The 529,010-nt window shown below is 42.3% G+C and overlaps 2 protein-coding genes, 1 long non-coding RNA gene and 1 other non-coding gene across 18 annotated transcripts; 3 read left to right on the top strand and 1 right to left on the bottom strand.

Annotated features, from left to right (window-relative positions):
* Window positions 1–154,851: 154,851 nt before the first annotated feature.
* Window positions 154,852–293,022, top strand: CLVS1 (clavesin 1). Its single transcript, XM_059673106.1, has 6 exons — window positions 154,852–155,004; window positions 166,885–167,511; window positions 212,776–212,950; window positions 271,337–271,447; window positions 272,313–272,548; window positions 292,271–293,022. Exons 2-6 carry the CDS (start codon window positions 167,057–167,059, stop codon window positions 292,356–292,358), a joined length of 1,065 nt encoding a protein of 354 aa, XP_059529089.1. The 5' UTR covers window positions 154,852–155,004; window positions 166,885–167,056; the 3' UTR covers window positions 292,359–293,022.
* An 809-nt stretch (window positions 293,023–293,831) lies between these two features.
* Window positions 293,832–486,419, bottom strand: ASPH (aspartate beta-hydroxylase). 14 transcript variants are annotated; one of them, XM_059673092.1, is made up of 27 exons: window positions 486,282–486,419; window positions 431,943–432,092; window positions 430,426–430,470; window positions 428,470–428,538; window positions 423,904–424,116; window positions 404,521–404,613; window positions 401,881–401,955; window positions 397,890–398,015; window positions 396,797–396,829; window positions 394,674–394,730; window positions 393,803–393,853; window positions 393,318–393,350; window positions 388,232–388,273; window positions 387,801–387,836; window positions 384,604–384,648; window positions 373,655–373,696; window positions 336,855–336,940; window positions 331,884–331,970; window positions 328,088–328,238; window positions 325,360–325,496; window positions 318,779–318,877; window positions 316,649–316,738; window positions 311,784–311,921; window positions 299,656–299,791; window positions 297,611–297,702; window positions 297,118–297,251; window positions 293,832–296,060 (listed from the first exon to the last, which is right to left on the bottom strand). In XM_059673092.1, the coding sequence occupies exons 1-27, from the start codon at window positions 486,358–486,360 to the stop codon at window positions 295,910–295,912; spliced, it is 2,490 nt and encodes an 829-aa protein (XP_059529075.1). In that variant the 5' UTR covers window positions 486,361–486,419; the 3' UTR covers window positions 293,832–295,909. The 14 variants fall into 14 exon arrangements, with proteins under 14 accessions (XP_059529075.1, XP_059529074.1, XP_059529080.1 ...); XM_059673091.1 differs by lacking the exon at window positions 486,282–486,419 and adding an exon at window positions 469,821–470,194; XM_059673097.1 differs by lacking the exon at window positions 486,282–486,419 and adding an exon at window positions 438,127–438,280.
* LOC132220245 (U7 small nuclear RNA) lies at window positions 303,656–303,721 on the top strand. The gene has a single exon (XR_009449744.1). It is a non-coding gene; the product is annotated as a U7 small nuclear RNA (small nuclear RNA).
* A 1,794-nt stretch (window positions 486,420–488,213) lies between the features above and the next one.
* LOC132219928 (uncharacterized) lies at window positions 488,214–509,424 on the top strand. 2 transcript variants are annotated; one of them, XR_009449637.1, is made up of 4 exons: window positions 488,214–488,321; window positions 503,515–503,565; window positions 505,935–506,102; window positions 507,685–509,424. It is a non-coding gene; the product is annotated as an uncharacterized LOC132219928 (long non-coding RNA). The 2 variants fall into 2 exon arrangements; XR_009449638.1 differs by lacking the exons at window positions 488,214–488,321; window positions 503,515–503,565 and adding an exon at window positions 490,051–490,213.
* Window positions 509,425–529,010: the final 19,586 nt, after the last annotated feature.

Raw genomic sequence — 529,010 nt, 5'->3', positions numbered from 1 at the left:
ATGACGTCAATCCACTCTCTTATTTTTAAAAAAATGTATGTTTTTGTTGTTTGGCGATTTTGTTCTCTCTACTGAATGTGAAGGAATCGGCACAGAAGCACAGGCATGAGCCTCCCCCAAACGGAGGCCTTCCTGTTTGTCTTCTTCTGTTATGGAGACAAACCGGAAACAAAGTAACTAAAAGGTTGTGCGATCTGGCGCCAAAAATACCTATAGGCAGGTGTGATGACTGAATTGTGTTTCCCTGAAATTCAATTTTGAAGACCCAAACCCCATGCCTCAGGCTTTGGCTTTATTTGGAGATGGGAGTCTTTATGGAGGTGATTAAATTAAATGAGGTCGACAGGGTGGGTCCTAATCCAATCGGACAGTCATCCTTAGAAGAAGAGGAGATGAGGCCCTGGCCGGTTTGGCTCAGTGGATAGAGTGTCAGCCTGCGGAATGAAGGGTCCCTGGTTCAATTCCAATCAAGGGCACATGCCTGGGTTTCTGGCTCAGTCCCAAGTAGGGGGCGTGCAGGAGGCAGCCGATCAATGGTTCTCATCATTGATGTTTCCATCTCTCTCTCCCTCTCCCTTCCTCTCTGAAATCAAATATATATATATATATATATATATATATATATATATATATATATATATATATATATATATATTTTTTTTTAAATAAGAGGAGATTAGGACCCAGACGCCCACAGAGGGAAGACCGTGTGAGGACACAGGGAGAAGATGCCATCCCCACGCCAAGGAGAGGGTCCTTTGGTCAGGCCCTCAGAAGGAACCAACTCTGCTGACATCTGGATCACATACCTCTATTCTCCAGAGGGTGAGACACTAAATTACTGCTGTTCAAGCCACCCAGGCTGTGGCCCTTTGTCACAGCAGCTCTAGCAAACGCACACAGAAGGTGAGAACATTCATCCCCCACCGGCATGTTTTGGTATGCATCCCCAAATGACCTCCCGAGGAGAGGCCGAGGCTCATCTTTCCCGGCAGGGAAATGGGTGTGCTTTTCAAGTGGGGGGTGGGTAGTGCTCAATAAGTGGTTCTCCACCTTGGCTGCACATTAGAATCACCTGGGAATCTTTTTAAAATCCTGATTTCTGGGCCTCATCCTCCGGAAATTCTGTTTCTTTGTTATGGGGTGGGGCCACAACATTAGTAACAAAGAAACAGAATTTCCGGAGGATGAGGCTCAGAAATCAGAATTTTAAAAAGATTCCCAGGTGATTCTAAACGAGGCCCTGGAAGTCTCCAGCCTGGGCCCACCTAACGTTCCCGCCGGGGCCTCGCCAAACCATGACGTAGCACCGAAGTCGGTGGAGCGTTCCGCCAGGAGCAAACTGTGGTGGGTAATGGACATGACTGTCTTCTAATTGGCCTCACATATCTGGACTCAGAAAGCTGTGTCGACAAATGAAACACTTCAAACCTGTGGTGCTTTCCGCAGCCCTTTCGCCAGCGGTTCTCAACCTGTGGGTCGCGACCCCTTTGGCGGTCGAACGACCCTTTCACAGGGGTCGCCTAAGACCATCCGGACTATCAGATATTTACATTACGATTCATAACAGTAGCAACATTACAGTTATGAAGTAGCAAAGAAAGTATTTTTATGGTTGGGGCACAACATGAGGAACTGTATTTAAAGGGTCAGAAGGTTGAGAACCACTGCCTTTCGCCAGCCCTTCCCGAGATTTCGAACAGGTCAACCCTGTGCACCTGCGGATCTCCTCCCCAGGACCGATGCGTCTGCTGTGCCTTCCAGGTGGAGGCTGGGAGCGCTTTCTGCTCATGCGCTGGGAGGCGGGGCCCATCAGTACATAATCGCGAAGGACTGGCCTGTGCACGGGACCGAAGTTTTGCTTCCCCCCAATGTGCCCTTTAGGATATTGACTTTAAGCTGGTTATTAAGAAGCCGAAGACTCAGAAAGAACCTTGGACCCTCTCCCTTTCCTGCCTAAGGTAATTCTGAGGGAGAGGCCTGCTTGAGGTAGGGAATCTCAGAATATTCCCCGTAAGGACTTCACCTCGGCCCAGCTAGGATCCAGGGTGGTAGACGGGAGGGGTCCAAGCAGGGCCTGCGGCTGGATTCCCGCCCGCGTCTCCTTGATGCTGTGTTGCCCAGCAGGAGTTGGTTTGCCACATGCCAGCTCCCTCTCAGCCACCTGTGAATTGCCTCTGGCCCTTTCTGAACCCCACAGCCCGCACCCCTTCCTTCTTGGCTCCAGAACGGCGAGTAAGCCTCAACTGCCCAGTGTGTTTTGGGTCTCACATGTATGACCCCCTTGGTATGTACATCCAGAATAAACTTTATACGTTGCCTCCTGTTAATTGGCTTATTGGTCTGGCTAGAAGAACTTAGACCAGTGGTTCTCAACTTGGCTGCACATTAGAATCACCTGGGAATCTTTTTAAAATCCTGATGTCTGGGCCTCATCCTCTGGAAATTCTGTTTCTTTGTTACTAATGTTTTGGCCCCACCCCATAACAAAGAAACAGAATTAATGGAGGATGAGGCCCAGAAATCAAGATTTTAAAAAGATTCCCAGGCGATTCTAATGTGCAGCCAAGGTTGAGAACCACTGACTTAGAAGGTGGGGGGAAAGTACATAGTTTTCAGCCCTCACACCTGATCCGTCTTTTCATCCAGGCCACTGTTTTCCCAGGGAGCACGTGGTCAAACGCTGAATTCCTCGCCGGGTGCCGGGGGCAGTGAGTTCATTCCACATGGCCTTCGGCGTTCGGGGTAACCTGGCGGCAGCTCACCTCGAGTGGCGTCTGGGGACACAGTAAGTACAGCGCTGCTCGGGTAGCTGTGATGGGTTTGGCGTAGTTGGTCCGAGAAAACAACTACAGCCTTCAGCTGGGCTTCGGTTTTCTCTCCTTGTTAGCAGGTCAACATTTCAAAACCAAGTCAGATCCTGAGAACTCGGTCTCCCTGAAAGAGATGGTCGAGCATTTTAATGCTCATTTTCTTTGGTGCACCTCGCTATGTAACATTGGCTTACTGAAGAAGTTCTGAAATGTGTGTGTGTGTGTGTGTGTGTGTGTGTGTGTGTGTGTGTGTGGAAAAAACTAAAATAGAATCTCAAAAGGGATGGGAAGGCCGTGGAGAAATGGAGCAGAGAAGCTCCATTTGGCATGTCCTGTTTCTCCCTAGTCCTGTTCGCCACAGAGAACTGTGGACGTTTACTGACGTTCAGTAGAATTTTTTAAAAATTAAGTATTGTTACTAGTGTCCCTTTAAGAACCTGTGAGGTTACTAATGGATACAGGCTTGGTGACAGCATCAAATACACCTTCAGTCATAGACAAATCATGTTAAGTTTTTGTAAGATTACCATCATCTCGTGCCTGTTTCAGTCGGGCAGAGAACGCATAAAGGAAATGAGCGTGACAGAGCATATACATCATGCAGTCGTGCCCAAGAGTGAGTGAGACGCACATGAGCTCAAGGAGACTCACACCGTCTCCCAATCAAAGCCAGCAAGCATGCGCTTTAGTATGGATCCTGGACTTTACAATTAAGTATTTACTACCCTGTGTTAGGCCATGTTACACACACACCATGGGATAGAAAATAACTCGGTAGAAATTAGACATTTGCTCTTGAGGTTTGGGAATTAAACACAAAAATTAGAATGGAATTAATAACATGAATAAAATGAGGTGTCTACCTCGAAATTACATATGTATGTCACCTTTGCCTTCGGTCTGTATCTCAAGACCTCACATAAATTATGTTTATAGGTTGACCCATTGAAAAATAACTCTTTTGCTGTTGAGAGCTTTACTTTCAAGTTCAAGAAGTGTCAGCACCACAGTGATTTAGCGTTTTGTGTTTCTCTTCTGTATGTCTTTCGCTGGCATTGGCATGTCGTGTCCCTGCCTCGTCCTATTCGCCACGGAGAACGGTGGGCTGTGTACTTACACTACCCAGAGTCTGTTTGGAATATGAAAAACATCTGTGTTGTTTTTCATTTTTCACTTGTCGTCAGTATATTTAAGGTGAGGTCCTAAGTATGCTCATCAGTGAGGTCACATGACTTAAAATATCATTCCCCTCAGAGTAATCTGATTCTAATGTTCACATTTAAAAATATGATTTTGTTCATTGGTGAGTAGACCACTCTGCGATAAGGTGTGTTAAGCAATCAAGAGAATATTTTCATGGTTTAATGGAGAAGATCCTGATGTTTTTCCTATCTGGATGGTCCTGGAGATGAATGTCGTGTAAAAATACGATACATTTCACTGCTACAGAAGCAGCACAGAAATCTTTGCGTGCAACGATGGGCTAACAGCTGCAGACACAAGGTGACATCCTTCAAGATAAGGACACTGAAGTATTGATCAGACAAATCTATTTGGCGGAGCAGCAGTGATGTATAGACAGGGGGAGAGGGTGTTGGGAGAGACTGAACGCAAACATTCGAAAATACCTGGCACAGTTCATAAATAACAATAATTAGAACGAAGACCCTGCCAGTGGCTTAAGGGTCCAAGTAATATGAATTGATTGTGGACATTTTACTTGGAAGATAGATTAATTAATGCTGAATCATTCTGTAATGCTTCTGAAAGTACTGTACGAATGACATCGAAATTCATACCAAATGAATCCATTGCAAATGGGATAATGACAGTGACTGCCCGATAAATTAATAACCAGATATTTAGAATTCCAGGCATTAAAGTATCAAGAGGAGCGAATCCCTGGCCACTGCCGAGGTGTCAGGTCACGTCAAGTACAATTCTAGAGGCTCGCCGGCCTCTCAGTGTGAGTTTCCTGATGGCTGAGCTAGAGATTTCTCTGCTGACCATTTCGCCTCTGCTGGCCACTTGTGCTGAGAGTTGTGTCCGGGTCACTTGCTCTTCTAGGGGTGCTGGTTGCTCAAAGTCTCCCAAGCAAAGTGTTACCCAAGGAATGCCAGTGAGCTGCAGCAAACCACCAGGTCCTGGTTAGCAAAGAACCTGCAAAGATTAGCCGACTGAGGTTCCGTTGTTTGGTTTGGTCTGGTTGGTCTTTCTTCTTTTTTCCCTTTTTTTTTTTTCAATTATCCCGCCCCCGGCCCTCTCCTCTGGCAGCCATCCGTTTATTCTCTGTATCTATGGGGCTGTTTCGGTTTTGTTTTGTTTGTTCACTTGTGTTATTTCAGGTTCCACAAATAAGTGAAATCATACAGTATTTGTCTGTCTGACAATACCCTCTTGGTCCATCCATGTTGTTGCAAATGGCAAAAGCTTATTCTTTTTTATGGCTGATTAATATTCCATTGTGTATATATGAGCTGCGCATTCTTTATCCATTCACCTAGTTTGCTTCCCTATCTTGGCTATTGTAAATGATGCTGCGATGAACATAGGGGTGCATCCCTCTCTCAAATTAGTGTTTCTATGAATCTTCTCACCCTGCCTGCCGGCTGCCGAAGCTCTGGAGCTTGCTCTGGCCTTCATGGGGGTCTGGTAGGATCTTCTCAGTTTGCATAAGCTCATGCTGAGACTGAGAGATGTGGGGGGACTTCCCCAAGGGCACACACCTGTGACTTCCCAGCCCGGGGTTCTTTTTGGCTTTCAGTGTGACACCTTGACCAAACACCGCGCTGGAGCCAAGTGGTGGAAAATGCCGAAGTATCTCCCATTCCAGAAGCCCTGTGGAGAAACCACGAGATCAGAGAATATCTGAGGAATCAGATATTTACGGAAGCAGCTAATTCCCTGCCCTAGGAGAAGGGATTCTGCATGGCGTTAGAGTTTGGGCTTTCCAGGTCTGCTTAAATAATTCAGAATCTTTCCTCCTTTGCAAAAGATGAAGGCCGGAGGCTGGTTAGAGCTGGCCGTTGGGTCATTCATTTGGTAATTCAGGAGTTCACGAGAAAAACAACACAAAATGCAGCCTGAATATCAAATAGCTCCTCCCTCCTCCCAGTATCCAAGCAGAACCCTTTGTCAGAAGCCAAGAGCGTCCCATTTCTCTGCCTGAGAAAGGACCCGAAGTTGAGGAAACCTCCAGAGAGAGTCAGGTGGGAGGGAGAGGGGCTGGGAGCAGCTTTCTGAGCAGAGGGGAACCGGCAAGAGGATTTTAGGGGGTCTAGCCGTGTGCTTTGTGATGTAACCGCCCCCACCCTCACCCCCCATTGCCACCTCCTCAATCTGGACTAAGGATTTACATCATTGATCAGGGCTCCTGGAGGCAGCGGCTGCTTTGAATGTGACACTGCAGAGAGCTTGATCTCAAGGTGACCCAGCTCCATGCGGCCTACCTTCCATCAAGCGTTTCTATGTCAGCGCTACCACAAGGGATAAAAAAGTGCTAAAGACCCGTTTCTGCCCTCATACTTGGGGTAAAGGGAGAGATGGCCCCTGGGCTTGCTAATTAACGATTAATATCTGTTTCTCCCACCGGACTGTAAACTTTGTGAAGGCAGGAATCAAGTCTGTTTTGCTCACAATCCCTGGAGGGTACTAGGTGCTCCATAGTATTTGTTAAGTGCATGAGCGCTGAATCAGTTCCCTAGGGCGTTTAAACTGGGGGTTTAAATGAACACACCTATTCTCTCCCAGCTCTGGAAACAGAAGTCCAGAGGCAAGGTGTTGGCAGGGTTGGTTCCTCCCTGGGGCTCGGAGGGGGTCTGCCCCTGCCTTACTCCCAGCGTCCGGTGGTGACCTCAGTCCTGGCTGTTCCCGGGGCGGCAGTGGCAGCATCCAGCCTCTGCGTCTGTGGTCACGAGGCTGTCATCCCTCTGTCTGCATCTGGCATTTCCCCCCTGTGAGTGCCTGTCCCCGTGTCTCTTCTTATGAGGACACCAGTCGTGTTGGATTAAGGACCCACCCTACTCCAGGCACTCACAGGTGACCGAATCTTAACCGACATCTGGAAAGACCCTGTTTTCACACGAGGTCACTGTCACAGGTGCCAGGGGTTAGGACATCGACATACCTTTTTTGGGGGGCACAGCTTAGCCCACAACAAGTGATGAATGACGTTAGTGCGTCTTGAGAGGAGTACTGGGGTGACTCATTACCCCGCCCAGTTTGGACAGGACCGTCTCCAAAACCACATCCATCTCCACTGAGCAGCCGACGGGGTTGGGCTGGGAGAGGTCCAGGGCACACCTCACCCTTTCCCATCCGCCTGCTGCCCCTGCTCCTCCCCCAGACTCCCAACCCCCACCTGCTCTACCTGCCTGTCCTTCACACACCCCCCTCTCTGCTTGCTGCCCCTCCTCTGTTCATTCCTGCGCGCTCCCCAGTCGTGGTCCTTCCTTTCCTGCGTCTGTTTCTGGTTCAAGTCCTCCTTTGGTGTGGCCACTCAGAGCAGGGGGAAGGGCACACAGGGTCCCCACCCCCCTCCCCATTCTAACAAGGGCCGTGCAGATGGCCAGTGGCCAGGAGCAAATGTCACAGGGTCTGCGGACTTGACTCTGGCCCAGGCAGTCTGACAAGGGGCTACAGAGAACACATGGCCGATGTTTTGTTAAGTACTTAGTACATCCCAAAGGTCTAATGCTTTATGTGTATCTCAGTATGACCCTTGGAGTCACAAGTTCAGCGACTGGCTCAGGGTCACCCTAGGCTGGGACTTTCACCCGGGCTTATTTGTCACCAAGGTTTGACTCCTAACACCAGGCTCTGAGGCAACTGTGAGGTGCTGGGGAGGGTGTGGTCTCCTGTGGGTGTCAGGTTTACTGAGAAGCCCCTGCGGCCACCCCAGGAAACTGGGTCAACCGTGAGGCCAGGACAGAGCGGGTGGGGCAGAGAGAGCAGCCACTGGAACAGAAGTGGAAGTGAAACGTGTCACTTCTGGGCTGAGGTTTGTAAGAAGCAGATCTCCCTTTACCACGTTCTTTCACCCTATCTGCCGGGAGGTGGTGAAACCAGGAGATGAAAGGGGTCCGCCAACAGGGAGCCCTTGTGTTGGACTGTTATCTGGGTGAGAAATGAACTTGGATTGTGTTAAGCTACAAACCTGTGGGTGCTTATTTGTTTCCTTAACTAACGTAGGGCGTAATGTAGGGCGTAAAACCAGGCCGAAGGTAGTGCTTTTAGTTCCCACGTGGCGCAGTTGGTATGGCTGTGTACCTCCCATAAGTCATATTTGAATTCATGACCGTGTCTGGGAGGGAAGCCTCCCAGCACCTACCTTGGGCCACAGTGAGCACGGGCTGAGGACAGCCGCCGCACAGGAGCCGTGCAGAGCAAGGACTTAGGTTTGGGAGTCTGACCACCTGAGCCCCAAATCTCACTGGGTTTGTAGCCTCAGGCAAGTTATGAACACCCCGGGCTTCAGTTTCCTCATTTGTAAAAGGAAGATAATAACAACACCGACTTCCCCGCAGGGCTGCTGGGAGGATTAAATGAGATCATTTATTTAAGCTCCAGAATATGTTAGCTCCAAGTCTATGAAGTTCTGAGCAACTTCATAGTAAACAAGAAGCCTGGTGCATGAAATTTGTACATGGGTAGGGTCCCTAGGCCTGGCCAGCGACCAGGGCAGATGGGGACCTCTGGCCGTTGGTCGGAGCCTCCCTTCCTCAGCTGCCAGCTGGGGCCTTCCTTCATTCCTCGCCACCCTCCGGTAGTCAGCGCACATCATAGCCAGCGATTGAACTCCTGGTTTCCCACTCGAACTCCCGAGGGAACACTTTGCATATTAGCCTTTTATATATATAGATTGTAGCTATTAGTTGATAGAAAGGCATTTTGGTGAGACAAAGGAAAGAAAAGTTTTCCAAAAAGAACAGAACTGGATGGGATTCCAGGGCAGGGTGTGTGGGCAGCCCACCCTCAGGCTGAAGACAAAGGGATTGGGGACAGTAGGTTGGGGCAGGAGGGTCACAGGAAGGGAGACAGATGATGGGCTTTCACTTTGCCTCCCTTGACATGCTGCCCGGCATGGCGCCTGGTCATCGGGAGCCCACACCACACTTGACCTTTGCTGGGCCCTTAGTGTGGCCTCTGGGGCCATGTTCCCAGGGAGTGGACCCTTCCCAACCCGGGGCTTCCCACCTCCTGGATCCCCCTGCCTCCTGCTCTCCCCAGCTCCATGCCAGGTCTTGTTCAGAGCAAAATGCTTAAAGGGCAACTTCTGTGGCACTTTCAAAGAGAAAAGCACAGGATAATTCACAATGTCCCAGTTTTTCTCTGTGCGTTCTGTTCCTTTGGGTCTCGCCTTGCTACTCCCTCATTCTCTGTTTGGATAGTAAATGAACACAGAGCTGCACAGCAGAGGAAATAAACCAAAGCAACTGCGACGACGTTCCTGGCCACCAAAGAGCTTGAAATCTAGCAGCATGAGCGGCATAAATAATGCAGTGCAGAATGGGGACGCGGCGATCAGTGCCCTTCCCTGATGAGGCCTTCGTGGAGCAGGTGGGGTTTCAGAAGGAGCAGCTGAAGCAAGAAAACACTAATTGGCACATGTTCTAAACGAAAGGAGAAAATGAGGGAAAAGATGCAAAATTAAGATTTTATGATAGAGAAACTAGAGAACAGAGTTTTCTGGATTTGGAGAGGATTCTAGGAAACACACTCACGTACCATATGGGAGGCAGTGCAGTGGTGGAAGGCTTTGGTTTTCAGACAAAGACACTTGATCTTCACATAGGTCCAGAGAGAATGTGTGTGGAAGAGATCAGGGTGCGGGGACCAGGTTGTGCAACCCAGCCAGAAATAGCTGACCCAGAAAGTGGAGCCTGGCCTAGGAAGTGCCTGTAGCAGGCGTCAAGGACAACAAAACTATGCTATTCGGTAAGACCTGCTTCTGTCCTGAGAGGTGGGACTGTGACCTGGGGGACAGGAAGGACATCAGTGGTGATGGAGCAGGCAGGAGAGCTGAGTCACGTGGTAAAGCATTAATTACTACCTGGGTGGTCTTCATCATTTGAGCACCTAATTCTGCCTTTTCTCAGATCAGTGTCAGGAAGAAGGGGAAGAAACCAACTTGGTAACCAGCTGCAGTGCCACTAGGGCCTTGCGTGTGATGCAGCCCAGCAGTACAGGTGCTGGCCACAGGGCTGACGGCTAACAGGGGAGGTCAGTGACCAAGTGGATCTTGAGGGGTTGAGGGACACGTTGCAGGCTTCTGGGCTTGAAAGAAAAATAGGACATTGAATGAAAAAAGTCAGAGGGTTGCTTTTCTCTGTGTGTAAGCACCTCCTCCAGTTAAAGGCCAGGAAGGGGAGGCCACAGAGGGAGGGCCTAGAAAAAAATAAAAGGCTACTTAGTTGTTCTTCCAGTGACTTTGGGCTCCAAAGCCTCTTCTAGTCTCAAGTAACACTGCCGTGCAATAAGACAAAGCCACCCAATGGGAAAATCCAATGGGATGTATCAGTTAGCTATTACCTCAAAATAGGATTTCTCTAAGTTTTCCAAAACTCACGAGCTTAAAACAGCCCTTTCTCAGTTCTTATTCATCTGAGGGCGTGAGCTTCAGCTGGAAATGGTTCTGACCCGTGTTTCTTTCGTCGCCTCCTTGGGCAGCAGGCTGGCCCTGGCTTGTTCTTCCCGGGATGATGGCAGATGTGCAGGAGAGGAAGCCAGTCACAGAAGCTTTGCTCGCATTGTGTCTGCTATCATGTTGTAACTGGACGGGGTCAGGGCCCGGAGCAGGTCTGCCTTGGGTCTCCTGGTGGTGTGTAGGGTCTTGACTTTGTGTGGAAACATTTCACAACAGGAGAACATGTGATTTTGAGATTATGTTTATTGAAGCTGGGGACAGTGAAACAAAGGAAGGGCTTAAGGTAGAAGAAGCAACAGGAGAGAGAAAGAGGAAAAGGGGGCTTTGGAGACAGGTTCAGGGGGTAAGCCCAGGACAAGCAGCTGCTGCCTGCTGCTCCCCTGGTTGCAAGTCTCACGGGGATCCTTAGAGGAAGAGAGCAGAGATACAAGGAACCCTAGGGGAGGTCTCTGGGAAGGAGGCTGTTAACAGAATATTCATTAGCTTATCAGGTCTGTCCTTCAATATATTGATTCATCAAAATGTGTGCAAAAAATGGGACAGGGTTATTTTCAGATGGGTTTTATTTTTAAAGAATGTTACTGAGGAGGAACTGGGACCGAGGCTGGTCTGTCCTGAATGGTCTGGAATGTGTAACCATTTGCTCCTACGTGTCCTTGGTTAGGGAAGATAAAACCGTGTGATTCAGTAGCTGGCTGTAAATTGCTCAAGTTGTTTGGCCTTGTTTAATTACTTTGTCTGTTTCCCTTATTCCACTTGTCAAGGAATTTCCCTGGCTTCTTACTGTCCTGTTTCAGTGTAATTGCCCAGAGCACATCACATGGCTGAGGTGTGTGTGTGTGTGTGTGTGTGTGTGTGTGTGTGTGTGCATGTGTGCTTTTTTGCAGTGTGGAGTACTGCAAAGTTCCGAGGCAGAGGCTGGGAACTGAAGCGCAGGAGCAATTGTCCAACACCACACAAGTTGTTCTATTGCTGGGTGTCTCTGTGCGACAGAAAGGGCTCCTGTCCCTTCTTCCTTGTATGGGGACCTGGAGAACCCATCTCAGAGAGGGGAGTGTGAGAAAAGGGCCTGTGGAGGGGCCTGGGAGAAAACAAAAAGCATTGAACATATTAGTTAAAAATGTAGGTATTTTTTCAGACTTGAACAGTGTTTTATTGCTTTTCTTTTTACATTGAAGCAAAATTGACATACAACATTATATTGGTTTCAGGTGTAGGTGCACAACACAGTTATTTAATATTTATATAAGTTGTGAAAGGATCACCACAATAACTCTAGTTAACATCTGTCACCACACATAGTTCTGACTTTTTTTCTTATGATGAGAACTTTTAAGATCTGCTCTGTTAGCAGCTTTCAAATATGCAATATAGTGTTACTAACTATGGTCATTAGCTGTACATTTTATCCTTATTTTATAATTAGAAGTTTGTTCTTTTGACACCTCTATTCATTTTCCCACCTCAACCTCCTGCCAATGGCTCTGGCAACCAATTTATTCTCCATGTCTACAAGCTTTTTAAATTAAAAGAAAATATTTTTAGATTCTACGGATAAGTGAGGTCATATGGTATTTGTCTTTCTCTAACTTATTTCACTTAGCATTATGCTTTCAGGGTTCGTCTGTGTTGTCACAGATGGTAATATTTCATTGTTTTTTTTATGGCTGACTAATATTCCATTGTAAATAGGTACCACTCTTTCTTTATCCATTTATTTATTGGACACTTGGGCTGTTTCTATGTCTTGGCTGTTGAAAATAATGCTGCAGTGAACACGGAAGTGCAGAGATCATTTTGTGAAAATGTGTATTAAAAAAATTAGTTGATTGTTTTATTTTCAGACTTTTTGAATACCCTGATATTTGTTGATTTGTAAGGTTGAAAACAGAGATGCAAATTGTATCAGGCAAAAATAAATCTCCAGAAATTCTTGGTCTTTTTCTTCTGAGGAGATCTGCGGCTTTCAGTTTTGTACCCTGACCTCAATAGCATTATGGGTGGGAGGGGGCAGGGAGAGTATGACATCCCTCCTCCGCTAACACTCACTGCTCCTGAGCTCAGAAACCACAGTGTCGCCATCATTTCCTTCCATTGTTTGCTTTTTCCAGTCCGAAGTTCTATGTGTTTTGTTTTATTCTTTACAAAATGCACTGATAAAATAAGGGCAAGGCACCAGAGAGTAATTTTAAGACTTCTCAGCCCCACGGGCCGGGCGGGAGATTGCCAAGGCTTTGAATCCGATCCCGGAGAAGAGGTGTGCGAGGGCCTCGGGCTCTTGGGGCCGCCCCCAGGTGTCTGACCTGTCTCACCATTCCCGAGAGTGGCTCGCATTGTCAGAGGATGGCCAGAATTCAGAGAGGGGAGAAAGGAAGGTCTGTGTAGTGTAACCTAAATACGAGCCCAGAACTGCAGGTGTCTGCCCAGAGTAACACAAATACCGTTTCTCACAGGCACAGGGAACCTTCCTCATCAGACTTGTTTAAAGAATAAAGACCAGACAGACACCCCAGCAATGATGCTGAATGACGTCTCAACGAGAGTAGGTGCTGGTAAACACAGACACCCTCCTCCAGTCCTTTTCTTTTTCTTTCTTTCTTTTTAAAAGTACTGTTTAGAAAAAGAATCTTTATGTAATAAACTGGTTTAATTTGGCACCCAAAATGAAAAATATATATATTTGTTAGAATAAATTCTGATTTAGTGATGCTTTGGACTGATGATTTTTAAAAATATTATATATTTTTATTTATTTCAGAAAGGAAGGGAGAGGGAGAGAGAGAGAAACATCAATGATGAGTCACTGATTGGATGCCTCCTGCACACCCTACATTGGGGATTGAGCCCACAACCCGGGCATGTGCTCTAACAGGGAATGAAACTGTGACCTCCTGGTTCATAGGTCAATGTTCAGCCACTGAGAGACACCAGCTGGGCTGATGTTTTGTTTGTTTTTTGCTGGTGCATTAATGTTGTCTAGATGGAGTTGCCGTGGACTTTTTTGTACAGCTCCTCTCTTCCCGCTCCCTCCTCATTCCTGCCCTGGCACTGCCACCTCCCCCACAGCCCACACCCATCACTCCCGGCTTATGTTCCTGTAGTATGAATGCTTCCCTGTTGAGGACATTGGTGTCTTGCCACTTTAAGTGTATTTTGTAAGGTTGCCTTAGGAGAGAGACGCTGACCTAGAGCAAAGGAGAATGGGAGAGTTGACTTTGTTCCCCCACCTCTGGGGCAGGGGAGAGACTCGTCAGAGGAAATGAAGCCTTTTGGAACTCCAAATCGGGGACCTGAGAACAATGAGGCCTCTGGAAACTGTGGGGTGTGCAGGGAAGTTATCCTCGGTGACAGGAAGAGTGAGGGAGGCAGGGTGTGCGGAGGGACCTCTGGCCAGGCTCCCAGGGCAGCTGCAGAGCGGCGGCCACCTGGGAGACAAGAGGGACTTCATTTGGCAAGACTGGGGGAGACACAGGAGACCCACTCCCAGTTGTTTGTGTTCAAATGTGAGCGTGAAAATAGAACAAACAATTGGATATGACTTGGCTTTTAAAGTTCAAGACCCTGAACTAGAAGGTTCTTTTTTAAAAAATATATTAGTATTGATTTCAGAGACGAAGGGAGAAGGAGAGATAGAAACATCAATGATGAGAGATAATCATTGATTGGCTGCCTCCTGCACTTCCCATGCTGGGGATCAAGCCCGCAACCCAAACTGTGACCTCCTGGTTCATAGGTCAATGCTCAACCACTGAGTCACACAGGCCGGGCTAGAAGGTTCTTTACTTTCCCTTCCCTTTCTTCCTCCTCCTCCTCCTCCTCCTCTTCCTCTTCCTCCTCCTCCACCACCACCACCACCACCTCCTCCTCCTCCTTTTTTTCTGTAAGAGAAAGAGCTGGTAGAACCTACTGGTTAGCAACATGGCATCTGGCTTCTACACCAGCTGTCACTTCCTAGCCACGTGCTTTTAAGCAAGGTACTGCTCACTTTCTGCCCCAGTTTCCTGTAAAATGTGGATACAAATGATTAAATCATAAACATTTTTAATCTTTGGGAATAAAACACTTCTTTTAGAAATAAATAGTGCAATAGAATTTAAAATTTTGTCTTGTTTAAGATTCCCCTCATATTTGATCATTCATAAATCATCATCATTTAAATACATTTCACTATAAAAGGGGATGAAGTGGTTTGAGGAAATAAGATGTCCTAACTACCAAAATCTAGGGTATAAATTGTAGTTTCCATCACACGATTTTGAACAACTTCTTCTTATGGAGATTCTTTCATTTATCTCCCCACCAGTCTGTACAGCCTGCATCCTGTCGGACCTCCAGCCAGGGTCTGTCTTTCTTTTTTAAAAAATATATTTTTATTGATTTCAGAGAGGAAGGGAGAGGGAGAGAGAGATAGAAACATCAATGATGAGAGAGAATCATTGATCAGCTGCCTCCTGCACACGCTCTATTGGGGACTGAGCTCGCAACCCTGGCATGTGCCCTTGATCAGAATCGAACCTGGGACCCCCTCAGTCCACAGGCTGACACTCTATCCACTGAGCCAAACCAGCTAGGGCCAACCAGAGTTTTCTAAACACCCACCCTGTGTCTGACCCCCCGGGCTCTCTGACTAGGAAAGGGGAGAGAGGAAAGTGCCACTGGGACCATAGCCAGAAACTGAAAATTTAATTCGTTATTGCGACCAGGACTTTCAGTATTTGTACGTTAACATTTATTTGAAATATGCCCCATATTGCTCATAACGCCAAAAGCATGCATCGGTGTAATAATAAACACAATCTTTCAAATTCTATTTTTAAAATTATGGCAAAATACACATAAGATTTACCATCTTCACCATTCTTAAAAGTGCAGTTCAGTGGCATTAGGCACATTTCCATTGTTGTACAATCACCACCATTGATGGGCCTTCAGAACTTTATATTTTCTCAAACCGAAACTCTGTACTTAGTCAAAGCTCAATCCCTGTTCCTCCCTCCTCCTAGCCCCTGGCAACCACCATTTTACTTTCTGTCTCTATGAGTTTGGCCGCTCTGGTTGGCTCCTATGAAGTGGAATCATGCAGTATTTGTCCTTTTCTGATTGGCTTGTTTTAGTTCATGTCTTCAACAGGCATCCATGTTGTATCACGTGTCAGAATGTCCTTTTTAAAGCTGAGTAGCATTGCATTGCATGGCTAGACCACATTTTGTTTATCCATTCATCTGTCGATGGGCACTTGGGTGGCTTCCTCCCTTAGGCTGTTGTGAATTATGCTGCTACGAACATGGTGTACATCAATGCTTCATGTCTTGATAATAACAATAATCTCTTCAAAATTCAATACAAACCAACTGCTTAATGGTAAGCAGCAGGCAACAAAATTTCAATTTCGTAAAGATAACTCATTTACTCCTTCCACCAACAGTCGCTGTCCTCTGAGTGCCAGCGCTGGGGGCGGTGTGCTGGGCATCCCTGGTGAATCCACAGGTGACCACAGAGCTTCCAGTCACCTGCGAGGCCGATAATAAACCAGTGAACATACCAATCAGCATAATTAATCATTGTGATCAGCGCCGTGAAGGGAAAGAGCAGGATGCGTTGAGGGAGCATTGATGGGGTGACCTGGCTCAGGCATCAGGGTCAGGGAGGGGTTTCTGACAAGGTGACATTTGTGCCAAGGTCTGAGGATGAGGAGAAGCTAGGCCAGGGCAGAGTGGGAGGGAAGACACTTCTGGGCAAGGACACAGCAGAGACAAGTTCTGAGTAAGACTCCCGAGCTGTTTTTCAAATGCTCCTTTTGTGAATCAGTTCTGTGTTTCTGACCGCTCAGTGTGACTTGAGTTCCTGACATTCCAGCGACTCAGAGTTTTGGCTTATGAATCAAGCATAAGGCTGCCTGCTATAGACATGCTTTGTGATTTGGGGACTGCAGCATCTTAGGAGTGAATAGAAGCATGCATATCCTTCTTCCCCAGGCTGCACACAGCGCAGCCCTGTTTTAGAACTTGCCCCCCCGCTACCCCCAGGGGGGAGGGGAGCCCATAACAAGGGCGCTAGCTGGTGCTTCCCATATGGGAGGCAGTGATAAGCAGGGGGAAGCACTCAGAACCCTCTGGAAGAAAAGTTCTGTCTCAATATGAAGCGTGACTCATAAAGAGCCCTTCCTGAACAAAAAGTGCTTTGAAAACCTATACATTTCCTGCTTTCCATTTTATACTTTTTTTTTGACCCACAGTGGACTCTTTCTCAAGTCAGGAGTCTGTATGCTGTGGAGTGGATTGCTAAGGAAGGTGTCCTGGTTTCTAGGTGGCCAACACAAGTAGCAAACCCAAGAGGGAAAACTGATCTTTGCAGTCTCGACAAGGCTTCCTTTAAGCAGCATTGGCAAGCATCTCAAGCCCACGCCAGCCACCTCTGCCCTCATGGTTACTGTGTAGCTTTCCCCTGAGGCCTGTGCACCACAGCCATTTCCTCAGACCCACTTCATGGAGGAGTGAGTGCTTGGCACGTGTGAATACTGGTGGAAGGAGGCCCTTTGGTAATGGGAGGTGACCCTGGACTCTCACAAACACTTGTGTCTCCTAGATGATCCTGAGAGAGCGTCACAGTCACAGAAAGTCTAAAAGTTTTAAGCTCTTTTTGTTGTTGCAGTTACCTATGCTGTTTTTCACTAATATAATCCCGTAGGTGGCTACAGGAACATTTTAAATTTATCAGTCGCAGGTAGCCAAGGAAATACTTCTGTTTTAGTCATTCCATTTTTTTTTTCCTGTCATGCTGATTGAATGCCTTTTTGCCCCATGGGATGGAAGCCGGCTTGTTTTGTTTGTTTGTTAAAGCATTTTTACATATGTTCCATACAGTCTTTTTCAGAGTGTTGTCATGATTCATTATTGGGTTAAGACTTGCAATTTGAGAAACACTGGACAACCTGGCCATTGAGACTTTGGGGGTTGCCTGTGCTGGGCATAGAACTTTATCACAACAGGCTCGCGAGTTCCCTCCCCCCGAGCCCCTCAGGACTCAGTACATGGCAGTTGTTTCTAATGGATAATGGTTGATTGAGGTGACTTAGTCTCTTGAATTTCGAACTCCCTGTTGTTCCTGGTTTGGCTTGAATCATAAGAGAAAAACATTGTTTAAGTGGGTACTCTCTGTTTGTGAATTAAGAGTTCTGGAGAATTTGGTTTCTGGACAAAATTCCAACCAGCCTAACCCCACCCCCTCTTTTTGCTTTTGATCTCTCTTCTATTCATTTGGTCATAAACAGTTTTAGGGAAACAGGTTGAGCCTTGGCTACCTCTGTAAGAATGAGTTTTCCTATCCACCAAATGGAGAAACCTCCAGAAAGTTGTGAGCATTAAATCAAGTAATGTAAGTAATACTTAGAACACATGGTAATTTCTTGATAGGAACCATTATTATAGTTGTTTTTACTTTCAAATATGTTAGCTGCTAAGATTCTACAACATTCTCAGTGTGTGTATGTATATATATATTTATATATTTGTGGTATCAAGAGAAGGTAATCAAGAGAAGGTGAAGAAGAAAGTTCCAGGAGGTCAGGGGGCTGATATTCACCCTTATATCTCCAACTTCCAGCATTCATCATAGGTTATTCATTAGTTGGTAAACTTGGCATCATGAGAACAAGAATGAAGAGAACAGAAAGCTGAAGTCGCAGTTGAAGCTCATGCTCTATTGCCCAAGGTTCAAATCTGAGCCAGTTCTCAGACACCCACTGATTGAAGGTTAAGTTCCAATAAGAATGGGTTCTGCAACTGAGGCAAGTGTATAGAATAGTGATTTTCCAGTTCTTCCCTAGAGGAACCTCTGGCTATGTACCTGGGTATCATTCCCCTCAGAAATAGGTTGTATCCAGCTTGTACAAAGGCTGTTGGTTATAGGTCTGAGTTTGTGTGGATTCCTGGAGACTCAAAGCACCATCATCATTTCCCTGTTACAGGAGGATTAAGTGGGAGTCATGACCCTGGTCCATCTCATGGTGGGTCTGATGGGTCCACAGGTGAACAGGTGGTCACTTCCAAAATTTTTGAATATATATTTGTTAAAAACATACTTAGCTTGACAGAATACTCATATTGGTCTCTTGACCTGTGGAATAAGAGCTATAGTAGTAAGAGAAGCCAACTGGAAGCCCCCTCTCACACCAGAGTAGTAAATCAAAAGCAGTATTGCATCCTGGAAAGAAGAACAGAAATTAAAACAATAAACAGTAGTGGCTTTCATCATGATCACCTGTATGCTCTTTGCAAAACCAGATGGATCATGGCATTTGGCAATGGACTATTGCAAACACCACCAGGTAGTGGCTCCATTTATAGCTGCTCTGCCAGATGTGCTAACTTTACTAGAGCAGATCATCACAGCCTCAGGTATGGGGCATACAGCTCTTGATTTGCACAATGCATTCTCTTCCAACAGGAAGGAGGTAGAGAAGCAGTTAGCAGTCACAATCTAGTCTAGGGGATATGTTGATTCTCCTGCACTCTTTCATAATGTGGTCTGAAAGGGTCTGGGTTGGCTGGACATTCTGAAGAAAATTGATCCACTATGACGAGTAGTCTGGATGCATTAGGAAGAGAAATACTTTAGAGAATGGGAGAGAAACTCTTCAAAGAATCAGGGACCTGCCAAATCAGTGAAGGTTATAGGTGCCCAGTGATCTGGGGTGTGCCAGGATAGGCCCTCCAAAATGATGAACAAGTACCTTGTTCTTAGTAAGGAACAAAGTAAGGGACAAGTGAGTACATGACACCCACTACTACTAAGAAAGAAGCACAACAATTATTAGATATTTTAGGGTTCTGAAGGCTATACATTCTCTATTCAAGAATATTTCTCTGACTTACTCAGTATGTGACATGGGAGGCTGCTAGTTTAGCATTGGCTCCAGAGCAAGAAAAGTCCTTGTAGTAAGAGCAGTCCTGCTGTTTGGACTGTCTGCTCCAGCAGGCTCCATTGGTCCTAGAGGAATCTGGGTAGAAAGGGATGCTGGGTAGAGGCTCTAGTAAGCCACCAAAAGAGAATTTCAGCACAGACTTCTGGGTTTCTGGAGCAAGGCCATGTTATCTGCAGCAGAGTACACCATTTGAAAAATATCTATTGACATGTTATTGGCCACTAATAGAGACAGACCATCTGAACATGGAATAAATATCAATTGAGCATATGTTAAACTGCCAGTCATGAGCTGGGTTCTAACAGCTCCACAACATATAATGTCCAACAGACCCAGCAACAATCTGTCGTAGAGTAGGAATGGTACATCCTGGATTGGACTTGAAAAGTTTCAGAGGACACAAATGAGCTGATGGCTCTGGCCTCCACGTCACCTACTATGATGTCTTTCCCTCAGCTCACATCTATTGCCACAAAGGGAGGTTCTTATGACCAGCTGATGGAGAAAACCTGCTTGACTCGCAGACAGATTAGCTAGATACATTCACACACTGAAAATCGATTGTTGCTGTACTACAGCCTCTCTTATGACCCTGAAAGGCATTGGTGAGAGAAATCCTTCAATGGGGAGAGCTTTGCACCAGCACAGCATCTGGTCATTCACTTTGTGTAGAAAGAGAAGCGGCTCAAGGTAAGAGTATACATCATGCTCTGGGGAAGTGACAGATGACTCGACTGTTTTTTAAGAGATATAAGACCTATGGGAGTGGCCATAAAATGTGAAGGTTTTTGTATTACATATAAACACACACCAAGAGCCATGGTAGCAGAAGTACTAAAAAAACAAAAAGATTAGATGGCTTGGCCAGTGGTGTCCGCCTCTGCCCTTGGCTTCCCCAGTGTATAAGCAATGGGCTCATGAATGGAGCAATCAGGAAGGCAGAGAGGAAAGCTAAGCATGGGCCCAAAGGCATGGACTTCCTCTCTCCAAGGCTGACTTAGCCACTGATGCCAGAAATGCACTTGTGGCAAGTCTATTACATAGGTTCCCACTCATCCTGAGTAGAACAGGGACTCATGCTCACTGGGATTAGTACATATTCTGGATGTGGATTGGTCTTTTCTGCCCACAAGACCTTGACCATTACACTATCCAAGAGCTCAGTTCACTGACATGGGATCATCTTAGATCAAAGACACACTTCATGGCTGAGGGGATGTGGCAGTGGGCTCATGGTCATGGGATCACTGATTCTACCCTACACCACACCATTCAGAAGTTGCCAACTTGATAGAAGAGTGAAAAAACTTTTAACAAAGCAGCCGAGGGACCAGCTTGGATGTGACACCTATGCCTCAGTAGATGTCAGATGAATGCTGTTACATGTGCTGTATCCATAAGAGCTAGAAACATGGCTCCAAGGAAGTAGACTTGGCTTTGTTCACTATCATTTCCACCCTCATGACTGACATGGGAGATCTGTGTTTTCTGTCCACACAACTTTGATATCCTGGCTCCCAGAGTGGCTGCTTTAGCAAAATATTTCCCTAGCTGCTGGGAATAGCCTTTTCAAGAGAATGTGCTCTGCCTTCCAGGTTGGGGGAGGGGCCCATAGCCAATGATGGGCTAATAAAGGGTATAAAAGACAGGAGAGGATCTTTTGCATCAAGGTTGGGGAAGCGGGGCTGAAATAACTCTGCAGTTCTATTTAATGCTCTAGAGCCCTCTCCATATCCCACTGTGGATAAGGCCAAGGTTTGTCTACCGGAGACAACAGCCTTGCTCAACCCCTCCCTCTCCCCTCCATGCCCTCCCTCCCCCAGTTTTCCCTAGAAGGCACTCCCTCAATAAATCCAGAACACCCGAATCTCTGACTGATGTTCTGATCTTCTCCCTCCTTTGGTCCTTGTGTGTTCTCATCATGATGCCCTTGGCATCCAAACTCTTCATTATATGGAAATGCACATTTTGCCCATTGACTGATCTTTAATCATGGCATCTGGGGGCGCTGCACCCTTTGCTTTGCCTGTGTCTCCCGTCCCATCCCCCAGTCTACACAGGCTCTATATGGCAGTATCAGTTCTCTCAAAACAACCCATTCTCTAGTAAGCGGTGACTGCTCTTGGCTGAAAAGGGACATTAGCCATCACCGCTGCTGGGACTTGGACACACTATGCTGGTCCAACAGAGGGCCGTGTGAGGCAGGAGGGAAGCATTGGCTCTTGCTGGCCTGATCACACGCGCCCCCAACAGTCCCCATGCACACAAAAGAGACACTCTCCCTGCATGGCCGGGAGAAGGCCCACCAGGACATACGCTGTTGTCAGCGTGATTTCATTCTTCCGCGTGTCTGCCTACAGATGGCCCACTTCAGGGGCTATCTCGAGGGGAGGGGGAGAGAAGCAGCCTCCACTCTGATTGACCTTTGCACCACCATTGCTCTCCTCTTGCCCTTGGCGCCGCCTGTGGCCTGCAGCGCGGCAGTTGCCGGGGAGGGAATCAGGAAGGAGCGTCCACCACATCCCTGTGCAGCTATTTCTGTCAACCGAAAAGGCCATTTAAGCAAAACACTTAATTACCTTTCCTCCTCCCTGCAGCTCCTGGGGAAGTAGGAGCCAGTCAGATAATGAGCTTAGAGAGAGGGAGCAGCCGGGCCAGGGCCGAGATTTTCATCAGGCGGAGGAGTGACCTCACCTGATCCCATCACGAAATGGGGAGCAGAGGGAAGAGCAAGAGGGCAGATTAAACAGGCTCGTCTGCAGCGTAGCTTCATTATTTCACCCTTCATGTAGCCAATTCCTAGAACATTAGAGAGATTCCAGTTTCGCGGCAGCCGCTGAGCCGGGCCTGCCATGGGCCCGTCCTCTGAGGTGGGGCCCCTCCACCTGCTCAGTGAGCGTCTCCCCTGTGCAGCCCTTGCAGTAACTTGAGCCTCGGGTTTCCGACTGATCAAATGAGGACAGAGCGCCTTTAAATTCTTAAGGCTAAAAAATTGCTTTGGTGTAGGAAGCTGGGGAAGATGGGGCCTCCTCCATGCTGGTGGCCTGGCTGTACCGGGGGAGACACCATGGCTGAGTCCTCAAGGGTGTGGGCTGTGTCAGTGGAGCACACCCTCCTGGGGTTGCCAGAACCAGTAATTGGGGTCCTGAAGGTCAAGTGAAAGAGATAAAGAAGTGAGCCGGAGGGCAGGAGAAGGCGCTGGCCTGCAGGGAGAACCTGCATCTTCAACCAGCCCCGCCCCGGCAAGGACGGCAGATGGCTGGCTGCCTCTGTGGTTGAGCTCCCTGGGCGTCATGGAAGCTACTGCTGAGCCCAACTATCTGCAGTGAAAACCCTTTCAATATGATGTGAAGGCCCCTAGCCTTAGCCCCAGGGGCAGGCTGTGGGTCCTGGTCTGGTCAATCAAAACTGATTGGCCCAGAGAGGAGCACATGGCCCAGACTGGGCCAATCAGACTTCTCCTGGGACATTTCCTCCTGGAACCCTCACCACAGACTGACCCGTCCCCTGAAGTTGCAAGTGTTGGGATGCTAGTCGGGGCCTCTAGCAGACACCCTGTCTCCCGTTAGATTCACGCTTTCTGGGATGGAGAGAGATACACCTTTGACAATAGCATTTGAGCCCCTCTGGATCCTGCTCTGCCCAAAGCCTGCTGCTCCCTTGGACTACATTTCATTTCCTAGCCAATAAACTGTGTTAAGGGAGTTTGACTTTGTGTCCAAGGGGATTCCTTTGAAGACCACTACTCAGCAGTGGGAGAAAGTGTGAGGCAGGGTGTGTTGCTAGCTCACTGACCAAGCAAAAAAAGGACTCTAGGGGGCTCTGAGCCGTTGGTCCAAGCCAGTGGCAGCCCTCACCGTGCAGCCCTCTAACTGAAACCTTACTAAGCAGCCCCTGCAATTCAGGACTATTCTTAGCTTCTTAGAATTGCATGGGGGAGGCTGCCTTGGGCAGGAACAAACAGGGTCACCTCCCTATCTCCTCCCGTAGCAGCTTCTGACGCAGACCTGAAATCTGGGGCAGGTAGGGTTGCAACCAGAGACGCTGGATGAGGGCATCAGGTTCCACCCGTGACCCAAGAGGTGGCATCCTGTGGGGCCGCCAGGGCTCGGTACTGGGAGTTCCCTAGGAGATTATGAAATCCACACGGGCGCTTAGAGGGGGACAGAGTCAGCATCTGCGGAATGCTGATGAAGTAATGGGAGACCAGGGCACGGGAAGCAGTTGCTAAAACAAACTGACTAATTCTCCTGGATGAGGTTTCTCTGGCCCGGAGCTGTCTTTAAAGGGCCAGCCACACACAAATTGCAGTGTCTTAAAGAGTCCTGGAGCAGAGCATAGAGCCGTGGTGCTGGATTTCAGTTCTGAAGACCAGCATGCCTCCTTTGAGTGTCTTCTCAGTGTGTTGGAAGGGAAAGCAATTTGTTTTCGCACCTCTTTTGGGTCCTGGGCAGATAGGTTGTTCAGCCTCTCTCATCCCTCCCTACCTGGCAGACGCATGAGTCAGCCCTGGGAACGGCTTTGATCCCACTCTGCATCCTGACAAAGGCAAAATTGTGCTCCAGTGATAATGCCTGGTCACCTACAGATAGGAACCAGTTGAGACTTCAGAGAACCCTGCAACATCTCTGCACCGGAAGTCTTGGAATACATCCCTTCCATTGCAAATGGTTACGCCACTGCTTGTCTATTTCAGGATGACGTTTGTTCTTGGCGAAGTTTCACCTTTCGCAGCAACCCTTTCGTCATCTAACTATAGTTGAGACTTCCAGTCATATGCTCTGCTCCCATCATGGAATATGAAGGGTACCAATTCAGTAATCCTCATTAACTGTATACAGCACCACGCCTTGGAATTCCCAGCATTTAACAGAACTGGAAGTGAAATTTACTTGTTGCTCAGATAATTATAGACAGTGCACGTTACTAGACTAAACACATCTGTGGAAGGGTGAATTTGAAGTGTTGAGGGAAAACCTGTATTAAACACCCTCCAGCACTTTGAACTGTCACATTGCACCCAAACCGATTCCAGGTGCACACCAGTCTTCTGTGTCCACAGAGCACGTCTGGAAGGACTTCTGGCAGATAGCAGTGGTTTAGCCTACTTTTTATTTACTACAATAAAACTGCACAAAAACCCTATCATTCACCCCTTTTCACTCATTTACTTTGGTCTTTTCTCAGAACTGGTCTAAAGAGACATGCTTTACTCTATGACTTTACCCTTCAGTGAGGTATATTCTTGGTGCCACAACGGAATTCTGCTTTCTCAATCATACAAAGAAAATTTTCTCCAAACTCCTTTCACACTTTCCATAGGCAAGACACAAATCCCAGGAGAGAAAAATCCTGGAGGCTCAGAAGTAGCAGCTTCAGACACTAAAAGTTTATACCTGACCATGCAGCAGTCTAACGCTGATACTTCTGGTTGGACAGCTCTTCTCCGAGATGTGATTCAAGGGCCTGGGCCCGGGACTCCTTCCATATTGTGGCTCCATCAAGTTCAACATGTGGTTTTCAAGACGGTCCCAGGAGTTGAGCCAGCTGGGAAGGGAGGAGCTCATGGAGGATTGCACGTGGTTTCATGATGCAGACCTGGGATTGGTGTGTATCCATTCTGCTCATTTTCCACTGACCAGAGCAGGACTCATGCCGGACCATGGCCACCCCTCCCTGCAGGGGAGTCCTGGAAAGGTGGGTTAGCTGTGTGCCAGTGTTTGGGTGAACATGTTATAGTTTCTGCCTTTTGTTGCCATCGTCAAGAGGCTTCTGGCTCCTCCACTGGACAGACTCTCTCTCCAAAAGCATTGGAGAATACCTGTTGGGGAAGGCTTTAAGAGACTGAGTGAATTCTGTTATTAAATTAATTTCCTTTATTTGCTACCCAGTTTTGCTTCTCTGTTTTTTTATCTCATTGGCTTCTAGATTGGAATAGAATATCTTAATATCTTGTCTACAGTAACATCTCAAAAAACAAAACAAAAAAGGAAAGAGTCTATAGCAAAAGAAGTTGAAGTGACTCTGTTTTCTTGTACATGATCTGAAAGTGAGAGGCTCCACACCACCAAAATATTCTGGTGGTCTGAGGAAGGATCAGGTCGGTCTGTCTGTCTGTCTCTCTCTCTGTCTCTCCGACATCGATATCATTCATTACCAACTTCCTCACTCTCATAATTCAGAACATTGACCCTTATGTAGACCCCTCATCCCCACTGGTGAGTCAGCTCCACCCTCACAGATATAGAGCCAAATCTCCAGCTACAGTCACAAAGTAGCTGTGTCATTTTGGCAACTTATTTAACCTTTCTGAGGTTGAATTCGCCTGTAAATTATTCTCTTTGGTCCTTTATTCTGTGAAAAAAGGGGTTAGTCATTTCCTTCCCATGGGTCATTGTCGGGGTTAAGTTAGATAGTGCAGGAGGAATCACCTGGCGCAGTGCCTGACCTCAGCTGGATGGTCAGTCACCACCAGCATCCTCCTGCCTTGTGTCATCACAAGGAAAGGTAACCGCCAGGCCCTTGTCAGGATGGCGGGGCCTCTGCGAGTGGCGCTGCCTCTCTTTCCCTGTCCTGCCCTGACCCGCCGACCTCACGGATATGCAAGTGCAGCAAGAGTTCTTTCCATTCAGGCAGAAATCCAAGGGTCTGAGGGCCAGGAGGGAGTAGGAGCCAAACAAAGGCACGATTACCCCCACATGACTGCCTACTAAGAATTCAGGCTGGAGAGAAGGCTTGTCTGCAGGATTTTTTGCCAGTTCTGCTCCAAGCACCCAAGAGGTAAGGCCTACAGTCAACAGGACAGCCCCGATTCCAATGTAATTCAACCCAGCTAACCTCTGCCACTCTCTATGCTCCATCTCGAAAATGTCCTTGATTCATCAGCAGTTAACTACTCCAGGTAGTATAGTCTCCATTGATCAAGCTCAATGAAGTAACCCTTGCATACTTCACACACACACACACACACACACACACACACACACACACACACACACACACACACACACACGAAACATCTTGCCTGGTGAGTGGTGCACCATTTCTCAGGCCATGCCAAGTACATGTTGGAGGGAGATGAAACTTACTCTCCCCCCTCCCACTGCTCTCCTGAACTAAGTTTATGAGAATCAATCATAATCCTTAAATCTTCTCATTCTTATAGAGGCTTATTTCCTATTTAGTTCTGATATCCCTCTAGGAGCCAGTCAGAGGAAAAGGAAAATTTTGCATTGGCGATACCTCACAACTGTGCACCAACAAGGATGATATTCTGGGATAAACCAGCAAAAGCCTTGGCCGTTTCCGTAGTAATCCTAAAGATCAACAGAAGAAATTGCTTGAAGTGGGTGGATAAAATTCTTAGAGTAATCCTGCCCAAGCCCTCTCGGATTCTTTTGTGATGTCTTTGTATTATTTCAGCCTTTCACCTAAGAAGATTCCAAGTGTCATCAAAATGAATGTGTCGTGCTGTTGGGAAGAGGCCTGGAGGAAGCCAGCGGGCTTAAGCTTGAAAATATCTTTCGAAGGCATGTTGGGAGAACAAGTCCCACTGCTGTTAACTAAAATTCGGGGGAAATGTTCTAAGTACGTTTCAATGGGACGCAGATACAGTCGCTTTTCTTATTCTGTTGAAAGTGTCAGGGAAAGTGAAATGACCCAGGGGCCAGCGCAGCATTGACCGAGAAGCCAGAAACTTGTCCAGTGGGCTGAGCTGAGTGGGGTCTGGAGGGCAGGGCTGGGCTGGCAGGCTGCTCGCACGCACGGGCTGCTGTGCAGTCACTGGCCTGTTGGTGCTGTGGATTGATCATGGGCAGGGATTGTAATGAGATGGTGCACCATGGGATGTGTTCATTGCAAGGAATCGAGACCAAAGGTGGAAGCATGGCTGGTGCTTGGGAAGCGCTGAGTCAGAAGCTGGGGCTAGACCTGTAAGTCTTGTCTTCTCAGTAGGAATTTTTCTCTCGAGTCTCCTTTCCTCTGGCCCAGAATCTCCCGGACTGGCTAGCAAAGTAACAAAAAGAAACTGTGCATGGAGGATACTTCTGATTGACCACCATATTCTGTTCTCCTCATTTTCCATAACAATGGAACATATATTTTGAATTGATTTAGAATTAACATACAATAACTGTACATTCTAAAAGTGTACAAGTTACTAATTTTGACATGTCTACACCCATGAAAGCATCACCACAATCAAGATGGAGACTATATCTACCACTCCAAAAAGCTACCTTGTACTCCTTTACTAGTATAATTCTCCCCATCTCTGTCCCTCTCTGCATTATCCCCTCTTCCTCAGGCGACCATTGATCGGCTTTCTGTTACAATATATTAGTTTGCACTTTCTAGATTTTTATATAATGCAACCATACAGTATACACTCTCTCTCTCTTTTTTTTTTGGTCTGGCTTCTTTCATTCAGTGTAATTGTTTTGAGGTTTATCCATGCTGTTTGTGTATTTCAAGAGCTCATTTTATTGGTGAGTAGTATTTCATCAGATGGCTATTATACAATTTGTTTACCCACTCAACTTTTGATGGGCATTAGTGGTTTCCACATTTTGGATATTACAAATAAAACTGCAGTGAACACTGATGTGTAAGTCTGTGTCTGAACCTACGGACATCCTCTTTCCTTGTTGTTGGATAACTATCTAGGTAGAGAAAGGGTGGGTCATACAGTAGGTATACATTTGACTTCTTTTTAAAAAATATATTTTTTATTTATTTTAGAAAGGAAGAGAGAGAGAGAAACATCAATGATGAGAGAGAATCATTGATTAGCTACTTCCTGCATGCCCCCTACCGGGGATCGAGCCTCCAACCCGGGCATGTGCTCTGACCAGGAATCAAACCCTGACCTCCTGGTTCATAGGTCGATGCTCAACCACTGAGCAGCACCAGCCGGGCTACATTTAACTTTTTAGGAAACCGACAAACTGTTTCCCTTCGGTTATACCATTTTAGATTCACACACTAGTGATGCAGGTAAGTTCTAATTCCTCCATAGCTTCCCTGATAATGATTATGGTCCATCTTTGTAACTTTTTAGCCATTTTAATAGATGTTGTGGTAACTTGCATGTCCCTAATGACTAATAATTGATGAAGCTGAACATATTTTCATGTGTTCGTGTTCATTTGCCATCTGTCTATATTCTTTAGTGTCTGTTCAAATCTTTCCTTCATTGTTTTTGAGTGGTTGGTTTTCTAATTATTGAGTGTCGAAAATTGTTTATATGTTCCAAATGCTAGACTGTTATCAGATGTATGGCTTGCAAGTATTCCATGGCTTGTCTTTAACCCCCTTAACAGAAAATAGGCATCCATTTGCAGCCTCTCTTGCTGCTGGGTGTGGCCATGTGACAGTTCTTACGGACTGTGAGTAGAAGCACAGTGTGTTACTCCTGGGTTCGGCCTTTAAAATAGTGTGTGTGCTTCTCTGGGTTCTCTTTTATGTCCTCAAGACAACGCGTTGGCTTTGATCACGCTGGTGAGGACAGGGCCTGGGGATTTCAGCATGACCTTGTGCAGCTGGATCATTCATCATCGGATGTTGCATGGTAGAGAAATAAACTTCTCTCTTCTTTTAAGTCCCTGAATTTTGTGGTCACTTTTTTAGCTCGCTGCAGTGTAGCCCTTACCCTAACTAATATACCAAGAAAGCTATGCTTCCTTCCTTCCTCCCTCCCTTCCTCCTTTCCTCCCTTGAGCGCTTCCCAACAGTTTATGTTGACTGGCCAGAAGATGAATTCATTTTCCTAGATAAGTGTCTAAAAATTTTGTGAGCAACCAATGAGGCACAGTGGTATTATGCATCTGGCCTAAAAAAGAGGTGTAAAACACAGTTTTGCTTTTGAGAATCTTTTTAATGTTTTTTTAAAAATTGATTTCAGAGAGAAAGGGAGAGCGAGAGAGAGAGCTATAAATATCAATGATGAGAGAGAGTCATTGATGGGCTGCCTCCTGCATGCCCCACACTGGGGATCAAGCCCACAACCCAGGCATGTGCCCTGACCGGGGAATCGAACCGTGACCTCCTGGTTCACAGTTCAATGCTGAACTCCTGAGCCATGCTGGCCAGGCCAATGAAAATATTTTTATTTAGGTTTATGTCTAGCCAGTCTGGAGTTATAGAGTTGGTTGTTCAACAGTTTAGAAACGGAATTTTGCTGAGCTTAGAAAAATGCAGAAATTTGGCTTCAAATTGGTGGTGTTTTTTCCCTCTTGATGTTCTGCAGAGAACCTCAGTAAGAGGAAGCGGAACTTCAACCCCTCTGCCTGCCAAATGCAAAGAGGGTCTCCATGTCTAGGTACCTGCAGCCCCGTACTCCTGAGAGGTGTCCCCAGGCTAAGGGGAATCAGGCAGTTGCCATTTATTTGCGTTCTCACTATGGGTCATGAACTCTCAATGTAATTCAACTAACTTGCTTTCCCTGAGAACCTGAATGATGTTTACAGACGAGAAACATGCAGAAATGATAACTAACCTGTCTGAGGCCACAGTGCCAGACAGAGGTGGAAGCAAGCTTTTGCTACCCAAGTCCAAGCCCCCTCCTGCCAGCGCTGCCCCCTTCCATGGGAGCAGCTTTGGATTTAGATTTTTCAGAGCATCGCTTCGGGCTTTTACTTCTCATGTAGGAAAGAACCTCATCGACTCGGGTTCTGCTCCTAAGCCGCTGGCTTAGGCCAGCCTCTATTATTGAGAAGAACTTGTGAAACTCCATCCTTCTTTGTATTCAGGCATCGGCATGCTTGGCTTTTGTTTCTTCAATCCAGAACGTGCCCTGTGTTGACAGAAGTCCAGCTTATTCTGAAACTAAACGACAGTTGGCCCTTGGAAAATAACCCAGATCCCAGGTCTGCACTTTGGCACAATCCAAAGTCAAGGTTTCTAGTGGGATGCTTCCAAGACCAGCCTGGCACCTGGGTAAGGGCTTCCAGACATCTGAAACCAGGGGAAAAGGAGAGAGACTCTTTCTTTTTCTTGTTGTTCCAGATCAGATAACGTTGCCCGATTAGTTCCTCCACCGTGAATTCACACCGCATGTACCCACATGCCAGCCTTTTGCTAAAAGGCCATCAGCTATATTGCTTCCTGCACAATCATTCATATTTTGCCTCACGCCTTCCCTTCTCCACCTCTGTTTCCGGCTCCTCCCTCTGAATTAGCAAAAATGCTTGCAAAGAAAATGTGTCAACAGGTGAAATTTATAGGAGTTTCCTAGCCCACACAGAAATGTGAACCACAGGCATCCCCAAAGGAGAGATTTTCTTACCCAGACACTTACCCTCTTGAATATGCCCTGATTCATGCACATGTGAGTTCTCTAGAGAAACCAGTTATCTTTTTAATGCAATCGGAGTGTGTGGAGCTCCCGTGGGGGAAGAGTGGCTTTGACGAAAGCCAGTTGGGATTATTTAGTTGCAGTTACAGAAAAACCCAGCCCAAACTGGCTTAATCAAAAAGGGATTTTTTTTTTTTTTTTACTCTGAAGCTTTTTAAAAAAGGATGGCTAGCTTCAAACAGAACTTTATTCAGGGCTCTAGCATATCAGTAGCGCTTGCTTATTGTTTTTTAATCTTTATTACTTTGTCTTTGTTCTACCTTCTAATCTGTTGACTTTAGCTTGGAGTTTTATGGGTACCAGAAAGGTCTCTGCTAACCATTCATTTTCACATTTTTAGGTCAGAGGTTATGAGTGAGAGTCTCTTTTCCAGAAGATACAGTGACAATGTCATTGAATCTCCTTGGCTCTGGCCAGGTCACGTATGAGCCATGAACATAAGGGACTTAGGCCTGGGTCACTAGCTCCACCCCTGGGACTGCATGGGCACAGTCACCAGGAGACTCTGGCAATGTTCACTGCTGCAGTGAGTGTTGCCTTATAAGAAACGATATGTATGTGTCATGTAATGTTTGGTCTCCATTGCCCAAGCCAGCTGCATACCTTGAAAATGGCAAGCATCTGCTCATGTAAAATAAGAATTCACATCTAAAATGAGATTTAGAGAAAGGGTTACTTACTGATTTAAATTCCAGGAGAGAGGGTAATTTGCCAAAATTTTTGGTGTGGTTGAATCAGTATTGAATACTTACTCAAACGTTTCTCCATGTCTACAGAAGGTCCACTTTATATTATTTAAAGCACGAAGATCCTCCACTGGTCTGGTATTGAAGACTATTACAGCCTTTCTTATTGGTTTCATTGAGTTTTTGCTTTTGGTTCCTAAGATGACTATGATATTTTAGTTATAAGAAACTCTGTAGCTTGATCAGGCAGGTTCTGGAGAGAGTGAAATTGTTTATGGCCGAAACTCGAAACTTGAGAAGTCCTTGGAAGTGTTTTGATTACATTTTGGTACATACACCCAAAGTTCCCTACATTGTTCTTCCAGTCTCTCAACTTCTTCATATGTCTTTCTAAATAAATATCGGGGTTAGGTTATCCATTCTTCTGGTCAACTCTTGACCTTAAATGTTCAACCTTTTAACCAATGAACAATTGTTCTTAGTTATGTATTTCCTTTCCCCAAACGCTTTATTGTTGATTGTGTATTAGACCCTCTCTAAGTATTTCACAGGCATTATTTCATCTATCCCTCATACCTACTCCATGACATAGACACTATTATTATTCCCATTGTATGCAAGATGAAACAGACCTAAAAGAGGTTAAATATCTTGTCCAAGGTCAAACAGTTTGATCTTAAAACCATGCAACGCAAATAAGACAAAGGCTTTGCCCTGGACCCTCCTCCCCCATGGTATAGGACAGAAAGACAAACTTATGAATAAACTAGTACATTTAATATATTTCCATGATAATGATTTACACACGGGAAAGTGATGAAGCAAGTAGTCATTTCCCTTGTGAGGGTTGGGGAGATTTGAAATAGGTGTAGGTGAAAGTTCTCTACCGAAGGCCAAGCTCAGGTGCATGAGAACGTGTGTCCCAGCTGGGAGATGGGGCTGTGGACAGCATCCCAGAGGTTGGAACCTATGCATGTAAGGCACAGAGGCACCTAAAAGTGGTGCACGTTGGGAAATTGCGAGCTGTTTGGCCTGACATAGGGTTCAAGAAGAATGGATATAGGACACAAGCAGAATCCAGTCCATGAAGGGGCTGGTTAGAGAGAGAGAGGGATTTGGTCAGGAAAAGACAGGGAACCTTTGAAGGGCTTTATGGAAAAGGGGACACTCATACATAACCAGCATTTTATTTTTTCTATTAAAAAATATTCTAAGCCTTAACTTTGGGGGGATCTTTTTATTGTGTAAAATATATACAACATAAAACTTACCATTTAAATCATCTTAATGATATAGTTCAGTTCATTAAGTACATTCATGATGTTGTACAACCATTTCCATGATCCATTTCCAGAAATTTTTCATCATCCCCACCAGAAACTCTGTACCCATGACACGATTACTCCCATTTCCCCTGATGGCCTGTGAGGGTCAATGGAAGTTTCCCTGAAAAACAAGAGGAAGCAAGTACACAGAACCTCAGTTTACATTAGTGCGAAGAATGTGACTTATGCTCTTTTAAAAGGAAAAATGCCAATGACACTCCACATTTTGGGATGAGAGAGTCCATGCAGTCATGTCTGAGTGTGTTGTTCCTGCCAAATCGGCAAGATGACGGGGATGTTCCATTATTTCTATGATGTCCATGTCTAGTTTTTCAGGAAAAGAAAGGCCACTGATACTGCCGATGGACGTCTCATGGCATCAGTCTAGCCATCACACACACACCGAGTATCTGCTGTGTGCATGGTCAAGTGCTGTAAACAGATTCATGACCTTCAGAGGACTTGTAATGTCATCAGGGAGAAGGACCTGGGCATGTTGATCTGTGACCTAAGATAGAATGGAACCAGATCTGCCTTACCCCCTGATATGTGTGGATTATATCACCTCATTGTACAGCTCTTTGCAGCACTGATCACATTATCATTTTACATTAATTTGAAAGTCTTTTTATATTACCACCTGACTGTTCACTCCATAATGGTAGACACTTATCTGTTTTTGCTCATTATTGTCTCTCCAGTGTCTAGCATAGTTCTTGGTACATAGAATGTGCTCAAGAAAACTATACTGAGTGAATGGCTACTGTAATCCTATATAATAAAAGGGTAATATGCAAATCGACCAAATGGCAGAATGACCGGTAGCCATGGTGCACAGAGACCACCAGGGGGCAGATGCTCAATGCAGGAGCTGCCCCCTGGTGGTCTGTGTGCTACCACAGGGGGAGCGCTGCTCAGCCACAAGCCAGGCTAATGACTAGCAAGCGCAGCGACGGTGGTGAAATCCTCTCCCACCTCTGCAGCAGTGCTAAGGATATCCGACTGAAGGCTTAGGCCCACTCCCCAGAGGGCCTAAGCCTTCAGTCGGACATCCCCCAAGGGCTCCTGGACTGCTAAAGGGTGCAGGACAGGCTGAGGGGACTGCCCCCCCCCAAGTGCTTGAATGTTATGCACCGGGCCTCTAGTTATATACACACTTTAACAGCTGATAGCTCAATTTTGAAAATGAAATGTATTTTAATAAACATTGCCTTTATAATTATTCAAAGTGTGTGTATACATTTTTGGGGACACCTTATAGAGCAACTGTTCATAAAATGCATGTATATATGTGTAATATAATTACCAGCCATACGTTTTGAAAACACAAACAGAAAATTCATAACTATAATCCAACCATTTTTTTTAAAAAGCTACTGCTTTGGAATTAATAGCTTCTTCAAGGCCTTGATGTTATTTAAATATGGCTAAGATGCAAAGCTCTGTAAGTTAGGCCTATTAATTGTGCCTATATCATAGGTCTTTGTGGGGCTAACCACACACAGCAGTGGGTGTGTAGTACCCAATGGGTGGTTGCCAGCAGGCTTTCAGTGCGTTTAGGTAGACCAAAACTCTCACTCCTCAGTGCTAATTAGTTGGAAGACTATTTATAAACCTCAGCAGGCCTCTGAAGACCTATTTGCAATTCCTGCCCCCTCACTCTCAGCAGACAACTTTGCCTCATGAGTCATTGAGAAAATTGAGGTCATCCATGTGTTTTCTGGTAACTTCCCACTCTCTACCTGCAATTTAAGTACACTCATGTCCGTCTGTGCTCCAGCCAGGAAAGAGAAGGCAGCCTCCTTCCAGCCACGGCAAGCCTCTCCCAGAGTCTGCATCTTTCTGTCCTGTGCTCCCTGTTCACTCCCCACCGCTCCCCCTCCCAGGAGCCACTCTAATTCCTTAGGTCCATTTCTAAGATGCTCCTCTGGCCTCTGAATAGGTGCCATTCTCACCACTTTCCTGGATTAATGCAGCAGCCTCCTACCCTGCCTTGCATTTCCATTTGCCCTCTTCCACAGGGCAGTCAGAAGGATTCTTTTAAAATGCAGGGTCACGGGCAATTCCCACTGCACTAGCTGCAACGCTCCTGCTTTCCACTGTTCCCACAAATCACATCAGAATGCAGGTAATTAAGAGTGATATTAAAGCCTGGCGGGTGTGGCTCAGCGTCTACCTGTGAACCAAGAGGTTGCTGGTTTGATTCCCAGTCAGGACACATACCCAGGGATGCAGGCTAGATCCCCAGTGTGGGCGAGCAGGAGGCAGCTGATTGATGATGTTTCTCTCTCATGGATGTTTTTATCTCTTTATCCCTCTCCCTTTCTCTCTCTAAAAATCAATAAAAACATTTTTTAAGAAAGAGTGATATTAAAGCCTCTCTACTTCCTCCTTTCCTCCCTCCCTTCCTTATGAAAGTAAATCATTTGCATACTTGAGTATGTATAAATGGTAACGCATTTCTCAGGTGCGTCTCCCAGAGGATGGGTTACCTCCACTGGGTGAGGCAGCTTGACTCAGCCAACCAGGTGTGGCTGCTCCTCTGCTCCTCATGCACCTTGTCTGCCCTTCCACTTCCTCCTCCTGACTCGCTCCTTCCTCCCCCACTCCCTGGCTCTGCGCCCAGCACCCCTGAAAATTTGGTTCACTTTGACCTCCTCATTGCCACTGCCATTTGTTCAGTCTTCATCTGCTGCTTTGACAGCGTCTATCCTGGTTGCCTTCTGCCTTCCCAGCACTCTCCCCGGATTTTCCTCATAAAACTCGAAGGTGCCTTTCTTTTCTCTTTGATGGCTCTTGTTCTGCCTGCCCCTTGAATGGCAGTGTTCTCAGAGTTTTAAGCACAGCCTACCTACCACTTAACTCTCCTAGCTCTCCAAGCTTTCTATCCCCTTGTACATTTTGCGTATTCCTTATTTCAGTGTCACCCTAGGCCTTCTGGAGCGTGGGCCTTCATGGTTGAGGTCTGCTTACTGTGCTGTAGGCATTATCCCAGGAGGGATTTTATTGTGATTTTCCTAAAGCTATACTTTCTGTTTCACTGTTATCATTCTTCCCAAGGACAAGCATTTTGATGACATTTTAAGATGAAGCAGCACATTTTCGGAAGTCTTTGAGAATTTCTGGTTGCTTCCCCATCTTCCACCCCAAGGCTTGGGAGCCTTACAATCTGCTCCTCAAGTGCAGAGGCCTAAAGCAACTCTTCTGAGCCCCAAACAAAAAGCCTCCTGCAGGGGCCCTTCTTCTTAGATCTATTCGGGGCAGCACCACCAGTCCCCCCTTCTTTCTCACCCACCTTCCTCAAGCCCCTCCCCCTCTCCACAGAGCCAACATCCCACTGCTGACCTGTGACCAAACAAGTGTCCATCAGATTCTGCAAGACCAGCTCCATTCAGTGGAAGTAAATAAAAAGAGAAGGGCTTATGCAGGGAACATCCATTAAAGAGGCTAGCCCAGCCGTGGGCAAACTACGGCCCGTTTGAAATGAATAAAACTAAAAAAAAAAAAAAAGACCGTACCCTTTTATGTAATGATGTTTACTTTGAATTTATATTAGTACACACAAACACTCCATCCGTGCTTTTGTTCCGGCCCTCCGGTCCAGTTTAAGAACCCATTGTGGCCCTCGAGTCAAAAAGTTTGCCCACCCCTGGGCTAGCCTTTCTCTAGAGAAAAGCAGGCAATCTCATGTTCTGTATATGATATTTTCCCAAAGCGCATCTGTATTAGTTTTCTGTTGCTGCTATAACAAAGTATTATAAACTTGGTGCTTTAAAACTACACAAATTAATTTTCTTACAGGTTTGGAAGCCAGAAGTCTGGAGGCAGTTTTATTGGGCTAAAGTCAAGGTGTCATCGGGACTGGTTCCTTCTGGAGGTTCTATGGGAAAATCCGTTTCTTTGACTTTTCTAGCTTCTGGAGGCCGCCTGCATTCCTTGGCCTGTGGCCCCTTCCTCCCATCACCCCACCCTCTTGCTTCCCTCAGCACACCTCTTACTCCCTGTTCTCCCTCTTATAAATCAAATCTCCCTCTGCGTCCCTCTCATAATGACACTTGTGATTGCATTTAGGGTCGAGTAGATAATCCAGCATAATGTCCCCATTCATTATCCTTACTTTAATCACATCTGCAAAATCTCTTTGTGCATATAAAGTAATATTTACAGATTCCAGGGATTTGAACGTGGATATCCTTGGGGGACATTACTAAGCATACCATAATGTCACACAGTGAAGTTACCTGCCTTTGAATACTCACTCACTTACCTTTTTGTCACTTCTTGAGTTTTATTCTGGCCATGGAATGTTCCTTAATAAGACATTTTCCTTCATATATATGTATATATATTCATATATATATTTATATTACTCTTACATATAAAGGAAATGCCGTATTATTTGTTTTGTATGTATGTATGACATATACATACGTAAATTTTTATTTTGAAAGTCAACCTTAAAGGTATACTGACACATCTTTAAGAAAGAAAACCCATCTAGCATGTGTGGTTTCTATGTTGTCAGTGTTTGTGTTAACTTCTCAGAAAAACCAACATTGTATCCTTTTTTCAGCTTGTTGGAAGAGGACATATAAATGTGTTCTGGGAGGTTTCTGAGCTGTGGACAGGTGTTGGGCTGACTTGCTCAGATGCCACCTTCTCTCTAGTCTTTTAAGCCCCAAAGCCTCACTGCCTGTTCCATTGACGGCACCACCGCAATTCACCCCTAATTCCCTGGCTTGTCATTTGGTTTCCTCAGCTTTTCCCTCTGCCTTCAACACCCATTTAGAAATATTTTCATTAGGCTTTCCTCCTCTTCCCACCTCCCTGCTTCATGACTTTCTTCTTGGTAATCTTATCCACTCGCACAACTTCAATTCTCATCCATGGCAATAAACTCCAGACCCATGTTTTGATAATTTCTCAAATGCCTCTACTATTTCTCTTGGTTTAAGATGTTTTAATGATTATCCTATATAATAAAAGGGTAATATGCAAATTGACCCTAATGGCGGAATACCTGGGAACGACCAGTCGCTATGATACACACTAACCACCAGGGGGAAGACTATTAATGCAGGAGTTGCGCCCTGGTGGTCAGTGCGCTCCCACAGGTGGAGCTCTGCTCAGCCACAAGCCAGGTTGATGGCTATGAGCTCAGCGGCGGTGGCGGGAGCCTCTTCTGCCTCCTTGGCAGCACTAAGGATGTCCGACTGCCAGAGGGATGTCTGACTGCCAACTTTGGCCCCAGCCCCTGGGGAGAAGGCCTAAGCTGGCAGGTGGGCATCCCCCGAGGGCTCCCGGGCTGCAAGAGGGTACAGGCCAGGCTGAGGGCTGAGGGCCTGCTTACCCCCCTCCCACCCACCCCTCAACCCCCGCCTCCGAGTGCACAAATTTTTGTGCACTGGACCCCTAGTGTTTTAATATGTAGTGATTATGTATTTTAATGATCCATCCTGGTAGAATATGTAGTATGTTAATTCTCTTACAATAAACATACATATAAACAAACTTTACTTAATGTATTCAGGTTACCTAATTTGCTTTAAAAAAGAGATAAACCCAAAAAGATGCAGCCAAAATTGTGACAAATTAAATTAGAAAAAACTTAATTTAGAGCATTGAAGTTTAGAATAGAAATTTAAACATAGCTAATGGGTCTATTTACCACTTGCCATATATAACATCAAAGGGGTTTTGATTTTGATGCTTATTCAATAAATAAATTCACACTTTCAGCTCACATCTTAACATAAAATAATACCATGTACCATGAGTATTTGTTTGCTAGCAAACTATCTTCCAAATAGAACTGCTTAGCTATTATCTTTAGGTCAAATCTCTAGGAAAATCAAGCTTGACAAAAAGGAATAATGAATTATAAGTGAAATGATTCTAAAGTGATGGCTTTCCTTCATTGCAATCTACATGTTTTTTTGTATTTGGCTATCATTTATTGATAGTATTGTATTACATATAGTTGTTAACACGTACTCTGAGTTGAGTTCCTTTCATCTGATTTTCATATTTATTTATGATAAGCAATGAGAGCAGCTATATATTGCTGAGTTTTATCTCTGAAGCAAAAGTTTCTTAATACAAACAACCCTTGTAAGTTTTATTTCATTTGCTAGTTAAGTGCTAGTTTAGGAGGAATAATATATATATGATTCCACTTCTAAATTCCTTAAGGAAAAATACATTTCACAATCTCTTTGGATATTAGACAAAATATCTAGATTGCTTATTCTTATAATTTCTGTGTTTGGGGAAATTACCATATTCATTGCTGTAAAATGTTAATAGTTTTAAGTGTATAAACTGTAGACTTTCATATTTCCTTTCACTGGCTTTGTCTAAGAGCTTCTAAAACCATGACAATATTTTAAACGCATTCATCAGATGATATATTTGGGAGGAAACTAAGAAACTTAGAGTTTTGACTCATCTCTTCAGAAGTGGGCAATGGCCCGTCATTGAATCTATTTACTTATCCACTTATTTTTTCCCCATTTGCAAATCTGTTCATCACACACTTACTGAGTGGTTGTGAGGTGCTAAACAGCTGTATATCTCTAAGGAGACAGACATTATTTGGCATAAAGTTTGCCCTTCACAAGCCAATAGTTTAATATGGGACTTGTTATTAAAAATTATAATTAAAAATAAAATAAACACGTAAATCCTATCTCTTCCATTAGACCCTGAAACCTGTGAGGCAGAAAGCTCACTGTATCTTTCTTTTCTGTAGAAAGAGTGAGATCTTTGGTCTGATTTTGACCTGGGTTTGAATCTGACTCTTCTGTTTATTAGCAGCAAGATCATTACCAAATTACTTAGCTTGTTTTGTCCCACTTTTCCATTTTTTAAAGTAATGGTGGTGGCGGCAGTAGGGTGGATAATAATTACATTGCAGGGTTGTTTGTAAAAACAAATAGGGATTTAAAGTGCCTGCCCCTTAGTAGGCATTTAACAAGTGTTAAGTGAACAAATACCATGGAGTTCAGAAAAAGGGAAAAATTACTGCGGACTTGGCTGAACAGAGAGGGCTATTTGATTTTCAGATCTGGAGAGTGGGGACACTCTTGAAATAGGGAACCATCCCCTCCCTTGTCAGATGCTTTTGTGTTGCTTTTTCTCTGGTTCAAGTGGGCACGAATGGTTTTGATGGTCATGCGGTAATCTCTCCACTTCTTCCAAAGCAGCGTACACTCAATGGCTCAGCCTGTGGGGATTCTCAAATAGTAGTAAGGAACGGAAGGCACCACGGATTGCGAGTGGCATCGCATGGAGTCACCATGCACACTCAGCTGTCTCAGTGGGAAGTTTCCTGATCTGTGTGTAAATCATTTGATCAAGGGACATGGCAACCAGTCTCACAGGTTTGTATCTCATATGACAGAGTATCCAGTGGCAAATCAAAGAGGGGTGTGTAGATCATTCTGTAGAGGCCATTCATTTCTCTACAGCTGGGAGTGCAATGAGTTGATCCAAAACAGGACCAAAAGTTCGAAAGAATTGTGACAGATCAGTGAAGCACCTCTGAGTTTATCTGGATAAAAATACATAAACACCTTCCAGGGCTGACAACGATATGACCTCTGCAGAGGTTGAAAGGGGAGGATCAGAGCTGAGCTAATAAGGATGTTACATTATTTAAATGCGTGAAATGGATCCAAATGAAATGAAATACCTTTTGCATTGGTCACATCTTCCTAACCTTGAACTATGATTGAAACTACTAAGTGTGATGCCAAGGAAAAGTATTTTCCAAGTTCTAATCACCTTATTTATGATTGCCCATAAATAGAAATGGTTACTTGGATACTGGTTTTCTCAAATGTCCCTGCATCCCTCTTCACATACCCCTTCCTGGAACGCATCAAGGCTCTCTTGGGCCAATGGTGCCGCCCAAGGACCACTGGAGCATGGCAGACTCAGTGGCTTATGTTATGGTGGCTCCTTCCCCTCCCTCTTTGTACAGCTCAATCAATTCACCTGTCCTATTTAACTTCCTTTCTATTTCCCCTACATCTTTTAATCCCTGCCCAATGAGATCAGAAAAAAATATTACTAATTGTTTTTAAAGCAAGAGTTTGATTCTATGGAATTAAACAGGAAATACAGAGTCTGGCCCTTACTGAGTTTAACATCTAAAGTAGAAAATCATTTTGTTCATCTACGTCTATCTATACAGCCTTCATGAAATGAATCAGGTCGGGTACCCTGATCGGACTCAAAAGAAAAGTTATTACAATGAAAAGTCAGCTTTACATATTTCTTTCTTTCATTTACTTGTTCTCTCTCTCTTACTCTCTCTCGACAGTTTTATAGCATCTGGTCTGTTTATATGCTTTTGCCTTATTTATGTGACTATGTTCTAATTTTCAGTTACACGCTGCTATGGAAAATGTGTGCATGCCGGGTGGGGACCTCTTTGTTTCCCTCATTTGCCTCTTCCTTTTCCCTGTGACATCAGATCGCCACAAGAAAGGGCTAAGATCACAGCACGTGTTAGCGACTGCAGAGAGCGGCCTGTAATCTCTCCCTCCTTCTGTGCTTCCATTTCCTGACTATCGAACGTATCTGTGAGTGTTTTTCTGCAGCACTGGCAGGATCAAAAGTCAGGCAAGGATGATCCGGGTTCCATTCCTATTATGAAATAATTGTCTTATCTGCATGATAATACACACATATAGCCCTGCTACATTATCTACATCCTAAGTGCTCATTCACGCCCCAGAGAAGATGATGAATGTACCAGATGCTTACATGCTTCGGTGAGATCATGCCCACGGGTGGGGCGGGGCAGCTCGCCAGCTGTTTGGGTGGCTGTGTCAGGAGGATGAGTCATTCCCGCAGCTCCTGATGTCCCACCCCTGATATTGACTGTAATATGTCCCACTGGAAGAAGGCCAGAGCCCCGACACCAAAACTTAGGCCCATTTTTCATCCTTTGGCCATAGCGTCTTTCCCATTTTACCCCTTTCCCGTGCCCGGCTCTGGCTAAGCCAGTGTGAGCCGATTGCAGATGAACTGTTTGCACGAGGCCTAGTCTGATGCTTTGTTCTGAGGCTGGGTCTCCTGTTTTATGCTTTATATTTGGTCCTTGAAATGTTTACCAAATACGTTATTGGGTTTGGGTCAGGTCTTAGCCTAGACACCAGATAATCTACTTTTCTCAGAATCGATAGCCTTCAACTATTCCTGAGCTCCTTAAAGGCAACGAACCCTCTAAAACAAAACAGCCCAAAGGTTTTGCCCGCAGACCAGAGTTTGAAATTGGTGCAGGAAGGGGAGGAGGGTGAGAGCAACACTTCCCCCTGGATAAGCACAGCGCATGTGCCTCCCTGCCCAGCAGCTGGCAGAGCATAGGGCTGGCCTGCGTGGGCCCAAGACCACATGGAGCCGTGGGACAGGGATGTCCGCCTGGCCTGTGAGCCTGCGGGCCCTGGGTGGGGTGTGAGCTGCCCGGTTGCCATGCAGTGGGCAGGACGGGGCTCCAGCTCCTTCGGGAGCTTTTGTGTTCTGCAGCTACACTGAGCTGGCCTGACTTGGGATCAGACCGCCCCTGCTGTCCTATTGTCTTACCCAGGAGTGCTGGGGGCCGAGGAAGCTGGTCTGCAGTTTTAATTGAGCCGGTCTGGCTTTCCCGAGATATCCGTGGCCAGCTCAAAAGGCAGCTGATAAAAGAAGCGGCCTGGTACAGGCTGTGGGAAGGAGAGAGGTTTCTTTACTTTATGGTCTGCGGTGCGATTAGGTTAACTTGTCTGTGTGACCAAGACACCACAGGGAAGAATTGCCCAGTTGTGTGATGTGAGGAGGCTCAAGTGATGACACTGTCATTTTATTCACGAAACTGGGACTAGCACACCTGGCTGGTTAGAATGCTTGTTTTTTTAAAAAATATATTTTTATTGATTTCAGGGAGGAAGGGAGAGATAGAAACATTAATGATGAGAGAGAATCATTGACTGGCTGCCTCCTGCATACCCCCCCACTGGGGAAAAAGCCCACAACCCTGGCATGTGCCCCGACCAGGAATCCAACCATGACTTCCTGGTTCATGGTTGGATGCTCAACCCCTGAGCGTCCCTGGGCGGGCTGTGTGTTTGTAGATCTGCCAACTGTGCTAACCAGTCCAAAGCAGAGGGAACCGTTGTGGTGAGGTGTGTCTTGATCGGGCATTTTTATGTGTATTGGACCCCTCCTTCATTCTCAGTTTGCTAGGTGCCCCTATTGTGCTAATTTTCTTAAATAGTTTTCCAAAGAATTGGATATCGTTGCATCGAAAGAGTTAAATTTTTTTTTCTCATTAAATTCCAATTTTTCAAGTTAAATGTTAAAATTGATAGTTACACAATCAAATTAGCCCAGTTAGGGGATCTTCACTTTTAGAATTTTCTGAATATGACGTGTGTGAAGGTTGAGGGAAAAGAAAAAAGTAGGAATGATTTACCTAAGATAAAAAGCATGCCAAAGACCAAAGCATTATTTCTCCGAAGAAAGTTATTTGGAAAAACTCAAAACATCTGGTTTATATTATAAAATATGAGTGAGGGTCTTTTAGACATCAGCTTTTATACTTCTGGAATTTTATAATCGCTTGGTCCTATTTCTTTAAAAGCCAAACCTCTGTTTTCACTATTTATGTTTTCTTCAGCTGCTGCGGGGAGGCCATGGTGGGAGGTTGGGGGGACACGCCACAAATGGCCCTTCAATGTGATCGCTTTCTTTCCTTTTCATATCTCAATTCCCTGGCCATTCCATGTAGTTCCTGAGGTGCTGACAGCTGGTAATAAGCTAAACTGCAATCCACTTTTCGGAAGTTATTGATATTTCCTCACCGAGGTTTAATGTGTGACTTGGCTCAGGTGAAAATGTGCCACGGCCTTCGGCCTCCCCTGCCTCGTTCGGGTTTGTTTCAGCTCCAGGACCGTCCCGCCAGGGGCTGGAAGCCAGTCCTGCCTGGTCCTCCCAAGGCCAGTGCATCTCAGTCGCACATTACTTTCAAAATGCTTCCACACAGACCAATGAGGGGCCAAACCGCGATTCTCTCTTTTGGGCTACTTATTTGGACAAAAGCAAGGGAGCCTAAGAGATTGAAAATATCCAATTCTGCAAAATTAAAAGGTTCTTACATTGTAGAAAATAGTCCTGCTGGATTTTAACAAAAAGCCATTAGGGAGAGGAAAAAATGTCAACACATCTGGGGCGAGATAGTGGCGATGGTTGCGCAACATTGCGAATGTACTAAATGTCACTCATGGCAAATTTTATCTTATGTGTATTTTACCACAATACAAAAGTCGATAGGAAAAGTTTACCTTACTGTGGTGGCTAAGCATGTTGGTGTTGCTGATCATTGTAGATGTGAGGTTTCAATGAGGTGAAGGGGAAAATGAGTGGGAGGCAGGGGAGTAATATTGCAAACTCAGAGTTATTGCTGGCACTAAATTTTATCTATGGCAAGTAGCAGATAATTTGAATATTCTTCGTAGTAATTTCTTAGGAATGAGAATTTAACAGTTGTGGTTACTATTTGTTACACACAAAACAAATAAAAAGGGGTTAAGGTCCATAAATTATAGTAATTTGTCATTTTGGGAGATAAGAAAACATAAATAGCACATATTACAAGTCTAACTGGCCACACATATCTCTCCTGGTTTATACTCCCAACACATGTATAGTAACATTCATGAAGTGATTAAAACTTTGTTCCTTTGGGTAAAACTCTTCAGTAAGTAAGAGAAAAAATTAAGAAAAGATAGAAAATGTAGTTAACATGTGGAGAGTTGGTGTACACATAGCTATTGACAAAAACATAATGCAGGAGGAATTAAGAGCATGTGTGAACTTTCCTGAGTCCTAGTGTTTGGGATTCATCAAGGTCCCCAGTCTTTCTTTTCCTTGTCAATGTTCAAGATATACTATAAATCAGTGGTTCTCAACCTTGGCTGCACATTAGAATCACCTGGGAATCTTTTTAAAATCCTGATTTCTGGGCCTTATCCTCCGGATATTCTATTTCTTTGTTATGGGGTGAGGCTACAACAGAAACAGAATTTCCAGAGGATGAGAACCACTGCTATAAATTATTTTATTTAATACTAGGGGCCTGGTGCACGAAATTCGTGCACTGGGTGTGTGTGTGCGGGGGAGTGTCCCTCAGCCCAGCCTGCCCCCTCTCACATACTGGGAGCCCTCAGGCGTTGACCCCCATCACCCTCCAATCACAGGATCGGCCCCTTGCCCAGGCCTGATGCCTCTGACAGAGGCGTCAGGCCTGGGCAGGGGACCCTCATTTCCCCCCATCACTGGTTCTGCCCCCAGCCCAGGCCTGATGCCTCTGGCCCAGGCGTCAGGCCTGGGCAGGGGACCCCCAGAGCCCTCCGATTGCTGGCTCTGCCCCTTGCCCAGGCCTCATGCCTCGGCCAGAGGCGTAGACCCCATCACCCTCTGATCGCCTGATTGGCCCCTTGCCCAGGCCTGATGCCTCCGCCAGAGGTGTCAGGCTTGGACAGGGGACCCCCATCTCCCCCTGATCACTGGCTCTGACCCCTGCCCAGGCCTGAGGCCTCTGGCCCAGGAATCATGCCTGGGCAGGGGACCCCCATCTCCCTCTGATCACTTGCTCCACCCACCGCCTAAGCCTGACGCCTCTGACCCAGGCTTCAGGCCTGGGCAAGGGGACCATCATATCCCTCCAATCCCCGTCTCCACCCCCCACCCAGGCCTGATGCCTCTGGCCCAGGCATCAGGCCTGGGCAGGGGACCCCCAGCTCCCCGCGGTTGCAGGCTCTGCCCCTGCCCAAGCCTAACGCCTCTGGCCAAGGCATCCGGCCCGGGCAGCGGGGACCCACAGTGGCAGCAGCGCCGCGATCGTGGGCTCCGCTTTAGGCCCAGGCAAGGGACCCCTAGCTCCCGGGACTGCCAGCTTCGACCGTGCCCAGCTCCCATTGCTGGCTCCACCCCTACTTCCTGCTATCCTGGCCAGGGCGGCAAAGGCACCTGATTCTCCGATCATGGCTGGGGGGCAGGGCAAAGGCGGCCCCAGGGCCCCCTTTGCCCTGCCCCCCAGCTCTTAGCTCCCCCCTGGGTTTCCGATCACTGTCAGTGGCAGGGAGCTTCTTCCTGCTTTCCCTTTCGCCTCCCTGCATTGTGCCTACATATGCAAATTAGCCGCCATCTTTGTTGGCAGTTAACTGCCATCTTAGTTGGCAGTTAATTTGCATATAGCCCTGATTAGCCAATGAAAAGGGTAGCGCCGTATGCTAGTTACCAGTTTTCTCTTTTATTAGTGTAGATATCAAAACCATAGGGAATGTGAAAACCATGGATTACCTTCTTCAAATAGCATGTAGTTTCAATTACAGATCTATTTGTTGAGCAACTACTGTTTGCAAAGCATTGGGCTAGCCGTTGTGGGAGAACATGGAGATTCACATGGCACAGACTCTGTCTCCAAGGAACTAGAAATACCATTGACAGAAAACACAATAATGACCTTCTAAAAATGACTGTTAAATGTTGAAAGTGAATGTGGCCTGAAGGTTCATAAAGGAGAGAGAGAGAGAGAGAGAGAGAGAGAGAAAGAGAGAGAGGAAAAAAAGGGTTAGTTTTTGGTTGTGAGGGTGAGGAAAGGATTTATAAAGGATGTGGTATCCACAGAATGGGAAAGAATTTGGCAAACTGGAAAAGCATTTTAGGTGACAGAGTTGAAATGATGAGGCAAACGCGCAGAATAGGAAATGCCAGGTGCTGGGGAAATGCCTACAATTTAAGTTTGGCTGGGAGTAGGTTGCTGGTAGGAGATCAATGAGATTTAAGATTAGAAATGTAGATTGGACCTAAATGTTGGGATGAGGCATGTTGCATTTCGTCCAGTAAATACAACTGGAAGGCTCTGACGATGCCTGAGGAGGCAGTGAAATGATCCAGGTTGTGTTTCCCTGGCAGCGAGGGCTGCACTGGGCTGGTTTAGGAAGGGCCTGCAGAGAGGAAGCTGGTAGGATGCCCTGAGAGGAAGAGAGAGCAGAAGGAAGGGGAACCTGGGCCAAGCTGGTGGCAGCAGGAAAATAAAGGGGGGAGGCAGAATCTACATTGAATTTGGAAACTAATGAGGTACAGGACGATTAAAGAGTTCTGGGAACATGGCAACTTGAGTGTGTCCAGGCTTCCTCCCAAAGCATACTCCTTTCCCAAGCTTGCTGAGGCCAGCAAGCCTGCCTGGCCGGAGGGTGAGAGGACACCCCCACCTTGCTGATTCTGTTGGTGCAGCCTTTCTCCCCCTGTGGCTTGACAAGAGCCTAGAGTTAGTATTTGAATGATCTGACCCTAGTGTTTGTGCTGTGCTTCCAACTTGAGATGCCAGCCCGCAGCCTAGGCATGTGCCCTGACTGGGAACCGAACCGTAACCTCCTGGTTCATAGGTTGATGCTCAACCACTGAGTCACACCAGCTGGGCTAGTTAGAGGTCTTTAGTGAAATAGTATAACAGTGATTGCTCTTGTCCTCTTAAAAATCATGTCCATTGCTCTATGGGGTAGTGACTGTTGGGTACTATTTGTTTCCTTGCCTAGACCCTGACCTTCACCAGGTAGGAAGTGTGCCTCTTCTGGATCATCACTGCATCCCCAGTGGTCTAGGACTATTGATTAAACAAACAAATAGCACCCTCTCCATCGACAGGTAGAAGACTAGATATAAGGAGGAAAAAAACTAATAACATAGTCTTTGTGAAAAGTCCAGGAGGTTGTATAGGTAACTGAGATTTATGAAAATGAAACAAAGGAGATTGTAAGAATAAAATGCATGGCATTTCAAGCTAGTGAAGGCTGACCTGAGAGCTTGCAAGAGATCAATTTGCATAACATAAAAATCGTGAAAGACACTTCCTCTCTAACCTAAGGTTGCCAGATTTAGCATATAGAAATACAAAATACCCAGTTATATTTGATTTTCAGATAAACAATGAATACTTTTTTTGCACAAGTATGTCCCAAATATTGCAAGGGACATACTTATACTTAAAAGAATATTCATAGTTAATCTGAAATTTAACAGGGCTTTCTGAATTTTATCTGGTAACTCTACCCTAGATCATGATTAAAAACAGTATTTCTTGAACAGCTCAAGAAGATCATTCAGGAAAAGGTTACATTTTTCAAGCTAATATTTTAGTGTATATTTTTATTTATTTCAGAGGGGCAGGGAGAAGGAGATAGAAACATCACTGATGAGAGAAACACTGGTGGGGTGCCTCCTGCATACCCCCTACTGGGGGCTGAGCCCACAACCCAGGCATGTGCTCTGACTGGGAATCAAACCATGACCTTCCAGAACCTTTAGTTCCTGTGTTTTTTTTAAATTATATTTTCTAAGAGAACTTCATCCTGCCTTCTGTATTTTTTTGGGGGGAATATAACCTTCAAGGATGTCAAGGGAGTGAGTGCTTTAATCATAATGGTGAAACAAATTATATTTGTGCGATGCTTTCACTTCCGTGTGAATCTGACACTCACTATAGTAAGCAGGTAACATATGCCCACTTCATAAATGAGGTCTGAAGTTCCTGTGTGTTCATGGTAGTTGCTATGCTAGCGGAATGCTATTCAGGAGAAATGGCACAAGGCAGAGGGCTGAATAAGACAGAAGCAGCCATGAGCCCAAGGTGCTGACCCCAATGAAACCCAGGCTGAGAGTGAGAAGCAAGTAAAAGCAGGTGGGTTTTGTAATCTATCTCAAGGCTGTTCCATTCCATGTGAGAAGTGACATATTGATAACATGTACCAGAAGATGTTAAATTAGAATGTTTCCCTAAGGCAAACATATATCAAAATACCAAATACCAAAGTGAGTTGTGAAACAGAACACCCAAGGTATAACTTTTTAAAGGAAATAACCAAGAAAAAGTTATATAATTCTTGGGTTCCTCACCCAAATCATGCATTTAAAAGAGAGATTAGCTTGGCCGGTACGGCCCAGTGGTTGAGCATCAACCTGTGAACCAGGAGGTCACAGTTCGATTCCCGGTCAGAGCACATGCCCGGGTTGCAGGCTTGATCCTCAGTGTGGGGAGTGTAGGAGGCAGCCGATCAATGATTCTCTCTTCATTGATGTTTCTGTCTCTTTCTCCCTCTCCCTTCCTCTCTGAAATCAATTAAGATGTATATTTATTTTTAAAAATAAAAGAATAGACATTTGGCAAAAGTTTTGAATTTGATTTCTTTGGGAAAAGCTATTCTGTGATTTTTTTCCCATCCTACCCCTAGGAGGAGGAGTAAAGGGAGGCTGGGTGCAGGGTTTAAGCCTCCAGGCTCAGGATAAGAAACTTTCGTGTACTTATAAACCTACCCACTCCAAACCCAGAAATTGAGAGGGAAAGAGCTGGGCCAGAGACATGCTCTGGGGCACAGCAAAGGAGTGTGGGGTGGACTTGTACTCCATTTGTTGGGGCCAAGGGCACATGAGTGTTTTCTGCAAACATGTGGACCACACGGATGAGAGAGAGTCTGTCTGGAACCATGCTGGGTCCTGGAGGAGCAGTGGCATGCCAACTGCACCTCCAGTGTGCAGTGGGCTACTGAGAACTAGGGGTCAATTGGACCTTAGCTCATCTAGTCAAGTGCCTACCACATGGGTGTCACAGCGGGGCTCTTGCAGGAATGCCCGAGAGCATCATGAAGCAGTCAGCTCTAGAACTGGCCATGCCCAGATTGCTCAAAGCCAGCTTCTGATCTTAGTGGTCAAAGTAGAACATTCTGTTTCCCTTTCCCACCTCCCACTTCATGTTCTAACTCAGGGGAGAATTTGGTAGAAGCGTTGGGGATGGCAGTAGAGGTGAGAGTAGAGAGGAGAGGCTGACCTCAAGTAGTGTGTCTTCCTCTGACCTGGGGGAAGTGAGAGAAACAGGTCTCAGCAATGAAGGAAGATTGGAGACATTTAGGTTCCTGATTTGAGTCATGAAAGATGACTGTAGGAGTTTCTATTACGTTTGAATGACTGGCAGAGTCATGAGTCCTGTTAGTATTTTTATCCAGTGGTGAGACAGGAAGGGCTCCCTCATACCCTCACTTTAGAAGGACAGTGGGAGAATTTTAAAATTTTATCTCAGTTCCTGGTTATACTTAAAAATATGTAATCTATCAAAATTATTACTCTTAATAAAATGAACCCTCATGAACTCACACTTGACTGAAGCAACAGACATGCCTAAAAGCCTGCAGCCCTCCCCCACACCATCCTTATTTCCAGTTGATCAGCATCCTGATACTTCGTTTATTCTCATGACCTTCCTTTCCTTTACAAATCTATTACACATTAGTAGTCTATAATGAGCACTGTGATTTGAACTTTATTAAATGGTATCAAACTATATGTATATATTTTTCTATAAGTTGCTTATTTCAGTCAATATTAACCTACTAAGATTTATCCATGTAGCTATAATTTCTTCATATCTGCTGCTGTACAGTATTCCACTGTATGAATAAATAGCAATGTAGTTATCAATTTCCCTGTCAGTAGATACTTTGATTATTGGCTATTTTGCTGTTCTATACTAAACGGTCTTAAACATGTTGAAAGGGGTCCGTGTGCAAGGGTTCACTTAGGGCCGTGGTTGGCAAACTGCGGCTCGGGAGCCACATGCAGCTCTTTGGCCCCTTGAGTGTGGCTCTTCCTAAGCCTTAGGAGTACCCTAATTAAGTTAATAACAATGTACCTACCTATATAGTTTAAGTTTAAAAAATTTGGCTCTCAAAAGAAATTTCAATCGTTGTACTGTTGATATTTGGCTCTGTTGACTAATGAGTTTGCCGACCACTGACTTAGGGCATATATTTAGGAGTGGGTTTGCTGGGTTGTATGGCATCACTTTTTAATTTTTCCAAATTATGTTTCAAAGTAGTTAAATTAACTTACAATCTCCCCCTCCCCCACACCTCTCTGCCACAAGAGTTCCCCTCACTACACATTCCAGGCAATACTTGGTATGGTCAGACTTTCTAAATATTGGCCAATCTAGTGGGTTTAACACAGCCGTGGGCAAACCACGGCCCGCGGGCCGGATTCGGCCCGTTTGAAATGAATAAAACTAAAAAAAAAAACAAACCGTACTCTTTTATGTAATGATGTTTACTTTGAATTTATATTAGTTCACACAAACGCTCCATCCATGCTTTTGTTCCGGCCCTCCGGTCCAGTTTAAGAACCCATTGTGGCCCTCGAGTCAAAAAGTTTGCCCACCCCTGGTTAACATGATGTCTTATTGTGGCTCAAACTCACATTTTAATAATTGCTAATGGGGCCTATTTTTCATTATTATAAGTTAATACAGTTCTGTAGTTTAAATTGGAATTGTAGAAATCAGAGGGAAAGGCAGGATAGCGGATCACTCTCTGTTTCTAATTTGTACCCCATCTAACAAATGGTTTACCAAAATGGATGATAAATTCTTATGGGGGAAAGACAGTCTGATTTTGGGGTTAGCCAAAAATGGCACGGAAGGTTTCATGATATATATGATCACATGTTGTGGCCATTCAGCCATTACTGCCAGAGCAGACCTGTGTGATGCCCTGCTGACTCCACACAAGCTTGAGTCTCTCTGGCCTATTTTTCCTGTTGCTGGGTCAGTGGATGGGGAGTGAAAAGGAGGGTTTTCAGTGTCCAACTTGCCAGCCATGGGGAATCTAACTCAGGAATGGAAGTCTGTGATGCCCTTTCTTTCAAAAGAAGGCATCCAGGATCTCCCAGGAAGCAGGGTCTATGGTTTTATTTTCCATCCTGATGCTAGTTTGGCTTCCCTTGGGGAAGTTCTCACTAATAGTTCCTGCTGTGATTGGAGCTCCACCTCCTTGGTTATTGTTCTCTGATAGTTATCAGCAACTCTGGGCAGCATGGATTTTATGATTTAGTACTCACTCTGACTTATATAAAAAAAATAATCACGTTTGAGAGGTCTTTCATATAATAGCATGTTCTGGTGTATAACTTGAGATTTAAAGACCTGACATGCCTTAAACCCATGCTTGAGAACTTTGAATGATGGCACTCTGTGTTCGCAGTGCTTTATAACACAGATAGCCTAGTCCCGTGGTCGGCAAACTGCGACTCGGGAGCCACATGCGGCTCTTTGGCCCCTTGAGTGTGGCTCTTCCTAAGTCTTAGGAGTACCCTAGTTAAGTTAATAACAATGTACCTACCTATATAGTTTAAGTTTAAAAAATTTGGCTCTCAAAAGGAATTTCAATCGTTGTACTGTTGATATTTGGCTCTGTTGACTAATGAATGAGTTTGCCGACCACTGGCCTAGTCTATCCTGCAGAAGTCACATTTGTTTCCTTTTTATTAATTATTCTGTCCATGCTCTCTCTGGCTGGCTGAGTAGCAGCCCATCAAGTTTTGAGTATGTTATACCAGTAAAAATACTGCCAGCCGGGACTGAAAGGCACAGAGAGAACTCAGAATGCGAGGGCTGGTAGACTCACAAAGTTCCACAGGTAGGAGACGGGCTGGTCAAAGCACTCCGCTGCAAGTAGGTGCTACCATTCAAGCAAAATGATGGCTCTCAGGGTGTAGCTGTGGGTTAAGAGCCATGGGAACCACAGAATCATTCCCAGGTTCTGGGATAGAATAGAGTTTGCCTGGTTGTGTTTGGACATTGGTTGGGACCAGAGATTTCTTTTGATTTCATTCTTTCTGAATGGCAGTGTCTATAACTGTTATCCTGTGCCTACCTCACCATTATTTTGGGGGCACATATAGTTGTTTTCTAATTTCACGAGTCCACAGACAGAGAAGAATTTTGCTGCTGGATGGATTATGTGCAGAGACCCACCTATACCTGATTTGGATGGTTTAAGATGAGATTTGGGACTTCTAAGCTGATGGAGACTTGAATGAGATTTTGGACTGCAAGTTGCAATGGGTTAAGACTGTTCGGGGTCTTGGGACGGGGTGAATGATTTGTATGTGGGGTTTATATGAATCTTTGGGGGCCAGAGGGTGGATTGTGGAAGGCTGAATAATGACTCCCCCAAATATGTTCATATCCTCATCTCTAGAGCCTGTGACTGTTACCTTGTATGGCGAAAGTTACTTTTCAGACATAATTAGGTTAAGGATCTTGACATGGGAGGTTGTCCTGGATTAATCTGATGTGCCTGGTATAATCATAGGGTCCTCATAAGAGAGAGATGGGAGGAGTTAGAGACAGAGGAAAGGCCACAAGAAACAGAGATCGGAGTGGTGTGGCCATGAGCCAAGGAATGTCAGCAGCCTCCAGAGGGTTAAAGAGCGAAGGAACAGACTCTCCCACGAGGCCTCCAGAAATGACCAGTTCTGCTTACACCTTGATTTTAGCCCCATATGACTCATTTTGCTCTTCTGACCTTAAGAACTATAAGCATAAATTTGTGTTACTTTAAGTAAGGCATTGTGTCTGTGGGAATTTGTCATAGCAGCAATAGGGAAACTAATATAGCCTATGGGTTGGGCCAGGGGAAGCGGGTCCTGAAATGCTCTTGTCCATTCACGAACACCAGTTAGCGCAGTTGTGTGAAAAGGAATGAAGGAGGAGACTTTTTTCCCTCCTGGCTGGACTATTTCATTATCATTGGTGAATTTTCTTCTTATTAAACAAAATAATGCTCCTACACAAACTACAGAGAAGACACTGAGCTATTTAAAGCATTCTATAACACAAATGTTCCATACTGTAGCAGATGCTACCTGGGGTATAGTACTTCAACTTTCACTAACTATCTAAATGAATTCCATTAAAAAAAAAAACAACCCTCTCTCTAGAAAACCCAAGAAAAGGGAAGAAGCTAACAGTGACTCATAATAGTACCTTGTCCAAAATGGCAGGAAGATCACATGATTAATATTCCCATAAAACCCGGGCAGGGAAAAGTGCCATGGTTAAAACTGGCGGTGTGATTTGATGGCACTCGTTATTCAGAACAGGTTTGGGCAGATCTGGCAGCACACTGGAATAAAATGTGTGGGCTTTGGATTTTAGAAAGAAAATTCTTTAGTCTAAGGTCTTCGATCCCACATTTACCTCCTTCAGTGTCAAGCATACATTTAACATATGGTCGCAGATCCTTTCATTGGAAAAGATTTGTCAATGGAAACATTTTAAAATTATATGTAGGTATTATAGTATCCTTGTTGTAGAGTTAATGATCTTATTAGATAGCATTTTTTTTTCCTCTTAGCATTTGTGCTTTTTTAAAGTTAAAGGCCAGTTTGTATTGATGGAACCTGTTGGTCACAGTCCAGTCAGGAAACCAGACTCATGGGTTACACGTGTGATGTAAGAGCCGAGAGCCAGTCCAGGACCGGGGAAGACCCTTCAGTCAGCAGCAGCAAGACGCTGCTGCCTTCCTTAGTGATAGCGGCCATGTTCCGTGGCTACTGCTTCCCTCCCTCCCCCTTCAAAGCCGGCAATGGCCAGTGAAGCCACCGCACTCTGACACGGACGCTTCTGCCACCTCTTCCACCTTTGTGGTTACACTGGCCCATCCGGATGGTCCAGGATAATCTCCCTGACTAACAACTTTAATTCCATGGGCCACCTTGATTCTCCTTTGCCGTGGATTGTGCACAGCTCCACAGTTTGGGGGAACTGGGGTGTGGGCATCTTTGGGAGGCCATCTTTTGCCTCCCACAAGGGGAGCTGCTGGGGCTGGTAGCCAGGGGGACACAGCGGGAGCCACAGCAGGAGTGATGGCAGTGCCAGGCAGTGCGGACAAGGCACATCCCCCACACAGCAGGGTCGGAGGAAACACTTTGGCTCCTCACTACAAAATGCGGGAGTTGCACTAGGGAAATGTCTAGTTCTAACACCCGATTCCTCTCTCCTTTCTTTTCTTCACGTGGAAGCTCACAAGCCTTTCATTGGGTGCTAGAGAGCATGTTGTTCTTTGGTTTACACCTTACCGTATAGATGCTCACGGTAGGCTGCTGTACAAAGTAACGGAAAAAAGACTCACCCCCTGAAGTTGCATGTTGAGTCACCGAGCCTTTCCTTGTATCAGGTGACAGCCTGAGTTGTTTGTGTGGGAAAATCATGAGCCTCCTCGATGAGACTTTCTGGAACAAAGGCTAGTGTGACAATTTGCCTCCAGCCTCTGGAGCCATGTGTCCTGGACACAGGACACATGAGGTGAGTTGGGGGGGGGGGTGCGGGGTTCCAAGAACAGTGTGGCTTATTCAGGTCATTCCCAAATGCTGGGGGGAAAAAAAGATAGCTCATAATATGTGCTCACTAATAAAGACAGACCATTTTTATGTCATTGTGCAGACATTAACAGCAAATGGCATTCACAGGACAACTGCTGGAGGGAATGCCAGTGTTCCATCCATAGGCAGCCTCCTTAGGTGCCACCCGTCATACATGAAAAGCAAGCCCCAGTGGGAAGGCTCGGGGAAGGAGAAAACAGTGACATACGAAGCTCTTCTTCATTTCACTATTTTTTTTCCTGGGACACACAGGCTTGGCTGCTTTTCCTTGGGGACCCCCTGCCCCCAGCAAGAAGTCCCTGCATTTACCCGCCGTGGTTTGGCCTTCAGAGGCCACCTTAGCGATGCTGTTTCAGCAGCTCGCTGCAGTGTCAGCATCAGGTGTCACAGCTCCTGGAACGACTGCGTTCATGGCCACGCCATCTCCCCAGAGAAGCAGGGACAGACAGGCCCAGCCTTGTCTCTGCCAGGAGTGGCCTGAATGTACAACTTCCTCCTGATGGGGTGCCTGGGAGCACTGGGGCTCCTGGTCATGTGGCCCTTGCTCAGTCTCTGCTCGGCCGACAGCTCTGTGACAACCCAGGAGCCTTGGGCTCACTGTGCGCTGCCAGGCGCCTGTCTAAGCCAGGGGAATGCATCCTGCTCTTCTCGCCTTCATTCTGAACCCAAGTTTGGTTTGAGTCTTTGAAGTCACCCTGTGAAGGGACCTCCCCCCCCTCCCCCTCCCCTACTGTAATTCTCGGGACTCAGCAGTCTTCTACTCTGAGATGTCTGTGTCACAAATGGGAGAGGGGTGTGGAAGCTGTGTTTTCATCCCTTTTCCCTTGGTCGTCCCTCCCACCACTGTAGTTCTCATTCAACAATGAGGGACATTGACGCTGGGCACATATATGTATTGTCCTCTTGATGATGGTGATGACAGAGACCATAGCACTATACAGTGCTCAGCATTTTACAGCTTTCTATCAGTTTCTTCCTCCTCAGAAAAGCTCAGAGGCCATTCCTATTATCTCCTCTGTGTTAAATGTGAGTACACTAAGGTGCAAGAGGTCGGTAATGCCACTGAGTTTGGAGACAGGGTCTTTAAAGAGGTAATCCTATTGAAATGGAGTCATTAGCGTGGACCCTAATTCCATATGATTGGTATCTTTATAAGAAGAGGGGATTAGGACAGAGCCAGGGGCAGAGACAAGACCACGTGAGGATAGAGGGAAAAGATAACCATCTGCAAGCCAAGGAGAGAGGCCTCAGAAGCAACCAACCCTGCCGACACCTCGATCTTGGACTTCCAGCCTCCAGAACGGGGAGAAAATAGATTTCTGCTGTTTATGCCCCCACAGCCTGTGGTATTTTGTTACGGCAGCCCTAGCAAAGTAATATAGTCACTTTCTCCAGCCTGAATATAGAACCCATATTTTCATTGCAAACCTCATAATTTTCCTATGTTTTAACTCACATATTTAAGCATTAGTTAAAATTCTGAAAACACAATTTAAAAAAATACTGAATATGCCTCTAGCGCCTTCCCTATTTATAACACGTTTACCAGAATTTGAAAAAAAAAAAAAAATCACTCCCAAACTTGACTGTGTGCTGCACTGCTGTCCGGTTCTATGTAGGTGAGCTGTGAAATGTTCAAAACAGAACTCACTCAGTTTTTCTTGAATTAAAAGGGAAAAAAAAACAACTATGCAAAACAGCTTTTGGTTTTTAGGGGCAGAAGGCAGGTTTCAGGAAATCAAACAAACAATAAGTTTTGGAAATTCCCCAAAGAGTGGGGCTTTCTGACCCCAGAGCAGGGGCGGGCAGCCGCTCCTGGAGGTGGAGCCCTTTTACTTTTCCCAAAGGATCACCGCCGTGCTCAAGAGGGGGGGGCAGGAGAGTGCCAAGAGGAGGCCTGTGAGCAGCAGGGCAGAGCTTTCCCCTGTCCTTTTCCCACCTGGGAGCTTGGGATGGAAACTGGCGCGTGGGTGGGGTTGGGGGACAGCCCTGACTTGGCCATTCCCCAGGGAAGCAGGCGGCACACTGGTGGATCCTGATCTACTGGTTGGAAATGCTTGCTCTAAAGCAGTGGTTCTCAACCTTCCTAATGCCGCGACCCTTTAATACAGTTCCTCATGTTGTGGTGACCCCTAATTTCATTGTTACAAATTGAACATAATTAAAGCATAGTGATTAATCACAAAAACAAATATGTAATTATATATGTGTTTTCCGATGGTCTTAGGCGACCCCTGTGAAAGGGTCGTTTGACCGCTGCCTAAAGGATCTTACTCAACTGTGTACTTTGCGTTGTCCAAAGGCCGAATGTAATGGCGATCGGAGACTTGCCCTCACTCTGTTTCCTGGCCTGCTACGGGGCTTCCCATTACTAAATTAGCACAGAGACCCCAAGCACAGGGAGCGAATGTTTGGTGTTTCAAGGCACATCTTGCTTTTTAATACCTTAAGAAATTTATTCCATTTCTCAGATATTTTTACTAGTTTATAAAAAGCACCGTTAAAAGCACTCAGTTTCCTGGTTTTAGTGGTAGACACAGTTCACAACGTTTCTGAATTTTCCCTGGATTGACCTTGGCTATTACTTGATTGGTTTCTTTCTAAAATCTATCAGTGAATGACCAAAGAATAATAAACAACATTTTTGTTGCATTTATATAGATTTCAACAGAGGAAAAATAAAGGCTTCAATATGTGGTCAAGGTAAAAAAATGTGATCATGGAGGCAAGTCTGATTGAGCTATGACCTTGCATGTAATCAATAGGCAACTTCCCTTTTGGTTAGGCAGAACCGACTTCTATGTATTTCTTTCTTTTCTTTTCTTTCTTTTTTTTTTTTTTTTGAGCAAAGGCCGTCACCTAGTGATATTAAAATTTTAATTGATTATGTTGGATGTTCTGAAAATTGAAGCAGCCGAACTCAAAGTCACTCAACCCAGCTGCCCTCCAGGCGCCATTGAATGTGGATGGGACAGTTGTAAACAAATGCTGCCACCTACAGGAGAGAGTGGGGATGTGCGCAGCCAAAGCGGTCCGTTCTCAGCTTTCTTTTCTGTCTCATACTCAACTGGTTTCTGACTTTTTTTCTTCTACCCAGATCTCCTTACAATTCAAAAGATCAGAATCGGTATTTATTTGATTTCTTGATTTTTGTTTTAGAATACAAAGCGGAACCCTATATTCTGTAGGAAAAATTATTCTTTATAATGAGTCTTCAGATTCTCTAAAATGCATTTATAATAAATAACATACAAATATTGAAAGAGAATGAGTGAGACAGTGTCTGAACTTATACTTTAAACACGTCACACTTTAGTTTTCCCCTCTCTTATAGCAGCATGTGACTTAATAATGCTTCTCAGTGTGAAATGTCACTTACTATCAAAGGCTTAGGTCATGCTCACTGGCCTCTGTCTGAGTTTAGGAAGTGGCCAGGGGCCCTCTAACTCCATCTTGCATTCGTGCTATTAGAAAGTGTGCCCTTCTATTGAATGACAGTGTGTTCACGTGCTGGGTGTTGGGCCTGGCTCTGTGTTTTGGAATGACACAGAGAAAGCAGATTTCCTCTCTTCCTCTCTCACATGACAGCCTTCACCTGCATGAAGAAGTCATCACACTTCCCTTACCCTTTAGGCTGAAGAACCTGGCCTCATAGATTTGATTCCTACACCTTCAGCCATCCAGCCACCTGCTTCTGTGGGTGTGACCGTTCATTGCCAGTCTCCCTCCACCAGCACTACATTGTTGTTCTTGGTGTTCACAGCAGACCTGTGTGGAGTGATGTGCGGCATAACCTCCATTCTGCAAACCTCGCTTTCTGTTCTCTCCAGCTCAGACATCCACAGCTGGAGTGCTCCAAGGCACAATGGAAAAGCGTATGCGGTCATTTGGGAGAAGCGTTGTGTGACTATGTTTGATGAGCTCTCACAGGACTGTGCCCTCTCGTCCTCAGAAACTAGCAAGGACAGCGCAGGTCACTTTCAGTCCCGGGAGTTTCTGGTACATGTTGCTTGTGCATCAGTACAGGGAGGTGTGAGTGTGGGCTGGTTTCTGGAGGAAGAAGAGAGAGCTCTCTATTTTGCGGACGGTGCTGTGTGTGAAGTTGTGAAGGAGCCCGTGACTGCCTTTGAGATCAGAGTCTCTCCTTTTGGCCAACAGCCCTCCTTATTTTGGAAGACCTCACCCTCACTGCTGAACTCAAGGTCATCTGTTCTCTCTTCCCTATTGAAACCTGTGCTGGGCGGAGGGTGCGATCTGCTATGGTTCATGTTGGGTGGACTTGGTTCACAGGCCAGCTTCTCTGCTCTACCATCTGGGCAGTGTTTGCATTTTAAGTCTCCTCTATAATTTGAAAAGGGTTTTGTCTTCTATTAAAGGAACTCCATGACCATGTGGGAGAAAGGTTTGGGGATAGCGGATCTTCTTGATGTCCCTAAAAGTTCTTGAAAAAGGCCTGCCTAACAAGGGCTCCCGGTGTGGTAGGTGAGAACCACCTTCCCCGGGGTATGTCAGCCCAGGTCAGGGCAATTCCCACCACCTCCGGGTGATAATGGAGCTGCATGTTTACCCACACGAACCATGATGGTCTGCTCACAAGACAAGTCTGGTGTAATCATGCGATCAGATTAAAATTCCCTTCTAGGGAAAATGATACATATTTGAATACTGGTTGTGTGCGATGTCTGGGTTCTGGCCACTGAAGCATTGGAGATTCACTCAGACCAACGTTTCTGCTAGAGCTTTTAATTATGCATAATAACCATCACCCTTTGTTCTCCTGTATCTTTCATCCGGAGCTCAAAGTGCTCTTCAGGCATTATTAACTCATTAATCCTTGCAACACTCCTGGGAGCCAGATGGGAGGCGAGGTGATTAGCCCATTTTTCAGACAGGGTCATAGAGGCACAGAGGATTTCAGCAACTTCTCCAGGGCAGCATGAGTCAGAGCTGGGTAGAGAGCAGAGCCTACTCATTTCCTCCCCCAGTCTGCCTCTCTGAACCTCCCCTCTTCCCAGGAGTGAAAGCCAATAACAGTTGGATCAGGGCACTGTCTCTACCTGCCTTTTTGAATGTCAGTGTGGAGCAATAAACGGAACATCTTGCCAAAAACAAAGCCAAAAAAATTTTTTTTTATTGAAATGTAAAATCGATGCTATGTTAGGGAATAGAGGTATGTAGGTTAATCACAGACATAAGATCAAGTAATCCCTTAGATAGAACCCCAAAGTCCTCGCATAGAAGCAGGAAATTTCATCTGACCAAGCAGAAATGAAACTTGAATTTCACAAGGGTTAGGATTCAGTTTGAAACTGAGAAGTAACTAACATCTGTCCTTTAAGTTTGACAAACAACCTTTTCTCCTTGGTTTCACTTGAATGCAGGCTGGTTTCACGTGGACTTCATTGTTGTTTTAGTGAAGCCAGAGGCAGGGCTGCTGTGTGATCCGGGTGGGTGTCAAAGGGAACAGTTAACGACCACAGCCACTGAAAGCCTGGAACCTGGGGTCAAAGGGCTCCGGAGACCAGGCATGAAAGGCAGGGAAGCAAATTCAATAGAAAGTCATGAGCCTTCTTGGGCCATTGTCTTTATTTATTATTCATTTATTTATTCAACAAACATTTACTGAGTATGTAATAGGTGCCCGTCATCTGCTTGGTTTGCAATTCTAAAATGAATAAAACATAATACTCAATTTTCAGGAGTTTGCAATCAGAGAGCAAGATAAACAAATTATTACTATATAAAGTAATGAGTAATTATAGAGATATTTACAAGGGCTGATCAGGGCAAATTATCTTGAATGGCTCAGAGACATTTTCCACATATAGGATGGGTCTGAGGGTGAGAAAGAGTTTGCTGAGGGGATCAATGGGGGCAAAACTGCCAAGGGTCACCTATTTGCTCCAAGTTTGTTAAGAGGACAGACACCAACATTTACAGCAGCAGCAGCAGCAGCAGCTACTGAATTCCTAATATGTGCAAGCTCCTATTCTGGGCTCCTGTGGATGGAAAGACACACTGGAAAGGATTCTGGTCCTTGGGCAAAGTATAATCTGTTTGAGAAAACAGGAAACACTTTAAGGACAAATAGCAATATAGCGTGATGTGTAGTCAGTGCCATTTGAGAACTCAGACAATAAGCACAATAGAAACCCAGAGAAAAGAGGGAGGTGAGTTAAAAATGCTAGAATTAGGGGAGATGGAAACTGAGCTGGGCCTGAAATGAGAATCTGTGGTATGTAGGTGAGAGGCATAGGAGAGATTCAAGGCAGAGGAAATAGCAGGAAAGGGAAGGGATGGGTGAGACATATTGAGTGGATCAAACACAGGCCATTTGGCTAGAAGGCAGGGCATATGCAGAAGAGAAGTGGGACACAAACATGGAAAGACAGGGTAGGGCTGTTTATGCTCAAGGACTGTGATGCTTATAGTGCTCCTTCCTCTATGATGGCCAACACCCAGCCATCCATCACTTGAGCCTTTCACACCAAGCTCTCACAGACCTCACTTCCAGGCTAGAAAGGCTGGGCTTCGATTTTACAGAATTGGGAGTATCGCAGGCTTTCGAGTAGGCAAGTCTCATGATCAGGATTAGGGTTAGGGTTAGTCGCCAGTGACTGAACCCTCCAAACAGAAGTGGCTTAAACAAGAAACAGATTTCTTTCTCTCTCCTGGAGAAGTCTGGGTCCAGCTTGGGGACCCAGGTTCTGTTCTCTTGTTACACCACCTTGCAAAGCTCCCGTTGCCAAGGCTACGTCGTGGTTTAATTAGGTGCTGGAGGTGAAGCCATATGTCCACACCCTGGCCAGCAGGAAGCAAGCAAGGTGGGAAAAGAAAGTGCCTCTCCCCCACACCCCTTATTTAAGGAGAGATTTTGCAAATTGCAGGTAACACTCTTCCATTTTCCAGAACCTAGTCACATGGCCACTTAGCGACAGGGGAGTGTGCGAAGTGCAGGCTTCATCAGACAGAAATGTTCACAGCTTCTGGAGGGAGAAAGGAAGATGGGTAATAAGGGACACCTAACAATCTGTCATCAGGAGGAAAAGGACATTTTAAAAAAGTCAATAAATGTAGTTTTTGAAAAAACACAATATTTTGGTGAATTGAACGATCTTAATTACTCGTGAGCTGCCAGTTTTGTTTGGGGCATTGGGGAGACACCCTCTGCCACTTCTTTTTTCGCTCTCCAAAGCTGTTAATCCCAGTGAACCCCACTGCATGTACTTGGATGACCAAGGATGAATTATTATTTTTTTTAAATATACTTTTTTGATTTTTACAGAGAGGGAGTGTTACAGAAAAACCGGAGAAGAACCAAGCAACACTTAGAGAGATGGAGTTACATTTGTTATTATGTGCGGGCCCAGAGGAAAAGGTCTCTCAAATTCTGGGCCAAATCACACAGGAAGTTTCCTGTATTTATACCATTTTACCTTCTTTGTCTCCCAAATATGGGGTTTTTCCAGTTCCCTTTGCAAGTTCTTAAAGGACCCTATGTGCTGGGGCTTTGAGACCTCAACCAAAGGCTTGGCCTGATGCCAGCACTGATAACTTCGTCTGGAGAAGGTTTAATGGCCTCTCTGAAATGGAAGTAGTCTTATTTTCCTTATTATTTAAGCCAGAAAGCATTTACAGAAGCCAGAAATAGCAGGGTTAAAATTTCAAACAGCAGTTTTTATATAAAATGGATGCTTTAGGAGAGGGATAGAGAGTTAGAAACATCGATGAGAGAGAAACATCCATCAGCTGCCTCCTACATGCCCCCTACCGGGGATTGAGCCCACAACCAAGGTACATGCCCTTGACTGAAATCAAACCCAGGACCCTTCAGTCCGTGGGCCGATGTTCTATCCACTGAGCCAAAGTGGTTTGGGCAAGATTGAATTATTTTATACCTGACAAAGGATCTTCTCCGAAATGTTTCCTTAGAAGAGCAGAATTTAACTGGAAGGATGGACTTCTGAATATTTTCATCAGGAAAGAAAAGTTGCCAGTCGCTACCAAGGACAATGATCATGACACACAATGCATTGTGGGGCACTGGCCCTTTGAACTGTTAATCACTATTCTGTTCATCACCATTTTATAGCCTAGGCAAAAATAATAGAAATAGAGCAAGTGCTTGGTCTGACTTAGTAAATCCAGCACTAGACGTCACACCAGAACCTCAAAGAGAGTGCTAACACTTTCTGACACTCTGGAGAAGGTGCTTTGCCTTCTCTACAAAAAATTTTTAAAAGTACAACTTTAAAGCCATGACTTCCTTTTAAAAATTATTTCTTCTTTTCCCCCCTCAAAACTAGCTTGAGGCACAATTCATACAATATGCAATTCACCCATTTCCTAGTCACTCTACAATCAATAGCTTGTACTAGTAGTATATTCACAGCGTTATGCATTCATTACCACAATCAATATTAGGACATTTTTATCACCCCAAAAGGAAGCTCATATTCCTTAGCCATCACTTCCCAGTCTTCCATCTGCTCCTCTTCTGGCCCTACAGAACTTCTGATTTCCTTCTTGTCTCCCTCTACTTGCTTATGTGGACATTTAATATAGATATTTGATCCTTTTGACTTGATTTTTTTACTTACATAATGTTTCCAAGGTTCACTTGTAATGTAGCATGTAGCACTTCATTTATTTTTATCGTGGGATGGTATTCTGTGGATATACCACATTTTATAGGGGGGGGGGGCAAAAGTAGGTTTACAGTTGTGAATACATGAAACAGAGTTTATTCTTTGTATCATTATTTAATTATTCAATATGAACAACCGTAAACCTGCTTTTGCTTCACCCTGTATTTATTCATTCATCAGTTGGTAGACATGTGGGTTGTTTTTGTTTTTCAACTATTATGAATAACGCTTCTATGAACATTTGTGTACAAATATTTGTGTGCACCTATGTTTTCATTTCTCTTCAGTATATACCTAAGGAAAGAAATGACTGGATCAGATGGTCACATGACCATATGTTTAAACATTTGGGGAATTTTATTTTCCAAACTAGCTACACCATTTTATGTTCCCACTAGTAGAGTGTGCGGGTTCCAATGTCTGTACATCCTCACTAACACTCTTTGGTTCTAGTCATCCTAATGGGTGTGAAGGGGTAGCTCAGGGTTGATTTCATTTGCATTTCCCTGATGGTTAATAATGTTCATCGTCTTTCCATGTGATTATTGGCCATTTGTATATGGGAAAATGTCTATTTGCATTCTTTGCCTCCCTTTTAAAAACTGGGTTGCTTTTTATTGTTGAGTTGTAATAATTCTATATATTCAATATATAATCAATATTGAATATATATAATCACACATATTATAAGCAAAAATTTGATCCCATTCTGTGGGATCAATTTTTTTTACCTCATTTTTGCCAATTTCTTCCAAGAAGTCAGCTTGAATTTTAGTAGGGATTGGATCAAATCTGTAGATCAATTTAGGGAATATTGCCACCTTAACAAGTCTTAAGTCTTCCAATCCATGAACATGTAATGTCTTTTCCTATATTTAGCTGTTTAATTTCTGTCAGCAATGTTTTATAATTTTCAAAGTTTTATACTTATTTTGTTAAATTTATGCTTAAGTATTTTATTTTTGTTGATGCTATTGTAAATAGAATTGTTTCCTTAGCTTCTCTGGTATTCTTATCATTTTCACTATATAGAAAGACAATTGATTTTTGTATATTTTTCTTGTATCCTGAAATTTTCCTGGGAATTTATTTATTAGTTCTAATAGTTTTTTTATTGGATTATTCAGGATTTTCTCCATACCAGGTTATGTCATCTGCAAACAGAGATAGTTTTACTTCCTCCTCTCCAACCTGGGTGTCTTTTATTTCATTTTCCTGCCTAATTGGCTAGGCTAGGAAGTATAGTTTTTTTTTGAGAAAATATCAAGGATTATAGTGACAAGCTCCATGCTATCATTGGGCTGGGCTGTCATCTGGAATTCACTGCCAGGCTCCAAAGGGGAAAATGGTAAAAGAGGAAAGTGGGAGGGGAAAGAAAGAGAAGCAAGATGAAGGCGGGGGGGGGGGGGGGAGAGAAAGGGAGAGGGAGAGGGAGAGGGAGAGGGAGAGAGAGAGAGAGAGAGAGAGAGGTAGTTGGGGGAGGAAGAGAAAGAAAAGGACAGGAGAAGCCTCCGAGCTGGCTGTGGTACTGAGTTTGCCTCTGACCTCTGAAGAGGCAGTAGTGACCAGCAGAGCTGTTGGTTGTAGGCACTGCCGCCAGGAGAGCAGGCAGTGATGCTGCAGCCTGGTGAGGGCTTTCATTGCCTTCACGTAAAGCAGAAGAGCATCAAATCCTTATGCAGGAAGGGCCACTTTAGGGAAAATAGCCTCAAGCTGGCTAATGACTTGATGGAAGGTTCTGTGCTCAGGACCATGATGCTGTCCTTGTCAGTGACCTTGGGCCAGGACTGGAAGTGTTGCTGCTCTTTCCTGGCCACTGGTGACAATCTGGTTGTAGGTGAGGGATAGCAACGAAGAGGTAACAAGGGGAATACATTCCAATCTAAACGGCCCTACTCCAAACACTGCTCTTTGCTGAGGACCAAAGGTAGGTAGGATTATTGATTTGTGATTAATTTGTCCAGTCTCTGGGTGAGGGTGCTTATGTTAAATTGGATAATCTGCGGGCAGCTGGATCCAGAAAAAAGATTGGTGTCTGAAAGAAGTATGCTTTTTCAGGGGCTCTGGGGTTATAAGTAAATATTCTCAGGGTACGTGACTTTTCAAAAACTAATCAGACAATGCACATGTCAGAATGCAGTCAGCACCAGACTGTGAACTTCGCCACTTCTGCATTAACCAAAGGCAAACGGACCCTTAAGGAAATGGCCTGGCTTAGAATTATGAATCACTGAGCCCATTTCTTATAGTGATTAATGATGAATCACTGTTTTAACTTTGGATGAAATAATAGGCTGCATCTGAGGAGCGCCATTAATCATCATAAGAATCAGGCTGGTGCCAATTCATTACTGCAGAGCCGACATGTGCTGAACAGTTGAGTGGAGTTTCAGGGAGGGGTGAACTTTAGGCAAGGGCTGGCTTAGAAGAGTGCAAACATTAGGGGTCTATTCTCTCCTGGATGGGCAGGGATTTATGCGTGGGGACTAGTCCTATTCTGTCATCTCTCATCTGGACTTCTCCTCTCGAAGCTGAACAAAACACCAACTACAAAGTCTTTTGGCTCTTTGGTATTCAAGGGCTCGAGCCAATAGATAACCAACATATATCATAAAATCTGATACTTTTATCTGTTTTTCACTTTGCATGTTTCATGTATGTAGGAAGTGATTAACAATCTACTGGATTTCACAGGGATTTCAGCAGGCATGAAAGTAAGCAAATCTAGCCCATTGCTCTTTGAAGAGCAAATTCAGCTTTGCAGGGTTTCTGCTTTTCGAAAAACTCCGTATTACAGATAATGAAAACTTGAGCTGCAGGCAACAGAAGGAAGAAACTCGGTCCATACACAGGAGAAGTCAGGCTGGATTCATCCTTGGGCCAACTTCAAAGCTGTTGATCTGAAAGAAAGGTTAAACAGTTGTTTCAACCAATTTAAATTGCTGTGCTTTAAAGACATATAGACACCATGTATACCTTTCTTGCAGTGGCCAGTGGTGGTGGGAATGTGAGGATTTCATGGAGTCCTTAACTCCAACAGCTGTGATTTTGATAGAGTAGGAAAAAAACTCACCCAGGTAACTAAAGAGCTATATTATTATGTCTTGATGTTATTAGCTCTAATAATCAAATAATGAAGCAGCCTGGCTGGTGTGCTCAGTGGTTAAGCATTGACCTATGAACCAAGAGGTTACAGTTCGATTCCCAGTCAGGGCACATGTGGGCTTGCTTCTCAGTGTGGGGTGTGCAGGAGGCAGCCAATCAATGATTCTCTCTCATCATGATGTTTCTATCACTCCCTATTCCTTCCTCTCTGAAATCAATAAAAAAAATATGTATATGTGTATATCTATTATAATAGAAGCATAATATGCTAATTAGACCAGACTTCCTTCTGGACAACCTTCCGGACAAAGCCGGGGCTGCGAGGGAAGCCAGGGTCCTGGGTGCCAGAGGGAGGCCGGTGCCGGCAGCTGGGGGAAGGAAGGCCTACTCTTGCACGAATTTCGTGCATCGGGCCTCTAGTAAAAGAATACTGAAGCACATTGAAATCATCATGTGAAAACTTAGCTTATGTTATACAATACAGAATGGGGGGGGGAGGTCAAATGAAAAGTGTATGATTTTTGAAGGAAAACCCAGGACTGGATCAGAATTTTTCAATTTCTTATTTGAAAAGACTAATTATAATAGATATATTTTTTAAATATAGATTTTCTTAAAGTAGCTTTCATCAGTATTTTTAGGAAGAAAAAATAATAAAAGAAACTTAAAAACAAACTTGAATCACTTAGATGTACATATACTAGTATAGCTATTGTGCATAGCTTACACACACACACACACACACACACACACACGCACCAATTTTGCATAAAGCTTCCATCACTGAAATTTAATAGCTTCTCAACTGATTTCTCTGATCCAAGGCTCTTTCATTCAGTGCATTTTTAAATATTTACCTGAGAGAACTTACAACAGAGACCACATCCGATGCCTGCCTTACTTAAAACTCCACGAGGGAAATATGAGTGGTTCCCACCTCCCAGAACTGGGTAGCTGAGAACGTGAGGGTGGAGGATGGGACGAAGGTGGCAGGGCATGGCCAGGGTCCAGGAAGCCCATCCACATGCCAAGTACCATCTGTGCTCTGAATAAGGCCTTGCAAATGCTCACAGAGATTGTAATATGGAAATAAGTAATTAATTCCAAAGCATGCAGTGTTCCATTTTAATATGCATTTTCTTAATCATAGGATTTTAAAAATACAACTATTTTCATGTAGAAGGTCAGTGAACATATTTAAAACTCTACCAAGGGATCTCATGCTCCCCCAAAGCAGGACTCAGCAGCTGTGGGACAAAGTACAAACTTCTTGTCCTGGACCACACGACCCATCACAGCCCGACTTGACCCACAGGACCCGTTGAGCCCAGTCCTTCTACCCCAGCTCTCCGTTTGCTCTCAGGGTTCTTCTCCTGGAAGTCAGCATCATTTTCCCAACAGGGATTTGTTTTTTCTTTCCTCTGCTGCTGCATCTCAGCACTTGCGTGTTCTTGCCTACTATTTTTCCTATCATGCGACCATTATTTGTCTGCCTGTCTACCCTGTCATGCCTTCCTCCTTGAATCCCTCTGACCAGTTCCCCAGGAGAGTAGGGGTTCTCTGTAGGCTCTTGCTGAAGCCAGTGCCCGAACTCAGAGGTGGTAGGAAAAGGCTATAAATGGAACTCTCTAAAAAACAGAGAACAGCACAGCACACAAACGCATCCACTGTAGGTGGGTGGCTAGCTGTCAGTCTTAACAAGCCAAATGCAAGAATTTCAAAAGGATTGACGAGATGGCACCCAGGAAAGAAAGCTTGATGTTTATAAAGCACTGAGCGTGAAGACCAAATCCGGTGGTGGAAGGCTAAACAAAAAACCCATCCTGGGAACAAGCCTTCAGATCCAGGCTGGGCATGCGGCAGGCACACAATAGGGTGGGAGGATTAGCGATGAGGGACAGGAGCTCTGAGCCCGGGCCTGCACCACACACCGCAGGAGCTGCTGGCACCTCCTCGCAGGCGGCGGATGGTGTTGGGGCGTTGGAGCCCTGGGCAAGCTGACAAGCAGCCCAGGTGCAGGCGGCTTGGGCAGGCTGTGCAGAGGCACTTGGCCATGTGGTGATGCCCGATTTTTCTTCCCTGGCACACACAGGAGACACAGCTATGGAAATCTTACTGGGTAAACTCCCAGGTACTGCTCTTTGTAGATAAGAATCAGCCTGATTCTGCTTTAAGGGGCTTTCCATTACCTAGAGAAGAAAAGACCAGGCTTATCTACAGGCGAGCAGAGGGCCAGGTACTCAGTGCTGGTTGGAATGAATGAATGAATGAATGAATGAATGAATGAATGAATGACTGAGGAAATGGTGAGCACAGTCCATAGTTCCATGTGATAGCACGCCTGGTGGAGGGCTCAGACCTTGACAGTCCTGACTGTTGAGAAGGCTGTCTCAGAAGGATGTATGGGAGAGGCCAGATGCCTCTCTCCCTCAGTCCTCCATGTGATTGTCCTAACGGATTTTGGACGTTTCCATAAGCTACGTCCCTGTGACCCTGATGGAGAAAGCAGAACAGATCATTTTTGATGTTGTTTGAGCTGCTTTGGAAATATTTCCCTCATTCTTTGCAGTTTTCAGAGTTCAAGATTTTGCCTTTGCCTTTCCCTTTGGATTGGGTGAAATTGTGAACGGCCTTGTTCATATGTCCTCTGGTTATTTATTAGCTGAATTTAATTCATCCAACAAATGTTTACTGAATGCTTACTCTATACCAGGCGCTGCTCCAGGGAGCAAAACAGACAAGAGTTTCTGCTCTTTGGGATTTTAATGTTCAGTGCAACAAAAACCTACAAAATTAGTTGCAAATTTCTCCTTTTGTCAAAAGGAATGACTCTTAGTTGGTACTCTTTTTTTTTTGCCATTCGTTGCATTATTGTTGATTGACTACTGAGTTGATTTGTAATTGTGGTACCCAAAGCTCTGAATGGCTCCATAGATCTCTATTTCAACCTCTTGTTCTGGCTTTTTGTCTTCTCTCTCTCTCTCTCTCTCTCTCTCTCTCTCTCTCTCTCTCTCTCTCTCTCTCTCTCTCTCTCTCTGTATTTTATATACACACACTGAGATAATATGCACACTCCTAACAACATTTGTAAGAAAGGATGAAAGGAACATATATTATTATCCTTACATGTGTAAGCCTAAGTAAGACTGTTAGAACTTCCAAGAAATCTTTTAAGACCCAACCAGGCTAGATATGAATTCTAATAGGGGGTTGGTATTTTCTGACTTTATTGTTACTTTCCAGTTAAAACCCTCTCAGGGATGTGTCCCTGTCCATCTGTTATTACAAATAGCCCTGCGTCTGGGGCTCACCGTTTTAGAAGGCTCTTTTTTCTTGAGATGGAGGTGGCCCTGCCGAGTCAGGGCCCTAAGGGTGTTTCCAGGTTGGCCCTAGAGTTTCAGTTTGCTCCTCTCTCTTGGTTCTAAGCCACATTGCCTTAAGCAGGAGAGAGCCAGTCCTACAAGTGTGGAGAGCATTTCACTCTGTCCCGTACCTGGTTGGAGGGAAAGGGGTGAGCAGAGATTTTTCTCATCTCTTTTAGGATCCCCAGAAGTCATTTTCTACATGGGGTTTCTGCCCCTTGGCTAAGCCCTGGCTGAGGGCCTGGTGTGACAGGGAGAGTGACTTGAGGGGTCCCCCTCGGAGTGACTGGTGGGGGCCGCATGCACTCTGGCTGCAGGTCATGTTGGGTCCACGTTCTGCTTCTTCCACTTGTACAGAGTTGTTCGAAGCCTAATTTCCATAACAGAGCCTGGCGCTTGTGAGCTGTTGGGGTGGGTAGTGTTGGGTGCTCACTGAGGGTTAAGCAACTAAAAGTACAGGATGCCCAATAAAGGTGGAATTTCAGATGAACAACAATTACTTTTTAGTTATAACACATAAATATAACAAGCTATAATAAATGATATAGTATGAAATATAAATATTTAATATCAATGTAAATATTTCAGGACAAATATTGAATAAGGCTCACTTATATTCAAAATTATTCTGTGTTCATCTGAAATTCGAACTTAATTTGCAGCAACACTAACCCTACCTCATCCCCTCATTGGACCTATGTCCCGCTCCCAGCTGTCCTGAGTGTTGGCTGCTAACGGCCCCCACCTGGCCTTTTCTGTTGGGGCCTTGGCTGAAAGGTATGTGTTGTGTGTGTGTGTGTGTGTGTGTGTGCACATGTGGAAGGCTCCTCTCCTTCTCCCTCCAAAGAGGGCAGCCTGTAGCTCTGACTGACTGACAGGAGGCACAAAAAGCAGGTGCCTTTTCTCAAGGAGGGACCCCATCAGTGTGTCCTGTGTGCTGGACGGCTGCCCTAAGGGGCCAGGAGGAGCCAGGTCCCAGCCACGACCACATCCTGCACTTTCTCTCCCCTGCTTCTCCCTCCCACTCAGACCGATTTCTCAATCATTTCACAAGAATCCCTGTTTCAAGCCCTGTCTTAGGTTGAAAACCAATCTAAGACATCTATCCATGAATGTGGATTCCCCCTTCCTGTAATTCAAAGGCTGTGAGGATCTGTAAAAATAAGTGGGCTTTTTTTTTTCTAAAAAAATGAAGTCATGGTGCTTAAGAGAATGTATTCAGATATTACTATACAGCTTTTGCTGTGCAAAAAAATTAGAAATTCATAAACATTATATAATAATAGTCTTTCAGATTATTAAAATTCCTTACATAAAGATGGTTCGCCACAAAAGCAAGACCTTCTCTCCCTGCAAAAGGCAGTAATTTTCCGAAGGGAAGGACGATGACTCAGTATTTTCTTCATTATCTTCTTGGACTTGACTTTCAGATTTGGCACCAAAGAACTGGGAGTGGGAATGGAACAGCAAACAGCATCCCTTTGTGGTTTCATCTTTTGCATTTAAGCTTTAATTCAATTGAAATTTCTTCTAGTTAGCAATTGTTCTCTATTGATTGATCATTGCCACATTGACTTGAATGCTTACACTTAATCTACTTGCTTATATGTGGCTTGATTTCCAGTCCTCTACTCTGCCTAGTTATTTGCACAGGTACGCTATTTTAACTCCTGTGGCTTTAAAACATGTTTTAGCATATGGGAGATTGAATCTTCCCTCATTAGCCTTCTTTTCTGGCTTATTTTTGTAAACTATTGACAGTTATATATTCATTCTATCAAATAAATTCAAAAATCACTTTTATAAGTTTCAAAATATGTCCTTGGCATTTCTATTGTAGTTGTATTAAATGTATAGATTATTTTGCAGAGACTTGGCATTTATTTTTGCCATAAGAGCTCTCCAATTTAGTAGTCTTCTTTTAGTGAATTCAGTTTACAGTAGACTGAAGTTTTTGTAATCTATAATGCACCTCAGTATTTTATGTCTTTTTGCTATTAGGAATAAGATCTCTTCATCATATTTCAAATGACTTTGCAGAAAAGCAAAAGGAAGAAACAAAATCTACAACCCCACCACCTAGTGCGACCATCATTACTATTTTAGTGTAAAGTTCTCAATGCTACACACACACACTCTCACACACACACACACAAGTTCATATTTTTTCCTCTGATCTTGAATTCTTAGAATAAAATCTACTTGATCTTTGTGTACTTGTCTCATTAATGTACATTGATTACATTTAGTAAAACTTAATGTTGAATTTCATGCATATCTATTACAGGTGAGAATCAGCCTTTTATCTCTCTTCTTCAGTATTATCTTTGTAAGATTTTATATCATAACTCTGCTATGTTGATGACATAATTGCAAAGCTTTCCTTTTCTTTAACTTTGGAAGAGTTCAAATAGGCAGAGATACTACTTTTTCCTTAAATATTTAAAATATTTAGCCAATTAAAGCCTTTTAAGTCAATGCTACATATGTATTTCCACAAGAGATTAGAAATTAGATGCTTGCTGCCTTACCTTTTTAAGAGATTTGGAGCAGAGATAAGTCAGAGAGGGTCTGAAAAGCAGGAGAGGTATGCAAATGAGGACTCCATTGCACACCAGGCCAAGGACCAAAAGGCAAATTGGCTTTGGGAAGTTTATGAAGAAAGCAAGTTGCAAGGTCAGCATCCATGCAGCATATCATCCCCTGGAAGCGACCCCTCTGGTTAGGACTCCCGTGTCAGAGCCCAGTTCTGCCCACCAGGTCCCGCTCACCTGGTGACAGTCCCCTGTCAGTGGGGAAGGCTGTGGTATGCCCAGCAAAGGTGGTTTCAGAAGACAAGAAAGAATATGGCACATTTTGACAATAGACAATCCCTTTCCAACCTCCAAGTTCATTTATTCTAAAATTTGTGTAATAGTTTAATGTGCTAAACCTTTCCATTCTTATGCACATGAAAAGCTAAGCTATTCCAAACTGAGCATTTCAAGAGGTGGCAAGTAAGTGAAAAAAGAAGCCAAGCAGAACACGAAGGCCTCTGGTGTCTAAAAGAGCCATGTCTGCAGTCAGCCAACATTTTCTGTAAAGGCCAGGCAATCAATATTGTACGCTTTGTCCTTGGGTTTGGAAAATGGTCATGATTAAGCCTCATGGACTGCACCAAGAGACATACGTGCAAATGCCAGACGTGCCCTGAAAGCTTGTAAGCGCCTTTTGTACCAAGTGAAGATGGGGGTGGGGATCTGTTCTACTGGGGGCCATGTTAGTGTAAGATAGCACTGGAAGGCGTGAAAAATCTTGTCACCCTCCTAGAAACAAAATGGAATTTTCTGGGTCGTCATTTCCAACCATCAAGGGTGCATAAAAGCTGCGCTTAGTAAGTTACTAAAACGATTCAATGTTTCCCAAGCAGACAGCTGTGGAAGCCCCCCCTCACCCCCCTCTCACACCCCCACACTCCCATACCCCCACATTCCCACACCCCCGCATTTCAGGGCACAGGCTCTGACAGGACAGAGCCCTGGGCTCAGAATGCAGTTCTGATAGTCACCCTGTATGACTTTGGATGAATTACTCTAAATTATTAGTCAAATGGGGTTGATAATGGCTACTTTTTCACCATCATTGTGAGCCTAAATGAGATACGATGTGCAAAACATACCTGGCTAGAAAAAGAGCAGCATTTATTATTTCAACTATTAGATTTACTGTGTGTGTGTGTGTGTGTGTGTGTGTGTGTGTGTGTGTGTGTAAACGTGTTCCAGGAAGAGCCACTGAAACGTGTGTCTGGCAGCACTCACAGATATGGACACAATCTGGAAAAGAAAACTATAATCTAGACTTTGTAATGGTATATCAGTCCATCAGGTTTTTGCAGAAGAATCAAAACTCGAAGCGCTACTGTGCATCAAAGAGAGATGCTGAGCATTTCAAGGTTGTTCTCTGCTGACTGTCAAAGCAAACTGTACAAGCAGCAGCAGGGCCGATGGTCCCAGCAACACGCCCACCCATGTGGAAGAGGGGACGTGAGAGAACATTGGGAGAGGAGAGTGCTAGTGTTTGTGAAAGTCCTGGCTAAGACTAATGGCGAACTATCCTGTGAGGCACTTGGCTGGGCACCGTAGGAACACTTCATCTCTTCTCCACACACCTCTTTGGTAGTTGCTGTTATTATCATCTCTAACTTGAGGAGGAAATGGAGGCCACTGATTGTCTCAAAAGTATCTTGAGATTCTACCTGAGGCAGTAGAACCCCAGAGCCCTGGCTTGCTTTTAACTACATCATCTTCCCCTTTCTCTGCTTTGGCTGCAAATACTCAGTATTGGTCTTGGTCCCTGAGGGTGGCAGCTGCATCTACAGTTGTGACAGTGTCTGGGGAGGGGCTGGAGGCTGGAGGGAGGACAGGATATGGCAGGGGGCTGCCAGGCTCAGAGACAGGTCTTACTCATCAGGGGTTACTCAAAACTAAAACTAAAAAAAAAAAAAAAAGACAGCAATTTAGTTCCTTATTTTGGTTTGTCTCTTTCAGATGATATTTCTTTTTCTCCCTTAGTTCAAACTGACTTCAAAAGACATGGGTGATTTTTCCCCCCTTTAAGATGAAAAGAACTGTCGGTCACAGAACAGGGGCAAACGGACTCCCATTCTTGAGGGAGTTAAACTAAACAGACAGGCAACCCATTTTTAGCTATTGTTTAAGTTCAGTCCAAAGGGATTTTCCAATCTCAAGAACTCCATTGTTTCATTTCAGGGTCAGGACAGTTTCCTACTTAGTACACAGGAAGGTTTTCTGCGAGGGAATTTATAAAAGAGATATGCAAATATCCTGGTGAGATTAATAGGAAGACACAGCTATGAGACATACAAAATGAAATGCCATGGCAGATAATACATTTTAGTTTGATTTTTCCACAACATTATATAAATGCTCTTAATTAATATTAAAGCAACAATTAATGAGAAATAGCCTTGTTGGGTTGATAAATGGAGTAGAAACTTTTTCAAGGACATTTGCCCCCCCCCCCCAAGTAATATAGTTTATTGTGCAAAATTTGGAAATAGATGGTAAGTACAAAGGGAAATGAGAATCTCCTGTCAACCCCTAAGGTGAACTTTGTGGAGGTATTGCCTTCGGGGCTACCTGGCGACATGGCAGAGTCTGACTTCTCTCTTTCTCTGCACATGCACGTACATTGCCTGGCCCATGATAAGTGCTCGATGTTTAACAAGAATTATTATATACCTATTGCTATTGATTGATTGATTGATTGATTTGAGAGAGAGAGAGAGAGGGGGAGGAAGGGAGAGAGAGAAACATTGACCTGTTGTTCCACTTATTTATGCATTCATTGGTTGATTCTGTGTGTGCCCTGACAGGGCATTGAACCCTCAACCTTGGTGTATTGGGACAATGCTCTAACCAACTGAGCTCCTCGGTCAGGGCTATATGCCTTATTGTTTTCATAAAACTGGAATCAAAAGTATATCAGTTTTGTGGCAGTGGGACTGATAGTATTAAATAAATATTGAAATAATCATATAAGTGGTGTTAGGGTTCTTATTATTGCAAGAGCCAGAAACCCCAACGTGTTTACTATGAAGTCTAGGGAGAGGCTCTGAGGAATCAGGCCTCGCTTCTCTACAGGCACATGGGTTAGGTTTTACTCGTTCTGGACACAGAGTTGGGTCTGTTTCATTTATTTTTATCATCTGTGCTTTTTATGAAAAAATGTTTACCATATGCAGGGTTCCTTCCTCCATAATCTTTTTTTCTCTCTAACAATTGTCCTATCTTCTTAGTTGTCCCTGGTTCCTGCAATAAGATGCCCCAATTTGATGAGTTAAGTACCGTGGCATGAAATCCAGGATCCAGAGGAGAAAGAGGCGGGTCAGTGCTGGGCAGCCACGGAGCATGGCCTCCACCTGTGCCCTCTGGTCTCTCCCTGGCACTTCTCAACCTGTTTCAGTGCTTCGGTCAGGCCACACCTCCATCGCTTCAGTGGCACACGACTCTGCTTTTACTTTCTTTGCAGTATGAACCCTCCTTTTCACTCTCCAGCCCAACCCCCTGAAATCATGTTGCTAAATTGATACCTCTTCTATCAAGCCACTTAGGGGACCCATTTTCTTACCATCACAGGAGGTGACCTGGTGCCAGGACATTGGAGGAAATGATGATCAACTCACAGTCCCAAAGTTTCTTTGCTTGCTCTTTAGATGGAGTAATTCCACTCCTCCCCCCACCCCACGCCATAGTTTTTCTATGTTGTTATTAGGATTCTTGATGCTTTTAGTGGCTGATTTCTTTTTTATTGCATTAGATACTATCCAGCCTTTTCCAGGATAATGTGCAGCAAATCCCATTTCTACACCAAGGAGATCCCATTTCTGAACCCCATCAGGTTTCATTAGAATGCTCACCTTCAGCTGATTCATTTGTTGTAAGGAAGGCTACAGACACGCCACACGGAGGGCTGGAAGTGTTTGTAGCTAAATGGAACTGTATAGACAATAACTCATGGTGACTGTTAACCAATTTAACAGTGATTTATCAGCGTACCTGTCTCAGAAAAGAAGACAGTGGAAACTTTCCCTGTGGATGAATAAAGTCTGGCCATTTAAGTTGTGTAGCGATTAGAGAACATCGATTCAGGCACCTGCTACATAAGCTATTAAGTGGAGGAAAAATGCTTCTGGTTTTCTGTGTCTGGTCACTGCAGGGATTTGGACATTTATGAGTCAGAAAATGATGGTTACTGCTTCTTCCTTTAAATATCGCTTCTGAAAATGTAAGCAAGCTGGAGGCTCTATCTATGAAAAATCTGAAAGAGTCAGGCAGTAGCCGGAGCTGACACAGGGGGTCCCGGGTATCTCGGGGACCCCGGACTGTGCAGGCATCTCATGTAGTCTCTGGAACTCTCATGTGGCCTTTCCAGGTGAGCCAGCTTGGGGTTCCTCACAGAATGGCTGCCCCCGGCTACACGGAGATTTAGTGCTTCAGTGTGAATGTTCCAGAGAACCAGGTAGAAACCACGTTGCTTTTTTAAAACAGTATATATTTTTATTGATTTCAGAGAAGAAAGGGGAGGGGGGGAGAGAGATAGAAACATCAGTGATGAGAGAGAATCATTGATCGGCTGCCTCCTGCATGTCCCCTACTGGGGACTGAGTCCATAACCTGGGCATATGCCCTGACCGGGAATTGAACCAGTGACCCCTTGGTTCCTGGGTGGACACTTAACCGCTGAGCACACCCGGCTGGGCCAACGTTGCTCTCATGACACAGCCTCAGTAGCTCCACAGCGCGTTTCTGCCTAACTCTGTCAGCCAGCCAGCCCCTGAGGTTGAACTAGGTAAAGGGGAGGGGATGCAGACTTCCACCATTAAGTGACAGGAGTGTCAGACAATTTGCAGACTTTTTTTTCTTTTTTTTTTTAATATTTTTTTTATTGATTTCAGAGAGAGGAAGGGAGAGGGAGAGAGAGATAGAAACATCCATGATGAGAGAGAATCATGGATCAGCTGCCTCCTGCACGCCCCCTACTGGAGATTGAGCCAGCAACCCGTGCATGTTCCCTTGACCAGAATCGAACCCGGGACCCTTCAGTCCGCAGGCTGACACTCTATCCACTGAGCCAAACCGGCTAGGGCTGCAGACATATTTTAAAAGTACCACACCTCTCTAAGACAATACTACTAGAGCCTTTGGATTTGCATCTAAACACTTGCCTTTTTTCAAACAACAATCCTGACTGACCAATGGATTCAAAGAGTGACGAAGCAGATATACACTGGAAAGTCCCTCTGCAGGTCAATGTGTTCAGTGACATTTCACGAGCAATATGGAACCTCAGTGCATATCAGATTGGCCCAATTCATGCCACACATTCTATGCACCGTTAATAAAGAGTAACAGAATGAATGAATGAATATATAATGAATTAGTTCACATATCTGTCATCAATCAGAAGAGCTCTTAAGCCAAATAGATTAGAAGCCAACAGAATGAATTATGACTTGGCATCTTGGGTGAGGAAATGTGTTTCTAAACTATAATTAGCATAGCGTTTGTTTTGCTTTGTTTTGTTTTATTTGTACATATCATTTAGTCAAAAGGCAGTTACACATTCAGATAGCTGCCTGAATGAGGGACAGAAGGCAGAGGGGGAGAGCATTTCCTCAAGAGCTGTAGGAGGCTCCGGGTCAAGTGTGTGAAATGTGCAGGCTGCAGGGTCCTCGGGCCCCCGAAGCTGATGGAAGGAACATTGGAACTCTCTCAGAGGCCAGAGGGTAGTTGCTATGGGGCACTTAGACTTTACTCTGGGCCCCTTCCTTTCTCTGCAAAATCTAGGCCAAGGGCAGAGGCCTAAGATGTTCCTTCGATCCCAGATGCTTCAGATCCTAACCGTTTTACATTCGTAAGGTTAGAAGGAATTTTGGTTCAGGCCCCATTTTAGACCTAAACGTCCTGGGTTCTTTTCTACATCTAGGTGGGCTCTGGGTGCCCCACCTGGTTGCCCAGGGAGAGTTCTGTGCCGGGGTCATGTGCCTGAGCCCTGGGCCAGGGGCCCCACCATGGCACCCACAACCCTATGTTTCCCTCTGACGGCCCAATGTCATCCCTGGGGAGGTTAGTCCCAGCTGCACCCCTGAGCTGGGATATTATCACAACAGTGTCTATGCCATTGGATACCGGGACTTTGGACCTGAGCATGCTTACATTTTGGGAAGTTCCTGCTGGTAGCAGTGGGGAGAAAGAGTCAAGACAGGAAGAGGTGTCTGGTAGGAACGGCAGCTGGGGGAGGTATAAGAGTCCAGGTGTCAGGAGCTGCAGGCCGGATCAGGGCAGCGGCTCTGCAGGTGAAAATTAGCAAGCACACAGGAGAAGTTTGCAGAGGCCATGCATGTGCAATTGTATGATTGTTCTTTACACTCCCAGAGCCAGAGTTAAGTGAGTGTTAATTGAAATGCAGACTTCCTTTCTTACAAAAGACCCTAAACCAGGGAATGAATGGGGAAGAGAACCGAGGTGAGAGCAGCAGCTCTGGGAACTGAGGTCTCATGATGGGTAGAACTTGTTCCTGGCCTGGAAACATGTGAGTGAATATGGCCGGGTGTTTTTGGAAATGGCATAAACCTCACCCTCGCCGTTAGGGGATTTCCTAAAGGTGGCTCTTAACAAGGGGCTCTTCCCCTAACACCCCAGGGGGCATTTGGGTGTGAAGGGTAATTTGATTGTCACAGCAACCGGATGGGGAGGGCCTCTGGCATGTCACCGGTGGAGGCCATGAATACCAAATGACTTGCTGTATGGGACACTCACCGAAAAAAGGATGATACTCCCACAGGATGCCAATAGCCCTGCGTGGAGACACCCCGAGCCAGAGCTGTCAGCATGCGTTCATCCTTATGGCCTTGTGGTTCTTTGGCTTTCACTTATGGGGAGATTGAATGTGTCCTTTGTAGTTGGTGAAACTACAGGAGGCATTGCTGGTGGTGATGCAAAGGCCATGGGGTTGGGGCTATGTTGGAAGAAGGAGCCAGAGAGACTCAGGAGCCGTCCTCCTCAGGCCTGGCCCGGGAAGGTGTTCCCGGGAGGCTCCGGAGGCTGGAAAAGTGCAGTCCTGGGACATGAGTGGTGCTGAGGCGGCTGCAGAGCCAGGCCCTGGTCCTTGTCCTGGCAAATACTTGTCTCCAAGAAGCAGTTGCCCCAGTTTGCACACAGGAGAAGAGAGAGCCCTTGTCCATGCCCTTTCTCCCGTCGGAGACATCAGTGTCTGGTGGCACCTGCCCTTCCCTGCTGCCCAGCTCAGGACGAGGTGCCAGTCTTTATCTGGGGAATGACCTGTCCCCTGGGGCACTCAGGAAGGACAGTTCCATGACTGATCTGGGGCTGTCCCAGGGCCCCAGGCTGCTCAGCCAGCAGGAAGCCTCAGGTGCCCTGAGAGTGGGGTGTGGGGCTGGCTTAGCTGCTGAGTGACAGGGCGCTCCAGTGTGCCTGCTGGGACACGAGGCCTGACTCCTACAGTAAAACGATCCCGGAGGGCTGGCTTAGAGTGCACACAGCGTGTCATTAGCGCAGGTGACACGGGGCATTTGGTTTCACCCCTCGGGGCTGGTGTACAATCCTGCTGCTGTGTCTAGCCAGGCGTGAGGGGAAGCTGGGGGGGGGGGTGGGCTGCTCCTGGGACAGGCCTTCGTGCCACGAAGGCCCAAGGGGCACGGGTGTGCTCAGGAAAAGCAGCGAGGCTCTGAATTGGAGGACTGGTACCTGCCAACCTCCGAGTCTTGCAGGGACCCGCGTCCTTCTGTTGCAGCGCAGGGCGGCGATGTCAGCCCAAGGTGACAGTGTTTATGAGTGTCCGTGAGCCGTCCACCGAGAGCCAGGAGTGCGCGTGGCCCTGGGGACACCAGGAGGGATGGCTCTCAGGAGCTCTCGGCCTGAGGGAGGGCAGGCTGGACGGAGCGCAAACCATTCAGAGGAGCTAAACACATGCCATGAGAGACAGAAGTAAAAGAGTGTGGAGGGGGCATCCAGGAGGGATCAGAAATTCTGCACAGGAGGGCGCAGGGGCCAGGGCCAGGGAGACCTGTGCTGGGGCTTGAGGAGTGAGTATAAGTCAGACAGGTGGACGGGGGCCATGGGAGCCCAGGGAGGAGACGTGGCATATACAAAGGCAGGGCCGTACAGAATAGCATATGTCTGTCTCTGGAGGTTGCAAGCTTCTTCTTCCTCTTCCTCTTCCTCTTCATCTTCCTCCTCTTCTTCTTCCTCTTCTTCTTCTTTCCTCACCCAAGGATATGTTTTTATTGATTTTCAAAGAGAAAGAGGAAGGGAGAGATAGAGAGAAACATTGATCGGTTGCCTCCATACATGCCCCTACTGGGAATCGAACTTGCAACCTAGGTATGTGCCCTGACCAGAAACCAAACCCCCAACCCTTTTGGCGCACAGGACAATACTTCCACCAATTGGGCCCCCCAGCCAGGTGCCAGCAGCTTCTGATGGCTGGTTACAGAGGGTGAGAGGGCAGCAGCAGGACCTGGGCAGTCCGGCAGGGGCCAGGTGCTGGGGGACCTTTCATGCCACACTGAGCATGGATGTCATCTTGTTGATGAAACAAACGCTTTAGGCCAAGGTGCAGCGTAGTGAGCGCTGTGTCTCTCGACCAGAGGGCGTTACTGTGCCAACACTTGTTGGCAGGACTGGGGCGGGGCGAGGTCGGAATTGGCAGGGTCAGTTGTAGGAGGCTGCTTCGATGGAATGTCTGAGTGATGAAGGTCGGGATTAAGGCACTGGCCATGGGGCGGTTCAAGGGCACTTCTGTGATGCACTCAGTAGGTGAACACAGCTGGATCTCATGGTTGGCTATGGAATGAGAGGGAGAGAAGGGGATAGGGACAGCCCTGAGTCCTGAATTGGGTCACGAGTGAGTCGGGGGGCTAACCAAAGTGTGAGGCGTGTAGACATTGTTTGTGGTTGAGGTGGTTGGGTGTGGGGGGTGGGGTGGAGAGAAAAAAGGCAGATATGATGAGTTCAGTTGAGCTGAGTTTTAGACACTGCAGTGGAGGTGTTTATGACACGTTCAGGGGCAGGTGTCCAGCAGGCAGCTGGGCATGGAACGGAGCCACATGGCATTAACATATTTAATGCATGCAGACTCACAGTCGGCAAGTGGATACTGAGATGTAGAGATACAGGGGAAGGAAGAGCTTGTTGGAAAAGTGTTGTTCATGCCATTCTGCTCTGCAAGTGCACGCTCAGGAGAGCAGGAGGCGGAACACCCCAACCTTCCCTTCCTCAGTGCCCCTCGGTGTGAGCATCTGGCCTCACTAATGTGACTCTGGAGCAGGGCTTGGCAGGCTATGGCCCGAGGGCCAGAAAGGGGCCACTGTTGTTGTTGTTTTAATGGTTTAAAAATTTAAAAAAGAATATTTTTATGACACTAAAATGACATGAAATTCAGATTTCCGTGTTTGTACTGAAGGGTTTATGGGAACATAGTGACACTCGTTTGTCCGGGAGCCATCTGTGGCTGCGTTGGCAATAGAGTGGCAGAGTTAACACAGCGACTGCTTTGCTCCCGAAGAATGAAATATTTACCATCTTGCCTTTTCCCATCACAGTGGACTAATGCCTGTTCTCGTGCTCAAACATATACCGTTTCAGTAACACACCTCTAAGCACAGGCCACGCTTGGCACCAATGCCTTTGTGCACACGTATTACTGTGCATGCTTGTATAGAGACATCCTGGTCGATTTTATGAATGATTTAAAAAATTGCAAGGCCATTTTTAGCGGGAAGCAATTCTTGGCTGGAGGAGGGGGGGCCAGGAGGGATTGGATGAGGAGGGGGAGAGGAGAGGAGTCACGCTGGGGTGACTGCATGGAGATGGTTCCAGGACGGGCCTGAGAATGCAGAGAGCAGCCAGGCGAGGAGGCAGGGGCTGAGTCCCTTAGGAAGCGCACGGAGAGCTGGGAGTCACAACTGCAGGCCAAGGTGCAGTTTACTATCAGCCCTGAACCTGCAAATCTTGTCTATGCTCCTTTGGCCTCTGCACCATCAGGGGGTGTTCCCCCACCCACATGTCTTTGTCCCACAAATCTCCTTCAGGGAGGAAAGTCTTCAGCCACAATGGCTTCTCTGTGCAATGACAGCTTGAGAGTTGGTGGGAGCGGCCGTGGTGCGGAAAGCGGAACTGAGCATCCATCTAATGAGGTCCGGACGCCCGCTAAGGCAGTGAATGTCTGTCGTGTCCCTTTTATACCAGGACCCATTCCTTAGCTGTCGCCTCCCACGCGTGTCCAGGTGCCTGCTGCCTGCTTTTAACCAGCACCCTGGGAGCTCGGCCGCACTTCCCAGGCGGTGCCAGTGGCGCCGTCGCCCAGCAGAGGGCAGCATTGAGACGTGAAGAGCCGAGCACCAGCGCCGCTGGGGAAGCAGAACCGCCAGACCCCCTCCTGTTCCCGGCCTAACCTTTCAAGCGATTTCCCCGGAGCCCTCGTGCCCTGTGTGGGCTGCCTGAAAATGAGCAGGCGATAGGGATGAAATATTAAACAAGTCTGTCCCGCGGAATGGAAATGAGTTGTCATTTAGCATTTTATCAGTTGATGACACATTCTCCCAGCTGAAAGGTGGTTTTTGTTCAAGGCCTGAGCCCGGTGACTCCAGTTTGCCACTGCCTTCCCCCCTCCCCGCCTGTCCCTTCCCCTCCCCTGCCCTCCCCTGCCCGCCCAGCACTGAGCACTGCAGTGGGGGCGCCACTAGCAGTGGGAGGAGGCAGCTGAGAGCCGAGGCTGAAGCCAGGGCCGAGGGGCCGAGGACCCCAGACCGTGCTGGAGCGAAGGGAGGCGGCTGCATTGATTAGGTTGCTAAGGATGCAGGCACATTCCCAGCCGAGGCTGTGGTCAGGGGGAGGCGGCCAGCACAGCCTGATGAAGGAAGCTGAGGAGGTCAGGGGCGAGGCGGGCAGGCTAGCGCTTCCCTCCGGCCACAGGTGTCCCTTGCATATTGATTCTGCCATCAGCAGGAAGGGAAGTGGTTAGCATTTTCTTTGTCCTTCATCATCCCTATTGACCTGCCTTTCCTCTTCTCTGCCAGGGGTTGTGCTGGCGCACCCCGGGCACACCCTCCAGGCTGAAATTGGCCCTGAGTCTTGTCTTATTTGGCCAGAACGGAGGGACCCGTTGGTCTCCATTCTCTGTGTCCACACTGCGCACGCTGAGTCCGTGTCCCCGCCCTCAGCAGGGTTCTAGCAGAACACAAGACGGGGTATGTCTCCACCATGGCCCACAAGCTGTCACCATCAAATCAATTTTCAAGGGCACATGTATAGCCTGGCCAGCGTGGCTCAGTGGTTGAGCATCAACCTATGAACCAGGAGATCATGATTCAATTCCCGGTCAGGGCACATGCCCGGGTGGTGGGCTCCCTCCCCAGTGTGGGGCGTGCAGGAGGCAGCCGATCAATGATTCTCTCTCATTATTGATGTTTCTCTCTCTCTCTCTCTCTCTCTCTCTCTCTCTCTCTCTCTCTCTCTCTCTCCCCCGCCCCCCCTTCCTCTCTGAAATCAATCAAAATTTTAAAAAGGGCACATTTATAGAGACCAAAAGAGAAGAGTAAGCCCAGCTAGAGGAACTGGTAAAATCCTGTGAGGTCCTCTTTTCTCAGCCAGATTAAACAACAGTTATATCCGTGGGCAAACACTCCTGCTGCTACAGGAAGGAAATTTTTGCTGTTCCCCATTGTGTTTTATTTCTTTACAGATAATATTGATTCTTTCCTCTGGATGCTTACCCTCAAACCCCCATTTCCCTCACACTCACTCACGTCTCTCTTTTGGTCATCATGACGTGCTTCCTGGTAAGTGATTTGGGTTTGCAGTGACGAATTGCCTCTGAATTCAGAGGCAGTTGGCCATTGAATTCAGTTCCTACCTGGTACAGGCACAGGAAATGTTTGTACGCAGCCTACGAACCCAGAGCATATTTACGAATATGTATTTTTCATTTGAATGAAAATATCCTGAATACATTCCTGCTGTGTGAACTGTGTTGGCAGTGAGTCATAGAGTAGTGGAGCATCCATGTTAGGACAGGGGTGGGGAAAAGAAGAGAGATTTGTGATTGGACGAAACTGGCTTTTCACTTATTTGAACTCCTCTGAGCTCCTGTTTTTCTCAAATGTAAAACGGGAGTAATAATAATAGTTGTCTCATCTTGGACACAAATGTAGGTAAAGTAAAAAATGTCTATGAAACGTCTGCAGCAGAAATAAGTACCAGTCTCCCTTTCTCCCTCCCCTTCCTCCCTCCCCTCCTCCTTCAGTCAAAGAACCTTACCCGGGAGAGCGGACGTATGGAGACAAGTGGAGACTTACCCTATAGCCTCAGCAGTATAAAAATCCACTTTAAAAATCACAGCATTCAAAAGAGGGCATATTTAGATTTGGCACATATGAATGTAGAAATGTGATTTTCAAAATATCCTAAACAGATAGGTATAAAATCTCATTTATTTCTTATACGGGCTCCCTTTCTTGCCACTTTCTGCTTTACCTTCTGGAAACTTCTCTGTATCCTCAAATAAAAGGGATGATCGACAACAACAGCAACCACAAAGAAAGCACATGGCGAGCAGAAAACAAGAAATGCTCGATTCCTCTTTCTACCTAGTTGTATTTTTGTGTGTGCGTTGGTTTTTTTTTCCAGGAATGAGAACCTTATTGGAAATGGTAGGACTGACTTCTATAAAAGGGACTCAACATTAGATCAATGATTATAAAAGAGAGCCTATTATAGTTTTTAAGTCTTAGGCCAAATGAATTGTATCTTGGGAGAAACATGTATATGAAACTTCATGTATATATATAAAAAACTTACAAATTCAGTTATGGCAGCCCTGTCTGAAACTTGGGGATCCTGGAGCATGACCCCAGGGACAAATAGTAAAGTTGAAATTTACAGAAGACAGAGAACAGAACAATGTTTCCTAACCTGTTGAGCCTACATATAGGTTAGGCAGGATTTAAAATACACATTTAAACCCTGGTTTCAAGAGGGGAGATTTTGAATGCTCAAGGTCAGGAGCAGTGATCACTGGGATTTAGCATTGGTTCAATAAAAATGTCATGTCACTGCCCTGGCTGGTGTTGCTCAGTGGTTGGAGCATGGCTCATGCACCGAAGGGTCACAGGCATGTACCTGGGTTGCAGGTTTGATCCCCAGCTCTGGTTGGGGTGTGTGAAGGAGGCAACCAAACCATGTGTCTCTCTCACATCAAAGTTTCTCAGTCTCTCCTTCCTTACCTCCCTTCTGCTCTCTCTCTCTAAAAAAAAAAAAAAAAAAAAAAAAAATCAAAGGAAACAATGTCCTGTGGTGAGGATTTACAACAAAGAAAGACTGTCATGTCACACTAACCTTTCTGCTTCTTTTTCGTTGGGTTATGAGTGAATGGAGGTGGTGTAGTTGGGTTTCAGCGAGTGCCCTGCATATTTCTCTTTTATGTGGACTGGCTCTCAGTATTGTTAGATGGATTAGTAACTGCTTGAACGCCCACACTCCTTCCCTGTCCCAGCCTGGGAGGTGTTTTATCATGACTTGAATCTGGATGTTGGTGGCATGCTTATCAAATCTGTGAGTGCCCTGTGGAAGGACAGTTATAATAATTCTGAGTGATAATAACTGCAGTAGAAAGAAAGAAAGAAAGAAAGAAAGAAAGAAAGAAAGAAAGAAAGAAAGAAAGAAAATATAAAGCAGGTGGCAAGATAGCTTCAATAGAAAAAAGGTGAGACCCAGGTCCTACTCTTGATTACCACTCCTCACCTATAAAAAATAAGTTATAGGATAATAATGATGAAGTTTAGCAAAAGCATGTGTGATAAACTTACTGTTTTTAGTTGGCTGAGAGCTTAATAATAGTAGAACAAGTGAGATTTGGGTTGTTAAGGCTATTGCAACTTTGGTGTCTCAATTTCTAGAAGCATAAAAGTCCAGTTAGTAGAAGGGTGTTTTCCAGAACAAGGGAGCCGGCTCATGCGCCCGTCCTTCTTTCCTGTATCGGTCAGACCAAATCTAGAGTGGGCTGTCTAGTTTCCAATGTTATATTTTAAGAGCGACACTGATAAACAGATGTTGATATTTCAAATGACTGAGGGATACAGATGTTTAAGAGGAAAGGAGACGTGTGTGTGTGTGTGTGTGTGTGTGTGTGTGTCACGTTATCTGGTTTCAGATATGGGGAGAGGCGGTGGAAAAAGGCCTGGAAAGATGCCGTAAGATCCCAGAAGCGTTCAGGTTGCAGCTCACCTGTCACCTTCTCAGGCGCTCAGAGGAGCCTTTCCCAGCCCCTTAGAGAGCAGCCCCCCTCCCAGGTGCCCGTGTCTCATTAGCCTGTTCAGTTTCCTCTGTCATGCTTAGCACTAGTTGACATTTTTGTTCATTTGCTTTCTTTCGGTCTTATCCACTAAAATATTATCTCCATGAGGAAAAGGCCTTTCTCTCTTGTTCAATGCTATGACTCAGGTGTCCAAGCCAATATATAGTAGTAAATAGTAAGTACTTAATAAATAATATCTGGGAGGAAGGAAGAAAGGGAGGGAGAAAGAAAAAAGAACGTATGAATGGATTCCAATGAGCAAAAGTAGAAGTAGTGACTAGAGCTACCGGGAGACTAATTTTAATGTTATGGGAAGTGGGAGGCCCCAACAATGGTAGCCGTCTGGTGTGGGACCCATTTCTTTCTGGAGATGCCCCTTGTGAATTGATATTCAAAGAGAATGTTGTAGGCCAGGACTAGAACAAGCACTGGGTTAAATGACCTCTACACTTTATTCTAAACTAAAAATATATTTTCTGTTTAAAATTTCTCCTCCTCTTTAGACGAGATCGGGCACATTCAGGGTGGTATGGCCATAGACTCCTCCTCTTTAGGAATTCAGCATTCTGTGCCACTGACCGAGCCTTATCGGCTTAAGCCATGTGGATTCCTCCTCTGCTTGTTAAGAAAGCAGCGCAGCTGCTGGTGGGGACACGTTGTGAATGTGGCTGTGTTTGGTCAGTGACTGTCATGCTGCTAAAAACCCCCATCCCATGTCTAAGTAGCCTGGGGAAAGTCACTTTAACTTTTTGTTTCAGTTTCTCCTGTGAGGAAGGTGAATAATTGTGCCTTCCTTGCAGATATGTTGTAAGACCTAATTAAATGTGTCAAATGTATTCCTTGATCCCCAGATAAAAGGCACCTAATAAAGGCCAAACAACCCTTTTGTTCTCTCCAAAGACACTCCCTGGTAAATGTCCCTCCCAACCCCAGCATCTGACTGTGTGTGTGTGTGTGTGTGTGTGTGTGTCCTGTAGGTAGATGAACTTAACTGAGTGTGAGGCCGGAAGTACTTTGTCAGTGTGATGAGAACCCTTGAAAGACATGGCTTAGCTTACGATGGTCCAGTTACTCTCTGGGCCATGCCTCAGCAAGACCAAGCACTGAGCTTGCCAAAGGAAAGTGCACAGAAAGTCAGGGTCATGGCGCTGGTACTTCGTGGGGTTGACCAGATGTTCCAGTGGCACTGGGTGGCTTTGCTGTTTCTTTCCTCATTTCTCTAAGCTTGGTCTCCCGAGGCCAGGTGCTGGGGGAGACCTCCCTTTGTCTCATTATGTGTCCTATAGTTTCTGAGGTTTTGTGGGAAACCTGGCTTTGATTTTGCCCTTTGCCCATTCTCCCTCCCCCCCAACACACACACACACACACACACACACACACACACACACACACACACACACACACACCTGTTCCCACCCAGGGAGGGGCAGTGACAGGTGCCCGCTCCCTGGCTCCGAGTCTGCATGCCAGACCCCTGTCCTGCAGGGCCTCCTCTAAAGCTTGTGTGGTGAGGCCATGGTTGCTATGCTATGTTTGTTTAGGCAACATCTGCCCTTTAGACTATCTGACTCCCTTTCTTTCCGTGTGGTCCCACCAGAAGTCCCAACCACAGCCTTCTGCCTCTCTCTGCTCACTCCTCAGAGCTACCAAGATGTCACCTAGACAGGGCCAGTTGGGGCTGGTCCCTGGAGTTGGCATGTGGATTCTGAGTGTGATGAGTCCACTTTTTATGGAGCAAAATCTGCAGCTGCTGGATACCATCTTTCCTGGCCACGAGTGAAAAGCTGCTTGCAGCAGGGGAGAAGGAGGCTAACCATTACACAGAGGAAGGCAGGAACGAGAAATGGAGCCAGACAGAGCTGGGTAACGGCACAGCCGTGCTGGAAAAATCAGGATATAACTTTCTGTTTGTGGGAGCCAATACAATCCCAGATTATGTTTGAACAAATTAGATTTCTTTTCTTTGCAATGAAAAACAATCCTGACTAATGCATTGGCTACCAGTGGTTAGAGGAACACAAACTTTTGTACGTATGTGTAGGACAGTGATGGCGAACCTTTTGAGCTTGGCGTGTCAGCATTTTGAAAAACCCTAACTTAACTCTGGTGCTGTGTCACATATAGAAAATTTTTGATATTTGCAACCATAGTAAAACAAAGACTTATATTTTTGATATTTATTTTATATATTTAAATGCCATTTAACAAAGAAAAATCAACCAAAAAAATGAGTTCGCGTGTCACCTCTGACACGTGTGTCAGAGGTTCGCCATCACTGGTGTAGGAGGTGGAGAGAAGTAAGAGCTGGGCTTCTGCGACATTAGTGGTGCAACCGGGAGAAGGAAGAAGAAAGGAAGGTTCTAAAGTCAGGGGGCTGTTCAGCTCCCCAGCGCCCCAAGGACGGGCCCTTCCTGTGACCTCTCACAGCGCCTGGCTTATAACCAGTGGTTCCCAAATATTTCCCGAAAGGGACAGCTTCCAATTCTGTGTTTTAAAGGGGATCCCCTAGAAAGCAAGGCCCTTTCCTTGCTGATTTTCAGATCTGAGATGTTTGTTAATGTGGGAGGAATAAGTTCAAGATCTTGAAGAGGAGGGCAGACCATCCCAAATCTGCTCCTCCCCTCGGCCTTGGGGGCTGGCAATGGGAGGAGGACATATGGCCAAATACCCCCTCTGGCTTTTTCTTTTTCTTCTTCTATCCGCTGGTGTGGGGCTAAGATGATCTATAGATATCAGAACATGGTGAACATGGTGAACATTAAAACTATGAATAATTAGTTTTAACCACCCAAGTATTTTCTCTATGCTTAGTGCAAGCAAGTTTTCAAAACGGGGTTTGCCTCAAACAGATTGTCAAACTGCAGCGGGAAGGCCGGGGAGGGTTGGGGGGCAGGAGGGAGGGGGGTAAGAGATCACCCGAAGGACTTGTATGCATGCATATAAGCATAACCAATGGACATAAGACACTAGGGGATAGGGGAGGCTAGGGGACTGTCAAGGGCGGGGGGGGGGGGGAAGGACACATATGTAATACCCTTTGTAATACTTTAAGCAATAAAAAAAAAATAAAAAACAAAACAAACAAACAAAAAAACATTCAGTACAGTAATCATCCCAAAGAAGCACTTGAAATGGGCAGATCTGCATTTCAGAAATTTGAGCCATTTCAGATGCTCCAATGTGGACTTTTGATGCCTAATCAAGAGGCTGCAATTAACATTGGAAACCTCAGTGTTTGTAGGAAAGCAGGCTCGAGGCTGTGCCCAGCGGCTGCCCTCGGAGGCTTTTTGAAGGTGTGTACACATTAGATGCAGAATGGCTCTCCCTGATGGTGTGCAGGCGAGGGATTCCCCCCGGGTCAGAGGGCGTGAAGAGCATCAGAAGTGCTGCTGTGCTTTGTTTCTGGCAGCTGCCAGGGTAGCGGCGAAAATAAAACCCTCCAATAACAAGAATGACCGTAACCTGGTCGGAGGCACAGTGGGGGAGCTGTGAGACTGGGACCACAACGCAGCCTGAGCCCAGGGCTCTGAGTCGGCCCCAGGAAGGTGCCTGGTGGCCTCGGGGCCTAGGGGTGTGAAGGAGATAAATCTGCATGCTGGACGCCTGCCTCACATTGGCTCGGCATCTCTTCCTGCTTGGCCTGGGTTTCAGGTCCTCCCAAGGGTACCACCGAGGGAAGGGAGGAACTGAGGCTGCCTTGCCTGGTCCTGAAACAGGTGCCCTGGGGCATTTTTATGCAAAATTGTACCTATATGGGTTAGATGGAGTTTGTGAAAAAAATAACTAGTCCTTTCAAGATGTTTACAAGCATTTTATACTAGAGCCCTAGGTCTTTAAGAGCAAATATGCAGGGAGCTGGAGGAAAATATCTACAAAGCAAGATATGCATTAAAAAAAATTCTCTGCAAACAAAAGAAAGCAACAAAGGAAACCTAAGGCAGCGATTTCAAGAGGCTCAGCAGCGTTGCTGCTTCTGTGGCTTCTTTCCCCGCATCTGGTCTGTCTTCCCCTTTGGCGTCCTTCGCTATTCACGGTGCAGTATTAACATGAAACCTTTTTCCTGGTGGAGCGTGTCGTTTTATGTTGCAGGTAGGCAGAAATTGATTTTTGTCTGTTCTGAGTGAAGCTAAAATGAAAGTGGCTCTATCCAGCAGCACAATTGAATTCAGTGTGCAATATCTGTTCCCTGACAAACATTCCAACTCAAAAATCAGAAGCAACCATGTCATCCTTCTGACCTTAAAAAGTGTAGCTGCCGGAGCCTCTGAGGAGCTATATCATTTGGGGGAGGGAGCGTGTTTTGCTTTAGCATGTGGTTTGATTTGCCAAAAAACAAAGCTAAACAAATAAACCCAGAGTCGCAGCGAGGAGTTTGCCATGGACCAGAGTGCATCATGGTTAGGAACACACACTGAGGCTGGGCAGCCCTGCGCTCACATTCAGGTTTAATGAGCCCCAGGAGCCAGTGATCAAATCTCCCCGAGCCTCTGTGTCTTTATTTGGAAGATAATGATACAAGCCTCTCTCACACAGTGGTAGTGTCATTCAAGAAGATACTGCCTGTAAGGGTCTTAGCACAGTGCTAGGCACAGAGGAAACGCTCAGCCCATGTGGGCTGAACCAATTTGACAGAATTCTTGCTGAAGGCATGCCCCAGAGATCAGATATCACCCGAGGGATCATGGGGGATGAGGAGTTCAGTCAGATGTGGAGGGAGAACTCTGGCTAAAGGGACTTCACAGGATTCTTGCTAAAATTGAGCTCTTGGGGATATGATCAGGGCCAGGGCCTGGTTGAAAAAGAGCTCAGGGGAGCCTGAGAGAGTTTTGGTCAAGAAGAGAATTTTTGTCCAAGGTAACAGCAGGCATCCACGCTTCCCTCCCTGAAATCTTGTCTTGCTTTGGGGTGAAGTTCTGATTGGCCACTCAAAGGTGATTATGCAGCTGTTCTGGAGTCATGAACTTACTTATGCCACTGGGAATATTCTCCTTATTTTAGAATAAAGCTTTCAGCAACGTTCTCAAAAGTCAGAGCAGTTTATAGAGGATGTCAGTCTGTGTGTCTTGTTTACTTTTGAGTTCCGTTCATGAGCATTTATGACAGTGGTTCTCAACCTTCCTAATGCCGTGACCCTTTAATACAGTTCCTCATGTTATGGTGACCCCCAATTTCATTGTTGCAAATTGAACATAATTAAAGCATAGTGATTAATCACAAAAACAATATGTAATTATATATGTGTTTTCTGATGGTCTTAGGCGACCCCTGTGAAAGGGTCATTCGACCCCCAAAGGGGTCGCAACCCACAGGTTGAGAACCGCTGATTTATGAAGACTCGGTGAATATTTACATGACTTTGGCAATGATAATTGGAAGGAAGACTTTCTAACAAAACCTCAAAGAGGCATTTCTGCCATAGATCAAAAAACAACAACTATTCTTAAAATGTCAGCTTCTCTGTGATGAAAATCACTTAAGAATTTATGAAGGGGAAATAGGAAGGTGAAAATTGGTCAGGCTACTTCCTCCTTAATTCTGATTGAGGGCTCAATAAAACTCTCAGCATATGCGTTCAGTGCCCCAGCACTGCTGAGACTCCCAGGCATTGGGAGTAAACGACTGTGTTTTGGACTAAGAGGCCCCGCATGGCTCCGTGAAGCACCGTGGGTAACTCTTCTTTGGGTAGGCAATGAAGGAGGACTCCATACTTTGCAAATGGCAACAGCTCTTTTGACTTACTTTCCCTTAGGTTTCTCCTTTCATCATCACGAAACTTGAAAAACTGACATGACACAAAAATAAAATAATAAAATAAAATAAATAAAATAAAATAAAATAAATAAATAAAATAAAATAAAATAAATAAAATAAATAAAATAAAATAAAATAAAATAAATAAAATAAAATAAAATAAATAAAATAAAATAAAATAAATAAAATAAAATAAATAAAATAAAATAAATAAAATAAAATAAAATAAAATAAATAAAATAAAATAAATAAAATAAAATAAATAAAATAAAATAAATAAAATAAAAAATAAAACAAACAAAAAAACACTGGTAAAAAAAAAAAAAAACTGACATGAGAATCAGGTCTCAGGTGGAAAGGCTCCCTGGTTCATGCCGATCACACTCCTGAGGTTCTTTCATTGCCTGAGGTCAGGGAGCTGCAGCCCCGGGCTCACAGCAGGCCTGGCACAGTCCTTGCATATGGCATAGGGTGGCTTCCCTGTCTACTTCCCTCCCCTTACCCCTCCCCACCCTGACCCCTGGGAAGAAGGGACTCTTTTTTTTTTGTTTTTTTGCAAAAACCCATCAAAGTGATGCTAAGTCCACACCCAGGCATTCAAATAATGTCTAATGGGGCACCAAAGCAATTCACTTGGGAAAGGAAAATCTATTCAACCAATTGTTCTGGGACAACTGGATATACATATGGAAAAATAAGGAACCTTGACCTGTCTCGCACCATACACCCAAAGCAACTGAAGATGGAGCACAGATCTAACTGAAAAAGCTAAAATGATAAAGCTCCTAGAATAAAACACACTCACAACCTTGAGGTGGGAGCGTATTTCCTAGGGAGGACACAAACCGTAAAAGAATGAACATTCCTAAATTAGGCCATCAAAATTAAAATTCCTGTGCATTAAAAAACACCCTCAAGAAAACCAACAGGCAAGTCACAGGCTGGGGAAAATAACTCACAACACATGTAAATGACAAATGACTTGCGACTAGTATATAAAGACTTCCTGCAACTCAATAATCAAGAAGACAGCCAAATAAGAAATGGACAAAAGACTTAAACCCTTTACAAAAGATGATAATAAAATGGCAGTAACCACATGAAGCAGCATACAATATCCTTCGAGAAATGCAAATTAAAGTCACAGGCAGATACTGCTGCCCATACTGCTGGAATGGCTAATGAGAGGTGGGGAGTAGGGGAGGGGCAGTCAGAACTCTCATACTTTGCGGTGGGAGCATGAAACTGGACATCCTGTTGTGCAGTGTTCGAAAGGTTATGACTTAAGTATCTACCTAAGAGAAATGGAAATGTGCAAGAATGTTTATAGCAGCTTTATATGTAACAGCCCCAAACTGGAACCGTCCTGCATGACCATCAGTGGAACGGACAGGCAAACGGTGGTATATCTGTTCAGTGAAATCTTACTCAGCAACACAAAAGGAACAAACTCCTGATATATGCAAGAGCATAGATGCATCTCAAAAACTCTACACTGAGGGAAAGAAGCCAGACCTTCCCACTCCCCAAACCCTATATGTGTAAAGTTATAAGTGAGGTAAACTGTGTTACGGTGATGGAAATCAGATCAGTGGCTACTTCCGGGGAGCAGGAATTGAGGGGGAAGGGTAGCAGCAATGCTTTCTGCTTCGATGCACATTTGGTAAGACTGACTGGACAGTACGCTTCTGGTCTGAGCATTTCATTGTGTGTAAATTCAATCTCGGTTAAAAATAGAAAGTTATTGGAGGAAGGTGGTGGAAGAGTACAAACTTGAAATGTACAAACTTCAAGTGTGTAGGATAAATAAATACTAGGGATGTAATGTACAGCATGATGACTATAATTAACAATACTGTATGATACATAGGCCAGTTGTTGAAAGAAAGAGCAGATACTAAGAGTTTTCATATTTTATCTTATATAGATACAATAAAAAATTTTTCTTTATTGTATCTATATGAAATGATAGATGCTAAGTAAACGTATTGTGGTCATCATTTCACAATATTTATGAGTCAAACCGTTATCCTGTACACCTTAAACTTATACAATGATTATATCAACTATATTTCAATAAAACTGGTGAAAAGTTAAATAAAAGCCACAGACAAAATAATGCCATGTTGAGTATTGATTGCAAAAGAGCTTTGTTTAGCTTGTAAGTGCTGAAGAAGACAGGCAGTGCCTAATTTGGGGCTGATGGCCTGGGCTACTGAGCACCTCCCACAGGCCCAACCTACAGGTGCAGCAGCAACCTGAGTCTGGGACAGAGTGGTCAAGGATGGTGAAGAAAGGGGATGAAGAGGAAGACCTCATTGCCTATCTGAAATGGATTCTGAAAGACTGCAAATGATGACGGGACTCATAGAGAAACATGTTGCAATAACATCTGGAGAGGATTGGATGGTAAAATTGCTCCCTTTGTGTCCTCAGGCTTAAGTGACATTGATGCTCAGTGTATACTGGTTGGATGCATGTTCTTCTGGAGGAGCCTTCTTTCCTACCTTAATATCTACTTTATCTACTTTAAACTCATCTTCCTGCCATAACCAGCTAGTCCTGGGCAGGCATGAGAAAAGCCAAGTGGCAGTGGCAGGCCCAAGGAGATGTTGCTGGAAAAGGATGCTGCAGGGATTATGCCCGTCTTAGCTCAGGCTGCCCTAACAAAATACCACAAAGTGGTGGACTGACAGCACATTGATCTCTCCTGGTTCTGGAGGCCAGAAGTCTAAGATCAAGGTGTAGGCGGCCACTTTGGTTTCTGGTGAGGCCTCTGTTCCTGGTTTGTAGACAGCCACCTTTTCTCTGTGTTCTCACATGGTCTTTCTTCTGTGTGGAGAGAGAGAGAGAGAGAGAGAGAGAGAGAGAGAGAGAGAGAGAGAGAGAGAGAGAGAGAGAGAGAGAGAGAGAGAGAGAGAAAGCGAAAGCTCTGGTATCTCTCCTTCTTCTTATAAGGACATGAATCCTGTCAGATTGGAGTCCTACCCTTATGACCTTGTATAACTTTACTTCTATAAAGTACAGTTACATTTGGGGTTAGCGCTTCAACATACATATTTGGGGGGACACAAACACTCCATCACAGTGCCCGAGGAACGAACTTTGCAAAGACTACTGGGTATGGGAGAAACCTGCTTCTTCCCTGATGGTGAGTAGCTTTTAGAAAATAGCCTCTTGTTTCCATTAACCAAATTGGCTTTGGATCAGAGATAAGCACTTTTATTTCTTCAGCCTCCTGAGCTAGCCAGTCCTTCCTACTGGAGCAGCTCCTTTCCAGGCACCCAAGTCATTCATCATGAGTTCGATAGCTTGTAAGTCATGGCATGGGCCTAAATGAATTAGAGGAAGTTGGCTCCATGCTTTTAACTGATTGCCAGGATGAGGGAGAATGGCCTACGTGACTCCCCTCGAGGCTTTGTCACATGTGTGACAGAAAGAAAAGTGAGCTGTTTCTTGAACAAAGCCCAAAGGGGCAGGAGCAAGGAGAAAGCAAACCATCATCTACGTCTGGGAAAGGGATTCAGAGCGGTTAGAATCAGCTTGATTCTCCTGATCATTTTTCAACTCTTTGTCGGAGGCCTATGCAGTTATTTGTAGTTCCTTTCCATCTAGACTGATTTCCTTGCTGACACTGTAGGTGACTGACACCTCCTGAGACTGGACTTGTGACCTCACTGCTCACTGGTTTCCATTTCCTCTCCACCCACCCCACCCTGCCCGCCCTGTGGAAGGAGCTGAAGGTCTCATTCGGGAGCAGAGCACAGACTGGGCCTCCAGATGAGGCTGGGAGGGCCCTGATGGAACTTCTGGATTCAGCTGGATTTTAACCTTGAATTTTAAAAATGCATATTGACTACAAGAATTAATTGCAGTGTCTCTAAATCCAGTATCAATACTATGTCAATAAGTCACTTTTTAAAAATGCCTAAAATCAGTATCTGCTGACATTGTGAGGAATGTTTTCTTAGCCTTTGTTTTACTCGTTATGCTTTCTTACTATGAAAAAGAATTTATATTTAGTAAATAAAACAACTACCCCCCCCCCCCCACCCCACCAAGCAGACAAACAGACATCCAGACTCTTGCTAGTGCAGCCAACTCAGGCAGCCCCGGAGAGCCTGCCCTCAGGATTCCACTAACTCAAGCAAAGTGGAAACCAGAGAAAGATTTACTTAATTCTCTGCCCTCAGGGGCTCTAGCTGCCTCACCCATCCTTTCCCAAAGATTGTGCCTCTAGATTCCCTCCTAACCTCTCCCACCAGCTTCCCTTTATATCAGGTAAATTAACCAGGTATAAAAGATAAAAACAAATAACCCTTTTTAGTGGGCATTTGCTCTTCAAAAGGGTTTGTTGAGCCCAGTTGAATATTCAACGGATGGCATTGACAAAGACCCTCTTCTAGACCAAATGGTAGCCAGGCTCCTCTGAGCACTTGGCCTCTGTCCTTGCCAGGCAGGCAGAACCCAGTCTTAGCAAATGTCCTGCTAAATCATTGTACAGTTACCCCACCCTTGACAACTGATCACTCTGGCCTGCCTTCAGCAAGAACCCTGTTAAGCTGATTTAGCAAGAAGCCTCCAAGCCTTGCTGTTTCCTCTTGTTTTCATCCACCCCTCCATCCCAACACCCATCTAAGCTGTAAATCCCACTCGTCCTTGTATTCAGAGTTGGTCTGACCTCTTTCCCCTATTGTGATAGTCTTGACATCTATTTCAATGTCTTGAATAATAGTCTTCCTTACTGTTTGAACAAGTGTCAGAATAATTTTTCTTTAGCAGCGTGAGAGCTCCATGAGGGCAAGAACTTTGTCTTTCTGTTCCGCTAAGGTGTGCCCAGCACCAGAACAGTGTCAGGAACCCTGACTTCTCTCACCGAAGATTTGTTGATAAACAGTTGCTGACATGAATAATTTCACTTGCTTGCTCCATCAACTCTAAGACAGGTTCTTGTCCCAACATAGAAGAAAATGAAGCTTTCATGGCTTATGGGATTTATTCCTTGGCTACCTACTAGTAAGAAACACTCTATGGAAGGACTGTTCTTTGCTGTGTCTTATATTACAAATATCTTCTAATACAGAGGAGTAAGAAATAGCTCCGAAGGAGGTAAACTTAAACATAAATCTTCAGATAATAGCAAGAACTATGTTTATTGAGAATTTGCTCCATGCAGCCTCTAACTATACATTCACTTTAATCCTCATGGCAACCTAATGATGCAGGAGCTACTGGCAGTACTATTTTACTGGTAACAGGTTTATTGAGTATAGTTTAATATACAACTAACTGCGCCCATGTAAACAGTACAATTGGTAAATTTTGACATACATATATACACCTGTGAAATCATCCCCACAATCAAGATAATAAGCGTTATCATTACCACTAAAAAGAAACTATTAATCACAGCATTTTACTGATAAGACCACTGATTTCATTTCTCTGTGAGGATCCAGGACTTGAAGCCATGTTGGCAAGATTTCAGAACCATCTCTCTCTCCACAACTTCAGCCTATGTGTCTCTTTCGCTTCCTCTCCTTTGTTCCCTCTGTCTCTCTCTTTCTCTGATATTATTGATCACCCACTATGAGTTAATGGCTCTATATTTAGATGCTCAACACTGTCATTCTAAATCAATAATGATAACAACAATGACAGTTATAACTAATAGGTATCACCAGTCACTATAACAAACTCTTAAAATATGGTGCCATAATTAAAGCAAGTGGCCCTTAAGAGCTCAGCTATGCCATCAGGCTGACCCAGCTTTGAACCCCAGCCTCCAAATTTATAGAGCAACCCTGGGTGATCTTAGCAAGCTTGCTGGGCCTTGTCATCCTCATGAGCAAATGCAGAGAAATGATGCCCATCTCAGAACTGGTGTGAGGACCACATGGCAGAATCACATAGCACAATACTTGATAATAGCCAGTACTCCAAAAATAATTGTGATTATTAAAGACACCATAGCAATGTTGAAAATGGTACAGTGCCCCAAATTTTAAGCAATAATTTTTCTCTGTCAAGCATGCAGTAGTTTCTGCCCAGGTCAACCAGATTTCAATTTGCCACTCAGCAAACACTTTATGGAACACTAGATATACAGTAGTGTTGAGAAGGGTTAGAGAAAATTGGAAATGGTCAACATTTTGATTAATTTCCTTCTTTGTAATTAAAAAAAAAGTTTTTTTTTTATTTCAGAGAGAGGAAGGGAGACAGAGGGAGAGATAGAAACATCAATGATGAGAGAGAATCAATGACAAGTTGCCTTCTGCTGGGATCGAGCCCACAACCCCAGCATGTGCTCTGACCAGGAATCAAACCATGACCTCCCGGTTCATGGGTTGATGCTCAGTCACTGAGTTACACCAGCTGGGCCCTTCTTTGTAAATTTATTTTCAGTGAAATCCTCTTGAACAAAAGATATGACTCTTTTAGATGTTATTAGTTTAAAAAAAGGAAAAAGAAGCCTCCATATAACCACCCAGGTGTCAGGCCAAGTGTGAGTTTCACAGCCTCTCCCGCTGCTCTGGCTTTGGATGCCCTGGCTCTCGTCCAACACAATCATCATTGAGCAGATCAGCAAGAAATTTGAAAAACATTTTACAGGTCTTGTGGTCAATACAAAAATCAAGTAAGTGAATTATTATTGAAATAGTGAATTTGAACGTTGAAGAGCTCACCAGGTCAAGGCTGGAGAGGAATTAATCAGTATAAAAAAGTGTGGTGGAAGAGCGCCAACTTAAATGGATTTTTTTTTATTAGCAAATGACAAATAATCACAGCCAGGGTTATTCATCTTTCTGATGTTACTGAAATATCATCTTGGAAACCCTGGTCTTCTAGACAAGCTCCAGGCAGTGGTCAGAATGCAAATAGCTTACTTTGGAAACCTGGCCATTTGCCTTCTGTTCGCTAAGGAGATGGGGCGGCTCACAGAGCCACTCTCCGTTCACTCTTACTCCTCAAGGGCTTGGCTGACACTCTAGCACAGGGCAACGTAAGGCTGAAATAAGTTAGCCGGCATTTGTCCTTTCTTGTTTTTAAAGTGAGCATGCTAGGGGAGCAGGCCTTGTAATAGAGTGTGAATGCAGAAAGGAGTAAAGCCACTGTCCTCATCTCTTGAGAGCTATACCTTTAACTCTACCAGGAACAACTATGCATAGCCACATTTAAAAATGAAATAGTCGTGTATGCTGAAAAATAAGTGCCCCATGAACAGTATGGGCATAGAATACTTTCGTAACAGAGAAATTACTTTGAACTAGAGCCAAGTTACAGTGAGGTGGATGTCAAGCAAAGCTTTATGCAAGCGGTTGATTTTTGAACCGGACCTGGAGTTGGATTTCATTAAGAAGACTATAGAGAATGGCAAAAGCAAATAATCAGAGAATAAAACCCCATTTCAAATTCCAAATCTTGCTGATCGTGTTTTCCTCTCCCAGTCCACTGGCACCGCATCTCCTCCTGATCCCCAGCTGTCTTGGAACAGAATTCTTGCATTTTACCCATCACACCAACCCATCAATCTGCTGTTCGATTTCATCAATCATTGCACCTTTTGTTTATTAGCTAAATCTTGCTGGTTATAGAAAGGGCCCATGCAGAGGCCAGTTTTATGACTCTGGTTTTTGGCTCACGCAGTTGGAGGGGTGGTAGTGTTATTCAGTGAAGTAAAAAATGTTTAAAAAAAGACCTTATTTTGGGGAAAGATCTGAGTTCAGTGTTGAGTAGGTTGAGTTTGAAGTGACTTTAAGACATTTGGTGAAGTTAACTGTAGTTATCTTTGAGTGTTTTATTACAGAAAACGGCTGTTGTCTCTTTTTCACTTTTCTCTCATTTGCAAAGATCAGCAAATTTTGCAAAATACATAATGAGCATGTATTACTTTAAAAGCAGAAAAGTCATAAAATAATAAACATGGAAAATTAAGGAGTTTTAAAAATTAATAGCACTCATTGTGGGGATTTATTTCCTTTTGATTCAATTAATTTATAAAAATGTAAACAAAGCACCGCATTTCGAGGTTTCATTGCACAGACTGTTGTCAACTCCTGCAACACACTGTCTGTGTCGTGGTTCAAACGCAATACAAATTTATTCCTTGTTCATGTAAAACACAAAACTGGGCTCCTGATTAGTGAGCAGCCTCCTCCAAAGTAGATTCAAAGACCTGGCACCTTTCGAGCCTGTGTCTTCTAAGGTGGCCACACATGTCTACATCAGCTGGTGAAAGAAACAAGAGCCTGGGGGGTTTTGCAGGGCACTTTTCTTTGGGCCATGCCTGGAAGTGGCACAAGCCACTTCCGCCCATATATTCCATTGGCTAGAACTTCAGGGGAGGCTGGGAAATATATTCTAGCCATGCGTCCAGTAAGAAGAGGAAACAGCTTTTGTGACAAGCTTAGAAAATTCTGTCTCAGATGCCACGTGTGTGCATTTAGTGTTTTCCCTCTAGGATGGCAGCTGGTTGGCATGTTTGTCTTTCTCTGACTGGCTTAGTTCGCTTAGCATAGTAGTCCCCAGTCCATCCATGCTGTCTCAAAAGGTAAGAGGTCCTTCTTTTTTTACAGCTGCATAGTATTCCATGGTGTAAATGTACCACAGTGTTTATCCACTCATCTACTGGTGGGCACTTGGGCTGTTTCCAGATCTTAGCTATTCTAAAATAACACTGCTATGAACATAGGGGTGCACATATTCTTTCTGATTGGTGTTTCAGGCTTCTCAGGATATATTCCTAAAAGTCAAATGGCAGTTCCAGTTTTAGTTTTTCTGAGGAAACGCCACAGTTTTCCATAGTGGCTGCACCAGTCTGCATTCCCACCAGCAGTGTACTAGGGTTCCTTTTTCTCCACATCCTCACCAGCACTTGTTGTTTGTTGACTTATTGATGGTAGTCATTCTGGCAGGTGTGAGGTGGTACTTCATTGTTGTTTAAATTTGCATCTCTATGATAATTAGTGACCTTGAGCATTTTTTTCAGATGTCTCTTGGCCATTTGTATGTCCCCTTTGGAGAAGTGTCTATTTAGGTCCCTACCCATTTTTCAGTTGGGTTGATTGTCTTCCTTTTGCTGAGTTGTATGAGTACTTTATATATTTTGGAAATTAACTCCTTATCAGATGTATCATTGGCAAGTATGTTCTCTCATGTAGTGGGTTCCCTTTTTCAATTTGATGCTGTTTGTTTGTTTGTTTAAATGCCATCTGAGAATATAGTCTTAATGGCAAGATGGTATCATATCTTATGAATGTAGTATATTTTTACATTGCCCCCTATTTTTAAACATTAGTTAGCTTGTAATTTCATGGCATTTCTACATTATTAGAGAAATTTCTATGAATATATTTTACATATATTTCTGAGTATTTTCTTGAAATAAATTACTAGGGGAGCTATACACAGTATATACACATATTTTAGGCTTTTTATACTTACTGTCCAACGGCTTGCCATGTAGGTTATATTAAAGATTATTTTGATTTAATCGTCCAATATAAGAACATGGGTTCTGGGGTCAGAAGTGCGAATTTGGTGACCAGGCTGCTACTTACTGGCAGGGTAATCTGTGACTGTTTATAATCTCTTCCCAGGGCTCAATTTCTTTATTTGTAAAATGGGGATCATCACACCAACACCTGGCTTCTCGGGTGACTGTGGTGATTAATAGGCCAATACAGAAGTCCTTTGTAAGGTGTAAAGGCTGCACTAATGTTAGCTCTTAGTGTTACTGCCACGATTCCAAACAAGTTTCCTCCCTGGCTACCACTAGAAGTCTAACTGCCATTCCTTGGTCCTATGAACAGCCTTAGGATAAAGACAGCGTAAGTGAGGCTGTTTTGCAGAGCTATCCAGACTGGAGGAGGAGGCTTCCAAGCCTTCCACTGGAAATCGCCGTAAGGGGAATTTATGTCTCTCTGACATCTCGCACCAACACAGCGTGGCCTGTGGGGAAAGGGTCAGGGAGACATGCACAGCCAGCCTAACTCATTACCATAAATGTGCTTGGAATTGAAGAAGAAAATCAAGTAAGGGCAAATGGGTTAAAGGCACCGTCTGCAGCTGGCATTTACCTTTGCTGAGATTAAAATGTTCAGCTCAATGAATTGATGTCATATCTCTGTAGATCTGTGAGAACACATAATGAAATGAAAATGTAATGCAAATGCAAACTCCCCTCAAGAGAAGGTGGAATTTTTGTTCTTTCTCTGCCTATTTGAAAGAATTGTAAACATGGAGGAGAAAAGAAAAGTGATAACGGGCATCTGAAGATGGTGGGTGGGGAGGGGGGAGTGGCATGCAATGTTGCAGGGATGAGAAAGGGAAGAAAATGGTAGACAAATTGCCTTCTTGGAATCGGAGTCGGTTACCTGAGTTTTCCTCATGTGCACCCCCTGGGGCTTTGCTAGGGGGGAGGTGTGCCCCAGGACACTGGAGATTGGGAACTATAACTATTTGAGGAAAGAGAGAGAGGAGAGAGAAGGAAGAAGGAAGGGAAGGAAGGGAGGGAGGGAGGGAGGGAGGGAGGGAGGGAGGGAGGGAGGGAGGGAGGGAGGGAGGGAGGGAGGAAGGAGAGAACTAACTGAAGGCAGTCACAGCAGATGCCTTAAAAGAAAGTTTGAGATATGGTAACTGGGCTTTTATAAATGTAAAACCCCACACATGTTTCAGTGATCTCTGTAGTTTCAGAAGGGACTAACAGAGGTGTGAGGAAGAATTTTGAACAGAAAGGAGAGTTGTACTGAGACAAATTTTATCTTCTCTGGGACTTTTAAAGATAGAGTGCTCTGTAATGTTGAATGTGGACATGGTTGAGGGTGATGAAAGGGAGTTCAAGACCATTTTGGGTTTATTCAAATCCTGCCACCCTCGGGTGTGCAGCTGGACTTATTTTCATGTATAACTGGCAGCATGAAATGGAAGCCTAAGTATAAAAAGTATAATTTTTATGAAAGTATGCTAAGACTGAGAATAATTATATAGTGATCAGTGTTTATACATATTCTGCAAAGCGTTAACATATTTTTTCCCACAGAAAACTGATGAACAGTTTTATCCATTCATTTACTCAATAGGCATTTTTACTCTGAGGTGGACATTTGAACTGGACTATAAAAGGTAGAAATTTTATAGGCAGAGAAGAGGTAGCAGGATAACTATCCATATCAGCATACCAGATGATTCCATTTTTATTCCAGCTCAGAGTAGCAGAAGATCTGTTCTCAGAAAACAAATTCCCTATTGCTTTGATTATTATGCAGAATGTCACCTCAGGTCACCTTTCTCCCACCCAACATTTGATCTCGCCCCATGTATGCTCAACTTCCCCCATGAAAAAAGCCTTCAGATTAAATTATTTTATGTAATAACAAAAAGAGAAAGGCAACTAGTCTCTGTTCTTTGATCATAACACTATTAAGCTAGAAATCAATGACAAAATGAAACTATAAAATTCCCATGTTTTGAAATTTCAAAATATAATTTAATTAACTGACAGGTAAAAGGACAAATCATAATGAAAATCAGGAAGTATTTTAAATGAATGATAAATAAGATACAACATTTCAAAATGTGTGGGATGCAGCTAAAGCAGAACGCAGATGCAAATGCATGGTGTTAAATGGACCCATTAGAAAGAAACGTTGAAATTACATTGAGATGTTTGACAAAGAAGAGCAAAATAAAGCAAGTAGAAGAAGCATTAATAGTAAGAGCAAACATTAATGAAATAGAAACAAACAAAAAATCAACAAAGTCAAAAGTTTTTTTTGGTTTTTTTTTTTTTTTTTTAGACTACTAACATTGACAAACCTCTGGTGAAATTAAAAGAGGAGAGAGAGTCCAAATTCACAGTGTCAGACCTTAAAAAGGTGATATCACTACAGATTCAATAGATTTACATTTGTCTCCTATTTTTACATGTTATTTTAATTACTAAAGTATATATATACATATATATATATATATATATATATATATATATATATATATTCTCAATATATTGCAGGGAGTACTTATTATGTAGACCACATAGCTAGTGTTTACTCAGTGTGTATCCCTGTGTTCATTGTTGTGTGTTTTTTTTTTTTGCTATAATATGCTTATTTACAAGGAATATGGTATTTTTCTCAATTATATTTCAATTAAATTTAAGGATTATCTTAAACCATAAATGACTTCTATATAATGCAAGAGTAATTACTTTATCATTAGATCCATGCAACATTATTTCCTGAAAGTTTAGAAGTATTAGGACTAAATGCTACTTGAATTTTTAAAAGTAAAAAAAAAGTGAAGATGGCAAATGTGAATAAGTTAATGACCGGGAAAGTGTGAGGTAGAAATGGTAAAGACATGGTGAGACTTGTAAACTGGAATGGTCACAATATTAAAGAGTCAAAGTAGAAAAGCAATAATTTCAGGCAAATCACTTTATTTATTATAAGTAAAAAGATTTATATGCAAACATTTTTACAGAGATCATCCTTTGGGGTTGTTTTGTGATCTTGAAAAAAATATACAACTCCTTTGGGTTTCAGTTTCTTTTTCGAGTAGATGAGCAAACTGGACAAGATTAATATCAGATCTTCAAAATAAGATGATTTTTACTATTTTAGAAAGGGAACGTTTTGTAATAATTAAGAGCATAGACTTTAAAGTCATGAATTCATTCATTCAGGTCTGTTAGACGCTAGAGCTATGGTCAAGGTCTCTGTCATCATAGAATTTATCTTTTATTAAATACCAACCAGGTAACAAATTACATAAAGAAGCGGGATTGTGAAACATGCTATGTGTTGATAGGGTGTTGTGATACAGATAAAAGAAGGTATTTGAAAGTGTCTTTGTACTATGCCTAACTCATTATAAAGTTCCAATAAATGCTGGTTGAGATTTGCATTATTAATGATAATAAAAACCTCATCACAATTTTATGTCAGCCTACAGGATGTTGTTCTCTAGTCAGGACACATTTTGCTGCAAAAGGTATAAACTCAGCTGAAATTGGCTTACACAAAAAAGCAACGTATCTGCTCGTGTATTTCAGAAGCCCACAGGCAGCTTATGGGCAGTTTGGCCTGGGGACTTGAAGGATGTCATCGTGTTTATTTGCTTTTATGTGTTTCCCCTTCTCCACTACTGGGGATCAGCACCGGGAGAGCAAGCACTATCTCAGCTCATGTGGGTGTGTGTTTGGAGGGGAGGGTGGGGTCAGGGCGGGGGAGGGGGGGGGTGCAGTGCAGGAGTGAATGTGTTTGTTGATTGTTGATTGCTACTTAGGTGACTGGGCCTGAAGTAGACACTGCTACTTATCACCCAATATATATTTTCCTCTTTGTTCTTTTAGAAATACGATTACCATAGGTTTTAGCTGGACACATGGCCATCTAGCTAGAGAGCGTGTTTCTCAGCCTTCGTTGACGCCAAGAGTGGCCAATTTTTCAACAATGAGATGTGAGTGGACGTGATATATGCAACTCCTGCATCACTTTAAACCACCCACCACCTGCCCTCTGCTTGCTCTGTCCCTTTCCATCTGCTGAAATGGAGACACAGGGCTGGTTGTATCTGCTTCATCTATGCAGATAGTATTCTAGCAGCCTTTCTCAACCTGGAATTCCAGGAAAGCATTAAGCCCCAATGCCTTCAGGCATTCATCATCTATAATGCACTAGGCTCTTTCTTCTGCATTTAGAATGATACTAGCTGTATGTCATGCTTGGGAGAATAGAGGAAGACTGTGAGGCCATAGCAAGGTGAAAACAACCCGGACCCCTGGGTCACCGTGTGGAGCAGAGAGCTGTGTGTCTGGGATCTCTTGCCGACTCTGGACTTTGTCACCTTACTACTTCATGCTTGAACTTCGCTGTTACAGTCGCTCAACTCTGTAACTGGGGGCCGAGACGGACTCTTTGTGAGCAGCCTTGACTGGGGCACTCACAGGTAAAATTGGAGTGGTGCACTTGGCAGGCAAAACAATACTTGTTACAAGCACACACCTAGCAGTAGAGCTGAAAGAGCTAGTTTTTTTTCCATTTCAAAAGTCTGTAGTGGGAATAATAGTCATCATTTTTCCCCTTGAGCATTACCTTTCCAGGTTAAAAGTCATAAAGCACAATAGACCCTTCTGTTGCTCAATTACATATTTTTCTTTAAATATAAACATTTCCTGCTAGTCAGTGAAGATGGCAATATGACTGTGTATAAGTCTCAGGTTAACTCGGGAAAAGGTATTAACTCACTTAGAATTTATTGATTTCCCCTTCGCATGCATGTATAAACATGAAATCGTATATAGATAAATGATATACCTACTCTATTACATTTTTCAATTTTCTTTTCCTATAGTTTGAGTTAAAGATCCCAAAGTGGTTTTCTAGTGTCTTATGTTTTCCTCTCCCCTCACACCACTGCAAATTGCTGTGTCTTGCGGAGCTCTTTGTATGGTGAATAATGTGTTTGGTCTACCAGTCCTCTTGCTATGCTTCATTTGTCTCAGGCTTGCTAAATGGCACTCATGCTGCTGGCCTCGGCACCTGGTGCAGTCGGAAGCCTGTAACTCAAGCTAGTTTTTATGCAAAACCAGCTTGCATGGAAGTGACCTCCCAGAGACCACCAGAGATGGAGCTGCCTTGAATTCCAAGCGCATGGTTGAGTGTGGTGGCCTCACCCATGGGAATCAAACACGGGCTGGGACAGAAGTGTGGGAAAGAGGCAGCAAGAATTTTCTTTAAGGAGGAATTACGAGGGCGAGACCGAAACATAATCCTGAATAGAGCATTTGTGCCCAAGCCACTAGGCTGAATTGAACTTTATTTTCTTCCTCCTTTTGGTTGCAGAGATAATATACTCATTGTAAAAACAATTAGAAAATTCAAAGAAACAAAAAAAAGCACGAAAAGTCTACGAGCCAGCGATTACCACTGTGTACAATTTTAACTTTATGTTCTTTTAGAATTTTGCTTATGCAAAAACATACATATGAATGTGTGAAAATAGTGTACTCTCTTGTATCCTGCTTTCTTGACTCTCTCTCAAATAATGGAATATTTTTATATTTCCACATTTCAATAAATCCAAGCGGTCCATGTTGTTTTTTCAGAGTTGCCTTCAAGACCCGGAACCATGAACCCAAAGTACCATTCCATTCTGTCTTTGTGTTTCTTGATGGGTATCCAGGGGAATCTAATACACAGCCCACGGTTATACTCTTGAAATCTCCTTCCTCTTTGGTTTGGTTTTATTTTGTTTGCCCCGAGAGCTGCTGAAGAAATCTTTCATGTCCAACTCCCACTGTTTCCTTCATTCCCAGAGCTGCTTTGCCCACCCCCTTTCTATCTTTTTATGTGGAGCAACACGTTTTCTCAGATAAGTCCTCCCCCTCATGCTCTGCCTCTGTGGCCTGGTCCCCTTGTTAATTGTCCATTCTCCAAAGTCTGCGTTAGCAAAGAGAAGGGACCCTGCCCGGAAAGTCTAGGGCACTCTGCTGACGACCGAAGCAGCGAAGGACTGAGCAGGCAGGGACAACCTTCTCTGTGGATGGAGGGTTAGTAAAGGAGAAACAGTGTAACACGTAGGAGTTAATAAAATTTTCTCTGCAACATTAATATGTTGGGAAAGTTTTTATGACAAAAAACAAGTGCACAAATACTGTCATTTTTAATGACTAGATGTTGCATCATTCCATATAGAGATGTTATCTATATATTTATTCTCTTTTCTATTTTTAAATATTTAATTTGTTTAAAAACTTTAGTGAATGCTATGAACATCCTTGCACATCCATTTTTGAATCGTTTTCAAATTCTTTACTTAGAACGAGTTTCATGAGATGGGATTGCTGAGTCCCAAGGTCTGCAGCTTCATGGAAAATGTTGCCTTTTTGTCCTTCTGAAAGATTTAATGATTTGCCTTTCATTAATTTTGTATATTACTGACCCCACGACTATCATTTGTTTTAATAGACAAAAGTGGTACTTGTTAGTATTTCATTTATTTAATCACTAGTGAATTTGAAAATTTTCTGTTTTTATTGTTATTGACCACTGTTGGTCTGATTTTTGGCATTGTATACTTATTTCCTTTTGAGTCTCTATTGGAATTTAACGTTTGGTTACACAGAGTAAGATTTCAGAGTTAGAAAATGTTTTCAAGATGTTACTAGCCACAACCAATCATGTGAAATTTATCGCATTGCAATCTTTTCTTTGCCTTTCTTTTCAACTGTTTATCTCTGTGCCTCACAAAGGAAATAAAACAACTTCAGAGGAATGAAATAAATCTATCAAATAATTTTTCTACATCCAATCTTGTCCTTAGTATATTTCTCTGGTCATCTAAAGGTCAGGGGCCTATTATCATTAAGGAATGAGGTCTTGAGGATGGGTTAGCAACCCTGAAAGAGGGGAAGCTCAGGAGCCACAGCAAATTAGTGACAGCAGCACCTGCACAGCCAGTCCCGCGCAGTGGCAGGTAAGGAAAGGTGGTACAAAAAAGAGTACATGCATCTCCCAGCGTTCCAGAGGAAAAGAGAGCCATGAACCCAGCTCTGACTATGAATCCAGTGCCTTCTTCACAAAAATAAAAAACAAGAAACCAAAAGTAAAGAAACTCTAAAGAGCCAAGAGGAGAGCGCAGAACTTACTGCATCTTCTGTCGGACAGCTATGGCTGGTAGAGGTGGCAGGACAGGTTCAAATCTTCTCTCTAGCACCAATAAAAGGCTGATTTGGTCATAATGTGAAAAGTTATGTTTATGGTCAATGCTGTGGTGGGCCAAAGAGATCCTGTCTTTTTTGTTCTGTTTTTTCTTTGTGTGTGTGTGTGTGTGGGGGGGGGGTTCATTTTTTTTAAGGTTTTGAAATTGATTTTTAGAGAGAGAGGAAGGGAAAAGGAGAGAGAGAAACATCAATGTGAAAACAAGGCATTGATTGGCTGCCTCCTGCATGCCCTATACCAGGGATCAAACCCACAACCCAGGCATGTGCCCTGACCCGGAATTGAACCAGCAACCTTTCGGTGCCCAGGACGATGTTCAACTGACTGAGCCACACTGGCCAGGGTGAGATCCTGCTTTTTAAGTATTTGGTGTTTTAGTTACACTTCGTGCCCTATATTCTTTTCTCTGACAATTACACCCCAGTCATCCTGGAAGGCTGGTGCCACCTCATTCCCCTCTTCCTCCAAGAAGTGTCTCAGGCAGGACAAGCCATAGGGAATGCTTCAGGATTCAGAGCCTGTCTCACCCAACTTCTACAAAACCGTCCTACAGAAAGATGCAACTAATATTTGTTGATGCGCTAGGTGCTTCCACATAAGATACTGTATTTAATCCTTACCATCATCCTGCCAGGTAGGAGATAATGGCCCATTTCTCAGATGAGAAAACAGAGACCAGGAAGAGTTAAGCAATTTCTCGAGATTCCCACGGCTTAGTTGGGCTGGGATTTCAATTCTGGTTTCCCAGCTTCAGAGCTGGTGCTCTTTTCAGTGTCGCACTCCTCCTGGGTTTGTTCAACACAACCCGGTCGTGGGCGGAAGAGCTTTGCACAGAGGAGAACGATCGTCACTGACAAGCTTATTCGGGAACGCTGAGAAAAGACGAGCTGGGTTATTTTGGCAAGTTCTTACTAACCAGACCCCATGGTGCCTATGTTCTCGGGCAAGGACTGCTTTAAAAAGCAAACGCAACAGGAAAAGAGAGGCTGCCTTTCCCCTAACGCCAACATTGGTGGGATTTCAGGGGGAAAATGAATGGACTTGTGATTGTCTTCTGCTGGCAAAATAGCCAAGTAGAATTTTCAGGGCTATACATATAAATTGTTTATTCAAAAACATAGTACTTAATGCACCGAGGGCTTTTACATTCCTACAGGATTTGACTGTTTCTACAGGAAAATGTTAAATGTGGGGAGAAATAATGAGGTTCTCTAAACATTTTGCAGATGACTTTGAGTGCATTATTGCTTCATTAGAAAAGAAAAGAATCGATTTTATATAACAAAACAAATGTGCAATGCCACATATGGCTTCGTATAGCTGCCTTCCTATTAAAACCACTTCCACTGCAGGTGGGAGTCCAGCTTCATTAAGCATCCGTAAGGTCAAGTTATTCCACTGATAGATCACCTACGGTGCTTAGCACATTTCCTTTGCTTTCTTCAAGAGCTCCTTGCCACTAAAGAATTCAAAACCAAGCCAAACAAATACAAAATGGGAATAGTTTATGGGTGTCAAATTTGCAAATCACCATTTGAGGATATATCTGATTCAGAATGCCAGAGAATATAGTTGAACTTTCCATAAAGAAGAATGGCTTAAGAAAGAGATTTTGGAGGTGGATAGAATTGTTCAGTTGGTTGAAAGAATGGGCGAATCTGCCAAGTTTCATGAATTCATACACAACAAGGGAATTACTTAAGCCTAATGAAAAGAATTCTTTTTAAAAATTTTTAATGGTGGTTAAATATACGTGACATAAAATGTGGTGCTTTAACTATTTTGAAGTGTACAGTTCTGCAAAGTTCATACTATTGTGCAATTATCCCACCATCTAAATTTAGAACTTTTTTTTTATCATCTCCAGCTGAATCTCTGTGCTCATTAAACAATAACTCCCCATTCTCCTTCCTCCCAGCCTCTTCTATACTTTCTGTCTCTATGAATTTGTTTACTCTAGGCACCTCATATAAATGGAATCTTGTAATATTTGTTCTTTTGTGACTGGCATACCTCACTTATCATAGTGTTTTCAAGGTTTATCTATATTGTATAATGTGTCAGGATTTTCCCTCCTTCTTAAGGCTGAATAATATTCCACTGTGTGTATACACCACACTTGCTTCTCCGTTCAGTTATCAATGGACATTTGGGTTGAGCCCACCTTTTGGCTATTGTGAATTGTGCTCCTATGAACATGGATGTACAGAATCTGTTTAAATCCCTGCATTCACTTCTAATTTATTTCCATTCCATTCAGCAAACTTTATTGAACATCTACCATGTATCAGATCCTGGATTAACAGTGTCCTAAAGCTACCGTGAAATATACTTGCTTACAAGTTGTCATTCTTAGACTGGCTATCTTTGTGTAAGCCCTAACCCAGTGATGGCAAACCTTTTGAGCTCGGTGTGTCAGCATTTTGAAAAACCCTAACTTAACTCTGGTGCCATGTCACATATAGAAATTTTTTGATATTTGCAACCATAGTAAACCAAAGACATATTTTTTATATTTATTTTATATATATTTAAATGCCACTTAACAAAGAAAAATCAACCAAAAAAATGAGTTCGCGTGTCACGTCTGACATGCGTGTCATAGGTTCGCCATCACTGCCCTAACCTGTACCATCAAAATGTAAACCAGACTGAGAAAGTAATATCCCCACCAAAGTCATTGAGCAAATGCATGTCTATTGAGGCTGGCATCTCAAGTTGGAGACACAGCATAATAACCAGGGACAGATCATTAAAATACAGATTGTAGGGCCACCTGGACTATGGGACCAGGTCAGGCACCTATGGTTTTAAAAGCCCCTCAGTGAGTCTGATGCACATTTAGGTATGAAAGTTACTGAAAAAGATAGAGACCTGGCTCAAACCTGGCTCCATCACAGACCAGATGTGTGACGTCAGGTAATTCACCTATCAGCTCTTTGCCTCAGCTTCTCATGTGTATATTGGGTTTTGAGGAAGAGGAAGTGACTGTGGAGCTCTTGGTTCATAATTTGACACCATTTTCAGCAGCGCAGAATGTTTGAGATAGATGGCTCATTGTCTGTTGCACAGTTATGATTCTCAGCTCCAACTCTTCTTTGTTCACAGGAAAGGCAGATGGAGGTTGAGAAATCGCTCAGTCCCCTGGCTTCCCAGGCAGCCTGTCGAGCTGATCTTGAAGTACCAGCTTTCTGCCACTGGAGGTCCTTGAAAAAGATTCCGGACTGGTTGCTGAGGGAGCCAAGCCAGTCATGGGAGCAGACATACCCTGGTTAACACAGGTAAGGAAGAGCAAGGGGAAAATGATGGGCTCAGCTACCACAGCCTATAGTTCTGCAGACCCATCCCCATAACGGTTTATCGACTGGTCTTGGTCTTTCAACAGGACTAGGAAGGAGGAATCAGAAAACAAATGTCTTCAAATATTTTATTGCACACAGATAGATAAGTAATTTTTCTCTGTGATCCATCACAGTACATTTGCTGAGAAAAAGAGATAGTTATTGCTTTCACAGAATGATAATTTTTTCCCCCAGACACACAGGCTGATTTAGTTCCAACTTTGTGGCAGAATTCCTTAAAAACCGTATCTTTCACATACTTTGGAGCAAGGTATCCGGCTCATTAATCCTGAAGAAAGGATTCTGACAAAATATGAGATAAATCAGAACAGTAGTACATTCTTTTTTGGCAAGAGCTGTAAATGTTTAAGAAATTAGCCTAAAGAAACTGCAAAGCTAAGGTGAGTTTTTCATGTTGGTTACTAAGGTATTTTGTAGTGTTCAAACCCGAAAATCAACAAAATATAGAAGTTATCAGAACATATCTATCTGATATGAAAAAATAATTTAGTGAGTTGACTACACACCATTTTTCTAATAGGATTGGAGAAATGTCCTCACAAATCCTCTTAGCTTTTCTAAGAGATAGCTATGGGCAGGTGAATGGTTTCATTAAAAATGGGATAGAAGAGGCTAAGTGATTCCTGAAAGATGATCCAGCTGATAGGGAAGTGCATGAATTTGTGTCAGTTCTCCTAAATTTGGCGGTTATTTTGATAAACACTGCAAAAATAACAGCTGCGATCTACAGGCACTGACCACATTTTCAACTTGGTGTCTCTAAGCGAGATGCACAATGAATAGAATGAATGGCAGATGTGTAGACCAGTCAGTATCCAAGGTTGGCCTCAAAGCTCAGTACCCAGCTATGAGGCTGGCTGAGTTTGTTCTGTTGGCCTGACTGCATAAGGCTTTGAAAGTTTTATCCCCTCTTCATAGAAAGTGCTCATTGCCACATTTCTATAGAGCAGCGGTTCTCAACCTGTGGGTTGCGAACAATGAAAATACATCCTGCATATCAGATATTTACATTACGATTCAAAACAGTAGCAACATTACAGTTATGAAGTAGCAACGAAAATAATTTTATGGTTGGGTCACAACATGAGGAACTGTATTTAAAGGGCCAGAAGGTTGAGAACCACTGCTCTAGAGCTTCAAAAAGCTGCAAAAGGAGCTAAATTCAACTAAGATAAAAACGTCGACTATAGTGTAGATTTGAGTGGGCAAGATATAAGCATGGGAACCAGTTTAAAGACTTAAGGACTATTGTAGTTGTCCAGGTAAAAGACTATGGCCTGATAAATGCAGACTCAGTAGAGATGGAAATAGGGGATCAATTCAACTTGGTGTTGTCAGAATGGTGAAAAGAAATGAGGAATCAAAGATGACTGCCATGGTGTTTGACTTGAGTGACTAAGTTAATGTTAACTGAGCTTTGGAAAAGAAGAGGGAGGGCAAGTTTTGAAGCAAAGATTATTGATCTGCTTTTGGACATAATTTGTTTGTTGACAGTTGTGATGTTTCAGATACTGAGGTCTAGGAGGCAATTGGATAGGTAAATTTGAAGGCCAGTGTGATAGAATTCTAAGAGGACTCTCAGTGACTCTCTTGCCCGTGTATAACCGTCTTCTTCTGACTGTGTTTGGCGTGGGTTGTGACTTGTTTCTAGAGTATGGCAAAGGTGATGGGATACTACTCCCATGATTAGGTTACATCAAAGGTAAAGGCATTTGGACTAGATGTATAGATTTAGGAGTTCATATAATAGGAAAAAAGACTCTGTTTTCTTCCAACTCTACCATGAAGGTTGGTGCAACCACTGGGTTTCTAATACTAATGTTAAAAGCCATCTTTGCTTATTGCTCAAGACATTTGGGACCTGACTACGGCACACGTGAGGCACGAAAGCGGAGCTTAGCTGCTGCCCCTGAGACAGGCCCTGGCCTGGATCCTGGCAATCTAGTGTGGACAGTTACTGACGGATATTTGGGCAAACTTCTCATTGGCATTTTTCTATCATGTCAGCATAACCATCTTTAAAAATATATACATTCCACCTCTGGGCTATTCTAAATATACTAGAGGCCCAGTGCACGAAATTCATGCAGTTGTGGGGAGTCCCTCAGCCCAGCCTGCACTCTCTCACAGTTCAGGAGCCCTGCGATCCATGGCCCCAAAGAGGTAGGCCCCGCCCACCACCACAGTGCTGCCTTCTTTGGGGCCTCCCTCTTTGGGGTGATTGCGGAGCCCTGCCCTCCCCCCTTGATCGCCCTGCCTCCTGCCTGCCAGTGGCCTGGGCCTCCCTCTGTGGGGCAATCATGGGGCAATGGTGGGGCCCCCCCCCAACCAATTGCATTGCACCTGTCTTGGCTGGCCTGGAACCAGTGCGTGTCATAGCTTGGTCGTCCAGACAGTCTTCTGCTGTTCGGCGTTAGGTTGATTTGCATATTACACTTTTATTATTATAGATGTTCATTCAAAACAAAAGCCCAGATATAAGCATTTTTAACCTCCCTTAGCTATCACCATGCAAATATCTGCTCATTGCTCCAGATTTAGATTATTCCCCATCTCTTTTCTAAAACCTCTCCTAAATAATCTAAATTTCTTGAAATCCCTGAAATGTTTTATTATCTTTTCTGAGACTTTCCACTGCTGTCCTGTCCTTTCCCAAGCATCACAATACTTGGAAATAAATAGCATCTCATAACTGTAGGTGGGTTTGGTTCTAATTTACAGAAGTTCTCTCATATTTACAGATCAGAGAGCTGGGTTTCTGATATTTCCAGTTCACTGACTGGAATGCTTGCCCCATGAATCATAAGAAGGGTATGGGAGGGGCCAAAGGAAGGGGGCTCCAGTGCTCTTTGCCTTACTTTTTATTTTCTAAAAGACATCGAGGGGAGAAGAGTAACAACAAATGGGGGAAGGGAAGCAGCCTGCAAAAAGTGCTCATATTTTCCTCTTCCAAAATGTAAATGCTGTGAATACTGCCTTTTGGACCAAAAATATGTCTCAAGTCACCATTTAGCTTCTCTTTTGGAAGATTGTTGAATATATTAACCTCACACTTTACTTCAACACACTTTAATTAAGCACCTATTATGTGCTAGGCCATGGGCTTGGCATTAGATGATATCAAAACAAACAGCAGACAGCAGGTGAACTCAGGAGCTCACAGTCTCTGGGAGTGGGAGAGAGCACCTCATTGCAATGCGGTTAGTGTTCAGTGGGGGTTACTGAGCAAAGTGGGGAGGGCAGGCCTTAGCTTATGACTGCAGGACATTTTCTTTCTAATCCCTTATAAAGGCACCATAACTTCTCTATAGCTTTGGAAGAAATAGAAATGTGTGCCATGTTTGTGTTTTACCTACTTAATTTCATAGTTTGAAAACAGAACTTAAAAAAAAAGAGCATAAAAGCTTGATGCCCAGTGGTTATTAACTATGACTGACCACTACTTATACTTATCAAATCCAGGGAACTGGTTTTTTTTTTTTTTTTTTTTTAAATCACACATTGTTATTGTTAAGTGAAATCTGAACAATACAGTCTTGTATTGTTTTTGCTTCCATGCTCTGAACTTGGTGGGATTTGGAAGTGAGATTTCCCCCTGGATTCTCAAATCCTGGTAAGGCAACTCCAACTCTGAAGGGATTTTTCTAAATTTCTATCATAGTTTCCTTTACTGGTTTTACAGAGAATGAACCACTAGCATGATACCTGACCCAGAAGCAGCACATTTATTTTTTTCTGTGCAGAATGCAGAATTCAAACAGCAGAAGGGGGGGATATGTACTATAAGTCAGTATGTTTATTTTAGGCTATTTGCACAAGCTACAGTAGGCTGAGCCACTAAACTGGACAGCGTATCCTAGGGCAAAATGATTATTTGGAATTAATGGAATTTTTGTGTCAACTCAGTCCACCGGCAATTTCGGGCTGTCATTAATCCCCAGGATGCATGTGCCTCTCTTGGTAGTGTTTCCTCCTGGGTAACACTTGCTAAATGTAGTACACAGGAAAAAGTCATGTCCACTATTTCCTCCCACTTCTACCACGAAAGATGGTGCAACCATTGGGTTTCTAATACCATCCCTAAAAAGTCATCTTTGCTTATTGCTCAAGACATCTCATGTTTTCTTTTTAAGAAGGAGAAAACTAATTTTGAATTTCCAATTTGAAATAAATGGTGAATAACAACTAACCTTGACTACTGTGAACATAATCACTAGGTTTGTTTCAGCTTTAGAAGTGTTGTATGTGGAACAGAGATGCTTACTGAAGCAAAATTAATATGTTCCAAAAATGAAAAGGCAAAAGCTGGTCAAATAACTTTTTTTTTTTTTAACCCTACTGGCTATTTTAATATAATAAATGTCACTTTTACAAGGAAAATCAGCCTACAAATTATTGTTCAAAGGTACTGTTAGAAGTTGTGTTTTTGAAGAGTGACTGCATTCTGGGCTTGGAACATTTAAAATGACCAAAATGTGGGTTTTTTTGTTTGTTTCTTTTTAAACAAAAACAAATTCTCAAGCATGTAAGACCCATGAAGTTTTCTCAGCTTGCGCCTTGGCCCTTAAAACTGGAAGATGTTTTTTTACATCCAGCACCTTACTTTTGCACACAGCTAACTTCGTTTTAACCTGATCAGAAAGAGTAGATGAAGAAATATCAATGTCTTCACTTCCGCTTCTTGATGTGATGTCTTCTCTTAACAAAATCTGTGGCAGAACTGAGTCTGCCCTTATATTCAATAAAATTTATAGTGAAGAATAATCTCACAGCTTTCCTCATGTTGACTTTTTAGATCAAAATCAGCTTTTTCCTTCCCTGGCAGTCATGCCAGCCACCCTGAGGAGTGAACCCTTCAGATGAGTACTGAGGCTGGGAAGGAGGGAGGGTCAGACTGGGGGTGAAGGTGGGAGAAAGAGAAGGGGTACCTGTATGCGGTCATTGCTTTGGTGTCAGTAAATGATCATTCATGTCTGTCCAGTGATGATATCTGAAGGCACTGAGGTCTCAAGATGTGAGGTCGCTGAGGTGTGACAGTTTCCCTTTGGAAAGCAATTAGAATGAATGAGAATCCCCTTCTGATGTTTTAGAATCCTGGGGTTTTAGAATGATAATAACAGCACCCGCCACATTATAAAAACATGTTGTTTTTTCCTTGCTCCGCTTCAGCGTTGCATTTAGTTTTTCAAAGCAGTTCAATATTATATCAATGACTGGTTCTGATCGATGAGATCTGATAGGGCTTGAAAGGTACACTACAGAACAAATGTCATCAATAGGCCAACCACATCCACGTGCCTCCTGAGCCGCATGGATGTGTCCTAATAAATGAACACCAAGGCAGATTGCCTCGGAAACAAGATCCTATCACAGACAGGAAGTGCTCTATTGAATTCATTTTCATTAAGGATGATGTCCGCTTGGACATGAGGAACTAGCCTTCCAAGGATTAGGTGAGAAATACTCCTCGTTTCCCATGGGGGCGGCTTCACCATGTTTCTGATCAGGCACACAGCGGTAGAACCTGATGCTGGGAAGCTGTCTAGTCACATTTCCCGCAAGCCTTTGATGTACCCTGAGCTGAAACCACACCATTACGTTTTCATGAGAACTCGCTGTTATTTGCCTCATTATAAGCATTTTGTCACATTTCCTTCTGTTTAAAGAATCCAACTTAAAAGGAAATACCTTGAGGGGACATGAGTCATACTTTTTATATTAATTCCAATTTTGGTTTCTGCCAAAAAAAATTAGAATTCATTTTCCATAAGTGAGACACAGTCATTCTCATGTTTACCCTTTTGCTGTGATCATATTCAAAGGAGGACACAGAGAGAGGGCTTACCTCGTTTGATGGCAAAGGTCAGTTGCAAAGGAATGAGCCATTTTGAGACATTTTCTATTGCAATGATTGGTACCCAAATGTTAAGTTTTTGTCATTCAAACATGTCTGAGTGCCAAGTAGGGTGACGTCAGGGGTCTCCCTAGACACAGGAATTTCAGCGCTAATACTGTGAAATCCTGGGCAAACCAAGCCTGTTGGCCAACCTAGTGCTAAGACAGGAAGTACAATAATGGAGCAGTAAGGAGCAAGTCTGAGAAATATTGTGGGAAGAGGAGGTGTTTCCCATTTAGAAAGCAATTACACAAAATATAATATCAGAACTGCTGTGAAGATGAAAACAAAAACAAAAACAAACTGGGACCCTTAGAAAATGAGGTCCATGGGTTCTGTGTTAAGTTATAAAGAGAAGTATCTGTTCTGAGAAATATATATTTTCAGGTTCCCTGAATTTCCACGAGCAACTAAGATCTAAGTGACTTGTCTCATCTACTCACTCATTAATTTATTAAAAAAAATATTTATTGAGTATTTTTTCTATTCAGGATGGCAATGCTGGCCACTATGGCGCATTTACCACATGCTGAACACGCCACACAAGTTCTCATTCAATCTCCAGAATCTCTCTAATTATTGAATCTCTTTGTTAGCCCCACCGTCTAGATGGGGAAACAGAGGCTCAGAGATACAAAGTAACTTCCCCAAGATAGAACAGTGAGATTTATGCCACGGGGAGTCTGAAGGAAAAGCCCTCGGGACACTGTGCCCGACTGGTAGTAGAAGCGTTCTGGTCCTCGAAGCAAAGGCCTGGATTCAGTGAATGACCGAGTTACAGGGCATTCACGCCATGCCTGGCACATTTCTAACAGTCTTTACAGGGGTCCTCTTATCTATTGTTTACACCAGCTGGGAGGAAAACGCTGAGCCATCTAGAAAGGACACTCCTCATTAAGACCCAAGAAGCCCCCAAGACAAGTATCCACACTGTGGTGAGGGGCCTCAGGAGTGGCGAAAGGGGAGTTAGGGTGAAAGAGAAGATAAGCCAGCCCGAGTGGCATGGCTCAGTGGTTGAGGGTTGACCTATGAACCAGGAGGTCACAGTTCGATTCCTGGTCAGGTCACATGTCCAGGTTGTGGGCTCAATCCCCAGTGTGGGGTGTGCAGGAGGCAGCTAATTAATGATTCTCTCTCATCACTGATGTTTTTATCTCTCCTTCTCTGAAATCAATAAAAATATATATTTTTTTTTAAAAAAAGAGAAGATAAGGCCAAACAGGCCACCACAAGCCTGTTGCTACTTCTCTTTGTTGGGTGAGTTAGGTATTCCAAGCATCTATATTAACAGAAGGGCAGCGTCCAGCACAGTGTTTGGACCAGACTCGAGCCAGACTGTCCAGGTCTAGATCTCCTCTCTCCCACTCCCTGGCTCTGTGACCTGTGACTAACCTCTCTGAGCTTCAGTAATCTCACCTGTACAATGATCAGGATCAAGATAGCATCTTCCTTAGAGGTCATTAAGAAGAATCCATTAGGTGAAAGATGCAAGCACTGGGAGAGTCTGAGTACCGTACAACCAGTCCAGAGTGTATTGTAGAGGCAAATACTATCTCTCTTACTTAAATGACTCTTTATTGTGTACTTTACTAGTATAATGTGCTGTTTTGTGTTTACCTTTCCTCTCGCCCGTGTATCTACACAGGTTTCCTACTTGAGTTGAACAGGATAAACCACTTGGCTTAGTATGCAAAACTGGTCAGTGTCCTTTACTTGGAGATGCAGAATCCAGAAAAGCTACCATCCCTAAAACCCAGAGCAGGTCTGCTTCAGGGGGGCCAATGGTGTGTGGGTTCTTCACTTCCTGCAGAGAAGATTCCACAACGTGAGACCAGGTGATTTTGAGAGTATGTTTATTAACGCTGGGACAGTGAAACAGGCAGGGCCTAGGATAGAAGCAGCAGCAGGAGAGAGCCTAAGCAATGCAATTAGAATCCCTTGAGAGTAAGGGTGAGGTCTCAGTAATTTTTAAAGATCCCTAGGTAATTCTGATGTGTTGTCAAGCTGAAGTCTCACTGCTCTAAAGCAATCCACCCCACTCCCCCAGCCCCTGGCACACAGAGAAGATCTTTCATCCTCTGAGTGTAACATAGCACTTTTGGAATTCACCTAGTGCAGTGATGGCGAACCTATGACACGCATGTCAGAGGTGACACACGAACTCATTTTTCTGGTTGATTTTTCTTTGTTAAATGACATTTAAATATATAAAATAAATATCAAAAATATAAGTCTTTGTTTTACTATGGTTGCAAATATCAAAAAATTTCTATATGTGACACGGCACCAGAGTTAAGTTAGGGTTTTTCAAAATGCTGACACGCCGAGCTCAAAGGTTCGCCATCATTGCCCTAGGGCATCATTTAAGGCACTGTGGGCAGTAAATGACAGAAAACCCAGTAGGTGATCCAGGGAACTTGTTGGAAATGCAAATTTCCAGGCCCCACCCAGGCAGCTGGATCAGAAACCAGGACTGGAAACTGAAGAAGCTCTCCTGGAGAGGCTCATGCGCACTGATGTTTGAGAATCGCTGGCTTAGATCAGGAGGGGCCATGGCTAGACATGCGGGAAGGATCGCTTCACTCAGACCTTACAAGAGTTACGCAGTGCAGGGGTGGGGGTGTTCGGGGGTGGACGTGGGGGAGGCAGTCACACTGCTGCCGTAACTTTGGATGCTTACAGAGCATTGTGGTCAAAGGAGCAGCCAAAGAAGGAGCCCTGAAAAAAAAATTTTGGCTAATTTTAAAGTGTAATTTGCATTGAGGACCTCCAGGTTCTACATGGACGAGGTCAGCCACATTCAGGACCTTTCTGGGGAGGAGAAGTGTGTGGATCTTATGGAATTAAAATCCGGGGTCAAAATAAAGTCTTATTTTTAACCCCCACAGTTTCCCAGACTAGTTTCCTACACTGGAGAGATTCACCTAGAAAAGAAATTCTACTAAAGGGATGTTGTGAGATCTGCAGGTGGTGGGTTCATTTCTGGAGGCCACCACCATATAATCCATACCCCCTTTAATATGTGAACATTCGAAAGTGAAGAAACTTTCTTAGTGAAATCCTTCCCACAACCACAATATCAATCTTTCAATATCCTTTGCCCTGGACTTTTTGACCCAACATCAAGAACATAGCAGTTACCATGGCAACTGTCTGGCACTGTCTGTATCTCTCTCCCCCTAGGATAAGTGGGGTCTCTTGAGCAAAGGGTAAGAGAATTATTTCTATTATATATTGGTAGTTTGCATGAAAGCAAACCACATTTGATTATCTCTTTGGCTCTTTGATTAATGTTTGGAGTTTTCTTCATTTTTTTTAGGCTTGGTTTCTTAGAAGTTTAGAAAATAACACAATATATAAAAATTATATAACCATCTAAAGCTTTAACAGGGGGTAAAATGCTATGGTTATTTCCTAGCATGTCCAAAGAAGATATTACTTGTTCCAAATAACATTACTTATTTATCAAATGACAAACTCTAGCAGATATGTAAACATCTGAAGGTTTGAACCTTCATAGGGAAATCACTTAAGAGGGAATTGTGTGCATTTTTCTTTCTAATAAATGAAAAAATTAAGAAATAGGAGGTCTTAGTTTTCTACCAGAAAAGTTAAGCAAGAGTTTATAATTTTATATTTCAACAGTGTCAATGTATTATTCTGAATCTGTTTGCCTTGTGAGGGTCTCAGGATTGCTAGATAGTTGTCATGTGCACGTATAACATCTGTTGAGGCACAAACATGGAATGGAGGATGGATTCATCTCCCCATTGTTGCTGTCAGCTATTCTCTATCAACTCTCTATTTCTCATTCCTTAATGAAGTCTCAGGAAGAATCCATTGCTTTTTTACAACTTTCAGTTATCTAAAAATCCAGGTCAGTTTAGTCTAGTTTAAAACTTCAAGCTCATTTCTGGCTTAATGCTTATCGCTCTCCCTTCTCCCAGAGCCAGACCCCTTCCAAGCCTGCCCCCTGGGCTGCCTCTCCCATCCGGGTACCCCCAGCCCCCCAGCGCCGAGGTCTCCTTCCCTGTGCTCTTGGCTGGGGAATGCCTCCACAGCGTAGAGATGTGCCCATCCTCCCTACCTGGGGCTGCCCCGCACGCCATGCTCTGCCCGGTGGGTGGAGTGGTCTGCTGCCCAGAGAGACACATGCTGACATCCACCCACAGAATGAGATGCCAGCTCCTTCTCTCTGCACACCCTGTGTCTTTGGCTTGATTTCCTTGGAGACTTTCTTTTCTTTCCTTTTTGAGGGGAGTCCCCCAAAGAGAGAAAGGAAAAAAATGACTAGAGTGATAAGATTTGCCCTAGTGTGTAGATGATGTTCTTTTCTTCTCCTCATACTTTTATTCAGGAAGTGGTGAGGAGAAGGGCTGGCCTGGCATTTTGGATGGAGAGCAGAGTTGATGGGTTGCTTCTTAGTAACCCACAGAGGGAGGGTCTAGAGCTCAGTTATGTATAGCTTCCTTGAGAAGAGGGAGCCGGTGATACCCCGTGCTTTAGTTTTGTGTCTCAGCCACTCATCTGAGGCAACAGAAACAAGTCCACTGAGAATCCTATTACCTGTGCCAGCTCCCCTAGGTGGCCCCCATCCAGGATCTCTCCACAGGCCATTGGCATCAGGGCGTACTAGCCCTGGGGCGGAAGTCTCATCAAACCAGGGAATGGGGAACGAGGGTGGCTGGACCTTGTCCTGGGGTTGGCTGGACAGTGTGGGCATCCTGGCTGGAGGGACAGAGCCTGGGTTAACTAGTGCTTGTCATTTCTTGTCCTGCTCTTCGTGCTGGAGAGTCAGCTGGGCACACGACTGATCCCTGTGTCTGTGCATAAGTCACCGCAGATAATTAGTCCAAAAGAAGAGATTATCCCTGCTGGGCCCATCTGTATCTATAGAGCTCATGTGTGCCTGTCCTCTGAGTCCAAACAGGCAAGGGCCCAAAGCACATGTGAGCTTTGCTGTCACTCAGCCTCTCTAGCAGGAGGGAGAGCGTGCTTCTCCAGCAGCCCCGCACGTGACTGGGAGGCGAGTCCTGGCACTTTAGGAAAAGCTCTTTAGCATCGGTGAGAAGTCATGCTCACTGCTGTCGGCTGTCCCCGCACCCGCAGTGGAGAGAACAGTCACTCACTCTTCCCCAGGACAGTGTGCCAGCATCTGCAATCCTCAGTGTCATAGACGTAACCTTCACAGGCTGAGCACCAGGAACCTCAGGTGGGAAATGGTATCCTCAATACATTTCTTTTTAAAGATTTTTTAATTTTATTTTATTGATTTTTAGAGAGGCAGGGAGAGGGAGAGAGAGAAACATCAATGATGAGAGAGAACCATTGATCGGCTGCCTCTGGCACACCCCACACTGGGGATTGAGCCCACAACCCGGGCATGTGCCCTACTGAAAATCAAACCATGACCTCCTGGCTCATAGGTCAGTGCTCAACCACTGAGCCACACCGGCCGGGCCTCACCTCAATACATTTCTTATGAATAATCGTAGTTTACATTTGCAGGTGCTTTTTATATGCCGGATTTTGTGCTAGGAGTTCAGGGTACCCAGCCTGTCTTCACTGTCTCTGTTCTCAAGTTGAGGACAACGAGGAGTATAAATCTAGTCACCAAAAGTCAGGGAGACCCAATCAAGATGGGGCACATAATAAGATCTTCTGTTACATTACATGCATCATTCCACTTAATCCTCACAACCACCCAATGGGATTAAGTAATTTGATTTTCCCTATTTTTTTCAGATGAGAAAGCTAAAGCGCAGGAGGATAAATAGCTTCCCCCAAATCACACAGACAAGGACAGGCCAGGGGTCAGTCCATGGTCTCTGGCCTTGCTGTTAAGTGTCATCCCTTGTGATACTGAGCAAGTCTTTACCAGCTTAGCAGACAAGGGTCCCAGGAGGCAAATGGGGATGCTCGGAGCTTGCAGACCTCAGCATAAATGACTTGATGTCCCTCGTCTTCATAGTTAGGTGTTCTTAAAAAATCAGGGTTGGCAGAATGGCCGCAGTGGCTGTCTTCCACCCTAGGTCTCCGAGGAGCAGGCTGTCTTCTCTGCAAGGGACACGTGATTCTAGGCCACTTCAGGATGACTGTTGTTATCCTAACCAGAGTGAGAGGAATGCTGCTTATTAACATACCCAGGCTAATTGCCTAGGTCCGTGGTCGGCAAACTCATTAGTCAACAGAGCCAAATATCAACAGTACAACGATTGAAATTTCTTTTGAGAGCCAAATTTTTTAAACTTAAACTATATAGGTAGGTACATTGTTATTAACTTAATTAGGGTGCTCCTAAGCTGGCCTTTGCTAAAAACGTCCTCAATCTGGATTGAGGTACATTCTCTGAGGTTGGCCCCTTCCAACTCTCCCATCCACACTCGTCTTGTATACTTGTTTCAGATAGACGAGTGTGGATGGGAGAGTTGGAAGGGGTTGACCTCAGCGAACATACCTCAAAACAATGTACCTCCCCCGCACTGCGTATCCCACAGCCCACCTGTGCCGCGTCGTCCAACCAACCGACACCCCCCACTCCTTCTAACGCCACTTCTTCAAAATAGACTCGCCCAGGCCGAAAACTGACTTCTGGGAATGGGCCACGAAGTTTTAATCGCACTGTACATGCTCACCCGCACATGGTATTTTGTGAAAGAGCCACACTCAAGGGGCCAAAGAGCCGCATGTGGCTCGCGAGCCGCGGTTTGCCAACCACTGGCCTAGGTGAGCCTAGAGGCCACTGAACTACAAAGTCCAGGGAGCCGGGTATAGGGAGGAACTGAAAGAATGTGTGGAAAGAGCATCTCAGTGACTTGCTGTGGACTAAAGGCTTCATAGTCACAATCCAAGCCTGTGAGCAGGACACAAATAAGTTCCGGTAGCAGGAGGCTCTGTGGCTGTCCCAAAAATGGACAGAGAAACTACCCACGGCCTACAAACCGGAGAGAGCATTCCAACAGAAGCCCATCCGAGCTGCAGGGGAAATGCCTCCTGCCCCCTCCTCCCCGTGTTTCATGGTTTCAGGAGGCAAGGATTTCAAACCACAGGTAGAGTGGGCAGTCACTTAGTTCTGTGCTTTTATCAATAACTACGATTAAGGCGCAAGAAAAGGGAACACCAGTGAATGCATTTTGTAGAGTAGTTTTTGTTTTGTTTTATTCATATTCGGCCAAACTCACCACTTTACTTTCTTAAAGCTTCTGAACAGGTCTGTCCATGAAAACACAAAAACAAAACAGGATTATGAAGTCTGAGGGTAAGATTTTCTGGGAAGTAGAGAGGAGGAGGAAAGGACAGTTTTTTTGTTTGTACACAATTCCCCTCCCGGGCTGATATTCACCAGCAGCATTAAGAAAGGGCACCCTCATTTGTAAGGCTGTCGGCACCCATAAATATCAGATGATTTGACTTGAAAGTTAATAGATGAATGCCTTGTTCCCTGGCACACCCTGTGTCCTGAAGTGAAAACAGAATGTACAAGCCAATTCTGGTTGCTGGGATAGACATCATGGGGGCCAAGATCTGAGACATTCCTGCTTTGTTAAGAGTCCCCGTCTCCAAGCCAGAAACCGTGGCAACCAAAGCCATGTGTCATGGGGCACCTGGTCAGATAGCACCACCAAGCAGTCAGGTTGTCTTGTTGAGACTTACTGTTGACGTCAGGGTGCACTGGGAGCCTCCTGGACCGCTTTCCATAGTTGGTGAGAAAGCAAAAACTGTGGGCTGTGCTGTAACTCCCCAGGAATCTGAGCCAAGCGTCCCTCCATTCATCTTGGCTATGAGGACCTGACGTGGAAATGAGGCAATGTGCTGCCGGGGCCAAGGGGAGAGAGAGAACAGGGCATTGTCCAAGGACATGAGAGACGCACAGGACACGTCTCATCCCGGAGGAAGGGTGAACTAGAGCCGTGAAGGCTAGGCAACAGTGTTTACACTGCGCCCAGAAAGGCAGTGGCCTCCTCAGAGACGCATGTGTTCAGCTGGTGCCCGAGGTCCAGTGTGAGAGCAGAGGGGTTTGATCCAGTGGCAACAGGCCCAGCGACGACGGCCCCCTCCCGAATTCAGCCTGCACGGGGCGTGCTCACCTCACTCACGGAGTCGGCCGCTGGCTCAGGCATCCCTCTGGGACCCAGAAATCGGACCAAAAATAGCGCTCTGGAATTGAGAGTAAAATTTGACAAGCGTCGCAGTGGCATTGTTCCTCGGTGGACGGCCTTTCCTTTTTGTGGTGTCCCATCTCTCCTCCCAGGGCTCAACAGCTGTTCTGCTCTTTAATAGCTCCCCAGGGCCTAGGGCCAGCTGGGCGTCATTGACAAAAGCAAGAAAGATGACAGCTTTCCAGATAAAAAGGGCCGTGAAGATCATCTAGTGCGCCGACCTCATTTCACAAATGAGGAGATGGTGGCCGAGGGAGGCTAAGCTACTTCCTCAAGGTCACCCAGCGAGCGCAGGGGAATTAGCGCAAATGGAGGAGCCCTCCCTGAGGGTGTGAGAGGTCAGTGGGCCCCGCACCTGCCTCCTCAGCTTCCTGTTCTCTCCGGTGCTGAGGGCGGTGGGGTGGAGGGCAGGTGAGGAGTGGAGTGCAGCTCATTAATGGACAGAGTCTCAGTGCGTGTTATTAATATGCTATCGTGAGCAGTTTGGCCAGAGGACCCAGAAACACTTAAATCCTGCCTTCGGTTAATCAATTCTTCCCATGAATTCCCTAAGAGCAATGTATCCATGGGACACTCACGGATCAGTAAGGCAAAAGAGAATACTTTTTAATTAACCCAGGCTTTGTTCCCAAACCTAAGAGAATTCTAGTCAATTAAAGTTAAATCACAGGATGACGCCCGTTTCGGGCCGACTGGCCTTGGCCGCAAGCACCTGGCCAGAGCGATAAAGTCAATGATGAGGAGATTGTTGGAAATGCCTGCAAGGGAGGCAGTGGGAGGCAGAGGTCCATGGAGAACATGAGCTCTCCATCCTGAGCATGTCCAAGTAATCGAGCTGGACACCGACACAGACTCAGGGGCCCGCTTTTCAGACTTCCTCAGTTCATGAGCAAAGAGCTGAGGGCATTGAGGTTGGAGAGGTAAAGTGACTTCTCTCCCCAGCCCTGACGAAGCTCCAGGACCTTCTGACAGGCCAGCAGGGCAGCCACCTCCCTGGGCCGTGGTTTGACAGGGTCCCACCAAAAACAGATATTGCAGGAGGGCGCACAGGGACGGAGGCCGTGGCCACACCTAGGAAGCTGCAGCATGAGAGCCATCCAGGCTTGAGACAAAGGGCAGAGCCATGTCCTTCCTTTCTCCAGAGTCCGTCGGACTCAGTGGCAGTGAGACGCAGAGGCTGCGTGGTGCCCTGCTGCCTCAGGTCACATAAACCACGACTCTCTATCCTGGTGCTCCATGAAGAGGAGCCTGGAGAGGGCAGAGCTCCGCGGTGCTGGGTGTTTATTCACCCGAGTCATCCAGCAAAGACCCAATTAGCTCAAGAGGCAGTTTAATGACTGGTTTGGGCTGAGAGAGCCTAATTGGGTTGAAGAGGGCCTAATGCGTAGGGTGCCTCCTATCACACCCCACACTACCCCCTGGCAGAGCAGGGCATCCTTCAGGAGGTCTGAACAGGTATAGAGAAGAAGCTATGAGGTCAGTGAGACCGTGCCATGGAATATAACAGAAGGGAAACAAAAAATACCTATAATTCTAGCACTCAGGAAGGACCTACCACTATCATGTCCCTCCCTCCCTTTCTTCCTCCCCTCCCTCCTTCCCACCTTCCCTCTTTCCCTCCTTCTCTTTTCCCTCAGAGATTCTTTTTTAAAGAAAGTTATTTGGGCCCTACCTGGTTTGGCTCAGTGGATAGAGCATTGGCCTGCAGACTGAAGGGTCCTAGGTTTGATTCCGGTCAAGGGCACATACCTGGATTGCAGGCTTGATCCCCCATGCAGGAGGCAACCAATTAATGACACTCTCTCATCATTGATGTTTCTATCTCTCTCTCCCTCTCCCTTCCTCTCTGAAATCAATAAAAATATATATATTTTTTTTTTTAAAAATGAAAGTTATTTGGTATTCTTGGCATTTTATTTTTTAAATCCTCACCCGAGGGTATTTTTCCATTGATTTTAGAGAGAGTGGGAGAGGGAAAGACAGAGAGAAATATTGATGTGAGAGAAACATATCCATTGGTTGCCTCCTGCATGCACCCTGACCAGGGCCTGGCCAGGTAGGAGCCTGCAACTGAGGTACATGCTCTGACCAGAATCAAACCTGGGACCCTTCGGTCCACAGGGTGATGCTCTATCCACTGAGCCAAACTGGCTAGAGCTAGAGTTTCTTTATAAGGAGGCTACAGCTGGGCTCCTGCAGCAGAGGAGACACTGCTGCTGGGCCTCAGGAACAGACTTGAACTAGGGGTGATGCAGGGAGTCTCTGCTTTGAATGAGTAAATGTATTTTTCAGTCTAAGACACCGTTTTTATCATAGTAAAGCCATTTTTTGAAAGTGCTTCCTCCGGGCTATCCCTTGTGCTAAGTTTTTATGCAAGATTTCATTTAACATTTATATCAATCCTGCAAAATGGGCTCCCTTCTCATCCACCTGTTCAGAAAATGAAGGCACTGGGACATAGAGGGTTAGTGACCTGCCCAGGCCACAAGCTCAGCATGCTGCAGAGCCATAGGCCTTGGCCATGACCAACCACAGGGCTGTTCCCTAGTCAGCCATGTGGCCTCCATGCTTTTTATACCCTGGGATTTATTTTGTTACAGAGTCACATCCCTCCACCCTGGAGAGAAAGCCTAACTTTCGTAGGAAAAACTAGACCAACAAACAATGAAAAGTAAAGATGAAGTAAAGATGGAGAAAGGCTAGCGTGCTCTTTTCTGCTGAAACCCTTCCAGGACATCACATCCTCATTAGAATAAAACCAAAGTTCCCCATGAGCATGATCATACCTGTTTTCCTCTGTCTGCCCTCCATTCTACCCTGTGCTCGCTGTGCTCAATTCACATGGACCTTTTTCCTGCTTCTTTAAACAGGCCAAGTTCATTGCTGATTTAGGGCCTTGGAGCTGGCTGTTCCCTCTGCCTGGATTGCCCTTTATACAAAAGTGTTCCTTTTGATTATATATTTGTTTATTTTTCCAACAGTCCTGTCAAGAATTATTTTATTTTTTTAGGTTATAAAACTTGTGCATAAATAACCAGAATTCTTATGTTTTTCTGGTAAATTGGCCTGTTCTCACATGATACGCCAGTATTTTTTCTAGCAGTATTTCTCTTTAATGACTGTTTTCTCATATACTGGCTTCTTTTTGGTTAAGTATTTCTATGGTGTATTTGTTTTCATTCTTTTACCTTCAACTTTAAAATATCTGTATACATAAGGTGTCCCCAAAAATGTATACACATACTTTGAATAATTATAAAGGCAGTGTTTATTAAAATACATTTCATTTCCAAAATTAAGCTATCAGCTGTTAAAATGTGTGTTGTATACATTTTTGGGGACACCCTGTATTATATCTGTCTGTTGTAAGGAGCATGTAGTTGTGTTAAATTATAATAAAGTCAGACAGTCTATTTTATAATAATCTTTATTTTACTATAATTACTGATACACTAGGACAAAATCCAGCTTTGTATAGTTTTCTACTTATCTGTAAAATACTCTATTTTGTTTGTCTAAAACTGTGTTTCTGTTCTCATTTTTGATATATACTTTCTCTAGCTTGGCAGTTATTTTTCTTTGCCACTTTAAAAATATCATTTCATGATCTTCTGTCTTCCATTGTTTTTATTGAAAAGTCAACTGTGAGCTCATTGTTGCTCATTTGAAAGTAAATAATGTCCCTGCTATCCCATCTGGTTGCTTTTAAGACTTTCTTTTGGTGCTTGGTATCCTGTAGTTTTATTACGATAAGCCTAAAGTTGTAATTATCTGATTTAGGTTAATAGGTTTTAGGTTTGTTTTGTGTTTTTTTCAGTCTGTGGCTTGATGCTGTTTTTGGTTTGGTGGATTGGTTTGGAAAAACTGTTAGCTTCAAATATCACTTCTATCTCTTTCTTACTCTCTTTTTCTTCTGGAAATGCATTTTAGTGTATCTCTTATGTTTCTTACCTTCTATTCTTTATTTTCTATTATTTTGTCTCTTCAAGCTATCTTCTGAATATTTTATGTTGCCCTTGTTCTCATTCACTAATTCTCTCTTCAGCTGTTTTAACCTGCTGCTCACCCTTTTATCAATGATATTGTCTACCTGCTCCTCAATTTACAATTAATAATGGTGCCAAATAGATATCTGACCTTTTGACATAATTATAGTACCTTCATCTCACCAGACTTCTCATCATTTCATTTATTTTCTCATCTGGCAAACATTTATTAATCAGCTAATATGTTTTAATAACCATATGTTTTAATAAGCAAGGTGCTGAGGACATATAGGGAACACCATAGATAAAACCTCAGTGCCAACAGAAGTCAAATTCTTTTTTGTATATGTGGAAGAGTAAAAGAGAGAAAATAGGTGAACAAAGGTGCACTATAATTTCAGGTATTGTTAAGTGCTATTCTATCTCCTTTCTGAACTTCCTATAGTTTTCCCCATTCTTTAAGTAGATCTCTATCTTTCTCCTCTTAGGCACAGAATGGCCTGATACATGGTTTCAAGGTACATTTATTTGACAAAGGAGAGGCCAAATAAACCTCTAAGGAAGCACATTTTTACTATAAAAAATAAAGTTTTGCCACTGAAATATTTATAAATTTTAAAAATCCTGAAAGTTGACCCTACTATAAAAAGTAGACTCTATTGAACAAGGGACATATGTCTCCTTTTAAAATCTAAGTATAGTCTTTGGCTGAATGAATACATGACTCAACTTCCTGTCACACTAATTAACTATTACTGCTTTGAGAACAAGGTAGCTAAAATAATATTTTGTTTTATTTTTTATTGTGGCAAAAAATACATAACAGAATTTGCCATTTTTAACATTTTTAAGTGCACACTTCTGTGACATTGAGCACATTTACATTATTGTGCAACTTTTTTTTTTTTATCATCCCAGAACTTTTTTATCATCCCCGAACTTTTTTATCATCCCCAACTGAAACTCTATGCCCATAAAACAATACCTCCCCACTTAACCCTACCCCCACCCCTGGTAACCACCATTTTGCCTTCTGTCTCTATGAACTTGACTACTTTAGGTACCTTGCATAAGTGGAATCATACAATATTTTAAATTATTGCTTTAAAAACCTAACCTACTCCCTATAGGAATCAACTAGTAAATTACTAGCACAAGTAACTATTCTGATGGTTGTTATTGATTGTGGGTTTTATGCATTTTGCTTATTAAATCTGTGAGGTAATTTTAGTGTAGGGAGCAATTTAAGAAAATTTCAACAAAATAAATTACTAGAGACTTCTCATGTCATGCAGGGCCTCTAAGTAAAGTAAAGAAGGCAAGTTTCAGAACCAAGAACTACTTAACTAAGTATATGTTGTTGTTATGGATTTTCTAGTTGGAAATAAGAGTTTATAAGAGCTTTCAGTCTTATATTGTATGCGTTCGAGGCACTGTTTCTGGTGCCAATGAAAAAAATTTCTCTGTTCAAAATTAGTTCCTCCCTACAGCACTTCCACCATTCCAAACTAGACACAAAATAAAGGACCCTGGGTTTCTTACGCAGAGGCTACCATTGCATGAAAGACTTGTGACTCTTGTCGAAGTTGATGCGTTTTTCTTGCGTGGCGAAGATAGTCCCTTTACACAGCGCCTTGTTCCCATCTACTCCTGGCACATTAACTACTTTGGACCTTTGCCACCTCCTGCCCCAGAGTACCTCACTGCTACTGATACCTTTTCAGGTTGCTGAGCTGCTCCTGTTCAATCAGCCCAGTTTGCCCGTAACTTTATGTGCTTTGAAACCAATCTCTGTCATATGTTCTGCTTTCCAAACTTTTGTAGTCTGACATTAATGCCCCTTTTATTATAAAGGCCACTGGATAATGGGCTGATAGTTAAGATAAGGAAATTTCCCACACCCTATCATCTACAGCTGTAGATGAATATTTTTATATTTTTACTGTCCCTTGTTGTTGTATTGGAATGGCCTACTCAATAATTAAATCAGAATTTTTACTCTAAAAAAATTAGTTCTTCCCTGAAATAATACCAAAAAATGGTTTGATTCATCATAACACATGCATTTTAAAATGGAGTAAAATCAATACAGCTGCACCATTTGATTTAAATAAAACCTAGGTTGTGGGGATAACTCCAACAAATGCATTAGCAGCATCACTTTCATTTTCTCTCTATGTGCTAATTGAGTGGACAGATTTTTTTCCTTTACAGCAAACAAATATTGATAAAACATTTTTAGCTGTTCTGTCATCCATTAAATTGATGGTGGGCAGGCCTTCAATGCCTATAAATTTGATCTATGTTCAGCAAAGCCACACATTTAAAATCTTGTCTTTTAAGACTTCATAAGTCTTAAATACGTTTTATCTCCAGACCAGAACACTTAAATTATATATGATCTGAGCACATTTGAAGAGGCTGGGTAAATGGTTTTGGATGCATTCAATTCTTTGTCCTCTAATAAAATTGGCTTCGGAAATGCTCCTGTCTGCTCAAAAAATTGAAGTGAGTGGGTTCTGAATGCTCCAGCGCAGGCCACAGGCTGCAGAAGCAGTAAGATTGGTACCCAGGTTCCAGGTGTGCTTCCTGATATATTTTTAAGCAAGTTAAAGGGATGATGGTTGAGAGACTTAGAAAGAGGTGATTGAGTAAGAGAAGAAAAATGGGAAAACAGGAAAGCAGAATCTAACAGAAAAAAAATAGGCTAGTCTTCAATGTTATACTTATAAATGAATATATTTACTTTAGAAAGGAAATATGCCCATGTGCCAATCATTGGCTTTTGCTATCCTGAGTTATGATGCATATTTTATCCTGTGTCCTGTTTCTCTACCAGAGGAGACTTGCTATGCATTGCTATTTTATTAAATATGTATTTATGGTTGCTAATGGTGATGGTGATGATGATGATTTTTATAGAGAGAGCCAGTAACAGAAGGAAAAGCAAGACAGGAAGAAATAGGGCATGAGGAAAAGCTAGAGGCAGCCTCTGCTAACAGGGCACAGTCAGCCAATCCTGCCACACTGCTCTGCTCCCACTGGCCACATTTCAGTTTTGCAAACACGATTGCCTTTTTCTCTTTAGATGGGGACAAACCTCATTTGAATGCAAAAGCCTTCATTTACAGCGAGCTTAATAACAAACAAGAAGTAGATTTGCTGGTATGGATGTGGGGTAAAGGGAACCTGTGCAATGTTGGTTGGAATGTAAGTGGGTGTAGCCACTATGGAGAACAGTATGGAGGTTCCTCAAGAAATTATAAATAGAACTAACATATGATCTAGCAATCCTTCCCCTGGGGATATATCTAAACAAAATGAAACAATTATATCAAAGTGACATCTGCACTCCTGTATTCATTTTGGCATTATTCATAATAACTAAGGTATGGAAACAACCTAATTGTCACTTGAAAGATGAATGAATAAAGAAAATGTGAGATATATACAGTGGAATATTATCTGGCTTTAAAAAGAAGGAAATCCTGTTATCGTGACAACATGGATGAACTAGAAGGCATTATGCTAAGTGGAATAAGACAGAGAAATACAAATAGTGCATGGCATTACTTATATGTGGAATCCTCCTATGTAATAAAGAGCTGATATGCTAAGCCCCTTGCACGAATTTTGTGCCTTGGGCCTCTAGTGTATAATAAAAGGCTAATATGCAAATCAACCGAACTGCAGAACAACTGGTTGCTATGACGCACACTGACCACTAGGGGCAGACGCTCAATGCAGGAACTGCCCCCTGGTGGTCAGTGCACTCCCAGAGGGGGAGTGCCGCTAAGCCAGAAGCCAGGCTCACGGCTGGCGAGCGCAGCAGCGGTGGCAGGAGCCCCTCTGCCTCCACAACAGCACTAAAGATGTCCGACTGCTAGCTTGAGCTGGCCTAAGCCACCAGTCGAACATCACCCGAGGGCTCCTGGACTGCATGAAGGACCCCCCTGAGTACACAAATCTTGTGCACCAGGCCTCTAATCTAAAAATAAAATGAAACATTGAAACAGTAGAAAAGTGGTTGCTGGGGGTGGGGGGAGGGAAATAGGAAGTGTTTGGTAAACTGTACAAACTTTCAGTTATAAGATAAAGTCTGAGGCTCTAATGTATAACAGGATGACTACAGTCGATAACACTATTAAACAGGGTGAGGCAAAAGTAGGCTTACAGTTGTGAGTACATGAAACACAGTTTATTCTTCTGTTATTGTTTACTAATTATTGTATTATTTTTCATATGAACAACTGTAAACCTACTTTTGTCCAACCCTGTACAATTGAAATTGCGAAAAGAGTATAACTTAAATGTTCCCACCAAAAATAAAATAAAATAAAAAAGGTAGACTATAAATATGTGAGGTGATGGATGTGCTAATTAACTCATGGGGGGGTTCCTATCATAATGTACACATATATGTATATCAAATGTATATGTATGCCAAATCATCACGTTGTACACTTTAAATATCTTACAACTTTATTTGTCAATTATAGTTCAATTAGGTTAAGAAGAAGTAGATTTGCAGAATTGTAATCAACTGAATGCAAAAATAAATCTTGATATTGAAATGGTCAAGATGATAATAGCATTCAACAAAGAAAGCATACTGACTCAGTTTCCCAAAGAATGGATTATTTTGTATCTTAAAATATTATTTTTACTCCTACATCCTAGGAAGTGTGAAGCAGTGCTATGCACCTCAGAAGGAGAGAAGAAAGTGTCCTGTCATATTATTAAGCAAATACTTACCAGGAGGGCATTTCTGAATGAGACTTGAGCCAAATACTTAATGAAGGCAGCACAGGGGGGGGGAGTGTGGACTGGGAGACAGAGCATCTCACAAAACACAGGCCAACAGAATCAATTCTCACCCTTGTGACCCAGGCCTAATACTGCGACACCAGCCCAGACACAGCTGTTATTTATCGTTCTCCTGGCCCGGAGCCGCTGAATGGCTTCCACCTAAACCACAGAGAACATCCTTCATACGTGAATTCAAAATTGCCACTGAGCTTACATGTCATAAAAAGGGGGTGTAAGTGAATTTCTGCATTACTTAGATTAGAACTTCTACTTACTTGTCTAGTGGAATTATTACGTAATTAACTTTCTTGTTCCCATAAGAGCTTATTCGGCGCAATGGAATGTTTTGAGCAAAAGCAACCCTAACTTTGGTTTTATTTTCCATATTGCAGAGATACTATCGGGTAAACCCAGCGGGGAGGGTGATGCATGTTCTCTAACTCTGGGTCCAGTAGGGACAAAACATTTAAAAAGTTCCAATGTTTGAAAAGTCTACATATTGAAGATTCAAAATCTACATGTTGAAGATTCCTTGGTCAGGTGTAGGCAAGAATTCTACTGTCAAACTAGTTCAGTGTTCTAACTAAAGCATATCATTTTTAAAAAATCACTCATAAAGTGATTAATGCATCATCTCTGCTTAAAAAACTACAGCATATCATTAGCAAATAACTTCAGAGTGCATTGAAAATAAAAAATCAAAACACCTCACTTTCAATCTTAAAAATGAGATACAATAACTATTACTTAGATACCTTTCTTAGGTGGGCTTTCCATTTGGGCAAGGGCTGACATGAGAGGTCACACCATTCATAGGGGGACACTTTTTTAAAAAATATATATTTTATTGATTTTTTACAGAGAGGAAGGGAGAGGGATAGAGAGTTAGAAACATTGATGAGAGAGAAACATCGATCAGCTGCCTCCTGCACACTCCCTACTGGGGATGTGCCCGCAACCAAGGTACATGCCCTTTACCGGAATCAAACCTGGGGCCCTTGAGTCCACAGGCTGACGCTCTATCTACTGAGCAAAACCTGTTAGGGCATAGGGGGACACTTTTATGGCAATAATAGCAGCCAGGTGCATACACTGGTAGATGCACCACAACATCAGAGCAGTTCCTGACCTTGGTATATCAGAGGTTCCAAACCACAGCAGGTCAGGTAACCCTTAAATGCCAAGACAACGCTCTACATGTAGGAATCACTATCATGATAGCTTCCTTCCTGGGAAAATCGTTCCAAGGCAGTTATCAGGTTCAGTCCTGGGTGGAGTTTGGTTAAACATGTCAATAACTGCAGCCAAGGTGTCTAGGGCAAAGCCATAGGTGTGGTAACAGAAGGACAAGATGATACACAGGTAGTGTGTTGCTCATATCCATCATGTGGAGAAAGATTTCAATAGTATGGCTCACAAGGCATCATCTATGCACTTGAAGTCACCTTCTAGCTTTGACTTTGGGATCAGATACTCAGGGGCCCCTGAGAACTCAGCCCCATCCCCAGCTCATGATGGCTAATAGCAGCTGTTGGCACAGTGTTGTGTGCAGGGCTGCTCTGGCCCAGCTGTCTCAGGTGCAGCACCAAGTTTGTGGGGGCCGGGGGGGGGGGGGCAGCACCATCTTGTATTTCCTCTTTAGCTGGTGCCTGAGGCCCAGCTGTTGCAATATTGCCAGGGCTGCATGATCCCTCTCTTCACACAAATGTTGCCTTTGCCTAAAGTGCACGATCCCCCACCCCCTACAAGCTTGGTGCTGATTTCCCCTCCTACTTCTGCTCTCAGATTAAATGTCACCTTTTCCCTGCCCGCCCCCCTCGCCCATCTAAAGTAGGGTAGCAGTCACCTGCCATCATCCTTCTCTATTCCAGTCTCCTCTGTTTCCTTCATAGCACTGAGGTGCTAGATTTTACTTACTGGATGTTGTTCAGTCTCATTGCTTCCTTTATAAACAAGGGTAGCAATGGGAAAGTGCTGGAGGCTGCTCATTGACATTCACAGCGGTGCCCATCACTATCGCATCTGAAAGAGCAGGAACATCTGGAAAACTATTTGCCTCTAAATTAATCCAACTATTAGGTGATAAAGCAAACGCACCATCCAAAGGAAGGAACAAAACCTCTTTTTGCTCTTTTCCTTGAGATTGCCAGCACACATCTGTTCTGTCTTCCCCTTCTTCCCTTATACCAGCGGAGTGGGAAGAAGTCTTTTTACCTCTCGCTCTTTCTGATCCCCACCTCCCCATGCCAGGGTCCTGTTATTTCTTTCCCTAACTCTCTGACGAAGCTGTTCATTAATAGAAGGAGCTGGGGCAGGGTCTTTATATCTTCAGGACCCTCAGGTCTTGTGTATAAAAAGGAGGTGATGAGCATGAGTGGTCCTTCCTGGTCCAGCCCAAACATAGGACGGCCTCTCCGCACCCAAGCCCTGTGTTTAATTATGCTGTCTCCCTTCTTTCCTCTGTTTTCTATTATTCTAACTTGATAAATGCCAGCTCCCTGGGAAGTAGATAAGGGAGAGGGAAGATAAGGATGCTGGGGAAGTAGTAAGGGTAGTGGGAATAGAGACACCAAAACACAGAGGTCTGCAAGCTTAATGTGCAGGAGAATGATACGAGATGTGTGTTTAAAATCAAATGTGCCGGGAGCCGGTCCATCCTTGCTGTTTCAAGGGACCTGGCATATATGGCATACTGTTCTTAATATGTCTCCGTGTCATTCCTTCTTTGCCGACTCCATCCACCCCTTTGGGGACCCCTGGACCTGCTGGGGTTCGACCCCAGCACAAATGCCCAGGCTTCCCTAAGTCCTTGAAATGTGGGTTCAGTAGATCTGGGGTGGAAGTGTTGGATTCCAGAATCTACATTTTACAGAGGTGCTCTGATAATATTGTAGATGTGAGTCTTGAATCTTTTCCTGTTGTAAAAGAATCAAACGCCTGTGGCTTGGGTTCCCTGACCTAAGTCAGCCCTTCCAACTGATGTGTGCTCTGACGCTGCTTCCCAGAGCTGGCCTGGGGGCCCGTAGCAAGGGACGACCCTCCACCAGCCTCCCCCACGTACCTTGCTGTGCCTCGCAAACACTACTGTCTCTTCGGAGTGCTGATGTTACAGAGGTGACACAGTGGCTCCACAACACTATTTTTGAACTCCATAGAGGTTCACCGTCCCTTGAATAAAAGCATTCACTTCAGAACTGAAAGGCAAAGGATGGATAGTGTTTGGGTTCAGGTTGAAATGCAGGAGAGACCTCCCCACAGCATCCGCATCCACTCAAAATCCCAACGTCCAGGATGCCTCGGTTCACCTGCTCAGGCAAGGATGCTCTCTTCTTGTGTGGGATCACTGCTTCTTTCCTTCCTCCCACCTTTCGGCAGCTGTTCTCCCTGCCTTGTGTTTTTAAAGTTTGCTGAGGAATGTTGCTTGATTGTCTAGGACAGAGGTCAGCAAACTGCGGCTCGCAAGCCACATGCGGCTCTTTGACCCCTTGAGTGTGGCTCTTCCACAAAATACCACGTGCAGGCACGCACGTACAGTGCGATTGAAACTTCGTGGCCCATGCGCAGAAGTCGGTATTTTGTGCCAAAGAGCTGCATGTGGCTCGCGAGCCAGTTTGCCGAGCCGCAGTTTGCCAACCACTGGTCTAGGATAACCACTAGGCGTGTCTGGTGACCATTCAGAAGGGTTCTGTTCCTTGTTCTGAGATTGGAGAATGGCACCTCTTTATTGAAAGTGCATCTGCTGAGCTTGTCCTTGACTTCAGAGCACGTAAAGATAGAGGTCAGACACCCTTCTCCTGCTAACCAAACCCATCCTGTGTTAGGGCAAGTTTTCCCTTGACACACTACTTCCCACCGCCCAGGCTGCAGGCAGTGTTCAGTGATAAGGCGGCGGCAGGCACCCGGGATGTGCTCACCCTTCTGGTTGACTTGCCCTGCCCTGACTCTGATGGACAGGTCCGGAGCTACCGCAGCAAAGAGCACGTGCCGCTCTGGGAGCCTGTCACACATGCACTGCTACTGGAGGTGCTGGAACAAGAGGAGGTGGGGGTGCCACTGGTTTAACGTGGTCTTGTTGGCAATTTAGTTAAACCTGCTGGGCAGCACTGTCCCCAGGCAGGAAGACGCATGTGCATTTTAGCGATGGACTCAGCTGGCATTTGAAAGAGGAGGAGCAAGAGAGAGAATCTTCCCTGGGAGGTTTGACAGGTAAAAAATGACCCACAAACGTCTCTGATAATATAGCCCTCTGGGCCCGGCTGGTGTGGCTCAATGGTTGAGCATCCACCTGTGAACTAGGAGGTCACGGTTCGATTCCTGGTCAGGGCACATGCTGGGGTTGCAGGCTCCATGCCCAGTGGGATCATGCAGGAAATCACTGATTCTTTCTCATCATTGATGTTTCTATCTCTCTCCCTCTCCTTCCCTCTCTCAAATCATATAAAAATATAAAAAGAAACAAAAAAAATAGTCCTCTGGGCTGACACAAGATACTGGAAACCAGCGCATATTTACCAGAATTTAAGATTTTTGCTAAAACTCCCTGTTTGTTTCACTAGCACCCAGAGGACAGGGTTTCACATATTGCTACTTTTTACCCACATGCTTTTTGTGCAATATCAACTCTCAATTATTTTTAGTATTGCAAGTGTACAATTGTGGTAAAAAAAAATCCACAACTATTTTTAGTTCACTTTTAAATGTAGTTTTGTATTAACATCTGAAAACGGGCGTGCTTCATGTGTTGAGAATTTCTGTACAACAAAATAATGACGCCCGCAGCTCTCCCTCCGCCAGGGGACTCGGCCCAGTTCCTAACGACTCCGTTCATGGGCTCTCCTCTATAATCCAGGAGGGCTTGGGATTCCACATTCTCAACCCTAAGATATTTGACTAGTAGGAGAGAGAAAAGTTATGTGTTTGCATTTCTCCCTTTTTCTTTTAACAAAATGAATGTGTGTTGCAAATGTTATAAGGAGACGTGCACATTGGGGGTGTGAGCAGGCATGGTGTTGCAGAAAGGGCATTGCATGTGCTAGTGCAGGATGTGGGCTTGAGCCCCAGCTCTGCTACTTAACAATATAGTCCAAAGCCAGCCACTTCGTCTCTTTAAGCAGTAGATCCTCATCAGTAAAAAGTGAGCGTTGTCAGCATCCTGCCTACCTCATGAGGCGGGTAGGAAGGTCAAACAGAGGGAAGATAGGAAAACATTGAGTAAATCGCAATGCGGTCTTGTATATTTCAAACAGTCTAGGGCTCCGGGACTAGGAAGTATCCTACATGGTAACAAAGTGGTGTTCTAGGTTAAGGAGGCAGTAATTCTCACTGCCATGGAGTATGGGATTTTCTGCAGACAAAGGGGTACTCTGCCTCAAATAATTGCAAATTAACTCTCAGCATGCTTCCTAGTTTCTCTTCAAGCTGCAGTAGTATGACAGGAGGGATCAGAACAGATACCCTCATGCTGAAATCAAGAAAACCTGGAACAGAGGGGGAAGGGCTACAGTCTTGCTGCTAAACCTCTGCCATGCCCTGGGTACAGAGCCTGTCTTTTTCTTTCCTCTCGATCTCTCCAAGGTGATCTCGTTCAGTCCCATGACAGCAAATGCCATCAATATGCTGAAGATGCTGAAAGTTACAGCTACAATTTGGAACGTTCCCTGAGTTCCAAACACATATCCAATTCAATTTTTACTCGGTTGTCTAAGAGGCATTAGAAAATTAGCATGGCCTATACGGAGCACTAATCTCCCCTTAAATCCACTTCCTACCAAGTCTCATGTCAAAGAAAGGCAGAACCCTCTACGCAATGGCTCAGGCCAAAATCATAGAAACCACGCATGCTGCACTCTGCGCTGGAGGCCACAAGGGTTCAAATCCCAGCTCTGCTGCTTGCTAGCTCTGTGAATTTGCATGCGTACCTATCTTTTCAGATTTTTTAATGAAGATTAAATGTGTTAATATGTGTGAAGCACTCAGAACGGTGCCTTGCACACTGTCGGTTCCATGTGAGGGTTTGTTGTTATTATTTGCTCATGCCTCACCTAAACTGCATTAGCAAGTACTGTCAGCTCTACTTCCAAAGCAAACCCTGAATTGGATTACTTTTCAGCATGCCAGTACCACAACCCCAGGCCAGACCATCATTCTATCCAGTTGAGTTTCTGGGCCCTTCCTAACTTGTCTCCTGTATTCACTTTCCCTCTGCTACTGTGTATCCTCTGCAGAGCAGCCAGAATCCAGGCTCCTGACTTGCAAACCCTACCTGCTCTGGACCTGCCTACCTTTCTAAGCTCATTGCCGCTCTCTGCCTCACCTATCTGGCCAGGATTGCTCCTTTGCATCATTTAATTCTCAGCTCAAATGGCCCCTTTGCCACAGACCTTCACAGTCTTCACAGTCAGGAGAAGCCTCCTCTATCCGTCAGTGCCCATCAGTGTTTTGGCTTCTTTTTTTTAAAATATATTTTATTGATTTTTTACAGAGAGGAAGGGAGATAGAGAGTTAGAAACATCGATGAGAGAGAAACATCGATCAGCTGCCTACTGCACATCTCCCACTGGGGATGTGCCCGCAACCCAGGTACATGCCCTTGACCGGAATCGAACCTGGGACCCTTCAGTCCGCAGGCCGACGCTCTATCCACTGAGCCAAACCGGTTTTGGCTTAGCTTCTTTTTTATTCAGAGGCTTAACAGAATCTGAAATGACCATATTATTGCATCTAAGGGTTCCTGTTCATCTCTTCTCACCCATGTTAGGTGGGGACCCACTTTGTTTATTTTGTTGCTGTGTCCTGACAATGTTGACCTTGACCTGATTTCTGTGATCCTAGAAAACAGTGAAGGCTAAGAAATCATCCATTCTTTGTATTCTGAGAAATGTCTTACTTGCAAAGAACCATTGGCCCCAAGTGATTTAGATAAGACTCATGGATGCCCCACCTTCTTCACAGTTAACAGAGCATGATTAATATTTCTTATAATTATACCTAGTCCCCAATATTCTATTTCTGCCCCTAACAGAAACAAAACAAAATAACATATAAGAAGTCATAAACACTGCCCTACCACACACACATACACACATACACACAACCGTCTTTTTAAAACCTTTCTCTCTCTTTTTTTTTAGATTGCCCATGCTTAGTCTCTCATCCTTTTGTATGAAGTATATAGCTGACTATAATTTTATAGGAAAAACTGGGGGCCCAATGCATGAATTCATGTATCTTGAAAGGAACTGTGGGCTGTGAGGCTGCGTTGGGCACAGGGGCAGGTCTCAGCCTATCCTCTGTGTCCCCGCCCATCCCCTCCCACCACAGCCCAGATCCCCTGTCTCCTGATAGCCCCGCTCCTGCTGCCACTGCTCACATGTGCTGATGGTACCAGCCCCGCTCGCACGCACTGATGGCATGGAGCGAGTGGGACAGGCGCTGTCAGCGGGTGCAAATGGCAGCTACTGCCCTGATTGCCCCTGAGGAGCAGGGGGAAGTGGAGAAGCTCGGGGGGTGCTTGGGGTCAGCAGCCATGGCTCACACCTACTGATGGCATTGAGCAATTGGGACTGGTGCCGGGTGCCAGCAGCAGGTGTGAGTGCTGGGCACGCGGGAGCAAAGAATTTTCAGTAACTACCAGAGGCTCACCCCGATGACAGCGACTGGCACCCTGCCTTGGTCTGGCGCTCCCACTCACCTGCTCTACCATCCTGGCATGGCCAACGCCCACCATGTTCTGTGCTCTGCCGCCTACTGCCGACACTGGCCATGTTCCACACATGCCCCCTGATGGTCAGCGCACATCATAGCAACTGGTTGTTCAGTTGTTCCGTCATTTGGTCTATTTGCATATTAGCCTTTTATTATATAGGATTATCTTCAGCCTGAAACAATAGAGCAACTCCTCCTATATTTTCTCTGTACTGTTTAAACAATTGTGATTAAAAAAAAACCCAACTTTTTATACCAGTTTAATTTTTTTCCTCTTCCTGTGACTAATCTAAGCATCCTTCTCAATTGCAAATATGTTAAATGATAATCATGACTGCAGTACATAGCTAATTTGAGTTTATTGCCTTTTTATATGTATAACAAGTATGAGCTTTCCAAGATAGTATAATTATGTTGCAAGACCCATAAAATATGCCTCATTTTATTGTAACTGTATTGTCATTTTGAGTTAATTTATTTAAGAAAATTCTGCTCCCTGCTATTAAGGAATCTATCTTAGGTCTGGGCATGGAAAAGGGCATTAATTAACTCTTTACTGATGGGTTGGTCATGAAAGGAGATGGCCATTCATGGACCCTGGTGGTTACACAGCACAATATAGAAGTCCTGATGCCAGCTGTTTGGTGACAGGAGAGCCATTGTGAACTTGAATTAGAAATGGCTGATGAATATAAAGTCCTGAAAACAACACTCAGGTTATTTTTAATGTTTCACAGGATGTCAGACAACCAACAGTAATTTATTGAGTATTTTCATTGTGCCCAGAGTTGTGCTAAGCACCAACGAGTGATTAAAAAAGGGTATGAGATCCATTCCTTCAGTGCTGCTTTCAGACATCTATTTTATTTTATTGCCATTTGTTTAGATCAGATTAAGCATTTTGACTTTATTTTCCTTGAATAGCTGCTGGGTGTACTCACTGATTCCAGCTGAAATTAGCTCTATTTCCCTGAGTTTAATCTTCTTGACAGTTATTGATAATGCTATCTCTCTACTGAAATGAATCACTTGATCAAGGACATACTTAATTCTCTTAAACTTTTCTCTTGTTGCTTTCTCTTTTTCCTCCTCCATCTTCAAGTTCAGATCCATGAGCTTATTACTATTTGCACCTGGGTGTCTTTTAGCACGTAGCAAATTTGAGATGTTTTCATAGAAGCAGAGGAATTGCTACTTCCCTCTTTCATCACACTGCCATTGATTTTCAGGTCCTAAGAATTTATCTCCATTTTGAAGATACATCATGGCAAAGAATTATACAATCACTGGTTATTCTCAAGTTTGGGGGGCTTAAAACTGCCTTAAAATACATCTTTTTTCCCTCCAGATGAAGTTACTTAAAATTTGGTGCTATTTCTTAAATTGATTAACACTTGTAGTCTTTTATACCTTCATAATTTATATTACAGACTTCATTCATTTCTCCAAGTGCAAATAGGGCTGTCAGCTTTAAAGACTGCTGTCACTGAGTAATACATAAAGAATGCAACCAACTAAGTAATTCATGGAGGCGCTCTTTCATGGTGCAAAAAATTAATGAATTTCTCTAAGGTGCCCAATTTGCCAACAGAGAATAACTAAGATGCCCAGAGATTTTGACCTCAAGCCAAAGAAACAAAGACTATGAAATTATGAGGATTGGAAAGGGAGAGAAACATTACCTAACCCAGAGATTGTAAACAGGAGACTTCCAGGTTTGATCTGGCCTACAGATTATTTTTTATTTCTTTAACTTTGGTTTCCAATGCCTTTAGGAAAGGCAGACAGATCTTCTACCCACCACGCGGTCCACCATTGTCACAGCCTGACCGCTGAGCCCATTCACACACTCCCGGCACCTGCCTGGCACATAAACGCAGTTCACTCTGTGACCCAGTTTTTACGGTAAGGAAATGAGAAAACTCTGAGGTAAATGATTTGTTCAAGGTAACTGATGAGCAAAGTGTTTTGTATGCTGTTTACCTCACAAATATCTGATTCTCCATCCAGAGTCCTTCCCACTTCATGTGTGGTTATATTTCTCTGAGAGATTCAAGTCAGAACCAACTTCAAATCTAGGTCATCAATACAACATTTTATACTTTTATGAAATCACACAAGCATTTTAGAAGAAGGAGTTATAAAAGGAAGCTTAGTTCAGGAGAATGAACAATCTGACCAAGCAGAAGAAGACAACAGGGTCCTCCCTCCTCCTCCAGAATCATGAGTATTTATTTTATTTACTTATGTATTTATTATTCATGTATATTTTCCTTCAGTTTGTGTAACTTTTTTTTTTCAATTATAGTTTGCATTCAACACCACTCTAACAGTCGCAGATGCACAGCACAGTGGCCAGAAAGCCATGCATCCTCCAGAGTGGTCCCCTTGACAACTCAAGCACCCACCCGGCCCCACCCATAGCCACCACGGTATTACTGACCATGTTGCTATGCTGCAACCCAATCTGTACTTATTAATCCCTTCACCTTTTTCACTCACACCCCCAACTCCCTCACCTCTAAAAGCTGTCAGTCTGTTCTCTGTATCTATGAGTCTGTTTCTACTTTGTTTATTTTGTTCTTTAGATTCTGCATGTAAGTGAGATCATATGGTATTTGTTAAAGCTGGAGTTTTTGAGTTTTCTGTTCAATCCCCACTCACATTGGGTTTACTGCTTGTTTTGCACAACCAACGGAGCAGCCAGTGGTTACATTATGGCATTTCTTTTTGTAAGCCGAAAGTCACAATTTCCAAATAAACCTCTAGAAGTGCTTGCCTTTACATTACCATTGCTCTTTCAGAAAAACAACCCCCTGGGTGAAAATAAATAAGTGAAAACCTGTGGCACGCTCAGAAATCATTTTCTATAGCCATCATGCAAGATTTCTGTATGTGAACCGGACTTCATTTCAAAAAGATCATTTGGGTTGCAGAAGAAGGAGTAATATTTCTTAATTTAAGTTGCCAATAATGAGGTAATTAAGGGCATCAGAGAAGCAAGAAAGGGGAGAAAGAAAGGCTTTGGTCGGGGAATTCTGGATTCTTTGCACTTTCTGACTCCGAACTAACCATTCGTTAAGAGAACAATAATTCTTGTGGCTTTCTACCATATTTGGAAAAAGGCATTAACAATTAAGGAAGGTGCCCATAGAATGAAGGACAAAGTCCCAACTGGGAATGGAAAGTACACTCTCCCATTATTCTTGGTCCAAACAGTGCCATCAGTATGCACCATTTGTTTGCTTTCTATTTTCAGTCTCCTCCCTTCCGATTTCTCAGTCCCCATGTGATCAATGGATTTGGCATACCGTTCTCTTCTCTCTGTTTATTCCCTTTTTGTCTTCCACCGGGTGCTCCCAAACCGTCCCAGCAGGAGATCTAGATGAGTTAGAAAGATTGCTCAAGAAATTCTTGCATTTATGCGCCAGTAAAGTTGTATTTCTGGCACTATCCCCTTGTTTGATTTTAGATCTTAATTAAATTAGACTGTTAGTTTTTAAACCTCTCTGTGCTCTGCAGTATTTTTTTCATACCTGTATTCAGCACTTAGCTGATTGCATAAGTATTTACACAGATATTCAACTCTATTATTTGACTCTATATGCACCTCAAGGACAAAGGAGTATGTCCTAATCAGATTTGTATTCTTGGCCCATGTGATATTATTGGAAGAAAAGAAAAAAAGGAATAAACAAAACCTCACAAAAAAATAGGGTTCTGCTTTTTTAAAAAAAAATCGAAGTTTTAGTTAATACATCAAAACACAGAAAAGAGACACATGAGTTGGAAGAATCAGGGAGGACAATTTATATAGGGGCTGGTGCAATCAAGGGAAGGGAAGCTGGCTTCAGTCCAATGATCCAAGTAGATCAGAGGGCAGAGTGGCTACCATTGTCAAGTTCTTTCCTTCCTCTGGTATCCTGTTCCTTACCCTTTGTCACTTCACTGATGGGTACATCTTCCTCATGTATGTGTGTGTGTGTGTGTGTGTGTGTGTGTGTGTGTATATACATACTAGAGGCCTGGTGCATGAAATCCGTGAACGGGTAGGGTCCCTAGGCCTGGCCGGCTATCAGGGCAGATCTGTGGGGCGACCGGCAGGGCGATCAGGGCCGCCCCCCCCTCCGCTGGCACCCATCTTGGCTGGCCTGGCGCTGCCCGCTCACCAGCCCCAACCCCTGCCGCCCATCCCCCCGCCTCTGCGGGGAGACTGGCAGGGTGATTGGGGGGGGGGCCCTGCTGGCACCCGCCTTGGGTGGCCTGGGGCCTGCGAGCTGGGGGCAGCTCCTGCATTGAGCATCTGCCCCCTGGTGGTCAGTGTGCATCATAGCTACTGGTCGTTCCACCAGTCATTCCACCATTCGGTCGATTTGCATATTAGGCTTTTATTATATAAGATAATTCTTTTCTTCAGTCGAAACAGGAGCTTTGAAATCAGTAAAGGCAACTTCCCCCTCCAACCATCTTAGTCTAGGACCAGGCCCCTTGGAATGACTTAGTGAGTCTCCCTCAGAAGAGGAAATCATCTTGGAATCACTATGGTGGCTTTCCCCTGGACCCCAAGCATAGTTGTCACCTTCCTAAACCTGTGCTCCTGGGACCTCTGGGCCAGGCTGGTGCTAAGCTCCAGAGCACTGAGAAATCGAGCTTGGGACACAGGCTGCAGTAATGGGTCCGGCATCCTCACTGCCAGGACTGGCACCCCCTGTGTAGGACAGGATCCTAGAGACAGCACACGACTGGGAGAAACACTGGCAGAAATGGACCAATCAAACTGCACTCTAGCTATCTCAAATGTGGAGGCCAGCCCCTCCCCTTTGGACTGAGTTACCTTCTGGGATTCTTGGACATTGCAGGGGAAGAGTAGACTCCCTACTGTCAAGGTTTAGGGAGAAATGGTTAAGTAATTGTTTTGCAACATAGGAGACCCTAGGTATTTAGAATTTGTGGTGCAGGTCATGTAGGTTATATTTGGAATGGAAAAAACTTGGGGCTTGAGAAAACATGAATTGTATTTCCTAACCCCAATCTCCCACCTCCTAACATGAAGCTCTGTCTTCTGTGACTTCATGCCATTGTCCTTGCTCAAAGCCAGCTCCTCTTCTGCATCCTAGTTCCAGCTTGGCAACTCTTGGCACAGAGGTGCCTGAGCTTTCTTATCTCTGTACCTTTTGCTTTAACTCTCGCCTATTTCCAGTTCTCTTTGTTTTCCAATAGTCTCCCAGAGGAAGGACTTGCAAGTTGTAGATTTAGAAACTAAACTCTGTAGTTGCTGAAAACAGCTGCAAAAAAAAATTCCATGTGAATCCAATTTTGCAATCGAACTCACAGTGCCTAGAATCTATTTACAGCCCATTTGTAGCACCTATTTCCCAAACCATACTCTCCTCTGATCCCCTACTGAAAGCATTAGGGGACTAGAACTATATTTTTGTGATATTTTAACTGAATCATTAATGTAAATATGAACTATCCATCCAGTAAGATATACATGTCAATTGGATGTTTGATTAGTTGCTTATTTATGGAATATATGCATATAATATAAATTAAACATATTGAATACAAAATCTAGTAGTTTACCTAGGTTCAGAGTCTCAATAAAATTTTTAGTAAGATTAATGTGAATTTTAGAAATAATACTCATAACTTTAAAATTAATTAATTTTCATTAGAAGAAATGAGGCCTCATCTAGCATGATAGTATTTTTCATGGAAGCATAAAATTGCATGTGTAGAAGACAAGAGTGAATTTTAAATAGCCTATTTTAAATAGGGTAAAAACTCAGCATAATTATTTTCTGTACACATTATTAATCATATTATTCAAAGCACAGGGGCAAAAGAGTTAATTTTAAATTAAATAAATACTTTAAATATATTTAAATAAGTAACAAACCTAATTAAATACACACTTGCTAAAGTTTATTCCTTTTGTTAGAATTTTTCTTTTAGAATTCAAAATAATGTCCAATTTCTAACAAATCCAATTTTTAAAATCATACGGTTGACATTTGGCATTGAAGAGCTATTTTATCATGAGTTTTATATTAAAATGTGTTTTATATTAAAATATAAAATAAGTGAACATAGTAAGATCATTAAATACATGCATTAACAAATATCACATATTTTAAAGTAATACCTGCAAAGATGTTTATGAACATGCAGCAACAAATGACCAACAAGCCATGAAGTTCTGAACACTTCTCAGTTCCCTTTAGAGAAAAGTGTCTATTGATGGTCCACTACAATTATGTCACCCCCACATCACTTTGGCCACAACCAAATAGGACAGGGCTGGTCCTGAGCCAAAGGCAACTTGTAATAGGACAGCCTATCATGCCACCTATGCAAGAATTTATCTGAGAGGACACTCCTTATTTGATAACAACTAAAGAAGACAGTCAGATGGTGGATCTATAAAATGCAACTCAGTGGAAATATATCATGTGTAGCATTTCCATGTGGCAGAAGGAAGAAGAGTTCTCATCTATCTGTTCCCCTGTCACATGGCTTTCCATATGATGGCACTTCCCTGAGTCTGACTTTGTGGAGCAGAAGCCTTCCATCTCTCCTGCACCCCGTCTCCCTTCCAATTGGCACTGAACCTCCAGCACGAGAAATAAAACTTTGCTGTATTAAGCCTTTGAGAACTTGGGGTTTATTTATTATTGAAGCATAACCTATTATCTCCTGGAAGTGAAGTGCTGTATTAAAAAATAAATTGTGTAGTGCTGACTTAATAGTTGGCAATATGTGTGTAGGAGACTGTTATCTAAGGGAGGAAAGATAACAATTCCATGTTATACAGTGGTAAAATACTTGCTAAAATACTCACCTATGATAACTTAGGAATTAGATCGTATACATAAGGATTTCACATCTCTGGGGGGAAGTGTGTGAAAAACAAAGTAGGATGTTAGTAGGATGTCTAGGTTATTATTTGATGCATTTTTCAAAATAGCAAAGAAAAAAGAAAGAGAGGAATGATTTCATAAGTAGAAATAAAAGAAAATAGAGACTTCCAGGAATCTAAGGCCTTGTCATGTTTGACTATCCAATTAATTTTTGCTCCCAAAGAAACAGATAAAATTAGGAAAGCATGGGAGAAAAGGTTCATTAAAGCCAAATATTGTTGGCAAGAATCAGATTAAGGATGTGACCTTCATGGTTACTTAAAACCTCTTACTGGTTTATAATTTCTGGAAGGAAAAATCAGATAAAGAATCTGGCTTTACCACTTATAACTCCAGAGACGCTCAAATATATTGAGAAAAATGTGGGGATAAAAAAAGCAAATAAATATAGTAGATCCAAGGTCTATATTTCCAAAGAAGCATAGTGTGGCTACAGGAAAAATAAAACTGATGGTCAGACAGACAATGCACCTCTACAGACTTCAGAGAATCATACTTCCAGGGGAACTATGACCTTGGAGTAAAAAGCCTGTGAGCCTTACATAACTGAAATAACCCGTGGACCCCCAATATCCTATGAAAATGAAGTGAACTGAAAACCCTGGCAACCCCTAAGGAGGTTGAGGTATACATATATATTTAAAAATGTTATATGCACCCACTCTACATGGGAGATTGGCTGGATGTGGACTAAATTTGACCTTACTTTTTTATGTCACTCCAAAGGAAATGGGCTACTTTACTAAGCATATAGCTACCCTTGCCCAGGACGTAGTAGAATATGGCAATTTAGGGTAATTCCAGCTTAATGGTGCAACTCTAAGTGTGATAAATAAAATGCGAGGTCTGTTGATGCCATCCAGTTCCCAGCTGGGAGAAACACCTGACCTGCCACGTCTATGGTGGAGCGACGGTGCTTTGGCTCCCTGAATCTCTCCTGCAGTGGGGGTAAGGGGACTTTTTTGTTGGTTTTTGTCTGTTGTGTGTTGTGTTTTGTTTTTTTCATTAGGGCCTCACTCTAGTCTCTGGGAAAAGCTTCCTACTCCTTTGTCCTCCAAGACCCCTGGCACCGAATTTGCGAAGTTCTTGCCACCCCGCCCCATTATATTTCTTGGCCAAATATAAAATGAAAGGTGTAGAATATGCCCTCGGTTGGGCATATTTCAATTTCTGTTTTTCTTGGGTCACAGCAAGCATCCAGTTCTTTGAGTAGCAATATGCACTCAAGAAACCACACAACCACATAGTTAAACTTTTATAAATTGCAACATTTATTCCCTCAAAATGTTACATGGGTAAGCAAGCTTTTTTAAAAAGTAGGAAAATGGTGTACAAACTGAATCTCTGAATGACTCAGTCTTTGTCTGTCTTGACCACTCCCAAATGTCTTCAGCTTGTTGTCATCTAACCCTTGGCATTGGCTGCTTACACACAAAGGGGTACCTGGAGGAATCCTATGCACAAATACACAGGCAGCTGTAGTGTGAGGAGCTGAGGTGGAGGTTGAGTGGACTGTGAAGAATATCTGCACAATGTCAATCAGAGTGATTAAGAAAAGAAATCCATCCAGAAGTCTTTGGTTTACAGTTCACAGGACAAAGCTTTAAGCAAAGACAATCTAGGCCCCAGGAAACAAAAGGACTGACTCAACACAGTGAAGACACATGTACTCAGTAAAGGGACATTGTTCTTACACAGGAATGTTAAACTGTATGGAAAGGTAAGTATTATCACAAAGAACACAGGGCTAATGCTCATGAACATAAAGGGAAATGGTACACTTTCATTGGCACTTTGGGAAAAAGTAAATATTTTAATATATGGAGCAACTCTGTTCTAATCATCAATAAAAGTGATTTTTTAAACTATTTTTTCACTCTAATTGGTGCGAGTACATTTAAAAACTGCTTGTAAAACTTTTAGAATATATGTCCGTATTTTGGCAGCCAGTACCTTTTGTAGTAATTATATTAGGTGAGTCCTATCACATGATCAAGGAGGAGCCGTCTGGGTTTATGTCTCAGCCTCATATAGGTGGAAATAGTTTTCCACTATAAAGAGTTCTGAGGAAGGAGAAAAAAATATATATATATATATACAGATATACACATATATAAGCATTGTTATTTATACATAGCTACATATATGTGTATATAGATATGATGTATTTTTTTTTTCTACCTCAGCTTAGAAAATACAAATAAAACTTGGCTAGGTTATCACTGATGTCATTCAAAAGTTACAATTAATAGTGAATAAAAACTGAAAGGGAACATCAGCTGGGAAAAGTTATCCAAGTTCATTTAAAATTTTGAAAACGGATTTTTAAATCATCAGCTTATGGATCACTTAGGTCCTGCTCTTGGTTTATGTTTATAGAATAGAGCCGTGGTCGGCAAACTGCGGCTCGCGAGCCACATGCGGCTTTTGGCCCCTTGAGTGTGGCTCTTCCTAAGCCTTAGGAGTACCCTAATTAAGTTAATAACAATGTACCTACCTATATAGTTTAAGTTTAAAAAATTTGGCTCTCAAAAGAAATTTCAGTTGTTGTACTGTTGATATTTGGCTCTGTTGACTAATGAGTTTGCCGAACACTGGAATAGAGGAAAGGATGAAGAGAAATAGGATAATTAGAATTAACATCTCAGAAAAAAAGGAAAGTCAAAGTTTTTAAAAAGATCAGGATCAAGAAGAAATGAGGAATATTAGAGTGCAAATTAATTGAAGAATATTTTTGTTTTAAAAAATTTATATCTGATGCCACTGCAAGTCATGATTAACTATACCACTGAAGAGGTCCCTTTAATTGAGTTTATATGTAATCAAAACTCAGTGGTAAACTCAGATTATTTTGTTGTACCATGCCATTTTGAATAACAATTCTATATGAAATTCATATTTTTATAAAATATTTAAGATTATATTTGTATGTGGGAGGGTTATGTCATCCATTCATTCATTTATTTTTCTACTCAACAAATATTTATTTAATTCCTGTGATGTTCCAGGCACACTTCTCTATGCTTGAGAAGCAGTAGTGAGCAAAACAGAAAAATATCTACCACATGGTGCTTACATTCTATTAGAGAGAGAGAGAGAGAGAGAGAGAGAGAGAGAGAGAGAGAGAGAGAGAGAGAGAGAGAATAAACAGGCAAGTAAATATGCAATGCTACACCAACATTGGAAGAATTCTGACAATTTTAAAGTCTATAAAATATATGATAAAAAGATTGCTTTAAAATACTTCATAAGTTTTCTTCTTCTAGTAAATATGGAAACTTTATATAAATACAAGAAGAAAATCAAGTTGTCCAAGTTGATAAAAAGCAAATTTACCTGTAATTTCATCCTGCTATCCTACAATCTTACCAGTTCGACAATAGGGAGGGAGTACAGTCTTTGGTATCTTGATTTTCTTCACTTACCATTTTGTGAACATTTTTCTTTGTTTTTAATAGTCTTCAAAATATGTTTTTAACAGTTGCCAATATTACAGACTGTATACAAGAAACTGATTGTTTTCAACAATTTCTATGATCATGAATTTAATTTATGTACATAAATATTTATCTGCATAGCTGACTATATCTTTAGCATAAGGTGCATAAATGAAATTATTAGGTCTAAATGTTTGTACATTTTATGACACTTGATGTATATTATGAAATAGACTTACAGAAAGGTTGCACTTTCTCACTATTATCACACAATCTGAGAAAATAAGTAGACGTAGAATTTAGATAAAACTACACCTCAGTGCTATTTTAAATTACATATCTTTGTTTACTTGTGGGGTTGATTTTTAAAGATATTATTGTTATACATTCACCTTTCTTTAGTGAAGTACTTGTCATTTGCTTTTCCTCTTTTTTCCCTTAAAGCCATTAGTGTTTTTCTTTTGATGTATGAGGTATTTGATGTGTGAAACATATATTTGCTGCAATTTTTCCAAGTATTTACATTTATGCTTTAATGATATTTTTGCATTCAAAAGGACTTTTATGCATTCAAACTATTGATCTATTTTCTTTGTGGATGCTTCTATTCCTACTGTGTTTTACGAACCTTTTCTATCCTAAGATCAGAAAAATACTTTTTATGTTCTAGTTTTTAAAAATAATTTAACTTTTGTATCTAGCTCTTTAATCTATGTGGGGTTAATTATGGTGGGAGAAGACTTTAATTTGAGTCTTTCCCAAATCATTCATTTTTTTTTAAAACCACATTTGTTAGTGAAATAATCTATTCTTTCCCCCATAAGTCTGTGATACTTACCTTCTCATCTGGTATATTTGCACACACACACCTCTGATCTGTTTCAGAAGTTGCATTAATCTGATGGAACGATTCTGTTTTTAGGATTAGGGGGTGATGTGTAATGGTTCTCGGGACTTTTTGTCCCAGCTGTTGCAAAATTACAATAATTCTTAGTATTGTCTCGACGGACCAGGGGAGAGAAATGGAGCGGAGGCATTTAGGACCCAGGGGAAAGCTAGGCTCGGTATAGAAGGACCTCCAGCACGCGCGCACACGCCTCCTACCAAAATCACAGCCCAGTGGAGCCGGGCTCTCATTCACAGCTTTCTAGAGAAATCTGAGCCCGAACCTGCCAGAATAGGGGATCTCACCTACTCAGCTCAGCAGCGCGGACACCTGCAGAAACACATTCCCAAAGCCAGGCTGGGCGGCCGTGTGAAGGTATTTCTTGCCTTTTTTTCTCCCTTCTGTATTCGCAGCGCCTCCCCGCCTTTCCTCCCACTCTTGCCATGCCATGGCTGCGGCGTTTCAGCACTTCGGTGCGCGGACAGCTCCCATCTGCAATCCCTCTATCCCTCCCGCACCCTGTGCTCCCCAACCTCCCGGGTCCATCCTCCTCCTCCCCGCTCCCGCTCAGCCTGCACCCCCTTACACCATCAGCACCCCCATCTCCACCATCGCCGTCATGATCGCCACCATCACCAGCGCCGAAACTACAGTCAACACAACTGTGTGTGGTCACTTAGACAAAGCCGAGGTCTGCAGGGAAGAGGAAAAGAGCCCAAGTTTTCAGACATGGGAAGGAAAGTTCAGGTGGACGTCACCTCTGAAAACAAAGGGAGGCGCCTGCTTGGGAGAAAGGAAAAGTAGAGACAGGAGAGAGAGACCCCGGGCAGGGGGACAGATGGGCACTTGCCAGACACCAGCAGTTAGCCAGCTGCCTTCCCGCAGATTAGGGACTGTTTAATTCAGGAAATGAACATGGCCCGGGGCATCGTGTTATTCCGGTAAAACAGACATGTAAACTCCACCCGTGGTCTGGCTTCCCAATGGAGAACCGCCAGGAAGCAGGGTGGGGGTGACTGATGACTCATATTCACCCACACGCCCGGTTTCCTGCCTAAGCGTTTATTGCAGAAACTCGGAAATTAAGTTGTGTTTGGGGTTTTTTTCTGAAATGGTTTGTAAAATGGAAACCCCAAAAGGTGAACTCTGTGGCCAGAATGAAAATTAAAAATGATGGTGATGATCATAATAAGCTCACAAATGCAGCTCTCCTTGGAAAGTGCTATTTGTTCCAACGTCTCTTCCTGTCGACTTATTTCATTTTTCAAATTTCCAATCTTAAGCCTCTCTTGGAAGCAGAGAAGATAGATCCCTTGCCCAAATGGCCAAGTAGTAATGATATTCAGAGCAGATGGCCTGGCTTTGTTCATCACTAGGCAAGGACTGACTCAGATTTGGAAGGAGAGATTTTTGCGTGTTCTCTCAGTAATCGGCAATAACACCATTTTCCTATAATACTAAAGGGTAATAGAGGGTAAAAATTGAAAAGACATTTTATGTAACTGTTCTATCAGGCTCTGCTTTTAGAGTGCTATCATTTTCTATCTCAGCTGAGGGGCGGGGGGGGGGGGAGTTAGAACAGCTTTCAAATATCTTGAAGATCCAAGCCCAAGTTATAGCACCTCTATAATTTAGCCAGGATCCTCTGTTTATTAAGAGCTAACAAACATCAGAAAAGTGCCAGCTCCTGTCATAAATAAAAATATTTTGGTGGGTTCCCATAAAATCTATTATGACTGAATTACAAAGTACTGGGTTGGTTTTCGGATTTTTTGCAATTTTTTTTTCATAAAATCAGCATCTTAATTAAAAATGAGATGGGTCAAATTTTCATACAAAGATAATGTCAGCTCACATATGTAACAACAAAGTTTAAACCAGAGCACAGAAAAGGCTCATTTTAAAATTATCCTTGTGCATTTCTCCTGCCCTTTGAAAAAGAGGCGATAAAGCAAATTTTGTCAAAATCAGCTTGCTCCTCATGAGAGGCAATGCCAAAAATAAAGAATAGTCACAAACAAGTATCTTCTGGAAGAAGTTCTGAGAAAAAAATTCACACCAAATACTCTTCTTGAATGTCAAAAGTTACTTACTACCAAACATTGGCATGATTCTACCTGCCTCTAAGGATCACTCAATTTTAAACCCAAACCAAGAAAACTAGTGAAAACATGTGATGATACTGATTTTTAGAGAAGAAAATTCAGTCATCTATGTGCAATTACTGTCCTTTTATTAGTAATATCCACAGTATATAGGATCTCTTAAGTCCCCCACCAAGAAGAGTCTTAAAACTCACATACCTGTATTCAAAGAATGGTCAGCCCAGGCAGCTTTTAAAGGTATGCACATTGCCAGTTGTAGCTCCTGCGAACCAACCAGAGACGGAGGCCTCCGATGCACTGCCTTCCTGGGCTTCATACCATTTCCCGAGGCTGGGAAATTTCAAAACAATGCTGCTTTGGTGAGATTCGCAGGCTTCTGCCTCAGAGGCAGAGCCCTTCTCTGCCTGAAATATGATGCTGAGCTTATTAATTTTTATAGAGTGCTGCCACCCTGGCTTCCCTTTTATTTTTATTTATTTATTTTTATTACGAGCTATTTTACCCTTTTCATGGCTTTAATAATAGACCTCATCTTCATAATGGATTTAAAGATGAGCAGGAAAGATATTTTTCAACAGCGTGGCATCACGTTTAGGAGCCAGTAACTTTTGACATTCAAGAAGAGTATTTGGTGTGAATTTTTTTCTCAGAACTTCTTCCAGAAGGTACTTGTTTCCTGGCGGTTCTCCATTGGGAAGCCAGACCACGGCTGGCGTTTACACATCTATTTTACCGGGATCAGTATCATCACATGTTTTCACTAGTTTTCTTGGTTTGGGTTGAAAGTTGAGTGAACCTGAAGAGGCAGGTAGAATCATGCTCTCAGAGGGGCACACGCCCTGAGAAGCGTGGAGCATAAAGCTGGGAGGTCCTTCCTTTCCCAAAGGGGGGATCACAATGCTTCAGAACAGGCGGGTCTGCTTACTTCTGCAAGCTTTCCAAAGGGACGCCTTGTTGACCCTAAGAAGTCTATTCACGACTTTACACAAAGCCTCATAGCACAGCCATCCTTAGTACATGGACTCAGGCACACTGGGATCTTCTCTGCTCTCCCGTTACACAGTGGCTTAGACAGAGAAGTTAACACAGCACAATGGTATGCAAAACATGAGGCTTGGTCACATGCAATTAGCCCAGAAAGAGCCCTCAGCATTGCCAAGAAAGATCCCCTCCCCCCATTCCAACCTTTCCCTCAAATTTTGATTATTTTAGTTATGGTTCATTTTATCCATATCTCACTGGAATGAATTTGTTTCGGGAGAATATGCAGTGTGAGTTACTATGAGTCTACAACCCCAAGTGTTATATCTCTCTAGGGAAACTCTGCTTAATTTTTACTCAAAAGTAGTTTGTCTTTGGTTTCGTTCTTCCTGGATGTGGAAATGAACGGGTCACTCTCCTCTCAATAAAAATGTTCATCTTTTCAGGTAATAAGTTCATTATTCTTCACTACCTCGGCTACCTCCCACAGGCCTTTCTTATATCTTCTCTGGCTGTGTTATCATGTGACAGAGCAAGTTTTATAGGTGGGAGGCTAATTTCCCATGAGATTTTCTTCTTCCTGACTTCTGAGCCATCGAGGATTTCCCCATTGTGTTTGAGATCATCAGCTCTTGTTTGCTAGACCCCTTAAGCCAAATCTCCAATTCTTAGATGTTGTACAGACACATTCTCCATCTCTTCTCCTTAAAACAGCATCACATCAGTTCACCTTTTGTTATTGTCCAAATGTCTCATGTAAAGGTCCATACTTTTCTATATGCCAAGTACATTGTACATTCAGTGTTCATTATTGGGTGCATTTGGAGGCAGTAGAAGAGAAGTTGTGGGAATGAGTGGCAGTGAAGAGTGGCAGGTAGGGGTTCAAATCACAGACTCTATTAATAAAAGGACTCTAGGCTAATGTCTAAAATACAATAAACAAAAGAGAGATTATTCTCTCTTTTCATTTCCTCCTTCACTCCTCCCTTCCTCTCACCTTCTCTTGCTTCCTCCATCCTTCCTTTCTTTATTGCTGTTGGTTGATATATAGAGCATGCAAGCGTGTGTAAACAATTAATGGGGTGATCTGAGAAGCTATTAGGAATGCCAGGAGTCCAAAAGGAATGAGTATATTGGAGTGTTTTTATTCTCTTCTTGGACAATGTAGCACTATTGTCCATAGAGAGTGTAAGCTCTAACCTCAGGGGCAATTAACTTACCTTTTCAACCCCTTGGTTCATGAAACTCTTTAGACCATTGCTTCCCACACATTCACATGCATACACATTGCTTGGGGATTCTGCTACCTGTTCAGCAGGTCTGAGTGGGTCCTGACAGTCTGTATTCCTAACAAGCTCCTAGGTGCTGCTGATACTGCTGATCCACAGACCATACTTTCAGAAGGAAAGACAAAGAACAGTTTTCTTCTTTTTTAACATTCCCACCTCATGTCTTATTAAATAATGGCACTCACACTAAAACAAAACAAAAGCCATTCCAATTTCTGAGGCAATAAGACCTCAGAAATCATAGCTCTGGTTGAGGGAAAAGTTATACCAACAGCCCATTTCCTCCCACCTCACCCATACACATCCTGCTGCATCTCTCTTTCACCAGGCAGTTTTCTTAACTCAGATACCTGCTGTTATCATCTGCCCAGTCATATGCAGAAGAAGAGTCTCATAGCTTTGCTGGGAGAAACAGAGTGGGGAAGGGGACAGGTGGACTTAGTAGCCACCTTTGGGTAATCCCTGCCTTTCTTATAGTCCTTTGGATCCTCTTCCTCAAAAAGAGTTTATTCTTCTGCGTGTTTTCCTTTTTTCTCCTTCAAGTGATACTTCAAAGAAGCACAATTAGTGTGTTTTTAAAGTTGGGACATTGACTTCCAATGACTTCTTATGCAGATGATTTAATGAAATAAAAATACATTCCGGTCTGAAGACTTCTTTAAATGAAAACTTTTCTACCTAATACGGTGAGGCAATAGACAAACCCACACCTTCCTTACATGTTGTCTTTGCATTATCTGTCCCAAAGCAAATGAAAAAAATAGAAGTTTTATAGATTGTTCTAGAACTCAGGACACTAGAATCCCTCTGCCAAATAGGTCTCCTTTATCCGAGTCCCAGCATATTCAAATTCTAATCTGGCACCTATTTTGGGTAGAAGTTCTCAGAGTCTCTACTCTGATGAAACTCATTTCAATTTACTTTTTTTTTTAAAATATATTTTATTGATTTTTTACAGAGAGGAAGGGAGAGAGATAGAGAGTTAGAAACATCGATGAGAGAGAAACATCGATCAGCTGCCTCCTGCACATCTCCCACTGGGGATGTGCCCGCAACCCAGGTACATGCCCTTGACCGGAATCGAACCTGGGACCTTTCAGTCCACAGGCCGACGCTCTATCCACTGAGCCAAACCGGTTTCGGCTCAATTTACTTTTTATCTTTGTTAAGAACAAGAACAAATGGGAGCAGATGAGTCTGTGTTTACTTGCTATTTTAAAGGGTGCCCAGGGAGTCCACACAATGAATATTTATATAGCAAGCGTAAGCCCAAGTACTGAGCTAAAGGTGATGGAAAGTTGGCTGTGAGCCAGGGGCTAAATTCTGGTTCCTCTACACTTTCAGATGATTGGAGGTCTCCCCTTTATCTTTCCATACTACTCTCCCCACGCCAGTACAGATAGCTCATATCTACACGTTGACTAATGGTAGACAGAAAGTCAGTGGATTGGGGGCCAATTTGTTATGCATGGGGCTTATGTTCCTTTGCCAGCACTTATGCAGAGAAGTCCTACAAGCCCTAATGGTCAATCTCAAATTCGCCATGTGGAAAAAAATCCTTTCTGGACAGCACTAAAGAATGTTGTACTTGACCAGCTTCTAAGATTTACATGTAAGCAGTAAGAGGGCATGTCATTTTTACAGTAAAGATTTCAAGTAGAGCTGTACTCAAAAAAAATATTTTTGGTCACTGTGATTTTTCAGTTTTGGTCTAGAAGTATCGGCAGCATCTATTTTTACCTTGTTCAGTATAAAAGTTTCGTTCAGCATTCCTGAGGGAAAATTCATATTCATTTGAAAATATTTGAAGTGAGGTTTTTAGAAAGGTGAACAGCCATAGGGTTAACCTACTTGAATATGTTTTTAAAATTTGTAAACAAGGTTCACAGTTACTGGTGGAAATAGCTGACTAGACCTTCATGTGGGAAGTTTTATCCCTGAGTTTCGTTTTTCATCCTTTTCTTATAAGAGAAGTCCACAAAACAAACATGGATATAATTTATCACTTTATATTTGTATTAATTTAAAGTTATGTGTCCTTAAAATTGTTCTTTGTATTACTAAGAACACCCAGAAGTAACACGTATTTGAAGTATTGTTAATTAGTTACTGATGTTTCCGTATTTCAAATAATATTTATAGGGGTTTTTTTCTTTCTGGTTATACCAACAATGTACTTTTCCCTCTTCCAATCTGGCCAATTTTATAGCATTTCTTAAGTAATCTTTCCTAGGACTGGTGAGGTGTGGGTGTGTACCTGCCGTGTGCCTGAGTGATTGTGAGGCCACTAGTACCCAGGATGGTGTAGACAAAGCACTTACTCTGGGAGGCAGGGTTGGGTCATGAACAGAACAAGGCTTTGGGTCAGGTGGGCTTGGGTGTGAATCTTTGTTTTTCCAGCTATACTCAAACTATCTAAATCTCAGTTTTATCCTTTCAGCTACTAAATAACTTAGCTTAAAGGGTTGGTATAGAGATTAGATCATATAACATCAAAGCCCTAGGCACATAACAAGTACTCAGTGAATATTTGTTTTTTGCATTTCCCCTCAACTTAATAACAGCTCATTATCCTGCTTTAAGCCAAGTGCTTAGCTCTTCTGGGCCTCAATATCCTTTTGTCTACCAGGAGACTACAAAATCATGATATAAACAGGAATATTACAGTAAATATAAAATGGAGCTCTTCATTTCCAAAGCATTTTTACTTAGATTATTTCACATAATCCTCAGCATCTTCCAGGGAATTATCTTTCTTCTACATATTGCAGGATCATTGAAACAGTGAAAAAATTTGACAGAAAATGCTTTTAAATAATACATACATACAGGCATAATTGTAGACAAGACATGGTTATTATTCTGATTGTTCCTCACTACATTTAATGTGTTTCTGAAGATAATGAAATAAATGAGAATAATAGATTATAAAATAACCAAAATAGATTTCATTTGAATTAATATACTTTTTTTAAACCCTCACCCAAGGATATTTTTCCATTGATTTTATATAGAGAGAGTGGAAGAGAGAGGGAAAGATAGAGAGAAACATTGATGTGAGAGAAACACATAGATTGGCTGCCTCCTGTGGAATCGAACTGGGGACCCTTTGGTCCACAGGCTGACGCTCTATCCACTGAGCCACACTGACCAGGGCTGAATTAATATACTTTTGAAATGACTTTTTAACCTAAACTCCTTGGTCCATAAACATGCATTAGGGGGTGTGTTTATAGAGATGTGTGTGTGTGTGCACACTCACAAATGTACACCTTATTAAGACTGAGTTCTGAACGAGGAAATATACAAATTGATTTTTTTTTTCTAATGGAAACTTGAGATAAAGTATGAATTTTGAATCTACAGATGGCATGCTTTCAAATATCATAATATGGAGACTTCTTTCCTTTCCCTTATACAAAAATAGCACTAGCTAAATTTCAAGTTCATTAGAAGAAGCATGGATTAGAAGTAGAAGTTAGTTTCTACCTTGGGCTCCTCAGAGGGTATGGTGAGTTATTCTCCATTTATTTGGAACAACCTCTAAATAAAAAAAAATCACTGGGGGCCCGTTCAGCAATGGGAAAGATAGTTTCTGAGGCACACAAATCTGCCGAAAGTGCTCTTTTTGGTTATCAAGCACATTTCAATGCCCAGGTTGTGCCTGGCACTCTGATAGGCATGGCAAAGTATCAAATAGAATGGCAGGGTCTTTGATCTGGCATTTTAGCCAAATGAAAATATGTAAAGGAAGAGGGAAAAATGTGACAACTGGAAAAGGCATAGAGAGCTAGGGTTTAAATAGGTTCAGTCATCTTCTGGTGAAGAAAAGAGGACACTGTGGTAACTGGACATCTGTAAGGGATGGTGCTAGGCTACCTAGCAATATCTTGTTAACCCCTTAGGCGTAGGTAAGTTTCTAGAATGGTAGGTTTGGAATGGATTTTTTAAGGAAGGAGAGTGGGGCTCTGAGAGGAGAGTTCTTTCTGAAGGTCACATAAGTCTTAAATATTGTAAGTAGTAAATATTAGAACCTCGCTGGTATGTATAAGAGGCAGAAGAAGAGCATGGGACTGGAGAAAGATCACGTGGGCATAAACCCAGTTTCTGCTTCTTAGTAACTGTGTAACCTTGGGAAAGTCACTTAACCTCTCTTTGCCTCAGATTCCTCATCTAAAAAATGAAATGCTGACTATATTAAATAATGTACTGTATGAAAGAAGAGTATGTAAGTGCCTGGGACATGATAAACACAATTATAATAAATAATAAATCATAGCTATTATGAATGCCACCAGGACAGAAAACTATTCATGTGATAACCAAGTATAATGTATCCTTTTATGGTTGTTTGACCAATTCAGAAAAGATAAATGAGAACCAAGTCCTCCACATGAAAAAAAGAGTACAGTCAATAAAAGATGCTACCTTCTGGGAACATTCATACATAGCATAACATTTTTAGAGCCTTAAATATTACCAGTTGAATTTATTTAAGTAGCGATCTATTCAGACTTCTGAAATAAAGGATTTTCCTTTACTGAAAAAATATCTATTTTATCTTAAGCATGAAACCCAGTGACCCTGGCTTGGTAATCTCTCCAGAAGCTTCCACTATATCTTTATGCTGAGCACAGTATAAAGATATAGATTGAAGCACATTTATTTCAGATAGTATAGATTGGAGGCACAGCTCTGTGTGCAAGTGGGCCATGAAAAATGCAACCTCAACTCTCCCCTTGAACCCACAGTAATTTATCTCAAAAATATTGTTGAGCCCCCTGAACTGTGAAGTAAGTAACTTACTCCCAGTATCTTTAAATCTTCTGCAGGGGACAAGCCAGTACTATGCCTTGTGCTCTAAGCGTTTTTGCAACATGGCTTAGAACTGTGAACATCACCCAGAATGCTTCAAGGGGTGATTCTCTGAAGGACAATGTGCCCAGGCCAAGTTCTCTCAGGGAGCAAAATACTTTGTAAATGAGAGAGGAAATGAAAAGTCCGCTGCAATGCCTCATTGGGTCCCGATGTTCCCAAACAAAAGGGGAAACCACTTACTCACTCACTGCAATAATATTTTGAGTACTTTATTCATTTATTCTCTCTATATATTTACTGAGCACCTACTCTGTGTCAGGCACTGTTCTAGGCACCGAGAATAGGAAATGAACACAATGAAGTTGATCTGTTCATGAAGCTGACCCTCTTTGTACCACCCACTGTATTGAGGATGCACAGATGGATGAGCCCCAGCTCTTCTCTGCAAGGTGTTCAGAGTAAAGAGGGAGAGAGGGAGAAAGCAGTAACATGTGGTGTGGTAAGGGCTTTGGAGCTACTCATGACCTCCAAAGATCATTGAGGGTTTCCTAGAGAAGATGATCTCCAGGATGACTCCTGAAGGGAGAAGAGGAGTTAACCAGTAGTCACTGTAGGCAGATAGAGCATCTTGGCCAAGAAGAAACTGCAGTGGCTTAGTGTGCTGCATGATCGGATGGTGACAGATAGGGGCCAGATGATGAAGGGTCTTAGAAACCATGTTACATAGCTTATCCTAGGATAATTGGTAGCTATTGATCGATGTCAATCAAGGAGTGCCGTGAGCAGATTTCAACTGTAATATAGAGAATAGACTAGGAAAAAGCAAGGCTGGCATCAAGGGTACCACAGTGGGAATGTTGCAGTACTAAACAGGTGAGGAGTAATGTGGTCAAACAAAGGCAGTGAAAACGGATGGGGAAAATTGGTCAGGTCTGAGAAATATTATGGAAGTGATTGCCTGGAAGTAGGTGGTAAGGGAGAGGGTGGAATAATAGCTGACTCGCAGGTGTCTAGCGTGGGAAGCTATACAGAGGATGATGTCAGTCACCGAGAGATGGACGGAGGTGGAAGAACAAATTAAGAATGAGAAACTATGATTAGTTCAGTTTTGAACATATTGAGTTTGGGGCATCTAAGTGGAGGTGTTCAGTAGGCGGTTGAATAGCCTGAAGATCAGGAGATAGCGATGGACGGAAGTGATCCAGGTAAAATGATCAAACCCTGGGCAAGAGCCTGGAAAACACCACATTGATTTGAAGAGGGGAGCCCAGAGATGACTAAGCAGGAAAGGGCAGAAGGCTAAGAGAAAAATCAGGGTCTGTGGAGTCACAGAAAAGAGGGGGAGGGAGGGAGAGTTTCAAGAAGAATGAAGTCATCAGCATCAAATACTGATAGAGGTCACTCATCAGAGGCACTGAAACTTGTCTATTGGACATAGCAACAGAAAGGTTATTCTCTAGTAGGGTGACCATCTGTTTGGTTTGCTTGGAACTGTCCCGGTTTATGCCTATTGTTCCAGTGTTATTATCATTAGTGCCCCCTAGCATCTAAATTTGAATAATAAATTACATGATCATCCTGGCTATTGGTTAGTAATAGCAGTCAAAGATAGATTGCAGTGAGTGTAGAGATGAATTGGAAGAGGGGAACATCAAACCGGGGAACTTTTTGAAGGGGTGTGGTGAGGCTATTAGGGAATTTTAATCTCAGGTGGTCATTGAACTAGATGGATTTTGAGTTTCTTCCAGTCCTGGGAATAGTTCATTGCATTACTTTCTGTTACTATTTTCTTTCCTTCCCTTAAAATCAGTGAGAATCAAGAATCTGTTCTATTTCTTATCTCCATACATTACAAAGCTAAATGCTGTTTTGCAAAGGCAGTATAAAGCAGAAATGTGTAAGTTGATTATTTCCCTTAAGAAAGTACTGCTAGTCCTAAATTAAGCACAAGAATCATTTTGGCTTTTAAATTACTTTGTATGGTAAAGCATTAGCAATAATAATTAGGTTGGGAGTAAGTATTCTGCTCCTTTTTGCAGATATTGTTGTCTTAGGAATGCCAAGGGGAAAATACAAGCCTCCAAGTTCATTTATGTCTTCTGATTTTCGGAGCTTCCAGGTTAGACCAAACAGATGTCTGAGTTTAAACATTTATACTTAAAATGAGAAAGATACAGGTGCCTCTCTGTATACCTTTTAGGTGGAGAAATCATAAAGAATGTATCTGAGGTGATTAAAATAATAATTGTTATGACTGAAGTCATATCTCAGAGCAACAAACAATGTATATAAAATGGAATGATTTTGAAGCCCATATAGATATTGTATTAGGTAGGGAGGCAACACAGAGTTTTGAGTCCCTTTGCCTTCCCTGCAGAAGTTTGACAAAAACAAATAATAACATCCCTTGTAAATGTCCACATGTAAGCATCCTTCCCCAATGCTGTTGCATTTGATTATTGAAGGTCAAGCTTCCAGTTATAAGCCTTCCCCTCCTCCCCATCCCCCACTGTTGTTAGTTCAGTTTTTAGTAATTAGGTACCTTTGGAATTAGGATGGGGTGACTTTTAACAGTCCTTTGTTATTGTTAAGATAGAAATGGCTGCCTTTAAGAAAGGTAGGGGAGGGGGTTTCTTTGAAAGATACATCTATTTGAGGAAAGAGGCTAATGGGAAGCAGTAAATTGTACAGCAGCCATAATTCCTCTGTCATAGCTGGGCCTGTGAATAGCCCCATAAAGCATGCTGTAGCAGAAAAGCATCTTTCCTCTTACTCTCTCTCAGGGCAATTAATAAAAGTGCAATCTGTTACTAATCCGACTACATACTATTATGTTAACTAGTCAGTGTAACTAAAAAAAATTCCCGAACATATTTCAAACACTTGCATATTATGCGTTCAGTCTGTCAATAAAATTATGCCAATTAGACCTTTGTGAAGGCAATTTACCCTTTGTTCATTGGATACCTAATCTAATCAGACCGGAAGCAGAATGCACTGCTTTTCTATCTCAGATCCATTCACTTGCCCATCATCTCTGTTTTGTTTCTCTTGTTTTGCAGTGGCAATGGCCTCGCTTCTGCTTCCCTTTTGGAGCGCTGCCACCACATAGGACCTGGATGTCCTGCTGTTTCCCAGGCACAGAACGAAGACCCTTGCTCTGTCTGTTTCGGTGGCAGCCTGGTCGGAAAACAACTGTGGAGCGGGCCAGGGTTCCAGCAGGCCATCACGTGAATGGGACCAGTTTCTCTTCTTCCCAAATATCAGCAATTAAACCCTTGGAAAGGAGATTTGGCCAAGATGACCCATTTACAGGCTGGACTCAGTCCAGAGACTATAGAGAAAGCTCGCCTGGAACTGAATGAAAACCCAGATATTTTACACCAAGATATTCAGCAAGTCAGGGACATGATCATCACCAGGCCTGACATTGGATTTTTACGTACAGATGATGCCTTCATCCTGAGATTTCTCCGAGCCAGGAAGTTTCACCAAGCAGATGCCTTTAGACTCCTGGCCCAGTACTTCCAGTACCGCCAGCTAAACCTGGACATGTTCAAAAACTTCAAGGCCGATGACCCTGGCATTAAGAGGGCGCTCATCGACGGCTTCCCTGGAGTGCTGGAAAACCGCGACCATTACGGCAGGAAGATTCTCCTGCTATTTGCAGCCAATTGGGACCAGAGTAGGTAAATGTAGATAGCGTCTTTACTTGGTTTTTCTTGCTCTTAAGCATAGCCATTGCATGTTGGGGCTTTATGGCTTTATGGATAGTAGGCTTTCATTAAAATATAAATATATTCCAGCCCAGCAGGCACGGCTCAGTGGTTGAGTGTCAACCTATGAACCAGGAGGTCACAGTTCAATTCGGGGCACATGCCTGGTTTGCAGGCTTGACCCCCATTAGCGGGCATGCAGGAGGCAGCCGATCAGTGATTCTCTCTCACCATTGATGTTTCTAACTCTCTCTCCCTCTCCCTTCTCTCTGAAGTAAATTATATATATAATAGAGGCCTGGTGCATGACATTTGTGCATTGGGTGTTGGGGGTGGGGGCATCCCTCAGCCCATCCTGAGCCCTCTTGGAGTCTGGGACTCCTTAGTGCTGCTGTGGAGGCAGGAGAGGCTCCCGCCACTGCTGCTGTACTCACCAGATGTGAGCCCGGCTTCTGGCTGAGCGGCACTCCCCCTGTGGGAGCACACTGACCACCAGGGGGCAGCTCCTGTGTCAAGCATCTTCCCCCTGGTGGTCAGTGTGCATCATAGCGACAGGTCATTCTACCATTCAGTTGATTTGCATATTAGCCTTTTATTATATAAGACTAGGGGACCGAGGCACAAAATTTGTTCATGGGGGGAGGTGTCTCTCAGCCCTACCTGTGCCCTCTCTTGCAATCCAAGACCCTTCGCTCCTAACTGCCCGCCTGCTCACTCCTTACCACTTGGCTTGCCGCTCCTTAGCACTGCTGTGGAGGCAGGAAAGGCTCCCGCCACCGCCGCTGCGCTCACCAGCTGTGAGCCTGGTTTCTGGCTGAGTGGCGCTCGCACTGTGGGAACGCACTGACCACCAGGGGGTAGCTCTTGCATTGAATGTCTGCCCCCTGGTGGTCAGTGCACGTCATAGCGACCAGTCGTTCTGGTCGTTCAGTCATTCTGCCATAATGGTTTTTTATTATATAGATATTAGAGGCCCAGTGCATGAAATTTGTGCAGGGATAGGGTTCTTAGGCCTAGCCAGTGATCAGGGCAGATCAGGGCCTTCTGGCTGCCAGCCAGAGCCTTCCTTCGTTCTGCGATGCCCCCTGGTGGTCAGCGCACATCATAGCGAGTGATCAAACTCCCAGTCTCTTGATCAAACTCTTGAGGGGACACTTTGCATATTAGCCTTTTATATATATAGATATTTCACAAACCCACAAAGGAAGTTTTTAGGCCACGAGTTTACTGTCATCAAAAGGTAGTTCTAGATTCATGGCTGTTTTGGGAACAACAGAATCATGTGTTAGAATTGTGAGACACCTTAGAAGTCACTAGTTTCTTCATTAAAGTGAGTCATACATTTTAACAAAATTAAAAGCTGGTCTTCCAGCAGAACCATATATTCTGTCTTTAGTGTTCTCCTCTTTAACCAGCACAACAAAAATGGATTCGTGAGATAGCTTTAAATCAAGTGTTTTCAACACATAAAATAATTTCTGGGATCCCCTCCGTAAGTTTAAAAATCCCATAAGGAACCACCAACTCAACATGTCCCCAACTGAATGTGTCCTCTTCCCTGCGCTACCTGCTCTTCCATCCATCAAGTCTCTGGAGCCAGGAATCTAGGTATCATCCTGGGCTGCTCCCTGCCTTTGCTTCTCTAATTATTTTCCAAATCCTATCCATTTCTTAGGAGCCTCTCAAGTCTCTTCCTTTTGCTCCCGCTGCTGTGGCCTTAGTTTAGGTTCTTGTCATTGCTCACTTGCATTCCGGGGACGGCTTCCTAACTGGCACTCCCGCCTCTGGTCTGGTGTCATCTGAACCATTCTTGTCTACATTGTAGACAGAGTGACCCTTACAAAATTCTGTCACATCCTTCTCCTGATTAAAAGTCTGCAAAGTAAAGGAAGGCCTGTTATGACCCACCTTATCAATCTCCACTTCACCCTCTGCGCGTCTTCTGTCCCCTGGTCCAGCTGGGTGGAAGTATAAGCCTTTCTTTGAATAGCAGAGGTTTTTACATGCCTCTCAGCTTTTGAACTTGTCCCATCAGACACCTAAAGGAGAGGCCAACCACTTCTTGTCCCTATTCAAACCACCCTGGACACAATCTGATTCAGATCCCTCTTTATGTTTCTTCAGGAAGGCAGTCATATATATATATATATAGGGTCCGTAGGCCTAGCCAGTGATGAGGGCTGATCAGGGCCTTCTGGCTGCCAGCCATGGCCTTCTTTCATTCTGCGATGCCCCTTCGTGGTCAGTGCATGTCATAGCGAGCGATCAAACTCCCAGTCTCCTGATCAAACTCCTGAGGGGATACTTTGCATATTAGCCTTTTATATATATATATATATATATATATATATATATATATATATATATATATATATATATATATATATATATATAGATATAGATATTTCACAAACCCACAAAGGAAGTTTTTAGGCCATGAGTTTATATATGTTGGTTTCAGAGAGGAAGGGAGAGGTAGAGAGAGACAGAAACATCAATGATGAGAGAGAATCATTGATCACTGCCTCCTGCATGCCCCACACTGGGGATCGAGCCCGCAACCCGGGCATGTGCTCTTGACCAGAATAGAACCTGAGACCCTTCAGTCTGCAGGCCGATGCTCTATCCACTGAGCCAAACAAGCTAGGGTAGGAAGGCAGTCTTTATCTCCTCAGACCCCAACCATCTTTAGTTAGGTACCCTTCCTCTGTTCATATAGACATTAAAGCATTTACAATAGATGTGTAAGAACCACTGTTACCATAGCTAATATTTTGCCTACTCACCACATACTCTACAAAGCCTCTATATGTATTGTTTAACCCACCAAGAACTTTTCATGTCGGGAAATATTATTATCCCTATTTTACATTTGGTGACACAAAGCTGTCACACAACGAGTAAAATATGGAGAGGAAGTTGAACCCTGGTAATCTGACTTGAGAGAGAGTTGTCTTAACCCAGCTTTATTGTAATTGTGGGTTTACTTGTGAGCTCTTTTTCACCCCCTCCTTCCAAGACTGCAGGTTCCTTGAGGGAAGGAGACTGTGTCTTTTTCATGTTTCCCTCTTGACACATGGCACAGTAGCCTCTATATGGTGAATGAGGAAAAATGCATGAATCAGTCTCCAAAACTTCACCTGTGGGCTGAGATTGCACAGCAGTGTCATCATTGGAATTTTTCTGTTATGTGGGGAGACACAGGTTTAAAAATAATAATAAAAATAACTTTAAAAACTGACTAAAGAACCCCTTCCCCAATATAATTAAAAGGTATTTCTAGGGTGCCCTTTCACTGTCTCCTATCACTACCCGCCTCTTAAATATGTTGATAGTACAGGACACCTTAGCAGCCACTGGCTATTTTCTGGTTAATTAATTGTGATAGGACACTCTCACCCTGAAAGGGGTTTTGAATATTTTCACACTATGAGTCTAGAGTTTGGTTAGGTCTGCATTTGAGCTTGGCTTGTCTTTCTGTGTTTCTGCTCTGTTATTCCATAAGTGTTCACGATGAACCCCTCATTCCAAAGCTTTATTAATGAGAAAGATTTCTAGATTTTTATAGTCACCTATCCATCATTCACTCAACAAACATTTAATGAGTATAGACCGGTGGTTCCCGTGGGGCACATGCCCTACAGGGGGGCAATTTGATTTTTAAGGGGTGGCAATTTGAGAATGAGTTATTAACAGTGACTTTTTTTGCATTTCTTATGGTTCTAGGGTCCTCATAAACAGTATATAAATATGTAGTGTGACATATTTATACATTTCAGTTCTCTATGATATGTTTTGAAACTTTATTTGCTCTTTTTCATATCACTTCATATTATTATTATTATTTTAACAATTTCTTCATGATTTCTTCCTCAGTACTTCAACTGTCCTTTCGTTTTTTTATTTTTCTCTTTCTTGGATGCCATGTTCTTTGGAAGCTTGTTTAGACCAAGTTAATGGCCTTTTAGGCTTCCTCCACATGAATAGGAGTGCACTTTTTGAATAATAAGAATTATATGTCACAGGGAGGGCATCAGGATTTCAGAGATGCTTAGGTGGGGCGTGGCCAAAAACAGGTTGGGAGCCACTGGGATAGATCAGAGCTTGTACTAGGCCCGTGGTCGGCAAACTGCGGCTCGCGAGCCACATGCAGCTCTTTGGCCCCTTGAGTGTGTCTCTTCCTAAGCCTTAGGAGTACCCTAATTAAGTTAATAAAAATGTACCTACCTATATAGTTTAAGTTTAAAAAATTTGGCTCTCAAAAGAAATTTCAATCGTTGTACTGTTGATATTTGGTTCTGTTGCCTAATGAGTTTGCCGACCACTGTATCTAGGCACTGAGGACAATGGTGAAAACATAAGGTCCTTCCCAGCCAACAGCTCCTTGTGCAGCCCGCTGTCCAGCAATGGTGCAAACTTGTAAACTGCTAACTCGCATCTCCCATGAGAGAACTCCTTCTGTTAGCAACCTGTCAACACAGCACATCAATCTCAAACTAGACAGGATGGCTGTCCTTTTGAGAATGGCACGTTAACATTTGGATTTGAGAACATGAAATTGTTTGATGATACTGGAGAATAATCAAGCTGACTTCATTTGTGCTTAGTTGTAAGTGTTCTAGAACCTCCGTCTGCTAAGGCAGATGATGCATAGACAGGTGCCCGTATGTACTGATTTACACATAGAGAAGTAAGTCATAGCAAAATATCTTCTTTTCTATTAGCACTTGGCCTGTGTATATACCTCAAAATGCATTAAGAATAATAAATAGTAAGGAAGAAGCAAATCTTTGAGGGAATAATCCAAACGTTTACGATTATGATAGCTTTGGATGAGCTACTTCATTTCTTTGTTCCTCAGTTTCCTCAAGTGTAAAATAAGAAGCTTGAGGTACTTCCTGAGATACTTTCCCGCTTTAATGGCTCATGAATGTGAAGCTCATTTAGCCTAAATCTGTGAATGGAAAGGGATTTTAAAATTCACATTACAGGCTCTTAATCCACTAGGCTTTTTGAAGTAATCTCTTTCTTTCTCTTCCTCTCACCACCCCACCCCCAAGGCTGGGTCTACTTGAGTCAATATTTTTCAAACTGTAAAATACTATTTGTTCCAAGTATTTTGGTTTTTATAAGAAGGTGAATGATGAAATTATGCTGTTGACAGCCAGAGATCATTAGAAGCAAACAAGCCTCAGTTAGAATGTGGTCTCACTATCATGTGATTTATTGGTTGTATGACCTGGGACAAGCAACCTCTCTGGGTCTCAGTTTTCTCATCTGTAAGATGGGGATGATAATGATGTCTGTCTAATAATGCAATTGGAAGGATTGAATGAGACAATGCATTTAGGAACACAGCTCATTATTTGGCACATGGCAAACCCTTAATATTAGCTTTTGGTATTATTATTAACATTATAAAACATCCCACTACAAAAATAAGAGAGAATAGATGGTAAATAAAAATATAGACAGGAGTACAATGTTTGAAAATGGGGTGGGCCGATGGGTGCTATCTGTCTGCACACCCATCTGAAGCACTTGTTTTCTCCCCAAACATGTTCCCTGTTATACAGACCCAGCCTAAAGGGGGCCCTAAAGGCCTGGGAAAGTTGGCACAGCTTTGCCAAATGATTATTTCACTCTCGCTAGGGGCCTGTGATGGCTGGGAAGTGATTTGAATGTCTCATACAAAAGGCTTACTGAGATTAAAATGGTTATTAATATTTATAAAACTATGTAAATCTCATTCTTCTAGACCCAGACACCATGAACAAAAGTGCATAATGGTGAGGGCTGGGAGGCAGGATGATCCAGAGGCACAGAAAGGGCCCCATCTGCCTGGGTTAGGTGTGCCAACTGCGGAGCAGGAGTGCTCTGGGCTGTGGAACACTAACTGGCCTCCTCCAGAAACGAGGCCACGGCAGAGAGCTCTCTGACTTCCATGGTTTTCTGAGGCTGCCAGGATGAACTGAAATGCATTAGATTAAATCAGCACCCACATCTTCATCCATAAAATGAAGCTTCCAGGGTCAGCAGAGTTTACATTTCAGCTCATCAGCTTGGAATGTGATAGCGACTGAAGGGGACGCTATTGCTCAATGAGCCTTTTGATCTTTCTCACCTACACTCATATCAGCCTTGGCAAGAATCCACAATTTTCTTGTTAAGATCTGATAAAAATGAAATCTCTTTCTTATTTCTTTCTGAGTTGCACACTTGCACTTGGTCACACAGCCTGATTGGCCCAGGAATGCCCTCCCATGGAAAGGGAAGTATGAGCACGTTTCTTATGGATTTCACTCAGTGAAAAAGAGTGAACTTGGTCAGGTTATTTTCCCTTCTGGAATATCAATTTCATCAAGTGAAAGTGGGTGTAATATCTGGCTTGAGGAGCGTTTGCAAGGATTCACCCCAATTGCCCCACTTGACGGTGTCCAAGAGGCAGAATAGAATCGTGATTAAATGCCCTCTCTCTGATGCCAGATGGCTGGCTTCACATCTCAGCTGCCTCCCAACCAGCCATGTGATCCTGAGAAAGTTGCTTAAATTTTTACTACCCTCAGTTTCTCAACCTGTAAAGTGAGGGTGATGATGATCATAGGCTAGTATAGTTGGTGTTCAATAAATGGCCAATGTTTCTTAAGAAAAGAATTCAAATCAGGCAAATATCTACAATCATGTGTCACAAGATGTACTTTCTGAGGGTGGCAAGATTTGATGCTATAAACAACCTTTCTCTACTTGGAAAAATATGAAAAAATGCAACTGAGACTTTAAGCCACTGTGTTCCAAAGTTCTCTGTGCTCACTCAGTTGTAGCTCTAAGAAATCACCTCATCTTAGGGTGTTTGTTATATTCTTAGGATATAAGAAAGACATTTGGGGAGTCCAGATAATAAAAGTCCCACAATAGATGACCATAGCATCCATTAGTGCTATGTGCAGACCAGCTTGTCTCCAAGTACTTTAGTGGGGAAAAAACAAATCATAATGTATAAAGTTACACTTGAGATTCTTTTGTCAGGGTATTGTTTGTTTATCACAATTAAAAGTCCAGAAATCAGCAGCTAGGTTGAAAATTATTTGGAAAGTTGGTTCTGTAAGGAAGCCGAGGCACTGTAAGGAGAAGCTAAGTTAGGATAATTTAGTAGAGAGAAAAAAGGGCTGATGAATAACTTGATTACTCCTGACAAATATATGGAATTACTCTAAGGAGGCAATTATTCCAGTAGGCTCTTTCCCCACCATACAGAACAAGGGATAAAAGGTTTGGATTAAAGCACAACCAACTTCACCCTGGCCAGTGTGTATCAGTTGTTCAGTCATTGTCCCCATGCACTGAAAGATTGCTGGTTCTATTCTGGCCAGGGCACATGCCCAGGTTGTGAGCTTGATGCTCGGTAGGGGTGTGTAGGAGACAGCATATCATTGTTTTGCTCTCACATGGATGTTTCTCTCTTCCACGTCCTCTCCCTTCCTCTCTGTCTGAAAAAAAGCCAAAAAACAAAACACAACCAACGAGATTGGAGATTAAGAATCAGGACAAGGGCGAGGGAGGGGGCATTTGCCTAGGATGCAAAAATTTAAGAGGCCACCAAATCACTCAGGAATAAAAGTAAATAATATTGTCATATAGCCTGGCCAGCATGGCTCAGTGGTTGAGCTTTGACTATGAACCAGGAGGTCACGGTTCGATTCCTGGTCAGGGCACATGCCCAGCTTGTTGGCTCGATCCCCAGTGTGGGATGTGCAGGAGGCAGCCAATCAATGATTCTCTCATTGATGTTTCTATCTCTCCTTCTCCCTTCCTCTCTGAAATAAATAAATAAATAAATAAATAAATAAATAAATAAGGAGTAAGACTTAAAAATATCACATAATATTTTTTAAAGTAAAAATTAATTCAAAAAATTTCTATGAATAATATATCAACATTTTTAAGAAGGCGGGATATGGATTATTGATTTTTCCTTGTGCTTCATGCTCCAAAGAGCTCAGCACAGCATTGCTTAGGCCAATCAGATTTCCCAAGAGAAGAAAAAGCCTTAAGTTGGCTCCTACTCAATTATATTATAGTACATAATACTGTACATCCATATACAGCTTCCCAGGACATGATGGTCTCCAGGCATTTCCATGTACATTTTCTGGTTGAATTCTCATAACCATTGCATAGCTTTAGTATCACTAAGTGACAGATGATAAAAAGAGGTTCTAGGAGGAGAAGGTGCTTTCTAATTGGGGAACTATATGACTCATCAATGGGAGAACATAGGCTCAGACTGAAGGCTTCCAATTTCAAGTTCATTCCAAAGACATCTGGGGCCAACGGCCCATCCCCTGAGTGATTAGATATTTCAAAATACCCATGGAGCTTCTGAGAGGCTGCAAGTGGACTCCTTGTTGGTGGATGACTGTGGGGATGCATACAGTGGGACAGTAGAGAGGACCTGAAGGTCATGGGCAGTGATTCTCGAAAGGAGCGCTGCTGGCTTTTGGAGCTGCTCCACTTTTCATGTGTAGGATTGCGTCCTGCACTGTGGAATGTTTAGCAGCCCCTCCCTCAGGCATCCTGATGACCTAAAAGACCGTCATATTTCCAAGTCCTTAGTGGAGCCGGAGCATGCTTTGAGAACCCCTGATGGGAGGTGTCTAGAAGGCCCTAGCACCAATGTACAGGTAATAGATAACAGAGGTGGGATTGTTCCCTAGTCTGTCTGAATGTAAAGACGGCTTTTCCACAAAGCCCTAGCTACGGTCTCATTCCTACACTGAACTCAGAGCTCCTGAAGCCTCTTACAATCAAAAGCTGAATCAGTGGTATGTTGCTAAGTGGCAAAATGGACTTAGGGTCCAAATTCAAGGTTTGTCACATCCTCGCTCAGTTCAATCTTTTAGTCAAGAGACCCAAGGGGGCCCAGTGTAAACAATAATGCCATTCTAGTGGGGCCCGGACAGTGGCCAATGTGCATTGGAAGCCGGGTGCACAGCAAGTTGAGATGATTTTGGAGGCTCAGTGTTCAGGGCCTTTTTAGTTCCTAATATGAGTAGAAAAAAAAAGGAAGTGGAGAGGGACCCGTAGCTTCAGTGTGAGCAAATGAGAAAGCGGATGGGGTGCCACCAATAGACAGCTCTTGTTATTCTTTAGTGGGGCGAATCCTTACCTCATTCATTCCTTCTTGCACTCGCTGAACATACTGAATGGCTACAGTCGGCTCGCTCTGTGCGAGTTCCTGAAGGTCCAAAGGCCACGTTCCTGACCGGAGCTCAACATCCCAGAATGGCATCGCACACCGGTCGTCCCCTGTCCCTCCAGGCATTGAGTGATGGGAAGATGAATGTTACTAGGGCACTTGACCTTCTTGCCTTCACAGCTCTGAAAGCAAGGACACTGTCATGTTGACTCTATAATGCAGAAAGCAACCTGGAGTCTGTCTGCTCCGAGGGAGCATTTGTTCTGGGACGGCATTCAGCTGTTTCTCGTCCCCTCACGCCAGGCAGTAATTTATTTGATGGATATGCTGGCGATAGCAGCTCCTTCAAACATCACTCGTTATTGCTGACCTGTGGCAACCACCAGCGGGCTGACGTGGCAAACGTCCCTGACAGCTCGGGGGTGTGAGTGGGCAGTGGGAGACGAGCATGAAGTCGGCTGTGTCTTCTGATGAGAACCCCAAGGCAGTAGGTGGGATAGAACTCTGCAAACTATAAATAGGCTGGTTGATGGAGGTTCACCTTTGGCTTTTGCAAGAGCATGAAAGAGCTTGTTACAAGTAGCAGGGAGTCTGTGCCTCCTTCCGTTAACTGTCCTCAGCATAAGAGCGTGCGATAAGAAAGGGGTCAGATGTCTAACGTACCAATGCGCACATATTGGTGAGGCAAAAACAGGAGAGGCAGGCCAGGTGGGTTTTATGCTTCTCACCAGTGCCACCAGGTGACCCTCTTCCCCAGACCCAAGGCGCCTTGATAGAGGTTTAAGAAAATGTGTAGCTGTCTGTCCTTCCCCCAGAAATATCCCCAGAATTGTTCTGGATCCGTTTTCTACTTGTTATGAGTTGAAGAATGAGGGAAAAAATGTACTGAGGAGAAGGAGAATTATTACAAACACAAACCACATTGAGTGCTTCCCAGCTGCTTACCATGGGGCAGGCAGTAATGCTCTTACAAAGGGCACTATTAAATATCCATATTTTGCAGATGATGAAATTGAGGTTCAGAGAGGTTAGGTAACTAATCCAAGGTCACACAGCCGGTAAGTGGCTAAAATGGACTGGATCTTGGACCTAACTCTGCAGTTAAAATGCCATGCTGCACAGTTCACCACTAGACCCCCTTTGCCAAAATCTGGTGTCAGTAGATCAGACATTCAGGAGGGCTTGCTCAGTGAGGTTTCAGTAAGCAAGCCTCCACCAGTCACTCAAGGTCTCAGCAGACTGGAAAAGGATCTCAGCTCAAAAGGCAAATCCTGTAGCCACATACTCCAATTGCACAGAAACCAGGCAACTCAGAAGTTGAGAATCCTATCCAACCTCTCTCTGCCCTAATAATTTGACAACAACTTTGAATATTTAAAATCCCAGCCCTATAAAAGAATCTGGATGTTGTTGGAATACATTACAAAAAGTGGTCTTAATGTGATTCTGATTTGAGATAGTGACGGAAGGCATCATCTTTGCCTACCCATGGCTTATATTAAAATGTGTTCAAGGGCCCGGCCAGTGTCGCTCAGTGGTTGAGCATGAACCTATGAACTGGGAGGTCACAGTTCAATTCCCGGTCAGGGCACATGCCCGGGTGGCAGGCTACATCCCCAGTATGGGGCGTGCAGAAGGCAGCCGATCAATGATTCTCTCTCATCATTGATGTTTCTCTCTCCCTCCCTCCCTCTCTCTTCCTTTCTAAAATCAGTAAAAATATATTTTACAAAAATAAAAATGAATAAAATGTGTTCAAGGGCAGATCTTCAGTTGGCAAGCAGATCCCCAGCTGTGCAGCTTACTAGCTCTGTGACCTTGGCCAGATATGTACCTCCTCTCACCCTCATTGTCCTCTGTCTGTAATAATCCTGAGTGCCTGTTCGAGCTGGAGGATTAACTGATCTGAGATAGGGAAGGGGCCTGGCACACAGGCAGCATTTCTTTTCTTCCATCCTTCAGGTGGTTTCCCACTTCCACCTAATCCAGCCTAAAATGCCCAAGATATGATTTCTCATTCAGCTGAAAGATCTCATAAAACAGAATCTACCTCTGTCATGTGCTCCAGAAAAGCCAGTGATTGATGTTGAGGGAATGAAGTTAGAACAGTTTATGTTGTTCCCTCACCCCACTGGACCAGTATATCGCTTGTCATGTGGGTCAGCCAAACAGCCCTTCCGATAGTTCTTTTAAATCCCCGTCATCCCCCACAAAAACTCCTTATCAGGCGTTCTACAGCACTCACACTCAATGCCACTTGGCCCTGGCTCTGCTGCTTTCTGCCCACTGTCACCATCCCCTTTCCGTGGCGCTCAGGCCCCTGGAAGCTTGCCTGTTAGCAGCCGTCCCCCAGATGGACTGAATGGGAGGGAGAGCAGTGGGGTCTTTGCTCCGAGATAACACAGCGTGTACGTCCCCGCCTAACCGGGTGGCTGCCCTCAGGAAGATACCAGCTGTCACATGGCTTTTGTGAGATTGTTACAAAGGCAGGGGGATTTGTGGGAGGGGCCACAGGACCCCGAGAGCAGGCTTTGATTGACAGCATACCTTTCCAGGCCAGCTGCTCCTCCTGAGTTCACACTGACAAGGCAGGAATTGAAAAGATACGCACTCTTTACCTTGCAGATAAGAATAACTCCCTCCTTCTCAGGGCACGGCCTGGAGACAGCAGGCAATGCTGAGCATGCTCGCAATGCCTCCGCTTGAGACTGGGCTGCAGGGAGGGCATGGCCTGTGTCTGCTCTTGAAAAGGCCAGGGTCAGTAAAAGGCATGGAGAAAGGCAATTTTTACAAAATGTGTTTTTATTGATTTCTAGACAGAGAGAGAGAGAGAGAGAGAGAGAGAGAGAGAGAGAGAGAGAGAGAGACATCGATGACAGAGAAACATCAATTGGCTGCCTCCTGTACAGCCCCCACCTGGGATGGAGCCCTCAATCCAAGCAGGTGTTCTGACCAGGAATTGAACCTGTGAGCTCTTGGTTCATGGGTCAATGTTCAACCACTGAGCCACACCAGCCGGGCAGAGAAGGGCAGTTTTTAACCATGGCATTACCTGCATGCTGTGTTCACTGTTAGACTTCCTCGGGCATAGCTGACTTCCTGGATAAGTGCATTGCAAGCTGTGGGAGGCCTGTTCGGATCTCTTTACAAGGAGATACTATAGAGCCGAGAAGGAAACCCTCCAGTCCCCGAGCCCCGAATCTCAGAGCTGTAACCATCCACCCGCGCTCCTGCCCTTTAAATATGGTTCCTGGATAATCCCTCCTCCCGGTGATCTCCGGAACTTAAACAGCTTCGGGGAGTGATTTAATGCCTGCACTACTCTAAGGGTGTAAATCACGCTCAGAGCGTTTACTATAAAGCTGTAGAAGTTATTGCTACTATACTGCAAAACGTAACATCAGACAGGAAAATAAAGACAGGGTAAATTTTGTTGTGAAGGTTTTAAAGTGATGCGTTGTTTTTTCTTTGCACATTCTCTCTCTGTTTCTCATCATTTTTCTCTTCTCTTTGCCTCTATTTCTTCCCTTCCTCCAGCACTCCCTGCAAAGTGCCTCTGGATTTAGTTTCAAGTATGGCATTCCCAGGGATAGCACCCAGGGTCTTTCTGGGCCAGAGAATGTTTATACCATAATGCTCCCAGGCATTATGTGCTACCTTGTGCTACCTTGCTTAAGCCTCACAACAATATTTGAAAGGTGCATTATTATCTTCATCTCCAACAGAGGGCATTTAATCTGGACAGAATCACAGGACTGGCTGGTGGTTTGATCCTGAGCATTTCTCTTTCTCCTTCTTCATGATGTCTGATGAGGTTTGGGCTGCCTGTTGACTGTGCCACCTAATCTCCGGTTCCTCAAAATGTGTTGCAAAACCCTTGCTTGGGAACCTTTAATGTCCCCTAATAAAGTTGGCTCAGGCTCTTTACCATACATTTTGCCATATAAAACCTTAAGAATTCGGCATCGGTTTCTTTCTCCAAAGAACATCTTCCACTGGAGTCAAATGAGGCTCTCCTCTCCCCGTTCTCCCCACCCCTCCTCCCAGCTCTTCCTGCCCTTTTGACTCAGTCTGCGCTCCCATAGTGAGGTGACAGGCCCTGCCGGAGCACAGGTCAGAGGCATCTAACCTGGCCTGGAAGCTGGGGCCTCAGATATACTTTCCTGGGGGCATTTTCTAACTTGAAGGAGAAGTTAAAAGGAGCAAGTGGAGAGGAGGAAATGTGAGGGAGGCTGTTGGTGCAGGGGGAGAAAGAGCTGGCCCCGTTGGGAAAGAGCTGGCTCCAGTTGGTTCCATTGCACAGAGAATATAAGGGCTCACATGGAGGAAGGTGAGGCTGGGGAGGTCGGCAGAGGCCAGGAATGAAAGGCTCTGCTTGCCGTGAGGAATTTGAGCTTCGTGCTTGAGGACATATCAAGCCCCACTCTTTTTTCAAAGCTCATATCCCCACTCAGAAGCTTTGCCATGGCTGGGACAGCACTGATCTCCTCCATTGTTCCTCCCCGAATGCCAGCAACACGAAATCTTCTTTACTGCATCCTGTTTCTGCTTCAGGAAACTCCTGGAAGGCAGTATGTCATGTCTTTTATCCTTGGTGCCCGTGGGTACAGAGTAGGGCTCAGTGGCGTCCTCTTGAATGACTATGGGGAGAAGTTGGGAACAATGGAAAGCCCAAGCGAGAGAGGTTCTTCCTAGACTCTTTCTAATGATCATATTCTTGTTGAGGAGCCTGGAGTTGTGTGCAGTTGAATTTGGGAATGAGGGAGGAAGAAACCAGGGTGCTCTGTCTACCCCTTGCCTAGTGATTCTCAGCCTGACATAATGGAGACAGAGGATGTACTTTAAGATTGCCGGTGGGGAGGGGGCAACCAGGAAGTCAACCTTGTGGGTGCTGTAGTGGCTCCATTCACTGTGTGATGAGGTCAGGTGCCAATTTCCTCATCTAATAATGATCAAGGTAGATGACTATCATCATTTTATCTCAACTCTTGAATTTTATATTCTACTAGAGGCCCGGCTCATGAAATCCGTGTGTGGATATGGTCCCTAGGCCTGGCCTACAATCAGGGCCATCTTCCCCAGCTGCCCACAGCCAGCCACACCCCCTGCCGCCACCCACCCTCAGTTCCCTGTTCACCATCAAATGATCAGTGCCTGACGGCTGGGTGAAGGGACCAAGAGTTAGGCTGTTCCCGCCTGCTTGCCAGCCCCGCCCCCGCAGTGGGTGGCCATCAGGCGATCAGAGCCTGCCAGCCAGGGAAAGGGACCAAGAGATGGTCAGTGCGCCTCATAGTGACTGGTCCAGCGGTTGTTCTGGTCATTCTGCCATTAGGGTCATTTTGCATATTACCCTTTAATTATATAGGATTGTGTCATTGTGCATAAGACCAAGTTAAGAAAAGGTTTCCTGTTATAAATACCTCCATTGTTCAGGGTACTGCCTTCCATGCAGAGCTCAGGGATTGGAAACCTGATTCTTTGCCTCAATTTTAGTGAATGCCTTCTTGTATCTATTTGGTGTTCTCCTCACCCTGACAGGTTTGTATAGACTTTGATCACACATTTTCTTGTGAGTTTCTGATGCATTCATCCATCATATAATTTTATAGCATGCATACTGATTAGTATATCACACACCACAGGTAGAGTGTTTCAGTTTGATATATGATCTGTGAAATTTCCCAGAATAATACTGTAATACTTCATGTTCCTTATATCTTTGTAAGAGAATAGGGCATGTCAGAGACATTAAACTTTCACGTAGTTTAGGCTGCTTTTTAAGGGATGGTTTTTAAATTTTATTGCAGGCTCTTCTGTTTAAAAAAAAGAAGAAGAAAAAAGCATCCGAGAATGCATATGTCTTCCCTACCCTGTTAAATATAATCTTATACTTTCTTCATGATAAATGGTGACTATGATGAATATAAATGATTGTACCCTGGGCTGTGAAATAGCCATCAGGATGAGGCTTCTTGGGGCACATGGACTTTGTCCCCATGCTACATGGCACATACTGCCATGCTATATGCGCTTCTGATCTTTTTTTTTTAAGTATTTTTTTCTTGCTTAGCTGTTAATTGTTACTGTTAGTAGGCTTGCTTTTAAAAGCCTCTCTCCTTCTAATTTTCTATGGATTAGGAAGCCAGGAACCTGAGCTTGTTGAATTATATGCTTTGGGTGAGGACCCCTGGGGAATCCCAAGAAATAAAGTAAATGAGCTGTAGCAGTGCATGAATTTTCAACATCTCACTGCATGCTCAGAACTCTAGTTCTGTTCAGCGCACCAGCCGCAGGGCACGAAGCACCTTCCATCGCAGCATCTATTTGGAACTGTGCAAAATTGAAAACCTGGACAGTTTTTCTCCCAAGATTTCTCCAACTTTGGATTCATGTACTACACGCCCCTCTGACTTACTAGTATGTGTTTCCCTTCTCTGTAATACTTCCCTCAGCCTAACAGCAAGAGGCCATATCTTCATTTATACTTGGATAAAAACTGGTTTTAACCAAGTGGTGAGTATCCTTTGTATTTTTATTTTTAGACTTTTCTAGTTATTTAAGCCTTTGTCTCTCATCAAATATATATATTGGGCAAAATAAAGTAGCTTATTTTTCGGCTTATCTTTTACTATATCCCTTGTCTTCCCTCCATGACTCCTCTAAAGCAATGGAGATACAAATAGCATTGTCATTGGGCCCCTTCTCTTTGGTCTCCTCAACTGAGCGACCACCCTCTTCTCATTTGTCATGTGACCCTTGCCTCACTACCATGGCCACAGTTTTTATATTAACTGATTTAAATTTCTTCTGCTTTGATCCCTCCAGACCCAGTCACCCACAGAAGGGACAGGAGCAGGGACATTGGCAAGGATCACCCGGGCAAAGGCGCCTTAGGTGGGGAGAGAAACATGGGAGCAGATTTCTTCCTTGTTCTCTGCAGTGGTCTAGGTAGTGGAAGCTGCTGGTTAAGTGAGGTACCTTAACCTGGTTTGTTCTTAACCTGAGGGCAGAGACTTTTGGTCTATAGTTTGCTACTGGGAATTGGTGAATCTCCTAAAATTTTAGACACGTGTGCATTTGGCAGAGAAGGTACCCAGCTTCCAGAAGATTCCCAAGAGGTTCACAGCCCAAAGGAGTTTAAGGACCACCACATTAGATCAGACTGCTTAGCCCATGAGTACGAGTCTGTGATGTACCGGGGAGGCAAGTATCCTGTTGGGTAGAATTATAGACTGGCTGTCAAATGGATTGTTAGCACAGTGGTGAGGAGTTCAGGTGGCCTGGGTATGAGTCAGAACTTCACCACTTACTAGCTAACTGAGCTTGGGCAAGTCACTTAAACACTCTGTGCCTAAATTTCCTCACCAATAAAATGAGAATAATAGTATCAACCTCAAAGGGTTGTAATGAGAATTAAAGGAGTTAATATAAGTAAAGCTCAAAAAAATGACCAACCCACATTTAGCACTCAATAAATGTCAACTCTTCTTTATTGTTCTGCTTTTTTCACTTAAAAGTATATTATAGTTACTTTATTAGTTTACTAAGTATGCATTGAGCGCAAAATTATGACGGAATAGTTTGAAATTCAACTAATTCTGAACATTAGGCTATTTTCCATGTTTGAGCAGCATAAATAATGGTTTAATGAGCATCTCTCTATATAAATATTTCACCATATCTTTGGTTTTATTCCCCCTAAGGATAAATTCAAGAAGTTGAATTAATGAGCAATGAAAACTTTCATGGCTCTTGGTATATATAGTTAAGTTGCTTTCCAGACAGTTGTGCTGGTCTCTATTCCCATCATTATTTTGTCTTCTATTCCCATCAGTCTAGGAGAGCACCCATCCCCCCTCCTCAGAATGCAATTGAGCACTTCTTTCGTTGGTCTGCTTGGCTTTTATTTTTTTTTCTACTCCTCCTCCCTTCCACACTTTGGGTTTGTAAGTTATCTATTTCTATGATTTTACTGTTATTTTCTAAATGTTTATATGGATGTGTTACTAGCAGATTTTCCTAGAGTCGAAAATCAGTCACTCCCTCTATTCTCATCCAGGACAAGGAAGGAAAGAATGCTTTAATGTCTCTCTGAACTTACCCGTCTTTAAATTCATTCTTTTAAAAATGTGCTGATAGGGATTTTGATAAGGATTGCACAGAATCTGCATGTTGCTTTGGGCAGTTTGAACATTTTAACAATATTAATTACTCTAATCCATGAACAAAGAATATCTTTCCATTTATTTGTGTCTTCAATTTCTTTCACCAATATTTTATAGTTTTCGCAGTATGCAAATCTTTCATTTCCTTAGTTAAATATATTCCTAAGTATTTAATTTTGGGGGTGCTATTTTAAATGGGATTAATTTCTTAATTTCTCTTACTGATAGTTTGTTATCAGTGTGTAGAAATGCAACTGATTTTTATATGAATATTTTATCCTACCAATTTGCTGAATTTGTGTTAGTTCTAACAGTTTTTTGGTGGAGTCTTTAATGTATATAATATGTCACCTGCAGAGACTCTGTACCCCCACCCCCATGGATTTAAATGAAAGCCCCATATTATATCATGCCCAATAATAAGCAGGCAGAATTTTCTTTATTCCTGTTACAATGAGATCTCCCCCATTTTCCAGCTCCTCGTTTTATGTGGGGAGACAGTTCTAGTTTTAGCCTCAAGACCTTGGCTTCCATCACATTGTCATAGAAGAATTAACACTCTGGCCCCTCAGAGATGGATCTGGTTCAATTGCTCTGTAATGCTTCCACCCCCTCATCCCTTTGATGATTCTTGCTTCATTGTGAGTCCTAGAAATTTCTTATTTCTGACTTCAGCTATGAATTAACATTTTAAAATTATGTTTATCCCACATTTCTGTTTGGTTGGGGAAAGGGTGCTGTTTCCTGCCTCCAGCCTATTCTACCATCATAAGCAGAATTTCTAACATATAAATATTTGTATATTTGTTTTATGTTTATTTACTGTAAGGTTTTCATGTTCTTGGATCGCAAGCATACAATCACATATTCTAAAAATACTGATAAATTTCTTTATTTTTATCAACGACTTTTACATCTTCACTTCTGCCTATGGATTCTGTCATAGACTGCTAGCAGTGTGTCAAATTCTTCCACTATACCTAGATTTTATCAATCCTCAATAGATTGCATTTTATAAGTACTACTAGAGGCCTGGTGCACAAAAATTGGTGCAGCCAGAGGGGTCCCTCAGCCCGGCCTGCATCCTCTCATAGTCTGGGACCCCTCGGGGGATGTCTGACTAAAGGCTTAGGCCCACACCCCACAGGAAGTGGGCCTAAGCAGTTATCGGACATCCATAGCACTGCTGCAGAGGTAGGAGAGGCTCCCGCCACTGCCATAGCGCTGGCCAGCCATGAGCCGGATTCTGGCTGAGTGGCGCTCCCCCTGTGGAAGCGCACTGACCACCAAGGGCAGCTCCTGCATTGAGCATCTGTCCCCGGTGGTCAGTACGTGTCATAGCAACCAGTTCTCGGTAATTCCGTCATTAGGGTGAATTTGCATGTTATCTTTTTATTATGTAGATATTGTTCATTTTATCTGAAGCATTGATTATAACTTTTATCTCTATAAAATAATGCTTTTAAAAATGTTTTTTATTGATTTCAGAGAGGGAGGGAGAGGGAGAGAAAAATGGAAACATCTATGATGAGAGAGAAACATTGATCTTCTATCTCTTGCACACCCCCTGCTGGGGATCAAGTCCCTATCCAGGGCATGTGTTTTGACCAGGAATGGAACCATGACCTCCTGCCTCTCTTCTCTTTCTTTGGCTTTATCTGCTCTGCTTTTGATCACCTTAATTGTGTTAAGCTTCTCTGTGTAAGTTTGTGTTAGATGTGATTCTCATACATTCCAATTGTTATGAATGGTGTTGTTACTGTTTAAGGTTTTTTATTTTTGTTATTTATATGTGGTTTTGTTTTGTTTGTTTTTGCTTCTTCACTTTTGCTGTATACATTTGTATGTATTTGCTACTTTTCTGGCAAAAATTTAAGAGATAAACTTTGTGCTTTTAATTTTAATAATTGTTAGCTTAGATTTTTTTCAAAGACAATATTAGACCTGTGTTAAATTAACTCTCACAGAAAAGACTAAATTAGTAATTTTGAAAACCATCTCTTATGAAAGGTAAGAAATGGAATAGTGTTACCTTTTACACTCTACCACTCTACTCCTAGATTTGCCTCATAACTCTGTGGTCGTGGGTACCATCATTTGCTTTCCATTATCTTAAAAATAAATGTAATTAATTAATTCATTAAAAAATACCTTTTAGTAGTGAAAATTGACTATAACCATTTAAAGCAAACAATTAAATCCATCCCGCATCTTAACTCATTTTTCTGCTCAGCACCTGCCCTTTTACCAAGAATTCTCCATTCCAGACTCGTGTTTACCCGTGCTTCATTGTCTTGGCGTAGCTTTTCCAGTGGCCTATTCAGGAAGAGGCCCTGATGGTGGAGCTTGGTGTGCTCAAGTGGACGACAGGCTTTTGTTGTCCACACACGTGAAGGAGGGCCTGACAGTCCAGGCTCGGAGGCCTCAGCTCCAGGATTCCGATGTGGTTGCTAGCGTGCTTTCTGGCACTTTGACTTGCTGCGTAGTCGGAGAACAACCTGATTTTGTTGTGGATTGTTTTCTGGGTGCCTTAACTTTTTTCTTCCGGATTTCTATAAGATTCCCTCCTATTTTCCCTCTTTCCTTCTCCTCCTTTCAGATGCTGAAAAAGAAAACTCTTCCTTGTTGTGCTTAGGAGTGGTTGTAATCCTGACCTTTTGTTATCTTGGAACATAATGTACTCTACATTTTCCAACCAGAGTATTTCTTGCTGTGAGGGAATACGTCTTATATTGCTACATTTCCATTTAGTCTCGTTTCTTGTTAAGCAATAGTGTTGTGCATGTTGTACTCCTACCTGAGTAACCCCACTCGCCTCAGCTTCTGAAAGTTCCATGGATGCAATTTTCTTTGGGATGTTTTTTGAAACTGAGAAATGAAAAATTTTAAAATATTTCTGTCACGTTTCTTGCAAAAAAAACCCCCCAAAAACCTACATTAGAGATAAAAAATGGTGGTTCTTCGTTGGTTTTGCCTGGTTCACTGGCTGCACTCCGCTGTAGCGTCAGCTGTGAGTCAGGCTCAGTTCAGCAGCTGGAGAGCAAGCAGCCCTCTAGCTCCAGGTATACTTTAATCATGGGCTTCTGTTTAGTATGGGGGTCACAGGGTCCCAAGAGAGGAAGGGCAAAAGGTTGCAAGGTCTATGGAAGCCTAGACAGGAACTCACATTCTAATGGTCAAAATCACCTGACCAGCCTGCCTCAAAGAGGTGCAGGAAGACACTCTCTCTGGACTCTGGATGAGGGAAGAAACATGGTCACATTACAAAGGGAGAGGTCTTCTGAGACGGGAGGAATTTGTGATCATTAAACAACGAATCACAGAAGCAAGTCCTGTTCATTTTTGTATTCCTTATAGCACCAAGCAGATCATAAACAAGTTCCTAATAGGTATTTGTTGAAGTGAAAGAAGAACTGAGATCAGTAAATCCAGATCTGATGTTCTCTTAAAAGTCGACTTGGCATTTTCAGACACTTTCAAAGGCATTTTTTTTTCTTATGATTTAGGAGGTTTTCATGCCACACGATAAATGTAGCCAGAAAAATACTGATTTTTATCTTTTAATACTTGAAAACCCTAAAAACATGGTTCAGTTCAGTTAAAAGATTTTCTATTTGACAACTTTCCTGAATACAATATTCAGGCTATTGTTAAAAGTGAGCCAAAGTAGATCACTTTTTATCGAAGGCAAAAAAAAAGTTCACCCACATGAATCTATCTCATCATGTAAGTCTGTGTAAACGGAACTATTAGATGTAGAGAGCACAAGAGAATTCAAAATGAGCCCTGTAAGGAAGAAACTACTTTTTTCTCTTTAGCTTAAAAAAATGGGGGGGGGGGGGCGGGGGGGAGCGTTATCTCTATATATTGCAATACATTTCATCTTGCAATACTCTAAATGACTTTACTTCCCAGCAATTTAAAATATGCTCAGTGTTGAGCATAAATATGTACAGATATCTGCACAGTTAGTGTTTTTATTGTGATGATGATGCTCTATTGCAGTGATGGCGAACCTTTTGAGCTTGGCGTGTCAGCATTTTGAAAAACCCTAACTTAACTCTGGTGCCGTGTCACGTATAGAAATATTTTGATATTTGCAACCACAGTAAAACAAAGATTTATATTTTTGATATTGATTTTATATATTTAAATGCCATTTAACAAAGAAAAATCAACCAAAAAAATGAGTTCGCGTGTCACCTCTGATACACGTGTCATAGGTTCGCCATCACTGCTCTATTGTATAAGATCCAGAACCTTAATTTACATTTCCACTTCTCAGTGGATAGAACAGTGAACAGGAAATTTCCAACCATTTCGAGAATTATTTGTAATGTAAATATTTTCTCTCCTCAATAAGCTCTTTAAGGTCAAAGACCATAGATTGTCCACTTTCTCATGTCTAGCTCAGAGCACTGCATGTAGTTGGCCCCTCCATATGAAAGCTGAATTAAATCAAATTGAGCTTCTAGTTTCCGTTCTAACAATGACTTACACATTTCAACTTTCCTGTATGATTTTGTTGTTACATACACATTGGGAAAAATTGTCTTCAGATACTTTATAAGGCATTTTTCTCTTCATCATTTAAAGGGGTTCACAACAGAATTGGACCACCGAACCCACACCTAAGTGACCTTGCTCTTGTGGCAGGATGAGTTCAGTGGCTTCCCCCCAACCGTCAGCATGTAGAACGACTTAAATTAGTAGCGTGGGATTCGCCTTCTCTAAGCATTCACCATGCCATCCCTGTCTTGATCAATCTGCACAGATTCAATAGTATCCAGCAGGTGCCTGCCACCAGGAAGAGGGAAAAGACAAGTCCTTGTCCTCAAGATATGTGTACTTTCATTGAGAAAAGAATAATTATTAAATAATAGTAACCCTAGTAATTCTAATAGCAGCTACTATGTCTTGCACACCTACTCTTCGTCACATTCAGTATCTCCATTCTCCCAAGACATTGCAAGTTAGACAATTATTACGCCTAATTTGCAGGTAGGGAAACAGGCTCAGGGAGTTTTGTGAACCTGCCTGATGCCATAACTCTCGTAAATATGGTAAGGCAGGGATTTTGACTCCAATTCGGTGTCAAAGGCCATGCTCTGTCTGGGCTGCCTTCCTATCCAGGGAAAGCTGGATCAGGACACGGCAGAAAACCCTGAAAGTGCCCAAACTGGAGGTGTGGGCCCTAGCTAACAGTGAGGAAGAGAGAGGAATCATTGTCACCTGCCCTAAAAGGGCATGTTTTATGGCTTAGGTGGAGATTAAGCTTGAATCGGAAGGTGGGGGTCGACTTGGACACGCAGGATGGGCAGGATTAACAGGGCAAGTCAAAGCTGGGTCAAGGTGGGCACGTTGTCCTATCAGCTTGCCTGCTACCCCCTTCTACTTTGTCCTGGCCAGCCTTGCTCTTTTATATCACCTCCCTGATCTCCACCCGAGAACTCTTTTCTTCCTCCATTCAATGCAGCTTACAAATCCATTACTCCATCAGGCCTCCTTCCAGACTGCACATTCCCCGAAACCTCGGAATGTCTCCAGCACGCGTGTTCATTGCTAATCTGCCTTCCACGGATGTCTGTGTGCCTCCGATTTGTGTTTTCCTGTTTCCCACTTATGCTGGTTGTCTCTCGGCAGGAGGTGAGTCTCCTGGAAACACAGATTTGTCTTTTGTCATTAATGCTCCTCCAACCTCACCCTGCACTCTGTTTACACTGGGTGTTTGGCAACTGGTACCGCCAGACTCACTCAGGCTTGTTGTGAGGAATAAATTAAGGCAATAAAAATAATAAATGGCAATCCACGAAAGCTTTGCAGCATGGTGCGCTGTGTCTGAAATAGAATTTTCATGGTTGTGTCTGCAGTTAGACCTGTGCATTCTTTTACTTGTTGTCTTTATTTCTATTCTAAAAAAAATTTTTTGTCCCTCCCTTTTGACAATTTTATATTTTATCATTCATTTTTCCCCAATTATTTTCTTCTAATGATTTTCTTTTAATTTAATTTTTATTTTACCAAGGTAATGATGTAAATAGTTCCAAAAGTTAAATAACAACAGCCTTTGGACAGAGGCAGCATCTCCCTATCTCTTTTTTCCCTTGTTCAGAGATAAATGATTTCAAACCTTTTAACTGTACCTACTGGTATCTACTTAGATATTCTCAGCTGACATGCATATGCAGCTATTTGTTCATTATTTTACTTTTAGTAGCTATTTAGTAATCCTATGAAAGCTTAATCATACCTTGCACATAAATTTTCCTTCTTCCCAAACTCTCAAAATAATTAAAGCATAATTTGGGGCAAAATCAATATTTAGTGTTTATATTATTATAACAATATAAATAGTATTCATAGCTGAGCCATATTTAAAAACTGATTATATTTTTAAAGGTTTTTTAAAAACAGTAATAAACGATGATGACATTTTCTTCCTTATACAACATTTTGTTATCCCTTAAGTTAATAATTGCTTTTATAAGAATGTACTTGATGTTGTATGCACCCAGTCCTGCCCTGAGGCCCAGGCAGCAAGGTCCTTTGCCCTTGGCCATGAGCTTTAGAGTCTGGCTTTCCCCCCTCCCCACCCCTCCATGTCACAGGGTCCATAGAGGCCAAGGGGACTGGGTCATGCCCACCTGGAACCTGGGCCATTCTGGCCTCCTGGACCTTGTTTGGGAACCCTGGACTCCAGAATTCACTGCTCAGATGGTCCCAAGTCCCTTTCAGGTCCTTCCTTACAAAGGCAGATGGTGCTACTGTGTACACACTCTGAGGCTAAGGGCTGACCAGGAAGTAGGTGTTGTAGGGATGTCCACAGACTTGTGCCAGACCTGTGGTGGTAGAGGAAGGAGCCAGAGGCAGGAGGAGGGGGTTGTGGGCTGGAGGCTCCATCATACTCTTGGCCTGGTCTACAAATGCTAGGTGCCAATGTGTATGTGTGCACCTATTATCTTTCACCCCTAACAAATGACTGGATTAAATCTCCTATTGGTTCCTTAAACATAACTGCTAATATCTCTGTCTTCTTTTTTTTTTTTTTTTGAGAAGCCCCTCCTTTCACAGTTATCTCAAGCACTAGCCTCCCTGCAAGCTGTCATCCATCACCTCTCCTTTCTTTGCTTTTTGGAGACCCCTCACCCCTTTTGCTTTTCCTTTGTGTGTGTTGTTTCTGCTGTTTTCTGGATCCCTGTTCCTCTTCCTTCTTGGTTTATTTCATTGTTTCATTGAGAGGGCCCATGGGCGATACATTGGAGCTTGAAAATATTATATTTCATCTTCACACTAAGCTTGATATCAAATTTGTAGATTGGGAATTGTTTCCCTTCAGAATTTTGAAGGTATTGCTTTATTGTCTTCAAGCTTCCAGTAGTGCTGCTAAATCCAATAATATTTTAATCATTGGTTCCTTACACAGAATCCATTTCTTCTCTCCTGGAGCCTCTCTCGGGAGAGAATTCCTGGTGTACTGTGATTTCATATTGATGTGTTTGGTCTGGGTCTTTTTCATTTACTCAGCTGAACACTCAATGAGCCCATGCAGTCTGAAAATTCATGTGCTTAAGGCCAGGGAAACTTTCTTATTTTATTATTATTTTGTGGTTATTAAATCCCCTCCTTTTTTCTCTGATTTTTATTTATGTAACTCCTGTTATTTGAATATTTGATTTACAGGAGTTAACTTTTAAATTTTTTTTACTCTTTTCTTCCACATTTTATATTTGTCTTTTAATTTTTTGAGATTTCCTTGAACGTTCTGAATATAATCCTTTTCTGCATTTCTCACTTATGACAGCACCCTTTCTCTTAAGAGTACTCTTGATTGTTGCTGTTAATAGCATCTTACTCCTTTATTCTCCCAGATGCAGCATTTTTATACTCTCTGAGGATAAATTTATAATTCTCCTTCTTGCGTTGTCTTATTTTCTGCTTCTTTGTTTCCTCATTTGTCGCCAGTCCTTGGCCAAGTCATCCTTAAGAGTGGGGACACTGAAGACCTATTTGGAAGTTCTGCATGCGGGGGGATGGCTGTGGACGTGATGGGCTCCATGGTGGCACGACAAGGTGGCAAGCTGTCTTTTGCCCTGAAGGACTCCCAAATCTCAGTATCTATAGGTCCTTTTTCCTAAGCAGATCAGCAAGTCCTCCCAATATCCTGCCAGGGATAAGGGTGGTTGCCAGCTCTCTGGGAGCTGGGTGGGGAGCGGGGGGGCTGTTGGTTTTGCAGTTTCAGAAACACACTTTTCCCTAACCCCCTGTTTGGCCCTTGGCCCTGGACTGAGCTGGGCTGGGCTCGCTGCAGCCCCTCTCTGTTTCAACCCCCAGAGAGTCAACTGTTCCTCCTCTGCTGAGTGGGCACCCAATTATCTAACTGTTCCCTTAAACCAGTGGTTCTCAACCTTCCTAATGCTGCGACCCTTTAACACAGTTCCTCATGTTGTGGTGACCCCCAACCATAAAATTATTTTCGTTGCTACTTCATAACTGTAATTTTGCTGTTATGAATCATAATGTAAATATCTGATAAACAGGATGTATTTTCATTGTTACAAATTGAACATAATTAAAGCATAGTGATTAGTCACAAAAACAATATGTAATTATATATGTGTTTTCCGATGGTCTTAGGCGACCCCTGTGAAAGGGTTGTTCGACTCCCAAAGGGGTCACGACCCACAGGTTGAGAACCACTGCCTTAAACACATTCCATGGATGCTCCTGGTTTTAGCCGCCTGTCCCTGCCTTCAGAGCATTTCCCGGAGTTTGTGGTGCAAACTGACTTGCTTCTTGCTGGCTTTCTTCCTCTGGCCTGCACATCAGCAGCCCTGGCCCACCTACTTTCACAATTTGTTGATAGCTCTCATTTGTTCCCATATGTTCTCTTTGCTTATACATTTTTAAAAAGTCTTTTACTCTTATGTAAATGGGCTTTATTTATTGAGACTTAAATCAACACCTTTTTTAGAATTCATTTTTCAATTACGGTTGACATACAAATGTAGAAGACATAAACGCATATGTTCAATATGCCATGTTTAACTGGAAGTTCTACCAACATTATTTAGTTTTATTCATATAGTTTCGCTATACTTTCCTATAAGTCTATTATTGATAATGTGAGCTTTAAAATACCTATGAATTGTCTTTTATGCCATGAAAGTTTTTGAGTCAATTTAGTTTCCTATGCATTTACTAATTATGTTTTTATTACACTGCTTAGGGAGCCAAAAAAATTTTCAAATGCACTTAAAATTAGGGCAAGAATAAAATATAGAAACATTTGAAGGTTTAATTCAGTATCTACATATCTAGTGGCAAATCGGTAAACATCATAGTAAGAACAAATTACAATCAGAAAACTTCTTTAGAAATGAAAGCCCAGTCATCTAATTATGACATTTAACAGAGTCCTGTCAAAATCTCAGTGATAAGAGATGTTGATGCATAAAGACATGACTAACTGGAGCCTGCAAGAAAAAAATAAAACAGAACATAAACTTTGGGATTAATTATTAATTAGAAACCTTGAGTTTCAAAACTAACAAATGCAACAACAGCTTAACAGTTTTACCAAGTGCTTACTGTGTGACAATAAATATGTTGTCAAAGGAACAAACAAATCTGGACTTAGTAAAATGAGACTTTATTCAAGATTATTGCAAAGGAAAGAAATATTTTTTATAATTCTATATCTATATAAATTTAAGTTACTTATGTTTCTTATTTCAAATTTTGCATAATGCTGAAGCCAGTCAAAAAGAATCAAACGCGCACACTGCCAGGTAATTCAGTGAGTTACTTTCTTTCTTTTTAAACAAATTTGTACAGAAAAAGAAAAAATCCTGGGTCATGGTCTGCACCACGCAGCCACCCCGTCCAGTCTGCAGGAAGCCACTGGAGCCAATGACAGGCAGAGCTGGGGTGGGCAGCTCTGCAGAAGTAACTCCTACTCACAGATGACACGCGCTGTGGGGAAATCTTGAGTTCCCTATTGCTTTAGGGAGAGGAGGATTATTACAATAGAGAGAACACTCTGAACATAAGATCAGCAAGTGTCTGAGGCTTCGGCAAAATGAGTTTTCTTTCACAGGGAGGCGTAAGCAGGCTAGAAAGAACAGGTTGTGGGAAGGATTAAAGATGTCAGGATGGCCGGAGCTGGTTTGGCTCAGTGGATAGTGTGCAGACCCACAGACTGAAGAGTCCTGGGTTTGATTCTGATCAAGGGCAGGTGCCTCAGTTGCAGACTCGATCCTTGGCCCTGGTTGGGGTGCATGTGGGAGGCAACCAATGGGTGTGAGACACATCGATGTTTCTCTCTCTCAGTCTCTCTCCCTCCCTTCCATTATCTCTCTCAAAAAAAAAAAAAAAAAAGGTGTCAGGATGCACAGATCAGAGAATGCTTTACCCTGAGACCAGGTGAGGACGAGCCGACATTCAGGGCCAACGAGGAGAGATTCTTAACCAAATGTGGTTAACAAGCATTCTTCTCCCGTTGGTCACTGGGAACCAGCAGTGCAGCGAACAATAAGGAATGGGGAGTTGGAGGGTCCTGTCTGGCCTTGTCACAGGTGGACAAAGGAGGGGGCATCTGTGGGAGTCTGACCTAAGCCATCTGGGAAGCGTGGCTTTTGCAGTCTGCCCTGCTTCCCGGAACACAAAGGATGGGAGATTTCTTAGCCTTTGCTGTTTTCCAGGGTCACAGGGATCAATCAGGTAAATTTCCACACGGTCAATCGAAATCAGCAAGATGGCTCCCCCTGAAAAACCAAGCGGCTCATGAGGGCAATAACCGAGTAAAGTATTTCAGCCCATTGTAGTAAGTGCCCTGATAAATAAATATGCAGGTTGCCATGGCAGCGCAGTGGAGGCACCTTGTGCCGGGGGAGGGGCAGGCAGCAGTAGCTGCACTGGGTCTGAGCAGAAGGCCAGGATCTAGCCGGTGGAGCCCATCAGTTTTGAACCAAGAAAGCTCGGCTGAGATCCCCAAGGCAAACGTGCTTTTTTTGTGAACTTCACGCAGCAAAGCTTATGCTCACGTGGACGAGGGGAAGTAATTTTTTTTCTGGTTGAGGAGAGATTTTTCTTCTTCCTTAGGGGTGGTATAACGATTTTCTCAGAGCGGGAGTCTATTTGTAAATATGTGGTCAAAACCTCGGTAATACATGTGATTTTATCTAGCGTATATTTTCCAGTTTAAGGCTTTTGTTGTCTCCCAGCATCAAACTACACGTTCTAAAAGGTGCCAGCTCTTGCCCTTCTCTTTCTGAGAAACAGGCTGAGCCAAAGGACATTTCTCCTCCCACATTCCAGACAGGCAGCAGGGCCCCGGGCAGAGAGCAGGCTCCCAGGAGGGCAGCCCTCGCCCTGGGCCTGGTGTCCCTGTCCCAATGGCTTGTGGGAGGGAAACCTGGCTGTGTGTCAGAACGTAAACCATAACCCGTAGGCACAGCCAGTGTGGTGCCCGAAGGACACTTTAGGAGGGTCAGGGGTCAGGGTCAGGGCGCAGGTGGACACTCTTCGAGAGACTAGGCACGGTTGCTCTGAGTAGGATTCAGAGAGGAAACAAGAGGGTGACAGGGGCCCCTGCACGCCTGCTGGACCCTCTTCCTGCTCTGAGCCACCTAGAGATGCCCCCAGCAGTGGCGTTGCTCTTGACATCATTCAAATTCCCTTTCGAAGGATAAAGTCTCCATCGTATCATGGTGGTCACATATCAAATATCAAATCACTATGCTGTGCACCTGAAACTAATATAAGACTGGATATCAACTGTCCTTTAATTTTTAAAAAAATTGTATTCTTCCGTAAGTAGCAGATTTTCCAAGGAGCAGGCGCATTGGCGCCTCTCCTTCCCGGTGTGGGAACTGAGATCCAGGCGTGGGAACCATGCAAAGGGACCTCTGCTCCGATTTCATGCTTCCTCTGCCTGGAGGAGACCCTGCCTGCTTTCTGGCCTGTTCAGACCCAGTGTCAAAGCATAGAGAGAGGCAAGGTGTAATCTACAGCCAGCTCACCTCTCCCCTCTCCCAGGGGCTGGTGGGGAAAGGAAGTGTGTGTGTGTGTGTGTTTGGGGAGGCGAGGGTGCTGGAGTGGCTCCCTAGAGCATGACTCATCAAGAGGGTCCTTGAAGACTGGGGGACATTGTACCTATTGCCACTCCTGGGCTGGGGTGCCTGGCACGAGCTGCCGTAATGGGCCCTCTCGACTCTCTCATCCTCTGTAAGTGGAAACAGGGCGCATGGTGACCCAGGGAAAATGTGCATCGGACCTCTTTCCTCCATAGCAACCCGAGCACTTTGCATAGTGAACAGAACCAAGTGGACAGAGCAGAAAGGCAGATGGCCTAGGCATCGCCTCTGAGGCCGTAGGAATTTTGCTTAGGATGCAAGAGATCGTTATATTCAAGCAACTAAGAAACAGGCTGACGCCTGACCTCCCATGGGCAGCTGTCAGCCCTGGGTGAAGTACTGAAGTGGCCCAGCTCCAGCTGTCACCTGTGTCCTATGTCCCAGCAAGGTCATCCTGCCACTGTCTCTCACAGGGCATCAACTGAGGGGCCCAATGCCCCCAGCATGATTGAAAGGTGCCTCACCAAACTGATATTTGGCCTGCATCTCATAGCGAACAGGAATTCAGAAGCATAGATGTCAGGCAAGCTGATGGAAGGTTTAAAAAAAAGTAGGCGCTTCTAATTTTCTAGCAGTGCTGATACATTTCTAGTTTGGGCGAATTTCCATATTGAATTGTTGAACGCAAACTGAAATTTTGTTTCTGAGAAATATTTTTTTTAACTGATTCAATAGTTTTACGACTCTATGGTAGAATATTTTCAGGTTGACTGTTTTGGGAATGAGAAGACAATTTGTATTTCCTGGGTTTTGCTTTGTTTTTGTTTTACGTCGACCATTCTGTCAGCGCAGTGTGGTTGACGGAAAAAACGTTCAAATCTCTAGAGAATTTGTATGCGTTTACTTGAGCCAAACTGATGACAATTTCCAGGAAGCAAAATCTCAAGGGACGAAGAAAATGCTCCAGAGAATGGCAGTTTTTGCACCTTATTTTATATATTAGAATCAAAGGAGGAGGCTTCAGGGATTACATGAACTCCATTGGCGATAGATCAGGGAGGCGGGAGAAAGCAAAGCAGCAGGGCTGAGCTCTGGGTCTGGGGTTGGATAAAAGGCACAATGAATAGGCACATACTTCTTTTACACTGGTGGTCAGTTCGCAGTTAGCAGTGAACACCACCAGAGGTTTTGTGGTCTCTGCTCCGGTGCAGTGAGGGGTCTAGAAAAAGAAAATTATCCTGACATTCCAAAGTATGTTATTGTAGATGCAAAAAGATAATAGGCTCAGTTAAGGTAAAGATTGACCTTTGTCAGGGAAGATACCGGCCTAGGACATAACTACTTGCCATGACTGGCTAGATGGGAAGTTTTAATTGCAGACCGTCCTATGTGGTTACTTTCGGTCCCTGAGTCTGTAACGCCACCATGCAGGCCTCCCTGAGCTTGGCAGGTTTGGTATGTGGCCCCTTTTTCATGCATAGTGTAAACATCACAGGCAGGATACAGGCGCTGAAGATAATGGCCTTCTCTTAAGAGTATTGTTGATAAAAAACATGTACCTTTAAAGTGCACCAGAAAGAAAAAAGTATGTCTGGTAGGTAAGCAATAGAAAACATCTCCCTTTCAGCCTGGTGATTGCTGCGGCGTTTTTCATACGTAGTCACCACAACAGAATGAATTCTCCTCCACACGCTGATGAGTCCATCATTCTGTTGAGAGGGAACCAGGTCTGAAAATTGCGCCGGGACTGAAATTGGATGGAAGCCCGAAGCTGTTAAAGAAAATAGGCGTGTGTTAAAGCCCAGAAATGAAAGGAGCGGTCCTCTGCCCCGCACTCATCATCCTCCCTAGCCATTTTCCACACACACAATGCATTTGTAGCGGGCTGTCCATTCTCTTTGGGGGCATTTGTGAACATGCATGCTCCAAATCAGAGGCCTGGCTCCCTGGCCGGGGAGCTCACATCCATGTTCATTTCCTCCAGCATCTATCAGGAGGCCCCTAGTCAATTCCACACCCACCATCTGGTACTGTTCTGGGGGCCAGCTCTTTCAAGCTGTATCTCCGTGAAAGGCAATCCACATGGATTGTGTCCACTGTCACTAAGATGGACTTTTCTCTGGGATTCAGAATTTTGTTTCTGAACAAAATATATATTCCATAGACAGCCTAGCAGTATTTTCTACCTTTTATGGCTGGAGTAGAAAGCCAAGATTGTGTTAGCAGATTGGAGTAGAGTTATCAAAATCTAACTGATGGCTTTTTTTTAAAATTAAATCTTTATTGTTCAGATTATTACAGTTCCTCTTTTTTCCCTCCATAGTTCCCCTCCACCCGGTTCCCACCCCACCCTCTGCCCTTATCCCCCCCACCACTGTCCTCATCCATAGGTGTATAATTTTTGTCCAGTCTCTTCCTGCACCCCCCACACTTCCCCCCCCCCACAAGAATAGTCAGTCCACTCCCTTTCTATGCCTCTGATTCTATTATATTCACCATCTAACTGATGGCTTTGAAGGGACTTTTTAGAAGCCTTGGGTGTGAGTCTGCTCAGATATCTTTCAACAGGTGAATGGTTAAACAAACTGGTGCATCCATACTATTGCATACTATTCAGCAATAAAAAAAACACACACAACAATGCACAACTATATATTAATGACTTGGATGAATCTGCAGGTAATTATGCTGAATGAAAGGAAGTGAATCCCAAAAGGTTACTTAACATAATGTTCTGTTTAAATACCATGTTTTGAAATGACAACATTTTAGAAATGAAGGACAGATTAGTGATTGCCAGGTTTTAGGGATGGGAGGAGGGAATTATAAAAGGGCAACATGCAGGATCCTTGTTGGTTCAGTATCTTGGCTGGAATGATGGACACACCAACCTATGCACCTGATAACATTGTATAGAACTACTAGAGACTCAGTGCATGAAAATTCGTGCACTCAGGTGGGTCCCTCAGCCCAGCCTACACCCTCTTGCAGTCTGGGACCCCTCGGGGGATGTCCACCTGCCAGGTTAGGCCTGCTCCCCACAGGAAGTGGGCCTAACCTGCAGTCGGACATCCTTAGCGCTGCTGAAGAGGTAGGAGAGGCTCCCATCACTGCCACTGTGCTCATAGCCGTCAGCCTGGCTTGTGGCTGAGCAGAGCTCCCCCTGTGGAAGCGCGGTGACCACCAGGGGGCAGCTCCTGCGTTGAGCATCTGCCCCCTGGTGGTCAGTGTGCATCATAGCGACTGGTTGTTCCCAGTCATTCCACCATTAGGGCAATTTGCATATTACCTTTTTATTATATAGGATATACACACATCTGTACATACACACAAACAAATGACTACAACTAGCTCAGATTTTAAAGATTCCATTCTTCCCTTTTTCTTATAAATATGGAGTTGTCTTCATATCCACCAGTACCCACAGCAAATCCTTCTTGGCATAAGTTTCTGCTAAGTTTTAAGAAACCCTTCCACTCTTTCTCAGCAAGAGCTCTTGCAAAAACCCTCAATTTGTCAGACTTGACAATGAAATCAAGCCTATTGGCATCATTATATAAGTTATTCTCTCCGGAAATATTTAATCTGACTCTAAACAAGCCAATGGACTTCACTCTAGTTCAAAAGAGGAACACTTACATGGCACAAAGAGAAAAAAACAGACCAGTGCACGGTGTAGAACATTTTACAGAACAAGTGCAGACCAGTGCATGGTGTAGAACGTTTTACAGAACAAGTGCAGACCAGTGCATGGTGTAGAACATTTTACAGAACAAGTGCAGACCAGTGCATGGTGTAGAACATTTTACAGAACAAGTGCAGACCAGTGCATGGTGTAGAACATTTTACAGAACAAGTGCAGACCAGTGCATGGTGTAGAACGTTTTACAGAACAAGTGCAGACCAGTGCATGGTGTAGAACATTTTACAGAACAAGTGCAGACCAGTGCATGGTGTAGTACATTTTACAGAACAAGTGCAGACCAGTGCATGGTGTAGAACATTTTACAGAACAAGTGCAGACCAGTGCATGGTGTAGAACATTTTACAGAACAAGTGCAGACCAGTGCATGGTGTAGAACATTTTACAGAACAAGTGGCATGGAAATCATGAAAAAAAAAATTGATGGATAGAACTTTCTGTCAATTTACTTCCACCTGTACACACATATACATATATATACATATGACAGATAAAGCAGCTATGCAAAATGTTGACAATTGTTGAATCAGATAATGGGCATATCATTGTAATATTCTTTCAACTTTTCTATTTGCCTGGACATTTTCTTAACAAAGCGTCGGTGGGAAACACACTCTGCTGACCTTCTGGGGATTGGTTGATCTTTCAGCTTCCTTCCCACTATGATATTCAGACACGAAAGTTCAAATCTTGGCTCTGATATTTATTAGCTATGTCCTCTGGGCCTCGTTTGTTCTCATGTATAAAGATGAAGGCTTTGCAACAGTTCTAAAACTCTATCTTAAGGTCACCAGAAAAGTTGATTCTAAATCTCTCAGTAATACATTCACATCATGAACAAGCCTTACCGCCAGCACATCTGTCTTCCAAGTTTCAAACAGTAATTTAAAAACTTGCACCCTGGCTGGTTTGGCTCAGTGGATAGAGCATTGGCCTGCGGACTGAGGGATCCCAGGTTTGACTCTGGTTAAGGGCACATGCCCAGATTTCGGGCTCAATCCCCAGTAGGGGGTGTGCAGGAGGCAGCCGATCAATGATTCTAATCATTGATGTGTCTGTCTCTCTCTCTCTCCCTCTCTCTTCCTCTCTGAAATCAATAAAAATATATTTTTTAAAATCTGTCTTTAAAATAAAACAAAATATTCCCTTTTTTCTGGACCCTGAAAAGAGAGAATGAGGGTGGAAAAGTATTTTTCAAATACTTGAAAAACATTCTTTGTTTGCCCCTCTCCTAACTCCTTTTCTAAGCAGGTCATTTCCAGCAAGTCAAATCAATACTTAATTACATTGTGTACTGTGTGCTGTTGTACATACTGTGTGCAAGCCTCTTTAGCCTTTCCCTGATCAATATTGAGTCATATTTGACTTCCCTCTGTATTCTTCCCAAAGTCTGTCAGCCCAAGGTCTAGCCAATTTGCTCCTATGCTCTGAGCTGCTCCACTGGTATGTCTTATCCAAGGATAAGTCCTGAATTCAATCAGCGTTCCAAGCATGACACCATCATTCCCCTTTTGAACTATAAAGCTGAACAAAGATTTGGGCCAACAGGTGTGCTTGGCTGTAATACAAAGCCCAGCTTTGGGAGCAGAAAACTGAGTATTTCTCCCTTTGCATGTTCTGCGAGTCTCAGAGCTGTGACAGGCGCACTGAACTGAGGAGTCCGGAACATTGTTACTACTGGGCAACTACTGCTCATGTGGTTTCATTGCGCTTTTCTGGACCTGAACTTCATTAGTTTACGTAGGAAGTGACCAGCATTGGGGATGGGATCTTATTCGGGGGTGCTGCACTGCACATGCAGGGTATTTAGCATGACAGGCCCCTGTCCAACAAATGCCGGTGCATTCTCCAAATCCTGTGAAACCCAGTGATGGCCCCCCTGCCATACACACATTACCAGGTGTCCCACAGATGGGGAGAAGGGATCCCACCTTCAGTGGAGAACCACGTGTAATCACAAAGCTTCCTGCCAGCTCTCAGTTGTCTCCTTCTCTCTGAATTATAAACCCATTCTGGGGGAACCAGCCTCCCTGCTAATCCACCCTCCCTCCCTGCTTCCTCAGTCCTCGGGCTTTCGCCAGCCAGCAATGACTGGCAGTATTTACATGTTGCCTCGGGGGGCAGAGAATGATGTAGGTTGTAAGTACCATCCCCGATTGGGTGAAAGAGACAGAAAGTTCCACTTCTTTCCTCTGGAGTTGTTCTGTGTGAGGAAAACCCTCCTTGTGCCTTGGTTAATAGAAAAGGGTCTACCAACGGCCCATCCGTTGGTAGAAATGAAGGATTAAAGCAAGAGGACAAATTTGAGATAGAACTTTCCAGACCCTGAGCATTTAATCCACACACCCCCCACCCCCACCCCTTTTCCTCTTTGGAAAACAAATGGCTGACCTTTCTAAGTAGTCCATTACAATCCCTGAGATTTTATCAGGATAAATTTAGGCAATGAAATCCTTCTACAGCAAAACTCCAAATTCTAATATGTTATATTTTCTCTTTGTGTATTTATTTTATATATATATAATGCATTTTCTAAATTCTGTTCTGCATTCAGAGTAGGATATTTGGGACAGGTGTTAAAGATAGGTATAAGTTGATGTTTTACAGTATCTCCTGCAGTGTAGCTCCTATTAAGTGGCAGCAATAAATAATAACCACTGGCTCTAATTGCTTCGAGGATTGCCAAGTGATAATCTCTGATGTAATTAAGTGAAAGAAACCAATGTTGTCTTTAATCACCTCCACAAAATAATTCCCCAGAGAGTCGTCAGAGCCTCCACGGGTAAAGTGACCTTGTAGGGCAAAGTGAGCCCTCCAAGCACACGGACCCTGGGTAGGAAAAGTCAACCAATCCTCTTGTTCAGTGAACCATCTGGAGCACTTGCTCATTTTTTAATGAATGTATTTTGTTTTACTTCTGATTCCTAGAATTAGGGTGAGAGTAAGGAGTCTGTATTTGGACTGGGGCTCAGGCAGTGTATCCATTAGAGCCCCCAGCCCACTGGTTTATGAAGAGAGTCCAGGGAAAGGGCTTTACCCCTCTTTAGTCTCTGTGACCTGCCCAATTGGGGCTGGTTGGGCCCAATGAGTGTGAGAATTCTGCCAGGAGGCTTCTAGGAATACCCACATCTCTCTTATGACGTGCCTGGCCCTGTCAATGAACTATTATAGGCACAGCTCGCTAGGCTCTGGCTGTCTTTGGAAACCTCCAAAGGGGTTTTTTCTGTTGAAGTTACGCATATGTTCTCTTCTGGAAAATAGTGTAGGTGGTATTTGCAGGAGGCTTTGCCCTCTGGCCGTGGGCATATATCGATCCTGGTTTCAGAAGGATGATCAAGCTGCTTGTCATTATTGTGATTTGTGAGCTATCATAAAGTATCATAGGGGTCGATTGCCGGGAGCCGGTCCATGCTTGCTGTTTCAAGGGACCTGGCATATATGGCATACGGTTCTTAATATGTTTGCTCACCTTCTTGGCGCTGTGTTTTAACCAAGGTCACCTCTCCGAGAAAGGTTGAATCCCCAGGTAGGGATTTTCCCCTGAAGTTAGGGAGGGAATAAAACCTCTTAACTAAGTGCCAAGCGGGTAATTAATCATTTTAACTATGAACAATCATGCTTAAGCTACATAATCTTTACTCCCTGGAATGGAGATAAGAAACGCCCTAACCTTTGTAATATAGATTGATAGGATTGAATCAACTGGTATAAATACAGATGCAACAATACAACAACAGACAGAATTCAGAAGACAGATCCTAGACAGAACTTAGAAGAGAGAACCTACAGACAGAACCTACACAGAACCTACAGACAGAAGAACTTTGCTGGAGAGAACATGGCAAAAGATCCTGGACTGAACCTGACTACAGAAATTGGCAAGAGAACCTGACTAGAACCTGGTGACTGAACCTGGCTGGAGAACCTGGACAGAACCTGGCTGAAGAACCTAGCAAGGGAACATGGCTACAGAACCTCGCTGGAGATCCGAAGCAGAACCTCTCTGGAGATCCAGACCAGAACTTGGCTGGAGATCCTGGCTAGGCTGCTGATCAACTGAACGCTGTCTCCGTGTCATTCCTTTTTCGCCAACTCCGTCTACGCCTTTGGGAACCCCTGGACCTGCTGGGGTTGGACCCTGGCAGTCGATCAAGGCCAAAAAGTCTTCCCATCAGACTTGCCTTAATGGTGCCAAAACTCATAAGCATTGTAAGCAGTGGTAAGGGTCTTTCTGATGCTGATAGCCATGAAGGTCATGAGAATCTTATACCTTTCCCTCTTCATGAACCCAAGAGCCTTGAGGTGTCTTGAGGAAGAGGAAATAGTTGAAGAGTCATGATAACCAGAGAGAAGAATGCCTACCTGGAAACCAGCCAACAAGTTGCTTCCTGTCACATTGTTAAACTACCTCAAATATACTACTTGTAAAAATAAGACTTTGCTTTCCATTATGTAATGATTTCCTGTGGCTCTCTCTTTTTAATCTTTCATGAATTTGATTACTTGCTGATGTTTCAGTAGCTTATCATTAAAAAAGTTAGAACTTTAAAAGGGGAAAGGATAAAACAACTTTGAAAACTTCAATCAGATGGCAAACCCTTTAAGTTCAATCAGTCTCCAATAACTCTTCTGATATGAATTACCCGCATTGTCAGGGTTGAGACTCCTATTTGTAGGCAACTAATTTTATAGCCTTGGGACTTCTCTTGGTTTTAAGGTCTTTTTATCCTGCCAGAATATAGTGATCTCTTTATTAAGTACAGAAGGATGGAGTTTTCATTGGAGGTAGGCAATTCTATGAATTAATTAAAATTATGAGATGCTGTATAATTCCAACTTAAGTCCCATGAAATGCAACATCTATAGTGTTGTTTTGCTACGGTGCTACTTAACTCAAGTTGCCTCGCACACTGTTATCAGAATTTATGATTTCAGAAAAGAACCTCTTGATTGTAAGAGTGATTGCAGCATATCACCCAGAGGGAAAAAACCTCAGGAGGGCAAAATCATTCAAGGCAGTGGAGCACCACAGGATGGATGCTTTCCTAAAATGCCTGCTCTCTCATCTTATTGTCCAATCTCTTATCCTGAGAGTGATTTTATGGTTGTAAGGGCCAGACAGGCCTAGAGGAAAGAATATCCCATCTCAAGTATGGACCAGTACATTGTCATGAACCGCGGGCAAGGCCTGTAAGTGCCAATTGTATTCCATTGGAGGTAAGAGTAATGTGACCATCCACATTCATTCACCCTCGGCAGGGAGACCGTGCCTTTCTAACCCTGGTTAGGCTGATTTGATTCTAACTCCATGCCTACTATTAAGTAGTGAGTGCTTTTTCACCTACTTGAGACTCTTCCTGGTTTTTTCTTTTCGGTAGCTCCTCAGCCAAGGGAGTTACCAGAATAGACAAGCATGAAATTAATATTTCATAGTCATTTAGGGATGAATCTCATGTTCATAGCTCACTTCCATCGGGCTGTGTTTTTATTCTGCTGCTGCTCCCTTTAGACCTTGGCCCAATCCCCATCTAGAAAGCTGAATGAAATAATCCCCTTTGTCACTTACATTTCAGTCTGTCTTAAAGTAGGGTTTGGGGGGTTAGTTCTTTCCCAATAGACTAAGAATCTTGAGCTATACCAGCCTTCCTATCTGTAAACATCCATCTAGCGTTTATTATTAAATGTTCTAGATTGTCATGTTCTTATCATCTTCTTTTACACCCACACTCATCTATATGAATGCAGACCTGACCCGCTCCTAAGTTAATATCAATTCTTAAAGCTTTGTTTCCTCTCCAACTCTTGGATACATGAGGCTTGGTAGTATATTATTCTATATATATAAACTGTGATAGAAAATGTGTTCAAGGACACACATCTGATATTACTTTGCCTAGAAATGAGTATAACAGGCATTGAAGAAGGAAATGTCCCCACTGGTGCTCCTAGAGTAGGTTTTGTTTCTTTTTAATTTTTAAAGCTTCCAGTGGGTTGGTTTAACATGCTCTCCTTTGTGCCTTCACTGAGAATTACTGGTTGAGCATCAACTATGTGTAGGTACAGGTAATTTCCAGGGATTCAAAGGCAATGGTCCCTTCTTATCAATAGAGCAGGAACTATTCTCTCCTGTAGACTTGGCCTCTGTTTATGGTGACATTTCATCACTTGAGTGGCAGGAATGTAGATGCCACACAACCATGCACTTCTAGGCATTCCCTTGACAGCCCAGTGTCGGGTCATATTCATATTAATATTCTGTGTGGCTGTCCTGGGTTCTGATTCTTATTATGTAAGAACCAGATACAACTATAACATCTCTGACTCATTTCCTACCCAACAGGGTTCCTTTTATTCTTAATAATACCACTGTCTTTCCTCTCTTTATGCCAAGTCTAATCTGTAACTAAGTCATGGTCACTGACCCTCATAGTTCTTCTCATATCATTATCATTTCCATCCATCTCTCACCTAATGCACTGCAATTGCCTCCTCCTAATTGGGCCACATTGCTCCAGTCTCCGACTCCAATTTACATAATCCCTGTTGTCATTCCAAATCTTCCTAAAGCATAACTACCATTGCTTTCTTCCCCTGCACAAATAACTAGTAGTTCTCCTGGAAATCAAACTGAAGATGGATCACAATCTAACCTTATTTCTACATTCCTTTTCACTTACCCCATGGCACAGGTGCACTTGCCATTTCTCCCAATTCAGTAGTCTCCATGGTCTCAGATCTCACTGTTTATGTGGCTCCTTCTATGTCCAGTGTCCAAACCTTTCACATTCTTCACAGCCCGATTGAGGATTCTCCAAAATCCCCCAGCCATAGTGATCTCTCCTTGTAATTCCCGAACACTTTGCAACCTCTATTACTTTCAACCTGATATCATATTCACTTATCTAACAATGAAAACCAACATGACCATCAGCTCCTTCTATGGATTAGTAGGAGCCAGTTGCTCTGCTATGGCTTTGTGTAATTCTCTCACTTTATCATTACCAGTGAGGCTGGTGTTATGATTCTTCTTCTACAAATGAGGAGAGAACTAAATCACAGAGAGAGAAAGTAACTTGCTGAGCTTGCACAGAGCAGACAGAATTTAAATCAGAATCTGCTAACTACAAGCTTTATGCTTTTAATGAGTTTGCTCCATTGCTTTCCATGTGCATGTATTTTAATGTCTCCTACCAGTTTCCATCTACTAGCAGGAAGGTTAAAAAATACCCTCTTGTCTTATGTTACTTCCATGAAGTAGAACTTCATGAAATCTTTGAACAAATGTCCCCTGACTCCTTCTCCAGTTTCAGATACTTCAACATTTTTAAAAGAAGACATTAAATGATAAGAAATTGCATTAACTGTGTAAGTAAGCCAATAGATGCATTAATTTTATTATTTTTAATTCTTGGGAAAATTTAGAAGCAGTTGGACCAAAATATTGGTTTTATCTATCAAACTGTCTTTTCATTTAAAACAAACAAACAAAAACTGAATGGAGGAAATTCTAAATGGTGAATTATTGTATACACACGCACACACACACACACACACACATTACATTTTTGTTCATCATAGATATATAAACAAGAAAGAACTTGGCAAATTGAAATTTGATAGCATTAGTGTCTGTGTCATTTTGAATGATGGATACAAATACTTTCTGTTCTTGTGTCTATATCCAGAGATGAGTAGGCCTGTCAGGATTGGTCTACAGAGACACAGCCTCTTATCTTCATGCTTTACTTGAGTGAGAAATCATTGTCCTGCTGTTTTCTGTAGTCTAGTTCAAAACCAGAACATTGTTCAGAGCATTACCCTTTGTGTTCTGTCCTCAATAAGCTTATGGTTGAGTTGAAGGTGGGTTGGACTCCATACTCTTCCCATACTGGGTAGAGATAGACAAAAATTTGAAATGACAGTACTTGTTTTTGTAAACTATACCCATTTTAGTTAAGGTTCTGTGATCTACACTGAACCAAAAATTCAGAGAGGATGATATGATGTGGCTTGCTCCTTATTGAAAATTTCACACATAGGGACTGGGCCTTGCATGTTATAAGATGTTTAAATAGAGTGAGGGCAGGATTGCGGGGATGAGAGGACATTGGGGGGATAAGGACACATTTTTAATATCTTAATCAATAAAGAAAAATAAATAAATAATGTTTCTGGAAAATAAACAAACAAAAGATGTTTAAATAGTATTAAAATCATTATTTCTTCTTTCTGATGCTGAGGCTGTGAGAGCCAAATATGCCCATATTGCAACTAATAATAAATCAATAGGCAACTCCTTTATTCTGATGTTACAAGGAATTATATTCTTAGGTTAACATAAATCCAAAAGTTTTCTTTATAAACCAGAATAGGATAAAATTAATGGAAATAAAAAATTAAGTGCAAGGTTTTGTTTTCTCCTGCCTCTCTCCCCCCAACCTACCCCCACCCCCATTCATTCTTTCTTCCTCTTTCCATTCTTTCTTTCTCCTCTTGACATTATGGGCCTATCAAACCATGTGAAGCAGAGTTAAATCCCAGGCTTCTGTTCTCTTAGTGATCATCCCTGCTGAAAAAAGAAATTGTCTAGTTTGACTTTCCAGCTAACATTAAGTAGTAAACTTAATATTAAGCTCCTGCAAATATTAATTCTACAACAGCAAAGCTAAACATTTTTATTAGCATCTTCTTTGCATCTAATATTTTCAGAACACAAGTATTTTTTTTTTTTACTTTTCCTGGATTACCCCTTTGAGAAATATGGATTCATTTGCCCAGTTGCACATGGAGAGACCATCCAGCTAAAACCTGATTCACATAGGAATTATTAGATATATAGGATATATTTTTTTCTGGTGGAAAATATATCACCAGAATTCCCCTTCCAGACCATTTTTTTCTGAGACCCTCAGCCTTAGAATAGGAAAAAATAGGTTTATCAAAACAGAACACAATTGCATTTTGCACATTGCCCATTGTCCTGCTGCCATTACCATCATGAAGAAGTACAACCAGGAGGGGTATACCACTAATCCGTGACAGTACAAATATTGGCTCCCGTTGGGATATGCTTTCCAATTCACAAAGCTCCTTCATACGGTCATTTTGCATAACTCCTGCAGGGGTGGGGAACCTTTTTTCTGCCAAGGGCCATTTGGATATTTATAAAATCATTTGCTGGCTATACAAAATTATCAACTTAAATATCAGCCTGCTATATTTGGTAAAACATTTAATTAACTCACCCCTAGTGCCTTGGCAGGGCCGGACCAAATGATTTCTGGGATCTTGAAAATGCATAGTTTCCAGGAAGAATTTAATGTCTTGGGAATGTATACAGGTGGATTTGTGATGGGAAGAGGTGCTATCTCTCATTTATATAGGAGTTAAGTGAGATAGTGATTAAGTGATTTTCTAAAAATCTTTATAATCAATGATTTCCATCTTCACCATTCAACTAAAAGTGCTGTCTCAAAATTCTCCAAAGATTTACTTGTTACCTAATGCAATGGCACTTTTTCCTTTCTTATTCTCTTAAATCTTCATGTTGTATTTATTTGACTTGGTAATCTACCCTCTGGTATCAGGTAGTTGTTGCTGTGTAACAAACCATCCCCTAACCCAGTGGCTTAAAAAAACAATAATTGACTACTGCTCACACATTTGTGGGACAGCTGGAGTTTATGTAGGCTGGGTTCATCTGGGTGGTTCTCTTTCTTATGAAGATCTGCTAGTTTTCTGTGTTTTTCATCCTTCTCTTCAGTTGATGCTAGCTGTAGCATGCTTTTACCATGGCAATAGCAGAAGACAAGAGAACAGTTAGCAACATCTGCAATTTTTAAGAGCTAGACTCAGAATTGGCGCACTGTCTTTTCTGCTATCAGTAATATCAACTCATGTGGCTATGGGATGGAAAGTACACTCTATTGTCAAAGAGGTCAACACACAGCTAGTTGTGGATGCTCAGAAAAGTGAAGAATTTGGGTCAGTAATGTAATTTATCATATACTTATTTCTTAAAACACTCTCCCTGTTTGAACACAATACTGTCTTGAACCTCTCACCTTTTATTTCCTCAATTCTTCTTTCTTCAACCTCAGTACTGTCTGTAGGCTTTACCTAAGGCTTAGCCTTTCAGTCATGAATTTTCCCTTGTGTGTGCTCTTCTTAAGAAAGCTTATGCAGGATCAGGCTCTCAATTCCCTAATGATCATTTCTAGTTTACCACTGGCCATTCCCATATTCCATTTGGAATTGCTTCAACTCATAATCATTGGTCCCATGCTGCTGTTAAGTCAATGTTTTCTTTCCAATACAAAACCATATCTCTAAGAAGGAGTTGGGTCTTTAGATCATGTTTGATATGAATTCAAAACAAAATCCAAAGCCCTCATGAAAACTTTATCCTACATTAATAGGAATTTGACATCCCTAAAGCTTAAAAGAATATAAATGAAAGAAAACAAAAATAAGAAGAGTAGTAAAACCATTTCCTATGAGAAATGGTTAAAATTATTAATAATTTCTTTAGTCTGGAGATTATATGGGGTGTCATGACCACTACATTTAGATCATTGAAAGTGTGTGGTATGAAAGACCTGAGGTTTTTATCTTTTTAACAGAACCACACCCAATAGGTGGGTTTAAGGGAAGAAAATGTCAGCTGGATATACTGAATAAATTTTTAGTAGAAAGAACTGTACAGAAACAGAATGAGCTGATATCTTTATTTTTCACTTGTGTCACTCCTAATATGTCTTCCCCCCTCCCAATAATTTATCAAAATCCTATCTATCTTTCAAGACTTATCCCAAGCCTTCATCCCTCCATAAACTCTTCCCTGACTACTCAAATTGTATTGATCCCTTTCAATTTATCTGGCTAATCTACCCCATCCCAACTAAATTAAGGGCTCTTTGGAAGTAGAAATATAACATACTATTTTAAGAGTTCAAGTATGAAAGATAATGCTGAGCTTATAATAAGCATCCAGTAAGTTTTTACTAGTTTACTGTTTGATCATGGATTTCCTGTTTTGAAATCTGGAATCACTAGACTTGGTTAGAAGTCAAACCATATTTAAATGCCCAAGAATCGGATCACTTCACACTGATATCACAAAAGGATATGGCTTCTGGTTTTAATGATAGCCCAACGGAAGTAACATGTTTTGCCATCGAGGTTATATTTATTTTCCTACTTACTAAAAAAAAAACACCAGAAAAACAAACAAATACATTAATTAAAAGGATGCTGAATCCTCTAAGTTTGTAGTTCCAATAATGTGTTGGGAGTAGAAGAGTGAATATGCTATCATTTCTTCATGTCTGAAGATTATTTAAGATAAAAACCAACTAGTGAATGGGCATATAGGATGTGAAGGACCACATGCAACACCAGAGAACTGTCACTCTCCTTTGTATTCAGGTCTCTTGTTGTCATAGTTACCGATGGACTCAAAGCAATTTCCTTCCCGAAGCACTCCCTGTCAATGAAAATAAGCTATTCTTCACGATTTATTTTTCTCTCCTCCATGAATTGCATCTAAAAAATAGCATCAACTATATGGCTGTTTTTACATTTTTAGCAAGATTTTACAAACAAACAAAAGGAATAAGAGGTTTAATCAAAATAAGCACCTCTGATTAAGGTCTCAATGATTCATTGTTGTTCGACAATGATTCATTGAGTAGCCAGGTACTGGGACACAACTATGATTATGGCCCCCGTCCCTGCCCTGAAAGAGATCAGAACTGTGTGTGGGAATAGAGAAGCAAGGGATGCATTTCCATGAAAGACAGTCAGGGCTGTGGTATAGGCAGAGTATAGAGACCCCTGGAAACCAAGAGAGCCACGCCTCTTAAAGTTTGGGGTCCTGGTGTAGTCAGATCACAGGGAGGCTTCCGTCCTGAGTCTTGGAGCCTTTTCCTGGGAAGTTTAGCAAACGCGTTTTTGGTCACTTGGGGTACAAACCACACCGATGGTACCCTGCAGGCGGGGCTCAGGCAGCAGTGGAGTGAGGAGGCCCGAGGGCCCCCAGCAAAGTGCGATCGCCTGCTCATATTCACGCACAGCCTCTCCTCTCTGCTCTGGCTGCAGGAACTCCTTCACGGACATCCTGCGGGCCATCCTGCTGTCCCTGGAAGTCCTCATTGAAGATCCGGAGCTTCAGATCAACGGGTTCCTTTTAATCATAGACTGGAGCAATTTTTCCTTCAAACAAGCCTCCAAGCTGACACCTTCCATTCTCAGACTGGCCATCGAAGGGCTGCAGGTACGTGCAATGAAAGGACACCATGAGACTGTGTGTGACAATGTACTGTTTTCTTATTGCAATCCAAGTAATATTTGTCTTTTAGGGCGGAAAAAGAAAACATAGCATTCACCCGTGATATTCTGTGTTTTTACCTCGGCCTGAATTTACATGTCTGGGTTTGGTTTTGTTTTTTTAAATTAGACTTCATTTTCATTAATGACTCTAAATTACTGTTACCGCAGCCACAAATTACCTACTGTAGCAATTATGAATAAAGCGCGGGGATATTTAGCCTAATTCACCTGAGGGTTTACAAAAATTAAAGCTAGCAAAAATCTGCTTTATGAGCAGGTCCTACATAGAGGTGGCATGGGGGCTTTCCAGGGTTTCTAGAAGTAGCTTTGTACCCCGGAAAGACCCCCTGTGGCTGCGCTCTTCTGAGGATGCAATGTGCGGCAGTGTTTGTACTAACGTAGATCCCTTCGGTGCAAACAGCAGAAGCCATGAAACTCTACCTCCTGTGTGTGCTGACTCGGCAAACCTTCCGGGAAGGCTTTCCTGTGCCGCGTGAAGGCCAGGGTAGGCAGTCTCTGGGCTCCCTTCTACTTTTAAGGACCAGTGAGTCTATGAAAAGCGTTACCAAACTCAGAGAGGCCCTGCTGCTTAGCCTCTTGGTGACACGTTATTGCAGTTCAAAAATCAAGGTACAGTTCAGGGAGCTTCCGAATCAGCACAAATAAAACTCATGTCCCTTCTTAATTCTGTGGTAAGACTGACTCAGCGGGCCGATCCCCCTTCCCAATAAGCAGCAGTTATATGCAGCTGTGTAGAGAGTGCGCTGTTGGCTGATTCTCAGATAAAGCAGCCATTACTCATGCACTTCACAGTGCGACTAGATAACACATAGAGACACTCAGCAGTGTGGTGATAGCCACAGGGAAAGAGGAGGGGGGTGAAGAGGGAGGTGTGTAAAAGGGAGCTAAATGGGGATGGAAAGAGACTTTGCTTCGGGCAATGGGTGCACGATGCAGTGTCCAGATGATGTTTTGTTGAGTTGTACACTTGACACCTGCATGGTTTTATGAACCAGTGCCACCCCCCAATAAATTCATTTTTTTAAAAAAAATCAATAATTATTCCAGCTTCTCTAGGTGCTTTGGTTTTACTTCTAGGAATAAAATGTTATGCACCTAAGTCTCCAATGGAATCCTGAACATGCAGATGGTGCAGGTTTCAACCAATGAAAAGAAAATGAATTAACCAATAATTATTTTTTTAAAAATTTAAGGCTCAAAATCCCATTTCAATCACCCATCCTACTCTAGTGTGAGGAGTAATAAGTGGGTCTGTTTCCTAAGCTGGGGCTCATACTGTTTGACTCCCAGTATATACCTAGTGGGCCTCTGATAGACGTGTGTCTAGTGAATGGGCCTTATTTGATTGAATGGTTTCCTACTCCATGGGGAAGGGAAGTGGAGCAGGCATTTTGGATGAGGCAGAGCAACTCCCCACTGTCCCAGGAGTCTCAGTTGTCCTGGGTGGCCGCATCGTGCAGTGTATTGGGAGCACATTGTAAAAGTTGCTTTTGCATTTCCGGACTCTATGGAGTCCCTGCCTTCCCTTAAACTCCCAGTCACTGTCTCATATGTTCTCTACTATCAATCACTTGCCCTTAACTCTAACTCCCGCTCTCCCACCTCCTCTCATCTAAGCTTCTGACATGTGACCTCTCTCTCCCTAAAGCTTTTATCAAGGGGAGTTTTAAAGTAAGCTGCAAGGTTTACTTCATGCCCTATAATTATGCTGACCCTATTTGCAGGATTTTCTGTGGTAGTAGTAGTACAAGCTTCATTTAATTTTATCTTTTTTTTTTTTAAAAAAAGATAATTTATTACATGTATAAGTAGCTGTGATTCAAGTTCTCTGTACTTGTAACATTTTTTTTTCAGAAATCAAGAAGGAAAATGTCCTTTATCCAACCTTGTGTTCTAGTTTTTCTTTCTGAAAATTGTGTGGATTATATAATATGTCCCTTGCCAAATTCATTAGGCTGATGTGGGGCTTACTGAGTTAGTGCATGTGAATGTGTTTTAAAAGGTAAAACGATACCTAAGCTTATAAATTATTTTTACAAGAAGTACTAGATGACCTTTTGTGGGGCAAGGTAGGCCCTGTCTGAGCCTTCACTTATCATGTAGCAGGATATGGGATGAACTCTGCAATGTCCTATAGCTCTAGTTAGGGAGTAGGCTCTACTGGGAGAAGGGGAAATGGATGAGGCCAGGGTCACAGCAAATAAAATGGGTATCCTTCCAGCATCTCACAGAGCAGTGGCCTTGCTGGCCCCTTTATTCCCTTTTATAAAGCCAGGTACATTCACCTTGACTGTGGGAAAGACCAGGGCATCCTGGAGTCAGGCTGTCTGGATGGGGATGCAGCTTTTTCTGTGAACTCTGCCTGCCCAAGCCCTGGAGACCTGGGGACACTTAGGAGGTTCAGTCCCTCCTGCCAGGAGAAATAGCCAGTGGTCACAGGGGGTGCTGACGTGGGTGCTGTTCCTCCAATGAGGATGCGACTCGCTGTAACATTTAGCTTGTTGTCTTGGCAACTGTGAAGAAGCCCTCAGGGTCACTGCTGTGAGTAGTCAGCTCTGCTCAGCCACTGACAACTTCTCACACCAGACTACCTTCGCTTGGGTTTTGGGGACATTCAGATATCATGGTCACCCATCCACTGGCTCTCTCAGTGAACTTTCTTCATGGCAGGGATAATTTTCATCCCTGGTGCAGCCATCAACCCCTTTTGGCATTTCAAACAAGTCATAACTGGTTCTAAGCACAATTCATGCCTTTGGTCACACTGTTTGTTGTACAAGGAAAGTCCCACCCAGGCCTCCATGTGTCAGCCATGAAGATTCAAGATACATTTCGCAACACCGGCATGGGGGAAGGCATGACCAGCGGAGAAAGGGAAAGCTGTATAAAGCCAGTATCAGTGAGAGAGGAGCACTGCTCTTCCTTCCTCCTTTGGATCCTCAGAAGGACCAGAGGAGATCAGGGTGTCTGCTAAACACACGGGAGATTGTGGGGCAGGGAGATCCTATGTTGCAGTGTAGGAAGCTTGCTCTCTCTGCTATCCTGCATTTGTAAGATAGATGTAAGTAGCCTTGTTAGGAAAAATAATCAGATCACTTTTGGGCTAGGCTATCTGGTTGGGGTTTCAGCTATTTATCAGAGTTGTTTAGGATTACCTGCTGCTCAACTCTTGAAGGATTTGGGGCCCTATAATATACAGCCCCTTCTCCAATAATTAATACAATCCCTCTTGCAGAGAGAAGGGTGTGGGGAACCACTGTTCAGACAGTGAGACGTTAGAGTCATTTTTTTTTTTTTATCATTCTTGCACCCTGCATTACAATCTAGTTCCAGGAACTCCAATTTTAGCCCTGTTATCTCCATTCTTAGTTCTCAATAAGATAGTCATTCAATGAGACATTCAGTTACTAATTGTTGTAGGTTGGGTTCTCCAGGATGCAGATTCTGACACAGAGATCAACATTCAGGAAATTTATTAGGGAGTGTTCTTGGGGTCAGCATTTGTAGAAAAGAAGCCATGGAAGAATCTTTGGCAGCAGGAGAAGTTAAACTGAGGTTCAGTCATTTCCAATGAAAGCCTCAGGCATTCTGAAGCTGAGATGATCCTTCAGAGTTGTCCCTCATTGGGACCAAGGGACTGGGCCTTGCATTCCCACATTGCTCAGTCATTGTGTACAGGCTGCCCTGGGAAGTGGTCGTGAGCTTGGGTAAAGTGGCTCTCTTCAGCTTGAGTCCCCAGAGGGCACTGTTATCTAAGAACTTTCTCCTGCTAGCACCCCTAGCCTCCAGGGAATACATCCTCAGTTCTGAAGGAGGTCTGACTACATGGGGAATATTTACTGTAATAAGTAACAGATATTTGGAATATCTTTGTAATGTAACAAATCAGGATGTTTGATTTTCTTTTCTTGGCTACAAACAATTTACCCCAAAGTGAAGGTGATACTAGGTGATATAGAGCTGATGGGCACTGGGATAGCAACTTGTTGACAGTCTTCTATTTAGGTCTACCAGTTGTATTTCTATGCTTCACAAGGCTTGCATGTATTCAACTGACCTTTGATAAAGGAGCAAAAGCAATACAATGGAGCCAAGATAGTATTTTCAACAAATGGTGCTGCAGCAATGGACCTAGACACAGACCTTACGCCCTTCACAAAAATTAACTCAAAATGGATCACAGACCTAAATGTAAAATGCAAAACTATAAAACTGCTAGACGATAGCATAGGATAAAACCTATGTGACCTTGGGCATGGTGATGACTTTTTAGTTACAATACCAAAGGCAGAATCCATGAAAGAAATAATTGATAAGCTGGACTTCATTAAAATTAAACATCTCTGCTCTGCAAAAGACAATGTCAAAGAATGAGTAAAAAAAAGCCACTGACTGGGAGAAAATATTTGCAAAAGACACATCTAATAAAGGACTGTTATCCGAAATATACAAAGATCTCTTAAAAAGTCAACAGTAAAAAAACAAACAAAACATAATCACATTTTTAAAATTGACTTGAACAGATGCCTTGCCAAAGATGGCAAGTAAGGATACAAGTTGATACTTCGCATTATGTGTCATCAGGGAAATGCAAATGAAAACAATGAAATATTACGATACACCTGAACGGCCAAAATCTGGAACACTGACAATCCCAAATCCTGGCAAGGATGTAGAGCAAGAGAAACTCACATTCACTGTTGGTGGGAATGCAGAATGGTACAGCAACTTTGAAAGACAGTTTGGCAGCATCTTAGAAAACATACCTTTACCATATGATTCAGCAATCTTGCTCCTTGGTATTTACCTAGAGGAGCTAAAGATTCATGTGCACACGAATGTTTATAGCAGTTTTATTTATAATTGCCCAAAGTTTGAAGCAGCCAAAGTATCTTTCAGTAGGTGAATAGATAAACTGTGGTACATCCAGGCAATGGAATATTACTCAGCTCTGAGAAGAAAGGAGCTATCAAACCACGAAAAGAGAGGAATCTTAAATGCAAGTTGCTAAGTGAAAGAAGCCAATCTGAAAAGACCATATCAACACTAATAAAAGAGAAAAATGGTAATTGGCGTACGACGATACCCTTTTCATTGGCTAATCAGGGCTATATGCAAATTAACTGCCAAGATTGGCAGTTAACTGACAACTAAGATTGGCAGTTAACTGCCAAGATTGGCAGTTAACTGACAACTAAGATTGGCAGTTAACTGACAACTAAGATTGGCAGTTAACTGCCAACAAGATGGCGGTTAATTTGCATATGTAGGCACAATGCAGGGAGGTGAAAGGGAAAGCAGGAAGAAGCCCCCTGCCACTGACAGTGATCGGAGAATCAGGTGCCTTTTCCGCCCTGGCCAGTGATAGCAGGAAGTAGGGGTGGAGCCAGCGATGGGAGCTGGGAACGGTCGAAGCTGGCAGTCCCGGGAGCTAGGGGCCCCTTGCCTGGGCCTAAAGCGAAGCCCACGATCACGGGGCCGCTGCAGCTGTGGGTCCCTGCTGCCCGGGCCGGACGCCTCAGCCAGAGGCATCCTGCAGGGGCAGGGGCGGAGCCCGCGCGATCACGGCGCCCCCCGCTGCCACTGCAGGTCCCTGCTGCCTGGGCCGGACGCCTAGGCCAGAGGTGTCAGGCCTGGGCAAGGGGCCAATCCTGCGATTGGAGGGTGATGGGGGTCAACGCCTGAGGGCTCCCAGTATGTGAGAGGGGGCAGGCTGGGCTGAGGGACACTCCCCCTCCCCCACCCAGTGCACGAATTTCGTGCACTGGGCCCCTAGTTGTGTATAATTCCAGCAAGGTACCATTTATAAAAGGCAAAACTGCAGAGACAATTAAAAGATGAGTGGTTTCCAGGGATTGAGGGCGGGAGAGGGGGGAGCAAGGAGGGACGAATAGGTGCAGCTCAGAGGATGTATGATACAGTAATATGGATGCGTGTCATTATACATTTGCCTAAACCCATAGAATGTACAACATCAAGAGTGAACCTTAATGTAAATGATGGATTTTGGGTGATGATGATGTGTCAATGCAGGTTCATCAATTGTAACAAATGTACCCCTCTGGTGGGGGATGTTGCTAATGAGGGAAGCAATACATGTGTGGGAAAAGGGGATGTATGGGAAAACTCTGTACCTTCCCCTCAATTTTGCTATGAACCTAAAACTGCTCAAAATACCATCTTAAATTTTTAATAGGCAATTATACTGCCTCTGACAACAATTATTAAAAAAATGACATGTGCATAGGATTTTGGTTGTGCGCTTCACAGGCGTAACCAAATGAATGAGATATAAGAGTAATCATACAGAAGACTGCTTTTTAGTGGATCATCCGACTTTTATATCAAAAGATACCAGTATCAACTCATCATGAAATTCTAATATTCCTCCTTCCAGAGAAATGCTTTGAGGAAATGTCATTGTTTAGAATATTAAGCTTCCCCAGTTACATGAATATTCTATGAATATTAGTTCAAAGAATTCTAGTTAAAAATGAATTTTGAGAATGCCTAGAAGTCATTTCCTCTTCCTCTGCCATTTGATCTCTTAAATGTGGTCAATAATGCCTAAAAGAGCTGTTGTATCTCTTCATTACAACTTGTTAAATTTTAATCAAACTCAAAGTAATATTTATGCCACCAATTTAATACAGCACAGCATTAGTCTCAGTTCTGCTGGGGAATTCTGGCAGAATGAGCAACGCAACAAAGTCTTGCTCTTGAGTTTTGTAATGTTTCCAAAATCAATTTTGGGAATTATTTCGTGCAAATCATTGCAGCCTAACCATTACAACCAACACACAGCATTCATCAGTGTTCAGCCAGGCCAGATACATTCTTACAGAGCTTGCTATGATAAAATGGTTTACTTAAGAAGAGGTATAGCCTTGTACCCTGTAAGCTTTTTACAAAATATTGCACTCCTTTTAGGACCAAGGCATTTGTTAAGGGTGTAGAGAAACTGGCTTTTCACTCACCAAAGGAGATCTAAGCAGTGATTTCCCCCCCTCATTTCTGCACTCATGTTACTTAGTCTGGCCAATCACTTTATCAACTCATTGTCTTCATTCAAGGTTGACTGCATGACCATTTTTGTTGTTGTCAAATATAGTTTTATAATATTTATATCAACTTTGATTCAAACTCTCCCAACGGCTTTGAGCCAGGCTGGTGGAAAGAGCATTCCATTGCTTTTCCAACTCTTAACCCAGAGGTTGGAGGAGGTTGGGAGCAATGTTCAGAGGCTCAGCTAACTGAACCATCCATCTTCTGAGTGTCCCTTTTTATTACATCCATTTAGACCCTGTCTATTCTCTCCAGCCTCCTTCCTATATCCTAATTTTTCAATCTTTTCCCAAAACATATGATATGTTCACTCGCCCTTGGGGAATTCAAAGTGCCATATTCACTCAAAAGATTAGAACAGTAAAAAGTCTGTAAGCCGATGGCAGCATGACAGTTCCTGAGTATAAATGGATAGAGTGATTAGACATTTGAAAAGACAGGCTGGGCAGATGCCTGTCAAGTTAGTAGTACATTCACACCAAAGCAACAGTCCATAACTCAGACCGGCAGACATACTGACTCCCAGTGTATTCATTCACTCAACATAACATGTGGGCCAGGGATTCTTCTAAACCGGATTACTGCAGAGAGCAAAGCCAACCTGGCTTCCTGAAACTTACATTCCGGAATGCTATTAGGCTTAGAGTAGTCCACGAACCAGCAATATCGGCATTGCCGGGAGCTGGTTAGAAATGGCAGAATCGCAGGGCCTACTCCAGACCTACTGAATCAGAATCTGCATTTCCAGCTCTCCAAGTAATTTGTATGCACGTTGAAGTTGGAGAAGCACGGCTCTAACAGATGCTGTTACATTATAACGTGATGGACCACAACCTCAAGTGCATCAGAGTCCTCTGTAACCAGCCCACACCCCAGAATCACTGATTCCGTAGATCTGGACCAGAGGCCATGAGTTTACCCTTCAAAAATGTGCCCAGGTGCTGCTTGGTTCTGCTGGCACAGCCACACTCTGGCGTGGGTGACAGCAGAGTCCAAATATTTGTGATTCAATCCTGGTTCTGCCAATTAGAGTCCTCAACAAGCCATTTCTGTCTCTAGGCTTCAGTTTTGTCATCTGTAAATCTGTGGTGTCATAACAGTACTGCCTCAGAGGTTTATGGTGAAAATGAAATAGTACATGAAAACTGCCTGATCCATAGTCAGTGCTCCCTGACTGACAGAGTGTTATCGAAAGAATGAAAAGGCCAGCACGTATCCATAGGCTCCTGTGGCTCTAATGCACAGACTTAAGTGAAATTGCTCTCCAGTGCCCCAGTTCTGCAGGGTTGGATCCTTGAAAATTAGACCTTGCTGTCTATTCACTGGCCTTGAAGAAGGGAGCGCTTTCTCCCCACACATCTTAGTTAATGACTTGGGTGTGGATTGGTGTCACCTGCCCTGCTGTGGCGCTAGAGGTGCCCTTTCTTTCTATTCATGTGGTGGGATCGTTCTAATTATCACCCAATAGTCTACCCCCAACACCTTTGCAGTTAGGTGATTAATGGGGCCCAAATTCACCATTTTCATCCTCTAGGGCTCTTTTTAGCAGTAACATTTGTAGTGTTTCTTATTGATCCTTACAATTTTCATGTATTAAAGAATATTAAATAGGAACAGATGAAAAGAAAAAAATTATTTTTATTTTGCCAAGAAGGTTCTTAATTTATATTTTCTAAACACCCCAGGTACGCTTGAAGAACACTGTCCCTCTAGACAAACTACTTTTTCAAGCCACAAAGCTGTAATTCTGAATTTGCAATCATGCAGTATGTTATTATGGAAATAGTAGAGGAATAAAATCTCTCCTTTAATGCTCTACATTGTTAAGTATCAATTAAACTCAGGAAACTAATTAGAGCTAATGACACTCCGGTGATCCTGATGGCAGACAGTATGGCCCATTTAAAACAGTTCCAATTAAGTAGGTCTGTCTCCGGCATACTTTTGATAGATAGTTTCCCTGGACTCCCATGCATTGCAGACCTAGCCCATGCTTTGATTCATCCATTCAAGTAACCGTTCCTAACTAAGCTTTTCCTTTGAGTTGGTCACAAGCGTAGACAGATGCAGCCCCTGCTCTCAAGTGGTCACAGTCCAGAGCAGAGGCAGACCTATGATGAGAATGAGGTAGCACGTGCAGAAAGAGAGAGAGGCATCAGGTTCATAAAATCCCAGTCTAGGCAAGCATTGTTAGGAATGGCATCCTGAGCAAGGTCGCACCTGATCCTTAGCAGATTCATGCAGAATAGCCAAGTGAAAGCAGGACGAGAGACATGTCAGGAAGAGAATGTAATAGGGGCAAAAACACAGGCAAAGCATAGCTCCAGGAGAGGGATGAAGTCATTTCATATTCATGGAGTGCAGAAGGGCCCGGTAAGGAGCTGGTGTGTCCCTGTGTCATGGTAAGGAGCATGGTCTTTCCCTGCAGACATTAAAAGCCACTGAACGTGTTGAGGCAGAATGGCAACACAGATTTCTGTTTCACATGGGATTAATTTGGTGAGAGTGAGTAGGGGAAAGTCAAAGGCAAGGCAGCCAATTAAAAGACAACTGCAATAATTCAAGTAAAGAACTTGTATGCATATGTGCATAACCCAAGGACACAGACAATAGTGTGGGTGAAGGCTTGGGCGGGGAGGGTATTGGGTGGAGAGAGTTAATGGGGGGGGGGCATCTCTAATACTTTCAACAATAAAGATAAATTTAAAAAATAAATAATGAGTCTAAACTAGAAGCGATGGAGGGATTTAATAACTACATAGGCAGGAAAATAAGGCATTACTTGGTGCTTGGATACTTGGGAGAGGGAAGTGATGGAGGAGGAGTCAAGGAAGAAGCTAAGGCGGGCAGCTGGGGAGAGGGTGGGTGTTGGTGCCAACCTATGAGATGGTGCAGTGGGGAGCAGGCAGGTATGGAGAGATAATGAACATTGTGAGTGTTGGACATGGTGAGTTTAAGATTCTGTGGTGTATTTTAGTTGGTTACATTAAGTTTGAGCCAAGGATAGCCGTCTAATGTGAATTTATTGAGTTGGTGGTATTTGAAGTCACAGGAAAAGAGAAAAATGTGGAGTGAGGAAGAGTGAGTGTGAAAAGAACCCAAGTGAAGAGCAACATAAAGGAACAAGTTAGATGAAGAGAAGCCCGCAAAATAGAAAGGGAGGCATTGAAGTAGGGGGATAAGAAGAATCAGAAGCTGGTCTCCTGACAGAAACCAGCAAGTCAGGGCTTCATGGAGGGAAAATGTCGCATTGTCTCAATGGGGATGGCATCTAGAGAACTCTAGTTTGAAGAAGGAGGTGGGGAAAGGGACATTACCAAGAAATATGTTCCACAGACCACAGTGGGTGGGAGGATGAAGGAAACTGGAGGAAAGAGAACAAGAGGGTAGTGGAAGAAGTATTTTATCTTCTCCATCAGACAAGATTTCCAGTGGAGGAATATAGTAAGAGCCTTCACACCACCATGAAAAGAGCAGTCATTTTTTTTTTAAGATTTTTAAAATTGATTTTTAGAGATGGAGAAAGGGAGAGGGAGAGAAACATCAATGTGAGAGCAGAACATCGATAGGCTGCCTCCTACATGCCCCCTACTGGGGATCAAGCCAACAGCCTGGCATGTGCCTTGACTGGGCATCGAACTGTGACCTCCTAGTTCATAGGTCAATGCTCAACCGCTGAGTCATGCCAGCCGGGCATATGGTGTCTTATTTGATCCTCCCAACAGTAGTGTTAACAAGCAGAACAGGTGACAAAGCATCAGTTCAAAATAAAAACATGAAAAAGACTGAAATGATCATGAAACATTCCGAATGAGATTTCACTTGCCTCGGAGGCCAGCTAAGGACCCAGAACTTTTAGTTGTGTCTCACCAAGAGAGGAGGTGGACTTTGTGAGAATAAATAGGTGATAGTCTCCTTTTCACCAAAGGAAAGCATTCGTTGCTAAGAAACCAAAAAGAAGTGTTAACCTCTTTTAATCCAAAGAAAAAAATTTCAAAGTGTGGGTTCTTATTTTTATATTTAGAAGGACCTAATTTTAACATAAGAACCTTTTTACTGAAGTGTAATATACATTCAGAGAATGACCCAAATCATAAGTGTGCAGCCAAGTGAATTTTCAGAAAGTGAAAGCATTTAGGTAACCAAACTCAGATCAAGAGAAAGAACACTGCAGTTTACCCAGAGGCCTCTCTTTCCCCCTCCCAGAAACTGACTCCCAAAGGTAGCTACTATCCTGACTTTACACACCAATTAGTCTTACCAGAGTACAGTTTGATTTATGAAAGAAAATGAAGTGACTTACCCCCTGTTCAGGTGTTACTGAGTTAATCATTTTTTGTGGTATAACACTTGGTATACTACTTGTTCAAAGTCCTAAAACAATTAGTGTCTATATCTGGCATTTATTAAATACAATTATTATTAGGAAATTTTGAAGTTAGGAAATGCAGTTGTACATTGTCTTTGTGGAATTTAATTATCTCCCAATTGTATCACCTAGAATATAGAACATGTGGCATCAATTAAGTGTGACAAAATTGCTGCATTAAGCTTATATACTTTATTCTTAAGAGAACCCCTTAAATTTTCCCTTAGAGCCCATTTATTCTCACTTGACACATAATTCTTGTTGATTTAATTTCCAAGCTCACCACATATTAAAAGTCTGTAAGGAGAATTTGGTGCAGGGGCTAAGCCACATTCGCATATAAACTATATGAAGACATAATGGCTGTTGGAAAGGGAGGAAACAATATAAGATAACTTATACCCCTAAAACTAGGAAATACCATGATTGAGTCCAATTAGCATAGAAGTGACTGTACCAACACTCTGAGAGCATCACTAACCAACAAGCCAGCTGTGATGTGCCCAGCTGGGACCTGAGCTATGTGAAAGAGTCTCAGTCACGTTCAATAGGCATTATTGAAGACTCCTTGAGAACATGTAAAATAGTAGAGTTTCATCTAAAATAGTTTTACTGTGATATAGAAAATTTTACAGCATAGGAGACAAATCCTTAGTCACTTGTATAACTTAGGAATTACAGAAATTATTAATTATTTGAGAGTTCTACAGATGTTTTATTAAATCATGGAAAGAGTTTCCACATTGCCAAGACAGAGCCCTTTAAGGCTAGTCTTTTAGATTCCCTGACATGGAAGAGCAGTAGATGCTCTAAGCACCTCTAGCTGTTGAAATCTGTAACATTCTCTAACCTCAACTTCCATTCCCTAAACCCCACGCTTGGGGGTTCAGTATAGAAAAATTAATTCTGGTAATACTGGTAAATAAATATAAGAAATGAAAATTATTCACAACCCTACTCAGAAATAAATATTTTAAACCTAGACATCTGCTCTTTTCACTTTACAGTACACAGTGAACAGTATTCTAGTTCTTTAAATATTTTACCTCAACATCATTTATTGTAACCGCATAGTATTCCATTGTTTAATTGTATTATAATATATTAACCAATGCCAACTATTGAATGTTTAGGCTGTTCTCAATTTTTCCCATATTATGTAAAATGCTGACATGAATGAATGAATGAATGTACCCCTAGCTAAATTTTTTGTCACGTGACTTACTTCCTTGGAATTAATTTCTAGAGGTGAAATGTATCTTGAAGGTGCTCTACAGAAGGGATATACTTTAATGTTCACCAGCAATGTACTAGAGGGTCAGCTTTGAACCAAAATCAATATTGGGTTGATTAAAAATAAGTCTTGATGTACTTGTAACTTCCCCACAATGCTTCTACATGGTCCCTATTTGTTTTAGTTTGCTCTGATTACTTTGATTATTAGTGAGGTGGAACATTTTTATATATTTATTAGGCACTTGTATTCTCTTTTCTGTTTATGTCATGTTAATATACTTCATCCATTTTTCCATTGAGGTTTTTAAATATTGTTTTATTACTGATTTGTAAGATTTTTATTACTTAAGGAAATTGAACTTTCATCACGTCACAAACATTTTTTCATAATTTGCTTATATAATGAGTAGTGTTTATTTTTGCTGTTCCTGTTTAAAGCAGTTTAAGAGTTTATAGGATCAAGTTTGTTGAACTACATTTTCTAAGACTTAAAAACTTTTTCTCCTGCAAAGCTTTTATAGAAAAGGCCTGTGGCCGTCATGCCATAACGCTGTCATGAGCAAACAAGCAGTGGCTCTCACGGTGGGTGGGGTGGGGCGCGAGCTACTAGCAGAGGAGAGCTATGAGCTGCAGAGAGCTATAAGTGGCGGAGGGCAGGGAGCAAGCTATGAGTGGCGATGGGCGGGGCGGCCAGCTGAGGCAGGCAAGTGGCAGTGAGCTACTCATGCACGATTTTGTGTGCACTGGGCCTCTAGTATTATATGTAATTCATGAGTATATTTTTCTAGACTTGAGGTTTTTTTTAATTTAACAAAATTTACATTTGAAAAAATGTGAGGAAGGGGTCAAACTTGATTTTTCTTTACGTATTTTAATTAGTCCTAATACCATTTTAGGAGGTGGATAAATCAGTGCAGAAGAAACATTAATGTGAGTTGTGACAGAGTTAGTCAGTCATTGAATGCTTTCTGTAAGAAATTTGTGCCAATTTTTTATAAATATGAGTAGTAATATGAATTGGCAAGGGATGGGGAGATGGGATTCACCTCAATTCAACAACTATGTAGTCCACCTACCATGTGCTGGAGTTCTAAGCAGGCATTGATGGAGGGACCAGCTGGTCATGCCCCCAGGACAGGATGAAGATTAACTTGGTATTTCTTCGAGGCCACGTGGGAGGACAAGAAAAATGAGATGGGTTCAGCCAGGTACAGGGCAGTTATTGGGCACAAAAGCTGGACTGAAGAGCTTGGAAAACACCTTTATCTCCTAAGGAATTCTAAAATATATACTTATAAAGACAATTTCTCCTGCTTTAGTAATAATCCAGTAGAATTTAGTCATTAGAAGATATTTAATGGAGGGTATTAACAATGTGAAAAAAAAAAACTTAAAAGATTAAGCTAATGCCAGCTCAACTGGAATGCCATTAATTGAAAGGAATAATCCCTAATGCCTTAATCTGTAGACTCATTAAGGATTTGAAAGAAATTATGAATAACTTGTTTCATTAACTAAATGAGGTTTTAATTAAGATCTTCTTGGCAAAACAAGAGTACAGGGCAACATTAAAGTGGATTTTAAGACATTGGAAGGGCAAACTCGGTTCTGAAAGAGATTTAGAAAAGAAAGAACCTGCCGAAACCGGTTTGGCTCAGTGGATAGAGCGTCGGCCTGCGGACTGAAAGGTCCCAGGTTCGATTCCGGTCAAGGGCATGTACCTGGGTTGTGGGCATATCCACAGTAGGAGATGTGCAGGAGGCAGCTGATCGATGTTTCTCTCTCATCGATGTTTCTAACTCTCTATCTCTCTCCCTTCCTCTCTGTAAAAAATCAATAAAATTTATTTTAAAAAAAAGAAAGAAAAGAAAGAACCTGACTCCGAAGCTATAAAAGAAATGGCATATTGATAGACCTACGCCCGAGAACATTCTGGAATACTTTTCTCTGGTCAGAGCATGTTCTCGTTGAGTACTTTGGCACAAAGTTCCATTTCTTTATTGTCCTTGTGTGTTTTTCCTTAATATTCACAATTTTTTAAAAAGTGAGTGACTTATTACAACACTTTCTATAAGTGTTATATAGTAAGTTTGTTAACTCCAAGTATAATAGATACAGAGAAAAGAATCAACTCTAAGCATAAACCTAATATTCAATATTTATGAGCTACCATAAGCTGCCTTACTCATCTGAGTTTATTTATCAGTGCTGCCCAATGCTAAATTTTAAATTTAAAAGAGAACTTGTGGATGGTATAAATCAGTGGGTTTCAAACTTTAGCATGTGTCAGTCCACAGGGATAATTTAAACATTAGAAAGATTGCCCATCCACAGGGTTTCTGACTCCACAGGTCTGGGTGGGATCTCAGGATCTGCAGTTCAGTCACGTTCACAAATGATGCTGATGTTGCTGATCCAGGAACTCCTCTTTGAGAGTCACTCATTACTAGACCACCTTCCTGTATAAATAGTAATTCAAGAATCAAAATGATTTGCTCGATGTCATAAAACTAGTTAGTGACACAATTAGACACTTCATTGTAAACTTCAGGGGCACATTTTGAGATTAGATTTTTGTAACTCTAAACCTGCAAATAAACACCATAAAGGTAAATTAGATATTCTAGTGCCTGCGGGATATAAATGGGGGGAGGAGGAGAGAATAATAAAAAACAAAAAGGCGTGAACAAAAAATAAAGTGTTGAAATCTAGGGTTTCCACGGAACTTATCTCAATCCCTGGAAATAATGCTCTCTGTGACTTGTCTCAGTTGCTTTAATGTTCTATGAATAATGCTTCCTAGGGACCCTCATCCCTCATCTCTGCCACCCTTCACTCTACCACCAATTATTATACAGTGGAGCCTTGACTTACGAGTTTAATTCATTCCGAGACCGAGCTCGTTAAGGAACTCATTAAGGAGCTCATTAACTCAAATTACTCTAACGACTCAATGCAAAAAAATCAGCCGACAGACAGTTGGTATCTCAAAAAACTCGTTAGTCGGGACACTTGTAAGTCAAGGCCCCACTGTACATTCTATTTAAAAAATATAGAACTTACATTAAGTAATCAACCATGTTCATGTGTAAAAGAAGTAAATGTTGCAGCCTGTGATCACAACAAAACCAAGTTTCATCAAATTGTCAATTCTCATACGTAAGATTGAGTAAGACATCAAAGAACAGCAATAATTAAATGTCAAAATGGGCAGTACAGACAGTAGCTGTTCAGTGGAGGGAAAGACTCATTCAGTGAACAATTATTGACCATGTGCTAGCAATATGCCAGGTGAGTATGTAATGTTGAATAATTCAGAATCTGTGTGCTCAAAGAATTTATAGTCTACTAAAGAAGTAGTGCAAGTTAACATATAACTTATTCATTCAGAAAATACTGTTAAAACCCATCATAGATAGTATCCTAGGGGTGCGCATGAACACAGTAATGAATAAAAAAAGACTAAAATATCTGCCCAGGTAGAGGCGAGAGGTAGGCAATAAACAAATAGATAAATTATATAGTGTGTTAAAAAATAAGTACTATGGAAAAGAAAAAAAAAACAGATTAGGGCCATTAGGACTGCTGGAGCATGGATGAGAATGGGTTGCACTTTAAAGTAGGGTTATTATTGTCAAATTGATGGTTGACAGATGGAAGAGGGTTTGGGGGCTGGGTGAAAAATTGAAGGGATTAAGAAGTACAAATTGCCAGTTATGAAAATGGTCATGGGGATGTAAAGTACAGGCTAGGGGATATAGTCAGTAATATTGCAATAACTATGTATGGTGACAGATGGGTACTAGATTTATCAGGGTAGCCATTTCACTATTTATCTAAATGTTTAGTCACTATGTTGTAGATCTAAAACTAATATAATTTTGTATGTCAACTGTAAATGAAAAATAACAAATAATGTAGAGTTATTGTGATTAGCTTTATTGAGAAGGTGACATTGGAGCTAAAATTTAAAGGGGGTGAGGTTGTTGACCATACAGCTGTTGCAGGAAGAATGTTCTAGGTGACGGGAACAATTAATCTAATGTCCTGAGGTGAGTGTGCTGGGAATATTCTAGTTCTGAAGTTAAGTGACTGGGAGCAGTTATAGGAGATGAGGTTGGAGAGGTTGGAGTATTCTGTTGGGCCTTGGAAAGAGGTTGGTCTTCGTAAAATGGAGAACAGTTGGAGGGCTTTGAGCAGGAGAGTGGTGCAATGAAATTTACATTTTAAACAGATTCCTCTGGCTGCTTGTGAAGAATAGAGTTGAGATACTATTAAGAGCAGATACAGGGAAACCATTGGCATAATTTAGACTTGAGATTATTCTTGTGGCTGAGATCAGAGTGGAAATAGTGCTGGTGGTGAGAAGATACCAGATTCTGAATATATTTAAGAATTAGAGCCAAAACCGGTTTGGCTCAGTGGATAGAGGGTCGGCCTGCGGACTGAAGGGTCCCAGGTTCGATTCCGGTCAAGGGCATGTACCTGGGTTGCGGGCACATCCCCAGTAGGAGATGTGCAGGAGGCAGCTGATCGATGTTTCTCTCTCATCGATGTTTCTAACTCTCTTTCTCTCTCCCTTCCTCTCTGTAAAAAATCAATTATATATATATAAAGAATTAGAGCCAATCCTGGATATGTGATTTTTTGAAATAGAGAGGAGTCAACGACAAATTAGGGATTTTTGTAGGAGAATGGGGAAGGGTGGGGAGGAAGAAAAAGACTTTATATAAAATCAATTGGTGATGGGGTCAGGAGATCAGGAATTCAGTTTTGCACATGGGAAATGTGAAATCTTACAAGGGGCACTATCACATCGGTAGTTAATATATAAGTACAGAAGCAGAGGCTAGTACAAGATCCTATGGGAACATGTGGGAAGGGCCCCCACAGGGAGTTTCCTGAGGAAATGACGAGTGCTGCCTATAGGAAGGAAGCTGATGTGATCAAGCAAGCTTCTGGAAGTGGAGTGGTCGTTAAGCAGCAGGAAAATTTCTCTACGGATAGAGAAATAAGAGATCTCCAGACATAGGCAACATCTAAGCAAGATCCTTGGAACAGCAGCCATCATGGGGAGAGTGTGAGAGTGAGCAGGGAGCCCTGCCTGGGCTGAGAAGTCCTTGCTGGAGATACCAGGGCATAAACATGGGCCCGTGACTTGGGGCCAGATTTGGAGACCCCTTGAAGGTAGGCGCCTTCCCTAGCAGCCATCCTGGCCCTGGGTCAGGTCCCGGCTCCCTCCCAAGCCCTTCTCAGCCAGTGTTCACACGTCTGTCTCAGCACCCTCCCAGGTTTTCTGAGAGCCCATTCACTTCTCTTTCAGCCTTCTTCGATTACACATTCTTTGGGAGCAAAGACCTTATATTTTGATTTTTTAAAAATCTACCACAATGATTCATTAGTGAGATTTTAATAAATATTTGTTCGAAGAATAAACTCTATTTGATGCATACATCTCCTGTCTACATTTTCATTCCAATGCCTATGGGGGTTTTTCATTAAAAGGATCCTCGTCTTTATGGAACAGGTGAAAGCTCCGTTATAATTAGCCTCCCTTATAAGAGCACACTAGAAAGGTTTCGGAGAACAGGATTTTTCAAAATAGCAACTACCAAGTGACAGAGATCACAATACCCCTCAAGCTACCGGGGAGAAACGTTTGGGAACTTGACGGTAGAGAGCAGATGAGTGTGTTATGAATTAATTAGAGGAAAATGGCTGGCGGATTTTGCAGCAAGAGCGTTTGTCTGAGCTAGTTGCATACCTTATAAGGATGAAAGAACCCAGGAGCTCATTTAGGTAATAAGAACTTTGGCATTTGACACTTATCCCTTCAGAGACCTGTCAGCAGAGCCCTGGGTTCAGCCTGCACACAAGATCCCCTGAGATGACAGCCATCCTTTGGAGGAGAGGAGATTCAATGTCAAGCTCAATTACTAGGTAAAAGCATGGGGCGGGCAGCCCTATGTGGCTTAAAACCAACCAGTTGCCACTGATCCAGGGCTTGGCCCCCAGAACCACATCGGGTCTCTGCTCTACATGAGCTAAAGGGAAATTGCTGCTGCTTACATTGCCCATTGGGCTTGAATGTTACAAAGAACTCCGGAGGGTCAGTAAATTCATGCACTGATTCCTTTTCAGATATTTCTGTATTAATTACGGTACTAGCCATGGCTCTTGTCCTGACTCTTCTGACTTTAAAATGCTATTGCTTGTTTTCCTTGAAACGACAGGGTCGCTTTGTTCATTTTGGAGAAAGCTTCTGCCAGAAACCCAAATCTGAATACCCATGTTTGCCTTTCAGTCATTCATGTAAGAAGCAGCTAGTGCACTGCCAAGTCAAACAATGGCACAAGGACATTTCCTTCGAGACACCTGGTCCTACCTCAGTGTGTGCTCAGATGTACTTCCCATTTCCCCACACAGAATATTACTAGTAAAACGCTGTATATTTAAGATTTAAAAACATTAAATTTAATGCCCCAGATTTAATAACATTACTAGTTAAAGTAGAACCAACATAATTTTTATTCCTGGGGCATGGTAGTGTGAGAGACAAGGAGTTCTCATATAGTTTGGTGCCACTGCCTTTGTTCATGTTCCATGTTTGGTGCAAATGACAACATAGTGAAAAAGGCAAACAATCTTATTATTATGAAAATAGTTTTGATCTTGTGGCCACCCAAAAACGATCTCAGGGATCCCTGCAGGATTGTGGACTACAATTTAAGAACTGCTACTGTATATAAATCCTTTCATTTCAATTACCTTGAAATTACTGGGTCAAAGTCTATACATATTTTAAGGTGTCTGATACACATTAACACATTGCCATTCAGACATGACACACCAATTTGAGCTTCCCTCTGTAATGTATGGAAGTCCATTTTACCAAGCAAAGTCTCTACAGAATTCAAGCTCCTCATTATGTCCTGTTCATAGATAAGATAGAGTCCAAATTGTAATTCATGGTTCTGTTTTGTCTGAAGGGAGAGAGTAATTTATCTTCAATTTCTGTCTCTTCTCTCAACTCACATATATCAGCCACTCAGTACATGTGAACTCTATACTATCATCCAAAACAATATCTGTCACAGCAGATCCTTAAATTTAGAGCAGGAAAGAAATAGTGTTGAAGACAAATGTATGTCCATTATTTTCCCTCCTCTGTGCTGTAAGAAAATCCTTCCTTCTTTCCTTCCTTCCTTCCTTCCTTCCTTCCTTCCTTCCTTCCTTCCTTCCTTCCTCTCTTTTTTTTTTTCCTAATTCACTACACAAAGACCATTAATCAGTTGTGTTTCAGCTCCTCTGATCTAAAATGTGATATCTAGGCATATGTTCATTATAATAACTTTCAAGGCAAAAATAGTTTATGATAATCACCAGAATGGGAGAGAACTTAACACAATTCTTGATTAACTGACATAACCCCAGGAAGTCTGGCATAAAATTCCTTCTAGATAAAATCTTCTTAATCAAGAATTCACCAAATGACAAGATTCTTCAGTTTTAAGGTGTTTATAATATACTAGTGGCCTGTTGCATGAAGATTCGCGCAATAGGCCTTCCTTCCCCTGGCTGCCAGCACTGGTTTTCCTCTGGCACCCGGGACCCAGCCGTTGGTACAGCTGCAGCAGCAAGGCTTGGCTTCACCCCCGGTGACCCAGGCCCCCAGCCCCGCCTTGAGCGGAGCCCAGGGCCTGCAGGAAGCTTGGCTTCCTCTGTCGCCGGGAGCAACCCAAGCCTCCTGCTCGCTCCAGCTCCATGACCACCACCATCTTCAGTCATCTTCAGTCTTCACTCTGTGCCTGCGTATGCAAATTAACCACCATCTTTGTTGAGTTAATTTGCATAGTCGCTCTGATTGGCTGGTGGGTGTAGTGGAGTGACAGAGTGATGATTAATTTGCATGTTTCTCTTTTATTATATAGGATTTAACCTTATTATTAGTGATAAACATAAAATAAGATTTATCTTGGACCCACATCAAAGGGATTTCGCTCCCCAAAGGACCATGTCACAGTGGCGACTACACCACATACTCTATCCCACAAGGGTTGCTCCTTAAAGCCCGAGTGGTTAGCAGAGAACATTTGGTTGGTCCCCTGCATATAAAAAATACCCAGTACCCTGTCTAGATGGTGTCCAGACACACAAGAGATGTTCATTCCCCTTTCTGAAACCTGGCTCACCATCTCTAATTTTGCCTCATCATAAAAGGACATACATTTGAGAAGGAAAAGGCTCTTTCTAAAAAGAGGTGTAAGCCTCATTGAAAAGCACAGATTTTATTTATATTTTTAAGTGTAACTAACTATGTCTATAGGATTATTAATACTGTAAATGTAGCCTTGTGGTTAGGATTTACTAAAGCAGCACGTCAATAATCTCTAGTTGTTTATACAATTTGAAATTTTTTTTAACACTTATAAGATGGCAGCTGAAATTAGAATAAAATACCTAAAAATATTACATTGCTGATGCTAAAGAATTTTGTGCAATTGATTTTTAAGCCAGTTTTGGAGGAGAAATAGATTTAGTCTAGTACAAGTTCCATTGATTCTCAAGAAAGAAATTACATGTATGATAAATAAGTTGTCTGATAGTTAAGTCTTTTAAGTTAAAAAGCCTTTTAATGTGTATTGGGTCTTCTTAACAATTAAGAAAATTGGGAGTCGGAGGGAAACCGCGTGGCAGACAGCCGCGTCCCTTGGGACAGGCACAGCCCCTGACGGGGGAAAGGAGAACCGCGGGATTCCTGGCGCCGCCAGGGAAATTGAGAGCTGGGTTCTGTGACCGCGGAGGACTGAGCCTAAAGGGGGCAGCCTGAAGAGCTGACCTGACCATGCAGTCCCGGTAAGAGAAGAAGCTTACAGAAACCAAGCCTTCCCCGTTTCCGCGGCCGGCATTTGTTTGTTTGTTTTCACTGAATCCTGTTCATGGGACATTTCGGATACAGACACTCACCTGTGCTGAAGAGAGGGAGAGTGTGCTGGGGAGTGGAATCTGGGGAGAGACTGGGGAAAGAGGGGGAGCCGGGAGAGGTGGTAGTGAATTGAGTGCTGAGACACCCCAGAGCCCGGGACTGGGGCAGCCACCCGCTCCTGAGAGGGAGTCTCCTCCCCCCAGCCCCCAGGCAAGGAGCACAGCCACACCCAGATTCCACCCTGTACGAGATCAAGGATTAAGATAACCTGATCAGTCCCTGGGAGTTAACAGGGTCTGGCCTATAGGGGGATTTTCAATCCCAGCAACAACATAGCGCCGGTAACTAACTATTACGCAGTCAGCTCTGGGCAGTGAACTTCCACTGGACAGAGAGGCCCTATAGCCTCAGAGGCCAACCCCAGAACACTGCCACCCAGAGGCTGACCCACAAACTGACTCTTTGCTAAACACAAAATAAGGCAGTCTGGGAAATAAATGCGGCATGCTTTAAAATAAGGACTGTGGTTTACAACACAGAGGAACAGTATTTCGCAGGGAAACTCAACACTCTCCTGAATACCTGGAAGGTCTAAGGCGAGCCACACTGAAGAATAGAAGAAACGAAGGACCTTCACTACTGCAATTTTTTTTCTTTTTTCACTTTTTAACTAAGAAACCAATTTTTTTTTTCATTCTTTTTTTTTTCTGTTCTTTTTTTTTCTTTTCTTTCTTTTCTTCTTTTTCCATCACCTGATTTTACCCTTTTAATTACTACCTTCTTATTTTTAACCAGTATTATTACTGCTACCATTTTACCATTTTTTAAAGTGCCATTTTATTTTTTCTTTATTTTATTTTGGGATTAGTGTTCACCATTCTATTTTCATCGTTATATTATTGGTTGTTTCTAGTTTGCATTCATATCCAGGGAGCTGTTGCTGGAATTTGTTGGGATTAATGGCTGTTCTATAGGAGTATTCTCCTCATATAAAAAGTCTCTTCCCTCTTCCACTTCATTCTCTCTTTTCGCTCTTTTTTTTTTTTCTTTTCTTTTCTCGCTTTTATTTTCCCCCTTCCTTTTTCCCAATTTCATTTTTGCACTCCCTTTTTTTGGTCCCTACTTTTCTTTTCCTTTTTCTCTTTTATCTTTTTCTCTTCCTTCTTCCTTATCCCCTAATTCTCTTAATTCAGGTGGTCACCCTTAATTGAGGTTATTAATATCGTGAATATATTTGTGTATAGTGCCTGGTACGTGGTGCCTTGTTGTGTTGTATTTTGTGCCTTTAAATCAACGCAGCAGATCCAAGCAACAGCAACCTCCTGAGCACCTCATCCTCTGCTGAGGAACAGCAGCTGTACGTGAAACCTCGCCCCACCAGCCGGAAGAGCCACCACAGCTGTGAACAGCACCCACCAGAGGAGCTGCTGCCAACTGAAGAGCAGCTGCTACCGCAACCGCCCGAAGAGCAACCACAGACCAAGGAGTCACTGCCACCAAGGGAGCAACCACTGAACAACTCAACGTCTAGATATGTCAGTGAGATCAAACATGGGTAGACAAAGAAACCCCCAAAGGAAAGAGAAGGGGGACTCTCCAGAAAAGCAGCTAAGTAACACAGAGGCATGCAACATGACAGATAAAGAATTCAGAATAAGGATCCTAGAGTGCATAAACCGGATGGAGGAAAAAATCGACAACCTCTGCAAGAAGCAAGAAGAAACAGATGAAAAAATCGATAACATATGGAAGAAGCTAGAAGAAACAGATGAAAAAATCGATAACATATGGAAGAAGCTAGAAGAAACAGATGAAAAAATCAACAACCTAAGTAAGACCCAAGAAGAAATGAAGAGTGATATAGCTGCAATGAAAAACTCCATTGAAAGTATCAACAGTAGACTAGGAGAAGCGGAGGACCGAATTAGTGAATTAGAAGACAAGGAAGCAAAACACACCCAAAATGTACTGCAATTGGAGAAAAAAATTAAAAGACAGGAGGAGAGCCTAAGGGAGCTTTGGGACAACATGAAACGAAACAACATACGAATAATAGGAGTACCAGAACAACAGAAGGATGAACAAGGATTAGAAAACCTACTCGAAGAAATAATATCAGAAAACTTTCCTGAGGTGGGGAAGAAAAAAGTCACACGAGCCCAGAGAGTCCCAAACAAGGTGAACCCGAAAAGACCCACACCAAGACACATCATAATCACCATGGCAAATGTTCAGGACAAAGAGAGAATCTTACAGGCTGCAAGAGAGAGACGGAAAGTTACATACAAGGGATCTCCCATTAGATTGTCAAATGACTTCTCAACAGAAACACATCAGGCCAGAAAAGAATGGACTGAAATTTACAAAGTGATGCAAAGCAAAGGACTGAATCCAAGAATACTCTATCCAGCAAGGCTATCATTCAAACTTGAAGGGGAAATAAGAAGCTTCACAGACAAAAAAAGACTAAGGGAGTTTGTCACCACCAAGCCAGCAATGCAAGGAATGCTAAAGGGACTGGTATAAAAAGAAGAAATAAAAAGCTCAGAAAGAAAACAGCCACACACACACACACACAAAGAAATGGCTACAAACAAGTACCTTTCAATAATAACTTTAAACGTAAACGGACTAAATGCTCCAACCAAAAGACATCGAGTGGCTGAATGGATAAAAAAACATGACCCATACATCTGCTGTCTACAAGAAACCCACCTCATTAGAAGGGACTCACACAGACTGAAAGTGAAAGGATGGAAAAATATCTTTCAGGCAAATGGAAAGGAAAAGAAAGCTGGGGTAGCAATACTTATATCGGACAAAATAGACCTCAAAGTGAAGGCCTTAACAAGAGATAAGGAAGGCCACTTCATAATACTAAAGGGATCAGTACAACAAGAAGATATAACCCTGGTAAACATATATTCACCCAATGTAGGAGCACCCAAATTCATAAAAAAACTCCTGGAAAATATCAAAGGAGAGATCGACAACAATACAATCATAGTAGGGGACTTTAATACACCATTGACAGCACTGGATAAGTCCTATAGACAAACAATCAGCAAAGATACAGCAATCCTAAATGACTCACTAGATCAGATGGACTTAATAGACATCTTCAGAACACTTCACCCCAAAGCCAGAGAATATACGTTCTTCTCAGGTGCTCATGGGACATATTCAAAAATAGACCACATATTGGGTCACAAGCAAAGTATCCCCAAATTCAAGAAGATTGAAATCATAAAAAGCATCTTCGCAGACCACGATGGCATAATATTAGAAATAAACTGCAATAAAAACAACCCAAAATACTCAAACACCTGGAAGCTGAATAGCATGCTATTAAATATTGATTGGGTTACCAATGAGATCAAAGAAGAAATTAAAAACATCCTGGAAACTAATGACAATGAAAACACAACAATCCAAAACCTATGGGACACATTGAAAGCAGTCCTGAGAGGGAAGTTTATAGCTCTACAGGCCTATCTCAAAAAACAAGAAAAAATAGTAGTAAATCATCTTACTCTACAACTCAAAGAATTAGAAAGAGAGCAACAAGAAAAGCCCAGAGTGAGCAGAAGGAAGGAGATAATAAAGATTAGAGCAGAAATAAATGACATAGAGACCAAAAAAACAATACAGAAAATCAATGAAACCAAGAGCTGGTTCTTTGAAAGGATAAACAAGATTGATAAACCTCTAGCCAGACTCACCAAGAAGCAGAGAGAGAGGACCCAAATAAATAAAATCAGAAACGATAGAGGCGAAATAACAACAGACCCCACAGAAATACAAATGATTGTTAAAAAATACTATGGACAGCTTTACTCCAACAAACTAGACAACCTGGAGGAAATGGACAAATTCCTAGAAAAATACAGCATTCCAAAACTCAATCAGGAAGAATCTAAAAATCTCAACAGGCCAATAACTATGGAAGAAATTGAAGCAGTCATCAAAAAGCTTCCATCAAACAAAAGCCCAGGACCAGACGGCTTCACAGGGGAGTTTTACCAAACATTCAAGGAAGAACTAAAACCTATCCTCCTCAGACTACTACAAAAAATTCAAGAGGAAGGAACACTTCCAAGCTCATTCTATGAAGCCAGCATCACCCTAATACCAAAACCAGGTAAAGACAACACAATGAAAGAGAATTACAGGCCAATATCCCTCATGAACATAGATGCCAAAATCCTCAACAAAATCTTAGCAAATCGGATCCAGCAGTACATCAGAAAGATCATACACCATGACCAAGTAGGATTTATCCCAGGGATGCAAGGATGGTACAATATCCGCAAATCAATAAACGTGATACATCACATAAACAAATTGAAAGAAAAAAACCACATGGTCATATCAATTGATGCAGAAAAAGCATTTGACAAAATTCAACACCCATTTTTGATAAAAACTCTCAGCAAGGTGGGAGTAGAAGGATCATACCTCAACATAATAAAAGCCATATATGACAGGCCCACAGCCAACATCATACTCAACGGACAAAAACTAACACCATTTCCCCTAAGAACAGGAACAAGACAGGGATGCCCCCTCTCACCACTCCTGTTCAACATAGTACTGGAAGTGTTAGCCATTGCAATTCGGCAAGAAGAAGAAATAAAAGGCATCCAAATTGGAAAAGAGGAAGTAAAACTGTCCTTATTTGCAGACGACATGATATTATACATACAAAACCCTAGAGATTCCATCAAAAAGCTACTAGACTTAATACATGAATTTGGCAATGTAGCAGGATACAAAATTAACCCCAAGAAATCTGAGGCATTTCTATACACCAATAGTGAACTTTCAGAAAGAGAGATTATAAAAACAATCCCGTTTACCATTGCACCGAAAAAACTAAGCTACCTAGGAATAAACTTAACTAAAGAGGTAAAAGACCTCTACTCAGAAAACTACAGGACGTTGAAAAAAGACATAGAGGAAGACATAAACAGATGGAAGAACATACCATGTTCATGGATTGGTAGAATCAACATCATCAAAATGTCCATACTACCCAAAACAATCTATAAATTCAACGCACTTCCCATTAAAGTACCAACAGCATACTTCAGAGATCTAGAACGAACTTTCCAAAAATTCATCTGGAATAAAAAAAGACCCCGAATAGCTGCAGCAATCCTGAAAAAGAACAAAGTAGGTGGGATCTCAATACCAGATATCAAGTTGTATTACAAAGCCACTGTTCTCAAAACTGCCTGGTACTGGCACAAGAATAGGCATATAGATCAATGGAATAGAATAGAGAGCCCAGAAATCGGCCCGAACCAATATGCTCAATTAATATTTGACAAAGGAGGCAAGAACATACAATGGAGCCAAAATAGTCTCTTCAATAAATGGTGTTGGGAAAATTGGACAGATATATGCAAGAAAATGAAACTAGACCACCAACTTACACCATACACAAAAATAAACTCAAAATGGATAAAGGACTTAAATGTACGACAGGATACCATAAAAATTCTAGAAGAATCCAAAGGCAAGAAAATCTCAGACATATGCCGAAGCAATTTCTTCACTGATACAGCTCCTAGGGCACTTGAAACTAAAGAAAAAATGAACAAATGGGACTACATCAAAATAAAAAGCTTCTGCACAGCAAAAGAAACCATCAACAAAACAACGAGAAAACCCACTGTGTGGGAAAACATATTTGCCAATGACATATCTGATAAGGGCCTAATCTCCAAAATTTATAGGGAACTCATACAACTTAACAAAAGAAAGATAAACAATCCAATCAAAAAATGGGCAAAGGACCTAAATAGACACCTTTCAAAAGAGGACATCCAGAAAGCCAAGAGACATATGAAAACATGCTCAAAGTCACTAATCATCCGAGAGATGCAAATCAAAACAGCAATGAGGTACCATCTCACACCTGTCAGACTGGCTATCATCAACAAATCAACAAACGACAAGTGCTGGAGAGGATGTGGAGAAAAAGGAACACTTGTGCACTGCTGGTGGGAATGCAGACTGGTGCAGCCACTATGGAAGACAGTATGGAGTTTCCTTAAAAAACTGAAAATGGAACTCCCATTTGACCCTGTGATCCCACTTCTAGGAATATATCCCAAGAAACCAGAAACACCAATCAGAAAGGATATATCCACCCCTATGTTCATAGCAGCACAATTCACCATAGCTAAGATCTGGAAACAGCCTAAGTGCCCATCAGTAGATGAATGGATTAGAAAACTGTGGTACATCTACACGATGGAATACTATGCTGCTGTAAAAAGGAAGGAACTCTTACCATTTGCAACGTCATGGATGGAACTGGAGAGCATTATGCTAAGTGAAATAAGCCAGTCAATAAAGGAAAAATACCACATGATCTCACTCATTCGTGGACAATAGAGACCATTATAAACTTTTGAACAATAATAGATACAGAGGCAGAGCTGCCTCAAACAGATTGTCGAGCTGCAGCGGGATGGCCGGGGAGGGTTGGGGGGCAGGAGGTAGGGGGGTAAGAGATCAACTAAAGGACTTGTATGCATGCATATAAGCATAACCAATGGACATAAGACACTGGGTGATAGGGGAGGCTAGGGGACTGTCTAGGGCGGGGGGATAAAATGGATACATATGTAATACCCTTTGTAATACTTTAAGCAATAAAAAAAAAAAAATAAAGTAAAAAAAAAAAAAAACAATTAAGAAAATTGTAAAAAAAAAAAAAAAAAAAAAGCTGTGCTTCTATTCAGAATTTCAGGCATCTCAGTAATTGTCATAAGTATGATAGAAAAGAGTGATCACTGAACAACCAAGGGTCAAGCCAGAGTCTTTTCTTTGCCAGATTGAGTGCTTTAAAGGGCAAATTTCTAAGGAGAATTTACTTGAATTTATTCATTCACGTATTCATTTGTTAAAGGTTTTTCATTTGCTAGGTTCTGTGTGTAAAACCCAATGAGGCATGAGCTCTGATCTTCCACGTATTCATTCAACAAATACTTACTGAGATCTTATTATGGATGACACAGTGTTCTAGGCACTGAGAATACATAGGAAGGCAAATCAGACCAGGTCCCACTCTTCTGGAGTTTCTAGTTTATTGGGAGGTAGGGAGGAGACAATAATATATGATAAGCAAACAAATGAGCGAACAAGACCATTTCAGACAATGATTAGTGCTATCAAGAAAATAAAACAAAATTATGTAATTGAATAAGAGGGGATGGAGAAGCAAGAGAAGAAGAAGTTCATTCCAAGAAATAAAATTTGGCCCAGCCGATGTGGCTCAGTGGTTGAGCATTGACCTATGAACCATGAATTCACGGTTTGATTCCCGGTCAGGACACAATCCCGGGTTGTGGGCTTGATCCCCAGTGCAGGAGGCAATCAATGATACTGTCTCATCATTGATGTTTCTATGTCTCTTTCCCTCTCCCTTCCTCTCCGAAATCAATAAAAATATATTTAAAAATAAATAAATAAAATGTTAGCTTACCCATGGTTGGCAAACTGCAGCTCGTGAGCCACATGCGGCTCTTTGGCCCCTTGAGTGTGGCTCTTCCTAAGCCTTAGGAGTACCCTAATTAAGTTAATAACAGTGTGCCTACCTATATAGTTTAAGTTTAAAAAATTTGGCTCTCAAAAGAAATTTCAATCGTTGAACTGTTGATATTTGGTTCTGTTGCCTAATGAGTTTGCTGACCACTGGCCATAGAGAAGACAGGCATTCAGCCCAGAGCAGCAGCTTCTAGGCTGAGGACGGAGCCTGTGCAAAGAGCTTTAGAAGAAGAGAGTTAAAAATAATCATATTGGAAAGATAGGCAAGTAGACGCTTCTGCCTTCCTCCAGCTCCCCTCCTCAGCTCCCCAGGTGGGTTCACCTGATGTTACCACCTGACCCATCTCTCTTCTCCACACCTGGAAATGGACCCACTGGGCCAGGGACTGACAAGGTTTCTTATGCCTACGGCAAGTTACAGACTTCATTTTATCTCATCTGCATAGCCGCAGTTAGAAATCCTTACATTTTGTGTGGGAGCATTAATAAATTAAGCGATATATGAATCATTTATGACTGAGGGAAAGAAGCTCTGGCACATAGGAGCAAATACCTAGAACCCTGGTGCTACTGATCTCAGTGAGAGACATTGCCTTTGCCTTCAGCCCTGCTCTTGGGCACAGGACCGCTGTTGACCTGCTTGGGTGCTGCTAGCAGGCTGAGAACAGTGATCTGTAGAGGAAAACGCTCACTCAGTGTGTTAAGAAAAGCTGCCATCTCTGAGACAGATTCCCAGAGTTAATGGGGGAAATGTTGGTCTCCGTGTTGTTGACAGAACACCCCAAATCCTCAAGCCACTCATCAGCACAGTTATTTATCTTCTTCTCTAAGTCAAAGGAAGAAATATGTCAGGCTCAAAAGCCCTAATGGGAACAGGAAAAAAAGAGAGAGAGAGGAAGAGAGACAGGGTAATTTACCAGAAGCATTTTTGAGTTTTGCTTTGGTTTCCCTAAAGAGGACTTTTCTTTTGGTGGTAATATTAAAGTCAGACGTATTTCAATATGACTGACATATAATATATATAAGCTCTTAATAGGTAATCCATTCACATAGCATATAAATCAAAATAATATGAAAAGGTATTCAACAAAATGCTTCTACTTCATTCCTATCCTTCATTTCTGCAGGGGTAACTTTTTATTCGTTTTTCTGTGTGTGTCTTTGTTTCTTGTGTAAGAGAAACATAAGTATGTATTTCTAATTCCTCCTGTTTGTTCAAAGATTCCATACTCTATACAGTGTTATATATTTCGCTTTATTATTTAAACAGTATGTCTGGGGGATTTCAGCATGTCATTTTATAGAAAGGAAATCTTGTACCTGCACATAGAGAACTCCCCCCCCCTTATTTTCTATTATATGTGCATAATATTCCATTACATGGATGTACCATAGTTTGCCTAACACAGTCCTTTATAAATGAATATGTGGTATAACTGTGATCTTTTGCTATTGCAACCAATGCAACAACTAACAAGTTTCTAATTCATCATTTTGTACATGTGCAATTATACCTGTGAGATAAATTCCCAGAAGTAGGCTTTCTGTATACATTAAAAAGTATCCATTTTTAATTTGGGTAAATATTCAGAAATATCCCTCCATAGAGGATTCATTACCGTATCCGCTACCATCAGTAACGTATGAGAGTGCCTATTTCCCAAGGCCTTGCCAACAGAAGGGATCCACAGACTTGCGGATTCTGACAGCCTCATAGAATAAAAAATGTTTTTCTCAGTGAAAGCTTTATTTGCATTTCTCTCATTATGACTGAAGTGGAGCATCTTTTCATATGTTTAAATGGAACTTGTACTTCTTTTTCTGTTAATTTCCTGTTCCTATCCTTTTCCAATTTTCTTTTATTATGTTGTTGGTTATATCAATTTATATTAGAGAGATTAGCTCTTTGTGAGACAATTTGCAAATGTTCCTCATGGTTGTTCTTTTCCCCAATTGGTTTTTATTTTACTTGCAGAATTTTTTTTTTTGCTTTGTTTTTGCTAGATAAGGGGATTTTTATTGTAGCATTTATCAATTTTTGGATGGCTTCTGGATTTTCTCCCAAAATGTTATGGTTTCTTTTTATTTTACATTTAAATTTTCCATCCATTTGCAATTTGTCCTAGTGTACAGGAGGAGTGCTTTGTTGTTCTTTGTTTTGGTTTTCCCAAAACTGCCAGCATTGTCTCTGTGGGTAACCTAAGGATGGATAGGCCTGCCACACATCTGGTCATAGGTCAAAGGGGTGGGGACCCTATGCCAACCCCCCATCCTGTTACCCGCCAGGTCCTTCAGTTCTCTCATACCACCTGCCCCCGCCCCCCCGCAACCGACTCGAAGTTCAGGCCATTGCTAACCATGCACAGTGCCCAGGGCAGGCTTTGTGAGGGTTCGGGGGCCGAGTGCCCACCAAGGATCCAGTGCCCACCGAGATCTACCTGGCAGCCACACTACTGGCTCCCCTCCACCCTTCCCCTCTGCCTCCCAGGTCACCTTGTCTCCTGCCATGACACTGTGTGGTGGGAGGCAGGCGAGTGCCCTATGAACCAGGAAAGAAGGGCAGGGCCAGGCCGACCCCACCCAGGCAGGCCCAGAGGGTGAGAAGGTGGCTGAGAATGGATTGCTGGTAGGGACAGGGCTGAGGTGTCTTCCATGGCATCATAATGAGTCCAAGTTACCTGTGCAAAGCCCACGTGCTCTCAGATGGAGGCACTCCATCCTGGTGACAACCAGGGAAGGAGCGACTGCTTGTCCTCTACCGCTGCCTGGAGGTCATGTAACATCAGGGCAGGGAGAACCGGCTGCTCAAGGAAGAGCAAGGGGCCAGCGTGGTTAAGACTAGCCCAGCCGTGGGCAAACTACGGCCCACGGGCCGGATCCGGCCCATTTGAAATAAATAAAACTAAAAAAAAAAAGACCGTACCCTTTTATGTAATGATGTTTACTTTGAATTTATATTAGTTCACACAAACACTCCATCCATGCTTTTGTTCCGGCCCTCCGGTCCAATTTAAGAACCCATTGTGGCCCTCGAGTCAAAAAGTTTGCCCACCCCTGGCACTAGCTGCACATCAAGGGAGGCAATGAGAACTGAGGCGAACACCTGGGTTTCAGTTACTTTGTAGCAGGTCTTGAATGTCCACAAAGGAACTAAGTACCGGTATTATGAGTTTCTAAATTCCCTAAAGCTTCTTAACAGAATCACCAGAGAAATCTCTAAATGGCATATACTATGTGTGTGTGTGTGTGTGTGTGTGTGTGTGTGTGTGTGTGTGTATGGAAGAGAGAGATCGAAACAACAATGATGAGAGAATCATTGATCAGCTGCCACCTGCAAGTCCCACACTGGGGATCGAGCCCGCAACGTGGACATGTGCCCTGACCTGGAATCAAACCATGATCCTGGTCCATAGGTCGACACTCAACCACCGAACCTCGTCGGCTGGGCTGGCACATTTTTATTCTCCCTTAATTACTTGGCCCACAGGTAATATTTATATTTTCCTCTCCGATGTTTTGCCTTTCTAATTTACATTCAGAAGCTTTTGTGCATTTTTGGAGCGAACATTTTAATGTCATCTATGTGTGAATGAATGATCCGTCAAGGCCGTGGTAAACCATTGGTCATTTTGTGGTGGCCCTTGAATTCAGTGCCTTGTGAGCCTCGAGGAGCAGCGTGTCACTTAGCCACTGAGCAGGTGTGGCTCAGCCCAGGGTTGATATCTCAACCTCCTTTGAGGTCTGGTTGAAACTCCTGGTCAAAGATTTATTTTATGCAGCAAATCATATACTGCAGTAATATTCACAAAATGCAAAGAATATACTCCATTAATATTGTAATAGACTCGCCTTGGGTTATTCATAGTTAATGTACGGGGTGTCTGGTCTTGATCACAAATTTATGCTTAGAGGGCATTTTAATGATTCCAGGAATGTTAACTGCCATTCTGGACATGGAACTTTTGGGAAACTTCATTTCTAGTTTCGAACAACTGACTAATAAATTAGCTCCAGGGACCTATCAATCAATAGACACTGAGCACTGGGTTAGGCCACACACACACACACACACACACACACACACACACACACACACATGATAACACAAAATAAAATAAAAATGAGAAGAGGAAGAAAAAGAAAGAAATCTGGGCTTCTGCCTGAGGCAGATCGCAGCTTTGGAGAGTGATAGACATATAAGCTAATACTTGCAAAGAAACGTGTGAAAATAAAGATGCTATGAAGCTCTAAGAAAGTAATGCATAACCTGGGAGTTTAGGCCATCAGGCAAGACAGGCTCCATGACTCAAGTGGGATCTATTTATTGAACAATAACTAGGTTATAAAAGCAGAAAAGTGGGGCACTCAAGCTTTATTTGAAATGATCAGAAAACTTGTTTTCATATTTTGCTTTTTTTCTCTCTCTCTACTTATATTGGGGCTGAGATGTTTTTGTGACACAACATGGGGACAGAATGAGACATCTTTAGCAGAGATGGCAGGTCTCCGAGCTGCTTACCAAGAGGTGGAGAAGCGGCCTCCTCCATGAGCTGGGCGTGGGTGGAAGGCTACCAGACAGTACAAGGAGCCTGCTGTTAACTTCGTTTTCCCTGTGACCAGCCTATAATCCACTGAGAAAAGCTATGAGAGGAAGAGATGTCTACAGAGGAAGAGACGTCTACAGAGGCAGAGAAAGAGGAACACAGTTAAGGTGCTGAGAGCTGACATGACTATAACGAGCCCCTCTGTGCAGTAACCAAACCCTCCCCTCCACCTCAAGCAGGTGGCTTCCCCCCACACCCCCAGGCCAGTGGGAGAGGTGTCACGTGCAGCTGTCCTCACACAGCTGCCTCTGTCAGGGACCATCCACCTGCTTATCCGACAATTTATTAGCATATTTTATAGATTCATAGGTTTAACTAATTCTCTGCACCCCACGCTGTAAGCCGCAGAGGGAGGCAGAAGTTAGGTGCTCTTGGGGGGTTGGGAAATGGAAATAGTTAACTGAAGTTTCCGGCTCCAAGAAAACAGGAGAGGGAAATGCTGCTCTGGGCGAAGGCCCAAGGCTTTGGGCTTAATTATCCTCACTGGCTCTTGCCTCATCTGTATTCTAAGGCCTTTTTCCCCAAACCATTTCTCTCTGCATTTCTAGGCTCTCACAGGCTTTGTCACTTCACATCAGGCCCATTTTTCACATTATTCATTATTGCCTGTTGACACTTTCCTGAGGGTAGGAGCGAAAAAGGGGGTGGCCTCCCGAGTGGTCACCCAGGTGGGAAGCTGGGCAGCTGTTCTGGAAGCTCAGAGCTTAGGACTGCACAGCACTCAGCCTCCCAGACTCTGTGTTTTGCAGTCATAAATCTGTGTCATAGACATTTTCTAGGGAAAAAAAGGTAAAATTTTAACAAGAAAAAATGGATGCTAGGAGATTCTTAATTATCTTTCCAATGGTGAAATCATCTCAAGGTATAGAACTTTATTCAAAGGCATCAGAATCATCAGTTTCAATAGATTTCCCCCTCCTGTTCATCAGAAATCCTGGGCAACTATCCACAGGAGGGGCAGCCGCAGACTAGCAGAATTCAGGGAACCCTAGAGGAACGTCACTCTCACATACTTTCCATAGGTGCCTATATAGACTCCAGGCTTTTGCTTTTCAGAAATGCAAGTATTTCCAACGAGTGGCCACCTATCCTATTTCTTAAGGTGATGAAACACATGTTTTATTAAGTAGGAGACAGACTAGCAGTGCCCAGGTGGTATACAAGATGGCCCACTGAGATACAGCAAGAACAATGTCTCTTTTCTGCTTCATTGATTTGATCCACGCAGTCAAAGTGGATAAGTGCACACTTTCAAAAAATGTGAAGACCTCGAGGCTACACTGGGGGGCTACATTGTGACCAGCACAAACCAAAGCCTGGTGAGTTCCCTGCACCACCCACCAGAGCGTACGTAGGAGGATGCTTTAGTGCTGCCTGTGGGCCGAGTGGACTTTCTCCAACAATTGCACTAGAGCCTAGAGGAGCCCCAGCAACTCCAAAGATGTGGAGATGTGCCCTTGGATATAAAGGCTAGGGAACCTTGTCCTAACTGGTTTGGCTCAGTGGATAGAGAATCGACCTGCAGACTGAAGGGTCCCAGGTTCAATTCCGGTCAAGGGCATGTACCTTGGTTGCGGGCACATCCCCAGTGGGGGGCGTGCTGGAGGCAGCTGATTGATGTTTCTAACTCTATCACTCTCCCTTCCTCTCTGTAAAAAATCAATAAAATATATTTTAAAAATAAATAAATAAATAAAGGTGAGGGAACCTGTAACAGAAGAAAATCAGAAATAACAACCTTCTTATTTTGCATAATTTCTGGGATTAACAATTATTTTTCTGGAGCTATCCACAGATGTGGAATTTGAGAATTACATATTTATTTTAAACAGTGATATTTGTCTATTATCATGATTTTCTTCTAAATTTCAGCACTGGTTTCCTAAAAAGCTCTGCTGAATAAGATATAGATAGATGATGATGATGATGATAGATAGATAGATAGATAGATAGATAGATGAATAGGTTGATAGATAGATATCCCAATGCATAGAATAAATATTAGAAACAATGGGTAGAACAAATACTGAATTTTGTACTGGTTTATCCCAAAATGTTCTCTCACTTGAGTTCAAGGTCTTGATTTTTATTCTTGTTACCTTGAAAAATATGAAATATTTAAGTGAAATAAACTAGGTTGAGTTCTGATCTCTACATCTATCTCCATCAAAAGAGTGGACCACAAACAAGTAACCAATGGCCACAGCTCCACCTCGGAATGTAGATGAGGGCATCTCAAACTGTCATGGAAACCCTCCTTGACGTCGTCTGCAGCTGGGACAGTTCTCCCTTTCTTTCATTGTTCACTATTTTCATTGGCATCAAATATTAAAAACTATACTCAATACAGAGAAGCCGGTAGAAAAACATCCCAAACATTTCCCAATTAAGTTCTCACAACTCACACAATTGTCCATTCCTACAAATAAGCGTCATCTTTAATCTACTTCCTTAAGCCAGAGACTGGGAAACCCAGTCTGAGAGCAGTTTGATAATAGTTGGGGATTGTTACAAGATCTCTGGACTTGAGGAAGTTATGAAGAACTTCAGGTAATTAGTCAACCTGGTGTTAGACATCACTCCCATGGCCAACTGGTCTACCATTAACCCCTTTAGTCAAAATGTCTTATTCCCCAATACCTGAGACTTATTTGCTTTTATACTTTTCCCCAAATCTTGACAAATTGTGATGTATTTGTTCTAAGGAAAAGAACCAGTTGCTGTGGGCAGAAATCTCATTGCCCTCCCAACTAGAAAAGTTGGGTTGGAGTCTTGCTCTGCCTGTTTCTGCCCCCATTACCTGAGGAAGACCTAGGTTTCTCCCAGCTTGTTTCTTCACCCATAAAAACCTCATAGGATTGTTTATTTTTTCTGTTTGTTTTTTAAATGTAAAACTTTTATTGGATACTTTTTAAACTACAAAGGTAGTTTTGCATGTTAATTTTACCTGATGAAACAGATGCTAACAAAACAAGCCTGTAGGAAGGCTAAGATGCTTTTCTCTCCCCTCCACACTCCCTTCCTCTGATATAGGCAATGCACGCAGCCCAATGCATATCCCTCCACCCCCTCCTCCTTTCTCTTACAAACATAAATAAAGAGGGATTTTGTTTGTACTAAAATTTATTTATAATATATACATTTATCTGCAAGTAGGTTTTTGTTTCTTTTTCCCACTCAATATATTGTTGTTTTAAGGAGCAAATGAAAGAGCTTAGTAACTTGTAGTCACCACTCCGCAAGGCTTAGACCTGAAGCATTTTGTTTGTTAGATCAATCAGCTTTCTCTCCCTAACATGCATAAGAGGTCAGCTGAGTGAAGGAATAGCTAAATTTGTTGAGCACAAATGGTGCATAGAATGCAGAGTTGCCCCATATGCCCAGCCTGATGGAGAACGTGTCAGTGGGAGGCATATGAGGGTCCAGGGGCTGGGGAAGAAGAGAGCCAGGACCACCTGGTCCATGTTTGTGCCCAGAACCACAGCACAGAATGCCTGACCAATAAACGTGGGATGAGATTGGAGAGACGTACGAAGAATCAATGAATAGAACAATGAATTTAAAAAGGAATAAACAAAGGTACAAACAAGACTACAAATAAGTACCATTTTTTTTTAAAGCAGCATTGTGGTGAAAATACTAGTAAATAAGAAAGTATGAGAGGAACAGGAAACATTCTCTAAGACATCTGGGGATGCATTTGAATAAGCAATGAAAAAAAAAATTATTGACACGCTGAAGGCTGATGGCAAGGGACCTGTAATTGTTTCACCAGCCAAGGGAACTCCAAGCTGAATTGGAAATCAGGCTTCTCTCTCACCCTCTTACATTAATACAGTTTAACATAATTCTTTGGCACTCCTCAGGGAATATGCCTCTGGACGAAGCTGACTCAAAAGCTGGATGCCTAAATTATGTTCATTATCTTCCTTTATATCTCCATAAGCTCCCAGGCTTCACTGGCCTAGCGTCCTGATTCTAGATGCGCGTGGACTCTGTGCATTGCACTTAACTGCCTATCTACACACCGCCAGTTAAAGATATAATCTCTAAAGGGCCCCAAACAGACTTCTAGAGTTTCTAAGAATATTTTTACACCCTTCACATTTGCTATTTACCTACTAGTCATGCTAAATAAGCATGTTAAGGCTGGCTCAATAAGGTAACAGGCAAATAATTACCCGTTATTTATTGTTTTTCATATATTTTTATTTACTTCAGAGAGGAGGGGAGAGGGAGATAGAAACATCAATGATGAGAGAGAATCATTGATCCACTGCCTCCTGCACATCCCCTACTGAGAATGGAGCCTGCAACCCGTGTATGTGCCTTGACGGGGAATTGCACTGTGACCCCCTGGTTCATAGGTCAATGCTCAACTACTGAGCAACGTCAACTGGCCCTTACCCATTATTAATACAAGTCTGAAACCTTCAAGTCTGGTTATTATAATGTCTTCTCAATCACTTTCCTCCCTTTTATTTATCCGATGCAGGAACTCTGGAGTTAGTCTGGATTCAAATCCTGACTCCAAAGCATATTGGTTATAGGTCTTGATGTAAAGCAATGAACCTCTCTGAGCCTCAGTTTTCTCATCCTTAAAATGGAACTAATAATATTGCCTTTCAATGAGATTGTTATGATATTTAACAAAAGCACATAGCAGGAGGTCTGGCACATGGTAAACACCCAAAAAATGGTTGAAAATGAACTTTTCGAAAACATTGTTATTATTTTAGAAATTGTGTTTATCAATAATTTATTTTTATATTTACTACTAAAAATTATATGCAATTGAGTATACAAGTTAAGAAAAATAGAAACTAAAACTAGCATCTAATGTAGAATGGTTTTTGCTTGTTTGTTTGAGGTAGTTGGTGTTTTGTTTGGATGCAAATTCTATTCTGAGATAAACTCTTGAAATATTAAAAATAGCTGGAAGGACACGTAGGCCCCACCCCCTCATAGGCCCCAGCTGAATGTCACCAAGAAATTCCTTCTGTTTAACATCCAGGAAAAGGCTACTTCCTAAGCTCCTGCGATGAGCCAGAGGTTGACCTGGGTGCTAAATTTGCACAGTACAAAGCAAATGTGATCACTGAGTCATGGGAACTGGGGTCCTGAGGAGAAGAAAGCACAGAACAAACAGATATGTAATTAAAGATTACATTCAGTACTGTGAATAACAGAAAATAAATCGATGTAATTTGGGATGGCTAAAAATGCTCCTTAGCTAAGATTTCCCCCCTATTAGTCTCTAGTGTTCAACTGTTTTCTTTTTAAAGCCTAATTTATACCCAGGAGCTAGTTTTCAGAGTGCTGAAGTTCCAACGAAGAGCCATCTCTAACTTGAATAGAGTCAGCTAGCAGATGGAGAAAAAACAGGGATGGAATAACAGTAAACCACTGGGACAATCCTATAGCGAATCTTCATAACGGAAAAGCATCTCTAAAACTCAGAATGAGCCGTGTGTGCTCTGAAAGACTAAGTAAGAGCAAAGGAAGCTGCTCATCAAGAGTCTGCCTAGTCTACTCTCATGAGTTAGGTGAAACATTTAAAAGCACTGAAAGAAAGAAGAAGGCTTGTTTACAGGGGACAGAAGTTGAAGGAGGCAGAGGTAGAAGCGGCCACAACCATGCATCACCCTGTCCTCCCAGCCCCGTCCAAGTGGGCGGATGCTCCGTCAGGAGAGCTGGCAATGGATGGCTGGCCAGGAGTGAGCTCTCTTGGACGATGAACTGACTGCAGCTGTCTTCAGTACCCACCGGTCTTTCTGAACCGGAAACTATGAGAATCAAAGCATTACTCCAATCAACAACACATGCCCTGAACTGTTCAGTCCCCTCCTACCCTGGCCCTGCTGGCATATGAGGCTTCCTCCCCACTTGTTCGTCCTCCAACCCCCGCCCTCTCTCCATCCTGTGGCATCAGGACTGGGCACTTATTTCTTTATTAGCTCAAGTAATCTGAAACTCAGATGAGTAAGGATCTAACTGCTTTAGCTTTAGCAGAGATTAGTAATTCTGAAAATTAAAACATTCTTGAAGCCAGGCCATATAAAAAATTATCTAATTTGTAGAAAGAACACTTTCAATTAGCTTACCCCAAACAAATTCATTATGACTTTTACATCTTTTCTAGGGCAGGACAAGCATAGAAATATTCTACAGGGATTTCTCCCTGTAGGGGACACCCTGCATGCCTTTCTCACCTAATTATAAATATCTTCCAAAGTTTAATCTGTGTGGTGTTATATAATTGTGCTTAAAACCTAGCTGGTTTGGCTCAGTGGATAGAGCGTTGGCCTGCAGACTGAAGGGTCCCAGGTTCTATTCTGGTCAAGGGCACATGCCTGGGTTGTGGGCTCGATCCCCAATAGGGGGCAGCTGATCAATGATTCTCATCATTGATGTTTCTACCTCTCTCTCCCTCTCCCTTCCTCTCTGAAATCAATAAAAATATCTTCTAAAAATATATACTTTTTAGCAGAAGAATGACTGATAATGGGTATGGTATCCTAAATCTGACCTAAGTTACGTCAAAAATAAGGGTGCAATTATAAACTGTATGGAAAAATTGGAAATATATCTATGCTCCAAGTTCCTCAAAATGGCATGTGTGTACTGCCCACATAGATTTTATACAGGTTCTTAGTGTACTGTGAAGTACATTTGTTAGTCACCAAAACACATAAACACAAGCAAAACCTAATCTGTAACAATACAATGGGTAATAATAAATTTCCTTGCATAATTAAATTTAATAGATTTTTTGAAAAGATTTCCTTTTAAGAATGATTTATCTAGATCCCCTTAAAATGCTATTCAGGCAGATTTCCCTTTTCCTCTTGCTTCTTGATAGAATTAATTACCTAATAGCTGTAGAGACATTCTGAATAATTTTACTTTAAAAATTTTACAGCTACATTTTCCAAAAATTACTAGAAATATCCCCTTTCTATCACTTAATAGCAAATCATATTTGACCAAAGTGTATCCCAGGGAAGAAAGGGTAGACTGAGCTGAGATGGAAATGTAGCTTGAGCAATATCAAAGGATTGGAATGGTTAATGTCCCAATATGAGAACACTAATTTTCTGTGTGTAACGAAGGTGTCTAACTTACAAATCAAGAGTAATCTGCAGAGACCTGGAAGCATTTATCAAAATTTTATGAGATTATTGTGTGAGGCTCCAGAACGCAGACCATCTTTTCCTATGCTTATCTCTCCTCCCTTGCACATACACACATCCCCTGTACAAAGCCACCTGGCGCTATCTGCAGAATGATATACCTGTTGAACAACCTCAAGGGAGAGGACTAATTAGCAAGCTCATTAATTAGCTCCTGTTTTTCCCTAAAAGTTGTCAGCTGTAATCATTCATTTGTTTTCCCAAATTGTCTGCCGTGACTATCACCATTAGTGCTCTCAGTGAATGCGTGGACCTCACGGAGGTCTTGCCCTTCTTGCAGAGCGAAGCCTCCAGTGTTCCAAGTGTCGTGGGCAAAGCATAGACATTCCCTTGACAAATGGCAGCTCTTCGGCATAGAGCACCGAAACAAAAGGCTAACTCCTAATGTGTTTGTTCTACACCCCCAGCAGCAAAGAACCACACACATATAGACAGCAAAGTAGCTTGAACTGACTTCCATAAGTGTGGTAATTCATAGACAATTTATGTATGGTCATGCAGCTGTAGAAGCTTTTTTATTTTAATATATTTTTAATGATTTCAGAGAGGAAAGGAGAGGGAGAGCAGCAGTAGAAGTTTTGTTAATTGCATAGCAGTGCACATACTTGCCTTTAATTACTTATAAAATGGTACGTGTTCTCCTACATCCACTAGTAATCAACTATTGTGGTTATAGTATGTATAACATTGCTTTAGCTATTTGTTTTCCTTGTCTTTCCCCCACCAAACCATGTCTCTCCCAAGGGAGGCTAAGAAGTACTTTATCTTTGTGTTTCAATGCCTCTACCCAGACTCAGTGGGTCTCATTAGATAATTGCTGGCTAAGAGTTAGGAGCACATATGCTCCTGGAAGATTTGTGGTTTGTTTGTTTGTTTTTTCCATTGGGACTATTTACATAAAGGAAACATTAGGGAGATTATATGCCTACATTTTATGAAGTGCAAAGGGACACATCTCTTTCTCATTGCTATGAGCTCTTTAACCACATGGATATTAACCCTTTTCAGTCCAACGTCGAGACTGATTCGACAGACCAGGCTCTAGTAGCAGGTCCAATGTCGAGGCTGACTCGACAGACCAGGTGCTAGTAGCAGGTCCAACGTCAAGGCTGACTCGACAGACCAGGTGCTAGTAGCAGGTCCAACGTCGAGGCTGACTCAACAGACCAGGCGCTAGTAGCAGGTCCAACGTCAAGGCTGACTCGACAGACCAGGCGCTAGTAGCAGGTCCAACGTCGAGGCTGACTCAACAGACCAGGTGCTAGTAGCAGGTCCAATGTCGAGGCTGACTCAACAGACCAGGTGCTAGTAGCAGGTCTAATGTCGAGGCTGACTCAACAGACCAGGTGCTAGGAACAGGTCCAACGTCAAGGCTGAGGTCGACACTGCAAACCGGTTCAACGTTGAATTCCCGTCAATTAATTTGGACCAGACTGTTTGAATTCCAAAAATAAAATTGGACCGCAAAGGGTTAAGACTATATAGTGAAATGACACAGGAATTAGGAGTAAGAACCCTCCCTTCCTGTATGCAGTCAAAATCTGTGTATAACTTTTGACTCTCCAAAATGTAACTACTAATAGCCTACTGTTGCCTGGAAGCCTTACCAATAAAATAAAGTCAATTAATATATATTTTGTATATTATAAGTATTACTAGAGGCCTGGTGCACGACATTCATGCACAGGTATGGTCCCTAGACTTGGCCTGCAATCAGGGCCATCTTCCCTGGCTGTTGGCAGCTGGCCCCGCCCCCTGCCACCACCCACTCCCAGTTCCCCATTCGCCATTGGGCAATAGGAGCCTGCCAGCTGGGGAAGGGACCAAAAGGTCTGCCATTCCAATGCACTCACTGGCCCTGCTCCCACCCCACCAGTCACCCCCTGTGTGTGGGGTGACTGGTGGGGCAGGGGCCTTGGCCTGGTGCTGCCTGTGTCCCCCGCCACCCACCCCCTGGTTCCCCGTTCACCATCGGGCAATGGGAGCCTGCTGGCTCGGGGGAGGGACCAAGAGGTGGTCAGTATGCCTCATAGTGACTGGTTGAATAGTCTTTCTGGTCATTCTGTTGTTAGGGTCAATTTGTATATTACCCTTTTATTATATAGGACTAGAGGCCCAGTGCACAAAAATTCATGCACTCGGGGAGGTCCCTCAGCCCGGCCTGTGCCCTCTCGCAGTCTAGGACCCCTCAGGGTATGTCCACCTGCTGGCTTAGGCACGCTCCCCGGGGGATCAGGCCTAAGCTGGCAGTCAGATATCCCTCTGGCAGCCCAGGAGCCCTTGGGGGATGTCCACTTGCCAGCGGGGACCAGACCTAAGCTGTAGTCAGACATCGTTAGCTCTGCTGAGGAGGTGGGAAAGGCTCCCGCCATCACTTCTGTGTTGGCAGCCGTCAGCCTGGCTTGTGGCTGAGCAGAGCTCCCCCTGTGGGAGAACACTGACCACCAGGGGACAGCTCCTGCATTGAACGTCTGCCCCCTGGTGGTCAGTGTGGTCATAGTGACCAGTCATTCCCAGTCATTCTGTTGTTAGGGTCAATTTGCATATTACCCTTTTATTATATGCCTGGTGCATGGGTGGGAGCTGGCTGGTTTGCCCTGAAGGGTGTCCCGGATAAGGATGGAGGTACTGCTGGGGTGCCTGGCCAGCCTGGGTGAGGGGCTGAGGGCCATTTTCGGACTGGCCACACCCCCTTCAGGGTGGGGGTCCCTGCTGGAGTGCCTGGCCAGTCTGGGTGAAAGGCTGATGGCCATTTGCAGGCTGGCCAAGCCCCCTAGCAGGGACCCTCACCCCATAAGGGTGTGGCCAGCCTGAGTGAGGGGCTGATGGCTGTTTGCAGCCTGGCTACGCCCCTCAGCCACCCAAGCTCCCAGTGGAGGCTGGCTGGAAGCAGGTATCTGGGATTTATTTATCTCCTATAATTGAAACTTTGTTGCCTTGAGTGGAGGCTATAGCCGGCCAGGGTAGGCAGGAAGCTTGGCTTCCTCCATCACCGGGCCAACCAAGCCTCCTGCTTGCTCCAGCTCCGTGGCTGCCGGTCGCCATCTTGGTTGGGTTAATTTGCATATAGTTGCTCTGATTGGCTGGTGGGCGTGGCTTGGGGCATAGCGAAGTTATGGTCAATTTGCATGTCTCTCTTTTATTAGATTAGATATGTATACCAGTATACATACATATCTAATACATATACTGTATTTTTATCTTATTTTTTTTTGTTGTTAATTCATACCTGAGGACATTTTTTTCCTTTTTTTTTTTTTTAGAGAGAGAGAGTGGAAAGTAGGAAGGGAGAGGGAGAGAGAGAGAGAAAGAGAGAGAAACATCGATGTGTCTCACATCTATTGGTTGCCTCCCGCATGCACTCCCACAGAGGGACAGGGATCAAACCTGCAATTCAGGTACCTGCACTTGACTGGGAATTGAACCTGAGACCCTACAGTGTGCGGGTCAACCCTATAACCACTGAGCAACACTGGCAAGGGCTATAGACTGTATTTTTACAATAAGGTAAGCTGGAGGAAAGAACATGCTATTTTTAAAAATCATAAGAAAGAAAAAATACAATTATAGTATTTATTGAAAAAATCCACGTATAGTTCAAACGGTGTGGTGTAATTCAACCGTAGTTTAAAAATGACTATTTATATCCTCCCTATACATCTGACTCAACTCCCAGTTGCACCTGTATTCAGGACGACTGAAGGCTTAAGCCGGCTTTAAGATTAACATCTCAAGCCCGATTCTCATTCTTCTCCCCAACTGTGAGAGCAGTCATAAAAAGCTAGCGAGCAGAGAGCAGAGTCTTACCACGTCTCTCTCTTTTCCTATTTTGATTTCATTCTTGGTCTCCTTCACTGGCTGTGCTCTCTTTGACTGAGTTCCTTGATGTTAATCCTCAGGGAAGGGATAGCTACATTTGGGAGGGGATAATAGATTTTATTTCACCCAGTATATATAAAATATTGCCATTTCAACATGCAATATAGGTTTTACAAAGATTAAAGAGGTATTTTAGATTTTTTTTTTTTTTTGCTACAAAGTCTTCAAAATTTGGTATTTTATCCCGACAGCACATCCCTATTTGGAAAAGAGGCATTTCAAATGGTTGATAACCTAGAGGCACCCATACTGGACAGTTCAGGGTGATAGGCATTGACTGCTTATCAGCTGTGGTCTGTTGAAGCTCAAAGTGGATGCCAGCCAGACAGAGAACTGATTGTAGTTCTGGGACATAAATGTTAAGAAAAGCCACAGTATCCAGGAAAGAACTCCCATTTTTCTATTCACAGAAGCTACAGGATTTGTGGTCAAGATGAACCCAATTTGTTATAGCTGTGTAACTCGCTCTCCCTAATTTTATCTGAGAGTCCCAGAGTCTTGCTGCAGTTGGGGATGAATCTATATGGCTCGGTATGTAGTATATTCAACTGGTCTTAGAGAATACGAAAACTTTTTAGGGCTCAGTGACTTAGCCAGTGATGAGACCTAGCTTTTCAAGATTCTAGAAAAATACTGTGACTCAGATTTCTGAATAAATGTTAGTTGGACAAATGACCCAATAGCCCACCTACCAATTCTCTGATACACAAAGTAGTTTTAGCCCAAAATTAATGAGCTCGGGCTCATGTGCCTGAGGGTCTTCTGTTTAAAGCGCTTTCATACTTCAACGGAATAATTTTTCTCTATCTGAGGTCATACTTTTCATTGGCTTGTAATGTAAGTTCCCTTATTTTCAAGAATAAAACTAATTTATTTTACTATACACAATAAGCTATGTTTGCATTCTTGAGTTGCGATATATCTCATCAAGATTTTTATAAAAATCTCAACTGTGATTTTTCTAAAAATAACAGTTTTATTGAAATATAATTCCTATACCACAAAATTCACCCTTTTAAAGTGCACAGTTCAGTAGGTTGTAGTATAATCACAGACCCATTACCACTATCTGATTTCAGAACATTTTCTTCACCCCAGATAGAAGCTCTGTATCCATTAGTAGTCACTCACTGGCCCTTCTGCTCCCCAGCCCCATGAAGTTACCTTTCAATTACAAAAATCATCTCAAAGGCTGAGTTTACCAGCATAGTTGGTGCAATAGAATAGGCAATGGACTTTTTGGTGTGGTGGTTTATTGCTCTCATGCTACTCTCTATTTCATTTGCTCTTCAAGTATTTATTGAATAATGTGTGGGATATTAGGATGAAAGAGAGGAGATAGTTCTGCATGTTGGATGTGGTGATTTTTTTGAAGTAAGCTCAGGGTATACAGACTAGATCTCATTTCCCTGCTTGCCTGCTGTTAGATCAGCCGCAGCACCATTTTGTATGAAGTTAGACTTTTAGGCTGCTAAAATATCGTCAGTTCCTATCTCCGGCCCCACGGAGCCGTGAATACATTTTTGTAAGTTTATTTAGAGTCAGAACCTGGCTTCAGTCAGGAGGCCATGGGGTGTAAACGTAAAATGTTTGTCTTGATTCCATATCACGTTCTACCTCTGTTCTACTTTATTTCAGGAGACACCCAACCAGCATGCAGTCCATGAATACCAATCCGTCATTCTTACACCCTCTTCTAACAGGGGGTTTACAGTCCAAACATTCTTTTGGACACTTATATCTGTTGCATAGATTTGTTTAAAAATATATTTTTATTGATTTCAGAAAGGGGAGAGAGAGAGAGAGAGAGAGAGAGAGAGAGAGAGAGAGAGAGAGAGAGAGAGAGAGATGGAAACATCAATGATGAGAGAGAATCACCAATTGGCTGCCTCTTGCACACATCCTGCTGGAGATTGAGCCCACAACCCAGGAATCGAACTGTGACCTTCAATTGTGTAGTATATTTAAGATTTACTACTAAAACACAAGAAAGCCACATTCCCCAAGGTATATTACAATGGTGGTGATAAATTTTCTCTAATAGAAAATACCCAATTTTATTAGTAATAATCTTCTCTCCCTTGGCCCTTGGTTCATAGGTTGACACTCAAACCACCGAGCCACACGAGCCAGGCTATTGCATAGATTCTTTGATTCAGGAAAAGCTTACCTGACAGTCCCCTCAATACATGCCGCTTATAGCTCAGGATGTTGTGCTTCACTGTATATGGACTTATATTATTTACTAATTGTATCTTCTCAAATAGAGTGAGGTTGCCTTGAGACCAGCCAACAGTGTGCCTCTGTCCCACCCCCAGTCCTCTCACATGGGAGTGTGTCCTCCTGCCATTAATATATGATGATTAATGGAATCGGTTTAGGGGTCAGGTAGAAAGCTACAGGTTGAACCACCTTTCCCACTCACTCCATTTTATGAGTGTTCAGTGGAGGGTTTGGCCCCTGTCAGCTGGTGGTACAGTGTCCCTGATTATGGTCTCCAACCCCAGCGCCCACTATTACTGTACTAGCCTTGTGCTTGAGCACCTACTATGTGTCTGGCTCTGTGCTAGGTGTTTGAAAGCAGCACCTCTTCTCTGGGCTCACCTGTTCCCTCGCTTCTACCAGTACACTTACCCTGTGCATAGAATGGGAACATAAAATGAAGTAGGGTGGCAGGATAACATAACATTCTGAATGAGACCCCTGGAATGTCATATACCTTTTGAGAGTTTTCTCCCTCAAGGAGTGAGTTTCTCATTTCTTTAGTATGAACTCCATGGAGGGCATGTGGCTAGGACAGCAGATTTCAATTATGCTGACATAAAGAGACACATTCTTCCCCTTGGAGCTGATGGAGAGGCCCCCTGATGATGTTACCCTGCAGATAGCCATGTGGCTGAGTGTGTTTATGGAACCATTACCTAGCATTTTCTTGAAGATGCCAGCTAATTCTGAAAGCCTCTAATCTGAATAGAATACCTTAATGCTGTGGTGTTCAATAAGCATGGTGCTTTTGCGAATATAAAATACTTACAAGAATTTATGTTACTACTAAAACACAAGAAAGCCACCTTCCCCAAGGTATATTACAATGGTGGTGATAAATTTTCTCTAATAGAAAATATCTAATTTTATTAGTAATAATCTTCTCTCCCTTGGCCCTTAAATTCCCCAAGATTCTCACAGCTGAGTTAAAAGCACAAACAAAATTCACAAGCCTTATTTGGTGAGCTGTGATTCTTCTCTGGGCTCATTTCTACCATGTTTTTTAAATTACCAAGGGAAGCTGCTCTCTGCATGAAAACCTTGCTCACATATTGATAATGGTCCATGTTTATGAAGGAGTTGACTGTGCCTTCAGCTCCCAGGCCAATGCGATACCTGAATCAGTGCAGAAAGGCTGCTGTCGAGTCCACGTACCTGTCAAAACCCTTTTGCAGATGACTTTATGGATCATAAGTATGGGAATGCATCAGATCTCCGGGAAGGCTTACATCAAATGGTAAAGTTCATGGCACCTCTGGGGCAGTTTGGTGTGATTTAGCGAGAATTTTCTCTGGATAGTGGAGTGTTTACAAGACAATATGGGCCCCGTGCTGCATGGAAGACTGGTGAGCAAGAAGAAGAGGTGTCGGAGACAGCTTTTTCAAAAAAGAAGGGAAAATAAATTCTCCCCCTGCTCCCCAAGGGCACTTATTTGCCCTCCACGTACAAGGCATGGATTTTTTTTCCACCCAGCAAAGCAACAAACTTATGGTTAGGCAGTAAAAAGCAGGGTTGTCTGTCTGTAAAATGACTCTTGGATTCAATAAGGGGTTTTGTTTAGGCCCCTTCCCCGCCCTTCCCCCGCCCCCCCGGCTCTTCTGGGTCCCAGGTCACAGTGACCTGCCAGTCATCTCTGTGGGCTCTGCTACTGCAGGAGTCCTGCCTCAAGAGGACACCAAATCAGTGTTCAGCATGTTCCCATTTAAAAGGAAGACTGTGCTCTGTGCTGACCTCAAACGCAGGTGTCATTCCACCTCTAATGGATGGTGCTGCTGTTCCCCGGGACAGGAGAAGAAAGGAGTGGAGTGGAAAATAGGCTGATTGCCCAGGAGGACATTCAGTTCCCCGTTCCTTCGGGCTTGAGCAGAACATCTGTGGGCTCCCCTCTTTCTAAAAACTTAAAAACCGTGGGCAAGCTGGGTAACATATGAACAATATGGGTTTTCAAATGACTAACATGTAGTTCTTAAAAAGACATAGAATGATTTTTTGAAATAGCATGCAGGCCCCCCTATAACTATCTGACTTTCATCATAGTTTCATTTTAAACAGTATCTGAAAATATTTAAACTGTCACATTGTAAACTCAAGTCTGATAGATCTGTTCCCTGAAATACATTGTTTTCTGACCTACACAGACAGGCAAGTAAGTCCAAAGTTCCTCTTGTAGATTTTTTTGAATGTTGGTTTTGGTTCATTGATAACCTTCCAAAGATGTCCTATGGTTTAAATCAGGCGTCCTCAAACTACGGCCCGCGGGCCACATACGGCCCGCCAAAAACATTTATCCGGCCCGCCGGGTGTTTTTGCCGCCGCTGCCTGTCCTGCTTAGCAGCCGACTCGTCCCGGGCCTGCAGTGCGCATGTGTGGAATGTCTGAGGGACAGTGAACTGGCCCTCAGTTTAAAAAGTTTGAGGACCTCTGGTTTAAATCATGTGGGAAACCACAGATCAAACAGAGTTCAATGGTTTTCTTTGCTAAGAGGCTTTTCCAAAGACTCTCACTAAATAGGTAAATGTGTCGCTTTACCTCCGAGGGGACTTGGCGTGGGGAGAGGCTTCAGGATGAATATTCTGCTGCACTTACTTTGGGAAATGACAGTTTAGTCCATCCCTTCCTTCCTTCCGACGGACGGACGTAGCGGGGTTGCTCTGGCTGCTGGATGTCTGCAGCTGTTCCCTTTGCCTGAAACGCCAGCCCCAGCAGCCATGTGGCTGGCTTCCCACATCACCTCCAGTCTTTACTCAGAGGTTACTTTCTCAGTGAGGCCTTCCCCACCCAAGTTTTTACTTTTTATTTTTTTAAAATATGTTTCTGCCGAAACCGGTTTGGCTCAGTGGATAGAGCGTCGGCCTGGGGACTGAAAGGTCCCAGGTTCGATTCCGGTCAAGGGCATGTACCTGGGTTGCGGGCACATCCCCGGTGGAGGATGTGCAGGAGGCGGCTGGTCAATGTTTCTCTCTCATCGATGTTTCTGACTCTCTATCTCTCTCCCTTCCTCTCTGTAAAAAAATCAATAAAATATATTTTAAAAAAATAAAATAAAATATGTTTCTATTGATTTCAGAGAGGAAGAGGGAGAAAGAGAGAACCATTGATTGGCTTCCTCCTGCACACCCCCTACTGGGGATCAAGCCACAGCCTGGGCATGTGCCCTTGTACAGAATCAAACCCGGCACCCTTCAGTCTGCAGGCCGATCCTCTATCCCCTGAGCCAAACTGGCTGGGGCCCTGACCGAGTTTTTAAAATTCAAGTTCCTTCCTCCACATTCCTTAGCCTTCTTCTTAGTTTAGTTCTAATGTAGCATCCTTCTCTAGCTGTTTTTTGTTGCTGTTTTTACTTTGGTTATTATCTCTTCCAACTAGAAGGTAACCTCCTTAAAGGCAGGGACCTTCACTTTGCCCCACATTCAAGGGACATGTCTCAGCCTTCATCTTATTCAGCTGCTCAAGATCCTTTGACATCATCGAATGCTCTGCCAATTATGAAAGTGCTGAGATATTGCAAGAATGCCTGACTGGCCACCCTTCAACCAACTGGAGTTAGTGACATCTAAACCGGCAGTTGGACATCCCCCAAGGGGTCCCAGATTGGAAAGGGTACAGGCTGGGCTGAGGGGACTGCCCCACCCCCACTCCCCATGCACGAATTTTGTGCACTGGGCCTCTAATACCTACATAATATTGTTGTCATGCTAAATAAGACAACATATATAAAAGTTTCTGGTAGATAATAAGTGCCCGATTCTTAGGTATTAGATTACTTTTACTGATTGCAATTTAAATATACATATATATAATTTATTACACTTGCTTTTTACATATTTAGTCACAGACCAAAGATATGTGTGTGGTTAAAAGCTTAACCTTTGCCAAATTTTTTACTCCTGTATTCCCTGCACCATGTTTCTTTCTCTAGGAGACACCATGATTTTGTGAATTTCAGCACTAAGAGGCAGGTTGAATCATGTGAAGCATGTTGTATCTTCTGGCATTGATTTTCTGTGCAAATCAGTGATTCAGGCACTCTGGGTTTCTCCACGAATTGGCTTGTAATTAATGAACAACAATCACTTATTTACCACTTAAGGGCCCTGCGGGAAAATTGAAGATGAAGTATTATATACTCACTACAATGCATTTGCTATTTAATAGTCAAATAGAAACCATTTTTTTCAGGTCACTGTGGTTAGGGAGCTGGGAGTGATTTTTATGGCAGATAAAGTTCTCATCGCTGGAGCTCAGCTCAGCGACTCAGAGTGACCAGGCTGTGGCTTGGCTTCCCCCCACCCCCCAGCAGCCCCCACCCCTCCCTGACTCTGTCCTCCCAGCAGCAGTCACCTCCTGAATATGGCCACCCCCTGGCTCATCTTGCCTGGCAGCAATAAGATTGCCAGAGCCGAGGAAGACTGGAGTTCTGCTATTTGGAGCTCTCCCATAGGAAGTAAAAAAAGCAAATGAGATTATCTTGGTTTTCCTGTTACTAAAGGCTTTCTGACCAGGTATGAGGCAGACACTAATGTAATCAATATATTCTTTAAATTTATAGTCACATTTTCTGTTGTTTTGTCAGAAATTTGACAGAGATACAACATGAGACGATTTTTTTTTAATTTCCCTCCTTCTTTCATTCCTTCCTTTTTCCTTCTTATGTTTTTATTTTTAAAAATAGAGACCACTGCCCTGGCTGGTATAGTTCAGTTTGTTAGATCATCATCTCATACACCAAAAGGTGGTGGGTTCAGTTCCCAGTCAGGGCACATACCAGGTCAGGTTTCATTGGGGCATGTGTGGGAGGCAATGGATCCATGTGTGGGAGGCAATGGATCCATGTTGCAATGGATCCATGTCTCTCTCTCTCTCTCTCTCTCTCTCTCTCTCTCTCTCTCTCTCTCTCTCTCTCTCTCTCCCCCTCTCAAAAAAAAAAAAAAGATAGAAATCACCTGTAAGCTTATTCCTAGAAAATAGTGCGGTGGGGCTAAGCAAAATGTAGGTGCTCCTTGTGGCAAATAAACTCTTGAAAACTCTCAAACATATATTTATGAACTCTGCTCTGAGGAGCTACCATGAACCACAGAACCTGAACTCTGAAATCTGCATCCTTTTCTCAAACAAAGCATTGTCACTTTCCTTGCTGCCACTGGACCATGCATTGATCGAAGGCAAGGAACACACCTCATGTATCCCGTACCCCCGCATTTCCCTCAGAAAAGGAGCTCAATAGCTGCTTGTCGGTCTGTTGAACAGAACTGAACATGGAAGAGATCATCAAGGAGCATTGTTTGGGCTGCAGCCAGGGAAGCTCTGAGCTTGGCTGCCCGTTCCACTTACTGTGGTTAGAATTGCCAAAAGGCTGTAATTGTTCTCGGATCTGCAGATAAAACTTTGTCTTCTAGCACACCCTGATCTGATCCTGCATAAAAACCCAAGTCCTTCCTCATCTCAAGAGAACACTGGGTTGATACAGCTTCGCAGAAGTCAACAGTACCTTTCAGGAGCCTATATCTGAAGAAAATCAATAGCCCCATAATCAGTTGGAGCCTTTGCCCAACTGCCTTCCTACTAAGCGCATTCTGTCTCTCTCTGACGCTTACTACCGATGCATGTGAAGCATTTGGAGTGGAACTGGATCGCGTGAGCGCGCCACTTGGTTGCAAATAGGTGGATGTGTGATTTTCATACTAATGACTGCCACATGCGACAATAGAAACCCATCACCATGAAATATAGCGTTTTTAGAAGGTTCTCTTGCATCAGCGGCACCCATTTATGCTGCTGAAAATGCTTGTATCTGTCTGCTTTGATGTAGGAAATGGGAGTCATTAGTAAGACATGCATGAACTGAACAGATAAAACCAAACTTCATGCTTGGGTCTTTACGCCGCCTGCAGACCTCCATGCATACAGTTACATGAATGAACGGCTGCTTGCAGTCAGGGCCCTGGGAGATATGCAGCTACTAACAGGAGGGAGGCTGAAGGTCTGTAAACAGCTCAGGTGCTTGTTCTCTCTGTTTTCATCTTTGCATTTGGCTTTCAAAGGCATCTTAATGGGTGGGAAGAGTTTGCAGCATTTGTGCGTCTGAATTGTCCTGTTCTAGTTTCCAGGAAAGAGCAGAAGAGGTGAGAAAGGAAGAGAGTGAGTCAGGGCAGCCAAGCTCCCCCCGGGCTTCACAGGGCAATGCAATGTTGAGGTCAGGTGTGTTTTGAACTGTGGTGTGAAGGGTGTTAGCCTGCAGGCATTACACATCTCAGAAAAGACCACATTATCCAGCAGGAAACTCCGCCAACTGCCCCTAGAAACATCTGTATCTGATTGTAAAAGAAAGATAGGAAATAGTTTTGCCTCTATCATGCTGCTCCTAAGTCCTGATCGAGCACAAGAGAAGGCAGCTGAGGGATGCTTAAAAAGTGCCGTGCGAAAATGAAGTGTGAACTAAGTGCCCATTCAATAATGAAACACATTTCTAATGGATTGCAAGAGCCCCTTAGTGATGCCCGGGACGCCCAAAGAAAATAAAGAAGAGCCACTTAGGATGCCCTGCAATGTATCTTGTGCCTACAATTTACCTTGGCATTTTTTTGTTTAACATTCCATGTAAGACAGAAAAGATCATCCTTAGAATTACTTCTACTCTACTTTTAAAAATGGCTGCTCCCATTAATGGAGAGTTTTGAAATAGTCACAATAATCATACTTTTAAATTTTTATTTTAAGATAATGGTAGACTCACATGCAGTTTAAGAGATAATGCAGTGAAATCCCGTAGAGCAGTGGTTCTCAACCTGTGGGTCGCGACCCCTTTGGCGGTCGAACGACCCTTTCACAGGGGTCGCCTAAGACCATCCTGCATATCAGATATTTACATTACGATTCATAACAGTAGCAACGTTACAGTTATGAAGTAGCAACGAAAATAATTTTATGGTTGGGTCACAACATGAGGAACTGTATTTAAAGGGCCAGAAGGTTGAGAACCACTGCCATAGAGCCTTTAGTTGGTTTCCCCCACTGGTAACACCTTGCAAATCTAGAGAACAGTATCACAACCAGTATATTGATATTGATACAGAGCATTTTAATCACCACAGGGATCACCCATGTTACCCTTTTGTAGCCACACCCACTCCTTAATCCCAAGCAAACACTAATATGTAGTTTCTATCATTTTGTCATTTCAAGAATGTCATCTGGTAAATGGAATCAGGCATATAGACTTCTAGGGTTGGATTTTTCCACTTAGCCAAATTCTCCAGATGTTCATTCAGATGGTGCGTATGTCAGTAAATGTTCCTTTTAAGTGGTGAGTGGAATTCCATGGTATAACTGTACAAATTGGTTACCCATTCACTCATGGAAGATATGTAGGTTAATTCCAATTTGGGCTATTGTGAAAAAATCTGCTATATTTTCACCCAGGTCATAGTTTCTCTTTTCCACTCTTTCATAGGGTAAAAGTTTTTAATTTTGACAACATCTAATTTATTACTTTTTTATTTTCTAGGTTATGCTTTTGGAGACATCTGAAGTCTCTTTGCTTAGTCTGACTTCCTAAAGGTTGTCTCCTATATTTTTTTCTAAGACATTTATAGCTTCATGTTTTACATTTAAGTTCATGATCCATTCGGAGTTAATTTCGCATGAGGTGTGTGGTTGTCAGGCTCATCTTTTGACCTGTGGAAGAGCAATTGTCTCACCACTATTTGTTGAAAAGCTTTCTCCCTCCATGAAAATGCTTTCCACCTTATTAAAAAGCCAGTTGGGTATATTTGTGTGGATCTATTTCTGAATTCTCTATTCTGCTTCATTGACCTATGCATCTTTCCCTCCTCCAATGCCACACAGTCTTGATTAGTGTCGTTGTATAAAGAGTCGTTGTATAAAGAGTCTGATTCCTTCCACTTTATTCTTCTTTTCAAAATGTGTTAACTATTCCAGGATCTATGTTTTCCCTATAAATTTTAAAATAATCCTATCGATGTCTACAAAAAAAGTCTTAATTAGCTTTTGCTAGGTGCTGCATTAACCCTGTCTATCAATTTGAGGGGAATTGGCATATTTAGTACGTCGTCTTCTGAGTTACAATATAATATGCCTCTCCATTTATTGAAATCTTCTTTGATTTCTTTCTTCAGCATTGTGTAGTTTTCAGCATACAAATCCTGCATATGTCTTGTTAGATTGATGCTTAAATATTTAAGGGTTTTTTTTTTAGCAATTTTAAATGGTGATATATTTTAATTTTGATGTCTTATGTTTATTGTTAATATATAATAATATGATTGATTCTCTGTATGTTTCTCTTTTATCCTGCAATGTTGATGAACTATTTAGTTATAGGAGGGTTTTTGTTTGCTTATTTTAAATACATTCTTTGGGATTTTCTATGTTGGTAATCATGTTATCTGCAAATAGAGACCTATTTTTCCTATTTGTTTGTTTTTATCGAGAATGGGTGTTGAATTTTATCAAATGCCTTTTCTGCAACAATTGATGATCATGTGTTTTTCCTCTTTAACCTGTTGATATGATGAGTCACCTGTGATTTGCTTTAATTAAGCATGGTAAGACACACAGTTGCTAAGAACAAAAACCAACAAAGTGTTACACTGTCATTGAATCAAGGCTTACCACCTTTTTAAAAAATCTTTATTATTGAAAGTTTTACGTATGTCTCCTTTTAAGGCTTGCTTGAGCTAGATCTGCTCCAGCTCCTAAGAACTGCACCTCCCCGAGGGAGGTGGGCCCTCTTGGGGACCTGAGGGACATTTCTGAGGCAGACAACTTCCCCTTTACCTGCAGTTTGCTATCAAGACCAGACTACATGACCCACACTAATGGACATTGCCCGGAAGAGGGTGGTGCCTGCTAATTTTCCCTCCTTCACCTTTCTCTTTGCATCACACACACACACACACACACACACACACACACACACACACACATCATTATTAATAATATGGGGTCAGGCTCATTTGAGAATACCCAGAATATTTGCACATTGCCTTTATTGCACAAGAGGCCCTTCATTTGCATTTTGTAGATGAGACTTGAAGAAAAGTCATCCCGTTTCTCCTCTGGCCTAAACCCAGAAGTCTGAGGCATACGATTTTATGTGAATTTATCTGCCCATAATCACTGGCTGAAGGAGATCAGTAAAAACGCATGGGGCCTTCAGCTGGCAGACTGGAAGCCGGAGCCACCCTGGAGAGAACTGACAGGGTCTCAGGCCTGTGTTTTGTCTTTTAACCTCCCCCCTCCGACACAAATAGTAGACAGTTCTGATGGCTTTGCTGATGGAGGTTCCATAGACTAAAGCTAAGGCTCTCTAAATATTTTTAAAAGATTAATATGTTCTTGGAGATTTTACCTTTTGCCCCTGAAGTATTACTTATAGAGTTTTCTTCCACTTTACTAACCTAGAAATGTGTAATATAACAGACTCTCAGCAGAAATAAAATTCTTATTTAAAAGAAAAACACAGTAAAGCCCTGGTTTTTTAGCTAAACCCTTTCATTCTACAGCCCCTCAGAACCCATGTTTAATGTGTGAGATAATGGATTATATTTCTGAATAACATGTTGCAAAGGACCAAAAAGAGTAAGATTAGTGCTTAGACTTACTGCCAAGGAAAAACTTGGGGAGATGGCCTTTTTTTTTATTTATTTTGGAAGCAAAGACTTTTTAGATCCCAAACTGTTCCTAAAAGCAAAAAGACTACCTTATTAAGAACTTTTCTACTTCTGAATTCAGATTTGGAATAATGAGAGATTATGACAAATGTCCAAATTAGTATAAATGATCTCTCTACCCTTACTTGGTGGTTTCATTGAGTTTTTTAAAAGAAAAGAAACACAACAAAAAAATAAATACATTGCAAAATAAAAGACCTTTACTTAAATTTGCCTATTGTAACCTTCAAAATATTTAATTTCTTTGTTCTATGTAAAATGTCTACATAGAGGCAAAAATACTTTTAAGTTTTTCAAATGTCAACCCTAAGCACAGTTGCATGTATTTATTGGAAACTAGGTCTTGGTGTGAAAGATGCTGAGAGAGCCTGTAGACTCAGAGTGTTCTGGGGTAAAAAAGTTAATAACCCTCTTTCCATGTTACTAAAAATGACCCAGGCAAGGCATTTCAGACACCTGCAGGAAGCAGCTAGCTACCTGAACTCTTAGCTCAGACAGCCAGGCCCCTTCTGCTTTCATCTCATCTCGCTAACCTTTGCAAAGATATTTGTGGCACTGAAATTGATTGCCAGCACACTTGGCAATTCAAATTGCATTAGATGTTCCTTCTTTTTAAATTCCATTAACCAAGATGACGCCATGCGGTCTGGGAGCCCTTCAGTGGGACCTCAGTGGCTGTGGGACTGGCTCAGACTTTGTGATCAAGGCTCCTTATCCTGTGACTCTAATCAGCACTGACAGCAGCTCCTCGGCCTCTAAAACACACCCTTGTGCCCTGATCTGGAATCCAAAACTGGAACCATTTTTAAAACGCTCTTAGTATTTCCGGATACTTACAAAATGCATTGATTGGCAGCAAAAGAGAAACTCCACGAGGAGAATCCATTAGCTCATCCATCAATAAGTATCTTTTCTCTGGGACCTAGTGTGTGGGTCCCAGGCTGAAGTGAGGACCTGATTCTGTAATCTGTGAAAAAGGTGCTGGTACCCTTGGTGTCCATGGATTCGGAGATCCTTTGAAATTCTTTTCCAACCCCTTTCTACAGAGCCACAGAGCCCCACTCACCCACAATGTACAGCCATTGTCATGGTGACGGGGGGGGGGGGGGGGGGGCGTGCGCTGGAGCAGGGGAGCAGAGAATGCGTGTGAGGAGGGAGATCTGTGCTCGGGGCTCCTGGGAACAGAAACCCTGGTTCCTTAAGGCCACAAAGAATTCTGATTCTCTCCTAACCAGCCGCACACACTCCTGCTATGTGGGTGGACACATAATTGTGACTTGGGAAAGGCAGGCCTGGCGCCCACGCACGATATTTAAGTTGTGGAGTCAAAGAGGTTGGGGAGTCAGGGCAAGGGGAGCAGAGGACACCTCGGCAGATAGGAAGGGTGTATTTTCTGTCTTTCCCACCATTAGCGAGAGCTTTCGAGAGACGACAAGGTTGTCCTCTGGATTGTGGCCCTGCTGGCACAGGCTAACCTGGAATGCGTGCTCACTGAGTGTGTTTCTCTCTTTCCGCCCCAGGACAGCTTTCCTGCCCGCTTCGGAGGAGTCCATTTCGTCAACCAGCCCTGGTACATTCATGCCCTGTACACGCTCATCAAGCCATTCCTTAAAGACAAGACCAGGAAGCGGGTAATGACAAGAAGCGCCCAATGCCGGGAATGTGGTGGAGGTGTGGTGGAGGGGGGGACAATTACAGTGCCCCTCCTCTCAATCCCTCTCTCTCTCTCTCTCTCTCTCTCTCTCTCTCTCTCTCTCTCCTTCTCCTTCTCCTTCTCCTTCTCCTTCTCCTTCTCCTTCTCCTTATTTTTCTCCATGGTTTTGCTGCATTTCTGCAGTCCCTGAGCATTTGAGCTGCAGCTGGAGTTTGCAAATGGCCTGGATTCAATCAATAATTTAGTAGAACTGGGTTATTTTCAGAGTCCCAGTGACAAACCAAAGGGAATTTTGAAGGCATGCAAATACCAGATGCCCATTTTCCTGCCAATGCTGGTGGGAGGTATGGGGTCAAGCAGCTTCCTGTTCACGGAATATTTTAATAGCCAACATTTAGGAAGAAGCGCCACTTGGTGTAGGCCTGGGGGAAACGGGGAGTACTCGGGGGGGGGGGGGTGCAGAGGGCAGCGAATGCACCAGGAGAGAGGAGAGAGCAATGTGAGGTGCACGTGCAGCATGCCTGGGCGGGGGTGGTCTGCACCACTACTCCGCATCAGCAGGGATCATTAGGAGATCACTGTATCTGTAAATTGGGGCCAGGGCCAAATACTACCCAGATTGTTCATGAACTTCCTCTTTAAGGATTGTGAATGCAGCCCCTTTTCTGAGCAATACATGAACATTTCATGAAGACAAAGTTCTAGACACAGAACTGAATGCCTCCTTAAGTCCCATGATCAGCGGCAGCGCATCCAATTTGTCATTGCTCGATTGTGTATTAGATGAAATACTCCATCAGACATTTTGGAGTTTTTAATTGCTAATTACTCTCTCTTTCCAGATTTTCCTGCACGGGAACAATTTAAACAGCCTTCACCAGCTCATACACCCGGAGTTTTTGCCCTCTGAATTTGGAGGAACCCTTCCTCCTTATGACATGGGAACTTGGGCCCGGACATTACTCGGTCCCGACTACAGTGATGAAAATGACTACACTCACACGTCCTACAATGCGATGTACGTGAAACACACGTCCTCCAACCTGGAGAGGGAGTGCTCACCCAAGCCGATGAAGAGGTAAGGCCTGGCTTATCAGAGCCTCCAGTCCGAGGGCAACAGGCATTTTTGATTTGGGTCTATTGCGGGTTAAGTCATTGAAGACCTTTACGGGCACACAACTTAAAAAAAGTAAATTGTGATACATGCTCAGCTGATTTCATCAGACTTGGAAGCAAATGGGACTTGGCTGGCCCAGAAATATAGCTGTCCCCTTGTATTACAGAAACTGCTAAAGGCTAGGACCTCACTCACAACATGATTACAGTCTTCGACTCTAAGGAGTCTGCTAATGCCACAGACTGAAATGTTGGACCTTTGGGACACAGTCGATGGGAAAGCAGGATGCTAGGGAATGTCCTCGTCATCCGTGCACTTGGAACCATTTATTGAGCATTTACTTAGGGGAAGGCACCGATTAGTCACTGGGAGTACAAAGGTGAGGAAGACATCAAAAGAACAGAGTGGCCTGGAGAAAACCTGCCGAGCAAGACATTCGAGCTGAGCTCTGAAGGATGAAAATCAGCAGCCCAGGCTTAAAAGGGGGAGGGGAAGAGGCTCCAAGCAGAGGGGACACCCAGAGGCATGGAGGCACTAGAGCAGCAGTTCTCAACCTGTGGGTCGCGACCCCCTTGGTGGTCGAACGACCCTTTCACAGGGGGTGCCTAAGACCATCCTGCATATCAGATATTTGCATTACGATTCATAACAGTAGCAACATTACAGTTATGAAGTAGCAAAGAAAATAATTTTATGGTTGGGTCACAGCATGAGAAACTGTATTTAAAGGGCCAGAAGATTGAGAACCGCTGCCCTAGAGGGATGGGACACTTGACTGAGGCAGACAGGTGTGCAGGGGTGGGGGGTGACAGTGCACATGTTCTTAAGGGCCAGAGATTATTCCATCCAGGTGGTGAAGTACATTGCAGCGCTGCATACTGTGCCATGGCAGAGGTATTTTTAAATTGATATACAAATAACATATGAGTGATTTCTCATTGCAAAAAATAAAACCTTATATTTAAGGCTAAATTCCCCTTCAACCACTATCTTTAATCCCAATCTCTCCCCATAGGTAACCGCTGTTATCAGGCTGGGGTAGACCCTTCCATTTAGTTCTCTAGATAGTGCAGTGTATGAGTTTGCTAGGGCTGCTTTGACAAAGTCCACAGACTGCGTGTCTTAAACAATGGAAATTTATTTTCTCACAGTTCTGGAGGCTAGAAGTCCAAAATCAAGGTGTCGGCGGGGTTGTTGTCTTCTGAGGGCTCTCTCCTTGGCTTATAGATGACCCTGCTCTCCCCGTGTCTTCACAGGGTCTTCCCTCTTCTTATATGGACACCGATCATATTGAATCAGGGCCCACCTCACTCGGCCTTAACTACCTGTTTAAAGGTTCTGTATCCAAACATAGAGAGAATCGGAGGTCCTGGGGGTTACGACTTCAACATACAAATTTTGGGTGGACACACTTTACCCTGTAGCATATTGTTATGTAATGTCTATGTTAGTAAATTTAGTCATACTTCCTGTTTTCAATACTGCACAGCATTCCAGAACATGGATAAATCAGACTAGCCAGCTCCTTTTGATGGGCATTTAAGGATGGTGGGGTATTTTTTGAAGTTTTTTTCCCCCTCTATTCCAAACGAGGCTCAATGAATGTCTTTGATATGCCTCCTCATTCTCATAGGAAAGTCCCTCTGGGTAGACTTGGAATCTGGAAGTTGCTGGGGCAGAGGGTGCACACATTTTTTTTTCTTCCTTTTCTTTTTCTTTTTTTAGCTACATGATGACACCATTCATATAGTCAAAACATTCAATTCTTGTAATTACCAGGAAGGTTGGGTTAATTTTTGTTGCAGCCTCACCATGGACAAAGTTGGGCTGACTATATGTAATCATTCCTGCTCTTGCTTATTTATTAAACTTATCAGCGATCCAGAGAATTATTTATAAAGAAAGAGGCCTAAAACCCCCGAGCTGCATCTCCACTGGCTCGAGTAAAGCTTGGCCCCAAGTCTCAGGTCCACCCGATTCCACCGTATGTGGTCAGTGGTTGGAGGGGCCAGCGCTTTGGGGCCTGGTGCACATGTGCCCTGGTAGGATTTCTGTTGGTCCTTTTGACCAAGTGCTTTCATCCTTATGTTCTCTCAGTCGCCCTCCTGGATCCCACATGTAAGAAGTGAAGTGTCATAAAGACACAGTGAGCCATCTGATTTTGGGGGTGAGGATGGAGAAGATGGGGAAAAGCCTAGACTAAGTTCAGATTTCTGAGCCAGAAAGAAATTTTAAGTCACGTTGCTCCATCTTGGTCCCTGCCTGGGTAGTAAAAGTCAGTTTAACTGTTTTCAGCTGTCAATAGAATCGGCCATGACCTTGGTGATCTTTCCGCCTGAAACCCTCTTTTTACAGGGCGAACGTATGCATTTGCTGGGTAACTACTCATTTCCGGCAGAAGTCATGCATCATCAGGAAGTACAAGCCATACAGAAAGCATGAGGGGTGGCAGTGTGGGAACAGGAGGGCCTTGTCTCCAAAGCCGTCAGGGCATAAAGGGTCCGCATGACTGTGGCACGGGAACAGATGTCCTGTGTGGATGTTACGGTCAATAAAATTACAAAGTGCATCCTTTCCTAATAAAGGGCCCACAGTCTCAGCTGCCCCTTCATTGTCCTGAGACTGGTTTTCAGGGAAAAAGAATGGAACTTCTTCGTTTTGAGGTGTCGTTCCTACTCAGCCGCTGATGCCTGAGATGTTGCTTCTAGAAGCAAAGACCTCTTGGGTAAGTCATAAAATGCCAGTGTTTTACGCAGGTTGTTGGGCAGGAATTGGTTAACATTTCTTAAAGGACAAAGCAAAATAGCTGCTTAGCCTCATCGCTGCTTGTGAATCTGGCTGAGACACAGCTTTCTCTTCGGCGGCAGAAATGAAGGGCCCTCTTGTTATGGGCACATCTGATTCAGCCACGCACCGTTCGAGGGGAAGGGAATTCTACACAATGAATGTGGTCCCTGAGAAAATGAATGGGACTGGAAAAAATGTGTGCAGGGCATGTTTTCTCTTCTCCTTATACAGAATGACATGGTAGATTCTGAGATAAAGCGTTCGGAGCTCCTGGCCAAGCGGAAGTAAGATTGAATTAGAGGGAAATGGACAGATGTGGGTGAACTGCTTGGGTGCAGTTTCAAGTTCAAACAGTTCCATTACTCACCGTGTGTGTTCTGAGAAAGACTCCTGTTTGCCCCAGCACCAGGGTCAGATGCAAGCACTTGAGAAGGGAGGTGTAGTCCAGGCCAGAAAAAAAAAAGAACATGTCTTCCTGGTGAGCAGATTGCTGCTGGTAAACAAACATTTTGCTGGATTCCAATAAAGCCGATGCTGTGTATGCCCGCTCACCATCTAGCCAGCAATGAATCTCTCTTATATGCTTTAATGATCGGAGTGTGTGCTAAAAAACTCTTGGCTGTTTCCTTCTTGGAAAACAGGGTGCCGCTTGCATTCAGAATTATGGTTTCTTTTTCGGTTTAGGCAAACCCTTGTTGTAGATAGCATTGGGGCTTAACGTGTCCACATTGTGGTGTTGGAGTTTTTATGCCAAGGCCGCAAATAAGCGCGTTGAGCTTCCAGCATCTCCCTGGAAACCCCTGCGTTCCTGTGACGCCGGCGATCCGCCTGGGAGCCCTGCTTCACTTTGCTCCGCTGCTCGGAAGGGCCTCTGAGGTGCCATCACATGTCACCACGTCCTAACCCCTGCCTGCTGGCCGATGCTTCGTGACTCGGGTGCAGTGGTTACACTGTTCTCTTCCTCTCTATTTGTCTTTATTTCCCAAATTTACTCCGCGTGGGTTCTTGCCATTTTCTTCTACTGACTTCTTTAGCTCTGTGACCTTGGGCAAGGCACTTCACCCTGCCACGCCTTGGCTTCCTCAGTAATTAGGTGGATATAACCGCAGGGGGCCAGTGTTGGAGTGGAATGACAGAGGCGTGATTAAGAACCCACAAAAGCATTCAAGAAGAACAGCTCCTAAGTAGTGCTTTCTTCCCCAATGTTGTACATGAGGGTTCCCGTTGTGTTCGCTTTGATTTCTTTCCCAATTGAAGTTTCTACTAAACAATGAAAAGTTCCGAGCCCCCAGCAGAGAAGCAGGCAAGGACTGGGCTTGGTTCCCTTGAAAGGAGACGCCTTGAATTCCTGGTTAGAAGTAAGGCTTACAGCCCTAGCCGGTTTGACCCAGTGGCTAGAGCCGAAAACTGAAGGGTCCCCGGTTTGATTCCAGTCAAGAGCACATGCTTCCGGTTGCAGACTTAATCCTCAGGCCTCGTCGGGGTGCGTGCAGAAGGCAACCAGTCAATGTGTCTCTCTCATATCGATGTTTCCCTCTCTGTCTCTCCCCTTCCCTTCCACACTCTCTAAAAATCAATGGAAAAATATCCTCAGGTGAGGATTAACAAAATGACAACAACAAAATACAAAAAAATTAAATTTAAAAAAAAAGTAAGACTTACATTGGCCAGTTCCATTCTGTGCTGTATTTTATGTGTCAGGCCAGTATCTTTGGAACCCTGCACCCAGGATGTGGCCAGGAAGAGTAGGTCGAGGGCACAGAAGGCAAAGCCAAGAAGGAGGAATTCGTGACGCAGACCCTTAGCCTCTTTTCCTTCTTGTCTCTCAAGGGGCCTCCTCTTCACCACCCTGGCCTGGCCTCAGCCGGCCCCTTTTTGTCAGGCCTCCTCTGTCATGTTTTCATCCTGATTCATTTGCTTCCTAGCACTTCCCACTTTCCAGAACTTTCCATTTGCTTCCACATTGTCACTGTGAACCCCTTTTCCCCAACTCTGGAAACAGGTGTTCCCTAGACTTGTTCTGAGGATTCTTGAAAGCTGAGCTTTTCAGGTTTTGAGAATTTTAAAAAATAAATATTTAAAAAATAGATAATTTTTAAAGATAGATAAAATAGATTATTATCTCCATGTTATAGATAAAGTGGCAGGGCACACAGAAGTTAAATGATTTACCCACAACTAGTAGGTGGCAAAATATTGTAAATTCATTCCAGGTCAAATTCTCTTTTTCCTGTATCACATCTGTTCTCACGCTGTTTGTGCCTCCCTCCCCCCTCCTTCCCTTCTCCTCCCTCCCCCTTCTCTCCTTCCCTCCCTCTGTCCCCCCTCCTTTCCTGTCTTCCTTCCATAAGGGTTTATTGAACACCTTCTTGGGCATTGCCTTTGCTCAGCTTTCTTGGATGAAGTCCATTCCCATTCCTGCCAGCCTCAATTCTACCCAGTCTTTACCACTCAGTTGAAAAGCAAATTTCTCATCACACTGTCCTTGCGATGTGCTGTTCCTAAATCCCATCTGGGCAGGGAAGGTACAGACCCTCAGGAAGAAAACTGTTATTCGGGCTAGTCTAGTAATATCAAAGAATATCCATTAACACATTATAATTGAGATCCATTAATGTACTGTCATTTGACTCAAAAAAATAGGCCCATAAAAGGTCATTTTCATGGAGAACACCAGCCATCCTTTTCCAACTCCCATGGAATGGGTCATCTTCATCGTCTCAGCTGTTGGCAGCTTCTGGTGTTTTTGTACCTGTTTCCAAACATCACATTCTAGTTCTATCAAAGCCACTCCACTGAAGCTGTGCACCACCGATTCAAAGGGAGGAGACTCATGAGGAACAAGTAGAATGCTCTGAAACGGACTGACAGCTCTTTGTGCTCGTCTAATTCTAATGAAATAATGACTCTATCCAAAGCAGGAGGTGCAAGCACCTGCAGCCATTTGCTGTGCTATTTTAAGTTCTGATTGGCAGAAAAAAATACCTTTCCAGAAATACCTGCATGTTGAAAACACGTAATTTTTCACACTCCTTCTGACTGTATCAGAACTCCTGAAGCCACATCAAAATTTAATATAGCAGTGTGTTCCATTCCTCAAAACTTTGCAGACCCACATACACGGAGAATGTGGAGTGAGTCCAAGGCTAGTTGACTGGTTCAGGTATAGATGGGGCCATAAGGCATCTATTAGACCTCCCCCTGATATCCCGGGTTCCAATGAAGGATTTGGGCACAACCTACTAGTTAGGACCTTGGATTCTCTCACACTTCAGGTGCACTAGGGCCACTCTACTTAAGGGAATTCTTTGGTAAATTGCGCAGTAAAATCAAGAATACTTTCATCATGTAATTAGTCTCCTGCTCCATGACTATTTTTAAAAAAATCTTTATTGTTGAGAGTATTAAAGGCATCCTCTTTCCCCTCCCCCATTGCCCCCCTCCAACGGGTTCTCGCCCCACCCCAGGACTTCACCATCCTACTATCTGTGACCATAGATAATCTCTTCCCACCCCCCTTCCCTCTGAGATTCACCATCAGTCTGTTCCATGCTTCAGTGCCCCTGATTGTTTTATTCACCAGTTTATTTTGTTCATTAGATTCCTTGTTCATTTATTTTGATTTTTAGATTTGATTGTTGATAGATATGTATTTGTTGCCATATTATTGTTCATATTTTTTATTTCTTCTCCTCCTCCTCCTCCTCCTCCTCCTCCTCCTCCTCCTCCTCCTCCTCCTCCTCCTCCTCCTCCTCCTCCTTCTTCTTCTTCTTCTTCTTCTTCTTCTTCTTCTTCTTCTTCTTCTTCAATAATACCCTTCAACATTTTATATAATACTGGTTTGGTGGTAATGAACTCTTTTACCTTTTCTTGTCTGTGAAGCTCTTCATCTGACCATCAATTCTAAATGAGAGCTTTGCTAGAGTAATCTTGGTTGTAGGTCCTTGCTATTCATCACTTTGAATATTTCTTGCCATTCCCTTCTGGTCTGCAAAGTTTCTGTTGAGAAATCAGCTGACAGTCATATGGGCACTCCCTTGGAGGTAACTGCTTTCCTTTGCTTCTTTTAAAATTCTCTCTTTGTCTTTCACCCTTGCATTTTAATTATGATGTGTCTTGGTGTGGGCCTCTTTGGGTTCCTTTTGTTTGGGACCCTCTATACTTCCTGAACTTGTAAGTCTATTTTTTTCACCAGGTATGGGAAGTTTTCTGTCATTATTTCTTCAAGTAAGTTTTCAATATCTTGTTCTCTCTCATCTCCATCTGGCATACCCATAATGCAAATGTTGGTACACTTGAATTTATCTCAGAAGCTCCTTACTAGTACACTATCTTCATATTTTTGGATTCTTTTTTCTTTTTTCTCTTTTGATTGGGTATTTTTTGCTTCCTCATATTCCAAATCATTGATTTGATTCTCAGAAACCTCTACTCTACTGTTGAATCCCTGTAAATTATTTTTTATTTCAGTTAGTGTATGCTTAATTTCTGACTGGTCCTTTTTCATGTCTTTCACATTCTCACTAGAATCCTTGAAAGTCTTATGAAGATCCTTGAATAATAACCTTATAACCATGATTTTAAATTCTGTATCCAGTAGTTTGCTTGCTTTCATTTCTTTCATTTGTGACATGTTTCTTTGTCTCTGCATTTTGGCTGCTTCCCTGTGTTTGTTTCTATGTATTATGTAGAGCTTCTATGTCTCCTGAACTTGGTAGAGTGGCCTTGTATAGTAGATGTCCTATAGGGCTCAGTGGCTCAACCTCCCCAGTCACCTGAGCTGGGCACTCTAGATGCACCCCTGTGTGGGCTGTGTGCACAGTCTTGTAGTTGAACCTTGATTACTGTTGGTATCTCTGGGAGGAATTGACCTCCAGGCCAATTGGCTGTGAGGACCAGCTGCGACTACAGTGGGAGAGCTGCTATGCAGGAGGCAGGGCCCTGCTGTGAAGCAAGGCAGGCTGGTGCTAGTGCTGGCTCTTGGGCCTTTTATTGATAGGTTTGGGGCATGCTGTCACCAGCTGCAGCTTGTTTTAGAGATTTTAGGAAAGTCTAAAGCCTAAGCCAGAACAGGCCATTTACTATATATGGAAAAGCTGCTGCAAACAGCTTGGGCAGGGCTGCAAATTGGATGGGGCGGAGTCTTAGGGAATCACCAGGGCGGAGCCAGTGTGGGCCACGCTGATATGGCTGCTAGTCAGCCCTGCTAGACTGGAGATCCAAGCGCTGGAACAGTGACCCTTGCCACTCCTGTCTGGGAGAAAGCTGCCTTGGAATTCCTGTCCTGATGCCAGACAATCCAGTTCCTCCCTGTATGTGTTTGGGTCCTTCAGCATGCCCAGCGCTGGAGCACAGAGGAAGCGAGACTGAGTAAGTTTGTGCGCCGGCTCTTGCACCTGGGATTCCAGCAGCCTTTTTGTCTCTCAGTCACAATCCCTACTGGTTTTTATGGCCCAAAGTTACATGGACTTCTCTTCCCAGCTCTGGGACCCTGAGCTGGGGGTCTGGTGTGGGGCTGGGACTCCTTGCTCCTCTCAGGCTGTCTCCACAGAGACCATCTCCCTCCAGATTAAAAGCTGCACGTGTGGGTGCCTGTTCCGCGTCTCTGCCTCTCCTCCCAGTCTCAGTGTGCCTCTTTACTTCTCTAGTTTTAGGACTTACATTCAGCCAGCTTTCAGGAGGTTCTGAGTGGTGGTTGTTTGTATTTTAGTTGTAATTTGGATGTGGTTGTAGGAGGTGGCGAGTACTGGCATTTACCTACATTTACCTATATACTGCCATCTTGATTCCTCCTTCACCGCTATTCTTTAGTTTGTGGAATTTTCCTTGGTTTTCTGCAAGTGGGCAGATATGGGCTGTCTCTGTTCTCAGACAAGGCAGAGTGTCAGTGGTTCATGCTCACACTCAGGAGATGTTAGTAAAATGAGAAACACTTCCCATTTAAATAATTTCTCCTTCAGAGAACTCCAAGCCCTTTATTACATCTTTTAAAAATTTTTTATTTCTTAAAAGATATTTTTATTGATTCCAGAGAGGAAAGGAGAGGAAGAGAGAGAAACATCAATGATGAGAGGGAATCATTGATCGGCTGTCTCCTCACACCCCACACTGGGGGCCAAATCCTGACCTCCTGCTTCATAGGCTGATGCTCAACCACTGAGCCAAGCCGGCCGGGCACTCTGTTGCAGCTTCTAGCTCTCACAGCCTGTGGAGAATATGGTAATAGTCTCTCATTTTACAGATGCAAAACTGAGAATTAATATCACAGGAATATAGTCTCATAAAGGCTAATAAACTCCTGTGTAAATAATTAAACAAAATGTCCAATTGCAGCTGCCAGTGGAAATGGTGGCTTTTTCTTTTTTTGGCTCCCTTCCTGAATTCCTTCCTCCTCAAGTCCAAGTTCCTGGACTGTTTGTCTCTGGCAGCTGAGCTCTGTCCTCAATGAGGTCTCATCTGCTCACTCCACACTAGTAAGCGTCCCATGTTGCCTGGCTGCGGTTCTGTAGAGCTGTTCCCAGGTATTTGGCTAAATGTTATGCATTTAAAAGAAAGGATCTTGAAATATCATGAAATGCCCGCTCTCTCTACCTCAGCATTGTTTTTTACCTCCTCCTAGAAAAGCATAAAAATACTAAAAAGGACAAAAGTTGGCAAGACACGGAAAGGCCTTCCTGAAGTCAGTATGTGCCTAATACAGTTAGTTTCAGGAGCCAAATAGATTTACCTTTTAAAAACATTTTTCACTTCCAACGTTTCTACTGGTAAATGTTGAATTCAAAGCTGCCAGGGGCTGCTTAGCTCTTTTCCTGTGTCATTGTCAAAGTCTTTTTAGAAGTTTTGTGCCATTCCACAAAGCCAAGCCCATTGCCGACTTTGGGAATAAAGCCAGGGCTGTGGAATGCTACCCGATGAAGTAATGGGGCTGATCTCCGGGACCTGGTTCGATGGGGGTCTGATTGAATCTCTGAAACTCCTCGCAGCTCTGGCCTTGCTTCTCCGATCACTCTCCTGGAATGGCTGGGGTTGAGGGGCAGAGTCCCTGTGCCCTGATCTGGAGTGCACACGGCTCAAGCCAGGCAATGGCAATTCGTCAGTAAGAAGAACCCGTGGTGATAGCTGTTGAGATATGGTAGCTAAATAACATTTTGAAAATAAACCTCTGGCCGGCCGAGAGCAGAACTCCCAGGTGGTGGGAATGGCACCAGGTGTCTGACCAGTGGGGTCAGACCAAACCTGGGTTCAGCAACCTCAGTTCTTGGGTTCTGGCTAGGAAAGAATTCAGAGCAGGACCCCATACTGTAAGAAAACATTTAGTTATAAGATTACAGAGGTAAAAAAAAAAAATTCCTTTAAAAAATGGGCTTAGGAAATAAGTTACGGAGGTAAAGAAAGGACCCTTGGAGCTTGGGAGTGAGGAAGCCAATGGTAAGGGGCCTGGGGAGGGGGCGGGCAGGAGGAGGGAAGGGAAAGGAAAAGGCAGGGAGCTGGGTGCTCCATCCTAACCAAGGGTTTTAAAGGCAGAGATTTTAGGGGAGGCCCCAGGGCAGGATCTTAATAGGATATTCAGTAGTTTTCCAGGTGGGTCCATTCAAGGTTGTGGTCTCCACTGATTGTTTGGCCGGCACCAGGGCAGGGGGGTCATTATTCAGTGCAGATGGTCCTGGGGTCAGCAGTGGCTGGTTTTGTTGCTTATCTGGGCCTGGAGCTGAAATACAAGGGAGGCCTAGATGTTATCTCTAGGGAGGAAAGGTCAGGGGGTCCAAACTGCGGTGACCAGGGATAAGCTAGGGGAGGAAAAGTTACCCTGGGGGCAAGGACCCACTCTCCAGTTGATTGTCCATTGCGAGGCACCTGGGGCTTTCCATGCTGGTGACCGGCTGTACCTGGCCCACTGTCCTTACTCTGCGCATGCCTGTCTGTCTGCCTACAGCACAACTATTCTGCAGAATGTACTCACTCATGGTGAATGTTTTCCTTTTTCATCTGTTCTCCCTGGAATTTACTTGCCTTTGGAATCAGGAAAAATTCATCTATGGCTACAGATCTTTGATATGAAGTGGGGAATGTTGAAAAGTTTGGAGAGGAAAAGGGGAAGGGAGAAGGTAGAAGGGGAGAGAGAAAAGCAGGCAGGGAGGGAGGAATGGGAGGGCAGAGGGAGGGAGAAAGGGAGCATGAGAATATAGCAGGGAAACAAAATGTGGCTGTCAGGGCCAAAAGGAAGCCTTTGTTAGAGTAGTCTGCCGCACCACTGAGATAATGATGGCTGAATAGCTCAAATCACTCCCCTGCCTGCCCTTGGGGTTAACTTGGCTTTCAGTGTTGGAAAGAGGACCCAAGAGAAAAGTCAAAATGTTTATTTTAGCCAAAGTGTTAAGCTTCTTGTGAGAAGGCCAAATCCCTGAATGGGGAGATTACCACCAAGAGTGAACCTGACCCCAGGCTAGGGCTCCTCCCTGGTTAATACACGAACCACACAGGTCCTGAGCGCTCTGTTTACAATGGGTGGAGACATTTTTATCAGCCAGCAGTTGATTAGTCCTCCCAGAGAGCACTTTGGCTCAGCTAAATGGACTGAGGGCAAAATTTAAGAAGAGAGGTTTTCTTGGCTTCATTTATTTGTATTAGATTTTTTTTAAAGCAATATTTACTCTTATAGTTTTCCAGTGAATTTCAAATACTTCGTAATATAGGCTTACTTAATCAAAATGCTCATTGTGTGACCAGGGTAATGGAATTATGCCCTGCTGAAAGTGAAGAGGCCACGGTCATCTTCTCCATCAGGGAAAGTGAACAGGAAAGTTTAGTTCTGCACGCTCAGTTCCTCAGAATTGTTCGATTGGCCCCCGCCATCAACCGAGACATAGAGTGTATTGGCTAGGACAGCCTGCATTCTGTGCCTGCTGTCAGTACAGGTATTGAGAGAAATCCCACAGATCCAATTTGACCCCAGGTGGAGGTGCAGGGGAGTCATCTGAACAGGGTCTGTGAATGAGGTCATTGTGTGGATGATAGCTTTCCCCCTCATTCCTACCTTTCTTTCTAGAGCTAATGTCTCCCTCCTCCACAAAACCCTCTCCTCTGGGTACTGTCAGAGTAATGACATGCATATGGGGGTCTATGGGCAGTAATTTCACAAAAGAATAAGCGTTTCTCAACATTTGCTCACAGTCCCTGGCATATAGCAGGAAACATTCACCAACATTTCTATCATGAGTGAGTGTAAAAAGATGACTGTTTGAAGATTCAATTTTTGAGAATTTGTTGTGGGGTTTGTTTTTTTCATAATGATGCTGAAAATGGGGGAATTTTGGAAACAAATCCAATACTCATTAAAACCACAAATTTCAAGGTTCAAAAGAATGGAGAGAGGGTGGAAATGTGAAACAAACTTTAGAAAATGAAATTTAATACTCAACCAAACACCTTCAAGATGGGAGAGAAATGGTCTAACAGCAGCTTGTGGAAATATAGCTAAATTTTCCCTCAGCTGTGTTATATGAGCACCAGAAAGGCTAATGCAATTTTAGGTGCATTTTCTATCCGTCAACAGAAGCATACAAAAGGGGAAAAAAAGGAAGCAATAATTTTATCTATTTTGAGGTGACACCCTGTGGGCAACCAGTTGATAAAGAGATGCCGGAGATGCCAGAGTGCCAGAGCTTTAGAAACTTTGGCAAGAGTCCTGGCCCATGTGGCTCAGTAGGCTGGGCATCATCCCGTGCACTGAGGGGTGGTTCAATTCCCAGTCAGGGTATATGCTTGGGTTTTCGGACCTGCAGCTGATCGATGTTCCACTGTCACATTGATATTTCTTTCTCTCTTTCCTCTCCCTTTCTAAGAATCAATTCAAAAACATTAAAACCTTGAAAGAAGAAACCTGGGCACCAGAGGAATCTGGTTAGCCTTGGTGAGGGTGATGAGAGGGCTGAAGGGCAATAGATAAATACTTAAAGGGCTGTTATGTGGACCAGATGGATTACATGTACCCAGACGAAACCTGGGTTCAATACCCTCAGTACTTGGGTTCTCGCTAGGAAATAATTTAGAGCAAGACCCAAACAGTAAGAGAACGTTTATTGGGTGAATTACAGAGGTAGAAAAAGTAACCCCTAGGAGAAATGGGCTTAGGAAACAAGTTACGGAGGTAAAGGAAGGGCCCTTGGAGCGTTGAGTGGGGAAGTTAATGGTAATGTGCCTGGGGAGGGAGAAGAGGGTTGGCCTGCTCCCTGGAGGGAGAGCACACTGGGTCCTCCATCCTAAGGGTAGAGATTTTAGGGGAGATCCCAGGGAAAGATCTTAATAGAATATTCAACAGTTTTCCAGGTGTGTCCATTCAGGGTTGCGGTCTCCGCTGATAGACTGGCCGGCACCAGGGCAGGGGGTCATTATTCCATGCAGCTGGTCTTGACATCAGCAGTGGCTGGTTTTGTTGCTGATCTGGGCCTGGAGCTGGACTACAACTGAGGCCTAGATGTTATCTCTAGGGAGGAAAGGTCAAGAGGTCCAAAGCTCATGCCAGGGATATGCTCGGGGAGGAAAAGTCAGCCTGGGTCCCACCCTCCAACTGATTGTCCATTTCGGGGCCCCTGGGGCTTTCCATCCTGATGACCTTCTGTACCGGGCCCACTGTCCTCGCTCTGCTCATGTCTAACTGCCTTCAGCACCTTCAATGTAAGGAAGAACTCTCTAGCAGAGTGGTCTCTCTAGGGGCTGGAGGAGTGTGTTTCTTAACTTGGTTATATTCAAGAGGCTGCAGGGCCCCTTAGTGAATAGTTTCTATTGAGTTACTCTAAATCAGTGGTTCTCAACCTTCTGGCCCTTTAAATACAGTTCCTCATGTTGTGACCCAACCATAAAATTATTTTCGTTGCTACTTCGTAACTGTAATGTTGCTACTGTTATGAATCGTAATGTAAATATCTGATACGCAGGATGGTCTTAGGCGACCCCTGTAAAAGGGTCGTTCCACTACCAAAGGGGTCACGACCCACAGGTTGAGAACCGCTGTTCTAGATAAAATTCTGTGGCTGTGGTTCACTTGCCATGTTGTAAAATAAAGCCACCTAGGGATGAAAGGAGAGAAAAACAGTGTAAAGTCTCTAAAGTGGAATGGCCATCAATCTCATTTTCACCAGGGCCTGTGGGGCAAAGGAGCTAGGCAGCTGTCCCCGGTGCTGGAGGGAGATGCCGTGAGTAGGCAGCTGTGCTCTGGTTTTCTTCATGCTTGTCTGGGTATGTTGTAATGTCTTCTGGATTTTTGGCTTTTCTGCTCCTTATATGTCTATTAACACCCTCCCCCACTCCCACTCACATCAGAGCTTTAACTAAAGCAGAGAGAAATGCACAGAAAATATAGAGAGCTACCTGGGGCTTCTTCTCCCCTACCCCAGGAAAACATGAATCCATTTTATTTCTAAAGGTTTGGCTTCATACTTAAAGTTAGACTGTTTGGATTGATATTTAGAGTAGAAACCCATTGTCTTAGGACAATTGTATGATTTGCTTTCTGACTTATTTTATGCTTTCTACAGCACATGCATATCCTGAATGGAGATAAGAATCTTAGGCAGAAAATTATTTTTACAGTGAGGTAGAATATTAAACATTCCAGCTAAATAGCTCTGCAGGCTTAGATATGCCCTGGAGTGGTGTGATGGTGATAAGTCTGTCCTATTCCTCACCATTTTTGTTGCTTTTTCTTTGCTACTTGATCTGTTGTTGTTAGTTTTTTCCCCAAAATGGAGACAATAGTACCGCTTCTTAGGGGCATGAAAATGAGTTAATACATGTAAAGAATATACCATAATGCCAGGTGCATACATAACAAATATTAGTGTTATTATAGCTTGTGTTTGGGGTCGTTAAGGCCACTCTCAGGGTTAATGATTTGCCAGAAGGACTCACAGGGCCCAGAAAAGCTGTTATACTCACAGTTATGGTTTGTTCCAGCAAAAGAATACAGATTAAAATAGGCAAAGGAAAAAGGTGCATCAGGTGGAGTCCAGCTGCACTGGACCAGTTCCACGCTTCCGGCTGTCCTTCCAGTGGAGTCACACGAACAGAGCTTAATTCTCTTGGCGATGATGTGTGACGTGTACAAAGTGTCCCCGACCAGGGAAACTCACCAATGGCTTGGTGCCCAGGGCTTTTTATAGGGGGCGGAGGAGAGGTCAGTCACGTAGGCATACAGTGTATGTGTGAGATTGGCCTTAGCTACTTGGTCTTCAGCTCCTCCTCCTCCCCATCCCAACAGGTCAAACTGATAGAGTATGGCCCAAAGCCCAGACATTCCGTATAAATCACGCTGTTAGCATTACTATATGGCATGGCCCAAAGTCTCAGAGACACTTTTATCAGGCAGGGCAGGATGCCCCGAGGGTTTAGAGGAGGAAGGTAAGAGACCATTCTGAGACCTTTGGAAAGTGGATGTTTTGGGCAACTCAGGCCTCCTGAATTATCCATTTATTGCACATATTTGTAAATTTTTGTTTGAAGAATCTAGTTCAACCATTTTTTAAATTTATTTTTTTATTGTTGATAGTATTACAGATATCTCCCATTTTCCCCTCTTCTTCCCAGTTCCTACCCACCCACCCACCCCCAGGTCTTCACTACCCTATTAGCCTTGACCATAGGCTATGCATATAAGTATATATAAGTTCTTTGGTTTATCTCTTCTCATCCCCCCAACCCCACATAAGGTATTTTAGTCTAATCCATGCCTCCCTGCTTTGGGTCTTATTTTGTTGGTCAATTCATTTTGTTCATTAGATTCCACAAATACTAGTGAGATCATGTGATATTTTCTTTCTCAGTTTGGCTTATTTCACTTAGCATAATATTTTCCAGGCCCATCCATGCTGTCCCAAAGGGTAAGAGATTCCTCTTTTTAACAGCTGCATAGTATTCCATAGTGTAAATGTCCCACAGCTTTTTTATCCATTCATGTACTGATGGGCACTTGGGCTGTTTACCAGGCACATATAATAACACTGCTATGAACATAGGGGTGCATATATTCTTTGTTTGGTGTTTTGGGGTTTTTAGGATATATTCTCAGAAGTGGGATCACTGGGTCAATTGGGAGTTCCATTTTTAATTTTTTGAGCAAACTCCATACTGTTTTCCAGAGTGGCTGCATAGTCTGCATTCCAACCAGCAGCAAACTAGTGTTCCCTTTTTTCCTCATCCTCTCCAGTACTTGTTGATTTTTTGATAGCCATTCTGACAGGTGTGAGGTGATCTCATTGTGGTTTTAATTTGCATTTCTTTGATAATTAGTGACTTTGAGCATTTTTTCATGTGTCTCTTGGCCATCTGTATGTCCTCTTTGGAGAAATGTCTATTTAGATCTCTCCATTTTTTTAATTGGATTGTCTATTTTTTTTGTTGTTGTTGAGTTGTATGAGTGCTTTACATAGTATTTTGGATATTAATTCCTTATCAGATATATCATTGGCAAATATGTTCTCCTATTCAGTGGGTTCCCTTTTCAATCTGATAGTTTCTTTTGCTGTGCAGAGGCTTTTCATTTTGATGTATTCCCATTTGTTTACTTCCTTAGTTCCCTTTGCCCGAGGACAGCGGTTCTCAACCTGTGGTCGCGACCCCTTTGGGGGTCGAACAACCCTTTCACAGGGGTCGCCTAAGACCATCGGAAAACATTACATATTGTTTTGTGATTAATCACTATGCTTTAATTATGTTCAATTTGTAACAATGAAATTGGGGGGTCACTACAACATGAGGAACTGTATTAAAGGGTGGCGGCATTAGAAAGGTTGAGAACCAATGCCCTAAAAGATGTATCCATAAAAATATTGCTACATGAGATGTCTGAGATTTTATTGCCTATGTTCTCTAAGATTTTTATGGTTTCATGTCTTACATTTAAGTCTTTTATCCACCTTAAATTTATTCTTGTTTGGTGTAAATTAGTGCTCTAGTTTCATCTTTTTGCATGTGTCTTTCCAGTTTTCCCAGCACCATTTGTTGAAGAGGCTGTCTTTACTCCATTGTATGTTCTTGCCTCCTTTGTCAAGTATTAATTGAATGTAATGGCTTGGGTTGATTTCTGGGATCTCTGTACTGATCCATTGGTCTATATGCTTGTTCTTGTGCCAGTACCAGGCTGTTTTGGTCATAATGGCTTTGTAGTATAGTTTGATATCTGGTATTGTGATCCCTCCTACTCCGTTCTTCTTTTTCAAGATTGCTGCAGCTATTCGGGGTCTTTTATGGTTCCATATAAATTTTTGGAGTATTCTAATTCTTTGAAACATGCCATTGGCATTTTAATAGGTATTGCATTGAATTTTTAGATTGCTTTGGGTAGTATAGACATTTAATGTTAATTCTTCCAATACATGAACATGGCTAATGCTTCCATTTGTTTGTATCCTTCTTTCTTTTCCTATAGCAGTGATGGCGAACCTATGACACGCATGTCAGAGGTGACACACGAACTCATTTTTTGGTTGATTTTTCTTTGTTAAATGGCATTTAAATATATAAAATCAATATCAAAAATATGTCTTTGTTTTACTATGGTTGAAAATATCAAAAAATTTCTATATGTGACACGGCACCAGAGCTAAGTTAGGGTTTTTCAAAATGCTGACACGCCGAGCTCAAAAGGTTCGCCATCACTCTGTCCTATAGCTTTCCAAGTACAGGTCTTTTACCTCCCTGGTTAAAGTTTATTCCTAAGTCTCTTTCTTGTTGTTGCAATGATACATGGGATTGCTTTTTAGTTTCTCTTTCTGAGAGTTCATTATTGGTGCATAAAAATGCCATAGATTTGTGGATGTTGGATTTTGTATCCTGCTACCTTGCCAAATTCATTAAGTCTAATAGTTTCCTGGTAGAGTCTTTAGGGTTTTCTATGTACAATATCATGTCATCTGCGAATAATGGCAGTTTTACCTCCTCCTTTCCAATTTGGATGTCTTTTATCTCTTCTTGTCTGATTGCTGTGGCTAGGACTTCCAGGACTATGTTGAAAAAGAGTGGTGAAAGCGGACATCCTTGTCTTACTCCTGTTCGTAAGGGAAACAGTTTTTGCTCATTGTATATTGGCTATAGGTTTGTCATATACGGCCTTTATTACATTGAGGTATGGTCCTTCTAGTCTCACTTTACTGAGAATTTTTATCAAAATGGTGCTGAATTTTGTCAAATGCTTTTTCTGCATCTATTGATATCATGTGGTTTTAATCTTTCAATTTGTTATATCACATTTATTGATTTGAGAATATTGTACTAGCCTTGTATCCCTACAATAAATCCTACTTGATCATGGTGTATGACCCAAACTGGGCTCACCAGCAGAGAGCACCGGAACCGAGAAAGGTACCCCCATAATACCTGGCTGTGAAAAGCAGCAGGGTGGCTGTTTGCCAGGGAGAGAGGGCTGGAAATGCAGACCTTCTTAAAAGGCCAACACACAACATTTTGAGCGCAGCCACTCACCTTGGGCTCCAGCAGAGGGAGGGCAGAGTGGACTGGAGATGTATAAATGGAAGTCAGGGTTGGGGGGTCTGGGATTAGAGCTCATTAGGCAGACACCCCCGTCTCCTGTGCTGAATCATTGCCTCATGCGGCAGAGGTCACCTTTCTCAGGCAAACTTGCTGTCCTGCTGTTTTTGCCTTGGGAGATGACAGTTCACCCATTCTATTGGAAAACCCTTTGCCCCCACCCTGTAGAGCAGTGCTTCTCAACCTTGGCTGCACATTAGAATCACCTGGGAATCTTTTTAACATCCTGATTTCTGGGTCTCATCCTCCGGAAATTGTTTCTTCGTTACTAATGTTGTGGCCTCACCTGATAACAAAGAAATAGAATTTCTAGAGGATGAGGCCCAGAAATCAGGATGTTAAGAAGATTCCCAGGTGATCTAATGTGCAGCCAAGGTTGAGAACCACTGCTCTAGAGTTTGAGGCCCATTAAGAAACTGAGAATAACAATTAGCCTCCAAGCAGAAGCAACTGTCCCACCCTGTTGGAAAACCTCTCATGCCACCTGCGGACAACTGCCTGAGGCTACTCCAGGCCGAATCCAGTCAGTCTGGAATCTCTGCCAGGTCTAGTTAGTCAGAAACAGCAGTTTGGGTCTCCATCCCGGACTGCTTAGTGAAGCAAAAGCCAGCAGGACCAGTTCTGTAGGGAAAGGAAGTACAGCTCAGAACAGGGTCAACCAAGGTGTGAGACTCAAGGCAGGTGCACCCTGGGCTAAGGAGTCCTGACCACTGGACAGCTGGCACAATGACATTGGGTTGAACCTCACTGGCAGCAGGTTGGAGAGGAGATCCCTCTCACACACAGGACATCAACAATGAAGTCTCAATTCCCATGTCAGGGCACATACAAGAATCAACGAATGAATGCATCAATAAGTGGAACAACAAAAAGCAATGTTTTCCCCCTCTCTCTCCCTCTAAAATCAATCAATAAATGTTTAAAAAGATAATTTAAAAAAAAAATATTAATAAAAAACAATGAAGTCTCAATTACAACAGGAGAGGCCAAACAACACACACAAGAGGCATTCCTCGAGCATCCTGCTCAGGTGAACAAAGAGACCACACCACGGGACCCCTCAAGACACTTTCTGCATAGGCCATCCCACAAAGACGAGGCAAAGCAGTTCTCTCTAATACATAGAAGCAAATACAGAGTTTCCTGCAGAGATTCCAAGATGCCTCTCCCCATAAAAACTGTGGTGTAGAAGACCCCGAAGCAAGGAAAGCAGAGCTACAAAAGCGGGGGCTAAATAGTTTGAATGTCTTGATTAATAAGGGGAATATAAAACCTGAATGCCCTCTAATGTTCCAAAATGTTGTCATCATGAATTGTTTGTAACCGTATCTTTTTCCTTCCTTCCCCTATGATTAGATCTCAGTCTGTGGTAGAAGCTGGGACCCTGAAACATGAGGAGAAGGGAGAGAATGAGAACACTCAGCCACTCTTGGCTCTGGACTGAACCCCGAGTCACTCCACATTCCCGCATATCGCCAGCCGCCGGTGGTATCAGCCGCCTAGGAAGCACATGCGCACTGACCCCACAGACAGGTACGGCTTGACCCAAGGCTCTCCACTCCTGCCACCAGCCATTGGTCGAAGCAGCCAAAGTTGAACAAAGACTTGAGAGATGCTTTCCCCCCCCCCCCGCAATGAGGGCATTGGGTAGAGGATAAAGCAAGGCAGTTACATAATCAAGATTTTCCTCCCCCACATTTATGGTATTAAATGCATTACTAAATTTGATGCACACACTGCATTAGAACAAGGATTTTTCTGAGGCATCGCCCAGAGACCTTCTCCCGTTTTTGCAATTTAAGATTAAGTGCATTTCCGAGTAGATACATCACAATTGTCAAGTTCAATGTAGTGCAGAGCCCTGAGACAATGGTATCTCCAGTAATTTCCATTCTTATTGAATTATTTTCTTTGACCTCATCACCAGCATCAAGTTATTCAGCCTCAGAGCAAGTTCTCTGAGGCCTGGCTATGTTCAGAGGCTGCTTATTTTGATATCCTGCAAAAATGGTTTTGACATCACATCTTTTGTCAGGCTACCAGCTGATCATCATGAGCTGACATTAAAAGAAGGCACACAATGTGAAATATGATTATTTCCTCTTAGCAATGTGTGTCTGCAGATGGGGTCCCATTGGAAACAGTGATTTATAAATCCATTCACGTTGCCTCACTTGGGTCACTACAGCAAAGCAAAGTGCCACTAAAGCATTTAACTCCCACCTCCCTCTGCAGCCAGTGAAAGGTGTGGCTGTTGCTGGAGGAAGACCCTCAAGGATGGCTAAATAGGCAAGTACTGAAAATAAGAGAAAACTAGGAATGCAGGACGAAATGCCAAAGATCATTGTATTTCTTTGTCTATTCTCCTTGGAAATGGAGCCCCCAACTATCCATTCAAAGGAAATTAGATAAAATTAAAAATCTCATAGGACATGATATCCTTACCTGTGCCATTTTTCCCCAAAACCAGCTGTATGTTTTTAGATATCTCAGCCATCTGCATGACATGGCCATTCATGAGTATAACCAGTGGGTGCTCAATGCCAAATAAAAATATTTTAGTTAATGGGCAGTAAAATATGATTTCACATTTTAAGAATTTGGGAGGGTTAACTTGTTAGCTAAAAATTTCAAAGGAAAGAGGTGATTCAACTGGCCATAAATCACCCTCGATGGCTATTATTACTAATTTTTTTCTACTGGTAGATAATTAACAGAAGTAATTTTTGTATTCACCCTTGAAATAAAATTGAAATAGAATTAAAAACATTTCTCAATTGCATTGCAGTATTAAAACCAATTTTTTTGTGTAGACATTTCAAATAACAAAATAATATTGAAATAATTCTACCAATGCAGTGACTGAAATACTTTTCTTATACACCATGACATAGGGAAGAAAGATGAAGAATTAAAGTGAATTAGAAAATCCATTTTATTACCTGGGTTTATAAGGCAGTTGTGGAATCCAAGTACTTAAAATGCTATTGGAGTCAGTTATTGCCAACCCTCTGCAACAGTAAAAACAATTCTGGCTTTTCAATTGGCAATCTTTAGAATCCTGTAGTGACCTGATGTTAAATACCATGTGATAATTGCTAAGAGCTAGTTTTCACTCTATTCCATGGCTTCATTACATGAATGTAAGATGATGGTTTAATGATGACAACTTACACTTTGAATTTCTTTGTGTATGCAATATACACACAAGAACCAAATTCTGTGACATGAATGTTACCACATGAGCACTGGATTGTACTGTCCTTTGTCAGTCATTTCCTCTGTTCAATAAATACTGAAGGACACAAATACCTTTTTCTTTTTCAAGAGTTTACTTTTCCTTCTTCTGGAGTTTGATAATTAATTTGATATCCTCCCACCCCCCAATACTCCATCTATTTTAGCGAGTTTTCTGGACATTGGCAAAACAGAAGGGAACACAAGAAATATTTTGCAAACTCTTCTCCTGGAAGCTAATATGCTTAAGAACAAACAAAGACGCATTTCCATTTTAAAGAACTGTCTTTTAAATGGCATACAAACGCATCCTCCTTTGTCCTGAGATAGAAAAGAAGGCACACATGTTTTCCTACCTGTGAGTGATATCTGGTAACCTCTGTGTAATTTTGCCAGCATTTTTTGTTCATATTGGCATAAAGTTCAGTGCATTAATATTACATTCTTACAGCTAACATTTCTAGTTAGCTTTAATTAAAAAAAAAAAAAAGAATGCATTCATAATCTACCCAATTAATGACATGGTCATCTTTGGAATGAGTAGGCAAGGCCATTTTTCAATAGTTATTTCTATGCAGTGTTCAATAGTAAAAAACTATGGATAATAATTGCTATTTCAAAATGATGTTTAAAGGGCAGGAGTTGCTCAAGCCAGGCAGCTGGAAGAGTCTTCCAAACTCTTTCAAAGAGGAAAGCAATCTCGACATCCTACACCCAGGACCGAGACCCTGGCACTCCTGCCTTCCACGTTTTACAACACTGTGATGGGAATCCTCTCAAGGATTCTGTCACTCGCATGGATCTACAATAGGCAAAGACACTCTGGATTCCGGCCCTGTCATGGGCAGCAACAGGCCCGGGGCCAGAGGTCCTAGCAGCCACCTATCTACCTGATCCCAAGAGAGAATTTTCACTTGGACAATTTTTACGTTACTTTTTTTTTTCAAGCATTAAGAAAAACTTACATGAGGCATTTTTATAACTCCATATAAAATGATTCCATGTCCCTTTTTGGTGTAAAAGCTTCCTCTTAGAAAGAAATGCCATGTTGACAGTATCTCCACCATTCTCACGGTGAGGAGAGAGAAATGAAGACACCAGCTCTCAAAGATAAGAATAAAAAAAAGCAGACCCAGTGGGCATGGAGGTGTACAGTTCACATATGCTGGCATAATTACATTGTTTTCCTTCGTATTAGGAAACTGCTTCCTTCATGAGTGTCTATGCCGAAAAATAATTAAAAGGGGAAGTCTGAGTTCACCAGGAAAGTTATCATGAAACCGCTAGAAGTGAAGCATTTACACAGCTTGTCATTTAAAATCAACAAAAAAAGTAGTGGTATGTGATGACAAAAATCGTCTAGCTACCCTAGAAAAATATAATTGCATAGGAACATTACAAGCTAATGCAATCCATTCACAGTCTCTACATGTATTCTCACTACACACTGATTCAGCCTATTCTAAACGGAGAAAATATCTTTGGCTGGCAAGGTAGAAGCTATCATGTATTTACCTGAAATACGGGCATCAGACCAGCGCTGTCCTGGAATGATATACAGCAGGGTCTTTTCTAAGTGAATTGCAGTGGGGCAAGTATTCCCTTTCACGTCTTCTAACCCTAGGAGGAGGTTTAGACATCTTTAGGCTGCAAATCAAGGAAATTAAGGGCGTTGGTGCTCGAACTTCTCTCCCCACACCCGAGCCGACAACCCGAAAGGCAGCCCCTCTCCAGTGTGTCCCAAACCCGCACGACATGCTAAATCGCAGGCAGGCTGCGTCTCTGCTGGGGTGTCAGCTCTGGGTGCCACACATCCACGATGAATATCAGCCGGAAAGACGTGGCGTCCTGCCACACCTCGTGCTCAAAGGAGTCGTCAAAGATGAGCACCTTGCCTTCTTCCCAGGTCCTGGAACAGAGAAACGTGGAGGCTTGCGATTCCGATGCCGGAGGACCGGTGCATGTCTATGTTGCGGGAAGGCATGGGGAAAAGTGGCCCTACGTTCACCTCCCTGCTCACGCTAGGGCCTGGGCTAAGTGCCTTGTGAGCATTATTTCACTTGCTCCATATAACAGTCCTGCAAAGCAGCTGGTATCAATGCCAATTTTATAAGCAAAAAGGCTGAGACTCGAGGGGATTAATAGGCCAAGGTTACATAGAATTAGGCGGTAGGGCTGGGTTCTGAACAAGGCAGCCAGCTTCCGCGACACCATGCTGACTCCTCCAGAGCAATACATCAATATCACTGGGGAGGGGGAGGGGCAGGGAGGGGTTAGGGGGGACGGTTTCTTCAGGAAGGGGGTCGCTGTACCGTTGAATAATTCAGTGGTAAAGCAATACACGCAGTGTGTAATATGTGCGGGCTCAGTACAAGCCAGCTGACTCTGAGTGCAAGTCTGTCCAATTACAACAGCGGTTCTCAACCTGTGGGTCGCGACCCCTTTGGCGGTCGAACGACCCTTTCACAGGGGTCGCCTAAGACCATCCTGCAAATCAGATATTTACATTACGATTCATAACAGTAGGAACATTACAGTTATGAAGTAGCAACGAAAATAATTTTATGGTTGGGTCACAACATGAGGAAATGTATTTAAAGGGCCAGAAGGTTGAGAACCACTGATCTAGAGCAAGTATGTCAAACCCGCAGGCCTATGCTTCATTTATACGGCCCGTGTGAGCCTTTGAGTTTGACATCTTTGATCTAGAAAGAGAAGCAAGAAGGCTCATCGACCAGATGCACGGGCTCTGGGGAGACATCACTGCAGAAGGCAGCCCTGGAACTGGGAGGCAGTGTCTCCAGACCAAAGAAGGGACAGAGATGAAAGGGTCTGGATTAACATCACCCACCCCAGTCTACATGTTCACAAAGGAAGAGAGTGTCCGGCTGAACATGGCTTTGTCGTCACAGACATCCATCCTCAGAAGTGATGAATAAGAGAGAAAATGGTGGGGGCAAACATACTTGGTCTCGTTGGCACACCGGATCTTGCAGCCTTCCTTGGGAATCACCAAGCCCAGGTGCATTCGGAGCCTGCAGTTCGTGGGCCCCGTGTGCGGCCACACGTGAGTTCCTGGGTGCATGATGGAATATTTGATCTGTGCAGAGAATATAACACACCGTTCTTCCATTTATCAAGCGGTGGGGGAATTGCTAAATTAAAGTGACAGTACAAAATTACTGTCAATTTGGATTAGAGCCTTTGTAAGACTCAGAATTAATATTCTCCTCTCATTTCTTTGTGAAGGAATTAAAAATAAGTACTCCCTTTTTGCACAAAGCTATATATACACTGAACATTTTCACCCTCAATTCTGACATCAAACACATGAAATTGTTTCATTAAAAGAGGCATTCGTTGGGCCAAAGGACATAAATACTGGTTTGTAATCATCCACATTCCCTTATTGCCAATAAGCAATTGTGTTCTTCCCAGCACTGAAAACACTCTTGGTACCTGTCCTCTCCGGCATCCTGTTGTCTCAGGGAATTTATCTAGTAAAGAACAGGTTTTAGGAGCTCCTTTGCAGGCATTTTCATTTTTTCGTCCTAGGACAATAAATGACAAAAGCATTGTTAGTGAACGAATCACAGTACAGCTCCGACTCATCCTGTTTGGACCACATGTGATCTATAATGTCATGCTCACTGTGGGAATGAGAAGGCTGCATACACACACGGAGACAATGTGCATTGCTCCACTAGATACTGACTTGCAGAGCAAGGACTAGAATTCTCCCCTCACTGCTGGACTATTTGACTAGTGATGTCTAATAGTTATTTCCCCCGCTGAGGCAGGCAGAACAGTGGATGTCAACATCTAAGCCCAGGAACCTATGATACATTAACGGAGAGGAGAAATAAAGGTTTCAGAGGGCACTGAGATTTCTAATCAGCGCATCTTAAAATATAGAGATTGTCCTGGATTAATTAAATGTGCCCAATGGAATCATAGGGTTCTTAAATGCAGAAGAGAGAGGCAGAAGAGTCAAGGTTTGAATGATGCAGAATGAGAAAGACTTGACGGGCCATTGGTGACTCTGACGATGGAAAGGGCTGCCAGCCAAGGAATGTGGGCAGGCTAAGCTGGAGCCTCCAGAAGGAATGCAGCCCGATGACACTTCCATGCTCGCCCAGTGAGACCCACTGTAGACTTCTGACCTTCAGAACTCTTTCACGATATTTTAAGCCACTATGTTCGTGGTAATTTGTTACAGCAGCCACAGTAATATACCTGCCCCCACCCCCCAAAGAAGCTTATATTTCTAACCTAAAAATGCATTTCCAGGATTATATTAACGAGTTACCTACACAATATTCTTCATTGGAATTTAATGTATTTTTCATTGTATAAATCATCCTTTATATATGGATAAAGCAGGATTTACATGAAGGTGGGAGGAGGTCTTTGAGAGATGATGTTTTCTAGGCGTCACTGTGTCAGAGACACAGAATTTGGGACATAGTCTTGAGCATCTTAGGCTATGCAAACTTCTTCATCTACAAAATCGCTGTTTCTTAGGGAAGATGTGCTCAGGAATGTGCACAGCATCATTTGCTGCACTTAAAAAAATCGTGTTGGCAAAAAGCTGACAGTCACTTGAAATCATGTAATCTCTCGAAATCATAGATATTGCCTTGAAAATATCGCTTTAGTTCTCTTTCGTGTAAAGCATTTGGAAGGCATAACTGAGATAAACGACTGTGGTTATTAGTGCTTTAACATACACCAACTGCTTATCATCCTCTCGATTCATTTCCTGTGTTGACGTTGTGCAACACATGGTGCTATTTCGTCTTCAAAATGGATTTACTTTGTACACGACTGCTAACTGAGTTTAACTTGAATTTTCAAGGGAAGTGGAGGGAGATTTAAAGATGAAATTTCACGCTCCTCATTTTAAGGGTAGATTGCTAATTCAATGAACACACACATACCGGAGCCCTGTCTGCGTGCCTTCGCCTGAATTCAGCTCAGGGAATCTGAGGCTGAATATGAACCACTTCCTAGTCTTGAAGAGCTCAGGGACCAGTTATTACTGTCCTGTCACTCCGGGCTGTCCTCATCTCTACCAACTCTTACCCCTGGGATATCTCTTTGGCAAGCAACACTATCTCCATTTGACAGGAGCACAGAGGCTCAGGGAAGCTCCTCTCCAAGGCATTGAGTAGCACACGGTGGACTCTGCAGATACGCATACACAGCCGAGGTACTCTCTGTAGCTTATCATTTAACAAAATATTAGGAAATCAAAATACTATTATTTATATTTATCAAAACACACACGGGAGTATACACAGGCATGCACACACATACATACATGCACACACACAAATAAATGTTCACATATAGTTTTAGAAAACTGAATGGAATTTGATAAGCTAGGTTTTCCCGGGCAGTTTCCTGTAAATTGGGGAATCCCGACCCTGGGAAGTGTCACCAGGCTAGTGTCCACTTCCAAGGTATCACTAGCTGCAGAGAGTCTGGAAGCCGGGGCTCACCTTGCTGCCACAGCGTAAACTGGCTCCAGTCTCCCTTCTCCCTCAGGTTTTCATCCTCAGGCAGGAAGAGGCCTTTGGCTTTATCCATCACTGCAAGGCCTTCGTCGCGGATCAACTTCCAGTTTCTCTCTAAGGACTAGAGAGAAGATTCTGGTGTTAATGGACTGAAAATATGCCAGGTAGAACACCTTATCAAAATGACTCCCAGCTTTTCATTTATCTGATTAATCAAGCAATGAAATTTTTCTCACTTCATTTAATTTTTCTTTTTTAAGGTTGACTTTTATTTAAAATCTATTTTTATTGATTTCATAAAGGAAGGGAGTGGGAGAAAGAAACATCAATGATGAGAATCACTGATTGGCTGCCTCCTGCAAGCCCCACACTGGGGATCAAGCTCACAACCCGGGCATGTGCCCTAACTGGGATTGAACCATGACCTCTTAGTTCACACTCAACCACTGAGCCACGCCGACCGGTCTAAATTGATTTTTAGACAGGAAGAGGAAGAGGAAGAGGAAGAGGAAGAGGAAGAGAGAGAGAGAGAGAGAGAGAGAGAGAGAGAGAGAGAGAGAGAGAGAGAGAGAGAGAGAAATCGATCGCCCCCTACTGAGAGAGAGAGAGAGAGAGAGAGAGAGAGAGAGAACAAGAACAGAATACCGATCACCCCCTACTGGAGATTCAGCCCTAAACATGGACATGTGCCCTGACATTGAACAGGCAAGTTTTCTGTGCACAACACAAAGCCCCACCAGCTGAGCCACACCGGCCAGGGAGGCTCACACCATACTCCTCCACCCGTTGGTTGAGGTTGTTTCCACACCTTGGTTATTGTGAATAATGCTGCAATGAACAGGGATACATATATCTCTTCGATATCCTATATTCCATCTTCTTTGGATGTATACCCAGAAGTGGGATTGCTGGGTCACACGGCAGTTCTATTTTTAATATTCTGAGGAATCTCCATACTGTTTTTCATAGTAACTGCACCAAACTTATATACTTCTGCTTCTGTGAAACCCACCCATCATCACCCATAAATAATTCCAGTACTACTTTAATCCCAAGTAGGTAATTCATAAATAGCAAGTCCAAGATTTAATTTCAATACAGACACACTCAAAAGTCCTCACTTGGGCAGGTCCCCAGAGTGAGAGAATATGGTGGTTTTCTCAAGGATGCTAAGGTTACAGAAAGGGAAAGAAGAAAAAATGCAGTCCAGATATTTACATCTTCTATAAAACATATCAATCACCAACAGTCCCTGCCGCTACGAGCCTTGTTCAAGTTGCCAGATAAATCTGTTAGATTCATGTTAAACTGTCACACGCGAGAGGAGAATTACCTCGCTAACACACAAAATTACTTTCCAAATGAGTGTTTTGGCACCTTCCCCTCCCCTCTCCTGGTATTTTAGAAGTTTCTCTCACTTCTTTTGAAAGCACATTTTAGAGGCATCTTTGAAAGGAGCTGATCTTTTGTTACTGAAATAGGGCACAAAGCCCTAGGGAAAACTGTTAAAGTAACTACATCACTAAATAAAATTTTTGAAATGGTACTGAGGAGCAAGCTGCTTTTGTATGTGGCATGTCATTCCTGCCCCCTCTCACCTCCTCTCGGTGTCTCCAGGGAAGTGTTGCTGAGGTCCTTTTCCAGGAGCAGTAATGATTTTTTAAAAACACGATTTTGTACCCCCTTGTCACACGTAGCACTCCTGGACCACCTGCGCTGCGAGGCCACGGACCTGCTCAGTAGGAATCAGGCACCGCACAGGTTTCTGATTTTCAGTATAAAATAGCCACTCATCGCTTCTTTTAGGTTCAATACTGTGTCAGACAATTTTACAACGGAAGGATCCTTGTTAATCTAGTGGACACTTTTCCCTTCAGGGATGAAGGAATAACTCTTGGTGCCAACATCTCACAGTCCAGTGGCCAGAAACTGTCTGCCACTTCCACGTGCCTCGACTGTTCCTACGGCACCTGCAGGAGGGGAGAGGCGAGGCTGTACTGGCCCTGGGGACCCTACAGTGACTCTGGGGCACGAGGGTGCCTGATGGCTCCCGCCAGGTCCTCTGCAGTGGGTTACCGACACCTGTGAGGCGCGGGTGCTGGTGCGGGGGGTCCTTGGGGAACAGAGCACTCCCCACAGGACACTGGGCAGACCAAGGGGGTTCACATTCCCGACAGCTGGGAAAACCAGGCTAACCAAACACACACACCTAGTAAACCTGAGGAAACAACGAACAACATAAGATAACAACAGTCACGATCTCTTACGTGGTCAACGTAAACATTTTTTCTACCAAAGTAATAACTACACTATGGCGGTCATTTCCAGCCAGTGCACCACAAGAATTTCTAGACACGCAATGCCTGACTAGTCAGTCAGGGGCACCGACTTCTTTTCCCTTAGATTATAAAAAATAAAAATGACAACAGCCAACACAACTATCGTTGGGTGTGAATGAATCAAAATTATAGTGTGTGTGTGCTGCAGAATTGTAGTAATTGGTTTATGTGTGCCGTGAGATGAAAAAGGTTGAAAATCGCTCACTAGAGGATGCTTTTCAACTTTGGAAAGGCACAGCAGGGCCTCTTCATGGGCATTAGGGAGAAATCTGGGATGGGACCTGGTAATGTTATATTTAAGCAGAAACCAAGAAACCACATTGTGTAAAATTCACATAGTTATAGGGGATTGTGTGTGTATAAGAGAGAGAGAGAGAGAGAGAGAGAGAGAGAGAGAGAGAGAGAGAGAGAGAGAGAGAGAGAGAGAGAATATACACATTTTCTCTATAGTGATATTATTCAGCTTTCTGAGATGGCAAAAATGTCCATTTTTTAGGAAATTCCATCAGGAACTTGAAAGATGCCTACATTGTTAAAGGACTCATATGAAATATTACTTCCTTGACCCTAAATTCATCCATTTCATGAAACTGAAGAGAGAGACATGGATAGGGTTGGCGTTTGAGTTGGTGGCCCAGAAAACAATAGCTTCTAATTCACATTTCTTCTTGTGGCTACACAGACTTCAGAAAGCAGAGTTGATTGCTTTTACAGTGCCACATGGCTCCATAAACCCATCATCAGCACTTGCCTGTTGAGTTAAACCTCAGCTGTATTTGGCACTGTAGTCACCTCACAAATGGATTTCCTAGTTTCAAGCCTCATTAGTCCCACAATACACTCCTGCTCTCTTTAATCCAAACCCTCCATCCAGTTCAGGGCACTTGGCTGATAATCTGTTCATTCCTCTTGAATGGTACATGTTTCTCTTTTACACCAAATTAGATTAATTCCTGTCCAGCCAGTGTGGCTCAGTGATTGAGCATCAACCTCTGACACAGGAGGTCACAGTCGATGCCTTATCAGGGCAGGTTGAGGGCTCGATCCCCAATAGGGGGCATGCAGGAGGTAGCAGATCAATGATTCTCTCTCATCACTGATGTTTCTGTCTCTCTCCCTCTCCCTACCTCTCTAAAAATCAATAAAACATTTTTAAAAATTAGATTAAGTCCTAATTTTTAAAGCCTTCTCCCAAAACCGACTTCATGCAGAAAGTCTTTAGAGCAGCACACTAATTCTTATTTAATTACTAGAGGCCTGGTGCAAGAAATTTGTGCACTTGGGGGTGGGGGTCCCTCAGCCCAGCCTGCGCTCTCTTGCAGTCTAGGAGCCCTTGGGGTATGTCCGACTGATGACTTAGGTCCCACGAGGAGCAGGCCTAAACCATCAGTCAGACATCCTTAGCACTGCCACGGAGGTGGGAGAGGCGCTCGCCAGCCATGAGCCCGGCTTGGGCTTCTGGCTGAGTGGCACTCCCCCTGTGGGAGCACACTGACCACATGGGGGCAGCTCCTGCATTGAGCATCTGCCCCCTGGTGGTCAGTGCGCACCATAGCAACCGGTCATTTGGTCAATTTGCATATTAGCCTTTTCTTATATAGGATTTCTTTTATTATTTTCATTGGATTAAAAAATACACTTCCTTTTAGTGCTTACAGCTCTTTCTAAATTTGTCTAGTAGGTTTTCTGGTTCTCACCAGGAGCCGGCCCCCCGCGCCACAACAAAGAAAAATACATTTTTTAAAAGTCAAATACTACCATAGTCTTATAATAGCGGTAGCAGTCTCTCACTCAACTCTTCCCCAGGCCTGAGTTCAATCCCAGGTATTCCCTGCAGCCACTTAACAATACGATGTCTTCTTTCCCCTCGTCTTCATTGTGCAATACAGTTAAATCCACACATCGTTCATACATCTGGGTAAATTCACATTCAGGTTTTATAATATTTTGACAATGAGGTATCATTCACACTTGAGTTGTAATGATTACACTTCCTTTCACATGCTCCCTTTTCCTTGGCTTAATTTTCTAATGCACTTAGCATCTTTCTTCCTTACAGCAATGAAGGAGTGTGAGAAAAATCTCAACACTATTCTCCCCTTTGCCGAAAACATCATATAAGCTATTATTTTTCTTTCTCCCTCTATTTTTTTTTCTGCAGAGAACCCGCCAGTAGCCATCTGCCTTGCTTTCCTCTGAACAGGTTGCTGTCTGGGCTTGCTGGACAACTGTCCTTGGCTTCCGCCTGGTATCAGCTCCCTAATGAGTGAATTCTAGTCATTCCTGAGAAAGAACACACCACAGATAAAACTGAATTTCTGAACATTTCTGAAGCTATTCATACACTTGATTGAAGGCCTGGCCATGTGCAGAATTCTAGGCAGTAAATACCTTCCTTTTAGAATTTTGAAAGCATTGCTCCGTTGCATTATAACTTTTAGTATAGTGTAGTGTTTGGAGGTGTAAAATTTAGAGCCAGATAGCCTGGATATGAAATCTGACTCTGCCACGTAATTAGCTGTGTGATATTGGGCAAGTTACTTAACCACTCTGTGCCTTAGGTTCCTCATTTATAAAGAGGGTAAAATGCTACTACTTCCCTTAAGAGTCTCTAAGAAGATTAAATGTGTTTAAAAGCACATGTGTTGTATGTAAGTATAGCTATGATGATGATGAAGATTTTAAGATCTTTTTATTTCTGGTTTCCTGAAATTCTATGGCAACATGCCTTAATGTAAATGCTAGAAACTCAGCAGTCCCTTCAATATGGAAATTCATCTAGCTGAGCTTTAAATATTTTCTCCTGCGAAGGAAAACAGGACCATTCAGAGAGACATTTTTGCTGAGGCAGGTAGTAAATGTTGCAGATTGCTAAGTAAGGGGAGTTGCTAAGGAAAATCATTACTGAATGGAATTAGTTTGCCAGGGTTGCCAGAACAACATTCCACAGCCTGGGTGACTTCAACCACAGGCGGTTAGAGTCTCTCAGTTCTGGAGGCTGCAAGTCCAAGCTCGAGGGGTTGGCAGGTTTGGTTTCTTTTGAGCCCTCTCTCCCTGACTTGCGGATGGCCATCTTCTTACTATGTCCTCACATGGTCTTTCCTTGTGTGCTCACACCCCCTTCTGTGTCAAAATTTCCTTTTCTTAGAAGGACACTAGTCATACATATTGCATTAGGGCCCACCCCAACAGCCTCATTTTAACTTAAGCACCTCTCCAAAGGCCCTATCTCCAATGCAGTCACATTCTGAGGTACTGGGGGGACTAAGGCTTCAACATATGAATTTGGGGAGGTGGCGGGGGGACACAGCCTATAGCACTAATGCAGATTCAGGTTAGAACTAGTTCCAGCTAAGAAAGCAAACAACAGATGGAGGGGATCAGAGATAAATTCACATCAACATGGGAATAAGTAAGAAGAATTTTACAGGAGCAACATAAAATATAGGCATGGAAAAAGGCAGGAAAAGCTATGCTTTTAACATGTGGGCAAAACATAATACAAGAACTCTTAAAACTCAGGTTAACACACACAGGATTGGGCAAGTAACCGTGTGATTAGCTGTTAAGAAAAAGCCTGTTAAGAAAACACTGATGCTGGCATTTGAAAAGTCCCAGAGATGTATGTACTTTGAAAGGTTCTGACTCTAAATTAAGAAAAGACACGCGGCACAGTTTAGGCATTAAATTGGAGTTAGAAGGAATTGATAACAATGGCGCTTTAGGAGAATGTATACCACATTTTACTTAATTGTCTGAGAACCTGCTTGTAATAGTTAATTATTTTAGAAATTTATCTGATTTCTTTTAGAGATAAAATCAGCTTAGTTAAATCTTAGCCAAAGCATGCCTGTACTTTAACATGGTGAAGATAAGACAGGGGAGCAGTACATTCTCCTTATAAAGAAACCGGGGGTGGGCATCCCCCGAGTGCTGAGATGAAGGTAGGAAATCAGAGCAAATACAATAGTGAGTCTAATGCCCACACAGCAAATTCTCTTTGCAATAAGTTTAATAAAACCTCCTGGGAAATTAGTAGCATTAATGCAGCAATCTCTTTCTGGCCCTAATGCATTTTAATCAGATTTCCTGTTTTCCACGTTGATAAAGGAAAACATCTGACATTTATTATTGTGGAAATAAAGACCAACCAAGTGGAAAAGCACAGGCTATTTATTCAGGGCTTGCTAGGGCAAGGGAGTCAGCCGCCCTCCCTGGTACTCTGGCTGAGAAGTAGGAACGCCATAGAGCAGTGGTTCTCAACCTTCTGGCCCTTTAAATACAGTTCCTCATGTTGTGACCCAACCATAAAATTATTCTCGTTGCTACTTCATAACTGTAATGTTGCTACTGTGATGAATCGTAATGTAAATACCTGATATGCAGGATGGTCTTAGGTGACCCCTGTGAAAGGGTCGTTCGACCGCCAAAGGGGTCACGACCCACAGGTTGAGAACAGCTGCCATAGAGAGAAGCGCCCAAGGTACCTGATCTGGAGGCTGGAGGCAGGGGCAACTGTGAGCGGGCTGACAGGAGCGTGTATGGCTGTCTCTGGTTCGTCTTATGTTGGAAGCAGGGCCAAGCATTAGGGAAGCTGTCAGTTACTAATCATTTAGCCCATTTGGGCCAAATACACACAAGTTATTGTTTAGCTTCCCGGATTGTCACCAGAGAGCAACGTGGCTTCCTGACACATAGTGAGCTGGCTTCCTGGGGTATTGCTTGTAGATAAGGGATTGGCTTCTCGGGCTGTTCAGTGCAGGTTGTAGGTCAAGGTTCTATTTTTACGTATAGTCTGGATATGGTCTGTTTGTCTATTTAGTCTCTCATTATCCTTTCTGAAGGGAAAAGATAGCTCAAGGCACCCAGCATGGGGGCAAGACGAGAGTCTGGAGAACTGAATTTTAATTTTTCTAGACAGCGGGAGAAGCAGGCTTTCTTCTTCTAGGATACAGGAGGCAAGACAGTCCAGGTTGCCAGGAGAAACGTGTCTGGGATGCAGACAGCAAAGGAGACCCGCAGTCCTCAGACTATAGCCCAGACTGGCAAGGACAATGGCCAACAATGTCAGTCGAAAAAGGGTAAGAGGAGAGACCAAGGTGTCTTCGTGGCTCTGCCTACTGTGACTAGTGTGCTGAGCTATGTCCTGAGGGAGCCACAGCTAGGAGCAAACCCCACAAAGCTAAGGAGCTAAGAGTCTGCTGGGGAAGCTTTCTGTGTCCACACAAAATATATCACCTGATAAACAGATAAGCAGATGACCTATAATGTGTACGTGACACCACTGTAATCAGCTAGTTATTAATAATAGGAAAGGAGCGAAGGGAAGGCAGACATTATAAGCATGGCCATTTGGGCAGCTTCACCAGGAAGCTGCAACTTTTCACTTCCAAAGGAACCTCCAGTCCATTCCCTGCAAAGCACTGGGGATGCAGCAAAGGGGAGACAGATGCATGTTCAGTAAAGTCAGGATGACATAGGATGCCTGTCAGTCAAACCTGGGAACAGAGACCACTGGCCAGAAGGGCAGGGCCACTACAAGCCCATGAAAATTTGGAAATACATAATCCCCGAGACAAAGGAGTTTTCTCCCTCTTGGCTCCCTTGTTTTGCACTTGCCCCGTTCCCTCCATGGCCATGTGGCCATGTGGACCCCCCACACGATGGTCTAATGGACTGCAGCTGGGAACTCAAAAGAAGCCAGCCTGATGCTGGATTGGACTCTGCTCCAACATGGGATGGAAACTCTGGACACCGGCTTTGATTTTGGCCCTGATGAAGGCACACTGGGACTTGTTCCTTGGTGGGACAAAGGAGGACGGGATCTTGGAAACTCAGGGGATTCATTCCACAGAAATCAAGCTTTCTACAGTATGTCATCCTCCCAGAGGGGCCCCCAGAAATTCTTACTCTAGCAGTACCCCCAAGAACCCTACTTTCACTGAGAACATACATGTATGTGTACGGTTAAGACATCAATCTGTGTGTATGTGCAGTAAGCCATAGATCATGACCTACTCAATCAAACATTTGTACCAACAGTAAGCATAGATCATGACCTACTCAATCAAACATTTGGAACTGCAAATGCAGTACCAACCTACAGGTACAGTTTGCAATTGTCCTACAGTATCAAACACTGTACTGTGAGTTCCCAAAGAAAGCCACGCATAAAGCCAATTTTTAGCATCTTTTCCCCCCCACATTCACAAACACTGAAAACCGACCAATTTCACTTTGAGAAAGAAAACAGCCTTTTAGTTTGAAATAATCCAAAGAATAGGAAATATTTTATCCTTTTGCTATTGCTATAATTGGCATCACATGCAGTCGTGTCCTATAACCTCAGCAGTGTTCACATGCCAACACACACAGGAACACCCTGGATGGTGGGTTTTTATTGTATTTTGTTTTGGTTTTGAGTCTTACCAAAAGCTCAAAGGAGAGTAAAAACAGAGGTCATTATTTGGTACTTAAAGATAAAAGAAACGGAGGCTTCGCTTCGCTGGGTGAAATGACTTGCCCAAGGTGTCAGAGCTGAGAGCGAAAGGAACCTGCTTCTAATTGTAGACCCCCTTTAAAAAGTCCTCCTTTTCAAAAGGGGGCTACAACCAGCAGGTTCCCCAAGTTCTCTGAACTCCCCTGGTGATATTGTCATTTTCAGTAAAAAATATCATTGGTTTCCAAAAAGCTAAAGTTTGAATTACAAAAATAGGATTAAGCTATTAGCTGATCTTAAGGCGCTGTTTTCAGCACTTCCTCAGACTTAACACTTTTCTACACAATCACGAATCCTCTTATTTTACAGCTTAATTGCACTGTAAATCTGACATTTTTACTTCTTTCTCAATCCAGTTCATCTCAAAAGCAGCTCAGTGAAAACATTCAAATATTTAATCACACCGCTAGAAATGTTGAACCACTAATGTTATTATTACTGTATGTCTTTTCTTCTTTGTCCAGGTGACGTTATTCATACACAATAGATCTCTTAATAAAAGCTCCAGTCTGAAGGCAAATGACAGAGAGCCTTATCATTCTAATCAATCATTCTTAAGTACTGTGTCACACCATCAGCAAAATATTACCGGGCCCACCTCTAACTGAAATAAAACTACAATATGTGGAAAGGAAAACTTATCTGTTTATATCTGAGCGGCTGTTCGGAAACACCCAAATACTCAAAGGATTCCAGGATGTTCTTTTTCCCCAGGGATGAATGGAGGACAGAGTTAGATAGCAGGAAAAACAAATACAAAAGGGATGTTTTAAATAATGGTTCCCCGTTGCTCTTGGCTGTTGGTTTTCCATGTTCTTCCTATGCATGCATGCTTACATCTAAATTCACCTCCGAATAAGGCGGATCAAAGAATAATCTCAAAAAAAAGGGAGAGCAACTTTCTTAAGGTATGATGGCTTTTTCCCCACTAGAAGAGATTTCTTTTCTCGTTTCTCTTTATATGCTAGCAAAGACTTTAATCCATTTTTGTTTCAATTTCTATGTTAAATATCCCCAAGGCACTTAGGGCTCTGATATTTGTGATTTGGACAACCACCTACTACATTTTAACGAGCACATACCTAAAAGAAAAAACTCCAGTGGAATATTTTTCTCTAAATCTTTTTCATTGAGTTGCATAGACTCTCAACATCCCCCTCCCTCCCCCCCCCCCCGCCCCCAAATGGCAAAGTACACAATAAAGGGCAACTATGACATTCAACAACAGGGGCAAACAAATGATGACTTTTGCTAACATTGTCTCATGCCTTCATGACTTCAAGAAAATGGCCCTCTACATCTCCCTGGAACACACAATGAGGATAATTTAAATGAAAATGTACCATCCATGGCAGCTAATTGTCACAGAAAAACCTGAATGTGGGTGATAATCCTAAAAGGATTTTGACTAAGCACGGTGGCTACCAGATTTAGAAGGTTTCCACTTTAAGATGTTAATGCCTGGGTGAGGATCCACATTTGGATCCGAGAGCACACCTAGGTCAGCGAGGGCACTGAACACTAGGTCACCTTCCCAGCATCCATTGTGCCTCTTTCTCCTTCCTCACAGGATGCTGATTTAGTCCAGATATCCACCCTCCTGCAGATAATCCACTGAATGTAGAGGAATATGGCCTTTTCCCTGCTCCAGGGGTTGACCTGTTGTTTTAAGGAAAATCTCATAGCCCCTTGCCAATAACTCATCCAGAGCGGAAATGTGACTTCAGTTGACTCAATCAGACAGAAGGGAAAGCCTTTTGCTCCCTGCTGGAAGGAGAGGGACAACAGTCTTTCTCCTGCTGGAAACTTGTTCCCTCCGCCTGTTGCCAGCTACTTGGTTTCTCAGACTCCCTTATAACTGTGAGTACCCATGTGACATGGTTATGAACAACAGAACAGAGTCTGCTTAGAGCAGCGGTTCTCAACCTGTGGGTCGAGACCCCTTTGGGGGTCGAACGACCCTTTCACAGGGGTCGCCTAAGACCATCGGAATACACATATATAATTACATATTGTTTTTGTGATGAATCACTATGCTTTAATTATGTTCAATTTGTAACAATGAAAATACATCCTGCATATCAGATATTTACATTACGATTCATAACAGTAGCAAAATTACTAAATTTTCATAGCAACGAAAATAACTTTATGGTTGGGGGTCACCACAACATGAGGGACTGTATTAAAGGGTCGCAGCATTAGGAAGGTTGAGAACCACTGGCTTAGAGGTTTCTAGAAGGCCATATAGGGCTGGTATGGTGCTGAACAATGTTAAGAAGCCCCCAAATCCTTTCCAACTCTCCCCAGTTGCCCCATTCTAGTTGCTGCTGGCAGCCATCCGGAAGAAAGCTGGCACGAGGACGAAGCTGACCGCGTGGGAGGCGCACAGACAGGAAAACCTTCCCCAATTACACAGCCCCGAGGTCTGCCCTACCGCAGGCCTCCTTCACAGGAGCCAATCAGATTCCTCCTGGGGTAAGCCAGGGTCATGCTGCATTTCTGTTACCTGAACTTGAAAGCATCCTAAAAGCTACAGTAGAGAAATAAACTCACAAAGAGACCAAGAGAAAAAGATTTGCTGGGAGAGGGAGAACCAGAAGAGCTCAGTGTGATACAATCTGAGAGAGGATGGACTTTTCCAAAGAAAAGAATCACCGGCAACGCTGAAGGTAGCATATGCTCGTATCAGGGGCGCTGTTTTCCCTAGACTGTCTCTGCTTTGGGAATAGAACAGCGTTAAAGCAGTCTGCATTCCCTGTCGCCACACCATGCTTTTCTGATTAACAAGATACCCAGAGGCTAACTGACGGCAGCTGACTTTATACTGGATTGTGATGATTGTTATGGATCACAATTCGTTTATGATGATTATAAAGTGTGTTTTTACAGTGAAATACAGAATAAACATGGTCAGGTAAGACTTACTCAATGTAAGTACATTGAGAGCACATGGCAACCTTTCTTTTCCCCAAGTAGACCACATTAATCACTAAAGTCTTACGGACGCATTTTATTCAAGATGTTCTCGAAAACAAAAATTGGAAAAATGGAAAACATTTATCTAAAGATTGCTCAATCATTTTTACGAGTATGAGGGAGTACTGAAGCCAAAGTGTGTGAGAACTGCTCTTTAAGAAAAATTTCTTTCTTCACCATCTCATCTGAACGTTTGGCTAATGTCACTGGATATAAACTCTCTCTGCCCTGACTTTCTTTTCCACGGAGGCATCCTGATTGTGAGTAGGAGACAGACAGTCTGAGTTAACACTCACCTTCACCAGCTCAGTGTAGCCTGTTTCTTTTGGGGTCCACCAAGGCTGGGCTTTCAGTCCGTTCACGTTGTAGAGCGAGCGCTGCCAAACGGATGCAAAATGGCCCCTCTTGTGCCCAAGCTCGTACCACTTATACGCCTGAAAGAACAGAAAAATGAACTGCAAACGAGGCATTTTTATTAATTTTAAAAGTAAAGTCACTAATAATCAAGTATTACTTTGCAAGATTTAAATAAAGAGCTTGCTGGTCAGGCGTGCCCAAACCTGTTACACTGGTGAAGACTGTTATTGTATTGGGTCCCTGCTTATGACCCATTATGATAAGTGAATGTGTGATTTTATTTCCAGCCTGAGCCTGTGTGGTCTTTTAACACAGGATTCATGCTGCATGCACTCTGGTCTCGCTCAGTGTTCAGTAGAGTCGAGGACTTACTTGTTGAGTAATAAACAATTTTAGACACTGACATAGACTATACAGTCTAGCTTTTATTTCTTAAATTCTGTTTTTGAGTTTCCTTTTAAAAGAATTGTGATTTTGCTAATTTCTTCAAAGATATCTGCATTTATTGAATTAGAATTCTAAAATCAAGAGTTCCTCTTTTCACATGTATTTTCTTTCTGTGTCCGCATTTAGGAAGGCCACCCAAGGAAACAGTGTAAATCCTCCTCCATTAAATTAAGTAGACAAGCCAGGCTGGTGTGGTTCAGTGGTTGAGCGTTGAACTATGAACCAGGAGGTCACAATTCGATTCTCAGTCTGGGCACATTTTCAGTGTGGGCTCCATCCCCAATGTGGGGCATGCAGGAGGCAGCCGATCAATGATTCTCTCTCATCATTGATGTTTCTCTCTCTCTCTCTTTCTCTCTCTTTCTCCCTCTCCCTCTCTGAAATCAATAAAAAAATATTAAAAAAATAAAAAGAGACTTTTTTAAAAAAAAATTAAGTAGACAAAAGGAAATCGTATTCTGAGTTGGCATTAACATAGTGATAGTCCATATTGGATTTTTTTTAAAGGGGGATTTTGTTCCTTTTTTTCCCCCTGCCATAAGGATAGCATCTGTGGCCTGAGGCTAGCTGTAACATGATATGACTGGCCCCCAAGCAGACTAGCCCTTTCCGGGACAGCTGGCTGCAGACTGCGCTGCTCCATCTGTCTCCCTCAGATGATGCCGGCCATATGCCCTCCGGGAGGCCCTCCCCACAGGTTTCCCCCAGGCGCACACTCCACTGTCCTCAGGGCAGAGGACAATGTAGTGATCTACCAACAGTAACCCCTCCATACTGTAAATCTGATCTAATGATTACTTTTAAAGAGTGATTTTAAATACACATTTTAATCAATTAAACACCACCTTTTAATACCAAGCAGATAAAAAGATGTTCCTAAAACTCCAGATATACTTTAAATGTAAACTATAGTGACTTTTACGTCTTAAAATTCATACTTGGAAAATTCTCTCGTTAGAAAAATCAAGTGTGATAGCAGTACCACTTCATATATTCGGTAACTCTTTTCAGTTTACTTGATTTTACATGTGATCAGCAGTTGATCTTTCTGAGAACTGCAAATATCTACAATTTATAAATGGTGAAGCTGAGGTTTAAAAAGGCTACAATCTTGAACCATAACCCACAGCGCCTGACAATTTGCTCCACAACTACTCTTCAATCATATTTTCAATGAAGGTAAAATCATCTTCAATTGCATAGAGGACCCAATGAATTTAGCCAGAGGAAAAACACACACACACATCTAAACTACTTTTCAATAAGAATTTGCAAAAACATTAAGTTAGAATCCTTTGAAATTTTCCTCTTTATTGTTTCCCTTTTATACTTCTTACCAAGAATACTGAAATAGAGTAGCTGGGGGGCACCTTCTTAATAAATGTGTTTTCTATACTTCAAATTATTGCCAGGTATGGTTACACACACACACACACACACACACACACACACACACACACACACACACGACACAGAAATTGCACGTCAAATGATTCCAACTCAGAAAATCCCAGGCCACACCTAAGGAACAGGTTATGTCATACGTGGCCCTGGCCAGGGTCCACTATGCCTGGGGCTCGGTGTGCAGTGGGGCCTGGAGACACACTTGTGGTGCGAACAGTTGGCTGCAACCTGCCTGTGGAGGACCGTGAATGTCTTCTCTTGGAAATAGAACTGATTTTTATTTTGCAACGGGGGTATTGGACAATGAAAGTTAAGTCTAAAGCAAGAAGCAGCAGTCAGGTTTTTACAGCCATCGCTACATGGAAGGTAACAACAGACAACACAGACTGAGCAAAAGGGAAGGTGACACAGGCGCCAAAGACACTAGGAAGCTAACGCTCAGATCCTGGCCTGTCTAGACGGGAGGCCTCTGAGAAGAGGGAGGAGCTAGAGCTGATTCAAGTCCAGATCCTGGGAAGTCGGCAATGTCATCAAATGAGAGATGGAACCCAGGAAGGCAAAGGGGTTAGAGGAAGAAGATAAGAGAGTCGTCTTCGTGACATTGTGTGGTGGCATTAAGCAAGCAACGGACATACAAATCGGACTGTGAGTGGGAGAGGAGAGCTGGGATTTGGGAGTAATGAAAATGCTGGGAACAGCTGAGTGTGAACTGCTGAGACGGTCATGGTCTGTCTTCCTCCCACTCCTGTCCATACGGAACACACCGTTAGGAAAACCTTCCTCAAAAGCAACCTTAATCAGGCTCGGCAGCACTGGGCTGCGGGCTGCTTCTCTCGGGGGCCTGAAGCCGAGCTCCAAGCAGAGGACATGAAGACGGCCGCTTGCTGATGGGCAACTCAGAGCATGACAGTCAGTTCACAGATCCCATACCTAACATCAAGGATATACTACATGGGGCTTTGCCCGGCCGGTGTGCTCAGTGGTTGAGTGTCGATCTATGAACCAGGAGGTCATGGTTCAATTCCTGGTCAGGGCACAAGCCCGGGTTGCAGGCTCCATCCTCAGTGTGGGGCGTGCAGGAAGCAGCCAATTAATAATTCTCACTCATCATTGATGTTTTTTTTTTTTTCTTTCTCTCTCTCCCTTCCTCTCTGAAATTAATCAATAAGTATTTTTTTAAAAAGCATATACTGCCGAAACCGGTTTGGCTCAGTGGATAGAGCGTCGGCCTGCGGACTGAAAGGTCCCAGGTTCGATTCCGGTCAAGGGCATGTACCTGGATTGCGGGCACATCCCCGGTAGGGGGTGTGCAGGAGGCGGCTGATCGATGTTTCTCTCTCATCGATGTTTCTAACTCTCTATCCCTCTCCCTTCCTCTCTGTAAAAAATCAATAAAATATATTAAAAAAAAAAGCATATACTAACATGGGGTTTCTACATTCCACTTGTTTTCATTCCACTGTAAGGAATGTAAGTCCTTGTGAACTTTTAAAATTCAAGAACTGTGCTGTTCTGTGCATATTAATTATAAGTAAGCGGATAGAACAACAGTCTCCTAGGTTCAAATCCCAAGCCCCTAACAAGTGTTCAGCCCTTGAAGTAAGGGCTGTTTTCATCTAAGATGTGAGAAGAAGCCATAGACTTCTTTGATCTATCTGTCTTTGCCCTGGACCCTGAGATGTTCAAAGATAAATTAATCAGTGAGAATAATTACATTTATAGAAATCAAACGTGAACATTTATCCAGTGTTAAGACACGGCAGCAAAATCTTTCTTATCCCTTTCATTCAAAGGAGGTATCAGGCATCTACACCTAAAAGAATGAAGGAACACCAAAGTGATGGCTAATCAGCAATTTCTTCTCCCTTATTTCTAATTCGAGTCTACTTCATCCTTTCATCCGTGGCTCTAAGGAGAGCCCAGCCTAGACCATGTGATGGTGCAGCACTTATCTGGAGGTGGGCTTCACTGTCCGGCAATGTCCTGTCAATCATGGTGGACTGATTGGGAGAGTTTCTGGCATTTATACATCATGACTAATGATCTAATGTTCTTATTTTTTAAAACATACATTTTATTGATTTTTTAACAGCGAGGAAGGGAGAGGGATAGAGAGTTAGAAACATCGACGGGAGAGAAACATCTATCAGCTGACTCCCGCACCCCCCCCACTGGGGATGCACCCGCAACCGAGGTACATGCCCTTGACCGGAATTGAACCCGGGACCCTTCAGTCCACAGGCCGTCGCTCTATTCACTGAGCCAAACTGGTCAGGGCGATCTAATGTTATTTTTAAAGAAGCTGACATTGTACCCAGAAAATGTTTAACAGCCACAAAGAAAATATGTAACCTGTTTTAGTTACTACATTTTTCTGAGTCAGTACCTGCTATTAGTATTTCTACAGGTATTCATCTTAAACTTGGTATTAAATATTTCACAGGGTAATTTACACAATTAACCATGGGGTTCAGGGAGCTTAGGAATCAGTTGAATAAAGACTTCATTCTAAAATAACCACTTTTTAAGTTCCCAAATAAAAATAAATCTAAGCAAACTGTTAAAATATTTTTAAATATTTAAACAATCTCAAAGATATCTATCTCACATTTAAAAAATATTTTTCAAGGCAATGTCTACCATTCTATACATTCACATAGACACATAGGCATGCTCACTCACACTCACACTCACACACACACACACACACACACACACACACTCCTATTTAGAGACTGCTCTTATGATTATTCACTCAGATACTTTCTTGAAAGAAACTACAGAAGCCAAATCCGAAAAATTCTTTATAGGATTAAGTAAGAGTTGTTGGGTTGTTTCAAAAAAACTTAAATCATCACCTTCAAAAAATCATGTTAAAAAAATAACTTTCTCTTAGAAATAATTTACCCCTGCTCTATCCTCTTTTAGAACAAAAACATCACAAACACATTACCTCTTTGTTTCCAACCCTCTGCATGGCATCCCCCAGGTGAAAATAAAATCGTCCATCATCAGTGCCAGGATCCCCAGATTCTATTCCTTCCTGTAGAAAAGGCAGTGTTAGCATTTATGAAAGAATACCACAGTCAATTTATTGATTTACTTAATCTTTATATACCATTTGAAAATCAAAGAACCAGACAAATTCATCTCAACATTAAAGTTTGGCAATTAGATTACCGGTCAATATTTACAATGCAAAACCAAAAGGAGGTAGTAAAAGTTAAAATTTAACAATACATTCATCATTAATTAACAGCAGATTAGCCCATAAAATTAGTACGATGCTTTGTGAATTGTCTCTGTGGATGTGATCATATTTCAATATCCCAAATAATTTCTTTGGCTGGGTACTTATCACATTTATTTGGTTTTCCAAATCTAAACATATGTCTCCTAGAGGCTTGTTTAACAATGCCTGAACCAAACTGTTTAGTTACTCATATATGCCGGAGGTGACAGAGGCCCAACTGCAAGTAATATTTTTCCCTCTACAAACAAATGTGCCCTCACCTTTTAACAAAGTATTTTGTAAAACGTTCGATAGGATTAAAGCGAATTGGAATCTCTGAGAATGTAACTGTTATTAAACAAGTCTTATTATAAAACACTTAGCTGATATTTATCTCCATCTCCCCCATAAGGACTGAAATGAAGATTTATGTAAAAAGAAAGAGAAAATATTAAAGCAAGAGAATAAACTTTAAAAAATAAAAAAAAGGAGAAAGGTATAAAAATATTTCAATATCAAGGATTTCCTTTTAAAAATCTGCATCTTTGAGGCTTTTTCACAAGAAGCCCGTTTTCCTGGGAAGAAATTTTATGTGCATAATGTTGAGGAGTAGCTGCAACAAACCGGAGAGAAGCAGAGCTGTGATCAGGGTTCTGGACTGACAGACACCCCAATAAATGTCCTCAGTCGCTAATGGACCACCCTGCCCCCCATTTCCCCGTCTCTGAAGCAGGGAGAGTCCTGCTAGGCCCTGACTGTGTCAAAGGAAACGTAAGGGGAACACCTTAAGTCAGAGAAACGCACATGCCCACAGGGTCGTGGCAGGGGATGGGAAAATCTGCAGAGGCCCAGTGACAGCCAAGACAGATTGTGGGGTGCACGCCCACCTCACTCTCGTGCTGGGATGTGGGCGAGATATGACCTTTTATGAGAAACCAGAAATCTGCATAATTATATAAAATGTTCAGATTCTCAACACAGGCAAGCAATTAAAATTGTTTTAAGAGTTATGTTGGCCAAATATAACGTGCAGGCTATTTGTGATCCGTGGGCTGTTATTTGGTACCTCTGATTTAAGCCCTGTGTTATAAGAGATCATAAAAGTATAATATACTACTACTTAAAAAAAAAAAAGTCCATTGACATTCAATCAGCTACCTGTCCAATATGGTAGCTGCTGGCTCATGTCATTATTTAATTTAAAATTTATTAGAATTAAAATTTCAATTCTTCAGTCATACTCGCCACATTTCAGGTGCTCAGTGGCCACGTGTGGCCAGTGGCTACTAGAGTGGAGAGGACAAATAGAGGACATTTCTACTGTGCAGGCACTGGTAGCCCTGAGCTCGACCAAATGTGATGCTAGCCAGCTGACAAAGATTCAACTGGATATGAGGGGGGAGAAATGACAGCATGTTTTAATCTGAGTATTTTGAGCTACCAGGCTTTTTGGAGTTTGACCTATTCAGTGTGCATTTTTACCTCACTTTGTATAAGCTGTCCTGAGCCCTATTCGAACTAGTTTCAACCATTTAATTCATTGCCCATATTTTAGAATATATGTCAGTAACTTTGGTCTACCTTTAAGTTTCAATAAAAACCAATAACCACTTCAGTTTTAGAAATTTCTTCATAAAGTCTTTTCCAGGAGTCACTGCTCATACAGTCGGTGTTTCTACACTGGATATTCTCAACCACAGTGAAGGTCCACACTGGCCTATGAATGTCATGGTCAGAAGATTTACATTTTCACCATAAAAAGACTCAGCAGTGCATGCCAATCATGTACAATGCATAGAATGACTCAAAACAGTCGGAAAATGAACAAAGAGCAAGGGCCGGGACAGTTACCTTCAAATAGGGAATGCTTTCTGCAATCTTGTTCTGGGCCTTCAGGATAAAGCCGTAATGTACTTTAGCGAAGCCATCATTTGGCGCCACTTTCAGAACCTAAACTCAAAGAGAAAAAGAAGCTACTGTGATTGACTACAAATTCTACAAATGACTGTCAAAACAAATTCTAATTAGCTTTGCTCTACTTGGATCATGACGTTACAGCTTAAAACAGTAGTGTTTAGTTTCATTGCAATATATTAAGCTTAAATGGCCTCATTTCCTCTCAACTCAATGTTTTCACACCCACACATTAGTTCTTGAAAAATGAAGGAATAACTGTGAAAAGGCAACGACTGTTAGAGTGTTACTTTAACAATGCAAATAAGCAAAACATCTGTCGATTGTTATGACTTCAATATATTTTTAGTAATCAAGAAAAACTACATTTGCTATCTTAAAGTCAACTCTGAATGATTATATACTTCTTTACATATATGCCTTATACATTACCTTAACAGAAAACTTAGTTTGCATTTGTAATATATCATGATCCCCTGATTCAACGTAAATTTCTTGAAGGTCTAGCCATTTTCTAAAAAATATTTTTTTTATTGATTTCAGAGAGTAAAAGGAAGAGATAGAAACATCAATGATGACAGAGACTCATTGATCAGCTCCTCCTGCTCGCCCCCCGACTGGGGGTCAAGCCCTCAACCTGGGCATATGCCCTACCTGGAATCGAACCTGGACCTCCTGGTTCATAGGTCAATGCTCAACCGCTGAGCCATACCAGTGGGGCTAAGGCCTAGCCATTAGATTAAAGTGGTGAACAAATCCAATATTCTGTAATAAAACCCAGGTAAATATTTAAAATAAATCAAATTAGGGTTTATCATATGCATTTATTATGATTAAAGATTAATTATGCAAAGTGCCTCTAAATTAAATATTAGCAGTGAGAAATCAAAACAATAACATTCAACTTGGAGAGCTGCTTAAACAAACTAATTTACAGGACAAAAGTGAAAGATGAAGAAGGTGTCGGCTGAGTGAATATCCCGTAGCTTCTCTTTCTACTTGAGCCCAAGTAGGAAAGGGGTGCACAGCCATGAAGGGTTCCTTACACGGAAGGATAAGAGTGAGGAGCGGGGACCCAAATACTTTAGCATTTTCCAGCTTGCATCCAGTCCCAGAGCCCATCCATTGGCAAATCCAGACAACACCACCTTTAAAATATATTCAGAATTATACCCCTTATCCCCTTCTTCACCACTGCCACCCTGGTCCAAGTCTCACCTCTCCCCTACCTGTACCCCAGCCCTGCTCTCCATCGCCCATTCTCCACCTGGGGCCCTGAATGGGCTCATGAATCCTAGGTCAGATGTCATCCCCACTCTGTTCAAAACCCAAAAGGGCTCCACTTCACTCAGAGTGAGCCCACGTTTTAGGAACAGCATCCGAGGCCCCCCTTGAACTGGCCTATCTACTTCTCTGGCCTCCTCTCCTACCCGCCTCCCACCAGCTACTCTGAGGCACTCTGGACTCCTTGATGCTGAAATGCAAGCCAGAGGCATGCCTGCCTCAGGACCTTTGCACCTGTGGCGCTCCTTTGCCCCAGCCTTCTAGATGCCCACATGGCTCACTCCCTGACTTCCATAAAGTCCTTGATCAAAGGTTACCATCTCAGTGAAGTCTATGCCCAACCACCAGATATAAAACAGACCCCCTCCTCCCCATCCTGACTCCTCTTTATTTACAGCGATTTGTATCTCCATCTGACTTATTATCTATTCCACCCTCTTACTACGAAGTAAGCTGTACAGGGATTGTGTCTGTTGCACTCACTGCCGATCCTCAGTGCTAGAACAGTGCCCGGCACATGGCAGGCTGGAAGAAGTCTGCACTGACTGAGCGGATGGGCGCATGCTGCTTCCCTCCCCAGTGGGAGCTCTGAAAGCAGGCTCTGCGGCCGCACCTTCCCAGCACCTGTTCCCAGGCGGGGTGCTGAGAAGAGCTCCACAAACGCCCCCGGAATTGGAGCGGATGGAGGCTGAGCATGTTTCCGGTAGCATAACTCTGAAGGGATTATTATACGAAGTACAGCTACACAGATGACATTTCTGCTTCCTCTAGACACACAGCTGTCGTCTCAAGTAATCAGCAAAGGTGCTCCTTCACTAGATAGTGTAGAACACACAGACCTCTTCTCGGCTCCAGACATATACACATAAGTGAGATATACTCGCTTTTCTCAGGGAGCTCTCAGTCAAGGCAGGGAGACTGACCCGGAAGCAGACAATGGCAGTGCAAGGTGGTAAGTGTAGCTATAGCGATAGGCATGAGGCATGCAGGGAGTGTAGCAGAGGGGCACCTAGCTCATTCTGGGGTGGGTGTGACTGGGCCATATCTGAAAGGCGTTTAGGGATGAATAGGAGTTCATCAGGGAAAGGGAGCCTGGGGGATGGAGAGGGCAGAAGGCCGATCACAAAAGCTCCTATTAAAAGAAAACACATACACACACAAAACAAAAGCTCCTGTTTAGTTGCATGATCAAGATAATCTACCGGGGAGCAGAAAATTAAAATGCCTCTGTTTGCCTGTCTTTGAAATGTAATATTTAGTAGGCAACAGACTCCAGGGCTCTTCTCTCATCTGCATGGCAGAGTGTCCCATGTCCCACTGATACACTTGCGATCGAGGGGAGGGTGGGTGATCAGGCAACCAGAGGCTGCCTCCCTGCTTGCTTTGCTAGGATCACCCACTGTGTTTGCTGCAGTTCACACGCGGGTGCATGAGGGATGTGCAGGCTGTATTATCCAGCTGTAATCAACAAACGCTCAGAAAAGGACAAGTGGCTCTCTAAGATTTCTAAGAACCCCAGACTGACGTTAATACTAACAATATAACACAAATTCTCTCTCTCTCTCTCTCCTTACACACATACACAACCAAAAAATGGTATAGCTGACATTTCTAGTCACAGTACAAAGTGCATGACATTACCAGAAATTTAAAAATCATATACTAGTAATCATAATAGCATTACACACTGATATTACTAAAATTTTTTTCCAGGGAGAATGAAAATATTTGGCAGTTAAATAACATTTAAAAATATTGGAAATATTGAAGTATTTTGGAGTAGCTTTTACAACATCCATCATAAATTAGTACATACACATACATAAATATGCATTTTGCAGGTATTTGCTTGAATATTTTTAAAATTGATTTCAGAGAGGGAGGGAGAGAGAGAGAGAAACATCAATGATAAGAGAGAACCACTGATCAGCTGCCCACCGCACGCCCCACACTGGGGGTCGAGCCCATAACCCAAGCATGTGCCCTTGACCGGAATAGAACCCAGGACCCTTCAGTCCACAGGTCGACGCTCTATCCACTAAGCCAAACTGGTGAGGGCTGCTTGAATATTTTTTACTGGAATTACACAAGACCACTGCTTGGGCAATGGGAACCACTGAAGAGTTAAGCCGAGGATGGATAGTCAGATCTGTAACTGGTGTGGATGAATGCGGAGGAGTCAGGCCTGGACAGGATAAATCTGTTTAAAATGGAGGGGATTTGAAAGATATTCAGAAAGTAAAGAGGAATTAGTGATTGATTACTGGATTGTAGACCCTATGAAGACATACAGTGGGGCCTTAACTTACGAGTTTAATTCGTTCAGAGACTGAGCTCGTTAACTCAAATTACTCTGTCAACTCAATGCAAAAAATCGGCCGAGAGATAGCTGGTATCTCAAAAAACTCGTTAGTCGGGACACTCGTAAGTCAAGGCCCCACTGTACTGTGTTTGTACCGTTAGCTACCATTTCCCATGCTTCTGTGGTGGCTTACATAAAGATGCATTGAATAAGCAAAGCAATACCTGAGTAGGAAGAATTTAGGGGGTTACTGGGTGACACAGAGGGAGGAGGGAGACACAGGAGCACCTCCAAAAGCTGCAGGTGTGAACAACCTAAATCTAACCATTTTAAAGTTGGTCTTTGTTGAAACTAAATGCAGCAAAAACCCAGAAAGGAAAAATGTATAAATTTACTTAAAGATAAAAATCAAATGAAAAAATATACAATTACACTATCAGTTTTCTGGAAATGATCTTTGAGCCATAACGTATCAGGATAAACTGTGGTTAAGGAAAGAGAATCCATTAGACACAGCTTATTAACTCTGAAGTGAAAGAATAAAAGGCAAACCACACATGTATTTTCAGTCTATTAATGTGTCTTTAAAAGGGAACCCACTCAGTTGTATTAGACAACTATAGTTTAGACTTTGTGCATCCTGTTGTGCTTATTCAGATGGGATTATGATTTCCAATGTATAAACAACAGCAGGAGAATTTTATTTTTTCAAGATGAAGTAAAACGCTGCAGTATCTGAGATTTAGTATCAAGTAAAAAAAAAAGTGAATGTATTCAAGGAAAATTTTGAAAAGGCGAGGAAGGAAAAATCCGTAGTGAGTGAGAGAAACTGGAATGTTTTCAGATCCTGACTTAACTTCACATGTGCTTAGAACTCAGCCAATACCTGTTCATGATTTTAGGAAGGAAGGAAGGAAGGAAGGAAGGAAGGAAGGAAGGAAGGAAGGAAGGAAGGAAGGAAGGAAGGAAGGAATCCTATAATTCCATCTTATTGGCCACTGGCAGTGGCAGAACAATGGGCATATTGGATATAGTTGGACAATTCTTACATTCATACAATTCTGAATCTTTGAGATGCAGCATGCATCCCCTAACCACCCAGAGCACTGGGTGTCATGTTTAGGCCATTCGCAAATACAATGCCCCACATGGACGGACATGTTTTATGATCTGGATCAGGTATGTTAGTGGATGCAGGATCAATCCACTTTGCGTAGATACTCAAGATGCTATAAAAAGCAAAGGTCTTATTTATGTTCTCTCAGAATAGAAAAAAAAGTTATGGTCAGGGTGAAAAGACAACAGCTCCAAAATTCAATGATTTTCAATGAAGCATCGACAGCAATAAAAGGAAGAAAGCACCACTTTATGAGCGACCAGTCCCCAGACTGGGCTGAACTCACTACACTGCACTTGCCAGCATTTTAAAAACAGAAGGAATCCTACTGACTATCCCTGAAGAGTAGTGTTTTTATGTAAAGAGCACCAGCTGGAAACCCATAGATAGATGTGTTCATCTCTCTCTTACTGAGGCATTAACTTTCTCTAGCTTCGAGTTCATTTGGTATCCTGTTTACTCCATGCCAAGTGAACTCCCTCATTGCTTGAAGGAGTCACAGTTTTCTAGATTTTATAGTTACTTGTGGCCTAGAGGTTATTTATGAAAACATCCATTACAAGGTAGAAATCATTTTAAAGGCATCGTTGCTAGAGGAACAGAGTCAGTGCCCTCTGAGAGGTGAGTCATTTACTCCACATGCCCAAGAAACTCATGCTCTGTAGCCTCTCTTTAGACCAGACTTCTAGTGAAAAAAGGAAAAGAGTTTGTTTTTATGTTCCGGAAACACTCGAGTTCCTCTTCCAGCATAGAGCACACTTTTAGAAAGGCTGTTTGTGGACCAATAAAGATGAAATTTTGAAGGTACCACAATGATAGGTTGAAGGTTTTGATGTACCAAGTATCAACTAAACTCTAAATTCTTCTGATCAAGGGGAAAAGGGCGATGTGAAAACAATACTAAGATGTCAACTATCATAATACATGCCATTTAGTTTAATCTATATATACAAAACCCTAATATGCAAATAGACCGAACTGCGGAACAACTGAACTGGTCGCTATGATGCGCGCTGACCACCAGAGGGCGTGCATGGAACATGGCGGGCATCGGCCATGGCAGGAGGGTGGAGCAGGTGAGCAGGGGCGCCAGACCGAGGCGGGGCACCAGTCACTCATCAGGGTGAGCCTCTGGTGGTTACTGAAAATTCTTTGCTCCTGTGCACCACAGTCCCACTGGCCACTCACACCTGCTGCCAGTGCCAGCCGCTGCTCACATCCGCTGCTGGCGCCCGGTGCCAGCCTCGACCGCTCGGCGCCCCTGCGCGCCTCAGTCCCACTGCTCACACCCGCTGCTCACACCCACTGCCGGCGCTCGGTGCCGGCCCCTGATCGCTCGGCGCTGTCATCAGCAGCTGCTGCCCCAATTGTCCCTGAGGGCTTCTCCACCCCACCCTGCTCTTGAGGGGCAATCGGGGCAGCAGCCACTGCTCGCACCCACTGACAGTGCTGACAGTGCCGGCCCCGCTTGCACCTGCTGCTGGCACTGGCCCCAATCGCTCCATGCCGGCAGTGGGTGCAAGCAGGGCCGGTGCTATCAGTGTGTGGGAGCGGTGGCAGCAGGAGCGGGACTGCTGGCAGATGGGACCGGGGGCCACGGCAGGGGTGCGGAGGATGGGCCAAGACCCGCCCCGGTGCCCACCGTAGTCTCACAACCCACAGTTCCTTTCAAGGTGCATGAATTCATGCACTGGGCCCCTAGTTTAAAATAAAGAGAGTGAGAGATTGGGTGTATTAAATGCAATTTACAAATAACATTAGAACATCATGTTCAAATACTTTGATGTAGTTAACAGAAGACCACTGCTTGCTCACCTTTTCATAAACCTTCTTGGCATTCTCATTATCTCCTATCAGCAAGTACCCCACTCCAAGGTCATTCTTTAAGGAAGTGTCATCAGGAAATAGTTGAACTAATTTCTGAAGTGTAGCAAGAGAACCTCTCATGTGACCTGATTTGGTGGGAAGAGAAAAAAAAATCCAATAGAAATAAAAACAGATTACATACACTTTTATAGTGAGACTAAAATCAAGACAGACTATTCACCAGAGTCCGAAGACCAGTTCAAATCCAACTCTATGGATGGCTAAGGACCTATTAGGATTTCATCATGCAGTTGCAACGGTATCTCCTATAGACACTAAATATAATACTGATTATAAACACTCTAAATACATCCCTGTGTGCCCACCACTCAAAGTCAAATCTTCTCCCGTCATATATATATATATATATATATATATATATATATATATATATATATATATATATATATATGAAAATTATATAACATAGAAATTTTATAACATAGAAACCCTCACCTGAAACCTATATGATCATATTAACCAATGTCCCCCCAATAAATTTAATTTAAAAAGGAAAAACGTAAAGACCTTCCTATTTTCTAAATTCATTAACATTTGCTTTTTTATATCAAATTCAATCTTAAGAAAGTTTCCGTTACCAATTCCTTGTAAAGGAAAGTTTTACTGAGATTTTTTCATTTATTACAATTAATTTTAAAAATATGAATAGTGAACAAACTAAAAATCTAACTGATTCGGGGTCTAGCACCCTGTTTGAAGCTGGAAGAGGCCTGGAGGTACCCTGCTGACATTGTTTCCAATGAAGAGTGTCCTCATCTCCAGGTGGGGACCTATTCACTCAGCAAAGGAGGCATCATCCAGTGTTAGGGGACCCTCTGCTGGACGGCAGGATGCTGCGCACGCGTGAGTCATGGAAACCCTAGCTTCAGTTCATTTTTAAGGCTATCTGATGGAAATGTAAAATTTCTGGGGCCAATTGTCATTACGCCTTGCTGAAGTTGGGAAGACACACCAAGTATGAGAAAATGTGTAAAATTAAGACTAGTATACATGACACAATTAATTACCTAAAGGGCTCAATTGCTCACAAACTGAATATTAGCCCGAGCATTTAGGACCATCAATAGCTAATGCCCCACTAGCAGATAAAATATTTGGCACGAAACATCACCCGTTGGTCTGAGGCTGGCTCCCCATTGCTGGCCTAGCTGGGATGGGTTGGCTCAGCTATTCTTTCCTTCATTGACAGGTCTGACTCAGTACCCCTTCTGTCGCCCATCCACCCAGACTAATGTCACTCTTTCTTCTGTTTCTGAACCTTCCCTATGAATCACTATAAAGCCCGAGGTGAAAATTCCTCCTGCTGCTACCCCCGCCCTCCTCCACCACCACCAATCCCTTCCACTTTGCATCATGGGACCCTATTCCACTGGGGGTGAACTTCGTCCCTGCATCCCCTTCACTGACACCTTCTGCCACAATCCCTCCTCACAGAGTCTCCTCCTCACTCAGAGGAAGAGACTAAGAAAGACTGCTGTGTTAGAGGGCTGGATTTATTCCCAGGCAGTCTCCCCGCCAGGGCTGGGACGAGAACAAGGCCGTGAGGCACCAAAGTTCAAGAGGGTGCCCCAAAATTCAGTAATCTGGACGAGTGATTTTTATGCATTTCCTTTAAAATATCAAAATTAATGTAAATTTAAGGACCAAATCAGTAACCAATGCCATACTGGAGCCCGAGGCAAGAGGAGAGCTGTCACATGGACTTTGCCCCCAACACGAGTGCCTCCACCTGTATGTGTGCCGAACTCTTTTCTTCCCTTGAAGGGATCGTTAGGAATATAAGTTTAACTGACCAGTTCTTCTGTTTTTAAACATCACCTTCTATTAGAGATTTCTGTCATCTACCAAAGTGACATACGACCTTTAATTCCATCCCCCAGACAGCTGATAAAAAGGTCATTTTGTCTTGAATATTACTTACACGAGCCTCTCCTAGGGGCGTCGACAATTCATTCATGTGACTGACCCAGCCAGCCTAGCACCCACCTTAGCACGGGCTGAGGTCCCGCCTTCCCGGTTTACATGTTAGGAGGGAGAGGACCACAGCCTGGCGATAATGAAGGGAGGTTACAGCCGGTCTTCCTGCCTCGGCTCTGGGAGCCTGGGTCACGCAGAGACTATGCTTTATGCTGATCTTTTCAAAGCACTTAGTGACTTAAAAAAATTTTTTTTCTAACATTTTCCTTGCTATAGAGTTAAACCTTACAAGTAAAATTTTAGAGTGCCTAAAATTCTTCATATTCCGCTACAAAAATGGTCCCACTGATCACTTTAACCTTCATGAATCAGGCTGTTCGAGTTTAAGAGAAAAGAGATTTGGCGTGACAGGAAGAGTTTTTTATTCTAGACCTATTCATTTATTAGCAATAACTCCTTAGGCAAATTATTCAGCCTCTTGGCCTCCGATTGACCTCTGTTTTAAAATGGGTGGGGTGGGGTGAGGAGCGAAGGGTGATAAAAATAGCATCGGCATCTTTGTAATGATCAAGGTTGGGATTTCCATTTCAGTCTAAGAAACAGTCGGGTAAATGACCTGGAATTAGTTCTGGAACTCAGGTTTCCTTCCATGTACCTAGATTCTTCTAAGAGCGCACAGGCTCTGCAAGGTAACAGCATGGCCTGTGGGACTGAACTGACTTCTCTTATTCCATCTTACCTAGAAATTGTTGTCTGTCTGACCGCCGCTTCAAACTCAGCTTCACCAGGTCGGCGGGGACATCGGGCAGGCTGGCCACCTCCTGGTAGGTCTCGATGGCCCTGCGCAGCACCTCATTGCTCCTCCTCTTCTCAGCCAAATCGTCTTCACACTAAAGGAAGTCCCACACTGAATAAATGTCCCATGACAAGGAATATTTATAATCACCCAAGATAGTCATGAAAAGTGAACTTTCGTATGTGCTTTAAAAATAATTCAAGACAGGTTAAAGTTTTCTCTTAATCAAGAGACTAAAAAAAATAAACAAAGGAAAGCAATACAACATGTTATTTTAATAATATGAAGAAAAGTTAGCTACTAAGCTACAGACAAGAAAGAATATAAAAATAAACAAACCTGAGACTAATATATACTAGGACTGACGGTGATTTACATCATGTTATACACTAACATCATACAGACAGGTCTCCAGTCCACCATTCCTGGTCTTCCATCAGTTGATTCTTGTGTTCATTCATTCGTTCCACAACTATTTTCTGGGAGTCGGGCTCTGTTCCACGCACAGGGAACTGAACACTGGTTCCAGGACATTTACATTGTAAACCCTTTGAATGACTCAACCCATCCAACCTTCCTAGGAGATGTGTCATTTTCTGCCTCAGAGACATGAATGGTTCGTGTAAGAGAATAATGTGAATTGAGTTTTTAACCTAAGATTTGGAGTCTGATGTTCAGAGAACTTAAGTCAAAATTTATTTTCACAGTGATCCAAAGAATGGGATTGCTATTTCAGAAATGATTCATACTATAATTTGTATTTAACTTAATGTTGCCGAGTTTTTAAAATTTGTTGGGATGTTCTAAAGTAATTATATAATCTGCTAACAAAGAATGAAAAAGTCATCATTTATTCAGGCCGGAGTGGCTTAGTTGGTTAAGCATCTTCTTGTGCACCAAAAGGTTGCCAGGCAACAGATTGATGTTTCTCTCTCACAAGGATGTTTCTCCCTCTCCTCTCTCCCCCTCTCTCTCCCTGCCCATCGTCCTTCCTTACTCTGACCATGTCCTTGGGTAAGAATTTTTTGAAAAAAATCTATCTTCCATTGAACTTTTGTTTTTAAAATTCCTACACATTTAAAACTTCCTTTAAATTATTCTATTAAAATTTAACATGCCTAAATTTTACTTTATGTCACAATACATAAATATCAGTAACACCTTATAGCATAATAGCTTAGAGATAAAAAAATTTTTGCCTGAGGCCTAAATCTCAAATTCCTACTGTTACATATGGATGCAAACATAGCAATCACCACGTGTAAAAATTAGTGCATTTATTTGGATTTTGGTATCCATAATTAATACTAAATATAAAGAAACATTCTAAAGCACAAACCATTTCTGCCATAATTAGCATTTGCACCAATCATCTTCTCTCTAGTAAATATGCTTTCCTTAACCAAATGACTATAAATATCGGTGACACTTATTTCATTGAGCATGAGCTTTTGGAAACACATTCTCTCTGGTTTAATAGCAATACAATTTGGCAATTTGGCAGGATTACTGACCAAAATAATTTACAAAAATGATACAGTTGCTATCTGCTAAACCTGATATGTAACATGGATAAGAAGAATTTATTTGCATTAATTTTTGATAACCTTAATTCATTAAAATTTAATTGATACATTTTCAATGGTAAGGAGAATTTGAGCATCCAGATCTTGAGTGGTCGCCACCTTTAGTTCAGAGAAAAACATACTTGTTTTGTCCATAAACGTGTGAATTCCTGTGTGAGTGTCACACATCAGTCACGGCCCTGCCTCCCTCTGGAGGGGTGCTGCTAGCTCCTCTGTGTCTGGAGTATTTTGGTAGCTCTGCACCTGCTGTTTGCCAGCAGGGCTGAGAATTGATCTCCAGCTACCAGGCAGGGCCTTCACTGCCTGACACGTGTATATCTGCCCTGGCTCTTACCCCGAGTTCCAGACTCCGTGAATCCAGGGTTCGACTTGACATGCCCACCTGAATGTCTAACAGGCATCACAAAGTTAACAGGACCAAAATCAAATTGATTTTGTACCTCCCCAAGCCTATCCCTCTACCAATCTTCCTCTATCCTCTTCTCAGATGGCCAAACCAGAAACCCAGACTCACCCTGGAATCCCCCCTTTCTGTGACCTTACAGCTAAACCCATCAAGTCCTTTCAGCTCTGCCCTCAGCCCAGCTCCCCATCTCCACCGCCACGACCACAGCCTGAGCCACGGCATCGCCAGTGCACTCGCAATAGGCTCCTATTCTTGCTTCTGTTTTTGCCCTCATAATCCATTCTCCACCCAGCAACCACAACAACGTTTATGTAAAAGGAAAATAGAGTCACGTCCATGCAAAAGCCCCCCAGTAAACCCTCTGTGGCTTCCCAGTGCATAGAAGATGCAAGCTGGGAGGCCGTGGCCTCACCGGTCTTACTTCACTGTCCCTCCGCGGCCCTCCATTCTGTCCTGGAGCCCTGGAGCGTATGCCTCCCTGCACCACAGCCTTTGCCCTGCTGCTCCCTCTGCCCCACCAGCTCCTTCCATAATGTGGTCTCCTCTCAGCCACTTGTCCCTCCCTAGCAAGGCCTTTTCTGATCACCTGATCTGAAGTGCTGCCCGCCCTGTCACGTGTGTTCTACAGCCCCCTGCAGCCCCCAAATCTTAACAGGTGCGCTCTTTATCCCATTCCCTTCTTTTCTTATGGCATGCATTACTACGTCAGAGGATCTAATATTTATTTTTAACACTTTGTAACATTCTTCGAATATACATTTATTTATAGACTTTCAGGGCTCTGCGCAAATGTCACCTCTTCAGGAGAGCTTTCCCTGCCCCCATCCCGTATTCCATCTCCTCGCACGTCCAGTCCAGTGCTGTTCTCTGCTTTATGCTGTTTCTCCTTAGCACTCACCACTAACAGGCGTAGACATTTACACATTTGTCTTATGCATTGTCTCTGCCGTTACAATAAACATCCATGTTTTGTTGACAGCTGCATCTGTGGTGCCTAAACAGGCCTGGCATATCGTGGGTTTTCACTAAATAATTTGAATAACTTTTAAAACGTCTTCTACTGGAATACAAGACCCACCAGGACAGAGACCTCTGGAGAGCCCGTGACAATTGCAGGGCCCGAACACGGTGTGGCATGCAAGGGGTTATGCAGCTACAGGTGGAGGTGGGAAAGCTGCCTGAAATGAGGACTAGACGATGGAGAGTCAGAGAGAAATGGAGACGGTGGGAGCAGGGGACAGCGGGGAGGGCACTGGAGAGAAAGAAGCCAGCTGGAAGAAACTATAGAGAGCATAAGTATATTCCTTTTTATAGTTTGAAAGTCTTTCCTAAGCACACTTGCAACCTCTCATTATAAAACTGAGGTTCTTAAAAGCTCTCAGGAGCCTAATGTGAAAATTATATGGTGGGTCTAAATGGGATGGAATGGAAGGGTGATGGGAAATCAATGACCAAAGTGTTATTCTTCATTTTCATTTCAAAACCACAGAGATGCCATATTGGGAGGGCGGGGGGGGGGGGGGGGGGGAGGAATATTTCTAAATTCAGCTTTATACAACAGCAATAATTGATTATCTTATTTAAAACAGTATTTCTTGCTTGAGTTTGTGCATATGCACAAGAAATTGATTCTGTATAGAAGTTAGAAGGGAAAAAGGAATCGCAAATAGTGGCCAATCAGAAATCCAGTTATACAGAACACCAGGACAGCACCCACAGTGATCTAAGTTGCAGGGTTCTAGAATACCTGTGCCTTCCCATATCTCGCCCGTGGACTCTGGGGGTATTTACGAATTAGTTCTTCAAATGCAGTCACTGCTTCCTCAATTTTTCCCTGTTAGGAAGAGATCATTACATAAACACAATAAATTCAAATGCATAATGCTGTTCAATACAGTTATTAAATATTCACCAAGTAATTCTGTCAACATTTCCTGGACTCCATTCTGAGTTTAAAAGTCAGTTTTATCTAAGCTTTTTAAAAAATATTAACTGTATTCTGGAAACGTAAAACTATGAATGCATATATAGTTTATCTCTTAAAAGACAGAAAGAAACATGACAAATGTAATATGAGTCTTCTTTAAAAGAAATGGCATTTTCCCTCTATACGTATAATTCCTACATGCATTCTTAAAGAAAATATTTAGGTTTTAAATTGGGGGAAAATACTGCTGGCAGCTAGAATGTCTTGGGTCTATGATGAGAAGTCAGAAGCACCTGGGAAAATTGTGGGGCATAAGGATGCAGGACGCGAGGGCCAGGTGACCGTGGATCCGGTCACCCACTGGACATCTGGGTTGACTTGGCCCATCTGGTTGCCTGCAGTGCCCTGCTGCCTCTGTGTCATGGGACCCCTCCCAGGGCTCACATGGGTCCTTAAGGAAATGGACCGAGCACCTGCAATAGGTCTCTGACCACCACTGCAGAGAAAGGAACAGAGACAGAGGATGTGCAACAGGTACACAGGTGAGGGTCTTGGCACAGGGCCGAGGAGCCCTCTCCTCACCTCACTCCATCAGCACCGTTCCACAGGGTCACACACACATATGTCCTGGTGTCTAACAGAAGCAGGTCTAGGATATTTGGAGCCACTTGATAGAGGCAGAGTTACACTTTCCCAGATCCTCAGCTGCCTATAAATTGACAGATCTATCCAGTCCATATGTAAATGCAAACTCACTGTGGCTTCTATGTGTTTGCCCCTCCCTGAGTGGGTTTTCACACCTCACAGTGTGGCTGTGCGAAGCAAACTGTATGGCCCACCAACTGTTACTTCCACCTACTTCCAGAAGACAACCTGCCTGCTACAGTTCCTTACAATCATTCCTTTACCCAGACATCGTGGAAGGAGGGTTCCTGTACCCTCTCACAGGCCATCAGCAGCACCAAGGGCTGGTGAAAAACATGCCCCGTGCGGTGGTCTGAGCGCAGGCCTGGAGCCAGGCTGACTGGTGAGAGTCTGGGTCCCACCACTTGGATGATGTGTGACCTAAGACAAGTAACTGATGACTTTGCCTTGGGTGCATCTGTTCAATGGGGATCGTGAAGGCCCTTGACTACCTTGTGGGGCTGCTGTCATGGCCAAATCCGAAAACATATATAGAGTGCTTGTAGATAAGACTATATGTCTACAAACACAGAAAGCACTGAACAATGTTACCTGTTATTATTATTATTATTATTATTATTATTATTACAATGATGATCATTACTGTGCTGTGTGGAGGATGTGTGTGTGAGCACAAGATAATGAGGAGCATCCCAGATAAGTCTCTTACCTGATAGACAGGCAGGTTAATGCAGAGTAAATGAGGACTGGGATGTAGAGCTAAATCAAGCCAGGAACACATTCTCTTAGTTATATTTATTGTCAGAAGTAATTGTATCACTATTTAAAATCTGCTATCCCTCTCATAGTATTCATTTTTTGAGCAGTATTAGGTTCACAGCAAAACTGAGAGGAGAGAATATAGAGATTTCACATATGCCCGGAGCCCAACACAAGCACTGATCAGCACCCTGCACCTGAGGGGTACACTCGTTACCACCAATGAACCTACATTGACACAGCATCGCCACCCGAAGTCCAGGATGTACCTTAGGGTTCACTCTTGGTGGTGTACATTCTAGGGGCTTAGATAAAAAAATGCACGCCCTCTGTATCCACCATTATAGTATGATGCAGAGTAGTTTCACAGCCCTACACTTTTTCTACGAGTTGCCTAGTCATTCCTCTCCCCTCTCCCCTGCCCGCCACTCACCCCAGGAAACCACTGATCCTTTTACGTCTCCATAGTTTAGCCTTTTCCAGAATGTCATACAATTGGAATCATACAGTAGCCAGCCTTTTCAGATTAGCTTTTTTTTCACTTAATAATATGCATCTAAGGTTCCTCCATGTCTTTTCATGGCTTGATATTCCTGGGGTTTTTTTTGTGTGTGTTTTTTTTAGTGCTGAGTATTATTTCATTGTCTCGATATAACACAGTTAATTTATCCATTCGCCTACTAAAGAGCATTTTGGTTGCTTCTAAGTTTTGGCAGTTATGAATGAAGCTGCTATAACATCCATGTACAGGTTTTTATGTGCATGTAAGCTTTCAACTCCTTTGGGTAAATAAATATCAAAGAGCGGGCTTTCTGGATTGTACAGTAACAGTATGTTTACTTTTGTAAGAAACCACAAAACTGTCTTCCAAAGTGGCTGTGCTATTCTGCATTCTTATCAGCAATAAATGAAAGCTACTGTGCTCCACGGCCTTGTCAGCACTTGGTGTTGTCAGTGATCAGCGTTTGGCCAATCTAATGGGTGTGCGGTGGTACCTCATTGTTGTTTTAATTTTCATTTCCCTGATAACATGTGACTTGGAGCACCTTTAGTCATCTGGAGAAATGTCTGTTAAGATCTGTTTTTTAATCATTATTTGTTTTCTTATTGTTTAATTTTCCGAGTTCTTTGTATTTTGGATAACAGTTCATTGTTTTGTTTTTTTTTTAAATATATTTTATTGATTTTTTACAGAGAGGAAGGGAGAGAGATAGAGAGAGTTAGAAACATCGATGAGAGAGAAACATCAATCAGCTGCCTCCTGCACATCTCCTACTGGGGATGTGCCCGCAACCCAGGTACATGCCCTTGACCGGAATCGAACCTGGGACCCTTCAGTCCGCAGTCCGACGCTCTATCCACTGAGCCAAACCGGTTTCGGCAACAGTTCATTTTTTAAAACCACTGGTTTATTTCTTCTGTGAATGACTTTAAGGAACAAAGAATTCATGTTAAATATCTTTTCCTCTGTGACTTTTTTCTAAGTATCCTGCATTAGCTTCCTGTGGCTGCAAGGTAACACTCTCACAATCCTGCAGCTGGGACCCTGCTCTTCCAGTGGAGTCAGTTGCATCATTTGAAAATGCCAGCTCTAAAACAACCCTAAAAGACTTAATTAGTCAATAATTGATGATTCTGTCAATAATTTGGCTCCCCGTTGTTTCAGAAGCAAGAATAGCCTACGTGGCCACTTCCTCCTCCTTTATTTATCCTGTTATAGATACAGGGCGCTCCTTAAGGAAAGCATCATTTCTCCAAATAAGCAAAAACCAGAGGATACTCCATGGATTGTTCCAGCACGTTTATGTCCTCCTGACCTATTTGCCCCTTGATAACTGAGCCGTCTCCATGCATTATAATTACATCAAAATCCCTCTCTGAAGCTGTTTGTTCTTTATCCCCAAAGCCACCTATTAACAGGCACTCCACATTTGCATAGATGGCATTTAATACAGAGGAAGTGAAGAATGCCAAGGAAGGTGATAGAAAAAGAGGGTTCCTGCTTCACTTCTATTACGAAATGCAAATTTCCTAAAAATAGTAGATGGCTTCATTTTATAGAGTTGAACATGATGGACTCAGAAGTCATTCCATGGGGTTAATTTAGCGAACAATGACTGCAATATTCTTTGGTGTTACTATATTTTTATTGGCTGGCAATGAGGGTAATGCAGAAGCCATCATACTTGCTGGTACATTCCCAATAAATGTGTGGGAAGCACATTCTTGTCTCCTGTCAGTTTCTTGTTTTTCTTTCTTTATTGTGGTTGCTTATTTACTTACAGTCCAAGGTCCCTTTTCTTGCAACCAAAGTCTACTGATAGAAAGAGGATATTACAGGAAAACTAGAGCATTACACTGAGTATAAATTCAAGTACAGAGTAGAGGAAGAGAAATTTCCATGAAGAACAAGTAGATGATTAAGGGAAAATGTCATTACATAGAATAACTATCTGGCCCCATACTAGATGAATATGACTGAGTTAAGACTACAAATAACTTCCATCTGTGTCAATTCACAGTTTTAAAAAACTGTAATATCTAGCCCTGGCCAGTGTGGCTCAGTGGTATAGCGTCTCAGTGGCACGTACCTGGGTTGCAGGTTTGTTCATGGGCCCCGACTGGGGTACGTGAGGGAGGCAACCAATCAATGTGTCTTTCTCACATCGATGTTTCTCCCCCGCTTACACTCTTTCTAAAAATCATGGGGGAAATATCTTCAGGTGAAGATTAACAAAAAACAAAAACAAACAAAAATACCCAACAACACACTGCTGTGATATCCAGAAGCAAATGTAAATAATATTTCAAATTAACTGATAACAAAGCAAAACATAAAAGCCACCCTGAAAGCTGGAAGTGCCTGCAGTTAACCCCAAGTGAGATGAATGCGAAACCTAATGTCTTTTAACCCTGAGAACTGGACTTACCTATTTTTTCTTTTGGATTGAAGTGCTATGAAATTAAAACCTCCACTTACATGGTACTTGATAGTATTGATGCTTTCCCCCCTAATCTCATTTGATCTTTACCAAAAAAACAAATAGGAAGTATGATTATTATTCTCATTTTTTAAAACCGAGGCTCAGAATGGCCAAGTGATTTGCCCGAAGCCACAGGACTCAAATGTGATGGAAGTGGGCTGACTCCCAAGTCAGCTGGCTTGAAGGTAAATTCTATTATTTCTATTTGGCCATCACAGCTGCAATTTTTCTTTTCATTTGATTCCTTTCACATGTAAAACTGATGTCGCTGGGGAAAAAACCCCTCTATTCAAAGGTTGTTTCTCTGAACATTTTTTTTTTTAAACAAATCAAGAGTAATGCCTGAGTTTATGTAACACTTAATCACTGCACATTTCTGTGCAAAACAAAAACATCAACCTACCCTTTTACGGAGTTTTTCTGCAGCATCAAGTTCAGCTTTAATAGTCTTATCAAATTTATTTAATAGTTTAGGCTTCTTTTTCTTAACTGAAAGAAAACAGAGGTTTTATTTTTCATTTTACTTTCGTCTAGAAATAGTTATTCAGAATAGTGATTTATAAGTAGTGAGAAAGCTGGTGTTGGTCCCAATGCTACACCTGCAAGAACAGGCTCACGGCTGGTTCACCTTCCCACCCCCAGTGCGACACAGTCTTCCCTTATACGCTCCAAGGTGTTGTCAGGGACTGTGTGAATATTGGTATAGCTAGTTTCTGGAATGAAAATGGTAGTTATGATTTCTAAACACCTATGGAAAACTTGTTGGCTAAGTGCAAAAGGCTACTTAAAACCGTGTTTTAGTATATCTACAATGTTTCCGATCTTCGGTCCATCCTTCAGCCAAAGTGACCGTCCATGTTCCCCAAAAAGCTTTGTGCCATTTCTGATGCTACTTTGCCCAAATTAAATAGCCTACTCCTTACGGTTGTCAGATGAAAAGATGTCCATCCTTCAACATCTAGCTCAAAACCACACTCCTTCTGAAGTTTCTCTGCCTATCATTCATGCAAGTGCTCTCTCCCTCTCTCTCTCTTCCTTGCTTCACTCCCCCAACTGAAGTCCGAAGCACCCTTGCTTCTCGCATACGACTTTCATTATAATAATGTGCACACTTATCTTTGTCCCCTTCAAAACCATAAGCTCCTACAGAGTGACTCCAGATCTTAGAACAAACTGAGCTTACTCGTGCTTCCTTGGCATGAAGGGACAGCCAGCAGGTGAGAGTGGGTCCTGCCGGTGCACACACAGCCGTGCCTATCAAAGGTTCCTGGGAGCCCAGAGGAAATAGTCCTGACTGAGGGCACGCAAGAGTGACAAGGGCAAAACCTTAACAGGGAAGTTGGATGTTCCCGACAGAGAAGGGGACAGGTGGTGAGAAATGGGGAGAAGGGGGAGGGACAGAGAGAAATGAGAATAATCGGAAGATAACTACTTCAATGTTCTGACATTAAACTACAAGTTCAATTACTTCTGCTCTATCCAGTCACAGAGGAGGAGGGATTCTCCTTCCCAAGATTACCTGCTCCACAGGCACACCTGCCCACTGCCTCTACCTCTTCCCTGAACGTCTCCACTCTCAGGCTCTCTTCTGAGCCCCTCTCACCATTTAATAGTGCAGAAGCCTCTGCTGTCTTAAAACAAACCAACCAATAAGCGAGGCAAACCTCAGCCTACCCTCTTCCACTTGCTGTCCTTTCTTTCCCCTCCCTTCACGCCTGCCTCCCTCTCAACCCACAATGCTCCCCAAACACATGGGCAAAAGCAAGTCTTCCAGAACGAAGGGGAGCTCAGTACTTAAGTCAGATGGCAGGGATCCGAGTCTAAGCTATGTCATGTTCTAGCTATGTGACCTAAGTCAAGCTGGCACTAAACTTTTGAGACTCTCATTTTCCTAATCTATAAATGTGGGTAGTGGTTTGAGAATTAAGTTGATATTTATTGTACATGAGCAAATAAAATAGCACAGTGCCTGGCATATAGTAAGTGCTCCTTACCTGAGAGCTATAATGCCTATGGCCTTATCTACACTTTCATTTGTTTTCTTTTCCTATCCTACCTGACCCGATCCCTCTGCAGCATCTGACACATGGAGTCGTCCCTCCTTCCTGAAATGGTCCCTCTCCTTGACTTCCATGTTGCCCACTCTCCTCAGTGGCTCCTGCCCTCTGCTGATTCCTGGGATTGTATGCTCTTCAGGGTCAGTCTCCAGCACTCCAAAGGGGTTTACCTGCTTAATTTCTAAACTGAGTTGCAAATTAACTAGTTCACTTTCTCCTGCATTACAAAAATCATAAATCCAAGTGCCTATAATTTCTGGCACAGGTATCTCAAGTTCAGTAGGTCAGAAATGGAACTCACTATTCCTCACAAACCTTTCTTATATTTACCCTATTTCAGAGACTAGTTCCATCATTACCTGGTTATCCAAATCACAAGTAAAATAGGGCAAAGAAGAACATGTAGAAGTATCCACGTAGAAGACTGAATGAAATTGTGGGGTTTTTTTGTGTGTGTTGGGTTTTGGTTTTTTTTGCATTTCCTCTGTCTTAAAGCAAACCAACCATAAAGCAAACGAGTCGTGATACCCAGAGCTTTACATATATCTCCTTTTATTCTCTCAACTTCCCAGATACAGAAAATTTAACTTCTCAGATATGGCCCTTGAGGATCCAAAAGGGCCCATCCCTTTGTAACCCCCTCTCTCCTCTACCAGGAGGAAGGGCACACTTACTTCCTACCAGCACTAAAAGAGGGATGTTTCCTGGGAAACTCCGCCTCTAGCTCCTCCCCACAGTATCTGATTACTGAGTTGGGGGAAGGGACAAGCTTGTGTCGCTGAGTGCCATTCCCCTTCTTCATCCCAGGAGCAAACACCAGGCGCTGAGCACCCTACAGGGAGGGGCGCCCACACAGGAGAGGCAGAGCTGTTCTGTGCTGCCTGGAGGGGCAAGCGTGTCTATTTTTAGGGGTCAATATTAAGAAACCCGTTATTCATGCTCATCATAGCCCCGTCTTTTAAATCAGCTCTCATCAATAATTAAACTGACCCTTTGATCGCCTTCCCTTTATTTCATTCCTTGGGAATTTCTAAAGTTGCTATGCTTTCCTGTTTATTCCACCTTCCTCTTCTCCCCTTCCTGAACCCTCAGGCCCTCTAGTGTTGAAAAATATAAGTGCCTAACTCAGAGGCTGAAAAATAGGGGATACTGGGCCTTTTCAACTGTGTGTCATTACATGTTAGCATGCACGCTGAGGATATGGAAAATGAAGTGACTTTTGACTGAGATATGGGTTTATAGGATGGGAGCAATCTCGTCCTCTCAGCACTGGCTCATGTCTCTCAATTGTGCATTTTGGTTTTGCAGGAGAGTCTGTCAGCAGTGCCAACAGGATCAGGGGGGCCTGGGTGCCTCTGAGGGTTTTACTGCTAGCATCATCCGTTTCCCCAAATACATTTCCCATGCTATAAGTTAAACTTAACTATTTATAAGGGGGGGAAAAAGACTGTTGACAGTTCAGGACATCCAAAATAGTCAACATTACAATAATATGCCAGCTAAACAGCCAGACTGGATCTTAGTGTCAAAATATTTCAATTTCATCACAAAAATAGACCAAATATTAAAAATTTCAAAGCACCCGTTACCAAGAAATTACTGTGGGGAGCCGGCACGGCCATGGCATACTCAGTCCCAGGGTGCCTCATGTGCCACGCCAGCTCAACCTGGTTCAGTGACCCTGAGTGGGGGGGTGAAAGGATTGAGAAAGGACAGACAAGAGAATGAAAGCTGGGTCTCGGTGGGACGCGGTTCTCTGATGAGGAGACAGCGCCAGCGCCCACAAGCCGTGTCTTTATTTTATAGCAGATGCCACGAGCAAAGTAGGGGCGTGATCACGTTGTTTACAGCATTTTCGTGAGTTTCAACTCTACTCAACTACATGCACCTGAACTCTAGTGCAAGGCACATGGGGTCACGTGTTTGGACCATAGGCTCAAGCTTACAACCATAGCTGTTGGCTATAATTGTGCTGGGAGGGCCCTGCCCTCCAGCTGGGACTTGCACGTGGCAATGAGAGGACCCTGTCCTTTCATTAGGCCGAGGCTTGAACCTGGCCAAAACACTGTACCGCGCCCCATAAATTACTGTCCCATCTTTTCATATATCTTCCTATTTAATAGCTCCTAAAATTGCCCCTTTCTCCAAAATTCAAGTTTTGTCCTATCATGACTATTTTAATTTTTCAATGTATAAAAAGCCCAAGGCAATTTTTTCTTACAAAAACACACAGATCTTTTCTTCTTGTTCTGGGAGGAACATGGTCCTACTGCCGAAACGACAAAAGGTTCCCATGGTTGTGACGGGACCGGGGAGAACTCTCTCAAGTTCTTTAAGCCTCAATTTTCTTATGTATAAATGACTAGTTCTATTAAGGTCTCTTTGAACTGGAAAACCCTGTGCTTCTAATTTTCAGTTGATTTAAAGCATGTTAATAATATTTCAAAGTAGACCTAGAGGGTACTGGAATGGATTGTTAATTTTTTAGCTGTAGATTTTAAAAAATGGTTAAGGAGGAAGCTGTCTATGTTATATTAAACTTTGTCTTTTAAAAATCACTGCCATTACAAGTATTTTATCCTTTCCCCAAAGTGCAAAGAATAGGGGGAAATGACTGGCTGCATTTGAAACCTGTTAGGTCGGAGAGAGCCCAGGATCAGATACATGCAGACATGTGATGAGACAATGGACTTCCCCTGGGATTTCTCACAGATCAATGTGCCAGACACAGATACCAGCTTCTTCTCCCTGAATCCACATACCCCCACACAGATAGGGACTTCTTCTGAATACCCCCGCCCATCCCCTGCGGCAGAGAATTCCTCAGCTCATGTCCCCGCCCCTCACCCAACTGCAGTATAAAAAAAGCGCCCCCCTCCCTGTTGGCGTGAATCCACGTGCCCTGTCCTGGGGGTACGTGGGTCTCCCGGGGACGCAGAATAAACCTTTTCCTTTCCTTTCTTTTCTGATTCACTGGACTCTTATTTCTTGCGCCGCCTCCTGAGCCACCAAACCTAACAAAACCCTTACTTCCCTTGCCATGCCATGAATTGAGACATTAAGAGTAAATAAGGAGGAAAATAAGAGTAATTAAAGGCATGAGAAAAGCACTAATGATCCTTAGATTATATAAAAATTAATGGTGATTCCCTTTCATTTCAACTTAGTTCAGGAAGAGGGGGATTTTATATTATGATGCACGGGGAGAAGTGGTCCACCAGCAAAAACAGTCTTTGCATTACTATGTCCTAGACCCGTTCCACTGAAGAGAGTGATGAAAATGCAGTGTCTACCATCGGGGACAGAAAGGCAACAACTCCCCATCTGCCGGAAGCCAGTTCCAGCATGTCATAATTGCAAGAGTTTCATCAAAAGGTTGATGGAACTTGGGGACTCAACAAGGGCTCAGTCACATATGTTATCGCTTGTTGGGAATGGCTCAGGGCATTTCCCCAAACCTGAAAAGAATGATTGCTTGCTGCCAGACAGCTGAGGCCATTTCAATTTACCTGTTATTGCCTCCTACTGGCCAAACACCTGAACAGCCGTAGGCAAATTCTTCCAATCTGACAATGGATTCTGTACCTAACCCTACCCTTTGAAGTGTATATCTCCACCTTGCCTTAGGACAATGTTTGTTAATAAACAGCAAGGGGTCCTGAGACAAGGAGATCTTAGTTTCTTTAAGCCAGGCTCCTCTGATCCCCAAATACCTTTCAAAATTATATTTCGTCTCTGGACTCTTTATTAAGTTACACACAGCCCTTCTCCAGATTGCTGAACCCTTCTAGATGCTGGAATAAGAACCCCAGCATCCATCCTCTCCCTGCTTCCCATCTGACTCCATGCTCACTGTCCTGAGGATCTTTCTGACACAATCTGTCCATGCATCCCTACCGCTTAAAATACACCCATGGACCCCCTGAACATACCAAATGAGAACGAAATTCCTTAGAATGCCATCCGAGCAATCCTGCTCCCAGCTGCCTACCCGAGAGAAATGAAAACATATGGCCACACACACACTCCTACATGCATATGCACCACAGCACTGTTCATACAGCCAGAAGTAGAGAAAACCCAAATGTCCGTCAACAGGTGAATGGACAGGCAATGTGTGCTGTAGCAATACAATGGAATAGTACTCAGCCATCATTTGAATACATGCAACCACAAGACTACATCTCAAATGCATAATATTGGGTGAACGAGGCCAAATTCAAACGGCTACTGACTGGATGATTTTATAGAGTATTTTGAAAAAGGGAAAGCTGTCGGGGAAGGAAACAGATAAATGGTTTCAGAGGCTGGGAGGTGGGGAAAGGGGATGACTACAAAAGGTACAAGAGAATTTGGGGGTCACAAAGTTCCAGATCATAACTGTGGTGGAGAAATCGATGTCTCTGTGCACTGCACACTTGGACACATACAGTCTGGATTAACTTTATGTAAATTCCACCTCAAGAACAACTTAACAAAAAATGTAAGAAGAGAAAAGCCACATGATTCCCAACAAAGACTCCCCTTATAGGCACAGGAGTATGAAAAGTATTTGGGCATAATCACATCATACTTTCAAAATAAAATTCGCCGAAACCGGTTTGGCTCAGTGGATAGAGCATCGGACTGAGGGGTCCCAGGTTCGATTCCAGTCAAGGGCATGTACCTGGGTTGCGGGCACATCCCCAGTGGGGGATGTGCAGGAGGCAGCTGATCGATGGCTGATCGATGTTTCTCTCTCATCGATGTTTCTGACTCTCTCTCTCTCCCTTCCTCTCTGTAAAAAATCAATAAAATATATTAAAAAAATAAATAAATAAAAAATAAAATTCGATCTGGTTTTTAGCACCCTTCCCCACCATGTACCTATTGGGAGGCAATTCAAACTCAACCAGGGCTTAAGAGGCTCTATGCTGCACACAAAAAAAGAAAAAAGTTTTTTACTGCAAAGTTCAGCGAATTTTAATAGGACAGAAACACGTCACAGAGAACTTGCTTTTCTGTTCTGAATCACTGCTTAATGCCTTGTCAGATTATTTGCTGGTAACCAGAGATAACATTTATTGATCACTTACTCTACTAGACATGTGTAGGCCACTCAGACTGCACCAACTGTAAACAGTAGGAGCTAAGACTGGAGCTTGGGATTGTCTCGACACCAGTGTCCATACTTTTGACCCTTTTGTAGTATCTCTGGCATCTGGCTCCGAAGTTAAGAAACCAGGGTGCCCACAGGGCTTTTAGAGTACCAACAGAGTGGAATGAAGTATCAATATAAGCATTATGTTGAATACAGGAAGCAGCTAAACTTTGTACTACTTGTGTCAAAGGATAAAGGTAGTTAAATAACCAGAGTAATTTCCCTTCATTTTGTGTCTCAAGGACCCATTGTCCACACATTACACAGTCACCCTGGGTTAGCAGGGCAATCACAGGGTGCAGAGTCTGGAGGCCAGGCTGCGAGCCTCAGCTCTGCCTTCTCAGGCAGCCTGTTCAAGCTCATTTCCGTGAGATGGGGATACTCTGTGACCGCCACCCACCAAGCACAAAGGAGCATAGAAGATGTAAGTGCTAATCATGACTCCCATCTACAATACCTTATGTTCACTTTATTTAAAACTCCGCTCTTTAAATAGATGTGAATGACGAACCTTATTAGCAAATCTTTGAGAAATTATTAATAAGATACCAGATTTGCTTTATGGTCAAATACTTCCTTGGCAGATATTCTGGGCAACTAATAACTGTGGCACACTATTCCTCTTGCCCATCTGTATTTCCTGAGTCAACGAAGGACCAAGGAGTTATGGGATTACACTATACTTCCTTCGCTCCCCAAACCCTACTGTTTTCAAGCAGAACCCCATAAAATATAAAATACTGCTTTTTTTTTTTTAAGTAATCTAAACAGCAAAATGATTTAAGGGAAGGAAAATAAGACCAAAATAAGATATTGAAGAAAAACGTGCTCTATATATGAGATGCAGCCTGAAGCTGACATAACGTGCAATGCTTCATTGCAATGTTATTCATGCTAATTAAGAGTTAACCCAAATAGCCCAGGCCAGTTTGGTTCAGTAGAAAGAGCATCGGCCTGCGAACTGAAGGGTCCTGGGTTCGATTCCAGTCAAGGGCACATACTTCCATTGCAGGCTTAGTCAGGGAGTATGCAGGAGGCGACCAATCAATGTGTCTCTCACACCCATGTTTCTCTCTCTGTCTCCCCCCACAACCCCCTCCTACTCTCTAAAAGTCAATGGAAAAATATCCGCAGGTGAGGTTTAACAAACCAACAAACAAAAAGAGAGTTAACCCAAGCAGACCCCACTACATATTTTAATCTTCCTATATTAGAATTGTAAGCTCATTTTGCTTTTCTTTTAAAAAAAATCAATGGTAAGTTTCAATATTAGGAAAAAAAATCTCTAAATTTGTCTGGCAGTGAGGAAATCTATAAATGAAGACAAATGATAAAAAAGAAGGAAATAACAGTGCAAAACATTCAAAACTTCAAGAGTCCAGCACCAGCATTTTTGATGACATTTTGCCTGCTGGGTCCAGGGAAAGCAAGCCTCGTCTCCCAGGGCTCCTCGAGGCACAAGCAGGGGGTGCGGGCAGAAGCCCTCAGTTCTTTGCTCTTCATTTGAAAGAGGGAACTGTGCACGGCATCCCATTGCTGTGCTTCACGCTGGGGTCTGGCCGAAACCGCTCTCATGTGGAGGAAGCCATGCCGTTTGCTCCCGAGACCCCCACCAACAGCCAGCTGTGGGCATTCGCCCGGCAGGAGTCTGCATTATTACTGTGAGAATGGGAAATTAACGAGTTTGGCCCAAAAAGAACCACGTCTGAGGCTACGTCCCCTAGTGCTATCTACCGTGAAGGTAGAGTCCTGGGAGCCGAGGTAAAGGTGGGCAGCTCTGGGGAGATCCTCTTACCTGCCGGCCGTGGCCATGGCCGCACACTGGCGGGAAGCTGGATGGCGCGCCCTTCCTTTGCCTCCTACAGCCGAGGAATCGTGGGTTTCTGTGCTCCTCAGAATTAAATATCAGCTACACGCCAGCAGGATTCAATATTCAAAGCTTAATCCCAACAGTTCACATAAATATTTTTCAGCTGAGAGACGCTAACTAATACAACCCAGTAAACATTGTCTAAAGGGCAATTGTTTTCATCTGCCCCCTCTATTGAACTAATGTGGGATTCAGCTGAGAGCAGTCAACGGAGCCAGCAAGTATTCCAGTTTATTAAATGTAGTCCGCTGTGTCCCCATAGGCTTATTTCAATAAATTATACATCACTCCCCTCTTAGAGTAATAATCCTATAACAGATGTGGCCCCATATGTTATATTAGAAATTTCAGAGGCACTAAGTGATGTGTTTTCTGTACATAACAAAACTGCTTCAGGCCCCAGGCTGACCAACAGCTGCTTCCAACTTTGTGAATTCCATCTCCACGTCCACGGTTGTTCCACGAGGGAAGAGCCTCCTTCCCCAAATTTTATTTTAGATATAATTCTAACCATCTTGGTCTTCTGGTTCTCTAGCCCTTAACTTATTACAAGTAACAACTTAGAGGAGTGAGGGTTGCTTGAATCAGATATACACTGAGCAGCAAGAAGTAAAAGCTGAGAGACTAAAGTAAGGCAAAAACCAACAGAAACAAACGCAGCTCAAACAGTATTGAAATATGGGCCAAACGGTGTAGAGGTAAACAGTGCTATGCACTGCAATCGCCCCGAAAAACATCGCTGCACAATAACTGATGTTCATGAACATGGGCATTACTGCCCTGGCCGGGTTTGATTCCCAGTCAGGGCACATACCACAGCTGTGGGTTCGATGCCTGGTCAGGGCATTTAAGGGAGGCAACCAATCAATGCTCCCCTCTCACATCGATATCTCTCTCCATTCCTCTCTCTAGAGAGGAATGTCCTCAGGTGAGGATTTTAAAAAGGGAGGGGGGCATTACTGTCTCCAACACCAAGAAAAGTTAAATTCTGTGCAGCATACAATTTAAAAGGTGGATGGAGATGCATAAAAAGTATTTTAGAAAAGTATCTACCAAATTCTTTCAATTTTGTTTAAATAGTGTTTAAAGGTATTTAAAGTCATCTTTAAGTATCTGCTCCTATGCAATGTTGATTTCCCAGTAATGTCAAGTAAAACAATAATTTACAAGCCTCATTGTATATCACAATTACCAGGGGAACCTGAAACAAAATGGACATTCCCAAGCACCATCAAATAAGAACCATGGTGGGAGGGACAATTTTGCTCTGCAATAACTCATATTTCTCTGAAGATTAGTATACATTATAGAAATAAGTAATTTAGGTATTTGTAAGCTTAGTTCTAATACTACCTCTTTGCTTCGCATGTTCAGATGTCAATAAGGATCTATATGTTTAGTGTTTGTTAGCATTGATATTGGCTGGTTTTGTTGGTTATATCTTTTAAGACAGAAGTTATATAACATTCATATTTTTTGAGACATTATCTAAGATTTCACCAAATCCAAGTGGAAATTTTTAAATACAAGCTGACCATTGCAAAGAAGAAAATCCCAAAGTTTCTCCCTGTGTGATAAAAATAAAAACCTGAGATGACAGAATTTGTAGGAGTGGTAGTAGACACAGTAAGATGACCAATAAGCAACCTGACAGTAAAGATTTGGGTCTCTGGGGAATAAGAAATAGTTGAGTCACTTGAGGGATAGCAGAATGATAAAGTGACAGATAAACTCTTTTGTATACTTGAACAAATAGAAAATACCAGCTTTTCTTTGCAAACAAATGTGAATATGGGTCAGTAACAGACATTAACCTATCAACACTAATAAAAGAGAAAAATGGTAATTGGCATACGACGATACCCTTTTCATTGGCTAATCAGGGCTATATGCAAATTAACTGCCAACAAGATGGCGGTTAATTTGCATATGTAGGCACAATGCAGGGAGGCGAAAGGGAAAGCAGGAAGAAGCCCCCTGCCACTGACAGTGATCGGAAACCCAGGGGGGAGCCTTTGCCCTGGGGCCGCCTTTGCCCTGCCCCCCAGCCATGACCGGAGAATCAGGCGCCTTTGCCGCCCTGGCCAGTGATAGCAGGAAGTAGGGGTGGAGCCAGCGATGGGAGCTGGACACGGTCGAAGCTGGCAGTCCTGGGAGCTAGGGGTCCCTTGCCTGGGCCTAAAGCGGAGCCCACGATCGCGGGGCCGCTGCAGCTGCGGGTCCCCGCTGCCCAAGCCGGACGCCTCAGCCAGAGGCATTAGGCCTGGTCAAGGGGACAATCCGGTGATTGGTGATGGGAGGGTGATGAGGGTCAACTCCTCTGGCCGAGGCATCAGGCCTGGGCGGGGGGCGGAGCCGGGGATTGGGGGGATATGATGGTCCCCTTGCCCAGGCCTGAAGCCAGGGTCAGAGGCGTCAGGCTTGGGCGGGGGGTGGAGCAAGCGATCAGAGGGAGATGGGGGTCCCCTGCCCAGGCATGATTCCTGGGCCAGAGGCCTCAGGCCTGGGCGGGGGCCAGAGCCAGTGATCGGGGGGAGATGGGGGTCCCCTGTCCAAGCCTGACACCTCTGGCGGAGGCGTCAGGCCTGGGCAAGGGGCCAATCAGGTGATCGGAGGGTGATGGGGGTCTACGCCTCTGGCTGATGCATCAGGCCTGGGCAAGGGGCAGAGCCAGCAATCGGAGGGGTCTGAGGGTCCCCTGCCCAGGCCTGATGCCTGGGCCAGAGGCATCAGGCCTGGGCTGGGGGCAGAACCAGTGATGGGGGGAAATGAGGGTCCCCTGCCCAGGCCTGACACCTCTGTCAGAGGCGTCAGGCCTGGGCAAGGGGCCGATCCTGCGATTGGAGGGTGATGGGGGTCAACGCCTGAGGGCTCCCAGTATGTGAGAGGGGGCAGGCTGGGCTGAGGGACACTCCCCCCCCCCCACACACACACCCAGTGCACGAATTTCGTGCACCGGGCCCCTAGTAATTATATATATTGAAAAATAAAGCCATTGCTTTTATGTAAAAGAAATAGTGGATCCTATCTAATAAAAGAGAAAAATGGTAATTGGCGTACGACGATACCCTTTTCATTGGCTAATCAGGGCTATATGCAAATTAACTGCCAACTAAGATTGGCAGTTAACTGCCAACTAAGATTGGCAGTTAACTGCCAACAAGATGGCAGTTAACTGCCAACAAGATGGCGGTTAACTGCCAACAAGATGGCAGTTAATTTGCATATGTAGGCACAATGCAGGGAGGCGAAAGGGAAAGCAGGAAGAAGCCCCCTGCCACTGACAGTGATCGGAAACCCAGGGGGGAGCTAAGAGCTGGGGGGCAGGGCAAAGGCGGCCCTGGGGCCGCCTTTGCCCTGCCCCCCAGCCATGATCGGAGAATCAGGCGCCTTTGCCACCCTGGCCAGTGATAGCAGGAAGTAGGGGTGGAGCCAGCGATGGGAGCTGGGCACGGTCGAAGCTGGCAGTCCCGGGAGCTAGGGGTCCCTTGCCTGGGCCTAAAGCGGAGCCCACGATCGCGGGGCCGCTGCAGCTGCAGGTCCCCGCTGCCCGGGCCGGACACCTAGGCCAGAGGCGTTAGGCCTGGGCAGGGGCGGAGCCTGCAACAGCGGGGAGCTGGGGGTCCCCTGCCCAGGCCTGACACCTCTGCCGGAGGCCTCAGGCCTGGTCAAGGGGCTGATCCGGTGATTGGTGATCGGAGGGTGATGAGGGTCAACTCCTCTGGCCGAGGCATCAGGCCTGGGTGGGGGGCAGAGCCGGGGATTGGGGGGATATGATGGTCCCCTTGCCCAGGCCTGAAGCCTGGGTCAGAGGCGTCAGGCTTGGGCGGGGGGTGGAGCAAGCGATCAGAGGGAGATGGGGGTCCCCTGCCCAGGCATGATTCCTGGGCCAGAGGCCTCAGGCCTGGGCGGGGGCCAGAGCCAGTGATCGGGGGGAGATGGGGGTCCCCTGTCCAAGCCTGACACTTCTGGCGGAGGCATCAGGCCTGGGCAAGGGGCCGATCAGGCGATCGGAGGGTGATGGGGGTCTACGCCTCTGGCCGAGGCATCAGGCCTGGGCTGGGGGCAGAACCAGTGATGGGGGGAAATGAGGGTCCCCTGCCCAGGCCTGACGCCTCTGTCAGAGGCGTCAGGCCTGGGCAAGGGGCCGATCCTGCGATTGGAGGGTGATGTGGGTCAACGCCTGAGGGCTCCCAGTATGTGAGAGGGGGCAGGCTGGACTGAGGGACACTCCCCCCGCCCCCCCACACACACACACACACCCAGTGCACGAATTTCGTGCACCGGGCGCCTAGTATAAAAATAAAGAATAGGGGATGTTATCTTCAAATACTAAGGTTGACAGCATAGTTTAAAAACAAAATCTCTTTTCTAAATATTTCCATATCATATGTGGAACAATGGTTTAGATTTACAAGTTAATGTATGTTAGACAATGAAGGGCATGATTCCTGAGAGCAAATTTTTAAATTCAGTAATAAAAAGAAAATTCTAAATGTAGACAGGAAGAATAGACATATTATATATGGGGAAACAAAAATAAGGATAATAACATATTTCTTATTAGAAAAAAATAGGAGTAGAGCAATATTTTTTAAATACTCATAGAAAAAATTTTAACTGAGAATTCTATAACCAGTAAAATTATCTCTGAAAACAAAGAAGAATTAAAGGCTGTTTCAGTCAGACAAAAGCTGAAAGAATTCATCACCAAGTGGCCTGCATTATAATATATATTAAGTGACAATGGTAACTATATGGGTTAATATATTTTCTTTCTTATTATTTAAATCTCTCTAAAAGATAACTAGTTTAAATAAAATAATTATTTTATTTAATAATTATATGTTGTTATAAAATAACAACATACTATAGGCCTTAGAGTAAAAGTAAAATGTATGACAAAATTAACAAATATGGACAGGAAATGTAGAAATATATTATTGTAAGGTTCTATATAGTATAAGTGAAGTAGTATGATATTGCTTGAAGGTAGAATGTAGGCTGTAAACCCTAAACAATCAATAAAGTAACAAAACAAAGAGTTATGTAGCTAATAACCCAATAAAGAAGATAAAATTATAAAAATGATTCAATTACTCCAAAAGAAGGCAGAGAAAGAGAAAAAACACAATAAGAGATGTAACAGATAGACAACATACAGCCAAAGATAGATTTAAATATAATCAAATCAATAATTACACGAAATATAAATATCCAATTAAATAGTACAATTAAAAGCCAAATAATTTTAGTTTGAATGAAAAAGACCCAACTATATGCTGACTACAAATAATACACTTGAAATATAAAGTCACAAGTTAAAAGCAAATGGAATAAAAATGGTATGCCAGAAAAATAATACCAAAAGTAAGCTGGAGCACCTATATTACTATCAAATTACAGCTGAGTGCAAAGAATATTATCAGAGGTAAAAAAGATTATTTCATAATGATAGAGGAGTCAATTCATTAAGTCAATATAATAATCTAAGTGTTTATGCACCTAGTAACAGAGTTTCAAAATCATTAATCAAAACCTAACAGGACTGTAAAGAGAATAGAAAAATCAAAAGTCTCTCAGAGATTAAGACACTGCTCACTCAATAATTGATAGAACCGAGAGAATATCAGCAAGGACATAAAAACACTTGAATAAAAGTATGAGCCAACTTGACTTATATTTCTAGAACACTACCCCCAACAATAGCAAAATACACATCTTTGCGAGAGCATTTTCCAACCTTCCACAAAGAAACTGGAAAATAAAGAGTAAATTAAACCTAAAGTAGTAGAAGAAAACAAACACAATAGAGATCAGAGCAGATATCAATAGCTTAGAAAGCAGAAAAATAACAAATTAATACATCTAAAGTTGATTTTGAGATAAGACAAATAAACTGATAAAACCCCAACCAACTGATCAGGAAAAGAACAAGACATAAATAACAACATCAGGAATGAGTTAGGTGGTTCACTGCAGATTCTTCATTAAAAGAATAAGAGAATATTATGAACACTATTATGCCAATTAATTCAACAAATTGGACAAATAGACACAATTATTGAAAGACACAAATGACTGAAGGTTACTCAAAAAGAAATAACCTGACTATTTTATAACAATTAAAGAAATTGAACTTGTAATTTAAAACTTCCCACAAAAAGAATTCTAAGTCACCAACATGTAAGGAAGAAATAATGCATAATACATAAATTCTTGAAGAGAAAAAATTACTACCCAACTCATTCTATGACATCAGCATTACTATGAAACCAAAACCAGGCAAAGACAGATACCCAGAAAGAAAACACAGACTTTCCTTATGAATAGACATGTAAAAAATTCTAAACAAAATTTTTGCAAATTAGATCCAACAACATATATAAAGGATAATGAATCATGAGGTTTAGCTCAGGAATGCACACAGTTGGTTTAATATTTGAAAATCAGTGTAATTTATCATATTAATACCATTAAAAGTGAAAAAAAAATAATCATTTCAGAAACAACCTTTGACTGAATCCAAAAACTCTCAACAATGTAGAAACAGAAAGAAACTTTCTCAATCTGATAAAGAGTATCTATGACAAATCTACAGCTGACATCATACTTATCAATGAAAGAACAGGAACAAGACAAAGATGTCTCCTTGTAAGTTCTGTTCAACATGGTACTGGAGGCACTAACCACTGAATCAGGCAAAAAAAAGAATGAAAAAGCATCCAGATAGGAAACAAAGACGTAAAACCTTCTTTATTTAGAGGTGACATAAACATCTTTGCAGAAAATGTGATATAAGCTACCAGAAAGCTACTGGAATGCATAAGCCCATTTAGCAAGGCTCCAGGATACAAGATCAATAAAGAAAAGACATTTTCTCTCCTATAAGTACTAGTAACAAACATCAAGAAATTGAAGTTATAAAGTAATACCACTTACATTCACATCCCAAAATTCTTAGGGATAAATCTGACAAAAGTCGTAGAAGACCTGAACATAAAAAAACTTGAAAACAACGCTAACATAAAATATAAAAGACCTTACATGGAGAGACATGTTATGTTCATAGATAAGCAGACTCAACATAATACAGATCTCAATTCTCCCCAAATAAGTAAATTGATTATATGCAATTACAGTCAAAATCCCAGCAGGCTTCTTTATTTGGTAGAAATTAACAAACTAATTTTAAAATTCATATGGAAATACAAAGGACCACTACTATAGCCAAAACAACTGTGAAAATATGAACAAAGTTTGAAGACTAATAGTCTGTGGTTTTAAGGCTTATTATAAAGCTACAATAATCAAGACAAAGGCAATTCAGAGGAAAAAAATAATCTTTCCAACGAATTCCACTGAATAATAAAATATCCATATTTAAAACATGAACTGCCATCTACACATTTACCACATACAAAAAACAATTCAAAATGGAATACAAGCCTAAAACCATAATTCTTACCAAAAAAATAATAAGAGAAAAGCTTTGTGACCTTGGGTTAGGCAAAAATCTCTTAGGTAAAACTCCAAGAGCACCATCCATAAAAAAAAACAAATTCATATATTGGACTTCATTAAAATTTTTAAAAAATCTTCAGAAGCTACTGCCTATTAAGAAAATGAAAAGACAAGCCAGAAGCTGAAAGAAACTATTTGTAAGTTGTTTATGTGATAAAAGTGTTATAAAAATCCTATACAATACTAGGTGTACCAGTTAATAATGTGGATTTTTGTCAATAGATGGAGTTACACATATGTTGATAAATATGCGATTTGATGGAGTTATACATGTTGATATATATGTCAAATTTGCTGAAGGTGTTAACATCATAGATATTTTTATGCTTAAAAATGTCAAATTTAGTGCCAAAAAAAAAGAGCATTTGCACAAAGTTTTAATTCATCACTTTATTTTGAAGAAAAAGTTATCATATACTTCGGGAAGCTTATGGTGAACATGCTCCATCTTAAGATACTTGTGATGATTTAAATGCTTTAAAAGTGATGATTTCGATGTGAGAGACAAAGAACGCCCAGGTCAACCAAAAAAGTTTGAAGACCAACAATTACAAGCATTATTGGATGAAGATGAGTGTCAAACTCAAAAACAACTTGTAGAAAGATTAAACATTGCTCAGCAAACAATTTCTGATCATTTATAAGCAATGGGAAAGATTTTAAAGGAAGGAAAATGGGTGCCACATTAACTGAATGAAAGACAAATGGAAAACCAAAAAGTCATCAGTAAAATGTTGCTTCAACGGCACGAAAGAAAGTCTTTTTTGCATCAAACTGTGACTGGCGATGAAAAGTGGATTTATTTTGAGAATCCCAAATGCACAAAATCATGGGTTGATCCAGGTCAACCATCAACATGACTACAAGGCCAAATTGCTTTGGAAAGAAGACAATGCTCTGCGTTTGGTGTGTTATGAGCTTCTAAAACCAGGTGAAACCGTTAATACTGATTGCTACTGAAAACAAATAATCAATTTGAACCACACTTTGATCGTGAAAAGACCAGAATGTGCCAGAAGACACGGCCAAGTAATTTTGCTTCATGATGACTCACCATCACACACTTCAAAACCAGTTAAAGACACGTTAAAAGATCTTGCCTGGGAAGTATTAACCCACCCGCTGTATCCACCAGACCTTGCTCCTTTAGATTACCACTTGTTCCAATTGATGACACACGCATTTTCTGAGCAGCACTTCAAAATGTATGAAGAAGTGGAAAATTGGGTATCTGAATGGTTTGTCTCAAAACAAGTTCTATTGGGATGGTATCCACAAATTACCTAAAGATGGGGGAAATGTGTAGCTAGCGATGGACATTACTTTGAATAAAGCACTTTTGATGTTTCTCTTAAAATTATCGTGTCTTCTTTGATTACAAAATCCACCATTATTACCCGCCATTATTAACCGGTACACCTAGTAAAAGGCTAATATGCAAATTTTCCACTCGACAGGAGTTCAACCAGGAATTCGGTCAGGGGGTGGGGCTGGCCAGCCAACTACCTGAAACAGTCCTGCCCCCAATAGCCCCCCCACCCCGATTGGGGGCAGGGCCGGCAGAACCCCACCTATGCACAAATTTGTGCACTGGAACTCTAGTAATATATGAAGAATTCCCAAAACTCAATAAAAAATCCTAACAGCCCAATGAAAAAGGGTGTGGGAAAATGTGAGCAAACAGTTCACCAAAGAAGAAATAAGAATGAGACTTAAGTTCATGAACAGATGCTCAACATCATTTGTCACTAGGGAAATGCAAATTAAGGCCAAAATGAGATACTACTACATATCTATTAGGAAGGTTAAAATTAGAAAGATTGACCATACTAACTGTTGGTAAGGATGTGGAAGAACTAGAACTGTGGTGTAGCTGGTGGTTTAAATGAGTGGCTGACTATAGTCTGAGGTTGGGAAGGTTCTCTTGCCGAGAGTGTGCATACGTGGAAAGGCAAGGAGTAACAGTATAGTGACTACAAGAATCAGAGGCGAGGCTGCCACAGGCTGAGGGAGTGGCAATGCAGGGACAGAATGAAATTCTTGCCTAAGTGAAATGACTAAAATCTTTTGGGGGGGGGGTGGAGTGGGGAAACTTAAACATAAAACTCCTAGAAATAATTTGAAAATATCAAAAACATTTTAATTTCTTATCAGTAAAACTTACATTTAGATAAGCCTGTTTTCATTTGAATGAAAATACATGTTAATTTCATTATGTTTATAGACTATCTTGTCTTTTAACAAAGCACTAATGGTCATACTGTCACTTAGAAGGTGATGACATTCTAAAACGGCACAGATTATGGTCAGCTCCCAAGATATGACACATGTTGTGATTCTTTCTATGAATAATATGCAACTTATTTTTATGCAACAGCACACCACATGTTTGGGGTTTTAACAGATGGCAAACTCCTTTTAGCAGGGTTTTAAACTTGCACACTGGGCGTGAAAATATTTATACAGTAAACGCTTCAGCTGGTCCTATGTTCGGACAAGTTTAATTAAAGAAGGAGATAGCAATGGCACAATCAGGCAGGTCCTGGGAGGACGCAGGATCTTGCTTCCTGGCTGAACACATTGTTCACCCCAGCAATTTAAAGCATCCACAGAAATTAACAGGACTATTGAGTTTTATAATAAATCCCTTAAGCATTTAGTGTGGGTTTTTTTTTTTTTTTGGAAGCTGTTTCAAACCCAGTGTTAATAAAGCTTTAACATCCAAGGTAGAAGGAAAGCATAACTTACTCTTTAATGAGATGCCACTACCAGGATTGCTCAAATAGCTCTCCAATACGCACACACCTCATTTGGCTTATGGATGGATGTTCATGTCCCACCTACAAACACTTCCTAGGGCAACATCCCTGAAGAATCAGTATTCTCCTCTTGCTCTTAAGACGTTAAATATATTGGATGGTTATGAGGAGTGAATTTATCAAATTCATCCAGAGCCTCTTATAAAAGAAACATATACAAACCAATAGTAATAAGCAGCATCTGGATTTGGGGTTTGCATATATTTTATGTAAAATAATAATATAAGGAAAAGTAATGATTATAGTTGCTCATATCTGTACAGCATGACAAAGAGAAATGGTCACCCGGTCTACACAAAAACTCCATCTCTGTATTTTACACATGAAAAAAAGCAAAGCACCAAAAGGCTAAGAGACTTATTCAAGATCAAGTAGCAAATAAGAAGCTCAAGACCAAATGGCAAGTAGGATTTGGAAGAGACATAATAATAGGACCCCTTTCACTATGCACAATTTTCAAGTGCGGATCAACTGATCCGTAAGAGGAATTTAAAGGAGGATCATGTTCATGAATAGAAAGAAAAATAGATGGTGGCTACTTTAAAGGCAGACAGACTAAACAATACCCATATTTCCAAATTTCCTGTAGTGTGATTACAGCCTCAACCTCCAATCAGTACACCCAGTCACGCACTTTCATCTAAAAACAAAACAGAGCAGCCCTAGCCAGTTTGGCTTGGTGGATAGAACACAGACTGCAGGCTGAAGGGTCCCGGGTTCAATTTCTATAAAGGGTCCCAGGTCGCAGGCTCAATCCCCAGTGGGGGGCATGCAGAAGGCAGCCAATCAATGATTCTCTCTCATCATTGATGTTTCTATCTCTCTCTCTTTCTTCCTTTCTCTCTGAAATCAATAAAACTATGTTAAAATAAATAAATACATACATAAATAAATAAAAAATAAAAACAAAACAGATCAAATAAAAAACTTGGTCTAAGATGACTGACCAAGAGTGAGTGCCAATGCATTGAGTATATTTGATACTTATTATTTGTCTAAAAAACACTTTAAAAATATTCCTCATTTTGCCTGGCTGGCATGGCTCAATGGTTGACTGTCCATCAATGAACCAGGAGATCATGGTGTCAGTGTAAATTCCTGGTCAGGGCACATGCCCAGGTTGCAATCTCGATCCCCAATGGGAGGCATGCAGGAGGCATCTGATCAATGATTCTCTCTCATCATTGATGTTTCTATCTCTCTCTCCTTCTCCTTTCCTCTTTGAAATAAATAAAAATATATTTAAACAAAAACTAAATTTAAAAAAAAATCCTCATTTCTTTCCCTAACTAGCCTCTCCACTTGTGTTTTCTAATCACAAAGAAATACTCCAGGAAGTGCAGCATTGAGCTATTATCAAACGTCTCAGGGGGTAGGAGACAATATGCTTCTGGCCTCCTTCCTCACTGCACAGAGGTAAGCGATTAATGGCACACATCGCATGCCCTGCTGGGTCCTATCTGCTTCACTCTCGTGACTGTCTACAAGGGCCATGAGAAATACACTGCTGAGACATGCACGTGGCAGCAGTTAAAAAAAGCAAGATGCGGTATGAATCAAAGTGAGAGGGCACGGAAATAAAAAGCTCACCCAAGTTCATTGGTTTTATGGGGAAGCTATAATTTGCAATTAATGCTATTTCCACCTTATGACTTGCTGAATGACATTACTAATAACATCACTAATATGGTGGCATAAATGCACAGAGAAGTCAGTGATCCTTGGGAGAGAGGAGCCAAATTTCAATGAAGCATCAAAATCAAAGTTAGCACCTGAAATACACCTTTATCAAATCTTAGCTCTTATGGAAAGCATATCAATTAAAGGCTCCATGCTGTATAAGTAGGTTTCATCACCTTTATTTAAAGTTTAAAGTATAGTTTGCACAAACTTGAGCAGGGTTGGTAGAGTTGGTAGCTAACTAGCCCTGAAGGCTCCACATAAACTATATATACTAGTACACACACACACAAATAGTCCTAGAAGTTGGCTCTAGTTAAGTCTATTATATGAAACAGGAAAGGAACAAATGGAAGATACCATCAATGGTACTGAAGAATCAAAAGAGAGAAAGTGTAAAATTCACTGGTTATTAGAAAATAAAAAATTAACAATTTTCCCCGAAAGTGGTAGGGTCAAGAGTTTCAAGACAGGACTCTAATCAATTTAAGCTGTTTTATAGAGAGCATCCTGATATCCTAGGACTGACCTTGGAGTTTTCTGTATCAACCCATCATCCCATCATTAAAAATAAAGTGTCTGAATTCATAGGTAGATGCAGCAAACAGAATCCCACGGAAACCACCCTTGCTTACTACCTGAGGACCAGCTCACATCATCCCTCCACAGAGACATCAGCTGCCAGCTGTCCATCTCCCCGAGCAGTGAGCTCGCTCTCCTTCGTGCCCCCACAGCATTTTGCTCATAACCTCACTTCCTTGTATTGTAGTTTTATATTTACTTGGTTCTCAGGGCACTCCACAGAGCACGGCAAATAAAATAAGGTGAAATATTTGCTAAATTAAGAAAGCATCCTCTTAGTGAGAAGCTGTTGTCCCTTTTCTCGGGTCTCCTGCTCACTCTCTAAGAAGGTCAACACACAGGGGGGTGGCTTAAGTTCCAGGACCTGGTGCCAGAGGCCATACCTTCACCCAGCACAGACAACTCCCCTGTATAAGAAAACGTAGTAGAATATATACAATTCCTTCTCTCACTCCCTTCACCCACACGTGCTGACTCCTTAAAAATCAACCCAAAGGCCAAAATTCAGTATTTTTTGATTTTACCATAACTAAGTGGACAAATATACTTATGACTTGAAATAGAATCTACAATATGAGTTACTGCAAATTTGCTTTAATTGAGATGTCTAGTAGCGAACAATTTCCAGGATGTATGAAATAGAAGCCTTTAACCACCTCACTGATGTTTTCTTATTACTTTAATGATAAGAGTTTTTAAAAAGTTCTCCCTGGCTACCCAAGATGGGTCTATGGCAATGACCCACTAAATGGTTAAATACCAGGCACCTTCTGAGTTGAAGGAACAGCCAAGCCCTACCGGGAGAGACAAACCACAGAAAATCACAATAACAACAGAAAAAGCTAGACCTATGAAAATATCATTGACAAAAGTCATGTTTTTTAAGACCTGCAGTTTGAGCATGTGTAGATGGCAACTGAGAATTCATTACCATTATTCTCTTTGTCCTGATTGGAATGTACAATAGCAAAGGAATGAACCCATATGAGGTCAGAGAGGCGTCTACAGATGAGACAGACATGAGCCATGAAGGAGGAAATGGGTCCTGGACACCTCCCCAGCCCACCCCAGCATCGCACCTCCGCACAGAGGAGGTGGTCAGTGGTACTCAGACCCTAGGCCGGCTTACATCTGAGGCTCATGCACTTGACTTTAAGAGGCTGTTTAATTACCATACCACAGGATAGCTTCAGCTCTTCTCAAATAATCCTCTTGTGGTCTTTCTGTTTTATTAAACAGTCCCTTCCAATGGGATTCCAATAGCAGCAAGGAATAGTACCTGAACCAGGTGGACCCAGGGAAAACTGTTTAGTTAAGATGGTCCCAGTACACAGACCAGACTGACCAGGTAAGCAGCGCAGCGGACCCAGCACGCCTCAGCCAGGCCTTCACCTGGGAGTCACCATGCCCCTGAGCTGGGGAGTCAGAATGTGTGGGGGTGGACCCAGCCCAGCTTGCAAGTGATCGCGTTTGCAGGCGGGACTGAGAAAGGCTGCATCAGATGCTGGCGCCTCACTGGAATCTGGCTGTGTTTGGATGCATCATGAGTTTCAACAGCAGTTAATTATCCATAGAATAGCTTCGCATGTTCTAGATGGCGGGCAAGAAGGAAAGCGGAAAGTTGCAGAAAAGCATTAAGGCAGCCGACAAACCATGGATGTTGCTGATACTGCTGCACGGTATGCCCAGTGCCGTCATCTGGACCGGCTCCTACGTGTCGCCGTGGTGGGAGAGCCAGCGATGGGCTCTGGGGTCTGCGGGCGTCTCTGGAGGAAGCCTGTGCTTCTCCTCCATGTGGAAATATTCTGCCTGCAAACATCCTCCTGCCCCCAGCCTCACTGAGGGCTGTTCCTGACTCCCTGTGACAGTGGCTTCTCCCCGTTGCTGATATAGTTGCCTGTTGCCTACTGTCTGGCTTCCCAGTTCCCCCCTGCTGCTTGTGCCTAATTTCCTGTCCCATCCCCGAGTGTCTGTGTCCCCTCAGGTTCCAGCCACGCCCACCCTGCTCTGAGCCAGGGCTGACCTGGCTCAGCACGGCAGGGGACTGCGGGGCCTGCCTGGGGAAGGGGAAGGGAAAGCATTCCAGCAAAGGAGAAAACTGTGGCTGATCCTCCATGCTGTCAGGGCTAAGGGGTGGACCCGTTTCCTGGGCAGAATTGAAGAAAATCACCCAAACTGAAACAGAGAGGACCTGACTTATTTCCACTATTACGAATACTTCCCACGATCAACACACACTTGATTTTTAAGTGAAAGACATATGAACAGATGGCAAGAATTACCACTGTCAATGCCACAACACTCTACCAGTATATCAGAAGGATGACAAGTGCTGTGAAAAAGAGCTCTGTAATCAAACCGAGGCAGTTCCAGTCATGCGTTTTTCACAGAAGGCACTTTCCAATCTGAAGTTTGCTCACTAGTAAAGAAACGAATATACTCAAGTATGATAGCACTTTTCTTTTTATGGCACTTTTTTTTTTTGGAAAGCTTAATTTTAAGCAAGCTTGGGCATAGGTGGCTAATATGTTAATCATTCATTTGCTTCAGTATATAAATAACATGTTATTACACAGTAAAGTGGGTTATTCTGATTGGAAGGCAGGATCGTATTTCCCATCAATTAAAAAAAAAATTTAGGTCCCAAAGATAATTTTAGAACACACTTATCTGGCTTTTTTCCCCCATAAGAAACCTATTTTATTTCCCTGCTCATGTTGTGACAATCGTTACAGAAATTAGCTTTGTAAAACGTTGCCTGCTCAATGGGAGGCATTAGAATGGGATTTTAATGACAGCGAAGAATTTGCTGTTGCTGTCCTGTGGTGTGTTTGACTGGATAGCCACTCTGGTGGAGACAGGTGTCCCAAATTATTGCTTGAACTACATTATGGTTAAGATCATGAAATAAAAAAAACAAAAATAAAGAAAATGTGTATTTCAACAGAGCTTAAAACCTCCACTACACTTGCTGAGACTGGTAATATATGCTGAGCTTATTTAAATCACCAAAATTGCTGTAATTAAACTTCTCTCTAAATCAGACTGTATAAGAGTCAGAAATCTCCTATAATTAACTTATCTGTAGAAGTAATCAGACAATAACTGCTGGTATATTTTAGGAACCACGCAAACTACTGTAGCTGTTGAATGTAATGACTATAATAAATCTTTAACAGCAGTTATCTCTTAACCTCTTTTCACAGCTGTATGGGAGGGCGGGAGATTGTTTTCTTGAAGCTTTTCCCTGAGTTGGTTTAAGTGTGCTACCGCTGCACTGCTCTGTTGCAGGACGGGGACAGTACCACGGTGCCGTGTGCGGGCTGAGCTGAAACGCCAGCCCGTGCTACATCTAAGTGGCTATTGGCGCTAATGAGGAGGAATATATAGTGTTTTAGGGACTGCCCAAAACCATGAACCAAGGCACCTCCAATAGGCAGCTAAAAGACAGAAGACCTATACATACTGACCATGAAGTCATCAAGTTCAAGGCAGTGATGACTCGATTGAACTCGTGTATCAAGGGAAACAATCCTGAGGCCAAATAATTGAATCTTGATGACAGGTGTCCTCACAGCCAGATACAATAGCTTTTATCTCAATAAGATAAACAAATGAGTGAGGGACCATGTTTCACACTCCCCAGCCTCTGAATCAAAGTTTTTCAATGTTTTTGTATATATTGTTTATTTTGTAATAGAAATATATATATATATATATATATATATGTATATGAAAGCAAGCAGATATTGTTGGACTTGTTCAAAGACCAGAGAATACCCTTCTCTCATGTGTTCATTCATAAATTCTCTTATCCCAATAATCATGTTATCTGTAAAACATTACACATGAAGCTCACAGGTAAAGAACCAACTGGAAAAATATTTTTACAATTTAAAAACCAAGGGATTAACATCAGTAATATAATTGAAACCACTGAAAGTCAACAAGAAAAAGGCAAAAAGTAAGATATGATTAGGCAGTTCACAGTAAGACAATTCAGGATGGCTTACAAATTTGAGATTGCCAGCTCTCTAATATTCTGAGAGTGTTAGCATTTGTAGTTCATGAACTCAACAAAAGATCACTGAACATGATGAAAACAACTATTTGAAGGCACTGGAAAATGACCAAAGGCAGGTAGGCTTATAAACCAAAGGGATTACTTTTGAAAAGCTGCTTTCGTTTCTACATTGGGCTTTCCTGTATGGCGGTGCTCCCCAAACACCATACGTCAGGCAGATGACAGCCCTCACAGCAACAAAGCACGCAGACATGTAAAGGGCACATTTTAGAAGCAGGAGAGTCCCAGGGGGCTGAGATCCAAATTCTTAGAATAAACTCTGCACAAATCCCTGGTGACTAGTAACTTTCTACCCTCATGGGGAAGCCCATGGAGCCTGGTGAAAGGCAGGCAAACCCCAACTCAGGGAGGAGGCATTGGTTATACAGTTGAGCCTTAATCATCACAGGTCTGAACTGCACAAGTCCACAAATACACAAAGTTATAAAATAAATTCCTGTACTGTTTTCAATCCACCGCTGGGAGTTTGTGGCTGTAGAGGGCCAACTGCATGCACTGTTCTATGCCATTTAATATAAAGGACTTGAACATCTGTGGATTTTTGTCTCTATGGGGGTTCTGGAACCAAGCCGCCGAACAGACCAAAGGACAACTAAGTGCTTAGGAAGTCAAAAGTTCTATGTAGAATTTTCATCTGTGCCGGGGGGGGGGGGGGGGGTGGAGCCATTAACCCCCTCGTTGTTCAAGAGTCAACGGTATATGACTACAAAACAAACTACCCCTGACTTAGTAGCTTACAACAACCATAAACATGTGTCACCTTACACAAGTTCCTTGCTACACACAACTGTCCAAAGGGCCACCCATGGAGGCCCATGACATGGCAGCCGGTTTCCCCAGAGTGTGTAACCCAAAGGCAAGCAAGATAGAAGCTGCAAGCCCTAGCCGGTTTGGATCAGTGGATGGAGCATTGGCCTGCGGTCTTGAGGGTCCCGGGTTTGATTCCGGCCAAGGGCATGTACCTTGGTTGTGGGCACATCCCCAGTGGGGAGTGTGCAGGAGGCAGCTGATCGATGTTTCTCTCTCATCGATGTTTCTAACTCTCTATCTCTCTCCCTTCCTCTCTGTAAAAAAATCAATAAAATATATTAAAAAAAAAAAAAAAGATAGAAGCTGCAATGTCTTTCATGACCTAGCCTTGAAGTCACATTCTGTCATTTCTGAAATGCCCTTCTGTGGTGACACAGGTTAGCCCTGTTCAGTGGAGAAAGGACTGCACAGAGGCATGAGCTAGAAGGCAGGAATCACAGGGGCCTTCTTCTTGAAGGCTAATGTCTACAAGGGTACACAAATCTACCTTTGAAAGACAGGACTGCTTCTGGTGAAATGTGCAAGATGGTTGTATTCTTCCTGCACACACAGTGTGGGTAACACAAAGTACTGGCTTGAGGTATAAAACAGCAGAACTCGGGCTGGCAAAGCAACCAACAATTTAGATAGTAGATCTCAGAAGCAAGCCCCAAATTCTGAGTATGAATTCTGCCCAAATCTGTAACAGACCATTCAACTATGTCTAGAGCAGCGGTTCTCAACCTGTGGGTCGCGACCCCTTTGGGGGTCGAACAACCCTTTCACAGGAGTCGCCTAAGACCATCGGAAAACACATGTATAATTACATATTGTTTTTGTGATGAATCACTATGCTTTAATTATGTTCAATTTGTAACAATGAAAAGACATCCTGCATCTCAGATATTTACGTTACGATTCATAACAGTAGCAAAATTACAGTGATGAAGTAGCAACGAAAAGAATTTTATGGTTGGGGGTCACCACAACATGAGGAACTGTATTAAAGGGCCGCGGCCTTAGGAAGGTTGAGAACCACTGGTCTAGAGGACTACACAGCAACTGGAAACCAAAACACCTGAGCAGAGGCAGTACTGCTTCACACTGCGGGGAAGACAAAATTTTCAGTTTGAGTCAGACAAGTGAACCATCTACGAGACACCAACAATTCCAGAGTTGCCACAACAAATTATATAAAAAATTCAGCTTCTGACCAGAAATTACTAGAGTGCAAATAACAGTGCCCTCCCGACCCACAGTCAGTTAAAAAAAAAAAAAAGTCAATATCACAGCAGTGATACTGCCTCCGAGGATGCCCAAATATTGGGTTCAATAGAAAAACACTTCAAACCAGTGATTATAAATGAGTCCAAAGAATTAAAGCAAAACATGGCATTAAGGAGTGAACAGATATTGAATCTCAGCAGGGAACTAGAAATTATTTAAAAAAGCAACTGGAAATCTATAGCTGAAAAGAACTGTAACTGAAATGAAAATTTTACTAGATGGGCTCAATGGCAGATATAAAATGACAAAAGAAAAAAAGTCACTGAACTTGAAGACAGAGCAACAGAAATTATACAACCCAAAGGAAAATGGGGGGAAAATGAAGTTTCAGAAACATGTAGAACGCTATCATGCAGTCTAGCAAGTAACTGAAGTACCAGAAGTAGTACAGAGAGAAAGAAGAAAAAATGTATTTGGAAAAATAATGGCTGAAAAATACTCAATTTACAAGATTTTTGGTAAGAATTGAGGACCTATGTGAAAATAACTTAAAATGTAGTACACTGTGGACAATTAAAGTTCATACTTTGATATTTCTGTTATGAACTCTACCCGCCCACCATTTGCATCTCATACTATCATCATCAGATGAAGAGACCCAAGTAAAGGAAAAGGGATTTATCACCTTTTTTTTTCATACGACAACTGTTTATTCAGCTCCTACTGTGTTATGGTTAGGTGCCACTGGAGGGATGTGATGATTAATTTTGTGTGTCTACTTAGCTAGGCACCCAGATATTTGGTCAAATATGTATGAATGTTGTTGTGAAGGTATTTTTAGATGGGATTAACGTTTAAGTCCATAGGTTTTTGAATCAAGCAGATTATCCACCAAAGGGTAGGTGGGCCGCCTCCAATCAGTTGAAGGTCTAAAGAAAATGACCCCCTTTCCGCCCATAATGAAGAGGGAATTCTGTCTCCAAATGGCCTTTGGCCTGATGCTGCAACATCAACTCTTCCCTGGGTCTCCAGGCTGCCTGCCTACCCTGGAGAGTTTCGGACTTGCTAGCCAAATAGAATCACGAGCCAATTCTTTAAAATAACTCTCTGTCTCTTTCTACTTCCCTTTCTCTTTCTAGACACACACGTACCATGTTGGTTGTGTTTCTTGGAGAACCTAGACTTATACTGGGGTTGGGGTAGGGGAGTCATGGTTCCCATCCTTAAGAACTTTGTTGTCTAAAAATTAAGAAGAAAACTCAAAATATGCACTAAAATTCTGTGAGCCCTGGATGTTCTGGAAGCCCAGAGAAGCCCATCTCCTGGGGGAGCGATGCGGGCACAGCCAGGGCAGGCTCCTGGCACAGGTAAGCTCTCGGCTCAGCTCTAAGGAACAGGAGTTTGCCAGGTGAATGTGAGGCGGAGGCAAGGAGGAGCGTTTTGAATGGAGGAAAGCCATAGCAGGAGCCAGAGGACGAGATGCTGTATGTGCTGCACTAAGGAGTCTCGTTTTTAATCCTCAGGCAATGCTCTCCAGTTTTGCTCAGAGATGTTATATATGGTTGCAAGAATCCCAGGAAAAACTTCGTAGAAAAAATTTTAAAAAACACAAAAATATTTTTTCATTTAGGCATGATTACTGCCCTCGGTGGGTCTATTTTCCTCATGCTCACAGAAAACTAGGAAGTATTTGTAGGAGGTACCAGTTGCACCAAGCTGATTGCCTGGCTATAATACAGCCATCTCGGCCTTTTCTCTAAAGTGCATTTACTCATGTGGTTTCTGTAAAGAACCATTTACAGTGTTAATCTGAGACTTATTTTCTAGTGCCACCTGGTGTTTCGTTAGGGCACTAATTATTATTTTTTAAAGAACACAAACACTAACCAGGAAATCTTTAAATGCCTTCTTACAGACATTCACAAAATATACTGTTTCAGCATATCCCTAATTGTAATAAATAATATCATGGGATATTAACTATTACTCTAAATCAAAGGGAAACTATTTCAGGTAAAGTGTCTGATCCAAATGCAATTTTAACACACACACATAAGCCAGAACACATTTCCCATTTTCAGGCAGAGTATTCTGTTGCTCCTCAAATTTCTTTTTTTTTAATATGTTTTTTTAAAAATTGATTTCAGAGGGAGGAGAGGAGAGGAATGGATAGAAACATCAATGATGATGTTTCATGGATCAGCTGCCTCCTACATGACCCCCACTGGGAATTGAGCCTGCAACCTGGGCATGTGCCCTGACCGGGAATCGAACCCTGACCTCCTGATTCATGGGTCAATGCTCAACCACTAAACTACACTGGCTGGGCTTTCAAATTTCTTTAAAGGCTCACAAATCCTCAAATACTACCTGACATTTTATATATATGAAATCAGTAGCATATTGCATACTTTCATAGTCAATAGGTTTGTTAAAGCACACCTTTGAAGTAGCATAGAACGAACCATTTTTGAGTCCTCTCTGTCACACACCATATCCTTATCCATTAGCAGATCCTCTTGACTTTATGTGTGAATACATGCAGATCTCACCCTCCCTCACTGCCTCTACCCCACCCCTGAACCTGGCTGCCCTCATCTCTCCCTGGACCATCACCATCGTCTTCTATGTGGTCTCCCTGCTTCCAATCTTGCACCCCTAGAGCCAGAACCAGCCTTTTAAAACATAAAGCAGAAAATATGAATCTTCAGCTCAGAATCTCCCAGTGGCTTCCAGTGTCACTCAAGATAATATATTTATAAAGTCCTTCTCCAAAGGCCTTTGTGACTCAAACCTTGCAACCCCTGTGAACTCCCACATTCCCCTCACCCCTCGCACACTCCCGGCTAATCCTCACACTTGCTAAGTGCTTCTCACCTTAGCGACTAAGGATGTGCTGTTCCACCAGGACCTCTCTTCTCCCAGGTGGCTGCACAGCTCACTCCCTTGCATTTTCACGTCACTGTCCAAGAGACCATTGATAGAGCAACGTCCCTACCCACTGTCATTCTCTGTACTCTTGTCCTGTTGTATATTTCTTTTCACAGGTATCGCTGCCTATTATATTCTATTTTTTATATTTTGTCTATTATATTCTAATCATATGTTTAAACACACAGATACAGATGTACACACACACACACACACACACACACACACACACAAATACAAGTACTGTGAATACTGGGGCTTTGATTTTATTGACTGTCTTGGCCCCACTGCCTAAACCAAAGCCTGGCACACAGTAGGTACTCAATGTTACTGAGTAAATGAGTGAATAAGAATAATTGTTTGATTTAGACATATAGTGAGCCGTTTTCATATTGCATTACTTTGTAGTTCACACTATGTTTTATGGTTGTGAAATATGGAATATGTGGGAAAACATGACATCCAGTGGGGAGAAACTGATATAGCAATTTCATCTGAAACAGATAAATAATCTGATTCCATTTAAGAATCTGGCATCTCCAAATGAGGGCCTATTTTGGAAGAAACCCTATCCCAAACCTGAGACTCTATCAAAATAAATTAAATCTAATTCTTTAAAAGAAAGGGATCATATAATTATTAATTCTAAGTAAAAACAAAATTTTCCCAATCTTGTCAATATTTCCTCACCAATATACTTGAGGGAAGATAATACAAGTAGAAAATTAGGCAATCTAATAATTCATGCTGAGGCAAATGAATAATTACCATTAAAAATCTCCAGTTGGGTGGGGGGGAGGGGAAGAAGAGGGTAAAGAGGAGATAAATGGTGATGGAAGGAGACTTGACTGGGGTGGTGAACACACAATAAATATACATATGATGTATTATAGAATTGTACACCTGAAATCTACATAAGTCTATGAACCAGTCATCCCACTAAATTCAATTTTTAAAAATCTCCATTTCTATATTATGAAATTAAGATAGGACTATTAAAACACATTCAATTTTTTAGATTGGGGTATAATTGACAAATCGCATTCAATTTTTTCACTGCATATTCCAAAAATGCAATATTCTCCCTTCCCTATCAGTTAACAGCATCATAGAAATAAGTAAAAAAAAATAAATGGAATTCCCGAAGCTGACAATTTGTTCAAATAGGGTTTTCAATAGGGTAGTAATTACTTATAAAAAACACTCCCAAGTCCATATATCTGGATAATAATAGTAGCCAACTGAGGTTAGGAGAATGAAAGTAGCAGACTACATGTATTATTTACAGATACTATTTTCACTTTATCCTCCAGTAATGAAGTATACCCTATGAGACGTAAGAGTCATTATCCTCATTTCTGGACAAAGACACTGAAGGTTAAAGGGTTTTTAAATATAGGTTTTCTTCTCCTGGTTAATTCTGTGCTCCAAAGAGCGTAAGTATGACTTCATGTATCCACTGAGCTTAGACTTATTAAGTCACAGAAGAGTTGACATAATCACTCTGTTTTCTTATCCCAATGCTACTAAAGTTTTTGGTCTCTCATATATTTCTCATAGTTTTGGGTCTCCCATTCAAGTTTTAGATCTCCCATAGATTTCCATCCTAGGAGTGCTATCTGAGTCTGGTTCTTACTCCTACTGTTTGGTTTTATAGAGCCTTTATTGTCTGTTTTTATTGATTTTAGAAAGAGAGGAAGGGAGAGGGAGTGAGAGAGAAACATTGATGTGAAAAAGAAACTGATCAGCTGCCTCCTGCACGCCCCCTACTAGGGCTTGAGCTCACAAACTGGGCATGTGCCCTGACCAAGAATCAACTGGCGACTTTTTGGTGCACGGGATGATGCTCAACCAACTGAACCACACCTGCCAGGGCTCATATTAATTCTTAATAATTAAGAAGTGATAGAAATTCATCCAGCAACTATTTACTGAGGGTCTACTATATGCCAGGCGCAGAAAATGCAGCAGTGAGCAAAAGAGACACAAATGTGTTTTCACAGACACTTGATTGCAGTGGCAAGTTCAGAAAAGAAGCACTCAAGAATTAAATTATCAAATCCATTCCCTTGGTGGCGACTGCTATGGAGAAAACAAAGTGAGGAAACAGAATTGAGTGTAAGGGGGTGATGCCCTGAAATAAGGTGAGTCGGGAGGCTCACTCAGAGGGCAACAGGTGAGCAAAGATGACAGCAGCAAGCTGGGTGGGCATCCGGGACAAACACTGCGCCTGGAAGGAACGGGCAGTGCACAGGCCCCGAGGCCTATATATGCTTGGCAGGGAAGCCAGTGTAGCTGGAGTTGAGTCAGCAAAGGAAAGTCATAGACTGTAAGGTTGGGGAGGAAACCGTAGTAAGGGAAGAGAGGACAGACTGTGCAAGGCCTTGTAAACCACTGCACAGAACTTCGTTTTAGTGAGAAAGATATGAAGATGCTGGAAGCATCTGAGCCACATCACACAACGTAGGTTTTCAAAGCATCACTGTGGCTACATTGCTGAGAGAGATCACAGAGAGAGAGAGGTGAGGCAGGAAGAACAGTCAGGCGACTGACAAGAGATGGCGGTGGCTGGAACCCGTGTTGATAGTAGGTGAAGGAGGCAGGAAGTTGGATTCCAGATACGCTCTGGAGAGAGCTGACAGGATTTGCTAATGGAAGACTGGGGAGGCATGAAGGAGAAGGTTCATGGGAGGAGTGGGATGGGGGAGTCGGGGGTTCAGTTTTATATGTAAGTTTGAAGTGATGATTAGACATCCAATCGAGGTCATCAGGTAGACATCAGGCAGGTAAATGTGGCAATCTTTGAAACTCAGGTATTTAAAGCCATGAGATTAGATGATATCTTCAAGACAGTGTAAACAGAAACTCTCTGAGGACTGAGTCCTGGGGCACCCCGATGTTTGGTGCTCAGGGAGAGGAGTGTCCGACCGAAGAGGCTGAGGAAAAGCAAATAGTACAGAGTCGGAGGAAAGCCAAGAGATTATGGTATCCAGCAGGCCGAGGAAGGCAGAGATGTGGAGTAGCAGAAGTGATGAGTTCTATGGAAAGCTGCTAGTACCCTCTTCCCTGCCTTTTTTTTTTCCCTCCTAAAAAGAACACATCATGAATATAATGGAAGGTTGGGGAGCTCAGGCATCCTGAGAGTTTATGGATGATGGCTGAGCTAAATCCCAGTTAGTGTATGGAAAAAAAAAAGTCAATCAACAGTTTCCAAGAGTGAGGAGAAAACGCAGAAACAAGCTATTTAGACACACAACATTCAAGTACTAGAACAGTAATTCTCAACCTTGGCTGCACATTAGAATCACCTGGGGAGAGAAACCAAGATGGCAGCATAGGTTAACGCCGGAGATTGCTGCCTCGAACAACCACTTCAGAGATATAACTAAAGGACAGAACAGACATCATCCAGAACCACAGGAAGGCTGGCTGAGTGGAAATTCTACAACTAGGAGGAAAGAGAATATCATACCCAGATTCAGAGGAGGCACAGTGCTGAAGTGAAATACTCAGGTGCGGAGTGCACTCGCGGAGCGGGCTGGCGGCGGAGGGCGTGGTTGTTGTTTTCAATCGGGAGAGAGTTTCAGACTCTGAGCTCCAGATCCGGGCGAGTCTCTAGGGACCCAGACTCAAACGGGAAAAGCGGGACTGTCTGGCTTCGGTCAGAACTCGAAGGCAGCTTTCTCTCCGAGGTTTGCAGCAGTTGCTGGGACTCTGAGAGGCAGAGCCCCTAGGGAAGGAACTGAGAGCAGCCATAACTGCTCGCTCCGCCTGCCCTGTAGATCCCCGGGGACCCGCCCCGCCCAAGCCCTGCGCAGAGCCATTTGCCAGATAGCCTCAGGCAAAGGCTAGATTAGCACCGCCCTAGAGATCCAGCACAGAAGCTCTCCCACTGCAGACACAGCGGACTCTCATAGCCAGTTAGCCTGGAGGTCAAATCACCCCTGGTATTACCGACAACAATCAAGGCTTAACTACAAGACTGCGTACAAAGACCACTAGGGGGTGCACCAAGAAAAGATAAAAAAATGCGGAGACAAAGAAACAGGACGCAAATGTCAGAAATGGAAGATATAGAGCTCAAAACCACACTTTTAAGGTCTCTCAAGAACTGTTTAGAAGCTGCCGATAAACTTAGTAAGGCCCTTGAAAAGACTGGTGAGACCGCCGATAGATGTAGTGAGATCCTCAAGAAATCTAATGAGACCCTCGATGTTATGATAAAGAACCAACTAGAAATTAAGCATACACTGACTGAAATAAAGAATATTATACAGACACCCAACAGCAGACCAGAGGAGCGCAAGAATCAAGTCAAAGATTCAAAACGCAAAGAAGCAAAAAACACCCAACTGGAAAAGCAAAATGAAAAAAGAATCCGAAAATACGAAGATAGTGTAAGGAGCCTCTGGGACAGCTTCAAGCATACCAACATCAGAATTATAGGGGTGCCAGAAGATTAGAGAGAGCAAGATATTGAAAACCTATTTGAAGAAATAATGACAGAAAACTTCCCCCACCTGGTGAAAGAAATAGACTTACAGGTCCAGGAAGCACAGAGAACCCCAAACAAAAGGAATCCAAAGAGGACCACACCAAGACACATCATCATTAAAATGCCAAGAGCAAAAGACAAAGAGAGAATCTTAAAAGCAGCAAGAGAAAGAAACCCAGTTACCTACAAGGGAATACCCATACGACTGTCAGCTGATTTCTCAACAGAAACTTTGCAGGCCAGAAGGGAGTGGCAAGAAATATTCAAAGTGATGAATACCAAGAACCTACAACCAAGATTACTTTATCCAGCAAAGCTATCATTCAGAACGGAAGGTCAGGTAAAGAGCTTCACAGATAAGGAAAAGCTAAAGGAGTTCATCACCACCAAACCAGTATTATATGAAATGCTGAAAGGTATCCTTTAAGAACAGGAAGAAGAAGAAAAAGGTAAAGATACAAATTATGAACAACAAATATGCATCTATCAACAAGTGAATCTAAGAATCAAGTGAATAAATAATCTGGTGATCATAATAGAATCAGGGACATAGAAAGGGAATGGACTGCCTATTCTTGGGGGGGAAAGGGGTGTGGGAGATGCGGAAAGAGACTGGACAAAAATCGTGCACCTATGAAAGAGGACAGTGGGTGGGGAGTGAGGGCGGAGGGTGGGGCAGGAACTGGGAGGAGGGGAGTTATGGGGGGAAAAAAGAGGAACAAATGTAATAATCTGAACAATAAAGATTTAATCAAAAAAAAAAAAAGAATCACCTGGGAATCTTTTTAAAATCCTGATTTCTGGGCCTCATCCTCCCGAAATTCTGTTTCTTTGTTACTAATGTTGTGGCCTCACCCCATAACAAAAAACAGAATTTCTGGAGGATGAGGCCCAGAAATCAGGATTTTAAAAAGATTCCCAGGTGATTCTAATGTGCAGGCAAAGTTGAGAACCACTGTACTAGAAGAACCAGCTAAAAGGAAGTTGGGAATGGGACTCATGGACAGAGAGTAGTAAGGTAGAAGACTACTGCTTTTAAGTCATAACTTTTGAAACTATATCTCTACATAACTTTGATAGAAAATTAAAAACAACCAGTCAGAAAAACACACACACATGAGTTACATGCCTAGTTCCCAGCCGGTGGGCTATAAAATTATGGCCAGAGGCCAGTAACTCCACATGCTCATTAAGTGTTATTTACATACAGAGCAGGATTGATCTTCTCCATTATGTGTCCTGTATCTTTTCAATGTAGACACTGCCTTCATCACTACAAATTAAAGGCATTCCTGAAACGTAATAATGTTTAAGTACTGAAGAATTACAACCGCCATTCTGTCACACCCATATAATTTTTTAGCTCCTCACTCTAAGTGTAGGAGTCTTTATGGGAGCTGAATTAAAGCTATACTGGGTTATGAAGAATGCCTTTGTAATAAACTCCTGGAAGGCAGAGAGGATCCTTTCTATATGGATGTGACTTTGTTTGCATGTCTTTCTTTCCAACAATTTGGAGTTCATTGAGAAAAGGGAATGTGATCTAGTCATCCTTGGACCTCTATACCTAGCACAGTTGCCAACATAGGTGACAATACATACTGTTTTCTAAGTGCTTTGTCTGTGCTAGACACTGCTTTAAGCACTTGACATCCATTTTCACTGAATTGCTATTGTGAAACAGGAGCCTCATGGTTTCTGAAGTTTGTGATAGTGTTCCTCTATCACAGAAGAGGAAGCTGAGGCACAGGGTTCTGTAATCCTCGAGGACACAGAGTGAACAGCAAAACTGGGATTAGAGGGCAGGCAATCTCTCTCCAGGGCCATAGCTCTAATGTTCACGTAGAATATTAATAAATGTTTGTTGATGAAATCATTGAAAGAATAAACCCAGTGGCAATTTATTTTAGCTAGTAACATAAACTAAAATCATCATGTTCTTCATGGATGGTATAATGGCTTCTTCAGATGTATATTTGAAAGACTGTTTATTTGATAACCTCACCTTTTGCTTTTTGTGCTGGATCATCTGTTTTTATATTTGTTTCTGAAAAGTAAAGACAAAGCAAAATAAGTACTATGGAAGTCACCATTCAATGTCTCAAAATATAGAACCATATTTAAATGAACTCAAATTGATATAATTTAAAAAATATTTCTTGGCAAACAATTCAATTTTCCTAAATCCCAAATTCTTTACACATGAAATGTGTTATATTAAGGTCAGGTTCATTTGAATTACTTATAGAAGTCACCAAGCATATAACTAGGTATCGAGTGTCAGGCTACATGTTTCTCCTTGATAAGAGAGTTGCTGTTGCTTATCTCCACCACCTTTAAGCTCCTCTATGAGTACAAAGGCAAACTGGGTAGGGAGAAACTTGTTAAATATTTTGCCTCCTAAAAACAGAAGACTACTTTATAATAGGCACCCTGTGCTTTAACGGGATGCAGTATGTCACCCGACTGAGAACACTAGTCGCATTCCTCTAAGGCAGTGGTTCTCAACCTTCCTAATGCCGCGACCCTTTAATACAGGTCCTCATGTTGTGGTGACCTCTAACCATAAAATTATTTTCGTTGCTACTACATCCCTGTAATTTTGCTACTGTAATGAATCGTAATGTAAATATCTGATATGCAGGATGTATTTTCATTGTTCGCGACCCACAGGTTGGGAACCGCTGCTCTAAGGCAAGCATGTCAACCTTGTGGCCCCCAGCCCACACGCTTCACTTATTTGATCCGTGTTAGCCTTTGAGTTTGACATGCTTGCTTTAAGGACTTCACACATAACAGGTGACCCATTAGGGGCCTGCACTGAGCCCAGGTGTGCAGTAGCTCACCTGCTGAGGAGCTGCGATTGATTGGCCAAAGAGCCCACCTGTGTCAGCCTTTCACTGAGTGAATCCCAGTGTCTCTTCCAGAAATGGGGTTAGCAAGCAGAGTGAAACCCACCAAGAACTTGGACCAGCCAAAGAACCCCGGTCCCACAGGGAAGACAATGACACATGACCTGACTATCCTATATAATAAAAGCCTAATATGATAATCGACCAAACAGTGGAATGACCAGTGGAATGACTGGTCGCTATGATGCACAGTTACCACCAGAGGGCAGACACTCAACGCAGGAGCTGCCCTCAGCCCACAGGCCCCAGGCCAGCCAAGGCAGGTGCAGCAGGGGGCCCCCTGATCCCCACAGATTGGCCCTGATCACTGGCCAGGCCTAGGGATCCTACCTGTGCATGAATTTCATGCACCAGGCCTCTAGTGTGTTTATAAGCAGACTTGTGCATTCATAACCTCTTATCTGCTTACTGTTTAATACAGGTTAGGATCTAGTGAACTTTCAAGGTAGACCAGTCAATTATAGACCCAGTAGGTACCGATCTAATTTGGGGGTATTTCTAGGAACACATGTGTACAGGTGTTGGCGTGGGGATGGGGCAAAGAGTTTGGGAGACATAAAAATCACAGACTGTGTCCATTCCCCACAAAGTGAGAGAGTGTGGGTGCGGTCTAGGGTGGGAGTAGGGAGGCAATCATAGATCACTGGATGTTGTGGTTCACGATTCCCCACATTCATTCATAGAAAACATTTCATTTTTTGGAGGTGAGAATATGCCGCAGGCTTCTGATGCAAGGAAGAGATTTTTATTGGTCAAGCAATTTCTCTTTTCAGCCCTTAGGTGAGAAGGGAACCAACTTCGAAAGCTAGTGAGCCAGGCTCAGTGCTAAGCACATCTCACTCATCTCTTGTTTCCGACACCAGATGGGGAAAGGTCTTATCTCCCTTTCTGTGCAAAGGAGGAAGCGGCGGCTGAGAAAATCGAGTGCCCAAACTGTCAAGGTCAGTGGTTACATCACTTCAAACGTCTCTACTTTTCTTGAAAGAGAAACAGATACTAGAGAAGCGCAGGTCTTGGATTTTTGCAAAGAATGGGTTTTATGAGTTTGAGGGCCATACACTTTTTGGCCAGTGCTGCAAGAGGGTATCCAGGACATTAAAACACACACACACACACACACACACACACACACACACACACAGGCTCTTGATCTTATTAACTATAACCTCCTTGTCATCAAGTTAGGCAGCACATCATCTAATAGGAAGCATTGTCATAGGCATCAGGGATACAGGATTGAAGAAAAGTTCAAAAATCTCATGGAGCTCTCTTCCCAGTGGAATCAGCAACACGTGCAGATCCCTCAGGAGGTCGTTCCCTGGTGCCCACGTTCCCTGGTGCCCACGCGTTTGCTCTAGAATACCGTGAATGGCCTCAGGCCTGCAGGCATGTCAGCCTGCCTGACCCTTGTTTCCTCCAAGAAGAGATAACACCCCTCTGCTGGGAAAACTCAACTCCCTGAACACAAAGCACTTTGCAGAGTAAGTGCATTCAGTAAAGGTGAGTCTGCTCACCCTTAGTTTCAAGTTTTATTTTCATTGTTTCTTCTGGGCACGTTGGAGGGGAAAACAACACTTTCCTGAGCCACAGAAGCTCGATGAGGGTGAAGTTAATTTCTTCACAGTCAGAGGTCACTGTGCACGGATGGTCACTGGTCACTGTGGAACAGTAGAGGGTACAGGGGACAGGGAATAGGAGGCCTCACCAGGGAGTTACCCAAACTCCTAGGACCCAACAAAAACCTGCAAAGAATGGATACAGGGGCTATTTCATTGCAATCCTGCCCCTGGAAATGTAGCATAATGGTAAATGCTAAACAAAATAAATAAGCATCACCTATTAGAAACAGAGTAAGAAATGGGGGGGAAGGTACTCCTTTGCGATTGTATTAATCAAAAATGCCATAATATTCTAAAATACTACTAAGTATAAAATGAACTGATTATATTAGGTAACGAATAAAAAATAATATACTTCAGAATAATGACAATATAGAGAAGAATCCTTCTGCATTTTATTGCACTCGAATAACATTAAACAGAAGACATTTACATTATTTTTAGGAAATCCATTGATGTTGCCAAGTTTGGCATGTATGTGTGAAGACAAGGCTCATTAATTCAGATATTTGGAATTAAAAGTATTTGAAATGGACCACAGCATAAGGAACCTTCTATTTCCAGAGTTCTAGAGACCATTATATATAAAAAATTCAGTAGAATTTATTTTACTCATTTATCTGTTATGTCACTCCTAAGTTTCCCTAAAAAAAATATGGCTTATAAAAAGTAGTGTTCTATAATTCACAATATGAATTAAGAGCATCATTAGAATCTGAGTAGCAACTCTATATTACCCATATCACAGCTTTAGAAAATTATTGCTTTTCTTAAGTAAGTTATTATTTGGGGTTTCACTACACATGGGGTCAGCATGCATAACTTACTACATTATAACTATGATCTCTAATAACAACAACAAAAAATAAAACCTCTTTGATTTGAACCCTGTAAGCAGCAAAAACATCACCTTATCTTAAAACAATGTTGACATGATCAAGAGCTCCCCCTGACAGGGAAGTGAAACCGCTTCTATGGCTTTTTACATAGCTTATGGTCCTTTCAAACGGACATTGTCGCTACCTTATTTCCTAACAGAGGAGTGTTTCATCACAGCAACTATTTCTGAGCCACGAATTCACCACATTAAAAGTTCCTTCTGGAACTTCAGGGTAGAAAGGAAAAGGCTCAGCGGCTGTGAAACAGCAGCAGCAGGCACCTGGCTCGCTTGGGGAGTGCTCCGGGCCCCTCCTGAGCGAACGCCCTGGAGAGGCTGACCCCAGACTTGACTTCGCTGAGTAAGCGGCACGGTGCTGTCTTTGCCGGTAGTGTTGTGAGGGCTTTACTTAATCAGCCAAAGGCAGAACAGTCTCTAAGTTATACACCAGGAATTTATACAGATGTTCTTATAATTTAAACAGTGGAGAGCTATTATGCGATCGATATGAGGTGCCAAGAAGCATTTTTGCGTGCTGTATAGTAGGCCATTCCTCTTCCCTAGGCCCTAGCGAGGAATTTATTTCTCCCTCAGTTTCAAAAATAAATTAACCATGATAATTTAAAACTTTCAATGAAATATTAATTTTTTCTAATGAGCTAAAAGCTATAGAAATATCACATTTCGAGTTTTGCCCTGAATACTTGAAGCAATGTAGGCTTTTTTTTTTTTTTTTAAAGGATATCAGTGCAGAGATATACAACTCAAATCTTCACAGCTCCTAATGACTCTGCTCTGTTTTTAAGGGTGCTGAGGCAAGGTAGTCCTACGGCTTTTAAATCCCGTTTAACGCAGTTTGCACGTCAGTCCAACAGAGTGTTCATGCCTAACAATATATATTAAAGCCCTGCCAACACGTTTTCTGCTACATCATCAATATAATTATTATGTGTTGCCTGAAAAACACACATTAATACAGGAAAGACTAAAAGCTGTGTCACCAAAAAAAGAAGGGAAAGCAATGCAGTGGATTCACTAATGCTACCAAAAAAGGACATGCAGGAATGTAACATCACATGTAACTTCTGTTTCTAAAAAAAAGAGATACCCTAAAATGCCAGTGGACTATGATTCATTGAAAACATCTTTAGTGTTCACTCGCAAAGATCTTGGTCTGCTCAGTAATTACTTCACAAGATCTATCTCAGCCATCTTTTGGAGCGTATGGTTAGGCTGGTCCTCCTGTAGTAGTGGGGCAGTCTTTTTGAAGCTTTAAGTATCTGCAAAAATAAGGGGAAATCTAAATTAAAGGACCAACTAGACACAGGCTGCGAAACTGCTTCATTTTCATTTGACTTTTAAAAACCCACCAACAGAAGTAGATGTTTTTTACTTTTGTGTTGCTGTTTGCTTGTTTGTTTTGTTTTAAGGGCAGCTTGATAACAGAATGATTGCATTTCTTAGGAATGACTAACGACCTAAAGAAGTTCCTGGGATGCTTGCAAAGCGGTTGATGAAAATTGGAGGCTCCTTAGAGTATCTGAGAATTACAACTGAATTTAAGAATCTCAATCTTTTGAGAAATAAAAGCAATCATTTCTTTCTCCCATCGATGTTTCCATTGTGTTAAAAAAAAAAAAACTAATAGAGAAAAAAAATCTAGTATGGTATTTGAAAGACAAATATAAGAAGGGTTTTCAAGGAGCAACTAGCTGCTGTAAGTTGGAGTTAGAATATATTACTTTAATAATTTTATGCCAATTTTCAATGTAGTTGACAATATAAATAGTCAGTAAAGAAGGTATGCAAAATTTTAAAGGAACTAAAAATCATTCCTAACTTTTTCCAAATACTTTCTCATTCCAAACTTTAGTATTGGGTTTATTTTACTCTCATAGCATAAAATTTTCTAAAATTAGAGTTGAAAATGAGCTGGTACACATAAAAGCCCAACCATATTTTGGTACACTTTCTAAAACTGGGTTATACTTATTCCTCCTCCCCTCGCTCCCTCCTTCCTTCCTTCCTTCCCACCTTAGCTCTCCATCCACCTATTTATCTATCTACATAATATGTGTGTGTGTGTGTGTGTGTGTGTGTGTAACCAGAAAGTTTTGTCTAAGCAGAATTATTTGGTGCTAATGTGAACTAGAAGTTATATGTAGACTTTTATATAGCCAATGAAATGTGTGTTTATGTCCTCCAAAAGACATGTACAAGAATATTCATAGCACCTTTCTTCATAATAACCAAAAACTAGAGACATTCACTACAGCCACCAATGTAGAACAGATTTTTTAAGTATATTTACAGCAATTAGCAATGCATAAGACCAAATTAACCAAATTATTTTATATAACAAAATGGATGAAACTCAAAGACAGGATGTTGAGCAATAAAAACTAGTCACAAAAAGATATATATATATATATATTTGTATGAATTGACTTGTGGTTCTATTGAATTAAATTCAAAAGTAGGCACAACAATGTATACAGTACAGGTGAGGACAGCAGTTACCTGTGGCAGGGTGTTACTGCGAGGGGGAAGAGGAGATTTCTGGGTGCTATAAGCATCCTGAGTAGCAGGTACAAGGATTTTTATACAGATACAAATTCACACCAAACTGTGTGCTCAACATTTGCGCACCTATCTGTGTGTAAACTATACCTCAAGAGAAAAAGTTTTAAAAATGAGTTTGACTTTAGGTTCTCTTAGAATTTATCAATTAGCTAGACTGTGAGAGGAATAAGCATTCTGTAACCTGTGCAATCAAAAATATTGTGAGACTATTGGAAGTTGTTCAAAGTACAATGATGAGTACTGATAAAAAGCAAATAAACTAAAAGCTCCGTTGTTAATTGTGAACAATATGCTTCTAACCATTTAAAGGTGACTCCACCAGAGGTGGTTCACCAAGGTGCAAACCCAACATCTCCAACATCAGGCCAGTCATCTCCCTGCTACCCTGTTTCCTCCTGCGTCTCCTTTAAGGTTCCACCAGGCATTCACTCAAGTCAGAAACACAGGAATCATCCTCAACTCTTACCCCTCAATCAGCCGCCTCTCCCATCAAATTATGTCCACTATGATGTCTATGAAATCCGTCTCTCCATGGCTTCCACCACAGTTCAGGCTCCCATTTCTAGATTAATGCATCTGCCCTTGTAACTCCTCTCTAACTCCTCTTTTCAAATCTGGATTTGATCATGTGACTCCTGTGCTTGGAATGTTTCAGTGGCTTCCTGTCACTTTTAGACCCAGCTTCAAAATTTTAAACATCAGCCCTGTCTGGTACGGCTCAGGGGTTGAGTGTCTTCCTATGGACCAGGAGGCCATGGTTGCTTCCTACTCAATGCACATGGCCAGGTTTCAGACTCGATCCTCAGTAGTGGGGGTACAGGAGACAGCCAATCTATGATTAACATCATTGATATCTCTATCTCTATCTCCTTCTCCCTTCCTCTCTGAAATCAATAAAAATATGGGTAAGAGATCAACCGAAGGACTTGTATGCATGCATATAAGCATAACCAATGGACATAAGACACTGGGGGGTAGGGGAGGCCAGGGGATTGTCAAGGGCGAGGAGGAAAAAAAAAGGAGACATGTGTAATACTCTTTGTAATACTTCAAGCAATAAAAAAAAAAAAAGAATTTTAAACATCACATTTGAAATGCTCCAAGAAGTGAAGCCTGCCTGCTTTCCCACCGCGTCTTCTTACACCTTATGTGTCTTTATTCTGCAGGCACTTCTACCCCTGCTCCCACCTGCCAGCTCCTGTCACTTCTATCAGCACCTCAAAACCCAGCTCCAGCACAGCACCTGGGAGGCCTTACCGCACCCCTTCCCCCACAAAAGCTGGGCGAGGTGTCCCTCCTTCCGGGTGCTGCCCCATGCTCCACTCTGAGAAGTTAACAGCATCACGCTGGCTGTTTTCCTCAGCTGCACGCCCCGGGACTATGAGCACTACAAGGCAGGGACGATGCTATTGATCATTTATCTGTACTGCCCGGTGCAGCGCCTGTACCATAGTAGTTGCTCAATTTGTATTTCTTGAATAAGTGAATGATCAAATCAGTATCAATAATATGCATATTAGGCACTTTTTATATAAGCTAAAACCTCTCTAGCTGCCATCCTGAAGCTGGTCATGAACCTTACTGATCAGTGTTAGAAAATGCTGGCTGGCAGGGGCGGCACAGGAGTGAAACCCTCACCACAGCTGGAGTACTGGACAGTGCAACTCGGTATAAACGTAACAAATGGAACGAGCAATCTCCCCTTTCAGAGAGAAAGGAGCAGCAGAGTCACCAGCAAACACTGCTGCTCACATACCCCTGTTCTGAATAACATGATTATAATAACAAAATATAAAATTCACTTTTTTTCCTAGCATTGAATGACAGGAAAGTCTTGATGAAACCAGTTAGTCAAATGATCTGAAAGTATTATTTGGCAGGAAATTTTACCCTGATAAATTCCCTAACCGATTACTTCTTCAGTCATTCAATTGAGGCTATATATTTTTATGCTGTCATATTGCTGGAAATATGCAGTATAATTTCAAGTAAAAATCTGAGTTTGAAGAGAAAGGTGGAAATCCACTAAAGAAATAGGGATTCCAAAATACATTTTTAAAATTCTGGTATTCCAAATAATTAATTTCTAGTATCAATATGATCAATTCTTAGAATGACCTTTTACCTCCTTGCCTGCAAAGCACTTGTACATTTACAGATATAAACAAAAGACAGCAAAATGTAAACTATTGGACAATTTGCTTCTCTACAATGAATCATAATTAACCTTCGACATTTCTGAGTCCTACCTGATGTACTGATATATATTAAGAGGAAAATGCCACGATACATCCTTTAGCTTTATCAGGCCAAGACAGCCTTCAGAGCTCATCAGCTCTTACACCTTCATTTATTTAAAATCCTCTAGCGCACAGCAGCTGAGAGTGTGAACTCTGAAGCCAGAATGTAAAGGTCATCTCAGTTCTCCCACTTGTCAGCTCTGTGACCACAGGCAGGTCACTCTGCCTTGCTATGCGGAAGTTTTCTCATCTGTAAAATGGGGACACAGCATGTCTACTTCTTGGGCTATTGGAAATATCAAAGGAGTTATTCATGTCATGTGCTTAGAAGAACACCAGATACTGCTAATAATGTCAGCATTCATCATCCCCTCGTGTGTGGCTGGATACAACCCTACATCAGACAGTTCCTGCCCCATGGAATTATCACACCAATAGCTCCAATCAAGGACTTAATAAGCATTATTAAGACTGTGTAACCTAGTCTTAGAAGGATCAGGAAGGCAAAGTAATCACCAATTAAATTCTGAGGGCCAGGAAAAAGTGAACTAGAAGCCCACATTTCTCAGAGCTATCCAATTTGAGTTTTCCACTGAATAAAGAATTTAAAGACAGAAAGGCAGCAAGGCGACGGGCCCTACAATTAGTGTGCCCAGGGTTTCTGCAACCACATACATAATTAAACACTATTCCAAAAGCAGTGATCCTACTGAACAAAAGCTCACCAACACAGATTTATGACTCTTGTTATTTTGTAAGACTGAATAATAAAAACATTGCAATATAAAGTTATGACTGAGAAGATAACAGAAATAAGCAAACCAAGTGCAACCATTAAAAATAACTATTGCTAACTCTCGGCCTTCCATTCTCTTTGGGCAAGGTTAAACTGCAACTGTGCAGCGGGTCCATCAAAATTTTATGACACCAAATTACAAGTTACAACTTCTTGAGCGGGTCTTTCAGAATTTAGCTTCCCTTGATCCACTTGAAAGATCAGGCTAATTAATTGCTGAACAGTAATAACCACAGCCACCATTTACTGAGAGCTTATTACGTGCAGACGGTATGCATATTAACTGCTTCGACAGTTAACTATCTCATCTGAAAACCACTTTCGTCCAGCAACCCAACCGCTTGGTACTTTAGATTTATGTGCCAAGGAAATTCTGGGGCTTAGTCTATAAAACATGGAAATAAAAGCACAGAACTTTTTGGTTAGGACATATTACTGTTCATTACCTTCACTCAAGTTAGGTCAATATTAAAAAAAAAAAAATAGGAACTGTAACTGGAGAAAGTCAATATTCTAGGAAACGCATCATTTTAGGAATACTTATAAAACAATTTTCTTTAAGGGAGTGGGTAGCCATCAAAATGCAAATCCAGGAACCTGCTCTGCCTTCTCGAGATAGAACAAGGCACTCTGTGACCCATGATTCAACAGGGCCGAGTTAGCTCCAGCAATAAGACAGAAACGCTGGCCTTCCCCGCTCTGTGCAACTTTCCTGAACACCAAATACATGGATGCGCAGCAGCCATCGCGTAAAAATCCATTTCTCCATGGGCTTCTTTCTCATTCATATTCTAATGCTAACAACCCAGTTCTTTTAAGAATCTGTACATATTATTATAAATGCATGTGGTATGACAACTACCAAAACGTAAAATACCCATTAAATAAGCAAAGAGGAGCAGAAGTATAAAAAAATATCCTTTGATTACAAAATTTTTCCCCCCTTGAAATTTAGTATTCCAGAAAGTTTGGCAAGCACAATTATGTCTACCAAAATCAACAGTAATGCACATCACAGCTACAAAATTCACATTAGGCATAAAGTGAAAGATAGGAGTAAAAAAAATGAATATATGACACACACAAAAAAAATGGAAATAAGACACAGAAACAAGAAACATACATGTAGGAAAGAAGTATTGGAAAGTCCTCTCTTCATAAAACATTTCCCCCCACTATGAGAACAGGAGGGTTACATGTCCATTTCTGGTTGCAGTATAGTTAATGTCATCTCTAAAACACAGCCGCAAACACAGGCCCTGGGGGAAATGCTCTTCCCATTCTTCACTGATGATGAGAGGGACATGTGGGGGAGGCAGAGAAACCGGTTCACACGGTGGCTGAAAGGAAAGACCCGGGTACAGACGAGTCTCAGGCAGCCTGGCCTGCCAGGGGCATTCATGATGGTCTCCAGGAGGCAGCAGACTGGGAGGAAGAGGAGTGGCATCACAAAGGTCTGTGCCATTAAACTTGCAGCCTAAGGCAATTCTGATTCCTTATCATCCACCAAATAGTCAGTCAACGAAAGAGAAAAATAAAATCCCAACTCCTCCTCCTCCTCCTCCTCCTCCTCCTCCTCCTCCTCCTCCTCCTCCTCCTCCTCCTCCTCCTCTTCCTCCTCCTCCTCCTCCTCCCACCACTACTTCTACTGCCATGGAGCACAGCAAAAGTCACATGGAACTCCGATCATGAATAGCCCGCAAATTCTAGTCACGTTCTGATGTGTCTTTTCCATGACTTTGAAATGGGCATCACCTGACCCACACACAGAAAATTTTCTTTTAAAATTTAAGTTATAATTCATCTTCCTCTCTCACCACTCTTCCTCTTCCTAGATGTAGTTCATTCAGTGAGTGTGAGTATCAAGAGCATATTTTATATCGAACAACAAAAAAAGGAAACCGATACATCTCACAAAATGTCATACCTGGTGGGATTTCCTGAGGCTCCTCTGCTGGGGGCACGTGCGCTTCTGAAATAAACAGCACAGTTACAACCCATTACATGTTGCTGACCAGTGTTTAAAATCCAGCTTGCTGGTATTAAAGGGTCAGTGATGATTTTACAGGCTTCTCTGGGATTCAGTTGCAGTCATTATAAAAACATGTAAGTTTTTACACCATCACAACAAAGGAGAACTAGCTATAGACTTTGTAAAACGTTGTGTATTTTTTTCAAGTGTCCTGTACCATGGGCTTTATGATGTGACCAGCCTAACGGACCAACCTCAACCTCACTGCCAGGCAAAGGAGACGCGAACGAAAACCTAGGATTTCACCACATTTTTCATCACACTTGATAGGGAAGCTGAGGAAAGACATTTAAAGCATCTTGTTTCTTCTTGAAAAAAAATTTTTTTTTAACTCATAACCTAATTTCAATGTGAATGAAACAACACAAAGAAATTAAATTAAAATATAATGTTGAAAATAAACCACTATATCTAATAAAGGTTTTTGAAAAATACTACTCACGATAACATATTCCAAGACCAGCCAAAATGCGGACATGAATTTTTAACATCTTCTCTTTTCGCCTGGTTGCTTCAGCCACTTACAACTAAGCCAACCGCAGACCTCACCGCCCAGTTGTAGGACACACTGATGTAAATTCACGCTATAAAACTGCATCACGTACTGCACCTTCCTATCTGACAGCCATGTGACAGCACCTTCACCTAGAGATGAGGTCAGAGCAGCTTTCCTTCTGCTCCTTAAGGGCCAAGGGGAAGAGTTTCTAATAGCGTTTTCTAAAACCAAAAATATTTATGTAGCCATTTTAATCATTTTTCGTCTGGCATTAATTTGCTTCTAATTATAAAAATGATACAAGCTTAAAACAGAAGATTTGAAAATAGTTTACACGAAAGTAAAAAGGGGACAGAAAAAAAAAATCCCTCCTATTCCCCCTTTCCCTTCTTTTAGCAGAAGCACCCTCGGCATTGCCTAGCTTCCCCAATTGACTGCTTGTGAATGGCCTGCCTTTGTTCTTAATACTTTAGAGACATGTTAGCACGTTATCAACTCTACCAGTGCTTGCTTGTTTGTTTTCTCAGAATTTCTTTTACTTTTGAACATTTCAGGTACATTTGGAAAAAAACCATGTGAACCATAAAGTATCACTTGCATTATTTCCATCACTAAGAAAGCCTTATTATTGCTACCTAAGTTTATCCTGAGTAAATGTAACAAACATATCAGAAATTTATTTTGGTAATGATGTAGCAAGAGGATTTTGAAAAGGAAATAGCAAATAAATTATACCAGCACAACCTGAAAGAGTTGCCTATTGATACAACATACATTTTTTTCCTCCAAGACTTTAAAAAAAAATTTATTTTAAACCTTGTTGTTGAAGGTACTACATATGTCCCCTTTTTCCCTCCATTGACTCCTTCTAGCCCGTACCACCCCTACCCCAGGCTTTCACCACCCTGTAGTCTGTGTCCACGGGTTATGCATACAAGTTTTTTGGTTGATCTTTCCACACACACCCCCCTCACCTTCCCTCTGTGATTGGCTCTCACTCCCATTGATTTACTCAATAGCTCTCCTGCTTTCACGTTCTTCTCCCCTGGTTTTCCTCCCGCCTCACAGCTGTTCAGGCTCCAACAAACCTCACAGTGCCGTGATTCCTTAGAGCTCAGCCTGGGGCTGCTTGTCTTCTCCCTCTGTGCTCACCCCCAAAATGACCTTAACCACGTCCATGAAGTCAGCACCATCCTCATGATGACGGCACCCGAACAGGTACACCCACCTCGGACCTCACCCACCTGTTGGGATTGGCATATTCAACTCCCTACTTGCCGCCTCCATCTGGGTCTCTCACATAATTCCCAGACGCCAAACATCTACTGTGGAGACTCTGATTTTCTCCCCTAAACCAGTTCCTACTATGTCCTACTTTTCTTCTCAGCAAATGGCCCCAGCATTCGACAGGTATTCAACCCAAACCAAAGTAAGGCCGCCTTTATTCCTCTTTACTTCACAACCATCTGAAAGTTCCATCACCTGTCATTCTAAAACAGATCTCAAATTCAAAACTCTGCCCTCCGTTTCCACCGCCATGATCTTACTCCAGGGCACCACGGCCACCTCCCTGGATTAGTGCCCAATAATTTCCGAACAGGGTGGTCTGTTTCCATTATTGCTCCACTCAACCCATTCTCTAACTAGAAGTAACTGTTGACAACATAAAGCAGGTCATGCCCTATCTTATTAAGTGTTCCCATGGACTCTCACTGTACTTAGATTATAATCCAAATTCCTCATGAGGTCCTCCAAGGCCCCGCCTAATCTGTTCCCTGTCTTTGTACTGCTTAAGCCAATTCAGGTTTGGTTTTCTGTTCCCTGCAACAGAAAGGAACCCTAATGACACAGATGGGGAAGAACAGGGGGTTTAAGCACAGGACGGATATAGCCATCTCTGTACTTCTAAAGAGATCTTCCTGAAGACACTGTGGAAGACGGATGTGAAAGGGACGTGCAGGGATTAAGAAGACTGGCTAGAAGATGATGGGGCTGAAGGAGATCTCAAGGGCTACAGGGAAAAGAACAGATCTGAGAAGTGCTGAGGTAGCCTGTTCAACAGGATTAGCTATAGAAACAGGGGGAGGGGGGTTCCATGATGGCTCCCACATTTCTCGTTCGAGCATCCAAGTATATATTGATGCCACCAACCAAGGGAAGGGAATACTGGGAAAGAGAAGGTTGGTGGGCAGGTAAAGGTAGTGAGCACCCTCCTGCTGTCCACTCCGGTGTGCAGGAGCACAGAAACTGCAGGTGGGCTGAGGGTACACAGTCCAGGGCCGCCCTGTCCGCCAACGGAACTCCCCAAACAGCCTCTGCTATGTCCTCTACTGGCTGACCAAAATGCCTGAAAACAGAGAGGACCCAACTTTCAACCCATCTCTGCCCACAGCTAACCCCTCCCCCTGGAATTTAAAGTAGCCCTCCTCACTGCAAACCAGCTTGGCCACCTCTGGCCTGTAACCTGGGCACTCTCGTCCTCTGACCCCTGAGCAGTGTACAGAGATTTAAGAGTAAGTGCTTTGTCAACACTTGCTGAATACATGAACACATTGTCAATACGAAAAGTGTAACCATCTCTATAAAATTAACTTACCTTCTAAGATTATGTTTGACTCTTCTACAGTATTATCTAAAAAAACAAAATAAAACCCAAACACATATTACATTAACTCAACTCCATGAGATCCCTGAATAACTTATATCCACTCAGATACCTAAATCTGGCACTTTTTAGACTAGTTTCTTACAGTGAGGCTCTCAAGTATGTATACTAGCATATCGACTTCAATTTCCGAATTATACTCAAAGCATAGATCAGGCAGGCTGACGTTATCCCCGTTGACAGAAAACTTCCACCATAAGTAGGGAATAAATACAAGGACAATATCCAATTACTTCCTTGGTGAAATGAAAATGTCTTATATTTCTTCCTATATCTATCTCTCTTCCATGACTTGTACAAGTTTTAACAAATACAAGGGGCTGTCTTGCAGGAGGAAACATTTGCTTAGAGAAAAAGCTTACCTGAGCTTTCCATCCCCCCTTCACTTTCCGATAGTTCATATACTATAAAAAAACACAAGGACACATATGTAATAACTTAATCAATAAAGAAATTTAAAAAAAACCACACACACACACACACACACACACACACACAAAGAGCCCTTTAGCAATGCATGACTCTCATTGCAACACAACACTGGCTGGGCAGTTCAAGAGCAGAGACACTGTTCTACTTATCCTGGGGCTCAGCCACTGGGCAAGGGCAGGGTACAGAGTGGCCTCACAGGCAATAAGCCCAGATTCAAACTCAAGGTCAGCCACATTTTAGCCACAGGAGATGGGCAGTTATTTCTGCGTTCTTCCTGTAAAACAGGGAACACTAAGGTTCCTCCCGAATCACTTCTAACCAGGATCCTATACCTTGTGTCTTCCCGGGTGGCACTGAATTTCCTATTTTTACTTTCTTCACGTCTGTGGTGGGGGCTCTGAGTTACCCAAGGCTCCACCCAGCTTGCCTCTCTGGATCCACGGGATTACTAGGCAGATTCTCAACTTTGTTCCAGGTCTTTCACCTGGACAAACAGTCCTGCGCCAGCCTCTTAGAACACGGGTTCAATCGGCAGGCGTTTCATTCACGACCTCACCATGGCCATCCATCACTGCTCTGGCCTTTCCCTGCCCGGCCCCGTGCACCTCCGCTCAGCTGCAGAGCCGGTCTTCCCGTTCCGGCTGGGTCACAGCTTCCTCAGTCAACCTGTCCCTGGCTTTTTCCATTTTCCAAAACGCCTCAAAATTTCTTGTACACTAAGAGCGAACTGCTTATTTTCCAAGCACAATTATCAATTTATTCCTTTTGTCCATTTAATAAAAAAAACAACATTTTTTTTGGAGCACCTACTATCTTTGTGATTTTATTCTCAGTGCTGGGGTGGATGGGGCCAGGGACAATTCTAACATACTGCTCTCTGTCCTGCGGTGGCCTTTGTAAGAGGGAGGGGCAGTGAATGCCTGCTCATCTGCCACCCTGATCCGTGTACATACACATACTCGATCTCTACCAACTTAAAAAAATAAAAGCTCTTTCTTGAGCCTGCTTCACTGGCTTTCTCTCTGTCCTCCACTTCAGTCTAATCTGCTTAGTCATTTACATTTGATGTCTCATCTCCTCACTTCCTCTTCTCCACCTACTCCAACCCATCTCACAGCCCCAACCATGACCCAAAAAAGGCTCCTCTCAGCCCACCAATGAGCACCTCTTTTTTTAAAAAAAAAAATGAAAGCATAGCTGGCATACAATGTTATATTAGTTTCAGGTGAACGTAGGGATTCTACATGTATATACCTACAAAGTGACCACCACAATAAATCTAGTAACCACGTATCACCAAAGTTATTACAACATCATTGACTATGTTCTCTGTGTTGTACATTACATCCTCATGACTTATTTATTTTATAACTGTAAGTGTGTACCTCTTATTCCCCTTCACCCTTTTCACCCATCCCTCGACCCTCTCCCCTCTGCGACCCTCTCCCCTCTGCGACCCTCTCCCCTCTGCGACCCTCTCCCCTCTGCGTCTAAGAGTCTGTTTCTGAAGAGACAAACCCCTCACTGAATTTACTGGATATTTTCCACCCTTAACCCCTTGAGTGCCGGGGAGCACGATCGCGCTCCTCCTGTCTTTCGCCAAAAGTGCCGGGAGCGCTATCAAAGCTTCGAAATGGCGTCCAGTTCTAAGTCTGCTTTTATTAGTGATGATGATATTGCTAAATATGTCAATGTAGTAAAGGTTTCCTTAAGTTTTTGAATATGTAACTTCATTTACTTGCGATTCATAATTTTTTTTCCTAAACTGCTGTAAAATCAGCAAAAATGCCTTGGCAATTTTAGCATAGTTCCTAGGATACTGGTTGGCACTCAAAGGGTTAATATCCTAGAACTCTTAGCAGCTCCTTCCTTTTCAAACACTGTTGCACTTAAACTTTAACGTGACCACATTCTCCTTTTATTCCTTCATTTTCCCTTCTCGGTCTTCTTGATCATTTCATCCTTTTCTTACCAGGTATGAAATGTTGGCTTTCATCGAAGTCCAGCCACAGAACCTCCCATCTTCCCACTCTATCCTCTCCTTACGATCTCAGACTTTGGCTTCAATTGCTCATGATTCTCAAACTCACAACCACAAACAGGACTTGTCTTCTGAGATCAAACATCATCTATCAGCTTATCTCCCCTTGGATGTCTCAATATGAACTTTCACCATGTATGGACAGGACCATCTGGCTTCCAGTTCCTGGTTTCCAGTCTCGCCTGACTTAGGGGGGAAAAAAAACCCCATCCCTCAGATGCAGAAGGCAGAACAGTGGACGTGGCTGACACTGGCTCCCCTCCCCAGCCACACCCACACATCAAGGCCCATCAATTCTATCTTCTAACATTTCTCAGCTTTGCCCACTTCCCTTCACCTTCACAGCCACCAGCCTGGTTTAAACTGCTCTCCTCTCTGTCCAGCTTCCTGCCGAGGTCCCTGACGGGTCTCTATAGTACCAGCTCTAACGCATGTCTTCCGTGCTCACCTTGAGAGGGCTCTCAGCAGCATGGGACACTGCTGAACACCTCTCTCTAGAAACTCATGTCCTTTGACTCCTTGCCTGGCACAGATGTGACTCGGGGCAAGATCAGATCTGTATAACTGAGTAACCTAAATGGTCTCTCCACAGCTACTCTCTCCAGTTCATTTACTATGCATTAGACCTGCTGGACCAGTGGTTCTAAACCTTCCTAATGCCCCGACCCTTTAATACAGTTCCTCATGTTGTGGTGACCCCCAACCATAAAATTATTTTTGTTGCTACTTCATAACTGTAATTTTGCTACTGTTATGAATCGTAATGTAAATATCTGATATGCAGGATGTATTTTCATTGTTACAAATTGAACATAATTAAAGCAAAGTGATTCATCACAAAAACAATATGTAATTATATGTGTTTTCAGATGGTCTTAGGCGACCCCTGTGAAAGGGTCGTTCGACCACCAAAGGGGTCACGACCCACAGGTTGAGAACCGCTGCCTTAGCACAACTGTAACTAAATGCTAAACTGAAGTTATTTGTGTGATTTGTACCCCCTGCTAAAATAAAGGTCCATGGGAACAGGAACCTTGTGTGTGTCCCTCACCAGCACTGCTCCTATGTCCTATGCTGTGGACACAAGTACTTGGTACACATGTGGTATACAAATAAATACATCAAAGATATGGTAAGGCTGTTTCTCAGATGTACCCAAGGCAGGTCTGATGCTTTCTAGAATATTTTCTATATGAAAAGCTGGATCCCTCTATAACTTTAGTAAACGATGTTTTCCAGGTTCTAGAGTTTGGGGAATTTAGTACAGAATATATTGTTTTTTCCCCCACTAAAAATGGTTTTGTTTTCACCTTCCCTACAGTCTCACTTATACATAGTTACTTGGTTTCCCTAGTTTGGTTCCTGAATTCCACAAAGGTGTCTTTTTAACACATACGGAATAATCCTGTGTTCTATTAGATCTATTGTGTTTGAAAAGTTTATGTTCTACAGCAAGGTAATCCGAAGTATCTCACCAGATTTGTATACCTTACATCATATTTATTATTCTTTGTTAACATTTTAAATTATATTTATTACTAGAGGCCCGATGTACGGAATTCGTGCAAGAGTAGGCCTTCCTTCCCCCGGCTGCCTGCACCGGCTTCCCTTGCAGTCCCAGCTTTGTCCGGAAGGTCATCCAGAAGGACATCCAGTCTAATTAGCAGATTATGCTTTTGTTATTATAGATGATACTTTGCCTATGCAAATACATTTATTTTTATGTATATTGGCATGGCATCTAATTTTACACTTCTCTAGTTTAATTTTAAAGTTCTCTAGACCTAGTCTATAAATTACATTCCAAATATGTTCTTTCCATTATATTTAGAAAAACACTAAAATGACAGGCAGACATTAGAAAAGGATCTCAAATCCTACCTCTATATGCAACTTTTAATTTCCAAATTCCTAGCTTCTCCTTCAAACCCATAAACTGAAAAGAAAATCTAAATACATAGTTGCCAACTTATTTCCAATATTAGTCCCTAAGGATAGAATCCAGGATACCTCCAAGGGTATCATTCATATCCCAGTATAAACAGTCACTGTGGATGGTGATCTTGATAGGACCTCAAATCTTAAATACACACACTTAATAAATTACTTTATCAGGTCTACACACAGCCATTCTTAATTTTCTCCAATCAATATTCACCAATCATGAGAATACAAGTTTCTTGAAGTAGGGACTCTGTATTATTCAGACAGAAATGTCACACCCTAAGACCACCTAACAATAGAAAGCCCTCCATATGGGACTCGAGCACCAACATTTCTCCATCCTTCTTGCCGCACACGCGGTGGTAATACCTGACTACCTTCCTTCCACAGTCCACTAACTCTATCCTCGCCTAGTCGTATGAACTTGTGCACATTATTTACATTCTCTGAAACACATTTTTCTCATCTGGGAAATAACAAAAATAGTGTATTTCAATGAATTTAATAAAACAGCGCGAGAACTGCTCAGGCAACAAAAGGAGCTACAATTGCCTACCCTGAATCTGACCCTACTCATGCCACACATTTGCCAGAACTACTTTCTTCATGCTGCCTGTACGCCTGGAAGGGAATTCTTCTTCCCCCTTCTCCATGCACCTTTATTTAAGAGTGGGATTAATCTGTGGAAGCAGCTACAGTAGTTAAACTGGGACCGAGGTAGCTTTCCAAGCACAAGACATATTTTAGTCAAAAGACAGCGATGACTACAAAGTAATGAAATACGATTTCCTCAATAATTCTTAACTGCTTCCTAAGGCAACATGCAAATAATTGAAGAAATTATTTAAGCAATGGCAAACCATGAAATAGGTAAACAATCTCCCCAAGTCAAGTCTTTGCAAACTACCATTCATTTGAATGTTTCAAGTTACGGTTTTGTAGCTTAAAAAATTGTTCTGTATACTATACAGTCAAACTATGAGTAGATTTTCAAACAAGTAGATGGCTTAAGTTTAAGAAGCATTTCACACCTGTTTGGTCAGAGTCTTGGTACGTTACTTCATCTGCAGAAAAAAAAGAATAAAATCAAAATAAGTATTGAGTCATTCTGTGTAACTGCTTAGCTAAAAAACACAACTTAATCTCCAATACAGAATTCTATTTCTTTAAATATTAATGTCTGCACAATGAAAAATGCCTCAGTCCAGAAACAACTTGAGAAAAGACAGGTAAAATTATTTCATACAAATTCCTCAAACTGGCATAAAGCGAGATATGCTAAAGTAGAGTTAGGAATTAATATCCTGTTTCCTATGAAGCCAGTGGTAGATGAGGTGAAATATGAAAGCCTGATAGTTTTAAGTAATAATATTTTGTTACAAAGTAGAAAGTCTTATATTAGGTGTTACTATTATTTCTCAGGCTCCTTTAACAGAAAAATCACCATGTTAACATAGCATTACAGCTGTCAAGACTTAATAATGTTTAAAATCTGAAAACAATGTTCATTTAATACCTGCATCATGGTACATTTTTTCATAGTCATCTGTTGCTGGTTCAGTGGAATCTAAAAAGAAAAAACATACACCTTTGATAAACATTAAAAACCAAACACATTACTAGACATCATTCCAAAATTACTTGAAAGTTAAATTATAATCTTTACAACTGTGTCAGACAGATATTATCATTATCTATATTTATAAAATCCTAAACAACCATGAAGATGGAACGACCGGTCACCATGATGTGCACTGGCCACCAGGGGCAGATGCTCAATGCAGGAGCTGCCCCAAGACCACAGGCCCCAATCGCCGATGGGGCTTGCTGGCCAACCTCCTGGTCCCTCCCCTCAGCCAGCAGGTCCCTATCACCCTATCGGGGCTGGGATGAGGAACCAGGGGTGGGTGGTGGCAGGTGCGGGAGGTGAGGGAAGGAGGAGAGGGGGAGGCGGGGAACCTGATAGGCCCTGATCGCCAGCCAGGCCTAGGGACCCCACTGTGCATGAATTTCGTTCACCGGGCCTTTAATAATATTTAATATATATCAAATCCCATCATTTACTCTCTAGTCAAAAGATAGGAAGGAGCAGTGCTAGGATTCACACCCAGTTGACATATTCCATCCTTCTGCCTCATTAATTTCCAAATGCTCTCTGGTCTGATCTATAAGAACAACATCCCAGGGGTGATTTGAAAAACACAGGTCCTTTTCCCCTCATTTCTCCATATAATATCAAACTGTATTCATAAATTTCCATAACTATCTGAGCAACCAAAGCTGATCCCAGAGTGTGATGAAGAGTACTCTGTGGAGTCAGAATGAATCATTAACCAAGGTTAAAAGGGCCTGGGCGACTGTGTCCAACAGAAACACATCTCACAAACCTGGGGTTTCCTGTTCATACATCATCTCTTCCACGTCCTGGTTAGAGGTCTGTGAAGCTACAAATGAGAAAATAATTAGGAAATTACTAATGTGGCTCAAGTAAGAAGGATTACACTTAATATTCAAATCAGGAAAAGAACAGTTTCTAGTAATGACAGAAACATAAAATCAAATCATGATGTTCCACCCTAGCTGGTTCGGTTCAGTGGATAGAGCATCAGCCTGCGGACTGAAGGTTCCTGGGTTCGATTCTGGTCAAGGGCACATGCTGGCTTGTGGGCTCGATCCCCAGTAGGAGGCGTGCAGGAGGCAGCAGATCAATGATTCTCTCTCACTGATGTTTCTATTTCTCTCTCCCTCTCCCTACCTCTCTGAAATCAATATAAATATATATACATATATTAAAAAATCATGATTTCCAACTCACATTCACCCCTGGAACAAACAGGTACTACCTGTGCTCAAAGCTCAATACAGTTCCCACCACAAAGTAGTGGAGCTATATTCTTATTTAGCTTACGCAAATTCAACTACAGTCAGAAAAACAAAATAGGGCAGATTGACACACAGACAGAGATAGCAGTGCAGGGAGCCCTCCTCACATCAACCCAGCAACCCTGCCTGAGTCTGAGCAGGGACACACATCGCCCAGCCCATCACTTGGACTCAATACCAGAGTTTGCTCAGGCCGCAAAACAATTTTAGTGATCACAGATAGATACTGTTGACATGGCCCCCCAGCACAGGAAGAAGGGTCGACTCCAACACTGGGAGGACACTGGCCAACACCACAGGCTTGTTACTGGAAGATGTGATGCCCATCTTCAGTGTGGCCACCCCTTCTGGGAACACAGCGTGCAACAATATGCTATTTTGACCTTTCACTGACTATCATTTAAGACTACAAAACATGCAATTCAACTGTATCTTTTGACCTAATAATCCCACTACTGGGAACTTATCGTCAGGAAGTAGACTTCAAAAAAAACAAAAACTACATTTACAAAAATACAGATACATATGCATGTACACATAATTATGATATAACATTATATAAAATATCAACCATTAAGCATATGTTATATGATATTTGATATATTAGATATAATCCTATATAATAAAAGGATAATATGCAAATTGACCAGTCGCTATGATGCACACTGATCACCAGAGGGCAGATGCACAATGCAGGAACTGCCCTCTGGTGATCAGTTCACTCCCACAGGGGGAGCTCCGCTCAGCCACAAAACAGGCTGACGACTGCCAGTACAACGGCGATGGCAGAAGCCTCTCCTACCTCAGCAGTGCTTAGGATGTCCAACTCCCAGGCTGCCAGAGGGATGTCTGACTGCCAGCTTAGGCCCGATCCCTGGGGAGATCGGGCCTAAGCTGGCAGGTGGACATCCTCTGAGAGGTCCTGGACTGCGAGAGGGCGCAGGCCAGGTTGAGGGACCCCCTGAGTGCATGAATTTTCGTGCACCGGGCCTCTAGTCTACATATAAAAGCCTAAGCGACCAGCCAACTGCCCAGTAGCTGTGACATGCACTGACCACCAGGGGACACATGCTCAACGCAGGAGCGGAAACCACAGGCATGAAAACATGGAACAGAATGATGAATCTCAGAGGAAAGGGGGGAAGGGTAGGGCAGGAAGAGATTAACCAAGTATCTTATATGCATACTAGAGGCCCAGTGCACGGATTCATGCACCGGTGGGGGTCCCTCGGCCTGGCCTGCAGGGATCAGGCCAAAACCGGCTGACATCCCCCAAGGGCTCCCAGATTGCGAGAGGGCGCAAGCCAGGCCAAGGGACCCCACCGGTGCACAAATCCATGCACCAGGCCTCTATTAATAAACTAGAGGCCCGATGCACAAAATTCGTGTAAGAGGAAGCACTCGCAGCCCCGGCTGCCTCGCGGCCCTGCCCCCCGCCCCCTACCCCCTGCCCACTGGTCGTTCCAGAAGACTGTTCTGGAAGATCGTTCCGCTGTCCAGTCTAATTAGCATATTAGCTCTTTATTACATAGGATAATCATAGACAATGTCTTTTCTCTCTCAATGCTTTTGTATAGGAAAAGACTCATTCTAATTTAAAAAGAAGAATATTCAATTAAAATCTCACCTGTCTCTTCTACATGGTAACTATCTTCAGTTTCTAGGGAAAAAAAATTAAATCAATATTACTACTTTCATAAAGTGGCATGCATATATACTGTGTGTGTACATTCTGAATCTATTCTTATTGATTTTATTTTGGAGGTAAATAACTATTAAAATAAAACATGAATATATCAATGAAATGTCTGCCAAACACTATCTTCTACTAGAACTACACCTAGAAATGACACACATTCTTGTCTTTGATCCACTCAACAACCCCACAAGTTGACAAACACTATAACCTGGGCTAAAGAGAGAGGATGGGACTGGTTGGAGTGGCTCGGTGGTTGAGCATTGACATATGAACCAGGAGGTCACGGTTCGATTCCTGATCAGGGCACATGCCCAGGTGGTGGGCTCGATTCCCAGTGTGGGGTGTGCAGGAGGCAGCCTATCAATGATTCTCTCTCATCATTGATATTTCTGGGAGGTCAGTGTTGATAACTTAACCCAGGCACCCCTGATAGCAGAGGGCTCCCCCACAGGATCCTCACCCATTGTGTTACCCTTGTTCATTCCACAGCTCTATGGAGTGTAAATATTTTCCATTTCTGAAGACTTTTAATATGCAGCTTTTAAGTTCAAATAGAATTGATGTCCCAATTAAAGATTAGGGCAGAAATTTTATGACCTAATTATGGACTTTTTACAAGTGTTTCTTCCTACTCCCCAAACTATATAATTCCTAGCCTCAAAAATATCAAATGCCTCATGTTTCAGGTTATTTGAATGCCTTAACTGCATTCTGTTACATAAGCAGCATCTAAGACCCTCAAATTCTGAACAACTGTTAACGTTCCTGAGCCCTCTTGGAGGAAGAAGGCAGGGAGAAGGAGGTACCATCATTGATACTATTACAGAGGTCCCCATTTTCCCCACCTTGAATGGCCTCCACCAGGCCCTGCCCCCTTCCCTCTGGCCATGACCACACTGTGGTCTGTGTCTATGGGGAAACAATCATTTTAATTGAAGTTTTTAGCTTCAACTTAAAAAAAAATAATTATAATTAAAAATTACCTATTGTATTTTATTCTAAAAGCAAAAAAATGTTCTACCTTCCTGAAATGTTCCAGTTTCCAGCGACTCAAATCTGTCATCTGTCTCTCTCACTACAAGAAAATCGTCATCTTCTGGTTGCTGTTCTCTTGCTGGTCCATCCTCCTCCGGGTGTAGGTCTTCTCCTTGAAAAATGACAATGAAGAAAGAGACACAGGTGTACAGCAGGGCCCACAGCGGCGGCTGCCAGACACGAAGGCCCTTCTGAAGGACACACACTGGCCCTGGCTGCAGGGCATTCCCTGTCCTTGGCACCCACTTTGGAGTCCGTTCTCACTCTGGAATCTGTTCTCACGCTCACCAACTGCTGGTCCACCTGAGGGGGGGGCGGTCTTCTCTTGCTAGAACATGAACCCACCAAAGTCAGGAATTATGGAATCTGTTCACTAGGGATGCCCAGAACCTTGCCCAGCTACAGGAATTGCTCAGTAAGTATTTCATGAATGAATAAACACATTCATAAATATTAATATATTTGCCTTTTCGATAACCTCAGAGAAAAAAGCCACCCTGTGACCTTTCATTGAGAACTGACATAAAAGTCCACGTAACAATCTGAAATAACTTTATACACACTAACGTTCCACTGCAAAGGGCAGCCAGCCACCTATCTAAACCATATGCTAGGCCGTCTGAATTGAGTCACAAGGATTACGTAGACGTTGTATCTGAAGGTTCCTACATTTAGTCTTGAAGTTTTGCAAAGATGCCCCTTTTCTTTTCTGAGACTTTTATGATACACCGAACTGTTATTCTTTTGTGTAGATGCTGGACAGGTGGCTTTATTCCACTGCAATATGGCAAACCTTGTCATTATGGTGCAAAAAAATCCTCCCCATAGCAACTGGGCATGGCTTCAAGCAGAGTATGTCCCGTAGATAACATTCTAATCAAAGGACTTGGCTGTGCAGTGAGGTCTAGTGGTGAGGAAGGTGAGGTCTGGAATGTGGCTCCAGATTGGGGTTCTTCCACACCAGCTGTGTGACCCTGAGCAAGTTACGTAACTACTCTGTGCCTGAAATTTCTCTTCCATAAAAAGGAAATAATAAGAGTACCTACACACAGCATTGATGTGAGGAGTAAAATTACTTAGAAAAGTGCCTGGCCCATAAGTATTCAGTTGTTATTGCTATTATTGTTGTTATAACTTTTAATGTCATCCTCTTTACAGTAATCACAATATTACTATTTCTACTGCTACTGAACTCTACCCCGAGACTGCAAGGTTGTCTTTGTTCCCTGACTTAGGCACAGCGTGTTACTGAGTCACGTAGCCCATTTATGTTTCCTGTCTCTTGATCCGAGCCCGCTATATTGTTTCTCCTCATTTCAGACTTTTTGTGATTCAGCAAACCAATTACCAACTCTCAGTCCTATCACTAATTTTACGACCTTTTCTTCTTACCATATCCCTTGTCCTTACTCTCATTTTATGCTGCGCAGTTTGATGGTTTTTACGGGAGCAGGACTGATCTCTCTCCACCTCACTATTCACTGAAGGCCCTGTTCTCAGTGGGAACACGAACCAAACACCGCACACTCCCCGTGAGTCTCCTCTGCCGGCGACAGCCTGACACAAAGTCAGTTTGCTCCGGGCTGACCAGACTCCGGCCTTGCCATGCCCTCTGAGCATCAGGCCTCTGTGAGGTCGGCACCATCATCCCACCTTGAAGGATCGGAAACTGGAGAGTCTGCCAAAGCCACACAGCTAACAAGTGGCAGCTGCAGGACTTGCCCCAATAATGAAACAGAGTGATGGGGAAGAGTCCAGGATGGGGAGACTGAATCCCCCTTCCCTCCATCACACACCCCAGCAGAAGATAGAACAAGTGCAAAGGCCCATGGCAGGGATAGGCTTGGAATTACTAAGGAAAGAGAGGCCAGCTGGGCTAGAGAAAGTGGCTGACAGAAGAGAGACCAGATCCGGGTGAGGCGCCCGGGCCAGGCCACACCAAACACAGGGTGCAGAGGAGCCAGAATGGATCAAGGACCCAACTGGATGCCACTGCAGTGGTCGTGGCCAGAGGTGACAGACGGCTGGCACAGCGCAGACACATACTGCAGGCAAGGCCGATGGGACCTGCTCAGGGAGCACATGGGAGAGGAGGGTAGGGGAGAGGACAGACATCAAGTAAGACCCCCCCCCCCCCAGGTTTCAGCTTAAGCAACTAAGTGGAACAGTGGACCATTAACTAAAATATAAAAGGCTGAAATAAGAGCAAAAACATATTAGGGGGAGCAGGAGAAGAGCTGTGAAGTAGAGAGGAGCCAGAAATTCAGTTTTAGGTACAATTTCCATCTAAGATACTCATAGAACATGCAAATGGAGACAGGTATGTAGCTGGGCTAATCAGGAGCCTGGACCAGAGCAGGGCTGCAGACACACCTGCAGAAGCGACACAAGAAGAAAAGCCATCGCCTACTTTCAAGGAGGAAGTAGAGACACAGACGAGAACAGACCCAAGAGGAAGGTGTGTGGCAAGCAGCTCAGGTGCTGGATGGACCTGCTTTCTCCCTCCTCTGTCTGACTTCCCACACCCACCCACCCTTCCACTGTCTCTCTCCCCACCTCTGGCGACGTTTAGTTTGACTAACCATCCCGATTCGCCAGGTCACCAGTGCCACCTCCCCTGAGGTCCCTGCGGCAAAGTCCCTCGAACCCCTTCTTTGCACTGCAGACAGAGTGCAGGACATGCGACACCCCCGTGGTCTGTTACGTGGAATCAAGTAGGAATATCCTTTCCCTCAGGGCTCTCCACCTGCGCTCCCACGTCCGCCACCCTCACCGGCTTTCCCATCCTCTTTTCCTCTAGACTTCCTTCCCACACGCCCTGTGCTTCCAACCCCTCCGACACATGGGCCTGGCTCGGCACACACCTCCCTCAGCTCCTACATCAGCATGTGGCTCCTCAGGAGGCCCCTGCTGCCCTCCAAGTGTGAGCCCCACATGCACCCTCTTTCCCCATCACAGGCTTACCTCGTTCTACCCAACTCACTCATCTAAGACTGCATCTCCCATGGGCTCAAGTTTTAAAAAAGAGATGATGCAGGAAGGGAAAGCCTGGGCCTGCTCACACAGGCAGACGTGTGTGCAGGCGGAGTGGCTTTCCCGGCTGAGATGACACAGCAACGGAAGGACCGGGCTCCTGGACCCCCAGCAGCCACTGGCAAGGCCTACAACTCCGCCAGGGCCCATCTCCCTATCAGCACAGATGGAGCCAGGTGGGATGCTGTGCCCTTCGCCCGCTAACACCTAAGCCTGAAAGAGGCAGTTAATATGCCTGCTAAAGCCCAATTTAAATCATGGCAATTGTGTGTTTTTAAGACACAATTTTTTTCCTCACAGCAAACCGTCGGAAGTATCAGGGTACCACATGTTCTGCCCCCTTCAAAGTTTCTTTGTGAGTTATGTTTTGAAATTGTACCCTCTCCTTTTCTCCAGGGATGCTTCAAGAAACAGTCATGAAACCCTAAAACCTTGGTTTCTAGAGTATCCTCTCATATTCTCTGTATAGAAGTTCACATAAGGAATTTTTCAGATGTAAGCGCTGGGCAAATGTTTTCTGTTCTCTAAGTAGATCACGTTAATTTCCTCTCTGATAACATGACCGACATAATTCAAAGCTGACCCGTCGTGCTCTGGCGTCCCCCAAGCAGGCGGTGAAATGTGAGGGTCGGCGATAGCACCCATAGCCTATGACCGCTTGTTGACTGTGTCCTATTTTCTTCCTCCCTGTTCTTGATGTGCCTATCATTGGTCTCAATTTGCTTATGTATTCCTACCATTTCTTTATTGGATGTGTGCAAGAAGTTCCCTAAGAGTAAGGTGGAATAAAACAAGTTTAGTGCTATTTCAAAAATATTTGTCTTTCAATAATTTTTTTAAAAAAACAATTATTATTGACATTTTAAAATAATGTCCAAGTCATCTAATCATTTCCCTATTTCAGTAATGCATGAGAAAACACACACACAGGTTTTAATTCATACCATGTTCTGTATAAACTGTTTGATGGAGAGAGGAATGGATTTCTTCTTGTACTTCATCTTCAACAGGCTGAGGTCCTAAAATAATTATAAGACATAACTAAGTGGAAAAGATCTAGACATTAATGTAGAACCTGAAATATGGCATCCAGGTATAAACATACATTCGAATGAATTTACCAGGCTAATCAACTATACATCCTTTTCTTCAGTTGACCAGTTTCTTTCTATGTTGGCAAATATGGTAGATATTTCAAACTGGTTTTATTTTGACAGTAGATATAAATTTTTAAAGTCTTCCTAAGATTTTAACACAAGAACACTAATTTGGGTTCAGATTTTTCTTTAAAAAATAACTCACTCAGAGCAAAATTATTTTAGTTTCTAATGAACAAAATTCATACTAGTGATGGAATAAAGACAATGGGAAGGGCAAAGCTTTCAGAAAGGAAAGTGCTGAGAAATAAAGGTAAAACTGTGTGAGACAAGGTTAGTATGCGTTAACGTACACTGTCAATGCGATCTACATTAACGCACATGTCTTCCTTCCCTGATGTCAGGAAAAGGGCCCCGGCTGGTATGAGGACTGTGCTGGGCAGAGTTGGCTGCCCACTCCCAGAAGTTGCCAGGAATCGTGAGTAAAAGACCTTACATTATAACTGACAATCCTCTCTGCTTTGGAGAACCCCACCTGCCAGACGGATTCATAGATTCAAGTAAATATCAATTACAAAGTGAACCACATAGTAATGACATTCCGACACCACTGTGGTGCTTATCGGATTATCAGGTTTATTGCAACATCACACAACAAACCAGAAGCTATCATGACACGGACACTATGAAATCTACTTTGCTAATCACCCTGCACAACCGTTTCTAACGCACAAAGCTTCCCTTCTATTCTTACAGATGTTTATATTTCACAAACCACTTTTAAACATAGTCCCATGGAACTAGAGGAGCCTGCCCATCTCTATCCTCCCCTCAACATCCCTCACAAGGCCTGTGATAGCTTCCTAACTGGCCTCCCGGTCTTAGCGCCTTGCCCAGAGGACATAACGTAAGGAGGAGTGGGCGGTGGCAGTCTGATCCTCTGCTTAGCCTTTCCATGGCTCCTGTGCCAGAAGCGAGGAAAACCTAAGCTCTGTAGAACAGATCAGAGTCTAAGACCTCAGCCTGGGAGCCCTCACAGGCTCAGTAGCCCCTCTGCCACAACACGGGTCTGAATGTGGGAGTGCACCGAACTATTTCATCTGCCCCTTGATTCTGTAATGCGCTTCCCTTTCCCTGGGGAGGGCTGGTAGAGGCAGAAGCCAGATGGAGAGTTAGTTCATGGCTGACTGGAAAACAAGGAAAATGACTATAGGTTCCTCTTTCAAACAGGAGTACAGCCAGGAGAGGGACTGGAGCAGAGAGAGGAGGGTTATTGTATTGCATTTTAATGAGAAGTGTGTACTTATGTTTATGGAATAGGTGGTAGTCAGAAGAGAGAGAGAAGCTAAGTCAGACAAGAGGAATGTGGAGAAGGCAACATTTACACTAAACCAAATATAGCCCAGAGGTTGAAAAGGATATGAGGTGGTGACAAACTCATAGGCTTAGGAGGACAAGTTATCAGTACCATGCAAAGAGCAAAATATTAAAAAAAAAAATTAAAGAATGAAAGCAAATGACACATTTCAGAGTAGGTCCTAGTTTTTCATTATAATTTATTTAGCACAAAGTAAAATCTAGGATGCTAAATCCAAATACACATTTAAATTATGTCTTAAAAAATCACTTTTGCCATGGTATCCTTATAGCAATTCTACTGGAATGGGAGGGAGATGGTAAATTCTCCTACGATTATGATTTGAACAAATTTAAAAATCAAATCAGCAAACTGATCTTAAAAGGAAGGAAGGAAATATTATTCATCAAAGTGATAAAATCGGGACTTCAAGTTGCTCGTAAATATGTGGTGTTATACCTAACACTTCCACTAGGTGGCTACCTGAAACCAAATATTTGAGGAGTAAATAAAAAATGTGCAGAAATTACTCTGTAATAAATATCTCAGCATAAAAAGGAAAGAGTAGTAATGGATTCAAATTTCATTTACCAACTTAAGAGATTTCAGCTTTCACCCCATGGGTGATTAAGATACACTGTACAGTACTTGAATTGATCTAGGAATTCATGAATATGTCAAACTGGCTTCAAAGATGCATGAGGGTGGGAAGTCTTTTGATGTAGAAAGGAGACTGTCATTGGGAGCTCAGTAGACCGACTCTGTTAAATAACGTGAGATGATGACAAACTATTGCACAATCTGTGTCTAACTTTCCTTTCAAGGGGATAAGGCCCAGCAGTCCTGGGATTTGAATGGAGAAACACGGCGTTTTGCTCCTGATGTTCATGACCTTAGGCAGTGAGCAACCATCTCTCTGTGCCTTCGACCCTTGATCTCAGAAATTAAAATCATCCTTTGCAAGTTTTTATTAGAAGAAAACTAACTTTACTATAAAATTTCAGGGAAAGGATATTTCGCAATGTGCAAACACTGTGAAACAAATTATGGGTAAAACATGATTCTGGAAACTGCACCCTGGGACACCTGGCAGGTGGAGGTGCATGGGGTCAGAACACAGCAAAGCTTACCTGTCCGCCCGGGCCCCTGCTCCTCCGGCCGAGCGTGCGTCTCAGCCTCTCCTGGTGGCACTGTAGGCTTGAAGGCAGATCTTTCTTTAAGGCCTGCGTTTTTATTCACAAAGTTAACTTGTTTGCTTTTGTTTTCTCTTTTTTGACATGTCAAACCAGGACAAATATGTTCAACCACTTCATCAATAGTGCAAATCATTCAAAGGTTACAAGACTTTATTCTACGCGAAAACATGGATAGGTTAAACAACGGAAGTGGGAAAGCAGTTTGCTCTTTAATGTCACATGGGCCTTTCCCATCTCTACCAAAGTTGACCTTTCACTAAAAAAAAAATAATAATAATAATAATAACTGTTTAAGTGTTCACGAATTTTTAAAATGTAAAGTCACGTCTGAACTTGCCAAACGCGGTTCAGTAGGAGTTCAAGCTCGTGTCTATAAGTGACTAATGAATTTCTAAATCCTGAACTCTGAATTCAGGAAAAAGATAATTAAGATATACTTGAGCTTCCTGTTGTTATTTGTGAGCACACTAATTTTGATTTACATATAAGTGTTTATTCTTCATGAAAACTGCAGTTAAAAGTGAGAAGAAATCATACATGACTACTTAACAATCTTATAAAGGTAACAAAATCAATCACGTTATTCCGTAAGAGCAAAAAGATACACATTAAAAAGTTCTTTTTTATGTCTTAAGAAAAATAAAACGGTAAATTAGCATGAAGGATGGTTTTGAAGTCAATACCAGTCTAAAATATGTTATACTGAATTAGTCCTTGGATGTGCTATAGGTAGAACATTAAAATAGACCCTCCATTAAATGCAACTATTTAGAAAGCTGAACTAGCTAGGTTCAAGAGTGTGTGGATGCTGCATACCAAACCCTGGGCTCCTCACTACCTGACTGGGAGCCATGTACCAACAGTGGCTACTGAAGGGGGGGGGGGGGGGGGGTTCTGTGTCTGTCAAGAGCCTAAAGTGAACAGGTCAACTGAGAGGCATTTTTCTACCCTTAAGCACCTTTATAAATTCTTCAAGTACATATTCTATTGTAATCCAGAAAATGCTCATTTAAATGTCTTTTACTCTTCTTTGATTTTTTTCCTATTTTTCCTAATCATTCCCTTTTCTCTCTTCACTTTTCTCTCATTCACAAAACATACTCCCACCGTCCTCTCCCAAATCCTAAAGATGCTGAGACAGATACACAGAATCACAACTCATTTTATTTCCCATAGTTATTTTCAACACCGCTTACACAGAAACCATCCACTAGTAAAATAAACACCAGCAGGTACTGCTGTGCTCTATCCCTGACCATAAAGTGACTTACAGCTATTTTATATACACAGATATCCACCGGTACTAAGTTTAGTCCAATTTCACAGGGTGGGGGTAGGGTGGGGGGTGTTAAAGATGAAGGCCTATTAAAATACATCACAGTTTAAATGCCAAATTCAGGGCTGAAAGCTCCCGTGCCATTTTCCACTTAAATCATCCCTTCTTACATCTCTCAAATGTTAACGGTGCAAGTATGGAACTATTCATTGCCAAGGTCTGCTGAATGAAGAGGACAAACCTTCGGGATCTTCAGAATCATGTATTGCTGCTCTCAGAACCTCGGAAAACACCCGGCACATCGCAGGTGCTCGATGCACACTTGCTGAAGGGCTGAGCACATGCAATGGTTGTGACTCCCCCGGCTGTGGGGCCAGGCTCCTTCGGGGCACTACTGCGGTTTAGGGCTGCAAAGGTGGGAAGAGGGGCTCATACAGATTTCCTCAATACTGTTTCCCAGATTCATACCTGTGCTCGGCACCCACTAGTACAGCAGCACGACCCTAGCTTGCCTGGGCCAGGCCCAGCTGATTGCTATCTGCTGTCCTGGTGTAATTATTTCACTCTCAAAAGTATGTCAGTTTGCCAAAACCGATTTGGCTCAGTGGATAGAGGGTCGGCCTGCGGACTGAAAGGTCCCGGGTTCGATTCCGGTCGGGGCATGTACCTTGGTTGTGGGCACATCCCCAGTAGATGTACAGGAGGCAGCTGATCGAAATTTCTCTCTCATCGATGTTTCTAACTCTCTATCTCTCCCCTTTCCTCTCTGTAAAAAATCAATAAAATATATTTTTTAAAGAAGTATCTCAGTTTGAATGAAAAATTACAGGTGATTTTTCATTAATCCCATAGGTAGTGAGTTTTCAACCTGTAGTCCATAGGTTTCAATACGCAATAAAGTTTTCCCACCAAACAACAAAGACTTGAACTGCCTTAAAATCCCCCCTATTGGATTTTGAGAAGAGCTTCATTTGAAAAAAACAATTTCTTTGCTGAACGTGTTTGGAAACTACTAGCACCCCAATATTCAGACATAAAATGCCCCTCCAGTCGGCTTCCTCTAAATCCACGTGGTAGTTATTTGTCTCTAAAATTGAAATTGTAAAAGGTGAAGGAAAATGACAGAAGAAAGCAAAAGCATGTAACAAGAGAAAACATTTAGCAGTTTTGTTTTTTGTCCAAGTGGCAGATGTGTTGTAAATTTATTGCTACCTGGTCACGGCTATTTGGCAGAAATGAAATCAGCACCAAAATAAACAATATTGTATAACACACCTTCCCTAAACCTGTACAGTTCCTGAAATTTAACAGAAACGCATTCCAGACTAATTCTTGCTTTGACAACCCACGTGGAAGAATTAGCCCTGCCGTTTCCGAATATTTTTCTTGCCACCCAAATCCACTTCGGCCCATGAGTCAGTGTTCTTCAGAGAACAGGGGTAAATCCACGTGTCATATACGATCTTAGGCCAAAAGTAAACAAGAAGAAGGAAATGCACATAAGGTCAAGGCACAATCAAAGGAGAGGTTTTCCAACTGGATTTATTATGAGAGACACAAGGTAAGGGCGGAGCAGTGAAATAGTCAGCATTATATTATGAAATGAATGTATCAGTTCGGATGTTTCTGGGGCTCCATATATCAAAACACGAACTCACACGGGCTTGAGCAAGAAGGGACTTTATTATCCAGTTAAGAAGTGCCTGGCAGGCTGCTCACTCAGCACTGGCTTCGTCCTCAGGCTGCAATCCGGGCTCCCAGCCGCACGCTCCTCTTTCAGACAAGACGTGTCCAGAAGCAGAGGACACCCTGCTCTCCTGGCTCCTTCGCAGTCTCCCCTTTCAGTTTCAAAACCAGAACCCCCTCCCATTCCTACGCCAGCAAGAGGAACAGGCTGACCACAGTTACCAACAGCTGGATTACCCAGAGCTGAATGCAGGCTGTGAGTCAACCACACAGCCCCTGTGTGGTTTAGAAAGTAAATGAATTCCCTTACAACATACCTTATTTTTAGCTCTTTGGGTACCTCTGATAAATTAAGAAACATTTTAAAATCGTGTTTGTATTTAAGAAATTCATTTTTCCTCCGGTTTTATTTAAAAACGGAAGAAGTTATCCGAAACTCCATCTGACCACATGAGAAAGGATAAATGTACTTCCCCCCATCCCATATGTAAGGAAGTTTAAAACTTACTAAATTTTGCATATTGCATTTATTCACTCAACAAATATTTAGCACCTGCCAATGCAAGGTACTGTTCACCAATGAACATACAGAAAACAAGCCCACAAAATCCTAGCTCCCCCAGAGAGGGAACAATTATAAAAATAAGAAACACAAAATATTGAGAGTACATGGGTTGGGAAGATGGGACGGGAAGAGTGAGACAGGGGGTGCCCCACCCTGAGGGAGAGGGGACGGGGCTATCTGTGCTAAGGTGATGAGGAAGGGGCACACTGATAAGACGTGGGCAGGTATGTCACTGCTGGAGTTACCCGTGGGGAAAAGTGCTCCAGGTAAGGTTTTGGCACAACAAGTTCAAAATTCCTCAGCAGGTAGGATCCTGGGAGTCAGCAGACCCAGGGGGCTTCTGCTGCTGGAGTGAGCAAGGGTGGGGGGAGGTGTGAGAGTCAGATAGGTTCTGGACAAGGGACCAGGGAGGCCCTTACTCTGAGTCAAAAAGAAAGATTCGCTTTTCATAAGAATTATATACAAAACACTTCCTCAACAAACTCTGGGGATTAGAAATAGTCTTATGCTTTACAGGATTTCCTATACTTCTCCCATAAAAGCTAAGGCATTTTAAAACTTCAGTTTATCAATCCTTGGTTCACTAAGCAGTGGTGTCCACATTGGTGGAGATTTTGATGCTACCCATCGAGGTTACTCCAGCTGCTGTTACTTGTGAAGGGGAAAGGCTCAGGACTGTGACTGCTTCAAATGCAAGTAGTTTACATCAATACATCCCAAGAACAACCCTCATACAGACATGAAACTTGATAAATATTCTGGGAAATCAATAAACCAGAAAGGCATGCATACTAATGGGACCATGGGGATCTGCGTTGTTGTTTCTGATTTTATAATCAGCAAAGACAGATGTTAGTAGTTATCCAACAGCTGTCCTCTAACTTACCAAAATCTGAGACTGCCAGGAACTAAGAGCTGCCCCATGATGCATAGCGAGATTCCCAGATTCAAAGCATCTTCATGCAACGCAAGATGGACAGATTTCAGAAAGAGGATGATGTAAACCTCAAAAAAATGAAATGTTCCAAAAAGCCTCCAAGAGCCTGGTTTCAAAACCAAGGAAAGGACTCCACGAAGATTGGAATGGAGTGGATTCCGCTTAACATTTATAACACAAGATGGAGTGTAGACGCTCGGGCCCATGAACCAAGAGGGCTGCCTTTAAAAGCCACTGGAACCCCATCCTGAGCACATTACCAGTGCCACAGCTTTCGTTTCCACATAGTACACTCCTACAAGGGCTTTAAGAATTTAAACCCAGCAAACATATCATTCCCCACTAATTTATGTTTTTCTTTATTTCTTCTAAAGAAACAAATGTACCGCCCTCCCTGGGCACATACACACAAGCAGCATGAACATAGCTATGGGCAACTTCCGAGGTGGTTAAAACATTACTGAAGAAACTTCTGGGTTTTTCTTTTTTTAAAACAAGATATACTTCATCTTTTTAATATAATTTTATATGTTCACCATTCAACAAACTTACAATGAATGCCTATTATTATCAGCTACTATGATAGAGACTAAACACAAATCACAGTCTAGTAGCAAAGCAAAGGCCAGGAATGAAGCACAGTGGTGGGCACACAGTCCAACCACCTAGGAGAGGGTCAGAGAAAGGGCAAGTGCAGATGCGACGACACGGCTGGATCCTGGAAGGCAGGGAGAAGGTGGCCCACCACACAGGGTAGGCGTACCTTCTTGGCAGAGGGGAAGAGCGGGCAGAACTGGCAGTAGCTTATTTCACAGCATTGCACGCAGGGACTGCAGCCACCATGACCGTTTGTATCCCCAGTGCCAGGCACAGCCCCTGGTCAGCTGCAGATAGTCAGAATATTTGTGGAATAAATCTGTTGAATGAATCAATACACAGAAAATGGGTTGTTTTATATAATTATCAAAAATCACACAGACACTTTAAGTGCATGACTTCCTCTAATCTTTTAGAACACAAACCAAGTAATGTTTGAGGCAAGGAAGGAATAGCTGACAGACAGACCTCTATAATGTATAGATAATAAAGAGTGATAAATACATACATACAGTGAAATCAAATGAGGTTCTAAAATGAGAACAAAGAAAAGGAAAACGGGCCTTTCTGCTCTGTAGGGCCTACAAAACTGAAGCTTCTGCAGAAATTGATTTCTATGTGAAAATGGTGTGCAAACTGGCAATAAACACTGGCATGTGGTTTACCAAGTGGAGGAGGTGGGGGCGTGAGGCTGAAGAGTGCTATTGAGGGTTTTTCAGATCACCCCAAACAAGGTGGGTCACCCTTTAGTTTCCTAAAAACAAAATTTTCTCTTTAAATAAAACCAGGGCAAAGAGCGTAACAACACAATAAACCTCAATTACCTGATAATTACATGGTAGCATTTACCATATGACAATATTCTCTTATATTGGGTACCAAGGGTTGGGATGGCTCTGACTCTGAAATACCCATTTAGACCCATCCCACGCAACTCATTGGATTTGCCCAGTAGCAAAATAGACTTGAGGTGAGAAGAGGAGGAGAAAACAAACTCCATATACCAGCTGCATTTAGTGCAGGTGAAGTACAGGGTATAAGTGGTCACTGCTCAACCTGACCTGCACCTGTTCCCCTTCTTCTGGTATAGGACCCCTAATTTTCTGCTAGGAAGCTGGTTTTCCTTCACCTCCCCCCCCAGTTTTAAGGGAGGGAACTCACATGACCCTGGTCTTGCCAAGCACAGCGTTGTAACCCCATCCCACCCCCACCCCCAATCTACAGGCTGTGAGTTGAACGTGAACCCACGTGACTCATTCTGGGGCAGGCTGCTTGAGAAGGAAGCCAACACTCGGAGGGGCCAGGGATGTTGGAGAACCTACATCCAGCAGCATAACCCACAGTGATTCTGGGCTTCACAATTATGTGATCCAGTCAAGGTTTGTTTTTTGCCCACATGACCTGATGTGAATGGATTCACACATACAATGAAAAGAAATAGGGATAATAAATAAACTTACAAGTAAAACTACGTTTGCTCCTAATATCTTGAGGAAGAATGATGAATGCCTTTTCCTACAGAAACACAGTCTTGCAGAACTGAATTATTAGAAATTTATAGTTTTTGTGGATTGAAGTAGAAAACCTCTAAAGACCATAAAACTGCTTCTAGAATACCATGTTCCAAGTAAAAAAGCAAATTTGTAAATGAATTTTTCATCATGAGTCTGGTTATAAAATTTCTGGATGATAACATATACTTCAGAGTACAGTGCATTATTTCACAACTTTTGTCTAGCTTTACATTTCATATCTTGTATTTTCATGCTGTAGCAGTACCCTTTAAATCACAAAGCATTCTTACGGCTTTACATATATGTAACGTTTATAATTACTGTCATTTGCCCTCTCAGTTCTCTCAGTAGAACAAATCAGGTTCCATGTAACACTACCTAGTTCTCACAGCCTCCCTGAGGGGAAGGTGTTACGTTAAATTTACAAATGAGGAAAACCAGCATCACCAAGATGCATTTTATAGTGAAATTATCCTGGTAATTAATTTGGAGAATTGTTACCAATGGGCATTAAGAGAAAAGGGAATGGTGGAGGACACGGGAGAAAGGAACCAAAGTCAGTAGGCATGTAGTTTAATTCACCAGACCCGTTTCATGGACTACGACGTTACAGTTAGCGTAAGGCATTTAAAATTAAAAATCGTTCTTGTTTACTACCGTTCTTTTGTAATGGAAGTTTAAAGAGTCCTTATTATCCAAGTAATCACGGGTGCCTCTAAAATTACGAAGTGATCATAATACTATAAAATATTCTCTATGAATTAATCACAGAGCTAGTCCCCTGGATTAACCCAAGCATTCATGTGGACTGACTTATGTCAATCCTTTACTAGTCTCCCTGTCATTGTGAAATGTGGAGCCCTCTCTCTACATAACGCAAATTACCTATAAAGTAAAACTGAAACTCCTGTGTGGCTCAGTGGTTGAGCATTGACCTATGAACCAGGAGGCCATGGTTCACTGTCCGGGTTGTGGGCTCAATCCCCAGTAGGGTGCGTGCAGGAGGCAGCTGATCAATGATTCTTTCCTCATTGATGTTTCGCCCTCTCTCTTCCTCTCTCTCTAAAATCAATAAAAACATTTTTTAAAAAGGCACACAATACTTTTAGAAACATCTGTTCACTCATTTCCAACATGAAGTATCTTTAATTAGATCAAAATACCTGTTTTTAAGCTCTTCATAAGAAAAGATGAATAATTATTTTTTAAGTAAAAATCTTTGTGGCAGCAGTTTTGTTACAACAAATCAGGGTGCTCTTAATTCAGTAACTACATTTTACAGTAGTCACAATTAGAGATTTAAGAACTCATGCACAGAATAGGACAAACCATTTGTAAAACTGCATTCAAAGTGAAATTTCATTTTATTAAATGCTTTCTTAACTGAATTCTGGACTTTAGTTAGATCTCAAATTTATAACCCCTTAGAAATGGTAAACAATTATGACACAATCAAATATGAAAAAATATATGGTAGTCCACCAAAGTAACTAAAAAAACTGATATAAAATGAAAGGCCATCCTAATTTGAATAATTAAAGCCTTTCTAAGACTATTCTGAGTCTGTAGAGATATAAATAAAAGTGTTCTAAAATGATTACTCTAAATAAAAGTCTCTTTCTTCATGACTGTATGGAGATCCCGGGACAGTGTGTCTGGCACAGTACTTATTGGGTGACAGGAGATGGGGCAGGACTAGTGGAAAAGAGAGAGGTAGCGGAGGAGGGCTAAGGAGTGAGGAGGCTTGGAGAAATGAAGAAAGGGGTGAAGGAGATAGATTTCATAGGAGAGAGATGGGAGGAGAAGGGAAGGCTGAATTAATCTGGGAAGAGCTTGAGGAAAGGGTAGCCCCTGATGAGACAAGGAGGTGGGGGGCCAGAGCCTATGGAGGGAGGAATGCGGGATGTCACCTGAGCTTGAGGAAGTTCCTGGGATGAGAAAGGATGGGGGTGGGGGTGGGGGGGTGAAAGGGAAACAAGGAGGAGGAGGAAGAGGAGGAGGAGGAGGAGGAGGAGGAGGAGGAGGAGGAGGAGGAGGAGGAAAACCAAGGGCAAATAGAGAAAGATGGTAACTTCTTACCTACCTGACTATGTATCATCCCTAAAAGTTACATCACTCTGTATATAAACACCATTTAAAACCTTAATATTCTTATTCAACTCCAATGAAAGTATTCAATATATTAATAAGTTCATTATAATTCATATTATAAATATACATTTATCTGGATACATGATCAATAAATTAATAAAAATAGAATGCTATTACATCACATTTTTATTACCTATTTTTAAAGCTTCATCTTTTATATTTAGAAGCATTCGACAGGGTACTGAAATTTCGAAGGATTTACTTGCTGAGCACCAATAAAGACAGCCTATGGCTAACACACACATCTTCCCCTCCAGAGCGATACTTCATTTACTTACTACGCCCTGAGCAGCAAATCAAATCGCGGTGAAGCACATCACCCGGCCCTGGGCGATGATGTCAGAGCTCTAGTTCTTTCTTTTCTGGTTATTTCCCTTCGCTACCTGCGCCTGTTTAGAACTTCTTCCTTCCTTTTTTTCATCTTTGTCTCTGGATGTCGTTTTACTAGAAACATCCTTTATATTTGTTGATTTTTTCTTGTCTTCCTTGGTTTTAGAACCTTTATCTGGTCCCACTTTCTCCTTTTCTCTGTCCTTTTTACTCTTAGGAGACTCTTTCCTGGATATATCGGAATCGGCGATTTTCTTAGCCTTCCGGTCATCCTCTTTTTCCTTCTTCCCCCTTTTTCTCTCTTCATTCTTACTCTCCTTCCTTGACTCGGGCTTCTCTTTCTCCTTCTTGAACTCTTCTTTAGTGAGTTCTTTCACAGTCAAGTTATCCAATCAAAGGGAAAAACGTTTACTAAATCTCTTAATTCACAGAACAGATGCTTAGTGCAAAAGTATTGTCTTTCTTTAAATCTCCCCCCACACATAAATGACTTTAATACACTAGGTTTAAGCTGGTTAAAAACAGATGCTAAAATCTATGAAGTATCGGCTATAAAAGAAATTCTAGAAACTTGCTGTCATATTTTCCAGCTTAAAATATGGTATGCTGTGTCTTAAAACAAGGTTAACATGCAATATTATTCAAATGAGTGTATCCAGAAAGGCAGCACTTTGCAATGTTAACAACTCACATCTCACAACTGTAACGACATCATTAAAGGAACACTGACAATATAAGAACAAATTTTCTGTAACTTGTATTTGTACAAAGATAATGTAAAAATTTTTAGCTCTAACAAAAAATTACGTTCTTAAAATATTTGTGCTATTAATCCTTGAAAACCGTTAAACTGGATTTAATTTTTTAACTAAGAAAAATACAATATCCATGAGTATAAAATTTAAAAGTCATTATCTATTGTATCAAAATGATAATTAGAATTTCTTTTCTACTCACATTCAATATTATGAAATCAGTATTCCTTTAAAATATTTCCTGTTAGTTTATGTAGAATCACTCAAGCCAGCATATATATGTTGTCCATGCTCTTAGGGAAGAGAGCAATTCAATGGAAATTCCAAATCTCGTGTGAGACATTGCTTTCTATTTTTTTAATAGAAAGTTGAATAGTGCCGCTAGCCAAAGGTTTGAATTTCACCTCGTGCTCTCTCATTAGGAAATCATAAGAGAAGCAGGTGTTTACGGCACATTGTAGCATTTAAGCAGAAACAAAGAACATAAAAGATTCCTCTAATATAACAAACTGTGGAAGATGTTTTTGCCCACCAAAATGATGTAAAACTCACACCGCACAAAATGTTACTCAATTCTTCCTGAACATCTGATTAAAATCTTGTAAAAAATGCAAAATAGCAATCACAGAGAACCAGCCATCCAAGTCCTCATCCTACTTCAGTGCTGTTCACAGAGCAGCATAGGTGACGACACTGCAAGAGCCATGCTGTCAGGTCTTATTCTGCACAAGTCTTCAAGGCATTAAACCTTTAATGTTTAACGGGCCTCTCCAGGGCAAGAAGTAAAATTATACTTTTCTGGCCATTTATTTTGTAATTATTTATGTAAGAATGGAATGGTGAAAAATTTTGTTTTCTTCCCAGAAACTATTCAAGTGAGATACAACGTTAAAATAGCCTAACCTTAAAATTAAAATACAAATCACAAAAGCCTGCAACTCACACAGTGTAAGTTTCACCTGTTAATGTTTCACTGCCCCTCCCCCCCAAAAATGAACACACTACAAATATGCCAAGCACTTAGACACAAAAGAATATTACAAATTTATAAAGAGAAACATGCACTGCCCCCAAGCCCCTCTCTGGGAAGGACATAAATATTTGCCTGTGAACAAGAAACACCAGAGAGATATAAAATAAACTGTAATAATAAGCCGTTAGCCTACATAGAATGGTTCACAGGTACAATCACTTCTAAAGAATTCAAAGAGTAAACGTGGTAAATCCTATACCAACATAATACAGTGCTCCAGATTATACATTTAAGTTCATTTTACTGAAAACTACAAGTTTGCCTGAACTAGCTTTTATTGTGCCCTATGAAAACTCATCAGAGCTTTTGGAGAAATGAAATCAATCACTGATGATTTTATCTTTTTTTTCCCCAATAGTAATTTAAAAATTCAAACTAAGTAAGGCCTTAGGATGGAGGGTAGAAATTGTATATATAAATTTATACGCAGTATAACAAATATCATGATAGTGTTATATATGTTCTTAATTTGAAGACTTCGAAGTTTGATGGTATTGAAAGAAAATTACTTAGTATTATAGGCTTGAGGCAGAAAAATTTTTAATGAGGTCTTGATAAAACTACTTATGACCAAAGGTGAACCCACAACCAAGAAGCAATAATGTTTAGCATTAGTAGCTGCATTTACATAACATATTTAGGAAATGCCATGCATTAAACTTGATTCACTCAAGGCTAATTTCAAAAACAGAAAATACCTTTAGCCTTAGTTTTTCTCTTGGCTACCCCACCGGGTCCTTCTGTTGACATTTATAAGATGAAAATAGGTTATAAACAAAATATTAAGGTAAGTAAAAATTAAGTATCTATAAAATAGTTAAAATCCATGTGTCTGTGAAACAGAAGTTAAATTCACCATTTTAAAAAATACACTCCTTCAACATATGTACATCTATCATGTATGTCATTTTGGAACCTTACTTTCACTATTTACAAGAGAAAAAAATCATTATAATCAGCCAATGATGTAGTCAACATCACAACTTGCCTTAGACATGGGAAAACTGTTGGCTTTGGAAATGTCTAATTCCCACGGGGAATGGTGCTTCCTTCTCAGTGGGGCATGGAAGTCAGTGGACTCCGCTCAGTGACGCAGGCGATCAATTACAAGCACCAAGCGTGAAAGGACCTGTGGAATTTACTTCCCCACCCAATCATCACTGCCATCCCCCCAAAAGGATAGTATATTGTAATAGAATTTTTTCTTTACTATTTGAGTAATCATTGTTTTTTTCCTCATAGTTTCAAACTTTATTTAAAACTTACACCAGAGCCTGTCCAGTGTTGCTCAGTGGTTGAGTCAACCTATGAGCCAAGCAATCAGAGTTTGATTCCCGGTCAGGGCACATGCCCAAGTTGCGGGCTCGCTCCCCACTAGGGGGCATGCAGGAGGCAGCCAATCAACGACTCTCTCTCATCATTGATGTTTCTGTCTCTGTCTCCCTCTCCCTTCCTCTCTGAAATCAATAAAAATATTTAAAAACAAACAAACAAAAATGAGGTTGTCCATGTGAGAATGGTAACTTATTTTGGTTGAACTATCCACATCATCGCCCTCGGGGGAAAGATGTATTAGTTCTATCTTACCACTTCCTACATTTAAAAAAAAAGTGAATTAACGGTTCCATGTGGGAATTAACTTTTCCCATTTGGATACAAATCCTTCCCATATCCGTCCAATTACCTGATATACATACACAACCATAGTCAATGTGTGATGACAATTATTTTCCCAGAAAAACCTGATTCTTTCCTAAACGCTACTGAAAACAGCATGTTACCTGAGATACTAAATGTTTTTCTGGACCACTCCACATGAAAATTTATTTCACAATAAAATATCAAGTGTATTCTTGTAATGCCAACTTCTAAATATGTGGGCATTATCCCAGGTGGAAAGTAAATCAGCACAAATCACTTGAATGCACTTTTAGTGATGCCAGTGTCCCCTCCTGACTTGCGCAGGTTCTGAAATGCAGCCCTGGATTCCGTTACAAAACAGAGTGGTGAAAATCACACTCCCCACCCTCCAACCCCACTGTGGTCAAAAGAACTATACTGGTGAAAAAGCTAAAGGTTTTTAGTAACAAACTAAAATACCAGATTGCTATCAGATTAATGAAACAGGAAAACTAATAAGTACTTAAAACTTTTCCCGTTTGGGTATAAATCCTTATAATGGTACAAATTAACAATGTGCAATGTACTGTGTAAAATTCCAAAGCATCAATTTAAGCTACCTTTTCTAAACTTAAAGAATGTAGCCAATAATTTTTCAATACTTTTGACATGACAAATATTGAACTAATAATTTAAGCCAGAATTATCATATTCAGTATCTGAAGGAAATAGTATAGATATGAAAGAAAACACAGCACTTGGAAAAGGGGAAATTAACAGAGAAGCCCCTATGCATTGAAGAATAGAGAGAAAAGTCAATTAAAACGCAATGTCCTAAAAACTAAAGGAGCAGTTTTGGGAAGGAAGGCATGAACAAAAGTTTAGAATGAGGACACTACTAAATTAAGTTAATTATTAAATGTCCCATAAGGGTCTCCAGATTGGTTTAGAAGCAGTTCCAGAGGTGGTCACATTGCAGTGATGAAAAACCATAGGTGGAAAGGTGAGCAAAACCCAGAGTTCTCATGAGGACTGCTCTTAACGCCTTAGAACAGCGGTTCTCAACCTATGGGTCGCGACCCCTTGGGGGGTCGAACGACCCTTTCACAGGGGTCGCCTAAGACCATCAGAAAACACATATATAATTTCATATTGTTTTTGTGATTAATCACTATGCTTTAATTATGTTCAATTTGTAACAATGAAACTGGGGGTCACCACAACATGAGGAACTGTATTAAAGGGCCGCGGCATTAGGAAGGTTGAGAACCACTGCCTTAGAAGAAAACTGATCATACAAGTATTTTCCCAAGATTCTCCGGGGCAGGGGGGAGGCGGACAGGGAACAAAAGGAATAAGATTTTGAAGAATTTCATCTGTGTTCCTATGCACTGAAGGCTAGAGAAAACAAAAGCTTACGTATAGCAAAAAGAAACTGAGTCAATGGGGAAGGGGAGAAATGATGAGGACAGATGGAGCGGACACATGAGAAAAGGTTGACTTCGAAAACCAGAAGATGCCACATCTGAAAAAATGACCAACGAGAGAGGAAACTGATTCAAACAATTATACGAGTAAATGCCACACAGTGTAAGGAAAGGAAGATAATGGAACCCAAGCCAGGGTTGACTACCTTGGTAAAGCAGAAAGCAAAATCACCTCCACAGAGGATGGAAGATGGACAAGCATGGAAGGTTTGAATACCCACTGAAGAGAAGAACTGGCACAGCAGAGAGCACCTCACAGAGGTTAACGCAGGTAAATCTACAACAGCTCTTTTCCAACAACAGCGCGAAGCCCACTGGTGGAGAAGGGTCAGAGGTGACCCAGGACTGATGACAGCATGAAGAGGGGGAACAATTACAAATGTGGGGAGTAGAGAAGTGGCCCCAGAAAAAAGCACAAGGCATGTATGTAAGACTTTGCTTTATATTTTGCCTAATTCTAGGCAGAATTAATCTTTTATCATTTGTAACTATGGTGGATGTGAAGTCTCTTTACAGGGTCAACAATCAACAAGTGCACCCTATTTTTCCAGGGGGAAAATAGGAGCAATCCCATCAAAAATAAAATTCATGATAATACAATAACTCCTTAAAAATGATTTCCAAGTAGTATGGAGAACATTATATCAATTAGAGACTGACAAGGAATTCTGTAATCCATTTGGGTAAGAGTTCTTTTATGGATAGAATCTATTTCCATTGAAAGCAGTCATCAAAGAAGCATTAGGATGTGGTTACAAAGAGAATGACACACACAAAAATCACCATGTTGCTTACTTCCTTTTTGTCCTATATGTTTACTCTGACGGTTTCTAAGTGACTACTGTTGACTATTTGGGGAAAAGTCTAATCTTCTTCCCTTAGAACATGAAGGAGTTGCCTAAAGGTAATAATATTATTTTGGCAATAATCTCAGTGCCACATGAAACGTTCTGTATGAAATTACAATGCTCAGTCAAGCCAATGTTTGGACCTGGGCTCCCACACATGCGATAGATATAATTTTAGAAGACGGGTTCCATTACAGAAATCTACTGCAGAATTTCAGAGTTGGCCACAGAATTCATAGGCCGGGTATCACTTTATACTTAGGCCATTTCAGTCACTCCCACAGCCCCTGTGAGTCACTTTGATCCTCGGCTTCTCATCTTCCTCCTTCCCATACTGAAGCATCCTAATTTATTCCAACATTGACTAAAGATAGCAAAAAGAGGCCCAAAACACCTCAGTAAAGGTCCCGTGAACTGGAGAGACTGTTGCTCTAGAAAGAATGTCTACTTTTGGCAAAATGCATATCACTACACCAATTTCCTTCATATTTTTAAATAGCTGGTACCTCTATGTTATCACAGACATTTTTTTTTTAAAAAAGGAAGCTGTAAACCTCACAACCTTCTATGATAAGTACGGAAGGGAGGATTAGAATATAACAGAACTGAAAGACTAGATTTAGAAAGAGATTACAGCCAGAGTTTGAATAAAGATAAAAAGCAGATTCAAATACAAATGAAATATCAGGAAGATCACCTGAAGACCTCTGTTAGCATAGGTCAGTTTGTGTGAACTTCAAAAGGTCATTTGTTCTAAAAGAAATATGTCCAATAATTGTTTCACTTATTTAAACTGGTTTTAAAAAGAAAGAAACACCAAAGTGTTTTATTATACAACTAGAGGCTCGGTGCACAAAATTTGTGCACTGAAGGGGGGGGTGTCCCTCAGCCCAGCCTGTGCCCTCTCACACTCCGGGACCCCTCACTCCTTACCGCCCGCCTACTCACTGCTCCTTAGCGCCGCTATGAAGGCGGGAGAGTCTCCCACCACCACCGTTGCTGCTTCAGCCATGAGCCCAGCTTCTGGCTAAGCGGTGCTCCCCCTGTGGGAGTGCACTGACCACCAGGGGGCAGCTCCTGCATCGAGCGTCTGTCCCAATGGTCAGTACGCATCATAGCGACCAGTCGTTCTGTGTTTCGATCGATCTGCATATTAGGCTTTTATTATACAGGATGGGTGACTCCTGAGGTTCTCACTCACCAGAACTAACCCCAGAAATATTTAATAAGCATTGTATGTTAGGCTCAGCTTTGAAGAGAGATTCAAATGAAATCTAAGACCTGATTCCTAACTGCAAGGAGTTCACAGTTTAGCTAATACCTATCCTATGCAATAGGTGGTTAACTCAACAAATAACCGAGGCAGAGAATGTTTCGTCAATCAATTTGTGATAATAGTCTGAGTCCCTGAATTTCATTAAAAACCTCCAATTATGCACTGTGATCAAAGAAAATTCCACAGCCCCACAGTAGAAAATGTCTTACTTGTTTTATAAACCAGAATCTCCTTCAGCAAGAGTCACTGAGTATGAATCCCGAAAAGGTGTAACTGCCGACTGTACAAATTAAGAATAACTGTCTATGCCTCCATCTGCTTTTGATAATTCTTCCAAGTTATAAACATCAGGACAGACAAGGAAACGTTTTGCTCAGAGTAGCTAATGATAAAGGAAAACAAACCAGAACTCAAGCAGAAAAAGGTTTCTTACATGTGTGGACACAGCTCTGAGACAGGGAAGCAGTTTCCGGAACACGGAGTGGAGCACGAGATGAAAGGCGGGCTCCCCGCATCCCACCTTGTCCCAGGCTCTGCATGAGTCTCACGGCAGCAAGCTGGCAGCCAGGCCTCAAAATGTAATCAATTAGATCAGCACGTAGAAGACGCATCTCCAACTCAACACCCACCACTCACGACCCAGGGAGAATCAGGGCTGAAAGAAGCTGAAGCACAGAAAAAAAAACAAACCCAAGTGCCACTGCCTCATGTCTGCGCCAAACTCCAGGAAACCCAGTGCCTTTCCGTTGGACAAACAGCAGGGCTGCCCTGAGGAGACGCTGCATTTGAATACAGAGCATGCTCCACAAAGTTCCTGTGGCTGTTCAAAATCGGAACAGCGGAGAACTACAGCACAACTTAAAATTCTATAAATGAATATTCCAATGTACAGAATACAATTTTGCCTTTTAAAGTAAGTTCCTCAGTGTAAGCTGGGAAAGTATATTATGAAACAGAAAAGCATACAATAAATCCTTAGACAATTAAGAATTACAGCATATGTGGGGTGTCCTAAAAATGTACGCACAATTTGAATGATTATTAATTCCAATAGGTTAAATCTGAAAACAAATAAACATCAATTGAGCTATCAGCTGTTAAAGTGTGTCTACATTTTTGGGGAGCAACCTGTGTAATAAAGAAAGTATAAGTGAGGCCATTTTGATCAGCTTCAGAATTCTCTATACCAGTTTTGCAAACAGCTATTTTCTCTCACCACAATAAGCCTTTGGCACAAGTTGAAGGAGTCACAGAAGTCAGGGGTTCAGCAGCTGCCTGGATTCTACCTTCCTCTGAGGCTTTCAAAGGAGCCGATTAAGGGGATACTAGGTAAACAGCAAATTATGATCTCACACCCTTATTTTTCACTTACAAAAATAAAGCATAATTAATTTCTGTACATATGTGTTAGTATCATGCAAAAAAAAGTCTGTTAAGAAATTAATGATTCCAAATATTTTTAAATACACACATTTAATTATTTACTGGTTATAAACTGTTCAAACATCTTATAGAGTTAGTAGTAATGAAGCATTAAGAAATAAGACTGCTTTAAAAAAATACACCCTCAGACATTTGGCTAAATAGATGTTATTAAGAGGGAGGCCTAAAGAAGAATGCTTTTGAATTTAAACCTAATGAACTTTGATATTTCACAGTCATATCGAAGTGGAAGACCCATTAAGTATGGGCAAACACTGCATGAACTTTCAGAAAGGACATTATTAAATCACACTCATTAGTTCCTGAATTTTAACATTCCAAAGTCAGAAGCTTTAGACCACGCATGTCAAACTCGTGGCCCAGAGGCCACATGCCTTGTTTATTTGGCCCGTGTTAGTCTTTGAGTTTGACACGCTTGCTTTAGACTGCCAGAAACATCAATGGAATAAAATATATTCCATGAAGAATTAGGGAAGACAGAGTTTTAATAGCCATTTAAGTTTTAGGAGAGCACTGTCAACATGCAACTTTGTGTATCCACTTCCAAAAGTAACTATAGAATAATGCTTTCTTTAAAGAAAATAGAAAATCAGCTAATTGACAGTGTTCCCTGACACATGCAAGTGGTGAGCAGATGGGAGGCTACTGTGCTTCCTGTGTTCTGATTTGAGACTCACGTTCAGGCTATCATTTTGAGAGCCTACAAGAATGATTTCTACCAAAGACACTAAATTTGTCATAGTCCCCTCTGAAAAAAAATAAAGGGTGTGTGTGTGTGTGTGTGAGAGAATAATCCATTTACTGAAAGAATTTTGATTAAGTATGAAAATGAATATTTGAAAAGCAAAAAACTTCATATTATACCTAAGCCAAAGTTGATAGCCAATTAATAAGGTAATACAGGAAAAAATGGAAAAAGACTTATTTAAGATGAATAATTTTAATATGTACAATATTATTTAAGATAATATTCACATTTTCCTTCCTGTGTAATATGCCTTCTTTTAAAAATATGCAAATTACTTTCTCTGGATGTATATTTAGAAATGAAATTAAAAATAAATTTTGCTTTCATACACAGAAATATTCAGACATACTACTACCTGAATATATAATTTAACTACCCTCAGGACAAAACATGGGGTTATTTTCAAATTATTTTAAAAGCACCATCGATACAGAATTTTACACTGAAGTTGGCATTAACCTATGTGACAAATTGGTTACCCTAGATCAATCACAACTGAAAACATCAGGGTTTTTAAGAACCATCGTTTTACACATCAGTCATGTTAAAGATCAACAGAGAAGCATTTATTTATGAATCATGCTAGATATATTCTGATAATCAAGTCCATCATAATCATCCTCATTGATAGCATGTTAGAAAGACAAGCATCAAGTGTTAATCACAAACAATTTGCTATTTTCTAAATTTAGTTCAGTGAATACATAAGTGGAAACAAAACAATACAGAAACCAATTATACCACCAAGAACATCATTGTCAATGCACTCTGTAGACAACTACAAGAATGAGGAAAGCCGGTTTCTTCACTAAAGTGGGGAAGCCAAGCAAGGGATTAGCTAGAGAAAAAAAGATGATATGGTTGCCTGACTCTGTTGGATTGCAGCTGCCCCACAGCACATTAAGTCCTGGGTGAACAAAGGAAAGAAAGAAAAAGGAGACTGCTTCCGGTTTTCATAGCCAATGACTTCAGTCCCTGAATCAACGTTACTGGTTAAATAAATTCAAAATGATACAAGTCTTTCCCTGAACCCCTTCCTTCTGTGACATACCATCAACACCTTTTGTGGTTTCACTTTCTTCTTCTCCTTCTTCCTCTTCTCCTTCTTCTTCATCTTGTGCTTCTTCTAGCATTTCAAAAGGAGTCATTATATCATAGAGAAATGAGAGGAAACTACAAAACCAATCTGAACTTTCCTCTGCTAAAATATTAACGACTTCCTCAAGAGAATCAATATTTTCATTACTGCCATCATTGGTCAGGCCTACATAAGAATAAAGGAGGAGAGAGAGAGAAAAAACAAGGAGAGCAGTTAGGTGGAAAAAGAAACTCCGGAAGAGTTATCTAAAAAGGACGTGCATCATGCTCACAGAGGGTTACAGAAAAGGTATTTTGGAAAAAGAGAAACAGATTAAGATGCACATCTTACAACCAACTCTCAATCATATGAACTAAAGGAAAGGCACTTTTTGACCAATCCTCACCATTCCTACCAGCCCCTAATCAGGCTTGCCTTTCCCTACTCAGAGAATCTAGAGCTGAAAAACATAAAATCGCAGCAGCCAACATCGACTGACTACTGTCAGTGGGAAGAGTGAATAATAGTAGTATGAGGGTAAAAAGACAGATACTGCAAGACTCCAGATTTGCTCATTTACCAACCCGATATTATCTATGGAGAGTTGAGTATACAAACATTTACTTATTTACATAAACAGTCATTGAAAACAGAAAGGTTCATTTCCTCAAACTTTCCCCCTTTGGGACTGGAGTTAACTTGAGAAACTCAGATAATTAACTTAATTTTTAACTCTATAAAATATGTTAGTTCTATAATGCTCTGGCTACTGACACAAGGTCCTTGAATTGTGGCCAATAATAAAAAGTCAGTTATTAATAATAATTCACTCTGCCTACCAATATGAAATTTGATCAATGGCCTTAGCTAATCACAATAAGAACATTCCAAAGTTCTGTCCCCAGAAGCCCAAGAAATTATCTTCTACTGCAAAGACCCCAGAATCCTGTTGTTTTTAAATCTTAGACCTAAAACAGTCCCTGATGATGGAAAAAAGCTAAGCAATATTGTTTTTAATCATCTATTGTTTTTGTTTGTTTCTTTGCCTGTGAAGAACTGGCATTGGGTAGAAAAAGTCTCTCTCTCTACTCCAAAGTTACCAATATTGCCAAGCTCCAGATGGCAAGGCCTATAATTTTGAGGAGAGGAAAAAAACACACACAGTGGAGGGTTCTGGCTGTTAAAAAAATGTAAATATCTGTGATTTTAGAGGTGAAACTATAACCAGCTAATTTAGTATTTCAGGTTTCAACAAACAGAATTTCTCCATGTAGCATAACTACCAGAAATCAAGATTGGCAAGTAAGGGATAATAAATAATAAGATAACTAGTATAAATATTAGAGTGAATTTCCCCCACTTTAACCCATAGAAGAACTACATCATGCCATTCTTCATGCATTCAGGGAAGAGGGGACCACACACTGCAGTTGGTGTTTACTTTCGACAAAACTAGAATGTTTTTCACTGAATGTAACAGTTGACAAGGGCTATGAACAGAGGCGATCTGTAGTCCCACCCAAGTCTCTGTGGGATTAACATTGCTTCTTCTTCTTTCCTTAAAACACCATAGCTATGTGTTTACAGTAAACATTTTTTCCCCTCTATTTTCCAACATAAGTACTTCTAAGTATCAAATATAAACTATAAAACTTAACTGTCCTTCACTATGATAGGCTAAACTGTCTAACAAATATGCAAAGGTATTTAAGCAAAACTATCTTATCCAACTATGCAACTTTCCTGTGATTCTTAAGACAATAGTATTCATTTGGAGAAAAAGAAAAAATTCTGGGTATACAATTCCTTCACCTTTAAGAGCAGGCCCGAACCAAAGAGCAGGTGTGAATGCCTTCGCGTGGACACTATCCAGTTCTTTCCTCTCTTCAGCTCACTCATGCACCCCTTCCAGTCTATACATGTTCACCAAGGCTTCCCTTCAGTTCTCCAACCACACCTGATAGGGGACCAGCTAGGCACCAGTCACAGGACAGAAGGCCACTGATGTAATCCTTCAGTGGGATTGCTCTCAGAATAGTTACTCTTATCATTTAAATCCTTGGATCAATCTGCTATCAATTTTGTTTGGAAAACAAGTTCTCATAGAATACTTTTCTAACAATGTAGTTTTCAATTATCCAAACCAAAATCAAGGATACTTTATTTTAGAAAATTTTGACCATGAAAGTAGGAAACTGTGTAAACTAGAGCAGGCGTAGAATATTTTCAAAGTAGGAAGGGGCATGGCCAGAACCAATGAAATAATAAAATGAACGATGGCTATTGATCTTGATTTACTCACACATATTTCACTTTCTTTATATTTAACAAGAAAAACCAAAACTTATCTCCAATTGATAAGATTTAGATATTTGCAGATTTAAGAATACAGAAATACTTATGAAATAAATGCCAAAACTATTAAAGTTCAACAATCTCAGTTATTACTATCACTACCATGCCAAGCTCTTCCCTAATCTCCAACTTCCTACTTCTGTCCATCCCCTTGAACACCCTCTGCCTTAAGCCAGAGCCCTTACCCTTTGAGCTGCCTCTCCAATGAGAATGCTCTCAGGAAGTTGGACTTTTCTTGAGGTCTATGCTCACTGCATTTGCTACCCTCGAAACTTCTCCCTAAGCATACAGAGCCAATTAATGGCTCTGTACCCCAAGAATTTCACCAGGTTCTTTCTTTGCAACCACCACCTGCTAGTAAGAGAGGCACAACTAAACTATAATAACCTCACACACTAAGAAAGAACTTTAGTCATAAAATTTAATTCTGATCAAGGCTGCATTTCATACAGAGAATTCAAACACCATAGCAATAAGGTCACATGACACAAGTGAGCCAAAGAGCTTGCCTATGACTTGTTTATCTTTCCTGAAGCTACAAGCCAACTGCAAATTAGTACACCTATAGGGCAAAATCATTTATCTGCACCTTTGTGCACTCAATAGTGTGATTACCAATGAACTGAGATTCACCAAATTTGGTTCCACCTCCGAATAGATAATTCTTGTTAAAAAACAACAACACACACATAAGTTATGATTTGCCCATATCATATATGTCTGTCCATCTGCAAATGACAATGTTCATTAACAATTCATTAACTTATTAGTGGTTGCTTAAAAACCTTGCAGTCTAAATATAACACTAAAAATCAAGTTATTAATGTAAGTTTGCTTTGTAAATCAGTGTGTTTTATAGAAAAATAACATATTTAATTCTAATAGCTGACACTTCCTATCTGATAGACCAGATAGCTCATTTAAAGCTAAAAGAACCAATAATATATGGATGAGAATATTTCTAAAAGTGAGGCACCTTGGCTCACATGAAGTTATTTTTAAAATTAAAAAGCTTCACTATTCAGGATCCATTAAAGTAAAGTAATAAAATGGAGTAATAACATTTATAGGCAAGCAACTCAGCATTATTCTGACATGTTAAATTCCATATAACTTTATTTATTTAGCATACCAAGAATTAGAGTCTTCTGAGACCCACTATATTTATATAAACTCAAATTTAGCTGTGTAATGATGGCTTTACATAGAAGATTTCATTAAGGTTAAGACAGGAAAAGAAATTTCATAGATGGGAGCTTCCACTGTTAAGTAGCAAACATAATTCCCACTGAGCAATAATAAAATGTAAAGTAAAATTAAGAAGTTATATTACATGTAATCACAACTGAACCCTTTTTTTCATATTTAGAACTTACTGTTTTATAGGAAGGTTAAGATAAATCTACTGAAAACAGTTTCACTAGTTACAGATGTGGTATCCTCCCATTTTTTTCATGCCCATGAAACATATATAAAATTGGGTCTAAAGAAAGGAAATGATGCAGTTTAATATATATATTTACCAGGCCAGATTATAGAAAATTTGCATATTAAACCAGTTCCATTCTTTCTAATAAAACAGCATTTTAAAACAAATATCACTTATTTAACTATTAGAGGAACATGTCTATGACAAAGACAGGTAATTCTGGTGATAGAAAAAGCAGGGCTCAAGACTTCCAAAATAATGAAACCTGGCCAAAAATCATTAGATCATATCTTTAAAATATGCACAGCACATTTTAAGATGTTTACTATTATGTTTTTATTTCAAAATGAATTTATGTAATCTTTAAAAGTTTATATTTTCAAATGGGAGTGGATTATGTCAAATGGTGCTAAAAAATGCTGTAATTACCATATTTGAAAACAGACTAACACTATATATATGGTAAGTTCAGAATATAAAGTGTTTTAAACCTGAAAAAAATATCAAGTTATTATACTTATTAAAAGTATATCTATAAGAGCTATATGCTAACCATTTATAAAAGTAAATAAAAATGTGAGTCCATGAAAAAATTATTAAACCTTTTAACATTTCAGCAATAGTGAAATATATGATTTAAGTGGGAAAATATCTTCCATAAAATGTATACAATTGACATAGATATCATAAAGGCAAAAGTATTCTTTTCTTCCCAGTATTTTACCAACACTCACGAAAAGTAAATGTCTACTTGCCTAATAAAACTTTGGCATCTTCCACATCAAAATCTCCATCACCATCAGCATCATAGACTCCTAGTTTTCCTACAAGAGGGGAAGAAAAATGGATATGGGAACAAAAGGAAAAACAATCTTAATAAGGTAATATCACCACTATTGCAGTCCTGCACATCAACCATCAATGTTACCAATCAATGCAATTCTTTGCTCTTTTAATCCTGAAAAGCAGTGCTAAATTAACATCTTATCTAAAAATGATGGGCAATTCACTTAGAGATTCAGGAAATGTTTGCCTAACAAATCTACAACATATAACTGAGATCATCTTTTCCTTAAAGGTTTCACAATAATACCCTGATGTAATCATTTCAGAATTTTTACAAATTAAGACTGCTACAAATATTTTAGGTAAAGATTTCAACATACATAAGGAATAATATTGATTCATTTCTAACAATCACATGAAATTTAATGTTCCCAAATTATGAACTTCCACCATCAATTTTCAAAACAAAAGGAACAAACACCAAGCCTCAAATACAGATTAAATGTAATTCACATCGAGTATCAGTACTCAAAATAAGAGGACAATTACTTTTATATTTTACTATAATCACTTACAACAGAAATATCATGAATCAATCTTCTTTAAAAAGACCTCTGAAAATAAAGCATGTAAAACTGGCTTCCTGAAATCACAAAGAAACCTTACCGTTATCCCACTTAAAAACGTAATTAGCACTGGCCATCTACTACTAAGAAAAAAAAAAAGCTTAAAACAGAAAATCTGAGATGACAATACTACCAGAGCCTTTTCCTCATCAAGAACAGTAAATATGCATTTTAAGACTTTGATAAAGCTTTATCATCTAGGAGCACTGTTATACCTAATTACCATTTCAAGTATGGGTCAAATACATTTAATTCTTTAAAAAACATCCTACAATCAACATGATTGATAATTCACCACTGGACAGTGGTTATGAAAAGATATAATAATGTACAGCAATATTTTAAAAAACATTCTCAAATACAGCATGAACACTAAAAAAGCAGTGGGCAGCACTGTTACCATTTCTTTAATAAAAAGTAGATTAAAGCATAGCATAAGAATAGGCAGAACTTTTAGAGTAGGGCAGCTATGGCCAATCTTTACCCTCCCAGAGCCCTTGTTCTACTCAGGAAAATAGTAAGCTTGCTATGTAAAAGTCTGGTTTAGACAGCACACACATTAAAAATGACAAGTATAATAAAGGAGAGCTATGAATTCTATAAGCTAAGAAAATGCAAAGCACTGACCTGCAGGTCGAGGCTACATATAGCACAGAGCTCAAACATTAGAAACTGAAAAATATCTTAATTTCTAATGACCTTAAAAAGAGAAATTGGTCCTTTGTTGGGGAGCACATGAGACTTGGTTGGAAAGTTTGTAAGAAGGACATTCTGAGAAACGGGAGGTGTGCCGAAGGCCGTCTGCCCTGTTTATGGGAATTCCAGCTTAGGGGAGGCTTAGGAGAGTGTCGAAGGCAGTGCCCCTAATTATTATTCCTTGACTTTTCCAAACAAGTCTGTGCACATGCAGACCCCCCGGGTGTTTACTGGAATCCTTAAGCTTAAATCTTTGGGTGCCCTTGCTTAAAGGACACTACAAACACATGTGCCCTCCCAAGATTATTTACCCTATTGATTATGTCTTAAAGATAAACTTTATCTCTTACTGTTGCTACAATAAAAGCCTAATGAGGCAGGCAATCAAGGCTGTGTGGTTCCTTTAGCCAGGCAGTCCCTTAGCCCTCTCTTTCACAGCAAATGTTGTGTCAAAGTAATCCATTCATCTGTCATTCAGGGTCTGCTGGTCAGCCCCGGCACCACTTACATTCTCTGATGCAGGTGATAACTGAACTGGCAGAATAAGGATGAGATTTTAGAGACCAACACAAGTGGACTGAAAATGCATCTCCAATAGCCTACCTTGAAGCACCTCTGATAAGTTATAACGGAAGTCCTTTGCTTTGGCTGCATGCATGTAAAAACACAGAAATTGTTACTTGTGCTCATTGTACAAATATCTGCAATCTCTTCTTTTGTAACAGACTTCCTCTACTCTAGCAACATATGCTTATAGTTTGGAATACTTTGTTTTCTGAAGTCAACAAAAGCACAGATTAGACAGAACGTTGTCTGTACACTAAAATACTTCCTCTGTTAGTCCATCAATTTATCCAGAAATTGCTTCAATGAAAGGCAGATTACATGTAAGAATGTTTGGTTATTCTTTGCCTTTATGACCCCAGAAAAATTGCTATAATCTAATAAGTAAAGCAGTACAAGAGGGTCGAGGCAAGGGAGGGGATTTTCCACCCAACACTGTGCATGCAGACAAGTGTGGATTTTGTTCCATGACAGGGTCCACATCTTTCCCTGAGCATTTAAAGAGGAAGGACATTTATTCACAACAGTCAGAAAGTGGAAACAGTTCTACCGTCCATCACTGATGAATGGGAAAGCAAGATGTGGGGCATCCATACAATGGAATATTATTCAGCCATAAAAATGGAGTATCAAACCTTGAGAACATTATGCCAAGTGCAAAAGGCAGACACAGAAAGCCACACACTGTATGATTCCATTTATATGAACTGTCCAGAATAGGAAACCCACACACACAGACAGTGTATTGGCATTTGCCAGGAGAGAAAAGGTGTGGGGAATCGGGTGGTTGGGGGAGGGGTGATGGAATTATTCTGGAAATCGATAATGATGAGGATAGCACAAAATGATGAATATATTAAAAGTCAGTGAACTGTTGATTTTCAATATTTATGATATTGAATGTTGTTACATGAATTTCATTTGAAGTTTAACAAAAAGACTTGGTGAGGTTAAAAAAAAAAAGTATGATTCCAAAATGACAAAGAATCATTAATGCAAACAATCATGAAAAACTGCAGTCATTGGGGGTGGGGGGAGAGAAAAAGGAGGGGAAGGAAGGACAACTATCAGAAACAATATGGCAACTTCCTCAAAACAGCACAATGAACATAGCTGCGCGCACGCACACACACTTCCACAACAAAGACAAATGCTCTCTAAGGCAAGGTCTTGTGAATTATATTTTTATGATCCATTAATGGATCCTTAAGTACATTCAGTGGCTCATACCAGTATTTTTAAAATTCATAATATAACAAAATAGAATAGAAATTATAGAGTACTGCTTGTAGTGAGAGTAACTACTGTTCGATAAGACTTTCCTATGTGATATATGTACAATCTAAAGCCTTTTTTTAAAACTATGGATCATGTTCAAAGAAGCTGAAAAGCTAGTTTCCAAGGTAACCCTGATGACATCCTTTTTTCTACTGAGAGCAACTGAAAGGCTACAGAAATTAACATTAGGAAAAGAAGCTGATAAATCTTTACAATTACTAAGGGATGTCATTTACACTCTGACAAATTCACATAAGAAGTGATATTAAAATTCTTACCTAAAACTTCCTCATAATCAACAAGTTCAAACCAGATGACAGCAACGGATGTCCAGACCCCCAGCAGTGCAATGACCATAAACCAAGTGAAGAATGAGCTTCCGGAAAGCACTCCTTTCCTTCCATTCTTGTGTCCTCCGTGCTTTGTGTCTGTTTAAGAATGAAATGATGTACATGTCATTATGTAAGAAAACACTTAATCAAACACCTCTTTTCACTGAGTTATGTCTCCAGTAATTTCATAGCACTGACAATTTCATAGTAATTTTATTTCAAACCTAGTTTCAACTTAAATTCTCAAAACGTGTTACACAAAATACAGATTTTGGAAACAAAAGAGTCCGCTTAGTCCAGCCGTGGGCAAACTACGGCCCGCGGGCCAGATCCGGCCCGTTTGAAATGAATAAAACTAAAAAAAAAAAAAAAAAAAAAAAAAAAGACCGTACCCTTTTATGTAATGATGTTTACTTTGAATTTATATTAGTTCACACAAACACTCCATCCATGCTTTTGTTCCGGCCCTCCGGTCTTATATTGGTTCACACAAACACTCCATCCATGCTTTTGTTCCGGCCCTCCGGTCCAGTTTAAGAACCCATTGTGGCCCTCGAGTCAAAAAGTTTGCCCACCCCTGGCTTAGACTCAACACCATGTACATAAAGCCCTAGCTTCTAAGTAATGAAAGAAATAAACTACTAATGGATTAATAACTTTTAAGAAATAAAGTATCATATAATATGTATATCCCTTCCAAGATTTTTATCCAAACTACCTAAATATTACCTCCTTCAGAACTCAGAGCATTATCGACAATTTAATGAAATCATAGAGAAATGTACCAAATCCTCTTCTGCCCCTTTAATGTCTGTACGATCTTAAAAACTCTGGCAACTGTCACAGGAAATATCTCCCCCCAGAACCACTCTCCATTCTTAGCCAAAGAGAGACAGAAGGAGGAAGGAAACAATTGACAGGAACAGAGATCAGGGAAGAAGAGAAGCAAAGCAGTACAATCCAGCCCTCCTCCTTCGGAAACAGGAAGGGGCTCATTCACAACTGGTCTCAATGCAGGAAACAGCTTTGTAAACTGCCGTCCGCCAAAAATGTCCTCTGTCACATTTGACATGTTTAATATACCTTTTACCCTCCTGGAAATATTCTTCTTACAGCCAAAAATAAACAAAAACGATGACACTCCAGTGATATTAATAGAAAACAGAACCGTCCTCAAAAGGGAAGACCACATAATATTCAAGTTTCTCTTTGAAAAGAATACATACAGTAAATGTCATGTAAATGTTAATAATGACATTAAAAGGATAGGTCCTGTCCTAAAATGCCGTGTGAGCAAAGGAGAAGTTTATCAACCAGGTAGAAAGTGGGACACCATCTCCTCCTTGTGAGCAGGTGTCAGCTCTTCCAGGTGCTTCCCCGTGCACGGCTGCATGTTTTCTCGCCATGGTCTAGTGAGAGTCTCTTTAGAGCAGTGGTTCTCAGCCTTCCTAATGCCTCGTCCCTTTAATACAGTTCCTCATGTTGTGCTGGCCCGAATTTCATTGTTACTAATTGAATACAATTAAAGCATAGTGATTAATCACAAAAACAATATGTAATTATATATGTGTTTTCCGATGGTCTTAGGCGACCCTTGTGAAAGGGTCATTCGACCCTCAAAGAGGTCGCGACCCACAGGTTGAGAACCGCTGCTCTAGAGAGCATTCCTGATGTGTACACTGGACCACCCTTCTTCCTGTGCGGCTGTTTCTCACGCTGCAGAGCAGATGGCATCCCTAGTGTCTGCTGGTCCAAAAGGAAGTAACTCCCAGTGATTATGGCAAAAACACACCCAAACTCTACCAACTGTCCCCCACAAGGACAGGAGTAAGGATCTCTGTGTTATAGAGAAAAGATGAAACGATTCACCCAAAGTCACCAGCACAGGTGAGGTAGAGCTAGGAATAAATGCCAACTTTATTGGTTCTGAGTTCCTTGATCCATGCTGAGTGGACGAGTCACACGATTTCCCAAAACTTGACAAGTTCTAATCTAGAACCTGCTTTCTGACATCGAAATCCAGTGCTCATGACAAAATACTGGGAGTAGTTTTCCAGTGGCTCAAATCAAGAATCCACTGCCAATTCTTCTGGAAGAAAAAAGAAACTGAAATTCTTCCTGTTGAAAAGATATGCACATTTTTTAAACTAATCGATTGATCAACTTTTCAAAAGGTGCCATACAGGCAAAGTCAATCTGAGAGAAAGTATATGTATGCATGTGTGTGTACACACTCAAACATATACATCTTTCTCTACACTTAAGTATATAAAAATGATGACCAAATAAGATAAATTTCATTCTTAAAGAAAAAGTCAATTTCCTTTCCTAATGTTCTTTAAATATTAACAGACCCATCAAAAAGGGCCAAATTTATAAATAATCATGTGGTGAATCCACAGAAGTATACGTACCCGAAAAACCCAAGGCCATCTAACTTCTTTCTAACATGATCTATTAAAAGTCTCCTAAAAGCTGGAGATATATATATATATATATATACACACCCCCCATATAATTTGTACATTAAAAATACTTGCTGGGCACAGATCACAAAGCTGTATATTAAATCCACTTAAAACAGGTTCACTTGCACTCCCTGAACATCAATCACCCTTGGAGGGGGGACACTGGGTGAAAATTTCTACAATGGTGGGGAAATGATGATTTTTAAATATTTTTATGTGTCTTAAGCATAGAAATGATAAGAGCAACATAAAATAAAGCGCCACTACATTTTTTAAAAAGGGAGAAAGTGAGTAGCTTCGTGGGGCGGAGGAGCACCACAGACAGAGGAGCAGTGCTGTGTGCGCACAGGAAGACTTTGAATACTGTATAAAAACCCTTACTTCTACATAACACATACATATATGCACACATACCCATTTGCATAGAATACTCACTAAAATAACAATAATGCATCTCGGAATACTCATTTACTCCCAAATATGGAACTATAATAGACTATAAGAGAATTATGATGACTAAGAATGTTCTTCCCTTAACTACTTATTGCCCCTAAGAACCAAATTTAAATATTCTGTTTAAAATGAGTGCAAAAATTGCAGGAAAACTGGGTGCTTGTCTTATCTCCCCTTGGACATTTCGTAATTGTCGCCAGTGTCTTTGTTGTTACTAATTAACTAGAAAACAATAAGGCTGAACAGATACAGTTCATCCTTTTTTTCATTCAGTTAACATATTTATTCATCCTATGTGTCAGATATGATACAATTTTTACTCAATAATTAATGTGTACCTCGATAAAAGTACACTCAATATGATGCTATTTATAGAGGAGGGAGGTGGGATGATTGGTGAAAAAGGTGAAGAAAAAGAGAGGTTTAAATTTCCAGTTATAAATAAATACTAGTGAGTCACAGGGATGTAATATTCAGCATAAATAATAGTCAGTAGTATAACAGCCTTGTACAGTGACAGATGGCTACTAGATTTATTGTGGTGAACCCTTTGTAAGCTATAGAAATGTTGAATGACTGTGGCATGCTCCTGAAACTCAGATAGTATTGTATGTCTACTATACTTTAATTTAAAAAAATTTAATAAATATTTTTAAAAGATAGCACCCTCAAAAAAATTATATTATTTAAAATAAGCTTATAATAAAATAGCTAACAAAACAAAATAATTAGATTTCAAAGTTCAATTCTTTCTCCATTTCTATTTCTTTCCTGAGGCAGAAATGGAGGAGGAAAGGTTCTGAGATTTTCAAAAGGAAAATATCATGTATCCAAGTTCATTCAGTAATATTCACCCAAATGTCTGGCCTGCAACACCAACTATATGGAAAATGTTTTCAAAATTAATTATATAAATGCATGCACCAGAAGGCATTGGGAGGGGGAGAAGCAAGAAAGCCAAACCTTAAAGAACATGCCTTAACCTACAGTCTATTTAACATTTGTTTTAAACATGATCCTCACAACTTCAATCAAGTGTCCTACTAACTCATGGCACAGAACTAAAGACAACCCAACCCAAATGAGTTAAGCAACAAGGTGCCCATGGAGGGAAGGCCTATAAAAGGCATGATTACAGCAGCAAGAGTGGACCCGGAGCTTGAAGGAACAGTGGCCGGAGGCCACTTATGATTGATGCTTGTAGGCAAACCTTGAACAGTCTTAAAATAATCTTTAGTACAAGGTAAAATGCCCTTCATATTGATTTTTTCATTAAAACATCTTAAACTGTTTAAGAATGCAAGAAATGTACAATAAATCTTAGATTTTCATTCAACATATTTTTATTAAACATATTTATCACTTTGAAAGATTTAATGTTGCTTAGAACCTGAAATTAGTAGCAATGCTTTATTCATCCCTTTATAATGTCTAATAATTGAGGTTTTACTCTATTATTATTAATCTTATGACTGTTATTATGAATTCCATAAAGGAACAAAACAGTAAATTACAGAAAGGGATCTTTCCTGAGACCCATTCCAACCATTATCCTAAGACACCTTTTTTGAGGGGACTTTTAATTGATCCCAAATAATACTCTCCTGATAAGTCACTCTGTAAATATGACGTGCATAGTCCCAAAGGGCAGATCAGTTTCTCCCCAATTAAACTGAAAAAAGCATAATAAGAAAAACCCTTCAAGAGGGTTTAACACTCCCTCAGCAAACCTGAAACCAGGTTTTGGTCCAAAGGTATTCTAGAAGAACATCGAGTAGCTGTCCCTATTTTCTCAAATCAGAATAAATCTAAAGGTTTTCATTCCATTTTCTGGCTCCATATTCAACCTGTGGGCCCAAGGATTAGTAAAAAGGGTTTTTTAATGAGACTTAAGAATATGACAAAGACTATGTGATTCATATTTTTTCCCCATGTTGGTCCACCTAAAAGGACATGACCTCCAAATCAAAGAAAATGTCCTCACATGCTACCCAACACAGAAAATAACCATGGTAAGCAATGAAATCAAGAGTGGGTTGGGGACAACAGGTCATTTTATTTACTTGGTGGAGGGAAAAACTACTTAGCTGGACTACCACTAACTGAATTACAAATCCACCATTTACAAGTTTACTAGCATTATGCAGGCAGTTTTGTATTTTTCATAAACTCCACACATTTAAAGTTAAAAAACACACACACACCATAAAACTGTCAAGCAATTCATCAAACTGATCATTTTTTCTAGTTACAAAATGTCACCCTTTGGAAGCCAAGAACTGTGAAAAGTGGGTCAGAAGTGGAGAAGGAGAAATGTCTCCTAAAAGAATTAAATGTCAGCTATACACCTCCCATTCTTCTTTCTGGTTACACGCGGCACTTTATTAGAACAGTCTAGTGACCCATTCTAACCATCTATCCCAAACGGTGCTCGAGGTAGAGATACTCATATTCTCTATACTAATAATAGAAGCCTTCCAGGGCGCTTAGGCAGCTGAGAGTTGGAAGCAGTCTTGATACGTCTATTTTTCTTTTCATGAACAAGTTTTCAACAAATGAACCAAAGTAATTTGCTTTCACTACATGGAAGACAATCTAAATAGGAAGACAATCTTAAAATGTAAAGCAAAAACAAACACATACAAAAAAATGTAAATTCAACACACCATTAAAGAACACTTGAAGATTAATGACTTAATTTAAAAAAATAAAATCCTTGTGTCTTTCCTTTGCATTTATCCTCTGCTTCACAAAAATGAGGTCAGTTTCCACATACACTAAGACTGCTTGGGCCAACTAAATAAATGCGCTCATGCGTACAAGATGGGATATACACACCCCTTAAATTTCCTATAATTTTGTATGTGTTACTATACACAATTCTTCAAACTCACTGTAATTAACTCTTAAAACTAAGAAAACCTGCCTGTACATGTTTGTGAAGTTCATAAATATGGCCTCCAGCAGTACAATATTCTAAAAGATAGATTCTAAGTTAAGACTCCTAAACATATTCAGATTAAAGACAGATTATTCCATAAAAAAATTAAACTACTGGGAAAAGTCCAGGGGTTCAAAATAGAAAATGTAGAAAATGCAGTCGAAGCATTTAGCCAAACATTTTAACAGCACACAACTGACAATAAAGCTGAAAACTGTCAGGAGAACCAAAACCACTTTTAACCCAAACAAGAAAAATACACCTTTACCTTCAGCCATTTTGTTCTTTTCAGTCCATGAGTGTAATACATATATTGAAGTCAGAAATCAAAGCTCCCTCAGCAGGTACGGCACACCACAGGCCCTTCCCCACTGAAGCTCTAGACAGCCAAGTTCCGTGGGCAAGGCCTGGAGAACTGAAATTGGACCTGCCTGCAAACTGCTCACCAGTTATTTTTAGAGGCCTCTTCCTCATGGCCAAATACTGCTAACCACTCAGGCTGAAAGGCACTCCCCTCCTAATAACCCCACAGCCTTTCTCCCACTTACGGGATTCCTTTCTCAGTTGGTCCTATCTTCCTACTCCAAACCCTAGAGAAAAAATCAAGCATGCTGGATCCAATGAAACACAACAAACCCTCTGCCTGTCTTGTTTTCTTGGCATCAGCCTTCAATAGTTTTTAGCCCAAGGACCAAATCATTCAAAAGTGAAACAAGTCTTCTATACAATGTGGCCCAAGCCCAGAAACAGCTGGATTTGGCCCTTCAGAACCTAATCAAATGTCTCCGTGAAAAGACCATTACTTAGTTGGAATGAAACAGAGCCCTAAAGGGAAAGAAATGAATGCTCTAGAATTCTGATGCACAGGCATTGCCATCCCAAGACTAATTCCTCCAGCAGCAAAAGTGAAGCAACAATAAAACATGGTTTTGCTGGATATGGAAGGAGAGAGCTGGGAAGGAAGGCATGAGGAAAGGAAGGGAGGGAAAGCGAAGGGTGAGGGGGACATGGCAGGAAGGCTGGGAGGGAGGGAGCAGGGAGGGAAGGAGCTCTCTAGCAGTCAGAGTACTGATCTAGGAAACTCTCAGTTCTAGAAGGACCTAGAAAGACATTGACAACTGCATTCTGATTTTGTTCTACTTTCCTCCAACCCCATTCTCCAAATACTCTCTCCTGGGAAATAAAACCAGCCCAATTTTAGTACCATTTATTCACTGATTTAAGATTAGCAGTTCACAGAACTCATCAGAGTGCTGATTAGTATACTAAATTAATCTAGCACAAATAGTATCCAGAGCAAGGGAGCAGACTTTCAAAGTTGTTTACGAATCTTCCTTTTCTCAGTCACATCGAATGTTTCACATGCAAATTGAATATATATATATATATATATATATATATATATATATATATATATATATCCACACATATATGCATATGTTCTGAAGAAAAGTCGCAACCTGCGGCATCAGGGCCGATTACATACAGCTGATGAGTGTCTTAGTTGTCTTCTGCCCACCATTCCTTTCCTCAAAGATCTTTCCCAATAAAAGTCAGTGCTTGCTAAAACGTTGAAATATAAAATTATTTTTTGGCAGGGGTTTAAGATGACCCCCGTCATACAATTTCATTCAGCAAGTATTTCCGAAGATTCCTTTTGTTCTGTTGTTTTCAGAGAGTGAGTGAGGGTGACAAGAGACCCCTGGAAACCAAGCCACTCCACTCGCATGGTGGGTGGCGCATTTCAGACTCAAAAGACCCAGAATTCAATTCCCAGCTTCTTTATCAGCTTCGATTTGAGGAAAGTCATCAAACCTTTGGGCCTCAATTTCCTTGCCTATAAAACATGTCTCAGCACAAACTAGGCACACAAATATTTGTTGAAGTCACCCATGCACCACATTTGTGTTGACTGGGTCAGAACGAGTGCACTGGCCTCCTCACCTCCAATTCCCAGCTCTCTGCATGAGCCTAACCTGCCACCAAGATTGCCAGAGCTGCCAGAATTTCTCCTCTCCCTTTACAGGCCTGTCCAAGGCCAGCTGCATTCTAAATTACAGGTCTGTGGCCAAATGCCGACCAGAGACAAGAATCACAGCTTTTAAATTTGGATGTACCTCACCCCTGAGTCTTCTTCAGCAAAGCTCCCATTACTCCTCCTCGGCAAATCCTGATCACACATATCCACGCGTCCTAAAGCTAACCTTTCCCTTCGTCTTCTGTGACAGTTTAGTACAGTTATTTCAATAAGACGTCTTCACTCCTAGTTTCACATAATGGCGGACCGATTATTCTACATAGGGCGATTAGGATGTCTCTGAAATAATGAACATTGAATCTATCACAACACTTCTTAAGGAACAAGAAATTCTGAATTCTAAGTAACTATCTCTTACAATGTCAAGTCACTTTTTAGGATGGGAAATGTTTATGCAGCTCAAAAATAACTTAATGTGCATAGAGCAAATCATGTTCTCAAAGCCCTAGCAAAGACAACTTCACTATTTTCGGTTAAAAGCTGCTGGGACAAGCAGGAATCACGCAGAGAAGGCTGCTCGGCCACCAGGAAGGACATATTCACCACAAGCTTCTTCAGATGTAACCGTGAAAGATGATTAAAAAAAAGAAAGGGCCACCTGGAAGGAAGAGAGCCAAGAGCAATGGAGAACACTGTATTGGAGGCTACTCTGAGGGCACAGAACTGGATCCAGTTGAGGAACACTCCCTTATCTATGACCTGGTCACATCTTCTCACAGGATTTCAGAATTACAATGGATTAGTGACTGTTATGTGCCTCCCGTTCTTGTTCTGCCAAATGTTTTGGCATTTAACCTCTCCCTCGCCCACCAGTGTATGTTAGGTATGTAGTGGTGTGTGCGTGAGCACAGGGGATGGGCAGACAACTTGTCTTTTTAGTTTGTAAGTCTCCAAACTAAGAGTTGGCTTTGGAACTGATGTTAATAATAAGATTCAGGACTTTGAGCCTGATATTGGGATTACATGAGGTTTTGGGGAGTCTTAGCATGGAGGTGACTATATTTTATATGTGGGGGGTGAATAATTGCAATCAACAAGGAAGGCTGTGATCTAATCAATTTCTTGTCTCAATTCTTTATGTCCTTTGGCAAGTGACTCTGCAGTACAGTAAAGAAAACAAAATATATATCTTGCTCCGCTGACTTTCAGCTCAGCTGTATGACACGTTTCAGGCCTCAGAAGCAGGTTGGAGGTGATAGTTGCTTTACTAGGCATGGCCTCTTACAGTCCTCTATTCTGCCATAAGTAGAACATACCCTGGGACACTGTGAGCTATCCCATTCCTTCTTTAGCCACACAGCCTCCACGTAAAACACACACACACACACACACACACACACACACAGCTGTTGGGACTAATAGCAACTCCTAGGTCCAAGCAAAGACCAAACGTCTAATGTGTGCTCTAAGGCTATTATTATCAGCCTGAGACCACTGGAGACCAGGAGAGCCAACACCTATGTCCACTGAGTCCTGGGTTCTACAAAACCTACCAGGTGAGAATCCATCCCACCTCTCATGGACCAGCACTGACTACTTCCCTCCCCTCACCAACCAGCAACCTGACAGCAGTGGTTCATCAGTCACCTGGAGGCTTGTCAAACACACTGCTGGCCCAGCCCAGAGTCTCTGATTCTGTAGATCTGGATGGGGCCCGAGAATTTGCATTTCTAGTAAGTTCCGGGGTGATATGATGCTGCAGGTCCTGCAACCCTGCTAAGAAAGCTCAGCTTGCTTGGGTCCATATAAGGGCTACAGGACATCATGAGACACCCAAAACACAGTTATTTAAAACATAAACAAACTTTTCATCTACACATAGCCTCCAAAGCACATGAGCAAGTTTTATCATTCCAAACCTAACATTAAATAACCGGTATTACAGAAATAACAAAAGGCAACTCTGCAGACATTGAGTAACACATATTGTTTACACCGTCCGCAGCTAGGGAACACCATCTCCAAACGCATCAAATCCAGTTTAAGAACCCACTGTGCATCACTGAAGCCACTCCCTGACTCACTAACGCCTTTCTCCTCTGTCCTTTCGCTGCATCAATCTGCTATAATTGCCTCCCTGGACGAACACAATGACTCACCATCTCCATGAATATCCAGGCAGCTGGGCACACCCAATGAAATCAGGCTCAGGATGCAGGGGAGCAACTGCAACCAGTCCTCAGGGCTGCCTGTCAATCTGACCACACATCTCTAGGAATCTCACTTTCCTATTATCCACACCTGACTATTTTGAACTTCTTTGCTGCTAAATGATTCTATCTTCTCATACTCAAAATCTGTCATCGCCTCTTACTTCACAGAGAAGGCAGAACCATCAGCAGTGTCTGGCCTGGGGACTGCCACACACACACACACACACACACACACACACACACACACACACACGTGTCCACACCAGCATTCACTCTGTTTTCCTCCTAATTAACCCACCCACCTCTTCAGCTTCCTCACCCACTCCATCCTTTCACTCTTGGATACCACCCCCTGGCCTCTGCCTTCCCCTCAACCCCGTGGCTAGCCTCTGCTTTGTCTCTCTTCTTCCCACCACAGATGAAATTCTCAGTAAAGCAGTTAACTCACTGCCCTTGTTTTCTAAGTGCCCATTCCGTCCTTACAACCTGTAGGTTGCAATCTGGCTTCCGCACAGGGCTGCAGGGCAGTAGCAGCTCCAATGTCACACTGAGGACTTCCATGTCATTAAACCCAACAGAAAATTTCAGTCCTCACCTTACTTGGCCTCTCAGGAGAATTCTCCCTCCTTCTAAAACATTCTCTCCTCTTGACTTGGATCACTTCAGAATCATCTGGTATGTTGCCCACCTTTCTGGACTAATTTTCAATCTCCTATGCTAGCTCATTCTCCTCTAATTAATTAGTAAAGATGGAGATTCCATAAGCCCGTGGTCCTGTGCCATCTCTCTAGCTGACTTCAGGCACCTTCTATACAGCTTATAGTTTTATGTCCTTTGAGTGTCAAACCCACATATTTGCCTGCTCAATACCCCACTTGAATGACTTAAGGGAATCCCAAACTCAGCCTATCCACAAATGAACCCATGATCCTTCTCTGTGTCTCTCCAGTTTCTAAATCTCAGGAGCACTTGCATCAAGACAGCTGTTTAAGCCAAAAACCTGGGACTCATCCTCCTTTCCCAAACTCCCACCTCTCGGAACAGACTGAACCATGTGACTTATGATAAGGCTTTGGGACAAGCTGTTGTGAGTTCCAGTCTCTGCAGGAACTGAAGACTGAAGGTCGGCCATGCTGCTCAGAGCAGGAACTAAGAGAACAGAGGAGTGATGGCCGCAATGAGAGGGCGCCAGCTACCAAGCGGTATGCACTCCTGGCGGGATGTCAGATTCCCATGGACAGAGTGCTCGGTTTGCACCCTCCTGTCAGCATCTCACCCAAAAGCGTTGACTGTCAGGCAAGGGGCTCCCAGGAGCAAGAGAAGGTGGGGTACCCACCAGGAGTAGATGCCCAGGAGGGCTGGGAAGAGTGGTAAGCCCTGGGGACGGTCCTTGTCAGGCCTCCAGAGAACTCAGAGGAAGCATCTGGGTGCCTGTCACTTGGTGGCAACCATGAACAGTTATCCACCAGCAGAGGAGATTCTGACAGGGGCCTGTGAGGTGACAGAGGCAGTTCTCTCCCCTCTCCTCCACTCCCCCCCCCAAAAATCCCCCCCAACCCCCGTCTCCCTGCCAGCACTCTTGACAAGCTAGAGCCTAGAAGAGGCCAGGCGGACACTGTCCCAAGCAGACCCTGAGCAAGAGCACAACTGCCCTTCCCACCTCAGGCCCCCTGCCTGGCTGGGAGACAAAGGTCCTGCAATGACAATGAGACCAGAGTTAAATTAGACAGACTTTTAGGAATGGAGAGTGACTAGGATGTTAAGGAATCTGCCACAGAGACGGTCAAGGGTCAAGAGCAGGGGTCCTCAAACTTTTTAAACAGGGGGCCAGTTCACTGTCCCTCAGACCGTTGGAGGGCCAGACTATAGTTTAAAAAATAACTATGAACAAATTCCTATGCACAATGCACATATCTTATTTTGAAGTAAAAAAAACAAAACGGAAACAAATACAATATTTGTATTTGCATGTGGCCCGCGGGCCATAGTTTGAAGACCCCTGGTCAAGAGTCTCTGCCACCCACAGACTGCTCTAGTCCAAAGAAGCGCGATGACTGGAGGAAAATGCAGCTTCATGCTAAGACCCTGTCAGATACAGGCTGCTCAATAAAACAGCTACAGAATGTTAGTGGACCATAGAAAATTGTCAGTATTTGACCATTTTGGCCTGCAAAAATGGCTATTTCATATGATTCAAACAAGCAATGAGTATTTTTCCAATACTTTATTATAAAAATTTCCAAACACACAACAAAGCTGAAAGAATTTTATAGAGAATACCCGTATACTTATCACTTACATTCTACCATTAACATTTAATTGTAATGCATATGGCCTGTCTATTCATTCTTCTCTATCCATCCATTTAATCCATTTTATATGTATAATGCATTTCAAAATAAATCGTGGACATTGGTTCACTTCCCCTAAATACTTCAGCTTCTATATCATAAACTACAGTTCAATTTTTCCTTATCAGTTTTTATGTAAAATTTACATAAAATAAAATGCTCTACTTTTCAGGGCACATTCCCTAAGTTTTGACAAAAATATATACCATGAAACCCAAATTCCTAGTAGGACATAGCATACTAACACCCCAAAGTTCTCTCATAGCCCTTCCCAGTCACATTCCACACCAGCCCCAACCTGGAGGCAGCCCCACTGTTCGGCTTTTTTTTCACTGTAGGTTAGTTCTACCTGTTCTTGAAATTTCATAAGAAGGGCATCACATAATAGGTGCTTGTTTGTGTAAGTCTTCTCTCCCTCAGTTTTATGCTCCTGAGAGCCACGTACTGTATAGTAGTAGTGCATTCTTTTCTGTTGCTGTGTAGTATTCCATTGTAGGACTATACCAGAGTACATCAGAATGTATTCATTTTCCTATTAGTAGAAACCTGGACTCCTTTCCATTTTAGACCATTGCAAATAAAGCTGCTAGGAATCTTCTTGTACAAGAGTAGTGCAGGCATATTAGGAATAATGTGTTTGCATTTCCCTTGAGGAAATCCCTAGGCATGAAATTGCTAGGGCACAGGGCAAATGTATACTTCATGTTATAAGAAACTGCCAGATCTTTTCCCAAAGTGGTTCTACCATTTTACATACCCACCAAGAATGTCTGAGAGCTCTTTTGTTCTATGATCTTGTCAACATTTGGTGGTGTCAATCTTTTTAATTTTAGCCACTCTGGTAAGTATGCAGTCGTAGCTCACTGTGGTTTAATTTGCATTCCTCTGAGGACCAATGTGTGGGTACTTTTTTCAAGTGCTTATTGACCATTCATTTATCTTCTTTTTGAATTGTCTATTTAAATCTTTTGCACATTTACCTACCTTTTAATTGCTCTTTTAAATTCAATTGTAGGAGGTCTTTGTATTCCCTAGAGACCTGTCCTTTAACAGATACTCCTGTTAAAAATTTCCTCCCAGGCTATGCCTTCCCTATTCATTTTCTTAAAGCATCTTTTGATGGGTACAAGTTTTTTATTTTGATGATATATTTTATATATATATATAATTAATATATCACCAAATTGGAAAATGTTACTTTAACCTTAACAGGGTTTCTATGCTTCCCATGCTGAGATGTGACATCTATATCAGCAGTGACACACAGTCAATGGATCTGTGATGCACTATCATCAACAGAAGCCTGTTACTGTCTCAAAACCTGTGCCATTGAAAACGAAGGTCGAAATATCAAAGGACAGTGTGTCAATTAAATGTGGGTTAGTGTAGGTATCACAGAGAGGAAAACCAAGAGGGAAACCCAGTTTAAGAAATATTTTCATTAGCTCTGATGACTCACAAAAATGTTCTAAGCAGTTATTTTCCCCTCAAATTCAATTGGATGAAATATAATTCCTCTGCCACCCAACAGTCCTGCCAACACTTGAATTCTTGACAAGTTTCAATATGTAGTTTACTTGTGTTTTTATTTACATGTTTTCCCCCAACTTTTCATGACTCACAAGTTTAAATTACTAGACTGTTGTAATGATAATTTAAAAAAAAACTTCTTTTTACTATGATTTTCACCCTAATTTAGCTCATAAAATCTTTAGGAAAAAAAACACAAAAAGCAACATGCATATTTTAGAGAAAAGGCATATAATTTACCTGTGAGACTTTGTGGGAGTAAAAAAACCTAATTTTAAAAAAATCCTTATTGTAAGAGACATCATAATTCAAAGGTGGGTTGGAGGGTCAGTTTAAAAGACACTAGAATAAATTAGGGAAATCTGAATGCGAACTTGATATTAGGTAACAGCACTGTAGCAGTATCAAATTTCCTGAGCATAACAATTACATGAGGTTACGTTGGAGCACACCCTGGTTCTTAGGAAAAACATGTTGAAGAATTCAAGGGTAAAAATATCATGATTTAACTTTCTAATGATTCAGCAGAAAAATGAATAAATAAATAAAATGGTATGTGTGTGTATGAGAGAGTGTAGAGAGACAAATAGAAGGCTAAGACATCAAAATATTAACAACTTGTGAATCTAAATAATCTACCTGCAACTGTCTTAAAAGTTTGAATTTTTTCAAATTAAAATGTTGGAAAAATACAGACTTCCAGGCTCATTCTAAAGAATCAGACACTCTAGGGCAGGGGTGGGGAACATCCGGCGCACGGGCCATATAAGGCCCCAAAAATCATTTGGCCTGGCCCTGCCAAGGCATTAGGGGTGACTTAATTAAATGTTTGACCCAATACAGCAGGCTAACGTTTAAGCTGATAATTCTGTGTGGCCCAATGAATGATGTTATAAATATCCAAATGGCCCTTGGCAGAAAAAAGGTTCCCCACCCCTGCTCTCATGGGTAAAGGCCAAGAATCTAAAATAGTAAAAGCTCCCAGTTTAATTCATGATTGAATTCCGGATAAGTAAAAAAAAAAAAAATTAAGCTTCAAGTTTTACGGATGCTTCTAGGGACAATCAAAGAAACCTGAACCCAGAGTGCTTCTCGGTAATACCAGTGTGGGATTTCTTGGGTTTCAGAGCTCAATTGTGGTTATGTAGGAGAATGTCCTTGTCCTTATGAGTTTACAAGGAAAAGTAGTGAAGTGAGCTAAACTGTCACGGGGACTATAACTTACTTTTAAGAAGTTCCAGAGAGAGAGAGAAAGGTAGATACACCCACATAGAGTGCACACCTGGCAAATAGCTAACAGTTAGTAAATCCAGTGAACAGTACATGCAAGTCTTTCAACAGACAAATCTTGCTATTACCTAGGTTTGAAAGTTTCAAAACAAAAAACTGGAAAACTATAAAAATAAAAACAAAATTCAACTGGCTTTCAAAAAGAAGATAATAGAAGTCAAAAATCAAGCCCTAAACCCATCAGTATTGAAAAGAACACCAATTCAGCCTCTGGTCTCAAACTTACTAGAAACCAAGTGGAAAACTATCGGCACTTGGTGTCTCCTTCATGCATGTTGTGCTCAAGGGATGCCCTGATTTTCACCTCAAATTTACCTGGGAGAATAAACCTAACTCCTCTCCAACCTGGAAGCCATTCAACCACGTGGAGAGGTAATGGCCCCCTAGGACAGCGGTTCTCAACCTGTGGGTCGCGACCCCTTTGGGGATTGAACGACCCTTTCACGGGGGTCACCTAAGACCATTGGAAAACACATATATAATTACATATTGTTTTTGTGATTAATCACTATGCTTTAATTATGTTCAATTAGTAACAATGAAATTGGGGGTCAGCACAGCATGAGGAACTGTATTAAAGGGTCGCAGCATTAGGAAGGGTGAGAACCACTGCCCTAGGAGGACTTTACAGTCCAGGCCAGCCATCCCCCCAGGATTTGCACTATTCCCTCACAACCCAAGGGCCTCATCCAAGAGCTCATTCACTCTGCGCAGTCCACCTCTGACATCCTAACACGCAGGCCCCACACCTGAGACCACAATTCCAGATGCAGCTCCACCGACAAAGAGAGTTGGGAGCTCCACCTCCCCTGCTCTGGCCACTAACAGCACTAACACTGCAGATTCTTCCGCAGCCACATCATGCAGGCAACTCCCTCTGAGACCGCCAGCAATTAAAAAGCCAAACCAAACAAAATACTAGGCCTTCTGAAAAAACATCTACTACTTCAAGCCTCTCCCAGCATCCTCAACAGTGAGTGCCTTTTGCAAAGTGCTAGCCAAGTTAAAGTCCGCCTTCTCAGCCAGGCCATCCTTTTGCATCGCGTGGTCTTTCCCTCCTGGCACTATTTTCCCTTGGAGCTTTGTGCCACACACAAACTTAACAAGCATTAACTGGGCAAGTCTCTCCTGCAGTCAGCCTCACACCACTAAGCGAGCATGCTATGGGTACAGTTGGGCATCCAACTGTGACTCAAACCAGATCATGTGATCAATGTTTTACCATCTGAGGCACAGGGGGATTTTCAGAGATGGTTTCTAAATAGCCTGAAGTAAGGAAAAATTACAAGGTTGGATCCTGATCACTTAGTCTAGAAAGTTTTTCTAAACACATAATGAGTTTTTGTTTTTTAAAGAAACCTGCATTTAGTAAACCTGTAGTGTCTCCTAGTGCTCATGGCTTTCTTTTCTAAGTACTTAAAAATAATTTTTAATTCTAGAATTTGCCTAGTATTGAAATGAGACATGGGTTTACAGTTGCTCTGAGTCTATCTTTCTTTCCTTTAATAAAAATGGGCCATTTGTCCCTCAAGTGTCTTTGCCACCTCTTCTAACTTTCATGCCTTCCCAAAGATTAATTCCTCCAGAAAGTTTTAGTTGGGCTTGTAGTTTTGAGAGTCTTGGAAAGCCTCAGCTCATCCTCAGTTCCTCTTTGTCTCCCCACTCCTTGATCCTGCACACCTCCCTCATTCAGCAAACACTCGCCGGCCAGCAGCCACAGGACAGCGACTTTCCCAGAGGCTGGTGCTACACTTTAGTGCTGTCCTCCCTTCCCACTGGGTGGAAGTGGGGGGGAGGGGGGGTCTGAATATAGTAAACCCTCATTAACCTACCTGGACATTTACATGGTGCTCCCACAAAAGTCTAAAATATACATATACTTTTTTTTTTAGCCCACCTAAATGGTAGAGCAAATCTAACATACTTGGAGAATTTTGGAAACCAAACCACACTACACAGCAGTGAGGTGGGGCTGGTTCTGGGTGAGGGACAGGAAGAGGTACAGGTAGAACTCATCAGCATCATCAACTCATCCCACATACCAACTCTGTGTCCTTTCCCTCCCAACCCCAACCCAGTTCAAAACCAAAGTGATGGTCATTGTCATCACATGCTCAGAGATGTCCCCTAACCCTATCTCACTGACTCCGTTTGCTCTGAACACGCTCCGCAACCCCTCCCTCAGCTCCAGCCTCAGTGAATGCACTCCTCTTTCCCCCAAAGATGTCACCCAGAGTAAGTCACCAAGCAGCACACTGTCCTGCACGGACAATTTCAAATGCTGGTCTCTCGGCTATGTTCTGGAATAACCTAGTCCGCTGCTGAAGGTTCCTAGGAGCCTGACCCCAAAAAGTCTGACTTGCCAAAAAAGCAGAAGTTGCACAGCTTCATGCAAGTTACAGAGAAGCCCAAGTTCAGGCAGCAAGCACAGGTGTGTGTTACAGGTGCTGTCCTTCTGACCAGGCAGGGCCTCTCCCCTATCCGTGATAAACGTTTTTAATACCATCCTGGATAAAAGTATCACCCTAAACAGAACATTTCTTGTCAACATATAAGTCAGATCAGCAAAACACAGTGTTTGCTAGTAATGAAACACAAAGTGGTAAATTTTCAATGGCTTTCCTAGTTTTTTCCACATACCTGAATATTCATTCATTCAACATATACTCTGAAATCCCAACCCTGTGCTACAGCAATGAACAGGGAGGCCACTTCCTTTGCAATGGGGGAGAAAAACAAATTAAAATTGAATTAATTAAAATAAAAAAAAGTTTCACTTTGGTTATGTTAGGGTAAGAGGGTATATAGGACAATATGGATGAAAATAATTATTTGGGAAGAATTATAATCTTGTATTTGAAAGATACAGCATTCTAAGGTACAATCTGCTCCAAACTCTTCTTAAATGCTAGCACTGTTCACAGTTTTATATTTTTCAAACTTGAAAAATCTTAGTCATAAGTTAAAAAGGAAATACTCATCGTTTTTACAAAGGAATTGTAAAGCCAAATCCAAAAAAAAGTAGTAGTATCACCATATTCACATGAACAAATTTAGCATATCTTTGAGTCATATTTAAAAATAAAGAGGAAAATCAAATCTTGCAAAGGAAACAGCTTTTCCAATTTCACAAAATACAGAATAAAATGTCTGTTTCTGCCCAACTTTCTTCCCAATCAGAATAAACTAGCTATGCATGAGCCTCAAGGCTTCAGAATAGCTTCCTATAGGTATAACTCCAAAAGCTACTATCTCAACCTACTGGCATGGTACCTATTAAAAGGCTAATTCTGCACATCAATGAAGTATTCACATTCCTAATAATTCTATGATTTATTTCCTTAGCTCCAACATTTATCAGGACTTTCTGATCTGTGTTCTTGCCCATACTATACACCTAAAAATCCACCATACGACACGTACTTCTTGAGCACTTATTACATTCAAGGCAGTGTAGAAGACACAAAAACACAGCCCCTACCCTCTGTGCCCTTTTAGTGTACTACAGATACAGGCAAGACTTTGTACCTGTATTTGTTCATTCCAACATTTACTGAGCACCTACTAAGTCCAGACAATCATATAAGCACATGTTTACCAAATCAAACATAAGGAGTAACTGTCCAAACCCTGATTCAGTCTGATGATATTTTGTTGTCTAATACAGTGACTGGGTCACACTTTCATGTGCTAAAGGAACCAGTAAATGAACAAGGATGCTAAAATAGTGATGTGCAGAGGGCGCTTTAGAAGCCCACAGTGGGAAACGCAGTCTATGGGAAGATGATGAAGGGAAAGGTGAGAAGAGCTGATGAAGGACCTAAATCTTGAAGGATACATGGGGAAAGGGAAAGTGAGAAGCTGTCCCAGAAGAAACAGAATGTGCAAATACAGAGATTACAGAGTTTGATTTAATATGGCTCAATTAATCCTACATAATAAAAAAGCCTAATATGCTAAGTGTCCGGTCATCAGGTCGGCCATTCAACCAATCAAAGTGTAATATGCTAATTATATGCTAAGGCCCCTCAATCACTTGCTATGATATGCACTGACCACGAGGGGGCAGACAGTCCACCGATCGACCAATCGCTATGACATCCACTGACCACTAGGGAGCAAATGCTCTGACCAGTAGGTTAGCTTGCTGCTGGAATCTAGCCAATCAAAACTGAGCAAGACGGGCCAGACATGCCCTGGAGCCCTCCCGCGGTCCCTCACCAGCTGGCCAACCTCCCGCGTCCCTCCCTGGCCCTGATTATGGGGTCCCTTGGCCTGGCCTGCACCCTCTCGCAATCCAGGCTGAGGGACCCCTCTCCCCCAAGTGCACAAATTTCGTGCACCAGGCCTCTAGTATAAATAAAAAGAGGCTGAGGCAGAGAATGGCTAGAGATGATAAAAGGAGCAAGATGATGAAGGGACGCCTAGATCATGCTGAGGAATTTAAAGTCTATCTTGAGTACTTGGGAACTAACTACTTGAGGTTTTCAAATAAGGAAGGAAACATGATCTGATTTATACTTTATAAAGATAGTATGACAGAAGGATGACACAGGACCAGTTATGAGTAATCGACAGAAAGATGAACAAGACCAGTTATGAGTAATCTAAGCAACAAATGGGAATCTAAAAATGTTCAAGTAAAGTATCTTTACAGCCAAAACTGAGATCTAAACTCTGTTCTGAATTTTTCTAAATCCATGAGCTTTGACTAATTGAACTTCTATTTCTTCATCTACAAAAAGAGAATTTAGAGAATTACTATGATAATTAAATGCAAAAATATAAAGAAGTACACAATGTCTGACATAGCTAGGACTCGATAAGTGGGAGCTCTATTTTTCCTCTGTCATTATTGCTATTAAGTCTACAGCTCAAGAGCGCTTTAGAATTTATGGCCATCAATAGATAGCTGTGAAGAGGGTGAGCATGGGGTCTGGCCAAGGCCAAGCAAAGAATCCTGGGAAGAGTATCCTTTAGGGAGCAGACAACGTAAAGAAACAAGAAGAGCCCAGTGGATCTGAGATTGGCCGTAGTCTGTTGATTCTGGCCAGAAAGACCTGAAGTAAAGGAGTATAGAAAATGAGCCTGTATTAATCATTTGTAATATTTGGCTGGGTAGAGTAGGCACAGTAGGAAGAGGTTTTGGTACTTTTTTTTTTTTTTTTTTTTTTATTTATTTTTTTTTATTATTTTTTTTTTTATTGCTTAAAGTATTACAAAGGGTATTACATATGTATCCATTTTATCCCCCCGCCCTAGACAGTCCCCTAGCCTCCCCTATCACCCAGTGTCTTATGTCCATTGGTTATGCTTATATGCATGCATACAAGTCCTTTAGTTGATCTCTTACCCCCCTACCTCCTGCCCCCCAACCCTCCCCGGCCTTCCCGCTGCAGCTCGACAATCTGTTTGAGGCAGCTCTGCCTCTGTATCTATTATTGTTCAAAAGTTTATAATGGTCTCTATTGTCCACGAATGAGTGAGATCATGTGGTATTTTTCCTTTATTGACTGGCTTATTTCACTTAGCATAATGCTCTCCAGTTCCATCCATGACGTTGCAAATGGTAAGAGTTCCTTCCTTTTTACAGCAGCATAGTATTCCATCGTGTAGATGTACCACAGTTTTCTAATCCATTCATCTACTGATGGGCACTTAGGCTGTTTCCAGATCTTAGCTATGGTGAATTGTGCTGCTATGAACATAGGGGTGCATATATCCTTTCTGATTGGTGTTTCTGGTTTCTTGGGATATATTCCTAGAAGTGGGATCACAGGGTCAAATGGGAGTTCCATTTTCAGTTTTTTAAGGAAACTCCATACTGTCTTCCATAGTGGCTGCACCAGTCTGCATTCCCACCAGCAGTGCACAAGTGTTCCTTTTTCTCCACATCCTCTCCAGCACTTGTCGTTTGTTGATTTGTTGATGATAGCCAGTCTGACAGGTGTGAGATGGTACCTCATTGCTGTTTTGATTTGCATCTCTCGGATGATTAGTGACTTTGGGCATGTTTTCATATGTCTCTTGGCTTTCTGAATGTCCTCTTTTGAAAGGTGTCTATTTAGGTCCTTTGCCCATTTTTTGATTGGATTGTTTATCTTTCTTTTGTTAAGTTGTATGAGTTCCCTATAAATTTTGGAGATTAGGCCCTTATCAGATATGTCATTGGCAAATATGTTTTCCCACACAGTGGGTTTTCTCGTTGTTTTGTTGATGGTTTCTTTTGCTGTGCAGAAGCTTTTTATTTTGATGTAGTCCCATTTGTTCATTTTTTCTTTAGTTTCAAGTGCCCTAGGAGCTGTATCAGTGAAGAAATTGCTTCGGCATATGTCTGAGATTTTCTTGCCTTTGGATTCTTCTAGAATTTTTATGGTATCCTGTCGTACATTTAAGTCCTTTATCCATTTTGAGTTTATTTTTGTGTATGGTGTAAGTTGGTGGTCTAGTTTCATTTTCTTGCATATATCTGTCCAATTTTCCCAACACCATTTATTGAAGAGACTATCTTGGCTCCATTGTATGTTCTTGCCTCCTTTGTCAAATATTAATTGAGCATATTGGTTCGGGCCGATTTCTGGGCTCTCTATTCTATTCCATTGATCTATGTGCCTATTCTTGTGCCAGTACCAGGCAGTTTTGAGAACAGTGGCTTTGTAATACAACTTGATATCTGGTATTGAGATCCCACCTACTTTGTTCTTTTTCAGGATTGCTGCAGCTATTCGGGGTCTTTTTTTATTCCAGATGAATTTTTGGAAAGTTCGTTCTAGATCTCTGAAGTATGCTGTTGGTACTTTAATGGGAAGTGCGTTGAATTTATAGATTGCTTTGGGTAGTATGGACATTTTGATGATGTTGATTCTACCAATCCATGAACACGGTATGTTCTTCCATCTGTTTATGTCTTCCTCTATGTCTTTTTTCAACGTCCTGTAGTTTTCTGAGTAGAGGTCTTTTACCTCTTTAGTTAAGTTTATTCCTAGGTAGCTTAGTTTTTTTGGTGCAATGGTAAACGGGATCGTTTTTATAATCTCTCTTTCTGAAAGTTCACTATTGGTGTATAGAAATGCCATAGATTTCTTGGGGTTAATTTTGTATCCTGCTACATTGCCAAATTCATGTATTAAGTCTAGTAGCTTTTTGATGGAATCTCTAGGGTTTTGTATGTATAATATCATGTCGTCTGCAAATAAGGACAGTTTTACTTCCTCTTTTCCAATTTGGATGCCTTTTATTTCTTCTTCTTGCCGAATTGCAATGGCTAACACTTCCAGTACTATGTTGAACAGGAGTGGTGAGAGGGGGCATCCCTGTCTTGTTCCTGTTCTTAGGGGAAATGGTGTTAGTTTTTGTCCGTTGAGTATGATGTTGGCTGTGGGCCTGTCATATATGGCTTTTATTATGTTGAGGTATGATCCTTCTACTCCCACCTTGCTGAGAGTTTTTATCAAAAATGGGTGTTGAATTTTGTCAAATGCTTTTTCTGCATCAATTGATATGACCATGTGGTTTTTTTCTTTCAATTTGTTTATGTGATGTATCACGTTTATTGATTTGAGGATATTGTACCATCCTTGCATCCCTGGGATAAATCCTACTTGGTCATGGTGTATGATCTTTCTGATGTACTGCTGGATCCGATTTGCTAAGATTTTGTTGAGGATTTTGGCATCTATGTTCATGAGGGATATTGGCCTGTAATTCTCTTTCATTGTGTTGTCTTTACCTGGTTTTGGTATTAGGGTGATGCTGGCTTCATAGAATGAGCTTGGAAGTGTTCCTTCCTCTTGAATTTTTTGTAGTAGTCTGAGGAGGATAGGTTTTAGTTCTTCCTTGAATGTTTGGTAAAACTCCCCTGTGAAGCCGTCTGGTCCTGGGCTTTTGTTTGATGGAAGCTTTTTGATGACTGCTTCAATTTCTTCCATAGTTATTGGCCTGTTGAGATTTTTAGATTCTTCCTGATTGAGTTTTGGAATGCTGTATTTTTCTAGGAATTTGTCCATTTCCTCCAGGTTGTCTAGTTTGTTGGAGTAAAGCTGTCCATAGTATTTTTTAACAATCATTTGTATTTCTGTGGGGTCTGTTGTTATTTCGCCTCTATCATTTCTGATTTTATTTATTTGGGTCCTCTCTCTCTGCTTCTTGGTGAGTCTGGCTAGAGGTTTATCAATCTTGTTTATCCTTTCAAAGAACCAGCTCTTGGTTTCATTGATTTTCTGTATTGTTTTTTTGGTCTCTATGTCATTTATTTCTGCTCTAATCTTTATTATCTCCTTCCTTCTGCTCACTCTGGGGTTTTCTTGTTGCTCTCTTTCTAATTCTTTGAGTTGTAGAGTTAGATGATTTACTACCATTTTTTCTTGTTTTTTGAGATAGGCCTGTAGAGCTATAAACTTCCCTCTCAGGACTGCTTTCAATGTGTCCCATAGGTTTTGGATTGTTGTGTTTTCATTGTCATTAGTTTCCAGGATGTTTTTAATTTCTTCTTTGATCTCATTGGTAACCCAATCAATATTTAATAGCATGCTATTCAGCTTCCAGGTGTTTGAGTATTTTGGGTTGTTTTTATTGTAGTTTATTTCTAATATTATGCCATCGTGGTCTGCGAAGACGCTTTTTATGATTTCAATCTTCTTGAATTTGGGGATACTTTGCTTGTGACCCAATATGTGGTCTATTTTTGAATATGTCCCATGAGCACCTGAGAAGAACGTATATTCTCTGGCTTTGGGGTGAAGTGTTCTGAAGATGTCTATTAAGTCCATCTGATCTAGTGAGTCATTTAGGATTGCTGTATCTTTGCTGATTGTTTGTCTGTAGGACTTATCCAGTGCTGTCAATGGTGTATTAAAGTCCCCTACTATGATTGTATTGTTGTCGATCTCTCCTTTGATATTTTCCAGGAGTTTTTTTATGAATTTGGGTGCTCCTACATTGGGTGCATATATGTTTACCAGGGTTATATCTTCTTGTTGTATTGATCCCTTTAGTATTATGAAGTGGCCTTCCTTATCTCTTGTTAAGGCCTTCACTTTGAGGTCTATTTTGTCCGATATAAGTATTGCTACCCCAGCTTTCTTTTCCTTTCCATTTGCCTGAAAGATATTTTTCCATCCTTTCACTTTCAGTCTGTGTGAGTCCCTTCTAATGAGGTGGGTTTCTTGTAGACAGCAGATGTATGGGTCATGTTTTTTTATCCATTCAGCCACTCGATGTCTTTTGGTTGGAGCATTTAGTCCGTTTACGTTTAAAGTTATTATTGAAAGGTACTTGTTTGTAGCCATTTCTTTTTGTGTGTGTGTGTGGCTGTTTTCTTTCTGAGCTTTTTATTTCTTCTTTTTATACCAGTCCCTTTAGCATTCCTTGCATTGCTGGCTTGGTGGTGACAAACTCCCTTAGTCTTTTTTTGTCTGTGAAGCTTCTTATTTCCCCTTCAAGTTTGAATGATAGCCTTGCTGGATAGAGTATTCTTGGATTCAGTCCTTTGCTTTGCATCACTTTGTAAATTTCAGTCCATTCTTTTCTGGCCTGATGTGTTTCTGTTGAGAAGTCATTTGACAATCTAATGGGAGATCCCTTGTATGTAACTTTCCGTCTCTCTCTTGCAGCCTGTAAGATTCTCTCTTTGTCCTGAACATTTGCCATGGTGATTATGATGTGTCTTGGTGTGGGTCTTTTCGGGTTCACCTTGTTTGGGACTCTCTGGGCTTGTGTGACTTTTTTCTTCCCCACCTCAGGAAAGTTTTCTGATATTATTTCTTCGAGTAGGTTTTCTAATCCTTGTTCATCTTTCTGTTGTTCTGGTACTCCTATTATTCGTATGTTGTTTCGTTTCATGTTGTCCCAAAGCTCCCTTAGGCTCTCCTCCTGTCTTTTAATTTTTTTCTCCAATTGCAGTACATTTTGGGTGTGTTTTGCTTCCTTGTCTTCTAATTCACTAATTCGGTCCTCCGCTTCTCCTAGTCTACTGTTGATACTTTCAATGGAGTTTTTCATTGCAGCTATATCACTCTTCATTTCTTCTTGGGTCTTACTTAGGTTGTTGATTTTTTCATCTGTTTCTTCTAGCTTCTTCCATATGTTATCGATTTTTTCATCTGTTTCTTCTAGCTTCTTCCATATGTTATCGATTTTTTCATCTGTTTCTTCTTGCTTCTTGCAGAGGTTGTCGATTTTTTCCTCCATCCGGTTTATGCACTCTAGGATCCTTATTCTGAATTCTTTATCTGTCATGTTGCATGCCTCTGTATTACTTAGCTGCTTTTCTGGAGAGTCCTCCTTCTCTTTCCTTTGGGGGTTTCTTTGTCTACCCATGTTTGATCTCACTGACATATCTAGACGTTGAGTTGTTCAGTGGTTGCTCCCTTGGTGGCAGTGACTCCTTGGTCTGTGGTTGCTCTTCGGGCGGTTGTGGTAGCAGCTGCTCTTCAGTTGGCAGCAGCTCCTCTGGTGGGTGCTGTTCACAGCTGTGGTGGCTCTTCCGGCTGGTGGGGCGAGGTTTCACGTACAGCTGCTGTTCCTCAGCAGAGGATGAGGTGCTCAGGGGGTTGCTGTTGCTTGGATCTGCGGGACTGCATGGTCAGGTCAGCTCTTCAGGCTGCCCCCTTTAGGCTCAGTCCTCCGTGATCACAGAACCCAGCTCTCAATTTCCCTGGCAGCACCAGGAATCCCGCGGTTCTCCTTTCCCCTGTCAGGGGCTGTGCCTGTCCCAAGGGACGCGGCTGTCTCACGTATTCACTTTTCCAGCTTCTCTTTGTGGTCATGGGTGGCCATATGATCAAGTACTGGTCTTGGTTTCAGGCTCCTTCCCAGTCTGGGCCCTGGTTGGGGTTCATGCAGGAGGTAACCAATTGATGTGTTTCTCTCACATCGATATTTCTCTCTTTCGCTCTCCTTTCCACGATATCCTCCTCGGACGATGACTCCAGGCCGACCGCACGAGATGAGTCGGTTTTGGTACTTTTTGTTTTGTTTTAGATTAAATGAGAAAGACTAAAGAAAGAGGTGTGAGGGGTGGAGAAGAGTTTTCGGGAAAAGGCTCCCCATCCATGAGAAAGTGATGTGCACTTAGGGTATCCCACAGAAAGGCCCAGGATTTATTTGCCAGCCTGTTTTTCTCTTATGCAGGTGGAGACCCAACAGTCCACAATAGCTGTGAATGTCACAATGTTCGTCTAACTGTGGTACTTACTGGCTCATCTCCACTCACCACCCTATTAGGCTAGAGAAAGAAAAGGGGCTTTACTAAACCACACATGAGAGATACAGCTCACCAACTCAGTGGTGAACGTTTCACATCCAAATCAGAGCAATTTCTCTAAGATTCTCCACGGCTTTAGCCCCACTCTATGTCCCTAGACCCTGTCTCCCCACTAGGGTGCGCGGGGTAATCAGCCTCATGTCAGTTATCTCCGTGTCATTCAACTCACCGGCCAGCCCCCATCCATCACACAAGAGATGAACAACTCTTGAACGAAGTTCTCTGATTTCTCCTCACAATAGGAAGAAGTCATCGGTCAAAATTGAATGAGAAGTAGTAAGGCATTGAGCTCAAGGAGTTAAAGATTTAAATAGTCAGTGGTGAAAACATGGGTAAACATAAACTTAGAACAAAGAGAGACTGCAGGGCTTTGTTGAGGGAACAGGCCTTGAATGTGTTAGTTTAAGTTTATTCCAAATTAGCACTTACTTAAATTAAGCTAGTGAATCGTGCTCTAGCTTACTCAATCTTACTCTATTCTTCTTGTCATCTTACTGATCACAATAGGATTCTACAAATTGGCTTGGGGACCTAATAACACACACAATGCCCTACCTCTAGAAAAATAAAATAAATACATGCTGCTTATCAGCTTTGCACCTTCATATACATTAATCTCATCTTAAAAATCCCTACCTTTATAACCTTACAGAGCAAAAGGCTAATTGAAACTCTGGGCTAGGTTTGGCACTGAAATCTACTAGTACCTGTCACATGGGCCAGAGCCCATCAGTTACTGTGTCTTAGACCTGTCAGGCACCCTAGGCCTCCAGGTGTATTTATTTACTGACTAGAGGACCAGTGCACGAAATTCGTGCAAGGGGTTCAGCCGGGGAGCCCCTGTGCCGGGGTTTCGGGATTTCATCCAGAAGGACATCCAGTCTAATTAGCATGTTACACTTTATTATTATAGATGATATCTACAAAGACTGAGTAGCTAAAACCCATAAAATAATCAAGTAAATCTGAAAGTTCCAGAAAATAAGCCTTGTGTTTTATTCATGAAGAGTAAGTTCAACTTACAACAAAGTATATTGTACCCAGTGCCAATCATAACCACTTAAGGAGGAAAGTGGGCACCAAACCAAGTCAATCCAACCAAACTACCGGTATTAAATGGCTTACATCCTCACAGATATTAGAATGTTCCATCTATTTTATAAAGACTTTTCACTTTAATGAACTCTGACAACCTTTGTGTCTAAAGACTAGCTACGAAGTAAGAAGCTTAATATTTAATGATGTTTAAAATGATTTTATTTTATAGCAAGGTAATAGCAGGCATACAATAGTTATTTTCTGTTTACAAGAGGAACAGCTAAAACCATACAAACAGAAACAAATAATACATTTTTAATAAATGTCATGTGCCTCAGAAGAAAAAGTGTAACTTAGCCAACCTGACTCAAGAAACTTAAATGGCCATATAACATTTAAATCATAAGGCAGTTTCCCCTCCTCCCTACCCTCTGTTCTCTTTAATGGTAGGTAAATGACAAAAAGGTTCAGATGAGTTCTGACAAATAACTAATACTACCCAAAAAACAGAAAAAGAGAAAATCTTAGTAAATTCATGTATGTGGCTAAAATAACCTTGATAACAAAACCAGCAAAGAAAATTACAGGTCAATTTTACTTATGAATATATTAACGCAACTAATTTAATAATATTGAGAAATTTGTAATATCACATGGTTGGATTTTTCCCAGAAATATAAGAGTGGTTTTAAATTAGAAGGTCTGCTATTATAAATTATAATCTACACATGCAGAGAAAACTGAGTACTAATCACAATTCCTAGTACGGAGAAGAAGGAGAGCGAGGGAAGCATGGAGGAAGAGAAAGGAAGGCGGGAAAGGAAATTATGGACCCACATCCCTCATGAGCACAGATGCAGAACTGTGGGGAAAATATGAGCAAATGAAGCACTATATAAAAAATAGTTCATCATGACCAAGTGAAGCTTATTTCAGGAACGCAAGCCGATTTAACATTCAAGGCATCAATAATTATAACATTTTATTAACAACATAAAGATGAAAAGCCACATGGTCATATTGATCGGAGAAAAAAACATTTGAACAAATTTTCAAAGGAATTCCTAGAAATACAAAGGAATTCCCCCAATTCAATAGGAAGCACTCATAAAACACCTAGAGTTTCATATTACATTTAGTGATAAAATAACAAACACTTTGTCACTAAAATCAGGAACAAAGCAAGAACATTTACTCTCACCATTTCTATTCAACATCGTACTGGAGGTGCTAGGTAGCACAATAAGGCAAGAAAAGAAATGAAAGGTACACAGATTGGAAATAAAGTAAGACTGTCTTTATTCATAGGTGACAATGATATTTACATGGAAAATCCCAAGGAATCTTTTTTTTAAACTACTCGAATTAATACTAATATATGAATTATGCAAGGTCATATGATATAAGGTACATGTATGGGTTCTATGTGCAAATATCAGCAGAAAATAATAGGGAAATAAATTTTTTAAATGTCACATACAATAGCTTCAAAAAGTATATTTTAGAAAAATTTTTAACAAAAAATGTGTAAGATCTTAACACCAAAAACTAGAAAACAAGGTGGAAAGAAACGAAAGACCTAATTAAAGAGCTATACCACTGCCATGGGTTAGACCCAAATTTGGTCTATACATTCAATGAACTCTAATCATAAACCCTAGCATACTTTAATCATTAGTAGATACTGACAAGCTGATTCTAAAATATATATGAGTATGATTACTGTAGCTATATAGTAAGTTTTAAATTCAGGTAGTATAAATCTTCCAACTTTGTCTTTTAAGATAGCTCTGGATATTAGCTCCTTTGTATACTCATATATATATACATATATACTCATATATATATACAAAGGAGCTAATATCCAGAGCTATCTTAAAGGACAAAGTTGGAAGATTTATACTACCTGAATTTAAAACTTACTATATAGCTACAGTAATCAAGAATGTGTGGTAAAGACATAAGGACAAATAGATAATTCTCCCCCCTAAAACAAACAAACAAACAAACAAAAAAACAGAATAGAGAGCCAGAAATAAACTTATCATAAGACCTGTATATGTTTGCTCTTTGACAACAGTACTGAAAGCATTCCAATGATGAGATGGATCATAGTTCTAAATATAAAAATTAAAACTATAAAATTTCTACAAGAAAATATAAAATAGCTTTGTAAGTTGGGACCAGGAACAAAGCTTCCAAGACAAGACACAGAAAGCAAAAAACATAACTAAAATAAAATAGACATCAACATTAAAAAAAAATCTGCACTTTGCCCAGCCGGTGTGGCTCAATGGTTGAGTGTCTTCCCGTGTACCAAGAGGTCACCAGTTTGATTCCCAATGGGGGCATGCCCCGGTTGTCGGCTTGATCCCCAGTAGGGAACGTGCAGGAGGCAGCTGAGGGTGTTTATTTCTCTCCCTCTCTTTCCCTCTCTCTAAAAATCAATAAAAACATATTTTAAAAAATAAAATAAAAATATATGCACTTCAAAAGATACTATTAAGAAAATGAAAAGGTTAGTGGGAGAGATAGTTGCCATGCCTATCTGAAAAGAGCTTCTATCCAGAATATATGAAAATTAGAGTTCAATATCAAAAGCCAAAAAAGCAATAAAAATGGTTAGTAGAACTAAACAGAAACTTCACAAAGGAAGATGGTGTAAATGGCCAATAAGTACAAGAAAAAGTACATGCCATCATTAGTCACATAATTTTAAATTACAAAGAGAAGCCACAAAACACATACCAGACTGACTAAAATTAAGAACACTGACAACACCAAATGTTGGTAGAGATGTAAAAACAACTTACCACACACTGTTGGTGGGAGTGTAAAATATATTTATATATTAAAAATCTAAAAATTCTTGTTCAGTAAAATATACCTCAGAATATAAATATGTGAATAACCAGACAGAGAGAAAGCCTTTACCACACAAATACTCAAAAGGTCCAGGATATAAAAAGAAATTCTACAAATTAAAACTAAAAATATAAAAAGAAACAGAAAAATAGGCAAAATAGATGAAGAGGCAACTCACAGAAAAGGAAACAGGAATGGCTCTTCCCACGAATAAGCTCAAAGGTGATCACGAGTAAGCTCAAAGGTAATCAGGAAAATGCAAGTTTAAACCACAACGTACTGCTTCACCCCCACTAACCTGGCAAACAGTAAACCTCACTACCAGGTGCTGGTAACCTTGTGGCAGCACAAAGGGAGCTCTGTTCATTGTAGACGGGAGTGAAAAGTGATATAACCACTGTGGGGTTAAAAAACAAAAAAAAAAGGCAATGTCTAGTATATGTATTTGCTCTGACCCATCAATTCCAATCCTGAATTATGTTCTAGAAACACCACAGGAGATGGACAGGTACAAGAGTGTCCGGGGCAGCAGTTAAAAAAAACCCTAAATAAGCCAAGTGGTCTCTGACAACAGGATGGCTAAACAAACTGTGGGATATTCCTACAATGGAGAACTACACGTTCCCGTAAGAAAATGGGGAGCCAGAGTTTGGTAAAATTCAAACAAGTGGAATCAAACTAGTATGCCAAGAGTGAGCCTATTCACAAAACTGTCAACATGTGCTAAACAAGTATACATATTTCTACACACAGGAATCCTTCCTAAGCAGTTTTCACATGTATTGCTTTAATAATGGGTAGATTTTACATGAATGAATAGGAATTGGATAATATGCAGCATAACATTATATGACATTATTTGTGTTTCTGTATATTATACAGAAATGCATGAGAATGATTACCACAAAATGTGTAAGAGTGGTTGGGAAGGGATAGCGCAAGAGAGAAGAAACCAAGAATTGGTAACATTTTATTTCTTCACCTGTGTGGTAGATATGCATTACTTTATATCTATTTCTAGGTCATAAGTATGTAATATTTCAAATAGAGTTTTAAAAGAAGCATACAGAAATATTTGCATTCTACAAGTCTGAGAGATGACTCACTGCCAAACAGCATGAAATAATCTATAAAACTCAGTAAATGACAAATATCCTATTCAAACTGATTTAATTCAAAGAATGGAAAAATGAAATTGATGGTAGGTATTCTTAAAAAAAAAAAAAAACCCAAACATTTACAACACAGATTTTTATTGTCATGTAAGGGGAAAAAATTAACTGCTCCCAAATAAAATGTACATGTGAATTTAAGACCAAAAAGGCTTTCCAGTATACTATTTCAGGAAAATTGAAATTTAAAACAGGGTGTGAGAGATAGGAGGAAAATGGTGTATATTGGCAGCATAATAAACAAGAAACAGAAGTTAGAGACAGGACAGAACACAAAACAGCAGTGAGTCTGCATATGGAGTGGCAGAAAAGGCTGCCAAACTGATATACAATGCTAGAGGCCTGATGCACAAAATTTGTGCAAGTGGCTCAGCCCTTGCAGCCCTGGCTTCATCTGGAAGGTCGTTCGGCTGTCCAATCTAATTAGCATATTATGCTTTTATTATTATAGATGAGAAAAGGCAGTTGTACAATACTGGTTATGGAATAATTATTTCCTCAATATTCTCTCGCTTTAAAATTAAGACTGATGCTTGCTAGTTTCCATACAGCAATGAGTCACTGGGTTAAATCTGTAGGCAAATAGGAGGGAGAGAAATGCTGGCATTTCTCCAAGTCCAGCAACAGTGGCTTCCACTCTGCTCCAACGGGACACCCTCCTCCACTATCCCTGGCCCCACTTAATTCATCGACCCTAAATCAGAGCACAGAGAGCATCCATGACAGATGATGACAGTCATACTGCAGCCAGATTGGCCAGGCAAGTCATCTGGAACTCACGGGGGGCCAAGGAACAGCCCAGATCTTTCAAAAGATCTTATGTACCTATTTTATTCACCAGGTGAGCTCAACATTTCCTTTGAGTCAAGCAGATTATCTATAGCAAATCTGTCCTTGGGCGTCATCAATCTGATCAGAAATTACCTTTAAGTGATTTGCCATTAAAAGATAACCATATCAGCCAAAGGTAACTAAGCTACATCCCTGAAAAACACTATCAAATGCAGACCCCATGCCTGAAGCACTCTCATTTCAGGAAAATAAAGTAAGCCAAAGTTTAAAAATAATAATGACTAACAAGAAAACACCATCTTGACTCCCAGCACTACTGGCAGAGAAAAAAGTTAAAAGGTGAAGGCACTGGGCTCCAGAGCATGCAGTCCGAAGAAGAGAAGGAAGAAATGAATACTAATCTCTAGTTCTCTAGCAGAACTGGACAGAACCATAGGACCAAACCCCAGTCTTGCATCCCCGACAGATGACACCCATGTGTACAGTGCTGAGTGGATGCTGCGCAGCAGGAACTGAGACATATGGGGAGCCCGGGCACCCCCACGTCTCCCAACAGATGGCTAAGCTTTCCCCAGAGATATGGGGATATTGTAAACGGGTTCTGTGTACACACAGGTTTTATTGAAGGGAAGTTAATGTTTTTAAAAATTTGTTATCTTGTACAGAATGAAGTCAAACCCCTTAGAGCGAAGCAGAAGTATCCAAGACACGAAGTAAGTTGCGTATTTTCATGATTGTAAAACAGTGTGCTGGGAGAGCACCAAAAGCTTGAACTGCATCTGAGCTCTAGTAAAATAAAATAATGTCACAGACCTCGGAGGGATGCAGTGGTTCTCAACCTTCTGGCCCTTTAAATACAGTTCCTCATGTTGTGACCCAACCATAAAATTATTTTCATTGCTACTTCATAAGTGTAATGTTGCTACGAATGGTAATGTAAATATCTGATATGCAGGATGGTCTTAGGCGACCCCTGTGAAAGGGTCGTTCGACTGCCAAAGGGGTCGCGACCCACAGGTTGAGAACCGCCGGATTAGAGGGTAAATCAGCAACTTGAAGGTTGTGGGTAAATGGGATACTTATACACCCCCTGAGGGGGACAGAAATGTGTCACGTGGTACCCAAAGCCACAGTCTAAAAAACGACCTCTAGAACATCCATTCCACTTAAAACACAGGTACTACAGAATATAACAAAAATAGGATTTTTTACAATAATCAAAAAATTTCAAGCATGCCATGAATGGCCAGTTTTAGACTCACTCTTAGATTAGAAATACTTTAATGAAAACACCTAGAAATAGGAAGGTATATAAAATTGACATTAGGGCTATCATAACTTTGAAAGGGAGGGAGAGAATAATTCTTCTGTTTGAGGAGACCGAGATTAGAGATTTTTTAGTGACTCGCCACACGGCTCTTAACATGAATCCAGGTCAACACTCTCTCCCAAGCTACATTGTCTTTCTAAAGAAAAAAGGATTTATTCTATTGAGACCATGGAGCTCAGGGGTTAAATCTCCCATGCTAACTAAAAATAAGGAAGATCGCCCACATATGCCTTCGAAATCAAAGTTACTCTCCTGGTAATCAGGGGAAAAGGAAAACCTTTCATTTTCTAGTAATCCCTCAGAGATGCGTCATTTTAAAACAAGACTAAAACATAGATCGTTCCTTTTATTTCCTAAACCCAACACAGATTAATTTGTTTGGTCTTTTAAAAATGTGTTCAAAAATTCCCTCCGGACATTTTTTAGCACTTGGTTTCATATGACCTGGCTGGGTGGACAAAATGCTGATCCACTGAACACAAAATAGTGCACAGTTCTTGCAGTGGAAGAATTATGGCCTTCCTATCTTTTCAACCTAGAATGACTAACCGAGGTTTCAGCAAGTGGCCCTGACTGACAGTGGGAAAAAGAAGGGGAATTTCACGCAGGCCTATTCACTCAAGGAAGCCACAATATGATCAGCAGTGTATCACATTCGTTAGCTGCTAAGCAATCTAAGAGATACTGAAAGGAGAAAGAAAGCCAATTTCTAAATGATTAATATGCATCAAATGAATCTATGAATGTATAAATTTTACAGACAGTGTAGGAATGCATTTAATTTTACGTAAGAGAAGTCTAAACAAATAAGGCTGCTAGGGACAGACTCTTACTATTCAATTACAAAATCTGCAGTTGAAGACTTTGAGAGCAGTGGCTAAGAGTTTTTAAGTAGTTACCCATGGGTAGTTTTGAGTATGTACAGGGCTGATTAAATTTAAAACACACACACACACACACACACACACACACACACACACACACACACACACACTCTAATTGGTATTACATAATCTTAAACTTCAGATTGAAGAAAATTGTGTCCTACAGTGACACCTACTGGTAATGGGCGGTGGAACAGCATGATACTGTTAGATAAAATAAACAGATGTTACACCCCTATAGCATGTTAGAAGCTATAGGGAAAGACTGAATGATACTCATAAGGGAAAAGCTGGACAAACAAAAGCATCACACATACCAGTGTTGGTGTACTACAAAATACTAAGCCCAAAAGGACATGATTCTTCTTAACCAAAGATTTTCAAATCAATAAATCTGAAGGAGGTTCCCTCTGGCCCAAACTGGCCATACAAGTCCAATTTACTTAAGTCTCTTTTATATTATAGACAGCAAAACTGAAACAGGTAAGATTGAGCTCCACAGGAAACTAGACATTTTAGCAGTTTTCAATTTAAAATGAGTACAATGAAAAGCAGGCACTTGCTTTAAAAATCTAAGTGTTATATAAATCCCCAGAGTTTCAGTTTCCAAACAGGACTTTTCAACATGACCACCAAGATAAACAGAAGGCCAGATCATCACCTTTTCCCTAAAACACATGTTTCAAAAGACTGGGTCCTTTTCACCACACATTTTTATACAAAAATTAAGCAATAAGAATGTTGAATGTGACCAATGTCATCATCAGTTTCAGATTCAATGCAAAACACTTAAAAAATAACTGACTATACAAGCCCCTGGACGTCTCAAACAAAGATTTTTCAAATGTACTGTTTCAAACATAATTTTAGTCACAGGAAACTTAATTGGTGAAACAAAGCATACTTTTCCTAAGTAACTATTCATAGTGTACCATAGAGCGCTCCCGAAGGAAGCTTAAAAAAAGAATCTACCTCAATTCCAAGACTTTCATAAAATCTTACAAATTATATAACCTAAAATTCAAGCAAGTGGTATAATAAATGAGTAACAAAAAAACCTGAGTTCTGGTCTTAGATGTCCGTTAACTAGTTGGGCTTCCAAAAATTACACGCCTTTAATGAACTAACCAACCTTTCTGGGCATTAATTTCTTCATCTCTTAGAAGAGGGAACTGCACGGGCCTCAGCAATGCCACTGCTAAAATGATTTTCCCAGCAGATGGGAATGGTTTGGGCATCAATGTCTATACTTCTATGACCCAAAACACAGAGCAACAAAAGAGAAGAAGAAAACAGTATAAATAAAATCACACTGTCACCCTGCAGTGTAACTGTTTACAACTGAGAGAACCCTCATTTCCATCTCCAGTGCCTTCTACCTGGCACAGTCAGAACTCAGTATTTATTGAGAGAGAAAAAATGTCTGCAGAAAAAGAATATTCATTATGTCACATGGAAGACTCCAATACCAACTCTTGAAATGCTTTGAGGGTTTTGTTTGTGTGCTAGGTTTTTTTTTTGTTTTTTCATAATACTGGTACTTTGTTTTAATATATTTGCTTTTACATACTTCGTTTCATGACAATTATGGAGTCAATGTGTAAAATGCTGTAAATCTTCAAATATGGACAGAGGTTGCCCTAAAATGCCTAAATATGAAAGTCAGAATAAATTCATTTAGGTCATAACATTTCCTAAATGTATTACCTGCCTGTTAAAACTGGTTCAGTTATTGGTTCAGTTCAGTGGGGGTGGGAACATAACACATTTCCCAATACTAATTCTTACCAATAGCAGATCATATAACGTGACTTGCTCAGGTGCAATCAGCCCTCTCTACTCACCATCGAAAAGGATAAAAAAAAAAAGGAACAAAGATGGGCTTCCCTGGTAAACAGCTATTGAAAACAATTAACATCTAAGTCTTGTTCACCAGCTTTTTCTGTTGGTTCTGAGGTGGCACAATGTCTCTTCTCATTTAGAAACTTTAAGAAGAGTAGCCTGAGCCAGCTCATCTACTCTTCAGCATGTTTAAGTCACTGGTTGGCATTTAAGGACAAGGGACAAAAGGACACAAACTTCTTCGTATGTCAAAGGTGAATTAATGTGATCACTTTGAACCTCGAGCTGTCTTTTTCCATTGACAATACAAATACTAGTTCACAGAATGTAAGTTTGTGCAATGACTTTCACTGCACCGTGTAAATTCATTCATTCACTGATCAAATATTTATTGAGCACCTACCTATTAAGGGCCAGGACCATGCTAGGAGTTGTGAAGAGACATGAACAAGAGGACGCAATTGAGACAGGAAGACAGTACACATGGAAATAAATAAGATAATTTCAGATAGTGATAAGTGCTATACACAAATAGTTCTTTGAAGTGGGGACATGGTTATCTGATTTACTTTCTTAATAAATATGAATATATTACATGTATACCTCAGGAAACAGTCTAAGTCATTTCGAAATGATCATTTCCAAAAAGAAAGTTCACAGCTCACATTCAATACACGTGTGCAGTGCAGTTTCAATATCCTATGAGTCAAAGGAAGTATAAAAGAAACAGAGAACCACTGAAATATGAGATGAAACTGATTTAAAACATCTGTTCCCCCCCCCCCCCTTTGGTAGGTAAGCACAGAAGGGAGAAAGGTGAATATTCAATCGATTTTTTGTAAGACAATGGGAAATAATTGAGAAGCTCACCCAGGATTCCATGGTATATTCTGTAACCCTTCAAAAGCATGTTAAGAAAGCTACATTAAGGCAAAAATATTTAAAATAATTTCCAAGAACATTCAAATTACTCCCCCAAACACACTCCACACCCCCAATAGAGTGTCCTCTGAGTTGCTCTTCAAAGCGGCTGATTTGGCAGTCACTTACTCTCTCTGACTTTGGCTCACTTCCAAACTCCCCAAAATATGCAAGGCAAAGGCGAATTGTTTCTCTTACTCCCATCCTCAGTCCCGAGGAAAGCCAAGGGAGTCGATCAATAACCTCCATGTCGGCTGCACCCTGCGTATGAGGGATCAGCCCACAGGCGCTCCCGGGCAGGACCCACCCGAGGCCGCGGACCCTGCTTCCCCAGCCCCTCCAGCCCGCCCACCAAGCGCGGCCTCCGCTCGCGCCAACCAGGAGCGACTCGGATATGGGGGAGACGCACGGTGGGTCCCGGAGAGATGGGATCGCACCGCCCGGATCGCACCCCCTGGGCCGGCCCCAGCCCCCAGCCCCGAGCGCCTCTGACCTCTCCGGGCCCCTGGGCTGCTGCTGCTGCCGCCGCTGCTGCTGGAGCCGCTAGTGCTGCTGCTACTGTTGCCGCCGCCGCCCTTGGCATTCTTGCGCGGAGCCATCGCGCGCACCGCTGGAGCAGGCGAGGGGTGTGGGACTCCCTCGGTGCGTAGGGCAACCTGGGGGCGCGAGGGCCGCCGCTGGCAGGGGGAGCAGCAGCGGGGACGGGCCGCGGCTCCTGTAGCAGCCCTGGTGCCTCAGCACCTCCCGCCGCACCTACAAGGGCTTTCGACCTCGTGCGGGGTGCGCGTGCCCGGGCCTCTCCAGCGGCGAACCTCCGACTCCCTCCAGAGGCTAGAGCGCGGCTCACCGGCCCGCTCGGCCACGCCCCTTCCCGGCCTAGCTCCGCCTCCTCCCTGCACAGGGGCGGGGCGGAGGATGAGTGACGGGATATCGGACCTATCACAAGAGTTTCCATGAAGGGGGTGGAACTCTGCTGCTCTTCCCCGCCCCCTGCAGACTTGGGGCTGTTCTGGCACCACGCAGCCGCCTGTGAGCGCGAGCCGCCTGCGACTTTGCAATCTGTCCCGATCCTTTGGAACGTGGCAAACGTGGAAACCGAGAGGGCTCTCGCGAGTGTTGGAGGACCCCGCACGATCGGGATGGGGCGTGGTGCGGGGGCGGAGCCGACGGACCCGTGTGCAGCGTTGGCCAGAGCGCGCAGCCTCTTGGCCCTTTGACTGGGAATTTTGTCCATGTCCCACTTCCTTATACGCACAAACACCAAGGAATGCATCTCTGCTTCTTGCGAGAGAGATGTGTTTCTTGTCGGTATTAATATTAATACATTTCTGAGATGGTGATATTAATAGTTCAATGCTTAAGCCATACATGTAGTTGATCTGTTCCGTTTTAAGGCAAGACTTCATTTTGTTTATACTATCGATATTTTCAGAAAATTTTAGTTAAAAGGTGCAAATGTAGATGTAAAACAAAAAGTTCATTTTGTTGCACTGGATGGCACCCTCTTACCTGAAATCTCCCCCTGCCAGGCTTTGCCTATATTTATCTTTCCTTGATGCCCCCAACCGTGGGTCCTCTCTGACTTGCAGCCCCTGAGCCCGTGATGCCTTTTAGGTTTGCATGAGATCTAAAAAATACCTGAGTCCAGGGATGAACCAAACAGGAACGTGACGTCAGGTACATTACCTTCATCTTTGTGTCGCCCATTGCCAGTGCAATGCCTGGTACTTAACAGACAAGCAAGAAGTGCTTGGTAATTTGATACATTTCTGGCAACGTACTAAGATCTTCCTACACTTGACCCTGTTCCAGAGCACCCCCTGGGAATGTCTCAAGAGGGCTCAAGACCCAGAGACAGCGGTTGCAGTGCGGCAGCTGGTTTTATTCCTCTATCCAGGCCCACGCCCCACCCCCATTGCCAGGTCCCCGGGCCCACCGCCTCTTCTGCGGTGAATGGCTCAACGCCACTGAGCACTGCCTAGGGAAGCACAGAAGCCCAGTGAGGGTGGGTCGTGTTGAACAATGAGAGAAGGCCTCTCCTTTTCGTGAAATAATGTTAGTTATTAAGATAAAGCAGGGGCAAGGAAATATATATATATAAAAGAGAGAGGTAAGGAGAGGGATAGAAACATCAATGAGAGAGAAACATGGACCAGCTGCCTCCTGCACGCTCCCTACTGGGGATGGAGCCCGAAACCCGGGCATTGTGCCTCAAGGGGAATCTAACCCGTGACCTCTTGGTGCATGGGACCACGCTCAGTCTACTCAGTCACACTAGCCAGGCCTCTCGAGTTTTAACTGAAGCAGCTCTTTGTTTTTATCTTATGCACCCCCTGCCTCCTCCACACATCCTTTTTCCCATTTCGCTCCCTTTCAGTGTGGGTGGGGTAACTGAGCTAAGAGATAAATACAAGTGACAGCACTTAATATAAAACAGTATGAGAGCTACGCTGAGAAAAACAGTGCTAACGGTATTTGAACTCCTGAGTTATCACAAAACCCCGTTATTGTGTCCATTGGCAGAGATGAGGTAACTGAGGCCCCGAGAGGTTAAACAGGGGATCAGCGGTCACAGAAAGAGCAGGGATATGAACTCAATTCATCTGCTTCAAAGTCCATGGTCCAAATTTTCCTTTAGGATAAGGCTTTTGTTCTGAGCAGAGGTCTCACCTGACTCCCTCTCCTCTTAGCAGATGTGCCTCATTGGTCCTACCTTCGAAGTTAGGTCTGAAACCTGATGGTGGGTGCTTAGCGAAGTCCACCTCTTTGAGGAAATCGAGTTTATTTGATAACTAACTCCCGAATGCCTTGAAGTGGTTCTTTGCCCCTGCATTTCCAGAAACCAAATCTAGTAGCATTGATAGGTATCTGTTGTGTATCTTTGGCAGTACCAAGCCAACCTAGAGGCTTTGTAAATATAGTGCACAGGAAGTCAGAGGCTACCTGACTTCCTCCTTGGACCACAAGGAACAGCTACAATGGCATTTATACACTCAGTATTATACAAATGTATAACAGTGTTTATGACAGCAGATACTGCTGGCTGTCTATACAGTGTAGTTAGTGTCAGGGACAGAGTTTCCCTAAGATAAGTATCAATATTAGACCTTTTACATCTGTTTGTACTTCCCTCCTAAAGAGCATTCAAAAACACATACCCTGGTTCCACGAACTTCTTCAAAGAAGTCTTTTTCTCAGCATTGGGGCCTGGGGGGGGGGGGGGGAGGCTAGGGAGTCAAAACATCCTTGAAGTTAAACAAAAGGCTACCCTTGTTAACCTAACCTCATTTCAGTGATTTCTGAGTAAGCTATGATTGAACCCTGTGGTGAAGCAATGTGAAAAGGACCATAACGATAAGACTTAACTAGGACAATGTGTTAAAATACTAATTTAATAGAGCTTTTAAACTGGGCCAAATGTGCCTTTCAGATATTTCCATAAACTTTCTATTGGTTTCACTGGGATTCGCAAGTAAGAACTTGAGGACAAGATTTGTCCTAGTTTGTGTGTGTGTGTGTGTGTGTGTGTGTGTGTTGACCCTTCACAACCTTCAGTCAAATGCTTTCCAAATTAGGTATTTCTGAACTTACTTAAATCTGCTAGAACACTGTTTTAAAGTTGCATTTTAACCTGCTTCCTAGAAAATGCTTCTTATTTACATGCAGTCTTCCTGATGTGAAATTTTATTATTGCAAACTAAAAATGAGTATTTCCTCATCCTTTGTTTACTTCCATAATGGGAAAAAATGAATTTCAACTGGTCATGATTTAGCTGTATGTTTTCATTTTACGTTAGTGAAATTTGCTGCAATGAAGCTATGCTGATAAGTACAAGAGCACTTTTAAGACATTCTGTACTGGAAGTGTTCTCATGTGAGTTATTCCCATGTGAGTTATATCGCAACAGGTTAATGAACTGTCATCTTCATCAAACAACTTGATTTTATATTACCATAGAAAACATAACCCTGGTTAGTATCTAAATTATAAATACATAGAATGAGTTTATATTATCAGAAGTAATTTTAAATCCAGTCAAATATATTATAATTGGAAATATTGTGTTGTAATATTAAAAAAATAATCTGAAAACACTAGCTAAGAAACCTGTTCTTTCTTTTTTTATTTGAATCCTTTACAATTTTTTTCTATTAGGATATGTCTTAGTGCCAAATTTATTTCCTAATAAATAGCATTTAAGTAGTGTGTTGTTGTTTTTTATTGCTAGGTCTTAAGTTTCTTAGTACAGGGAACTGATAGAATTGATTCTTTTTAAGTTTCAAACCAGAAAAACAAACAAACTTAAACATGGAGAAAAAGTCAAATAATTAGAGTAACAACTGATTATAACCTTGGCAAATCTGTGGTATATGAAAGGAAATAGTAATGTGATTTAGGAGTCTTTAGAAAGTAATGGAGAAATCAAGAAAGGAAAAAAAATGGAGGAATCTTAAGGATTCTACTGTTTAAAGCAGGAGTCCTCAAACTTTTTAAACAGGGGGCCAGTTCACTGTCCCTCAGACCGTTGGAGGGCCGGACTATAGTTTAAAAAAAAACTATGAACAAATTCCTGTGCACACTGCACATATCTTATTTTGAAGTAAAAAAACAAAATGGGAACAAATACAATAGTTGCATTTGCATGTGGCCCACGGGCCGTAGTTTGAGGACCCCTGGTTTAAAGGGTAATGATTTTCCTTAAATTATATTTACCTCAAGAATCTGTGTGTATATATAATAAAAGTGATTGTTTCTATGTCTTTCTTTTATGGAAATAACCACTCTCATCAGGTGGCAACAGTTCCCTGATCCAGAGAAAAGTATCCTGAAATTAGTTTGTAGGATCCTCCAATTTCATCAATTCTAAATACATTAATTAGATTACTTGCTTTACAACAGTGTTATAACAATCTGCAAAATTAAATCATTTAGAGGGAAGGCAGGGTGAGTGGGTGGGTGGGAAGAGATCAGCTAAAGAGCTTATATGCATATATGCATACCCCAAGGACACAGACAATAGTGTGGAGAAGGCCTGAGGGGGTGGGGAGGGGGGTTGGGGGGAGGGGCAAGACAGGCTAAAAGGGGTTAATGGTGGAAAAAAAAGGGGACATATGTAATATTTTCAACAATAAAGATTTTTTCAAAAAGAAAAAAATTAAATCATTTACTCAACTTGATAGTTGATGAGAAATCCCGCATACCCATCATAAATTAGTGTTGACTTGGTCCTTTTTACACTGTCATCAGTTGACTTGAATCTATTCTGTAATTTCAGAAGCACATGCCAAACATTACTGAGCTCATAACAGAAAAAAAAAATATATATATATATATGTATATATATATATATATATATATATACATATATATATACATACATATATATATATATATATATATATGTATATATATATGTATATATATGTATATCTCCTTAGAGGCATTGTCAAAGAACTTGCTAGCATGGAAACTAAGGAGGGTCTCCTTGTATCATTGCAACAAGACTTTATTAACCTAAAGGCCACTGCTAATATACTTGAAACTCTCCAGTACTTCTTTACTTTGGGAAGTACAATATTCATTACTTTAAAAGCTTGCTTAGTGTTATGTTGTGGCCAGTGGTCCGCATATTTTGTAATTCTTCGTGGAACTGCTACATTGCTGACTTCATCACTTGATGAAATCATCTCTCTGTGACTGGGTCCCTCTGAGCCAGAGACAGATACCAATACGGAGATGATCACTGAAGCTACTCCTCCCAGCGCCAGAGAGAATATGAATCTAGCAAAGCTGTGCGGAAACCATTTCCAAGCAGCTGTCTCACAAATTGTGATCCTATTGTATCTCTTCTTGATGGTATTCATATTGCACTTAGTGTTTCTCGTGCCAACACAAAAGGAGGATTGAGAAGCTCAGCTGCCAGAAGGTACCCTTAAAGAAGCAATTGTGTAAAAACCTAAATGCAGGAGTGTTGACTGTGTAGACCTAGCCCAAGAGATCGTTTTTAAAAAATATATTCATTCTGAGTTCAAGACACATAAACAGCTTGTTACTATGCTTGGGCTTATCCTATCTAATAAAAGAGAAGCATGGTAATTAGCGTACAACTGCTACCCTTCCCATTGGCTAATCAGGGTGATATGCAAATTAACTGCCAGTCAAGATGGCGGCCGGCGGCCAGGCAGCTTGAAACTAACATGAGGCTTGCTTGCTTCAGTGATGGAGGACTCCAACGTTCCCCGCCTGCCTTGCCGGCCTCTGAGCTTGCAGTTTGAAACATTGTAACAAATATAGAAGCTAAACAAAACCCCAGAAACCCCCCAATCGGCCCTACCCTGAGCGTGACTGAGGGTGGCATCGCAACCTCCCTATCCGCCCTGCTCTGTGCATGACAGGAGCGACGCCCCAACTCCCCAATCGGCCCTGCTCTGAGCCCGACCAGAGGCTGCACCTAGGGATTGGGCCTGCCCTCTGCCACCCGGGAGCAGGCCTAAGCCAGCAGGGCGTTATCTCCTGAGGGATCCCAGACTGCGAGAGGGCACAGGCCAGGCTGAGGGAACCCCCCTTCCCCACCGAGTGCACAAATTTTTGTGCACTGGGCCTCTAGTCTATATATATAAAAGGCTAATATGCAAAGTGTCCCCTCAGGAGTTCAGGAGTTCAATTGCTTGCTATGACATGTGCTGACCACCAGGGGGTGGCACGGAACAAAGAAAGGCCCTGGCCGGCAACCTGCAGCCAGGGAAGGAAGGCCCCGATCAGCCCTGATTGCTGGCCAGGCCTAGGGACCCTACCCATGCACAGATTTCGTGCATCGGGCCTCTAGTGTAAAAATAAGTCACAAACAGAAGAAAATGGCATGCCGGCTACCAACAAGGGTAGAGACTGCCAATGGCCCCATCTATGTATCTGTATAGCATGAAGTAGGTATTAATAAACATTTGTACCTCAGGGTCCTTGAACTTGGTCTTCCTCTGCCTGGGGAATGTTTTTGCTAGACTGTCCAGAGGGTCACAGGACCCTTGTCACCCTCTCAGTTTAGCCCCAAGCCCTCCCATACGTCTCAAGCAGCAATGTTTATATTTGTAAGGTAAGGGCTTATATCTGATAGTAATGCCCAAAAACAATTAAAATAAAGTAAATGTCTTTTTTTCAAGTGGCACACAACTTAAAATTTCAATTATTTTCTAAAATAGGTAAGCATACCCCTTTTAGCATTTATCTCCTATCATAAAATTGTGAGCAGCCCTGAATAGCTAAAGTAAAATATTGAAGAGCAAGCATAGGGAGACAAGGAAACATTATATGAATGTGTTCGGTCATCACTTAGGGAAGATGGTACCCTGAGGTGGAGAATGACCTTTAATGCATACCTGCTTAACACCTGAAACATGACCAATTACAAACATTAAACTGACAGCTCTCTGCAATTAGAGTTACAAAATAATGATGTGACTTCCAAATCAGACCAGCATGGGACAGAGAAGAGAATCTGTGAATGATATAAAACTAGGATGCTGGGGTGACGGGGGGAGGTGGGGAGAGGGGAAGAGGAAGGTTTATTACATAGCCTAGTTTGCCTGAGTCTTTTTTTTATTATTATTATTTCCAAGTTAGAAGACGTTGGATCTAACACCAGATTTGTGCTCAATAGTATTACTGTAATTGGTTGGACTTGTGTGCCTGTACACTAAGAATCTGGTAAATTTCACATAGGTTATTGTATACTTTCTGTTCAGATTTTCATCTCATCTTTAAAAAAAGAAAGTCAAGTCTCAAGTTAAAAGGATCACTTCAAGTATTAAAATATGCAATGAGTCACTAGAATTCAAGTTCTCAGGAGGAGCAGATCTTATAAGCAGCAAGTCTCACTGAATTATGCCTGTTCAAGCCTCATGCCTGTTTGTGTTGTGCAGTATGACCCAGAGCACAGGCTTTTAGAGGAGGGCTGACCATTCCCAGGCACTGTAATGTGTTCCTCACTCTTTTATCACCCTCAGAGATCTTTTAGCCTCAAAGCATCAAGAAAAGATGTGTCAGATACCTCTGCCCCTCCCCACTCTGCTATTCTAGAATGACTTTCTCCCTTCAAAACTGCTCACCGGGCCAATCCAATTTTACCCGATATGCGTGATGAGCACAAAGAAAAGGGGAGCATGCTGAGTGTGGCTGCTTGCTGGTCCCTCACCTCCCTGGTCTGTCAACAATGCAGGCCTGAATCGTCTCAGCCTGGGAGATACTGTGGACTCAGAGCTAAAAATGTTTTCTACAGCTCAGACTTAGGAAGCAGGTGAAAAGTCCTAGAGTTAATAGGAAGATTCCCCACCAATCAACAGAACCCCCTTCTCCCTCCTGTCCTCACATTGAGGACTCCCAGAAAAAAAAATGCAAGTTGTGAGGATGGAAGGATGACTGGCAAAAATGTGGCCCGCCTCTGGCCCTGATCCCACAGAAAAACAACTCTGCAAATAAATAAGACACTGTGCCAGAGACACTGGCCAAAACAATTTACTATGGAGAGTGGGGGAGGGGGAGCCCTTACCAGCAGGCAATAGTGCAAGCGGAGCATGACTGATACAAACCACCTCTCTGGAGCCCACTGCTTTCCCCAAGGCAAGCACAGTGACCACTCGGAAGTCCTCACTCCTGACTGGGTATCCCTCTTCCCAGCTGTTCCAGCAGGAGTGGACAGGGGTTTTTGCTACCATCGGCAGGTTATAATTCAAGATAGTGAAGGAAAGAAGTCCATGTTACAGCTTTTGTTGTCCATCCCAGCATTTGCCACTGGTAGGCTGGCATTGGTTCATTGGTGGCTAATGGAACAGGTTTTTGCGAAACTTTCTCTAAAAGATTCCCTGCCTCCCCCCAAATTATCAGTCCCCGAGCCCATGCCCTGTGGCTGCTCTGAACACTCTCCAGTTATTTTCTGGATGCCCCAAAGCCAGGGCAAAAAACAAGAGAGGGAAGTGGCATTTCCCCACCTTCCAGGGTATGTGTCCTCTGACTGACTGGCGGATGGCTTCCCACATGTCTGACCCTCCCCGCCATCTGCTTACTTCCTTATCTCTAACTCATCCCATTCAGACAGCCCCTATTCAGCTAGAAGAACTGAAAGGGAGGTACCCAGGGGAGTGTGCCTTCGTCGGTGGATCTTTGGGCTGCTGCCACTACCAATCCCTTTCTTCTGAAGACACAGGGAGCAGAGCCAGAGGACTGCAGAAGCCGGCTCCAGCTCTGCATTCCCAGCCCCCTCGCCCTCTCCCCCTCTCCCGTGGTGCTCAGGAATCTTAATGTCCTTGGCCTCTCTCACTGCCTCCCTCTGCGTGCTCCCCTCTGGGCTGACCTGCAAGGCTTTGGAAGTTGTAGGACTGGCGCTTCCTACAACTTGGGGGAACTTTGTTGGCTGCCTAATCGCCAGAGAATGCACTCATGTGTCCTCCTTTATTTTGAAGTTGCTGCTTTCTTTCCTCAAATCCACTTTATTTTTCAGAACTGTATGGGCCAGAAAATATTTGGATATTTGCTAATAGGGTGGTAACATGTGCTTTTGCCGCTCCCCCCACCCCCCGCCCTGTAGTTTTTGAGATTTTGACGGTGTTTGCCATATAGTTATGACAATTAGGCTGGCCTTTATCTTTCAGTATAATAAACTTTTCATTGAGAGCTAGTTTTGACGGAGGGGGGAGGGGGAGACAATATATGACATCTGGAGATCTGAATGGAGGAGGGAACTAGAACAAAGTGTGACAGAAGAGGTGTAAAATGCTAATTTTAAAACCAGCTACAACTGTTTCCCTGTTCTTACCTAAGTTAGGCATGCAATTAATAGCTTATCCTTATATTACATTCTTGCTGATAAGGGCTGTATTCTTAAAAAAGGACTATTCAGATAATTGAACAAATTCCCACATAAAAACTAAGGGAAGCCTTATTTCGCATAATTCTACTAACATTTCCTATCTTCTCACTTGTAACTTTGGCGTTGTTGCCTTTGAAACATTTTGCTCTTGACATTTACATGATTATAATTACTAGCTTTTTCAGCATCTTTACCTCTGCTTCTTATATACGAGTTAAGGCTGTTCCAGGCTACAAATGAGATTTGCTCCCAGTTTCTTAATTCTTAAATAATAGCCTCTGCCTTCACCATTTTCAAGGTATCAATATAATCAGTTCTATTTGAATTTTAATGCACAACCACCAGATTTTCACCTTGTGAAATGATTCGTTTTCTGTACACTTATTGCTGAGGTTGTATAATTAAGGCAATGTTAACTAATCTCAATTAAATGCTCAAACCTCAAGATAAACGCTTGTGCAAGACTCATTTATATTCAAATTTCAGAAACACATAGCTATAACTGTTCCCTGATTAGGCTCAAAAATGAATGGCTCCTGAAGGCCCTTGAGGGACAGGGGAAGACAGCATTTACATGGGAGTGTCACAAGTCATATTCTGGCTCTAATTAGTTGTGCTGTGGAACCCCAAGATATTCATTGGGCCTCTCCAGGCTCAGTTATATCAGATGTAAATGGTGGGCTGTCACCATGGAGACCATCCGCCTTCACAATCTGATGAAAGCTATGGACCGTCAAGGGAGATATTCTCATAGCCAGAAAGTTTTCTAGTCAGTTTTAGGGATTCATGTACCAAAGATTAAGAATATCTGCACCAGAAAATAAATTTCTTTCTACCTTTTGCATTCTATGATGTTAAGTCTTGGTAGCTGCTAATGGAAATTCTGTCTTATATTTTCTTAGTTTATTGACAGGTTTGGTGGCAGAAGATGAGAAATAGCAACTGGGTTATATAGCTGTCTTGTATCCATGGCAACTTCGAATACTATTAACTAGTCTGTAAAGAGAATGCTTAAGAATCCACATAAGATATCAATGTGGTTGGCAAAGGAATGATCCTATATGGGTTCAGTGGGTTTACTTAGCTTGACTGTCTTCTGCACTGTATGAAATTTTTCTGGACCCTGCAATGAGATAATGCAAGACAAAGTCCTTTGGAAACTGGAAAGTGCTTTACAAATGTGGCCAATTATTCCCTTCTTAATTTTTATGGCAGATTAATACTATAAAGAGCATAAAATTTTTTAGTGGCAATATCCCTTCATGCCCAATTTTGCTCAAGCTGATTAACTAACCTGCTGGATTTGGGGCAGAACAATGTGCCATATATAGTTTAAGGAACTGGGCATTTTTGAAGAAATGTAACATTGGCAATAATATGACTTCTCTGCTTTTCCCCTCACTTACTCTCAAACTTCCTTCCTTCCTTAAATATTTTTTGACCTCTTAACGTGTCAGACACTGACTTGTGAGCTACAGTACATATTTCCTTCCTTCCTTAAATGTTTTTTGACATGATAACATGTCAGACTCTGCCTTGAGCTACACCAGGTCATTTGATTCCATGGTGCCTGAGTTAGCTTACATATTTGCTGGCAGAAGAGTCTAGCATGGGCAATTTCATCTAGTTCAACCTGCAAGTACCATGTGTGTGGCCCATTCTACAAAGGTCAACCAAGTGCTTGCTTCCTGCCAGGTACTGTACCAAATACACGAGGACTTTGTCTTCAAGGAGCTCATGTCATTCTGGAGGGAGACTGGCACACAAACTAACAATCACAATACAGGCGCTACCTTCACCTTCTGCCTGCAAAGGCGGGTGGACAGGGGTAGGGAGGGCCGGAGGACTCAGCTACAGTGGGCCCATGCATACCTCATAAAAGTCATAGGGCTCCAGGGCCGCAAAGGAGTCTTCATGAACGTGTTGTTTAACCTCTTCATTTCACAAATTGAGTCTCAAAGAGTGAGAAGGACTTGCAAAAAGTTGTGTAATGAGTTAACGCAGAACTAGCAATGCCTTCTCAGCAAGGACAATGCTGCCCACATTGAAGTGAAAATTGGTTCTTGGGGGAAAAATAATTTTAGATATTACACTGGTCACCTCCAAAGGGCCATCGACATAGATAAAAGCCAAGTGACCAGAACGACTAGATCGACTGGAATGACCAGAACAACCGGACCAACAAGTCACTATGACGTGCACTGCAGCCAGCCAGCCCGATGGGGGTGGGGCCAGCTGGCCAACCTCCCACAGTCCCCCCCCGCCCCCCCCCCCCCCCCGCTGGCTGGCCCTGATCAGCCCCAATTGGTGCCGGCTGGACCCCACCCATGCATGAATTCATGCACCGGGCTTCTAATAGTATATAAATAGATATGTAGGTCTGTGGTGTTAAATTTTCATGGGGTGGAGGGATGATTACAGAAAAGTAAATATCTAAAAAGGCCCCTTACAAGGTGAGGGACACTAATCTTTTAAAAAAGTTTGACTTGATTGTAATTTTATGGGTATATGTCCAAACTCACAAAATTGTATGCATTAAATAAGGACAGTTAAAAGATACATCCTGTAGACTTCAGTAAAGCTGTTTAAAAATGTTAAGAAACACTGCCCTGTAGTTAGATCACTGTTCTGTCTACTACTCTACTTCACAAATTCAGAAATAAAACACCCTTCACTGATACCTCGTCTTTACTCCATGGTCTTAAATATTACTTTATCTATTGTCTATCTCTCTTTCTTCCCTTCTCTTCTCCATTCTTTTTCTTGTCCCTTTTCCTTTAATTTTTTTCTTCCTTCCTTCCAACCATTAAAACCTATGAAGGCTAATTTGTTTTCAATGGACTACTTATGTTCAGGCATTATGATAAGGCTTAACTATTACTGTGAAACTTGTGTAAATTAATAGATGTAGGACACACAATCCCTTAACTTTAATTTTATTCTCCAAAAAAATCATACTTTAAAACCAAATTCATACGGGCATCCTAATTTACTGGAAAAATATTTATGGCCATATACTTATATCAGCCGCCTCCTGCAGGATTCCTACCAGAGGTCAGAGAGGGAGCCCAAACCGTGCTATGTGCCCTGACTAGGAATTGAACCAGCAAACTTTTGGTGCACAGTATGAGACCCTACCAACTGAGCCACACCAGCCAGGACCTCAACAAATTCTTAAAAGTAGGCAGGGGAAGCTTTGCATTACCGTCGGGCAGGGTGTGAGGGGTCTCAGAATACCAAACTGTGAAACTTCACGGACAGCATTTAGGATATAAAGCTAATTAGCAGAATCTGGATATGATCAATTCGGACAGATCAGTAACATTCTTGGATTTAACATTCAAGGTTTTAACCAATTATGAGACTGGATGGCTTGTAACTTGAAAAAACCTTCAAATTTTACTGATTTTTACAGTTGAATATTTTAGGAATAGGCAAGGTGATATTCCTGAATGATCTTCTTAGCTAGTGAGAGATGTTCAGAGCTCACTTAGCAATCTTGTCTTGACTTGCTTTCTTATTCTGAGTCATAGTCCCATATTCAGAAACACTCCTGAAGCGAAGCCAATTCTATTTCTTTTTGTAAAGTGGCCAAAAAGGAATTCAATCCCGGAAAGAATCCTTAGTGAACAATTCAAAGTTCTGGGTAAACTAGAGTGAAATGTCAAATTTATCTGTGATAGGTACACTATGTGGTCCTATAGAGCAATAAAGAAAAAAGGCATCTATGATACCCTTGCAAAGAAAATGACCAGGTACAGAGAGGACTGGAACAATAGAAAGGCCAGCCCACCAGGAAGAGCTAGCAATTGTTCTGCTGGCCATTTATCTAGAGAAAGTAGAAATGATGGAATAGTTTTGTATCTCAATTGTAGTTATGGTTACACAAATTACACACGTGATAAAAAAAATAGAACTACACACACACACACACACACATTGTACCGATGTCAATTTCCTGGGTTTGATATCAGACTATAATTACACAGATGAAAGTAACAGGGAAACCTGAGTGAAAGGTACATGGGAACTCTGTATTATCTTTGCAATTGCCTGTAAGTCTATAATTATTTCCAAAGCAAAAGTGGGAAGAGAAGAGATGATGCTGGTTGAGAAAGGGTTGGGTTTGTTTTTTTTAAAGTACAGTTTATGTCATCTGAGTTGATTTCCCCTGTGGTTGTCCTGCCAGCTGCTGCTGCTAGATCCCTGATGAACTTCCTTAAAGTGGCCCTCACTAAGCTCTGCCAGCTGTGGCTCTGAGTTTCCAGTGACCCTCATGACGGCACTCCTCCGGCACCCTGCCGGTGTGGCTCTGTGCACACCGCTCAGCCTGTTAAAGCAGCCCTCTACACGAGGTTGCAGGTGGGACTTTTCCATCCAAGGTGTTTCTTTCCTTAGACCCTTAGGCATCTATTTCTCTCTCTCTCTTTTTTAGTTGGTTTCATTACTGAAATTTCCCAAAGGAGAGACAAAAAAGCAGGCACCGAGGACAGGTGTCTCAGGGTTCTACCAGTGGGTGATGAGCGGGGAATCCAACAACCAGGTATTCAGGGTGGCTGAGACATCAAAGGTGACAGGAATGTCAGCCAAGAGACTGTCTTGATTTTCACGGAACAAAGGAGCAGGGCTCCAAAAATTCCGTTTTGATTTAACCGAGTTGATTAGGTAGAATGCTGGCTACTCGTAAAAATCAGCTTGGGAGCTTTAAAAAAAAATAGCCACTCTCCCATCTTACCCCACACCAGGTAAATCAGAACTTTTGATTTAATATATATAAAGATACATGAACACATGTGTGGATATGTATTATATAAGATTTCACTTGTACCAGGGGAATAAATAGTATGTTACTAAGCACTATGGAGGAAAATAAGATTGAAAGGGGAATAGGAAATGTGTTTGCTGAAGAAGCCGCAAGTTAAAAATAGGTAGTCAGAGATGGCCACCTTTTTCTTGTTCTTTGTAAAGCTCTTTTGATACAATGCATAATTCTCAGAGAAGGAAGTCTTCTAATATGTCAATGTCAACTTGCATTTATTAAGTCAACATTATCGACATAAGGAACTTGTCTTAGAGTAAATATTTAGAAATCTAAATAATTAGGACTGATTGCTGCCTCATAGTTTAAAATGAGCCGGAAAGAAAGTGACGCATTGAAATTACTGTTTGCATTTGGAACTCTGTACTAACACATATGTTCCGTAGTTCCGAATATTACTTCCTTTCCATGCTAAGATATCCTAAAGGAGCAAAGTTTGTTTGGGGCAAATGATTTTCTTTTAAAATATATTGCCTTTTAAGATTAGTAAAATACTATTTGACTGTTGTACAACATTTGGAAAAGAGAAAAAAAATTAACCGTGATTTCACTGTTAATATTTTGGTTTATGTTTACCTAATCCTTTTTATTCATGCACAGACATGTGGTGTTTATTTTTTCCTCCCTTTCATATTTCAAAAACATGCCAGATATGTTAGACAAACTCTAATTATAATTATGCATTATATGTAGTATATATTTGTATATACAGTTTATAGTATAGTTATATACTATAGTTACAAACTTTAATAAGACAATTAAAATATTTGGGGAGGTGGGTATTCTAGAACATGGAATATTCTGATGCTTTTTCTCCTGTTATACCTTAGCTGTACACCCTTGGTCCCACCACATCCTAAGACGCAAATTTTCTAACAGCTGCTCTCAGATTACAACAATCTAATCTTCCCTTTTATTATTCAGGTTCTCTGGCTACATAACTTTTCCACCTCATTGATCCTTCCAATCTCTTGAACTTTTTATTTTCTTTCCATTAATTTTGTCTCTATCTTGCCCAGATTCTGCAATCCACATTTACAACTCCCTTTGGTTGTTATTGTTGCTAATCCTTACCTGAAGATATTTTTTCCATTGATTTTCAGAGACAGTGGAAGGGAGAAATGGAGGAGGGGGAGAAGAGAGAGAGAGAGAGAGATTGCCTCCCCTATGCACTCCAACCGGCCCTGGGATCCAACCTTTAACCCACATATTTGCCCTTGACCAGGAATCAAACCTGAGACCCTTTGGTGCATGGGTCAATGCTCTACCCACTGAGGAACACCAGCCAGGGCTATAACTCCCTTTATTGGCAGTTTTTTCGTTGTGTCCCTCGGACTCCCAATCATCAACCGATATGACTATAAATGTCCGCTTTGCCAGTCCAAGCACACCTAGAGTCTTACTGCAGTGGGAGTCCCCTAAGGACAGACTGGTTCCACCAGCCTTAGAAAGTCTGTGTTTTACGGTGCTGTCATAGCAACTATGCCAACCCTCTGTCCTTAACTTTCCTCCATGCCCCTTAGCAAATGGCTTTTCTTCCTACTTCACAGTGACTCCTCCACTTCCTTCCACACCTGGGCCACACATACCCTTGCCTACATCCATCCTTTCCTCCCTTTCTCTTCCCAGCAGAAGAAATGTCCGTGCTGCTTAAAACCAAGTCCTCTGTTCCTGCTTGAGCCCCTTTTACTCCAATGTTATCTTTTTTCCTGTCTCCCCTCTCCCCCGGATTTCCCTTAGGCCAGAGGCTCCAAATCTGGCTGTGCGTCAGACTTCCCTAGGGAGCATTCAAACCAGTGCTGATTGCCTGGCCTTCCCTCCAGAGTAATTTAATCAGAATATCCAGGGGAAGCGTCCAGCCACAGGTATCTTTTAAAGCTTCCCAGTAGCATTACTTGGTGGCTACGATTGAGATCTATGGTGTTAGTCATTTCACATGCTTGGTTCTTTAACACACAAAACCCCTCTCATTAGTCCCCCATCTCCTCCACTTTACAACCAAATTTCTTGAAACAGTTACCCATACTCCCCGCCTCCCTCACTATCAATTTATGCCTGATTCAATTTTGCTTTCTGCTTCCAGCACTCCGCATTCCACAAACTCTTGTTCCTAAAGTCAAGGACACTTCACACGTTGTTGTACTTGACCCAACCAGCGTGTTGACGCTACGGGTACGCTTTCTCCCATGAGACCCTTGATTTCCCTGTGTCTCTACTCCCTCTGCTCGTCATGGTTTTGCTTCTTCTTCTTGATGCTTCCCAGGCCCCTCCTCACCTCTGATGGTGGGGTCCTTTGCCGTTCCAGCCTCATCTTCTCTTCCTCTACCCCTGGGGACTTCTCTTCGGAATTTCATCTGTCGCCATGGCTCTCACTGTCCTTCCTGTCCTGAGGTGGGACCTAAGCATTTCTGAAGCTAGCTGCAGACCTGGAGTTCCGGATGCCTCCTGAACTTCAGCATCACGTAAAAAACAAAAGGAGGAAAAGTACTCCTGAAATCCTGAAGTAAGGAAGTGGCCCTAGTAAGTATTTACAGAAAGAAAGTTAAATGTCTCAAGGCAGTGATAAGGCCCTTCACAGTTTACAGGGCAAACACTGACCCTTTTCCGTGTATATTCTCAGCGCCCCACTCAATCAGCTCCTTGAAGTTTGCAATCTCATACCTGGGAGGTATCATTGCCTGTCCCCACCGAAAACTCCCTCCCCTGCCCCGCCCTCTTCTGCTGTCCCCAGACAAGCCGGGGAGGGTGTTACCTTGTGCTTGTGTGTAAAAGAAAGCTTTTCAGTTGGACTGGTCCGTTTCTAGCTTCTACCAAATAAATGCTCATTTTGCTATTTTCCCCAAAGACGTCAACCCTGAAGGAATAATGGAAGGAAAACACCACCAAAAAACTAAGACACCACAAGGGTAGGGAAGAACTGGGGTGTGTGTGAGTGAGGAGCAGCTGTGGTGAGGGGTCGGAGATAGCAGTGACACTGAAGTGGTGGGAGCATAAAATGGGGAAGATGCTGTAGATTTCTGCTTTTGCTGTTCTTGCCTGTGCCTTGAGCCAGACAGTACCTGTGTGGACATCTGCAGAAACCAAGAGAAGAGAAGAGGAGAGGAGAGGAGAGGAGAGGAGAGGAGAGGAGAGGAGAGGAGAGGAGAGGAGAGGAGAGGAGAGGAGAGGAGAGGAGAGAGAGAGAGAGAGAGAGAGAGAGAGAGAGAGAGAGAAATGAGGACGAACTAAATGAAGAATATATATATTTTTTAAATATATTTTATTGATTTTTTTTACAGAGAGGAAGGGAGAGAGATAGAGAGTTAGAAACATCGACGAGAGAAACATCGATCAGCTGCCTCCTGCACATCTCTCACTGGGGATATGCCCGCAACCCAGGTACATGCCCTTGACCGGAATCGAACCTGGGACCTTTCAGTCCGCAGGCCGACGCTCTATCCACTGAGCCAAACCGATTTCGGCAAGAATATATTATTGTTATACTATTTGTCAACTTATTGAAACCTTACAAAATAAAAAATGTGAAGGAAAATAAACAAAAGGACAGTGATCAATGACAACTGAAAAGATATAGTAGTTCCCACCTTTTAAATCACTTTCCAGCCTGAATCACTTCTGGAGATATTTGTAAACATGCTTGTTCAATACTGGTTTAATACACTGTGCCCAATAACTAGGTCAAAACGCTCCTTTGCCAGTTGAATAAAAGTTACAATTCAAAAGTGATTTACTAGTCTCAATCCCAATGGGAAAGCAGTAGTCACTCAATTCTAATGGGAATATAAATGAGCTGGTGCAATTTGATGTTGCTAGAACCAATCCATTTACTTAATACCACACTTAAATTAACATAAGTGTTGTGGCCAAGAATGATTTTTAAATATCTTACATATTTATGTTGTCAAAGAAAAGGTAAAAGGAAATCCAATTCAAACTAACAAGTTTTTTAAAGTAAATGTGTCTTTTCCCATTTTCTAGTCAGAACTGAAGTTGACATTTTATTCTGCTTATAATATAACTGCTTTTATTTACCCCAAAGCATTTCATCAATCCATGTGGTTCTAGTGACAGCCACCTATCCTGGTCCACCACCTCATGTATAGTAATTGGACTAGAGAGTATCACATGACCAAAATCAGCTCAATCAGAATGCTCCCTGGGGAGAGTTTTCACAATAGACCTGGGGAAAGAGCAGTCTTTCCTCCCTGCAGAACTATTAGGGGATGTGTGTAAGTAGCTGACAGCTGCGCCCCCGTCATGTGAAGAAACCTACCTGTAGCTACAGAGGACTTGCAGAAAGAATCAGAAACAAAAGGTAGAGATAACTTCCTGATAAATGTTTAGTCCTTAGTTCTCCTCAGATCTAAAATCATATGTCATGTGGTTTAGGCATGTGAGCCAACAAAATCCTGCTGAAATTAATTTGAGCTGGGTTTCTGTTATTTGCAATCATGAGAATCCCAAATAATTTAGTAATGGAGTTTATATATGGCATAACATTTTTTCAGGGTAGAATTTTCCTAAGAATAAAATTTTATCTAACTTATGAAGTCAAGATAAAATGAAAACAAGATGCCATTTTAGTTTTTCTTAATATATTTTACTGATTTTTTACAAAGAGGAAGGGAGAGGGCTAGAGAGTTAGAAACATTGATCAGCTGCCTCCTGCACATTCCCCACTGGGTATGTGCCCGCAACCAAGGTACAGGCCCTTGGCTGGAATTGAACCTGGGACCCCTGAGTCCGCAAGCTGATGCTCTATCCACTGAGCCAAACCGGTTAGGGCAAGGTGCCATTTTAAAAAGGGAAAATAATGGTTATGAATGACAAAAATAAGCATATAGCAATGGAACTCATTTAAAGCCTATTTTAAAATATAACAACTCTTCAAAAAACTATACAAGAAAAAAAGTGTAAATTAGTTTCAGGTTTCAAAAGTGGGAGTTTTATTTTAAGTCGAGTTTGGGGCTTACTACTCTCATCTCCAAGTACTAGATTCTATTTTTACAGTGTTAAGTAATTCAGTTCCAAACATTAGTCCTTTTAAAAATACTTTATAGCTGAAGCAAAACAGATGTAAAAAAAAAAAAAAAAAAAAAAAAAAAAAAAAAAAAAAAAAAAAGGACACATTAAATTTGTAATCCCTCATCCTGAATTAATTGTACTAGCTTGTGTTAAATATTATATTGTGCTAAAATAAAAAATGGAAGTGAATTTTGGTAGATATACTTTATAGACAGCAAATGAAAGGATAAACATCAAGTTCTGATGTTGAGTGACAGCTGCTGCAGCTTTTAAAATGTAATTTGTTTCTCTATGCTCTTCTGCTTTCTGCTTTCATTGTCTTCTTTGTCGACATCCTAATGTACATGTTCTCTTTGGCTTCTATTTCTAGAATGGCCTGTCATTCTATACGCATACTTCAATTCTATCTTCAAAATGTTCCCAATTCTTTCCTCAGAACCCTCACCTATGTGAGCTTCCTTGGCCAACTTCCACTAGGCAACACATGTTTGTACATTAGAAATTCCAGGTTGTCCTGGCCAGTGTGGCTCTGTGGGTTAGAGTGTGCACCAGCTCAGGGAGCATACAGGAGGCAACTGATCAATGTTTCTCCTACAAAGATGTCTTGCTCTCTTGACTTCTTCCTCTCCCTCTCCTTTCCTCTCTTTCTAGAATCAATGAACAACATATCCTCAGGTGAGGATTTAAATAAAAAGGAAAAGAAATTCCAGGTAAATTACTATAACAAGATCTCAATTACGTTTTTGCATTTCCCCTCCCCCTTTTTTTTCATGTTTCTTAGCCATTGGAGCGTGGTTTTCTGTAAGTTTTATTTCACAGCCTTTTTACAGTTTTGTAGTATGTCACTGGGAATTTTCTTGTAAAATTTTAAGTGTCTTATATTAATTATTAACCTGGACATACAAAAACAAAGGACAAACTTCTTTAAGGCAAGATAAGCCTTTGATTAAGGAAGTTATATTCCTGGAGAGTGACTATCCACCCTGACCTGCCCTGCCCCGTTAGGAATGGATGATCAGATACCTGTGAGCTTACTTTATACAGGACCCCTTTTTCCCTCCACACTGGACTGAACTGAAAGTTTCTTCTCCACCTGATCAGTTCAGCAGCCACCTGAGATGGAAATAATTAGATGTATCTTAGGTGTCCACTCGCCTCAAACAAATCCAAAGTCATCTTCAGGTAAGACCTTCCCAGGATTGCACATCCCATGCTGGGTTGTGGGGTGGTCTTAGCTATCAGCTGCTCCTCAGAGACAGGGACCACATCTGTTCCCTTCCTTCCGTCCTCCCTCCCTTCCTTTCTCTCTCTCTCTCTCTCTCTCTCTCTCTCTCTCTCTCTCTCTCTCTCTCTCTTTCTCTCAACAAACAAGTACTGTTTGTTTTGAAAGGGACTTGGAAGTCCGACACTTTTATTTATCGCATATTGGAGAGTAAAGCAAAGGGGAGAGCAGGGGAGGAGCTGGGGAGTAAATTTCCTCTAGTGCCTGGAGGAAAGGTAGACAGTCCAGGTCAGGGGGAGGTCAGGAGGTGGGGTGCACTCCTTGGAACTGACCCAGGGTGCTGGAATGGCTGCTTATGGGCTGTCAGTTTGTAATAAGTTTCAGTAAGTAAAATAAAGGCCACTTTGATCTCTCTGGTCATGCATGATAATAGGGCCCAAAATCCTTGTCCCAGTTCAGGGACACACTAGCTCCCAGATCAAATGATTCATACGCACAAACAAGAGACCATGGCCGTGAAACAGTTGGAAACAAAACCACCTAAATTGTACATGAAGCTAAAGATTTCTAGTAAAGCTTTGGTATTGTCCAAAGTTCAGATGTATATGAAAGTGATAATTCGAAGTAAAAAGAATTGACATAAAAAGGCTTTTTAGTATTTCATAAAACCAGCCTGTGTAGTAAGCATTTTAAGGTAATTATTTTATTTTATCTTCACAATAGCACTAAAAGCTGCATTGTATTATTCTCATTGTATAGCTAAGGTAACTGAGGGTCAGAAAGGTTAAGTGATTCACTCAGTGTCACGCAGCTAAGAGTGGCTAGCAGGTCAGAAAAACTTGTGCCCCATTTTTAGAGCTTTTCCTGCATCTGCCAGTTCTCAATGGTCTTTAGCTCAAAATAATCCATATACCAAAGAGAAATATTGTGGGGTGGTGTATTCTAGTACCCTTTGGCCCTATGGAGGGAATCTGGATAACCTTGGGTATGGCGATGATTTTTTAGATATAACCTCAAAGGAATAATGTGTTAAAAAATAATTGATAAGCTGGATTTCATTAAAATTAAATACTTCTGCTGTGGATAAGTCATTGTCAAGAGAATGAAAAGACACAGATTGGGAAAGAGAAAATATTTGCAAATATACATCTGATAACAGATTGTTTTCCGAAATATATAGAAAACTCTTAAACTTAACAATAAGAAAACAAACAACCCAGTTAAAAAATGGGCCAGCCCTGACCAGTTTGGCTCAGTGGATAGAGCATCTGCCTGCAGACTCAAGGGTCCTGGGTTCGATTCCGGTCAAGGGCATGTACCTTGATTGCAGGCACATCCCCAGTGGGGAGTGTGCAAGAGGCAGCTGATCGATGTTTCTCTCTCATCGATGTTTCTAACTCTCTATCCCTCTCCCTTCCTCTCTGTAAAAAATCAATAAAATATAAAAAAATAAAACAAAATAAAAAATGGGCCAGAGACCTAGACAGACACTTCACCAAGGCAAATACACAGGTGACAAATGAGCATATGAAAAGATGCTCAGCATCATGTGTCATCAGAGAGCTGCAAATTGAAACAATGAGGTGCCACTGCAGCCTGGAATACTGGCAACAGCAGATGCTGGAGAGGAGGTGAAGCAACAAGAACTTTCATTTGTTGCTGGTGGGGATGCAAAATGGCACAGCCACTTTGGAAGGCTGGCAGTTTCCGGAAAAACTAAACATACACTTTCCCCATGATGCACTGGTATTGCTCCTTATTATTTACCCAAAGGAACCAAAAACTTGTGTCCACACGAAAACCTGCCCATGGATGTTAATAGCAGCTTTAGTCATAGCTGCACTAACTTGGGAACAACCAAGATGTCCTTCCATAGGCGAAGGGATGGATACACTGTGGTACATCCAGACAATCAAATGCTCTTCAGCGCTATAAAGAAATGAGCCACCCAGCCACAGAATGACATGGAGGGGACTTAAATGTATATTACTGGCTGGAAGAAGCCAATGAGACACACTAGTGTCTGATTTCAACTATATGACAGTAAAAAGATAATACTGCTGGCTGCCAGGAGCTAGAAGGTGAGGTAAGTAGGCAGAGCACGGAGGATTTTTAGGGCAGTGGAACTATTCTGTATGATACTACAATGGTAGGTTAACATAATGGTCATTATACGCCTGCTCAAACCCATAGAATGTGGACCAACAGTGTTACAACAGTGTGCGGCCCAAATGCACACAATGGACTTTGGGTGATAATGGTGGGTTAATCAATGTAGGTTCATCAGTGGTAGCAATTGTGGCTCTAAACAAGAGCTGCTCTAAACATGATGGTGCCCCCACTTTTTTTAAAAACCAGGAAATCACAAAAGTTAAGAGCAAAAATCTGGGAAAGACCTGGATTTGAATCCTATGTTATAAATAAAGCTGCTACAAGCATCCTTGGCAAGTTTTTTTGTGGACATACGTTTTTATTTCTCTTGGGCAGGATTAAGTGGAATTACTGGGCCATAAGAATTTATTTAAGTTTATATAAAACTGTCAAACTGTTTCCAAAGTGGTTGCATCATTTGGTACCCTGTATTTGATTTTGGAAAAGTTAATTTAACCTCTTGGTGTTAGTTTTCTCTCCCTTGGATAATGGGGGTAATAATACTCACCACTCATGACTTCAAGAGGATCTATAATAATAAAAGCATAATATGCTCATTAGATCAGATGTCCTTCTGGACAAAAAGCAGTGGGCGGAGGCTGCAGCAGAGGTGGCAGAGGCCCCCAGCCACAGCAGTGGCAGGCGGGGGCCGGGGCCAAGGCCCTTGCATGAGTTTCGTGCATCGGGCCTCTAGTTAAAATATAAGTGATAACAGAGCATGGCACAAAGTAATTTCTCAATAAAAGCCGCTATTCTGTTGTGGTTGTCATTCCTGATTTTTAAAAACATTATACTATAAAAAATTTCAAACCTAACTAAAAGATGAAAGAGCATGAGCACCCATATACCAACTCCTAGATCCTACGATTCACATTTCCTCACACTTTCTTTATTATCTCTTTATCTACATATGAACCCATTTTTAATGCATTTCATAGTGAGTCATGAACATTAGTACATTTCCCACTAAGAAAATTAGCACATTTCACTAAGTACTTTATTATATGTATCCTTAATTAGAGTTCAATATTTGTTTATGGCTCTTGTTTTCCTTTGAGGAAAAACTTAGGTAGAATAAAATACACAAATCTTAAATGTATTATTCTACAGTTTTTGGCAGATGCATGAATCCGTGTAACTCAAAACCCCCTCAGGATACAAAACTTTCTCTTCATGCCAGAAAGTTCCCTCTTACCCTTTTCCAATCAATCATTGTCTTTACCCCCAAAAGGGCAACCATTCTTTTTCATTTTTTCAACTCTATAGATTAGCTTTGTGTATTCTAGGCCTTGCTATAAATGGAATACAAATACTCTATGCTCTTTTTTGGGGGGTATGAATTCTTTTGCTCAGTATATTTTCATATTCATGCATTATTACTTTATATAAATATGCTAGCATTTATTTATCTATTCTCTTAGTGGCGGACACCTGGGTGGCTTCCATTCTTGTCAAACATGACAAAGGTGCTATGAACATTTTTGTATATGTTCATAGGCCCTTTTTGAAAACCATATGTTTTCATCTCTTTGGGGGATGTTTTCTTAAGCAGAATTACTGGACCATAGGTATTTGTTTAGTTTTACATCGAACTGCCGAACTGTTTTCCAAAGTAGTTGTACCATTTTATATTTCCGCCAATAGTTGGTCTCTGTGTAGATCAGAATTTGATGCTCTTCTTCCTTTTAATTTTAGCCATTCCAGTGAGTGATTTGAATAGTGTGGTTTCTCCTTGTGGTGGTAACTTCCATTTCCCTGATGACTAATGATGCTGGGAATTTTTATGTGCTCCTTGGCAATTTGCATATCTTCCTTTGTGAAACATCTATTCAAGTCTTTTTGCGTGTGTGTGTGTGTGTGTGTGTGTGTGGTTTTTTGTTTTGTTTTGTTTCTTTAGCAGAAGAAAGCAAATGGATGCCTTATAGGGAAGGATATCCCATTTAACTAATTAATTAAGGAATTAATTTATATGTTTATTCTTTTTACATATTTATTTATTTATTTATTTTTGTCAATCCTCACACGAGGATATTTTTTCCATTGTTTTTTAGAGAGAGTGGAATGAAGAGGGAAAGAGAGAAACATTGATGTGAGAGCAAAACAGCCATTGGCTGCATCCTGCATGGCCTCCACCAGGGATTTAGCCCTGATCTGGATTTGAACTGGCAACCTTGCAGTGCCCGGGACAATGCCCAACCAACCAAGCCACACTGGCCAGGTCTTTTAATTGGACTGTTGCACAGTTGGTATCATTCCTAGCAGGTCCCTGAAAAAGGCAGCCAGGTACTCTGATGGAAAGATCAAGAGAATGAAAGAAAGGGAGGCGGAGGCAGCAGGAGGCACTTACATTGACAGCAAGTCCTAGAGGCTCTCAGCCATCACTCTCCGTTAGTCCACAAAACTCCACATCTAGGCAGGCACTTTCTAGCTGTTCTTTGCCAGGCTGAACTGAGGACATAGTGCCCTGCTCTTGATGTCTACACATTTCAGTCACACAAACACAAGGGACACTGTCTTCGTTTTGGGTTCTCCCCAAAGCACATTGAGACAAGATTTTAGTGCAGGGAGCTCATTTGGGTGATGACCTCAGAATGAGGGAATAGGAATGTGAGAGACAAAAGGAACCAAAGTCAAATGGTGTGCAGACAGCAAAGCTCCGTTCTGGCAGGTCTCCTGTGAAGCACAGAGGGCCTCCAAGAACTGTTCACAATAGCACAGTCATCGCTGGCTCTTAGAGGCACAAATTGCCCTGCACTTCCAGTTCCCACACTGGCTGGGTCCCTTACGGACCTGGCTGAGATCCGAGGGGTCCAGGCATGTGACTTGAGCACCAAAAGGGCCTGTTAGTGAGCAGGAGGCCTTCTGTAAAGTCACTGCTGGCTTTGGCTAGGAAGGCTCCCTTCTGCCTCCTTCCCCAGCCCTGCCCCCACCTCCACCACTACCACTCCTCTCTCCTGCCCTCTGGATTCCACACCAAAGTCAAGTTCCTCTCCCCTCCCCTGTGCAGAATGGCTTCCTTCCTGCCCTGAAGCCTGGGCTCCCGCTGGCACTCAGGCCCTGGGGCTCAGCTTCTACCCCAAGTAGGTTCATGCTCACATCTCCTCAAAAATGGCAGCAGTCAATAACATTCTTCTCATTATTACAGCAGATTTCACCAGCCCGTCCCGCCCAAGTCTTGGATGATTTCTTCAGCTCACTCGACTGTTATGACTGTCACAGTTCTGCCTGCTCTATGCTCTGCTGAAATACATCTGTCACCATGTTAGAGACGGGAGCTTTGTTTTTTGTTTTTTTGTTTTTAAATCAGGGAGATGATTAGGTCATTGGATGATGAAATTCCCACTGAGAACAGTGTTTTAACGCCACTCACCGCCAATCAATCAGCTCATGTTTACCCCGTGCCAGCTCTGTGCCGATGCCCTTTCACTCTGATTTATCTCTACCTTTACCTCCACAAGGTCAAAAGTTTGCCTTTTTATTTTCCCCCCATCCCTTTAAATCTGCCTTGATCCCTGCTCTGCTTTTTCCTCTTAGCTGGCAGCAAACCCCTTCTATATTTAACTGAATATATACCACTTAAGAGGCATCACCAAGTGTAATTATAATGGTGTTTCTCCTTCCTTTCTGCTAGCATCTATTTCAAACCTTTCTCACTCCTAACTATAGACTTCTCTTTAGGACACCATGGCTTTCCTATTCTTGGACCAAGCAGAATCAGACTCCTTGGTTTTTTGGCTGATCTACATAAGACAAAGCTGATGGGACCTCGGCTTCTTTTCCTCCCTCCCTCCCTCCCTCCCTCCCTCCCTCCCTCCCTCCCTCCCTCCCTCCCTCCCTCCTTCCCTTCCTCCCTCCTCCTTCCTTCCCTTTCCATTGATGGAGATCATTCTATTTTGATAAAAAGTACAAGGTGCCCCATCCACATAAAGGTCAGGAATATACACATGCAATGACTATCATGTTATTGATATATACAACAAAATACCTTTGTACAAAGTACACAGAAAGACAAAGTTTTAAAGTCCAGAAGAAGGGAAACATTTAGCAGTTTTCTACCCCTCTGAAAGATCAAGCAGACAAAACTAAGTGAGGCGATAGAGACTCTGGATAATAACATTCCTAAGTTTAATTAAATAGACCAAATGGAACTCAGCTTCCTTGTGAGTAGAGCACAGAGCCATAGTAGCTGGAAGTAGCTGAAGCGCCAGGTTCCCACCGCAGCCTTGCAGAGGTGTTATGAGCTCAAACTCTGGAGCCACTCTGCCTGGGGCCAAATTCTGGATCTGTGAGTTAGTGTGTGACTCAGGGCAAGCACTTAACCTCCCCACACCTCAGTTTATTCGTCTTCACAGTGGGTGCAGGACTAGTACCTATCTCTCAGGCTGAGTGGGTGTTAAACTAGTTAATAGATACAAAGCCCTCCAGAGGGTGCTTTAGATAGCAAGCCCGCAGCAGTGTTACTGCCCCGGGGCTCCATCAGGGAGGGGCAGACACCATCCACAGGGCCACTGGGCTCCTTTTGCCTTGACAGGAGGCTGCCTCTAGCCAGCAAGATTTTTAGACTTCCCAGGGAAGGTGGGTTAGAACTAAGAATGAAAGATGAAGAGAAAATATTGATGCATCCCAGCTTGGAACATCAGCCCCTCCCCATCTCTGGGGGTGGGGGGAGGACTAAGTCTCTGCAAGTGTTATGACCACTGACCTTCTGGCACAGTGAGAAGGACTGCAATGTATCGTATGCTATCCGTTTTTATTCTGTAGAAGTTTTTTCTTCTCTTTTTACAAAACAGCCATGATTTTTACACTTTGCACATTCAGAAACCTTCTCAAAACAAGAGACAGAGAAATGCCCACATTCAGTTTTCTTGGTTCTGTGCTTTCACTGAGTTTTTATTTTAATAGTTTAGTAGTAGCAGCTAACATTTAGTGATCATTTGTCACAGGCCAGGGCAGCCATGGGCAAACTACGGCCCGCAGGCCAGATCCGGCCCGTTTGAAATGAATAAAACTAAAAAAAAAAGACCGTACCCTTTTATGTAATGATGTTTACTCTGAATTTATATTAGTTCACACAAACACTCCAGCCATGCTTTTGTTCCGGCCCTCCGGTCCAGTTTAAGAACCCATTGTGGCCCTCGAGTCAAAAAGTTTGCCCACCCCTGGGCCAGGGACTATTTTACATGGATTTTCACATTCACTCCACCCACCGAGCCTCTAGGGGGCAGCATAGCAAAGAACTGTGACATCTCTGTAGTCATCCTGGGGCCAAAACATGGCTCCTCCGCGTTCCTGTGTGACATAGGGAAAGTCATTGAACCTCTATGTTTTTGTTGCCTCATCTGGCAAAAGTGCTCAATTTGTTTCCCTCATTGAACTGTTGTAAGTTATTAAATAAAATACTTAAAACAGTGCCCAGAACGCAACAGAAATAAGTTAATAAATATAAATTACATCTATGCAGAGGAGAAACTGAGGCCAGGGAGCTAGAATTTGAAAAGAGGCAGTGCAACTCCGGAGCACATACCCTTTTATCTCTGTGATGTTGCATATTATGAAAACCGACAGCGTTTTTGTGCCTCTGCTAAACAATTCTGGGAGGAAGCAGACTAGACAATACTAGACCAGGGAAAATAACCTTGATCTAGGAAATAATTGCTCCTGGAAGACAAGGCTGAACCAACTCCGATTGCTTATTTATCAATACAAACAGCTTATTCATCAAAGGCTGCTATAAGACCTTTCCTCACTATGCTCACTCATTCAAAAATACGGTAACATTAACTCTGCCCAATCCCAACTAGTTTGTTGCTTTAGCCCTTCAAATGCTATAAGTTTCCCCCTGACTTCTCCCTCACTGCAATAAGCCTTAACAGACATGGCTTTACTTGAGCAGCAGGTATATCTGATGGTATTTGGGGGAGTCAATAATCAACAATCTTGGAAGGTTCACTGTGATCTGCCAAAGACACCCCCCGCCCCTGCCCCTTGCTGCTGAGGCCCAAGACCCTCCGCCCAGGAGTGGGAGCACCTCTGCGGTCCCCTGAGCACCAGGAGTCTCACTATTGTGAGTTGGCAGAACCGAACTCCTGGTTTTTTTCATTTGCCGTTGCTGACCAGGGCAACGGATCATAAATGTTGTTATATATTATAGAGAGCACTCTTTCACCAAAGAAGAATAATTTAATTTTAGTTTACAATAACTCTATAGATTTTTCTCTGACCTAATTGCCACACAGAAAATTTTAGTCTAATATTTAGATAAGATAAAATTTGGATAAAATTTCTCATGATTAAAATTTGATAAAAAGTCTATATTAGTCTATAGGCTCAATAAGTTACTACTATAACCACAAATTATTCAATGTTAAAAATATAAGATTATGCTTAGTTCAATTAAATTTCTTTTAGAGATTGAATCTTGTGAGCCTTGTGAAATCATAAGGGCTTAGTGTATTGGTAAATTATATAATTTTCAGATCTTCAGTTAACTTTAAGACCTTAAACTAATATTAAATTAAGCTAATCCTATATAATAAAAGGCCAATATGCAAACTGACCAAACAGTGGAACAACTGGTCGCTATGACATGCACTGACCACCAGGGGGCAGACGTGCAATGCAGGAGCTGCCCCCTTGTGGTCAGTGCACTCCCACAGGGGGAGCGCCACTCAGCCAGCAGCCCTGAGCTGGGCTCATGGTTGGCAAGTGCAGCAGCAGTGGTGAGAGCCTCTCCTGCCTCCAAGACAGCATTAAGGAGCCGGCTTCCAGTGAGCCTGGCTTCTGGCTGGCAAGTGCAGCAGTGGTGGCAGGAGTCTATCCTGCCTCCACTACAGGTGGGCAGTAAGGAGTGAGGAGTCCTGGACTGCGAGAGCCCCAGATTGCAAGAGTGATGTCTGACTGCCAGCTTAGGACCAATCCCCGCAGGCATCAGGCCTAAGCCAGGAGGTGGACATCCCTTGAGGGGTTGCGGACTGTGAGAGAGTGCAGGCCTGGCTGAGGGACACCCACATGCCAGTGCACAAATCTCATGCACCAGGCCTCTAGTTAGTAAATATATTTATAATTCAACCATTTCTAAGTAAGAACTAAAAGCACATTATTTTTTCAAGAAACATTATTTTGGATTTCACTTATTCCTAATCTTTATATACAGAATGCTATAGGATATTTAAATGTCTGAATCATACATGTATGAATATATGTATATATTTTTTATTCATGGAAAAAATTAGATAGACATTTTGCACTGCATCATTTTCTAGTTTTCTCCTGAGTTCAGAAAAACAAATTTGATTACTTTGATTAAAGGTGATAGTTAATATAAAGATTTGAGGTTATACTATAATTATAGATAAATACAAATGAGTATGTACAATAATAAGTATATTTTCTTTCTTTCTTTCTTTATTTTAATTTATTTCAGAGAGGAAGGAAGAGAGACAGAGAGATAGAAACATCAATGATGATAGGGAATCATTGATTGGCTGCCTCTTGCATGCCCCCTACTGAGGACTGAGCCCACAACCTGGGCATGTGCCCTTGATCAGAATTGAACCCAGGAGAGAACCAAGATGGCGGCATAGGTAAACACTGGAGAATGCTGCCTCGCACAATCACTTCAAAAATACAACTAAAAGATGGAACGGACATCACCCAGAACCACAGGAAAGCTGGCTGAGGGGAAATTCTTCAACTAGAAGGAAAGAGCAAAGCATACCGAGACTCAGAGAAGGCGCAGTGCGGAAAATACAAAGGTGCAGAGGTGCGCGCGGAGCGGGCTGATGGCTGAGGGCGCGGTTGTCGTTTTCAATCAGGAGGGAGGCTCAGGCCCTGAGCTCCAGTTCTGGGCGAGTCTCTAGGGACCCAGACTCAAATGGGAGAAGCAGGACTGTCTGGCATCAGTCAGAACGCGAGGGCAGCTTTCTCTCTGAGGTTTGCAGCGGTTGCTGGGACTCTGAGAGGCAGAGCCTCTGGAGACAGGACTGAGAGCAGCCATAACTGCTCCCTCCGCCCGCCCTGTAGATCCCCGGGGACCCGCCCCGCCCAAGCCCTACACAGAGGCATTTGCGGGATAGCCTCAAATTAGCAACGCCCTAGAGATCCAGCACAGAAGCTCTCCCACTGCAGACACAGCTGATTCTCACAGCCAGTTGGCCTGGAGGTCAAATCCCCCCAGTATTAACTACAACAATCAAGGCTTAACTACAATAAGTCTGCACACAAAGACCACTAGGAGGTGCACCAAGAAAGCATAAAAAAAATGCGGAGACAAAGAAACAGGACAGAATTGTCAATGGAAGATATAGAGTTCAGAACCACACTTTTAAGGTCTCTCAAGAACTGTCTAGAAGCCGCCAATAAACTTAATGAGATCTACAAGAAATCTAATGAGACCCTCGATGTTATGATAAAGAACCAACTAGAAATTAAGCATACACTGACTGAAATAAAGAATACTATACAGACTCCCAACAGCAGACCAGAGGAGCGCAAGAATCAAGGCAAAGATTTGAAATGCAAAGAAGCAAAAAAAACACCCAACCGGGAAAGCAAAATGAAAAAAGAATCCAAAAATACGAAGATAGTGTAAGGAGCCTCTGGGTCAGCTTCAAGCATACCAACATCAGAATTATAGGGGTGCCAGAAGATGAGAGAGAGCAAGATATTGAAAACCTATTTGAAGAAATAATGACAGAAAACTTCCCCTACCTGGTGAAAGAAATAGACTTACAAGTCCAGGAAGCGCAGAGAACCCCAAACAAAAGGAATCCAAAGAGGATCACACCAAGACACATCATCATTAAAATGCCAAGAGCAAAAGACAAAGAGAGATTATAAGAGCAGCAAGAGAAAGAAACTCAGTTACCTACAAGGGAGTACCCATACGACTGTCAGCTGATTTCTCAACAGAAACTTTGCAGGCCAGAAGGGAGTGGCAAGAAATATTCAAAGTGATGAATGCCAAGAACCTACAACCAAGATTACTTTATCCAGCAAAGCTATCATTCAGAATTGAAGGTCAGATAAAGAGCTTCACAGATAAGGAAAAGTTAAAGGAGTTCATCACCACCAAACCAGTATTATATGTAATGCTGAAAGGTATCCTTTAAGAGGAAGAAGAAGAAAAAGGTAAAGATACAAATTATGAACAACAAATATGCATCTATCAACAAGTGAATCTAAGAATCAAGTGAATAAATAATCTGATGAACAGAATGAACTGTTGATGATAAAAGATTAAGGGACATAGAAAGGGAACGGACTGACTATTCTTGGGGGGAAAAGGGATGTGGGGGGTGCGGGAAGAGACTGGACAAAAATCGTGCACCTATGGATGAGGACAGTGGGTGGGGAGTGAGGGCGGAGGGTGGGTTGGGAACTGGAAGGAGGGGAGTTATGGGGGGGGAGAAAAAGAGGAACAAATGTAATAATCTGAACAATAAAGATTTAATTAAAAAAAAACAGAATTGAACCCAGGACCCTTCAGTCCACAGGCCTATGCTCTATCCACTGAGCCAAACCATCAGGGCTGTTTGCTTCCTTCTTAAGAAAATTGTTATTGTTCCTTAAGATGGCAAATTCCATTATATATGTATATGTAAATATATGTACACAATTTTTAAATTAAATATGCTAACAGTTGTATTTTAGACAATAAATTTTAATAGGTTTAATTTTGTTATCAATTTGCTTAGTTTGTATATTTTTATATATAAAATATATATAGTAATACATATAAACATATCTATTTAAATGCATAAATATAAAATAGCTTTAAATTTCTTTTAAAAGTTTATAAATAAAGAATAAGATAATAGCCCAGCTGGCATGGCTTAGTGGTTGAGCGTTGACCTATGAACAAGGAGGTCATGGTTTGATTCCCGGTCAGGGCACATGCCTGGTTTGTGGGCTCAATCCCCAGTGTGGGGCATGCAGGAGGCAGCATATCAATGTTTCTATTTCTCCCTCTTCCTTCCTCTCTGAGATCAATAACAATATGTTTTAAAAAGAATAAAATAACAGACAAGTCTGAGGGCATGCTGTAGGTGTAAAATATCTAAAGGGGATAATGATAAAGGTTTCTAATACCAAAGATGATCAGTGAAGAAAACAGTAAATTGTGTCCAAAATTTTTGTGTGTTTGTCAAATTTGGCTCAGTGTTAATAGATTTATTCATAAAGAGAAAGATTTATGTATACTTTACTATAGATTGTAAAATGGATGATATACAAAAAGTAAAATTAGAATATGAGGACTTTTTTCCCTTGTTAAATAACCAAGTTATTTTATGCCCAGATAACAGAGATTTCTTTTCACAAAATAGTCTGAGAACACTCCAATGTGCTGCCATGCTCCTGATTATTTTGACAAAAGTTCTTTAAGTTTGAATAAAGTTCAGTTTCTAAGGATCATTGCTACTTTTTGTTCTGTGGTTTCAAAATATTGCTTGAAACTATTTCTGGCCCTTGAATCTTTCAACTTACATTTATATTTTGTCTCCTTTGACACCTCTTCTTGATTTTGGCTTTTCCAAATTTAGTCCCTAAATTCAAATTGTTAAGATATTTTTAAACCTGAATTATCTTTTCATTTTCTGGAATGGTCACCAGATATCATAAAAATTAACGCCTTTGTTTTATAATACAAAACATAATAAACAGGATTTGGGGGGCATTCTCCAAATTTTAACGGACTCAGTAATATTGTGAGAGTTCTTCTGTCTCCCAATTTTAAGATAACAATGAAGAAAAATTTTATCTTTCTTTGTTAATCATGCATAAATAAGAAATATCAATTTGATGCAATAATTATATGCTTCTCGGGAATATTAATGTTTTCTACGTAAAAATTGGTCAACTGTCCATGAAGATAATTTTGTATCTAAGGTATCATGTTTCAATACCCTGCCAACCAGAGACAATGATAGTACTCGTTATGGTATAAGTGGAAAGACCCCGGGGATGTGTTGATGCTCTCTCTATTTAAAATGTGTTCTTATTCCTGAGTAATCACTTATTACACCCTTATAAATTAGTTGTGTGTTAACTGTGAAAGATGATTTCATTCTTTTTCCATTCTGATCATGTTTCAGAGATTTGTTTTTTTTAGAAAAGACACAGGAAAATTGCGCTGAAGCCTCATTGAGCAGGACCTCATCAGGTACCGTTAACAACAAACACAGCAGTGAAAGTTTGGGGTGAACATCCTTAGGTCCCTGGCTCTCAATTAAAGGGACACAAACCATCCTGAGCTCAGAAGCACACAAACCCATAACTGTGGTCGTATAGAGGAAAACATAAAACATTTGGGTGCTGAATTTATTGGACTGAAGTACCTTATTAAAATGTAGGGTTTTAGACAATACACTCAAGTATTCAAATGCCAGTTTTTAATGGAGGGGAAAGAATGATAAGTATCGTATTAATCAAGCATTTAAATATTTCAGATGGCTGATTCGATATGCAACTTGGTTGCTTAATCTTTCTATAAACACTGAAAACAAAAATAATTACACTGAGGAATCTATAACAGCTTTTATGAATTTAGCATTTTCCAGTGCAGCTAGTGTTATAAATATTTAATGAAAATATTAGGATCATTAGAATGGACCCCACTCTGGGAGAAATGGCTAATAAATCAGCTTTTGGACAGTACAGACAGAGGCAATAAAGAACATTTCTTGACTTATGCAGGTAGAGTCTTTAATCCTTGTAGCCACAAGATAGGATCAATGGGTTAGTAAACTCTAAAAGAAAAAAGTGCTTACTTGTTCATCATGATGAGTAGCTAATGCCTGTCCTTCTGTTGGGACAGAAGTTCCATGAGGATGATCTTGTGTTGTCTTCTTTTCAATTTTATCCCCCAGACTTTAGTAGCATTACACAAAGTAGATAACCAATATTGGTGGAAGGAAGAAGGGAAGGGAGGAAGGGAGAGAGGGAGAGAGGAAGGGAGGGAGGGAGGGAGGGAGGGAGGAAGAGAGGGAGGGAGGAAGGGAGGGAGGGAGGAAGGGAGTGAGGGAGGAAGAGAGGAAGGAAGGAAGGGAGGGAGAGAGGGAGGGAGGGAGGGAGGAAGGAGGGAAGGAAGGAAGGGAGGAAGGGAGAGAGGGAGGGAGGGAGGGAGGGAGGAAAGGAGGAAGAGAGGAAGGGAGGGAGGGAGGGAGAGAGGGAGGGAGGAAGGAAGGAAGGAAGGAAGGAAGGAAGGAAGGAAGGAAGGAAGGAAGGAAGAGGGGAAGGAGGGAAGAAGGGAAGGAAATAAGGAGGGCAGAAGGGAAAGAGGCCTCCTCATTTGGACCCACTGTGAAAATCAGGTGACCTCAGACTACATTAAAGTAAGTCAGGTACATTCTTAATGGCTGTCCTCACTCTCTTCTTTCTATATTTTTTAAGAGGAGGAAGAAAGAAAGTTCTAATTCCTTGGAAGCATTTTCTATTGGCCTGGTATTACCAGGGAGCTATGTTTAGCCTGCTTTTTTTTTTTTTTTTTGAGAGAGAGAGAGAGAGAGTGGAAGGGAGGGGGAGAGACAGAGAGAAAAGCATTGGTGTGGGAGAGACACATTGATTGGTTGCCTCCTGCATGTGCCCTGACCATCACCCGGGATGGACCCTGCAACCAAGGTAAGAGCCTTTGACCAGAATCAGACCTTTCAGTCCGCGAACAGATGCTCTAGCGACTGAGCCAAACCAGCTAGGGCTAGCCTGCTCTTTTGAGGATAGCTTCCCAAGAATTATTTTCAAACTTAGGAAATCAGCCTCTTCACATTTTTTAAGCACTTGATCAAAGATCTCATTTATTTTCCACTCTATCATTAACAGATTATCACAGTTATGAAGATACTTAAAGGTCTAAAAATTTCCTTAGCAGAGCAAAAGATGGGTTAAATGTCATATTTATTGTGTTTATTTTAGAAAGATAAGAATGTTCCATCTTTAGTATTTTGAAACTAACTTGGTGAAAACTTTTCCTTAATCTTCAGAGCAATTTTTATATAAATGTTAATTTTTAAAAAATATATAGCTATTCCCAAAGTACTTTTAAATATGTTTTCCCAACAATCATGTGAGAAAATAGGGAATCCCATTTTACAGATGAGAAAATAGAGGCTCAGAAATATTTAATTGCAGACTTAAATATTTCATTACAGAGCTATGAAGAGGGAACAGACATATGAATTTTGATCCTTCTGCTTCTTCCCATCAGCTAGCTGATTCTTAGGGCAGGGAGGTGGGGTGGGGGTGAAGGAATTGTAATCATTAGTATTTAATTTGTAATCCAAAGCAAGCAGGTTTTCACTAGACCTCACTTTGTAATCTCTCACTAGGTTATTTTGAAGGTAAAACTAGGTAGGAATGGATTAAATTCTCACCGGAGAGACTCCCTGATGTGGTTAAAAACCACACAAACCATCGATGCTGCTTTGAATCACCTGAGCACACAGGAAGTCATTCCTGTGCGTTTCAGAATGCACAGTTGTTGAACGGCTCCATCCATTTATTTGTTTTGAAATTAACGCTTGTGTACCTTTCCAGGGCGGCTGCCTCCCAGTGACCTTCTGGGCTGACCTTGCCTCTGAAGAACTAGAAAAACTGCCTGCTGACTGCATTGGTCAGTGAAGCAAGGACACCTCACCCACTCCTGCCCATCATGGCTTTCCCTCCACGCCAGCTGGACTGAGCTACCGCACACAAATACCTTGGGTGAGTGCATAAGAATGGTCGGCAGAGTCACAGGTGATGGAGAAGTTTCAAGTCTTTAATAACCACCGATGATGTAAGTGCCAGGACCCTCTGCTTTGTGTTCTGATTGTGTCTTTATATGCCTCACACTGGCAACAGTGGGTCCTGTCATGTTTTATGACTTTCCTTTCACAGTAGTTCCCTTCCTGGGAGTGAATTCTGAAGTTAGTTTCTAAATATTGTAGGTAGCTACTGCTTTTAATTTTCATGTTCCTATGGATTTGGAGTTGGGGCTGCTGTTAGGATTTCTTTGTGTTTAACAAAAGCACTTGTATCCACAGAGACATGGATTTACTTGTAACTTATTAATTCAGTAGTAATTCATTCTATCAACAAATCCTCTATTGCGTTGTTTACTTCTCCTGGGAGGAAATTATCTAGTGGTAAATGAGAATGCATGAAATCAATACTGCTTTCTAGTTCTAAAGGTAAATACACATTTTTTATATTGAGTAAGGATATCTCTCTTTCTCTACACACACACACACACACACACACACACACACACACACACACACAGTGTTCTTAATAATTTTCAGCAGACAGTTCTGTTTTGATTTTCTACCTCAGTAGCATTTCAACATGGTCTACACATGGAATATGCTCTTGTTAAAGAGGCTACCATCCCTGCTTCATTTCTACCAGCTAATATGTTCCAGAAGATTTTCCTTTTATTACAAAACAAGCTGGAATACATTCAGAGCATTTACCAAGAAATATCCCTTGATCTTCTTTTTCCCTGAGGAGGGTATGAGTGGATTACAGCACTAAAAACAGGAAATACTTTGGAAAATGCTGAAAATCAGTGTGGGAAAAAATAACACAAACTATTACTCTCTTAAATTTTTTTCTGCAGATCACGCTTTAGGGAAGGACATCATAAAAACTAATTTTCATATTGAATTGAATTATTGTATTATTATTTTAGAATGAAAACGTACTCTACTAACGGGTATAAGGAAAGACCAGACATAAAATGATGCACTGTATAATGAAAGAGAGTTTTTTCCTATCAGACCTGAGGCACACTCGGTATTGAAGATGCACAAATGCCTGATAGCACTGCACACACCTATGACTCCTTTCCCTGTACATGTGGGAACTCCGGCCTGCGCTTGCCTGGACATGAAATGTTTATCTTGCTCCCTTCACCATTTTCCAAGCAACTGCTCTCCTGCCCAGATGCACCAGCAAACAAGCTCCTTTTCCTAAAGGTAGGCTTTGCACATTAAATGAATTTATGTGATAGGCCCTGCACAGATTGAGAAAAGCCAGGGCCTGTTTCTTGGGAATCCTCATCAACCATGTTTTCTCCGATTTCCACCATGTGGAGAGCTCAGGCATAGCCACCTCGGAGCTCCGGGCCGGGCCTGCGGTCCACACAGTCTGTGTCAGGTCGGGGACCACAAAGCTCACTACTTCAGCCTGCTTCTCAGCAGTCATGTGCAGCTGCGTTGGAGCTAGGTGTAGTTAAAATGCATGGAAATATAGGAAAAGGTGCAGATGGCCCTGTCAATCAAAAGGATGTCTTTCCACTCTCCAGGGCCTTCAGTCTTCTATTTGACACATTGAGGGGAACATTGATCGCGGTGACAGCGTGGCCAGACCCTTCCTGCTCTCCCATCCAGAGTGGGGCTGAGTTCCTTCCCTTTCTGGCGGGGCAGCCTGGGCCTGGCGCCACTTCCCTCTGGGTCAATAACTTCCTCCCAGGCCACTCCTGATGTGGCTACTGAAGCCGCGCCTACACCCATCTCTTTTCACCTTTTAACAATGTCCCTTCCTTTCCTGTCCCACCCCTTCCACCGTGGGGTCTCTGTGACTCTCATTCCTCACTCGTTTCCCCAGAGGGCTGCAGACCATCACCCACAGGAAAGGGGACTTTGCAGGTGTGTTTAAGTTAAGGATCTTGGGATGGGATGATTATCCTGGGTTTTCTGGTTTAGCCCAATGGGTCCTTATAAAGGGGAGGTAAGCGTGTCCGGGTGGGAGAAGGGAGTGTGACAAGGAAGCAGCGGTGGGAGTGATGTGTTTTGAAGACATAGAAAGGGGCCGCACACCTGAGGGCCTCTAGAAGCTGCAAAAGGCAAAGAAACAGATTCTCCCCTGGAGCTTCCACATAGAAATATGGTCCTGCCAACATGTAGATATTAGCCCCATAAAACTCATTTCTGACCTCTGACCTCCACAGCTGTAAGATTATAAATTTGTCCTGTCTTGAGCCACTACAAACATCTTTTTTTGTGGTAATTTCTTACAACAGTAACAGAAAACTAATTCTGATTTAGTATTTTTAAGATATATACATATATATATATATATATATATATATATATGTTTAAAGTACAATAAAAATTTTAAAGCTTTTTGGAAAGAGGTGAGAAATTATTTCAATAAACTATACTCCAAGGCAAGTGGATTTGAAGTCCATTAAGCATCTCCAATGGACATGATTATCCTGACCCTGCAGATTGCTCTACTAGCCATCCTAGTAGAAATATATTATCTAGATGCAAAAGTCTTAATAAGCATATATATGTGTAGAGAAACAATAACTGGTATGGAGAAAACCTATTATGATAATGACTTCTAAATTTTCTTGTAAAATCTACTTAATGCTCAGTAGAGGTCAGTCATGGAGCATGGCAGAAAAAGGGAAACACATGAAAACAATATAAAGAATTTGGAGACCTGTTAAGGTTTTATGTATGATTCTCAAAATTAAGTTAGAGATATGCCTTGGTTAAAACACTGTATTTAGTATTTGAAATACTATGCATTACTTTTTGTTTTTATTTATGTGAGTTTTTTGTAATCTGGATGAAAGCATAATTTAAAGTCAATAAAACGTATCCCTCTTAAGTGAATGATTCAATGGGTTTGGAAAAATATATGCACCCATGAAACTACCAGCACAGTCAAGATATAGAACATATTCATCACCCTTAAAAGTTCCTTTGGGCCCCTCGTCCATTGTGCCCTACCCAATGCCCCAGCCCAGGCAACCAGCACTGTAGACCAGATTTGTTCTTTCCAGAGTTCATGTGGTTGCAACTGTATTTTACCTCCAACTTAGTATCTTGGAGAGTATTTTTTAAAAATATGTTTTATTGATTTTTTACAGAGAGGAAAAGAGAGGGACAGAGAGGTAGAAACATCAATCAGCTGCCTCCTGCACACTCCCCACTGGGGATGTGCCCGCAACCAAGGTACATGCCCTTGACTGGAATCGAACCTGGGACCCTTCAGTCCTCAGGCCGACGCTCTATCCACTGAGCCAAACTGGTTAGGCTCTTGAAGAGTATTTTTAATGTGATAGGAAACCCATCCAACAAAATCCTACATGAACTGTTAAGTAATATTTTACTAGGAATAATTTCCTCCGAATTCTCAATTTAGGGTTCTATTAAATTATTTTTTTTTAAATAGGTATATTTGTGTTGTTAAAAGTTCTTTTACTGTAAAGCATGTTTTTTTTATTTTCCATAATAAAATAAAATTTTAAAGCTCTACTAATATTTTAATAGGTTTGATATTTCCCTTTCCACTTTCTGTTTCCTGATGAAGAAATCACTTGGTTACTTTAGAATCCAAGTTGGTCCTTATTTTTCAAGCGAGCAGTCATGGTTGTTTACAGAGAAGATGTGTATTACAGGTAAGCAGAGCGGAACAGTTTGGAAGGCTTCCCAGCCAGGGTACGTGAAAAAGATTACTAAACAAGCCCTATATTTCCTAAAATATATTGCTTAAAGGTTAAGAAAAATACTCTAGTAACGAGCCAGATGTATGCTCTGTCTTAGACGTGTACAACACTGATCAAGAGGTAGGATGTTTAAATTTGTGCACCTCGTGTGCGCACGTATCACCTCTTGACTATCTTGCAGCTTCAATGCATCTGGAATATTGGCTGTTGCTGGTTTCAGCAGTGTTTGGGCAATTGAATCTTGAGAAGGAAGTCATAATGTTTGTCTCACATGGGGGCATAATTGTGAACTCATTGTAAATTTCTTTCCCAGCAAAATTGTACATCTTTTACCTCTGTTTTGTTTGGGTCACCTTAACAAATAAATTATAGAAAAAAGATATAAAAAGTGTGCCCACACCCTGGCCAGTATTGCTCAGTGGGTAGAGCATTGTCCTGTGCACCAAAGGGTCATGGACACATACCCTGGTCAGGACACATGCCCAGGTTGTGGGTTCAGTCCTCAGTCAGGTCAAGTATGGGAGGCAACTAATGATGTTTTTCTCTCACATTAATGCGCTCTCTCTCTCTCTCTCTCTCTCTCTCTCTCTCTCTCTCACACACACACACACACACACACACACACACACACTCTTTCTCCCTCCCTCTTCCTTTCTTTCTCTGGAATCAATGAGAAAAAGCATATCCATGGGTGAGGATTAAAATATATATAAAGCATAGACATGAACCCTTATATATATTATACCGCTTTATCACTACTTGCCAATAGGCTGCTCTGCAGGGGGCAGGATGGCGGGTCAGTAGCCTCCCTAAGCCGAGAACTACCAATGCCAACACAGTCCCAGAAAGTAATCACCGAAACATATCTCATTAACAGACCACAGAGAAGGGCCATCTCTGTGTTTGTGAAATAGACAGAGCTAACTCCTCCGGGCCCTCACTGAGAATAAAGCCTCTTTCAGTAAACTGGCAGTTCTCAGAGGTGATCTGAGAATTCCAGCTTCCGGAAAAGAAAATGCCCGTTTCCTACATGAAGTGTCAAAAATGCTGAAGTTGAGAAAAACAGTGAAAATGGAAACAGAGGTTGAAATAGCCCACGGAGACACACGGACGACAGAAATGTCCAGTTAGAAGTTGACAATGCCCAAACTGGTTGGCCTGAATCAAGGCAGTATAAGGTTATTGCTTCACGTGAGTGCCTCGGCCCAGACACTTGCAAGCCAGCAGTAATCCAGGTGACAGCTACATGCATAGCCCCACTGTCTCCATGGTGGCCACATGGTGTCAAACCATCACAGGCCCCCATGGGTGTGTGCATAGATAGCCTAACCCATAACTTTTCTTTGGGAAAATTCTTGCTCCTCAATCCTTTCTTTTTTTCTTTTTAAATTTTTTTTAAAAATTTGATTTTAGAGAGAGAAGAAGGGAGAGGGAGAGAGAGAAACATTGATTGACTGCATCCCACAGACACTCAATCCTGGGGACCAAACCCACAACCTAGAATTGTGCCACCAGCATTACAACTTAATCAGAAATACTGTCTTTGCAGAGAACATCCAAGTTCTAGAGCAGTGGTTCTCAACCTTGGCTGCACATTAGAATCACCTGGGAATCTTTTTAAAACCCTGATTTCTGGGCCTCATCCTCCGGAAATTCTGTTTCTTTGTTACTAATGTTGTGGCCCCACCCCATATCAAAGAAACAGAATTTCCAGAGGATGATTTTAAAAAGATTCCCAGAAATCAGGATTTTAAAAAGATTCCCAGGTGATTCTAATGTGCAGCCAAGGTTGAGAACCACTGTTCTAGAGCGAAGAATGTACTTGAACCATGCAGTAGCATATCCCTGCTAGTGTCTACCTCAGTATTGTTTTTACAATAATATCATAATACAAAATGCAAAAATTTAAATTAAAAGGGGAATATGCACCCCGCCAGATGCACTTAGATTTGGTGGGCATTGAGTCATGCCTTTGCCTTTGTTGTTGACACAGAAACACGATGTCTGTCCAGGAAGATGATGGCCACTAAGTGACTCCTTTTTTTTCTAGGAAAACTTTCACCTTCTATCACTTTTATGGAGAGTGACAGTCAATAGATAAGACTAAATGGAAAGGTTAGTGCTCAGTTCGCAGCCTAAATCCTGATCTTGGTTTGCAAGCGGATCTTTGGGAGGGAGCCCATGGCCCGAAGACAGAGCTAGTGGCCAGGGAAGAGCAGGAGACATTTCCATTGTCCCCTGCCACGACGGGCTGCCACAGGCACCACAGCTGACTCCTCACATGCAGTGATTGTGACTGAAGAAACACAGCCCTGCATGGCAGCAGTGGTCGCACTAACTCGGGAACTCTGGGATTCTGGAAGGCCTTGTGGTCATTTGCAGCGGGGACCCCAGCCAGGTAATGAATGTTTCCACTAAAAAGAATTTGAAATGAGTGTTAATTCCAAAATATCTAGAAAATTAACGAGAGAAGAAGGTCCCCATAGAAGAATACTCTAGGACCAGGCCAAAGGGTATCTGGCCTATAACGAGCACACAGAACCAAGTAAACACACAAGCCTACTCCCGGGATAATAAAAAACAATGAAATCAAAGATGGGCATCACACAGGTTATAGACTAAGCTCTGTGAAGGGGTAGTAGGTTCATGGGGAAGAATTCCAAATAAAATTAAGTAGACCGTCCATCCAAGTTATTTGTCGGAGAGAGCTGGATAAAGAGATAGAATTTTGGAATGAGGTGAAAGCACAGAATCTAGAAAAATGGATGAAAGCAAGTGGATTCAGAGCAGTGACTGAATCCCCGAGGAATGCCCTGAACCCGAGAAAGCAGCCCCAGCCTTGTTAGGAGGACCACAGGTGTCAGGCACTGCTGTGGGAAGAGGGGACCTGGATAGGGCGGAGTGTCTCTGTTATGCAGTGCTGGGCATCTGACCTCCAACAAGGCAGCAGCGATTGGTTACTTCTCATGATTCTTCTGGCTTCCTCTTTTGCTACTTTCAAGATTTTCCGCCCCCTCTGGGTTTAGATAGTTTGACTATGATGTGTCCATGTATGGATTTCTTTGAGATGATCCTCCCAGGAGTCCATTACATTCTTGGATTTATAGAGAAAACATAGTCATCGAATTTGCTAAGTCTTTAGCCATTATTTTTTCTCTCCCCTTTTCTCTTTTTCACCTTCTGGGAATCCCATTGTGCATATGTTGAAATGCTCTGTTCATTTTTTTAAAAATTATTTTTTAATGTTCTTCACACAGGATCTATATTAAAGTTCACTTGATTTTTTTTTTCTTTGCCAGCATACATATACTCTTGAGATTCTCCTGGTAAATTTCTCATGTCAGTTATTGTACTTTTCATCTCTAGAATAGCTATTTGTTTCTTTTTAAAAAATAATTTCCATGTTTTTATTGATATTTGCTATATGATGAGACATTATTCTTATACATCCTTTAATCCCTTACACATAATCCCCTTTAGTCTTTAGCTATATTTATAATAGCTGTTACACATATTTGCCTAGTAAGCCTACCATTTGGTTTTCCCAGCAGAATATTTCTATTGATTGTGCTTTTTCCCCTATACTTTCCTGTTTCTTTGCATGTCTCCTAATATTTTGTTAAAAATCAGACATTTTATTTATTTTAAAATTTATTTGATACATAAAAGAAAGCTAAAAGTCTATGTTGTTTATTACAGAAAGATGTTTCACTGTTTGCTCAGCTGTACGAGTAGAAATAGTGAAATATTATTATGTTCATTCTGGATTTATTCTCTTTGGGAATTAAAGTAAATTTCTTGAAGTGTGTTGTGTTTTAAGTATTTTTAAATTTAATTTATTGGGTGACATTGGTTCACACAACCCTACAGGTTTCACATATACAACTCAATAAAACATCATCTGCATACTGCACCATGTGTCCCTTGCCTCCCGCCCAATCTCTTTCTGTCCCCATTTTCCTCCCCTTTGCCCACCTCCACTTACTCTCCAACCCCCTTTCACTCTGGCTATCACCACACTGTTATCTGTGTCTATGTTATGCATGTATGAAATACTGGATATTTTAAATAATATTATGTGGCAGTTCTGGAAATCAGATCCCTCCGTTACCATTACTTTTTTCTTTTTAAAATATGTTTTTGTTGATTTTAGAGAAAGAGGAAAGGAGAGAAATAGATAGAAACATTGATGGGAAAGAAACATCATCAATCGGCTGCCTCCCAAACATCCCTTACTGGAGATCGAGCCCAAAACCTGGGCATGTGCCCTGACCGGGAATTGAACCGGTGACCTCTTGGTGCACGGGATGACACTCTACCAACTGAGCCACATCAGGTGGGCTTACCACTACTTTTTTATCATGGCTGTTTGTTTAGTGACTTTTCTTGGCTAATTCTGTAATGTCTGTAACCTCTCTGCTTGGTTAATTTAGTGGTCAGCTAGTGATTGAAAGGGCCCTTAAATGCTTTGAACCGATAAGTTTCCTACACTTGGTCTAGGGACTCTGTGTGTGTTAGGGAATGCCTTAAATGACAGTTTACAGCTGTGCCTTAACTTTTTTCCTGTTTTTAAAGAATCTCAAGATCAGCCAGAGGGGAAGTGTTAGGGCTTTTCGTGTCTTTTTTTTTTTTTTAGCATGCACACAGCCTTACACATGCATGTGGCTTTCTAATTGCTCAGGAATATGTCAGAGCTTTTCAAAGAACTTCTTGGGACACTGCATTTTTAAGACTTCTTTTATGGCATTAGCCCACCACTTTTTAAGCTTACCTTTTTTGAGCTATAATTTTAAAAGAATTTTTCTACAATACAAAATAAAAAGCAGTTCTTTTGGGGAGTTTTTCCCAGACAGAAGCCATTGAAATAATAGGTTGATATTTTTGTAGACATATTTAAGTACACTGTGTATGTATAGATGCTTAAAATATTATAAATATTAGCTCTTTATGTATTTGTCTCGACTGATAAGTCTTTAGAGGCAGAGACTGTATCTTCTTTAACATTCTATGTACAGTAAGCTAGCATAGTGGCTGGCCCATAGCATTCAGTCAATAAATACATAAAGGCAAATTGGAGGACAGGGCAATTTATTTAAGGAAATATGATAAATGACTGTGTCTTTAAGAAATGCCTAAACATCTTAATTCTTTCATGCTTAGTGATAACAACAATGAGAGAAAAACAGATCTATTTCTATAAAAATAAATCTCAGCTAAAATACATAGTAGTATATGTAATCTTTCAAACCACTACTGACATATCCTTTATATTTTAGCATCCATTGTTATTATAATGTACTTCTGTGCACCTGGGAAGAAATTGCTCCTTGTCCAGCCAGCTGTATTCAATTCAAAATCTTCAACTGTCAGAGGATTAAATGTTTATGGAATTTATCTGGGGTACAAACGTTTCCTGTTGCCTTTGCCAAGGACATGTCTCATGCCTCCAGGTATAAATGCTTTAAAACTTGCATCTTATGCTTTGAATTTTTTCAAATAAAATATACTGTGTGAAAAACAATAATATACTTTTGTTACAGAATGTAGTCCATGTCTAAGGATGCTCTTCCAATGAGATGAGTGGACTTTTCAGATTGTCTTTTTTTAACCCTCAAATTTACTTTTTTTTCTAGTTCAAAATCTGTATCTGTGTTACATTCATGATGGACATAAAAGTTACAGCCCTAGGCGGCTTTCTCAGTGGATAGTTCGTCGGCCTGCAGACTGAAGGGTCGCAGCTTTGATTCCGGTCAAGGGCATATGCCTGGCTCACTCCCCAGTAGGGGGCATGTAGCTGATCAATGATTCTCTCTCATCATTGATGTTTCTCTCTCTCTCTCTCTCTCCCTCTTCCTTCCTCTCTGAAATCAAGTTTTTAAAAAAAGTTACAGAATAGTCTGTGCACCAACCTCAGAAAAGAGTGATGTACAGTTTCATACTTTTCTTCTAATCAAGTGACTACTTAAACTTTAGGGGGAATAAAATGGGAATTTGTATAGAAGGCATTTCTCATTATGGAAAACTCTGGGAAGACATCCTCTTTGGCACTAATATATTTGAAAAATATTTTTGCTTCTAGTTTTTGAATTGATGGAAAATGAATACACACATATATACAATATCAAACATCTCACTTAGGTCCATGGCAGAAGTAATCAGTCCTATTTTAGTGGAAATATCATGAAAAAACAAACACACACACACTGAATTCTCTAAATGTTCTCCACTTCCTCAAAGTCTTCCAGACTTAAATGTTAAAATCATAGAATTCCTTTAATATGACCCAAATTCAGAGTTTTCTGTTAATTTTGTGAGATATAAGCCAGAATGCCCTCCTATTGTATTGAGGGTGTGTGATGCTTGGATCTAGAAAGTGCAAAATAAGAGAAGAAATGTAAGTATAGAATGGATACTTTGCTCCGTCAAAAGGAAGCATAATATCAGCAGTACCATGTTAGCATTTGTTTCTGGATAATACTTTATGCCATTATCAAAGCAGACCTAATAGCACTTACAGTAGATCGTTATTTACAGAGGAAAAACAAATAGTTGTTTCACCTAATTAGAAAACAATTGGTTGATGGTTTATTTTTTCTTTAATTTTTTCAGTTGATTGTTATGACATTAACATAACAATCAACTGAACATGATTATCAAAAGCCACTAGGAAAATATCCTAGGGAAGAAAACAAGTTAATGCTTAATGCCTTCATTTACCAAACGATATAACAAGTTTGTAGGAAAATGCCTTGGATAGAGAATTGATTTCCTTTTTTTCTTTTTTTCAGTTAAACTTCTTACCAGAAAACACAGAAGTTTGGCACATAGACTTGGGAGCTGCATTACCTGGATTTAAAACACAGGTTGGCTGCTAACTAGTTGTATAATGTTGGGCAAGTCACTCAACATTTTTTCTCTTAATTCCTTCCTCTCTAAAATAATGATAATAGTGGTTACTTTATAGAGTTGGTATGGATGTTAAATGAAATAATATATGTCAAACACTTTCAACAGTGTCTGGCATATAATAAAAGCTATATGTGTTTGACCATATTATTAGTAATAAATCATTTTACAGGACACAACATATTAGAGGCTTTAAGAATAATTTATGCTACAATTGCTAAAGAATGCCCTGAAGTATTGCTTTAATTTCAATTATCTGTTCACCATTAGAAAAGAAATACCTTTATTATCATTATTTACATTTTCCCCTCTTCTGGGCCTTTTGCAGAATGGAAGCATCTGGGACATTTTCACTAAATCACTCATCAGAAGGTCCATTACCATTAGTTGAACTAATGACTACTTGCATCATTAGCTAAAATCAACTAATGGGCAGCAGCAATTTCCTCTGCCTTTATTTTTTCCTGCTTGGACACTTACTTTGGTGTAAGTCTAGATGAGTCACTGAGGATTTCTTTCTCTACTTATATATTTTTAAAATATCTTGACAAATACCTATACGTTTCTCTCACTAGATTCAGTGCATGCCCTTTATTTGTTTTTTAATTAAAAAATTTTAATGTTGACATTATTGCAGGTGTCCCCCATCCCCTCATCCTCCTTTGCCCACCTTCACCCATCCCCTTCTCCCCCTCCTTTGTCCTTCACCAAACTATTGTCCCTGTCCGTGGAGTAAAAGCCTCAAAGCCACTGCTCAAAAACAGAAGAAAGAAAAGCCAATGATCGAAGGCAGGGGCAGATGGAAGGTGCACATGAGCAGTGCTTTTCTGATTGTCTGTGGTGAGGTGCCAGCTTTTGTTTTGTTTTTAAACTTCCATCTTGCTGCCGACCAATACTTGCATAAAATACAGAAAAATGGAAGTTCTAAGAAAAATGATCAGGTAGTTGGATGACACAGTAATCTCAAACTGCTATAAAAGTTTCTAAGCTCCTACCCATAAATCCTGTGTAGATGTTGAAATGGAGTGGCAACAGATGCTTGGTGGGCTGCCACTTGGAGTAGAAGAACTGATAATAGACTACACTCAGACAGGCAGGGTTATGAGAGTTATTTTAGGCTACTGGCCTTCATTTCTCAAGTGAGTGGCAACAAATTTCCATCATCCTTTACAGAGCTGGCTTTATAAAATTACTTATTTCTTATTCAGTACTTAAAGCCCAATTGGATATCTAATATGTAGTAACCAAAAATAGGTCAGTATTTGCCCGCAGCCCGGTATGAGAGTGTATTAATTGCAAAAGGTCACGAGAAACTTTTGGAGTGCTGGAAATGTTCAATTTCTTGTTTGTGCTGGTGGAAAACCAGATATATGCATTTTTGAAACTCTGAATTGTATGCTTATAATGAGTGTATTTTATGCAATGTAAGCTATATCTCCATAAAGGTGGTTAAGAATGCAGATTTTTGAAGGTCTGGTTTTTACTTGAGGAGGAGTGAAGATTGAGGAATGCACCTAGTTCTCTCCTGACTTCTTGAAGATAAAGTACTGTGGACACACATCCTATTCACTCTGTTCCACTACACGGTCCCATCACCCGCCCAGCACGCAGTGGCAGCGGTTGCTGACAACTTCTCGGGGTTGGGAGATGCTACACATGACAACCCTGGACTTTGTGCTCATTGGCTCATCTTTCTTGGTAGGCCTGGGAAGTCCTTTCCATTTTCACAGAGGTCATCTCTGTCAAAGAAGAAAATCCTCCCTGAGCCACCTTGGAGCATTGTTCCTGATACCAAAAGGTTGCAGATTCGATGCCTGGTCAGGGCGCATACTTAGGTTGTGGGTTCATGCCGGGAGCCGGTCCATCCTTGCTGTTTCAAGGGACCTGGCATATATGGCATACGGTTCTTAATATGTTTGCTCACCTTCTTGGCGCTGTGTTTTAACCAAGGTCACCTCTCCGAGAAAGGTTGAATCCCCAGGTAGGGATTTTCCCCTGAAGTTAGGGAGGGAATAAAACCCCTCAACTAAGTGCCAGGCGGGTAATTAATCCCTTTAACTACGAACAATCATGCTTAAACTACATAATCTTTTCTCCCTGGAATGGAGATAAGAAACGCCCTAACCTTTGTAATAGAGATTGATAGGATTGAATCAACTGGTATAAATACAGTTGTAACAAGACAGACTCACTCAGAACTTAGAACAGAATCAAGAAGACAGAACCCACTCGGAGCCTAGAGACAGAGCCTAGCGGGAGAACATGGCAAAAGATCCTGGACTGAACCTGACTATAGAACATGGCAAGAGAACCTGACTAGAACCTGGCAACCAAACCTGGCTGGAGAAGTCCCTGTGCCCTTCCTTCTTCGCCGACTCCGTCCACACCTTGGGGAACCCCTGGACCCGCTGGGGTTGGACCCCGGCATATGGCGCCCGAACAGGGACCCTTAGGTAAGCCCCCCGACACTCGGGACGGATAGGACTCCACCGTAGGAAGAGGGTGGATAGTCTTCGCCGACTCCGTCCACACCTTTGGGAACCCCTGGAACAGGATTCCCATAGGTAAGCCCCCCCCCCCCCCATTGAGAACCCCCACGCTCAGGACGGATAGGACTCCACCAGGGTGCTACAGACCCCCCTATAGAGGATAAATAGGGTAAGAAGGTGGATAGTACAGAACTTAGATTGAAAAGATGTGCCATACTGAGTCCAAAGAAAGAAGACTCTGTATTGATCTTTAGATTAAGAAGATGTGCCATACTGAGTCCAAAGAAAGAAGACTCTGTATTGATCTTTACATTAAGAAGATGTGCCATACTGAGTCTAAAGAAAAAAGACTCTGTATTGATCTTTTAACATATATGCTTGCTAGCAGAGGAATTAAGGTTACTCCCAGTCAGACAGAACGTTTTATACAAGAAGTATGTCCATGCTTTTCTGAGGAAGGAAAGGTAAATGTAATGGCATGGGAGAAGGTAGGCCCAAGGAGCCTTATCCTTAACCCCACTGCAGCCTTTCCACCCCGGGAAAGTGCAGGATTGGCAAGCTCTCCCTGGGGTGATAGATCAGGACTCAGGTAATAGCGGAAAGCGCCAATCCTACTCTTAAAATGGATACAAGAGAGCATTTCAGGTTTTTCTTTTTAATGCCTGCCTTTAAAAAATAAAAAAGGGGGAATTTGCCGGGAGCCAGTCCATGCTTGCTGTTTCAAGGGACCTGGCATATATGGCATACTTTTCTTAATATGTTTGCTCACCTTCTTGGCACTATGTGTTTTAACCAAGGTCACCCCTGAGAAAGGTTGTTTCCCCAGGTAGGGATTTTCCCCTGAAGTTAGGGAGGGAATAAAACCCCTTAACTAAGTGCCAGGCAGGTAATTAATCATTTTAACTACGAACAATCATGCTTAAGCTACATAATCGTTACTCCCTGGAATGGAGATAAGAAACGCCCTAACCTTTGGAATAGAGATTGATGGGATTGAATCAACTGGTATAAATACAGATGTAACAAGACAGAAAGAGACAGAGCTTAGAGCAGAATTCAGAAGACAGAACGTACAGGGAACCAGGAGATGGAGGAGCTTCGCTGGAGAGAACATGGCAAGGGATCCTGGACTGAACCTGACTACAGAAATTGGCAAGAGAGCCTGACTAGAACCTGGTGACTGAACCTGGCTGGAGATCCTAAGCAGAACCTCTCTGGAGATCAAGACCAGAACTTGGTTAGAGATCCTGGCTACAGAACCTGGCTGGAGACCCTGACAAGCGAACCCGGCTATGATGATCAACTGAACGCTGCCTCTGTGACATTCCTTCTTCGCCGACTCCGTCCACACCTTTGGGGACCCCTGGACCCGCTGGGGTTGGACCCCAGCAGGTTCAATCCCTGGACAGGGCGCATACAGGAAGCAGCAGATCACTGTTTCTCCCTCACATTGATGTTTGTCTCTTTCTCTCTCTAAAATCAATAAAAATATATCCTCGAATGAGAATTTAAAAAAAAAAACTTAAAAAAGTAAGAGAAAAAAATCCTAAATTAATTCCCAAGAAACTTTGGACTTCCTTTAGAACTTATTTTATTGGTCAAAGGTGAAATAAACTTGGTTGTCTCAGAAAGTACATTTTAAATTAAAATGTTAAGCCATTCAAAGAAGGTTTCAGCAAGTTACACAACATAAAAATATTTTTGGTGAAGGAATAAACCATGTAAGGTTGAAATTTATTTACATAAGAAAATTACAGAATAAATATACAAAGTCCCTTCACAGTCTTTATATCAGACACAATCATGATTTCATTTCTAGCAATAAAACTTCTAAATCCAAATTGAGAATAATTACTATTTTCTCAAGAAAGCCTAAGAATAATTAAATAGAAAAGTCATTTTCCCCCAAACATCTTATGTGAGTGCACATTTGAAATTGCCAAAATTTCTTATCTATCTCTGTCTGCCTGTATATCCATTTATCTATCTTTCTATCTTCTTGTCATCTATAAAGTCATGATAGAATAATTTTCTTTTTATCTTTGGGCTTGTTTCACTAGTTGGAACAACTGTGTTTCATATAAAAATAATGTTTGCTTTTTCTGATTATGTTTATTCCATATAAAAGTATGAGAAAAAAATAATTTTACTCTTAATCCATCATACAGATATAGCTACTATTAATGTTATAGTGTGTATCTTTTCATTTTTCCCCATTGACCACATATTCATATGTAAAGCAAATATTTGAGGCTATAACACTTCTCAGATGTGGATGTCATTGGCTTGAACATTCATTCAATTCACAATATTATTTTATTAATAACTAGAGGCCCGGTGCACAAAAATTTGTGCACTCAGGGGGGGTCCCTCAGCCCAGCCTATGCCCTCTTACAGTCTGTGAGCACTCGGAGGATGTCCACCTGCTGGCTTAGGCCTGCTCCCTGGGGGATCGGGCCCAAGCTGGCAGTCAGACATCCCTCTGGCACCCCGGCAGCTCTCGGGGGATGTCCACTTGCCAGCAGGGAGCAGACCTAAGCTGCAGTCAGACATCCTTAGTGCTGCTGAAGAGGCGGGAGAGGCTCCCGCCACCACTGCTGTGTTGGCAGCCATCAGCCTGACTTGTGGCTGAGCAGAGCTCCCCTTGTGGGAGCACACTGACCACCAGGGGGCAGCTCCTGCATTGAGCATCTGCCCCCTGGTGGTCAGTGTGTGTCATAGTGACCAGTCATTTCCAGTCTTTCTGCTGTTAGGGTCAATTTGCATATTACCCTTTTATTATATAGAATAGAGGCCTGGTGCATGGGTGGGGGCTGACTGGTTTGCCCTGAAGGGTGTCCTGGATCAGGATGGAGGTCCCCCTGGGGTGCCTGGCCAGCCTGGGTGAGGGGCTGGTGGCTGTTTGCAGGCTGGTCAAGCCCCCCAGTGGGGACCCTCACCCCACAGGGGTTTGGCTGGCCTGGGTGAGGGGCTGATGGCTGTTTTCAGGCTGGCCACAGGCCCTTCAGGGTAGAAGTCTCCACTAGGGTGCCTGGCCAGCCTGGGTGAGGGGCTGAGGCCGTTTTCAGGCTGCTCACATTCCCTTCAGGGTGGGGGTCCCCACTGGGGTGTCTGGCCAGCTTCGGTGAGGGGCTGATGGCTGTTTTCAGACTGACCAAGCCCCCCCCGGCGATCGAAGCTCCCAGCCTTTCCTTTTTTTTTTTTTTTTTTTTATTCACTCCAGCTCTGTGGCCATGGTGACTGGAAGCAGGTATCTGGGGTTTATTTACCTTCTATAATTGAAACTTTGTTGCCCTGAGAGGAGGCAGCAGCCGGCCAGGAAGCTTGGCTTCCTCCATTGCCGGGGCAACCACGCCTCCTGCTTGCTCCAGCTCCGTGGCTGCCATGTTGGTTGGGTTAATTTGCATATAGTCGCTCTGATTGGCTGGTGGGCATGGCTTGGGGCATAGCGAAGGTACGGTCAATTTGCATGTTTTCCTATTATTAGGTAAAAATGAACTTTTAATATAACATATTACCTATTTTGTATGACTTGATTTTTAAAACAATATTAAGATACAAAGTTTTGTTTTCCTCACAAAGAACTTTAAATTAAACATGAAAAGAAAATAAAGATGAGATTACAGAATTATCAACTACATACAGTATACAATAATAGAGTAAAAAAGGTAGAGAAAGGTGCATTTCTACTTTGAACTAACGCACCTAGAACAACCCCTATAAAAGTAAAAGAAATATGAAAAAATATCTACTCATAGTATTGTGGGAGATAATCAGATTGAGAGACATGACTGGAGAAAATGAGAGCCCAGAAACAAGCTCAAAGCTACTTTCATTTGCTGATATAGAAGTTCACAGAGCTATGATTTTGACAGGAAAATAAATGGAAATCAATTGCAGTGCTCTTATGGTGGGGAGTCACATAGCCTCCTTCCTCTCCTCACTGTAAACACATACATATTAAGCTGTAATTCTGAAGGGCCACACCCACAGTATAACAGTGAACCAAACATAAAACAACCCTCCTTTAGATTGTAGTCCTTGTTTTCATTATAAGAACTTCAATCTTTGAACTTAAATTAAGCTACTCCTAAGTGTAATGCCACTGGATTCCTAGGGGGGAAAAATAAACTTCCTGGGGGAAAATATGTTAGCATTCCAATTATTTATAAAAATAAAATAAAATTGGCAATGTTATGACAGAGAGATATCCAGCTATACAAAGAATCAAGACACTGTGAATAATAATAGGCATAAACAAAGTAACAGGTAATTTTAGAAAAAGACTGTAAAACAATAATGCTTTCTATGCTTAGATATATAGAAGTAAAACTTGAAAATATCCATGGATAGAAAACTCTGAACAGTGACATAGCAGATTTAAAGAAGAAATCAAAGCTTAATGGACAGGTTAACAGCAGATTAGGCAGAACTGAAGAGAGAATTAATAAACTGGAAAATAGATCCAAAAAAGTTATCCAGAATAAAGCATGTAGAGATTAAAACACGGTTAAAGTTACAGAAAGATCACAAAAAGCATAGAGGACGGAGTGCAAAAGTTTAAACACGAGTTTCTGAAAGAAAGGAAAGGATGGGTAGAAACAGTATATGAAAAGTTAATAGGTGACAATTAAAAAAATAAATCCATGAATAAAAAAATCTTAATTAGGATAAATTATAATAAATATATACCAAGACATATTATAATAAAATCATAAAAAGGAAAGAAAAAAATTTAAAGTATCCTGAAAAAAGTTTGCCCAGTAGAACTGCACTAAATGAAAATGATCCCAGATGAAACTCTGAGATACAAGAAATAGCCACTGATCAAGGAGTCAATGTAGGAATTCTGACAATATTTAGGGCTCTCTATTCAAAACATATAACACTCAATGGGTTTACTGCACAGTTCTTCTTGAAGAGTGCCCAGTCTTTTCTTTATTCAAGGACCTCTTTGCCTATGAGCTAATTAGCATTAGGGGTGGAACAAAGATTACAATTCTCTACTGTGGTAGCTGAAGAGAGGCTTCTGTTTCCCAGTTGGGGAAATAAGACAGAACTTTATTGGGCCACTTATATATGTTGGTTCCAGGAAACCCATGCTCATTTAATCATCGTTAATAATACTGTGTGCAGACCATGTGATTACCAGGAGGCTACCTGCTGTTTATTAGGATAATCATTCTCCCTTCACCTCTTTTATTTAAATGATGCTACTTGACTTCAGACAGTCTGAGGTCCTTACATTCTTTATATTTTTTTCATGTCAGCAGCAGTGCAGCCACTCAAAGACTTATCCTCAAAAAAAAAATTTGATTTTGACTGGAGGTGATAAATTCCTATGTGGGTTTCTTATTGGGGATTTCACTGCCTTCTGCATTATCTAAGACAGATGACTAGTTTCAAATTGTCCCTATTTTCTTAAGAGCCTGTTGTCGGGACACAATTGATGAGTGACTGGACCACAGACTTGGAAAACAGGCTGGGATCAGAAAGCTCTGCAGGGCTGAACAGAAGGGGTAACAGTTGTGTTGACACAGGGACAGTAATGTCACAGTCCTCTATGGTCACAGTTAGAGAAGTAAGTCCACTCTTACAAATGATTTTAGCATGTATTTACAGCTTTTTGATCCTAGCAGACTTCTAAACACAGCAAATAAACTTAAATGTACATATATCCTGCAAAATATTTGAAGAGTTTTATTAAAAGTAGTTTCCATTATCTTTAAAAAGAGTTTTTATTTCAAATAGTCTAGTAGACAGAGTCACAAGAGGGCAGAGATTAATAATTATCCTGTCTTCAAGCATGGCCCTCTTTGAGCCATTTAGCAACATTCCTAATGAAAGAATTGAGTGTAATTGGGACACTAGATATGTAGACTTCTGCTCAGCAACCAATCTGAAAGGTCATGTGTTATCTAAAGTGTCTTAAAACACCTGAGGGACAATTTCCTGCTTCAGAATCAGAGAAATTAATTAGAACAAATGTTCTTATTAATTTGGAAAAAAAACTGAGTTATTTGAAGATCTAAAATTAGACACACACATTTGGGAAAACATTTATGAACTGGATGAGTTAAGTATACAATATAGAGGATGACTATTGGATAAAAAAGTATTTTAAGATGTGGGGAATTAAATTGAGGATGTACGAAGTGTGAAGGTGCAAAGAAACTAAAAGTAATGTATGCTACATGTCATATGGAAAAACCAACAAAGAACCACAAACAAAAAATAAGCAAAATCAATGGAAAGTGTTCTTTTTCTCCTGTTTGAAGCCAATGGTTAATAATTTCCCATGGTGTGACATTCCATGCACAGTCTCAGGGGATTTCCATCAACAAAAGATTATTCACAGGCACAGAAAATGACGAAGAAAACATAATTGGTTGAATTGTAAGAAGTTTCATCTCAAAGAGGAAAGCCATATAAATTGCAGTTAGAGTGGACACTTACTAAGCAATTACTTCAGTTCTCCCTAAGGAAAGCAGAAAAGCTTGAACTAAATTTGGGCTAAGAAAGAGAAAGAAAAGAAAGAGAGAGAGTTCTATGTCTGTCCCTGCCTTTCACTTTACTTGAAACAGGCTTTCAAGGAAATTGGCGGGGGGGGGGGGGGGGGGGGCGGCGGGGGGCGCATTTAGAACTAGTCATCTGTCTAAAATAAAGCAGAAGGCAGCGAAATTATTGCCCAATAAGAAGCCCACATCTACATGTCCACCCAGCCTCAGGGAGGAGAGAGCTGGTGGATGTCAATGTTTGTGGTGGGTTGGTAGTGATGCTGGTTGTGGGTGGTGGTGGTGGAAGGGTTTGAGGATCCTATTATCGGCCCCTGCTTGTAGAGCAGATTGGAGACCAGTGGCGTGAGGGAAGAAAGAAGTGGGGCCCCGGGAACTGTGCTTCATGGCCATGCAAGCAGTCTTTCTCAGATTCCCCTTCCATCAGAGGCAAAGGCTGAATTTGAAAACATCTAAGGTTCCTTCTAAGTGTGTGTTTCTCTGCTAAGAATATAGTTTAGTGAGGGTGAATTATTTTTCTGGAACATGTTTTTTTGTTTCTTATTTTAATTTAAACAAAAAATTAAAAAAGCAGTTTCATAAAATAAACTGCCAAGTTTTTCCTTGGGTATTTTTGGGCTCTACACTTACTTGCTTCGATCAGTAGGGGTCAGGCAAAGAATAACTGTATGTTTCCAGTCCAGCTCAGACTGCAGCTGGTGTTGCCTTGCCTGCTGTGAAGATTCTAAATAAGCCATTTTTGATGCACTGTGGATATTTAGATACGTTTTTAGATGAAGTTTCTTGAATTCCCATTTTTTGTTGCTATAACACGCATTCATAATTTGTTCATAATGAAAACTCTCCAGAGGTTAAAGATTAAAGTGATAAAAATATACTTTTAATATATATGCCAAAGGTTTTCTCTGAAAACATCACAAAATACAAGTAATAGTTTAAAGAAGGTTTAAATAGAAATCTTAGAATCAAATAAATAATCATTAGCAATGCACATTTTCTTTACCTAAATGTGCAATGTAACTTTTCTTTTGCTAACTGCCTCAATTCCTTTCTTCTTGCCTTTTCATGTTATTAATGATAAAATCACAAGTATAGCAGGAATAGTAACTAGACTTCCCACACGCTCAGAAAACCCTTGAGAACCAAATAAAAATAAATCACAATGAGGTAAATTAACAAAATTCTTATTAAAGTTACTTTCTAACTGGTTTTAACACCTAGGTTGTGGCGTATTTACATGGCTGTTTTTATGTATTAAATGTTAGTAGTAAGATGCTTGCTTATTTATTCTAGTGTACAGTACACCTGACCACACTCACACACTTGTGCACACTGGAATCAATACATACTACATTAAGTTTTTAACTGTTCCACTGTTGACCAAGATGAATTAATCCATTACTGGTTAAACTAGTTAATCAAGAATAGCAGCAGCAGATACATATGAAAAGAGAATAAAAGTGCAGTGGAGAAAAATTAAAAAAAAATAAAACTAAGGTTGGGTTTATTCCAAAGAGCAAATGGGCACATTCCATATTCCTGTGACCCTCCATGGACAATACACTAACAGAGGTCAATTTCCGGTGGAAAAAGTTTCTCTGCAGATAAAATATACTTCTTACCTTCTATGAAAATAATTTCTAGATTGAACAAACTAATTTTAAAGTATCTTTTCCCTTAAATTAGATTACTTTAAATCAGATTATAAAATTACTTCTCAAGAGCAGCTAATGCCATGTTATATTTTGCCGATGTAACACCACACATACGTGAATCCTTACGATGCCTGCCCTCTAAAAGAGAGGATTAATCGAGAAGATCTCCTGTTTCCAATGATATCGCTGGGCTCGTATAATCCACCACCCCTAATTTAGAGGGTCTTTACCTGAAGAGTCATGTGATAAAGAAGTGCCGAGTCACAGTGCAGAGGGGACTTTCCTAAGGAGGTTCTTGCTGCTGTCACAGTGTGAGCCAGGGAGGGACGATTTTCCCTGTCAGTCATCACAAACTGCACCGACCAGCCAGCGACTGGTCACTGCAGCCACACCTTGCTGCTGAGGGGCTGCAGGCTCTGGCTGCAAGGCTGTTCTGATCAATGGGCCTTTAGTGGTTTTATTGTTTACACTGCCCTTTAAATTAGCCATCATCATCTTTAAAAATCACACAAAACTCTAGAATCTTTTCCGACCTAGACAGGCAGGATGCCTCTTCATCTTTGGAAAAGGACAGCTCTTCTCAGAGTGCAGAGGTGGAGGTGAGAGTCCTGGGTGGGGAGGAGGGACAGGACGGACAGTCCCTCCCCTCCCTCTTTCTGAGGCAGCTGATACAGAAGGAAAAACCTCTACATGTTTTTTGCTTTGGGGTAGATGTCTAGTGTTTTTATCCCAAACAGCAAGGTCATAATATGTATATTCCCCCTTCTTAGTGGTTTTTCTGTGTGGTTTATCTCCGGTCAACCATGGTCAACTGTGGTCTGAAATATTACATGGAAAATCCCAGAAATAGACATTTCATAAGTTTTAAATTGCATTATATTCTGAGTAGTGTGACGAAATCTGCCATCCAGCTCCATCCCACCCAGGACACGCATCATCCCTTGGTAGGCACTTCCTGCCATCAATCACTTACTCATCGATAGTCTCAGTATCATAGTGCCTCTGTTTAAGTCTTTGTTATTTTATTTACTAATGACCCCGAAGTGCAGGAGTAGTGATGCTGGGAAAGTGAATATACCAAAGAGGAACTGTAAAGTACAATAAAGTACAATAAGGTAATCTGAGAGACCACATTTGCATAACTTCTGTTACAATATAGTGTTCTAATTATTCTATTTTATTATTAGTTATTGTTATTAACATATTATTATGTTATTAATCAACACTAATAACAGAGGAAGATGCAAATTGACTGTACCTTCTTGACACCAACCAGCCGATCAGGAGTGAGTATGCAAATTAACCCAACAAAGATGGCAGGTTAATTTGCATACACAGGCGCTAAGCAGCCGGGGACTGGCCGGGATGCTTGCGTTCAACACTGCTCCAGCTGCTCTGGGCCTCTGGGTAGCATGGGAAGGTGGAAAGATGGCTCTGGCTGGAGCGAAGGCGGTGCCAGCAGCCAGGGGAAGGAAGGCCCATTCTTGCATGAATCTTCGTGCATCGGGCCTCTAGTATCTATTAAATGCCTAATTTATAAATTAAACTTTACCATAGGTATGTATGCATGGAAAAAACCCATAGCATAAATAGGGTTCATTATT

The sequence above is a fragment of the Myotis daubentonii genome, chromosome 17 (assembly GCF_963259705.1).
Source record: "Myotis daubentonii chromosome 17, mMyoDau2.1, whole genome shotgun sequence".
In the NCBI taxonomy this organism is placed as follows: domain Eukaryota; kingdom Metazoa; phylum Chordata; class Mammalia; order Chiroptera; family Vespertilionidae; genus Myotis; species Myotis daubentonii.
This window is presented reverse-complemented; position numbering and strand designations above follow the sequence as displayed.

Bases quoted from the DNA above. Each gene is read 5' to 3' on its own strand.
- CLVS1 (XM_059673106.1), top strand. From the start codon at position 167,057: ATGGGACCAGTTTCTCTTCTTCCCAAATATCAGCAATTAAACCCTTGG. The intron at 212,951-271,336 runs GTACGTGCAATG...TTTCCGCCCCAG, and splicing joins TGGCCATCGAAGGGCTGCAG to GACAGCTTTCCTGCCCGCTT. The intron at 271,448-272,312 runs GTAATGACAAGA...CTCTCTTTCCAG, and splicing joins AAGACAAGACCAGGAAGCGG to ATTTTCCTGCACGGGAACAA.
- ASPH (XM_059673091.1), bottom strand. From the start codon at position 469,926: ATGGCTCCGCGCAAGAATGCCAAGGGCGGCGGCGGCAACAGTAGCAGC. The intron at 430,471-431,942 runs GTAAGAATTTTA...ACATGCATGCAG, and splicing joins TGATTATGAGGAAGTTTTAG to CCAAAGCAAAGGACTTCCGT. The intron at 401,956-404,520 runs GTAAGCTTTGCT...TAATTATTTTAG, and splicing joins GCAGGGGCCCGGGCGGACAG to GACCTCAGCCTGTTGAAGAT.